The sequence below is a fragment of the Nipponia nippon genome, unplaced genomic scaffold (genome assembly GCF_047370975.1).
Source record: "Nipponia nippon isolate SJK-2023a ecotype South Korea unplaced genomic scaffold, ASM4737097v1 scaffold_1, whole genome shotgun sequence".
Taxonomy (NCBI): domain Eukaryota; kingdom Metazoa; phylum Chordata; class Aves; order Pelecaniformes; family Threskiornithidae; genus Nipponia; species Nipponia nippon.
In genome coordinates, this window is record NW_028262290.1 from 141,525,244 (window position 1) to 142,083,972 (window position 558,729).

Genomic DNA, 558,729 nt, shown 5'->3' on the forward strand with positions numbered 1-558,729 from the left:
ACCAGAACTATTGTCAGCAGACTTTTTCTGAATAAGCAGTTCTGGGCTTCTAAGCATGTGCTTCTGCATTAAGCAAGAGCAATGACATTCTGCAGTATAACTGACATTCAAAACCTGAAGATTTTACCTCTGCTTTTTTGAAATAGCGATAGATCTTTGCTAGTAAATATGCGTATTTCATTTAATGTAATTCTGGTTTAGTTGAACACTTCTTGCAAACACTGGTAGCTTTGTTTGCATTATCTTTAGAATTGTTTTGCATGATTTGTACCATTTTTAAATTAACAAAATGCAGGTAATCATTTGTTGTAACCAGTTCTATGAATTACGTTCCACATGCAGAGTTTCATGTATGTATTTAGTTATTCTTATAGTTAAGTTCATTGCTGTGTTTAAGTGCACACTTGCTGAAGATATTTAGCATGTAAAAAGCAGGGTTTTGATACCTTAACAGCTTCATATTGAAGCTGATTTTACTCTTAAGCAAGTTCAGTGGCAGACCTGTTACGTGATGTGTCTTGTTAGATAAAAAAAAACTACTGCCAGAATCTCATTAAAGATACTGTTTAAACAGTTTGTATTTATATTTTTGTACTTGAGGGCTACAGAATGTTGACCTAAATCATAAAGCTGTTTTACTTTAAATTAATTGCTTTAGAAATTGAAAAAAAGCTTTTATAAATTAAATGTGCACGCAAGAAAACACGAGCAACCATTCGATTTTAGTTTTTACATGAAATTCTTGTTATATTTTCCATTGAAGTACCCATTGCTGGGCCTCCTGTTAGCCTTTAAAAACTGCCCGTCCATCCTGAGGGTCAGCTATAGATTGTACTCTTGATGCACCCCTTTTTTGATTGCACAGGTGCTAACTTAGAACTTACCTCTATTGCATAGAGATGTTTCCAATATCGTATTGCCAAGAATTTCAAGACCTTTAAGACCTTGGTTATTAGTCTGCAAACGATAACTAAAAACTGGGGGAGAAAGATTATTTTGTATTGCCATTCTACAGAGGAACTGACTTCAAGTTAAGTTCTTAGGAAAACAGAACCGTTGAGTTGCAGCAATGTCCCTCTAAACCATAGTAAGAATATTTTGATCAAATATTTTATACTGTTGGGCTTGATGTGACTGATTCTAGGCACTGTTTTGTCAGTGAGGTTAAAATAAAGGCAAGATGTGGTGAACAGTAGGGGTTTCATTTGGGGTTTGTGTTTGGTTTTGTTCGGGTTGTTTTTTCCTTTTTAAGTTGTGGTGTTGCAGCTTTGGTACAAGAACTTGTAATGAACCATAGCATAAATGCTCCGTCCTTTGTGATACTTATTTGACTTCTACACAACTGCCTGCAACAGAAAGAAATAAAAATGGAAATGAGAGCCCCAGTCTTCCGAATACATAAGCTGGTATGTCATTTTAATTGTCTGAATATAGCTGTTTGTTCTGGTCAGCTGTGTGCTTCGGATGCTGCTGTCATGCGTTGGAAGTGGTGTAGCCGCTCACGGGGCTTACAGGCATTGCCCGCTCACAACAGAGCTGCTTTAATACCGACAGTGAAATGTTTCTGTTTCCAGTACATTAACAAATACGCTGCGACTCCTCTTGCATCCTCTTTTTTTCCTGAAGGAGGAGTAACGTCTGGTCACAAGCCTTCGGCTCCGGCGAGGTGGTGACGTGGGTTTCAGGGGGCAGCGGCGGCCTACGGGCGTGTTCCACGTTTGCGCAGTGGGACAAGGTAGAAAATGGGCAATGTGGGAATGAAGGTATTTTAATAGACTTCTGACAGCAGATGAACAGACAGTATTGTATGTAGCAGTTAATTTTTAGCTCTTCTTTCCAGAAACATTTTTAGACGTTTCACACTCAGTTATTTTCTTTTATACAACTGCTATTTTTTAATGTATGATAAAAACGTCTCTTCGTTACGCCTTTATATATATTTATGTATGACCCGCCAGTGGCAGCAAGGGGCACCGCTTGGCCGCCGCAGCCGCCCCGCCCGCGTTGCCGGGGCAGCGGCGGCGGGGAGCGGCGAGGCCGCCGCCATGAGGAGGAAGAGGCTGCAGCAGCTGGTGGACTCGCTGGGCCGATCCGCCAAGCACTGTGAGTGAGCGGCGGGGCCGATCCGCCCAGCACCGCGAGTCGGGGGGCGGCAGGAGCCCCGGCCGGGCACACCGGCCCCGGCCCCGGCCCCGGCCCGGCCGCCTCAGCGGGGCTGCGGGAGCCGCGCCTCCGCTGCCGCCTGAGGGGCCTTGGCTGCCCCCGGCGGCCTCCCGCTGTCCCCCGTGCTCAGTCTGCGGCCCTGCTCGCCACCCGCCGCCCTCTTCGGAGCAGCGGGTACGGGGCGGAGGGGTGTGGGCGGCGGCTGTAACGGTTAACGCCTGAGGTGTGCGGGCCCTGTAGCTTCCCTGCGCCTGCCGTGTGTTTTTACCAAGTTAAGTTATAAAATATGTTCGCTTGTGTTTCGACTGGGCAGTTAACAAGAGCGAAGTGGAATGCCTGATCAAGCTCTTCGACGCGCTGGTGGCCAAGTCCAGCAGCCGCTTTGCTGCGGTCGGCTTTGACCGTAACATGTTCAGAGACACTCTGCACAGCGCGTTTGGCATGACGGATGACATGATCATGGACAGAGGTGAGACTGATAGGTCTAAAAAAGGCATACGGTCTTAGTTTTATGTCGTCAACCCGATGAGCATGCCTAGACAAAATTGTGCCATTTCGTCCCTGTAAGGACAGCAAAGGAAGGGTTATGCTCAGGAGCTGCTGAGTAAAGGGTATCTTGCTTTTTCTTTCTGTGGAACAATTTTCCCTGAGTTCAGGATAGCTCACGCTCTTGTACGAGGGAGACCAGCCAGAGAGGCAGCTGTAGTGCTTTCCTGTGGCTGTTTCTATCCCAGTCGCTGTAATGTCGTGACAGAAGAGGGCAGCATGGTGTCACGTTCTTCTCCGCTGGTTCCACCGGGCGCTGCAGTCACTGCTGCTGGTGCTCTGTCTCGGGCTTGGAGGTCCCAGAAAGGCGTTCTGTTAGAGTGGGTAACTTCTGGAATAGAGGTGCTGTGAACAGCACTGAAGGGACTAGGCAGACGTTACAGGGAGGTGAGAGTAACGCGCCAGATAACCCCTTGAAAATATAGCGGTTTCACAGATTAACCTGCGAGCCGCGTTTGCAGTTACCATGAAGGTCGCAGGAATGATCTCTGATGTACAGGTGTCTAAAGGAGGATGTGGAGGGGGCATGAGTCTGCATTCTTTTCAGCCTCAGGCCGCCAAGAGCCACCCCTTGGTGCAACTTTCTCCCGCTCTCTAGCAGGAGGGGTATTTAAATGCTATTTTATGCAACAAGCCAAGTGTGTCTTGGAAAATGCCGTACATGGACACGTTCTTAAAAACTATTTTAATGCTTAGATAACAGGGGGCTGATTTCAGTTGCAAAAGCAAAGCTGTTGTTTTCCAATTCCAAAATGCTTGGCTCTGCATGTAGAGGTGTTCCCGTAGCCAACTTAGTAATTAACATTCTAAAATATGAATTAGAAATAGATGTTAGTTGGTGCTTTGAATCATATCTTGGATTTGAAGTACTATATTACAGGCTGTATGAATAGTGAAGCTGCAAGACTGAAAGTTTCGTATTTCAGGGAAGGGAGAAGAAAAAAGATCTTGGTACATGAAAGACAGGAGAAGATTATTTTTCTTTGTATATTTGAAATATTTATATATTGTTTCTAGGATAACTTTCTCCAAGATTTTCTGAGGCACAACCTAGTAATTAAAATCCTCTTCTACGTGCAAATATGCCTTAGTGTAAGGGATATTGGTTTATTTCGTTGATGTCTGCATGGAAGCATACTTCCTGGAGTTGTTTAAGTCAGGAAGGCAAGAGATGAAACAAAATGTCTTATCCCAGCAGGATTCTGGAGTGGAAGATCAGTAAACTAAGGGGCAAAATCCCCTTCATTGTTATAGCTTAGAAAGATTCAAGAAGGGTAATCATACCTTGATGAAAGCGGAGAAACATCTTTAGAAAAAACATGGGTTTATATTTGCATTGAATTTAAGAAAATACTCGTTTGTGTTTCCCTATTATATAAATTTAAAATGCATCTAATACACTTCTCAGTGTTCCGCACTTTTGATAGAGACAACGATAGCTGCATCAACGTGGTGGAATGGGTGGAAGGCTTATCAGTATTTCTTCGGGGGACATTGGAAGAAAAGATTAAATGTAAGGTTTATCTGTATGCTACTACTTAGTAGCAGTCATGGAATTTATGGCTATTAAATTACACATTGCTTTTGTTATAATTTAGTAGTTACTCTTACAAAGTGTTTGGTAATTGAAGGGTTTTCTTCTGTGTAGTTTAATGCAATGAAACTGAATACTGAATGGCTTCTCTGAGACAGAGATTATTCTGTGTAAACTGCTGTTATCATAGCTGCTACCGTATTTTATTGCTGACAAAAAAATAGCTTTTGAACTGAAGCTTGTTCTATAGTATACAGTTTTTTTGACAGAATATATGTTTTTGTATTCACACACAAAATTACAAAGAAGCAGATGTAGCTCAACAGTGATTTTGGCTGAATAACACACTCAAACTAACCAAGACCCGTGCCAACATTTATTTACTGGCACAATGGGGCCACAGCAGCAGTCATATTCAGTCTAGCAGTTCTTCAGCCTGGAAGCATAGATGGAAACATTGAGTCTGTTTGTAAGATGGTCATGGGAAGCTCCACAGTAACGGTGGAGAAAGGAGAGAAAAATAGCAAGAACACCAGAATTTTAAGAAGCGGGGGGAAAAAAAAGAGGGGGGGAGGGGATAGGGTGGAGGGAAAGTATAATAGAGAAAGGAGAGTGACAGGATGTTGTTTCCATAGCTCCAGTTTGCAGCATCAGCCATCCTTAATGCCCTATATAAATTCATTATAAAGCATTGCAGTGGAAGGTGGCCTGGAATGTAGTTCAGTATGTCAGTACAACCACAAGCAGTAAAATATGCAGCCCTGCTGTAAGCGCTATAGAATGCACTAGTGCATAGTGGTATACAGTGTTGCCTGTCATAAATGTATGCCAGCACAATTTTTCACTGTAAGCTTAGTCTTTGGCAGAAAAAAAACCTCTTGTGTTCCAAAACTGAGTTCTGTTTGTTCATTCAAATAAGTTTTGTGAAGGAGAGTGAAGTTATTATGGTCCTACATTTCTGATTCCAGGGAGGTAGAAACAATTAGAAGATAAATTAGGCAGATACTCATGCCTAAAATACTCTGTTACAGAGATTTTCTCTTTTCATTAAGGGATACTTCCGTTGTCTTTTCCATGGTAGTACAGCTCATTCTTCTTTTTCCTCTACTTTTCTAACTCAGCTCCTGAAATAACTAGGATGTGTTTTGTAGGTGCAAAGCCCTTCTGGTACAGACAGCTGGTCCCTGCCGTGGGAAATTGGGCTTCTACACCAGAACCTTGTTTATATGCTAAATTTTAGAGATTTTAGAGATTTAGACAATTTTAGAGAAGTTCTGTAAGTTACTATGGTTTCTGTGAACTGAAGATTATTTATTTGAGCAGAAATAGATTTTAACTATGAAGGGTAAATAGGCAATAATTGACTGGTGTATGTATCAAAATGTGATACATATATTTCGTATTACCATATATCATATATAAATATGATATATGGTAAATATGGCTCGATAGATACGCTGTACAACATACAATTCACATTTTCTGTCTATAGGTAACAGACAGCTTTAATGGTGTGTGATATAGCTTATATGAACTTTAAATTTATTTGTCTCTCAAAAAGACTCTTTTGAGGTTTACGACCTGAATGGTGATGGATACATTTCAAGAGAGGAAATGTTTCAAATGCTGAAAAACAGCCTCCTTAAACAACCATCAGAAGAAGATCCCGATGAGGGAATTAAGGACTTGGTAGACATAGCACTGAAGAAAATGGCAAGTACTTACTTATTGTGATACTTGAGTGTCTTTCAAACATTCATTAACTGAACCTTAGAACATTCCTATGAGGTAACAAAATACTGTGTCTGATTTACAGTGGGATTCTGAGCCACAGAGTTAGTTATGTACTTGAGATAAACAGGTCTCCTAAGGAAAGGCAGAAATATAATCCAGATCTAACGAGTCCCAGTCCAGTATCCTCACATGAAACTGTTAATTTATTATGTGACTGTATTATAAACTTTATGTATAATCTAGCATGTGTATGTGTGCATACACACATGTGCATGCCCAGTCAAAACAAAAGTCCAGTCAAAAGTGGAAAATTCAAAAGCGTAAGTTGCATTTATTCCAGTGTTAGGCATCTGCAGTAACTTTATAATTAAGTACTTTTGTATTTTATCAATTGATCATTAAATGTCTTTATCCAATTTATATATTCTATTAGAATAGTAACCTCAAGGTTATTCATGTAAAACTTCTCATGCCATGATTCATCTAGGATATCCAAATCAGCCAGGGACTGTGTTTCAACATTTTCATCAAATCAAGAAATATAACCTCCCCTCCTATGATGGTGTTCAAAAATCTCGCTTAAAACCAGGTCTTGAATCCCAACTCCTTTTATTTAACCCCGTCTTTTCTATTTCTCATTCCCACCCCTTTTGCAGAACCTCAGCTGAAAGGTCCATCTTACCCTTAGTTCTTGACAGTGTGATTCTGCTCTCACAGAGAAAGCAAACTATGACTCGGCAATTTGTTCATCTTTGGAGCACCTACACGCTCAGCTTTCCTGCAGGTTGCATCCAAAATGAACACCCTCGTGCTCTGGGCAGTTGATAAGTGGGCTATGCTAGTCCAAGCACAAGCACTGTCCTCTAGGCATACTGAATTTTCACGTATGTAAGAACATATTATAAACTAATCATGTACATAATCCTGTTCCAGCTTTTCCATGAGAACTTAATAAAGGTCCGATACATGTTTGAAGAATGTCCAGATCTGACTTGGCTGCTGGGCAGTTGTCCAAGTAGGATACTCTTGCCTATCTCAAATAACTAAACAACTAATTATTAGATACCCAAAAATGCGTTTGTGGAGTCCATCACTCAAAGAAGAAAAAACCACTCTCTGAGCAATTTCCTGTAGGTACAGCGGCATTGTGACTAAGCATACATCCAGTCGCATGATAACCGTTTTCATACTTAAAAGCATTTGCAATGAACACGCTCATGCTCTGCTCTCCCTTGTGCTGAGGAGCGTAAAAGGTAGAGGGTACCTGGCCACTTCTGTTTCTCTTAAGCATCCAGTGGCAGGTTTTCCTGTTCAGGAATCTCTCTGTCTACATAGCCCCTTGCCCCTGCTTTTCTGGCCATTAGCACCTATGCACCCTGCATGTTCACCAGCTATGATGGTTCCATGGCTTGATCTTCAAAAATTTTGATTTGTGCCTTGAATACTGGTCATATCCACCCATCAATCTTCACTTAAGTAACTGTGTATGAGATAGTTGAGCTTGCTCCACTTTTTATGCCTTAGGTAGAGGCAAATGGTACAGATCTCATCTGAGCAGAGACTGATGGCCCCAAGAAAATTATTTTTCCATACACTCAAACTAAAAATAGAATCCGTGTGAATAAAATGTCTGTTAAACAAAAGACAGTTGCTACAAATGATTATCCTTTGCTGAAGAGTTCCCTTCCTTTTGTAGGACTATGATCGTGATGGCAAGCTTTCTTTTATGGACTTTGAAAAAGCAGTCAGAGATGAAAATCTTCTCTTAGAAGCCTTTGGACCATGTTTGCCAGACATAAAGGTACATCAACCTGGAGTTTAAAAAAAATGTGCAAATACTTTCTCTACTCTTTTTAAGGAGATGCATGTATTATGGTATCAACTGTCATTACATGGGGCCTGCTGAAGTCAACTGATAAGTGCTTCAGTTGTGAGACAGGCACGTGCTGAGTTCCTGTCTACCTTTCCCAGCACTGATGTTTCCTTACACAGTCAAACATTGGTACCAGAGAATGTAAGAGCACAGCTACTCAATGTTTGTCTGTCCTGGGGCAGCAATATAACGAGTGATCCTCAATGAGCACCCTCTCAGGCCAAGAAAATGAGACCATCCTCTTGAATTGTTTATCCGAAAGCTCTCCAGGAATACAGCTTTTATTTTTCTTTCTTCAGTGCCACTGGCAACACTGCCATCACCTCACTTTATAGCCTCTTTTGGGAGAGGCTGATCACTTTCTGAAAAAGACACCTTGAGAGGGTTCTTCATCTCAGAGCGTGGCACTGCTGTTTTTTAATTACATTTAACTGGGCTTTATTTATTAGCAATATATCTAATTCAATTCAGAATTTTTTTTTGGAAGATGGTAATTTAGAACATACTATTTCCTCAGCGTTAAGTTCAACTGTGGAGAGCGTTTCTGCTTTATAATAAATTTTTTTTCCTAATCCAATAATCATTATTCTATTTAAATTGTGTGTCATTTTTAAATACTAAAAGTTCATAGAGATGGAAAAACAAAATTCTAAAATACGTGGAGTGATTCCTAGAAACAGAAATGTTGTGTAAGACAGCTGGAAACACAAGTTTTCATTTGCCAGAAACCCATGCTTCCTGTTAGCTCACCTTCCTGGTAGGCTGGAGGACAGGAAGAGTCTTGTAGCCATGACTGCAGGCTGTATTACTGTCACAAGACTTTCAAAGGTTTGGGAAAACACAAGTACGTACTCTGTTTTTTACACCAGTGAAAAGGTTTTAAAAAGTTCCTGAACAAAATTACGTTCACTCATCAGCATAGAAAAATGACTTGCTTTCTGTCAGTGTTGGTGATAAAGCAGGTACGCAATTCAGGCTAATCATGGCAAGAGGTAAAAAACTCAGCTTGTTTCTTGCTTACAGTATTTGTGCCCTCTGTTCTGTACCCTACCCAACTGTTGCCTTTTTAACTAGGTCTCTAGTTTCACTGTTGAAAGAGAACTCTTTTTACGTGTCCTTTCAAGCCCTAAAAGCAATAAATAAATTTTGGCTATGAGCTTTACATGAAGAAAACCCATAATTTACTAGATCTCCCAGTGGGGTTATGTTGGTGAATTTTAATTGTACCCCTTGACACAAATTAAACACTGATTTGTACTTCAATACATTTTAAAAAAAATGTAATGAACAAGACATTACTGGACGGAGTCCTGCCACCATAAGCAGTTCTACAGGGAGTCTGCGAAGATGCACCACGAGCTGACTCCTTATAGATGCTTGCACCAGCACCAATCCTGTGAGCGCCAGCATCGGGCACCTTAGCCCAGTGTTGGGTTCACCCCCGCAGCATCAGTTCTGCTGCCCCAAGGTGGCCCCCAAGTGCTCCCACTCCAGGTTTGTCACAACACGATGCTGCGGCTATTTCTTATCTCATCACCAAGGGAAATTACGCTCCTTTACATTAAGCCATCTCAGTCTCTGTCAGTCTCTGGCGTTCCTGCTTCTAGCCAGCTTAACCTTGTTCTGCAGCAAGGCCTTCTTGCCCTCCATGCCAGATCATTCCTTGGTCACACATTACCACTGCTGAGCAGTTACAATTTGAATTTCCCCTTCAGTTATAAGGTTGAATGTTGTGACTGGTCTCTTGGTGATGACTTCGTTAATGCTATGAAATTTACCTTTTCTAAGCTAAAAAGCAAGAGGTAGCCAAAGTGTAAGGACTGTCACTGTTTACACATTTCAGTTTAGCATCTTTTCCAATTAAATTTAAATCCTTTAGTTAATTGAAAATGAACCTTTTTTTTTTTTTTTTTTTTAACAGAGCAGTATGGTATTTGAACAGAAAACTTTCCAGGAAACTCGTAAACTGTAGCTCCAAGTGGAATACTGTTGTAAGAAGTTTTTTCTTCACCGTTCTTCATGGTATAGTAAAAATAGGAGCAACTTGAAACTGTTACTAAATCTCCATGTTCCTTTACTGTAAAAGCTACTGAATAAATAGTATTTACTTCTATTACTCTACCTAAATACAGTTCTTCAGTGATTTATGAAATACGTTATAGTATGAGGTACACAGGATAGGATTATAACAATAATGTATTATACTGGTTTGTTCATTCAAAAAAACAAATTGATACAATTTTTAAAAGGGAACTGCTTGGAAATACAGTATAAAATACTTTAATTTTTAACATAAAAAAGTAAGCATTTTAAACTATATCCTTTAAAAAAATGACTGTTGGAAGATGCTGCCAGCAGTATCTATATTCTTCTTCTCTGCTTTACAAGTGGCTTGGCTGAGCTGCTCTCTGGCTTTTCCACAGATGTTCTTGAAACAGAATCTGCTACCTAAATTGGGGAAAAAAAAAATTCTTAGTAAACTGTAACCACTTCTTTTTTATGCTAGTTTTAGAGTAAGGCCGTGTCTCCAACGTTTGAGTATTGGGCGGGATGTATTACTATAATCACACTTGTATTGAATTTTCCTGCAGAAAAAGGGGGGGGGGGGGGGGGAAGTAACACCAAAGGCAGCATTAAACACAAGAGAGGTGAAACTTGGAAAACAGAAGTGTTAGCAGTACCATTCTTATATTTTAAGCACACAAACTGATTTCAGATGCTCAGTGATAGCGTGCTACATATTTTATCACCCCTCTCCCTACCAGAGGTGTTTTCAAAGTAAGGTTTAGTACGCTTTTTAAACTCAGGTATTCCAGGAAGAAAGGGAAGGGAAAGGAAAAATGTGTGTTTTGACCCGTTTTAGAAATGTATTTAATAGAAGGGGTGCTTATTTATCAATTTGACTGGAGATATGCTCTTTCAAATCAGTCTAATTAGTCATAGTCAAGGGAGTTTTTCATATCTTAATCTAAACGGAAAGTTATATCAGGAGTCTTTGATGTGCTAATTGATGAATATCCTCCATAAAAGGTTATATAGCTTAAGACATGCTTCTCAGCATGGTTCTGTACATCTTTTAATGCCCTAAAAAGTGCTGGAGCAAAATTACATTGAACACTGACTTCGCTATTTTTCACTCCCTTTCAATCAGAAACCAGATACAAGTACCACCCTGGAGTCAGCAGGACTACCTCCAAAGTTATCATGCCTCCCCATGTGGAAAAAAAGTGCAGTTTACTAAAAAATCATTTGCACTGACATTTATACTTTCTGAAGTCCGGTGTAAGAGGTATGGAGTGGAATGGCCTGCAATATTCTGCATTATGGAAGAGCTGAACGCTAGCTTTAAGTAGCACATAAACTGCTAACACTGAATAAATGTTGAATTAAGTTATCTCAGGGTCTCTGTTTTTACAGATAACAAGCACATAATATATATGTTTGAAAATGAAAATATCAGAACTTTCAGAATCCATACCTCTTTCAGTTTATTTCGAATTAATGTAGCTGAAGTATTCAATGAATCATCATCCATATCCACTTTAGGTATTTCTGGTAGCTGTGGGCCAATAATGACTTCAGTATTGTCCGCACTTGTTCCAATGAGGGAAAACTTGTTACCTTCTTCTCTCTTCCTCTTACGTTCTTGCAGGTGAGTTGTACGAGGCATAAACCTATCAATTCCATTATCAATCGGAACTGTTCTTTGCTGCATTAAAGGAGCTGGTGGAGTACACCCTCCCGGCTGTACGTTTAGAGCTAGGGATGTGCTTTGAGCAAAGTACCCAGAAGTTTCAGCACACTTGCTACCATCCTGGGGAAATGCCAGCAGGCTCCGATTCTGATTCCCAGATGGATAGCCTGTGTTTTGGGATACCCTGTGAGAACTTGTAAAGCAGGATGGATCCCAGTTACCAGTTGTACATGACCCTGGTGTACTCCATGGACAGTCAAAGTTCTTCGAGACAGTCTTCTCAGGCCCCTCTACCTTCTTTAACACAAAGCAATCTTTAAAACAACAAAAAAAGTAGCTTCACTATTTCATGTCATTATTACTTCTCACACATAAGAAAAAACATTTAATACAATCACAGAAGCAATACCAGTGAGATTTCATTCCCAGCCACCTTTCTGTGATTCTTTTTTTCCTAAGTGGCACCTTTCAGACTAAAGTTTTTCAGCCCAGGCTCTCTGCTGGTTTGTGAAGAATGCCTGAGCAGAATTATTTCAGCAGTTTTGAGAACAGGAGGAAAATATTTCTAATGTTGCAAATCAATGACTTTTACCTCCAGTTATGATCTCAAGAAGGATATGCTGTCTTGCAACATTGAAAGAAACAGGCGTTTTGATGTTAAAAATCAGTGCTTTTACTCCCTTAAAATACCCTCATGCAATAAATAACGATATCAAAGGACATAAGCACAAGAAAGGAGAAGCCTGTGCTTGGCCATTTGCTTATTTCTCAGCTTGCCCAGTTTCAGCACTGCCCAGAAACTCTGCAGTACAGTAGCCTTCGTAAACCCAGTCCATCCTTAGCATTCCTCCAGTGCTGATACGTATGCTGGAGAAGTTTTTTGCTGAAGGTTCTGGTATAGTCACCTTCCTTACAGACTGTCCCTTTGGGCGTGCCTGAATAAGCTGGAACAAGGCTGAAAATATGATCCCAAATTTCCTGCCAGTGCTTGAAATTTCTGATGACATTTTGAAAACAAAAAGAGAAGGAAATACTTCATTATTAAAGCTTAAGCATTTACTTATTTTAGTCTTAACCAAAAGCAAAAAGTTGCTTTGAAAAAGATGCAGCCCTCTAAATACTGAAATATGTCTCCATTCAGCTGCAAACATACTTAAAATGCATCTTTAAAACGGCCAGATACCAAGCATTTTCTTTAATGGGCACTTTAACGAAAATCTCACCCACCACTGAAGCGAGACGTTAAGATTCTATAGGGAATTTAATTACAAACCTCTTTGATTTGTTGCTTTTGCTATATACTTTCTTCTGTCCTGCAACTTCTCCCTGGTTTCTTGGACTGTTTCAAATTCTGGAGCATAGCACACGTGCAGCAAACTACCAAAGAAACTTCGTTCGTCCATTTTTTTCTTGGCCACCCTGGAGGGAATTAAATTGTATTGACAAAACTGAGGATTTTACTTCAGCTCTCTAGAATCTTAACAGATTGTAAATAAAGAAGGTGTAAAAGATTAAGACAGCAAGAGGCAGATATTGCCCTGTCCAATACCTTGCACATTGCAGTTTTTGGAATTTTATAAGATAAACTTCAGTAAATTGCTCTGCTGGATATTCATCTAGAGCATGATACTCTTCAATGGCACCATATAATGCAAATTGTTCAACCAGTTCCTTCATAACTCCTAATGCAGGAACTCCTTGTATCAGTAAATAACGAGATTCCAAGTTGATAGTATAAACCTGAAAAAAAAAAGAAGAGAGTATTCTAAAACGTTCACATTCTTGCTTTACTGCAAAAGTACGGCATTTTCTGTGTTTTCTGTTGTTCCTCAAATCCTCTCAGGATGCTGAAAATCCTTCTGGACTCTATTTTGACTTTGGACTCTTGCAGGAGCAGTAACTGCACTCAACTGAGTTAACAACTGAGTAACTGAACTCAAGGTGCTTACTCAAAGCAGAACACAAATTAGAGTTGACTCTTCTGCGCCAGGACAGGGTACTGCCATTTGCTGAGTAAAATCTCTAAGTCTCTGGCCCGTGTCCTTGCAAGACCGACTAGTAACCAGTTAATATAAGGCACTGTCAAAATAAAGAAAAAAACACTGTAAAACCTGTCTCTTTCATGGGCAGAGAGGCCATGCAGGCAAAACGCAAGGAGGGGGAAAAAAAAGGGTACCACGATTCCTTGGGGCAGATCACGCGTGTGCAAAGCCGCCTCCTCGCAACAGTGATCCAACAGCATACGTTTTTAAGACAGACAGATACAAGTAAGAAGCTGAGAGAAGCAAGTTAAAAAAACCCAAACAAACGACTCTCTTCTGCTTTGTGTAATGACTGTCGCGTAACACAGACTCTGAGGAAAGTTCTGTGGCAGCTCACAACATACAATCGGTAGCTGAACCATAAGATCAAAGGGAATTCATTCTGATTTGTTAAAAAAACAAAAAACAAAAAAACAACAAACACTTAGATTGCATGAGCTACACATCCTTCTCAAAGAGCAGCAAATGCAGGACAAAGAGGGAACCACTCAGGAAAACAGTTCTCAAGCTGCCATCATAGAAGATACTCTCTGCAAACACGCCACAAATTGTTCTTGTGATAGCAGCTTACTCCTACCTGCTCTCTTTCCCAAGTCAGCCCTAGAAGACACCTTTACAGCACGCTGTGGGTTATGCACACACACAAAAAGCAAACCTGGCATTTTGGCTGCTGCAGCGAGCAGCTCCTGCCAGGCAGCAGGCGCAGCCTGCGACGCGTGGCCTTCCCCTCAGCTCCCCGCCGCTGTCGGGCCCCAGAGCGTAAGTAGGAAAGCAGCCCGGCGCACGTCCGCCCTGCCGAGTTCAGTGGTGCCGCGCAGCCGCCGCGTTCAGCTCCGCCCGCTTCCCTGCGCTGCCCTTAACCTTTGGGCTTACATTGGGCACAGAAGTCGCCTACTTCTGCTACCCGCCTTTCTAAGTGATTCATTTACACAACGCAGCGTGGGAGTTACCGGATTTACCAGGCCCAACTGCAGCCGTTCCCTCCGGCGCCTCTGCCTGCCCGCGCCCCGGGGCGCCTCAGCAGCCAGGGGAGCGGAACCGGAGCACACCCAGGACGGGACAAGCACTGATGGCGGAGACGCGGCGGCGCCGCGGCCGCAGCCGGAGGAAGGCAGGGAGCTCTGCTGGTGAGCTGCCCGGCCCCGGGAAGCCGCGGCCAACGACCGGGCGGCTGCAGCCCGCCCCAGCGCCGGCCGCCAGCGCTGAGGACGCGGCGCACCGGGACCGGGACCGCCCCGCTCGGGCCCCGCAGGGGCAGACCCGCCCCGCTCGGGCCCCGCCGGCAGCGCCCGGCCGCCCTCACAGCAGAGCCGGCCCCGGCCCCACCTTCACGGCGCGCGGCCTCCGCCCCTCCCGGTACTTGGCGCGCGACTCGCAGATCCCCAGCTGCGCGTGGTGCCTGCAGGCATCGCCCAGCCCGCCGCCGCTGCCACTGCCGGCCGCCATCTTCCCATCACCCCCCGCGCCCCGCCTAGGCAGCTCTAGCTGCTCGCCGAGAGAACGGCCAATCAGGCGACGGACAGAACTCTCATTGGCTCCCACTGAGACGGAAATCGACGGTCTCATCAGCCAGACCGAAAGAGCCGAAGCCCTCGATAGAGAAGCCAATCAGAGGCAGGGAACGGGCATATGCGGCGCCCGCATTGGCCGGCAGTGGGTCATACCACTGTCTCGGGGGTGGCAGGGGGACCTTCGGGAAGGCCTGGCCCGCTCGCCCGCCTCCGAGGGGGCAGCTCCCTGCCAGGGCGGAGCGGGCGCGCAGTGGCGCCGGGCTGCGGGGCCCGGCCCGGCCGCCGGCATGTGGGGCAGCGGCAATCCCGGCGGAGGGGGAGCTGGAGCCGCCGCGGTGACGGTCGTCCTGAGCGGGACCCGGGACTGCTTCCTGCACTTGCCTCCCCTGCTGGCCTCTCACCTCCGCCTGCAGCAGGTACCGGGGGGCGCCGCGCGGGGCCTGGGCGGAGGGACGCCGCGCCCAGAGAGGATGATGGGAGAGCGCCGCCCCCCCCCCACCCCCGGCATCCCGTTGCTATGGGGACGCGAAGAGCCCTCCTCCCTCCCTCCCGGCGTCACCCCCCCCCCCCCCCCGCCAGCCGCCGCGTCGCTATGGTGACGGAGCGCGGGAGCCTCCCCCCGCAGTTGGGGGGGACACCCCCCCCAGGAGACGCAGCTGCTCCGTGGCCATGGCAACGGGGAGCCCCGCCCCCTGCCCGCGGGCGGCCGGGCAGGGCCCCGCTCCGCGGCCCGGGCGTCTGCGGCAGCCGCGGGAAGGGCTGGGGGTCGCCGCCCCGCGCCTCTCGCAGGAGGGTGTGTTTCATACCAGTTCGCACAGCAACTCACCAGCGTTAGCCGAATAATCTGTAAATTAACCTTCAAGGGAGGAGGTGAGATGGTAAATCCAAGTAGAATCGTGATGGCGAGATGGTAAATCCAAGCAGAATCACGGTTCTTGGTGCACGTAAATCTTTCGCTGCCTATTCCTGTATAAAGGGGACTCCTGTCGTGCAGAGTCCTGTTAGGGACGTGGCTCAGCTGCAGGAAGCCCCCCTTAGATTTTAAATAACGTTTCACACGTGAGAACGAGAGCGAAGCCTGCCCGCGTCCCTCGTGCGGCGCACGCCGGAATCGAGGATCTGCGGGCGGAAGAGACGGGGTGAAGAACGGCGAGAAGGAGCGGGTGGAGAGGCGGAGAGGGGAGCGAAGCTCGGGAGCGGGGATGGCGGCCGCAGCCCTGGCGAAGCCGCCGTGGGCCAGGCTGGCCTCGCCCGGCGTCGGCGGCCTGCCGCCTTCCCGAGGTGGACAAGGACGCTTCACAACAGCAAACTCATCTAGGCCTGCAAAAACCTGCTCTTTTTCTCTCTGGGGTAGTAAAAGGAGGTCGGTGGGGTTGGAAGAAATCCGGTATCAATGTTAGCTTCATTTCTGCTATGGTTTCTGCATGTTTTCCCAATTTGCTGGCAAGAGAGAGGAAAAAGGAGTGTAGCTGCTTTGAAGTCTTTTAGCGTCATTCTGTACATAGTTGGTTATGGTGGGTTCCCGCTTTTCCTTAATGTGATCCACAAAATGAAAATATATGGTCTCCAAAATCTTGATAGAAATAGCATATTAAATGCAAGCTCTTGAATAAAAATGTTAAAAAGGGGATAAATAATTACGTTAATAGATTACACTGAGTAAATCATATAAAAACTTAAATGGAATCAAAAGCTAAATCCAGTTGCAGAAGGCATTAGATAAGTGGGTGATAAAATGATCTATGAAACTCAGCACTGTGTGATGATTAAGACACTCGGGAGAGGCTTTATCTGTGTGAATACAGGGAAGAGCTGTAAATTAAATATTACATTGGGTAACAGGATCTTGGAACCATTGTAGGTATTCTCAGAAAATGTTTTCAGAGTTTACCAAAAAGTCAAATAATATTAGAAATTATCAGGATACAGTTGAGAAGAAAACAGAAAACACGACTGTGTTAGCAAGTAAATCTGTGGTTTATCCACAGTGTACATTGTCTTGGTCGCTTGATTTTCATAAAAATAGTCATTTTGGAAAAAAAAAAAATACAGAAAATGTCATTTGAGTGATACAGTGTTGGATATAGTCTCTTTATATGGAAACTGACTGAACATATTAAAATTCTTCAGTTTGGAATCAGAATAGCTGAGTGATTCTGAAACAGATTGATAAAATCATTTTGGTCTGATGAGTTTGTGTGACTTGTGACTTAGTTTACACATTCCCCAGCTTGTGAAAGCACTCTTGGAGTCCATGCAAATGTTAAAATGCATGTGAAGTTTAAGCGTATGCTTATGTTTTTTCCTCATTTGGGAAACAGAAATGCATAGTTATACGGTTCTGTAAGATACTTGTTTGATAGACTGTAATACAGAAGGGAAGAGGAATTCTTTTCCTTACTTAAAAATAGTCCATAAAAATTAAAAGCTGTTTAAAAATTGGAACCAACATGCACTTCCCTGTTGCAAGTTGTGCAGATAGGTTACGTGGAGAATTCTAAGGAAGGTCTTGGTTATTAAGAAGTTGGCCGGTCTGCTAGAATTAAAAAAAAAAAAAAAAATCTGTCATAGCTAATAGAAACACCCTTTACGTTGTTGTAAACACTGCAAGTTATTGTTAAGGAATGTTAACTAAAATGCGGCATGTAAAATCCAGAAAATATTTTTAATTCCTTTGATCTCTCTAATCAAATACAGTTTAAGTTGCCTAATAGTCAAGTTTAGGTTGACTAATAGTCATGTTATTTAGCTTGTTTGATGTTAATATATTTTATTTCTTTGAAACTCATAGGGCCAAGCTGTGAAAGTATCCTGTGGTCATCAGCCTATATTTTTGAGCTGGATGGAAATCAGGCATCGAGGTCACCAAGGTGAAAATATTGCAGAGATTAACAGACAGTTAGCAGAGAAACTTGGCATTACAGATGGAGAACAGGTTTGAAATGCAATCTTTTTTTTCTTATTTTAATAAAGAGTATATTGCAAGATACTTGAAAAGGTAATAATTTACAAGTTAGCTATGAACTTCTTATGTATTTAGACAGTTACTTCACATATCTGCTCATAAGGAAAGTTAACCATTGTGAAACGTCTCAAACATGAAAAGATTTGCTCATTACGTTATTAACAATTGCCTAAATAATGTTAGGATATGCTTGCGGGTAGGTCTTTGCAGGGCTGGAGCCACTATCTGCAGTGCCATTAATTTTAGGAATATACACTTTTAAGCAATTAAACAATTTGGGAATTACCTTATGAGAATATTTTGCCTGGAGTTTCTGTCATTTTAAAGTAATTATTGACTTACTGCATATTTCTTCTTGTTTGACTTATTTGAGGTTTAAATTTTCATCCCTTTTTTTTCCCCTCTTCACCATATGTCCACATGTGTCCTCTCTCCTTGAACGTGCATTTAAATTGGCCTCTTACTCTTGGAGGCGGTGTTGAACTTCTTGTAAATGATTCTTGCGTTGAACAGAAGTTGAATAGATGAAATAATTTTATTCAGTGTAACAGAAGACTCAAAGAATGTGGCTCAAAGCAGCGTATTATCTTACCTTCTTTTCTTTTTTAGCATATTCTCTCTAGAAATGATGTATCTATTTGCAGGACTTTACAATTTACTAGTTCAGTGGCAAGGTAACTACCCTTTTTTGTTCTAGCAATTAATAGCCTTCAACAGAAAAAACAATTGACAAAGGAAACCTAAGAAAACCTCACCCCACTGTTGCCTGGAAATAATCACCTGTACAACCAAATCAATAAATGAATAATTAGGTAGTTTTGCCATTGTTTTGGATTCAGGAATTGCATGTTTGCTGTGTTTCATAATAATACGCTCTTCTGTTTGCCGTGTTGGGGAAAAGATATTCCTCTCAACTTTTGCTTCAAACTGAAGACCTAGAGGTATTTAAAATCAGCTGTTACTTTTATAAAAGCTGACCTGCAATGAATCTCTCTCAGAAGACAGGTAACTAGTTTTACCTCAAGAGAAATGTATTGAAGTTTATTTTCAAATGTATGACAAGATATTGTTTGAAAATTGTTACTTTCTGTGAAATGGAACCTTTGGTAAAAATTAACTTCTGAAATATATGTTTAATGCTTTCTGAAAAGCCTAAGCCACAATAGCTTTTATCATTCCTCCTGACAGATAGGACCTTAAAACTGTTCTGTGGAAGTGGGGCTGCTTCCTGTGAAACCATTCATAAAGGAGCTGATTTTGCTCTTGTATTGTACTTTTCCCTCATTTCACATTCCCTTCCGTTTACAGTGTATTGAAGCCCCCATGCACGCCCAATGCAATCCGTTTCCAGTATGTTGAACATCCAGCTTCTGCTTATGAGTTCCCTAGTGTCATTAAGAAGATGTATGCTCAAAGTAGTGAAAACGTATCATGAAGGAGATGTCAGTTTTCTAGTTGAATTAAAGATGGAGCTTTTCTGTGCTTAAAAATAAGAAGTTAAATATTTTGAAATGGTGTTACTTTTGCCAGGTATTTCTTGAACCCTGTTCCCACGTCTCCTCCTGTCAGCAAGTAGAAGTGGAACCACTCTCAACAGATGATTGGGAAATTCTGGTAATAAAACCTTTTCCCCTGTTCATGTCCTTTTCTTACAGATGACAGAGTTTTTTGCACGATGCCCCATTCTTCTCAGCCCCTAAGGAAATACAAAATGTGGTGGGGTTTAATTGTGTTTTATATTTCAAATGGTGTATTGGAAAGAGATGTAGAGTTTTTATCTTCAAACAAATGTTAAAAATGTATGCAGTATTTAATTTCTAATGATATCACATTTTCCCAGGAACTGCATGCTTCCTCTCTTGAAAAACACCTTCTTGACCAGATTCGAATAGTATTTCCAAAAGCCATCTTTCCTGTATGGGTTGAACAGCACACTCATGTTTACATCAAAATCGGTGAGCAACAGCGAAGGCTTTTGTGGCACCTTGAATAAGCTGTTTTGCAAGAGTGGATGACGGCTTTGTTGGATTGATTGACCTGCTTTGATTGACCTGGATTGACCTGCTTTGTTCTTACTCAGGTACACTTATGCCAGCCGCTCCCTATGGGAGATTGGAGCCGTGCACGGAGCTTCTGATACTTCCCAAAACACGTGAACGTGAGGAAAATATCACCAGCACACCTTCCACAGAAAGTGACATCTTGCTCAAAAGTTTTGTGAAAAATAACATGGAGCAGGAAGAAACAGTAAAGGATCCTTTTGCCAAACAACCTTACTTAAAGCCAGGAGTCCTTGAACAGAGTAAGGCTGATGCAAACGTGACGTTTGGCTCAAATGTTCTCCCAAATATATGGAATTTCATAGGGAGCATTTTCTCTCATACATCCGAGCAGAAACAAAAGACTTTGTGTGATAAAGATGAAATGAGCACCTTCAAAGACAAGCTGCTGAACTTAATTCACATGGATTCCATTTTTAGAGTATGTCAGTCCCAGCCTCCCAGCGTACAGAATGCATCCGCCACTCATGCATTTCTGAAATGCAATGCAATTCATGTTTTTCCGTGGAATTTAGAATTTATTGATTTGGATCCAAATCCTGTAGTATCTTATGGGAAAATTAATGAGCTGCTTTCCCCAAGACAGCGTCATCAAGAAGCAAAGCAAAATCTGCCATTTGAAAAGCAAAAGCATTTGACTAGTACGCAAGACAAAAATCATTCTAATTCTAATAGCAGTCAAGCGTCCAGTGAGGGATCTGTTGTTCAAATCGTTTGGAACGGATTTGAAGACCTAAAGAGTGTCATAGAGTATGGCCACAGTGGGGAAGCCCTACATGTTGGAAGAGTTTGGGTCAGTTTGAGCACACTCTCTTTTGGACTTTTTATTGGATAATATTTTCTACTGGATAATTGTGGAACTGGCTAATTAGCATGCAGTTTTGGAATATAGACTTTGAGTTAAGCTCCCAAGTCGAGTACACTAGAATCAAATAATATTTACTAGAGCTGTGCTTTGCTAAGCCATCTCATTCTGGACTACGTTACTTACCATCATCCTCCAGGATGTATGGTGTAATCAGGGTTTCTGCACCCTTAGCGTTTTTGCACCAAATGGGAAAAATTCTTCAGTGTTTCTGGAGGGAATGCATGCTTTCTTCAAAATCTGTTGGTAGCCACTGTATTGATGAGAATGTGAAAGTATCTACTTACATACATTCAGTACTGCATAATGAGATTCTTTTCATCAGCTACCACTTTAAAATGTGCTTTGGACTCTAGGTGTCATCAAACTGTAAAGTAATGGGATCACATATCCTAGTGCTGCATGGTGTTTGCAAGTGCTTTTATATACTCTTTAAAATGAATCTTAGAAATATAATATCAAATAACTAGTTTTTATATAATTTAAACTATTTTAGTTTTTATATACGATTTTGCAAGGTGCCACAAGTGTGTGCAGACACTGACATTTCAGCTTGTTCTGATAGAACTACAGCCTGCTTATGTTCTTCTTTCCTGGAAGCACATGTGGGATCAACAAAAATAGATACAATGTACTCCAAATCACCATTTGACTATTTTGACTTACTATACTTCTCACCATTCACTTATTTTTCTGTTGAGAATGAGAGCAAGAGCCTGCAGTGGTCTTCACCACTAAATCTTTTGAGAGACATAACAATTTTTCAAATGCCAGCAACCATAAAGTCTTTCAGACTTAATAAACATTTATGGGATTTTTTTCAATTTGGATATGCGTTTAAAATAACACAGAATATTTGAAAAGTAGTTTCTTTTTTAAAAGGAAAAATTGACTAGTACAATTTAGGGAAACTGGATTTTCTCTCTCTGTGCTGCACATGTTCTTAGTTCTGATCTGTACAGTGGCCTATTTATTTTTACCTGCCCAGGTGAAATTAATTTTGATCAGCAAATGAAAGTAGAGTTGTTGTTTTTCTGCTATACTAAAAGCATTCTTACAACGTTCTGAGAATTCCTCCTAATTCTTCTTTTTCAACCTTTTGGTTTTTATTTAAAGTTAGTAGATGGTCAGCTATAGCGAGCACTTTCACGAGTAGGATAAAAGGCAATTGGAAGCGTGCGTGAGAGAACAAGGTTTAGATATCACCACCCATTTTATGGTTTCCTTCTTAATTCTCTTGCAGATTACAACCAATAAACAGATTGATGATCAAATGTAGAGGTTCTATTACTGATGAAGAAACTGATGTTGAACTATATATGCAATGTTATAACTGGTTTGCTTTCTGATATTTCCTTTTTCTTTGCTTTTATTTTAAATATTTCAGATTCCAGATGATATGAGAAAAAAACTACGTATCGAAATACATTCAACAGTTCGAATTAAGTCAATTGAATCTATTCCTACAATTCCTGTATCTCTTAGACTGCAACCCAAACAGAACTTAGTGAGTTGATATTCTTGGTCACATATTTGTTCGTATATTGGAAAACTGATAATGTTGCTCTGGTCAAGGTTGGGGTTTTTTCACTGTTTAATTGTTTTCATTTGTTAGATGATAGTTTGGAAGTTGTCTATCACGTATGACATCATTCCAAAGGCATTTCTTTTTTGAATAATTCCTTGCTTTTTCTTTTTACTATATAAGTCATTTAAATAAAGAAGATGCTACGATCCACTTAAACAAGGCTGATCTCATAATAGTATTTTGTATTTTGATCAATGATACTGTAAACATCAAGCCATTGAATTTTGTTTTGCACTTGGTAAATATTTCAAATAGTTTGGCATGTTATCTGTAACAATAGCCTATTTAAAGGAACTGGCAGAGGTCACAGAGGGTGGAGGAAACAGAACTTTTGAATTTTAACTCCTAGTTTCCTGAAGCTATTGGAGGAATTCTGTATAGAACCTTTTAAATCATAGGGTCTTCCATTATTCTCAAATTGTGAAAATTTCTGATGTCTTTCTTATTAAAAAGGATGTTGACATCATGAAGGAGAAAGTGCGTTGGTAGGGAAAAGATGCATTTTCTGTTTAATTAGGTCTCAAACATAAACCATCGCTATCAAAATAGCAACAATAATCGATAATTTTGCATCAGACCCTCACCTGCAGAACGTTAATACCGGTTCCAACCTAGCAAATTTTAAGTGTATACATTTAGTCCTATAAAAACAAAAATGAAAAATAATCCTAGAGTTAAAGAGGAAATATCCATTCTAAGTCTTCTGGGAGAAGACATGCTTATACTTTTCAAACATTGCAGTCCCCAGTGGGTTTCCTAAGAAAGACAATTGCAGTAAAATTATTATAATTTTTTATGTGCTGTTCAGGTTTTTACTTCCTTTTAATGCTGATATTTTTTTCCCCTCATGCTAAAGATGTAGTTTTCTAGAGTTATATCATTGAATCCCTCTGTTTTCCTGTAAGTGAGACATATCCAGTCTTCTGAGTGAGCATCTTTGACAGTAAGAACATACTTTGTACCAGTTCTCACAGCCTGTCAGACGTAGCTCTGGAGTGATGCGTTTCTTCATAATGTGCCATATGCTTGTTTCTGCACGACACTGGACTGATTATTTCCCACGTTAGCGGCCCCTCAAAACTTTAAATACAGCACTTCCCATCACAGCAGGGCTTTTGCCTGGTTTGTTCTTTATCCCCAATATTCTATTTTGGTTTCTTACCTACAGAGGAATGAATGATTGAACTGCATTATTATTTTCTTTTATATTGGAGTTCAAAGAGTATTCTGTCAGTAATTTGCTAAAATCATATAAAGTAGTTATGTGTGCTTTTATATGTTTTAAATACAGATTTCTTGCTTTCTTTCTAATTCAGTTGAAGTTTTTTTTAGTTCTTGGAACAAACCGGACACACACAGAAAGAAATATGACAGTAACTTTCGTTTTCCTTTCTGAACACTGCTTCCATGATCTCGGTTGATTCCTTCTTTTTTAGACAGGAATTATGCTTCTGTGATAGGAACTCAGCCAAGATATATGTGATCTAGACTCAATTTCTTTTCCTATTCCATTTATCTAGGTGATCTGGGATAAGTTGTTTGCCTGCCTGTTGGAGTTTGTTGGTGGTGCCCCTGATCTAGATAAGCCCAGGCTTCTTTGTATAGAAAGCAGAGTATAGAGGGAAGAGAGGGGTGCAATGAGCACCCAAAATAAGTCACAGGTCAATATTGGTGCATATCTTAGGTGCTCTTTCAAACCCAGGAGCTGAGTAGTGCTCTTGGATCTGGCAATACAGATAAGTAAAAGAAAAATAAAAGCTTTTCCTTGCCCTCACATCAGTGTCCCAAAGGCAAAATCTTTAGAGGTGGTGGAAAGTTCAACTGTTGCCGTAGCAAGGGCTAGACAGGTGCTTTCCATAGAGCAGTTGATAGAAGTGGTGTTTGTTGGCGAAACGTTATTTTCTATGTAAATAAAACTGTGATATCTTCTTCTATGTCTCTGCTACCATAAGAGAAACAGATGTCTCATGCATAGGAAGAAAACACTTCTACTTACTAACACCTTTTTTTGTTTGATTTCCCTCTTTCTTTTTTCCTGATTAGCATAAAGATATACATGAAGATGATGTTAAATCTGCTTTCAGTTCTTGGCTGCAGGATTCTTCTACTGACGATCTCCCGTGGATAATGACAAGCACAGACTCTATACATCTGTCTGTTAAAGAAGGTCAGGAATATTCTGTCCTATGCTGTACCTCTTAACTGTCCATTACGGAATTTACTTAGGCAATATGCCATTTAATCTCTGTATACACCATTTAACGTAACAGATCTCTCTTTACACTGAAACTGTAAGCATGAATTATGCTTTAATAATGATGAATCTTTTTTATTCTTTCTTTTTGGATTATGTTGTAGTAATTCAAAATACACTAATCTGTTTCATCTTGTGAGGAATAAAAACGGAATTTATTTGGAATTTTAATAGTTGTTCCTTGGGTTTTTGCAGGAATGGAGGAGTTTTTCCTTAGTGTAGTGCATCCTACACACACTGAAGAAAATAAGTCTGAGAATATTTTTATGCTGAGTCCCAGTTTGCTGCAAAAGACTAATATACAAGTAAATATCACATAGTATCAGGTATCAAGTAATTTAAATTGTTTTATTTGGTTAAAAATATATTACATTTTATATATAATGAATTTTGATTTCCCTTTTTAAATAAATAATGTCAGTCTGTTCATTAAATTAAATATCTGCGTTCTTTATGTTATTTTATAGCCTCAGCATTGGTGAGATTCCAGACATGCCACACTAATTACTGAATTTCATGGTCTGTATTAAATTCTTAGAAAAATCAATTAGAGCAGAGGAAAGTCAGTACTGTCCAAGGTTGAACATACTATCCTTATGCTTAGTTGTTCTTTCCCTTAATACCTAAATCACTGTAAAATCACTTCACAGTGTATCTGGCAGGAACAGTAGCTTGTTCTGTCAAAGATGAGACATACTCCCCATTCAGACCTGCCAGGCTCACACTGCCTTCCTGTTTATATAGCTTCTGTGCTTCTGTTTCGTCAGTCCTTCCTTTCTTGGGAGAATAAATATTTGTATTTAATATTAGGATTACTGTTTCCATTAATAATTGTGGTTGAACCCATGCCTGTGACTCCAGGTTTATGGTTATAGGAGTGGGATAACATTTTTTCATTTTTAAACTGATACAGTTAAATATTAGCAGAGAATTAAGGTGTCCTGTTTTGGCTGCTTAGAATAGATTTTTTTCTGCAAAATGTAGAATTCCTGTTCAAAAAAAAAGTAAAATGAGCTTTATTTCTATTGGCAGTAGAGAAGTACAAGAAGACTTCTACAAATTGTGCTAGTGACTGGTACTAAGATGAAAGGGCGAAATGCATTTCTTAATAGCAGTGTGAGCATCTCCTACCAGCCTGTTCTTATCTGTGAACCGCTCTGTTAGCCCTGTTTGCCTGCCCAGCTTTCCATACTAGCTCCCTGGTGACCTAGACGGAAAAATTCACGCGGGTGAAAAAAGCCAGGTGTCTTGTCAGGTTGCTTTTCACCCAGATCAGACTCCTGATCTGATTCACTGTCTTGCCTCACAAATGCTCGTGCCAGCACAACAGGGGAAGGCACAGGAGAAGAAACAATTAGTTACAGGTAGGGAAAGAGATGATGGGCTGCATAGTCTGGTATAAACAGCACTTGGCCTAACATCTAATCACAGGTTGTTACATCATTATAAACAATGGCTTGTATTTTGAAAATAGTTGTATTGATGCCATTTTACCAATGCATCTTTCGTTCAACCGCAATAAGCTTCAGCAAAGCATATGTGCAACATTTTCTTTACACAATTCTAAAAATGGCTAGTCACTTGTATACCCTTCTTTTGTACTTATATTTAATGTAAAGTACTAACTCTTTCCTTTGTTGTAGGTTCTTTTACATCCTCTAACTACAAAAGCTGATGGTGACAGCCAGCCACCTATGTGTGATACAGACAGGAACCTTCCTTACCACAAACTAAACGATTTAGGGTGAGACATTTTCACAGTAGAAAATATGGGAGGAAATGGGAATGAGAATTAAAAAAAAAGAATATTGGTGGAAATGCAGATTTTTTTTTTAAACTAAGCCAGATCTAAAAAAAACTCTGCATCTTGTGTCAGGTTCAGGCCTTATCCTAGTGTATGTAGATGGTTAATTTTGTTCTCTGAATAGTCTTACTGAAGTGAGTAGAAACCTTCATATGACTAAAGGTACTCGTGTACTGAAAAGTTCACCGTGTCTGACAGTAGGATGGGAGGTCTCAGAACTGGGTAAGTTTCAGAAGAAATACTGATAGTTCAGTGACTCTTGCTGTGCTTCTAAGTGGTATGAAACAGACCTCTCTGTAGCAGTAAGGGATACTGGCGTTGTTGGAGGGTGTTTTTAGCTGGGGTTTCCAAATGAAGCACAACTTATGATATGTTGCACTCTGTCTGTCAGTCCTCTTCCCACAATAACTTAAACCTGTTTACTTGTTTAACTAAATTTAATAGTATGGTTCTCAAAGAAATTTACTTCATAGTTTTGTCAGAATGGTCATCTGAGGAGAGAAATTCAGAATCGTGTCTCCACTGGTCAAAAGTGCAATGTAAGCTCAACAGCTACTTGATTAACCTGCTAGGTGGCTAGTGGCAGTGGGATAGTCTGGAACTAGCCACAAGACAAGCTGGCTCTTTCCCAGCCAATAACTAAGTGGTATGTTAAGCTGTGGTCATTAGTATAAGGGAAGGCAGTGGTACTGTGTAGCAAACTTGAGGTAGGGATGGGGCAGAGGGAACACGAGAGACTCGAAGTATTGTGGTAGTACGCTATCAGCATTGTGATAAGCAACTGAGGATATTATGTTGAAGAGGGAATAGGAACTGATCTAGGGGTAGTGTGGTAGGGATGGGATGTGGTAGGAGTAGAGTCGAGTCGAGTAGACTAGACTATGTCAGTTGGAAGGGACCTACACCGATCATCTAGTCCAACTGCCTGACCACTTCAGGGCTGACCAAAAGTTAAAGCATGTTATTAAGGGCATTGTACAAATGCCTCTTAAACACTGATGGGCTTGGGGCATCGATCACCTCTCTAGGAAACCTGTTCCAAGGGTAGGAGTATTAGAAACCAGGATTCATTTGTCCATTCCATTTCTCCTGGAACAACACTTTTTGTTTAAAGTTGAAATACAGAACTGTTAGCCTTGTTGTTCATGGACCTGAAAGGAGGACTGTTGTGTCAAAAGTCACAGAGATTTAGGACCGGTGAAGGATAAGGATGCCTTCAAATGCACTATGTGCTGCTTTTCTGAAAAGGCTGAGAAGTTTTCTGACCTGGGCATGCTCCACGTTTTACCAATTTGTTACATTCCTTAGTAGGCTGTTAATCAGACACTCAAATAGATGAAGCCCCAAAATATGGTTAGCTCTTATCTTCTGAGACCTAACTCATGCTAGGGTGGTGTAGAATAGGGAGATAACCCTTCCATTGTGGGAGTGTTCTGCAATGTCTGTCTGTGTCCCCTGTGTCACTACTGCAAAATAAAGGTGCTGTCTCTTCAAATAGAACTGTCTTTAGCTTTTTCTTGAAAAGGTGAAGTACGTTGAAATGTGTCAGCATTGAAACTTCACCCTACTGCAAGCTATTACTATTTACATCGTGTGTACTGATGCTACCCTAGGCCATTTAATCTTTTATTTGCTCTGCAGAGGAGTGGACAAATTAGGAACATCTTCCTTTGAACACATAAGCCACAGTCTTCTGGGGCGTCCTTTATCTCAAAAGCTGGCTGCTATTGCTGTGGGACTGCGAAGTGGAGGGGTGCTTCTCACAGGAGGAAAGGTACACACTTCACTACTCTCTACTTGCAAACCCTCCCAGATTGTTTTCTGTGGTTACAGAACTGTTTTCGTTAGTTTTCTTTGATACCATGCGAATTCCAAAGAATTAAAGAACAAGCTGAAAAAAGAGCAGTTAACTGAACAGAGTTAATTTCGTAAAACATCATATTATATATATGTATCCACATTATATGCACACTTCGTCAATATATATTCATATTTCATTTATATATATAATATATATAATGTAAGTTTTAAAGATTGTTACCAGTGCAATTTCAATTTGTTCCCTTAGGGGATTAATCTACTTCGTCTTTATAGTATAATAAATACTTCTTGTCTCTGAAATGTTTGAATGAAAACAAGAATATAGTATATTCTCCTGTGTTGTAACGTAAAATGGCAGTGGAGTTGATACTCTTTATTTTCCTGTTGCCTCTTATGGTGATCCATTTAATACCGTATTCCACTGAAACTAACAGATGTCTTAACATGGAACTCAGTGGAATCTGAATGCTATCTGTAGTGGATGTATCCACTCTGACTTTGTTTATACTTGTTTCACTCCAGGGCTTTGGTCTCTACCAAGTGATATAAAGACAGAATACGTATATACTTTTAGCGAGGAGTAAAATCAGTGTGCGTACAGCTTTCCCAGCTTGCTAACTGGTGTCTACTGTGACAAAAACTCCACAGAAACAGAAGGAAATAGTTCTGTTAATTTACATTAACTCACATTTATTTTTTGTAGGGAAGTGGAAAGTCAACATTAGCAAAGGCCATCTGCAAAGAAGCGTTTGATAGACTGGATGCTCATGTAGAAGTAATTGATTGTAAAGCTTTAAGAGGTATGATAATTTTTTTAATCTCAAATGTTTTTCGTATGATGAGGAAGCACAATTATGAAGTTATTATATTTAGCCTGAATAATTTTTCTAGTATTATTACTGCTTTTGCAAGGATATCTGATGCCCCGCAATAAGCATCTTTAATAGTCTGATGAAAATACAGCTGCAGTAAGCTTATTTCACGCTCTTATCAGTTTCTGTCCCACATACCACCACCAAATTCAAACCATGCTTGCCATGCTTATTTCTAATTGTTACAAAATAGGAAGAAGTTGCAAGTTGAACTGTGTGTTTTTTTCAGCTGTGCTAGCTGGAACAAATGTTACATTAACAAATGATCAGTGTTAAAGGATACCTGTATTACTCAGTGAAAGGATGACACAGGCACCAAAGAAGGATCGAACAACCAGCTGAAACCTGATTTACGATGGCATATTTACTAACCTAGTGTATGTTGGCAATAGTCATCTAACATTCATTATTATAGATGATGATGATGAGATGAATTCTTAGGTTTTGTGAGTTCAAAATAAGTATTTTGCACCAAAGATGGAAGAGGACAAAAAAGCCTTTGTTTACTCTTTCACTCACTGGCTTTCCCAAATAGTCTTGGTGTTACAGAGGCAGAGAATACTCAACTGTTTTCTTACAGAGCCCTTCTATTGCATGGCTATACTCTTTTTGCTTAAGTCCCTACTAAGCTCCTGGCTCCAGAGAAAAAGGGAAAGACTGATAAAGAGCTAGGTCCTTCGCTCTGAAAATCGTTCAGTTGCAGGACTCTGTAGCTAATTTAGAGTGCTGCTGATACTGCTCTGTTTTTAACTGTCTAGAAATTAGACCTGTAGGTTAATGAAACCTACACGTTAGTGAAAGATGATTAGCCTCATTTTAGGACAGGTGGATCCTTCTAGTACTTTTTTGATAGAAGATGTGGACTCTTTTCTTTACTGACTGTTGACTCTGGTTCAATCTTAGTACCTGGATTTATAGGAGTATCAAAAACGTTGTAGTAGAATCAAAACATTGTAGTATTACGTGAGCAAGATGTGGTCAGTCTGATGATTTTTTTCCTGATATGTTTTGTCACTAAAATTGAATTTCTGTTTTAGGAAAAAGATTAGTAAACATAAGGAAAAATGTGGAAGAAGCTTTTTTAGAGGCAGCATGGAGACAACCATCTATTCTTTTGATGGATGATCTTGATCACATTGTTGGAGTACCTTCTACACCAGAGCATGAGAACAGCCCTGAAACCATTCAAAGCAATAGACTTGCTTATGGTAATACTGCGCTACCTGTGTCTGGATAAAAATATAATGCAGCTTAGAACTTCTTGCACCTGAATTGCACTGTCCTACCTGGACAACTCTGTCTGTATCATTATTGCCTCTGGACCATGTGGTATTCCATAGCAGGGATTCACAAATTATGGTATGTAGACCATTTGTAGACCATTTGTGGACCACTAGCTGAATCAAAATAGTCCACTGTGGAGCTTGGAGTAGTCATTGCCAACGGTACGTACACCACCGCTGCTGATGACAATGCCTGTTGTCAGTACCGCTGCCAGTGATAGAGGCTTCTCAGTTCCTTTTTATATTGTTCATGCACTCAAATATGTTGTAATTGCTTACAAATTACAGATGAATCCTTAACTGATAATTATTGATAAGATCAATATTATAATTGACATATCATTAAAATTGATCCTGTTTTCCATAATTATTATTTATAATTACAGATATATAAATTTGATATTTATTGATGTTTAGAACCAACTTCTTTTAGCTGGATACTAACTTCTTTATCGTCCTGCTTGGTAGACTTTGTAGAACTTCTGTTTTATTTTACAATGTAACAATCCACAGATTTTAAAAATAAGATTATCAGTTGTAGTTTGAAACCCTGTATACGGTTCCTTTTTATTCCCTAAAATCTAGGCAGTGGTAAGTTGCAAAATAAAATTAAATTATCAAAATTCATATCTTTATTTTTTTAGCTGTATTCAACTCTGTTCATGTAAAATTCAAGCCATAGCAAAAAATACATTCCATTTCTTAGCTCAGTTTGAGGGAGGGAGTTAGCATAATTTTTTATTAAATTACTTTTGAAGTTCAAAAAATCTTACCATAATGTCTTTTTTTTAAAATGTGCACTTAAGTTACTTGCAGAATTGTTTGTGTTTCTTATTGCTTTATTTACAGGTATAATGCATACAACAGAGGTTTAGAGTTTTAAAGATTATTCCTTGAAGATCTACCTTGCATCCATAATTTCTTTGACTTTCATGTATTATTTTTTCCTTGAATGCTCATTTTCTAGGCTTAGCATCTATTTTTATTCTTACAGCTTTCTCTTTTTTGTTTGCATGGAGGGAATATTTCTAAAACGGGGATTGTAGCGCACAAAAAAAAAAATCACATTTAATATCTTGTGGTAAACATCGTCAGTGATGTTACAAATTTAGCTTTTAAAGAGCACTTCTGATGACATTTTATTAATGGAATGTACTGTCCTAGAAAAAAAATAACTATATATCTTTTATTTTTTTAATTTAAAGAAAAGCCTGTAAGCATGGGAATAAAACAAATATATAAGATGTTACATTTTGTGTGCCCTGATGCTGCTCTCCAGTACAGTAGAAATGTCTATTATGAAACGCAGAATCTTTTGTTATTTTGCAATTCATGGAGCAATGTCTTTATGTCTTTAGTTTTGAAAGACCTGATAAAAGAAGTTATTTCCATGGGGAGTTTGATTGCATTAATTGCCACAAGTCAGTCTGAACATTCCCTACATCCTTCCCTGGTTTCAGCTCAAGGAACTCACATATTTCAGTGCTTCAAATGTATCCGACCTCCAGATCAGGTAAATTCAGGTATTTATTCATTTGGTTAAAATGTTGTTTGCCTTCCCTGCAGCCTCAAATACAGTACTGGAACAGCTGCAAAAACAGTAGGCTACACCTGAAGATGAGAAAAAAATCTGGAAGTCTTAGAAGTTCTTTCATGATACTTAAATACCTCAGAACTTACATCTGTCATTGTAAAATTTTAAAAAAATAAAAGTAATCCAGTGAAAACTCCAGTTGGCCCCACTCTCCTTATCTTCAGTGGTGAGAGAAGCGTGTATTCAGAGGGCATTTCAGTTCAACATAAAACAAGTCCAGTTGTCTAACATAGGTGAGATATGCATGTCTCCTTGTTACCTGTAAGGGGATTCTAGAGGAGCAGCTTTGAAAAAACATGTAAGTCACTACAGTTAGATAAATGAGATTAAACCTAAGTGTGTTTTTTCACTTCTCAGAGGAATAAGTATGTCCCTAGAACGTGTATTTTAAAAATGTTATTAAAACTAAATATTCATTTTATGGGAAGGTTTCAGTTCAGTTTTCTATATTAATTGCAACCCTCTACTTTTGAATATAGTCCATTTTGAAAATTAAAAAGGATACAGGGAAGAATAAACAGTATAACTTAACTGTAGGAGAAAGCAGCACTTTGTACCTGTGCACGCCTTAATGGCATGACACAGGCATGGCAACTCATTTGTATTTAACATGAGTTGTTCCAACCTGCTTGTCTTCTGTCACAGGCTGGCAATTAAAGGCCACTGAGGAGGGGATTCTGCATTAGATAAAATGTAGCTTCTTCCCACTTCCTACAAGTCTGCCTTTATCATTTTTAATACTAATATATGAATAAGGATGAGACATCACTGGAAAAGTCAGGATCTCAAAAGATACCAAATTATCTGATGTATTTTTATCTGAGGAAATAAATTTCATCTCAAATATATTCTGCTCATATCAGCAAAATGAAAGATGTTCCTTTTCCTGTGAAACAGAAAAAATGGGTGTAAAACAGAATCTAGGTGGGTGGAGGGTTCTTTCATTGTTATTGTTGAATTTAAGATAGCTGTGGCAAAGTAAACATTTAAAGTTGTAAAACATGAATTTATTGAAATTCACCTGAAGAACTAACTTTTGTTTATACTCATACCTGCTCAGATTTTGTTATTTGAAGGTTCGGTGACATGTAAATATTTAAGGAAATTTTAGTAACTTGTATGTATTTACTTTTTTAATTTCTGAAATCCATATAAATAGTAAACTTAATATACACTTGCTGCACAATTCTGTTTTTCAGAAGCAAAGATGTGAAATGCTGTATTCCATAATAAAAAAGAAACTGAATTCTGATATAAAGACGTTCTCTGATCTTGACCTCCAATGTATTGCAAAGGAAACGGAAGGTTTTGTTGCTCGAGATTTTACTATGCTCGTTGATCGTGCCATTCATGCCTGTGTTTCCAACCAGAATGCATTTCAAAATGGTGGTATGTTGAGAACAGAATCTTATTTCACAGTCTTACTTCTGTTATCCAGAACCTGTGGTGTAATACAGAAATAAAAAGCCAGTTTTTATGTTTTATGTTTAAAATGTATTTAATTGTTACATATTGTGAGGAATCTCTTACTGGTAGGCTGTGTGTTCTTTTTTTTTTTATTCAGGATTTTTTCTTCTTTTTTTTAAGGAGAATTGAATCTGTCAACTATGGATTTTCAGAAAGCTCTAAAAGATTTTACTCCATTAGCTCTGACAAATGTTAACCTTCATAAACCAAAGGACATTGGCTGGGACAGGATTGGTGGCTTAAAAGATGTGAAGCAAATACTCATGGATACCATCATGTTACCTGCAAAGGTACCCAGTTCTTTTAAATTAGTTACCTGAATTTTGTACGTAATGTTAGTAGGGGAAGAATGATTTTTAAGGTGTGACACGGTATTTGACAGAAAGACGACAGGTATGATTTTAAGCTACTTTTGAAGACTGGGAAACTACAACTGTCTTGAGATACTGGAAAACTCTTTCTCCTTCCCCTTCCCTCTTCCAAATACAAAAAGGCAGTGGTTTGTGCTTTTCTACAGATGAAGTGTTGCTCTAGAATATTGCAGTATTGCTAACATCATCTTTGCTACACTCTCTGTTGCAGGGTTTGTGGTTAGGCTCTGTAAAGATACCATTTCCAGCTGTCTTCTGCAGTGCTTTTATTAGAGGAGTACTCTCTTTTGGATCCATCAGTTCTCATTTGTTTTACTTTGGCCTTTCTGCCTTGCTTAAATCTTCCAACATTGAGATGAGCCATCCATTTCAGTCTTCAGAGAAATGACTGAACAGTTTTCTGTATAATGGGCAGAACCTTTTCCTGTATACTTGTATAATTTAATCATATCAGTCGGTGATTAAAATAGGAATTTAGAAGTACCAATATGTACATTATGAAGCTCTAGTACATCCCTATTCTGTCCTGTTTCCTCTTGGTAGAAAATGCCACTTGGTTGTATTTTAAGTACCTATGAAGCCTAGGAACCCACTTCAGCCCCAAGTAAACTAACAGCAGTCTAGATGAGGTCTTGTGAGAATAACATGGATAAAAGAAATTAGACACATTCTCTTTAGACAAAAATCGATGCTAGTCAGTGATGCTACAGTACACTGCAGAATAATTGCATATTTTAGAATATGTCTTGTTGAAACTCTTTTCCAGTATCCGGAATTATTTGCAAACCTGCCCATACGACAGAGATCTGGAGTCTTGCTGTATGGAGCACCTGGAACAGGAAAAACACTGTTAGCAGGAGTAGTTGCTCGAGAGAGTGGAATGAATTTCATCAGTATCAAGGTAGCAAGATTTTGAAGATTACTTGATTCATTTTATTAACTGAATGAAATAGCTTAACATAATACCTGTGAGTATGTGCTTGTAAGGGCAAAATACCAAAGTAAGAAACTCACATTTAAAATTTGGTATGTTTCTGGATATCCCACCATCTGACTTCTGGAACTTCACAATTTTATTACTGAGATTTTTTGTTTGATTATTCATTAGGCAGAATTATAAAATTTAATTAGATGTTCTTAGTTTCCCATTTTTTATAAAAAAATCCTGGATTTTGGTTCCACTGGACAATGAAGTTGAACAGTGCATTTTTAAACATATTTTCAAATTACAGTGTAAGCCATTGCCTTGTGATACTGTAACACATGTTCTGTTATAGTAGAAAAATGGAAATTATTACTTTAAAATAAGTTCGAATGCTTAAAACATTCTTTTGGCTTATCTAGACCCCTCAGCTCTTCTGTTCAGAGATGCCACTCTCTTGGTTACAAGAAAATTCACTCTAGTATATGAAATCTGTGCTGATGCTGAATTACACGGTGAAACTAAGAAATATATCATGAATGGTCTTTCCTGATGTTTGGGTTTTTTTAGGGACCAGAGCTGCTCAGCAAATACATTGGAGCAAGTGAGCAAGCAGTTCGAGATATCTTTAACAGGTTGGCTTTGTTTGTATTTGCTTCACATCTTTTAAGCCACCAATCCTGTCCCAGCCAATGTCCTTTGGTTTATGAAGGTTAACGTTTGTCAGTGCTAATGGAGTAAAATCTTTTAGAGTTTTCTGAAAATCCATAGTTGACAGATTCAATTCTGCTTAAAAAAAAAAAAAAAGAAAAAAAAGATTTAAACAAATCGTTATTTGTGATGTTATCAATGAATTTTATTGGTTGAAGCTCCAAGAAATAATTTGGTTGTCCTAGGAGAGACACGGCACCAGATCACAAAAGCATCTGAAATAATTAGTTGTGCCAAACCAGATGTTCAGATCTTGGCAAGTTCAACTTGACCGTCATTATTGAAAAACTGAGCATTTCGGCTCAGATCAGGAGCGCACGTTTGAAGCTGAACTCCCAGTTCTCTCCATTTACAGCACATTGGTTCACATCACAGAACTGTCTCAGAAAACACATTCTGAATTCCTTTCAGATGATTCCAGGAGACGGTCAAGTGTGCTCCAACTAGTAATGAACACTCAGTACACAGGATCATACTAGACTTGGTATTGAGGTCCTCGGTGCCAGTTGTTTTGTTTTTACAAATCTGCCCTTACTCACCCTCAATGCTCACTAATGTAAACATATCCTACATAGCCTTTGCTTCTCGTGTAGTTTACAGTGTAGGCAGTCTTTGTGTTAGATGTATGTAAGCCAAGACCTCATCTGCAGTGATTGGATTTTAGAGCTTTCATGTATATTAACAGGGCAGTTGAGTACTTCAGAAATTATTGAGTGCAAGGTATGTCATAAAAATGAGCAGTGATTCCATTGCAGTTCAATTCTTCAGAACCTCTTAATTTCTTCAGAAAACAAACTTTTTTGTTCTCTTGCTAAGATAACTGTTCACTGATGCAAAAAGCGATTACCTTTAATATTTCTAAGCAGTTTTGCCCGTGACCCAAACTTAAACAGAATGTAAACATTGCCTTTTTTTTCCTTTTAGAGCTCAGGCAGCTAAGCCTTGTATCGTTTTTTTTGATGAGTTTGATTCTATTGCTCCTCGCCGAGGTCATGACAACACAGGAGTTACAGACCGAGTGGTTAACCAACTGTTGACTCAGTTAGATGGTGTGGAAGGCTTACAAGGTAATAATTCATCCGTGTACTCCTTTTTATGCAAAAGTTTAGCAGATGTTAATGATATTTTTCTGCACTTTCCTAAGGGGTTTATGTGCTAGCTGCTACTAGTCGCCCAGATTTGATTGACCCTGCTTTGTTAAGGCCAGGCCGACTGGATAAGTGCCTGTACTGTCCACCTCCTGATCAGGTGAGGAAACAAAACATTTTATATGAGAAGCAAGGGGAAAAAAAATCAAAGTAATGGGCTTTATTCTCCTTTTCTTTGTATCTGCTGGCATTTCAAACCTGAACAAAGCAGACTTGATTGCCCAGCTCCAGTTATACAACAGTATACATTCACTGATTTTAGTGTCAATGTGTTTGCATAAAACTGGGGAAAGACAAGGCTATTTACCACAGTCTTCAGGATCAAATCACATTGCTGTGGATACAGCTGATTTTTAAAAAAAAGGAAACTAGTCTGCAGAAAGAAAGTGGATACAGGGTAGTGTTTGTCATGTTCCGCATCTTTCTCTGAACTATGAGTCCAGTGGATCTGCCATTTGCTTGAAGTGATGAACCATAGCCATTCCCAACCCAACTCATGAATTATCTGAAGTTTTCAGAGCAGTTTTATTCTGAATCCAGTTGATCCCACTCTCCTTCACCTACATTTAATTTGGAATATTCAAGCTCTTTTGAAGGCAGATGTGTCACTAGTTAGGAAAGGAATGATTCCCGTTGATTTTTAGTGGTGTTTGGATCAGGCCTTTCAGGCTGTACAATGTGTGTCTTTGATTCCTCATTTTATAAAAAAAAAATAGTGCTGTTCATTTTCAGATTAGTTGGCACATTTAACAAATACCACATAATTTCATTCTGAAACACACATGAAGAAGATGATCCTGTCCCTTAAGAACACAGATATATTCTCTTTTCCGTTGTTTTTTGCTTTTTTTTTTAAAAAAAACTTCTGATTTAGAATACGATCATTCAGGTAAACAGAAGTTTTTCACTTTTGTCATACTTCTCTTTGGAAAAGGACATATGAGTAGCAGGATTCACCTTCATATTTTTATATATTTCATATATAAAAATCCCAGATACTAACTGGATATTTAGAGAAAGATATTTCTCTGTATACAGCATTTGGTACAATTTCTATTAGACTCTTCAAGAAAATGTAAAAAAGTGTATGCCGATATTTTAAAGATCAACTACTGTACAGTATGTCCTATATGTACTATTATTAGGGTAATATCGTCTGTAAAAAAGGTCCTTCCTCCCTCAGATAGGAAATTGCTTGTGACAGGGCCAAAGCACTATCTAGCAATCAGGACACGGAAAATAACAGGTTGCTTTACTGACAATTTTTTTTCTCCCTTTTTACAGAATTCACGCTATGAAATCTTAAAAGCTCTCAGTCATTCTCTGTCCTTGGCAAATGATGTGGACTTTCAGGATTTGGCAGCAAAAACAGAACGGTTCACAGGGGCTGACCTAAAAGCTTTGTTGTACAATGCCCAGTTAGAGGCAATCCATACTAATTTAGGTTCAGGTTTAACACAGGTAAATAAAACTGATATAAAAGAAGTCTATCCTCTTTTTATTTTGATGTTGATATGTTTAAAAGGGTTAATTTTATCCATGTTTTTTTAGCAAAATTATGTTTAATAAGATTTAGTTTTCCTATATTTGTATACAGAGGATTAAAATCTTAATATATTTGCAGAAAAATGCAAGAATAATGTAACAAATTAGTTTAAATACTTCTTAAACACAAGTTTTTCTTCATTTTATGATAGCTGTTTAATGTTAAATAGATTTATGTAAGCCAAATCTGTTTATCATTGTTTGAGGAATGACTGACAGATCAATAGGAGGGATCCCACTCAGAGTTTCTTAGGAGCAGCTAGCAAATTCAGTTTTGAGGTGGCACATTTTGGATGATGGAGGAAGCAAGGAATTGCTAGGTTTTGTGGAGTTGTTCCAACAGATTGAGTTTGATCTGAGATCAGGAGAGACGTGGCGAGAGGGTGGTGATATCTAAGTGGCCTGCTCTGGCTCATCTTCCAGGCACCAGCTAATACTTGCACTTCCAAGGTACAGGACCCCACCCTTGGTTTATACCCCTTATGTGACTGACAGGTCCTCTGTTCTTCTAGCCTCTATTCAGCCACCTCATCTCACATTTTTAACGCCTGTCTTCTGGTTCTAGCTGGGAAGGGGCAGGCATGGCTTCCACTACTTGGAGGTCAAAGGGAAGGACTGGGTCAGGGGTGCAAAAGCAAGGAGACCTCTTGGGTTCTTTTTGTCCCCGCTGTTACCAAGGGATGGGGCTCTGAGGATGCAACTCTTAGTATTGGGAGAGATCTCCAGCATATCTTCCCTAACAGTCCCTTCACTTGCAGCATCAGTAAGCAGGTAGTTGTAAGGATACCTGATGATTATCCATCATTAGAGGAGGCCATTGTCTAAAGCAGTGGTCTTCGGAGTCGTGTGCACCCACCCCAGGGGGTGCACAAGACAATCCACTGAGGTGCAGGAAGAAAATATTAGAACTTCAATAGTACATGTATATAAATTACAAATAAATGAATATGCATATATTTGGTGGAGAGTGCTCAGAAATATTTTACTGATAGGGGTGTACAATCGAAAAGGTTTGCAGACACCAGTCTAAACCAACAACTGTGATTTCTGCATCAGCACTTAAAATGTGTCGACTAACGCTGAGTACAGCAGTTAGGCACTGTAGAAGGAGACTCTCCACAATCTCCTAGAGCACTTTACAGAAGATACTAAATTGCCTGAAGGGAATGGCTGAGACAGAAGTGATACAGTTCTACAACAGAAAATGTACATGAAGTTTCCCAACACTTGCTGTTGCTGAGTGAGTGAGACAGTTCAAAGCAAACAAATGAAACCTTAAGATTGTCTCCTCAAATTATTTTTCTAGCATGTTGACAGAAAGTTCTGCTTAAAGGCATTGGATTTTCTTTGCAAAATATTTGGAAATATACTCCCAGGGAAAGACAGGTTACTAGAATCAAATGTAAATTGATACTTTCATTTGCACTGTATATGAAGTTTTTTAATATATTTCAGATTGCAATTAGTTATGAGTTAACGCTTCTGATGTTCTGTTCTTTGGCACAGGATTTTGGTTCGAGTTCTGATAGTGACTTCAGTCTTTCTTCCATGGTTTTTCTAAACCACAGCAGTGGCTCAGATGATTCAGCAATAGATGGAGAAGCAGGGCTAGAGCAATCTCTTATTTCTTTAGACATGTCTGACTTGCTTCCTGAAGATCCAAGGTCCAACATGTATCGTCTTTATTTTGGAAGCTCTTATGAATCAGAGCTGGGAAATGGAACTCCTTCAGAACTGGTAAGTTACTTGCTTAATATTTTGAATTTTCTAAATATTATCAGTTGTGAAGCAGAAAGACTGAACTAGGCAAATGATATGGTTTTATAAATACAATTATGACTGCTTTGTCCTTCAAACTGTCTTCAGCCTATACCTTGTGGTCCACGGTGGGGAAGAAGATGGAAGGATGTGATCTGACAAAATACAATATGGACTTCTCTGCAACTTTGCAGGACTTTAAAATCAAAATCTCAAAATACTGCTTAATACCTTATAGTCAAGCAAACTGCATTCATATTAGGTCTTACTGTCTGGTCTAATGGCTTGTGCCTTCCAAAGTTTAATACTAAAACAGTTTTCGACTTTTTGGTGGTTTTGTTTTTTGGGTTTTTTTTAACTCAGTTTTATTACTAAACAATGACCACCCAGCTTTCAAGAATTAAGTCATAATCTTAAGAATCAACAAACATTTTTCAGTTTCCAGTAGAGTGTGCATTAATGGAATAACCTGACCATGGGACAGAAGTAAACAGAAGTAAACCTTAGCTTCCATCGTTGCTCTTAAGAAGGAGAATTCCTGTTGTTGCAGTATCACATTGCACAGAAAGCAGCACATTTTCTGGCTAGCTTGCAGATAGGGATATGCTTGTTGGCTACCTGGCACCTGCATAGTGATCAGCTGGCCAGCTCGCCTCGCTTGGCTGCCGGGTAAGCGAAACAGAATATGCTGCCTCTGAGCTCCGTATGGTGACTTCAGAGTCTGCATGTGATCCATGGGACGTTAATTTTCAAGAGCTGTGGTAGAGTTGCTGTTACAGGTTAGTTATCAAAGTTGTTAGGCTATTGTTTTAAAAACTGTCTTGCGTTGATTCTTAAAGCCAAACATAACTTATCTTGACATTGGAGAACTAATTACTGACTGCTAAGGTACTTTTGTGTGGTTTATCTTGCATTACAGATGATAGTGTTCCATTAATGTATCTTTAGAGACTTCAATTTTCCTCTAACTGTGAAAGTTTTTCAGCAAGGCTACAAGGACTTTGATCTCTTAAAGCTGTTGAACTTGAAAGTTCACACTTATCAAGTGCACAGAGAATTTGGAGGTGATGAATATTTAAATTATGAGTCACTCCAAAGCTAACTACATAAACTTGCCCGGATTTCAGAACCACTGATTTTCATATGTAAATAAAACAATGGACTTGTTAGACCTTTATTCTTTTTGAGATAGCCATTGCAAAAGTATTTAGACCTTTTCTAAAGATGCAACGCTTTATTTTCAAATTTGTACTTTCCCCCCAAACCCCGTGGCAAATTAACCTAAACTTTCTGTTCAAAAAGTTGTGTGTGATATATTTTTAAGAGAAAGTACTCTTTTTGCCAGTGGGGGCAAGCTTATACTGAATTAAATTTGTAGGCTAAACCTTAATGGTGGAGTTGCTCTTTTGGGTCCATAATGAGTTAATGTATTTCTCTTTGTGGTCAATTTAGAGCTCTTTGTGTTTGTCTGGACCAAACTCCATAACTCATGATTTTACCAGCGTGACTCAGAGAGACACAGCATCATCACAGCCTTCAATGCTTAGAACAGCTTCGCAAGAAGACTCCCTGGAAAATAACCAGGAGCAGCAAATGGAGCACCTGAGGACAGAAATCAGTGCTATCAAAGCCAATTACAGAAGCAAGAATGGAGTACGGCAGCTTTTTCAATCATTTAGTCTTAACACTTTTCTATTGTTTTCCCACACTTCTTGGTATTTCAATAAATAATTTCTGTAATAATATTAAATATAATGTAACAAAAATAGCAAAGATAAATGATACCTAGTTCGAGGAGAAATAAGCCAGATGTTAACATTGATACAACTAAATAGTGTTTTCTGTGTTATTAATACTGGAGCGGGGCAGGGGAGTTGTGATTGTATTTATAATACATTTGTCTGTACATGTAATGAGGAAGTTCCAGAGTTACTGATATTTGTGGCACTATGTCTTTGTTTCTGTGGTGATTTTTCATTGTCTGTTCATGGCTCTGTTTTCAAGGAGGACAGCACCCTTAATCAGTCAGTGCTTGCCAAGAACACTTTAATTATTACCCAGTCCCATCTGATGACTGCACTTGAGGGTATAAGACCATCCATTAGCCAAGATGACTGGAAGAATTTTACTGAACTGTAAGTACTAAATTTTTTTTTGTAGTTGTATATTCAGTGGAGATTTGGCCTTTTCACATTTCTTATTCATCAGAAACACAATAGTTATTTAATGCGGGGAATGTCAGAGTTGTATAGCTTCTGACAGCAATTTTTTTCAGAAATATTAAATTACATGCAAAATATTTTACCAGTGCGTTGCCTTTTATTGTTTTTATTAATGTACAACATAGAAATTCTAATCCCAGACCAGAAAACCCTTGTATTATGTTCAGAGCTGCACCAGTACAAAGAGGCACCGATTCTCTGAGACTTAGAGCAGGTCTTTCCTGCTCCCACGGAGTAGTAGCCCCTCGTATTTTCAAATTGCTGGGTTTTGACTCTCTGTAGTGGTCTTTGTAGCTGCTGTGTTTGAGAAGAGGCAATAATCTGCAGAAAAGGAGAATGTGTCTCTTTAGACTTGGAAAAGACTGGAGTTAAAAAGCTGGAAACTGGCATTGGAATGTTCTGTGATCTCACCAGCGGCTTCTTCTGACATGAAGATTGTTAGGAGTTGTCTTCCTCAGCTGACACATAGATAAGCAGGTCTTACAGCAGGGGAACAAGGGAAGTAAGGGACAGGAAAGGAGGAGAGTGAGAGATGCTTCCCAGGAGTCTATACTACCCTGCCCACTTCTGTTCCTTGTTCCACTTCCCCGCCCCATCCCCACAGCCCCAAAAAGTTAAAATAAAAAATAAAAAAAAAGAGGAAGCAGTGCAGAAAGCTCTCTGAGTTAGGTTTGTGGATGAAAACTCCTCCAGGTCTCCAGGTCCGAGGAGACAGGCACTCTTCATTTCCATAAAAATATACATAAACATCTGTATGTGTATCTGAAGAGGCATATGCAAACAAAGGCATTTCATAAGAATTTGCTAATATTTTTTTCTGCTTCCAGGTACAATAATTTTCAGAATCCCAAGAAGAGGAAAGGACAAGTTGGCTCAACATTCAGACCAGGACAAAAAATGACTCTAGCTTAGTAACTTGTATTTGCTTGTAATTGCTAAACTGTAATTGGAAACGACAAATGTGATTAAATCAGAGTATTTATATTCATATGGATTTGTTAATACAGCAGTTGAAGATAAGTTTCTTTTAAACTTACATGCTGTAAAATTATGTCACATTTTATTTTGAAGAAAATTGTCTTCCTTCAGATTGGTATTAAATTTTTGAGAGAACATCGGTTACGTTCTGTCCAGTTGTTTATCACGTAAAATTTAAAATTTTGCTTTTTATGAATATAGTTGCCAAAACCTAACAATGATTTCCTATCCCTGTTTATTTCCTCACAACAAATAGATTCTGCTTGAATAAACTGTAATATCTAATGGTGGAAATGTTTTTAAAAAATTCTATAAAGCCATTCTCTAATGGCCTTTGGAGAGGTGTTAGAGAAGAACGTGATATGTTTATTGGTAGGCAACTAATCTAATACTTCCGGAACAACTATAGCAAAAGAAAAAGTTAAGACAAACCAAAATTTTTTTCAACAAGGCTCAGTGCCGGGTCCTGCACTTGGGTCACAACAGCCCCATGCAACGCTACAGGCTTGGGGAGGAGTGGCTGGAGAGCTGCCTGGCGGAAAAGGACCTGGGGGTGTTGGTTGACAGCCGCCTGAACATGAGCCAGCAGTGTGCTCATGTTGGCCAAGAAGGCCAATGGCATCCTGGCTTGTATCAGGAATAGTGTGGCCAGCAGGACCAGGGAGGTGATAGTGCCCCTGTATTTGGCATTGGTGAGGCCGCACCTCAAATACTGTGTTCAGTTTTGGGCCCCTCACTACAAGAAGGACATGGAGGTGCTGGAGCGTGTCCAGAGGAGGGCAACGAAGCTGGTGAAGGGTCTGGAGCACATGTCTTATGAGGAGCAGCTGAGGGAGCTGGGGTTGTTTAGTCTGGAGAAGAGGAGGCTGAGGGGAGATCGTATTGCTCTCTACAACTACCTGAAAGGAGGTTGTAGCAAGGTGGGTGTTGGTCTCTTCTTCCAAGTAACAAGTGATAGGACGAGAGGAAACGGCCTCAAGCTGCGCCAGGGGAGGTTTAGGCTGGATATTAGGAAAAACAACTTCACCGAAAGGGTAGTCAGGCGTTGGAACAGGCTGCCCAGGGAAGTGGTTGAGTCTCCATCCCTGGAGGTATTTAAAAGAAGGGTAGACGTGGTGCTTGAGGACATGGTTTAGTGGTGGACTTGGCAGTGATAGGTTAGTATTTGGACTCGATGATCTTAAGGGTCTTTGCCAACCTTAATTCTATGATTCTATGAAAATAATTGTATCTTGTTTTCTGCCAGTTTATTATACAGAAGAATATCAAGTTGCATTTCACAGCAACTGTATCTTCTTATCCCCATCTTTTCTTCTTGGAGACTGTTGAAAAACGTCTTTGATGTTTGGAAGCTTTCTAATGTCACATCCTGAAATTATTCACAACTACTGTCTTACGTGAAGACTGTGAAAGAGCTGTCTTCCTCAGCTGGTATATAGCGAAGCAGGTCTTAACAGAAGGGGAAAGAAGGAAGGGGCAGGAAAGGAAGACAACTAAAGATGTTTCCTGTGAGTCTATACCACCCTTTCACAACATTTTGCCAATACTGGGGGGTTTCGCTTGGTTGGTTTTTCACTAATCCTCCTTCCCTACTACTTCCTTCCTGAGGTAATTAGAAAACATTGATTTTTATTTTTTTGGTGCTCTTTCATAGCCGGTATGTGCCTTTTCCCACCTGGATTGCTTTGGGCCATTGGGCATTATTACCCTTTCTGTGATCAGATAGTATGTCCAGGCTTCCTCTGATCGCTTCTTCAGGTACGTCAGTAGGAGCAGCCTTCCTCAAGCCGTTCCTAAATGTTTGATTATATGGTCCCACTACGTGTTCCTATTTGTTATTTCATTCATTGAAATGTATCATGCTATGTCAGTAATTAGAAGAATACATCATATTGATCGTATGATTGTAGTGCTTACTGCTGTCTATTTGTAGTTCCTATTCCTAGTGCCAGCAAATAACCCAAAGAATGTGTGATTTGCATGTTTATTCTTGCAGCCTGGTACAGGTGAAGCCTGTACACACTACAAGCCTTGATACACTACAGGTCTCAGCTTGTAGCAGTTAATACCCCTGATTTTCTCATTTATGCTGAGCTATTGCTTTTTACTTATGCTTAACTCTTGCTTCAGTAGGTTTTGAAACTGAAAATCCTTATTGCATTACTACAAAGCTCTACTATTGTCAATACCACTATGTCATTAACATCATATTTATTTTTTACAAGTGGATATATGGTTATTTAGCATTAGAGCCATATCCTAGCTTACCTCGAACCTTGAGTTCATCTTTCTTATATAATACTGTCATTTCTTTCCCTGTTCACCTTGTTTCAAATGGCTGTAGAAGTGAATACGAATAGGGGTTGAACAGATAAGCAATTTGCTGCAAAGGAGCAAGTCATTCCCTGTCCGATGCTCCATGGTAACTCACAGTTACATGGTGGTAAATGTAAGGTACTTTGAAGAAATTTATCCTTTAACGGAAGAGGGGCAAAACCCATGGATGCTGTTAATGAAGTGCAGCAGCTGTCAAGCTGTAACTAGTTACTCTGCTCTGTTTTTGTGTCAAAACTCAAAAACTTCCTGGGTTTTTTTCTGGCCTTCAGGATGTAGTTTATTTGTTTATCGGTTTCTTGTCATCTTTTTTCCCAATGATTATTCATCCAGTGACATTTCGAGCTCATTCAAAATACTTTTTTCTCTTCCTTGAGCTTCAAATTCCAAATAATTTTCATCTCAAACCTAAGAAATGTTATATTATCTTCTGTTCAAATACTTGCATTTGAAACTTCAGCCCACTTAATTTCTTTGATTAGTTCCTATAGTTTCTCAGATAACTCTAGGAGCTTTTCACTTATTCTTCCACCTACTGACTTAATGATTTTTCAGTCAAAGGTTCTTTTCTATGACTGGTGCTTCTATAAGAAGGTGGTCTTCTAGCTCTTTCCTTGCCAAAATTGTTTAAAGTACATTGCGGTTTATTACATCTTTTCTGTTTGGTAAACAAATCTTCAACTATTACAAAAGCATCCAGATTAGTCCAAATTAGTAGTAGCATCTGTTCTTTAACTTATATCTAGATAATGGATGTACCAGATTGATTAAAAATGGGAATGATTTAACCTTCCTAGTAATGATAATCTCATAATGCACTGGTACTTAAACCTGAAAGGGCCAGTCAGAGGCCAATCGTAATTAAAGACAGTAGGATAATCTGTGGAATTATCTTCACACTTGGAATCATTTAATTAGAATACTATACTTCAATGCCAAGTATTACATTGTAAAGTTAAAAAGGAAAGCATGCTTGCATTAGGCTGTATGTCGAGGTCCTATCAGTCCTCAACCAAAACTAGATGGTATACTGCCGTGGAAAATGGTCTTAAAAACCAGGAAGCCGAGGTTCCAAATCTGCTTTCCAAATCTGCGCTCTGCCTTTCTACATGCAAGGAATTTCAGCAGTGTGCTGAGCTAACCCGGGGGTCTGCACGCATCTGTGTGCGTGTATACGCATACACACGCCTCCCTATGTAGATAACCTTGACTATTGCCGTGGGTAATATAATTTGATCCAAGATAGTAGGTCACTATTAATAACCAGTTGCTGTTGGGTGATCTTCGGTTACATTCTGAATTCTACTAACATCTCATCTTAAAAGATAGTAGAGTATCTAACTGAAGCCTGGCTAAGATCTGTTACACAGGCGCAGAAGTCCAATCTACAGGGAGCATAAAGCCTATAGCTAAATGGGGGATAACCCCTTCCATGAAAGCATTGTGCAAGAAACGTCAGCCGGCCCGTGGAGGCTCTTTCACAAGGCCCGGTATTATGAAGTACGCCGAGAGTGAGAAGGGACCAACAACGACGTTTGTTTCACGTTCTGTAGGGCAGCGGGGATTCAGCTGCAACGGCTCATGAAGATACCACAAGCGGCCAAACGGCGGGTGTCGTGTTTGAGCCTTTTGCCCGCTGGTTTCCAGTCTCCTCCATCAAGTCAGGAACCAAGGAAACACTGCGTGAACCAGCAACCTAAAGACAGGCAAATTCTGTGCCTCCCTACTAGCTCATCTGTCGTTCCCACCTCCCTGAAGTGATACTGATGTCAGTTTTTCTGGGTATATATTACGGCCCGTATAAAAGGTTGATAACCTGGGGTAGCTTTTTCCTTTCACTCCTGTTGTCACCAACGTTGTCAGCTGTCACTGACCTTTTCTCAATTGCCAACCAGTCTTTCCCTGTAGTCGAGGGACTTCTGAAGAAACAAGTGTTAAATATAGATGTAAACACTTACCCTAACATGCAAGGGATTATTTCTCTTTATTAATAGGAGCTCAGTTTCCACTACTATCCCATAATTTTTCTTTAAAAAATGTTTAGGCAGCTTTTACTCTAAAAACAATTTATGTTTGAAGCTATCTTCTTACAGCCGTGAAGCTCATAAGTTTTTCAAACACTGCCTTGGAAAAATGTACCCGTTTTGAAGCAATCCACAATTCTGGATTGAGTCTGTGGATGACTGGAAAAAGTTTCTGGAAAAAAATGAGATAGCGGGTCAATTCTGCTAAATGCCAATTTAATCAGTGCAATTAACTCTACTGAAAGGCTCATATGTCTGAATGCTGAGGGAATTTGGTAATTCCTAATGATCAAAATCTGCCAGACTTGCTTTCCCAAGAACTGGGGACATCATTGAATACCACCCAATGTGTTAGGTCCTTTTACTGTTAGCACAACTCTGCTGTAAATCACATTAGTTGTTTGTTTGGGAAACAGAATTTCTATTTTACAGTAAAAATTTCACAAAGTATTTATTGTATAACTTCTGCTTCTTAAGGAATCAAACTTTGTTCCATTTCCAAAGAGAAGAAATAGAAAAGATTTCCGAACCCATTTGAAACTAAAAGGTAAGCCATGTGTGCTGAGGCTTAGATTACATCAGCCGTATGTTTCATAACGGGCGTCACCAGCTAGAACTCTGCTTGCTGATATTTTAAGCATGACAGTTAGCAGCCTGGTTAAAACACACAAATTTTATGATTTACATTGGGTTTGAAAAGTACTTTGGCTTTTAGTTCACCCAAAAAAGTCTAAATTTTGTGTGGACCAATCTACTTTTAACATCATACAGGGAGTTTCTCCCTCCCCGTCTTTTGGCATTAAGGAAGCAAAGCAAATTTCTCCAGCTCAAAAGCAAACAAATCTTTTGAAATATAATTTCAAAACAAAAGCATTGTATGAATTTGATTTTTTCACACGGTATTTTACTCAGTTAACTGGTGTGTGTGTATACATATATATATATATAAAAAAAATGAAACAATATATAGTTGGCTTTTTAAATATTATTAATCTGTCATTTTACTTGTTGTCTAATTTATTTCATAGCTCCTAGTTATTATGAAAACAGTAAAATACATACATGCTGTATTATTGCATGAGGATCTGGCTGTTTATTATTTAATACCTCCTAAGCTCATATAGTAGGGTGGGAGTGAAGCCTACTTTCCAGGGAGTTAAGATAGCAATCACAAAATCGTAAGCAATGCAGGAACTTGGAAGAGACCAGAAGCAGGACAGAATTTCTTGCATGAGTTAGGCTGGTATTTGCAGCATTAACCCTATGGAATGAAGCTGGGAGACCGGACTACAATTTGTCAACGTCAATTGACAGGTAGGAATTCACTCCACTCTCTCACAGCCATAATTCGGGAATAACCCATTTACAGCTGCCACTTGAGAACCCTGGCCAGGGGAGCTAGGGTGGTTTGGCAGAGGCCTTTCAAATCAGCACTCCTTCAATACATTTCATTAGAGGGGTTTGTGGAGTCTCCGTTGCACTTCATATGCCCTCTCGTAAAAGTGGGCCATCTGTTAGCGTGACCTTGGCATCAGATGTAAGTACGGGTTAAGTGAAATATTTTGCATCGGAAGCACAAGGGAGATGGCGACTTGGGCATGATGATAATGTGTTTGACCTCAGTGCAAGCTGTTGTAATACACGATAAGTTTAGCATTTGTTAACTAATACCCAGTTTTGCCTCAGGTACAAATTTTGAAACATTAGTTCTATAATCTGTTCTAGTTTTTTAGCAAGTCATAGACCAGATTATTTCTCTCTTTGATTAGCATATGCACAGTAGGATTGGAATGGTACAAATCTTGCTTTAAGGCTCAATTGCTTTAGTTTTCCCATTTCTAAAATAGGCCAAACAGTAACAATCTGTCATAGCTGCACTGAAACGAAACTCTGTTGAGTAAGGCTTAGCATGCTGCTCCAGTGATGCAGCAGCGCGATCTAGGATCAAATACTTCCAGATGCTCAGACAGTGGTTGGTAAAGAAATGCTAAATCAGTTTACTGGTATTCAGGTCACAAGTGCAAGTCAGACTAATAGAAATGAAGTGTGAAAAAGTCTCCCTCTGTACCCTCTAGCAGCTGGTGGAGCTTTTGTAAGACTCCCAAGTATGTGGCCTTCCTGTAATGTCGAACGGCGGCAGGATTGTATCAGCTGCTCTGAGATAACCAGGGTAGAGTTTGCATCTCTCAGCAGTGCTGTCACACACTAGTCTCCAAAAGTCTTTAATAGCTTGAATTAGTTGAAAAGGTTTAGTAAAGAATGATATCTCAGTGGAAAAGTCAGTTTGGGACTCCGAGGTGCAGAAAGATGACCTCTTTCTTCATTGTTTACACAAAACCAGCGCTTATGGTTCTGCAGTAATGATCATTACCCGATTTAGGCACAGCTATAACACAGTGCATATCTTGTGGAGACCCAGTGGATAAATGGACGCTGGCACTAGATTTCGGTACATCAGAAATTATTAAGGTCATACAGCTGTTCGGCAATTTCCCTTGCTTCCAGAGATCAGCAGCTTTCGAGAATAAAAAGCGAAATATTTGAAACCACCCACAAAATTCTGTCAATGCCATGTTATGTTATTCTAGCATAAGCACAGCTAGGATTAAAGCCATCCTCAGAGTTTTGTGTCATTTTTCTATTAGGAAGATATTTGGCTCCTTCAGAGTCAATGCTAATCTCCATTTCCCTAATTATTGCCAAGTTTCAGGAAATGGTAATAAAATTGTTTCTTAATATTTAATGCGTATTACTTCAATACAATGCTTGTATATTGCCAAAGCACTGTTCAAATGATTGTGTAACTAGAACTTCATGACCTTGTTTAGATACTAAAACGCTACAAGAGGAGCTTTTTGGTGCATGACAGTTTGTGTTTTCAAATGCCCATTTGCTAATGCCCATATTTCGAGGAGCTAAAAAATTGCCCATTATCTAAGCGTCCTTAATTAAAAAGCAGAGCTTAAAGAAACACTTGGAGTCAGTGCACTGAAACTTTCTTTTTCTATGGATCCCGGGGAGAAAAATCTCGGCTTCCCACACCTCGGCGCCGCTCCCCCCACCGCCGCCGGCTCCCTGCGTCCCGCGTGGCGGTGAGCCGGTCTCCCGGCCCCCCGCCAGCCGTCCCGCTGCCGCAGATCCCACGGCCGAGCCTTGCTGCAGACGGTAGAGGTCTACAGTAGAAATCTGGCTAACGGGGAGCGGGCAGCCCGCTGCGGGTGACTTTGGGCACGGGGAGTTTGTTTCCCGGTGCCGGTAGCTGATGAGGGAGCCCCGTACCCGTTTGCAGCCCGGGAGACCGCTACAAAAGCGGAGCAGACGGGACGGTCCGTCTGTCCTGCTGAGCGGCGGCGGGCAGCCGCCCCAGGGCCGCGGCGTGCCCGCCTCCCGCCCCAGCGCCGCGGCACGCCGGCCCCCCGCCCTGCTGCGCCCGCCCCGGCGGAGCCCGCCGCCCGCCCGACGCGGGGCCCCTTCCCCGCCCCTCGCCGCGGGGCTGGCGGGCGGCCCCGGCGGGGCGGGACGGGACGGGGCGGCCGGACCCCTGCGGAGCCCGGAGCGGGCGGAGGGAAGGAGGGAGAGAGGATGAGCGGCGGCGGCGGGGCCCTGCCCGCCGGGGCGGCCGCGGTGCCCCCGGCCCCGGCCCTCTCAGCCCGCGGCGCCCGCATCGCCGGCGGCGCCCGGGGGCTGCTGGACGCCGGCTTCGCCCTCTACCTCGGCGACGCTTTCGACCGGGAGCTCAATCCGCAGGTGCGGGGAGCGGCAGGGCCCGCGGCTCCGTCCCGGCGGGCGGCGGGTTGGCGCCGGTGCTGGGTGCCGCAGGGGCGGCGCGGGCGGAGCGGGAGCCCGGCGGGTGCTGCCCTCCCGCTGCGGCGGTGCCGCCTAACGACCGCCGTCTCTTCCAGGGCATCCTGAATTTCGGCACAAGCGAGAACAAGCTTTGCTTTGACTTAATAGAGGAGCGAGTAAGTGTTGCTGTCTTCTGACTCATTGGGATTTAACCGCCAGTTCGTCTTTGACACTTCTGAAGTGTCCGGTTGACAATTTAGCACAGGCAAAGTAACTTGTAGGGTGGGATCCTGACGGTGCTGTGACTGACAGCTTTCACAAGGAAGCATACTCTGTATGTTTATATGTATGCTCCAGTTGCACACTCGGAAATAATTTGCCAATATTTACACTGAAAACTTGCCTCTGGTTGAAAACCAGACTTGTTTTGGTTTTGCTTGAACTTCATTCACATTTGATTGAGCGTGTGCTCCAAACAGAGCTGACACAAGCGGCTGTTCCTGTTTGAGCAGAAAACGCTGCTTTGGAATGCTGGCTTTCCAGAACCGTGTTTTCGGAGGGGAAAATCATGGCCTGATGAGATGCTCACTTGTCTGATGGCAAGGCCAAAACTTTAACTGAAAAAGCTCCATACGTGAAATTCAGACTCTGAGCAAAATTGAAGCTACAACCCAGACGTTGTGCTGCTGTGCACCGCAGTAAGAGCCAGTCTCTGAACCGCAACGATGGGGAAACCGCAGATTCTTTAAAGGCGACATTTCCCCAGAGCTGTTCATTCTAGTTGGTCCGCTGGAAAGCCTGGTGTTCTGCCTTACATGTTAGCAAAACGAAGGTCTAGTTGCCAGGCCAGCTCCTGCAGTTTGCCAGTTACCTCTTGCTTCTTCCTACTTCCATGAGGTAATGAATTTGCACCAGTGCAACTGCATGCGATGCTTGGGACGGAGGGTCGGGCATAAACTCAATGTACAAATGGTTAGCTGATGAGTTGGCAGGGATGGCGGTTGGAGATATTTTTTTTCTTATGAATAAACCAAAACCGATGCCACGATGAATATAGGACTGAGCCAGTTTTCAGGGGCGGGCACCAGTTTTGAGAGCAAGAGAGCCACTGCTGATAATACAGCTGGTTTTCTTCTGTGACAGAAAGGGTAGCCGTCACTTTTCTTCTGTTGGTTGAGAAGCTAATCAAAGTTGACATGTGAATTAAAAGCTGATATCGTAAATATTGCAAGCGTTGTTTGAGCTTTGATATATCTCAGAAGTGGCTGCAGGTACAACTGGGATGCTTTTCCTCAATGTGTTACTCAGGACTTGTTTTAATATATGACAGAATAATCCAATAAATAATTCTTTCATTATTTTCTTCCTTCATTTTGATGATGTTTTAATGTTGTTTTCTAATATCTTAAACTAAAAAAGAAAAGTGCAAAGTATAAACATAATTGTAACTCATGAATTTTTATATTCTCCATTTCCTTAATGTTACTAAATAATGTTTGTGTTTTTTTTTAAATTATCAAGTTCTGCTACAGCAGAACAGAGACTCCCAAGAACGCTGTGCTCTACAGCATCTCTCTTTCATGTCACTAGCTCACAAGACCTGACATGACTTATCTGGAGCCTGATCTTTTCCAGTATTCTGATACACGAGGCACTAGAAGGTAAGAAGTTCCTTTTCCCATTTATCACATTGCTTGTTGTCAGGGCTGGTGACGGCTCGCGTGAAGCTGGGTGCGGTTTCATTCCTCTGGTAAGCCCAAAGGATAGGGGTGTTAATGTCACCTGCACGCTGGCAGGCTTTGGGGTTTCTGTGCAGGAGGTACTTTTCCGGATTTTTGTTCTGGTTTTCTCCCCATCCTCGATGTGCCACAAAGTCCCGGAATGCCAAAGGTCAAAGATCCGGGAGCTTGCTGACAAGCAAGAGAGCATGTGTTGATGCAGTGAAGCGTATTGATGTGGTGCATCTCTCCTGGAAAGATTCATTCTAGTCTCGGTGAGGGATAAACTGAAACTCTGGGGGCTGTGAAGAGTAGAGGTGAAATATTGGCTCCCTGAAGAGCGATAGGAACTCCACCATCGCCTTCACTTGGGCTGAAAGCCTGTCTTGATCTAAAGAATTGTCATTGACTCACGTTTCACTGTTTCTGGTACCCAAATTCTTGTCCTTTCTCCAAAACCAGATCCCACTTGGGCTCCAAGATGCTTTATTTTCCCGTTTTTCTAGTGTACAGCAATAATAGTTGAGTGACAGTCCCTGTTATTCAAGGTAACAGATGGCTTCTGGGTGCTTCTGTCTCACAACATGTAGCACACTGGATATCTGAGGAAATTATATTATTTAATCAAAAGCTTCAAAGCTTTCATAACAGAATGAATTATGCATTTGTTCTATTTTTGGTAAGCATCGTTCTCCTGTGTGTATTTTGTGCGCTTTTTTTGCCCTGAGAAATACGTGATTGCATATTTGACTTTCATTTTGTATTTCAGCTTCAGAGAAGAAATTGCCAAATTTCTAACTGACTATGCCAGAGCTGCAAAAGCACTGAATCCAGAACATGTAAGACATGTGCTTTATCTTTGCATCTTATTTTTCTTAAACTGATAAAGGTTAATAAATCTGAACACAAATCTCAGCAAGATACTACAGGAGGGATATATGCAAGATTTGCAGAAGTCTTAGTAGTGTTAATTTTCCATTTGAAAAAGTGGGCAAGATGTAACACTCAAGGACTAGTGTTACAGGTGTAGTAGTGTAGCTTTTTCACTCTGTTTTTTGGAATTTAAACTAGGGCTGATATTTATGAATTTATTAATTTAACAAGTGCTGATATTTCTGCTCAATATTTTATTGCTAAATGAAAGTTTGTACTACTCCTTTCAGATAACTGTTATGAATGGCTGTTGTTCTGTTTTTGCTACTCTGTCAACTGTATTATGTGACCCTGGCGGTGAGTAAAAACTTGATTATTTTACTTAAAAACATTTTTTAGCAGTGTATATAATCATATTGTGACTTCTGACAGCCTGCTGTTACTCTAACTGCCTGAATGAAGCAAGGCATGGTATTTCTTCATCACTGGCAGAGTGTCTTTGAAATAACGCCTCTATTTCTAGAATGGTGGAAAATGTTTGCAGTATCGGCAGGTCCGCTTGCTTTCTGGAATGCAATCTATAGTTTTTTAAGAGCGTTGTAGGAAGAGGAGAAGCGTATCAAGAGAATGCAGTGTATTTTGAAAAGTTATGAGAAAAAGAAGTGGGAACCATGGTGGAAGGTGGAGGGAGTAGGCACACAGGGAGGGAGGTGAACTGGGTTGAAATCTGGGACCCAGAGAAAATTTCGGTAGCTGGGTAAGGAAAACACATAGAAGGAATTTGGGACAGGGAAAAGGAGCTGCAGCAAAAGAGGAATTTCCAGTCAAATAAGGGTGGTGGTGAGGAGCAAGCAGAGGTGGGAATGCAAAGCAGAAGGAGTGGAGTCCCGGGAAGCAATTGCTGACAGCAGAAGTAGACAGCAGGAGGGAAAAGAGAGCTCAGCAAGGGAAAACGGTTCCCACTCTGATTTGGATCGAGGAAAGCAGCGTAGGCGTGCAGTACAGCAGAGAATGGGGAGATCCACAAGGACCCGCCAGGGAAGGGAGGTGAGCAGGGTGACTTACATGACCTCCTGTTACTGGCACCACAAGCCCTTGGGAGGAGGGTGGAGGGATATAGAGTAACGTGGCGCAATGACTTCAGCATATTGGTGGCAAAAGCGCTGTGAAACCAGTTAGTTTTGTTTAGCTTTAAATGATAACGTTTACTGAAGGCTACTTACATCCGTGTCTGTTTCAGTATGTTCAGATTTCATTGTATTTGCACAGTTTTAACAGGAACTCTCCCCCTTGAATGCTGACAGGCTCCTTTTTGCCCCTTCGTTACCGTAGGAAGCCCACTCTGTCCCCTCTGAAGCCCTGTCACGCAGGGCTTTTGCAGGATCTCCAGGAGAACACCCACCTGGGGCTACTTCACAGCAAAAAGATGGGGAGGGAAACAAGTTCCACAGTGCTGTAGGCTCCCTGGCTGCAAGACAGCTCCTTGGCAACCAGAAAGAAGTAGTTGAGGTGTGCAGCAATTCCTGGTGAAAAATTTATAGTAATAGAGCATTAGCAAAATATTGAGAGCAAGATCATTATTTGTCATTACTTATTTAAATAAATAAATAAATAAATAAAACAAGTGGTTGATCAGGTCCATTTGCTTTTACTGAAAATATATACAACTGTCAAATCTGCTATTGCAAATACTAAAGAAGAATATTGGGAAAGAAGTCAGGTTGATTGAAGTATACTAAATTTTCAGTTTTGTTTAAATATGGTTTAGGCCACAGTGAAGGCTTTGAGATTAAATCAGATGTAAAATTCTTAGATTGTCAGTTTAGTCGGTTAGAGTATAATGCAACAATTGCTCATGAGAAATGTTCATTTCATTTTTTAATGTTTTTAGATGGATATCTTATTCCAGCTCCATACTATGGTGGTATAAATTCGAAAACATGGCTATATGGCGGAATACAGCCTGTTCACGTGCCCTTGTTCAGTGAGGTAAAGCTTTAGCTGTTCACATACGTTAACAGACATTTCACAGGGAACAATCAAAAAAACCTGGAAATGCAAACCGAGTCCAGGTGAAGAGCCGGGACCAGTCTAGCACTTTTAGAGACAGCCTGTCTTTTCCTCAGACTGCAGCATGATAGGAGGCTGGTGTCATCAGATGTGTAGGATTACATTCGTTCTGGGCAGACACTCTTCTGCACTGACATGCTGAATTATAATTTGTCAGCTCTAAGTCTGTCACTCCTATTGCGAGTAAATTTGGTTTGCAAATTTTTTCCGTTAAGCACTGAAAGATGCATCTACCACATAAGTTTTGTAACATTGGTTCCCCCTTCGAAAGCTCAGTAATCTGTGAGGCAAGTCACAGGGCGGGTAGCATCTTGTATAAGACCAAATGATACAGTCAGAGGGAAAAAAAAAGGGTGACCTTTCAAGTACGCAAGTTCTTCTGTAAGTCAGTCACTGATAGTATTGTCGTGGATAAGGGCAACACTTAAAAACAAAATAATTGAGTTATACAGAAAAGACTAATCTTAGTTTCAGATTCTTTGGTTTTATAAAAGCCAGTAGCAATTGTATTTTCACTAGGTGGGAGTGTTTCTTCACTGTCTTCTTTTTTTGTTTTTTTATAATTTTAGTATTTTTTATTCTTGTTGATTTTTTTTGTTCTGTAGGTGACTGATGAGGAAAGTCACCCTTTCCAGTTAACAGTTGAAAAATTAGAAGATGCATTACAGAGAGCTAAAAAGCAGGTATCAACAACTTTGATTTCCAGTTTTCATGTTTTCCTGTTTTGTCAGCAGCATATATTCTCAGCACTGAAGCATTTGTACAGTTTCATCTATGCAGATTTTCAGTCTTGTGACAGAGGCATGTCCAACTCTAGCAACAGGAGTCGAATTGATTTTGTAATCTGGGCACTGTAACAGAATGCAGAGAAACTCCCTGACGGTATTTTATGAAGAACAGATCTTAACTTGTGTTTCAAGAGCAAGTTTCTTTCCCTGTAGATTTTAATGGAATTCGAAGTGTTATAAACAAGCTATTGTTCTGACCCTCAGAAGAAAGAATATGCTACTGTAATGACCCACTCAGTTAATTAAAGAAATACGTCTGCTGTGATTTTGAAGAGGGTTCTTCTGAGTTCCAGCTAACAATGAATTGCTAGCAAACAAAAAATTACAAATATAATTTTTCCAGAGGTTAGGAATCTTCATTAGTTCAAAATACTTAGCATGTTCAGTGATTTTATTCTGATCAGGCTTGCATAAATGAGGATATTATTGCTTGTCACATACATTTTTTTTTTCCACATTCCTCTCTGTCTTTGGAACTGCTTGTCTTCCCTGTGGAAATGTTTGGTTTTGTGAGTGTCCACAAAATAGTGCTCACTGGTATTTCAGGCTAAAATGTTTCCTATTCTTATTGTCTTGGTATTCATAACCCACTCACTTCATGGAAAATTATAAATGCACTTAACCTTAACTGTTTGTGCTCATCCTTGAAAAGATCCAATGGAGGAAGCACAGGCTGAATAGTAAAATATTTTACCAAAGATGTGGTGGTGATGGTAGTGATGTTTCAAAACATTAAGGGAGATATAGACTTCTTGTGTCCTCTTCCAGGATAGAAAATGAGGTTTAACAATAGATAAAGCATATAGTTACGGGGAAGGTCACTTATAAAGGTCAGTTACAAGTAAGGTCACATATAAAAAGTGGATCTTTTGGATACATGCAAATGTGTGCCTAACATTTTTTTTATAGATATGTTGATGCTATCCTAGCTAGCTAATTGCTTGATCAGCATGGTGCCTATGTTTAGACACCATCTGTAGGTCAGTGTCATCTGTCTGTGCCTCTGCCAGGCTGCGTGAACCCGAGCGTTCAGACATTTATCACTTGATCCTAGCAGAGGGAGGCAGCTAGCATCCCTGCTGTGTTACTGCTGCTGTCAGGACAAGAACTGGCTGGACAACGTGCTGGATCACAGAGCAGATTAACTCTTCAGAGATTGTGTTTGTCATCCTTCTAGAGCTGCAACTGTTCTCACGAATGATATTCTAAACATCTGCTTTGGATACATGTAATATCATAAATAGCTGGAGGAACTAGACTAGAACAGCAACTGAGAAACTGCCGTCCCACAGCAGCTGTTCCTAGGAGCAGTAATTCCTCACTCAGCATCTTCTGCTTGACACACATCAGATGTCAAAAGTACACTAAACATGCTATTGTGCAAGGAGTGCTTGTGGAACAGCTGTTTGTGCTTAGCACTTGCACCATACCTTGTTCTCAGGTAATTTCTTCCTGTAGGTGGAAGCAAAGGCAATACACTGACAACTCATTTCTTGTGAAGTTCTTGCTCACAGTACACATTACTGTTCAAACAAATGGCATGTGGCAGGGCAAGAAAATATCAGGGCTTCCTCATCACTGAACTTTATTTCCTGGAGTTCCTTGGGAGTTGGTCTTTGCAAATACTTTCCTTTGGAGGAGGCTCGGGTGGCGTGAGAATTTGCAGTGGGTGAGGTTTTCTGAAAATGAAAACTGCGGAAACAAAAAATAATAATTTAATCTCAAGTTTATTTCAAGCATGAAGTAATAAGGCAACTTCTCATGTTGATATGTTTAAAAAGTCTTGAAAGTTCCTGCTGTAGTCATTGCACTGTTTGATTGTGTGCAATAAAAATATATTTGCTGCATATAGTTTATGTTAATGTACGTTAAGGATTTTTTTAGCAAATAGAAAATAGATGGTTTTCTGAAAAATACCTGTAGAGTTAAAAAGACTGGTGATGGTTGTACTTGTAATCTAATTTTTGATCATGTGGGACTCTTCTTACTACACAGTAGAATATTTAGCTTCTGTGGAGAGAGAATTTCCATAACAGAAATTCTGCACTGTTGATAAATATGATTAAAAAGTAATTATTTGCCGAAGACCTCTGCGCATCTCATAGAACACCAAGTAATTCAACTTTCAGTCTTCTGCAGATTCTATTACTTGTTTAAAGAAACAAGCAACATTGAAAAATTAATTACTTGGCAGGTTAGTAGATGTCAACATCCAATTTCTGTTCAGCTTTCCCATGTTTATCAACAGTAGCTTTGCTCAGTCCTGGGAAATTACTTTGGAAGTGTGCTTGTAGAACCAGTATTAATCCCTACAACACCATAATCTTGCCTGATGATATCAATGGGTGTTTCAAATGAATGCTAACGTGATTTTCATTTACTAATAAACTGTTTAGTATGTTTCTTGGGGTGGTATTGAATACATTACGAAACAAGGTCACTAGCTGGAACCTTAGTCTGTATAGTAATTATAGTATGTAATTAAATAATTTTCAAAGGCTGCTTTTCACTGAAGGGTTCAAAAATTTCCTCGCTGCATCCTCGCTGGTCATTGGTTTGACGTTGCTTGTGTCTCCAACTATCAGTTTTTCTTTTTCCAGGGCATCCGAGTCAGAGCATTAATCCTGATCAACCCCCACAATCCATTAGGGGACATCTACCCAGCTCAGTTACTGAAGGAATGCCTGGAGTTTGCGCACAGGTTTGAGCCCTAGTGCTGTGCTATTTGTTTGGTATTTCATTTTCTGTTCATGCAATATAGCAGTGATGAAAAATCCCCTTTGGTGATCGCCTGTTCTTTGTTCGTACGTGTTCAGAGGAGGTGGTGGGCAGGGTCCTGATCATGTTTCTTGTGTAACTAGCCTATTTACTTGGCCTTTCTGGGAACACTAGAATAAATTGCTTAAACTGGGATCCAACAATGTCTTTCTGAATGAAATGCTGTTGGGATTTTTTTTTCTTTTATGTGTGGTTTAAACTTACAAAGCTTTTTATTTGCCTAACAGTGTTTTTTTATTAAACTGCTTTGATACATGACTCAGAACCATGACAACAGGTGATTATCAGTCTTTAGCAGTAGTAGTAAACATGGCCAGCACCGTCATTTGAAACATTATCAAAATAAGAAAATCTTAACATTTGATATTGGGGGAAAGTAACTGAATTGGCAAGGAGTAAGTCAACGGTCTAAAGTTTTGTAACATCTTTTATACCTACTTACCTCAAGATGTGCAAGCAACTCACTTTCCATCAAAGAAAGATACTTCTGAAATACCTCATCCCCATTCCACTTCTTTTATCCTTAACCAGCTTGGAGTTCATGTTCTAAGCTCTAACAGTCTCCCGAGTCCCTTGGGTACTGACAGAGAAAAAACACTTCCTTTTGAAAAGCAACTGTATTTTTTTAGGAAAAGATATATTCCTTTACTGTCTCAGTGAGCTTCTGCCAAAGAATGACCGCAAAATCCTATAGGCACTTTGAAAGCTAACAATACTTAGTTTCCGACAATCTTAAATAGAGTAGGTTGGTGTTAATTGTTCATTAATTACCAAAGATTACTGGGGATAACACAACATTCCTGCATTTTTGGCATGATTTTCTTTTCATGGAAACAGCAGTGGAGGTTGGTAGAGTTCAGTGCGCTACTTCCAGTTACCAGGTTTTTAAAAAGGCAAATGTATCTTTTCTCAGCATGCCCCATGGATTTCAGGATGCAACCAACTTAAGCTGGTACTAAAATAATGTTAGAGGATAAGGATTAGAAACAATAATTTTATTTTTAATGTAAAAACTGTTCTGAAACCAAACTTCCTTTTAAAAAAAATATAGAACTCAACGATCAAATTAAATGAGGTTTACTTAGAAGAGGATACCTGCACTACTTGGGTGTTTAAAACCGTTCTGCAATTTTTTCAGTATTTATAAATATGTGCATGGCTTGTTGGTATCAACTATGATAACATGGCTTACTGTTCACTGTGGCTTTCACAGGGATAGTGTATTAGAGAGTTATCTTAAGTCCATGACAAGTCTTTTTTAAAATCTAACATCTGCATTTGACTTCAAGTCTCACTCGACAAATTTTGCAGGGTAAAGAAGTTTATAATATTTAGCTGTGTTCATTTTAAGTTTTAAATAAGAGTTGGGCAGGACCATACATATTCCAGAGAACCACTGGACTGAACATGCAGTTGGATTTTGTTTCAGATATATAGAATATTATTGAAGCTGCAAAATATAGAATATGTATAAATAGCAGTTGGTGATGCACAAGTGCTCACAGTACGCCTTGTGACCTCTTTGTGTAAAATTTGTAGGGGGAATATAATAGCAAATAGGCATCCTTATGGATACTTTGCTATGGCAGTAGTTGAGATTACACACATATATATATATGCAGAGAAATTTATTTTAAATATGTTAATATGCCTGTATTTTTCTATACGTAGATATGAATTGCATGTAATAATGGATGAAATATACATGCTGTCTGTTTATGATGATACCACCTTCACCAGTGTTCTCAGCTTAGATTGGTAAGTGTGATTTCTTAGCAGGGATTAGAAGATATTTAATCCTAAATAGAACCCGTCCCATTTTTTTCAAATTTCTGGTTAGCTAGTGTAACTGGTATAGTTTGAATGAACCCATATCCAAGTCTTTGCAACTATGTGACTCGTTAATACAAGAGATCTTCTTCATAGACATCTTTAAATGGCAGATCTCTTGCTTCCAGCTAATGTGTGTGATACAGTAATAACAGTAAAAATTGACAGAGCCCTTTTAGTCATTTTGCCACTGCTTTTCTTTGTTGTTCCATGTTACACAGCCTGAGCCTGAGGTTCTCACTGTAGTGGTAATGAAGTTGCCTAAGGTTGTGCAAGTTGCCTACTATGAGTCTCCTTCCTGACTAGTATGCTGTTGGGCTCTTGGTTTCCTAACAGGTGATGAAAAGAATAAATGTTTCAAGAATATTTAAACCTATTGGTATCTAACTAATAAAACTTCTTTCCCCAAAAGTATGTGATTATCCTTATGTAACTGCATAAATTTCTTACCAATGGGAAATTTCCAAGTCCATCCAAGTACAACCAAGCTCATTGAGTGACTGGGTATTTCCTTAGCTATACAAGGTCATGAACCACAAATGAAGCCTAAAAAAAATACTTTTGTTATTGTGAAAGTTCACCCAGCTCCATTAGGCTGAAGAAGGAAATTTCCAGCCTTGGCCCTACTTACACAAAGTTACACAAAGGAGAAAAAAAACCATCATCTGCAGTGGTACACTGAGGTGTATTTTGTTTAGTTGCACCTCACTGTGTAGATGCATGCCCTAAAATGTTCACTTCTCCCTTCCCTAGCCTGAAATGCAGCATAGCTGAGCAAACAATTCTTCTCCATCAAGTACAAGACCAGTTGTGCATCACTTACGGAAATACTGCTTTTGTTTTAATATGGGTGCGATCACTAACTCTGCAGTGGGAATCTGGGATTTTAACTGGACCATTACATCTTAGTGCAGATCCTTTCGGGGGGTTTTTTTGTGTGAATCAGTGCCTCAGCACACACTTGGGAGATCAGTGTCGTAGGATAACATTTTGTTAAAAGATCTCTGAAAAAATGTCATGTCACTTTAAAGGCTTATATACCAATTTTACTAAAAAATAACTACAATTTTACAAATGTAAACGTTTTTGTAACCTGCATAACTTATTCCTCTATAGCAATGGTTCTTGTCTTCCTCTTTTCTCATTCAGTTTACCAGATCCAGAACGGACACATTTTATGTGGGGTTTTAGCAAGGTAGGTTGAAATACTATGTTTGTGTTTTAATTTAAGATATTTCTCCACAAAAATTAGTTGGGCCATTCTGACATAATTTGTGTCATAGGTGCCAGACTGAGTTTCTCTTTGTTTACTGATTTGTTTTCTTCTTTGGTAGTGTAAAACTTGTTAAAGTTCAGAGTTTAATTTGGGATCTGCTTAACAGCAACAGGTAATGCATGTGTATTAAAGCCATTGAAACATATAAGCACATTTAAGATCTGTAGCATTTTGCCTTTTCTTCTCTTCGAGGGAACAGTAAACTGACGACTGCATGGAAACTATAATGGGGTATAATGGGAACCAGCCACGGGTATGAGCCAAGCATGTTTTCAGTGGTCGGCCACTGACCTCCCTGCCACAGGGTTGTTTAGAAGTTGCTGGCTGGTTTTTGTCACCCTTGGGACTCCTTTTGGCAATGTTGAGAATTTATTCCAGAATGGTTTTTTTCCTACGCGTGAAAAATGTTAGTCACAATGACTCTAGACTTGATGGCTTGACAAAGCACAAACATAAAGTAAAAATTGCACCTCTCCTTCTTTTTGTCCTCCAAGGATTTTGGTATGAGTGGCATCAGAGTTGCAGTATTGTACACCAGAAATCATGAAATTCAGAAAGCTGTGAATCAACTGGCTGTCTTCCATAGCTGTCCTGGACCTGTTCAGCATGTTCTCAGTCAGTTCCTTAGGGACAGAGGTTAGCCACACTAGAAATGGTTCTATTGAACTGTTTTATTTTTCCATTCCAGGTGGAAATAAAACAGAATTATGGGTGTTTTTTTTTGCTTTGATAGATTGGTTGGATAATGTGTTTTTTCCCACCAACAAAAAGCGACTTAAAGAAGCACAGAATATTCTTGTGGATGGGCTTGCAGATGTTGGAATACCCGTGCTCAAAAGTTCAGGAGGACTCTATGTGTGGGCAGACTTCAGAAAAGTATGTAAGAAGTTTGAAAAGGGGTGGGAATGTAAAAGTTGGACATGTAAAAACTACTTGTGCATGTTGTTATACACTTCAGTATCAGGATGGAAAATCATTTCAATGAATTTATGCACTTGTTCAACCTTTAATAAAAATTATTATCTTCTTTTAGTTCTTAAGGTCACAGACATTTGAAGCTGAACTTGAATTATGGCAGAAGCTCCTTGATAAAAAACTCCTGATTAGTCCTGGAAAAGCTTTTTATTGTTATGAACCTGGATGGTTTAGACTGGTTTTCTCCGATTCTGTAGATAAGATTCACTTGTGTAAGTGGGTTTTACTTCTAATATGGCATGTAGTAGCATGCAAGTTTTAAGAAACGTTAACATTACAAATAATGAGTTCAAACCTAATTACTCTCTCTCAGCTTGTGAGGGGCATTTTTAGAGTTCGTATGAACTGAGAAATATTAGATTAGCCCAGAGCATCCCCTACGAAGCACCTAAGTTTGATTATGTTAAACCTCTAAAGCTTCCAGAATTTAATTTTAAAATTTACTTTTACTCTATCAGAAGTAAGGAACCAAATTTTATGTGAAAGGATTTTTACTCTTTCAAATTATGCTTTATAACATGGGGGAATTCCCCACCATCCCTCATTTTTATGATGTGGCTCATGTTGGATATGAAAAATGTATCCATCTCTTATGCTGTAAAATACTTAACCTTGAATGAATGCTTTATATCGTTGGCAAAGGGGATATTTGTGAAGTAATGGGAGCATATAGAGTCAGAGCAAAATGTAGACTGAAAGGGAACTCTTGGGTCATCCATCTAATACGATTTCCCGCTCAAGGTGGGGCCGGTCTCTTAAGCAGGAGAGCAGGTTGCTCAGGGCCTTGTTCAGTCAAGTGTTGAGACTGTCTAAAGATGGAGATTACGCAGCCTCCCTGAGGAACCTGTTTCAGTGTTTAATCACTCTCATGGTGATTTTTTTTTTTCCATACGGGCAGTCGGTATTTCCCTCTGTATTTCCTTTCTACAGGTATTCAGAGACTTGAGCAAATGTTGCACAGTTACGCTGCTGAACCAGTCACAAACAACGCATCTTCCACTGCAGATGCTTTATGCAATCCAGAAAAAGACTCTTCGAGCAAACCTTCAAACACACCAGGAGAAGATGTCTCCCAGATAGAAAATATAATTGTTTATTAAAATCATATATGCATTTAATGACTCGATATAATTTAGCATGCTTATATTTATTAAAGGCGTGTATGACTTCAGTATTTTTGGCTGTAACCTTGCATAACATTCTCACTTCACTGTGACCTGGCATTAATAATCTTGCAAGTGGACTTGCTAAAATTGAAATTTAAGGAAAATGGACCTGCTGGATATTGTGAAATTAGCCCCTGTTAAGCACAGCCCTTGGTTTTACTCCATTTCAAGTGTGCTATGTGTCAGTAAAATCAGTGAGTCTTAATATATACTTGCACAGTTGGTGAATTATGAAATTTTGAAAACACTGGTAAAATGGTTGTGCATATTACTATGTATTATGGACTGTATTTTTTAATCAGAATACTGAAAGTACTGAATCAGGTGGTATTCAAATTTTGCTTACCTTTTGTCGCTGGCAAAATATTTTTGTATATTCATGAGATCTCTCTAAACATATACATCTCTGAAACATTTTATACACCTTTTTGTGTATGCATGCTAAGTGAGTACTTTCTGAGAAAGCATTTAGATTTTTGGCTTCCAGGGTCCCTTTCAGATTATTTTTGTGTGCCTGTATTCATTGAATAGTGTTTTCATACATCAACTATAAAAAACCCTTGAAGGTCTGTAATGTATACTCATTTGGCAGAGTTGTATAGGGACTTTTTTGCTTTGGTTTTGATTTGTTGGGGTTTTTTTTTAAAGTATTTGCAGACTTAATTCACCATTTGCTCCATTATTTAGGTTTGGTGAGAAAACTAGAATTGCAAAATTAACAGACTGCTGCTGTAGTGACTCAGTAGGAGGCTGCCTCACTGTGGATCCCGATAAACTTGGAATTTGTGCTCCTGACAGTAACATGGCCTTTGACCTGTTTTTCATGGCATTTAAACTTGGCAACCTTACGTTGCTCAGGCTGATAACATAAAGATAAATAATCTGCCATACAGCAATTTTTAAAGCTCGTAGAATCATGGAACAGTTGAGGCTGGAAGGCACCTCTGGAGATCATATAATCCAACGCCTCTGCGTGGAGCAGGGTCAGCCAGAGCAGATTGACCAGGACTGGGTCCAGTTGGGTTTTGACTATCATCTCCAGGGCTGGAGACTCCACAGCCTCTCTCAGCAGCTTGTTCCAGAGTTCGATCAATTTTTTTTTACTAAGAAGCTTTTTCTTATGTTTAAACAGAATTTCCTTTTCTCATTTTGTGCCCATTGCCTCTTGTCCTGTGACTGGATACCCAGAAGAGCCTGGCTCCATCTTCCTTACGCCCTCTTGTCCAGTATTTATACACACTGGTAAGATCGCCCCTGAGCCTTCTCTATTCCAGGCTGAACAGTCCCAGCTTTCACCCTCTCCTTGTATTTCAGATGCCCCAGTCCCTTCATCATTATTGAGGCCCTTCTCTGGACTTATTCCAGTATGTCCACGTCTTTCTTGTACAGCAGAGCCCAGAACACTGGGCCCCAGCACTCCAGATGTGTCACACTAGTGCTGTGTAGAGGCCTATGGTGTTTAACATACTCAGCTGATCTTGACAGGGAGCGAAGAGCGAAGCAACACCAACAGCAAAAAAAAGCTAATGATTAAGCTTTTCAGGCCTGTAAAAACAAAGGCTGGTAATAAAACACTACAGAAGACCTTCACAAAACTTGCTGACTGCGCTTAGCAGATGACATTTACTGTAGGTAACAGGAAAGGAAAAGCAATATGATAGGGTCTAATGATCATTACTCTTCAGTAATAATCCCCCATGGAACACCGGCTTGTTGTTAAGAGGAATTTGAATGTTAGAAATTATTAGAGAAGAAATAGAGAAGACTTCAGAAAGTATTCTGTCATTATAAAAAAATCCACGGTGTTCCTGCATGTGTGCTATTGAAGGTTACGTGCAGTTTAAGTCCCCTTGCATCAAAAACGTACAGCAGAACTGGGAAAGTCAGTTCAGTCTACTGAGGAGTCCTAAACACGCACATCTGAAATATGAGTGTTTCAGGAAGTAATACAGTGATTGCCCAGGTCTTAATACTCTTCCCCGAGGCATTAGAAGCTGAGATTTGGCCACTATTGAAGGTGGGCTACTACGCAGAGTTTAGGTTTGCCACAATACATCTGTCCTTATGTTAATCTGAAACTCTGCTTCTGAGCGTTGATGAAAGAGAGAATGTAGAGATTTGCAACAGAAAAGTGAGGGTTGCTGTGGATGGCAGCATGTGTGCCAGCACCAGCAGAAACAGCAGAACAAGAGTGAAAGGCACGCTCTGTATTGATAATGATGGACGCTGCTCCCAGTCAGTCAGACCAAGGAGTGGGGCAAGCCCAGATGTTCAGCGTGCTGACGAGACCATAGCACAGATGGCTCCTCAACAGAGGGCCCTGCGCTCTACAAAAGGAGGATGGCAACAAACCAGCATTATCACACGTGCCACTCCTTTCTGGCATTAATGTGAGTGTGTAAAACCAATTTGTTAAGAGATTTGTTAAACAGATTTTTCCTCCAATTTCGCACTCTTTGCTTTAATTCTTAATGGCCTACTGAAATCTAGGTTTAGGAGAGAAGAGGTTCTCAAATTCTGCTTAAATATTTCAGATTCATTGCCACAAGCAGCCTTACAGTGTGATTTTATCCAAATGTGATCTTATCAGAAAGAAAGGGATCACGGACTGTATAGGATACAACATTCATTCAAAAGGATTATCAGAGTCTGACCTTCTGAAGACAAAAATAAACATTCCTACTGATGTCCCCAAAAGAAAGATTTCTGTTAAGAAAAAAAATTGTGTGTGTGTTTTGCACTTGGATCAGTTAACAAAGCCGGTTTACAGCAAGGCACATTACATTGACAAAGGCAGAGAGGTGATGATCTTCAGGAAAGAAGTGGACACAAAGACCATGAACGCAGATTGTGTAGGAGGGCAGCAGGAATTTCTGAAAGTAGCTTTGGCCCTAAAGAAAACCTAAACTGCTCCTGAGAAAAGAGGAACACTCCTGCTGTATTCTCCCTAAATAAAAGAGTTCAGAAGATTTTGAAGGAGACCAAATTGCCATATGTGAGCAAACAGACGCCTGGGTTTACTGTTCTGAGTCAGCTAGAGGGGCGATGCCCAGCACAGTGTAATCTTGAGGTTTTCAGGTAAAAACAACTATTCTATCCACAGCTAGATTCCAATTATACTTCTGTTTAATTAAACAGACATCGAAGTACTTCAGTGTTTCATCAAGATATATGAACCACCTGGAGATGTTGTCCATGAAGAAGTTGTTATTGTCACTGAAGAGACTGAAGTTGGAAAGAAGTTACCAAAGAAAAATGACCTCACTGAAGCTGTGAGCCAAATGCAATAAAGGAGTCAGTCAGCAAGCAGATGTCCCCAAGAGCCAGTGTTAGAATAGCCAACTAGAAGGGCTGAACCAATAAATTAATGTAATCATCCTGAAGGTAAGCCAGACTGGTGTGGGTGAGAGAGAGAATCACCAAATACAAAATTCTGTTGTCAATGATTGCAAGATTCTGTGACAGGGAGCATAAAAAAATAACTATTAACAACTATTAACTATTGTAGAAGTATTTCTGCTTGGGACATCACATTAATCTTTCATAATTTTGGAGAAATGTACTCTGTTAGCTAAAAGATGTACCAATTCTGTCTGTGTGGTAATAGATTAAAACTGTAATTTATTTGTCTGATCTTTCTAATTCAATAACTGTACAGGGCAGTTGAAACTACAGTGCTACATCTATTAATATATTTGTTCTCAGTTCGGTAAGGTCATTAAGGCCTTTGGTAATCATAATATACAATGTGTCACCAACCACAATAGATGTGATCTTTGCTTCTTGTATTACATTCATTGTAAAGTTGAGGACTGCATTACCTGAAGTTGAAGGCTGCATTACTTCAAAGCAAGGCTAGGACTGGATAACTACAGCTAAGTCTAAACAGTAGCTCCTGGTTTGTGTGTTCATCCAGACTTTGGCAGGATGAATGAGATGATTGTCATGTGGCATGACAAAATAGCTCAGGCACAGCAGCAAGAGGAGAACCCTGGCCGTATTTTAGAAGGAGCCCAAGGAGCCACACACGTATTTATCAGTAGTGTTTGCATTATAGTCAAGTTTTCCCAGAGGGTTGCATTCCTCTCCCAACAAAGCCATTGCCCAAATGCAAACCATTCTCCAGCATGTATTGTTTTGGCATAGGAAAGTTCAGGTGGTTGTAAGGGCCGCTCCTCCCACAAATTTCCCACCTCTACCCAGATTTACTCAAGCCTGATTCTGAGGGGTTTGTATTACGAATTATGATCCGTTTGGTGTATAGATATCCCATATCTCTGTGTGTATTACCCAACGCCATATGCACCAACCACCAACCCCGTTTGTTAAAGTTGCGCATTGGTCCATGTCTCGTTTCCCATCTCCTTTACTCAAAACTGGCAAATCCCCTTTGAACATCCTTTCCCAAAAGCAGCCTGTGTATCCCTAAAAGCCCATTGGGATTTTATGTCGCATGGCAAGTTGTGACCCCGTATTCCTAGTGGCCACAGATATAGAGTGATGTCTTATATAACATGCAAAAGATACTCCTTAAGGGCTAATTGTACTTGTACACATGCAACATCCCACGTTATATTATCTAGGGTCATAAAGATAGACTGCATGAATTCTTTTGTGACTTTAATTGATTCAGTTCCCAGAGTTGCCACCAACATGTCCATGGATTTCAATACTTGTTCAGAGGCTAATCCCCCCTTTTGTTAACAGCCCCACCTCGACTTGGAGGTGATTTGCATGTGCAGATGCATCTGCTATTTTTTTCACGTTCCACACCCCAAAAACTATATTCCCGACATCCCATAAAGAGCTGAAAAAGTCCCATTTTTATGTCATTTAACCTCTTTGGCATGATTAATTCCCTTTGTGGTGAATAATTCTGGCCATGTCCACTATGCTCTACACTGAAAAGGCAGTAACTTGTGTACTCCAAGGCTATTTCTTGTATCATGTAGACCCCACTGATGGTGTTTCCTAATTCCACTGACTCCCTTGTAGGTGTAATAATTTTATTCCAAGCATTGGCCTCCTCCTCTCTGCCCTGCCAGTTTTCTGTACTTCGCAGCAAATTTTGCAGGGGATTTGCTATAGCACTGTAATCTGGTATAAATTCCTTACAAAAACCTACAAACTCTGAAAATCTCTGCAAAGTTTTCCTATCAATAGCAGGGGTTAAATGTATGAATAATTTCCTTGGCAGAGGTAATTCCCCACCCAGTAGGACATAGCTTGGTACCTAGATATTCCACCTCTGTGTAGCAGGTTGTGCTTTGGCACCATTTACTTTAAGACCCATCTTCTCTACAACTTTAAGAACTTATTTAGTATGTTCCAAACATGCTTCTCTTGTTTCTGCCATAATTAAAATAGCATCAATATATTGGGCCCACCACTTGTCCTTGCAGACACAGCACTCACACACCCATCCCTCATGCTCTCCACATTTACATGATCCTCTGGGCGTACCAGCATGGACCCCCCACCCAACTGATACCCCATCCCAGACCTGAGGCCCCCCGAGTCGCCGGCTGTTCCAGCTTTAGGTTTGCCAGTGAATGCACATGCACACCCCATGCACACCAGATCTGAGTAAGATACAGGCACACGTCCCCCTCAGTAGCCGACACCAGGCACACGGGCCGTGACCCATGATCCCACTGCAGCCGAGCTCCTCACTCGCCTCACTCACACTGCTCCCCTGCAGTAGCTGGTTTTGGGAACAAACACCATTCCCGCCCCAGTGGCTGGGAGTTAAAGACCCCCACTGGCTCCATCAGCTGGTACCACAGGCTGGGGCGTCCACACCCCCAGCCTGACTCCAGTAGCTGTCACCAAATTCCACTCACACACACAGAGGTCTCACCAGAAGCTGGCACATAGTCCGTGCAGCACCCACACACACAGGGTAAAAAGTGAGATAACGCAGAGAGACAGTTAACAAAAGATTTAATAAGAAGATACAAGGGGACAGGAACAGGCTGCAGTGACCAGGCACAAGGTGCAGCCAGACAAGCATATTGACTGGCCCCGTCAGGATTTCTGTCCACAAGCTTGTTCCCTTCCTTTTCCTCATCACCCCCATTTTGTGAAGCCTTTAGTCAGATGATTTTACTTCAACGAGTAACAGTCTCACACTCCACATATCTTCACAGGGGACTCATCACAGGATCTAGTAGAAGAGATTATGGAAGAAATAGGCAAAATGAGCAGCAGTAAGTCACCTGAATACGTGAAGGTATTAAGTCAGCAGTGCTGCTGGAACCTACCAATGTAATAATGCAACATTTCACTTAAAGCCAGGTGGGTGGCAGCATGGCAAATATGATGCCAACTTCATAAGCTACTCCCAGAGAAGACTTGGGGTACTACAGATCATAAGTTCAGTGTCTGCATGGACAAATTAGTAGAAAATACCAAAAGAAGAGGCACATTAACAGGTAGTATATATTGGGGGAGGGCTAGCATAGTCTTTGGAAAGAGGAATTCTGCCTCACAAACTTACTGGCATTTTTGAAGGCCTCAACAGACCTATGGACAATGGAAATCTGATTGCTGGGGAAATCTATTTGCTAAATTTCCAAAAATCTTTTGAGAAAGAGCTTCAGTAAAGACTCCAATGCAAAGCAACCATTGGATAAGAGGGAGGGTCCTGGCATGATTAAGTGTTTAAAAGGTGGAAAAAGCAAAGAGTTTGAGGGAATGATTAGTGCTGAAAGTGGTGGAAAGCCATCGATGAGTCAGGATTGCAAGGATCTTCTTTCATGGCCTGTGGTGTTTAACATATTCATAAATGATCTTGACAGGGAGTGGAGTGAAACAGCAACAATAAAAAACCCTAATGATTAAGCTTTTCAGCCTTGTGAAAACAAAGGCTAGTGTCGTGGTTTAACCCCAGCCAGCAACTAAGCACCACGCAGCCGCTCCCTCACTCCCCCCCACCGGTGGGATGGGGGAGAGAATCAGAAGGATAAAAGGGAGAAAACTCATAGGTTGAGATTAAGATCAGTTGAATAATTGAAATAAAATAAAATAGAACAGTTTAATAGGCAAAGCAAAAGCCGCACACGCAAACAAAACAGAACAAGGAATTCATTCACTGCTTCCCATCGTCAGGCAGGTGTTCAGCCATCCTCAGGAAAGCAGGGCTCCATCACGCGTAACCGTTACTTAGAAAGACAAATGCCATCACTTTGAACGTCCCCCCCTTCCTTCTTCTTCCCCCAGTTTATATACTGGGGCATGACGTCATACGGTATGGCATAGCCCTTTGGCCAGGCTGGGTGAGCTGTCCTGGCTGTGCCCCCTCCCAGCTTCTTGTGCACCCGGCAGAGGATGGGAAGCTGAAAAGTCCTTGACCAGTGTAAGCACTGCTTAGCAACTACTTAGTAACAACTTAGCACTACTTAGCAAGAACCAAAACATCAGTGTGTTATCGGCATTGTTCTCATCCTAAACCCAAAACACAGCACTATACCAGCTACTAAGAAGAAAATTAACTCTATCCCAGCTGAAAGCAGGACAGCTAGTAATAAAACACTACAGAAGACTTTCACAAAACTCACTGACTGCACTTGGAAGGTGAAATTTACTGTAGATAAATGGAAAGGGAAAGGCTTGCTTTGCCTCACACACCATGCTGCTGCCCTACCCTTGGTTATAAGCAAGAGATAAGCAAAGGTAACTTTTTCAATAAGCTTTACTACCTGATATTTGCTTATAACCTTTGATTATGTTCGGCTGAATGTGTATTTAATTTTTAAACACTTACACCATGACTACTTTGTGCACTTTTTGGATTTTACAGCTCGCTTATGCATCCAGCGTGAACAGTACACAGAGACCACCGAGATCTCACAGATAAAGGCCTTGTTTCTTCAGAAATATTGACAAAGCTTTCCCTTGGCCATTCATTATGCTGGCTTCAGTCAATTCTTGTTTTGAAGTTATACTCACTAATCGTTTTGTGACATTTTAGAAGGTGAGAAATACATGGAAAAAACAAGCTGGTGATCAGTCTGATGGAAGGGTATGAGTCAGCAAGATCCTGGCAGATGGAGCACCTCACAGAAAGACCAAAGAGGGAAGATCTCCTGGGATTCTACCTCCGTAAGCAGGATGCAAAAAAAAAAAGCCGTTCCTCTGTAAACCCGCAAAGCAGCAACATTTTCACTCTGCCATGTCCTGACTCCTTGAGGAGAGGTAACTGGAAAATTCCATATGCGGATTCCCATCATTTTGGAAACTAACTTCAATTTCCAAGTAGTTGGCAGATTAGGCTGACAGGTTAAAAAAAGGATAATAAGAGGGGATGCTTTACACCCCAAACGCAATGGGAGCTTGCTTGCTTTGCCTGCATTGAGCAGTATGGACTGCGGCAATGACTACCTGACCTCAGGCACAGCGGATTAGCAGCTCCTGGGAAAGTTTCTGTGTTCTTTTGCAGGTTTGTGTAACATACGAGCTGTTTGTATTTGTTAGTGGAGATGTTACACAAGCAGAAAATGCCTGTCATTTTCTTAAGTAGGCAATTGCTCTTTTCCTTTCACTTGCTTTTTCAGCAACATAGAGGAAATAAAACTACTCACCTAATCTATTAAATGGACATTTTCAATGTCGAAGGAAGGGAAGATCACTCTCTTTGCGTAAACCTTTTCATCTTCAGCACACAAGCTCCAGAAAGCATCAGAGATGATCACAGGCACAGACTTTTGAAATCTAGGCAGCGTAAGTCACCCTATATACCATCACCAGTATAAAACTGTTACTGTTCAGCACTGTTACTTGTCTGTTACTGTTCATCGGTCATCTTTGATATTTCAGTTCATCACTCTGTGTTCTTGGCCCTCTGGGAATTGTAGATGTAAAGCAACCTGAGTTTGAAGTGCATGCAAAGACAGCTGAGGGAACCAGCTCTGAGCCCAAGCCGGGGGGGAGGGCATTTTTATTCACTGACACTCTGGCAATCCTGTTGTGCTCAATGGACATGCTGAAACATGTATTTTGTGGTCCTGTACGATGTTGTAACTACTGCTTTGTCTTTTCCTAGGACCAGGGTACTACAGCAGCTGGAGAACTATTGCTGGCTTTTGCTTATGAAAGTACCCAGAAATTATGCACCGAACTGCTGGTTCAGAGAAATGTTATCAACTGAGAGGTTATTAACAGTACCACCTGGGACCTCTACCAGAGTGGATCAGGTCGATATTTTGCTACTTCTCTTCCTACATCTTTTTCTTGGATGGTAGGATTATGGCATGAGAAGGAAATGAATCACATTTCTTTCCACTTTCTATTCACATCTTTCATGCTCCTTCTTCTTCATTGAAGGCTGGAATTGCAATGTGAGGGTAGTAAATAGATATATACCTAGCCCTGTGTGCTAAAAACCATGAACTTCTACTTACTGATTTTTAGGTTTTTCATTGTCCCCCGGCCATTGCTTCAAGTTGAAATGGTCTATGCTGGTCTATCACATCAGTTGCAACCAGTTTAGGTTCTCTGCAAGTTCAGGGCTCCGCATGTTCAGTCAGCTCTCATTGCTATACTTGGTGAGGTGCTGAGCATAAAAGAAAGAAAACCTAACAGCTAGGGGCTCTTGGGCAGGGAGAGGAGGGGAGGGAAAAGGGAAGTTGCTCTTTCTAAGGCAGGAGCTATTACCTGGGTCCTAAGTCTGGCTTCTACCCTGTAGTGGCCTCAGATCCTGCCCACCCAAGGCTGTCCGTACTGGCCCAGGTAGCTCTGCTCATCATGTTCAGGTGTTGGAAGGAGATGCAGAGACACAGAAAAAGCATAATAAGAAAAAAGCCTTTGTCAAGAATATAAAACCCATGAGTAAGCCAATATGCTGCTGATCAAAAAACTCCTAGGCATAAATTAAAACCTGGAAAATTAAATAGATCAAATTCTGGAAAAGCACGGCCTTGTGTTTCTCCCCTTGATCCAGCCTTCTAATATAAATCTCGAAATCTTCAGTGATACTCACTCAGATAAGCTAGAGGTTAAAAATCATTTAATATACACCTAAAGTGTGTTTTTGATGTGCCTACAAATACCTGAGGAAAAAACAGTGTTTGTATATTTACAGGACTTACAAGTATATAACTGAGTCATTTCCCCATTTCAGCCAGTATGGCTTTGTGTAACTAAGACTCCATTTCAATAATATAAACATATCTTGAATATTTAGTGTACAGTGTCTACACATATGACATCTGAATGTTTTGCTTTCAGCAATTAAAGCTGTTACTTGTTATTTGCTATATTTATTTGAGCTATCAGTCACTAAAAATGTTTTGTTTGCTTTTTTCCCCCTTTTTTTTAACTCAAATGAGTACTGCTACTATTATTGTGTGTACAATTGATACCCAAATTACTTCAATGAGTGCCTCTTATACCTTAATAGAGGTAAGTATATTGCTGAAGTCCATGACTTTTAATTTTCAAGCTCTTTTATTTCTCCTATATGGATACAGAAGTGAAAATTCTCCTCAGTCAAGAAGTAGTTTTAAAAAACAATGTCTGCATTATTTCTGTCATGGAAACTTCTTCCTGTTCTGCAAGGCAAATGTTCTTGGATAATATTGATTTCCTACAACTACAAAATGGGTATTTTTCTTCCTGCAGGCAGGCAGAACTGCAATGTACGCATCAGGGCACACTCTGCATGTTCTATGCATTACTCAGTATATTGTATATGGTCTGTGTATTTTAGCTCTTAGCTACATGTTCCAGCTTTAGAACTAAAATTGCTTAACGAAAACATCTGTTGGTGGGTCACAAAGCTCTGAAGGCCATAAATTCAGTAGTAGTGTACCCACTCACAGTCCAATGATGCAAGAACAAAACCTACCTAAATTTTGGGATGGGGGATACCGAACAAGAAAAGAGAGAATAGTGGGTGAGCTCAGCTTCTTCAGTTGCAGGGCATCACAGCCTGTGTCCATGGGATCCTGTGATATCCCTTCTGCTGTTGAGTCCATTTTGCAGGTCTGCCTTTTGCCCTTCATTTTCCTAATGTGAAAAATTTTCAGAGAGAGACGTTGCCCTCAGAGGTCCCATTCTTTTAGCTCTGTCCATAAGAAGCTGTCTGGAGGGTCAGTCATTCTTCCCATGTTACTGGCTGACATTCTGGATGTGCAAAAAAAGGACAGTGTGATTGTTCAAATACTTCTCAATAAAGTTATAATGCTTTAATAACAGACATATTGCCTACGGACCCAATCTCTTGAGAGACCTTACCATCAGAATCCTTGCCCATTTGGATTATTTTTTAGCACTTCCCAGTACAATCAAAAACTAAAATAAAAATACTTAGTGTTTACTAAGGGAGGTTGTTCCATAGCTCTCTAAAAACAAGATATTTTTTGTCTTTTGAGACAGTAGTTGGAAGTATAATACTTGCCATTATTTAGATGACATCTTTTAAGCATTTTTCTTTCACTGGTTTACATTCTGCTTGAGCACTTTGAGCTAACAGGTTGCCTCTTATGCCTCAGTTCCCACGACACAATAAGCATAATGCCAGTTGGAGGAATAACTGCATTTGCAACCGTGTTACTGGTTTTAGTTGCCCTGAAGTCAAAAGTAAATACTATTAACAGATTATGTAGCAACAAATAATCTAAGCTGTTATGATTTTAATGGCAGCTTTATATCTGTTTTATTGAGTCACTGAATTTCCACTAGTTCTATTTGCATCTCCAGAACTAGCAATGCTCACAGTAAAAAAATAAAATAAAATTGAGCAGTCTGTGCTGGAAACTGTTAAACTACCAGGGCTGGTCCCGCTCTCCCCCAAATCTCTGTCCCAGCTTCATTCTTCTGTCCACAGGTTTGCTATACCAAGGGTGAGAGAAGTAAAAACATAAAAGTGGAATGTATTGTGTTTCAAAATGGGTTTTTCTCATAAACATATTACTATTTATCTGTTCCTTTCTTAGAGCGTCTCTTGGAAACGTTGATGAGAGTCAATAGGAAGGCAGCAGCAGCTGGAAGTCAGTTTAAGAAGTTAACAAAAACAGAATTAGAAACCAATTAAATATGTTTTATGGAATTATTCAGCTTATTAACAGACCAGGAAAAGGAGCAAAAGCTTAAGTCAGCTGCAGTAATTTCAGGATTTATCTTTATGCATGTCACTGACATTAGTTTGTTAATCACCATCCCTAACAACATGTAATTTTGGGGAGTTCAAACGTGTTGGCCAACTGCAGCTAAAGAGTCTTCCTGTGCTGGGTGTCCTCAGGAAAGCCTGACAAGCAGTGACCATATCAACCACCTCAAGCGTTCTGCTGATTATCGAGGCAACTGTCTGTATCCTTATAAATTCATATGTAAGTGATTTACTTGATGTAAATTTATTGAGTCACTCAATTTCCACTAGTTCTATTTGCATCTCCAGAACTAGCAATGCTCACAGTAAAAAAATAAAATAAAATACACTCACTTATTAGGTATACTGACATGAGCCAGCCTGTACTGTACAGTACCTGTAACCACTCTGCCTGTCAGGGGTAGTATCAGTAGCTTCATATCACACTGCAGCAAGCAAAATAAAAATGTTTAAATGCGGAGCTCCTTTTCTGTATTAGGGAGTCTGGAAAAATTTTTAGAAGACAAGTTTTACGTTTAATCAGCAGACAAGTAGGTTGGTTTTTTTTCTGTGTGATTTTTTCCTATTTCATTCCCTAATGAATGGCAAGACCAGATGGCTAAAAAGGTATTTAAAGTTCCTGTGGGTTGTCTCACAAGAAAAACTCATGAGTCTTGCATCTTCCCAAACCAAATAATTACCTATCACAGTTAGGTAAGTAACAGAACTGAAGCAGATTCACATTTGTTTTAGATTACCTACTACATCACTTGATAGTTTTGTTTTTATTGTGCAGTTCTTTATGTGTGGTTTTTTTTTTTTAATCAGAATATAACTTTCTTAAATTTAGTGCTGCTGGTGATTCAAATGCAGTGAGGGACGACATTTCTATTTGATTCTGGCTTTCATTTCACAGCGGCAATGCCCACAGTTCTTTGCTTTTTCTTACGTAAGTTCCAGGTTACTTATCCTCTACCTGGAGCTCTGCTCTTTGCTACTGTAAGCAGAACATTTATATGGCCTACTTTTTTTCTTAAGAGTAAGACATCATCTTGCTCCAAACTCTTTTCTTTTGCTTAAGCTTTCAAACTATGTATCTAATGCAAGCCTGCAGTCAGCCGCCTCTCTCAGTATGACCTGCTGTTTGACGTGGGAAGGTGTGGAGACCCGCATATCAGCAGGTCATTCTGTCAAACAAACTTCAAATCATAAACCATACATTGATATTTCTCTAAATTGTCCCTTTTATATTACAATTTATTGACAAATAAGGCAAACGAGAAGCAAGTACTTTTCATTTGGTGCAAACTGTAGAAACTCAGAAAAGCAAAACTGAATGTGAGCATTGTTTTCTTCCCTCTTCCTACAAGGATTTGACAAGGAAAGCAGCTGAGCGTGGAAGTCAGCCCACAGAAGAGCAAAGCTCCATGGATTATGCTGAGGCAGCACAGGGACTTTACAGTGATCCCAAGTGAAAACCTTGTGGACCGCAGAGAAAGGAGGGAAAACATTTGAGTGGAGGGAGTCACTCTGGTTACTGTAAATATCTTTGAAGTGTCATTATTTTTACTTTCTTGTTAATTTAATAGAGATAAATCAGCAAAAAAGAAATGTAGAGGAAGAGAAAGGAGAGAAAGGTCAGGAGCGAAGACACCTTGGGATTAATTACTGCAACACACGGAACACAGGCAGACATCTCATGTATGTAGCAACTGAAGTTACTTAAGATTTAACTGTGTATTAGCAGTATACTGCTCATTTCTGAGCATTTTGAACTATTGACAGTATCCCTTAAATTTAGCACCTACTCCCTTAAGGTTGACTGTTCTTCCTTGTACTTCAAGAGGGCAGAACTGAGGCTGCAGACTGAAATGTATCTGGTTCTTGCTGTCACAGGGCCCACTGTATTAAAAGGTGTCAATACCTGAGACTTTCAAAATACATTTCATCTTAAATCAAAGCTTTTCATGAAGTTAAAATATAAATCTAGTACAACTTTCATAGACTTTCATACAATATACTAAAGTCAGTTTGGGGCTTCAGGGTGCTATGGTCACATATGCCCAAAAAAAAAAAAAAAAAAAAAAAAAAAAGCTGAAAAGATCTGTAAATGTAAATTTAAGGCCACTTATAGCTCTTACCCTTCATAGGCAGCAGGAACCATTAACCCCAGGGAATTCAGCCCATACAAGCACATCTCATAGTGTTTGGAGCTAACTGTCTTGTAAAAAGTTTAGTGCAGAAAACTTCAACGTTGGTATTTTAGTAAGTGGCATTTTTCCCCCTTCTGCTATTTAAATATTTTCATTGGTATACTGAGACTGTCAATATATAAAATTAGTCTTTATTTCCCTTAGCAAATGTTTTTTTTCATTGGAATTGCTTGAGGATTTTTTCTTACCATCATTAATCGCAAAGACTGAAAAAAAAAATTAAAATAAATTTTAAGAGACCAAGCTAACACGTGCACAAATATAACAATGTGAAACTCAAATCATACGTCAGTGTTGGCTTGCTCAGGAAATGAAGACACATTTCTACCAGGAGGATGCCAGGATGGCAAAGCCAAATAACATTAATTTTTAAATCTGCATCCAGCTTTCCAAGAAATTTATCCCCTTATATAAGCAAAGTTTAGCAGGAAGCTATATACATAGGCCCACCTTTTAGATTCAGCTTAACGAAATTCCTTTAAAAGGCGACTGTTAGAGTACCGCCTTGCAGATGATAGGTTTTAGTCTGAAGAAGAGAAATCTAAGCAGATTATTCCTCTCCAGTGTAACGGAAAGCTGTTAACGGCATCACTGACCAAGTTTAGTGTATATTTGAAGCTAGTCTTAAATTATTTAAGAAGTAAACAAAACCTGCAGTCACAGTTAACTAAATTAAACAAGTATATAAAGTGCTGGATGATTAAGAGTATGCCTTTTAAATCCTCTTCTGGAAAATAAGTTAGAAAATAAGAACACTAAAGGCAACTTTCAGAAGGCAATTATTTGCTCACCGAAGTCGAAAATGACATGAAACTTGTGGTTTTGTCCCAAAATGAGCAATAATGTCTGAAGAACAGAGCACAGAAATGACGCATCAAATGGAAAGAAAGCTTCCACTTTAAAGATTTGATATAATTTAAAATAAATAAATACCATAATCCATAAAGTAAAATGAACACTTTATAATTTTTTTAACTTCTTGGATGGGGTTCACAGACCTGAGAATACACCCAAAATAACTCGTCCAAAGTATTCCTTAAAAAATTATAAATTATTGGTAACAGTTTCTTTAATGGAGATTGCAGGAGTAGGTCCCACATGAGTCCATATATAGCCCTTCTCTGGTCTTGTAGGAACAGTAGGGAAGGGAGATGATCGAGATTTGAAATATTCCGAAGGTGCATGACAAACAAATTCTAAATATTCCATTTTCCTTGGGAGATCTTCTTCTGGTCCTAGGAAAAAAATAAATAATCTTCAAAGACAAAATTCAAAGGCATAAAATCGGAGTATGCAGGACTTAAAAATATGCAACAACAGCCAATATCCCTTAGAGAACACGCCTTTTCAATCAGTGATTTTTCTGGCAAAGTAACCTCAAATACTGGGAAAAAAACCGACCTTTATTTTTGCTGGGCTGAGCTTTTTTTTTTCCCCCATTTGAAGCATTCAGTTATTTGAGTGAAGTCCTTCAGTTAATATATTTTAAAAAGCTACTATTTGTGGCCTGCCTGTCAAAAGGACTGTTCTGGATTATGAATAATTTTATAATCAGTAGCAGAACACTTGCTATGCCAGTGCTTGCACGCTATATATTTTGAGTGACCAAGATGAAGATCAGCTAATTCAGGTCACTTTAAAAGAAACAGCTTGGACTGGTATATCAGGCTTATAGTGTAATAACTTTGATTCTATCTATGGAGTATTAATTTGATCTTTAATCTTGATCTTTGTGCCCGTGAGCACAAATTCTCAGATAATCCCACTCACTGCAGTAGTGCTAATCACATTATATGCATAAGATAAATAAAAAAGGTTACTGAAGTAAATGAGATGCTTACAGGATTAGGGTCTAAAATGTGGAAATTGCATAAATGATCTTGACAAGCTAAAAAGTTCATTTAGAAAATACAACTCTGCATTAGCCTAGGCACATATACGTAGTTGTATAAAACGAAGGCTTAGAGATTACCTATGATATAGGATGCTGGGTCAAAACAATCTTTGGGGCTGGCTTGCGTAGGAATGAGCCAGGTTAGTGCAGCACTCTTTTCACAGTATTGGTCCTGAATAAACCCACGGATCTGAGCGTAGTATGTTTTTCCATCCTGCTCATCAATCACTGAAACAACATCTCCAATTTGATAGTATACACCCTAGAAGACATAAAAACGATAACTAAATCAAACAATCTGATTTTAGAAGCTTCACTCTGTGATTCTGATTCATATCTTAAGTATCACTATCTCACATTATCTCAAATTACCCCAGTCGTGAAAGACAGCCTGAATTCAGCCACATGCAAAAGAACGGTGGTGTAAGATAGAGCGCTGTCTCACCTAAGCAGTCATCAGCAGTGCTTGTGCACAATCGCCCAATGCCTAGGAGTCTGAGGCTACGCCTCCTGTCTGCAGAGTGGAGATGGTCTCATTCTGTCAGAAGTAGGAGAGTGCAACACCACCTTCTAGAAAAAGTAGCTGTAGCAATTTCCCTGCGTGTGCAGGGAAAGCAGCTTTCTGCGTATGGAGAAGTTCACTCATTTGAATGCAAAGGAGTCCCAAAACACAGATCCACCTCCCGCCACCTTCCCCGGTGCTCTGTAATGTGTGAGGCTGCGCAGCAAAGGCAACTCGCTTCATGTCCTAACAGCGTCGCACAGCACAAGGCAGTGCCTGCACCGTCAATATCAGAGTTCACCAAGCATCATCCAGGAGGGGTTTGTTTTTAAAGCAGATTTAAAAGACCTCAAAACCCCCAAACAATCCCCTTCTCAACAACACAGCAAAGTATCAAAATAGAAATATTTTGCATCAAGAGATCATATTAAATAAAACTTTTGACATAATTCTTAGGAATTTCTGAAAAAAACAAAAATATGCAAGAAAAGACATCAATTCTCCTCCGAACTAGTCAACAGCAAACAGAGATTCATCTGGGATGCGAGACAGAAAGCACCAGGTCTCTAGAGATCATACGGAAGCTCAGTCTACCACTTCTCCTCTGGCTGTGCAGTCTCCCAGGGGCTATCCTGTCCTTTTCTTTGGGGGAAAAAACATTTCAAATGGTTTGTTTGTACTACCAGGGAACAAAAGCAAATTTCAGAACTTCAAAACACTAACACCTCAGCATGCTGGTAAAAATGCTCTCAAGCATGAATGTGAGAAGGTTAGCTTCTGCTTTCATTGCAACAGTTGACAGATCTGGTTCCCAGGGCGTTCTCGAGGCTGCTTGCACCCAGCTCTGAAACAGGAGCCAGTTTAGATGTTAGGGCAGCGCAACCCACCCCCTCCACAGGCAATATTCTCTGTGCCTAAGGTAGGCACAATCACACAAATTTACATAATCAGCTATAGTCACTTTTGCTTGACCCCTGCATGGTGAAAGTTAAAAGTTTAAAAACTGCAATTGCAATAACTACTAAGGAAGGCAGATGCAACTTTTTCCTGGAAGGAAAAAATGGGACAATGACAACTATGTAAACTACTGTGGTAAACTACCTTGCAAGAGTTAACGGCAATGACATAAGGCAGAGCAAAATCCTACACAACTGCTAGGCAAGGAAGAATAGTGTCTGTGAATACATCCCTAGTACTTTCACTGTCTGTGTCAGTTTTTGAGATTGGAAATAGAAACCGCAAGATCTTTTTTGCAAACAAATATGCATAAACCATACCTTATAAAAGATGGATTCTGCTGTAATTATAGTGGATACAGACTCAGGAGCCTTGATGGGCTAAGAAAAGAAATGGAAAATCAAAAGTGTTAAAACAAACCAACCATGTAATATAATTGCAGGTTGTTTTTTTTTCCTTTTAGACAACATACGGATACCTTGCCCTCTTAGAAAATTAGTAAACACAAGTAATCGGGTGCAAACATTTCAAACATTCGTACTTTAAAATTGAAACCAATAAAGTTAGCATTTTCATTCTCAGGATTTTAAGTGGAGAAGGGAGTACCAAATTCACGTGACTGGTTTCTATTTACACAAAACTCCTTCCCTCAGGAAAGGAGCCCGAGGGGCCGGAGGCGGCGCGGGCCGGTCAGTCACGCGTGCCCGCACCACCGAGGAGCACACCGGCCCTGACACGGATTACAGCCGCTTCCCAGCCAGGTTTCGGCCTGATCTGGCGACAGGAGCTGCAAAACTCCGCGCTGGGGACCAACGCACCGGCAAGGCGGACCTGCGGGGGGCCGGGCCGGCCGGGGCCCGCCGAGGGGAGGCGTTTCTTCAGGGGACGAGACGGGACCGCAGGCCCGCCCCGCCCCGGCAGCCCGGGCCCTGCAGCCCGCCGCCTCCCCTCCCAGCCGCCGAGCGCCACACGCCGCCTTACGTTTTTTAACTTGAAGATGTGCCTCCTCCCCTTGCCCTTCGTGGACACCTTCTTCTCCGCGGCGGGCGCTGACTTGTACTTGGTGTTCCTCAGCCGCGCAGACCGCCGGTGGATCTCCTGCTTACTCTAGGGGGGAAATTACCGAGTGAATCGGCGGCAGGGCGCTGCCCCGGGCGGGAGGGGTACGGCCGGCTCGGCCCGGCCCTGCGGGCGCTCGGCCCCGGCGGGCTCACCTGCTTCCCGCCGCCGCCGCCGCCGTTGCTGTGCTGGGCGGCGGCCGAGGTGGTGGCGAAGGCGGCGGGCCCGGGCGGCGCGGAGCGGGCCGTGCAGTTGTTACACAGGATCTCGCCCTGGCCGCCCTTCTTCCACATGGAGGAGGACGTGCTGCGGCACACGCTGCAGGTGGGCTTCAGCCCCAGCGGCATCCTGCGGCCGGCGGCGGGGCCCGCGGCCCCGGGCAGCGAGACGGGGGGGAGCGCGGCGCCAACACCGGCCCCGGCGCCGGCCCCTTCCCGCCGGCGGCGGATGTCGCTGCGGCGCGGCGCGGCGGGAGGAGCGGGGATCCGGCGCTGCCCTCTGCTGGCTGCGGGGCCGCCGAGGGGCGGCCGCCGCCCGCCTCGCCTCGCCTCGCCGCGCCTCGCCTCGCCTCGCCTCAGCGCCCGCCGTGCCGGGCCCCGCGGGGCACCGCCTGCCGCCGGCAGCCGGGCCCGCCGCGCTTGGGCCCCGGCAGAGGCGGGCGGCTGCGGCCCGGCCCGGCGCTGCTGGCGGGACTGGGGCCTCGGCGTGCCGGGGGGGGTTCTGGGGGCAGCGCGGAGCCCACGGGTCCGTGTGCTGGCAGCGTGAAGGCTGCTTCCCTCGGAAATGGCAGGCAGCGAGTGTTGGTTCTCAGTCCCCGAAGAAAAAGAGTCCCTGTCCCAAGCAGGGCACATCTCTTGCCTCAGCAAACACCGTGACAGAGAGCAGCCTCCTTGCCATCCCGGTGAGAGCCAGCGGCAGTCAAGGGGGAGACCCGATGGGTGTAGCAAAGCCCAGAAGCTGCCTCCGGTACCTGCTCCATTCCCGTTTGCAAGGGGACACCGGACTCCATCATCTGAAGATGTACAGCTGCCATCCTTCCTACTCACCAGGAAATCAGAGGACAAGAGGTGGACTCAAATAGTCGTTCTGATTCAGGAGAATAGTGACCGTGAATCTTACTCTCAACATACGCCAGCTTTGGTCTTCATGAAGCCAACAGCCCCTTTTGCATGGACCCTCAGTCGCGTATCAAATAGTTTAAAAGGCTAGGGAATGAACACATGTCTTTGTGAAGCTTTGCCAGCTAAATGCAGGAACCATGGATCTAGCAGTGGTTCCTCACCCTGATGCAACTTACATGGCCCCAAGCCATCCCTTACAGATGTTTCTCTAGTCTGATGTTGAGAAAGAAGTGCCCACGCACACACAAAGATTTACAGCCTCTTAGTTTCCATACTTAGCCATCATCCTTCATCCTTAGGTTTTATTTAAACCTTTGGTGCAAATTAAGTTGATTCCTTTTTGTCTTGCTCTCAGTGAACACAAAGAACAAATAATTTTCTTCTGTAATAAGATTTTTTACATAGAGGAAAATGATCCTGCTAAAATCACATTATTATTTTCTGTAAAATAGAGTCTATTTCATTCAATGGTATTGCGGTAACAGTTGCAAAATTAATAGACATAATTTGCAGGGATCTGTTTACAGATGCTCCGGCCGCATGCAGCGCGCAGTGGCTGGAGGACACAGTTCTCTGTTGTTACTGTCCCTGTGGCTTTCCTGGGTTGGTACTGGCTCACGGGCAGCTATGCTTAACCTCTTGCACTCCTCTCTTTTGCACTAGCTTTGACTTTCTTGTCTCAGGTGCCAAATTTATTTCCACGTTTTGATTTAAATCCTATTTTACCTTCATCTCTTTCCAGAGTTCTTGTTGTTTTTGTTTTTTTTTTTTTTTTTTTTTTTTTCTCTGCTTCTTTAATCCATCCCTCTGTAGTTTTGTGTGATTATCTGGCAGATCAGTGATCTCACAGAGACCTTTAAACTCTTCCCACTACTTTTCCTGCAGCTTCTGCCTGTTTTCCTTCCCAACCGCCCTCAGAAATTCTCCACTGCTGAGGCCCCCTCAGCGCTGTCATGTTGGCATAGCACCACTGGTCTGCATAGAAGTGGGGTAGAAATGAGTGATGGTATCCATTTCTGCCCAGGTAAGTACCTAATGCTTTGTGAAGGTTTTTATTCTGTGAATTTGATAAGATACAGTGTTAATGGATAACAAGTATATTTGGAAATAGTTGGGTTTTTTCAACTCCAGTTTTACTCTAGCCTTTTTACCATCTTCCCCTCTCCCAGCTTCTTCCCTTTTGGTCTTTCCAAAACAATGCTGCAGAGTCTTTTCCTCTTCTGCCACAAATGTAGAATGCATCTGTTTTACATACATCTGTATATTCTAATTAAACATGCTACTGTATATTGTTCTGATAACTTATCCACTGTGATTTTTTCTTCTGCTTTTAAATAACTTGAATAAAAAAAATGCTCAAGCTTTATGAAACCTAATCTGAGGTGATAATTTAAGCTAATTCAGTGGGTTTTAGCCAACCACATTTATATAATGTGGGCAGAAAAGAGTTTTAGTTCAGTATTTCTTGACAAAGTGCAGCTTCGTTAATGACTGTCATTTCAATGAAACCTTGGTAAATGACACCTTGGGTGCATTTAGTATGATTATTCTGTTGGCCTCGTGAAAGGCCATTAGAGTTACCATGATGGAGAGGCAGGGATTGCTGTCAGTGCTGTTTGATCACTCCCTACCTAGCCTGAAAGGTAACAGAAAGAGCAGTGGTTAGGATATTTTGTCAAGAATTGAAAACAACATGTCTTTTAGTGTAGTTATGCCCAATAAAATTAGCATGGGTTAACTTTTTTGTTACTTGATACTTCAGTCTTTATGTAGGCAACAGCTGAAATATTCTGATTTGGGAGTTGCTGAATACGTGGTAGTTATGCATAGCAGGGGATGGGAGCTCAGGACTTCTTAAAAGTACCCCTCTCTAGGTTCCTCTCTAGAGGATCCTGAGTTTGACAATGTTGATCCTAAATTTTGAGCATCCTCTACAGTTTCCTGGTTCTCCTTAGTAGAACTAGACTCTCTTTGAAGCTGAAGCGGGTTGCAAGGCAATTGTTAGACTGTGGCCTGATTGGAATTGGAAATGCCCAGTTTAGCTGAGGGATTTTGCATGGTGTAAGCTCAGCCGAAGCTGGGGAGTAAATCTATTTTCTTCCAATTAATGCATATTTCCGCTTTATTTTATTTTCTTTTAGCCTCAATAAAAGAAAGGGCTGCTCTTGGCTAAGCTCTTTGGAGTCATCAGAACACATCCCTGCTCCGAGGGACTTAAAATGGGAATAGACAGGAGAGTGGAGAAAACAAAAGGTTGGCTCCACCTGGGGAGCAGGAGTGTGAACGTTAGTGACACCCTGGCTGTCAGTGCAGAATTGTTTCTTCTTGGGAGCTTTCGGGGAGGGCATTGGTTATTTTTTGGAAGTGCTGCACATCCACACAGGCTCTGTGCATCTCCTGCTTAAGTAGTTGAATTGTTCTGCAGTGGACTTAACTGCATTGCTTCCTCTTAGCTTCCTACTGCTATCCTGTAGACTGCTGGCTCACATCTTAAGAATCCTTTATTCTAGTTTTCTGTGTCACTGTTCCACAGTCAGCTGCAGAGGGTGCACCTAGAATGCTTCTCCAGAACTATTTGCGTTGTAAATGCATGTAATTTGGTATTGGTCTGACTGACTGGTGCACTTTGCATTTCCATATGGTCCTGTACTAAGGTTCTGTACTTACGAGGTGTCTTGTGAGAAAAGCAGGTTTTATTCTCTTAACTCCCATAGCTAAAAATGATGCTATTCTTGAAACGTATTGCACAATTATTACTTGCATAAGTAGCATACATCTATCTTTGCAACTTCTGGGTCTTAATTACTCACAAAAGTGTGCAGTGGAGCCAAGAACTAACCCCAGATTTTGTGAGGTCTTTGGGTTTTGGCCCCATGGTACGCGGCTAGGGCAAGCCACGGCAAAGATAACCTATCATGACCACAAGCACTTTGTTCTTTTAAAGCATGTTAAAGCTGTGTCTCGAACTACTTCATTTGTACTCTAAAATGCTTCTGTGATACAAGAAGAGCAAAAATACACCTTTTAACAAGTGTTAGTATTTCTGCACTTGTCATGTTTTGTCAGTTCAGGCTCTCAGGACTTATTTTTGTAACAGTTGACAGGTTTTTGCTATTGTATCTTCTTGCAAATGGGGATCCTGTAGCACAGGCTTTCTGCTTAACAGGTTATCTTTACAGGTTACTGTTTCTGCTTCATTTGCGACAGTAAAGCTTGGAGCAGTTTTAACATAAGTCTCTGAAGAGAATTTGAATTAGTGGTCCCAGCTAAACTGCACGCCGCTAAAAATACTGTAGGCTTGGTTTTTAGCCTTTATGGTGCTGATGCAGCACGATGGTCCTTGGGCATAAGCTCGCTTGTGACTTTGGCATTCTCTCTCTTTGCACTAGTGACAAAAGTAGGTACTGCTGTTAACTGTGACTGAGAAAGTTCATTTTCTTTATGTATGTTTTTTTGTTATAGAATGTTTTCCTGTCTTCATTACAAGCCAGTATGGCAGATGCAAGTCAACACCGATTCCTAAAGGCACACGTGCACATTCCCACTGTGCATGTAAATTAACTTGTTAATCACATAGACTTTCTCTTTATTTAATTAGTAAAAATACATAAAGGAGATCTACCAGTTGTATAAGATTTCACACTAAGTGCAAACCAACCTCAGTTATTTACCATTGCCAGTTTATTACTGTTTTACACTTAGATTTCAAAAACATGACAGAAGTTTGTCCTGTTCAGTCAGCTGCACTTAACAGGTTACTTGGGATTGTCACTGTAGTATTTTTTTATGAACTTTTGCTCTGGGGTAGGCAGCTCCCCCCCCGCTTCTGCTGCAGCCTCAGCTGCATTTTTTAAAGCGGTGCTCAAGTCCTTCCATGGCTGTAATTCTATATATTGCACGGTGAGTCCTTGTTTCTGAGGCACTGTGTAGTTAGAGCAGGACCAGGGAGGTGATGGTGCCCCTGTACGTGGCACTGGTGAGGCCGCACCTCGAGTACTGTGTTCAGTTTTGGGCCCCTCACTACAAGAAGGACATTGAGATGCTGGAGCGTGTCCACAGAAGGGCAACGAAGCTGGTGAAGGGTCTAGAGCACAAGTCTTATGAGGAGTGGTTGAGGGAGCTGGGGTTGTTTAGTCTGGAGAAGAGAAGGCTGAGGGGAGACCTTATTGCTCTCTACAACTACCTGAAAGGAGGTTGTAGTGAGGTGGGGGTCGGTCTCTTCTGCCTAGTAACAAGCGATAGGACGAGAAGAAACAGCCTCAAGCTGCGCCAGGGGAAGTTTAGGCTGGATATTAGGAAAAACTTCTTCACCGAAAGGGTAGTCAGGCATTGGAACAGGCTGCCCAGGGAAGTGGTTGAGTCTCCATCCCTGGAGGTATTTAAAAGAAGGATAGACGTGGTGCTCAGGGACATGGTTTAGTGGTGGACCTGGCAGTGCTAGGTTAATGGTTGGACTCGATGATCTTAAGGGTCTTTGCCAACCTTAATGATTCTATGATTCCTTCCAGACTCCTGAAAGGTGGCAGGCTCATGGTATAATTTTTTGACTTCTTGTCTCTTCATACACTAGTCAAAGGACCTGCTGGAGTGAGTAAGAAACTGAGCTTCATTTGTTATCTCCAATGGCACTTCACTGTAGTGCCTGAAATGTTCCTGGTCCTGACCTTAGCACCTGTGGCCTTTGGCATTCTTTGTGACATCCTGCAATGGCAAGTATACTTGTGAGCACGAGACAATTGTGAGTATACCTCATTCTCCATGAAGCTTTGTGGCACGTTGATCTGTTTGTTGGATTCTGCAACCAGTTCAAACGTGCCTAGCATATTTTTCCATGGTTTAGTCTGGGAGTTTTTCCTACAGTTCCTGTTTCATTCCTTGTCTGGCTCTGTTAGTGAACTCCAACCTTTCTCTACTTTGTTATTACAATGGAATGTAAAACTACAGTCATCCTTATCTGAGTTCACTGAAGTTTCTTCAAAGATGAAACTGGACTGCTGTGCTGTGTCGATATAGCAGAAGCCCTGTACTCAAGCAAAATTTAGAAAGGCTGACAGGCATGAAAATAGCGACGTAATAGGAAATTATAAGAGGACACATTTTCTTTATGTAACCAATTCCTATTATGTTTCAGTGTAATGATTTTCAGTGTGAGTCTACAGAGCAGAATAAGATAATTTATGAAAAATGTTTTGTCCTTTGTTTTTTTAACAGTAGCTACAAATAGGTTATGTCCTATTGGAACAGTAGTCTTTAGTATAGTATTTTGATAGGCTGCTCAAAGTGCATCTCTGGTTTTATCTCACCCACTTACCTAGTTTAAATCTCTAATACTATTTTGGAGAAGACCTGGAGCAGAAAGTGCAAAAATCCATCAAGTTTGGCTGTGTTGGCAAGTTACTTCATCTAAATATCTTACATATCTCCTTGTAAAATGAATAAACATTATATACACCATAAAGGTCTACATCCTAACGCCTCTTCCTGTGCTACGTATATTTTGCTCACTTTGTACAAATAGAGTAAATGCGGTATTTACTGAGACCATCAAAGAGTCTACCAATTTCTTCAGCCTTCCAGGACAGAATTAATCTCAAATAATGGAGAATGGAGTTGGATGGCTAAATTATAGCCAAGCAGAATTTGGACTGCTGTGCTCAGTAACACCATCTGTATGTGCTCAAAAAAACAGAACTGGAATTTTAAGTGAGTGCCTGCTGCTGAATTATACGTAAAGATATCATAGTCAGAAGGAGGGCCTCAAACTCCAGATGCCTGAGTAGAAAATAAAGATGACCAATTTCAAAATAAGATTTTTTTTTTTTTTAATTGCAGAATGTAAAGATTTCTGCTATAACGTATAAATTCTAGTATTCTTTGCAATTGCATTAGTGAATCTTGGCTGGCTAATTAATATGACGTTGCTGTTCTGCTTGCATCCCTAAAGATGATGATGTTGGCTACATGGACTGCCACGCTAAAAAATGTGGACAGCAAGATCAAATGTGGCATTTGCAGAGTAAAAATGCTAGCGTCTGAGTAAGACCCTTTTTTCAAATAACTATTACAAATAAAATTGATCTGATAATTAGAGCAGAAGGTGCAGTGGCCAAAATAGAACTGATGAATAATTTGAATAGTTATGTTCACTGATGCTTGTGGAAAAACACCTGGGTTCATAAACTGACAAATACTCCTTAAAATGACTTACATAAAGGTAAATCATTCTCACGTAGTGAACAATTCTTATGTGAAAACCCCAAGAAAAAATCCCCCATCTTTCTTCCAGTATCTTGTGGTGGATATGACACTTATGCTTGGATGAAAATAGCACTATAATCTGAATCCTGAAGATTATATATTTGCAGTACTGAACATCTGTCTAGATATACTAAATATTTTCTTGCTTATATTCCATTTATCTTATATTCCATTTATCTGGATATTCATGCAAATGACACACCCCCCCCCCCCCCCCCCCCAATACACACAAAACACCTTCTCAAGTTCATATTTCACTGCAGGAAGGATTTCTGTAAAGATCAAGACCTGCCTAATTTTAAAATAACACCATCCTGTTAACAATTAGCTTTAACATTTTGTTGGTGAGATGTAACCTTAAGTATCTATGAAGAGTTGAGGAAAAAAGGGCTTTGCAGTTAAGTTAGGAAAAATTTTTTCTTTACTCCATGGTTCTATTTTTAGTAATTTTTTATTAACTACTTAAATTGTTTTATGTGGTTATATACTTGGAGAATAGTATAAATTCTGTATTTGCCTATTTTTAAAGTGGAATGAAAGCATATCATTGCAGAAAGTCAAGCCTTCATTCATTTCTTTGCCCTCATACGAAGACTGACAGCAAAACAGCTTTAGGCAGTATTTACAGGGAATCCATCTCCTCCTGTTAGTGCACATCTTGTGCTTTACTCTTCAGTTAAAAGGACAAGATGGTAAAAATGACACTCAGTTTTGCATCATCACTGCCTTCTCTCTATCTTTCAAGTTTCCCTATCTGGCTGATCTACAGAAGAGTAATAAGGAGAATAATCAGTGTATTGTCTAATTCTGAGTAGGTTGTCTGGACAATTTTTAGTAAAGAAACTAGCTATCATTATATCCATATTTGGTTTCCATTCTTACCAGCCTCTGTGAGTGTTACAGTGGGATGCCCCGTGTGTGCTGGGCGAGGGGAAGGGAAGGAGGAGAAGGTAATAGTGAAATCGGCCTTGATAAATACATCTCTGAAACTGGGCTGTGGGGGTGTCTGATTTTGAAGCATATTGTTGTGATTTTAAACACTTCAGAACGTATGTTTTAAATTTGTCTCTCTCTTAGTATGTTGTAGCTGCCATAAAACCAAAAATCTCTCTTGTGATACTCACGATCTTAGTAAAACTCAGTACTTGCTAATTGCAGCATATGCAGTGACACCACAGCAGCAGGTGATGGAAAGTGAAACCCAACTTTGTACATGAGATTTTAGAAGCTCTCCAGCATCTTGGCATGCTTGTTAGAGAAAGCTAATTAAATTACTGTAACAATGAACAGAATAGTTTAGTGCCTGTTAACGTAACAGAGGCAGCCTGGAATTTCCTGGTAACAATGGAGACTGGATATTAAGCGGCACTTAAGTAACACTAATTAACAGGATCTTCCTCAAAAATTACTCCCCCCACTCTCTTTAGCACCGCTATTTGTAATGACAAGGTATGACTCTTTACAAAAAACAAGTGTACAATACAACTGTAGCAATTAAGACAAAATTGTCTATTTTAGATTTTGTTTTCAAAGCTTAATAAATACCGTTACCTTATACTTACAAATTAAAACACTCAACTTACTATATGGTCCCCAGCTAATCTGGCCCAGGACTGAACAGATCCTAAAAATGTCTGTCATCAGTCTTAAGCATCTGCTACTCTAAGTCTAAGATGTAATGAGACAGAACGGAATTAGTTTAAGTAATAAATGTTTAATCAAAGAATTTTACATATTATTAACAGCATTCATTTGGCCAAACATCTACATGGTTGTAGTATCCTACTTGTATATAAAGTGGGAATGTATCAAGTATAGACTATGAAAGTGCAAATAACAATTCAAGGTTAGAGTAATTTTTTTACATTATAAAATTAACAGGTTTACAAAATAGTCTTGCCAAACTTTATTTTTGAATTGTAAAGTCAATGACTATGGTGTTAAAATAAGTACCAAGAAAATACAAATTTAATAGGCTAATTTCATGCTCATAAGAGTAACACGGAAACAATGGCTATACTGCACAACGTAACCAAATTACAAAAAACCAGAACCCACAAACTTCACTATCTTCACAGAGAGCACTCTTACATATCTTACCGTAACTTTGCAAGACATCTCAATGCAATACACAATCTTTTTGTGAGAATCCTTCTATTCAGAAATTACAATTCAAGGAAGCTATGTGAGTTTAACAACTTTCAGACCAATTCATGATGACAGTTCATGAAGAACTGTTTTAGTTGAAGGATTTTATACCATAGAAAAATTGAAAATAGGTATTTTTCAAAGATGTCCAGGAGTAGGGCGGCTAGAGGAAAAGTTGGAAAATGATTTGAGAGTATTCTATTCCATTCTCCCTAAAGATGCTTGCAAAATGAACGAGGTTTTTATGGGGTAAGGGTAAAATACTCTTATTTCATTTTTTTACTAATATGAACCTTGTGACTGCAAGGTTCAAAAGCTGGATTTGCATGAATTAGTTACCAAAACACTCACTTGAACTCACAGTAATCAATACATAAACTTTGCTATCATGACACTTGCCTATACACACTCAGTAGTAATAAACTTTTATATCGTATCAACAAATCTCTGGTAACAGTTAAGCAAAACTTAAAATGGAGTGTATGTAATTTGCTCATGTTATGACAAGTTTTGATTATATGTAATTAAAACAGCCATTTCAACAACTTACTCTAGTTGTAATTACATACTGTACCATTGTATCTCACTAACTGTAAATGGATGCTTTTAAGCAAATCTAAAACCAGTATTTTTTTTCACGGTACAACAACTAGGAGAAGGTTTTTTGTGGTTTTTTTAATTTATTTTTTTTATACACTAAACAGTAATCACACAGCAAATGAATATTGTGCAATTGAACAAATACCTAGCAGTGCTTTGTTTATGCAAAAACACTGACTGAACATTTAGTTATTTACTGTAAAGGCAAGGCCATGGGTGGTTTTATGGAGGTCTTTGCAATTAATAGCATAGTTACTCCAGAACAGACACTGAATTTGAATTACTTGTTTAACTGTGGCAACTATCCAGTTGGGTTAGGCAAAGGCACCGTAACATGTTGAGCAGAGTGTGTTATCTGAACTTTAATTGTGGGACTGGCTAATATATGAAAATTCTGTATTCCTATATTTTTATAAAATGTTATCATTAAAAGTAATTGCACTATTAGTGCATAGAATGCTTTGTAGAATTATGAAAACAAAGAACTATGATTGCACTTCCATTAAAGTGTCTCTTAAAATACAGCATAGCTGTTGCTAACTCACTGTATTTTAATATTTAAAATAACTGTTTAACAGCAGCATTAGGTTTTATTAACTTACGATACAGGCTACATTTAATTAAATGCAGTCACCATGGCAACACATGCCAGTTAAATTTAGAGAAGCAATGCTACCCAGTGGTTTCTTTCACTGCTAAGAATTGTGGGATTAGTTTGATAGAGTAACACTGCACTGTTTCGTTAGGCTACTGCCAGCTAACTATTCACAGTTTGGCACATTTGGACTGTAAATAGACATGAAAAAATCTTTGATTTTAATGGGAAAGAATATCCCCTAAAACTTGTTCCTGGAGCAGTACTAAAGAGAAGCATTAAATACCTCCGTTCACACTGCTAACAAAAATGAGAAATGAGTACGGAAAAGTTATGGAAAACAAAACCAAAATGCAAATGAATTGCTAAATGTTATTTTGGTGAAAGAATGAGTTCTAAGAAACGGAATAAACTATTTCTTAGGAAAACCAACCAAAATAATCAGTGTAAGCCTTTAATCCATACTTTCAAGTTAAGGATCATCAACCTAAGGCTAAACAGATGCTGCATTGTATTAGGAATGTGGAATACAACCTACTTATTCCTTTTTCTTGAGAGCAAAAAGGCAAGTACTACCTAATTAAATGCAAAGGATATTCCTTGAAAGGTTCACATTATTATAAAGAACTACAATTCAAGAGAACTCCTAAATATCCATTGTTACGTCAGTGGTTACAACTGAGCTGTAATTATGTGGATCAAAGCCTCTGTAATGCTTACTCCACATACTGTACCATCTGTCACCGCCATTCGTTTACTCCAGATTTAGTTTTTATTCATACCAGATGCACATGTTCAATCCATTCACTTGAGGTTTGAGGAGTCTGACTTGAAGTATCTCCTAAAGCATCCAGGGTGCTTGTTATCTCCCTGTTATTATCACCACTTTGTGACACCGTTGCACCTGGAATAATGTTTTCTTCAGAAGTGCTTTCCTCTGTTTGGGTTCCTCTGCCTTCGTTTTTGAGTGCATCCTCAAATAGTGCATGCTCTTCCTGAGGCTCCAGCCCTGTGTCTGTAAGATTTGGTTGCCCTGCTGACCCATCTTCAGTACTGGGTTGATGTAAATCCTCATCCGTTTCTGTACTTGTTGAGGGGATCAGAGCAATGCTCTGTGGATTCATGTCATGAAACCAGGCCATAATATTCCCAAGCAGATTTTCATTGGTATTGGGATCTTGACTGCTGGAATCAGCATCGCTAGATGTTGAGTATAATCCACTTCTTGTATCGCTGCAGGGGTGTGAATGAAGACGATCAGCTGAAAACGGATCATTGCCTGCACCTAGTCTCATCAGGCTGTCACCAAGTTCTAACAGCTCCGAGCTGCTCAAAGCGCCTCTTGGGTTATCTATACTTATGGGAGCAGAGTCCAATCTTGTAGGCAAAGAGGTGCCTATTGCTCCTAAAGATGCCTCATTATTTAGAAAGTCTCTAGTTTCTTCATCTATGGCCAAGCCAGATTCTTGTAATGATAACTGAATAGCTAGCAGGATGTTTGGGTCATCTTCATCCAAAGAACTCAGAGCCTGTGGAAATACACAAGGTTGCTTTCAGAACAGAACTTTCATCTTGTTACATATTTTGGATTAAATGTAATTTGGGCTCAAACCTGAAATTCATTCATTAGTCCTACATGTCATTTATCAGAATCAATTTTTTACTGACACAGTTGACAACAGAATTTAAAAGGTGACTATTGTTACATTAGTGATTGTTTAGTAATTCTTACCGGTGTGAATGTATAATTTGTTGTCCTAGATTCTCCCTTTCTCATTGAAGAATTAAGAAAAATTGCAGAGAGACAAAATGACACAGAAAAGCAGAGCAGAGGAAGGCAAGCAAAGCAGAGAGAATGGAAAAGAGATTAGGGGAGATACCTGAAGAGAATCCTGGTTTTCAGAGTGACTGACAGGGGTATAGTCATGAAGCGAAGAGCTGTGCAGAATACCCATAGAAGCTGAACTCACCATGGAGGTGCCATGTCTTCTACTACTGCCACCTTCCTGAGTGTCTGTTTGGGCAATTGAAACAAAAATGGTTGAAGAACCAGTGAAGAAGCCTTCTCCGCTATTATTTACTGACAGAATCTCTTCCTTCCTTTTGGATTCCAGCTGTGTAATTTTACTCCTTTATTCACTCTGAATGAACTAATCCGAAACAGTCCTTCCACACCAACTCTTACACAGTGGCAAAACAACAGTCCCACTGTTTTAGGCGTGACTGCCTGGTTCATTTGTGCCTTTCTGCTCTCAATACCCTTCGTCTCCTCTTTGAAAGGGTGGGGTATGCCATCAGGAGCACGAGCCCATTGGCAGGAGGGGCAAAGTGCTTCTAAGGCACATACATGATTTATGGAAAGTCCTGACAAATACCGCACACGGGCACAATACAGGATGCATTTACAGGTGGATTACAACCAAAGTTTGCCCATTTCTCTGTTCTTTCAAAGACAACTCCTCAGCTCTAATGTTAACATTACATTAATTTTTACCATAATATTGCAGCACAATTAAGAGTAGAGTCATTAGTGTATACCTCAACAATCACTGACATCGCTGTTTTCTTAAAACAACCAACAAAAAAATAGAAGTAAAATGCTGTTTTCAGAAAAATCGCTCTTTAATAAAAACAAATGTATCTCTCTTGACTTTGGAAAATGGTATTTTTCACTTCAAAATTCAAAATGAAATAACGTGAGACAAACTAATTCTCTCTTGCATGCGTTAACAGTATGCACTGGTCATCACCGCAATATCCCAGGGTTCAGTCAAATTCTAGTCCTCAAACTAACAAGATGGTTTTGAATTTTACTTGTAATAGGGAAGGACCAAAGCTCACCAAAATTCTTTTTACTGTTTCTAAAATAAAGACTGCACTTGTTTATTTCTCCTCAGTAAAGGATTTCTCCTTTTGTTTTTAAAGGCCAAGCTATGTATAGGACTCAAGTTCATGAGACACAGAGATGAGAGTTTGTGCAGCACGGCTTAGAGACTGAGCACACAACTGGCAGCTCTGAAGAAACAGCGTCACAGTATGATTTGGATTCGAGCTATTTTTGTACCTTTGCAAAAGCTCCTGGCAGAATGGAGACAGCCCAGACAGCCAAGTTACAGTGACCTTAAGCGACTGCGCTACCAGCTGTAGCACTGCTTAGAAGAGCAGCATGCTGGAAGTTGTAGCCCATGCCAACTTGTTTCCTGGCTGTCCTTGCCAATACAGGAGTTTCTGAGCAGGGTTTTGGAATACAGCGTTATGACTATCTTCCAGCAGGCCTGTAGCAGGGGAACCCTCTTCTACACTCTTTATGCGCAACTGGTCCTTCTAATTGGCATAAAAGAGCTGGTATATAGGTAAGACTGTCATGTGAAGTATGTTCTTCAGAAAAGCAAACCTGCTCTACATAGCTGAGGAGTCATTAGTGGGAAGAGCAACACATTTCTCTCTAAAAAGACAATGAAGTCAGCAACGCTTCATAAAATCATCATAGAATACCAGGTTGGAATGGACCTCAAGTATCATCTGGTCCAACCCTTCTTGGCAAAAACACAGTCTAGACAAGATGTCCCAGCACCCTGTCCAGCCAAATCTTAAGTGTCCAATGTTGGGGAATCCACCACTTCCCTGGGGAGAGTATTCCAATGGCTGATTGTTCTCATTGTGGAAAATTTTCCTCTTGTGTCCAATCGGAATCTCCCCAGGAGTAACTTTTACCCATTACCCCTCGTCCTTTCCATGTGACTCCTTGTAAAAAGGGAGTCTCCATCTTCTTTGTAGCCACTCTTTAAATACTGGAAGACGGTGATAAGGTCAACAAACCCAGTTCTCACAGCCTTGAGAATAGAGGGCTTAGGGAAGATCGCATACAAAAATAAGCCTTTATGTTGTATCCTGGAAAATGCAGCAATGTATTTGAAACTTCTTTAAAGTGCATCCACAGAAGGACAAACACTGTGGTCACTACTAGCAATTTCTGAAGTAGGAAGAGAGAAAAAACAGCTCCAGGCAGGAACATACCTAATGTACTCTCACTGGGGTCATCGGGATCCGGAGTATTACTCAGTAGACTGTGCATGTCTCCACGTCGACGCTGTCTATGCCTCCTCCGATACTGAAATTCAGCATATTCCTGCATAAACCAAAGGTTACAAAATACAGGGCAGCATGCAGAAATATTTTTCTGATGTAACGAGCACCACATTTTTATAAAAAAATGTGTGATTTTATAGGTTTATTATAAAATCACCTGTTTTCAGAAAAATAAATTGCAAGTTATATCATGCAATGCTTAAAATAAATAATAAAAAAAAAATCCAAGGTAATCCTAAATTATAAAATAATGATTTCACAAAGACAAATACTTGATATATTACCAACATTTTAATACTTGCAATCTCCCTTTTTAAAGAATTCCGAGGACACATTTTTTGTTTAAAAGCTTCGATGCCAAACTTTATATACACACATTATTGACACACTTTTTAATAAATATATACCTAGTGATTTTAGAACATAAAACCAACTAATCTGAATTAGACCAATAGATTATCTCAGGGTCCCTGTTGCCAGCAATGGCCAATAGAAAATAACCTTTGGAATAGTTTTGGCAGATGTACACTGGAACTTGTTATACTTTTCCCAGCCGCCAGGACACTATGGCTCAGAAACTTCTGAAGCCACAGATGATACTCTTCTACTGAACAGTCTTCGATGGATTTTTATTCCATGAATTACAATTACATGAGCTGCTGCTGAGCCATACCATACGGATTTGAACTCCTGCAGCCTGTAATTTCTCATGTTGTGTGTATTTACCAAAGACAGTTTATATAACATTTATGGAAAAGACTCACTTTTGGCCTCATCAAGCTAACATCCCAAGCATTAATTATCTTAATACTTGGAAATAAATGTTTTGATTTCCATACATTTTCTAATATTAAGAGACTGATTTTATGCTTGAAGGCAAATTTCCAGATATGCTTTCTGGTTAGCACAGCTGACACTGAACCTGACTGTGTAGGTAAGATCTCTTTTAAGATCTCTTGTTAATCTCAGTTACGCATTTACACAAGGCAATAAAAATACACACACAGGTTCTAGCTCTTCAGAAAAGAATATTGCCATTTTCTTCCCTAAGCCCCAGGTTAGGAAATCTGTAATCCAAAGGCTTCGTTTGGCCAAATGACTTGGGAAAGATAACATTACCACTAGCTTTCCTTTCTTACATTAACTCTTCATCCTAGAATATCTCGACATCTAAAGTAGTATCTACAATTTAAATCCAGAAGTGTCATTTCTCTTACACAATGACCTTATTAATTTTGATGGTATTGTGATGATATGTTGTCTTTCCATGAAGTGTTTCAGACCAAGTTCTTATGCATAATGACATATGCAAGCCGAAAAGAATAGTCACAAAAGGATCAGTGTGGGCAGATTTTTACCTATGTAAGAAGATCCATGAAAATTCTAAGAACATAAAAATGGCTGTACTGGACCAGACAAAAAGTCCATTTAGCCCAATATTCTGTCTTCCAATAGTGGTTAGTAGTAGATGCTTGTTAGCCTATGGAACAGCATCAAAACCAGGCCAAACATAAAGTCATTCTTCTCTAAAATATTCTTCCAGCTCCTAGGGAGCTCAGGGATTTCCTAAATGGAAGGCGGCACCCCAAACAACAGAAAATCAAATCTTGATATGAAACAACATAACTGAATTATTTTAAAAATATATAATTATATAACGATGAATTGGAGAAGGAATAATGAGATGTGACCATTGAACACTAAGATTTATTAGTCATATCAGATCTTCTCTCTTATCTGTTTGCAATAAAATAATAGATTTTACCGATAGCCATTTAAGTCTTGGTTGCTTTATAACTTTTAGAAAGATATCTTGATTTCTACTGATATAATTTTATTTCTCATTACTTGGAACAACTTTAAACATGTGAACAAAAGGAGTTTTAATTTTATTGGGTAGGAACATCATGGTTTCACACAATGGTCTACAACAAGCAGTGTTCCTTGCTAAAACCAGTAAGATTTTATTTTCTGTAATAATCTGGAATACACAGACATTCTACTACTTCCCAGTAAAAATACAGCTTTATGTCAAAAATTTTGTAGTGAAATTCACTAAAATAAACAAAGATTACCATTATTAATTCTACAAAATTCCTTTAGCATAGGTGGTTGCAAGTATCCTTGATAGCTACATAGCAAAGAAACCAACTTGCATCATACAGTGCCACATTTAGGCAAATCACAAAAACTCATAAGCGATCATCTAAGCACGACTGCAATGGCACCTACTGCTAAACAGCTTATCGACACATTTCTTATCAGCTTTTTCTCATAGCCAGTTCCACTGATGATACAGTAACATCACAATGAGTATGATATTATTAAATGTGTAATTGTTTTAAAAGAAAGGACTAGAGGAACTAGACAGGAGAAGCAAGTTGATCTTTTGTAGAGAAGCAAGCTATTTTCTTACCAGCGTGATGCTCACCCACAACAATAGCAAAGGAAATATATAGAAAAAGTACATGGAGTTTTCCAGGATGCTTTAAAATGACTAGCTAGAAAGAAAACAGCACCAAGGAAATGTTGAAATGGTTTCCTTCCTAACTGAATGCTTTAATCTAATGTTCTCCAAATATTAAATAAAAATTAAGATGATAAAAGAAAGCTTTATAGGAAGCTTCTCACATTTTAGTGCAGTCTTGTAAAGTATTTACACTTTCCTATATATAGATAGGGGAATATTCACTTTAAAAATTACAATTTTCATTCTTGGTTAAGTAGCAGAAGTTCATCTCATCTGAGTATGCAATTTCCATCCTGCTTCAATACATAAAAATGAAAAGAAACATTTCAAATGGCTAACAATATTTAGGTGTATGCCTGTATGTTTATGTCAGATTGTTACAGAAGGACGGAAATTTCTTAGATTTTTTTGTCAAATTCTGCCGAACTGATGTTGCATTCAAAAGTAATCTACACAATGTCATATATTTATTACTTGAAGGTTCCCCAGCACATAGACACCAGTTTACATACTATTTTAAAACTGGTTATGTACTCAGAAAATGATGAATACAACACAGCTCGTCTAATGCCACCTTAAATAGCTACAGCCATGTTAGAGGCATTGTTTATAGAGTCACTGCACAATTAGCTAGGCATATATTTCCTTCTATTGTGAAACAAATAAAATGGTAAGCTTAAACCAAATTGTAATGCTTTGAATCAAAATAAGGAAGCTTTTCATGCAGACTGCAATCATACCTGTTTTTCTAGAATATGCAGAACTAAGTTAAAAAAATAAATAGAAATAGTTTACCTCGGGGGACGCAAATCCTAAATATTCCCAATCCCATGTTCCACCAGCAAAGCTATAAAATGAAAAGATATACCATAAAGTTTAGAAGTAGAACAAAGTATGAACAACCTCAAGCTTCAAACCTATCAACATCTAAAAAGCAGTGCAATTGTAACTCTCCAAACTTAACAAGTCTTCTGCTTTAATTCTTACCTCAAAGTTCATTTAGAAAACCATAAATTAAATTGTTGACTATTCCAGAACCGCTTGATATTTTTAGCAAATACTTATAGATTTTCAGAGTGCACCACATATTTAGTGACAATCTTGAAGGAAAAAAGTGAAATGGAAGCCATGACATCCAATCGTTAATATATCACAAATGGGGAAGCAATTTAGGCTGCAACATACAGAGCAGTGATTTTCGAATACATTTTTCCTCAGTGAAAAGCTGTAATTCCACAAGGATCAAATGTCCAAGAAAATGTCGCTGTTCAGTGATTTACAGCCACCACGTTTATCAGCTCCACTTTACATCACTGTCAAAGAGTGACAGTGGATTTACCCACTTTGGCAGCTATCAGTGAACTTTTGTGACTTGCACAGTATTTGTTTGGATTACCTGCGCCTGGGTGCTTCTGGTGAGTCTGCAGGAGCAACGCCACGGGCCACAGAGGCCAGGAACTCTTGCCGTTTCTGCTGCACAAGACAAGCTGCACGGATGATTTTATGGCGAGGAGTCCGAAGGTAAGGCCTGTTCACTTTCTGTGCAAGGTCTTCAGTGACCATTTCTAGGTCTGTCTGCAATAGTTAAATACAGAAAAAAGAATTTTACAATGAAATGAAAATTGGGCAGAGCTCTACACCGTAAATACTGAGCAGAAAGATACCCATTTTCCTGAAAATACCATTTGAAATACCAAAATACTGCAAAATGTCTGCCCTTCTAGCCTACCCTTTTACTGACCTAAATGCTGTCCTCCAGCTTGGAGCAGGGCTTCCCTGCACTCACACATATTGAACATCTTCAGGGGCCCTAAAGGAAAGGAAAGGAGGCAGCAGCCCCTGCCGCTGATGCCACCACCACCCAGGTACTCTCCCCAATTTTGCCCCCACCCACTTGTCAGACACATTAGTAGGGAAAGACAGGAAAGAGGCGGTAGAGAAGGAGATGAAGACTGAAGCTAAAATGTTGTCCTCAGAAAGCAGTAAATAATTTTCTTTCTCTCCCCTTCCACCTGTCCACATCCCTTTCCTTTTTCAGCAAAGTGTTGTTTTTCATTCATTCTAAAATTAAACTAAAAGCTACTGTGTCACAGAGTAATAAAAATGCACTCATTTTCCAAACCTGGTTACAAATACAAAACGGGTATATCAGTTTTACACTACAAAAATGGCAAAGAGACACTGATAACTAATATTACAAAAAAAAAAAGTAACATTAGAAAAACAAAATATATGCATGTATTACCTGCATAAGTTCAAATATTTCTTTCTTTGTGCTTTTAGGCTCCAAAAAGAATCCATATGGATAAGAACACTTAAGAATGCGGCGAGTTTTTAGAAGCTCTTGCACTGCATCTTCAATAAATGTGGTATCAGGACAGCCTCCCTCAGCTGTAAGATGAAACAAGCATCGTGCAAATATTTTCCTGCTGATGTCAGCGTTTCTTTTAGTGTAAGAGTTTTCCTCCAAAATAAAATTTATGTGCATGCCAGTTAAATATTCTGCAAGTAAACAGCAGCAGGTTCTCAACGACTACACAGTGTTCTTACTAAAAGAAGTAAGCACAGAATATTAGCTTCTCCCTTACTAATGCTACTTTCTCCTTGAGTCTTTGGAACAGGTAAGATTTACTGTACATTTAGCTTTCATCCACTGCTTATGAATTCTAGTACTGGAGGGATCACATCACAAGCAGACTGATGTGAGCTCTATCAAAACAAAAAAGGTGTAGCCATAACAGAGTTGATTTGATTTCAGATCAAATTCATAGATCACAGCAAATACTTACTTCCACTGAGAGCTCTACTCAACTGCTCCATCTTTTCTTTGGCTGTTTTTAGAAGGCGCTGTTCTAACTAGAAAAAGAAAATAAATAAAATACAGTAAGATGATTATTTTTTGATTAATAAAATAGAAAGAAAAATCAGTAAAAATGGCTTGACCCATACCTGGTAGCTAAGTTCATGGTTCTTAAATCTTGTGTAATAGTGCATAAACCTATCAAGCTCTTGAAATCTTCTATGCTTCTTTTCAGCCTGGAAAATAATGGGGAAACGAAAGAAACCAAGGTAAATCTTATGATTTAATTTAGCAGTCACCATTAGATATAATTACAGAACCAGCTGTTTCTATTCCCACTATACATAAAAGTATTGTACACAATGCTGATGAGTGCCATGTAAGAGACAAATGTAATTTTTGAAATTCACAAGTCTGCAAATAGCGCAGCCAGAGTTGATGCACTGTGTGCGCATGCTATTTAAACTGACTTTACAAATGCCAAAATTAAGGCATGTCTTCTGTAGTGCACAGCAGGTAATTACAGTTCCAGCATGCCCATTTCACAATAGGAAACCATGGCACAGAGAAGTAAAATCACTTGAGTGAAGTCACCAGTGGTTCTTACCAAAGCCAAAAGCAGAACCAAATCTTATGTTTCTATCCACAAGTAAGCAGTGTTTTCTTTCTGTCTCTTTGATATATTTAAGGTTGTATTTTTTCCCATTTAGAACTGGGTTTGGAAGAATTTTGAAGAAACTTATCCTAAATAGAAAATTGCAGCCTTAGTGCTACTTTTCAAACACACACATTCATTTGTTACCTCTACTGTCATCTCCTTGGACTGTTCCTCTACATGTTGAATAACCTCATAGCGAGTGCATCTGTAGTAGCCTCCAGTGGAAGAGCTGTGCTTCTTCCATTCTTCTAAGCATATCCAGCAAAAGTCGTATTTGCACTTCAGAAAAAAAAGGAACAAGGGGGAAAAAAAAAAAAGTTGTTGATACATTGTAGATTTGCAGTTATGCATCATTATTCCTCTATGAACAACTGAATTAACATCATCCTGAGTGTGCTTATGGTCAAAAATTTTTTTGAGGAGCCTCCTTCCTATTTTACCTACTACAGAAGATCCATGTTATCAAACCATGTCAGTCATAATTTTTGTTCCTTGGATCACAAGATTGTGTTGGATCTACAAGTTAAGTTTTAAGTGGATGAAATTAACCAAACGATAAATACAGCTGATCAGGCCTGTTGTTTTGTTGTTGTTTTAAAAAAGGACAGTCCCATTTTTAAGCAACACAGAAACTGTTCATGAGAGAGAGTGAATTTTTTCCTAATATCACTTAAAAAACCATGATTACTGGTACGTTTGTCATGTGGTGTTCCTGATGCAAAATATTAATAACAACTACTAAAGCAAGAGAGAAGAATGCGGAACATAAACTTTGAAGAGCGATTAGTTCAAGGTGAGCCTTTTCTGCATTGACTGAGTAGAGAGCTTTCAAAATAGGTAACACCTTACAAAGAGATCTGACTTATCCAGGCTTCTCAGCATCAGAGAAGATCAAACTGTATTAAATATTCTCAACTCAGCACTGAGTTCTCAGCTAGTTTATTTCAAAAAAAATGGAAGCTATTTATGGATGAATGGGCAAAAGACTTTATAACTTGGTGAATCCTGTTTATCTGTTTTACAGATGAGCAAAGAAAAATCCTGAAAAAATGAAGCAAAAATTTACATTAATTAATATGAATCCATTAATATTATTATTGGAATTTGATAAATTAAGTTGCATTTTTTCTCTCTTTGATAAGTTTAACCTCTCCAGGAATACCTAGTCCATACCAGACGTCTTTATCAGTAGTTGTTTTATACAATCAATTAGATATGTTACAGGAAGAAATTAAATCTAATTCTTGCATTGTACTTTTGCTAATTTTGTCTCGCCAGTAGTGCTGATTTTCTTCTAAGAAGCAATGCAGACTAGGGTATTTTTTCTTATTATTGTGCTGCACCTTCTTTGTTCTTAAGCATTTTTTTGAAACTGCTTGCTTATGCAAAATGGTAAGATGAGCGCTGAGAATGAAGTATGAGAATAATTATGTATAAAAGTGTCAAGTGCGTATCACTGCATCATTTACCTATCATTCAAAACAGTCATATTCATTATAAGAAAATAATCGTTACAAAATATTAAAAAAACAGTATGAAACAAGTTGTTTTACAAGCAACAGAACTAATAAAGCTTGACTTCCTATTAATTTATGTGTATATGCTCCTACTGCAATAATCTCACCTCTCCCAAATTATCTCCCTCCATGACCACTCCACTATGTATATCTTCTAATCTCTCACATCTCCAAAAGCCTCCTCAAAAACCAAAGATTCACCCAGGGTTCCCAGGCCCTCCTCCAATACCTCAGTCTCATTAAACATTCAAAACCACATCATCTGTTTCTACACATCTCCCCAAACCCTGAGCTCTGTTTTGTGTGCCTTTATGATCACCTAGCCATGTGGCAGCACCGCCTAGGCGTAACAAATCACACCTGCTGCCTGGCCACTGCCTGAGCCAAGCAGAAGAGGTAATCGCTAAGCAGGTAACTGCTGAGTAGGTATTTCAGCCTCTCTCTTGGTGGCAGTACACTCTGCACCATAGAGCTATGAAGTTTCATGAAACTTGCAGTAATTTAATATCTGTGACACCCCCACCCCACCCCCATTCCTTCATATCTGTTTCAAAGTACCCAGAAGATTAAAAAACTACTACAGGTAGGGGAGTGAGAGAGCCAGGACTGCCTAAGCCTTGTCTCCTTAGAAACTGGGCTCATAAAACAGTAGGATGCCTACTTAAGTACAGAAATGTGATTTTACGAGTAAAGAGAATCCTCCTCTACACCAAGGTACATGCTAGCTGCTAAGAGGCAGTCGTAGCTCATCACGTAGTAGGCTTGAGCAGACCTTACGGCAGCAAAGGCAGAAGCTCTATCACAGACCCTTACTTCAGCGGAGGAAGAGACAAGCGAGGTGGCCACTATACCTTGTTTCTGAGCCCCGCAATGAGCTTGAGGACACCCTTTCCTTCCTCACCAGGCTGAGGAGAGACAGCTTCTGTTTGCAGAGATTTCTCCACCACAAAAGGAATCTGACTGTTTTAAGGACACTTTAAGCTGTTTATAAGGTACAGCATCAAAGGAGAAAAGAGAACTGTGGTTGTCAGCCAGTACCTCAGAATGGTACTGAATTAAATTATCTACATTCAAGAGTGTTTAATGGCCAAAGTCTTCTCCAGCCTGAAGCCATACTTTTGTTCAACTGAGATAAGGTCAGTGGCAAAAGCTGCAACAAACATACCTTTTACAGTTTTTAGCACTATGGAATTTATGAGCTCTCTTAAAAATCATTAAAAAAAACCCAAAACAGCAAACTTCGCATAAAATAAAGTGGAGGAGAATCTGTTCTCTCCTGCCACAGGCAAAACCAAAGAAATGACAACAAAAAAAGCTCCAACCTTCAAATCATATCACAGAAAGAGAGAAAATATGTGATGATAATATGAAGAAAATGGGATCTGCACAGCAATGTAAAGAGACTAACACATTTCCAGAAAAATAAAGACAATTACTTTCTAAATCTCTTAGCTTTTCACTGGAGGCCAACTATGTCAAGTGTGTGCTACTTTCTTACTTTTAATGATGCTCCTCGAAGAGGTATTAGCTGTAGTTACATAAGATATTTCTGACATAAAGGACCAGTATTCTAAATATGCTGCTTTTAACTAATTTGAGAGAAAAACCATTCTCAAATGATACTGAACTCATGGCAAAAAATATTTTTTCTATTTCGGTAGCATAGTGCAAACTCATGACTACATTTTTGGCTGCTGTCACCAATAAGTTTGTTCTGGAATTACTCTTTGCTGTCTTTTCATTCCTACTGATTAATTCCTGTTTACAGTTTTCCATTTAAAATGCCTTGGTTTTGTTGCTATTTTAGAGAAATATTGCAAAAGAAAAATGCAGTATGGCCAAACCCTCAGTGAGCTTACCATTCCTTAAAATGTTTCATCTTCTGCCAACTAAAAATGTTCTTTCTCTCTACATTATTAATGATTATTAAACTATCAATTACTTCTGTTTCCTTAAGTTTCATATTGTATTGCCAGTAACTCTTAGGTGTTTATGAAATTACGATCATTACAGTGTTCACCTGCCAGTCAAACAGATTTCACTAAATATGAAACACTTTCTAAATGTATGTAAACCTCCGTTTGTCAGTATCTAATTCTTGCACCAGGTTCCATTAGATCTCAGGCATGACATTCAGAGGTTTTGGAAGTCTGTGCTCTTACAACATATACATGACACACACCACCTGAATTATGGTTTCACAACAAATGATATGAAGGGTCTTTCTTACTTTTGCACATTGCATGTGGTTGCAGCCCTCATTCTTCTGAATTGGAGATTTGCAGTTGGCGCATGGTTTGGAGTTCGTTAGTAACCACAGGCAGTTGGCAGCATCTTCATATGCCTCACTCACTCCCACAACTTTTTGAGGGTAACAGGAGGATATGGAACATGCAAAAACAGAGAAGTTGAAATTGTACTTGTGTAATTTTTTGTGAAAATCAGATTAGGAAAGATAGATGTTTATCTGTTTCTTGACAGAACATCGTAATTCTTCACTATATATTTGTCACATATATAAATATATACATTTTCTAATTTATACAGATCATATGTAATATCATTACACATATTGTTTCTATATATTTCCACACGTATATTTCTATACAATCTTATCTATATTATATATGACATTTATAATATATAAATGAACAAATACATCTATGAGAAAAATTGGCATAGTTTGACAAAGCATGGTGTATTTTGCCTCTTTACAGAATTTTCTGTGCTTTCCAGAATATTTATAACATATTAGGGAAAGGGTCTGAACTGTGGTAACCAAGTTAGTATTTATTCAAATTACTGTTAATCTTTAATTTTTTTGTTTCTGTTGACCAAGAAAATGTCTGTCCTGTGTAAACCCAACCTTTATTAGTTTTTTCAGTAAAATTTATTTATCATTAAGCCATTCCCCACAATTCCCTTGCGATTCACCCTCAACCTTACTATTATTATCACCTGCTGGCTTGAATTAGTTTTAAAGCACACAAACAACCACATGGAACACAACTCAAACAAAGTGCAGACTGGGCTAAAAGATTTAAAATTGCTCAGGACAAACAAAGTTATATTTGGGAATAAATCAATTCATTAATGAAACAAAGCTGTAAGAGAAAGGGAAAAGAGTTTTGTATGTCCTGACTGAACCACATGTGAATTTATGGGGAGGAACGGTTTAAGGAGAACAGTGCTGTCTAGTATGCACTTATAGTGTGAAGCAGCCCCTCATTTAAGGGTTTAGTTTTCTTCCCCTTTTACCCTATTTTTCAACCAATGTGGAGTTTTTACTTAATGCAACTAAAAAATCCCTCTAAAACCAAAAGATAACAACTACAGCAAAAAGAATTAATCCCCCCCAGGCATGACTCTTACGTTCTTCTGGTTTCATTTCAGATATTTTCTGTAGCCAGTCCTTCCAGGTTTGGCAGTCACAAGGTTCATGTGCTTCACCAAGACATTCCCTGAAAATGAAGGTGTATACACAATAACTTATCATTTAGAGATTTAGAATTAAAGTTAAAATTGGTTCAAGCTAAAAAACAGGGAAACTTATCAAGACACGCTCAAACTTTAATTAAGTCAGGAAGATAAAAAGCCATCCAATTAACATTATTTTAAAATACTCTCAGAATACTTGCTCACAAGCATAGACGACCATCATTAAGATTAATAAAGAATTTAAATGAGACAGGAAAGGAAAAGAGCTTTTTAAAATTACAATCTGAAATAAATCAGCTGGCTTGCAGTTTAAGTTATGCCTGGGTACTATTTTAGTGCCACAAGAAGTGCTAGTATAGTTTCTGTGATAAAGGTAAACCAGAATAAAGAGATTATCCAAAACTAGGTAGTTTGCTATAGCTGAAATGCATTTTATGTAGCATTAGGTGCACCTATTCAGTTGCAATAATTAATCTTTAACTAGATTCAAGCTTTCAGTCTAGAACAAGATCCAAGCCCTTCACCACCAGCATTAAGTATTTATGGATGTTTACTCTTTCCACCGGAGTCTCTTAAATGGGGGCTTTAATTTAGTTACATGGACATAGTGGAGAAATGAGTCCCTTGAGCTTCTCTTGAAGTTACTACTAGCTTTAAGGATGGCAATCACTACTACACAGTGGCAGATATATGGCTTCCAGATGGTGCTTGGGTGTAGATGTGTCAATACGCACTCTGGATTTGTAATGACTCCCTTTTTTACTGGAAAGGCAGCAAATAGCCTCAGATATCTACCACATCAAACAAAACAATTCAGAGGGAGTATATTTCAGATGGGCACCAGCTGCATCAGAGCATATGCAAGTTTTCTGCATATCCAACAGCAAACTGCTTTCTGCAGTGCAGATTCAGAAGCTACATCAATACTCTTCTGGTCACTCTGGTCCACATCTTAAGCAGGAATGCAGGAACAAAGAAAAGGTTACGGCAACAGTTTTTAACTTCTTTCCCACTAGCTAGTCTGCTATCAAACAACCTTAAATTCACTACAGAAGGACCTCTGGTTTGCAGATACTTAAGATCTGTAGCTGGGAAAGATTGTACTGGAATGAATAACTAGTCTGTAATAAGGCAATCTCAGCCCTGGTTGAAAACTGACACCTTTCCCTTCTCTGGGACAGTAGGACACTTAAATCATTGACTTCAAGAAAGCCAAGACCTCTCACACAGTATTTGTTCCCAGAAACGACTGAAATTAGCAAAAAATTAACTTCAACAAATTCAGTTTTAAATTAAAAGCTGATTAGTCAATCTATTACTGGGGGAGGAAAGGTTGTGTCTTTCATGTTTTCAAATGTGTACATTTGTGGATTTTAAATGAAGTGCAATCATATATATATATCATGTGTCTGTATCTCTATCTATATGACAGTCACAACAGAGTGTTAAAGAACAACTTCTCATAAAAGACGTTCTTTCCTTAGCCCACCCCAAACCAACGATTTTTATACTGGGATGCCATTTTACTAGAGTAAGGGTGTTGAGCTTATTGCTCATAAAACTTTTTCTGAAACAAAGCTGTATTTTGGATAGACTCCCTGACAGCACTGAATGAAAGGAACTAATGCCAAATGGCTGTGACAATGAACAGTGCTAGCCTCCCCAGACTGCCTTCCTCAATATTCAGCGGGATCATTTATTTGAAGGTGCAGTACATACTTAATAAAATTGTAGCAATTTTCAACAAATTAAAATTCAGGGAAGAGTTAAAAGCATGGTCCAAGAAGCATGCAGTTTTGGACTTACTTTCCCTTCATGACAGTACTTGTATCATATAATGAATTTTGAATCAAAATACCAAAACACTGTTGCAACTTATAATTGGCTTCCCAAGTGCACCTGAAGAGATCTCTCTCCCACAACGGGAGACTCTGCCCTTGTCTCCATCTAGGATGAAAGGAGCAAGGACTTATGGTGCAAAACTAAGTGTGCACTGCCTGCTGGACTATTTTCCAGAAGTGTCCGCTTGCTACAGTTCCTTGTGCTTCTGAAACAGCATGAAGGGGTTCTAATATGTTGAATGTATCTGATAATACACAGATGTAGGATTTGTGCACAGTTTTCATTTGTACTACTTTTAAATACCTCAGAATGATTTTTCTGAAAGGGAATAGAATTTTGTGTTTGTCACAACAGATTACATTTTGTTGAAGGCACTGTTAGGGGTGGGTAATAAAAAATGAGTAAATTCTAAGGAACTCTCTATTTAAGAGGAACATTCCTATTTCCACATTAAAAAAAAACAAAAACAACCAACCAAAAAACCCCACAAAAACAAAAGAAAATTGCTCAATAGACTCAGAGAATTTTCTTGCTTTTATGAGCGGGAAGGCTATAGATCAAAAAAAAGCAAGTGATTATCTAGGGGTTAGTTAGGGTGTTCCGATACATACATTCTAAAGAATCTCTTACTAAATGCAGTATCAACTGCTATTAGAATGTCTAAGCTGTAGATTACCTGGGTAAAACTTGCAGAAGTGACATAAGTATGGAACTGTGGGATGTGTTGATTGAGCTTTAAAGGTATAAAGCAAGCTCCCTTTAAGCATACGGCAATGATGAAAACTCTCTGAATTGAGAATACACTTTCTTTTCCTCCAGAGGAACTCATTCATGCACGGGGTTTTTGTTCTGTAAAACTAAGGTGGCTGTCCTCAGCAAATGGTTCTGATTTATAGTACTGCAGGATGCTTTGGTTGCTAGCAGAACTTTCTTGCCATTGCTGAAACTCTTCATTCACTTTTGTGGGGCTGAAAAAAAGGCCTTGGAAAGGCCTTCTCGGACATTTTGCTGCTAGAATGAGGTCTTTTTCAAGACCTTAACCATATTTGCTTGTGCAGTATCTCGAAGCATTAACATCAAAAGAACATTCAGAAATATTATCAGGAAACATAAAAAAAAGACATTTCTCATAAAAATTAGGCACTCAGAGGACATTTTCACACCCAAGAGGACATTCTGGGGAGCAAGTGTGTTCAGCCCATGTAAAGGAAGCAGAAGCTGCCAATGTCTGAAGGACTATGTCAATATTACACTAAAGTGGTCTCAAGCTCTGTCCTTCAGGTTAACAGAAAAATTGATTCTCTGTCTCTAATCAGAAGCAAGGATGAGAGGATGGTACCTTCTTGTGGAATAGTGCTAAGGTTTGTTATATGTTCACTGGTAAAGAATATTTTCTGGTTTGTTTCCACAGGATTTGTTTCTTTCAGAGTTCTCCATCCATTGTGAACAACCTCTGCCCAAGAAGTTCTGTTTTCTGGCTTTTGTGGTTGTTTCATTATGTCTACTTTCCTCTTGTTCCTCCTTCCTTTCCATTCATATGGGGAAAGAACTAAAATCAGAAGCATCTTTCATTAAGAGTCTTAGGATATCTGGAATCAAGCAGATTATTCGCGATGTCTTCTTCTTGCATCATGGTTTCAATTGAAAAATGAAAAGAAGGATTACTCAGCTTGTCTGAATGTCTGTACTTTGGTTGACCCTTTTTGATTTTCCAACAGTGAAAAGGATGTCCCACTACAATACTCATAAATTGTCAGTCTGATAACCTCAAGGAATTAAGATAGGGCTTTGCTCTGCACATCAGATAAATATCCCACCACTTTTTTGCTTTTGTTGATACTGTTGTTGTCCTTTTCTTGGAAGTTCTGAAGACAGGCAATCTGAGGCATGTTTTTTAAATATCTTATGGCTTTTTACTTCTTCTCAGCTTGTATTCATCTTAAGGCTCAATAGAAGATAACATAAAGAAAAAGTGCTGATCCTAAAGTGAAACAATGATCGTAGTGATTCTGCAAACAGAATGTATGAAGCAAAAGGTCCTTCATAGTCCTGTTTAAACTCCAGCTTCTTTGATGTGATTCTACCAAAATTCAGAAAGAGCTAAAAATTGCTGATTTTCTGTGCTACAATTCAGAATGTGCCATGTTTCTATTATACTATAACTACCCAGAACAGACACAAAAATCCCTCCACCAATACCCCGCTTCTCCTGTGTCCCCTCAGAATAGAACATCACAACACCCCGTTCTGGTGTTTTGCATCTAACAGAGTCAATAATGAGTAAGACAGTATTATAAACCTTTGCTGTGTTGTAAAATACTAAAATATTTGTGCACGAGGTTATTTAGTGCATGGATACAGGATACCACAGTCATATACCATCGCACACAAATTTCTGTTGCACACTTGGTGGCAAGTGGGACTTTTTAATTAATCCCTGGAATAGCAGTGACTGTGAGTTTATGTTGATGTAGATAAGCTTCTAGTACTAACCAGCAGAAAAGATGTCCTTTTCCACAATCTACAGCAGGGGCTTTTAGCATAGGGAAGCTAAGCGTATCTGATCCTGTTGAATTTGATCCTTGTCTTGTTAGCCTTACTGCTCTTTCACAGCCTGGTATAGGACACCATTTAATAGCAGGATTATTTTCAACAAAGGCCTGGAGGAAAAAAAGGGAAAAAGGAAAATATTTTACCACATAAGATCAGATTTTATCACTGATATAAAACAGGTTGTATTCACAATCTTCCTTTGAAGGTACAAAGCCAAAAAGCATATGGACAATCTTGTAGCTACTTTGATAGGCTTTTTCAAACAGGAATAATTTAATCTCCACCTTAAAAATGGTTGGGGTTTTTTTTACAACAGTACTCCAGACTTATGCTAAGATGCAAATGACTTACATCCCAAACAAAATGTTCAATGTGTGCAAATCAATCCCTTTGTGATACGGCTTACTGTAAACTTCTACTATATATACACTGGCAATACACTCATTAACAGGACTGACTCTTGTAGTTGAAAAGAATTAAAACCTTACTGATTAAAACAAAAATCCCACAACATATCCCACTCACAGTAAACTGGAAATCAGAATAGACTAACTCAGGAATTTATCTCCAATCTTTTTTGGTTAATGTAGCAGGTCTTTTGTAAAACTTACATCTAATAAGTGAGGAGAAAAAGGAGCTTTCACTACTTTGCTTCAAACGTACGCTGATTACCACTAATCACCACCACCAAATATGAAGATGTAAAAGATTAATCAGATCTGGTAATTTAATTTGCATCTTACTGTGTAAGACTGTTATTGTGTATTGAAGGGACTTGTCGCACAGAGAAGGTATTGTATTGTAAATAAAAAAATATTTCCCTACTTTCTTTTTCCCTGCCAGCACTGATAAAGTAGCACATTATCTCAAAGGCTAGTTCATTACTACACTAATATAAAAGAATAAAGGTGAATTAAAAGATTGCTTTTAAAAACAAGTTGCAATGATGCAGCAAATTAAAAAAATCAAACAGGAAAACCAAATCAAGGTTTTTGTAATTCTCTTCCTATATATAACAATCATACCAAGCATTGGATGGAAAAAAAATTAAGTAATTCACTTTTACTAATAAATCTTTAAAATGGAAACAGGCACTATTTCTGAATGTAAACAGTCTCTTGGTAATAAAAATAATTCAAAAACCCTTAAAAATTTTAGATTGTCAACATAAACAATTCTCGCTGATTAAAAGCTTCACATCACCTGTTACGAACATTAATTTGATAAAAAAAATTTATTAATACTGTATTAGGTTACATATTACGGAAGTACTGCATTTGTGCTTAAGGAATAAATACAATGTTCTGTCTCTCAGTGGTGTATCAAACATTGATACTATGGCATATAAGACAGCCAATAATTCAGTGTACATATTAATTTATGAATTTCTACTTGGAAAGTTACAGATATATTGCAGCATTTCACACAGAAATTGGAAGGTTTTTTTTAATAAAACAAAATACAGTTCAAGAGTACAGGAACAGTTTGATAATTTACCTTAATGTCAAATTGAAGGTACCTTTTGTCCATCTCCTTGGAAACCACACTTTCTATGATGTCAACAGGCACAAGCTGGAAACAATCATATGCTGGGCAAAAAATGTTGTGAGCTTCACCCTCCTGAATTTTCAGATTCAAAAATCTGCCAGAATTTTGTCAAGTCAGTATTTGTGAATAAAAAGTAAAAATTAAAAGGCTGCTGAATAGTTTATACTAGGTTCGCAGATATTCATATTAATCAATTTTTAAACAAAGAATAGGAAGTATCCCTTTCTGCTCAAAAGGGGTACAGATTTAATGAACAGCATAATTTAAAAAAAAATAAAAGAACACTGTCATGGTTCAAAAGCGAGCACCATCGGCTATGCTTAGCCCTGTTTGTGGTTTCCATCCTCGCCATTTATCAAACAGCTATGCAATGTTTAATTAAACTGAGCATTACTTCTAACTTAAATCAGAAATGGAACATGTAAGTGTAATTAATCTAGGAAATAATTAATTTGATATGCAATTAATTTTTACAACTGTGCTAGTCAAAACAGGTCTGCTCTTGGAAACAAATTTCTAAATGGAGACCTTTATAGACCCTAAGCAGTAGAAAGCAAGACAGAATGAGCTCAGAAATCTGCTGAAAGCTGGACTTTAACTCACAGAGCGCAAGATTGCTTTGTTTAAAAGCTGTTACGTATTTATTAATATGACATCAAGGATGATATTCATCTCATCTAACTTTAATCGTCTAAAGGACAGGCAGCTAAGTTAGTCACCTGGGATCTTTTAATAGTTAAGGTAGAGAGACTTGCCAATTCATCCCATCTTAGATTCATATCTTAGAATGGATAACTCGGTCCTGGCTATGCTCTGAGTAACTTAGAAATGACTGGCTTGGAAAGATGAATGCCACCTTAGATGTGCGACTGCCAGCACTTGCTTGACATTGAACTGCAACTCTGAGTGCATGCACAGATTGCGGTACACACAGGCCAGCACCCAAATTAGAAGCACCATGTCAAGCCAGTGATCTCTTGGTAACTTCTACATTGCTGCATAACAACTTGCAAGACAACAGAAGCATGACTATTTTCCTGCCACTGAAAAGAATTACCTTCTAAATGCTCATATGGAAGAGAAAGTGCTCTTCCTTAACATAGGAGGAATGGGTTCATATAAATTGGGCTGATCTGCAGTAGGACTAGCTGTGCTGATGTGACACTATAACAAGACACTATAGTGGTACAGTTCAAGTAGTACAATCTCCTGAATGGGGACAAAGATGAATATAAAGGCACTGCATAGAGATGTAGTTATTCCTGGGAAGTATGAGCAATATTTATACCAGCATAATTACCCACGTCTGAGTTTTTTACTAGCATGACTATTTTGACTTTAAAAAAAAATACGTAGTAACAAGAGCATTACACTAATAGAACTTTTAAGCTAAATCTACTCCTCAGTTATTAACCCTCAACATAAGAAAGCATTTTAATTGCTTTTCTGACTGGAAATGTATTTACGATGCCTAAGTTTAGTGTGCTAAACTAAGAGATGCAATTAAGGATGTGCTTAATTTAGAAAGTGCAAACCCCAACGCTGCCAACACCACACACAGACTGAGCAAATCAAGAGTAGGCTCATCTATTTACACACAGGCTTGAAACATTTGCTTAAGAGTTTTGCTGAATCAGGACCAAAACAAACATTATCTAAGCCTAAACCAGTTGATGGCCACTTCGAGTGACAATTTATATATTAAATAGGGTCAAACCAGCAACTCTTTAAAACCCAAACAGTACTTTAACATTAACTATTTACGGTCTCTGTCCTTTCTTCTTCAAAATGGCAAGTATGAAAGTTTCTCAGAATATAGAAAAGTACATATACTCACGCCTCCCAGCATGCTCTGCAGAAGTCATGTCCACAAGGCATATCCACTGGGTCTTCAAACACAGAAATATTACACATACAAATGTCACACTGTAGATGAAAAAAATACTTCTGATTAAGAAATACCCTAAAGCCTTTCATATTGTTAGCAGGACACATTACGTTGGAAAATCTCAGCAAAAAATTTGAAGAAGTGCTCAGCAGGGGGAAAAAATCTAACTGTAACCAGAAAAAAGTTATTTAAGCTATAGAAATAGAAATGGGCAAGATTAGGTATTCCTCCCTATCCAAACAGCACATTTTGGGGTGCCTTCCATCATGTCCTCCAGCTCAGTAAGTGCTTCACTCTGCAGAGTTCTAGGGACAAAAGGGACCTGAATTTTTCATCAGCTTTACAGGCAGCCAGAGATGGAGTCTGGAGATGACAGAGGCTACAGGAAATGTTTAGCATTTCACACAATCAGGTCCAAATCAAGGCGGAGCAATTTGGTTGTGCAACAGCAGCAACTATTTTATGTAATAATCTACATAAATACTTTTTTTTTTTAAATACTTCGAGGGTTTTGATCAAAATAAAGAGTAACTTAAGCTACAAATATTCCAACAGAAGATACCACTGTTGAATTTTATACAACTAGGTACTACAGAAAAAAATAACATTGAATATAGAGACCCTTACTCTGAAAACATTTAAAGCATAGGGATGAAACTACTCTTTGCTTGTGGTTAGGTGTGAAAATAAATATTCATGTTCTTCAAGGAGTACAAATGGATTTTTGTTTCCATTGGAACAAAGATTCCATGAAAATTTACTTCAATTTTCAATCCATTAGATATTATACGCACATAGGATATTTTAAAAAAAATTAGCCTATGGTATGCCACTTTTTAGAAGCACTTGTGTTACAGCCAAAACAAAACCAAACCAGAAAAGTCAGGCTTTGAAGTGCAAAACTCAATGAAGGCATTTATTGTTGTTTCAGTCATTGTACCTTATTGTCTTGACAAAATTAAATATTTTAGAAGTTGACAATGAATAAAAAATATTCACTATTAAATTTATATGAGTTTTCAATTTTGTTTCATCATTATCCAAATCTGCATTTCTGGCTTACGGACCATCAATGAAAAACAAAACACACAGTGTAAAACTGAAGACACGTAATCTTTCATTACACTTTTTAATTAGAAAATATTCCTGGACGATATTTAACTGCTAATGTAAATAAATGTATGGTAACATTATTCTTTCTATATAGCTTCTTTTTCAGCATTTTACAATTAAAGAAATAAAAGATGTCTATGCAGGAATACAGAATCTTAATTTTAATATGAAGATCTAGGGATGATCCATTTGCAAGACTGGATATAATATTCTAGAAAAATGCTTAGGTCATGGAGCAAAAGTTTTATAATGCTGCAGCTGTGGTTTATTAAAGAAAGAACTCTGTCTTCCAAAAGAACTACACTGATTTTAATGAAAGGCGCTTTCATATTTCAAATTTGCAATAGCCTTGTAAACCGCTTCAAGCAGCCCACACATAGTAAAAGTAATTATAAGCTTACAGTACACTAGTGGGCTGACATTTCAAAAAGCAGACAAAGAGAATTTTGTTTTCTAAAGAAAAAATTTTCAAAAGCCAGGGTTCACAGCATTGAGTACATTCACGGAAATGGATATAATGAAAGTGAACATCTTGATAAGTATGAGATGAGAAGAGCCAAATGATGTGACTGTGGCTAAAATGCTACTTTGTGAGTGACAGCCGAGGTGAAAACCAGAGTGCTTTATACTAGCTAGATGCTCGATTGCGTTATTATACAGAATGTTTAAGGTGTCAACTTTTCTGTTCACCACTTTCGGAAACAGAAACACTTTACACCTTCATGAACTGATTTTCAGAATGAATGACAACACAGCTTTCCTGTCCGCCTAGGTGCACTATGTTTAGAAATAAGCTCTTTTGCCCTGCTAGTTTCAGATCTATTTATAAACTTACCACAGCTGTCTCAATGTCTCCTGGTGAGGGGCTGATGTCATCAGGGGAAGTTACAGAAGAGCGAGTAGTGCGTGGAGTTCGTGGAGAAGGGAGCGTATCCCACGCGTTGTATCCACTTGGAGGGGGAGTTGGCATCTGAACCCCTGAACGCTGGCAGCAGTTCTCTGGATTAGACATCCATGCTTCAAGTAACTTCTCCCGGTCCCAGTCTTCAATAAATATACAGATACAGGAAATTATGCAGCTGACAATATTTAAAATATATTTTGTAACTGCACCCTCAAAAGCATATATAAACACTAAGCTAAAAAATTTAGAAATAAATAAATACGATAAAGTGTAAGTGTAAGACATTAAATTTTACAAAAACACATTCCAAGATAATATATAATGCAATGTATTTATGTAAATAATTGCACTGCAAGCATCTCCTTTCCCTGTAATAGCAGTCTTAAATAAAATTATTTATGCAGTGACTTGCAAAGACAGATCAAAATATAACCTTGCACCACAGAATTTAATATTTTCCCTTTCTATGAAAAAGTAATTGTTCAATACAGATTCACTTTCATCTATTGTGTTTTTTTAAGAAGATGAACCCAAGTGCTACAAATGAAGGAAGAACACTAAGATACAACTGGATTACAAAAAGATTTGCGACCTAATGAGTTACCAGTCTTAATGTATGTATATAAGAGTGATATATTTCTGGGGAAAAAAAAGAAAGAAAACCCGCCTGATTGCAAAAAATATTTCATATATTCTTACTACATTCTATAATTGTTACTGAATTCTTTACTTTGATCCATAATTAACCCTTCCCATTTATATACAAAGAAGAACTAGTGAAACAAATTTTATGATGTATGAGGATCTTAAAACTAAATCAAACCTTTCTTAATCATTGTTTGAAATGTTTTCTGTTTCTGATTCCTGACAGTAATACTAAAGGTATCTTAAGAATAGTGATGTTTTTCTATTAAAAATACTTGAAAGTTCTCATTTAAATATAAATCTACCAAAATGCTATATGGACTTGAATCTAAAACCATCAACACTATGCACAGATCAGATGAAGTAGAATTTCAGAAGGAAAGAGAAATTTCCCAATTTTTTCCTATTGCTTTAAATAAATTTTTTTTTTTTTTTAATGTTAGGTACTCCCACTGGAAACTCAATGTTATTAACCAAAAGATCTGTGTTATTTTTATTGAATTTTAGGTTTTATAAAAGCTAAATAGTATTCCGCTACTGTATTAATGCTGGAAAAAAAGATACGTGTTCTAAGCACTGAACTTAGTAAAAATATTGCCCCTGTCAAATAATGATTGCTATTATACTAAAATCTGCTCCCTCCTAATATGAAAAAAAGCCTTTGAGCTGGAGATAATATACTGATCAAGCGCTTGCTTATCTAACAGATCATGGGTTAGTTTAATTTCATTTCTTTAAAGACAAGGACCCTGAACATATTTACATTTCAAAAATTATAAATTTTATTAGCATTTTTCAAATTACCCTGAGCTTATAATCTTTCAGAGAGCTGACTGATGCTAAGATACAGATAACATTTGATAAAAGTTTTCTTGAGGTCCTTTGTTTGTACTGTATCTTTAAAATTACCCAGGGTTAAGACATGCTACTAAATGGATTCCACTGTGTTTTCATTATTAATTTATGAGTTTTAGTAAAATATGGGGTAGTTACATTCACTGAATTGCCTCTCTTTTATCCTGAAATCAACTGCTGTATAATGAACTAGAAGAGAAACAGAAACAGTGTTGAAAAAACACTTGTAGAAAATCTGTAAAGTTATTTATTTTCATGACTGCCATAATAATATCTTTTTATCTTGGCTTGAACTCTACATACTTCTGTCTCTTAAAAAAAAAAAAAAAAAAGAAAAATACACTCTTAACTCTTACAGACTGTGTCAGTAAATTGATACAGTTGTACGATAAAAGAAAGCAAAGTTTGCTGGATTAAGTATTACACGTCTGTAAACTATTAAAAGTAGTACATAAGAATGATCTTTCCAAGTTTAAAACATGCTTTTCATACATTAAGTGTGAATTAAGTTGAGATTTCACATTATTCTTTTATGAATTTCAAGATTAAATGCAAAAACATTACGATTTGGCATTTGATGTTTCCCAATTGTCTAAGCCTTTGAAAATAGCTCAGTTATTCCCTTTACTAGGCTGAACCAATTCTATGTTTTCATTTCAAATAAAATAAATTCTGTTTGATTAATTTCCAGTGTACAACTACAGCTACAGGCAAAATAGTTGACTTTCTCATGACTTGCAAATTGTCTGTGCTTCTTTCTCCACACTGGCCAATTGCATTAAGTTACCGCTACATTACTAAGGCAACATCAGTAGAATGACCTTTCCAACACAGACGGATTTCTTCTCAACTTTCAATTCCTGCTTGCTAGATGCTGGCAGACATTTCTCCACAGTTTACATCAACCTCACCGCTTTTGCACTTATTATGGACTGCGCTGCAAGTTTGAACAGTATTGCCATCATTTTCTTTTTCAAAATACCTGCACAAGTTACAGAATCTGCCTACCCACTTAGTCAAATATTTAGTAATATCTAGCCTTAATGAGAGTATTCTGAGAATCCAAAATACATCATAAGAATTAAACAAATAATCGTTTAAAAAAAAACATATGCAAAGTATGTGCCTTAAATATCATCAGACTGGCACAAGTTCATGTTGACTTAATTCAATGTTAAAAGGAACACAAATACCAACTATTGAAAATAATGTAAGAGATGAGTTTCAGGTACCATACCTTCTCAAGAAAGTCTGCCAAGTCTTGTGGGTTTAAAATAATATTTTCCTATTTCACTTTTCCCTCTCCCTTTCATTTTCACAAGGAGCCCACAAAAATAATAGGGTATGAAAGCTTAATCCAGCAATACGGTGCTGAGCATGCAAACCATTAACTGCCCGGGGAGTTCCTTTGGCATATAGCAACAATGCAGATGCTTCAGTAAGCCTAAGTTTTGAATCACTGAATTAAAGCCTAAAGCTTCCACTGAGTTTCAGAGAGATACTTTTGTCTGGAGCGAACACACTGAATTCAGTATATCCCCATTCTGACAACCCCAGTTTAAATTACACAACAAGACTGCAGACTGATTTCAGTAAAATTAAACTAGTTACAGATAAACACAGGGAAAATTATACCCTGTATTAAAAGAGTATCTATAAAAATCCATCAAAGGACATACACTCGTATACTTTAAACCCCAAGGCAATTTCCAACCATTTATTACAATAGTCAGACTGCTTTTATTGCAATAAAAAATAAATAAATAAATTTTTTTGGATCCAGTTTTATACACAAATATATAGTGGCAGAAAACCAATGGTCTGACAAAAATAGGTACAATGAATTCGACTTCTTTGACATATAAAACCATGGAAGTTCTACTTCTGTGTTTCTCTCACTAAAATAGGAAAGCTCTGTTTCTCCACACTGCTTAAGTTAAAATGTCTCCCATTATAATTCCTAGCTTGAATCACTTTCTTATCAGCTTCCCTGTCTGCCTCAATGCTTTTTGACATACTGCAGCTGTACCGCTTTCTGCAGTACTGTGTGAACTGTTTCCTGGTATTTGATTAACCGTTACATCTCTTTTACTTGGAAATAAAAAGTAAATATACAACTGCAATTTTGATTTTGCTGAAAACAGTTTCTTTAGTCTTTAAAGGTTTTGGATTACCATGTGCCCGAAGTAGAGCTTCTGCAGTAAAGAGCGGGGCTTGGAGCATGTCAGCAGATTCCACGATCAGCATATCCTTAAGCCTTCGCAGGTCCTGAAGCCTTAGGCCCTCATATGGCTTTGAGAAGAAGAAAGACAGTTTACATCTAGCAGTATTTTCCAGTTAGTCTCTAATTTCATATTAAAATGAAACATTCGAAGCACTTTTACTTACCATAATTTCAACTGTGAGGTAATATGTGAAAAAATTTATTCATTGTGCAGACCATGCAAAGTTATATGGAAACACTGTCATTTTACAATATTTGTAGTATGATCTTTGCACATTTCAAAAGGTAAAAGAGTATCTCTAGAGTTCTCTGTTATAGTTGGAGGCCTAACATTGACTCTCTCTCTTAAAAGAAAGCTAGACTTTCATGGAATCCAGCTGAATTTTGAAGTGATTAAACCTCAAATATAGTGGCATGGGTATGAGAATGCATGACTAGATTTGAACTAAGGATTTCAGGGGAGAGCGACAGAAAGGACAGGTTAATATATGTTGCATATAGACCCTCTGACACTAACTTTATACATGAATTGAGACCTATTAACTTTGAATTGATCTGGAGGAGGATACATTGAGACATTAGATAGCAAGAAGGGATACATTTGTGAACAGAATCAGCTACAGGTCTTTTGAGGCAATATCAACCCTCACAGAAATGGAGAGGTCAGTCATGAATAGGATAGATGAGACATACAGCTAAGAGATTCACAGAAGCACAGAATGGTTGAGGTTGGAAGGGACCTGTGGATGTCATTTGGTCCAACCTTCCTGCTCAAGCAGGGTCACCTAGAGCCAGCTGCCCAGGACCACGTGCACATAGCTTCTGAATATCTCCAAAGTTGGGGATTCATTGTACATGAAGATGTCAAAACTCTCTTTGAGAAACAGTGGCCAACTCTGATAGCCCTATACAGTCAGAGCAGATCATCCAGCTGCCTTCCTGGTCTGGAGCTCCATCCCCTTATTATAGCGTCAAAAAAAGGTCAAATTAGAAAAACAAAAAGGCAATAATTTTAGGATTCTGAATTAGCTCCAACCAAGATACTGGAGATGCGTACACGTTTTGCAGAGTCCTTTTTAAAACTAAGAAAAGAAGAACATGACAGCAAATAATATATTTGTTAGTGTTGCACAGGGAAAACGCCCAAAAGGTAGAAAAACAAGTGGGAGGATATGTACAGAAATGGATACAGAAAGGGTATGTAAAAAAATTATTTTTACATGCACTGTTTTTATTTATATAAAAGGATAGCTAACAAAAGATTTAAAGCATTTAACATAAAACTGATATGTGCTCAGGACTAATAAGGAACCTGGCCACCAAATGGCAATTGTCTTCACCAATTTGGAGAAGAAAAGGACACAGAGCAGCAGTGATAATAGATAACCACAGTTAAGACCATGCATCATTATTATTTACTATCTATATTTTGATTTTATGTAGAGCATAGTCCAAGACCCTCCACTGCTAGATAATATGTACACACATGCATGCATACATACGTAGACACAAAGCAAAAGACTGGTTCTGTCCTTGGGAGTTTACAATCTAAGTCCATCTACTGTGCGCATAGCCCTTTGAGGATAACAAGCAGAAGGTATAAGAGATGGGGAGAAATGGATACCCTGGGCTTGTAAATAATTTTCTTTTTTTTAGGCACCTACTCTAAAAACATAACATGCTTCCTAAATTCTAGATATCATAATAAACTCTATAAAATGCTTCTAAAAACATAACTGACTCCCACAAGGACCTCTTCTGTAAGCTAGTCAGTAATATAAACAGGGACTTGTCAATATTAGAAACTTTGTGATCAGCAAGAGTAATGGTGCCACGACTCTGCACTGGGTCTGTCCTTTTTGAGAAAGCAAGAAAAGCAGAAGAGAAATGGATCGTGAGTGTCCTGACCTTTATCTTGATTGCCCAAGTTCAGGGAGTTTCTGTATGTCCTTCCATTGCTGATCATGCATGACTCAGTAAAGGACAATCTGAACATTAATGGCTTGCACTGAAATAAATCTGGGCCAGTTGATTCATAGCATGCTGGAATTTGACTGACCTACTTAATTTCTTACAAAAGACATCATTTATAAAAGCATGCCAGAGAGACAGGGATACAAACAACTGGGTGCCTGAATGATTATAATTGCACGAATATGCTGCAAAAAAATGGAAGCAAAGTGTAAATTGTCTTCACTGAATCTGAACTGCATTTTGAATTGCAACTGTAAACCAAGTAGCTTTGTCAGCACAACAGTATTCAATATATGTCATAAAAAGAAATGTCTTTCCTGTTAAACCTGCAACATACATACCTATTTTAGGACCTAGTATTTTATCCTGAACTGCAGATATGCTCAAAATTATATTTAACTGGTTCTAGGTCAAACACTGGCAATTATCTCTCTTGAGTAACAGACTATTTTATTATCTCAGCTGGAGCATTCCACACAACCCAGCAGGGATTTTTGGATCCTGTGGCTTTTAAGAATCCTAATTTTATCTTTTTAAGTAATGAGGGAAATATTTCTTAAGAATGTGTTTGAAACTTTAGACATTTGTTTCATAAAATAATATATGAACCCACAGAAGAAGCCGAAAGAAAGAAAATTTTAGGCTGGCACTATTAAGTAGCTTAATCTGGAAATTCCAGAGTGAAGGCTTTATACAATGAGAACCCTTAAAAATGCTCATGTGTACAAGACACAGTCTTGTAGAGACTTGTGAGGACAGACTTTAGTTATAGGGATGTATATCCTTTATGTAATATCATAGGTTTGTTTTTAACTACTTCAAACATTGATGACTTATCTCTGCACTGCCATAGACTGTAAAGGATTTTGATTACAGCTCATGATGCTCAGAGACCTCCTTTAATAATCATTTATGGAAGAGCTCTTTATTGATGTTTGCTGTGAAAAAGGCACTGTTCAATATTAGCATCATTTAACTATATAATGATTTTGGAATATACTATTTGAGTGACTACTTTAATCCACTGGTGAGCTTCTCACTACAGATTTCAACACTTTTGTATTCTCAAGAGCCCTTCTTTTTAACTACTTTCTTCTCAATTTTTTACCACTGATATTTAGATATCACAAATTATTTAATTGTTTTTCTCCTGATAGCACTTTTAATATGTAAGCTGATTATTTTAACAGTGCATTTCAAAGTATCATTATTTTCTTCACTTTTAAAGTACCATTAAAATAGACAAGGGCAAAGTAACTCTTTGCTACAGTGACGACTGTGTAATTAAATGGTGTCAAACATACTTCATGTAAATATTCTCCCTTATGGGTGGATGGAGTTCTATAGTTAATGGAGTCATATATTTAAAAAATTATCTATACTCCATTTAACTCATTTAAGTATATGCACTATATGTATATAAATGTGTATATATCTTAACTACCTGTAGTCCCCTTCTCTCTTTTCACTTAATAAATCATTCTCTATCTGTAGAGATAAAGTACATTTTAATAATTTTAGATAACTCTTTGTATTTATGATATTTATGATTATATATATATTTATATGACATCAATTCTGGAACTGAAGAAAACCATTACAATTACTACACAACCAGTAAATCTGTGATACACTCACTAGCAGTGTGTTTCTACAGTATTCAGTGGCACACATGTAAAATGAACTAAGAAATTACATACTTTGCTATTGCACAAAGTATTTCTATGAGTCTGACTGAGAGCCAAGACTGTTCTGGATGATCTGCTGTGAAGTACTGCTCATTCCCAGGTGTTTCTTATGTAAGTTTAAAACATTGCATGATGTGATTGAAATGAAGGTGCCTGTTATTTTCCAGGGATACATCACCAAGACAAATATGCTCCCATATTAGAATAAAGAGCAAATTAAAAGACTGTGCAAATAGAACAACCAAAATCTATAAAAGACACTTAAAAAAAAATCAGTTACAGTCATATTATTTAGTGTAACTTCAATTAGATTTAAAAGATAAATATAAACTTAGATTTTATATAACAGAGATATTTTTTTTGAGATTGTTCATCAAGAAAGAAAGAGAAAAGAATCAAGACAAAGAAGATCATCTGAAATACTCTCCTGGCTTGTTTTCTAATACCCTTTCCACTGCTCACACATCATAGATGGATCTTCTTTTGCTACAAGTAACTAGAGTGTTGAGAGTCACACTTTGTACTCCATTCTTAAAATATTTAGCATTTCCATTTTATATAGGGAAACACAGATTATGTGTGTGTTGGTACATTGTTTTCCTTCCAAACTGCATTTTGTGGAAACACACTTAACAATCATGTTGTGTTTCAAAACTATTAGGGCCTGTTTGCTACCCTTCTTTAACTGCAGTCTCTAATTTGATCACTAAAAACATTAGACGTGTACTAAAACCAAAGTAAAACAGAAATGTTGTTTTAAAAATATGCTTCAGGGAGCACTGTAGTGAGATTTTAAAAGGTTGGGTAACGGAAATGGATTTTATTCAGAAACCCTTGTGGAAGGAGCAAACTGAACTGCTGGAAGGTGGACAGCTCTTTGCTGTCAGGCTTTCAAACTTGAAATGTGGGTCTGCTCAGCAATCTGTATTTCTTAACAGCTTGAGAGCCTCTGTAATCAAAGAAAGGTATGTGCAAGTTATTTTTTCCACTATTACAAGTGTTCCAATTCTAAACATGAGCACTCACATAATTCCTTGGTAATATTTCAATGTGAAGAACAACACGAACTAGTTCTCAACACCAGAAACAAAGCTTTGTTATTACTCTGAATACACACACTTAATTCAATGACACTACACAGAGTACTACAAAAATCTTTCGCTCTGTATGAAAAAGAGGATTATTTTCTGCTGTAAACATGGCAGGCCTGGAAGGGGAAGTACTGGGTACTATCACTCCAGACACTACTGTGCATATCCTAACACCAGCGTTAAGCCCGTTTGGCTGTTTTGCCTGGGAAGAAATCCTATTTGTGGTTTTCAAATGTTTTATCTTTGCCTCTAACCTTCATTCAAGAGATGAAATTACTTTGGAACACCAAGAAATGCATTTTCAAAGTTTTTTAATTCTTTATGAATATTTTTCTGTGTGTTGGAAGGATGTTAAAGGGCATCAGTGAACAATTACAATCTAAACACTATGTTAAACAAGCATTTTGCACACTCGCTTCCCTCGATGTTTAATATTTTTTAAAAATGAAATTGAGAGAAAAAAAGTAGAGGGCCATCTTTGAGGGGCAATTTTGCTGAAGGATATGTGTTCTGGGGAAGGCTTTGGGATCACTTCTCATGCCCCATTAAGATAACAGCTGGAGGCATCACCATAAACAGTGGTAAGTGCAGCTTTCACTGCCCATCCCAGACATTTGTCCACAGACCTGGAGGATGAGGACATGTAGTCATTTGGATTGCAGTCCCATGCTAGTTTTTCTAAGGCTGGCTTTTTTCAACTGGTTTTGGCCACTCTGAGGCCTAGGACTGAAAAATGAACTTCCCCTGGCTACGTGCTCTTGGCATCTCTCTTGTGCTAACACTTGTGCTGTTGCAGTTATACAAGAAGTTAAAGCTTATCCCACTGGAAAGTCACAAAGAAAGGAGAGGAAAAAAAAAAAAAAAAGGGAGCACATTAAGGCAGAATTGCTCTATATGAAGCCCCAAGACCACCAATCGGTGTCCCAAATTCCAGGCCGACATTTTTCAACTTGTGAATCTATAGAACATGTGGGAAAGCTGCCTCGGTATATCAGATGGATCTAGGTCTGCAGGCCTGTCTGCATTTCAGTCCTCACGCTCAACAACTTTGCTAAAAACAAGTCAAATGAGGAACAGAACTGTATCTTTTAATGGCCTCAATAAAGTGACTCCAAATTAACATAATTACCTTTTACTCAAGTCTCTTGTAACTATCAAGTCTTTAAGCTGATTTTGCTCTGAGCATCTACCTTAAACAGTCACAAGACATTATTTTCTCCTGCTGAAAAGCTTGTTCAAGTGGTTCTTGATTTGCCCCACCCACATTTGTAAATTTACTATTCTCTTAGCTGTGCTGGTGCATATGCCAGCAAACCCATGGTATAAATATAATGATAAAAATTATTCAGGTTAAATAAAACAATTACATATTACCATTCTTTACAACTTTTTTTTCTTTTAAGTCTAATCACTGCTATGATCCAGTCGACAGCATAACCATCCAAATGGTTCTACTTTTACAACCAAAGGAGTGGTAAACTGCCATCGTGGCAGGAAACCGCAGCAGTCTTTTAAAGTAGTTTTCCCAACAGAGAAAACAATTTCAAACTATACTCTTACAACAATTTGGGTGTTTCTATATGGGAATATTCAGAGAAACTAAAATGAGTTAATTACATCTGTTATTTCAATGTACAATTCAAGTATATTAAACCTCATCTCAAAACCTCTCATCTAGGAATAAACTCATTAAGCCTGTTTATATTTGAACTTATTCAAGAAAAATAGTCAGAAAATGAATTGAACAGTACAAAGACTTTCTTACTTTCAAATAAAAGTGACCACACATGGCATTTTTTAGGGAAACAGTTGATGTGATCTAAGCTTACTCATACGTAAATCTGAATGAATTTTCTTTTAAGTGTCATTAGGTCATAAGTGAGCTAAGCTAGTATAAGGTAAGGCCACGCTACTTTTGAAGGGAGCAGCCATACAGAAATCTATTGTCCTTTAATTTACACAGAATTACTTCATAACATTTGCTGAATCATATAATTTACCTATGTATTCTTATTTAGAATTTTAGTTAATTAAAATCTGATAATGGATGGGGGAGGGAACTTTTGCTCAGAATCTTTTTGGTCAAATTGTCCTTATCAAAACACAGTCTTCTGTAAGGCATACCAGAATTCAAGCAAATTTGTGTCAGTGGATTGTCTCTCTCTTTCAAAAATTGACTTCAACATAACAACACCTGTTATTACCTCTTTTTCATACAAGTTCTGGTATGCAGTAGTTTCAGGCATTATGTTATAAAACAAGAAAGTAAATGCACTGTTTTGAAATCCTGCACTACTCGGCTAGTTTTTGGTGACGTTCAACCCTGTCTCAGCCTATGAAGATCCACCAGAACATTTTCCCTATTCTATCCCACAGATTTTCTCCCTTTCAGAATTTCTCCTGCCCTCTTTTTTAGACAGAAAGGCATCTTAAGAAATAAAAGTATGTAAAAAATGTTTGGTTTAGAGCAACTGTTTCCCAGCTTACTGGCCTCACTATATTTCCTCCAGCCTCACAGCCTACAATACTTTCAAAACAGTCCACACAATTAAGGATATGAATAAAACTTCTCTAGTTTTGACAATGTATTCTGTATATGTTTTCTGAGCTTAACTTGAAAGCTGTAAGAGCTGTGTTAAAATCAAATGGTTTACAAATACACATTACAAAGTACAGTACCTACTGAAATGCTTTGCAGAATTTTGTCACAATGTAACTCGTACAAATACAAATGTGTAAAATACCCCAAATTTAAAGTATCCTCTGACCTCTTTTTTGTCTAAAGCAGCATATTCAGCTTCAATGCTTTCAGCCTCAGGATCACGTGAAAATACCATTCGAGATTCCAGGTTAAGAGCCAGCTCCTTGTGGTGTTGTTTCTCTGCACAGTCACATGGGGTATCTTTATTTTCATTTTCTGCAAACAAATCTCCACCATGTTTTACTAGAAGCTGAAAAGTAAAATGGCAAAGTAAACAGTTATTAATGACCAACTCTAATAATACCCTGAAGAAAAGACGTGTCAGTTAAGAAGAGAATAAAAAAAATATGAACAAGGAAAACCGAAAGAAGAGACAAATGTAATAGCAATGGTCTTTTGGAAACAAAGATTCTCTATTGTTATTAAATAAATTACTGCTTGATTTCATACATAATTATACCTATAGCCACCGAAATTCCATGGAACCACAAAATCTCAGAAATGTGTTACAAGGCAACACTGTACAATATGTCTCTGTTAGGTTTTAAACACTAAAATTCTGCTCTACTGATATGGTCAGTGCTCTGTGGAAAATGAGGGGCCTCAGGTCATCAAGCACCTGGCAAGATGGAGCTAGATACTCCTTTAAATATTCTTTATATATGCATATAACTCTAACATTCTTCCCAGCACCGGTACACTGGTGGTGACAGAAAATGGGAGAATCCTTGGGTAGGAGGGAAAATGGGGTACCAATTCACAGATAGCACATAATACTACTGGTAGCTTTACCCTATTTTTGAGGACATGAAACAGTAAAATGAAATAATTCTAATAATTCTAATACAGTCTAGTATTGTGCCATTTCACCAACTTTGTCTCTTGCCAGTAACCACCCAGAAATGCTGTCTCTAGCTACTAAACACCAATTGTGCTGCTTTCATTACCTTGCCAACCTTGCCTCCTGCTATAAACCGATCTAAGCGAGGACAACAAATGCCACAGATTTTAAAGGCCAACAGTCGACCATTTTGCTGATTTATTATGACATCTTTATAACACCTGCTTAACGTCTAATGATGGAGCATCCAGGACAATCATTCACTACTAAAATGATTCATCTTATTTCTAAATAAAACTAAAATCTAAAAACATTATCTTGCTTTCAGACCACAATGGCTGTAACAACACTATCCTGTATTTTTAGCCAGGATATTTCAAAACTCAGCTTCTAATTTTTATATTTCTAAAAAAAAAAAAAAAAAATTTCCCCAAAATGATCTGTTCTCCACATAAACTTTTTAGATCATCATCAGTCACTTCTTACTTTTCTCTTCAGCAGACTGTATTTCCTTCACTGTCACTGTAAAATACAGAATGTATTTTACAAACCTGGAATCAGTCTTGTACATTCTTTGGAAACTTTTCCCACATTCTCCAAAATAAAAAGAAATGCAAATGCAAAAATAGCACAAACCAGTGCAATAATAAGATTTAGTTGAGAAGATATTAGTGTCATTAAGTACGACATCATATTTTATCTTCATAGCAGAGTATCAGGCAGAAGTAAAGATAGTACTAGGATAATTATCAAGATACCCAGCCTACAGTTACCTCGTTCTATCTAAACTTTTTAACGTTGCCAAAACTTTGTTAACTTGAGTTTCACATTCTGTCTATCCGTTTTAAACTCTAACAGAAATTTAACTGAGGCAACTAAGACACCTTCTGAGGAAGAAAAATACACTTGAAATAACACTCCATAGACCTATGCAGCTCAAAATCTAATCCGCAAGACGAGGCTTAAGTCTTTTTTCTATTCAGTATTCTGAGGTAATCACATTACCTTTGCCCAAACTCTCCTTAGCACCAGGTTCCACACAGCTGTTCTGCTCAGAGGAGAAATTTAACACAGGTGAATGGAGCAGTATCAAGACTGCACATTTGACTATCAACTCTGAACAAATCAACTAGTAGGTGGTTCACCCACAGGGGACTATGTTTGCTTTTTCCTTTGCAGTGTTCCTGTTCATAACCCTGTTCCTGGTGAAGGAGTTAGAAGGACTAGAGACTACACTGGAGGACTTCAGATATCTCAGATACTAATCTTAAGATCCAAGGTCCTCTACCCTATGGTAGGGCACATAACAAAGTTTGAACTTGGGGGTGTGCTCCCTGTTTCTAATGTAGAAACCATAACAAGTTAGACTACGTAACTGTGTCCAGACTCTGGCAAACAGCAATCCATGTGGATCAGACTGTAAATTCTTCTTCAAAGACAAACTGAAAGCAAATTAGAGTCAGAAATGGTTTAGTCAATTGAACAGTACGTATTGTCATGATAACATAACCCAGTTTATATAATTAAATGGGGAACTAGCAGTCTAGTAGCTGGATTCATCTAATGAATCATATCACACAGTGAGAAACAGAACGATAATTTGTAAAGAAACACAAACCGTGAACTTTCATGATGAGTTTAAAACCACTTGATTTTACAGTTTGCTGATAAAAGCTGCAGCCCAGCTCCAGAACCACAATTTACTCTGCAGTGACTGTGATTCCTTCTGACATTATAGTCTGCCTGGATCTTACTGTGTGAGCCCATTTGCTTCATGCTCTTGAAACTCAAACTTCTGAAAAACTGTGTCTACCTCTGATATCACTGTATAGCCCCTTTTTGGGGGCATGAAGGCAGAATGATTGAGGCAGAAGACTCCTTGCTCAAATCCCATGTAAATCTGAACTCTAAGTTACCTGGGGATCTCAAGTGTAGTGAGAGAGACAGAAGACAAAGAAATAAGAGCTTCTGTGGATAATGTGGTTGGTTGTTTTTTTTTTCCCCAGTATATATTGATACAGGTCCAACTGTAAGCACTTTACAAATCAGTGTAATAGACATAATATTTCACAAATGTGAGTAAGCAAGCTTGTAAATACCAGACATTGAAATATGTTGGAAATTGGTTCCTAAATTTTTCTTCTGTTTACCACTTCTCTACCAGAAGCAACCATTCTCATGTCAAATCATTTTATGTGAGTGTTTTTCACCAGCTTTGCTCAAAGAGGTCATTAAATGCTAAATCCTGATATCTCCCATCTTCTGATATGAAATGCATATTTGTCCTCTAATGTACAATAATGTTGAAAAGCAAATGGATCTTCTTGGGGAAGGCCAGATAGAACAACTGTGACTGAAAATCCCTGTAGCCAGAATTTGTCAGGCAGCTGGATCAAACAAGCGGCATTAAAAAAGAGAACAAGAGAAAAGTACACAGTCCCTTGCAATTAATATTTTTGTTTATCAAATCTGAAAAGAATTAAAAGTTGACAATGTACATAAAAGCAGTATTAACATAGACCCAGGAGACAGCCTGATATTTGTTTACAAATCTTTCGCATCGAAAGAGGCACTAAATCAATCATATAACCATACAAATAAAGAAAGATTCATTCTAGTTGACAGGAATAGCAAGGCAGTACCTGTATGTAATTCAGTTACCATGTACATAATTAGCTGGGTCTGAGTATAATTCAGCTAGCAAAGACTGCACGGTGACTTGCCTCCCTGGCAAAGATGTCGGGGAAGGTTACGGAGCAGATCATCCTGAGTGCCATCATGCAGCACGTATGGGACAACCAGGGAATTGGGCCCAGTCAGCATGGGTTTATGAAAGGCAGGTACTGCTTGACTAACCTGATCTCCTTCCATGACAAGGTGACCCGCTTAGTGGATGAGGGGAAGGCTGTGGATGTTGTCTGCCTGGACTTTAGTAAAGCCTTTGACACTGTTTCCCACAGCATTCTCCTGGAGAAATGGGCTGCTCATGGCCTGGACGAGCATACTCTTTGCTGGGTAAAAAACTGGCTGGATGGTCGGGCCCAAACAGTTGTGATGAATGGAGTTAAATCCAGTTGGCGGCCAGTCACAAGTGGTGTTCCCCAGGGCTCAGTACTGGGGCCAGTTCTGTTTAATATCTTTATCCGTGATCTGGACGAGGGGATCAAGTGCACCCTCAGTAAGTTCGCAGACGACACCAAGTTGGGTGGAAGTGTCGATCTGCTGGAGAGTAGGAAGGCCCTACAGAGGGACCTGGATAGGCTGGATCGATGGGCCTTATACCACCTGTATAAGGTTCAACAAAGCTCAGTGCTGGTTCCTGCACCTGGGTCACAACAACCCCATGCAACGCTACAGGCTTGGGGAGGAGCAGCTGGAGAGCTGCCTGGCGGAAAAGGACCTGGGGGTGTTGGTTGACAGCCACCTGAACATGAGCCAGCAGTGTGCCCAGGTGGCCAAGAGAGCCCATAGCATCCTGGCTTCTATCAGGAATAGTGTGGCCAGCAGGATTAAGGAAGTGATCGTGCCCCTGTACTCGGCACTGGTGAGGCTGCATCTTGAATACTGTGTTCAGTTTTAGGTCCCTCACTACAAGAAAGACGTTGAGGTGCTGGAGCACGTCCAAAGAATGGCAATGAAGCTGGTGAAGGGTCTAGAGCACAAATCTTATGAGGAGCAGCTGAGGGAGCTGGGGTTCTTTAGCCTGGAGAAGAGGAGGCTGAGGGGAGACCTTATTGCTCTCTACAACTACCTGAAAGGAGGTTGTAGCGAGGCACGGGTCGGTCTCTTCTCCCAGGTAACAAGTGATAGGACAAGAGGAAATGGCCTCAAGTTGCGCCAGGGGAGGTTTAGGTTGAGTATTAGGAAAAATTCCTTCACTGAAAGGGTAGTCAGTCACTGGAACAGGCTGCCAAGGGAAGTGGTTGAGTTCCTATCCTTGGAGGTATTTAAAAGACGGGTAGATGTGGTGCTTAGGGACATGGTTTAGTGGTGGACTTGGCAGTGCTAGGTTAATGGCTGGACTTGATCTTAAAGGTCTTTTCCCACCTAAACAATTCTATGATTCCGTCAGTGTGTAAATAATTTCTAGGGACATGTTGAAAACAAACTGCTAGTGTGGAACTTGCAGAGCTGTAACAACATAGGGCAGAGAATAGAGAAGGTAGAGGGGCAACATTCAGGTTGTGATACTGGAGGTTAAGTATCAGCATCTAACAGCAGCATCCTCTTAACTCCTCTCAGTACTGAGTAGGGGACCAGAGAGACAGAGGCTTAAGTTGTAGCACAGAAAATGGCATAAGCAAGCTGAGTTTCTATTCATTAGAAGCTCAGAAAATTAGGAAGGATGATCTTTATACTAACAGAATGAAAGAAGTGTTGGCTACTGGAAATAAAGACACTACCTGAGCTTTTAAAGAGGGGACTAATGAAAAGCCAGAAGATAAAGAAGAGCATGCAGTTCAAGATGGTGCACAGCTAAGGGGAAATGACAAATTTTAAATAAGAATTTTCAGACAGTATCTGGAAACTTGACAGAATACAATCAGTGTAACAAAGTAATACCACATAACATATTACGTGAGAATCACAGAGAAGTTCACAGTATTGGAAGGGTGGTGCTATGTACCTTTTTTAAAAAAAAAAAACAACAAACTCGGATAAATAAACTAACTCTGTAAACAAATACAATCCTGGACTTAAACAAAAAAAGCTTTGGTGGCCACCTGACTAAAACTGTAACAATAAAAGTGTCACGTTGACCAAGAACAGAAATGCTGCAAGGGCAGAAACCACAAAAATAAAGGGCACTTCAGTCACTGCGCCTCCCAAGTATATTAAGAAAATACTATGTTAATACGTGATGCTTAAATTAGAGTTTCAGACTACATAAGTGACTGAATGATAGACAAAATAGTTATCAAACACATGAGAGGAGAAGCAGCTCCTGACTTTGTTCAGAGTAGTCTACAAGACCTAATTCAAAATGTTACCATCAAAGAACCACTCAATAACAATTCCCAAAATGTACTTGGAGTCACCATTCTTGCAGAAGCAGAAAAAAGACAAATAATCTAGTGCCTACTTTCAAATGTGGAAAAAAATTCTAGAATAATCAGAAGAATCTGTGAAGGTAGAACAACAGGACAGAACTGTACGGGAAATAAGAAGCTGAAGTTGTCTCCAGATGAACAATACGTGAAGAACAAAGTCTGGAAAAGGTAAATGTAAAATCACAATAAGGAAGGCTCTGAATGTTTTCTGAGCAGTATGCCAAGTGCATAACAACTCAGAATAAATAATTTTAAAACATCACACAGTAAATCTGTCAATGTGCTTGTAAAGTTGGTCACTGGACAAAGTGCAAAAGCAATCTCCAATAATATAAAGCAGAAAAGTGATATGAATTGTTGGAGTCCAGATTCTCTGTGGATGTACCACACATGAAGGACACAAAAGAAAGTCTGTTTCAAATTGAAGTCTCAGCACAAGACGTTCTAAAACAACCGATAAACCAAATACTAATATAAATACTTAGTACCAGATGGTACTTTTTAATGAGTCCTAATGGAACTCAAATATGAAACTTCTGAACTATATATTACAATATACAACTTATTGCTTAAATCTGTCATGGTACAAGATTCGAAGGTAAAGGTAACACCAATACTAAAAATAGCTCCAGAGAACCTCAAGAAGTACAAGGAGAGCATAATTTTTTACTGCAGAAAGAAGTCACCAGTGAAGTCCCACAGGTGCTGGGACCTGACTGTTTAAGATATGCAGAAGTTATCTAGAAAAGCAGGTGAATAATGAGGTGATAAACTTTGCTGATGATACCAAGTTAATGACTGAAGTGTAGTCTCAATAAACCTTAAGTTATACACAGAAGAAAAAATAACCTAAATTTTACATATAAATGCTGAACTCTGCATTAATCATTATCATTCAAAATACAAATCTTGACGTTATTATAGACAGGCTTATGAAAATGTTAGCTGTTTTTAAAATGTTAAATGTCTGTTCTTGTGTTCTTTAAATTAAATTACCAGCAGAAATAAATACTAGTCCTCATTACTTGGTATAGTTTAAAAATAAATTTGATGGGAGACCTTCAAAGTCATTATGATTCCCGATTACTCATTACTATCCACTACTTTCACAAACATTAAAGTAATTTTTAATTTGTAAAAAGGTAATTATATTTAAGTATGTTAGCACAGATGTATGGCATCCTCTAATAACGCTGGGCACTGTAAATTAAAGACATCAAACCTGTTCTTGAACCATAGACAGCATTTCCCAGTCTCTGCTATGGAGCAGAATAAAAAGCTCTAATTTCCTCTCAGGCAGCTATTTCACTTCTCTTTACACATACAAGTATGCCTATGCCTACCTTTAAAGCTTTCTCTCCAGTGTTACAGTCTTGTAGCTATTTCCAATTTTTATAAGCATACATGAGTCTTCTTCGTGCTGAGGAGTTTATGTCATGAAGTTAATGTATATGTAATTAAGTTTTTTCATTGTTCTCTACAGACAGTGTATGTTTTGGGCTGTTAATCTTTTTAATTTTCCCAATTAATGAAAAATAGAATTTAAAAGTTAATTCAATATACTATATCAGATTTTTTTCCCCTGAAACAGCTTTGTGAAACACTGTGCATGTCATTTATTAATAGCAGTATATAGACTTGTGATTATATATGAACTTTTACCTCGACACAGGTTTTCATCCCTGAGGCAGCAGCATAGTGCAAAGGTGTATTTTTTTTGTTATCGACAGCATCAATGGCTGCTCGTTCATATTGTCCTTCATCCAGCTTTGCTCCCTTCCACTTCAGGATCATTTGCAGACAATCTGCTCTTCTGTAGTCATCTTCTGAGGGTCGTGTCAGGCGAGGATGAAGAGCTCCTTCTGAGATCATGATCTGAGGTCCCATACACAGTAAGTGCATAGATGTCTCATTGTGCACATTCCGTTTATTTGGGTTACCATCTCTAACAAAAAGGAAAGTTCTGCAAGGGGGGGAAAAATAGAAGAAAAAATTATTAGCACACAATTCCACTCATTTCCTTGAAGTGGGAAGGGTCTAATATGACAGCTCTCTTCTTGCCAAGATTTTGACTAGTCATGTTAGTGATAAACATTCTTAATAGATAATTACTACTGGACAGCTCTCCTCCATTTCTCTCAGGAGTCAAGAGCCAAGATCTGGATGAATTACCAATATATCCTTAAGTACCATATATAATTACTTTGTTAGTGTGTGACATAAATTTTAGTTTGCGAAGTTCATTCTACAATTCTGTGTTGTATTGCAATAAATGTTATTAAGTCACAAGACTGATGAAATAGCTACTTTCTTTTTTTCTACTCTGTGTCCTGTATAGTAGTGCATTTGGTAGTTTGCAAATAGATAATGCTAGAGCAATTTCTTAAAAATTCATTCTCTTTTCCTGTATCTTTAGTCAGATGTCAAGGCAGTACTTACCACTTCTTGAAAAGATATGAAATACTTTTCCTGCTAGCACTACATGCAGAGGAAAGAGTCTATTTGCTTTCTCACTCTAGAATATATGGAACTGCAATGTAATGCAAACCCTCACCTATGCAGATGAAAGACACATTCTCTCAAATGCTCTAGAGGCAGTTCAAAGTGGACAATAAACTACACCGGCAAAAAGTATCAGCTTAGGAATGAAAGGGAAACAACAGATTGATTCCTGGAATCACAGTTCTGATTGCTGACAGCTCCTGAGACAACGCAGCTCTCTGCTGCTTCTTGCCAGTAGGGAATTATAGAAGTTATAATCCGTTTCTGAAATGGAAGAACTGAGACATATCATACCAGCCCTGTGAATGCAAACTTGCTTTAGCCTTTTGAGGTGTACTAAAATAATAATTTTTTCTCAAGGGAGAGTGGATGTTAGGAAATGGCAGAGAAGAAAGACCGTCTCTTTGCAGGACTGGGGTCAGAGAGACAGCAATGTCTCTGTGCAGGTAGGAAGGATAGTTCCCAGAGAGGTAATACCAGGCTAAATCAGAATCATGGCATGTAACGTTCAAAAAGTCACTGCAGAAACACTTGCACTGTTCCCATAAGCCCCCTCATGCATAAAACCAGCAGAAGTCACTGTCATCTCCTCTCCAGGCTGTTCCCTGTCTTCGAACAGTTTGCAGGTATGAAAAAAACAGTTATTCTGGAATCCTCATCAAGTCAATACAGGGGACCAGCTTCCACCCTCCCTGCCCTCACCCCTAAAACTAATTAAAAGCAGTTTCAATAAGTTTCAGTTTAAAACAGGCAGCTCAGCCACCTGAAGGTAGGCGCTGCCTAAACACAAAATCAGACCATATTGCTTTTGGTGAACAGCGGTGAGCAGAAGAACCAAATTGACAAAAGAAAATGTTATTTACCTCAGTTATTGCCTTATGCTATCGTTACAAGTCTAAATGCCACCTCCTCTTTCCGTTGTCCCTGAATACATCCCACCAGGCACTACAGGTGTGCCTTTCTCTCTCTGAGTTCTCCCCTGCTTTGTTCAGGACAAAGAAAAATCCTCAAACTACTTCATTAATAAAGGAAGAGGCTATACAGGGTGGGTGTGAAATTTCCCTTTCGGAAATTATTGAAAACAGACTCTACAAGTATTTCAGTAGAAAAAATTAGGCACAGCTGATCTGGTCCTGTGATGGAAGGATGTCTTGTTGATAGCCATTTGGTCAGCCAGATTTCTGTCCTTTCTTCCCTCTGAAAATCTCTGAAAAGTTTGAGTTCAAAATGGAACTTATTACTGAAATACTGTTCTTTTAAATAAGCAGTAACAAAGTATTCAGAGGAAAAGATAAAAACAACACAGTCTCCTCTATGTTGTCCTATTTTGGCAAGAAAAATGTTCCTTAGAGAAATCTCTCTGTCATTCCATGATAGCTGACATGATAGATGCATTTGTTAGGAAATATGAATATGCCAAACTTGAGATTAAAGATGTTGCCAAAAAAGTGATAGCACATTTTGTTTGCTTGGTTTTTTTTTTGTTTTCAGAGGAAAGGGATTTAGGAACACAGGCAAAATGCTTCACAGCCAATTACATGAAATGATAAGACTAACCAGTATCAAACACTACTCAAAATGAATTTGCTTGTTTGAATTATCTTTACATAGTATAAAACTAGAGACAGAAAGAATGAAGGGGAAGGAAGGTGGGAAAGAACAGAGAGACGGAAGGAAGGAAAGGAGAGGGAGGAGAGGGAGGAAAAGGAGGGAGGGAGGGAGGGACGGAGGAAGGAAGGAGAAAATGATAATTCATTGGGGGATGAGGAGATTAATTCTATTGAGGCACTTAGATATGAGAACGCTAGATGCCTTAGATACGAGGTTTTGCAGGTACCCACTGCAAAACCTGGTTATAGAAAACACAAGGGTAAATCTAAGTCATCTTGGTCTCTGCGAGATGTAACTTTGGAGACTCACTAAAATCTCAGTTTCTCTGCTTTTGCAATAAAATCTCTTTTATGGTACACCAGTATCTTTTCTTCTAACTCCCTTTCACAATTTCATTTGATATATTTTTACTTCAAATAAAGATAACCCCCAACTTAGCCTTCAATGCATTTGTAAACTGCAGTATGAACAGGAAAATGTAAAGTTGTCCATTTTTCAATTCAGAGTCCTTAAGTCAAGAATAAATAAAGGTTTTTTTAATTTTTTTTTTATTATTCCCTCCTCCCCCTACCAATGGCATTTACTATCCATATGCCTCCTAATGTTCCATCCCAAAACTCTTGCATCTTCCTTAAGAAAAAAAAATAGAGATCACAGCACTGGGAAGAAAGAGGCAGCAGCTAAAGATTGTAAAAGACCTCATGTGTGGCTCCTTTTTCAGTAGATTTTAAAACTAGGTAACAGTGATGTTCAAGTCAGTAGGCCTAGCTATTTTTAACTGATGTCTGTAACACAAAGTTTGTAAAGGTAGCAGACATCTGTTACCGTCAAATTTGCTGTGGAATGAGTAGAGAAGAAAGGGTGATAAAGAAGGGGCCAGATCCCTTCTGCAATCACTACAGTGGACTGTGGTACGGTAGCAAAAGTACCAGTTTTTTGAATGCAAAAGCATTCAGCAGGAATCCCTGAGGACACGCAGCTGAGGAAGTATCGAGATTAAAGGCTTCAGCTGGCACAAAGGCATAGCACCAAGCTCGCAGTACGAAGCTAACAGAAACTATTCAGTATTGCAAAGAGGGTGGACTTTGTCTTTCACATCAAGTGCCTGAACTCTATTTCAAAGTTTGCACTTGGCCTGTATAACGTGCTGGATGGCTGCACTAATTAGACCTGCATATTTTGAATGTCAGGAGAGTCCTTTGGGTATTCGTTAACCACATCTTTTCCTCCCACCTCGAGTTGCTTTATATTCAATGTACAGATTCCTGCTACTTCTCTAACTCAAAGTAAAATGTTACTTTAAAATTCAGTGAAGAAACGTCTGTCGTTTCTGTATGACACTGAACCAGGGCTTGAGTTTTTTTAATTGCGAGACCTTCATTGTCTCCTCCCAAACCAGATGAAGTTTCTCTAGTATCTTTAGCTATCTAATCATTACCTTCTAGGCTTGATAATATTATCACGTACATTTCTGTTTTCAATATTTAGCTCTTTATCATCAGTGGAATTCCATGTTGTAGTATTTTAAAGCACGTGATTCACTCCTGGATCAGGTTACAGTGCATCTGATTTCAGAATAGCACAATGTTTTTGTGGTGACCCGTGAAAGCCATAAATCAGACACTTTTTCTTACAAAATAGTATTTTACAGACAAACAAAAATATTCATAACCTCTGCTAACATAATAGCAAGGTTAACTGAATCGTATCAATTAAAGAGACCATCCTGCCTATATTCAATTCCCTCCCTTAATTTTTTTAAAAACCTTACTATATTTCTCCCAATAACTCTGCCGAAATTCTCTTTAATAACCCCAAGCTATGGGATTTCATCCCCACTTGACTGACTATATGCTGTAACCTATTAGTTTTCCAGTACTAAGATTTATGTAGGTTTATAGAAGAACCTTTGTTGAAGACACAAATGCTGAATGGATACAAATGCTCTCCCATAGCTCGAGGCAGATATTTCACCTTATCCTTAAGAGTTCAGTGATGAGATGGTTCTGCCCTAGGCTGAAACTCTGTGCATAGAAGTAGAATTCGAAGGCTGTCAAACCAGTACCCCTTTTTAAAACCAAAATTTCTAAAGGGTTAAACAATAGTTTAAAAGGTAGTTTTAGTAGTGAGTAACTATTAGTATAAATTTTTCCACCAAAAAAATTAAGCTCTTGGGGAAAAAAATCAATAAAACTCTTGTTTTAAGAAGTTATGTATACCCTAATCTAAAATGAGAAGTGCTTACATCCTGCCTGCTTGCAGATTCTCTGTTCTTAAAAAAAATAGAAAGGCACTTTTCTGTATTAACCAAATGATGGAAAGCTCTAGGATGGATTTAAATCTTCTGAGGTGTCATTGCACTGTTTTACCATGGCTTCATAGCACAAAGAATATCCCTACTCAAGTAAGTCTATCAGCAAGGTAGATTTTCAACCCCTGCAACAAGAAGTATCAGCACATTTTTTTTTTTCCAAGAGAGAAATCCAAATAACCTCCCTAGAAGGCTATTCCCTTGCCCAAGCTCAACATTTGCCCTTCTGTCAAAGTTATCTGCTAAAAAATTGGCCAACTGTCTCTAAATATGTGGAAAACTTCAGGAAAAACAATATGCATATTTACAAAAACAATTTTGTGGCATTTGTAAAAAACACTGTTGGGCTTGGGGAAAAATCACCTTTGATTACTTGTTCTCCTTGCTTGTCACTCAACTTCTGTGTCTCATAAATGAACGTGACAAACACCAGAGCTGCCAAGGCAACCAGCACCTCACTCTGGACACATAAAGGGGCTTCAAAGTGCCACAGTATTCCCCCTTTTTCTCTCATGACTTAAAGAAGATGACTAATATCCAAAAAAGGGTAAATTAATACATTTTACATCCAGAAATTCATTATTCGACAGGGCCCTGTTTTTACCAGTGGTATTTGGTATCTAAGACTTTCACAGAGCAGTGCTATAGACCCCTGCAATTTGGCTCACAACTTCAGAGGTATAAAAAACTAAATTTTGCCTGGAAATGTACTGATACAGTAAAAATATGCATTGCCTACGGGAAATACCACTTAACCAGACCTTACTCTAGTTGCAGTTTCCAGATTTTTGCTTCAAGCTGTAGCTCTTTGCAGAATTCAAACTTGAGGTGACAAAAGCACGAAAAAAGTGTTGAAAAAAGTGGCAAAAAAGAAAGGGCTGTAACATTCACACCTACTACTATCTGTATTTGCAGAAAAGCAGCAATAGACTCAAGATCACAAAGCTGTGAACTTGAATAATAAACAACTGGCACATTCTCTCACTCGGGGAAACTAACATCAACACAACCATTTCTTCAGGTTTTAATAAAATCTTTCATGTTTGGGGCACGAAAACCATATTTACAGTCTCTTTGTCCCTCTAAATAAATGCTATATATTTCTAACTATACGTATGTATACACACACACATATATATACGTATGCATATAAAAACATACGAAAATGTACCTATGTATAGAAAAATAAAGCCAAAACAAAAACTAGCGTAAAATGAAATTATAAAGGTAGTTCTGACAGCTGGAGACTAAAGAAAGTCTGAATCTGCTCAAAGACTTACTACTTTTTGAATGCAAAGCACTTATATATACTATATAAACTATACAGCAAATTGCACCGTTGCTTTAAGCAAGACAAGTAAGGTGCAGGAAAAAGGTGAGCTGCAGCAACAAGGTAAACTAATCTGCGTGGGGTTCCCTTTCACAACATCCCCTCTGGTCCTTGGGTTAGATAGCCCATGTAAGTCCAGCTTGCTATTAAAAAAGTTACACTGCAAACTCCAGCGCAGGCATAAACCTAAAGCTCACAGTTTTCTGAGTTAAGAGAAGTATGGGTAAGTCATGAGTTACAAAAACATACAGAAGAGCCAAGCCCTGTTACCCAATAATTTAAAACTCATATGCAATGAATTAATTCATACAATTACTGAATCATTCTGCTTCCAATACAGTAGGTCAATACTGATGCATTAAAACCTGGAATAATCATGGTTATTTCATTAGCTCAAAGTACTTTTTCCCCCAAATGTACTATAACAAAACAACCAGAGTGTACTAGCAAGCACTTGAAGAAATCTTTTTAGTCATTACTGACATCTGTATGGAAGTATGAGATGGTTTAAATAATTTTGTGAAAAGTATTATTTACCTGATGTTGAAAGCCACATCTCGTAAAAGTAATTACTGATATTTTTATTCATTATATAGTGCTAGAAAATTCTTTATTAGTACTTACAATTTCTTCTCTGTTTCATTAAGATTCTTAAGCTTCTCCTATAGCCCAGGAATCTCCTGCATGCAGTAAAAACCTGGGCAGGAGACAGTGACTATTTCTATTCTAAGATAAAGAATCTGCTGACAGATCATTAACCATTTATCAAAGAAAAAACACAGACTATTATCCTGACTTTTTATAAGCCTTAAATTCAATTGGCCCCTTGCCTAAGAACTGTTACTAACACCACCAGAATTCCAATAAACACTAGCAATATCCTGCCAAAGTAAGGAGCAAGGTTATACCAGTGGCAATTTGGGCTAACAGCAAAGGAAGCATCTGAGATGCTGTCAATGATACCGTCTCCACTGCTGATGAAAGTCTGTGATGAGCTAATTCTTCCTTCTAAAATTTGAAGTCTTAACAGACATTTCAAGATCCCTTATGTCAAGTATTCCACTCTGGCCTCCAATTCTGTATTTTTCATAAACAGAAATGCCTCCCATTTGTTCCCATTCATATGACTCCTATCAAGTACGGTACATCTGGCAAAATGGGTTAAATCCATTTCCTAAGTACTCAAACAATTTCTGCAAATTTTCAGAGAAAACCACCAATTCGAGAACCAAGTCCATACTATGGTGCATATGAATCATGTCTTTTACTCAGAGCAATCTAAAGTTCAAATGGAAATCTTTGACTCTGCCAACATATGCTCTTCTTCTGGGCCTGTTTCACTTATGGACTTAATGCAACGCTCAGTACAAAATGCTGCCTAGAATGCAAGCACTGTCTTCGCTCTCTCCTAAACTGGCTCTAAAAAGACTCACAATCTTTTCCACTGTATTGCTGTCATTTCACCTACGGCTTCCCCAAATAGCTTATTTCCAAAAGACTATTAAAGTGATTAAAGGTAGGTCAGCACCTGGGTCTGAGTTCCAGTTCTGGACTGACTTGTGTTAACGCAGTAGCCCATCACCTAGAGACACCTAAGAAAGGTCTTACACAAATATGCATCAATAAAGAACTTGCTATTCTCTTTACTAAAAAGATGCAAATAAGTTGAAAAGCTTCTTTGGTTTAGTGGTTTTGTGCCAGCTAATATGATTAAGTATGACCTTCTGTAGATATACAGTAATCTTTGGCTCGGTACAACACAGAAAAACAAGAGGGACAATGTTCAGGATTGGCAAAGGAATACAATTGAATTGTGGAGCACAGATCCAAAGATAGTGTATGCTAAAAGTGAAGAACACAAAACTTGGTTAATCCTTAAATTTTTTATCCTGTGGGCCAAAAAAATCATGCTTTATATTTGGTTCCTATGCCTCTTACCAGGAACAGCAGCATCAAAACACAGAATTACACCATTCCTGATGCAAAGGTATCAACAACGTCCTTCAGTTATCCTTAACCAGAAAACTATTGTATTTATTTACGAGCAACATGAGCTTGGCCTTCCTTTGGACAGTCAGGAATACTGTTTTCACAATCCCATGCCACTTCTGGCTTTCATTTCAATATTCTGAGTGAGATTTCAAAAGAAAAAGCTGAGTGCCAAATTAGAAGTGGCTTCCATTGAAGCTGGCTGCTTGCCAGTAGCTTTTGTGACTAGATGTCTTCTGTAATGCAAAATCTGTATGAAATTCATCTCTGTCTCTGGCCCTTTCTTCTATACATTTCTTTACAGCTAGAACCAATTCTCCAACTTAGGTGTCATCCTTCCAGCCTTCTCTCCGAATCCCTCCTTTGAACACAGTTTTTTCCGAAAAGACTATCCACGCTGAATTCTGTTTTCAGATAACTGTAAGACTATTATATTTAGATTGGTTTCAAACAAGTCAGATGAAATAATAAGCATGAAACTACCAATGAGTGGGTTCATCTTCACCATTTAAACACATAGCTTTGTATTTCTGCGCAGGGACCATTATCTACATATCAGCTTGTAAATCACCTAGCAGGGTATGACATCTAGTGTTGATATTATCTATTGATGAAATTACACAGCAAATACCAACAGGCTTTGCATCATTTCTCTTCTTTCTAGTCCATAAAAACTATGAATGTATTACAGGCATTGTCTCATCTTCCTCTATCCCTCCCTCCAGAAAAATCCTTTCAATCCATATATTGCTTGATCTTTAATGACACTGATTTTTATTTTCCTTAAATGTCTCAATGAAGTAATTTTATTATATTTAAATTGAAAAAATTTACAAATTTTAAAAAAACAAATCATCCACAGTCTATATTTGGGCCAAAAGGAAAACTGGGTTTATATACAATGTCACTGAATATTTTAGCTGAATATTGCATTTAGCTATACAAATTAATTATTTCTGATAAATTTCCTTCTGTTTACCAGAAACTGCAAGTGTCTCAGTTATTATTCTGGCAACTACTGAGCCAACAGATCTCTCTGGTAAGGAAGCCACGTGTGCCTCTAACCCCCGGGTGAAGTTAAGCCATTTGACACAATGATTCAGCAGTTACCAATCAACTCGACAGTCACAAACTCTACCTAGTAACAAAATTAGTTGAAATAAAGGTTCAGTCATCCTGGCTGGCAAGGATCAAAGCTGTACTTCTCTACAACCCAAATATAATTTTACTTTCCTGTGGCAAAATGTTCACAAGGGTTCTACCAAGGAGATAGACCACACAGAATAAGAAATCTTTAATAGTGTACTACATTAATATATCTCATCTCACCAGTCACTAACGAAGTGATCTTATTCTGCAGTACCTGATTTCCAAGGAAAGAAAAATAAGAACAATGCGGGGAGTAGGTGATTGTTTTAGTAAGAGCATTTAAGCCATGTTTAAACATGCAAGGAAGAGCACTGCAACCTAAGGTTCCCGCTTGTCTAAAGGGTGCAGAGAAACCTAGTAGCAAGAAGCAACATAACTCAACACACTCAACAGTGGCACCAGTTACTGGAGAACAAGGCTGTGTTGTGACCAATGAACTCTCCAGGCATCATGTATATTCAACTTATTACGGTTAAAATAATCAGGAATCAGCTAGAAAAATGTCAGTTTTAAGAGCTGAAAACGTTAGCAGCTGACTGGCACTTGAGCTTTGCTTGTAGGTCAGACTACTATTAAGATAAAGCCTACCCACTGTTTTGTATTTTGTGAGGAAATCACAAGGAGCACCAGGGAAGCCACACATCTCGTTAGTGAGAATTGCTTTTAAATAAGATTTTGAGCTTTAGGGAAAAAACCCCAAAGCAGTAAGTCAGATAAGGGTTTGAGTTTTTCAGCCTGTCTTAGCTGTACTTTAGAAGACAGTGCCCAACTGGGTGACAGCCTTTGAGAAACCTAGCAAACACTACTGCTGCTACTCCATGTCTGTAGCTGCTCCTCGAAGTGTCCCCGCTGTTTTCTGTCCTTGGCAGTTTTCTCCAGAGAGGATTCAGTCACTGTATGAACTTGCTCAATTTTAAAGGCTTCCTAATTTTATCATTCCTCCCTTCTCTTGACTGCTCTTGAGACTGGGTATCATGAAAATGATCTTATAAACGACTATTTTCTACCATCCAGTCACATGCTCTGCTACTGAAGTCATGGGCATTTCAATTCACTTGGTCCTCTTGCTTCTTTAGAAACACTCCCACAAAGCCTGGTCAGATCATGTTCTTCATATATTATTCTCCTACATCAGATCAAAAACTCCCTTTTATATTTCATATTCCAAAGCATTTAGTAGGTCACCAAGCCTCATAACCATGTAAAATAACTAATCTGAAAAGCATCTTACAGAACCAAAGCCCAGGTATTTTTCGGCAGCTGAGCAGACCGGCAGCAAAACATTCAGATAAACACCAGTGCTGGGGCTTGGATGAATCCAAACACTGCACTGATCATTCACCGCAGACCACGACAGTGAGACATTTAACACTATATCACAAGCAGTATCTCCCACAGGTAGCATTCATGTCTGATATTGTAAAACTGTGAAAGTGTTCAATTTACAGCTTTGCAGGTGCTTACTATTCAATTTTACACAATTTAGCATATTCTAGTATGAGATTCATCTTCTCAGCTCTGAAGATCTACAATGCAGACAATTACAGCTGATCCAGTCCTTTCAGATTCCCTTTATAATCAACGGGAAGAAACAGGCACTTCTGGCACACAATTAATTTAAAATATTTTAGGGTCAACTTCACAATAAAATGAATTGTGCTGTTGCCTTCGCTAATTATTCTGACTAGATCTATTACCTAGGTCTACACTGACTATAAAGGGAGTCTAGCATGAATAATTCCAATGCAGACATACTTTTATGAATAAAATTAATCTTAAATAAAATGATATTCTAAATATTCAATTTATCTGTGTAATCATTGATAATTAAAAAGAAGCTTGCTTGTTGTTGTTCAAAAGTGAATAATCTAGACAATGACATTCTAATAAATTATTCAGATGAAATATTATAATATATTGTAATATTTTAAATTCTTCTGTTGTGTGGGAGAATGGGAAAATAGGTGGATATCTTTTATACTAAAATCAGAAGTCAAAACTTTTAAAAACTACTTTTAGGAAAGAAGCATATGCAACTATTATACCTTCATAATTTCTTTTCTCAAATGAGCTGTAAAATTTCCTGGAAAACACCAAACAAATTTAATCATTCAAAGAGTTACCATGAAGAACAAAAAAAAGGGGGAGAGAAGAAAAAAAAAAAAAGAGTCCTCCAGGATTTTTGAACAACCTATGAAAATGCCCATACATTCAATACAAATTTCCTTACACTGGGACCCTATTGTTTATTTTGTAGCACCTTTCTAAATATTTCAGCATGAATGATTTAGGTCAGAGTTTAAACACTTACAGAACTTCTGTCTCAGTCAAAACAGTGGAGAGTAAAGTAGCCTGAAGTAGCCTCTTTTTTATTTGCATCTCCAGAAAAAAAAATAAATCTGAAATTCAGAACAGCTTCAACCTTATCAGAAAATAATCAACTACAGCACCTCTCTAAAGCCAGAAGATCCGCAAAGAGGTTAACAGGGTTTTCTCTAATACTTCGCCTTAACATATATTTTTGCAGCACAAAAATTCCCTAATATCCTCTCAATTTGAGAGAAGTCACGTTCTGAAAAACAGTCTGCGCACATCTCCCTCCAATACATCCAAAACTAATTTTCAACATGACTGCAAAAGGAATAAAACCCAACAAAACCTGACATGGGAAGAGAGAGTCTCAAATGGGTTATGACCAACGCGACGTTCCCTCTGACGTCAACAAATTTTCTGTCAAATTCATCCTATATATCACGTTGGTAATCTCAATACACTTTCTTTGATTGCATTACAATTGCTTAGACCAGCCCCTACTGAAACCTCTCTAACAGCCATAAAAACTAGATAGATAAGACAAGACTGTAGCCTACATTGACCTGAAATTCAAACCACCACTATTTTGACCTTCTGTCATTCTACTGCAGTGAAAAATACTTCCCAAATTATAGCAATGAAACAAGAAATGCTTCCTATAGCCAGATCCTGGGCACATTTACTAATGTTTCTCTCCAGCTAGTTTAGCTATGCCTTCAATGCCAGAGTTCCTTTACTATTATTACTGACAGGCAGGCATCAAGAACGTTAAAAAAAGTGGTATTTTTTTTTTCAGTTTCAGCATTCACCTCAGTTTCCGGAATCTTCTGTAACTGGAAACCTTTGTTTTTCCTGTTCTAGAAAAAAAAAATCAGCTTCACAAACCCATCTTGTCTCCCCACAGCCCCATGTTTCTATCACCTCCTCCTCCTCCCCCCTCTTCAGCCCAGGACCAGCAGTAACTGCTACGAACAATCCATTTTTGGCTTGAATACTCACAAAGTGCTCAGACGTAGCAGTACGAAGCACACAATGAGGAGAATCTGTCACTGATCCAAAAAGCTTCCCAGCAAATCTACAACACTGAAAGTCACACCACAACATATATTGCGAAATGACAGGTTATCCAAGATGCTTTTTTTCCTTTCAACGAGAAGTAGTGTCCTCGTGATTTCCAGCCACTCCATCTCAGTCACCCTCTGGAAAAGCCTATTCTCTTGTTGTATTTCAGGCATGGTTCACCAACAGCCAGACCCTGGTGAAAAACTTTCCAAGCCGATACCAGTTCTTTTGAACTGAGCAGTCAGATGGTCTCAAATGTATTTTACGATTAGGTGAAAAAAGCCTGAGGGCATCGGAGGTGCTTGATCACCCGGAGACTACATTTTCTAAAGAAAACAAATTTCCTGTGTGCTCTTTCTCTGTAATATTTTTAAACTCGTGTAGTGAATGAAATTTAAACTATCCTCTTCAATAAGAATCTTCTGTCAAGACCTTCATTCAAAGGGAATTGTGATAAACATTTACAGTGAAATAAGACCAATTTGTATGTTGTACAAAGCTCTCAAAATCTGAGCGCTACATATCTTTTATTATTTTTTTGATGTTTCTGAGTGCAATGTAATTTTTTTCTCTTACTTCCAGAAGTTGTACCTATCACCCACTAGAGACTACCTATTTATTAGCTTGTTGTGAACACAGTCTGAATAGTGACATCAATACAGTTTTGTACCACAGAGATGACATTTCTGAACTAGAGCTGTTAACAGCCAAGGCAAACTTCTCTCAGCGTTAGTGCTGAATCTAAGCACCACCAGCAGATGTCTAGAGACCGTAGCAGAGAATCACTGAGTACATCACACTCAAATTGTTCCTGTGGTATTTACACTATATTCCAATAAAGAAAACCTGAAATGTTTAGTTCTTTGCTTCCAAAATGGAAAGTAACCTTCTCATGTTTTCTGGAGATATTTCAAGCCAGATATTCTCACTTTGTACCTTTCTGTTTTTAGCAAAAGGCCCCAGACTGTTAGGGGCTGGCAAAGACAGTAGCCCAGGGCAAGGCAAGGCTGCTGCGGCTCCATGTCCCCAGGTCCAGTCAGTAGAAAGGCTGGGCTGCGTTCCCAAGAGACACACAGGCAAACATACATATGCAATACATATATACAGGTTGATCCACACAGATGTACGTGGACAGAAACACTCAGCATTCACATGACCACAAGCAACACTGGCGGCCTCATTCTGTTGCCCTCTCTAGGCAAGCAGGGTGAAAGTTCACTACTGGGAAAAATATAAACAATGTTGATCCCTTCAGTAACTGGCCTTGGATGCTGTTTATCCCGTAACTGGCACTGGATGACCTGGACCTTCCAGTTACCTCACATACGCATGTACTGCAGGACCCCAGTAACTGGCCTTAGCCTCTACCAATACCTGGCCCCTGGATCCTCTCACCTCCAGTTGACTCAAACAGGCCTCCTGGTTGACCTGTGGACTTACAGCTGCTTTGAAACATGGCTCCCAGGCCACTTACTCTATCCACTGGCCAGTCCAGCCTGACATTCACTGGCCATTACACAGTGATACATGTACTGACATACACATGCACTCTGGTCTCTCCAGCTGCTGGCACCTCAGGCTCAGGGACCCCTCTGTCATGAGGTCCCCACTTCAGTTGCTGGTACTTAGACCTCCATATGCAAACATGCACACAGCAGAGTCCCATCACCCAGGAAAATAATTCGTAATAGAGTTTAAATGAGAAGACAGGACAGACTGCAGTGATCAGGCATGGTCAGACAAACATCACGGTCTGACAAGCCGCCCATTTCCACGTAACCGGCCCCTTTTAGCCCCTTCTCTATTGTCCCAAGCGTGTTCCTCCCCAAACCACCTTGATCTCTGTGGTGGGTTGACCTTGGCTGGCTGCCAGGTGCCCACCCAGCCACTCTCTCACTCCCCCTCCTCAACAGGACAGGGGGAGAAAACAGGACAAAAAAGCTTGTGGGTTGAGATAAGTACAAGGAGATGGCGCTCACCAATTACCATCATGGGCAAAACAGACTCAACTTGGGGAAATTAATTTAATTTATTGCCAATTAATAACAGAGTAGGATAGTGAGAAAAAACTGAAAACACTTTCCCCCCATCTCTGCTGCTCCTGCTGCTGTTCCCCTGCTCCAGCACGGGGTCCCTCCCACAGGAGGCAGTCCTTCCAGAACTGCTCCAATGTGGGTCTTTCCCAAGGGCTGCAGTTCTTCAAGAACTGCTCCAGTGTGGGCCCTTTCCACAGGGTGCAGTCCTTCAGGAATGGACTGCTTCAGTGTGGGTCACCCACAGGGTCACAGGTCCTGCCAGAAATCCTGCTCCTGTGTGGGCTCCTCTCCACAGGCCACAGCTCCTGCCAGGAGCCTGATCCGGTGTGTGCTCTCCACAGGCTGCAGCCTCCTTCAGGGCACATCCACCTGCTCTGGCACGGGGTCCTCCACAGGCTGCAGGTGGCTATCTGCTTCAGTGTTAACCTCCATGGGCTGCAGGGGGACAGCCTGCCTCACCATGGTCTTCACCATGGGCTGCACAGGAATCTCTACTCCAGCACCTGGAGCACCTCCTCCCCTCCTTCTTCTCTGGCCTTGGCATCTTCAGGGCTGTCTCTTTTACATTTTTTTCACTCCTCTTTCACAGCTGCTACGCACCGTTTTTTACCCTTTCTTAAATACGTTATCGTGGATAACCAGCATCACTGATAGGCTCAGCTTTGGCCAGCAGTAGGGCTGTTTTGGAGCTGGCTGGAGCTGGCTGTGAATGGCATGGGGCAGCTCCTGACATCATCTCACAGAAGCCACCCCTGCTGCCCCCTGCTACCAAAACCTTGCCGCATCAACCCAGTACAATCCCCTTCTGCAGACTCCTCCTGACATGTGTCACAGCCGGGACATGGGGCGGACGGCTCTCCTGTAACAGCCCTGGAGCAGAGGGTCCTCTCTCTGATGAGCTTACAGGGATCCCCTGCCACTCTGCCTCTGGGCTCCCCCGTGCTCCTGGGGATGAGCCCTCCATCACACAACCTCACCCAAACTCTAACTATATAACCCTGCTAACTGGACAGAGAAAATGAGATAGCTGTCAGTTACGGGGAACTGCTGAGTGCTATGCAATAACTTCTGGCAACTTCAAGCAGTGCTTTGAAAATTCTTGTTTGTGCTAATTAGCTAATTCTCTCTACAACTACCTGAAAGGAGGTTGTAGCGAGGTGGGGGTCGGTCTCTTCTCCCTAGTAACAAGCGACAGGACGAGAGGAAACGGCCTCAAGCTGCACCAGGGGAAGTTTAGGTTGGATATTAGGAAAAACTTCTTCACCGAAAAGGTAGTCAGGCATTGGAACAGGCTGCCCAGGGAAGTGGTTGAGTCTCCACCCCTGGAGGTATTTAAAAGAAGGGCAGATGTGGCGCTTAGGGACATGGTTTAGTGGTGGACTTGGCAGTGCTAGGTTAATGGTTGGACTCGATGATCTTAAAGGTCTTTGCCAACCTTAATGATTCTATGATTCTAGCTGTGACCAGCAATTTTTGGTTTTTAAACATTAAATGCTCTATTAAAACAAACTGATCTGTCAGATAAACATTATTTAGGATTGCAGACCAAATGAAAGTTATATATTAACTGAATGCCTAACTATTTTCCATTTTTTATTTCAACATTTCTAATATACCAAAGTTTTCTACGACAGTCATGAAAAATTATCATAGAAACAATCCTATTATTTTAACATACTCTTGCTGAATCTTGTGAAGAGAAAATAAATTAACAGCAAATTTTAAAATTTTTACAGCTTGATTATATACTAAATCCAGTTTCTGGACTGTAAATACTGGATGAAAGGTGCAGCAGCCAGATGACTTGGACACCTGCTGTAAAACAACTGTGCAGTTCAAAATTGTTGAGAAAGTTTTGTTGGCTTAAGTTTCTGCCAGTAGACTTCATGCTGGATTATACAAAGTTAGTCCAGGTGAGGAGTTTTGCTTCATGACCCTTTCACCTCTTCTCCAGTTTCTTATTTCTTCACTTCCGAGATCACTATACCAGGATGTCCCCAACTCCCTTTCATTGCAAACTCAGCGCCTGTGCTTTCACCATGTCTTGGGACAGTCCCCACCAGCCATACATCTGGTAACAGGGAGTTTGTCCCTTTGCCTCAGTATTCGGTAACAGCATTGCCAGATAGGTTATTTCTGAACATCCCAGAATCTCTCTCTCAATGTATTCTGTTATGCAAAAGGTGTACTGACAGCTACATTGCACTACTCTATTTTGAGAAGATTTAACGCAGTGAATCGTAAAACACGTCAGTTCATATCCACCTACAATAATACAAATATCAGCCTATAAAGAAAAATTGAATTATATGGTATACATATAAGTAACATCTAGAGTTTGATCTACAAGTTAGTGTAGCTACAGATTCCCAAATATTTAAAATGTTTAATAAGAAATAATATAAAATATTACAGCATTATGGATATCTCACAACTGTAAATCTCTCTCAAAATACAAATAGATTAAAATTAATTTATTTTTAGCTATTGTACTTCATCAGTAAATTGAAGCATTCATTTTAATATTCAATTTATTTAATCTCTGTCATATCCAGGACTTTCTGTATCAAAAGGAAGAGGCTTAACTGGAAATCACTTGTGCCCTTTCTATTATCAACTTTGCAAACAGGCGCACTGAAAGTCTGATATTTATTCACTATTACTACTTTGTTTAGATAAAAAGGCTACATTTTTGTCCAGCATGTCTTAGGAGTTCTGAATGAAGCCCTTAGAAAGACAGCAGAAAAGTAAATGATAAAAAAACCTCAGCAAATTACTCCTAGCAACAACGACAATTCTAACAGTCCAGGTTTTCAGGAGACTCTAGGAAATAGCACCTTCACTGTGTTTACTGGCAAAAAAAGTATTGCAGATCTTGACTCAAACTAGAAAAAAGAATGATTCTTTTGATCATTTGTTTGCAACGTGTGCAAAATAAAACTGAGCTGTCCTGTGAGACTTAGATGCTAAAGGTCCTGTGCAGCTAGTAGTAAAATGTCATTTCTAAATTATCTTTTTTTTTAACCACAAAGTAATTATTCGAGATCTCATCATAATGGTGCAATATGTACTAACTAACGGACTGCTCAGAAGTCAGTAATTATGACTCCATTTCTTTCCATATGTGCAAATAATTTCATGCATCCTTGTTGTTTCAATGATGCTGTATTTTATTAACAGATATTTTCTTGAGAAAAATAACCTGAAAATCTCAGGGAGAAAAAGAAAGTCACACAGAAAATGTAAATAAAAACTGGATGCTATTTTAAATTAAGTTTAGTTAAATTTTTGCTATAATTCAAGAATCAGGACTGGGGGGAAGTTTGGGGATGTTAAGAAACAAACAAACAAACAGATTCAGTGATGAAAAGAAAACATCAATTAAAAATAGAAATACAGAATACATGGAAAGAAGAGAAAAATATTTAGCACAAATCAAGATAAATGAGAAGTATAAAAAACTGTTAGGTGAATCTAAAATACTGAGAAAAAGTTTACGGTGGGAGGCCAGATAGCCAGCAAAGTTACAGCATATGAGGGACAAAACAAACCTTATGAATACCACAGGTCCATCAGTAGATATAAACAGAGATGAAAAGAATATTAACAATAATACAGTTCAGTATATATTTCTGTTCTGTTTCCTAATATAATGAAGAGGATATATATGAAATTCTCTCTAACTTACTACCTACTGAAGAAGAGGTTTAGCAACGTCTACTCAGTACTAGCTTCATGAAATACTAGACAGAACAGCTTGTACCTGCAATGTCTGGACATGGATAAGATGTTAATCTTTAACTCATCTTAGAGCACCGACAAAAATATAGAAGAATAGAAGTAGCTAACATTAGGGATTGCTGTACATGTTGACTGCGGCAATAATAAACTTACTCATTATCAAGGTATTAATGTTCACTGTTATCATCCAAAATGAAAAATAAAAGCTGCCTGAATAACACAAGAATAAACATATATTGTGCCATCTGGAAGTAGATACAATCAGTATGGTATCCATTAGGTACAGCTTTACAAACAAATTATTTTAAGACAGAAAAACACATCAAGAACAGTGGAACAGTCACTATTTTCAGAGAACCGTGGTATAGGAGTCTTCAGGAAGTAAGCTAAAACTGTCCAAGACTAGTGTTACAAGGAAGGAACAAAGATACTAAAAATAAAATTAAAACCTGTTGTACCAGTCTGTGATTATAGACTAATTTGCGTGTTTTCTATTACAACTCAAACATGTTACAAATTCTGCATCTGCAACACACACATACATATGCACATATACGTGTACATATATGTGCACACACATAAGGTATTTATAACCTAGATGATGCTCTTGCATTTCTTAGGTCAGTTATTCACACCCAAGCAAAACTTCAAATCCTACTTACCCCAGTATACGGTTCATTCCATGCCTAGCAGCATAATGGAGCGGAGTATTGTGCTGGTACGTTTCTCCATAAGAAGTATTTGGGTCAAGAGTTTCTTTTAGTTGAGGGTTACTCTCATAGATTTGGCAGGCCAGGTTTTCATCTCCATTTATAAGAGCTTTGCGGAATTTGGTGGTTGTATTTCCCATGTTGCTATCCTAGCTATTAATGGCACTTTTTCCTTTCCCCTTCATCCACTTCTTGTACAGTTCTGTAACATGCTTCACAGCCTAAAAAGACAAACAGTATTTCAGTTATTTTGTAAAACACTCTTTCCCAGAATTCACCCAGAGCTACAGCACCGTAAGCAGGCATGTGAAGAAGTATATAGGGCCTGTAAACTCTACTCATGAATTGCTGAAGTCCTTCTAGGTAAATACACACAAATTCCCAATTCTTCACAGATTATTTCCATGACAAATTGTGCTGTCTCTCTGTGCAAATATTTTCACTACCCATATTCTTTGAACATACAGAAAAGAAAAAAAAAAAAAAGGTCAATATCCACCTGTATTAGAAGTCAGGGATAAATACTGAATTTCCATGAATGAGAAGTGAATTAGAAATTAGAAGTGATTTCAAAACACAGCAGAACCAAAGCAAAATTCTTAAACAAGGAGGTAAAATTCTTCAAAAACATGCAAGAAAGCAGACATCAGTTTAACTTCTACCTAAAGAAGATAATGTAAAACTGTGCTTGAAGCACCTGTGCTTGTGTAGGAGGGTGTAAACAGCACCCTTCTGTGCCAGCAAGACAAATGCACACAAACACAGGAGTTACCATGGCCCCATCTTAACAGTTCTGCTAAGCAGACTCTTTAAAACACCTAACCCCATTTTTAAAATGATGCTTAGAGATCAACAATGAATGGGTCCATACAATGTCAGGCATTATACTGGCACAAACCAACTTCACCTTACAAGTACTTCAAAGTACTTGCCAACTGCTATGCTCCACAGCCTCTCACCTTTATCGGATGGAGGGGACCAGCAGATTGAGTTGCATAAAGACAGGGCAGACAGAGCATCTCCGATTGTGAGACGGGACAAGAGAAGCTTATCAGATCATGCAGTCGGAAAGAGCACGAGCTGGTTTGTCAGAGGGACAGACAGGGGACTCAGCACCAGGCTGCAGCTGGTAGCACAGTGAACCTTCTAGGAGGTCTCTGCTGTGCATGAGTCATCCCATCCAGATTGCTCCATGCCAGACCTTTCACCCCACAAAGCACACACTGGGATCCAAATATGCCAGGCACAGCAGGTTCGGAAATCGAGATTGATTACGTTGGACACATACAATCAGGAAGGGTAGGAGCTGCTTCACGCCCAGTAACTTATATTCAACTTGTTGGGACTATCTCAAAACTTTTATTTCTACATTGGCTTTCCAGCACACTTACTGGTGCCCACACAGCCTTATATGCAGAAGAAACACAGGAATGCAAGGGGTCTAGAGCTGCAGAAGATCCAAGGGAATCAGGATGCAGATGCAATTCATGTGAAAAGGATTTGGGGAAACCTGGGGAAGAGCTGCAATGAAATATTTTTCCTTCCCCAGAGTACTCCTCTCATGAGCTGCTTTCAGCTACTGTTGTGAACTTATTTGGCACATTGCATCCCAGTCTTGCTATAGCTTTGCTCAGATCCCATTTGCTCAGATCCTACCAGTGGGAGTCTTGCACTGCCTCCTCTCTACAGCTCCTCTGTGAGGTCATTTCGTGAAGGGGAGGGAAAAGACCACTTCCATCATAATCTCACCAGTGCCGTCAGGGCTGTTCAAGAAGGAGAGCGGAGGCCTTGGTGGCCTCCATTTTCATCCCCTTTTCCTACAAAACCTTGGTGAGGCAACCTTATTTTGGAGTTCTTGTGTCCTCCCTTTTGATGTCATTGTGTGAGATAACAATGACCCTGCTGAATCAGCTGACTCAACATGCTAAACGTGTTGCCCATGTTCTTCTCTGTGACCAGAGTTACCTAACAAGCAACTGCATTAAGCAGCTGAAAGTTTCTCATAATAATAATAAAGCAGGCACTCGTCTAAAAGCAAATGCACATCCTTCATATGTTTAGTTATATATACAAACCAAAGCCCAGATTCTTCAATCACACTAAGGATTCTGCAGCATTTTGTATCTTTCTGTCACCTCTGTATTTTAAAATATAAACATGCAGATACTATGCAGATATAATATTTATATTCTTCAAGAAAGCCACTGCATGTTCACATTACCATGTCACAGCTCTCAGTGCTGTAGATTAATGCGTTTTCAGATACAGAAACAGCTGCATTACTCTAAATATTGCATAGTTTCAGGCTTTAACAAAAGACTGTACAAAACCAAGAAAAAGTCTACACTCTTTTCAGTCAACCAGCAGTTCATATTGCCTTCAACAGCTAGGATCTCAAAAATAACTTGAAAGAATGATTTTCAGTAGTTTGTTAACAAGATTAGTTCATGGTATTATATTATGAGTTTATGGTATTATATTATCTGTCAATCCCTATCCACCACCAATAGCTCCCGAGACTATAAGCCAAATTAGACAAGAACAAGTGCCTGAAAGATATCACGTTCCTAGAATCTTCATGAAAATCAATAATGAAGATCCCACTAGTGCCCATAACGAGAAGAAAAGCACAAACCCTTCTTCCATCATTCGAAATTAGAAGGTAACAGCACCAATTGCCATGCACTTATTTCTGGAAATTAGCACATGGATAGCTTGCGTCAGCTGCAGAACATGCTGCCTCTTGCCCAAAACTGGTACATTAAACAAACCTGGTAGGACTGAGAGAGGGTGTTGAGAGTATAAGGAGGTAAGATGATGCCCTCAGGCAGTCTCAGAGGAAGCTGGGGCAGGGTGGTACTGTTGAGATGTTGAAGAGGAGATCTGAATGGGTTTAGGAAGGGGTCTGGAAATGCACGGGAAAACTGAGGGTCTGTGTAGGGTGGCTCTACAGAACTAAAGAGCTCAAGTTATTGCAGTGCAGAAAAAGCAAACATTGTAAATTTCATTAATTCTATTGCACACCGAACAAACTTTATTTATTTTTGATGGAGTATGGATATACTAGATTGCAGCACAGTCTTCAACAACTAATAGTATAAAAGACTTAGGCACATTGCTTGAACTATTACGTGCATTATCACAACATCTGGGAATTTTAGGAATATGCAGCACGTACTGCATAAGTCACTGAAAAAAACAGTGACATCTGCTTCCGTAAAAAAAGAAGCTTACAGCCTATGTGCACAATAAAGAGTTATATATGATACAGACATGATATAGAAAGGTGAACGAAATAAAAAGAGTAAAATACTTGTCTGCATAACAGGACCACTCTCCAAATGAAAAGATTCTCAGTCAAAGGAAAGAGAGAATTTGAAGAAGGATTATGAAACAGAGCAATGATGTGGCTTCAAACAGACACAAGCAAAACTCCCCGCAAAACCAAGAATCAGCATAGAAGTATTGAAAATTTAGCAAATGGCTAAAGTAACTATAATCATCACATTATCAAAATAAAATGAAAGATGATAGAATGGGGACAGCCCATGAAAGCCCTTCAGGTGAAGGCAAACAGCTTATATTTGGTGTGATAGCAAGAAACCAGCCTCTAGAAGAATGGAAGGAGAGAAGTGACAGGGTCAAAACCAACCCAGAAAACAATTCCCTACTTAAAATACGTTGTATGAGAAACTGTACTGATGCCTTTCATACAGTATCCACAAGGTCTTTCATCTTTAACACTATGACAGGCATTAGCCTTTTATGCTTTGGAAATCTGGTGGGCCACACTGTATTTTTCTTTTCTGAATTAGCCATTAAACATGCCAGCAGAAATACAGAAAGACAGGGGAGAAGCTGCCTCTGTACCCTGGCAGTAACAGTTGGCTTCCAGTGTGTTTGGAAGTCCAGAAGAAACCAAGATGTGACAGCTGCTGCCTCTCTCAAGCTGCCATGGCTCATGAGTGCCCTGCTGTAAAATATTAAAGATCTGCCCATTTGCAGTCTTCAGTTCATCTTTCAGCCAACAGACCAACTACATCCACCACCAAAGCAGCCTTTACTTCAACTGAAGGAGAAAAAGGACAAAATACAAGCTGATACAACTAAGTTCTGGATCTGAAAATGGCTGAAAGGGGCCCAGTCTGCCTTCTTTTTGTGTTGGTTTTTTCCGTTAAGAGCTTCCAACCCATTATGTGCTCCCAGGGGACAGTAAGCTAACAAGGCAAATGCTGGAACCGGGCAGTGATTCACAGAAAGGAAACCTGGTTCCCTCTTTCAACCCCCTGTTTCATGTTTTTGAAGGTGAAGGGCATGTAATACCTATATTTCTTCCTGAAAAGGGGAGGGAAGGGGCCTGGAAGGTCCAACCAGTCTACAACCTCAGGGACCTGGAGAGCTCTTATGGGCTGAATACAGGGGTTGCTAGAGCGGTTTCAGCAGCTCCCAGGCTCGCATGGCTAGTGTGCAGTGTCAATGCCACTGGTCTTGCTTTGCTGTTTGTATAAGCCCAGCATTTAAAATCCTTAGGCTATTTTTTAATGTGCTGTATTACAAAAACATCACAGTGGAACAAAAATAACAACATAAAAATGACAATTTTCAAGTATTTTATCTTAACAAAATGAGACTTGAACAGAATTTTACAGGACAAAGACCAGATATGTGTTTGGTAGGCAGACCTATTCACTAAATTTTCAAGTTCTGTGATAACAGAAGGGCTATATCATAGCCTTTACCATAACCTCATAACATTCATCATAACCACAAATATCATAGCCTTTTACACCAAAGAGTACAGGAAAAACTAAATGCAATGTTTGCTAATTATATCCCATATATTTCAGAATTGCAAACGTCACCCATCTCATTCAAAATTAGAAACTGTATTTACTACTCTACTATTCCCAAATAAAACTTCCAGCTTAAACAAAAAAACCAAAATACTGGTTACACGCAACCCACCTTAAAGTCTAAGGAAAGTTTCTTATAAACTCAGTCAGCAGAATCACGCTTCTCTGCTTTGGCAATGAACAGTAAAACTTCTGTGGGCTTATTATCAACACTGCTAAAAGCAACACTTTGATATCATAGCTCTATAAATATTTAACAAAGAGATGGCCACTCTCATAGGAGCTTGAAGACTGAGTACAAGACGAAAAAAGTGTGGATACAGAACGACACGGGTAGAGCAAGGTAACAATGACATTTTGAGAGCAGTTGCACCAGCTGCCCAATTACTACTGATTTTTCCATAGGCATCATCACAGAAGTGAGTTTGAAGATGGACAATTGCAATGGCTTAATAGGATTTTAGAAGGAGTTCCTCCTTTGAAATACTGCCACGGTGCTTGCTAGAAATTTATGATGAATGATAAAATATTGTACAAGTGGGATCACGTGCAACATCCTACTTCTAACACTCATTTAGGAACATCCTACTTCTAACGCTCATTTAGGAACCATGTATTGAACACACAAGTCTTTCATGAGATGACGTACCTCTCAATTTACATTTGAATTGCTTTAATACTGAAGCAGAATTTCTCACTGAATGTAGCACTAGCACGTGATCATACAGGAGCTGTTCTATATATTGGAGGATGAAAAAAAGAAAGGGAGACATACTGCGCTATATAATACTGCTTAAGAAATCTATCAAAATCAGTAAAAAAATAGTCAGGTTTAACCATGCAAAGATAATGCTAAATATTTCTTGCACCAAAAAAATCAATAAATCTATATAATGAGCAAAGATCAGCAATAGATCTAATCATCATTTGCAACCATTATTTTACAAAGTAACACTGTGTAATTCAACAGTTTAACGCTAAAAAGTTTGAATGCAATTTGCAGCTTTAAAAAAGTGTATTTTGCATTCCACAAAAGTAGTTTTTCATGTAAACTATAAGAACATTATTGTGGAATAGCAGAGCGAGCCAAGCTCAAAGAAGTAAGACTTTACATAGCCCCTCATAATTAAATCTTATTTAAAAAAATACATTATTGACTAAAATGCTTGTACATTACATGGTTTCTACACCCTTGGAAAGACAAGTGATAATGAATTACCTACACAAAAAGAATAAAGAAAAAAGATATCAAAGCAACCTGTTTTCCAAAAGCACTTTTGCTGAAAGTATAAAATACCACATTGCATTCTAAAAGCATCTTCTGTTTCAAGCACAGTTAGCTCAAAAGGTAACTATTTTATTTGCTTTGGATACTGCAGTTGAACAGCTCATTTTTGAAAGCTGAGTTTCTAAAATATTTACTGCAGAGCGTGTCCTTCATTATAAATCATATTGCAGAAGGGAATCATGAACAGCTTTGTGTTTTAGGAGAAAGCCTAGTAACCTGGTGTACTTAGGAGGAGTAATGTTGGTAATTTTAATCCTCGCTCCTGGGCTGGACTAACACAAACGAAGCAAGTCAAAAGCTATGTTCAAGAACTCCCAGGATAACAAGCCCTCTCCCAAGCACAGCAGAAAAAGCCCTGGTTAGTGCTCCTCTTCCTCCCTTCCCTCTCTGCAAAGTAAAGAGCACCACAGTGCCAAAAAATTGCTCACTTTACCAAGGCGACAAAATTAAATATAAAACATTCAGACGTGCATACCTACTTTATGTATGGCTGGTAGAGATGTCTATAATTAAGATGTAGCAGAAAAAGTTAGGCTAAAGCTAATTTTTACATGTTTACAATAAAGGTTTAGATTTGCCAAACTTTAATTAAAAATTGCTCTTGCTGGATAACTGCATTTGGAGGAACATTTCTGCAAAGTTTTAAGTAACAAATGCAGTAGCAAAGCTTGAGAATCGAGTTGTGGAAAAGTGGTGGTGGTAGGGTTAGTTTGTTTTTGGTTTGTTTGCTTTTGGTGGTTTGGGTTTTTTTAACACACTGAAATATTCTAAGTTTTGTGCCAAAAGTTCTGAAGTCATCAGCAGGAAATGATGAAAGCATCCCTACCACTTTAAACCTCTGTGAATGGAGCTCAACATTATCAAATTCACTGTTAGATTTTACACGTCGAAGTACAGACCAAAAAAATAATTGATATGCCAACATCTCACCCTTTGTAGAACTATCACCAGTATAACATGTTCTCTGAGTTTTAAATACCAAGGTTGAAAAGTGGCAATAATGTTGAGAGTTGACTTGAATAAAACATAGTGTAGGGTAGTGAGAGAATTAATTATTTCCTCATTTATATGTTTGTGGGATAGAGAGTCTAGCAACTTATGTTACAACCTTTTTATGCTGGCATATGTACCCACAAGTAAAAGGCTTAAAGTTATTGCTCAACTCAGTAATTTGAGACTTTGGCTTACTGACTCAGACACAAAGACTTTCATCCAGGTGGAATATGTTCATTCAGGCACACTTCTTTCACAACTCCTGTTTGTGGAGAAAAAAAGGATTTTAAGCATGGTTTTGGTTTTCTTTGCCAAATTGATACACTTACAGGGATGCAACAGGGGCAGCTGCAGCAGAGACTAGAAGCAGTTATCACTTTAAGGAAAAAATTCTGCATAGATGTAGCTAAAGCAATAGCTACGTTAATTTTGATGGTGTTGTCTACAGTACTTGCATTCATCATCTAAATGAAATATGGTAAATCCACTCTGGGGTAGGTACATACACGCATAGCAGAAGAGAAGATTCTGCGCAGCCAAATCAAAGGTATACTGCAATAGTTAGATGAAGACAGCATCCCTGCAGATAGGGGAAAAAAAATCCAGTGGCACAAGTTAAAAGGAGCATCTGTTTTGGTGCATCCTTTTTTTTTTTTTTCCTTAGGGAGCAGCAATTCAGTAAGATGGAACAAAAGAGTTATCATTCTATACACTGGAATAACCAATAGCCTCACCTGTAATTGCAGATTATTTCATATTCATTCCAGGGCAGCACATCATCTAAAGCTATGGAAAATAGCTTTAGAAAACTATTTTAAAAGGAACAACAAATCCTCAAAGTTCTCTGAAGTCCAGATAACACTCTGGAGTTGTTCCCAATGCAACCGTCTGTCAAGGCCTTAATAATCTGATTTAATTTGCTGTAGCTTAGTTACTGATACAAAAGAGATACTCTTCTTAATGGTCTTTTTAGGCTCCAGTCATAAAATACAGCAGAACTCTTCTAGGGCTAGCTCTTCGCTTCTCAGGTTAAGTAGACTAACTGAATCTTAAATAATATAAAATATCTGTGCCTAGTGTAATACCGACACTACCACCCTATGACCTCGTCTATCTAGGTCAGAAGGTGAAGAAGCACAAAAAGAAATGTTTGACATTTTATTAGATTAAGTCAAGCTACAGACAGACATGCTTGATAGTTCTGGCATTTTAATCTCAAGCACTGTTTGTTTTAGTATAAAAAGCCCACTACAGACCATTCCACTGACTAAAGTAACTCAATACACTTTTGATACAGTGCACAAAACACTGTTAGTTCAATAAATGTCTATAGAAGTGACTTCTCTACCACAGGTCAATGCTGATAGCATCGCTTTTTCATCAAGCAAAAGTGAACAAATATCACCCAGCCCCTATATAAAGAAGTACCAGCAGCTGATGACTCACAGGACAGTTAGCATCAGTGACAAGCTAAAGAATATGAACCAGAGACTGGTAATGTTCTTCACCAGTGCAATGTGTCTTATGCTGGCAGCAAGAGAAGCCCTCCAGGCAGTGGAGGGCTTCTCTGATTGGTTTCTCCTTACCCTCACGCATACATCATGCCCAACATGTCGGCTCGGATGGGAGCCTCTTTGCAAAAAAGACTCAGACACACTTTGTGTAACCGTAAGATAAGCAACAACCCAGTTCAGTTCAGGTAAAGACAAATACGTGTTCCCTCCCAAATCAGTTTCAATACACAAAAAGTACACAGTGAAACCACCACCAAGAGTTACAAGGCAACAGTTTACAGAGTAATGGACAGATGGGATAAATAGAGGGACTGCATGGAGCAAAACGTCTGAAGAAATTCGTGTGTTCCTGTCACACCGATCTGCTTAGAAAAAACGAGGGTAAAGTCAACCAGTACTGGAGAGCACTACTAGGACACGAAGCAGGAATAAAGACGGCAACACAAACAGCTATAGAAAACCCTATGGGGAGCTTGATGGACTGATCTAAATAGGGTGCAATGCGCCTTGACCCTGGCCTTGACTGAGTCCAGGATGTATTTTCCAAATATGTTTGCCCAGCTTAACACAATTTGAAAGCCATGTTAAGATTCACATAAACAAGTTTGAAACTGCACTGCAGCCTAAAGCCAACCCTCTGGAGAGCCTCTGGTAGAACCTGGCTAGACAAAAGCTATAACGTTAACCTCATTTTCAGTGGCGTTAAACCGATACAATTGGAAACAAAACTTTTTGGCTGCTAAGGCACATCCACAGAAAGCAAAAATAAAGAGGATGACAACACAGGGCTGCTCATGAGCACACTACTCCACGGTAAGATCTGAAAATCCCTTATACGCTTAGAAACTTTAGCCTGTTCTGAAGCAGAAGTCTCTCAGTTTGAGGAAGCTTTATCATAGGAAAGAGTATCAGTTGGCAGGGTCACGCTGTCACTGGATCTTGTAAATATGCAAGAGGCCTACATGGTGAATCTTAAAAAGTAAGGATAGCTAGTACACAAGGTCAGCCAACTGGCATCAGACTTTACATAGTAAGCATCGTTCCACCACTTTCTAATAACATACGGCTGCATTTAGAAATAATGAATATCTGAAGTCAGTGTATTTCAACACAAAAACTACTGGGTTTATAAACAGCAATATATTTTTAATGAAGTAAAAATAAAAAGGTGAGCAAACAAATAAACCCAGATTTTTCAGTGTAGAATCTCCCAAAATATCATGCTGTATTTCAAATCGTCAGAGGAAAGCAACGATCAGTATCCTACCACTGACTCCTGACTCATAACTACACTATTGAGCGGACCAGTGCTCTACCTGTAGTCTGCTGACAGTCCGCAGGTTGCACATTCTGAATAAACTAAGCAACACTTGCTGTAATTTCTCTATTATTATCCAAATAACTGAAAGCACTGAAAAGGATATTACACACCATTTCAAGGAATATGCAATCTGTGCAGAGTTCCCTATTTTCACTTAAGCAAGCTATGCTCTGAAGAGTGAGAGCACATCTCTACTTGATGCATTATAATTATTTCATAAATATCTACAGGATGAAACTTTGTAAAATATACTCTACTTACATTAAAGAAGTATCCATTTCTATGCTATTCAAGTGGGAGATGAGGAAAGCACATTCAACTGTTGAAGAAAGATGATGAACAAAGTTCACAAACGTACTGGACTAGAAACAAACACGCACATACTTTTATTGTTTCCTGGAAGCATTCTTACATGCTGGTTTTGTTCTCCGGAAAGCTAAAAGACAATGTGACCTCACTGATCTTTCAAAGAGATCTTGATTTTTTTCAGATGAATGAACAAATCCATTTCCTTTTAACAAAGAGGCAATTTAACTGGTCAGCACTCCTTCAAAGCAACACATTCATTTAAGGTCTAAACACAGAATCCAGGAGATCATTCCGTGTCTAAAATGAGACAGATTCCCACAGCAAAATATGTTTTCTACACAATATTTCACAAGTGTTTTATAAGATTTCTGAGATACAACTTTAGGAACTATTTAACTCTTTCTAGTCCAAGAAGTATGCATCCTGCTTGTCACTGTGCTAAGTTCTGTCCTGGTTTCGGCTGGGATAGAGTTAATTTTCTTCCTAGTAGCTGGTATAGTGCTGTGTTTTGGATTTAGTAGGAGAATAATGCTAACACACTGATGTTTTAGTTGTTGCTAAGTAGTGCTTACACTGGTCAAGGACTTTTCAGCTTCCCATGCTCTGCCAGGTGCACAAGAAGCTGGGAGGGGCACAGCCAGGACAGCTGACCCAGACTGGCCAAAGGGCTGTTCCATACCGTGTGACATCATGGTCAGTATATAAACTGGGGGAGTTGGCCAGGGGGCAGTGATCGCTGCTCAGGGACGTGCTGGGCATCAGCCGGCGAGTGGTGAGCAATTGTATAGTGTATCACTTGCTTTGTACATTATTATTATAGTATTATATTATTACTATTACTACTATTTTATTTTACTTCAGTTATTAAACTGTTCTTATCTCAACCCATGAGTTTTCTCACTTTCACCCTTCCAATTCTCTCCCCATCCCACCAGGGGTGGAATGAGTGAGTGGCGGTGTGGTGCTTAGTTGCTGGCTGGGGTTAAACCACAACAGTTCCCAGAATCTCAAGAGTCATCACTGCTAAGAACGAGCCATTCAGGTAACCGCAGTGACAAGGATCATCACTTGCACCTTATGTGCACCAGAAAATTAGCAGAACTGCAATTGCTGCACTTCTGATAAAATGTTTAATATACCCACTGGCAAAATTCTGACTCTGGCAGGGAAATGGCAATAGATATATTGGATCTAATATAACATTAATTTACACAAACACATAACTTGAAGAAATGTTTTTAAGTTTTGCCAGAACAACTCTGCTGAAATATCGGGCTGTTTTTCCCACTGCGTACAAACTGTTTAATCATTTACATAAAGGCTGTGGATAACAAAATTTAATTATAGTATGTCACTTACAGTTTATATTTATGAAGATTATTCTTGACTCTAGTATAATTACAATGAAACAAAACCCTGTTGCATGATAATGATTCTTGGCTTCAAGATAAATATCAAGCCAAAGAAAAGAGAGAGAGAGAGAATAAAGCTTATTAAAAAAATCCAAAACAACCTGAGCTTGAATCATAGAATCACAGAATGGTCTGGGTTGAAAGGAACCTTTAAAGATCATCATGTCCAACCCTCCTACCATGGGCACGGACATCTTTCACTAGATCAGAGGCTGCTCAAAGCCCTTTCCTACCTGACCTTGAAACGTCCAATGTTGGGGCATCCACAACTTCTCTGGGCAACCTGTTCCAGTGTCTCACCACCCTCATCATAAAAAACTTTCTTTCTTATGTCCAATCCAAATCTACCCTCTTTTAGCTTAAAGCCATTGCCCCTTGTCTTGTCACTACAGGCCTTGGTAAAAAGTCTCTGTCTTTCTTGTAAAGTCCCCTTTAAATATTGAAATGCCGCAACAAGCTCTCCCTGGAGCCTTCTCTTCTCCAGGCTGAATAACCCCAACTTTCTCAGCCTGTTTTCACAGGAGAGGTGTTCCAGCCCTCTGATCATTTTCGTGGCCCTCCTCTGGACCTGCACTAATAGGTCCATGTCTGTCTTGTATTGGGGAGCCCAGAGCTGGACATGGTGCTCCATGGGAGAGGAGAGGGGAGAGGGGAGGAGAGGAGAATCACCTCCCTCGACCTGCTGGCCACACAGTCCTCCTATTAGTTCTTCTATCAGTTCTCCTGTTAACATAACCAACATATCTAGTGACTGATATAGACACTAATACAATATGAATGACTGCCATTCTTTGTAAATACTATTACTGACCTTTCCTACGTAACGTAAGGAATGGAGTAAAGAGAAATGCAAGTTACTAGAGTCCCTTATTTTGCAAAATCTGACCCATTTGGCATCAAAATTGCATGAAATGGTACAGAGTATACAGGCTTAATGTTACAAAGATTTTCAAAAACTGGTCTAAAAACAGTATTCTGTTTTACCTAAGTAATAAAATCTTTATGACTTTATTTGAGAAGATCTTCAGCTATTTACTTGAAGCTTCCACCAGAAGTAACTGTATAGACACTGGGATCATAAAATAGCTAACGGTGCTTCATGGTTAGTAGAACTTTCTCTGGGATCACTTCCAGGGGTCATGCTGAAGCTAGACAGAGAAGACAGTAACAGCAGTTATGCCATTTCTCCTATGTTCTCACTATTCCTGCTGGCAACAAGATAAGGTAGTGGAAAAAGAGCAGCAGTAGTAACAAGCCTGTCTGGATTGCCAGGAGCAGGAAAAAAGCAGGAAACATGGGAAAACAGTTTGCAGCAGTCAGTGGGTGGAAAGCGAAAACAGAAAGGAGAAGGGACACTACAAAACCTTCATCATCCACAGGCCATTGTCATGCAAGCTAAATAAGGCAAAACTAGTAGGTGTTCATTTAAACTAAAGGACATATTAATAAAGGGCCTACACAAGCAGGTAAATTGTGGTTGTCCTGAATGAACTTCCTTATTCTGGCATTTTTTATTTCTAGGAAATGACCCAGGCTGTATAAGTCTTTTACAATGATTTTTCTTTTGTTGAAACTTTCTCAAGTAGTATGTACCTATGCTACTTGTCAATACAATACTCCAGTCAGGACAATGAAGCTTCCTTCAGAAACAAAGAGAGAGCAAGGAAGGAACTCAAGCTGACAGAAATCCCTGCCACACCACCTCTTACTCAGTATTGTAACGAGGGTTTTTATTTATTTTAAATAATTCAGCCAGAGCATGACTCTCAGTCACTGCTTTGAACACAAGAGATCAAACCAGTGTCATCTAACGGTGAACACGCACTGGCATATCTGTATCTGTTATGTGAGTGTACAAAGCAACTACACACACTTCAAATTCTTCTCTAAGTCACCCAAGCTCAAACAGAACATGCTCCTACACGTAGCCATGCTCAGTTTTTCTGAAGCACACTGTTGTTTTTACAACTTTGAAAATGACTTAAAGCCATCAAAACTGCAAAATCTCTAAACAGAATGTAATTGCCTCTTTCCGTAAGTTATGACATTTCTCACGTCCCCAATACTGAAGTGCCATCACTTACTCAGAGACACTGAGTTCCTTACAGTGCATTATTTTTCATAATTTCATTGCCAGAATATACATCCCTAAAACAGTGACACAGAAAAGTGAGCTTTTCCCTTCAAATGAGCAAAGTAGTTGTTCAAACTAGTCTCCCTGAAGCATAAACAAAACATTAATATTACTACCCTTCCAGACATCCAAGCTTAAGAAAAACGTATGTTACAATGCACTTCAAAATTAGTATTTATATTAAAAATCTGAGCCTTAAGTAAAGAAAGCAGATGTTCTACCATAGAAAGAAAATAGTTTTTAATTTCACTTTTTCTATGTTATTTCCACAGCCAAGATTGCTGAGAAGTTTGGGAGCATCAACCAGGAGTTTTCTGCTCACTCCTGCCGGGCATACACTTCAGCTCGCGTGCTGAAAGAATATTAGTGAACAGAGACCCACTATTTTCTAATTGTCCTGTTACATTTGTCTGTTACGGTCTTTCTTAAACAGCAAAACTTTGATATAAAACCCATTCTTTATATTCTAAACCACAACATTCAGGTCACCAGATTCTTATATCTTGTGTCTGCTGGAACATTTCACTATTGCATCCACTGTTTCAATTTCTTATGACACCTGAAAACAAAAAACTCTCTGTTCATGCAGAAATGTGTCGTAACAATAAAAAAGCATCTGTGCTCCAACAAATCTAACGGCATTTGTACTGATTAAGGCTAACCAGTTTGCAGTAGGTTTTCATTTTAAATGATTGCAATACTGTTGTAGAAAGCCAGGAATGGTTTTGTTTTATTGGTTTAGCACACAGGCTACATCATACCGTGCTTCATTAAGCAGCCTGTTGTGCTGGTTTTGGCTAGGATAGAGTTAATTTTCTTCATAGTAGCTAGTATGGGGCTATGGTTTGGATTTGTGATGAAAACAGTGTTGATAACACAGGGATATTTTCATTACTGCTGAGCAGTGCTTACACAGAGTCAAGGCCTTTTCTGCTTCTCACCCCACCCCACCAGCGAGGAGGCTGGGGGTGCACAAGAAGTCAGGAGGGGACACAGCTGGGACAGCTGACCCCAACTGGCCAAAGGGCTACCCCATACCGTATGACGTCATGCTCAGCATATAAATCTGGGGGAAGAAGGAAGGAAGGGGGGGGACGTTCAAAGTGATGGCGTTTGTCTTCCCAAGTAACGGTTACGTGTGATGGAGCCCAGCTTTCCTGGGGATGGCTGAACACCTGCCTGCCGATGGGAAGTAGTGAATGAATTCCTTGTTTTGCTTTGCTTGTGTGCATGGCTTTTGCTTTACCCATTAAACTGCCTTTATCTCAACCCGTGAGTTTTCTCACTTTTACTCTTCTGATGCTCTCCTCCATTCCACCGGCAGGGGAGTGAGTGAGCAGCTGTGTGGTCCTTAGTTGCCAGCTGGGGTTAAACCACACCACCTATATAATCAAATTATTCTTCCTTCAGACGAAGTCTTCTAAAAATTTTCTTTGTCCCCAATACAGTAAATTAACAGCAACTTTTGGACACCATCCCACAGCGGTGCTAAAAGCTAAGAGAAGGCAGACAAGAAGGCTGTTCAAAGGTATCTGGGCCAATGTGAAGACACAATCTCGGCCAAATTCGATGACCTGAAACTATTCTATCAAAGAAATGTTTGACCTAGGTAAATGGATACCCGATAGAGCAAAAGATAAAGTTGTAGAGCAACAGTTAAAACTACCGCCCCAATTCGTGAAAGAATCCATGATTCCCCACAGAAGAAGGAGAGCAAGCTTTTGCATACTGAGAAATGAAGGATCGTTGATGACAGTAAGGGCTCCTACCCCTGTGCTTGCCAAGATCACGATTTAAGTAATCAGAAAGAATCAGGATGGTGCTGAACTTCTGGCAGAATCTTGGCTATCTTCTCCAGGGGAAGTCTGTGGATGTAACACCAGAATGCGTTTAACAGATATTGAAGACCTGCAGGAGTTGCATTCCTCAGTTCTATTCACCTTCTTCCGCATGCTACAGAGAAACTGTTTTCCTGGATCACAACCTCATAAGTTTATATAAGCCATTATCTTTCCTGCTAGCAGTCAGTCCTGTATATTACAGAAAGAGTTTTAAAAAGCTTAATTAGGCAATGAACAATCTGCTAAGGGAAGAAATTTCTTTAGACTAACAACGAAGTGACTGACCTTGTCCCGAAATCAGAATCCTTAATCACTCATATATACTCATGAGCATTCTTATTGTTTGCATCCACAGTGTACTCCAAAAATTATAATAGATTCTTGGAGCCAATCTGTTCTTCAGATAATGGGTTCAATTGATATTCAGTTTGGAAACTTGAAAAATTATCTGGCTTCTACAGCAGACTAAGAAAGTAAAACCTTTAATGAGCTATCTGTAGCTACATCACTAAATTAAACAAAAAAGAGGAATTATAAAAGTATTAGACAAGCCTTTAAAAAAAATATGAAAGCAAAACCTACGGGGGGTTTGTCAGCTCTGTAGATTTGGAAGGGTTATAGTATAAATTAAAAATTACTGTAGGTCTGACAAAGACTGGTAAGAGTCCTTTGCTGTTTTGGAAGTTATTTCAGACTGACTGGAAAAAAAATTGTCAATCCTCAAAGATAAAGGCAAACTTTGCTTAGGAATAAATATTCAAACTCCTAAATGGTAGAAAAACTAGTTTATTCCTACCTTGAAAGAATCCTATCCTTAACAGCAATTCTATTTCAAGACATTAGCTTAAAGCAAGCTTAAGATGATTTTCATTATATATAGTCAAATGTAATTAATGACTATATTACTCCAATTCGAACAATCTCATTTACCACTCCTACTGTTTATATATAAATGTTTCATTGATTAACACATTTTATTGTGCACTTTCATGAAACAGCATTGTATCTGGCTTGCAGCAAAATTTCCATTACTTTTAGACTTCAGAAATATGAAATCAAACAGATGATATATAACTTTAGTTCTTTTAAAAGGTTGCTGTTACCAATGTATGCATTTTTCTTGCCATTTTGTTTCCAAAGATTACAAACATAGTTACCATAATGGCCATAACTGGATCAGATACTTCTCATCTAATACCTTGTCCAGAGAGTTGCCAGCAGAGTATACCAATGAAAAGTACAAAAACTGGGCAAGCATGAACTGATACTTTTCCACAACACTCTCCCACTCTTCGGCAATTTACTGCTTGATGAATTCTTGAGCCAGATGTGCTGGGTTTATATTAATAATCTGTAATGCATTTTTCTTCCATTAATTTGTCCAAAACCTCCCTGAATCTATGGAAAATTTTAACAGCCACAGCATCCTGAAATTTCGCAGCTTAACTATTCATTGTGAAGAAACATCTGTTTTTAACCTGCCACTTGTTAAATTTCATTTTCACTGTCTACAAGAACTGAGAGGTAGACAGCAAAAAACTTTTCCTATTTACTCTCTCCATTCCACTTGTGATTTTAGAGATTCTATCATATCACCTTTTACAGGTGATCACCTTTCTGTCATACCAATCTGTTTATAGGTCGCTCTTTTGCAGATTGATTAATCCTAAATCTTAAAGGAATGGATTCTGTGCAACTTTTAGGATCCTTTCTGCTTTTTCTGATCTATTTGCAATGCCACTAAAACTTTTTTGAGTTAGGAGATGAGGAACTGTGTACAACATGCAAAATGCATGGATTCACATGGTGGTGGCATGGTCTCTACTCTTTCAACATTTGATTTACTTTTTGGACTGGTACTAAGGACGAAGCTGATTTTCTTCAGAGTTTTTATTATAACCTCAAGATCTTGTTCCTGAGCAGTAATAATTAAGAGAATATTTTCTATATAAATTTAGGACCTTCCCCCCCACCAACCATGTGAATCTTTCACCTTTAGCCATATTGAGTTTCATATGCTATTTACCATTCAGTCTCATAAAATTCTTTTGCAGCTGACACTGTGTTTGTAGTATTGTCTAGAGACTATCATCTCACTACTTACCATCTTTTCCGGATCATTTATCCTCACATTAAACAGCAGAGATCCTAGCACTGATCTATCTGGGACTCTATTAGTAACCTTCAACCACTGCGAAAACTGTCTCTTTATTCCTACCTGTTTCCTATCTTTTAACCAGCAATTTCTGCATGCAAAGGACCCTCCCTCTTTCCCAAAGCTGTATGGATTCTTCAAGACTTCTAAGCAAGGGATCATGTGAAATGCCCTTTGAAAATCCAAGCAGATTACATCAAATGCACTTTCCCTGCTAACTTCTTCAAAGAACTTCAGTAAGTTGGTGAGATCAGACTTTCCCTCACAATGCTATGCTATGTTGACTGTTCCCAGAAACATCACATTTATCCATGTGTCTGCTAATTCAGTCTGTTATGACATCATTTCTACTAATACTCCAGGAATAGGCATCAGGCTTACGCATCTGTTGTTCCACAAGCCTGTCTTGGAATCTTTTAAAAATTGCATCATGTTAACTCACCTCCAGTAATCCGGCATGAAGTTAATTCTTGAGAGAGAGGTTACACATGACAAAACACAGGGTTTTTGCACAGTTTTAAAGAAAAGCATATTCACACTGAGAAAAATAACCCGAAACAGAGTCTCCGCAGCTTTCCCACAAGATTTAACATAGATTGACAGTTCTGAGATCAGACCTACAAAATCAGACCCTGTCTCTCATCACCAAGTAAGTACATCTCACTTTGGCAAACAATGCTTGAGGGATGGTGTCTGTGCTGATCTCCTTTTACCTTGCTTGATTCAGCCAGAATGCAGGAAATCTGTAAAGAACATCTAGAATATTCTTGAGACCTATTTTTCACATTAAGATGGAGGAGTGATATTCTGTCTTTTAAGAATGTTGAATTATTTTAGATTTCCCTCCCCATTTTCTCATGAAAGACCGCTCTCACTGAGAGATGCTGAATTCTCAAGAGAAGATTGTAGTCAGATGCTACAGAAGAAAGAGGAAAGCATAAGCAGTCTTGTGCGTTTTTTCTCCTACTCTGATAATGTTCATAGTATCACATACACAGACCTTGCTTCTCCTTACTCCTCTACATCATAGCAACACTAAATAAAAGGGAACTTGCAAAAAAATTGCCCCTCTCCTCACGATTTCCCTGTTCCCATGCTCTCCTGTAGTCAGTAAACTTTGTCACTCTTTATTACCATTCTTCTCCGCTTTACATTTGCTGGGGAAGAACAAGGAGACACCTCCGCACTGAAAACACTCGAATGGCCAAAGCATACCTGAAAAATTTCACTGGAGTCTTCCCGATACGAAGATGATGATTCCTCTGTGCAGAAACAGATTCAAGCATTCAACACTAATTATATAGTCTAATAGACCAGTCAGGAAATACTTTACTTTTTATGTTTTAAATCAGAACACTGCAGTCTAAGAAAGGGAATCATTATAAAAAGATTTAGATTTGAATTTGACAGTTATGTTGGATCTCCATATAACCAGATCATCTGAGGCACCAGGTTTAAGCCTGACCAATCTCAGGTTGCCAATGGTCATACAGTAATGCTTCCCCCCTGCCCCAGCAAAAGCCTTTGGCTTGGTATCCAATAGCCAAGATCATCTCATGCCTTGTCCACTAATTCACCTTTGTGTACTGCCGAAGTTTTTGCAGGATTTTTTTTTTTTTTTTGACAGAAAGCTGCTGCCTTACCTCTTTTTACAGCCAGCTACTGAGCCAGCAAGCATGCATTCTGAAAAGCAGCATTTACTAGACTTAACATATCCTTTGTTTCTAATACTGCTTGCCCATGAGCCCACCTAGTATCAAAATATATAACGCGGAGTTAACACAGCCTGGGCTCTGTTCATCGCTGACTCTGTTCCTTCCACATCTGCTCCAGACAGTTCCCAGGCAGATAAGAAAAAGAGTGACTGACCGTGCTGCAAACGTAGCTAGCTCACCAGTGGATCCAGTAGTTCTGGTTAGGTAAGGTGACTTTTAGGACCTCTGTGTCCCTTATTTGCTGCTACATTAGACAGAGAGGTCCTGCAGAACAGAAAGATCCAGGTCATCCTCCTGACTCAGGAGGTGTCAGTGACACCGCACAGGAGGTTCTTAGCCAGTGCTATTTCTGAATGCCGCTCACAAAGTCACAGAGGACATCCACACATGGGCTTTCCCCGCCGCGGTGGTGCTGCTGTGACTAGGACACGCATTCCCTTCCTGCATGCCTCCACACGTAAGGGAGGACGCTTACTTCAACGTCTATCAAACCTGGCTGCAAAGCAGCGACAGCAGACACCCAGCCGAAGATGGCGCGTGGCCACCTGAGACTATGCAATCCAGCCTGCTTACATAAAAGAGCAGGCTTACCGCCATCGGTCAAGTCAGCATGTCTCTCCTTCAGCTTGACAAGCCCATTCACCTTCCCCTACCATGACTGGTAAAGCTGTTCTTAAGCAGCCTGACCTATCTAGGAAAAGTTCAATTATCAATCCAGCATTTGCTTGGTACTGGTAGAATTTGCATTTGGCTGCCTGAAAGCGAGACAGAAATCCACCGGGGTAAGGTCCAAGAAAATAGAGTTTGTTAGAAGAATCCCACTGCCAGTTTCATTGCACACATCTTCGGGAGCAAAAGCAAGCAGTGGTAGATGAGACATAAGCTGGGGGAACCAGCTGTATTAGTTTCAGCAGCTCGCAGAGTTGTGATGCTCAGGAATCCCTCGGTGACTGCTTTATGAAAAACCTGCTCCGGTGCCAATGTAACGCACAGGCATTTATTTAAGATAGTTCTTCCTGCTTGTAAAGTAAAAGGCACCACGAGACACCCTGCCACACATACTCCCTAAAAAAAAAAACCAAAAACCAAACCAAAACCACAAGCACATTTCTTTTTCCCCCCACACTTCTTGTTCCTGTCTTGGGTTGTTCTCCTCCCCCAGGTCCAGTTCCCTGTTATCACTGCCCAGATCAGTGTGTGACCTCTACCAGACTTCTCGGAAAGCTTCAGAAATTATAAAGTCATTTTTATAATTATTATGATGCATGCACTCAGCAAGCTGGAAATCTGCCTCCATTATATTTTATAACACTAATGCTGTTTGAGAAACTTAGACTGTAGTTTCCAAAGTGGTTTTAATTGACACCAGAGCTGATCCTGCCCATTCTGTTTCTTATCCATCCCTCCTGTTTGTCCATATTCCTGCACTTTCCCTTGTTTTGTACTGGCACATGCCTTCATGAGTGCACAGAGAAGCAGAATAGCTGTAACTCAGATCAGTTCCCTCTTTTGGGTTTTCTTCCTGGATGCTGATGGTCCAAACAGCCAGAGCATGGAAGCAGTGATAGGGAGGCAGGATTATTTGTACCAGTGCATACTGTAAAGAGTGAAAATACTTTCAAAACAGTGTTTGTTCAAACTGAAGTGCAGACAGAAGCAGAAACACCAGCAATGTGCAAACTGTGCAAAGCCCACAGTTGTTTGGGTGCTGGAGGCCAGGCAGGAGTACACCAGCACTACTGTGTTAGTTGAAGTCAGAACAGTTTTCAGGAAATTTCTCTTGTAGCCCAGCATTATTTTGTAAGCTACGACTCTTGACAGTGGCAGTGCATTCAGAAGGAGATGGCGGATGGAGCACGGACTGGAGAAAGCAGCTGGGTGGAGTTCCCTCTCGGACTGCCGATGCAGAGCAGGCATTGCAGCACCAGAGGCAGCACTGGCTGCTGTAGACTGCACCCAGGCTTGCAAGTACCTGTGGTGAGCTGTGTACAAAGGAGTATCAAAATACATCAGGATGCAAACTTCCAATGAACAACTGATACAGCAACTTCACCCTAGCCATTCCCAAAAATGTCAGCAGAACTGGTACTTGTGTCTGGGTCCAGTTTTCATCTCATTATGCAAAAAAACAGATGATCATTAATAGCAGCAGCAGCAGGTGCTGTTCCAATGCCTGATGCTAGGCAGTAAGACCTAGGTGGAAAGACAACTAAAATCACTGTCCAACAGGCAGTGAAAGCACACAGCTGAGCTTGCATTTACTAGAGGGCAAAGACATCCAAGCTCTGCTACCCTGGCAGTCAAAAAGCAGGAGTGTGGCAAGAAGGTACTGGTGTATGGTGTTTGGTTTAGCTGCAGGAGGCTCAGCAGGACTCTGGTGAGAAAAAACTACACTAACTTGGTACAAAGCTTTTTGAACACAGTGTTGAAGGGGGGGGGGCATAAATATGTCTAATGTCATCCCTATCCACTTGCTCTTTGGGAACAAGTGATGTTAACCAACAGTCACTCATCCCTTCCTTCCCTCCTGCATTGCATATCCTGTTGCATCATATTTTGTAATAGACTTAAAACTTACTGGGGAACAATCCATGGACCAGATTTTCAATCGCTGGTGGATACGTAGAAACAACAATAGTTTATCAACAGAGTCGAGGTATTCATTAGAATAGCAAGCAGCATGTTCTAATTGCGTTAAACTACTCTTTAGAACATTCAGAAGGGGAAAAAGAGCAATGGACAAGAAGTGAGAGAAATGGAACAATATTTGTATTACAGTGAAAGTAGGAAGCAAGCACCTAACAGCTTAAAGAACAGCCATGGCTAACAAGATACAATATCAAAAAATATACCTCTCTAAAGAAATGAAATAAATATAAAAGACTACCTTTTCAAATGGTGGTTTGTATGAAAACATATCGAATTGCAGCAGAAGGGCATGAGGCTGGAATGTTCCAGAAATCAGGGATGCTGGAACCACCTACTCTAACACGCACATAATCCACCTATGCAATAGCTTGCCTATTCTCAGGATGTAATCAAGTGTCAGTGTAACATGGAAATCTCATTTCCTTAATCAATTAGAACAGCGAACTGTATTAAAAAACAAAACAAAATCCAAAACTTTGCATTTTACAGCCTCATGTCCCATTGAATCCATTTTGAAAACAGAATACTGCTCTCAGGTCTTCAATTCTACACGGACAAATTTTAAAATCACTTCAATTTTTAAGAATGCAACACATATAAATACAAAGAGAAATGATTCCTTATCAGAAGCATCCTCAATTGTAGGGAATCAGGGCCACAACGTACAATTACTGCATGAGAACATTTCTTCGGGTACAGCTGTTTGGATACAGCAGCTGGGTGGGCAGTTTGGAAAGGACAACAGGAATCATCAAACAGAATTAGAGTAAGCAGACCCAGGCAGTACTGGGGAAAATAAAGTATACAATAGCTAAAGCAAGGCGTGATTAGGGTACACTGACCGGCTTTAGGAATGTGAAAGGATTTATTTTCACAGTAAGCTGCGGGTAGACTGGTTTGGAAATACGTTTTTGTTCTAAGTTCACATTGAGGTTTTAAGTTTCAAAAAGAAACTTTTTTAAACAACTCCATTTAGCACTAACCCAGTCTGCTTTGATCTGCATGTCATCATTACTTTGAAGGAGCTAAAACATGCCAAAGACACCCAGAAAACACTGTCTGGTTTTGCTACAAATTGTATAATACATACAGAAGTTATTCCCAGGAAACACATGATTTGGGGGTTTTGGATTTCTTCCCTCTCACTCATGAGTAGATGCTAAAACTGAGAACCTTTGTACATTTGCAAAGTAATGAAGGACATAGTTGTTAGTAACTCCTTATGGCTACTGTGGTACCACAACCTACAAAACTGAAGTTAATTCAGTATACTTTTAAGACTTGTGACTAATTTAGCAGAAACTTGACTCATTCTCTTCTTAGAAAACCGTATGACTAGCTAAACCAGAAAGGGGGGTGCGGGGGGGGGGCACAGATAAAAAAAGTTAACCGATCACCTTCTTAAAGATTGATTTTAAAATTCTGGTTCTTCATACTGATTCCTCACTCTTTGTACATATAACAGGAATACATGCAGAAAAAAAAAAATCAACAGGATTTCTGAATTGAGCTCAGCGAGACTGAACTTAAAAGGCATTTCTATGGAATAAAGACCAAATCAAAGGCACTTTACATTGACTTTGCAGTAAAATTATGTGACTGTTTTAGTCAGGTTTGCTTATTTTACATTGTAATAACATCCAGGGTAACAAAGAGACCAAAACCCCCAAATAATCTCTTTTTAGTTAAACATTACAACAAAATATTTTATACTGGAACATGCTGCCTGTCTAACTCCCATTCCAGACAAATAAATTTAACTTTCTATTCCTTTATTAAGTAAATAAATATAAACCTCAGGCAGCTTGCTTATGAGAAAGTCTGGATTTATGAATTTGAAAAAAAACCCCAAACCAACAAAAAACCCAACATCAAGAAACAAATAAAACCAGAATAAGCCTGTATTCCAATTACAATTATACATTTATTTCATTGCCTGAAAGGATGCACAGGGAATCAGGCTACTTCTGCATAGCAGGAAAAATTTTTAAAGTCATAGTACGGAAAAAAACCCCCAACATTATTTAAAAATAAAAAACTGGAAAAAGATATCTCATTCAGAATTAGTCTATTTAATTACAGACACATGTGATATTCAAAGCACTAAATTAATCACTAAACTAATCACCTCAAATCTTTGACTATGCAGAAGTCAGGTTAAAAACCAGGTTTGAGCCATATAGTAGAACTTACATAAGATAATCCTATTGTTCTCTTCTATGAAGCTGCACAGCCCTCTGGGCCATGTGCTTCTGCTGGGCCAGGACCAGTTACGTGCAGAGGAGGGAGAAAATGGTTGGTTGTGCAATCATATCATCTGATATGGAGCAAGCAGTTATTTACATTGGAAAGAACCTCTGGAGGTCAACTGCTTCAATCCTCTACCCAAGGCAATCTTCAAAGCTTCAAAGGCTGCTCAAGGCCATTCCCAATTAAGTTCTGAGTATCTCCAAGGATGGAGATCTCACAGCCTCTCTGGGCAGCTTGTCCCAGCATTTGACCACCCTCATGGTGTGTAAATCTCTTCCTAATGTCTAATTGAAACATCCTTTGCTGGATCATTTTCTTTTGCCTCTAGCCCTGTCACCTGGCTCCTCCAAGAAGAGTCTGGTTCTGTCTTCTCTGTACCCTCCCATTAATAGAAAACAAGACCTTCCCCCCCCCCCCCCCCCAGTCTTCTCTGAACACTGAGGACACCCAGTTCTTCCAGCTTCCCTTAAAAAGAGAAAGCATTATGGGCTCCTGCCCCCTAATCATCTTGGCAGTCTTCCTCTAGACCTGCTCCTGTATGTTAGCATCCCTCCTATACTGGGGAGCACAAAATTAGACACTGTTTCAGCTGCAGTCACACAAATGCTAAGCAGACAGAAATAATCACCTCTCTCAGCTACCAACTTCATTCTTGTCACCCCATTTCTCCAGCCTGTTGAGGTCCCTCAGCAAAGCAGCCCTGCCCTCCATCACACACAACTTGGTGTCATCCACAAGCTTGCTGATGGTGCGTTCCATCGCCTCATCCAAGTAGTTAATGAAGATTATAAATGCAAAACTGCACTATTTAATCTTAGTGAACACTAATTATCATGTCCTGAAAAGGATAAAGGACTTCCAAGTACTTTAATTTTAACTAATTAACAGGCTGGTAAATGGGACATTAGAAAGAACTTGTATTTCAATACACAAGCCACCAAATCAAGCCTCTTCAGTATTTTTTAATGGCCAGTTTGCGCTTGGTGACTCATCGTAATAGCTCCAATGAAAGATTTCTCTCCAACACATCCTTCTAAATATGGAGAACTAAATCCATAAAGTATCCGTGTCAGTGACTCTCAACAAGTCAGGGACAAGGGCCTAAATTAGCAGCCATTGTATATTTGTACTGCAATAAGCTACTGAGCTGTTAGTAATGTCTCAGTACTGCAGGCTGTGTACCTCCATATACAAGCTTCCAGACAACACAGGTAACTGGAGCTCTTTCACAAAGAACAAACGCTTTATCTTAGAATTGTATATAACTCACAATGCTGCACAGGCCTAGATTACTTGGTATTACAGTTTTGTAGCAGAACTATTTCCAGAGAATAAATGTGTCAGATCATTGCTGAAGAACCACATGTTCTGCCATCATGAAGTCTAATATATAGCTATGTCTCAAGATCTGAGCTTTAAAACACCGAAATCTTCACCTTATGGGTACAGAGATAACTTCAACTATTTTGCAAATGTGAATGAAACTGCATCAGTCAATAAGTTCTTTAAACGGTTAAAACACATAACCTGCATTATTAGCACAGCTGGAACTTTGGTCTTCATAGTTTAGTAGCTACACACTTTTGCAGTTTCTTCAAGACACTGATGAAATTCACCATTTTGATAGACTAAACAAGAAATTTTCTGGGCTCTACTCTGCCAGGACATTTCCACATGCCTATCTGTAGTCTTTCAACATAATAGAGAATTAACTGGAGATTAATACATTTGCTTGTTCCCCAGCTGCTTAGAGATCTAGAACACAGCAGAGCCACATGGATTTAAAAGAAATCCTAAAAATGTAGCAAGTCTGCAAGTAATTTACACAGGCAAGGCTATAAGAAAAAGAACATTTCAGAGGAAAATTCTGTTGCAACGGCATTTACAGGTTGCCACTGCTGAAAATTAGTCCTGATGTGCATCCAGTCTTCCATATATTATCTTTCATTTTTATATTTTACACACACAGTACCTAATAAAAATACAAAGAAAAATACACAACTGCATACCACAGCATACAGTGACAATCAAACCCTTAAAGAGAAGAGTTCATTAGTAAATTACAACAGCCCTAAAATTCCTATTCTTAATTCTATAATAAATTTTAATAGAACCAGTATTTAATATAATGGTAGTGCGAAAACATAGACAAGTATATATCATGATCTTTTCTCATAATTTTTCAGCTATTTCTCCAAAGGCTGGTTCATAACAGGAAATACTGCAATTATAATTATTATCAGTGCTTCATCTGTGCATCCTAAAAAAATACACACTCGCTTTTTAATACAGTAAGATTTTGAGTTTCTACATAACAGCTTTGATAGAAATATACGATTTGTAACTTTGCCTTCAAAATTCCTACTAGAAATCCATTTGAAATAGAAGGGGAAGGGGGGGATTGCTACCCCAATTAACATCTGTGAAAGCTCCTTGAAGAGGAGACCTTAAGTGGACTGTAAACACAGCTCAAACTAATAAATATAACAAATACAATTTTCTCCACTAAGTTATTTAATTTGTAGTAATTTACAATCAGGACCAAAACCAGCTGCACGCAAACAGGACACGATGTCACTTAAAGTACCTGCTATAAGAATGAGCAGGGTCTGTTTTTAAAACAATTATATTTATAAACTAGAAAAATCTAATTCTTTTCTATGCTAAATTCCAAGAATAGTGATCATCAGGTGAAGTACTTGGGGCAGAGAATCAGTTTCCAACTTACGTTTACATTTAAAGGCAACTGAACACGGGGTATATAAAACAGTCAAGAAATACGCCATTAGTATATACATAATTAGCATTATATATGTTAACTTTAAGTGTATTTTCCCAGAAATAGCTTTGAAACCTCCAAAGCTGTATCTTTCCTCAAGTCATCTTTTATTAAAAAAAAAAAAAAAAAAAAAAAAAGATGGGGGGGAGATCACCAACGCTCCTATAGCATATTTTTCAAAAGTCAGTATTTTAACTGTTTGTTTAATTGTTTAAAGACAATTACCGCAGAATTAAACTGCGTAAGAATTTTCACAATTAGCCACAGTCATCCTTTTACCGCTTTTCAAATAAGTTATCTCACAGCTGACATAATCTATCAGAGTCTAAGTCAAACCCAGTCAAAACAAAATTATGTTTTCCTCTCTATAACCTTTAATTTTATGTGAATTACAGCTAAATCTTAATTCAGGCTTTTATTCACATAAAAACTTGCCCACTTGACTTAATTTTCCCTTAGTTTATCTTACTTCTTGCTAGTGCTTTGCTTCAGAGCCTATGCAAGACTATATGTCCTTTTTTACGTTTTCATCTGCCAAGAACCATTTAGAATTTCTTCTTGCACAGAAGTGCCAAATCACTGATGGTGGTCAAAACAAACAAACAAACAAAAAAAACCCACCAACACCACAGCGTGTCTAAAAAGGTGTCACCCATCCAATTAACTTCATGAGACAGAGGCATCAGGGAAGTATAACACAGCGTACCGTTATCAGAGCAGATGATGCTGAAAACAATCCTGACTCCATAAAAATGTTCTGCAAGAGCAGATCAAAGCTACAAGCCATTCATGTTGTCAACAGAAGAAACAAACCTTTGCTTCAAGAGGTACAACACAACAATGAAACACAAAACAATAATCAGAAAAATAAGAGTGAAAGGCTAGAAAGAAGAAAAGCAAGAAAAGTAAGAACAAATATTCAGAAGCTAGAACACTGTATAAATACATACAGGGGAAACACCAACACAACACTAAGATAAAACAGCTACTACAAGATATGGCAGAGACACTGTATACAAGAGAAGTAACACAAAACTTCAGTAGTAGTAGCCATCATGGTTCAAGGATATAAACAAACCTCTTATTGATAAGTTATACTTTTGTTAACTTGCATAAATGGAAAAGAATTTAAATGCATCAGATCTAAAGATACTACATGAAGAAGAAAAAATCTGCCTCCACGAAATGTATTTTAGTACCTTAAGTTAATCCAGAATTTGAAAACAAGCAACGGACCTTTTCTTTAATAAGCACTTATTATCTTCCTACCTCCAATAATGACTCCTGAAAAAAAACCTCCACACTTACATTTAAGAACTTACTCCACATTACAGAAAAATGGCCCAAAATTACAAACATTTCTTAAAGTTATATGTAGGAGGTGTAAATCACAAGTGGTGATTTATGTAAATCACAAGTGGTGATTTACTTTCTTGCTTCATAGAGAGAATAACCTACAACCAACTGGTCTCTTCAATAGCAATACAACTCTCTTTAGGTTCTTTTGGTTCTCAAAGCCTATTGTCCAGTTACTAGAAGTCAAGGTTCTGAAACAAAGTTGTATTGTATACAGTCTTGCAGACGGTCCAGAAATCGATCATTCTTGATCTTTTCCCCTAAACTGTGCTTTATTTCATAACGCTAAAGTGAGAGACGGTTATGCCTTTGCACTTGACTGTCAACTGTAAATATAAATGGAACAGTTCAGATCATTCCAGCAAACTTAAGGATTCACTCAAAATACCACAGTGACTTGGAAATGCCTAGACTGTATTTTTGACGACAGTCTTTATTATAGAGCAAGGACTGAGTGGTTCACAGCAGTTTAAAAATACTGCTTTAAAATGAATATACACCATTTGGCTACCACATGACAGTCCTTATTCCATGGAACTTGGCGACTGCAGTATTTCCAAAAGTCTTTTTGGTTTATTTACTCATATGCTTCTGGGGTGCTATTTTCACAATAAAAGCATATGTCAAACTTGAGTACCTACTTTTTGTTGTTAGTTTTGTTAGAGAGAAAAGGAAAACCTAAATGCAGCAAAGAGATACAGAGAAGTAGCAGCCAATAACTAAGTTTCTACTTCCCAGAACACTATATAGCATGGCAGAAGTTCTTCAGGTACATCAAAATGTGACACAAGCCACTGGGAAATTCCCTTAAGTAGGGAAAATCCCCAGGAGATTTAATAACATTTTCTTCAACACAGAAGCCTGCACATAAGAACTATTTTATATGTAATTAATAATACACTGCCTCAGTTGTCATGATGTAATATTTAGACCACACTAACTTACTGTCAAAGAATAACATTACTATAATGCAGGCTGTGTGCAAACATTGATTCCTAGGTGCAAGTTTACACACCTACATAAAACTTACTTTTAGAGAATTCATTTTGGCCCCTCACCTTCCTTGTCAGCACAGAACTCAACAAGAAAAGTTACAAGAGGAACTCTACAGACAACACTGTCACGCAGCTGCTCCGTAAAGCCACCCCAGCCAGGAAGGAGCCCAGGCATTCAGCAGAGAGGCCCTTTTCCTGCAGTAATCCATTTACAACCTGTTACCGTATTTTTATGGCAATTATCCTTCAACAGTCATCAGAATTTATGTGCTTTAAATATAAATCAAAGCAAAACCACTAAATGAAAATATCTCTTAAGCAACTCCAACAAAACCCGTTAAAGAAAATTCGAGAATACTAGCAGCACTACAAATTAGCATTAGGTCAAAAGAAGCGTTTGCCTTATCCAAAAACATGGTGATTCTCTTGTTTGGAAAGCAAGAGAGTTAAGGATGCACATAAATGTGAATCTGAAATGTTAATCTGTATAATATATGAGACGTTAACCTATATAACACAAGATGTTTGCAATTTCTGAAAATTACTTTCCATTACTAAAAACAAGAACATGGGAAAAGGACTGGAGAAATAACAAGGACTCTCTCAGACCACCTCTGCACAGCAGTAAGAGAAAACCCTGGCTGATTTTACACAGACACCTATTTTATTTCTTTTTCTTTTCATAGTACAATTTAAGGTATGTGAGACTATAAGAAGCAGAAAGTAAGGACTGTACTGTTAACAAAGCATGGAGGGTAAAGGAAATTCAGAAAATGCTTTAAAAAAAGACAACAAAGCAAGTAACTAGTATCTATTTTTCTCCAAAGTGATTTTTGGACTAATAAACTGAACATATTCCACCATTGCTACACCTATTTGTATAGCACTCCACTTTGAGTATTTTTTGAGATGAGACAGATAAAACAGATACACACATACATATAAAAACATAAATTAAGACAGCCTGGAATGCAAAACATACTATTTCACTGACACTAGAGAAGACAATTTAATATTCCTCAGAAATAAATCACAGAATCGCAGAATGGTTTGGGTTGAAAGGAAGCTTTAAAGATCATCATGTCCAACCCTCCTACCATGGGCACGGACATCTTTCACTAGATCAGGTTGCTCAAAGCCCTTTCCTACCTGACCTTGAACACGTCCAATGTTGGGGCATTCACAGCTTCTCTGGGCAACCTGTTCCAGTGTCTCACCACCCTCATCATAAAAAATGTCTTCCTTATATCCAATCTAAATCTACCCTCTTTTAGCTTAAAGCCATTGCCCCATGTCCTGTCACTACAGGCCTTGGTAAAAAGTCTCCCTCTGTCTTTCTTATAAGCCCCCTTTATATGGTGAAAAGCCGCACCAAGCTCTCCCTGGAGCCTTCTCTTCTCCAGGCTGAGCAATCCCAACTCTCTCAGCCTTTTTTCACAGCAGAGGTGCTCCAGCCCTCTGACCATTTTCATCGCCCTCCTCTGGACCCACTCCAACAGGTCCATGTCTTTCCCGTACTGGGGACCCCAGAGCTGGACGCGGTGCTCTGGGGGGGGGCTCATGAGAGCAGAGTAGAAGGGGAGAATCACCTGTTTACCTGCTGGCCACGCTTTTTATGCATCCCAGGATACGGTTGGCTTTCTGGGCTGCAAGTGCACATTGCTGGCTCATGCCCAATTTGTCACCCACCAGTATCCCGAAGTCCTTCTCTGCAGGGCTGCTCGCAATCCATTCATCCTCCACTCTGTCCTGATACTGGGGATTGCCCTGGACCAGATGGAGGACCTTGCTCTTGACCTTCCACAATAGCAAACAAAGCCTATCTTTACTGGTTCCACTTCAAATCTGGAAGACATTTAGAGGTTCTGAAAAAAATAGTAGTTTTTAAACATTAGGTAGACTTCTCCATCTTGAACTTGTAATGTAATGTAATCTCGCATGAAACGTCCTTTTCTCCTGAAATTTACACATATGGGCAACCTCAAAAACGCTCCATGGAAAAGTATGTGGCATGTATTTCGGGAGGGGGGAGGTAAAGCAGTAACAGTCTTGTCTGATGACGATGGTGTTGAAAACACAACTTTCCTTGTCATTTTGAACATTTTGGAATTCCCACAGTGCTGCTTTTCAAGCAAAACAGATGTCTCTTTGCTATGTATCATTATCAATTATGCAAATACAGTAATGTGATTAGAAACATAACTGGTTCAGCACACACATTTGTAACCTCCAGCTTCTCAATTTTCTTTCTTACTGGCGTGAGTCACCTTAGCAAAGGCGACAAAATTTCAACACTGACAACAGCAGAGAGCAACTTCAAGTTTTCAGATTCCAAGGTGAAGTTAATTAACTAGTCAGGTAAGGGTAACTACATGACATCTCAACAGCAACGCTAAAACAGAACAAAACAAACCAAAGGAACAAAACCCACCCTAAAACCACACATACACAAAACAACAAAAAAAAACCCTAAAAAATGAACAAAAAAAATCAAACAAAAACAAACAAAAAATCACCACAAACCCTGCTAGCCAAACAGTTAACAATTAATAAACAAAGCTCTATTACCGAAACAAAAAGCAATGCAGTGCTAATCAATCACAGCAGAGGTGTCACAGACCACCGGGTGAGAAACTGCTCAGGACAGATTAAATCAGCCATAGTGTTAACAAGGTCTTCTATAGTGAACAAAGACATAACGACATTTTCTAAACCCATTTTTTTTAATAGCTGTTCCATTGAACAAAAGCTGACAGCTGTAGAAGGCATTCCCTTTTAAATGTGCATGTTTAGTTGCCTTCAGTTTTCTGGAGTGTGTATGCCTGACACGAACATATAACAAACAGATATGTGTAAACTTACATACCATATAAGACTAGGAAACCACATTATTTCAACAAGCTTAATCATGTACTTACATATGTACATACCCAGTCCTACCTAGACATGTATAGCACAAGTAAAAATTAGAGGGACTACGTAAAACTCATTTGCATAATTTTTGTCTTTTGGCTACTGATATTATTATTATTATTATTATTATTATGCCACTGTGGTTCTTTTTTTGGTTTTCTTTTTTTAAAATTAATTTTAATTAGTAATATTCTGCTGATGCATATATATGAAGACTGGGCACCACCAACATTGTTTAGCTTTTTAGTAGATTTCTAGTAATATTTTTATTCAGGCATAATACCTTGTATTATTAAAATATTTTATTCTTTTGTTTAAGGACTAAACTAAAACTTGTTAAAGAAGGAATTGCTTGAGCACAGGACCACAGAAAGTCTTGGAATTAAAGTTTCCAGAAGCTTCTTCTGTAATTTGGTCTCTTATGTGTAACGACAGTCATTTACTCTTTGCATATCCAGGAAAAAAAAAATTGCTATAAATTCTACCTCTTCACTTCTTTGTAGACACCTCAACTAAATAAGCCACATGTTGTTAGAAGTTGAAAAATGCTGTTGCTTTCCATATGACTAAAGCCTTTTTTTTTTTTTTCCAAGCAAGAAGAGTATTTTCCCCCTGTACCCAGGAGAGATTAAAGAAAATTAATCCACCACGCTTCATATTGAAAACCAAAGAGATGAAAGTAAGGATAAAACACCCATGTGCTTAAGGAAGAAACAGTCTCTTTGCATTGCTAACCTCTACAGCTAATAATTCTCTCAAAAGTGGTCTCTCTCTTTAGGCAATGTACTTAAAATACAGTACACCTACTGGTGTTATGTCTACAACTAAAACTCCATTTCTGGAACTGGTGAGCACAGAAACTCACTCAAAGAAAAAAGCAAAATCGACGATGGTTAGTAATGATGGAGGGGTCCACGCAAACAATTTAGGCTGTGGTATTAGTGCCTTACTCTGCAGACCATGTGTTTGTGACTCCACATTTCCTGCGCATACCATCTGAACTGTCAATAAAAGACAGACTGAGCAGTCATGAATTATCACGGTTCTTCATTTTTAAAGGCTGCCCAACTTCCAGTATGTGTTTAGACATGCCTGGGAGAGTGAAACTGCTACTTAGATAAAACTGTTACAGTATCAAGACTCAAATTTTTCGCTGAGAAAAAAATAAAGAATTAAAACCCGAGATTGCGAGCGTTCCATTTCATTCAAGACGGGTCAGGACGGCGTTACCCAGCCTGGAAGCAAGGTTACACTGTCACAGCGCACCCCGCAGCACATGCTCCCGCTCTGGCCGCGCACACGCTTCCCCCCTCGCCTTCAAGGCAGGATTTCTAGCCTGCGAGCAAGGCGGGCATGTGCTCAACGGCGGCAGCCGGCTGAAGCCAGGCCATCGGGCAGCTCCAAACTTTCCGACGGTCCCGGCCGAGGGCGCCGCGGCGCTGCCGCCGCCGAGCCCCCCGCCCGCCCGCCCGGTTTCGGGCGAGGCCCCCCGCCCTCCGCCACCGCGGGGCGCGGCGCCGGCGAGACCCCGGGCCGGAGGCGGCCCCTCTCCCCTCCATAAACAGCCCAGCCCGGCGGCCCGCCGCCTCCCGCCATTACGCTTCCCCACAGCCCCCTGCCCGCCGGGGCCCGCGCTGCCGGGGGCCGTCCCCACACCGGCAGCGCCGCCGCGCCCGGCGACGGCCAGTCTCGGTAACCTACGGCTTGTTTACCTCCGCGGGCCGGCGCTGCCCTCTGCTCTCGCCTCCTCGGCCCCGCTCCCCTCGCCTGCCGGCGGCGCCGAGGAGCTGAGGCGCCCCTGGAGCGGCCTCCCGGCCCGCCCCACCCGCGATGCGACGGGCTGCCGACGCCCAGATGTGCAAGTCTCCCGGCTGCGCCCGCACTCGCCTCACCTCGCCCTCCCGCAGCCCCGCGGACCCCGCCCGAGCCTCCCCAGGCGGCGCCGAGATCGCCGCCAGCGCCGCGGGGCACTCACCGGCTCCTCACAACGGCTCTCCCCGGCCCTCCCCGGCGCCTCCGCGCCCGCCACCCAGCGCCTCCATTTGCTCGGCGGCCGCTCCTCTCTGCCTCTCCCCCGCTCCGCTCCGGATACGGCGCCCTCTGGAGTGCCCCCGCCGGCCCGCGGGCAGCCGGGGCCGTCACTCGGTGGCCGAAGCGGTGGGGAGTGCCCGCCCGGCGGCGAGGCTCCCTCCCGCGCAGGGCGTTGCGGCTGCCGCCGTCTCGCTGCCCCTTTGTTCGGCGGCGGCTCCCGGCGGCGTGGCGGCGCTGACAGCTGCCGGCGGCGCTCCTGGGCCCGGGCGGCCGCTTCACCTCAGCGCCTCCCCGCCTGCCGGCAGCGCCTCATGCTCCCGGCCCGCAGCCCGGTCTCTCTCCCTCTTTTTCCGCCCGCGGTCAACAACCGGCGGCGGCAGCAGCAGAAGTTCAGGCCGCCGACCCGGAAACTCATCGGCAGCCGAGGCCCGCGGGGCTCCGACGGGAAGCGGATCCGCCGAGCCGTGGGAGGGAGCGGGGCGGGGACGGGGCGGAGCGGGACGCGTCTCGGGCGCGGGGCCTGGGCGCCGAGCGCGGCGAGAGGATGCGGCGGGGGAGGCGACCGCCGGCACCACCGAGGAAGGCAAGGGAAGGGGGGGGCGAGCGGGGCCGGGGCGCTGCCCCTCGCCCCGGTGGGGCGGACCCGGGGACGCGAGAGCCTTTCCCGCTCCGCGGGGCTGCGGCGTGAGCACCCCCCGGGGGGGGCCGGTGCCCGGCCGGCTCCTGGGCGCGACCGGGAAAGTTCGGGGGGCGTTTCCCGGCCGTGAGGCGCAGGGCGGCTGCCGCCTGAGCGGGAGGTACCGGCGGCGCGGGGCTGCTTCCCGCCCGTCGTGCGCCTCTGTCGGCGGCCAGCTCCCTCCCTGGCAGCGGTCGCGCCGTGCCGAGACGAGGCAGCGCTGCCGCTCCCTGTGCGGGGCCTGCGCTCGGCGGGGCGGGCGCGGCGGCCTCCCTCGCGGGGGCGGCGGGGCCGTGTGTCCCCGCCCGCCGCCCCCTGCCTCGTCGCGGCGGGTCCCGCTGCCGAAGGTGCCGTCGGGCGGTGGCGTGGGAGGCGGGGAGGGCCGGCGGCGCCGGGAGGAGGCCGGCCGTGGCGTGTGCTCTAGACCTGCGTCCCTCGGGACGGGGACGCGTTGTGGGCAGCTGGATTTGGTTAGGGGCAGTTCACTGGCGGTGCCGTCGCAGCTGGTCATCGTTGTTGTCACATCCTCGCAGCCCCACTCTGCTTCGTCCTCTGGTTTTGTTTTCTGGAGTCCTGTCACAGCTCTCGGGGCTGCTTCCCAGGCATCCGCGCCCCACTCTGGATTTCGTGCGGAGTGCTGGCTGAGGGAGGTCACCCACGGCTTATTCACCTGCCATTGCCTGCCACCCAGGTGGCCCGGCCCTGCCTGTGTGGGCTCCCTCCACACAAGCCTGTGGCCCAAACCCAGTATATCCCAGTACTTGTAAGGAAGCCCAGGGAGCATGCCTTTCCCAGCTGCCCATAAGGGATGGTTGTTTCTTGTTCCTTTCAAAACTATTTAATATCCCAAAGCATGAGCTCTCACAAGTCAGCGCATTCCTTATTTAATGTTTCTAGATGCTGCTGTAATGTAAATCAATAGATGTTTCTATTCAGATATTACTGTTCAAGTACCACCATTAAATCATCTAACTAATGTATTTGTCTAACTGAAAGTGAAAATGTGCATGCTGTTATTTATGTTGGGTTTTTTTTTTAATATGTTTTCAGGTAGTCTGATCCCAGCAAAAATACTGGACTAAGGGCATGGGAATCTGAAGACCTCCGTTTCTCCTAGAAGAGGTGAAGAGGCTAGAAACAGTAAAGTTAAAAATCTTTGTGGTGGGATTAATCTGCAAAAAGCATGTGCTTACTGATGATATGGAATGAAAGGGGGTTTGTTTGCAGATGAAGAAAGTGATCACCTGGAAGGTGCTAATGGCCAGACATGACCTCCTTTCTCAAGTCTGATACGTGAAGTGATTTAGCCTTAGGAGGTTTTCCCTATCGTTTTAAGAAAATTTTATGATTATAGGAATTGTCCCTTTGGGTTAAACAGAAGGGTGAGCAAAGTTTTATCTTAAATCTAAAAACTTCTGTCCACTTTTTGCAAAAACTGAAGATGTATTCCTTTCAGAAGCTCTGTGTTTGAATGAATTGTACACCAGTTTGCAGCCCCACTGAAGTAAAACTAAGTAAATTAATCTGTATTATAGTTCATTTTTATCAGTTTTGTTACTTGGGCTGTAGGCAAGACTGTGTTCTACTTCCTATGGGGGACAGGGGGAATGAAAATCAGGTATTTTCTTGAAATCCCTGTGGAACTCATAGAAATGCAGTACTTTATCGTAGCACATTTTATAAATTACAGTGCTTGTCGCTCGAGAATGGTTTTCTTTTTCAATTTCGTATATTTTTCAGAGTCCTAAAATTCTTCGGCCTTTTGCCTGGCTTGCAAAATGGGGAAGGTAGTTACAAAGTGGAAAAAATATACATTATTTTTATTTTAAAAGTGGGTTAGAGAATGAGATTATTTGTATTAAATCTGTGCAATGTAGGATTCTCCCCTTTCATGAAAGGAAGCAGAATTATATCAGCCATTGGTATTTCTCCAGTTGAAGAACAATAAATGAATAATGCAAAGAATCAGTGGATATAATTACTGCATCCTGAAGCTTAACGTGCTGTTGGATTTTTTTTTCTTTTTTCAACGGAACCTTTACTTCCTGTTTATTCATTGTTTCCAGTGACAACATAAGCAGGAGAGATGGGAAACCCAGAAAACATTGGAGATGCATATGTTGCTGTGATTCGTCCAAAAAATACTGCTAGCCTGAATTCTCGGGAATATCGAGCTAAATCCTATGAAGTAAAACTATTTAATTTTTTTATTTATTAAAATTTTTTAAAATAATAAGTTATAGTAAATATATAATATAGCAGAAGAGAAAATATGACAATAATACTGCTTAAATAATGTCTTTGTATGTCATATACTTACTATGCATTGCCCCGTCCTTACGGTATTGGAACACTTTATGCTTTTGTAATATCTGTGTGTTTCATGTCATTTCAAGGCCTTTTGCCCGCGGGCTGCTCAGTCCAAGGGTGCAGCCTTGTATTATTCTCTTTAACCTTACTGTTATGGAGGTCATTCTGACTTCACCGTCCTGCTCCTCCACATAGAATACTTCCTGAATTTTGTTACTACTTTTACAGTGGTACAATAAATACAAAAGGAAAAAAAAAGTGTTCTGTACTTGTTTCAGTTGTGCTTAAACTCTTTTGGTTTCATTATTGTTTGAAAGATTTTGTTGCTTGAAGTTCCCATTGAAGGCCAAAAGAAAAAAAGAAAGAAAGTTTTATTGGAAACTAAACTGCAGGGAGGCACCGAGATAACCCAGAGCATCTTGGATTATGTATTAGAAGCCACCAAACCAATTTCACCAGCCAATCAAGGTATTAAAGGTAAAAACATTTTAATCTGCTTTATTGTTGATAGCTCTATAAAAATATTTTAAAAATTTAATGGGCATGGAAAGGCTGTGCAAAAGCGTGAGCGTGAAATTAGTTTAAAAAAAGAAGGCATGTTTTGACGTTCATCAAAAAAACCCAAGCCAACTATACAGCTAAAACCTTTAATTTACCTTTGTTTCCCTTTACGTTCCAACTCTATAAAATGCTTACTAAAAGATGTTTATTAAGTGAAACGTTGCCTGTCTGTACTACTACTTCACCTCAAATTGAGATTTATAGCTAAACTTCTGGTAAATCAGATTGAAGTGGCTTTTTCATCCTTAATTTCAGCTAAAACTTGACTTGAACTAGTGAAGTGATCGCTTCTAAAGTCTGTTCTAAAGCCAGCATTGTTCAGTAGACAGTATCTACATGAAAATATTTCTGGCACAACTGTATCACTTACAGATACAATTTCATTAGTATATTTTCTTTTTCATTGTTGTTGCATAGCTGGTCTAGCAAACCACCTCACTCTTGTGCTGACAAAAATTGTTTTAGCCAGCATATTTCATTTCCAGATTAGTATAAACTATACTGACTAAAGCACTTTTTTTTCCGTGTACCTCATCTGTGCTTTTTAAGTATACTGGTAATACTGGGAAGGTTGTCAGTGCGGACAAGACAATGCAGCACTAACAATTTAGAAAAGGAATAGCTGGTGGCGTGGTAAAGTGTTGCAGGTGGCAATAACTGGAGTTGGATGGACTTAATAAAGCTAGTTGAGCAGCAAATATGAAATAACATAATAGCATTAATACACATTGAGGAATGCCTAGTAAAAGCAAAAACTGTCTGCGTCTTACACAGTTTACGGAGTTTTAAATTGACTCAAACAGAGGGCCCAAACATTAATATGCACAGTTTAGTGTGGCCGCTGCTGAAATACGCAGCTGAGGTCAGAAAAGCAACAAAATGCTGAATTCTGTAAGGGTGGAAGGGAGGATAAGATGGAAAATACTGTCCTGCCACTACATGAATAAGGCATTCACTTTAACATGGAATACAGCATGCAGCTGTGGTTTCCCATTTCAAAAATAATCTTGTTTAACTTAAAGGTAGGTGGTTTTGGGGGGTGAATGCTACAAAAAATCAGGGATATAGAAAAGTTGCTATGAAAAAAGGGCTACAGTCATGTAATTTTTCATGTTAATGGGTATATACATACTTATGTTCTTTTTTTCATATGTATTTAGATTTTCTTAGCTTGCTTTAAATTATAGCTTGTAATAATAATAATTTTTCTTCCTAGAAATTACAAAGATTGAGTCTGGTAAGCTTTCAGATAGCCAACTCTAGATTGTTTGTTTGTTTCTTTCTTTTGTTGGTTAATTAATTATTTGGGGTTTTTTTAATACTGTGCTAGGAAAGCGCGTAGTGTTAATGAAGAAGTTTCCTCTTGATGGAGAGAAGGCAGGCCAGGAGGCATCGCTTTACATTGTTCCAACTGTTGTGAAAGGTAACGTTGAGCATAATTTCTGAAGTTGCACCCATTTTAGCAACAGTTCATTTGAGGGTTTATTAAGAATTTTTATGAATATGTTATATGGCTTTTTCTGTATTTGATCATTAAAAGTTGCATTCAGGTGGCAACCTCTCTCTGAATACTTTAAAACTTGAAAAAGTTACTTAAAATTAAGGAAACCCCCCCCTTGTTTTTAATGTATTACCTTTGTTTCTGTAATGATAGCACACTTCTGTTTTAAGCTGTATTTGTTCACTTGATTATATTTCAAAACATGTGCATTAACTTGTATAGAACTTACTGAATGAAAGTGTAAGACATCCTATTCAGTTCAGTGTTATTTGCTCAGAGAAGAATGCTTACTGAAGTCTGTTAACAGTTTTGTTTGAATAAGGAATGGTGAATAAAGTCTTTAGAAGGCAAAGTAAATTGCTTGTCAGGAAAGTATTTTTAAAAAAAGCCTGAAGTAAATGTCTCTGTGCTTTTGGGGAAACTCCTTCATTTTTGCCTTACTGATAGGCCTTAAGGATAAAAACTGTCAAATGAATACCATTGTGGAGTTACCAATAGCAATAAATACCTCTTCTAGTCCTGAGTCCTATTCTTTTTTTTTTTTCTGGCAACAGTATACAATTAATATTAATTGTTCAGATGAAGCCGATCACACTGATGGAATAGTAACTGAACACTTTAAGTTTTTTAAGGCTACCCTGTTGAGTTGTGAATTGTTATTTAAGGATTGTATGTAATTTAAAAAAAATGAAGTTACTCTAGTCTAAAGTTAGAATATGCTCTCAGGAGTGTGTAACTACAAAAAATGTAGAGGGGAAAATAAGATGATTCTTCTCATCGATGTGTCTTCAGAGTATGTTTCTTTTTTAGATAATACGAAATATGCATACAGTCCTGGATGCCCTGTGTTCTACTGTTTACAAGACATCATGAGAGTCTGCAGTGAATCCAGCACCCATTTTGCTACGCTTACTGCAAGAATGTTAATTGCCTTGGATAAGTAAGAAATGACATCAGTAAAAATAGATTAAAATAGAAGATAAACAAGATAATTTGTAGATGTAGCACGTAGTTTTTATAGCATTCTTGTGATTAAGAAGGAAATCATTGTGATATTATGTTATTTTCTTCATGTTTATCAGAAACGGAAACCTTGACAACGTATTTCTAAATCTTTTAAATTTTTTTTGCAAACTGAAGAATGTTGTGCTTACATAAATCAAGTGGCTTTTTGGAAGTTCTTGCTCACAGTGAAGATTTTGTAAAACCATATAAAATACTAATGATTAATCTTCTATAAGTGACATAATTGCCATTTGTAAGAGTATTTGCCAGAGTGGAGTAAAAATATCCTGTTAATTGTATACCATTATGATTTGCATTTAAATTAACCCCCCGTTTACAAAGGGAGTGTATATTCCTCAGCCATACAAATTTATTTGCAGTAGGGAATTAACTTTCAGAAAGATGATTGGTTGTTTAGGCACCTTTACAGTAGTTTGAAAATTGAATATGTGAGCAGTTTTTTGTTCTTTTTTCATGTACCCTTAACAAAGAAATATCGGACCTACTTACGTATGAACTTATTTCCCTTAATAAAGTTAGGTGAAACTCCTGGCTAACGTGAAAAATTCTAAGTTACAGGCTATTACCTAAAAAGGTTCCCTGTGTAGGGTTTTTACAGTTTATTAGTAGAGTCATAATATTTCCATGTATACCATTGTGCCAGTTGTTACATTTTTTGCTACTTATTGAGTGTCTTCAGACTCTAAGCTCTGCTTAAGATGTTTTACCAGCCTTACAGTTGTGAGAGAAGCCTTGTAAGTACAGCAGAAAATAGTTTATGTTGATTATTCCTTATGTACATAATCTGAAACGACACTTTTCAAAGGTTCAAGCTGCCCTAACTAATTTATCTGCCGAGTGTTTAGAGAAAATCCCTGAAAATACCTCAGAGAGGCAAGAGGGTGTTTACAGCACGATGATCACAATTTTACAGTCCTCCTTCCCAGCAGGGCTATAAGTAAGTGAAGAGAACACGGCTTTTGCAGCACATGATAGCTTGGATCTGGGACTTAAAAATCCAGGCCTAAGCATATGCATTGAACTGCAGGCCATGTTCTCCCATCCTTACACATGGTTCTGGGACAGACAAGATCCAAGCAGTCTGTCAGTGGAGCTATCTTTCCAAAGGATGTACTTATCTTTTTTCTATATTTCCCGGCTAAATCACTAAATGGAATTTATTGTGTTCCAGCAAAGTACGTGTTTATCTCAAGCTTGTGAGAAAGCATGTGCAGAAACCTTAAATACAAACCTGGCTTTAGACCCTTAGTTACAATGTGCCCCAATCAACATAACACGAAAATAATTTAGCAGTTCAGTGAAAATATATTTATCCAAAAATCCTGAGCCCTGTGTTATATTGCATATGTGGCAGGAAAAAATGCAGCAGGTGTACAGTGCTGACTTTCCCCTCTAGCTCAGAGTAATAGGGCTCTAAAGCCCTTCTGTACTGTTAGTAGGAGTGCACTTAGAAGAAAATAACCTTCAGCACAGCTTTGTGAAAAGGCAGGTGGTAGCCTATATGAAAGAGACTTGGCAGTTTGGAAACTACCGAGGGACCTTCTGATTTTTTTGCCTTTTCCTACCTCTTCCTAATGAAACACATGAGTTAGAAGGCTTAAGTCAGCACAGATACTGAAACTTCAGCTCACCCTTAAACAAACTGCTTTAAGTTTCAAAATTTGTATGTTGAGAGTAGTAATACTGATAAACTGAAAGTAAACGAAATGGTGACATATTGGTGTGGTTAAGTGTTTTGGCTATGACCAATGTTACTCTTACCTTAGCTTATAATTTCCTTTTCTTTGAGAGTTTGCATCCGCAAGAAATGTGTTTGAGCATTAAATGAAACATTTGCTTAACTATATTTGGTTAAAAAATTTCATGTTTGGGGATTTAGTGCTATATAATTGGCTGTGCATGTTATAAGTAATATTATTTTTTTAATCAAAATGTGTGATTATCATACATACACCCCTTTATCCAACAAAATAATGGACAGGCATGACCAAAATAGTCCTTTTCTACCTGAAAATGAATAACTTGCCCTTTTTCTCCTGCAGGTGGTTGGATGAACGGCACACCCAGTCTCACTCCATCCCAGCTTTATTCAGACCATCTCCTCTTGAGAGAATTAAAACAAATGTAATCAACCCTGCTTATGCTATAGAACCTGGTCAGACAGAGAGCTCGTTACACATGGGTTATACTGCCCTGGAAATAAAGAGTAAAATGCTGGCATTGGAGAAAGCAGATATGTGTATCTATAATCCCTTGTTTGGGTCTGACCTTCAGTATACCAATAGGGTAAGAATTGTATTTTCATTTTATATTTGTGAAGCATACATACATTTTCATTTTACAATTCATTCATTTATTTGATATGAGTGTGTGCTTTATGTTTAATATAATCAGATTTCTTTATTGCACACTTACTGCTAAATGGTTTTTCAAATCCTCACACTTGAACACCATTCTCTTTAATTATGAAATGTTACTATCGTAACTTGGGTTTCAAGAGAATACCCGGCCTGGATGGGGGATTATTTAGCCAAATCTCAGTGAGATATTTTTTCAGTTGTGTTAAATTCTGTCTTCACAGGTTGACAAAGTGGTAATAAATCCATACTTTGGCCTTGGAGCGCCAGACTATTCAAAGATTCAGATTCCTAAAAGAGAAAAGTGGCAACGTAGCATGAGCAGTGTCACAGAGGACAAGTATTACGTTTCATACCCTTTTCTTTAACAGATAATTTTGTTTTGTTATATTACAGTAGTACTTGGTAGACTTGGTCAGAATGAGATTCTTATTACTTTAAGGCTTTACTGTATAAATACATATTTAAAAAAAATATATTTGAAGTCTCTAAGTACTGAAACAACAATTAAAGTACAGATCAAGAAAGGTTTAAATTATAAACATTAGGGAAGCCTTTCTTAGCATAATGAATACAGCTGTGGCTTGACTACTGCATGATGAAAATACTAGTTGTATGAATACTGTCACATTTTAGCTGCATGAGCTTCATTTTTATTCTTCATGTAGATCTATAGTTAGTACTGTGTTAGTAATTTAAAAAAAAGTCAATGTTCTCAACTATTGAAATATTTCTGAACTGTGTTTTCCCTCTGTTTCTCCTTTTAATTCATAGGGAACACCAGTGGGTAGATGATTTCCCTCTTCACCGCAGTGCTTGTGAAGGCGACTCTGATTTACTAAGCCACCTTCTGGATAAAAAGTTTTCTGTTAATCAGTTAGATAGTGATCACTGGGCACCTATCCATTATGCATGCTGGTGAGTCAGATAAATAGTTTTGCCAATTAAATGCATTCTTGCTATCATGATTCTTCAGTGCTAATCATTTCTGTAATTTATCATACAGACTCAAAAATGAGAAATCAAAAAAAATCTAGACTTTTTTACACTTTGACTCTAATATATGTTAGTGTTAACCTTCTGAAGAGAAAGATTGCTTCAGGTTTTGAAATAATTTCAATCTGAATGGTTTCAGAGGAGTCCAGGTGCGGAGATCATATCATCAAACACTATTCTATTGCCTCTTATATTTGTCCTGAAGCATCTGTTCTAATTCCGGTTGAAGACACTGAGTCTAATTTAGTGTGGTAACTTTTACAGTCTTTATTGGTTAAAGGCTGTGAGCAGGTTTACAGCACAGCCATAGCTGAGCCGAGCATGTTTTGGTGATGGTCAGGCTTTGAGTAGGAAGCTGGACTAGGTGATCTACGGAGTTCAACTCTGACTACAACTCTGTGATGGTTTAATCTGTAAGTGCTTGAGAGCTTTCCTCAATTGTTGTAAAAATGCTTTTGTTTTATCTTTATGCAAGTTAGTCTTCTGTATTTGTAGTAGTGTCTGACAATATGAATAACATGGAAATCAAACTTGGTTTTAAAAAAACAACTTACTTGATTTTTAGTGTTTCTTAGAAAGTTTGCATAAACACTGTACACAAGATTTACCAGTTATCAGTGTCAGGCTTAAGAGCCGTCAGGATCCACCTGCATGACAATCAGAAGCTTTACTCTGATTCTCACACTTTTTTTTTTTTTCCCTGGCAAGGCTGAACTTTATTTTGCCATGACTGAATTGCTACAACTACCCAAACCTAGGTAGTTTAAAGCAAGGTACGGTTTGTCTGTAATGAATCCAATAAATGGTTACTAGACCAATGGTTATCAAAGAAGTGCAGAACTGATACTAATTTCTACAAACAATGATCCATTGTCTTTCATGTAATTTCAAAGCTAAAAACTCTTTGAGCATGGAAATATACTTTTCCATATTTAGGACTATCTGAAAAAAGATTTTATTTTACATTTGCTGTGTCTGTTCTCCTTTAAACCTGTCTGCAGGTATGGAAAAGTTGAAGCCACTCGTATGCTGTTGGAGAAAGGCAAATGCAATCCAAATCTTTTGAACGGCCAACTTAGCTCTCCTCTTCATTTTGCTGCTGGAGGTGGGCATGCTGAAATAGTACAAATTCTATTAAATCATCCAGAAATTGACAGAGTAAGTTCTATTTTTCTATAGGAATAGCAGTTTTAGCAACAGTTTCTAGCTTGTGTATGTGAAATATTTTGTGTCCAGATCACAATGTGTAAACACAATGATCCTGTTGAGAGATTACCAAAAAATGGTTAAATGTTTTTCATTACCTCTACTTTTCCCATTGTATATCAATTAAATGTTTGAACTCTAGGATCAAGGATTTTAATGATCTCAAAAAATGTGTAAATGTTCACCTATCTCCAGTGAAAACAATGTATTATCAGTGTTTCTGTTTATGTTTGTAGCACATTACTGATCAACAAGGAAGATCTCCACTGAATGTCTGTGAAGAGAACAAACAAAATGAGTGGGAAGAAGCTGCAAAACTGCTGAAGGAAGCCATAAATAAACCTGTATGAGTTTATTTTCTAAATAGTTGAATAAAGTTTATATTTAATTTACACATAAACTTGTAGAAGGCTAGGCTCACTTATAGCTGTTACTGGAAATGTGCAGTATACTGAAATTGTAGGTGTAAATATTGATGAACTGACATTTTGTCTCTTTAAATCTTTCTGTCTATATTTATGAGATTCCTCTCATCCTGAAGTAGATTTAAAACTAGCCAGATGATATAAAGTCACTTGTTTCCTTTCTTTGACTTCAGATGCAACTTGTTATCTCTGTAGGTAGGTGGCAGTAAATCTGTCAATTTTTCAAGATGTTTTAAATTATCTTCATTTCACTCTATATGAATAAATCTTCCAAAATAATTCCCTCCTTCATTTTAGGGATCTTATTACGCAGTTGATCAAAAGGCAGGTGTGTGTCTAATGACTCTAAAAGACTAAAGCACACATTTTAAGTAGATTTCACAGCATAAGAAGTGATATTATGTTGTCACTTATTGCTATTGAATTAATACAGCAAAATAAAAAAACCAATAGAAATTACTGCAATAGGAGTCATAGTGACTACTGCAGCAAAAATAGACTGATATTTTCCATTTCAGCCTCATTTTCAGTCAGTTGTCATTTTCCAAGGCATTAATGTTTTTTTCCAGAAGTTTTTAGGAACTCAGTTCTTGACGACTAAGTAGATTTGAAGAGGGGAGATAACAAATTCCTGTAACTTTTTTATTCAAGCAGCTGAAACATTTAACCTGTTAGAGACATGAAAACAAGAGGTTTCATTGATTAATGCTTGTGCGTATATGCTTTAAGCACCGGATTTACATTTAAGTACATCTTTCAAGAGGCATACTCTCGGCCCACATTCAATTCAGTGAAAGCTATGGGAGTTCTGAAGAGGAAAATGATTTATTAGTAGTAATATTATGGAAGTGCTAAAAGGTCTTACTGAGATGGTATTCTTATTGTACTGAGGTCTGTGTAAAGGGTGGTGCTTCCCTCTGAAAAATAAGTCTTTTTAGTATAGACTAATGAGGGGAATAATTCATAACCTGCCAGTAATAGTGAGGTGGACATTTTGGGATGCGCATAGGCAGTTAAACCCAAATCCCTCGGGGAACTTCTGAATGCTTATTTGCCTTTGAGTTCAACAGGAGTGAAGTCCTCAAAATATCAGTAAGATCTTTCTTGGACTTATTGTGGTAAAAAGCACACTATAAGAACTTGCATAGGACATAGAAATCATAGAATCGTTAAGGTTGGCAAAGACCCTTAAGATCATCGAGTCCAACCGTTAACCTACCACTGCCAAGTCCACCACTAAACCATGTCCTCAAGTACCACGTCTACCCGTCTTTTAAATGCCTCCAGGGATGGAGACTCAACCACTTCCCTGGGCAGCCAGTTCCAGTATGGAACAAGCAGTTTTGATAAATAGTAAATATGCAGGAGTTGTAAATATGCAATGTTCTTTTTCTCAACAGTATGGATGTTGCTGAATTATGGTAAAATTGCTTTTCTCTTCAGAAGCACCAACAGAAAGGATTTTAACAAGTTCTTTGTTCAATATGTTTAAATTTTTATGTAGTATGAAAAGGCACGAATTTATCGTATGGATGGGTCATACCGCTCTGTCGAGTTGAAACACGGAAACAATACTACTGTACAGCAGATAATGGAGGGGATGCGTTTGTCTCAAGAAACTCAGCAGTACTTCACTATCTGGATCTGTTCTGAGAACCTCAGTAAGTAACAAGGAAGATTGTTATACTTGAGACTTTATCATAGTTTTTTTTATTTCTGCTTGCCTTTAGAAAAAAAAATACTTTCTTAGGAAAACAGGAAACAAGCTCTCTGACAGTTCTGTATTAACTGCTTTCTATCAACTTTTGAAAGCCATCCTTCAGGAGTTAATTTGTATCTAGACTGTTAATACACTTTGCCCCTGCCAGAGACTCTGTAATCCCTGTAGGTCTCATTCTTTGTATCTTTTGCATAGGGAGTGAAACCAATTTTTCCATTTCCTCTGCTTAAGCTTTCCTCCAGTAGATCAACTCCCAGCCTTTACAAACTGATGTCTCCAAACTCTGCTTTCAGAGCTATAGAGAGCTTCTCCATTTTAGCCATCATTTTGGGTACCCCCAATATGTCTGACCCTGTATCACTGTGGCATTTAGAATGTATTTCATCTAGGAAGATGAGGCTAGTCCAGATTGCCTTTCTGTTACGGGGCACCTTTGCTGTCATAGTCCTTACTGCTAACTTACCCTGATTTTAGTGGTATTTTTCTTCCCAGAGTATCTGAAATTGGATGCATGTAGTTGTTTTTACCAATGTTTAATGTATTTAAAACTCGTAATTAAAGCAAAGCTGATTAATGTTTTTTCATTAGGTCCTTTAATCATATGAGTTTTCATGTGCTTTGCACCAAAATGACTTCTGATAAACAAGTTTTCAGATGTATTTAGTGGGAGGGAATTCTGAGGCAAAATGTCATTATTACATTTGCTGTATTTTTTGGTATTTCTGATCTAAATAAAAGGTATATTATAGTTGTAGTTTAAGATAGGTAGCAAAAGATAAATAGAATCATGAAAGAGTCAATGATTGTGATTGTGTTTTGTCAGAAAACATGGTAAACTACTGCTGCAACAAGATAGCTATGGGACCCATTATAATGGATTTACAAAGCACAATTCAGGTCTGGTAGGATACTGTGGTGACAGTACCATTAACAGGGAAGCCTTGCATTTTAAACTTTATTGTTGTCAATCTTCCACTTCAGTGACATTGTTACTTTTTTTTTTAATATATAAATTTTATCTATAAATATTGTAGGAAATCTTTTGTTCATTCACTTTAAATCATTTTTTCCCAGTGTCATGCCATTTGCCTTTTTACTTTGCTGTATGCCACATGACTACTGTAACCCTCAGTTAAACATAGAAGTTAATGTCTAGAAGAAAAGGAAGTGTTTGAGTGTTGAAGTCTTGCTGCTTCTGCCCTCTCGAGATATGTATATCATGTTTTACTCAAATCATTGAAGTATTACCCTTGCATTTGAGGGGAAGAGCTCACTGATACATTGTTTTAAAAACAAGTAATTCTCTAGATATTTAGCCTAAGTTTGAAAATTAGTCAGCTTCTGATTTATGGCAAACAGCTAATGGACAAGTTTCATTATAAAATGTATTTCTTGCAGTTTGTGTACAACTGTAAAGAGCATAGTTTTCTTGTTTGTAGGACAGATAATGTTTTTCTGTGTTTGACTGTAAGGTGGGCAAGTTGAATTAATAGATTATTCTCAGTGAAAAGATGTGGCACTATAACATGTCCTTTGAAGTTTTTTCATATAATGAGAAATGTCACAGTGTAAAAGCCAGAGCAGTGAGTGAGGATGAGGCAGATACAGCCTTCTAGTTTCTCACTACTAGAAAACAGCCAAGCAATAATCACAAGAACAGGCAGGGTAAGTGAAGGAGCGTAACTGAAGGTATGGACTCTAGTACATAGTAGGACTGTAGTCGAAAGCTCTCTATTGATTTCTCAGCTCTCATATACACAGGAGAACATGAAACATTCAATGACTGTAGTCTGTTAAGAATCAAGACATTTTACAGATTAAAAAAAAAAGTCTGTTCTGAAAAGTTTATGGTTTATATATATCCAAAAATGGCAAATACATTTATAAGATAAGCTATATCTGTATTTTTCTGTCAGATATAAGATTATTGGACTTTATTTCTGTCATAATAATTGAGACAACAGTCTCTAATGTTTTATTATTGTGTTTATAAGGTCTGTCTTGGTATTCCATTAAATTTTTAAATACAACTTCACTCTTGAGAGGCTGAAAATAACAAAGGTTCGTTGCTAGTGCATTTAATGAATTGATGCTGAGAGTTTTGTCAATAAATCCATATTTTGAAAACCTTTTATATATAGCAATTTAGTAAACATAGCGGAAAATGTTTGTTAAAGAGTCCTCAGTTTCAGATACTCTGGTTTTGGTGCAGCATTTAATCATATATATATATGTGCGTGTGTGCGCGCACGCGCATGCTGGGTTATTCTGTTTATTTATAAACAAAACCTTTTATTGTTCAGGCCTCCAACTGAAGCCGTACCACAAGCCTTTGCAGCATATTCGGGACTGGCCTGAAATATTCACTGAACTGACAAACTTGGATCCTCAAAGGGAAACTTCACAGCTTTTCCTGAGAAGAGATGTGAGACTTCCACTGGAAATTGAAAAAAAGGTCTGCAGCTGGAAGTGATAGCATGAAATCATGGTCAGAGTCAGAACACTGTGACCATCAACATTCAGTGTGTTTAATGACTCTAGTAATTTCCAAACTTATTTCAACTGGACCTCTCCTTTTCTGTAACAGTTTGAGTCTTCAGGTTCTTCCCTCCCTCCCTCCCTCCCTCTCTCTCTCTCATTTCTCACCTTTCCAACAGTTTGGTTTATCATAAGTCTATGTGCCTCAGTCTCTATCTGTCTGTCATAGAGCTAAAAACAACCTGCCCAGTTTTCTTTCTCTTCCTTGTGCTGTGATTTTCCAGATACTTAATTGGTCAATTTTAATGGGATTATTCAAACATTATTCAAAATGGATTCATGGGGGAAAAAAACCACAGATGTTAGTACTTCTGTGAACCTTTTGATTGGGCATGATGCGCTAGTTACCTTTAATTTGTAAGTGTGTTAGATCAGTGAAGTCTTAATGAATTAAGTCAGTAAAAATATGTCATTTTTTTCAATTACAAAGCATTACTAAAATGTACACTTCAGTCAGGATCACACCTTTGTCTTCTGTCTCTGAATCGGTGAGAAATTATATTTATTGTTTCTAAGCTCATTTTTTTTTTACAAAGAAATCATATTATTTAAATCTTTTTAACAGATTGAGGATCCGTTGGCTATTCTTATCCTTTTTGATGAAGCCAGATATAATTTACTGAAAGGTTTCTATACATCACCTGATGCCAAGCTGATCACACTGGCAAGTCTGCTTCTACAAATAGTCTATGGAAATTATGAGAGCAAGAAACATAAACAGGGCTTTCTAAAGTAAGTATGTGTGTTTAAAACTTAAAATTATGGTTTCAGGTGAAATATTTTTAGATAGCACTTATTATGGAACTCTTAAATTTTAGGTATGATTTATTTATTATTTTTCTCCATCACTGAGCTCTAGTTCAGAGTAATCACATAGGCCTCGTAGCATTAATAGAAGCTGGACATGGGGTCTGAAAAATATATTAATCTTAATTATTGCAGTCCCAGGCAGGGGGCTGGGGGTTCTGTATTCTGTAAGTCTATACTGACATATAATAATACCAAAATGAGTAACAGTATTCATGTGAGTGAAGGGTTTTGACAGGACTGAGACTTTGGACAATGCTGAAGAAACCTCTTACTGTGTCCAGTTAGACCAACTTCTGGGATTGGCTTTCCTCCCTCTTTGAAGAAGACAGACCATGCAGAGACATTATTTCTGTTCCCTCATTTGTATGTGAACTGCTATACTAAATTGATCAGAGACACAGCACCAGTAGGGCTCTGCCAGATGGTGCTTTTCTCTCCCCTTCTCTGCGTGCCAGCACAACAGTAGCTGAGCTGTTCCGGGATATGGCTTTTTCCTCCCACGTACATTTCTACAGCAGTATCTGAGCACATCAGGATTCCAGTTCTCTTGTGTGCACCTTCACTCCACCCCTTACCGTCTCCACCTCAATTCATTCATGTAACAGCAGCTGTGCTGTTCCGGAATGCTGCTATACTTCTCATCTCCTCTCATTCACAGCATCAACTGAGCTGTCTTGACTTGCCTTTTTTTTTTGTTGTATTCTCCACCATCAGTAAATCAGGGTGCATTTTCTGCTACGGTTACGCTGATGTAAATGTGGGCTGCCTCTGAAAGGGCTGGCTGTACTGGCTGCGCTTGTTTGTTCCTATCTCTTCATTCTGTTAGGTGTAGAGACTGTACCATTACAGAGTAAGCTAAGTGAATGAGCTCCCTGACTGGAAAACTTTTGGGTGCGCTGTTCAGTAGGTTCAGCTGTTGACCCATCTTGTCCTGCAGTTGCACAGTTGGTAGATTGAGCATAAGGAGAATTGGTTTTGAGTGGGACTGCCCACACCTGCAGGAGTGTACAGTTAAATGCAACTGGGTTTAATACGAAACTGCCCCTGCTGAATCCCAGCAGCTGCAGGGCAGTGTTCTTTCCACACTGGGGCAGATGAGCAATGTGGCTATGACCTCATCATGCTCAATGGAATTGTTTTGACTCTGTAGACAGGACTACTTGGAAAGACAGTTTGGGCCAGATAGAAGAGCCTTGTAGGCATTTGGGCATGCTTTCCATCCATACTCAAACAAAGATATTGGAAAATATCTCTGTTCTTCAGACAGATGAAAAGATTTATATTCTGAACTTTTTTGTAGCAGACATAAATGTTTATCAAAAGACATGTAATTTAAAAATTATATCCAGGCTGTTGTTTGTATGAGTGTATCCTTCACCTTAAAGATCTGGATGCATTGTCCTGTGCAGGGTTTTTGATTGGTAGATCATATGTGCAGTTACTGACAATATAGTTTAAAAATGACTATATAGTGTCAAAAACCTAGTAATGCAACATAGATTAATTGTGAGTAGAAACAAACTAGCAAAGGCTTCCTTTTACTGTTTGTTGTTTGGTTGTGGGTTTTTTAAAGGCACTTTATGTACATAGCTTCACTTTCATACCATGTACTATCTAACTTTCATGTGGAAATTAATGGGCCAAGTCCTTGGTGGTGCTGAATACAAGAGTGAAGGGAAGAGCACCTATAAGCTGCCATCTTTTCTGAGTATGTAATATTCTGGTATAAATGACTGTTAGTATATCATTTTGGCTTCTGAACTGGAATTCACCAAACTGGTCTGTAATCAAGTAAGAGTCGTGTTCTGCTGGCATTTTCTCTCTGTGCCATGTCCATGATGCATGACACGAAGCGTATAACACAAAGCTGGATCTCCGTTAACTGAGAATTACGCTATATCTTAGGAAGCCTTAGCTTATGTTTCAGGAATGCTTCTCACCTGATGAGGCGAGATGGAGTAGGAGCTGACTGTCTAGCTCAATATGTGACTCGAAGATACAAACTGGCAGACGTTGTTTTTTCTCCTTACTTTGTTTAGTGAAGAAAAACTTTTTTCTGCTTTGTTTTTCTCTTAGTGAAGAAAATCTAAAATCGATAGTACCAATCACTAAACTAAAAAGTAAAGCTCCTCACTGGACAAACAGGATACTTCACGAATACAAGGTGAGATAAATAATCAAATAGTAGAAAATCCTGTCTTAAACATTTTTTGACTGCTTGGTTCTCGGTTAATGAACAAAAATACTGGTATATAAAGCTGGAAATGTATATGTTCTGAATTTTTGGGATGGGTTGTTGGAATGCTGTTTTTCTTGTACAGTTACGGTTGATCTGTTTGTTAGAAGTAAATGTAATTGACATCTGTTCATTCATCTTCAGTGTTAACTGTGTATTGGGGATACTGCCAATTCAGGCATACATGTAAAAAAATCGACTTTGACTTATATTTTCACATCTGCTTGTAGCGATAGATCCACAAAGTCCTTTTTGCCAGTGTAACTTGTATGTTAGGGATCTGATAGTGCTGCTGATGCACGCGTGCGCACACACACAAACTCCCTTTGACTACAGCAGTTAATTGAACAAAATTTTTAAATGCGGACCTGGGCTGTTTCTGTAAAAGACATCTAACTGAAGGACTATGGATTCCAAATGGGGTAAGAGGCACCTGAAGGTTAAATTAGTGAACTTCATAAAAAATTGTGGAAAAAGTGAGGTGTGTCAGAACTGTACTGGCTAACATGCATCACTAAAGGTAGCTGGCAGGAAACACTGCAGAGGCACCCAGGGAATGTTTCCAGGCCTTGCCCCTCTTTTGAGGTAAGGTTACTCAATCATACACTTTCTCTTGGCCTACACCTTTTTTTGTCAGAAACCAGCAGATCATTCCTGTTCTTTGTAATACAGGTGAAGGAGGGGATTTCTAAGATGATGGTATAGCAGAGGGCACAGCAGAGTAGTCTCTACTCTTTCTTGTAGCAGATAATATGTACGAATGAGCATAGCTTTCTGGAGTTCTGCTTTTAGGCCATTATTTTGGGGTGTGGGGTATGGGAGAAGGGGAAAGGAGTTTCAATCTTTTGTTCCAAAAACATTAATATATTTTACATTTTTAAAATGGTGGTGTAGAATTCAGATAAGCTGTAATGCAGGGTGTGGATCCAAAGAGGTTGGTCCCATCCACCGCACCCGCAGTCATGGCCCCCTCACTGTTGAAGACTTGTGTTCTCTTGTGCCTTCTCATCTCATGTGCGGCCCAGCCAAGTTTTTTGTTTGTTAGGGTACTTTACATCAGTCTCTTTTGAGGTGGGAACACTCTAATGATCCTTTGTTGTGACTGTTTCACTCTACTGAAGAGGAAGAAGCAGAAGCCTGTCTCATTCTGAATGAGGGCTCCACTAAAGAAAGGAAATCTGCACCTCTCTTTTGCTCAGAAAAGAAAAAATCCATGATTTTGGGGGGGAGGTACTTGCTCATCTTACCATGCCTCACTGGGTTGGACCCCTTAAAGGAGGAAGAATGCTTAGATTTAAGGATGGTGATACATTTAGTATCAGATGGGTGCATGCTTCTGAGAGGGGCACAACTCGGGTGCCCTGCAGGGGTTAGCTGTCTGTGGCTCAGATTTCTGAGGCTGGTACAGGCATCTGCTCTCTGCCTCCGACTCTTTTGGCATTTGAGCCTTTCTGTGGTTAGATGTAGATGTAGGCAGACGGTGGCTGGGAAAGCACTTTGGGAACAGCAGCTTAGTGGGAATTCCACTAAATACTGTTTTTTCTTCAAATAACCACAACTATTTGGGAATACTTGTTGATTGCCATTGTTCCTTTATTTCTAGAATCTTAGCACCAGTGAAGGTGTAAGTAAAGAGATGCATCACCTTCAGCGCATGTTCTTGCAGAATTGCTGGGAAATTCCTACTTACGGAGCAGCTTTTTTCACAGGACAGATATTCACCAAAGCAAGTTCAAGTAGCCATAAAGTCATCAAAGTGTATGTAGGAGTAAATGTAAAAGGGCTGCACCTCCTCAACATGGAAACAAAGGTCAGCTTAAGTGAACTGCCAATGATAACTGTTAAGCTTAATTCTTTTCTCTTAAATTCTTTGTGCTAGTAGTCATTTCACATCTGACTGTTTGGTTAAACTTGACTGTGACGACTTCCAAGATTTTAAGATCTTTATAAGGTGCTACTAATAGAAAGCCTTGTATTTTTCCACTGGACTGCTTTATAAGCTACAACTAGATTGTGGAATGTACTGTTCTAAGTCAGAATCCTGTCTAAGTGAACTAAGGAAAGTTCAGTTTATAAGTATGGAGAGTATTTTCTGAGTGACAGTTTCCTACATTTCATTGTAGGCTTTACTCCTCAGCCTAAAGTATGGTTGCTTTATGTGGCAGCTGGGAGATGGAGATACATGTTTTCAAATCCACAGTCTGGAAAACAAAATGAGCTTTATTGTGCATACCAAACAGGTAAGCATTGTTATTTTTCATCCTTTATGTTAAATTATTTTTTCCTAAACTAGATACATGCCTCTTCTCTCTTGAGATTGGCCACCCTTGTACAGTATAAAAGAAGCCCAAGCCAAGCCCCTACAAAAATGATCTTAAAACTTTCTTTTTAATATTTCAGAATATTTGCTTGTTTTCTTAGCATGCGAAGCCTTTAGGATTCAAAATACATAGAAGGCATCTGTAATCATTAGGGTAAACTTTTTTTTTTTTAATTGAAATTGTTGCATATGCCCAGTCCCTCAGACTCTAAGGATAATTCCAAATGTGATGAGAATCACAGAGATATTTGCTATCACAACTAGCAGAGTTTGAGACTGGATAAAACTGGGGATCTGTGAAGGCAGTGTTATGAAGCAACTTCACTGCAATTGCTACCAGCAACTTTTGGTAGTGTTTGTGGATGTCTGATGGAAAATGCATGTTTTACCCATAGTCTGCATCAGCGGTAATATGCCATGTTAAAATGTGTTGTGACAAAACTACAGCTTTGAGTATCTTGCATACTTCGACAGTAGTTGCTTTTGATTCTTATATATTAAGGTGGTTATAAGGGAAGTGATTGAATATTTTTGAAAAACACTTTCTGATATCTGAGAAGAATGTAGGTTTTATTTTCCTTATTTCTAAAATGATGCAACTTCTAACTTACTATCTGCTTGCATTTGTCATATACTTAAGTTAATTGTGTCATAATTCTGAAATGCTGACAAAATTTAATTGTATACCTTTATATAGGCAGGTCTCGTCGTAAAACTTTTGATGAAATTAAATGGCCAGTTAATGCCAAGTGAAAGAAATGAATGATGGAAATGAACAGTAGTTACAAAACAGCATCTTATGGCTAAGCAAAAACCAACTTATTTCTCAACACAGCAGAAGACTTCCATGTATACGAATTTTACCCAATAGAAAAGTCCATTTGTACAGTTTTTTAACTTTGTACAGAAGCTGCATGGTTTATTTTTTTAAAAAAACTATACAACATGTCTATTCTTTTTATAAATATTTTTGTGTTTTATATATAAGCTATTGTAGGGCTTGAGTTTAACCAGTAAAGCTGATGAAATGTAAATGGTTTACTGAGTTAGAGGAGCATGAATCAAGTAAGGCTTTTGTTCCCAGAGGACTATGGGACTACCAGTGCCACTAAACAAGTTCAGTTAACCTATTTACCTTTCGTGTCATTCTGTGGAACATCAAGGAGGTTGTATATATTACAGTATTTTGTAGGCACTATTTTTAAGATACTGTTGATAAGTATGCTTAAAAGACCAGTTGGACCTTTGAGCAACTACTTTTGATAAACTCTTGTTTTATTTGGTTTCTGACAAACGTTATAGCTGGCTTTATTTTTACTCTTAACTTTGTCATACTTTGTATTCATATTTATTCTAAAATGTTGCATGAGGATGTCAAAAGGGAAATACTATAAATTCAGAAGCCATATTAAATGTTTAGCATGCTTGTTTTTTTAAAAAAAATGGATTTTTACTTTTGCTGTGCAATATAAAATGTGTATATGGAGAAGGGGGAGATACAGATTTACAAATTAATCTTACTCAGAGGACTTCAGAAAGTTTAATAAATCTTACCCTGGATTGCAACACATCTGCGGTAACAAAAACTCATATAGGAGGTACTAAGTTATTTCTGTTAAACTAATTTTCCTACTCATTACTTCAGTTTCTTCAGGCTACAAGCAGTGCAGGATGCAGGAATGAAGATTTATAATGCAAGAAACTCAGATACATTTTGTGAGCATTACGCCTGCTCTTTACGGAGTCAGGACTGGGTCTCAATGAGTTGGGTCTGAAGTGTAAGGTGGGACCCTATGCAGTCTGAAACATATCCTTGTATGTTAAAATAGTATCCATAACACAAATCTTTAAAATTTCTGGTTGTATTTCAGGGTTTTAAGTGCACTTGACTATTTCTTCCTTGTAAACTGCATGCTAAGACAGTGTGCAATATTTTGTAAAAAAGTTTAAAAAAAAAATTAGCACTTGCCTCTAACTTTTCAAATAAAAGTTAAAATGAATGTTAGGAACTGTGCTGTTGTGTAGTAACTTTACTCATACCTTACTAAGTGCAGTTTAAGAAATTAAAGTAGTAAGCAGTTAAAAAAAGTGAACAGGAGACATATTTTGTAATCTTCTTAGGAAGCTATACTTTTCTACTTCACTGGCATAAATAACAGTTAATCTTCATGGATTGTTATATTTTATTTAAGGTAAACAGTGCAACAGTCAGGTCCTTCATAGTGCATCCTTGATCTCACCTGGCACTGGTATCAGAAATACACTTCTCTACATAGCACTTTGTTAGAAAACTAGAAAAATGTTAAAATGTGTGTCAGCTGCATATTTAACAATAGTATTAATATGCCTTATTGCTGTATAGTTCTTTCTGCTAAATTCTTATTTATTACAACCTAATAAATTCTTTGCAACAAGTCATGTTTGTTGTTTTTATTACTGCAGCCAGCGTCAAAGTGCCATCAAGTGTCTTACCAAGCAGGTGTTATTTCCAAAGACCAGTATTTTGTAACAGGCTCATCTTTGCAAGGTACGAAGGGAGATCATCAGAGAGGATCACAGGGAGAGTGCCATTGTGACTACAAATTAAGGGAGCGCACCTTGGAAACCACTCAGGGTATTCATGAGGAAAACTGGAAACTCTTGGTCACGGCAAACCAGAAGGTTGCAGATGTTGCGTGTCAGTGGAGTTGTTAAGTAGTGAATGCCCGGTTACGCAGTCCTACCAGGCTTGTGGCACCTGGGTACGTAGGAGTTTTCAGCTGTGTTGCCGTGACGAGGAAGGTGAGTACAATCTTTTCATCTGAAAGTGGAGAAATGTAAAATCGGAACAGAGAGAAATGCAACACTGTAGAGACAGACCACTAGTAACAATCCTCCTATCTGTACCAAAGGAAAAAAAAAATTAAAATGAGCTGCAAGAATGGCAAGTCTGAAAATTATGCCTTTGTAAGCAAGAGATATTCAGCTCGACTCCTATAGCTTATCTAACCAGCACTTTTTAAAAAAGTGGGTAACTGTATAGCTGACGAAGCAAGGATTTGCAAGTAGCATACTCCAGCCAGACACAGTAAGGCAAAAGAATAACTGAAAACTTAGAACTGTGAAAAACAGGCACAGTTTTATCAAGCGGAATAATGAACCGTCAGGCTAGCATGCTGACCTGAGGACTGTTCACCTCAGTGCAGGCCTCGCTAGGAGCCAGGAGCGCACCCATCGGCTACTGGGTGCCCTTTGCAGTGGTGAGGCGCGGCCGCATGACTTGAGGTTGACCGACAGGCCCAACCGCGGCAAAACCCAAATCGCCCACAAATCGGTCCCCGGCCTTAAATTTACAGACTCTCTTACGGCTCCGGCTCCAGCCCCGCGCCGGGGCCGGGGGGCCGAGCGGCGGCCCAGCCTCCCTCAGCGCCCCCCCCGCCCTCCTGCGGCGCCCGGGGAGGGGGAGGCGCCCTTGGTTGCCGCCCAACGGCGGACGCCCTGAGGGGAGCGGCGGGGCGGGGGAGGCCGCGCCGTGTCGCCAGCGGCGGGGCTTGGTGTGGCGGCGGGTGCCGAGGTGGGGTTCCGGCCTCCCTTCTCCCCGGCGGCAGCTGTCCGAGTGCAGGGGCTGGTTCTGCCGGCGGCACCGGGAAGGCAGCGGCTTGTGCGAGAGGAAGGCCTTGGTCCTGAGGGAGACGCCTCACGCAGCCCAGAGGGCCTCCTGCTGCTGCTCTGGCGACAGGGAGAACTTAGTCTGTAAAGGCAGGGGGTTCCCTACCGTTGTTAGCTCGCAGCTAGATACGCTTCAGAAAATATGCCGTTACTGAAAAATTGCAGGTACAGGCTCAACAGAAACAACGTACGTGCTTTGCAAAGGTTCCACTTGACCTTAAAGCTTTTTTATTAATATGTGGTAAGGATATTATAATAATTCTGTACAACTTTACCCCATCAGCAGAAAGACCTGGATTAAAAGAACTAGGAAAAAATGTAGATCTGTTTGAGGGCTTGTGTTTGAAGACTTACAACATAAGACGGTATAAATCTGTCTAAGGGGAGAGGAAAAGACCAACTAATACCTTTGGTTTGTCAACTGGCAGTCAAGTGAGGTTGTGAAAATACTGTTTATGATGATACATCACTAGCGCAAGAGAACAAAAGTTTAACATAATAAATTAAAGCTGGAAGAACATGCAAACAGGGCTCCAGAGAACTGTGGAATGGCCCCTAAGCTGAGCAGTGTCTTGTTCGAGATGGGTCAGGCTATTCTGGGAAATGTCAAGCAACAAATCACACATTTGTGATGTACGTTTTGTGATCTGTAATCTATTGTCTGGAAAAACAAGGTATTAAAGTAGCAAGCACTGCAGTAAAGTAATCTCTTTTGGAGGGTAAGCAGACCAGTGGGAAGGCTCACAGATGTGGAAGAAGTCTGGATTTTTATCAAGATCTCTTAAAATTGCTAGCTCAGTCCACTGATGTTAAAACATATTATTCCATATAGATTTCACACTTACAGTTTGATTTCTTAAAAAATACTGATAAGAATCAATTAGCAACCCAAGAGAAGGAACAATGTCTCTGGAGAAGGAAGAAAGTGAAATTCCAAGTGGTCTAAATACAAAAGGACTAAACAAAAGCTTTCATGAGATGCCAGTTAATGGTGCCAGGAAAGACTAATTGCATTCATCAGAGAATCCTAAAGTGGCCGACCTAACTATGAAAAGTTTGAGTTATATTTCATGTGAAGTTCCTAAAGCAGCTGGCAACAAGGAAAGCCATAAAATGACAGAAAATAAATCAATAAGTGATTTACCTGAAAAAAAGGTATGAATGTGAATTCTCAGCTGAGATAAATGCTGCCACAGTGCTTCAAGGTGTCTCTGAAACAGGTGTGAGAAAACACACGCTACTTACAACAGCTGAAAAGGATAGTGGAGAACTAAACCAAATCCTTTCAGAAGCTGTCAGTGGAGATGCCAGACCAGACATAATACAATCAGCAATGAATCCTGAAAGTGATGAAAATGGATCAACGTATACGTTGCCTGAAGATGAGAATTTCACACTTAGACTAAATGATAAAGGATTAGGGAGCCTGCCCCTGCTTGCTTTTGAAACCCCAAATTTAAAACATTTGCTCTTGCACAACAATGACATAAAAACATTGCATTTAAATATAGCTAATCTAACTAATCTGGAAATCCTGTTACTTGAAAGAAATAGACTGGCACTGTCGCCACCAGAAATATCCTTATTTCATAAACTGACAGTACTGAATGTCAGTCACAGAAGGAGTTGTATCTAAATAAATGGTTTTCTTTCTTTATCAGTTAACTAAAATTCCAGAGGAGCTATCTAAACTGGTTTGCCTCAGGGAACTGGACATATCTCAATGCATTAAAGGAAATGCCAGACAGCATAGGGGAGCTGCAGTATGTGGTCTGTTTAATTGCAAATTAAATTATTATGATATTGGCCAGCTCCCCAAATCCATTACATCACTAAGAAATCTACAGCGACTTGACCCGAGTAGTGAGTATCAGGCATTCAATCCATTAGTAAAATGTAAGCATTGAAGTATGCCCCCAAAGCGTGTAAATACATCACAAGATAAGAGGGTGGTGAAGCAAACAACCAAGAAGACAACAGCTTTCCAGTTTTTAATGTATACTGCTGTGATCTGCCATGGCTTCTAACCAAGCTTCCTCTCTTGAACTTAATATTTTTAATGCAGCTGTTGTAGGCGCCCCATCTGTGAAATCTTTTTGAGCGGCATGATTTTCGCAAGTGCGATCATCGGGCAAATAAAGGCCTGACACGCACAAAGCAGGGATGACCACGGCGTGTGCTGGGCAGGGGCCTGTTGGTTACGAGCCTGACCTCTTTCTGCTGCACAGAATGCGTGTGTCTGAGTAACGCTGCTGGTACAGTACAGCCTGTTGTCCAGGGGAGTTACCCGGTGTGGGTTACCATGGGGGGGTTGTCCCGGGGGGATTCTCCGGTGTGGTTTATCCAGGATGGGTTAGCTCACGTGGATTATCACGGGTGGGTCATCCTGTGTGGGTTTCCTGGCATGGGTGGGTCATTCTGGTGTAGGTTCTCCCAGGTGGGTTACCCTCTGTGGGTTATCCCGGGTGGGTTGTCTGGTGCGGGTCAGTTACCCGGTGTGGGTCATCCCAGGTGGATTACCTGGTGTGGGTTATCCCGCATGGGTTATCCCAGGTGAGTCACCTGGTGTGGATTACCTGGTGTGGGTGATCTGGTGTGGGTTATCCCAGGTGGGCTCCCTGGCGTGGGTTATCCAGTGTGGGTTATCCCAGGTGAGTTACCTGGCATGGATTACCTGGGATGGGTTATCTGGTGTGGGTTATCCCAGGTGGGCCCCCTGGTGCAGCTCACCCCCACACGTGTCCCCCTGCATGTGTTTCTCTACATGCGTGTTTCACATCCACGTACCCCAACCCAAGTCCACACCACGAGCTTCTCCCCATGCGTGTTTACCCCACACAAGTTCACACCCATGTTTCTGCCGCGGGAGCCCATACCCACATGTGTTTACCCACGCATGAGTCCGCACCCGTGCCCATTCGGCCCACGCGTGTACATTCACATGCTTTATCCACCGGAGTGGCTCCTGCCTTTGCCAAGTTATCCACACGAGTGTATCCCATCCCAGTTCTATTCCCGTGCATGTTTTGTCCGCGCGTTTATTCCCTAGCGTGCTGCTACCCGAGGGCTGCGGCACCGGGAAGCCGCTGCAGCCTCGCGGGGCTGAGCGGTGCCTCAGAGGAAGGCGGCAGCGGGCAGAGGCCGCCGCACCGGTCAGCGACGGGGCCGCGCCGGCTGCAGCGCTCGGCCCGGTCAAGGCCAGGCGGAGGAGCCTGGCGATCAGGCGCTGTGGGGCAGCCTCGGGCGCTGCCACTCCGGCGGGCAGCCCTCGGGAGCGGCGACGGCCGCGGGGGAGCGCCGCTGCGGGCGAGGCGGGCGCGGCCCCGGCGCCGCTCCCGCTCCCGCTCCCGCTCCCGCTCCCCCTCCGGCGCCGCGCCGGGCGGCGGGGCTGGGGGCCGGGGCCTGCGGCCGCCAACCACGTCCCGGCGCCCCGCCCCGCGCCCCCCGCCTGCCCAATGGCGTCGCTCGCAGCCCGGCAGACGCCGTCACCCCGTGGCGCACGGCCGCTGGTTGGCTGGGGCGGCGGGAATCGTCACATGGGCAGAGATCAGCCTAGCGCGGAGGGGCGGGGCGGCGCGCGGAGGGGGCCGGCGCGCGTGCGGCCGTAGCCCGGCGGCTGGCGCTGAGGAGATGCTGAGCCTGATGGAGGTCGGCGGGTCCCTGCTGGAGCGGGTGGCCCTCGGCAACCCCCTCTCCCTGGCGCTGGCCGCCTCTGCCTTCGCGCTGAGCCTGGGCTGCCTGTTCCAGCTGGGTTACCGGCGCCACGTCGGGTCCGACCAGAGGGTAGGCGCTGGGGGATGCGCGGAGCCTCGGGCCGCCCGCGGCGGGGCCGGGGAGAGGCGATGGGCTGGGGCGGGGAACGCGGAGGCCTCCGCCGCCCTCCTACGGACGGGGTGGTCACCGCAGGGCGACCGCAGGGGAGAGGGAGAGGGCCGGGAGGAGCCGGGCAGCCTCCCTTCAGGGTGCGGACGGACGGACGGAGGAGCAGGGGTGCGCTCGCCTCTGGGCAGCCCTTCCTGGGGAGCGCAGAGAAACGGGCGGTAAAACCCGAGCGTGCGGGAGCAGGCTCTGGCCAGCGAGGAGCGTTCCCAGCAGCTCCCCAGGGAAGGCTTCTGACGGGAATGTTGCACTGCCTTGTCCCTTTGCCCGGCTGGTTGATGCCACATGAAGAAGAGGTGCTTAGGTTTTCCAGAAGCAAAGGCCGTGCCCGGTCCTGTTTCATCAGTGCAGCTTAAAAGAAGGCTCCCACGTATGTAGGAGACTCGTTGCTGAGCTGAGGTTGATGCTTTTGGGGGACTGTTTAACAAATCGTCAACCCTGTTTTGTTTCTGGTTGCCTTCTTTCCAATTGCTGTATCTTTGTGCCTTGCTTTCAGAGGCAGGTTAGCAAGAATCTTAATCGTATTCATTTTATCATAGAATCGTTAAGGTTGGAAAAGACCCTTAAGATCATCAAGTCCAACCGTTAACCTACCACTGCCAAGTCCACCACTAAACTAAATTTTATTTTAACTTCTGCTGCTTTTAAATGTGGCTCACTGTTACTGTATTTAAAAAAATAATCAGTTGTCCAAAGTTGGCCTTTTCACAAAAAAGTTGAAACAAAACATGTCTAAAGCCTCTTCTGTGTTTAGTTTTATGTAAATGGACATGATTTTATTACTCTCTGAAGAAAATTCAGTATTTATTTTTCTTCCTCAGAAATACCCGCCTTATATTTCATCAAGCATCCCTTTCCTTGGACATGCAATTGCATTTGGAAAAAGTCCCATTGAATTTTTGGAAAATGCTTATGACAAGGTATGTTTTCCCACACGACTGGCTGAGCATATGGCAAAATATTTTTGTGTCTCATCTATTAAGTTCTCTATCTGGAGCCTGTTTAAAAGCAGTTCATTTCCATTTACCACCTCAAATATGGAATGGAGCGTGCAGAGTAGGCTCTGTTTTCTTCAGATCTCTTTAGGTACATTGTTGTTAGAGAAATAGTGTTTTCTGAGATCTCTCTTGTGATGCAAATTTAAAAAAAAATATGCCTGTGTATTTGGGTAATGCTTGTAGCTGAATCACAAGTTAATTAAAAAGCTATTTCTATGATGTTATTTCTTGCCTAAATTTGGAACTTTTAATGTCACTCTTTACTAATCTGTGACCAGGCTGGAATGTAGCTGACCACCTCTGTAGGCAATTTGATTAATTGTAAGGCCCTCTGCAATGTTAAAAGGGCTGGTGTATAAAACCTCAGTAGGTTTTACAGTATAACAGCCCAAAAGAAATTGACTAAGGCAGTAGAGCCTTCATTCCAATGAAATAAGATTTATTGATGTGTTTAACATTGTCTAAAACATAAGCTTAAATCTTAGCTTGGTTAGCTTAGAGAAAGCCAAATTTAGTATGTGAAGATCTACTGGAGGGGACCTTTAAACTTTATTTGCTCTTACTTACCTTGCATAACTCCAAATCCAGAATTTTTTGAGTCAGTGTTTGTAAATTACTGGAGGCCGTATGTACTGTGAGGTCCCTGCTAGTTTTTGTAGTGTAATTGATCTTTTATTTACATTTTTTAAACTAAATGGTTTTAAAATGTGCAAGATCATGTGTGTTCATTGTAATGCTAGATATCACTAGTAAGTATATTGAGAACAGAATTTAAATGTGGTTTAAAATATTTATATCTTTATTAAGTCTCTAGACACTTAGGAGAGTAAGTCATTTATGGAAGCCTGTACATAACGAGATATGGATTTAATGATTTGTATTCTTCTTCTTTAAAATAAACTAGGTTTTTTTTTTTCTCTCTTAGTATGGTCCTGTATTCAGTTTCACTATGGTTGGCAAGACATTCACATACTTACTGGGTAGTGATGCTGCTGCTCTACTCTTCAATAGTAAAAATGAGGATCTGAATGCAGAGGATGTATACTCTCAGTTAACTACACCAGTTTTTGGCAAGGGAGTTGCTTATGATGTCCCTAATGCGGTATGTATTTTACATACGAGTAGAAAAGTAGCATAATTTAAATTCTGAGTAAGCAGCCCTGAGCTCTTGGCTCTGTGTGATGGAATTGTCTGTTCATACGCAATTCTGGCAGCAAGGCATGATGCAGTTGGTGAATTGTCTCAGTTGGATAATCAAGACTGAACATGTTTTGGTTGCTTTATTTATGACCTGGCCATTTGTCAGCCTGGATGCTATTTTTTGTTCTAGAAACCATCTAATCCCACCATAGAGGAAAAACTAATAAGTGAGTCTCTTTTTCCTTCCCTTACAGCATGCCACTCACTGCAGTTTACTTACTTACTTACTTACTTTACTTACTTACTTCCATTACAAGCAACTTTAGGTCTTCCCTCTGAGAGAGCTTTAAGAGTGATAATTTTTCATTTATGCCACGCCAAATCTAGATACAGGGGTATTACTTTGACAATTTGCACTACAAGGTTTGTCTTGCTAATACAGAACGATTTTTGTCCATGTTTGCAGAATACAGTCTGAATGGGTCTGGAAGCAGAGTGGCTATGTCATGTGGCATTGTTTCCGAGCTAAGCATTGGCTGCTTTCTTGTTTGTGGATGTTGTCTGTCATGACAAACTCTTAAACTGCAGAATCCGACTTTTCTGTGGACAGGCTTGCTCCACTGGGACTCTATTCAGTGTATGTTGACATCGACAGCCTGTTGCACAGAACAGTCTGGTGGCAGAAACAGCATTGTGATATACTTTATTTCTGGGTTTTCAGTTTTGGCTTAATTTTGTTTGTATAGATGCCGATCATTTGACCGGTAGTAGTTTCTGTGGCCATCAGGACTCTTCTTCCTTAGCATGCCTCTTCATTCTCCCCTGCCAAAGGTACTTGCAGTGATTGTTGCCCTCTTAATTTTGTGGCTTAGGGGCAGTAATCACTAGTCTCTTGCCCTCTACACTGGCAGCGATCCACAAAGTATGTATGTTGTTCCTACTCCATTCTTTTGGAAATCTCATATGCAAGTGACTACCAATGACTTGCCACTTTGTAAGTAAGTAAAGGAGAACTTAGTTGTCTCCTGCTTTGTCAGGAAGTGTTAAATTGTGGATAGACAGTGTCACAAAGTTTGGGGGGAGGATTGTTTGGTCGTTCGGGTGCTGTGTTTTTTTGCACTTGACAGATTTGGGTAGTTCCTCCCATCCCTTTGTGAATGAACCAGCAGGACTGCCGCCTGGATAACAAGTAGGAGATGGTTTCTTGTGTCCTAGGAGACCTCTTCCACAAGTGGGACCATTCTAACAGACTTGTTTCTACCAGTTCCGACAGTCAGAGGTCTTCTTCAAAAAATCAGGGATGGAGTTGGGGATCCCTTTTGGAGCTGCTAGAGTGTAGAGGGTACATGACTCCAATACATCTTTCATGTTAGTCGCTGGTATATACTAGTTTCAGAAAAGTGTGCATGAATCAGACATAGGCTGCTAAGCTGGCCAGATTTTCACTGTGTTGTGGTTGTTCTTTGGATTCTGACTGTTGTGGCATGTCTGCTTGAAAATGAAAGGTGCTGGTTTGTCTCTTAATTCTGTGAAAGTTCATGCACTTGTTGTTACAGCTGTTTTGACTTCTGCTTTCACACTCTACAGTTCATGGATGGATTTGAATGTCTGTCTTCATTCAAGAGTTAGTTCTTCAATGGGATTTCATCTCATCCTTCAGGAGTTTTATAGAACTTTCTGTAAGCTCCTTGGAAATGAGCATTTCTTACAACTATGTTCTTCAGGCATATAGGGATGATTAAGGCCTACCTCACTGGTCTACCATATACTGCTTTTTTCTGAAATAAAGTATTTTTCTAGAGTTACCCTAGTTTTTTCCCTAGAATGTGTTTGAGTTCTTCTTTAGTCAAGAGATAAATCTTCTCATACGACTCAGTAAGCCTTGGGTGTCTGTGGATAAGTCTACTTCATTCATACCTTTGATAATAGGAGGATTTCTTCCTTTTTATCTCTGCAGGTTCAGGTTCCTCAGAAAATCACCTGGGCTACTTTTTTCCACAGCTAGGAGATGCAGGGACTTTGCTATTGGCGTACCCTGATTATCTCCAGTTGTGTGTTTCCCTGTATGAAGCTAGTGAGGTAGCATGTCCGGTTGTGGCCATAATGCATTCAGCTACAGTGAGCTGTTTTTTTGCATAGTGCTGCCACCGTGATTTCATTTCAGACATTGAATCACAGAATGCTTTGGGATGGAAGGGACCTTTAAAGGTTCTCTAGTCCAACCCCCCTGCAATGGGCAGGGACATCTTCAACTAGATCAGGTTGCTCAGAGCCCCATCCAGCCTGGCCTTGAATGTTTCCAGGGATGGAGCATCTACCACCTCTCAGGGCAACCTGTTCCAGTGTTTCACCACCCTCACTGTAAAAAATTTCTTCCTTACATCTGGTCTAAATCTACCCTCTTTTAGTTTAAAACTGTTACCCCTTGTCCTATTGCAACAGGCCCTGCTAAAAAGGCCGTCCCCATCTTTCTTATAAGCCCTCTGTAAGTATTGAAAGGCTGCAATAAGGTCTCCCTGCAGCCTTCTCTTCTCCAGGCTGAACAACCCCAACTGTCTCAGCCTTTCTTCATAGCAGAGGTGTTCCAGCCCTCTGACCATTTTTGTGGCCCTCCTCTGGACTCACTCCAACAGAACCATGTCCTTCCTGTGCTGAGGACCCCAGAGCTGGAGGCAGTGCTCCAGGTGGGGTCTCACCAGAGCAGAGTAGAGGGGCAGAATCACTTCCTTCGACCTGCTGGCCACGCTTCTTTTGATGCAGCCCAGGATACAGTTGGCTTTCTGGGCTGTGAGAGCACATTGCTGGCTCATGTCCAGCTTTTCATCCACCAGTACCCCCAAGTCCTTCTTGGCAGGGCTGCTCTCAATCCCTTCATCTGTGGGTTGCTCTGATCCAGGTGCAGGACCTTGCACTTGGCCTTGTTGATCCTCATGAGGTTCACATGGGCCCACTTTCTGAGCTTGTCCAGGTCCCTCTGGATGACATCCCGTCCCTCAGGCATGTCAGCTTGTGCCACTCACCTTGGTGTCATCTGCAAACTTGCTGAGGGTGCACTCGATCCCACAGTCTATGTCACTGATGAAGATGTTAAACAGTACTGGTCCCAATACATACCCTTGAGGGACACCACTTGTCACTGATCTCCATCTGGACATTGAGTTGTTGACCACTACCCTTTGGATGTGATCATCCAACCAATTCCTCATCCACCCAACAGTCCACCCATCAAATCCATCCCTCTCCAGTTTAGAGAGAAGGATGTTGTGGGGGACCGTGTCAAAGGCCTTACAGAAATTCAGATAGATAGCATCCATACCATCTACTGGGAAGGCGTTTAGAGAGCTGTTCAGACTTTCATTGATGTTCTACCATTGATGAATCATCCAGAACTTTCTTTTGAGCCCCTCTTCTCTCTTCTCTCTATAGTGCAGATGCCATAATTCATAATTAGGGCTTAAAATTCATTGAATAATTTTCTGAGTAGATGTCCTGTCAATCCATTAAACGATTCTCATCTAATAATGGGCTTTTTACCAAGAGGTTTGTTAGCTATGAGTCTATACAAAGAAAAAGAGGAAGAGGTGAAAAGGATGTGAAGCTCACTTTTCCTAGGAAGCAATTTGCTTCCTGCTTCTCTGACTTCCTGGGCAGTGAGGTCAGAGGGCCTTGTAAAAGAAAGGTGCATCTCTAGACCAGAGGTAAGGTATTACTGCATGAGAGAAGACAGACGCTCTGGGGGAGAGAAAGCAAGGAGGCCACATAACAAGGAGCACGGACTGAATCCAGACTTTGCAAGGACAGGTCTGTGATTATGTATCTGAAGTGCATTCCATATTTCAGTCTTGAAATGCTTCTTGTATCTTCAGGGATAAAGTTTAATGAAGATACTAAAATTATTTTTTGTTTTGGTACTGCAAAAGAGAGAATTGGAGCTCCCGTGAGCTAGTATTTTACTTGCATATTACTAAACTTTCACTTGAAAAACAAAGAAGGTGAAAAATGGGATATTACCTATTATTTAGAGTATCTGTTGTACCCTGCAGTCCTAATCATAATCTCCTTTTACTTCTGTGTGTTCTTATAGTACAAATGATAATAAGTTATTAATTATATTAATATGATGATCCTTTTACTGATTGCTTTTTCTGTCTTGGTTCCTCTAGGTATTTTTGGAACAGAAGAAGATGCTCAAAACTGGGCTAAATATCGCCCAGTTTAAGCAGCATGTATCTGTCATTGAAGAAGAAACAAAGGAGTATTTCAAAGCATGGGGAGAGAGTGGAGAAAAAAGTAAGCAAGATCAGATGCATTTTTCCTCCCAATTTTCTGGGAAGGAATTAAGGCCAATGCAGTATGTTTTTGTAAATGATTTACTGCAATATTAAAGAAATGAAAAATGACACAGGTAAAACTGTACTGACCAGCAGAAGAAATGTGCAAAATGCAGATTTTGTTTAATCAAATTTAAGGCTATTGGAGAATAAAGCTGCTCAGAAAATCATTGAAAGGAGCGAAGGACTATCTTACTTTTGCTTTCTTAGTCAGCTCAGAGCGAGTGCACCTGTTGCCTGGCTGAATCGTGCTCGTTTTGCATGATATGAGTCAACTCAGCGTAACCACTTCTTAGTCCGTAGGAAAAGATGCTGCTCTGCCTTGCCAGAGCCAATGTCAGAGATCTTAGCTCAGGGATCTTCTACACTGAAAAACTACATCCTTGAAGCTGATATGGTTAGGTTAGTGAGCTAGGTGGAATTCTTCTTTTATTTCCCACCTGTCTTTCCTAGCTAGCCTGCTGGAGATAGCCCATCACCATTGCTGCAAGACCACAGTGGCATAACCGTGTCAGAAATATTATTTATTTAAACATCTATATTTATATTTAAATATATACTTCTATATTTTAATATATTATTTATTTTGTAAGTATATAATATATAATATAGTTAATAATATGATAATATGTCATTTTATATTTAAATGTATAAATATTATTATATAAAAATAATTCAGAGAGCAGCAAAACTAACTGGTTTCCCATGGATTTGGATTTCAAGGGTTTTTTGCGTGACTTCTTTTATATTTATTAAGGATTGAGCTTGTGCAGCATCGCTTACTTTGGGAGGATTACTAGCTCTCCTAGAAAAATTTCTAGAGAGAAATACCTTAGAAAAAAGTTGTTGAAATCAGCAATGTAATTAAAAAGTTGTTTGAAGAGAGACACACAGAAATTTAAAATTTGATGCTTCATTCTCCTAGAAAAACAATCTAAACCTATTTAAAATTATTAATCTGTGTCCAGTTACTTATTTTTCTCTTCTACAAAATAAAAATAAAGAATAACCTGTAAAACATAACATCTCGCCTGAAATGCATCTTCAGTAACATTTTTCAAATCTTCCCACAGACCTGTTTGAAGCCCTTTCAGAACTTATCATCTTGACAGCAAGCCATTGCTTACATGGGAAAGAAATCAGAAGCTTACTGAATGAGAAGGTGGCTCAGCTGTATGCCGACTTGGATGGGGGTTTTACTCATGCTGCCTGGCTTCTGCCAGGTTGGCTACCTTTGCCGAGCTTCAGGTACCAGAAATAACAGATGAAGCAACTTAAGCATTTTATCTAAATGTCTTTGTTGTTTGGATTCCCTCGTCCCCCGTTTCTTGTTCATAAGCTATTCCAGACGTCCCAGTAAATCCTCGTAAGCATTTTACGTGTTACTTTATACAAAGTTGCTAATAGAAGTGTTTTGAATCACAGACGTCGAGATCGAGCACACAAAGAAATAAAGAATATTTTCTACAAGGTTATCCAGAAACGTCGAAAGTCTGGGGAGAAGGAAGATGACATGCTCCAAACTCTACTTGATGCTTCATACAAGTAAGCAAAGGGTTTGAAGACTTGTCATTTATAGATATTTTACTTTAGCTTTGAGCTCTTCAGTTAGAACTAGCTACCAAAAATAAGAAACGTTCCCTCATGTTCTGAATTGGTTTTGTTGCCAGCAATTGGTCCTAGCTGTATTCTTAAAACCAGCTTACAAACTTTACTTGTAAATGGTTATTTAGATTTCTGAGACTTCCATCAGTGGTCACGAGGTTGCTTCCATTCTCTTTGCTGGCTGTTCAGTAATGATTTTCTTTAAGGCTCCTAGACAGTCTCTCTTCTCCCTACCCCTAGATCTTTCGCTGCTCCATTTAGAGTAGGCAACAAAAGAGAAGAAGGAGAAGGAAGTACGTTAGAATAATTTGTAAATACTACTGTAAATGAAGCTCTAACGTAACACCCTTCAATGCAGGGATGGCCGTCCGCTGACAGATGAGGAAATCGGTGGAATGCTCATCGGGTTGCTCCTGGCAGGGCAGCACACGTCCTCCACCACCAGTGCCTGGCTTGGCTTCTTCATAGCCAGAGACAAATCAATACAGGAACAGTGCTACGCAGAACAAAAAGCAGTTTGTGGGGATGACTTGCCACCGTTAACTTATGATCAGGTTTGTGTGTTACATTATTCCTGCTGTGTATTTTTATACTTTTAGATGCTTACTTACAAAAAAACCAGACCCCCCCAAAAAATGCAACAAAAAATGCAAAATATAGTCATATGCTTTGTGTTAGAATAGTATCTGTCACAGTCACTCTGGGATAACACTGTTTGCCAATATATCTCCTCCATCTCCTCTCCAAGTAAATTTTCAGCTTGCTACTGGTTTTTTAATCAGTGTTGATTAAGGAAATTACAGTTCTTACAATTTCTATTTAAGAAATGTTAGTTCTGCAGCAGAGGAGGATCCTCATATTCTCATTGAGGAAGGGGATGCAGTGTGACCTTGTTCTTTAATTAGGCATCAGAAAACACTTGTGAGACAGGTTAGTAAGAAACTAGTTGTAATTGCACTGGTCAGAGATTTTTTCCTTCTTAATTGAATCAAATGAAAAAGAAATTATCAGGGTGGCTAGTGAAGTACATGTAAATATGAGCTGCTGACTCGGATTTTTTTTTTTTAAATTTGTTTTTAAATGGTATAAAATACCATCTTGTTTGTGTTGAATAAACTTGGCTATATTTCGATATATCATTTTCTCTATATCTTCAGCTCAAGGATCTCAGTTTGCTGGATCGCTGTCTAAAAGAAACTCTTAGGCTTAGACCTCCTATAATGACCATAATGAGAATGGCCAGAACTCCCCAGGTGAGTACACTGGTTGGAGCTAAGGTCACTTCAGTAGAACAGGGCCGGAAAAGGCCGGGTGGGGGGGTTGTCCTGGTTGGCAGAAGGAAAAACATGAGTGAGCCACGTTGGCTGGCAGGGATGAAAGCTGATGGTGCCCTGGGTTACATCAGTGGGAGTGTAGCCAGTGATGATCGAGGAAAGCAATTAATGCCTTGAACTTGATAGTTGTTACCTTCGTCTGGAATTATGTGTGTCCAGTTTTGGACCCCTGCGGCCCCCAGCAATTAAGATGTTGGTGCAGTGAAGCAAGCAGAGAGCCACCAGGATGGTATGGGGTTGCAGCACTTGTCCTGTGAGGAGGGTCTGAGGGAACAGGGTTTGTTGAACCTGGAGAAGGGAAGGCTCTGAGAGGACCTAGTAACAGCCACTTGCAGTCTTATTCAGCAAAACTGACCCTTTCTTTTAGCTATGAGCCTCATTTGAGTTTAGTTTGGTGCTACCATTTAAAGATTTGTTTGTTTGTTTGTTTGCCAGGTATTTTTAATAGCTCTCTTGGAAAAATTTGGCTTGCACTTAATACAAGCTAGGTAAATCTGAAAGAAAGCTTGCTGTTTGTACAAATAAGATAGAAAGTCAAATAATTTTTTAAAGGACTGTCCCTCCCATGACAAATGCTTTCAACAAATTTTAAGTTCATTCATTTTTTAAAAACTCCTTCTGTAGAATTGCCAGCCTTGTTAAAGAAGCTGAAAGGTTCCTGCAACTACTGGAACATTGTGCCCTGTACAGTTAAAACAATAAAGTATTAGGCTGCATTGATTTTAAATGAGCTTAGCCAAAATCTCTTTTGACGTATAAGCCTCATGATAATAGCACTTCAGGTAACACTTTTTAAAAAGAAAAATGGAGAAATTTTGTGATGTGTGGGGTCTCGTCTCTTGTCTTGTAGACTGTTGCTGGATATAATATTCCCCCCGGCCATCAGGTCTGTGTATCTCCCACCGTTAACCACAGACTCAGGGACTCCTGGAAGGATGCTCTAGACTTCAAGCCTGACCGGTATCTCCAAGATAACCCAGCAGCTGGAGAGAAATTTGCGTATGTTCCATTTGGCGCTGGTGAGTAAGAAAAGGCAGCGCCCTCTGAGTGATGTGTACTGAAGTGGCTCGTACTGCTCGTCTTGTACAGCACCTCCCACCCCGTAGCATCAGAGAATCTATGTTTTTATTGCTATTGCTGCCTGCAAGTTTTCTTACTGTGAAAGTGCTGTTAAAAGAATGAAGTTGATAGCTTTGCATTAGTAATAGCTGTATACATCACTCAGAGTAGCAATCAAAACAAATCTTTAGGTTAGCGTGTGTGATATTTGACTCAAGTCTTTTTGAGTCAAGGTAAAAATCTGGTAGTACAAAGTCAGTTTAAAGCAGAGCAAAAATCTGGAGAGAGTCACAACTGCCAAAACAGTTTGTAAATATCACCACAGCAGGGTCAGAGTTGATACCTTTGCTGTGTTGCAAATGCTTCTTTAGGGATGCATAAATTAATGCTTTCCGGTGAGGACAGAGCACCACAATCTCATTCAAATTACTCAGTCTGTTTTATGCAGCGACAGCTTATATAAACAAGACTTCGATGGAGGTACATAATGGTGTATGTGCAGCATCAGAGACTCGCGTTTAGAAAGGAAAGCAGCAATTACTGTCCGTGTAAAATTTTTAAACTTAGCTTGTTGTCAAAGGTGATTGGATAACTAAGAATTCTAACTGCTTTTTATGGCTTTCCTTCTAGGCCGTCATCGCTGCATTGGAGAAAACTTTGCTTATGTTCAGATTAAGACTATTTGGTCTACTTTGCTTCGTTTGTATGAATTTGATCTCGTCAATGACTATTTTCCAACTATAAATTATACAACAATGATACACACCCCTAATAACCCCATTATCAGATATAAGAGGAGGTCACTGTAAATTCTGGAGCTAAAACCTTACTTAAGTTGTGTAAACTAACAGACTTTGGAGTAAAATCGTGACAAAATGAGTGGCAAATGGAAACTGTTGCATCTACTGTTAGGAAAGCAACCATAATCTACCAAATGCGAAGTCTCTGCATCTGTTGTGTTTGCCCACACCATGTAATGCTGCTGTGTATAATTGCTTGTTCTACAAATTTCTCATTGCATTTTTAAAGAAAAAGTGTTTTTTCTATTGGTGTAACACTTCTAAGGTGCATGCCAGCTCTTTAAGGTGAAGAAATAGGTCGTTTCTATAAATGGATCTCTTTGCTTTTGAAAAATAATTGAGGATTACTTTTCCCCAGATCACAAGGGGTAAGACTGCGTACCTTACTCCTGTATCCAATTACAGTAAATCCGTCGGGAACAGGCACTGATGGGGGGATCTACGTGGTGGTGCCCTGCCTTTGGTATTTGTGATTCTGTTCCAAGCGAACTAGGTGTGGTCTTGGCCGATTCTTGGAGGTGCCCATGTACTTATTTAAAAAAATGTTACTGTACAGGTGAGTAGTAGGTAGACGACAACATGTTCACAGAGAAGTCTTTTTCTGAGAATAAATGATTTAAATGTCTAACTTGAAGCTGTTGTAAAATGCTTAGGTTCAGAAAGCAACAAATAATTTTCTAAAAAAAATTTCTGAAAGTAGCGATCTCTGGCAGCTTGATGTAAGTGTGAAAGTAACAACATGATGATACAAACAACATTAATTTTGTAAATAACATTTGTGTATAAAATGGTCGCAAATTAAGTGAAATAGCTGAGTGTTGTCCCCCTTTGTACTGACTCATGCAGGATTGTTAATGGTGTTTGGTTCAAGAATGGTGATGATAAAATGGTAATGAGCTCTGGCTCACAGGAACTTTCAATTAAATTTATAAACAAACCAACCTCTTGTGGAAGTTCTCTGTGCTCAACCCCGTCAATTCTGAAAAGATTTTCTAAGTAAATATGTAATAAACTCTTTTCTTGTAAGTATGAAGTCGGTCATGCAAAGAGCTCCCCCCCTTCATCAGTGCTCGCTGTAGCAAGGGCTTTGCGCCACCTTTCCCGTCTTAAACTCAGGTCTAACTGTCATAAAACCTTGTGTTTGTATCAGTCACAGCAACTGAGGGAGTGCAGCATCTTCCCCTCCAGCCTCTTCAGAAAGCAAGCTTGTGCCTGTCCTCTCTTCTCGCTAGTAGCAGCATTTTGGAGTCTGTAAAAGTAAAGCAGCAGCACCAGGAGTAGGAGGAGCGCAGGTAGGAACAACCTTTTCAGTGTGAAAAAGGGAGTGGTTCGTGAACACAGTTAAAAGCATGAAGTCATCTTTATTTCAGTACTTTGACAAAATACCCATAAAATTCAAAACTTCTACCATTACAAAAATAGGTCTCTACAAGTGATATTCTGTCTGCACTGCCAGTAGCAAATATTACGAGTCATGTAACTTCAGTAGCCTTGCCAGAAAAAGTGCAAGTAAACTTTGCTGAACGTAGCTCAATTTCATTAATACACAAGTTTCATTTTTGCACCCTTGATAAATACACACTTCATAAGTTAATCATTTAAATTAGCATTCCACAAATATACATGAAATTTAATGGTAGGGGTTGGTTTTGTTTTTGTTTTTCCCCATGAACACAAAGTGCCTATATACATAAATCCCAGTCTGCGTGGGTCTGCCAGGGTGGACCTGTATACAGTTGTATAGCTGTGTTCATATTGGTCCCACAATATACACAGTGTACAAAAGCACAGAAAGAGCACAGATGTACGGGAGGCGATCCGCTAACGTCACTGCCAGTGATGGAGATGCTGAAGGGGTGTTATTATCTTCTCATACCCGCGTGCAGCTGAGTGTATGAAGTCGAACCTGTAAGATGGAGGAAGATTTTCATCGAGGTTACTTGGAATAAGTAGATGAGAATTCGCCAACGCCAGGTTACTCAGCTGAATAAGCGGGAAAGATTTTACACGGGAAATCTTTTAAGGACAAAACTTCCTCAAACAATGGATTTTATGCTGAAGTAAGACTTTAACACTAACTGCAAAAATCATCCCCACATCAAGTTTGATAAATTGAGTCCCGTTGATCTGACAATTTGCTTGATGTCTTCCTTTTACAGCACAAAAATAGCCACCATCTATGGGACAAAAAGGCCGTAACTTCTGTAATCAAAGCGGTAGGAGAAGAAATTCCCCTTGTACTCCCACATCCCAATCTTTTGGGTACATTTTTCTCCATCTAGCTTAAAATCTTATTAAGATGCCAGCTGAATCCTCACTGCACATTTATGAGATCGGGGAAAGTTAAAGTGTTAGCAATAAACTCAAAATCTGTAATTAAAGCACACTTGTATGTGTCCCTGCAAGGAATTTTACAATTTTCTTTTTAATGAGCTTTTTGCTACAGCTCAGAATAGTCTCTTGTTCAAGGCTGAAAATGCCTGAAATCAGAAGTTTGTTACTTATCTCGGGGAACCAGCACGCGCTTTCTAAGGTGGAACCGTGCCTTGTGCTGCCACGGGGAGGACGGCCGAGCCCTTACCTGACTGCACGCTGCCAAGTCGCCTTTGTAGCGCCTCCAGCCGATGGATGTAATCTGTTAAAGCTCTTTCAGGATCGTAGTTCTGCAGTTGAGAACAGGCGAAAGAGACTGGATTTACATCAGCATGCATACCGTGGAACCTAGGGGCAGGAGAAGGCAGATGTTTTTAAAAAGCAAAATTTCAAATAAAACAAATCAGCAGACAGAGCAAAATACTGGAAGCAGGGATACCTTACTGACTGCATGTCCCTTAGCCTAGCCGGGTGGTAGCCGGCACAGCATACCCACTGAACCTCCCTGCCGTTTGCTGCCCAAGCCATCGCACTGCCTCCCCCACAGAAACCACTCTTCCCAGTTGCCTTTTCTTTCTGTTGCACGTGATTTGTTGCTGCATTTCTTTGGGACAATGACTGACCAGCAAATTCCTACTGAGACTGCAGCAGAAGCCGTGGTAGACTCAAGTTTGCTTTTCTATTAAGAAGCTTGTGTGAACAAGGACACAGCCATCTACAGGATGCTGTCTCTCTTCGTTACTCTCTATAAGTAAAAGTCAAAAGTGGCTAAAATAGATTAAACACTTTTTCCATGTAAACTATTATGGTTGCCACATAGTAAGATTACAAATGTTGAGGTGACTTACATAAAAATAAAGATCTAAAATGGCAGGAATCTGATCTTCAGTAAAGCTCAGAGCTCACAAGTCCGTATGAAGTCATCAAAGGCTGATGGCACTCCTAAAAACCTTGCCTTTGGTGAAAAATACCTGGTTTTGCTGGCATCTGATTCAGCGATACCTCCGGGATCCCAGCTCAGCACGGCCATCCAAAAGGGTTCAGTCACGAAGGAGCAGCAGAGCTGCCAAGCAGCTTCCACCCACGCGCCGGCCGCGCGGCCGCACCAATCCCTTCCAGCCCGCGGTAAGCGGGGGACCCTCCCCAGCCACCGCCAGCGGCCCCGCTTTTCCCGCCTTCCCCTTCCTGCGGCCCAGGGCAGCCGAGGCCGCCCCTCCCCACCGCACCCTGCTGCCAAGCAGAAGGGCGGACGGGCTGCAGAGGTCTGCGTAGGCACAGAGCCTAGGCTCTACAGAGGCCGGTAACCGTAGCTCCACCCCGGCACCTACTACCAGTTGCAAGAACAGGACATAAACCAGCCAGCAGAAGTCTGCAAGCTTTGGCCTTGATCAGGCGATGAGTAAACGCGCGCTGAAGGCACGAGATCTAATTTGCTATGTATCCTTACAAAAGAAGTAAAAAAATCTTACGGCATCAAAGATTACAAACCTGTATGCACTGATGCATTCATTTAGCTAAACAGTGTTCTGACAGAGAATAATGATCTAAAATGAAACGTACTTATGTTGAAAGTTTACAGGAGATCTAGGAGACTCCATGCCTGACCTGGATCTATAGGAATGCCTTTGCTCTCCGTAAAGATCCATGCCACCAGAGAGTGAATCGGGCCGTAATTCATTACCTAGAAATACAAAAAACAATGTCTTGAAAACAAAAACCTTTTGCACTTTACTGGGAATCTCAAATGGGAGTTTTCTGTTTGCATATCACAAAAACGGTGTTCAGCAAACGTAGACCACTTTCAGACTGCTTCAGAGAAAACCTGAGGCAAAATCCTGGCCTCACTGATGTCAATGAGAAAACTCTCACAGACTGAGCAAGACAGGGTTTTAAGTGCAGACCGAGATAGCCAGGGATTAATAAAAAAAAGCTTCTGATTCTCCTTAGGTTCCTACCAAAAAGCAAACAGAAAACCAGATTTCCCAGACTTTAAGCTCTAACAAAAGAATGACAGGCTTTTGCTCTGAGGAAAAGACCGGGGAGGGCTGGTCAAAAGGCTCTGCTGCCACTGCGGGGTCCTATAGTTGCTGCGATTCCTGTCCATCCCTGTCCCCTCCCACAGCTGGGGGTGCAGATCTCTTAAGAGAAACCCAATGACGCAGCTAAAACTGTTTTTACAAACACACTCCATAGGGAAAGTTGTCATATTTTTTTTTAAATCCCACCCACAATGGAGCAAAACAAGACTGAAGAGAAAGCAAATAGATTAGTGCCTGTGCTGAGCATGGAAACTCTCAGAAACCTGAGAAATAGGTTAATCCAAGCAATTATAGCAAAAGGAAGGGGGAACAGCACCCCATTCATTCCACATGAGGAAAATAAAAATTAAAAAACATTCCCATTCAGCAGTGGTGTGCCTTGTGAATCCCATTTTTTCAGTCATTACTGGACTACGATTTACCTGCGTTCTGGCTAAAGACATCCCTATTGATACTTAGTATACCAGAACCCGTAACTCTGTGCCATCGACGAACCAGGAACTTCATTCTGCATTTCAAATAAAAAACAAAACAAAAAACTTCAGGATAAATGAAATACTCTGCTAAAAATAATCTGCTTGTTGTATTCTAGAAGGCGTAAGAATTTCTTGAACACCAAGCAAAATTAATGGATGGCCGTCTAAATCCTGAAGATCAAGTAGAGAACATCCTTATACACATCCCTAAGAAAAACATCTTTTGTCCAAATCGGCTCTCAGCTCCACCTCTGCAATTGCAGTGATTCCAGAGGTGCTGCGTAAGTCCAAGTGGACAGCAAACGGCTCAAGCACCTAAGCAACAGGGCAGCAGCATTTAAAAATCACACTAAATAGACTTTTTGCCCTGTCACATCCCCAGAATTGTACCTGCAGAGCGCTATGAGTAAAAGCCTGACTTACAGCAGGTATATGAATAGTTCCTTGAATTTATACTGCACACGAGGCTCAGATCAATAGCAAGCAGAAGCGTTTGGGGATTCAAACCTTTGCAAAGGTTTGCTAGCAACATGGCAGTACCGTGCAGTAATAACTTTCACTTTTCTTCCTCATCTATTCCTATTCATCCTCAGTCTGAGACCTAGTCTTGTGAATTCAAAGGACTACCCAGATGAATAAAGTTAGTTTATAAATCTGTATTATACTTACATGTAAGAATTTAACCTCTAAAGGTAATTGTTGCAGAAAATACCTTTGTAAATAAGTGCATGCCCTAGAATTGCTAGTAATTTTTTTTCTAATATCATGACTTTATCCAATACACTCCATCTTTGATTGATTATCAAATGCAGAGCCATTTTCAACTACAGTCAGACTGCTTATTCCTATTACAGATTTCACCTATGCTCTGCTCAACTTGTCACCCTACACAGTATCTACTATATTCATGACTACCAAAAATGTAAAATTTAAACAGGATGGAACATGAGAAGTTCTAGATTCCACTAGAGAGCTAGAAAAGTCTATATTAGACTGCACAGTCATATCTGTTCGAAACCTAACTTCCTCCAGTTTACCTTGAAATTGCAATGGACACTCTGACTGCAGACCGAAATCTTGTAAAACCCTTTGAACGATGCGTGATGATTTCAAGGTCTGTGTAGGAAGGCTGTCCACCCATTCGTGCAATGAGGGCCAGCGTGGCTTCTTCACACTCCTGGAATCCGCCTAGTAATAGCAGCAAATATTTTTTCTGATATATGAGAGCTTTCCGAAAACTCTCTGCTCGTAGGTATTTGCCATAAATTCTCTACAACAAGAAAAAAACCAAAAGGCCCCATAAGCTCCAAGAATTATTACAGGTCTAAGACCTTTGACATCATTTCTTGCTATCATGGAGAAGACAGCACTACTGCTCACACTTGTTGAACGTAGCTTCATAACTTGACGATCACCTGAGCAGCAAGAAACAGAGCACACACGCAAGGACAACAGAGGTGCTTATGCATCATTCTTGGGGAGAAAAACTAAGAGTCAAGTATCTGAGGATGAAAATTTTAAAACTGAATTAATATCTATTTACTTAGAATAAGGAAGAGTCAACACAATGGAAAATAGGCCCAAATCAAAACGAAAAAAGCAGTTGTAGTTGGTATGCTTCCTACCCTTAAAACTGCATTTTCAGAATCTGATCCCAGTTCTCTGAGGAAAGCTTCGCTCCTGAGCTCTGCTCTCAGCTTGGAGAGCTCCGCATCGGCTTGTTTCAAAGATTTCTGCAGTGACAGCTTTTCTCTGTTCCAAATTTCCTTCTCAGAGGCAACAAGACTATCGATATTAACTCCAGCATCCGATGAGTGTCTAGAAGACTGAAGACAAAAGAAACTGAATTTGTGCCACACGGTTTGGAAAAGCTTGAGCTGTGTCATTCTAGTCATTGGTTTGGTGGAGAGCTCATAAAATTAATGAAAGAAAAACTATCCACTGATTGGATTTGAGGCCACCCTTGCATCCTAACACCTCAGACGCAGTGAGTTTAGGAGCCTGATCAATGTCCGAGAAAAATCTAGCTTCTCCAAAAAAAATCCCCCTCTTTGGATCATCCCCCTCTCCATGATCTTGAAGCTATCTGGATCTATTTGATACTCATCATGGTGATGAGATACAGATCAAAAAGAGAAGCACATGGAATTTAAAAGAAAAGAGCAGTTAACAAAAAGAAGCTGGGTAAAATCATGAAGCTCACAGTAAATAGAGTGAGTCGAGATATATTGACTATGGGACAAGAATAACTCACACTCATTTACTCTGCAGAGGGAAGCCAAGAAAGACAGCTTGATTGCTCCCGCTTAAATGACTAAGACAAAGAGCGATGCTTTTATGCCTGTATATACATCACTATACCAGCACCACTAAAGACATACGTAGTCTCCAGAAGGTTGTCTGTGCTGGTATCTTCTCAGTTCTTCCTCCAGTTTCATAACAGCATTCCTTAAATTATTCTTTTCTTCACTCAGTCTGCTGACGAAGCCCGTCAGCTCAGCGTTTTGTCTCAGCAGCCTCTCAGTCAATGAGCTAGATGGAGTCCCTGGTGGTAGCACTAGCTTCAGCTAGAAGGAAGAAAGAAAACCAAACACAAAACTTGAAAACAACTGGCTTACAATGAAAAACTTCTGGAGATAATGACAATAACTTCATAATAACTTATGTCAAGAAAACATAAGTGTACATGTAAACTATAGATTAATGTGACTTTCTCTTCTATGCTTATCTTGTATATCATGGCAGAATATTTTCACGCAAGCTCAATTGTACCAGCTATAACAATTTGCAAAGCTTTTCTACTATGTTTACATTTATCTAACGTAGAGAAAAAGAAAAGCCCCAAAGCTTTTTTCAAGTTATGTTGAAAACACTTGCTTAAAATGCAGGTAAGGACTTAGCCAAGCTCAGTTAAAATCAAATATTGCTTAAGTCTTTGTAACAGATTACCTCGTTTCATTTTTTTACAGAGGTGCACACTACTCAATCTTCGGCTGCCTTTCCTTTGGTAAATGTAGGGCAGTCTAAGTAAATGTGTTGTATCAACACAATATAGTAAACATTAAATGTTGATTCTCCTATCAGGAGGTACTGAGCAAAGTTTCATCAGTTACAGAAATACTGCTGAAAGGAAAATATATTTTCTTAAAGAAAAAGCCAGGAGATTCAAAAATTTATAATTAAACTGGGAAAGTTTTAATTTGAAAGTTGAAAATTCACTTTTAAGGTAATTAAAATTGAAAAAACAAAAGGAAAAGGGTTTTTACACTTCACCAACTCCAAATTGGAACACTCACTGGAGCAGATTTTCCTCTATAAAGTACAGACCTGGAGCGTGTCCATAGAAGGGCAGCGAAGCTGGTGAAGGGTCTAGAGCACAAGTCTTATGAGGAGCGGCTGAGGGAGCTGGGGTGGTTTAGTCTGGAGAAGAGGAGACTGAGGGGAGACCTTATTGCTCTCTACAACTACCTGAAAGGAGGTTGTAGTGAGGTGGGGGTCGGTCTCTTCTTCCAAGTAACAAGCGATAGGACGAGAAGAAACAGCCTCAAGCTGCGCCAGGGGAAGTTTAGGTTGGATATTAGGAAAAACTTCTTCACTGAAAGGGCAGTCAGGCATTGGAACAGGCTGCCCAGGGAAGTGGTTGAGTCCCCATCCCTGGAGGTATTTAAAAGAAGGGTAGACGTGGTGCTTGAGGACATGGTTTAGTGGTGGACTTGGCAGTGCTAGGTTAACAGTTGGACTCAATGATCTTAAGGGTCTTTGCCAACCTTAACAATTTATGATTCTATAGGTACAGACTTAGCAACTCTTTGCTGGTTTCTGCTCACAGCTCATCATCCAAACTCTCCCACCAAAGTTACAACATTGCACTCTCACCTCTTCCAGATAGGACACCCCTGACAGTTTTTGCAGCTCTGAAATAACTTCTTCAATAGCATTTTGTATTGCAATGAAGTCTTGGTCATCTGCTGTTTCAAACTGTAACCTGAAACAGAAGTGACAGTTTCAGCAGCAGGTATAGTCTGACACCACGAGACAGACCGGTAGGACTTCCCATCGATCCATACGCACTGGGACTTTAGCAAGTCACTTCAGCGTAGTCACTGGAGACATGGCAACATTTTCAAGACTGCTCAGTGACTAAATGAAATTGGCTCGATTCTGTAAACAACTTGCATAGAACAGCTTCCACTAATTTTGAGAAAAGGATGTTCTACATGAAGCACATTTAAAAACGTGGTTCTGCTTCCCACAAATTTGTTGAATCTGTGTGAGGAAAATCTTAGGGTATTTTCAAGATATAATGCATTTTGCTTTGCCCAAATGTTTCAGAATGAATGTTTAATATTAAATCACCATCACAGAAAAATAAAAACAGATTCAAATCTCCCATGGACCTGGTACCATGCTAGTTTTTTTTTTTTCTTAAGGAGATAGTAACCCATAAAAATAAGAATCAAGATCAGTTTCACTTCACCATAAAATTATTATTTTTTTCTGGGGGCAGCAAGGGGGATGATCCATAGCAATAATCCCTATATTTGTCCCCTTATACAGTGAATTACTTCATTACTAAATTGTTTTAAAATGATCTACCTACACCGTACCCAAATAAACCTTATCAGTTTTCAGAGAGAAAAAAAAAAAAGACAATTTTGCTGTAATTTATAAAGGACCATATTAAACATGTAAGATTTAGAGCAGCACTTGATACTCCGTGATCCTGTCTTACATCAGCATATCTCAAGTAATGGCATATACTATAAAACTAGAACAATCTCAAAAATCAATTAGGCCTGCAGTCTGTGAATTATGATTAAAACCCAATATATTAGCTTGCTCGTTGCTATTAACAAAACCAAGTAGCTAAAGACTGGTCTAACCTGCTGGCAGCTTTCCGAGCCAACTGCTTCAGCTTTGGAGATGCGTTTTGCAGCTTTTGTCTGACATTTTCCAGAATTTCAGTCGCAGCAGAAAGATCTCCTCCTCCCGTCAGCGTGGGGTAGGTTGATTCATTTGTCTCGGCTCCTTCCATTTTTTGCTGGAGAACCCAATTTCTTGTTCTGTCATTGGGTGTATCCCAGGTGGTCTGTACATAAATATATATTTTTATATATATATATATTTTCATAGTCAGAGGAACAGGACTGGAAAAGCCCACCATGGTCACGGAGGTCAGGGCACAGTCACAGGCAACCGTACCACTGATGCTGCCCCAAGTGAAGCAATGCACTGAACACGGGCTCCTCACCCTCGCTAACACCCCCCGGACACTGGCCATGGAAGAACTGCTAGCCCTCCCAAGGAAACTTGAGTCTATGGCTGTGCCTTTGGATATTTGACCATGGTGTGGTACCAATGAAAAAACACAGGGTGTTGCAAACATCACAGAAAGCAGCAGGAGATTCATTATCTGAAACTGCAGGCAGACCCGGGAAAGCAGATCATACTGTCTACTGCCAAGGAGGGGAAAAAGCCCCAAAATAGCCACTGCCAACCTGATCCAAGGGAAGACTCTTTACTGACTGCGTTGCTGGCAGTCACCTCTGAGCAGAAGAGCAAGGTGCACAAACTGAGCATAGCAGGAAGGCTGATGCTATCACAGTTACCAATACACTCAACATCCTGCCTCTAGCTGTGGGTGGTTTCCAGTTCCTCAGAAGATTAAAACCAGTAGCCAAATGAGATGAAGAGAAAAATTTCCTTCCTGGCTCCACAGACAGACAGCTGCCAAAAAGCATGGAATGATGGCAGGATGGGCAAAAACATGGTCAGCAAAGAGGCGAGTCTCCTGTCAGCCCTCTCCGGGACTATCCACAAATCACTCGCCCAGTAACACTTATCTCTTACAGGGAAGTTTCTAAAGAGTTTTAAAAATAATTTAAAAATAGTTTTAAAACTTTCCAAAACTTCTATGAAAGAGAAAAAATTACAGGCAACAGTGGTTCCAACTTTCATTCATCTAAAAATTAGGCTAAATTCTTAAATTAATTTTTTACCTCTATACATATTCATGCATATGCTTGTTTGATTACTTACTCATTCAGTTATTGAAGTTGTTGGGAGATCACTGTTAAATGTTTCAAAGACCATTTGTGGTTTATGAACTAAAGATCAAGAGCACCGACCTGGAGCATTCCCGAGTAGGAATAGCTCATTCCTGTGACTGGGTGCAGGCAACAGTCTTCTCCTATACTGAGACACAAAGTGTGTGTATACATTCACATGCAGTTCTCTTGCTCACGCTCCTCCTTACACCTCTACAGCTTCATTCTCAGAGGATGTGTGTGAATAGTTTTAGGTAGCAAAACTGGAATGCTTTCCCTTTCCCTTTCTCTGGTGCCTGTGTTCTGTAATCTGCAGGCTATTTTATAGACTGAGTAAAGGCACGGTGACGTACAATGCTAATTGAACAAAATAATTAAAAGCTAAATTGCACAGTTCAGTATTACACATTGCTCTCAGTCCTACTGTACCTCATTTGGATTGTGGCTTGGTGTCCTTTCGGCTTCCTTTCTTCCTTTGTCCTCCTGCTCTTTTTTCTGCAGTTCTTGGATTATTTCCTGCAACTTCTTTGTTTCATTCCCTAATTTATGAACTTCCTGCTTCTTTTCTCCAAGTTGCCACTGAAGGTCTTCTACTTTGGACTCCAGTTCGTGGAGTTTCTTCTGTGCTATTATGTTAGCATCTTGTTCTGCTTGTAATGCTTTCCTCTGGATCTGCCTTTCCTTTTCCATTTGCTGTCTCACTTGCACAGATTCCAGTTTATACTTCTCCATCTCACTTACTAACTCCACTATACGGTCATGCTTTTCATCCATTTGTTTCTGTAGCTCTTTAAGTAGTTCCTCAGATGGATTAGGTGTTCCAGCTTGCCCCTTATCTTCAGCACTTTGAAGCTGAGCACATAGCTCTTTTTCCCTTTCTAGGGCACTGCTTATTTCGAGAGCTCGAACCTTCTCTGACTCAAGAAGCACCTGCAACTCAGAATTACGGCCTCGTTCACGTGACAGCTGGGCAGCACTGAGCGCTTCTTGGGATTCAATTTTCTGCTGCAGATCAGTTGACAGCTGTTTCTCTTGCTCCAAAAGTTTAGTTAACTGTAAGTTCTTTTGTTTTTGATCTTCAAGTGAAAATTTTAAATCCTTCCATAAGAAAACATAAGAAAAGAATTGATTAAAGCCATTTGTGTATACTTTCCATTATCTTCTGCAAACTGCAAATATGCTACCTCTATACATGTTGCTTTTAACAGGTTTAGCTATTCACAATTAATGTGACAATACTCTGAATGCTACAGTTACATCTGATATTAAAATATATTACAGGCGTCTTTATTCTAAAATCAGATCATCTCATAAAAGAATACTTGTAACATATACTTTTAATGAGATACAAACAGCCATAATTCTGACACTGAAGATAATTAGCTGCTTTTACTTTCTAAAACTGTGAAAGTGATTTTGCAAGTTAAGATTTCAAGATGTAAATAAATCTATGCTGTTAAAGTGATCGCTTTTTTGTCTTAATACTTGCAGTAGGATACCTGCTGTCTCCCTCACTGTATCAGATACTGCAGAGGTACCAAGGAAGCTACTACTGCATTTTCTCCTAAAGTAAACTCCCTAGTTTGGTTTTCGTGAGGTGAAACTGCTGACTTTTAGAATGAAGACAAACAATATATCTACTTAAACAATATTCTTAAATACTGTCTTATGAGTTAGGGTGTGGTGGGGGCTAGGTGTAGCCACGTTAGCAGTGTCCTGTCCCCTTGAATATCTGAATATTATACAAAGTAGAATCTTTTCATCTTGTTCCTGAAAAGCGCAGTGGTAAAATTCCTATTGATTTAAATGGAATTTGCATCAGGCCTTTTTCTTTCTTTGCCACACAGCTTCTACACATCTCTCTTCAGCTCTACATGATATACTACTGCTGTTGAAGACAGAACACGGAGCACACATTGGACAAAAAAGTAAGCTGAGATGAAATGTTAACCAAAAGAATATTTGCATGCTCCTTGATGTTCCAGGCCATTTGGGATTATGGAATACCTCAAGCTCTTCTCTTCCTCTTTCCTCACTGCGTTCCATTTTAGCTTTTTCCTTTTCCAAAGCCCACTGTAGTTCTCTTGATTTTTTCTGTTCGCTGGCCATTGTATCCTTGAGAATATCTAGCTCAGCTGCTTTTTCTTTAACTTCAGTCCTGAAAAAGAAATGGGCAACCTTTAGATCAGACAATGGCTCTAATCCTATCACAGTAACATCAGTTACTTGATATTTATCAAGTATTATACATCTTGTGCACTGAAAACAGTGCTCGTGTAGGAGAGTAACAGTGAAAAGCCTATTTAGAAAAACAAGCCTAACTCAAAAATAAAGAGTTGCATAGCTCAAAAATGACAAAAAGTGTGTCCATCCTGCTAACTTTGTAGCTGCCATTTTTTATTAATTGGTGACTCCGAGCCAGCTGATGTTCAATTTAATCCAGTCACTGGCCACAATCTGAAAGAATGCAGAGGAAATGCATCTTGCTGCCATGTGTCTCAAAATCTATCTTGGGGGGCGGGGGGGGGGGAATCTATGCCCTGAATTATCATTTTTTTGCAAATCAATTTTGCATCAATTTGTGAAAGAATCTTGCTCCTGATGGTCTGTAAAGGCTGTAAGGTAATCTATAAAGCAATATCAATTTAAACTCTGTCTTAATTTGTTATCTTGGAGCTGAACATTAAGATACCGTACATGGGCACATCCATCTGGTAAAGGCATAAATAATAATGGCTTTCTTGAGTGCCGAATATTTGTCCTGTTACCTCTGCTGTTGAGCATGCCAAAGCAACATTTAGAAGTTATAGAATTTCATATGGATTTCAGAAAAACCTTTAATAAATATGGTATACTTATTAGCTTGTGTACAGTAGTCTAATGTGTCAAAAATTAAAAAAGAAACTTGATATTAACAAATCATTAAATCAAACTATAAATCAGATCTTCTTAATCTATGGAATTCCATTTTTTGTCAAATGGAACAGAAGTCTATTTTCTGTCTACAGAAAAACTGAGAAGCATTTACATTACATGAGATCAACTTCCTTAATAAAATCAGTATTATGATTTGAAACAACATAGAAAAGATCGTCTTTGTTGTCAACACAGAAAGTTTGGCACTGAAAGCCGCACCTGATGGTTTCTAGGTCCTTGAAGTGCTTGTGCTGTGCTTTAAGGGTTGTTTCAAGCTCTAGTTTGGCTTGTGCAAGTTCATTCGTCAGCTCAGCACCCTTCATTCTCTCTGCATTCAGCTGTTCCTGAAGCTCAGCTGCTCTGTCCTTCATACTCCGGAGCTCCACTTGCATCTCCAGTATCTGTGACTGCTTCTGCTGTGTATTATACTCCAACATTTCTAATGAGAGTACCATTAATATGGAAATCACTTAGTAAACAAACAACACTGTCTATTCGGGTAAAGTTTCCCCTAGCACAGAGAATGACCACAAGGCTATCACTAAGAGTGATATTTTAAAATAATACATTCTTTCCATAGTGGAGTGAAAGCAAAACCGTGCCTTTTATACTGGAATACCTTTCCTACTTTCCAAGAAATCACTTCAACTCTTAAACTTCTTTTAAAGACTATGTGCCCAACCATACCAATATGTATCATTTGGATTATGACTAACATAACTGAAGTTAGGTAGGTATGTACACTTGTGACCAAATTTTTATGACAAAACACTGACAGTGAGCATTTACTTAATTTTAAAGTATACCCGTTTCTCTGAACTTTTTGTTGTTCATTCTAATTGCTTCTTAGTCTACTCATTATGACTGACTAGCCAACTTATATAATTTCAAAGCTGTTGAACCTAAACACTGAAGTGCATACATGGAAAATAACCTCAAATCACAAGCCTGATTTTTATAGCAATTGAAATAACTTTGTATCACTTTCAATTTGATACAAGTCATAAGAACACAGGCTATATCTTAATTTTTGCAAAATTAGTCCAATAAAATTGAAAAAGATGAAAAAGTATGTATGCTCAGAACATGAGTATAAAAAATCAGAGAGCAAAGAAAGTCAATATTTTTTTCACCTACAACGCTTTGAGCACTGCCATGAAAGCATTTGGAAACAGACATATATTACCACAGAAGTCACCTTGGCTTTTTGAATCAATCTCTTGTTCTCTCTTCGGATTATTTTTCTTACTGTTCATCTGAGCATGTAATACTTGAATCTCCATCAGCAAACTTCTTCTGTCTGCATTCTGAAGACAGTCCATTGCTGCCCTCTGGTTAGTAGCCTATTAGCATTAGAAACATTTAAAAGTAAACCTCCAGATTTTATTAGAATATCTATGGTGTGGATATTACATTTACTTATATATTCATAGTGCATATATATTCAAAACATTTTCAATTAAGCCATAATTAAGTCATTATTATAATATTGGGAAGACCTGCTTGTTATTTTTTTATTTCTCGACTAGGCATCAAAATTATAGAAGCAAAAGAGCTATCAGTTTTATGGCAAATTGTAATTTTCCTCACTAATCCTTCCATGTTCCAGAGGAGGTAACTGACCTCTCTTTGTCCCATAGCAGCCTTATCACTTCCTCTTCTTACAACTTGCTTCATATATACAAGCTACCTTTTCTCTTAGACAGTGTAACATAATTCTAATTAACTTACTAAAAACAAGCTCAGGACAACTGTGTTTAATTCAAATTGATCTCTGAAGCCTGTATTTTTTCTATAGCTTGTGCACTCAAAAATCTCTTTCCCACACATCAGTTTTTCTTTTTAAAGACACCTCTTCTTCCTACAAGTCTTACTTTGTGTTTACCCTTAGACTGTCAAAACTACTATTAATACTTATATTTTGAAATGGATTTATACATTCAAAATTAAAATCTAATGTAGACAAACACACTTTGACTAAAGTATGTTTTATATTACCTGCTCTTGTAGTCTGTGCTCTAACTGATTCATCAGTAGCACTGCATCTCTTGTGCCCAGTTCTGCAAGTTCAGTTTGAAACGCAGCAAGAAGAACATTTTGTTCTCTCACAAAAAGCTGTTGAATAGCATGCAGAAGTTCTCCTCGCCAGTCTGAGACACCTTCAGGAGATTCAGTACTTGCATAAATCTACAGTGGTATAAAAACAATTTAAACAGCAGAATTCAAAGATTACTTCAAGAATAGTCATTATTGTTTTATGTAAAGTGCATGTTTTCAGTGGAATATTGAGCATTTCTTACTCAATAGCTATGTAACATTCATTCATACAAATGGATATATTTATTTTACACGTTATAATTTCTTCTACATGCACAAATGCTAAACTTTTTTCTGTGTTCTAGATGGAAGCAATTTAGCTTTTTATAACTACACGGGGCTACGTTTTCAGTTATTATTTATGTTACTGTATCACACTATCCTTTTAATTTTTATGATTTTATGATGTATGTTCCTAGACTCTCACAGAGCTATGTGGTAGTGTGCAGATATTGTGTATGAAGATGATTTAATTTTATAATGATATAAAGGTAATCTCCCCACTTCGCATGCTGAAGGAAATGCAGAAGTGACAGAAACTACCTATAGGTATCTAAAAGTCTAATTGGGGTAATTGGGCAGGCAAGCCCTATTAAGTTTTAACAGATTACTGGTTAATATTGTGTTATAGCTTAAACAATTTTTCCCCTCTTTTCTATCACTACAGTATCTTTCTAATAGCATCCAAGTTCTACTACGCCAATAAATAACAACATTAAAAAAATCTACTTCACCCGCTACTGGAAACATGTTTTCAAAATACAATTATTTTTGAAAGGTGGGTCTATACAGTCAAAAAGCTATCAACGCACAGAAGAACAAATGCAAGCTAAGATATATTTTTATTACCAGAAAGTGCGACATGCAGTTTTACTGCATATTTTTGAAATCTTTTGCCTTGTAGAAGTATATTTAGAGCTTTAAACCTGAACTGTGAATGCCTCTTACAAGGTTATCATAAATCATTTTTTATTTAGATAGAATCTTATGATATTGTTTATACCTCAGCTTCTCTATGAAGTTGCATTTTTGCAATTAGGTCTTTCAAAGATGAAATGGTGCTTAGAAAAGCTTTCCTTTCCTCAAGCCAAGATTCTGGCTCTTGCTTAAGAGGTGGCATCTCTCTTTCACCATATGGAAATTCAGTGAGAGACAGCACCTGTATGCCTTCATGATGGACTGCTCTCAGCAAACCCTACAATAAATACAAAAAGAAATCAGTAATGCCAGTCCTAATAATAATACTAATAATAACAACAACAATAATAATAATAATAACAACAACAACCACCACCACCACCTTATTTCATACATATTGGAATATTGGTACTTCCAAATGGATCAGCATAACAAAACTATTTATGCTTCCTTATATCAAAGATGGAAGTGTCACCCAGTCCTTTATATCTGCCAAACAGTAAAACTTATTAAATAGGTGTATATTTCCTCAGTTTCAAATGAAAATTCCCAAAGTTCATCTGTCAAATCAATACTCAAATTTTAAAATGGTTGCTGATGTAAACTGACATTTTAAAAACAAAGTCCTGGGAAGCTTCCAGGTGAGCTTTGCAATTCACTTTTTGAAATTATTATTAGGCTAGGTCTTTGCTGCAAAAGACTTTTTTTTTTTTTTTTTTAATGTAATTAAAAGCACGATATCCTTACTGTTTATAATAAACACATTTGTTTACTTTCATAATATAGATATTATTCTACACCTATAATAACAGAATCTAGAAAACTGTGTAATATATGATCATGACATTATCATCAATACACAATAACTACAATAAGTTATAATTAACAGTAGTTATATTTCTCATAATCATGATTGATAACAAGCCTACAGTTACAAAACTCATATTTAACCTAGTTTAACATGCAAAACCACACATAATTTATCAGAAGTATTTTGAAATATGGTAAAATAGCCAACACTTTAAAACTTATCTAAATGGCTTTCTTTTTACTAAGCCTTTTTTTACTAAGCAGCAGCTAATCCAAGCTTTTGGTAGTATCACTCTTGTTCCATAATAAAAATGATCAGTTCTATTTTACCTTAATTTTTTTTGGAAGTAAATCTGTTGACGTTTCACCTTCATCTATTCCTTCAGATATCACGTCAGATCCCTGGGTCTGAGCAAGATACATTCCTTGACTCCAGTCTGAACTGGAGTCTAAAATAAAAGGAGAGAAAAACATGAAAGCTGGATTACTGTGAAACTTTGAAGAACAGGCATCAAAAAAGTATTTTTGTCTGTTGTTGTAACAGGTGGTTGCGTGTCACCAGAGTTGATTCTAAGCCTGGAGACTATCTGTTTTATAGTTTTTCTTTTTCAGTTTCAAAGTAGTAACAGCAAAACAAAACTAAAAAAACCCAAACTTAAAAATCTTAGTTTAATTCTAAGAGAGAAACAACTACTTGCACAAACACTTCTGCCAAATGACCCCGCTTAATATGCTTAGCCTTTGCCTATGAAAAGGATCATAATAATAATTTTTATTGCTCTTGGAGATGTCACTACCTGTCATCATCTCCCACTGCTAGGGACCTGTAGCTCTAAATTCTATCAAGAGATGATGAAGCTACGCTGAAGACATAATTTAATATGTAAGAAGAATATAGGAACTCCAGTGGGAAGAAAAAAAATTAGCATCTGATGCCTCGACTCAGCCCATCTCCACTCAAGTCATTTTCCTTCCGTAGCAAATTAATAGACATAGCAGGCTCAGCACCTTTTCTTAGTGCAACAGGCTTCTGCTTCGATCTGGGGAGTAGTTGCTTTTATTTCTTTGAACACAAACTCTTTAATGGTGAGTGTACAATTAAAAAAGCAGATTTAATTTATAATGCTGTTTGAAATCTATAAAAACAAGTTTCTTACCACTAGAACCTCCGTCTCTAGCTTGATATGGTGGAGACCGTGCTAATCCAGAAACTGGGATTCCCTATATTTAGAAAAGAGAACAATCAAATCTTTAATCACCCCACACCCACTCACAATAAGGGAGCTAATTCTAAGGAGCAGGAAACGATATGAGCCCCTCTGTTCAGCTTCCCCTGCAATCAAAGTAATCAAAATGGAGACGAGAAAGACAGCACTCAATAGGGTGACCTACACTTGTCCCCACTTCACAGAGCAGGACAGGTCCAAGGCCGTAGCACAAGGAAGCATCTGATAGTCAAGCACACTCCCAAACCTAAATTGCTGAGGAAGGGGTTCACAATCTCTCCCTAGGCCACGGAAACGTTAGAACACTTAAAAGCTTTATACTGAACATGTGGTGGTTCACACTTAACAGGTTTTAAATGGGAATTTCTGTAGAAGGAGCAAAAGCACAAACTGAAGTAGTTCAGTGAATATAAAATAGGATACATACCTCTTTAGCTCGCAGAGTTTCTATGACTTCCTTTAAAGTATTACATTCTTCAGTCAATACCTGCACTGCAACAAACTTCTCTCTCTTTAATGCTTCAGATTCAGAGATATGCCTTGTCTCCATGTCCATGATTTCAGCAGCGTGGAGTTCTTGCATTTGGTCAATTTTTTCAGTAAATTCTCTTATGATCTCTGCAATCTCTTCTGAAGAACATCCATTTTGCAAATCAATTTGGATTTCTGCATTTTTAACAAGGACTGGTGAAGTTTGGATACAGCTGTTGATTTCCACAGTCTTGTCTGTTTGCGACGATGAACTAATTAGAGTAGTCTCACTGGTTGACAAATCACACGATATTTCTGCATCCTTTTTGCTTTCAGTTTTTGCCATTTCCTTGTCCTTGTAACTTGCAAGCCTCTCTTCTGCTTGAACTAGGTTCTCTTTGACCTTGCACAGGTCTTCCTGAAGGTGTATCAGACTTGCTTCTTTCACCTGTAAATATGGAGAATCTGAATTGCAGTCCTTCCAAATACATTAAAAAAATATCTAAAACCCAAACAACCCTCTATACCATTAAAGCTCAGTTTCGTCTTATTTTAAAGCAGTTATGACACATGGTAACAAATATTATCTCCTAAGAAATACAGCTCTAGATGCACTGTTGCACTATAGTGGACTGTAAAACTATGTACTTTGGCAAGAAGTGAAGATTTGGTCTACAGCATCAGCCCTATTCCACTGACAGCAGGTACTGAGTGACCATTTTTCTTAGTGGCATTCTCAGTACAAGACTAAAAAAACCTATAGAATGCATATTTGCACAATAAGTCATGTATAATTATTTGCTCTAAATACAATATGGAACAATCTGGTTCTTACTGCTAGTTCTTGCTGAAGTTTTTCTGCCTTTTCTCTGTAACTGCTCAGTTCTGCCTTAGCAGCAGCTGACTCCTCTTTAACTTGCTCTAGTTCAAGTTCATTAATAGGCACGTTTCCTTTTTGACTTTCCATGAGTTGTGCTCCTACCTACATGGCAACACAAGATACAGAAAATGGTGAAGAATCTTACGAAGAATCAAGTATTAACAGCACTGAACACTTTCACATGAACTTACAAAAGCCACAAATGAAAAGACCACAGGGGAAAACAAACGTATGTTATTTGGATTAACATAGCCTCAAAAAATTAAGACTGAAAGACCATTTTCCTAGATGAACTCCCACAAATTGGATAAGCGTGGGAGGAAAGACAAGCGCGGGAGGAAAGACTGTCGTCTTACAGTTTACTGAACTACAAGCAGAAATTGGCTACACCACGTAGAAAACAGAGGGAGGAATGACAACAGAAAGTAGGAAATGAAGTCTGATAATATTATTAAATTTATAAGACATTTATGATGTTTATTCGATCTTCATTTGGATGAAAGGTCTTAGAAACTTTTCTGGTCCAGCACTGGGTTCCATGATGTCTCTGAACTTACAAGTTTCATCAATCGAGCCCACGTTTGGGCTATCAAGCATAGTCAACTTTGACTGAAGGTTTTAAATTCAGAGGCAACATAACCAGTGGTGGATGGAAATCAAGACAAATGTATACTGGTAAAAACTACTGATGGTAAGTATCTTTGGAATCAAGACAGGAAAGCAAGAAAAAGGAAACCAAAATCAAAGCATACATAAACAAACAACGCCCCCCCCCCCCAAAAAAAAAACCCTGTACAAACAAATTGCTATCACTCCCTTATCGTTCTGAACCCTCTCTTAGATAATTTTTATTATTTTAATTTTTACCTCTCTACCTCCATGCCATGTAGAAGTGTAATTCACTCCATTTTATGTCAATTTAAAGTAAGAATAAGAAAGTATATGTCCAAAGCTCAAAATCACCCTACATTCATGAAAAGGCAAAGTGTTTTTAATGCAAAATGGAAACTGGGTTCACCTAAAAAATGGAAATGGAATGCAAAAAATGGAAATGGAAATGCAAAAAATGGAAATGGAAATGCAAAATGGAAAGGGTTCACCTAAAATAACATCCTTCTCTTCTTTGTAACTCCAGGAATAATACAGAAATGAAGGTCTACCCCACACAGCAGAATATTTGTATCACTAGTCTCATTAAGAAGTGTTTCATTCATTATAGTTTACATAAAATAACAGATTTTAGTGAAAACAAGCCAAAAGAAAATGGCATCTAATTACCTGAAATGTCTGCATTTCTTCTTGCTTAATGTATTTCTGAATCTCTCCTTTGTGTTTTTCTTGAACCTCTTCTAGTAATTGCTGAAGTTCTAAGAGTCTCTCTTCTTTCAGTTTAGCTTCTTTTTGTGCAACTTTTACATTTTCTTTTTCTAGCTCCAAGTTACGATTTACCATTGCCAGTTGGTCCCCCATCTCACTAAGCCTCTGTGTTAAGAACGATAATTTTGATTCCGTCTCATTTTCAGTTCTATCACTCAAACCCTCTGTTTGGGCATTCTTGCTTGCTTCCTCCACGCATTTTGAAGCTTCCTGAATTTCCTGCATGAATTTCCTTTGCTCTTGAACTGCATTTAGCTGAACCTGACTCACAAGAGCAGCAGCAACTTTTTCCACTAGTGTCTTTTCCAGTTCTAATATCCTCTTTTTAAGCGTTTCTCTTTCAGCTTTGCCTTGCTCTTTCAGGTCTTCTATTTCATTGTAGGACTGGCTCAGTTCTGAATCTTTTTCCTTAATGCATGCTTGAAGTTGCTGCAGTTGTACCTCCATCTTGCTAATGGTGACTCTTGTACTCTCATCTGAAGACCTAAGCTGGGACTCATCTAGCAACTCTATCTTCTCACCTAAGCCTTCTTCCACTTTTTCAGTTTTCTCATTGCTCCTATCTTCTGTCTTTTCCCTATCACCTCTCGACAGTGCACACTTACATTTCTCGGTTATTCTTTCATGCTCTTTTTTTAACATACTTATTTCTTGCTTTAGCTGGTTCATTTTTAACTTAGTCTCCTCAAGCTCATTCTTTGTTCGAGATGCCTCTACATTTACGTTTTCTACTTGCTTCTCCAAAGCTTCCTTTTCTGCCAGAACTGTTTCAAGGGTATGTTTCAGACTGTCAGCATCTTCTTGAAGAGCAGCAATGTCTGCAGGTACTTTTTGTTCAATATTTGCCAGTTCCTGCTGAAGCTTATCAATTACATCATTCAACTGCTCTACTTCCTCATCATTTTTTTTCTTCACACGTTCTTGATCGCTTTTCAGACATTCTACCTGGGCTTCAAGCTCCCGTATATGCTCATTTTGCTCTTCAATAACCTGGAGAAAAAAATACAAGAAAATATAATGGGTAACTATTAAACCCGCAGATAATTTTTCTCCTAGACTTCATGGAAACAGTTTAATCAAACATTGAAACATCTTGTAAAAGAAAGTATGTCCTCAGTGAATTTTGTAATGGAACGTCTGTTGTACAGCTCTACGAGAATCAGGACATCTTCAAATAGGACCGACAAAGTAGCCTGTGACCTTAATGAACTGCAACATAGGTGTGAAAGCATCAAACGAAGTGAAAGCATTTGTAATATTCACAGAGATATGAAACACTGAAGTTTAAATGTTCACAATACTTTTTTCCCCAAATAGCTTGGTCTAAAACTCTGTCTTGTCCTTTTTATTGAAGATTAAAACAGAAACAAGTGGAGTGGTTATGTCTGCTGTTCAATCTTCTTATGAAATCAAGGTTTTTACTCAAAGAATTCCAAGGAACCAAGATTTATGAAGCTTAAAACTTACAGATAAATTTTCCTGCATTACATTACATAAAGAACTTCCTTTAAAAAAACCCAAAAAGATCCTCAAGCTTACATATACAGGTCAGATATGTTCAGTTAGATTAGACAGATACTGTGCTCTTCAAGCAAAAGCACCACTCATTCATATGGTCAAATAGATGCATATAGGACACAGCCGATTAAGGTGGATATGCATTTTAAATACAAACAGGCCTTTAATTAATTGTGTTGAAAAATACCATTTTAACATGCTTTTTAGTCTGAGACCACAGAAAACACCTATCAGTTGACTCTGACATTTCCTATCACAAACCTAAATATGTGTGTGTCTGCTTGTGTGTGTGCATACACGTATGCAGATGTGCACAAAACCACTCAGGGCAAATAGTACCCACAGACCCAGAGCACAATTATTTCTTTGTGCTATAGTTAAAATGAAAGTAAAGAGAGACAAAGTTATAGCAGTATTTATTTTAAAATGTATATGACTATCCAAACAAAATTCAAAGAGAGACTGGTGAAGACATGAAGAGAGTGAGAATAATACTTTCCTAGAGTAGTTCTAGAGATACTTAAAATTACAAGCTGTGTAAGGGGCTGAAAATTCTAAGAAATTCACAAAATTATGTAACTGAGCAAATGTGAGGGTGATGATTTTATGATGCAGAAAAGAGAAGCCATCTTATATCAGTTTCTAACAAGAAATAAATGAGTAGACACAAAAATTGGAATGACTGGTGTTGATGAATACTAAATTTAATAAATAAAGAAGTCTTAGCAAAAGGAATAAGACAAGTTATCAGATTGCAATAGAATAAGCTTTATAAAATTCATTAAAAAACCTGCTTGTTAAATTGCAGTGGGAGCAAATTCTCATTTGAGTGTAGAAGAATAACAAAAAAATCCTTTACAAAGTCAAAATAAAGACCAGATTACAAGCAGTAAGTCTAAGAAACAAAGTGGATATATTTTCTTAAGAGTATGTCCGGAGCTGTGAAATGAACAGTGCATCTACACTGGAAATGAAAAAGGCAGAAGGAAATCTGTCAAGAATATTCAGAAAGAGATATTATAAAATAAAATCAGTTATGGTACCTAAAATAGGTAAGAACTCTAAAAGGGCCATTTAGAAATATGAGTTAAGAAAATGTGGAAGAAAGAGAGAAAATATGATTAAATTCATTACTAAAACAGCCATGTTTTTTCCTTTCTCTCTCAATACTTCATTAGGTTTAGTTAGTTAAATAGAATAATAAGACAACTTTGTAATAAATATAATATGTACAAAAATAAATTACCATATAAATTAGAGGGGCTGATTTGCCAACCAAGAACTTATTTTTAAAAATCCACAGAGACTAGAGGAAGCTCAAAAACACCAAATAAAATGCAAACAAGTCATTGGTTTTCAGAAGAAAAGAACAGTGATCTTGGTGATTGTTATCAAGTCAGCGTAACAGTTTCTGTTCTTCATAACATAATGGAATAAAGGACCACAGAAGGCAAATACAGGACTTAAAAGAAAAGCACTTAGTGGGATGAAGATGTCTAAGGGACTAGGAAAGGGATTAACCTAAGAACAATCTATTCATTTTTAATACGGATCTCATAATCAGGCAGGGTAATTATTTAATGTCCTGGAAAATATAACTGAGTAAGAGGATGAAGTTAAGAAAATGAAACTTCGTATAACAGGAGAAGAACTAATCATTAAAATGAATTATACCTGAATCCTGGGTATTTTTCTCAAGGCAAGAAATGTAGCTGTATTACCGTTGTCATTGTATAAAGCAGAACCGTTCTGGATTCCTAAAGTATGATCTTTCCTAAATCCAATTTCCTAAATCCAATTCAAAGTTTTGTCATTATTCACTGAGGTTCATTATAACTAAATTTTGCACATTAAACCTCAGTGAAATTACCCAGCTTGGTCAGAGCTCTATTTTAGTGGATTCAAGATGTCCTAGTAGAATGCTACCCGAAATGTTCAATCAGCTACGGAGGGGTAACAGAACTCCTGTTCTTACCTTACTGAATAATACTTGCTTTGGAGTTAAAGATTATGACTAATAACTTTCCACATTTAAAATGGTCAGAATGCAAAATTCATCCACTGAAAAAATCCAATTTTCTTTCTATAAAAAAATGTGAGACTGAAGGCCTGTTTCTGCTGTCACTTGTATCAATGCAAAATGAGTAGTGTTTCTGTTGAAATCAAATGCATTATAGCTGTATAAAATGGAAATAAGTCAGAAGAAGATGAAGCTCATTATCATAAAACCACATAATTGAAAAATAACAGAAAGCTACAGGTGTTAAATCTCAGTAAGTAAAAGAAAGAGGAACCTGCGTCTTGCTTGCTTGCTTTCCATTTCTAATAAAACACAGCATTTTGTTTGCACATCCACCATGCTTCAGATTGGGTTAAAGATGTTGCCAACATTGGTATGATGACAAAGTATTTAGACAAGCTCATGGAGCACAAAAGTTCAACGGCTAAAGAAACTATAAAATCCAACATGATCCAGCAGGTGTCACTGAAACATAACACTGAAAGTAAGTCATTGTAGGGAAGATGGTAGAATGAATGTTGAGATTGAATTCAGCTACCTACATACTATTAAATGTTTGGAAGTATTAAAAGAATAAGTAATGAAGAAGAATTTAAGACAAAAACTCAAGCAGAAATAAGGCAGAGTAATAAAAAGAAAAGCAAGCAAAAAGTATCCTTCATAAAAAATGAGACAAAAGAGGAAAAACAGATTAGGGTTAAAGCATTGCTTGAAACTGAAGCATTTGCATTTTTAAATTAAGGTAGCAATAGAAGATAATGTAATTGGTTGGGGGATGGAGTTTTTTTTTTTCTTTAAACAGCTAACAATGCAAATTAGGACTCTGAAAAAGATTTCAAAAATACATACTTTGTTGTCAGTTGTGACTTCAAGTTGCTGTTGCAGTTTTGCAATTTGTTCATGAAGATGATCTATTTCCTGCTCCTTTTCTTGCATGATGTGAGCGAGCCTCCCAGCCACTAAATGATGGTCCTTTATGGTGGCATCTTCAGATTTCTGGATAGCTAGTCCCAGTATTTCCATTTCATCCTACCAAAAAACCCCCCCAAAACCACATTACAGTTGTACATAACTTCTTCTGCGTATTCTTGTATGAGTATTTAAGGCATAGGAATTAAAATAAACAGATTGCATGGAATGAGACGTAATTATATGAGCTTTATAGTATTTTGATAGTTGAACTGTGGAATGCTTGAGGAAGAGAAAGAATTTGGCATCTTGGCTTTTTCCAAGAATTTATTTCTAGGGAGGAGGCATAATAAAGCTCTAGGCTTCTATGTTACACAATTACCTTAAATAGTTTGTTCTCTTGTTGAAGTTCTTGCAAGTGTGTAGTGGACTCCTTTCGCTGAATTTCTAGTTGCATGTGCAATTGCTGAACTTCTTCGTTTTTATTTTCTAGCTCCTCTCGAAACTGCTCCAGTTGTTCCTCAAGGTTTGTGACCTATGTTTCCAAAACAAATGGTAGAAAAGGAGTAGACAGCCCTACCAAAAATTAAATGTCATAATTTGCAAGTGCAATGTCTACAGTAAACTGATCTAGTATGCACAAACAAAAGAATGTGTACTCAGTGACACTCTGAGTCCTTAAGCTGAATGGAACCCTAAAACCCACTAAAAATCAGCTGAAATCACTATGAAGTTTCTCTTAATTGGGCTGAATTTTGATTCCAGCAACACTCTTAAGTCATAAGCGTTAACATAGGCAATAACAACAATTATCATGGCTCACAAAAGAATTTCAAAGGGATTTGGACTGCTGTCCCCTGATCTGTTAAAAAATTTTCATCTGTATAGTTCACTAAACTCAACAGAAAGCAAAAACTGACAAACCAAAATATCAGCAGAAACATGGAACATTTCACAGGTATTTTACCTCCTTTTCCTTTCTGTCCACAGCTTCTCGTTCAGCTTGCAGTTGTACTTCAAGAGGTAATTCGCCCTTTACTATGATGGTGCCAAACTGTTTCCTTTCCTCCACCTTTAAATATAAATAATATTAATAACAAAAAAATAAAAAAGATGTAGTTTTTTTCTCAAGAAAATAAGAAAGTAGTAAATACGTAATAATATTAGACCAAGCAATACCTTCTGCAAGTTGTCTGCACTGATGATTAAGGCTTGTTCCAGTTCTCTTATCCTGCATTCTAGCTTCTCAATTTCTTCATTTCGTTCTTGTATATCTCTCTGAAGTTGCTCCTTAGAGAGCAAAAGCTCACTGCATTTGTCTGTTTTCTCTTTTAGATGATTTGTTAACTGTTCAACCTGGTGACAACATGGCAAGAAAATGAATATATTGTACTAGATTGGAAGGGTTTGCTAGCAATAGCAACAGCACTCATTTTTGACAGTGCAAAAATATCCCTCTTTTTTTCTCGTAACGAAACTCCTACTCTTTAGGTGAAACAGAATGTAAAGTTAGGATACTGTAGTGCTACATCCAACAAATACAAACAGCATTTTTTAAGAAGTCATATGTTTTGTGCTATATCACCTGATACATCACCTCTAGAACTGACCTTGTCCTTCTGAAGCCTTCAGACTCTCTAGTCAGTTAAAAGCAAGTAGCATGGCATCCCTGTGCAGCCCACTAAAAAGATACCTATAACATCTACGGATAGCATGTCTTGACCCTAAGGTCATGATGCTATTTGCATCTTTGAGGAATATCATAGTTGTAAAAATCTGTGGCAAAATTATTCAAAATAAGGAGTTGATTAGTGACATACAGAGATATCCTAAAACTCACTGGGTCTTTAGCATTGAAAAGAAATGCTATACGTGAATCTCGAGAAACAGGAAGTTTTGTTTCTTGCTGGGTTTGTTAAATGGGACCAAACAGATGTGGTGGATGATATAATTTCACTTTCTATAGGGGAAAAAGCATCCAAATAAAGCTTTCTGAATGTCAGTAGTTCAGATGTTTGTGGCTCAGAAACAACATATTGAAAGAGTAACTGAAGCAGTAGAGAGAGGAATGATCCCAGTTCCAGCATTATTTCAGAAATGATAAATCAAAATTACAGATAAGAAAGATGTGTAATAAATCCATGGTATTAGGCCTGATGCACAGAGTTAAGACCTGAGTTAAACTAAGCAATCGAGCAAGAGACACGGAAAGTAATGTCTGTCCCACTCAAGAAATGGATTTCAGTATTTACAATGAGGAGGTTACGATGTAGCCCAAAGGTAGGAGACTCAAAGCATTTCAATAGATAGGAGAGAAGAGGACCAGAACATAAAGCTGACAGGATGGCATTATTGACGTTATCCATCCATGAGTAACATCAAAGTCTGAAGTGACCACAGAAAAGTCCTGAGAGAGAAATGGAAAAAGAAAAATCAAGTCTAGAGCAGACTCTTTATGACAACCCTCCCTGGAATAAGCTGACAAAGTAAGCTGAAACAACAGTAAGAAAGAAATGATGTTATCAACAGGAAATGCTCGCAGCATTCACGGAAAGCAGAAGAGCATTTAAAAAACTGTGCAACTATGAAAAAATAAAGCAGCTATCTCAGAAAAGCATGAGAAATAATGAGAAAATGTATATTTATGAAATATTCCAACTAACATTGTGACATCAAAATATATTATACAGTAAGACTATATGCCTCATTTGATAAAAATTAAATGCAAATTTAATGCTACTGAAAATTCTGTCTATAATTTGCAATGTATCACATTCAACACCATGCAGCTCTAAAATAGCTGCTACACCTGTGCTGCTTGCAGACATTGTCTTATTGTCTTTCTACCTACTAAAAAATTCTAATTTAAAAGCATCCAATGCAAATCTCAAAATTGTAATCACAGTTACAGCTGTCTTTTGTTTTAAAGCATGCTTTAAATTTCCGTTGTAGCATATCTGTGAACTTAAGAGTATACACAGAAGTGTATATGTGCATATTAATCAGGATGATTTTTACATATAGATTCTGTACTGAAAAATAGGGCAATTTTTATTATGCTATCAAATTTGAAATTTTTTTCTTGGGAGAATTTTTTTTTTTTTCACGTGAGAATTTTAACCAGGAATTCACATGCTACCCATGCCCCAAATTATAAAACAGACACATAACGAAATGAACTCAAAATGAACATCCTGGATTCAGGAAAATTAATCGTGCTAAAAAGCCTCCCCCATCTCAGGAACGTGTCAACAGGAGAGGAGTGCGCATACACTTTGCGATGGAAGGAAACAGATGCAGAATTACTCCATATGTGTTGGTTAACACATCCCCACCTAATTCCAGTAGATTCATTGTGCACAGAGGCTGATGACAGCCATATCCCATAGTACTGACTGAATACTTTGACTGTAATATTTCTTACAAACCTTTGTATTATGATATATATAAAAAAAACCATGAAATACACCTCTAAATTTGAGAATATGAGAATAATAATATGAGAATTATAAGTAAATAAGTATTTCGACAACTTACATCTCACATCAATATAATATCAGATATTTAATAATATCAATATTAATATTAGATAGTAATAGTAATTTAAGAATTAATAGAATTAATATTGATACTAATATTAATATCAATATAAGATATTACATTGGCATATCAATTTATGTCTTGTTGCTGTCTATGGTCCTAACTATATAATATAGCATACTAAATATTGCTAAATAAAAATTGAATTACAGCAACTGAACCACCTCAGTAAGAACTTTGATCTGAAAATAGCAGTACAACCTAATAAGAGGCATTTTAATATTGAAAATCAGGCAAGAAAATCATGCAAAAATACCGGCCTTGCTCAAAAAGCAGGACACAAGAAAACCCACAAAAAATAAAATGCAATTTCTTTGACTAACAGGTTATCAAATAAAACATGCAAAAGCTTCATAGTCTGTAACATTTGCACTGCTGCCACTTTTCTTGATTTTGCTGGGTCTGAGTTTTCTATGACTCCCTTGAGCTGCTGTTCTACAGTCACTAAATTTGTTTCAGTGGAGACAGACTTTCACTGGGGAGGTTCAAGTGTACCCAGAGAGCGTTACTACATCTCGGGTGCTAAACCTTGGTAACTCAATTCCTTCAGTTGCGTACCTGTGCTATAAACAGGATGTCACAAAACAACATAAGAACATATGAAATTGCTAAAATAGTCCTGAATGTTTCCACAGGCTTTTGAAAACAGTGGATTTTCTAAATTAAGTTATATGAAAGAGCCTTTTTGAAAGTTATGAAGTCTCTGTGTATCTACTACTAAAAACAACCAACCAACCATCCTAAAAACCCCCCATAACACAGTTTCACCACTTTCCCCTGACACCTTACCCTTCCACCTAAAGGGTTTTACTTTCCTGGATGCAGGTTAGGTACACCATAAAATAGCTTCATTACAATATCTTAACAGCTGTCAACTTGTCATTTATATTCCTTGAGTACAAGTAATAAAATGTGTTACCTCTCTGGTTTGATGTTCATTGACAGGCTGACTCCTTTGTGGAATCTTAAGCTGTTGTTCCAGCTTCTGTATCTCTTGCTGGAATACGTCTCTCTCATGCTCTCGGTCAATTGCTTGCTCCTGAAAGTTAAGTAGTTATGCGGATACACCATTTGATTTAAGAACTGTCTAAATTAAGTATATTATTACTTCTTATTTCTGTTAATGTGAGGCTGGTAACAGTATGTCAGTATTTTTAAGGTAGCAGAACCTCTGGCAACTACCATTAAAAAACTTCTTTCATCATTTGGGGCAACAAATTTCACATTTTTGTATTAAAAAATTAGGACAGCATAGATACATCCAGTATTATTTCACAAAAATGACCGGTTTGTTTCTTCTCTTCCAGGTACACCACACAAATGGTAATAAGCCAATATTTTATGATTTTCTTTCCTAATGTTTGCCTTTGATATATATATAGCATAAATAGAAATTAAGAATAGAAATTAACTCTATGTTAATATTGATGAGGAGCCAGCAACAACAACAACAACAAATTATAAACTGTTTGAATTTTGCATTTCAGTTTTACTTTTGACCAGTTTCAGTTACAGAATCATAGAATCATAGAATCGTTAAGGTTGGAAAAGACCCTTAAGATCATCAAGTCCAACCGTTAACCAGTTGTTATATCCCAGTCTGACATTTGGGAAATACATCTTTATACAGGCAATAATGTGAAACTGGTAGCACCCAGTGAAGCATCACCTTTAAGTGCCACTTTGTAAAACAGACAAACCTTATCAGATGCATTAAAATAAACTAGCTAAATTATCTGATACAAAGAGGAATGCTTCTGTCTAGCAACAAAATATTTCGCAAAAATTCAGGAAACTGGAATAAAACCTCAATGTTTACAAGTTGCAGATTTTAAAAACTCACCTGCTGTTTCTTCGAAACAGCAGAATTCTAATGTTGCTATTACAAACTGCTACTCGTCTCAGTAGTCCGTAACTCTCAAGTTCATGCTATTGATATTCCCAAACCATAATGCATTTATGATTATGGGACTTGTAATAGGAATTTTTACTTCTGAACTTTGTCCTATTATGACACACTAGTTGCAGTGAGAAAAATAATCTTATAACTGTAGAAAATGAAATAAAGCAAATCCATTTGTGCTGAGAAGTAACTGGAAAGATCTCTCCCTTAGTACTGCTTAGTAATAGATTATACAGAGAAGATGCCACAAGGTGTTATATTTATTACGTAAAAAATTATTCCACCCTACTGCCATCAGCTAGAGAGTTAACTGAGAAGGCACAAACCCAATAGTTTTCTCCCAAAGGCAGCATAGGACAATTAATAGGAATAAAATGGGAAAAGAAGGAGACGGGGAAGATGGTGTTTGCTGAAAATGGGGTAAAGTCAGAAACAAAACTGCAGAGACAGCCTGAGGCAGGAAGAAGGTGGGTACAATAGAGGCAGCTGCCACTGTGAGTATGCATATAATATAACTGTCTGCAAGGTGTAGCTTAATATCTGGAGAGAGATTATTGGATACTATGACGGAAGTCTGTAAAAGAAACTTAGAGAAATTATGCTTTCAATTTCCAAGTATAAATAAAGCTGACTACTTAAGTCCAACAGATTTTATTGAAAAACATGGAAATTCCACAAACTGTTAAAAATGAAGGTCACAAAAATTTGTATTTCCTCATTAATTTTAGAAGTTTCCCATTATTTTAAACATTTAAGAAACCTACGAAGTTATACTTGAAATACAGGGCAGTCCTAAGCAAGCATCTCAAACGAATTTTCAACTTTTAACACGTGAATTAAATTATTGGGCTGGAACGCATAACACTGTTACTATCGTGTGCTGCTTCATGTTTGCTCAAAATCTGGAAAAACTAGCATTTCCTGCTGTACCAAACTTCAGTACAGGTGCCCACCCACCTTCATGAAACTAGCCTTTGACCATACTTACATCTAGAAATTTTCTTGTTTTCTCAAGTTGCTTCTCCAAAGCCTGGTTTTGCTGCCTTAAATCCATTAGTTCTGCATTTTTTTCTTGCTCTAGCTCTATGAAACGATTGACTTGTTCTTCCAAGTCTATCTCCAAGACTTTCACTTGCTTCTGAAGGTCATCATACTCTTTTTCAGCTTGACGCTGTACTTCAATTTTTTCTTTCATTAGCTTTTCTGTTTCCTCCAGCAATTCTGGTTATAATAAAAGCATCACGCACTACTTTTAGATATGAATAGTTAGTAATGTTACGAAGCAAAACCACTCCCCAAGGTATCCATGCTGTACTCCGCAGAAGGATGTGAACTGGTTTGGGTTTTTACTATTTTTGTTATATATTTTCTTATATATATTAATAAATATATTTTCTGAGAAATAATCAGCATAATCACTAAAGCAAATTCATACTAAAATTACTATCCTTTAGTTGGTCTTCAGGGGACTGTTAATGAAGTTGTATTGGATTGCTTCCCTTTTTAAGTTTCATATAAATCGAAAGGTCTTTGTATAATTCAAAAGAAAAGTAAACGCCTGCGTTCAAACTACAGCTAGAGACAGCACAGGGGTTAACAATGAAGTACAGAAAACCCAACCCTCTTCTCATCCCCAACGTCAGTAAAATCAATCCACTCCCAGTCTTCATTATTTAATGTGATACATATAAATAATTTGAAGGAAATACTGAAAGACTTGGCGAGGCTGCCAGGCAGACAGACAGGGAAATTACTGACCTGTAACTGGAGCTTTGTAAAATCAGTGACTGCATGGATGCCCAATTTTGAGTCCTCATGAAAAGGCTGGCAAACATATATAGTAAAGCCCCAAACCACTCTATTAAGACTCTTAAGCCACAGCCCATTGAAGTACATATTAACTAACCATACGAATCCCTTGAGGTAAAATCCAAACTGTAAAGTGCAATTACATTTGGTGAATCTTTAAAACATGATTGATATTTAGACAGAAACAATACAATTTACTTTCACTATAGAAGAAAGATCCTTTAGGCACCATCATCTTACATCATATTTAACCAATTCTCATTTCTAGGTAACCATTATATACCAATATAATACAGTGCTTAGTTATCATAATGAATGACTCAACTGTATTTGGAAATAAAAAGAAAAAAAAATATCCCTCCAATACCATCTAAGTATCTGTAATTCATAGGTGAATAAGATGATGGTTATTCATGAATTTGCTTATTATGTTTAGAAATTATAAGAAATGCTGTTAGCGAAATGTAAAACTGAGTATGAAATACAACATCAAAGCTGCAGGCCAGTAAGAATTACAAGTAATGTCAGTAAGCCAAAAGCCCAATAATCCTGATTAACCATGTCAGTACGTGTAAGTCTTCCACCCAATTACATATTGGCCATGCAACATACAAACACACCTGCTTGGGAAGCTGCATCGACTGCAGCATCTACTAGGCCTAGGAGAACAGAGAGAGAGAAAACAAAAAAAGAAGCAAAGTAATTCACATGCCAGCTATAGTTTCCTTGTGGTGCAACAATGTAAGAGAAAATGAAGCCAAAGATAGATGTGGCATTTAATGACAAAGTTGCTGAGACAACTTAGGTAATGTGGTAAGTTATTCTGGTATGCATGATATAAGTACCTACACGTATTTATAGAATTGTTTATCTTTACAGTTGTTATATATGAAGATAACTTTAAAATATTTAGAAACCTAAAACATGTAACAACTAAACTGGAGTCATAGACAAGGATCTTCTTTACTATGAAGCAGGAAGGAACAGGTTATTCTTAAAATTTCGTTGTTACACAAAGTGTACCCAGGAAATTGCAAATACAGACCAAGATATGTAATTTATAAAAATAGCAACATTATAAATTGCCATAAACTTTTAGAAATCAAATAAAAGGGTAATTTCACCCTGCTATTTACAATGCACTCCTTGAAACATCAGTACTTCTTAAAACACCACTGTTCTAATTTTCTTCCCTTCTCAAACATAAAGTATTAAATTAAGTTATTAGTTTAAGGAAGAATTAAGACATTCACTTCATGAAGGTAAACGTTTTTTTTTGAGTAAGCAGTTAGTTAGATTACATTGTCATGTATTTATCTGGAATTTTCACCATTGGTGCTGAAAGTTTTCGTTACTGGTAGATAACAGGCTTTCCTTATAATGCAACTCTTGTGCCATTCTTCCCCAAAAGAGGAATTTGTTAGGAAAGTATATCTTCTGCGTCTAAAATAAGTATGGCCTTCGTGTGTAGTTCAGTCATGTTCTGGTAGGTATGCTTGCTAGTCCCTCTGAAACTCTGTTTGGAAAGTATTTAGACCAGTATTTTTATCCATAGGTGCTAACTTCAAGATATTCCATCTCCAGCGATAATACAAATAAAAGCAGATTTTCAGAGGTATCAAGCTTTTGCTGGCTTAAAGAACACTTGTGATTGCTCAACACTTCTGAAAATCCAGTCATTTTTTGTTTAAATATCAAGAAAAGTTATCATGCTAACACTAGGCATCAGGTATAAAAATACCACATTTTGCCGTATCACATTTTTATTAATGATTACAAAGGGGGGGGGAACCTTCACCAAAATTACTTATTATTTTACTTGAAAGTATAAGAAAATCTCATAGAAAGATTGTGAGGAATACATACGCTGCTCTACTGGCCCCGCATCTGCTCTCATGGCGTCCTTCTGTCTGGAGAGTAACTCCTTTTCTTCCTGGATCTGCTGCTGCTCAGCCTCTAACTCCTGCAATTTGTTACCTGTACACAGTAGTTCTTGCTCAAGATGGTCAATTACATCTAATTTTTCCTGGAGTTGTTTTTCCAGAAATGCTTTTTCATCTGCATAACCATCAATGAGGCCTGTAGAACAAGAACATCAATTTTGGCGCAGATTTAGTTGACAATAAAGAACAATTTGTAATTTTTGCATGGTGAAATCACTATAGTATTCTCACATGAATGCACATGCATGTTAGATAGTCAGCACCTGACAACTTCTACTCCTGTCCTTGCTATTCTTCTGTGATGAACAAATTACAGGAAGGATAGCACAAAACCAAATATAGCTCTTAATTTTCTCTCAGTGCAAGACCTCTGGAGCAAACAGGAGCTCCAAAGCCAAGGAAAAATAAGTGTTTAATAAACACAGGAGAAATTGCACCTGGGTCAGGACAATCCCCGATATCAGTACAGGCCGGGGGATGAAGGGATTGAGAGCAGCCCTGCCGAGAAGGACTTGGGGGTACTGGTGGATGAAAACCTGGACGTGAGCCAGCAATGTGCTCTCACAGCCCAGAAAGCCAACTGTATCCTGGGCTGCATCAAAAGAAGCATGGCCAGCAGGTCGAGGGAGGTGATTCTGCCGCTCTACTCTGCTCTAGTGAGACCCCACCTGGAGCACTGCCTCCAGCTCTGGGGTCCTCAGTACAGGAAGGACATGGTCCTGTTGGAGAGGGTCCAGAGGAGGGCCACAAAAATGGTCAGAGGGCTGGAACACCTCTCCTATGAGGAAAGGCTGAAAGAGCTGGAGTCGTTCAGCCTGGAGAAGAGAAGGCTTTGGGGAGACCTTATTGCAGCCTTTCAATACTTAAGTGGGGCTTATAAGAAAGATGGGGACAGATTTTTTAGCAGGGCCAATAGCGATAGGAAAAGGGGTAATGATTTTAGACTAAAAGAGGGTAGACTCAGACTGGATATAAGGAAGAAATTTTTTACAGTGAGGGTGGTGAAACACTGGAACGGGTTGCCCAGAGAGATGGTAGATGCCCCATCCTTGGAAACATTCAAGGCCAGGCTGGATGGGGCTCTGAGCAACCTGATCTAGTTGAAGATGTCCCTGCCCATTGCAGGGGGGATGGACTAGATGACCTTTAAAGGTCCCTTCCATCCCAAAGCATTCTATGATTCTATGAAATAAGACATTTCAAGTAAATTCAGGTGCCAGGTGCCATTTTAGGTGCCTCAAGACATTTACCTGACATCAAACCACAGTTTCTGTAAGATCATGGGTCTCCTGTAGGTCAGATATAATACAGATGCCTCCAACATCATAAGGCGGCAAAACTGGCCATAGGTGTCCATTTTTAGCACCTGAATCACTCCCAAAAGCCCTGTAACAGCTGACATCTAAGAAACAATTTAATGTCTTCACTATTAATGTGCAATTTTTAAAGTAGCAAAAAAGGAATTAATGATTTTTTCAACAGAGAATTTGGGACACTACCTTAAGAATATGTCCTGTATGCTTTTAAAAATTGCTTCATAGTGAAGTAGTTTATCTAGGAATCTAAGGGGGAACTCTATTTTAGCCTTATGAACGATATTACGGCTGTAAGAAACGACACCAACTTGGAATCATGCAGAAGTGAGCACAAAGCTAAAGACTTCGGAGAAAACAGTGAATTTCCTTGAGGGATGTACAAACTAAACTGAGATCCTGTAATGGTATTGGCTTCAGAAGATTCACATTAGTCCTTTCAGAAATGACAGAACACAAAAGACATTTTTATTGAGTGACAGAAGGTACTAAATAGGTATCCCAGATTTCCATGGTAAGGTGAGTTCTGTTGTGTTGGGTAACGATGGTTCTAAAAGGCAGACAGGACATCAGTCATACTATGCCTAAACTTTCTCAGTTGGACACCCCCCCTTCCCCTCCCACCCATCTCACAGGTTTCTTCTAACTAAACCCACAGAATCTAAGTAGTATTTTGTCAATATCAAACTATTTTAAATATGAAAGTAGTTTGATCAGTATAAATCCATAGTCTTGAGTCAGTATTAAAATGGATTTTACCCTGGCTTGAGTATATAGGAAAACTAAAGATGTTTCCATTTGTTATCAATGTAGACAAAGTAAAACCTCTGTGAGCACTTAGTTCCGTATCAGAGGAAATTAAGTAACAGTGGTCTTTGCATATACAGTCTGAGAAACACAGGTCGGGTCCTCATGCATATCAATCATGCACTGCTGACCAATCTTTTTTTCCAGACTTGGATTCACAGAGAACATGGCCGCATAGAGGGACTGGCTGTCGAAACAAAAAATACTGAACTAGAAACATCATTAACAGCATTTCAAAAATTTGAGACAATACAAATTCTAGTAGTTATTCCCACCAGATGCTGTTCACAATAACTACTTAACAGACTGGAAATTGAGAGGGCATTGCCAGGTTAAATGGAGTACACGGCCCCACCAAAAAGATATGAACACCGCAGAAGTCTCCTAAGATCACGTGTTGCGGTATGTACTCCTGCCTTTTTTTTTTTTTTAAGAGATGTAATGAAAGTTGCCAGAGTTCAGTGAACAAATTGGCATCAGCTTTTCTATCACATTAGATAAGACATATCTGACACCAGTAAAACACTAGAGGTTTGAAAATGTCTCAGCCGCAGCAGTTTTTGTGATAAGAAAGAAATGAACAAAAATGACACATTTTGTCTCAAGAGAAGACAGAGCACAATCAGATGTATAATGAACTAAGACTTTGTTCTGCATACCTACCTAAGGAATTTGATAAGAGAATGTCGTTTGGCTTTGTCAGAGTATGCTCACAACTCAGTTCAATGAGCAGAAGAAATTCAATAGAGAGAGTTCTACAGCATTTTTATTTTCTTACATCAACACTAAAAAAAAGGTGCTTGTCATTTAGAAATGCATTCATTTCAGTTCACAGAAAAAAAAGGATGAAAAAAGATTTAATTAATTCAAGAGTTACAAAGCATTAAAGCAATAAGAGGGACAAATTAGCTGAAATCCTGCAAAAGACAGAACTGAATTAAATCTCTACATGTGACATAAATCTGCACCTAACTTAAAAGCTCAACTGCGTAATATATCTATCAAGGGCTAAAGCATCAAATTCTGTCTCTTATATTCCAGAACTGTTCATGAACCAAATCAACATGGGCAGTCTATCAAGTCTTATAAACTGACACTGGTATTGCTCTGATTAAAATCAAATTCCAGTTAAAAATTTTTGAAGATTGTTTCCACTTTATACGCCTACAAGTTTTTTTTTCCCCAAATAAAACATTATCAGATAAAATCTGGAGAGTGCAAAACATAGCTTCATAGATCTCACTAGATTGCTGTGTTTAGTATACTTTCTTTGCTATCAAAAAATACATACTAGACTCATCTGTTATATCTCCAAACCAGGCCCTGATGGAATATTTCAAGCATTTAATAAAAAATTTTACAGGTAAACTTTGCCTTTTTTTCCATATGGACAATTCCATTACCTACAAACTGGCATCTAGTAAGAGTCTGCAGTTTCTTCACTGCTATTAGTTTGTTTCCACAAGCAAATTTTATAACAGAAGTGCATTGCTCAAGAGAAGAACCTAGTTAATCTTGGATTTTTTGCTGGTCTGGTGGTAATAGGATAAAAATAATAATAAAAATACGAAAAAAAGGGATAATAAGCAGGTCTTGTTCTGTGGGATGTCATCTTCAAATAAAATTGTCCTTGTAGATCTTAGGGGAGATAGGCAAGCTCGTAGTTCTTAGTAGAGAACCTGACTAAGCCACAAAATACAGACCCAGAAGGCAAAGCAACAGAGAAGTTCAAAATAAAAACTTTTTTTAGTAAATAAAATTAGTCTCTAGTATTATTTTTTTAAATGTTACTTGTAGGATTAAACTTAGGCAGACAGCTCTGAAATCATGACAGATTCCTACCTTTAAATAAAACTTAACACTAACTGCTCTGCTTTGTCTTTGCTATTTTACTTTACTATTGAAGATATGTGAATAAAAATTCTATCAAGACAAAAATATTATCCTCCAAGGAAAGCAGCAACAGACATAGAAGCTGCCTACGTTCTGAAATTCATCAACAGTAATCAGTTTTGTAATTCCATCTGCGCAAGATATAAATTCTTAGGTCATCTATATTTTGATGGAAGATTTCATCTTTTTTTTTGCATGTTAAGATGTGTTCCATACAAGATTTTTTCCACTCTTAATTCAATATTAAAAAAAAGTAATAATGCCTCTAAGATTTGAATCTATTCCCTATGAAATCAATTTTCCTCCTTTCTAATTTTGCTAAAGCTATTGAAATGCTGCAGCCAGTACTGGTGCTGATGACACACAATATTTATGCTGTGTGAATTGACAGGCTACCAACTGTCCCTCGACCACGTTTTAGACACATGGCATAGAAGCCTGCACTTCTTTTCAGGTTATGTGTGTCCCAGCTATTAACAGTGTGTGAACTCATGTTGGATTATCTGTCTATGTAAGAAGAGGAAGGCTGGGTAGCATTCTCCAGGAATAACATTTGGCTATGAAACTTTACTCTATGCTCCCACATTGAAAAAGAGAAGTCTGCTGAGCTTCAAAACTATCTAAGATATCTTTCTGCTTACTACTACAGAGATCCTACCTACAAGGTAGGTGGTTTTTTGCATCTTTTCCAGATGCTAATTACGAACAGGTAATGGTAGAAATGCTGGGTGGAAACAAAATATTCAGCTATTGAAACTTCTAAAGAACAAATTAAGTGTCTGTCAGACTTGAACATATTTTCGTGATGTCAGAAAGGATTATTAGATTTCCCCTGTTATAACAGCCTACAATTTTTAATTGCTTCCTTAATGCACCTGCAAATACACTTAAAAAGCTCAGTTCAAACAGAATGCAAATTGAAACATATCACCACCATATCATCAAATTCAGAATGAAGGTTCTGTGTTTTTATCCACGTTTGTCAAGGTCAAGAGGCAGCAGGCACAAACTGAAATATGGGAAACTGCATTTCAACATACAAAAAAATTTTTTTCTCTTTCCCCTCTTTGACAGTGGTCAAACACTGGAAGAGGCTGCCCAGAGAGGCTGTGGACATTCAAAACTTGACTGGACACAGTCTTGGGCAACCTGCTCTACCTGACCCTGCTTTGAGCAGGGGGTTGGAACAGATGAACTCCAGAGGTGCCTTCCATCCTCAACTATTTACGATTCTATGATTCTAAGTTGTTAATATTTAAGCTTGACTGCACAAGCAGGCACATTATGATGAAATAAATTAATTTTGAGGATAATAACACATATACAACCTATTATTTTAATAAGTCAGACAATAATAAGTGAGACAAAGTTGGGAAACAGAATTACAGAGTGGCTGATGTTGGAAGGGACCTCCAGAGGTCATGTTGTCCATAACTACCCAGAAGGCTGATAACATTCTAAAATTTGCCAAGAAATTGATCTAATTTGCAATTTCTTTACCCAATTAATAGGTAAGTGAGTGCAAAGTTCAACAACTCATCAAAAAAGCTACTCACCTTCAGCTTTACTAAGCTCCAAAGCCAACTGCTCTCTGGCTTTGGTTTCTTCATTAAGACGTTCTTGTAGTTCTTCCTGATACTTGATAAATTCTGTGGCCTCTTGCTGCTTTTTGAAGGACTCTCGCATGAGTTCTGTCTGAATAATTTTAGCATGTTCAAGCTACCACAGGAAAAAATTACAGAAGTTAGATAAACCAAAAGTTTTCTGATAAATAACTATTCTATCATTCCTATTTAATTAACAGTTGCTTTACAGCGTGATGAGAAGTCTCACATAACTTCACGGGACATTCGATAAGATCTTTACTGAACACACCTTCGCACAGTACAATAGGAAGACTGACTCAGTACAAAAGTCTAAGCAAATAGGCTTTGTCAGTATAGCGAACCGAATGAGCCACCTGGCTAAATCCGTGTCTTTGTTCCGGTAATTCCTGGTTTATGAGTTTACACTAGATTCACCTTTATATACATATGAGTTTTGTACTGAATACGAGTAAGCTATCACCCACCATATACTTAGAATGGCTGAAAAACATTGCATAAAACTGGCAGAAGTTTTGATACACATTGACACAAGTGGTCCTTCAGCTATTTTTCTCCTTAAGATGAAGGTAAATGAGAACACCAGGAAAACATGAATTTTGAATATATTGCACTTTTCAACCAACAAGGCAGTAAAGCAATGCTTCTTCCAACTGTGTCCACCTAACAGAATTATTAAGGATTTTTTTATTCTTCTCTGCTTGTCTGATAGGTTAACATTCAATGCTTACTACCACAGATGTAGTGCAATCTTACTACGTCACTAACCTAAACTACTGCAAAATCAGGACTGAAATGCATAAAATCGTATAGTTACTGCCCAGTTTAGACATACCCAAAGTAATAATTTCAAACATAATTAAAATTAGAATAACAAAAGGAAAATAGTAAAGAAGGAACATTAATGTTAGAAGTTTTGATTACACAAAATGTTCATCTAAGACAACAGCAAATTGGAGTCAATTACCAAGTTCTCTGCTTCTCAACTGTTAACATTTACAGCCTACATTATTATATTATTCTCTAGCTCTTTTCAGTAATAACAACTCAAGGTATTATTAAAAATATCACGGGGCAAAGCCAAAAAGAAGCACAAACATGAACATGATCTTTCAAGAACAAAAATGTCTTCATGGGATCACTGGAAGCCATTAGCAAGCTTGTGCTAGTTAATATTACTAGTCAGTGCATGAAAGCTATAAAGGAACAATTTTACCTGACTGCAGCGCGCCCCCCCCAATCATTCACAGCGAGAAAAATGTAACTTAATAAGCAACACTGAAGTGCTTTAAAAAGAGATGTCAAATCTCTGTAATTCAATATATTTCTGTGTTTGCTAAATTTTTTTTGTTAGAAATGAACAGAGAGAATTGTATAATTAAAGCTTTTTCAGTGCCCATGAAAAACATTCTAGGAAAAAAGCCTGTCACCAGTACATAACAACTTTTATGATAGAGACAAGTTTATATAATTTTTCACTGCATTCTCTTCTATTTAAGCTGGTTCAAAATACAATTTCTTTTAAAAACTTTTATACTTACTGAATAGGGAGGTGTAGGTAAGGAGATTTTAGAGACAACTTTTAAAACATGCCCATTTCTTTTGTGGCTGAAGTGAAAAATTGAAGTATTTACAAGTACAGAATTATTCTCATCCAAGTGTTCAGAGAAAGGGAAAGGATATGGTAAAGGCAGACGAGATTCAACCTCGTATATATCTTCTTCTTGGCCTTCAGTCCACAAACCACTAAGCAGACTGGATGCCCAACAAGTGCGGTAAGAATCCATTCCAAAAAATATAGCTGTTGCTGTCTTCTCAACTGCCACACAGGTATTTTGCACTAGCTAGGCTGGGTTTAGAAATTTATAACAAGAATTTGTAACAGAACACAGACATTTAACAGCCTGAAGACACATATCAGCACTGTCGATGACAAACCTACTCAGAATGAGCAGGAAGCCTCAGATCACATTCTCAAGCAGAGTAATTCAGGAGCGGATTAATCCAAAATAGAGAGAGGTGTGAGAAAACTTCGTATGGTCATTCCTAAAAATCCTTCTTAGAGAAGCTTCACATGAAAAAGCAACAGAAATCTTCCAATAGCAGCTGGCAGGTAATTTCCAAGGCAAGGAAGCACGATTTTCTTTTACCGGCACAAGTACGCTGCAGCAGACAAGCAAGCTAGCAGACAGAAACTAAAAATGATTTCCCATTCAAGAGAAATACAGATACGTCATTATTTGCCTTCATTCTTGCTCTTGGAGTTAAACCAACAGGAAGAACTTTCTCAAACTCTGCTAGTTTAAAGGCTTCCTGCTAGTATCTCCCAACCAAAAGAACGCAGGGAGTGGCCTGATTTATTTACCTATACATAACAGCAGCAGGTGGAATTTGAATTAATACACCCACTACATGCCTTGCCTGAAAAGATTCAAACTGCACTTCAGGTCTGAAAGTGTGTGTTCAGACAGGTCTCAAATAGTTCCTTTGAAGATTTTGCCAGGTTTCTCTCACTCTTTTAAGTTTATTTAAGAGATGGGTACATGTCTGTATGCACAACACAGCTGATTAAGAGGAAAGGTTAAAATCTTTTCTGCCTGTCATTAGCTTTAGATTATAAAATATTGCAGAGTAGAAAAAATAAAGTATTCAGTTTCTGAATATTTAAAAATAATCGTCAAGTCACCTACAAACCCTTGGTATATACAGGAACGGTATATAATCCAGTAAGCACACAACAGACACTGCAAAGCAGACAAGCTTGAACTCTTGCAAAGTACCTCTACAGAACAGCCAGAAAAGATGTCAATATTTATACTTAATATTGTGGGAAAATGTGTAAACAGACTAACATTTTATTGACTTTAAAAAAACCCCAAACAAACAGATACAATCATCAGGGATAAATCCATGTTTGTATAATCCATATTAATGAAAAAAAATGTGTGTGTATGTGTTTGAGCCAAAACATAACTCTGTTGCTGGTATTGGTCTCAGCTACAAAGCTATGAAGGGAAAATAAACTTTCGTGATCAATTGACACTGAATAAAAATAAGCTGCTTACAATACACTGAGTACTTTCACTGGTATCATGAAAAGTAAATACTTACTGCAAAAATATCAGTCACTAAAGTAAAATAATTTAGGGCTATGTATAAAACTACTGCATTTAAAGATCAGCAGTGAAATGTTCAGAAGGAAAGCACCACCAGGTGGAATAAATAGTTGACAATACTTTTATAATCGCAGCATGAATTCTTAATTACTGTAAAACTTTGAAGTTGATTTTGTCTGTATCATCTGCTCTTTAAATGCAGGCGTTCCTACAAATGCTTAACTATATGTTTTTTTAAGAACTCCATATATTGGAGTATCTGTGCATCCTTTTTCGTTATTATGTAACGCAGGGCCTTCAGCTGAAAAAAGACCTCAAAAAGCCAAACATCTCTCTTTAATTGAGCTCATGCTTAAGCAGAATAGACCTGCTGCAGAATGAGTTCGCAAATAAATGCAGTACAGAAACTGTTTCACAAGATCCACCAGACTACTTGCTTTAGTAAGCCAGAGGGAGGGTTCACTAAATTTGTATTTAAATTACTTTTAACTTTAGTAAGTCACAAATTAGGTTTTTATCTTTTTCTTTTAAAAAAAACAAGAAAAGAGTATCAACTTCATTACTGAAGTATTTTTCAAAAGCAACAAATACTTAAATGCTTAAAACTTTTAAAGTATTAGACAGCTGAATTTTCATATTTCATCATCACAGATTTTTTTCCTCCTTCATTTCCAGTAGTTACGATTTATACATTTTACACCTAGAGACAAGAAAGCAATGACTGTTTTGAGTAATATCATTACTAGGTTAACTAATAGGTGGGTCTGTAGCATAAAACACACTGTATCCTTTGCATTCTAGTCTCAAATAGATTAAAGCGCTGACTCTAAAGACTGAGTTCTTCAAGAGAGCTTAAAAAGTTACAGTGAGATACAGAGTATTTGATACCTTCAAATTGAGATGCACATAATCTAAAAATCAAGCACATGATATAAGCAGTGTGATTAGAACTGACCGAACTGGGTATATAGCTCCCATTTCAATTAACAGCGAAGTACTCCAGAGAGCAACTAACATCCCACCATGCAAAGTACCTCAACAGCAAACAGAAAGGAGTACCCATACACTGCTTTTTTCCAGAGACTATTCATGAATCACATACCTCACATAAATACTGGAGAGCAGCTGGAGCACAGACTCCTTTTCTGATAGCGAGGTGGATATGTGCTTAACTGGCCATGTTTAAATCTTAGTTGGAAGAGACAGTAGGAGAGCTCCACCTTTTTGGCCAGTCAATTGACTAAAATGTTTGTCAAGCGAACTGGGCACAGTTCCCCCTTAATCCTCCCTCTTCACAGGGGCCAGCTCAATGTGCCCTGACACCTCCTGTCTCATCTCTGGATTGCAGCAGAATGCAGATGACCCGTACAAGCAAGGAAAGACTGTGCCCTAGACTGATAAACATGCCCAAATTCAGGCTGCTTCTGCAGTCCAAAGCAGATTTCTAACACGAATCTAAATTCATCAGTGAAGTCATGCTGGAGCAGACTTTTTTTGGGCATAGGCACCTGAAGTATTGTTTCAGCTTTCAAAATGAGCCTACAGGTTTTAGGCTTATAAAAACACATTCAGGAGAAAAACAAAGAAAAAAAAAATAAATCGAGACACAAAATTCAAAATGCTTCACTATTAGATCACCCTACCTGATTTGAAGTTTCATTGATAGCTTCCAGAAGCTTTTCAACAGCTGCTTGTAGTCGAGAACTAATATTCAGAATGAGTTCTTCATTTTCAGGATCTATTTCCACTCCACCTTCTGCAAGATGTTGGCTCAGTAGTCCTTCATCCATTGCTCCTGACCACATGTTAACATCCTCATCTCCCAAACTACTACCATGATATGAGGAACAGGACTCTGGAAAAACAATGGTTACCTTTTCACACAGACTCTTAGCACTTCAAAACATGAAAAACCATACATCTGAGTTACAATTAGAAAGACAAGTCATAAAACGATTAAAATATTTGTATTGGTCACAAAGACAGAAAGGGAAATATTGCACACTAAAACTTACACGATCAAGATACACGATGTGTTAACTAAAAAGAAGCAGAAGGGAAACAGAAAAGGAGATACTAACAGAATTTTTTAGACGTCCTTTCGGTACGCTTTTGGGCTCTGAGGCTCATCTTCAAACCTTTGTTACTATCAGTAACCCTTACTACTTTGAATAACTTGCAATAACGACTTGCAAGATTGTCTTTGAAATACAACCAGGTAAAAAAATAAAAAGAAAACCACAGACTGTCAGTCCCTGTTTCACCAATGCCCAGCTATGTTAGCGTGCACTAACACAAAACTGTTCCAAGTTAGCGACTCAAAAGCACAGACTCAAGTGAGTAAAGGGAAAGACACGCACGTAATTCAGACAGCTTCTCAGGACAAACAGACTAGAATACAGAACATCAAGATTCTGCACTATTATTAGTGAACGGAAAATTGATTAAAATAGGTAGCTGAACAAATCAGGTGCAGCGCAGGGGGACTGTAACTGTCCCTACTGATGGCCCACCTGGCACCTGCCTACATCTCAACCTTCCTCAGCTCTGATTCAGTTTAAGGGCATTATCCATTCTGTCTGAAAAGCAGGAGACACAAAGTTTGCCTATGGTATTAAACTGATAGCAATTCATCTAGAAAACAGTAAATTTGCCATATTTAGAATTCAGGGCTGTATTTAAGTAAGACAAGTGAAAGCAAACTCCTGAGATGTTTTAAAATCACACATTCATATGAAATCACAATACATTAGTATATCCCAGTGGTAGATAACTATTGTTGATATCGTGTTTTAAAAATGAAGAAGTGTTATGTCTTTAGGCTGTTAGATTTGAAATGTCAGGAATAAATGCTATTGTGGAAAGTTTTTAAAAATGACAGTTTATTTTAATGAAATATATTTCTGAAATATATTTAAAATAAAATAAATTAAATGTTTTGCTGTGGTTTTTTTTAACAATTAGATGTTGGTTTTGCTTAAAGTTTTCTCAAAAAAATACCTTATTTTTGGGAAACAGCAGTATGACTAAATGAGTTAAGAACAGTCAATGCCTGTTTAGAAATAAAGTTGCAATACTGGGTTATCTTTGAATTGAAGTTCCTGGTTACTCCATGAATTGTGACTGCTGAACTGGAACCGTTTGTTTAGTTACAGAAATTGAAATGAAGTCATAATAGGTCAATTTTACAAATTGCCATTAAAAAAAAATGTAGTTAGTACTATTGTTGGATACAATTTCCTTATACTTGCTCTTGCCTCTTAACCAGGCAAGCAAATAACATTGGAAATACAAGTCGTCTTATTGCTGCTGTTTGAACCTAGCAAGAAAGTCAGATTCTAGTTTTTGGGTTTGTTTTTATTTTATTTTTTTTTTAACAAGTTGCAACATGATTAACCACCCAGTTTACTTACTATACTTTCATACCTGCAAACATTCTGATAATATCTATGCCTTTATTTCATTATGGATGCAGCTCTACATATGACCCATATACAACAAACTAATCTACAGCAATTTAAACTTAGAAAGGTTTTGTTTTGTTTACTTTTATCTTATAATTGCTAAGATTTTTTAAACGCAGATGTATTTAGTAATTTTTTTTCTTCTTGTTATATCATTACTGTTTCATATCTCCTTTTAGATATGTGGGTTATAATGTTACAAACTCTTTTCACACTCCAAAGGGAAAAAACAGAAGCACACTATATGCATGAATGGAACGAATAACCAGATGAACAGCATATACATTCACATGGCACCTTTCATCTACACAGGATTTCAAAGCACTTTTGAGTACTGCACTTTGGAACTTCAGTCACAAGCTACTGTAGTGGAGTCACCCTAGCAGTGGCTGGCAGTCATTTTCTGCTAGCACACTAAATATTGGCAGTGGGTTTGTAGAGCATACAGGCTTTCCCATAACATCCTAATATCCCACCCCCCTGCAGTGTAAGGAAGGCTGCAAAATGAACAATTTCACATTTTTTATTCAATAGCATTCTGATTTCTCACCACCCAAATGTGGGTTGGCTCTGCGTGTCTCAAAATATCAATAGTGATGCAGAAGCTTTAATATCCTCAGAGTAGAAAGGACCTTCATTTAAGATGGACATCCGGCAGCATAAGTATTTCCAAATGCTGTGCCAAAGTATTGGTTAAAGACGGAGTTGAAGGAAAACATATTCCCTACTGAGCCACCGACACACTTACTGCAGCACCTGATGCTCTTTGGAGGCCACCCATCTTAAGTACTGACCAGGTAAGACCCTGCTCAGCTTCAGAGATCTCAAAAAATAAAAGCCCACAGTACAGTAGCACAGCTATAAACAAGATAAAACAATGACATATTAGTTATTGCACAATCTAATTCTTTCTTGATGGAGTATAAATTATCTATGTAATGTTCCTGTTCTCCTTCTGAGGCTTAACCCATAATTCATGTCCTATAACCGTTATATTTTAGTAAATTATTTGCTTGACAGGTACAGCTGAATTGTGCGATGATGAGTGTATGTCAAATACAAAAATAAACATCATAAAAAATAACTGCAGAAATATTCAGTCTCTCGTAAAATCATCTGAACTTCTGGCTGTCTGGAAACTTTTAGAGAAAAACTTAAACACATTGATGCCTGCTCAGAATGCAATTTTTGTAAAGGCCAGGTCCAGAGTATGTCTCTTACATTAATAGTATCACTAATATTATCACTTCTTCTTGCCAGTGACCAGAACACTACAATTTGGCTTCCAAGAACTAATGACAAGATTTTAAACTTCTGTTTTGCTTATGTCAGTTCTTTTGTAACTTGCTTCCATTTCTTCTGGATAAATACAAAATAAACCAATGTTAAAATATAATTTTGTTATATGAAAAATCTCAGAACAAAACAGCATAATTTACCTGAAATATAACTATAAAAAGTGATGAAAGAAAAAGAGCGCTGTCACCTAAAGTATAATTTGGCACATGGAAACTTTACTACTTTCAAAGATAAAAAAGAAAAAACAAGAAGTATCAAGCGCACACAAAACCTGTAATAATTCTGTTTATACTGTAGGGTTGGCAACTCGAATAGAAAAATCAATGGCAAATTAAAAATGTAGATGCTCATTTTATAATTTCTACTATTATAATTTCTACAAAGTGGCACTTAAGAACAGGAGTTCATATTAAATGTCTTCCTAACTGCACAGTGAAAATCTCCGTATCTTTTTCCCCTGAAAATGGTCTTAGTACACAGCATCTTAGTACAGCATCTTTCCAGAAGATTTTCAGTGGTGGAAACAAGAAATAGAAATGTTGTCAAGCCTTATTAACTGCCCCTGGCACTTGAATGCCTAACGCCGATTTTCCTAATCCTTATAATGCTGTTCAATCTCCCACTCCAACAGAACTAAAATCAAATTCTCTGTCCCCCAATTTCTTTTTCAGTCAACAAAAAATAATAAATAGAATATAACTGGCCCAAGTAAAAATGTCTTCTCCTTGTGTAAACTCCCTCTTTGTAACAAAAAAAACCCAAACCCATCAAAGGTTCATATTGAATATATTCATAATAATATATTCATATTCCTTGCCATGAAGCTTGCAGTTCAGCACGTCAGATGTCACGGCCCACTAGATCTTAAGAAAAGTGTTTAATTATACAGTGCTTACTCAGAAGTTTCAGATACAGGAGGTTTTTTTATGAGCTGCCAATTGACATTTATGAAGCAATACATATTTTGCATCATGCAGAGCTAATATCTCAGTTTACTCCTGGGATTCCACTGAGAAATTAAGGTTAGGGGTTACAAGTTGAAAACAAAAAAATAGTTCTACGGCAGTTCAGTGTATAAAGCTATTTACTGCCTTGCTCCTGGTACGCGGTTCAGAAACCAGGAGCTCAGGAAGCAGGTAAGAGCGTTTAATGGTCAAGGAACGCCATAACCGCACAGCAACCTGCATTACTGCAGTCCCTCTACCCAACACACAACATCTGAGGGAGAAGAACAGCAAAGCCTGCTGGCTCTGTCACGATGATTTCTGGCCCAAATCTCCAGATGTAATTAACTCACCGGATTACTTTGCACAAATGCTGTTCACTTCCAGTGATATGTTTTATGACTGAAATTTGAACTTTACTTGCTCTGCTAGGAATAAAATCCTGTGTTAGCCAATAACTTAGGCAAAGTCCCAGATAAAGCTCTATATGCTCTATAAATCAGATTGCGGTTTTAAGTATGTGACCTTAATGATTCAGCTTTTTAAAATGCTGAAACTCAGCAAAAACATAAGCTGAGTTTTGCTTGTCAATAAATATGGATTACATTCAGAAGGTCAGAGAGAATTCATTTTATTAAACACACTATGTTTTTCTATTTTATTATTAGATTTTTACTGGTACAAATTTATTCCTGCAAACTTCCTAAGTAATTAAAAAGGAAGATCTGTTTGGCTAGGTATTAGAAAATACAATAACGTGCACAGGTTAAAATACAGAAGTACTGTCTACCTACTTCTTACTTCCAGAAAACAATGGGGAAAACATTTTAAAAGCTTATATCCTCTCAGGCCATTCAGTGGAATTATAGGAAATGAATAACAACAGTTCTGTTGCTGAAAACACTAATAGAATTTGTCATCTAATTCCATTTGAAGAAGGATCAAGTACTTCAGCTGATGAACCAGCGCGACTGCTACTATGACTGTCTGACCCCAGTGGCAGAACCACGTACACAGCAAGGATGCTGCTGTATCATTTTGAAAGGAAAAAAAAAAAAAAAAGAGAACTGTGAATACAACCTCAGAAATACATTACAAACTATACATTCACCTATTACAGCCACTGTAAGCTTGGGTCTTCTTTAATCCTCACTCTTTTCTTTGGTTTCTCCTCCTTTCATAATTATTTCTGAATGTAAAGAAACATGCAAAAAAGAATACTGGAATAAAAAACTGGTATGTGAACAGCTCTGTACCAAGGGGGGCATTACAATAACAGACAAATTGCTTTGTTACAGAAGAGTGAATCTTTACGTGCCTCTTCAAAATACACTAATAGCAAACACAAGAGTTAAAACGGTCAACCTTCACCACTAGTGGAACAGAATACAGTTCTCTTCTATGTAAGAGAATATTCTTTCACCAGCAGACTTCACAAGAAATTAACAATACTTTCCAATTACAGGGCCTGTTGGGCATTCAGATAGTAGTATTACAAAAGCTAGGCACGAGTCTGTATTATGCCCACCCTAAAATACCAAATAAAGGTACTCTTTTACCTGTGTTTTTCTATGTATATGTAACGCAAGTAATCCATATTAAGAATTGTTAATGACAATAATTAGTGACAAATACAAGTACACACATTGCTGTGCAGGAGTAGGCAAAAAGCGAATGCGTGTACTGTGCATTGTACATGCCTGTGCAGAGCAAGCACGTAGGAGAGTAGCAAAGGGCAACAATCATGTATTAGTGCTTTGTACATACAGTTATGTATTTATTGTCAGAGAAAAGGCAGCAATATTCTCAGTATATGAGAATGAGGGAGAAAAGCAACAGCACATGTTCTGTGGATAGGCATAATATAACTACGAACTAGGTTCATGGAATGCACTAGGTAACACCACAGTACACGTAACAGTCATGGCTGCGATCGCTGCCTTCATAACCAGAACACGTTTTTATTTCTTTGGGAAATGTATGTTGTGAAAACCCCAATGCTTTTTACACACTGCAGACTATACAATGAGAACACAAAGAATAAAAAGAATATTTATAAATTGCTGGTTTTAATATAGAAAACTTATTTTAAATGCAGTTTACATAAAATTTAAGACTACCTCAGAATACAAAAGGATGTGGTGGTAAACTTTGAGCCTGGTTATTGCTCCTTTTACCATTTGGCTAGGAGACTGCGTGGAAAATAGTCACCAGTTGTTGAAGATACTTTGAACTGCTTTAACATAAGCAAACTCTATTGACTTCCCACCCCAAAGTAAAGTGCAAGAATACTCCATTTTCAAAGAAGTGATTCCTTCAATTATACTAGCAGATGTTCTCAGTCTTTAAGGTCTCCTGGACAAGTATCAAAAATTAAGGCCAAAAGCTTAGTTATCCAGTCTAAAATTTGGAGAAAAGAGGCAAAGCCTGAAAAGTCCAAGTTTTCAAAAAATAATTTTCCTTACAATTAAATACAGTGAAATGTGCAGAAAACAAAAGTTATGAGTTTTTTCTCATGAAACAGCAGTACTATACAGGCATAAAAGTGCTTTTAACTTGAAAAATTCAAGAATCCTTAGACTGCAGCTGTACACATTTCACCACAGATAGCCTTTTGAGTAATCAACTGAGATGTCACTGTGCTACAAGTCATACATCCTTTCTTAATTTGCCCCAAGGCTTAATGTGACCTATATTTAAAGCCAGAGGGAATAAATAATTTTTAATAACCTACATTTTGAATGAAAGAGGTAAAGTTCTTCTTCATTTACCATTTGCATTATTTACTTTGTAGTATATTCTTTCTTAATAATGAAATGTAGTATTTGACTTCCAGTTCTTTTTCTCATTCACAGTAGTTAAAATTCCAGCCAAAACCAGATGTATAATGTGTTTTAGGCTGAACTGATCTGTTGCACATTGCCTCCCCATAAGACCCAGGGTGAACGTACACATCCTTATGGTGGCTTCTGTACCATGGGTACCAAAATGGCAATATGACAGAGCACCTGTTCTTGCCCAAAAGAGAAATGAATGGACACTATCTTAGTACAATCACAGGAAATTAAACAGAGCCTGGGGGAGTTCTTAAGACACTGGTAAGCTATTAACCACGATGTTAAAATGCTCCTTTAGGCTTGTGCCAACTAGCACTCCTTCAAACAGCTGATGGGCAAGGTTTGGCAGTTGGAAAGTTCCTGGAACTGTTTCCAAAAGGCTGCGTGCAACCATCCTCTTTAGGAGGCTAAGAAAGTCCACAAACATGTATACCGGCTGTCCCATGCCACCTGGCCAGAGTGACCAGCAACATCCCTACGTACATTAAGTGTACTAGTAGAGATATGGCCTTTGACACCAGTTCCCATTCCCCACCCATAGAGGAAGGTGTCAAGTTGGTGCAAGATGCCATGGAGCTATGTTTCATTCTCTTTCTCTTCGCCTCCTTCAACAGGAACATATTTATTTTTGTATTTCTCAAATACTTTCCCATTCTGTTGCAGGCTTTACAACAGGACCCTAGATAAGTGGTTTGGGGCATAACCCATACAACTTCTGAAATGTTATCTCTTAAGCAAAGATGTCATATGCATTCAAATGACATAGTTTTTTAAAAAAAGTTTATTTTTAATTAAAATTTCAAAACTAAGGTTATTTAAATATATAATAAAAGTATGCAAATGCTACTTGTTATGAAATAGAAAACCATACAAGCAGTACCTTTTTCATATCCCACACGAATACACGGTTTTACTGACTCCTCTGGCTCTGTGTCCCATCCAGCTGGTTTGGAAGGCTGGACTTTCCCAGACCGATCCAGTAACCCGAGAACATGGCAACCAATTGTCTCCTCCATGGCCACAGTTGTCTTCACAACTTCTAAAAGAATCTTCATGAGTTTCTCATTAGCCTTCTGAAAAACATGCCTGCAGGACAGAAACTAATCAGTCCTTTGATTTTCCCGTGCTTTTAAAGTGGTTTTTATTCCTTATACACCCTTGCAACCAGGAAAGATTTGCAGCTGAAACAGTAAAATTAAGATTTCTTTTTTAAGACTAAAACCCACATCATATACATAAATATTAAAAGCACATTTGTGTTAAAAGTCAGTTCTTTTTACAAAATATGTAAAAAGTCAAACTATTTATCAATACTTGTACTTTTATCTTGGTATTTTATCTAGTTATACTTTTAAAACAGAGGTCTACATTTGCCCGGGATTCATTATAAACTTACTCTTCTCTCAAAGTGACAGTTAAAAAGATTGTTCATCTACACAGATCAAAAAAGTTACACAATAGTCAAAAGGGATTATCATATACAACAATTATATGAATATAATTTATTAAAAAATCTATATATTTCTTATCTCTACATACAATGGGTATACAAATACACATGTGTATAAATGATGTATATGATTCTATATGTGTGTGATATGAAAGATATAGTAAAATAGGTTAAGATTTGTCACATCCTCTATACCATTACATTGTTAGGCTTTATAAAAAAATAAGACATTGTTTAATCTAAAGCATGTAAACTTACAAGTATGGTTATCTGGATTAAGAAATGCCATTATCATTGGTCAGAATAAAGCTTATAAATATTATTAATTTAACAACAAGAACATGATTCTCAAGATTTTTTAAAAAATTATGTTTTCTTAACAGTTCTAAGCACCTTTCTTTAGAAAGAAGAGCTGAAGATGTTTCATCAGGCTTTCTTCCTCCATCTTCATCCTCAAAGATCTGCTCTCTCACATCGCTTTGGTTTTCATTTTCATTCTGTGTAAGTTTTTGCAGAGGGAGAGAAGATAAAAAGGACAGAAATCCTGTCATGTCCGAATAAACATATTCTTCTTATACACAGTAGAACATGAAATTTAAAACCTAAATTAGTTGTGTTTTGTTACTAAAATTTCTGCACCAAGAAGTACAAATCAAGAAATACTTTTACTACGTGGAAAAATTAACAAAAACATAAATAAAAACAAATCAGGAAATCCAAGGCAGGACCTATTAGAAAGAACTTTGCTATGCTGATTAAACAGTCTTTGTACTTTCTGTTGGGTGTTGCTACAGCAGTATGAAAATGTGAGTTCACCTGAGCAAGTAGCTATAGCAATAATCCCCACCTTCAAGCTATTAAACTATCTTCTGCTTACCTGAAGTAAAAGACTGTATCTACCAGTACCACCTCTTGATTCTTAAACCTGCTCTGTTTAAGCAATAACCAACATCTTTTAGGAAAATATATTACATAAAAAGAGTAGCAGCAAAAAGGAATCTTACTGGTTTTACATGCCACAGCTGCCAAGTAAGTCAAAGTCCATATTTACCTCTGTTTGTGTGCTGTTGTTTTGTAGCTCGCAAAACAGCCTCTCTTTTCCGGGTACAGAATATTGTTTTAATGATTCCAGCTCTTCTAAAAGCATTCTCTCTCTCTCTGCAAACAGGCTGTCATTCTCCATTGAGACACGCTAAGGAAGAAGCGTTATAGAGGCACATACAATTTTTTAAGCTTCTGAGTATTAGTGAGTTCTGTCACTTCACATTTTTTACATATTTTGCACAATGAAATTTCAGTCCACTTCCCTAAATGGTTACAAAGACACTGAAAGCTTTCCAGAACAGAATACAGCTAATACTTTTGGTATCTTACACCTTCTTCAAGATTTTCATACAATTTGTACGCTCTTTATGAAACATGGTGGTTACAACGCAAACTGGGAGGTTAATTTCCAATATTACATGCTATAGTATGTTTTGCACAAGAAAAAAATATGAAAATAAATAATTTTTATAAAAAGCCTACACACTCTTTTAGAAGAGCTAGAAGTGTTCATGGCTTAAATGCAATGCATGCATTCCTATGTTGTTCTTACAGATAAACCATCCTTGGCGTTAAAAACTGGAGAAAAGCCAGCGGCATAAGTTCTACTTAATATTTTTCATCAGTTTCAGGAATTTGCAACCCCTAATGAAAGATACAGTTGCAAATTGACAAAAAGGTAAAAGGAGAAAGGACGTATATATTGAAAGGAAAGATTATCAGGATAAATGATAGAAAGACACCTACAAAGCAGCTAGGAGAAACAGACACTTGACATTGCTGGAAAAGACACCTAGGATACAAGTGACTGACTCTAGATTCCCCAGCTCCTTAAGCCCAAACTTAAACAGAACAGAACCAGGTTTGGATAAGGTCTGAAGGAACCTAAAGCACACTCCACAGTGAAATCAAAGAATTTTGGAATTCACTGATTACTATTTCCATGTGCATTTCTGTAAAGTTACATTGTGGAAATTAAATCAGAGCAAGACAAATTCTTCTGGATTCTGTTTACTTTGCCTTTCAAGGGAAGGGATCCTTGAAGACAATTCTATAAAAGACATTATTTTTGAAGACTTAATTATTAGGATAAATTAATGAACATACCCACTATAGGCTTTGAATAGATGCAGAGTGACAGCAAGCTAAGTTTAAAAAGGCAAAGAAACAGTGGTGTTTCCCACCAAACCCCACAGATTTTGTTTCATTCCAACAGTCAGTAAGGACTTCATCCCCCACGACTGGGGGGTGGGGGGAAGAAAAGAAGCCAAAACACATTGTTGCAGGAAACCACCTATACTGTTCAAGTTCAGACCTTAAGCAGGGATGAGGAAAAATGAATTCTATAGTATTTCTAGCCACGGCTAGTGCCTTCCTTGATGTAAATAGATGCTAGCCTGCATCCTGCACAGGACCATGTATCTGGAAGATGGCATGGTTTACAATACATCTGCACTCACTCACTCACTCTTCTGGCTGCTCTGCAGCACTGCAGGCTTTCTGCAGGTTTACAGAAGTCTAAATTGATTCATCACTGACTGAGCTCTGATTAAAGAAATATGCCTTTTATACCTATATGCACATACGTGTTTGTATATATACATACACAAATAGATATGTGTGTGTGCATGCATGTAGTAAATACATGCGTGTCTCTCGATATACAGAGAGATACAAGAAGAAATAAATGTATATCTGCCTGGTGATGTCCCTTTGTTAACCCATGTTAACTCATTGAGTCAAACCCCGTATTACCTCAGCTAATTGCACCTTAAGACTCTCAAGCTCTGCTAAGAGTTGCTCTTGATTTTCTTTTTGACGTTCCATTTGCTGCATGTGCCCTTGTCTCAATAATTCTGTTGCCTGCTGATGTTCCTGATATTGCCGTACTAGCTCCTGTCGCATGTCTTCCAAACGTTCCTCATATAACAACAGTTGACTTGATGTTTCTGTGTCTGATGCCATCATCTCACTGTAGCGCTGAAATAACGGAACTATTTTAGCATTTTACGTTCAATGACAGTTTCTAGTAAATATTTAAATAAATTTTAGAAAATACTTTCACAAATTAAAGTAGCTATCACAAAAGCATTATCTTGTTGCCTGCTTCTTGGAAGGTCCAGGCTTAGAATTATTCTCCATTTAAAAGACAAGTTTTTTAAAATAACTGTGAACAGTGTTAACTCTTATGCTTTTTAGCTGGCGGGGATCTCAACGGAAAATGCAGTGGCAGACACACGTGTTTGAGTGTGTGTGTGTACAACAGGAGAAGTTTGAGGGAGCAGTATCATACAAACAGGAATATTACAGTTTATTCACTATCAAGATAATACAAGATCGGAATATTTAACTGTTACACAAATTTGAAAGTGTAATTTTTGCTTCAACTAGTGCCAAATTTAATAAAAAAAAATAAACTTGGGATGAAATTGTGGAGTCAAAATTTATGACTGCTTTTTTTCATATTTATTCCATACCTTACCCCCTACCCCATGTTCGTGAAATGCTAGGCACATATTTTACATATTACTTTTGTAATTTTTGTGTTCAGCTGATATCCTTTATCATAAGGAACTCAAACTCTTTAAACACTATTTTTAACCTGTTCCTTGTAAAAACACTAGAATATAACCTAGTTTACAAAAAGTCTTTATACAATTTATTGCCTGCAATACAGTTTTATCTATGAAATAATCTATTTTCATGTAACCAATGCTACATTCATCTCCTCACAGCATAGCATAATGCTATGATAGTCAGGTAGAACACAAGAAATCAGAGTAGGTAATTTAGGTCTAAAGTTGTCACCCCTTTGAAAGGGAAAGGGCAATATTTAAATGGAATTTTCCTCTTAATTTCTTTCTTTGCAGTTTTCTCATTCAAATGAACTGTAAATCCGCTGGAAAGATTATTCAGATATGGTCTTACACACTGCCAATTTTTTTTTTATGCTTACCAGTGTTTCTTCCGCCGTAAGTCCTTTGACATGGGAAAAAATTTCTTCAGAAATCACTGATTCATCTGTGGTCTGTCCTAATATGCAACCAGCCCCCCTATTAGAATGAAGCTGTTCTCCAAGTGAGTTGATCTCACCAGACTCTTCAGTGAGCTCCTTGCAAAGTGATTTCAATTCTTCTTCATGCTTACTGCCTTTTTCTGTTGCTTTTCTAAGAGTGCCGTCAACCTCTTCTTCACTACATTGCTTTTTAATTTCAAAATGCATTCCCTGTTGATGTACAATCTGTGTTTGTGCTTCTTCTTCCTTCTGCCTAGCAATTCTTGACAATTCAGTCTGTTTGGCAAATGCTACACTCATTGACACTATTACCTGAATAAATAAGAAAAAATCTGTATTAGTTTATGCTTCACAGCATCTCCTGTTGCTGAAGAAATCTCATTGCTGACCATCAGTAATATAAATAAAAGTACTAAAAGTTCCAAACTATGATTTTATTTTGTATTTTTTTTTAACAGAAGAAAACAGAAAGGCAAAAGAACATAGACATCTTATCAATCTATAATTCTATAAGGTGACTGTAAAAAGCCTTGGCATATTGACATAAGTGCAGCTGTGCTCAGGTTCCTCTATCTAACCAAGCATCCTTTGCAAACATTTCACTGACATGGAATTTTGGGCTGTATAAAGACAGCAGTGCCGTATGCTTGATACTCTGCACAGGAATTTTATTTGACTAGAAAGAAACTTCTATGGGCATTAAACAGCTGCAGTTTCAGTTACAACAGGCTGGTAACTTTTGTATTGCTAAGCATCTCCTCCTAATACAAATAAACCCCTTTTCCAATCATGTGAGCAGTTCTTTTCTAGATTTAGAATACAGCCAGTTATAGCATAAGCTACAAAAAACATGGAAAAAAATAGTATAATAAATACAGAAGTGTTACACTTGAAAAGAAAACACCTAACTCTTCCTTTCCAGAAAATGTGAGTTTGTCTTTTGAACTTAAACAGCCCTTAACTAAACGCTAGCCAGTCGTGTACTTTGCTTTCCCATAAAGGGCAGGAGAGGAGAGAAACGGAACTTTTACCTGAGAAACATGGATTACTTAAATTAATGTCATCCTCTAGTGCTGGCTATAACATTCTTCCTAACTCAGATTGCAAACCTTTTTAAGAAGCATTCCTTTATTTTTTTTTCCACTTTTTAATTTATGTTAATTTGATTTTTATTTATGCCATGATATAATAAAAGCAGAGATAATTTTTCATTCTGCAAAGAAGTGAAAAATTTTTTGGAAGTCAAACTTAAGTAAATCCACAAACAACTAAATATATTCTACCTATAAAAACCTTAATTTTACTTCTCATGTTTTAGAGAAAGTCACCAGATCCAAATAAAAACTATGCATTTTACACAATATATTAAAATGCACAATAAAATATGATCAGAAAATAGTGTGAAACTGTTAAGTGCAAAATCTTTTTAACTGAGCAGCTGTTAAGCCTAAAGTAGCAAGAAATCCACTCTCTAAGCCTCCAGATTTTCTAAATAAATTCTAGTGTCAAGTGTATGGTTGCATGTTGTCTATTTCCTTTGAAGTATTAAAGCAAAACACCACCCCCGCCCCCCTACATGAACAGAAATTATCAGTTAGGAACAGGAGAGAGAACTAAAAAAAAAACCCAAAATGTTTCAGATTTTTTTTTTAAGACTTTCCACTTTCAGATTTAGAATGAAACAATTCCTTGTAAATCAAAAGTTAGCATATGCTATTGCAACTGTCTGAATTATCAGAAATGGCAAATGAAAGTGACAGTATTTTAAAACATATTTTAAAATAACAAAATAAAAATAATACCTTTGCTATTTCTTCTTCTAATCTTTCTTGGTACTGTTTTTCTAGTAATTGAACAACATCCAGATTGTTCTGCATTTCAGTTTCACTAGCAAGCTGTAAGAAAAACATGAAATCTCAGATCATGTATTTGTGCTTTTATTTCATTAATTGTAAAAGTTTCAACCTGACAGATTTTTTTTCCTCAATTAGGTTATCTTTATTTCATGGACATCACATAATTTTGTACCACAACATAAAAAAACGGGGTAAAGGACTTTGCCTTGTTTCTGCTTCAAAATTATTTTTAAAAGTTGAGTTTGCAACAACTGTTCTTGCAGCGCTATTTGAACTGTCAAATTCAGAGAAAACAGGTAAGAAAGCACAGGATCACAGTACAAACCAGCATAATTATTTTTGAAAAAGCAGAATTGTTGAGCCAGGTTTCCAGCAGTACTATGGGAGGAATGTATGGAGCTTTTTCCATTTGCATTTGGTTTCTAAGATCTTTTGGATTACTTTTTCAAAATTTCTTCTAAAAATTGTGCAGTCTCTACTTAAAAAGTACTAGGATTTCACTTAAATCACTATTCTTCCATAACTAGTGTTTAAAGAAAAGTCACAATATTTTAAAAGACTCCTGAAGAAATCCCAGAATTTGAACACTAATTTTTTTCCACTTTAGTAAGAAGTAGCTTAAACCAAATGTCTTGTTTCAAAGAAATTAAAAAAAAAAAAAATTAAACCCCAGCACCAATAAAGCAAGTTTTATTGTTCATAATTTCCAGAAATGTTTTTCAGCAAAATTTAAATCTTTTTCCTCTAACATGGACCATCTAATAGTATAGCATAGTACTAATATGATAATTAATTTACTACTACCAAATACTAGTCCATATTTCGATTTCATCTTAGAACCCAAAGCATCTAAATTGTATTGACCAAATGTGTATTAGCTGTCAACTGAGTTATATACCTCCAGTGCTTCATCTGTTCTTTGCTGATGAAGATTTTCAGTGCACTTCACTTCCCTGAAGACTCTTTTTAGCTTTATTTGTGAATCTGTGGATACACTAAAAAGGTAAAAGAAGCAAAGGGGAGAAATTAAAAAAAAAAATTAAAAAAAAAATATCAATATTTCAATATACCTTATTTTTTCTCTATTCAAATATGCATTATATGAATATACATATACATTATATATATTTAAAGACCAATAACTGCAAATATTTTCTTCAGAACACACCTTTTCCCATGCCATTAATTTCATATACTTGTCTTTATAATTCATCTGCCTTCCAAACGCTAGCTCTTCCTCTCAAAGTAACACATCTTAACATCAGTTTTGCCAAGGACCTCACAAACAATTTACTTCTAAAGCTACCTGAAAATATTTTGTCCTCAATAACTATATGTAGTTAAGATGAAGACAAAAGCATCTGTTTGAATCATAAGGATATGAGAGAAACCAGAATGGCTAATGTGTATGAAGCCACAAAAACACCTAGAACATGTTTATATTTATTTTGATACTCTTAAATTGATGCTTATCAACAGATGCACCGCTTGCTTTCTTGTGTTACATAGATGAGACATACACATGAAAACAGTAAGAAATCCAACATGATTCATTTTATATTTAGATAACAACATGCTGAAACTTATTCAGAGACTGTCTTTTCCAACAGAACGGCTCTATATATTCAGAGTGCTATAAATCAGTAAAACCAAACCACCACCACATACCACCAAAAACTCTAGCTCCCCTTTTACTACATTTTGAGAAAGATTTAACACTGCCAAAAGGATAAGAGTAACAGTATCAAACTAACCTAAAAAAAAAAAAAAATCTCCTCTAGTATTTGTGATCTGCTACCACAAAGACATGAATCCCCCGCTAAAAGACAGGGTACAAAATAGATTAAGTTAGAAGGTAAGTTTATTGTCTGTGAGACTTGTGAGACTACACTGGGGTTTTACAGAGACCATGAAGCTTCTTTTGCTCAGATCTGAGAGCTGGTTTAGATAACCCTGAAATGGAGTCCAGAATGGTAATTTAAAAAAAACTTGTGATATTTTTAACTCCAAAAAGTAACCCATTACATTTAGCATTCATGTTTAATTTGATTAATGAACAGTAACAATTATTTCCAGTTTTTTTTTTTTCCTTTTCCGATGTTGCAATAGGATATATGACCAGAAGAAAATGTCCCAAAAAATTCCTAGGCTTGGCCACAGCTATACTCCTACTTAGATCTTAGTTTAAATGATGCAGCAACAAACCAGGTATGGAGACTGAGTACGTAACAGATCATTCCATAGGTTACTGACTACACCATTAAAGACACTCATCTTCAGGCTTGAGATGTAATGAGACAGAACTCCATACTGGGTTATTAGAAACCAATTTATGTACTGATCTAGGAACTTTGCCTGTAAAACTCCAGTTTTATTTTAATGTTTAAAACCTGAACTTCAGGTATGAAAGCTAAGAGAATGCAAATCTTCATGGGAAATTTTTTCTCTACCCTTTTAGCTTATAAATACTGATAATCATTCTAAATGCTCGTTAAACATATGTAAAATGAGTTTTGAGTATTTTAGGTGAATAGTTATCATGGACGAAATCAGAACACTAACTACCCATTTAAAAATAATTTAGAAATCGTATGTGAATATTTATAACTTGTCCCGGCCAACACTTATACAGCAGTATAGAGTTTCACAAAATGCATTTTGAGAATGCTCGTAGCTTGTATGTTGTTTTTTTTTTTTTTAAAGGCTTAAAAAGTGATTGATTAAGAAGCCACACAGTCCCTTAAAACTGAGCTCAGGCTAATAAATGTGTACTGATTCTACAAGGCAGATAGTGGAAAACAATGATATAAAGCCTCAGTCTTACAGATGCATAAACATTTGCAGAACTTGGACCTCTTATTCACCTCAAAACGAGTATATGCAAGTATTCATTCATATGAGGAAAAAAATTGGTTATTTTACTTGCCATTTCCAAGACTAGAAACATATTTTAAGGAATGAAAGGAAAACTGTTTCAAAGTTAGAAAAACACAGATGGCTGAGAAAAGGCTGTGATCAAACAATAAGGGAAAAACAGATGTTTGGGTTCTGATGGGTCATGGTTGAAGGAAAACACTTTTATCTTCATTTCATTCAGCTTCTAAGGATTTGTCCTACCATGGTTCTTTTGCTTTTTAAGAGAGTACTGTGGTAAGTATATCAAATATTTAACAATTCCCAGAAACATCTAGACAATTTCCCCCTTTTCTTAGTAGCATTTCCTATTGCCACTGTGTCTACCCATTTCCTTTTTACAGTTGGGCACTGGTCTGACTGACAAACCCTCATAGTTCTCTCTCACAGAAGAGAGATTCAGATAAAAGAAAAATGCAGAGAAACTGAGTGAATATGTGGTATAGTAAATGAAACAAAAGGAAGGAATATGAGGGTCAAAAATGGAAGAACAGGAAACCAGAGATGACACTGAACAGAGCACAATCAAAAGCACCCACCACTCCTTGAACACATCCAAGGAGACAGCGAAGGAATTGGGGAACAGAAGGCTCCACAGTTGTCAGGATCCCCCAAGACACTTGTACCTCTTTCAGGTTTGAAAGGCCACAATGGTCAGGCCCAGGAGGAGGCTGATGACTATGTCCCATGGTCCATGACTTGGTAAAAGCCAGAACATGTTAAGTGGACCTCAACTCTCCCACAAACTTTATTGCTACATATCATTCCAGAAAATCATCAATTTCATGCAACTATGCTACACGAGGTGTCTTTAGATGTAAAGCATATTGCCTGGACTTTTGAGGGTTAAAAGTGGTCTGTTGAGTTGGAAGTTTTGAAATTACTGCTAAAAAGCTCATATATATGAAATGATAGTTACGCATTATCCCAATTATCAAATCTTCCTCTGTTAACTATAAAAATGTAATAAATTCTAAATGCTGCACTACTTAGTTTGCCATGTTTGTATCATTTCTTCCTAACACTCTTAACAACTCTTGAAGGAACAGAACAACATAAGAGTAATATGTTTATGAAGAATTTCTCAAATTTCGAAGTAAAACACGTAGCTTTACAGGAATGGTTATTTGAAATACTTCTTTTTGTACACAGTGCAAAGTTATAAGCATTAAAGAACCAATTAATACCTCATGTGGTCAGAGGATGCCCCAGCACTCTGAAGCTTATCCTGCAGATGGACAATCTCTGTAGTGTACCGCTCTTCACTTTCTTTCAGCTGCTGTTGGAAATAGGACCGGAGGTGTTCCAGTTCTTGAGCATGCTGTTCTTCAAGTTGTGTTTTAAGGTTTCCTATCTCCTTCGAACAGTATTCTTGAATCTTAGGATCTATATGTAAGTTATTTGAAGGGGGGGGGGGGGGGGAAATTACATTAGTCTAAATTAACTCTCTCCCAAGTTATTAGCAGCGATGGACTGAATAATTACTGTAGTTAAAAATTTCTTCTGATATCATATGAATTACTTTTCTGTAACAAATAATTATAACTTAATCTTTCATTTTGCAAAACTATACGTGATATGGGTAAGAGAACTTTAACTGTGGAAAACTGAAAAAGACTAAACCAGAACTCTTTCACAGAATATAATTCCAAAATATTTCAGAGATTTAAGAAAATTAGAGCATCACACTGCAAAATCTGCAAAAATATCTTATGTGCTTCAAGTTGTAGTAAGCTATGAATCAGTTAAAATTTAAAGTCATTGTCTTCTCTGTCTCTCTGAATATACATACATTAAAAACAGCATATGAATCTTTTTACCCATTAGACCCTGTGAAGGGGTCTGCAGACATTCCTTTCTTGTTTCTAGATGGCTAGGTTCCTCTTCTTTCTTTCTTTCTGAAGATAGCAGCCATGGTTCTTTGACCTAAAAAATAATCAAGTAAATACAAATGACAACAATTTGTCTAGCAATAATGCAAAAAATATTAACTGTGATTATAAACATATAAGAAAGGTTGGCGGCCAATGCATAAGAGAGTGTAACCAGTGTAACAATGTGTTTAATTTTACAGTCTGAATGGCCAAATATACATTTATAGCTAGTTGTTCAGCCTGTGCAGAACGCCCACTATAAACCTCAAACTCCTCTCTCTGGATATAAACTGTTAAGTTATAATTCCTCTGACTCCAAGAAGGAGAGGAAGACATTAATACCCTCCTTGGGCCCATGATGCAATTTTCACATACAAGTATTTTTTTGTACATGTATATTTGTCCTGGTTTCAGCTTGGATAGAGTTGGGGGGGGATGTTAATGAGGATGTATTGGATAGTGTGGGACCTGAGCATGACATAAATGGTATGGAATAAGGGGTGGAGAATGCACTGGTTTCAGCTGGGATAGAGTTAATTTTCTTCTTAGTAACTGGTATAGTGCTGCGTTTTGGATTTAGTATGAGAATAATGGTGATAACACACAAATGTTTTAGAATCATAGAATGCTTTGGGATGGAAGGGACCTTTAAAGGTCATCTAGTCCATCCCCCCTGCAATGGGCAGGGACATCTTCAACTAGATCAGGTTGCTCAGAGCCCCATCCAGCCTGGCCTTGAATGTTTCCAAGGATGGGGCATCTACCACCTCTCTGGGCAACCTGTTCCAGTGTTTCACCACCCTCATTGTGAAAATTTTTTTCCATGTGTTCAGTCTAAATCTACCCTCTTTTTGTTTGAAAGCATTACCCCTCGTCCTGTCGCAGCAGGCCCTGCTAAAAAGACTATCCTCATCTTTCTTGTAAGCCCCCTTTAAGTATTGAAAGGCTGCAGTAAGGTCTCCCCAAAGCCTTCTCTTCTCCAGGCTGAATAACCCCAATTCTCTCAGCCTTTCCTCATAGGAGAGGTGTTCGATCCCTCTGATCATTTCTGTGGCCCTCCTCTGGACCCGCTCCAACAGGTCCATGTCTTTCCTGTGCTGAGGACTCCAGAGTTGGATGCAGTTTAGTTGTTGCTGAGTAGAGTTTACATTAGTCAAGGACTTTTTAACTTTCCATGCTCTGCCAGGCGCACAAGAAGCTGGGAGGGAGCACAGCCAGGACAGCTGACCCAGACTGGCCAAAGGGCTATTCCATACCATATGACATCATGCTCAGCATATAAAGCTGGGGGGAGAAGAAGGAAGGGGGGGACATACAGAGTGATGCCGTTTGGTCTTCCCAAGTAACGGTTACATGTGATGGAGCCCTGCTTTCCTGGGGATGGCTGAACACCTGCCTGCCGATGGGAAGTAGGGAATGAATTCCTTGATTTGCTTTGCCTGCATGTGCAGCTTTTGCTTTACCTATTAAACTGTCTTTATCTCAACCCATGAGTTTTCTCACTTTTACTCTTCTGATTCTGGGGATTCCCCCATCCCATTGGTAGGGAATGAGTGCAGTGGCTGCGTGGTGCTTAGTTGCTGGCTGGGGTTAAATCATGGCAATATTCATCACTACACGTGACCTGCAACCATCTCTAGACATAATTGGTTAGAGTACTCTATTTAATACATGGAAATACCTAACTCCAAATTTACTGATGAAAATCTTTCTTTAGGAATCCCAGGCCCCTGAGATGAATGCAAAAGTTTGAAGCAAGGGAGACAACCTTGGTGGGGCAGGATCAGGTTAGGTAACAAACTGGACATGAACAATTTGGTGGTGCTTGGTAGGATACACCAAGGAGTGCTGAGGGAGCTCGCCTATGTTATTGCGAGGCCATTCTCAATTATCTTTCAAAGGTCATGGTGATTGAGGGAGGTTTCTGAGGAGTAGATAAAAGCAATCTCTTCAAAAAGAGAAAGAAGAAAGATTTGAGGAACTACAGGCAAGTCAACCTCACTTTGATCTCTGGGAAGGTGACAGAGAAAATAATTCTGGAAACCTTTTCCAGACACATAAAGCCAAGAAGATACTCCATTTGGGAGTAGTCTGTATGGATTTATGAAGGGGAAATCATACCTGACAAACCTTTTGGCACCACCTGCCATTACATGCCCATAGACAAACTGATGAAGAATGGGACGGTGAGGCCGACTGAAAACTGGCTGAACTGCTGGGCTCAAAAGGTTGTGACTGGTGGCACAAAGTCCAGCTGGAAGCCAATAACTAGTGGTGTACCTAATGAGTCAATACCAGAGCCAATACTGTTTAACCTTTTCATTAATGTCCTGGATGATGGGACAAGAGTGCACCCTCAGCAGGTTTGCAGACTGTACAAAACTGGGAGGAGCAGTTGATACACTAGATGGTTGTGCTGCTGTTTCAAGAGACCTCAACAGGCCAGAAAAATGGGCTGAGAGGAGCCTCATGAAGTTCAACAAAGGCAAATGCCAAGTCCTGCAACCTAGAGAGGAAGAGCCCTGTGCACCAGTGCATGCAGAGGACCAACCAGCTGGAAAGCAGCTTTGCAGAAAAGAACCTGGAGTCCTTGGTGGGCACCACATTGAACAGGAACCAGCAATGTGCCATTATGACACAAGTCCAACAGCCTCTTCAACTGCATTAGGATGAGCGTTTGCCATCAGGTCAAGGGAGGTGATCCTTCCTCTCTACTCAGCATTAGTGAGACACACCTGAAATGCTGGGTCCCGTGCTGCACTCCCAGTATAAGAGAAAAATGGATATACTGGCATGAGTCCAACAAAGGGTCACAAAGGAGATGGGGGGCTTGGAGCACTTGTTGTACAAGGAGAGGCTAAGAGAGCTGGGAATGTGTACCCTGAAGAAGATAAGGTTGCCCACCAGGCTTGTGGAGTCTCCATCCTTGGAGATATTCAAAATTTGGCTGGACACAGTCTTGGGCAACCTCCTCTAGCTGACCTTGCTTTGTGCAAGGGGTTGGATTTGACAGACTCGAGGTGCCTTCTAACCTCAGCCATTCCACGATTCTGTGACAGGGGTAGCAGCTTTCCCCACTTTGTCAAATCATTGCCTTGCTCTGCCACTCAACCAGGATACATAAACACAATTTCAAACACATTCTTCACTCATCCAGAGGGAATTCAGGCAACGAAGAAAATGTAAATGCTCATATACTCATATACTATAAAAAGTTTACCTGTTCACAATCCTTCATCAGCTGTGTTTGAAGTGCTTTCAGCCTACTGTATTCTTCCATTATCTTGTGTAGAAGTGCATCCATACGTTCTTGCACAGCTAAATTACACAGATAACCAGGGACTTTTAAAAAAAATGAAATCAAACATTTTACCATAAATTTTAATACAGTGAATTGTTCACAAGTTCTTCACTGAAGAATTATCTGATAAACATTACATATTATTGAAAGAAGTGAGGCCCCTTCCAAATTTAGGATGCATTTTTATATAGTATTGATATATATTAATCTTTTGGTAGAGCTGCTAGCTTCTTCTACAAAAGAAGGAGGAAAAAAAAACCCAACACTTTTTTCACCAATTTCCACTATAATGAAAACAGCATAAGAAAACACTCATAATAAAAAAGTCATTCAGAATAGCGAGGAAATCTCTAAAGCAGCTATTTAGGCACATTAAGTAGCACCTGAACAAAAAATTGTCAGTCTGAAATACTTGAAGTCAGTATTTTTTTTTTTAACGAGCATGATAGTACAATGCCATTACCTTCAGCTTGACCTCTGTGTATTGGTAATTCTACACTCAGTTTTCCTCTCACAGCAGCAGGTCTACGGAAAATATCCTGTTCCCTATCGCCAATTTCTACAGCAGCTGAAGAATGTTCATTCTGATTGTCACACAAAGCCTGCACAACAAATGAAACAAAGGGGAAAAAAAAGTGAAGAATTGTTTATTAATTTATCAATCACAATTCACACAGAAAAAAAGAAAAATAGGAAAAAACAGGAAAGTAGTATTTTGTGAGTATTATCTTCTGTGGAAATGATGGCATAGATGTTCTGTTGAGTCATAAGAACCTAGACAATCTTTAAAACTCCTGATAAAAGAAACAGGTATGGAAAGACTTTTCAGCTAAAACATAAATACATATATTTTGGCATGGCTATTTAATTTGGAACTGCCCAGTATTAAAATCTTGCATAGAAAGGCCTCCTTTATTAATGCTGAAAGCAAATTTACATTGTAAATAGCTCATTCTTGTAAACTGCAATTTTACTTGGAAGAAGGATTCCCTGTGGCAGAAATTTGTATCTTTTAGAGATTACAATTCATCTTGTTAAGTATTGAACAAATAGGATAAATGGGGATGGTGGAAGAAAACTCAAGCAAATCATAAACAGAATGCCTCATGTTTGTTGGTGCTATGTGGCCAGCAGAATAGCTGCTGTATTTACAATGAGTAGGGAAACAGAAGACTTATTCATATTATTTCTGAAGATAAATCATACTTGAAAAGAAACTTGGCCTGCCCAGAGCACACAGTGGGATTCAATATTTAAAGATTTTGGACTCAACAGACACCAAATTCAACTTAAAAAAGTAAAGTCATAATTTCTCCAAAAGCTCAACATGGAATCATACAGATCAGCAGTGTTATTCCCAGCTCTGAAACGAATAATGCCGAAGACTCTCATTCAGCTGCTGCTTTCTATGACCTATCATGGAGTCCTGCTTAATCTCTCCTACGTTCGCTCTCAAGTAAAAAAGTTCCGCTATCCACTTTCCCAAAAAGATGTTGGAAAAAGCCCAGCAAAGAAGGAAAAAAAAACCCAACGCCAAAACCAACCATTTGAAGTATTTGAGATTGGAAAACCATGGCTTATAATGAATGATGAAAGTAGCTTAATTTATCTAGAAATAAGGTTAATAAGTAACCTGATTGCTGGTCAAAAAGTACCTGTAAGGGCCATTGATTACTAGTAATCTACAAAAAAAGATATGGCAAAATAATATTATTGGTGGCCGATACTAGAATATGGACTAAAAATAAGCTTCATTTTTTGACTACAATATTTAGTTACTGAAAACAATATAGACAGCAATTTTGGTAGATTCTTAGACATTTTTAAGTCTTATAAAGCTATGCTGCAAGTGAGAAAGAAATTGCTATCTTATTGCAGATAAGAGCGTGATGTCCTGTGTACCAATATGTGCATGACATTAGACCTCTGTTAAATCAACAACTTATAGCCAGAGACATACAGAAGGAAAAAATTACCTCCAAACTAGCAGATACAAGACAAACATCACATAGAAGATCAAGACTAGGTATAACACAGAAGAATTGTCTGGACAAGGACATAAAAGAGTTTAGGAAAAAAATACAAAACCCCTTGCAATGTTATTTTGGAAGATCAGGTTTATCCATCTTTATTTTGAGATCAATGCAAACAGAAAAGCTGCAAAGAAAACCTGTTAAAAATAATGTAGAAAAATATGATGACTCACTATACACATAATTTTTTGTTTTCAAAATTTCCATTTTAAAAAAAGACTCTTTGTTCAGTCTTACCTGAGCAAGCCTAGAACATTCCTCAGTTACAGCTTCATTCAGCTTTTCTATAAGTCTTTGCGTAGATTTGACCTCATCATCTATGAATACAAATCATTCATATTATTTTTAAACACTATAAGCAAAACAACTTTTCAAAGGCCTAATTTCCTGCCTCGGTGAGGTTGCCTCTTCAGCTCTTAGAAAGGCATAGTTTTTTGTTCCTCTCTGTCTTGTTCCATCACAGACAGATTCAATTATTATGGTACAACTGCATGTTCAAGAGGAGTAAGTGGTAAGAAAGGGCTTTGTGTTTTAGTGAGCTCTAGAAAGATCAAACTTTATAGAAACATACTGGAGGGCAAAGAACTTATGCCAAAAAATTACACAAGGGCAAATCATGGAATAACAGAAAAAGCAGGGATAGAAAACCAGCATGATAACATAAAAGCTCACTGAGGCAAAAAGTAGTAGCAAAGCTTACTTAATGTGGGCAGGGACCCAATGCAGAAATTCAAAGAACAGAGAATTAAAGAAGCCCAAAAATATTTTGCTGATGCATTTGCTTATTTCAGTAAGGAATACAACCTTACAGGTGAACCTATTATACAGTTCTTTACAATTAATTGACCAAATACAAATAACAAAACATGAATTATAATACTTCGTATTCCTTCTTTTTTTAAAGTTATTACTTTTTTTTTTTTTAAGTACCCTGAGTAATAGACTACTTATAATGGGTAAATAATTTGGTACAAAACCACTTCAAAATGTTCTATAAAAACAATTTATTGGACAGCTACATGCACAAACTCTTATGTTTGTTTTCTTTTAAAGATACTGTTTTTCTTATGAAGAACTTCACTCCCATAATTCTGGTCAAGTTACCTGCTTGTTGAATTTTCAAAGTCTGGAGCTCCAGCTGATGCATTTTTTTAAGATCATTCATCTCTTGTAGATGACTACGTACAAGCTCCTCTTTAAGACTGCAAAGTGCACTCTCTTTTTCTGCTTTCAGGTACTCACGAACCTGGTCTACATGAGCTGAATAAACCAGGGATAGGCAAATGCGCTGTGCTTCCATCTGTAGCTGTAAATCAGTCTTCGAATGAAAGGACACATTTTACATAGAGTGAGAAACAAGAAAACAAAAAAGTCCCATCTTTGCAAATTTCTGAAATTAATAATGTGTTGAATGGAATGCTCCATATATGGTATGCATTAGGTAAGTTTAAATATACACAGTTAGGAAAACTGAATTGTAACAAAATAGTACGAAACTTCTTCAACTGCAAATAAAAATCAAACTAAAATCAACAAAGCTCAATAAGCTTCAATTCCTATTTTGCTGCAATAAAAACCCAACAAATTTTACCCCGATGAAGTGAGAGCAAAATTGCTACCAACAGAGTAAGTTAAGAAAGTTCACTCCAAATAGAGAAAAAAGGCTATTACTAGCAGACCTTAAAAACATTGCTTTCCAAGGCTTGCAGTTCTAGTCTGCTCTTTTGGGGATATTATTGCTAAAGCAAAAACATGTTTAGAATATGCCAGTAATGAGCTATTTTGAGTCCAAGTTTGAAAAGGTTTTTAGACACCTCTGGACCATAATGTCTTTTTAGTTCTATGGCAGGAAAATGCAAGACCCTTATTGCATCCTCGTTAAAAAAAATAAAATACATTATACAAGTTGTAGCTCTTTTCTGTAATCTCACAACTGTTTACAATGTGGCTTTGCTTGTGATTTTATTTCTTAGGAAATGAATGAACTACAACACAACATAAAATTAGGCAGTGGTGGCATTAGTTCACTGTTAGGTGGATTTTTAGAACACAAAAAAAAACCAATCTAAAAAAATAGAAGAAGACTCGTTAACATCTATTTCTACAGAAAACTTAGTTGCATACTTCTTGCAGCATGCTATTCAACTTAATCACTGTATATAAATGTAAAGCAAGATTTATGATTGCAGCACCTAATTAAATACTGGTAATTCAACATTTAGCTATTTTTATGGGCAAATAACAATCCTTTCCATACTACCTGCAATTCATTTACAATACCAAAAAATACAAGCAAAATTTCTCCAGCAAAAGATAGAGATTGGTTAGAATCACACAGTATGCATAACTTCCATATCTTCACACATTTCTCTTCTCACGCTCACATCCAGATACATGTCTTAAGAAGTGATAACTGCATATACACAAAAATTTTGATAATGGAAGATTAGTACCTCACAAGTTTGATATTTCACAAGTTTGATAAGAGAAAGTCAAGAGTTTCATGATCTCTTTATATTGTTTGAATGAGTACTTAGAGAACTGAAAAGCTAATCACAAATTAAAAAATTATGTCCTGAGTAAGTTTTCACCTCAAGTAAGTAAGTTAAATGCTCTATCAGAGTGTAAAGTGCTCTAGATGTCTTCTCCTTACCTTTTTTTGTTGTTTTTGATTTAATTAAATGTAAAGAAAGAGTATTTCTTTCATTGAAAAAATAGCATCCTCATACACATAGACTATAGTTATCATTCTGGTCATTCACGTAACCACTTTCAACCATTGGCCACAGTGCCACACAAGACCACACATCTGTACTTCAAAGAAGTAATAGGAAAAATATGATGCAAATTTCCAAGTGCAAATTTTCATAGGTAAATTATTTTCTATACTGCTTTACGTAACGTACCTGTTCTGATTTTAAGGCATCCACTTGCTGCTGAAGATTATTATTTTCACTCTGTGTAATGGCTATTAACGACGTTTCATCTGTCATCCTGTCTGTCATCCCATGCAAATGTTCTACAAGAGACTGCTGTTCTGGTTTCAACATTTGCTGAATATCCTTTCTTTTTGTTACCTCATGACTGATATCTTTACCTGAACCTAAATTTCCTCTTACATTTATTCCTTCATCAACTTTTTTCCTTGGACCAGGGGTTTTATTTCTACTTTCAGATGCTGGAGCAGCAGTCTTCAGAGCTTTTCCTTTAGAGCATTTTGTCTTAGGGTCATTATTTCCTCTCTGAGCATGGCTAATTATGACTTCTAGGTCTTTACATTTTGCTAGAACTTGTTCTTTCTCATCTTTTAAGGATTGAACTTTCTCATTTAAATGACAAATTTCACTATGCTTTGACTTCAACTGTTCAGAGAGATCAGAAAGTCTCAGGGATAATTCCAGTTTCTCACGCTGGGTAACTTCAAGCTTTTCCATAAGTTCTGTTGCATCTTTCTCAACAACTTCTCCAGCTTCAAATGTGTCTGCCCTGGACACCTGGATTTCTTTACTCCCTTCAAAACCAGAAGTTTTAGTTTTAAATAAAACTGGTCTATTGCTTTCTAAGTGGTGAAGTTTTTCATTCAAAGCTTTGAGTTTGCTTTTATATTCAGCTTCCTGCTTATTCTTGTTCTCTTCTAACTCAGTTTTTGCCTTCAGAAGACTTGCACATTCTTTCTGCAGCTCTTTATAATTAGCTTCAAGTTTCTTCTCAGTAAATAAAAAGGCACTCTTCTGCCTTTCGGTATCCTCTTGGAGCTGACCATTTTGGTTTTTAAGTTGCTCATTTTCAGTAATCAGCTTTTCTATTTTTTTTTGCAAGTCCAAAATTTCTGACTTACAGCTAACGCTGTTGTTAAAAATGACATTTTCTTCAGAGCTTACCAACATACTTTTTAATTTCTCTTCCAGAGTTTTGTTTTCCCCCTTAAGAAGGTTATTTTGTGTTTCAAGTTCAGAACACTTTTTTTGAAGGCTATCTTCTCTCTCCCTCATTTGTTCCTGCATCAACTCAGTTTTAAGCTGCAGCTCTTGAATTTCTTGTTCAAGGGTACCTTTTTCTTTTTCCTCTTGCCTAAGCACTTCAATCTCCTTCTGCAGCTCATGGATCTGAAGTGTCATTTCTTCAGATTTAGAATTTACAACAGACTGCTGTAAATCTTTTAGGTTTGAAATCTCTAATATCAACTGATTTTGCTTTGTGATTAAGTTGTCCTTTTCATATTGCATGGCTTCTATCTTTTGACTCATTTCATTTTGTACCTCATCTAACTGCTGTTTATGGTGCATATTCAAGGTATCTTTAAGGCTTTCTATATTCACCATGTGCTCTTTTTGTAAGTCATCTTTAAGTCTGGAAAGTTCCTCTTCATGACTAAAGAGAAGCTTTGTCCTCAGTCTCTCTAATTCTGCTTCTTGAGATTCTGCCATCCTGTCCAAAACTGCATCCTTCTCCCTTTCTAGCATTTCAAGTTTTATTTTGTAATTTGTGACTTCTGCCTCATGTTTTAATTCCAATTCCTTCCTAAATTCGGAGGCAGAAGCCAGTTGAGTTTTTAAATCTTCAATCACAAACTGGTATTTTTCAGCTTCATTTAATCTACATTCCATATCCACTATAGTTTGTTTGGCTCTTTGAACCTGCTCTCTTGAAAAATTTAGTTCTTGGAAAAGATCTTCTATTTTAGTTTGTTGAAGAGACTTCTCTGCTGAAATAACTTCCATCTGTTGTGACAATTCTTGCTTTATTTTCTCCCTTTCATTATCAGCATCTTGCAATTTCACATTCAATTCATTAATTTTAATATTCATTAAATGCATTTGATCTTCATTAACATTCTCATTCAAACATAGACTTGAAGTTTTCTCCAATTCTACTTTTTGCTGCAAAAGACGTTGCTCTATTTCCATTGCATGTTGCTTAATTAATTCTTGCTTCATTTGTACAATCTGCTGGCCATGCATTTCATCTAATTCAGCCTGAAGTTGTGCCAGTCTCCTTTGTGTTTCTAATTCCATTCTTTGCACAATGTCAGCTTCAGACTGGCTGTCTTTATAACATCGTTTCTGCAATTCTTCCACAGTTCCCATTAATTGTTTTATTTCATCTGAACATTGTCTTTCTTTCTGTTTGTAGGTGGTAAGTTCAGCTCTCATATTACTTATCTCCTGGTTCTTTAGTGAAATCTGTTCTTTCAATTCTTCAAGTAATTTACTGACATCTGATAATTTTTCCTTAAGCTGAAATGAATTTTTTTCTTCTTCTCCAAGTTTTGCTTCCAGCTCTTCAACCAATGCTTCTTTTTCTTGTAGTTTACTCAAATCTTCTCCCTCATTTTTGTGTTTTTCCTTTAAAAAATGAGAAAACCATGTTCTTATTTTTAGCTCATTATCTGAACATATAAGAACACTTATAGACTTAGCTATTTAAACACAATGCCTTTCTTTAGAAGGCTAGTCATCATTTATAAAAAATAAATATAAATTATTTGTTGACCTCATTTGGAGGTTTTCTGTACTTTTGGAATAAGTGAAATTCCCTGCCCGTCCCCCCTGCCCCCCCCCAAAAATCACTTCCATTTTTGCCAGTTGTGCTCGGATGCTTAAAGAAAAAAAAAAACAACCCTTTGTCTGTTGTCACTTCTAATGACATTTAGTTTTTTTAGGTACTTTTAAGATGTTTTCCATGAAGGATAATTTAAAAAAATGTACATGAAGAAAAGAATTCATTCTTTCCTTAAAACAGAAAACATTGTTCAAGCAGGTTATTTTAATTTTTTTTCCTAACAAAATAACATCATTTAATGAAGGCATTCTAATATACAGTATAGTTTCATCATCTCTTGTAAACATTTCTGCAATTTATTAAAACATGATACATAATACTGACATAAAAATTTCAGTTTTAAATTATACACATATGTGTTAGTAAACAGAAGCAGTCTTAAAAACTTAAAATCTTTGTATGCATTATATGCAGTACACTCATAATCTGTGCTTTGGTCCTTAAATTTCAAAGGAACTACAAAATCCTGAAAAGAAAAGAGAGATTAGGAAAAGAGATCTTTCTAGTAAGGAACATACCACTTCATATGTTGTGATTTTGTCTTGAAGACGTGTAATCTGCACTTCAAATTCTTCATTCTTTTTTTGATAATTCTTCAGCAGACATTCTTGCTCTTCTAGCTGTTGCTGATGTGAAAGTATCTGTTGCTTGGCTTGCAATAAATCAGCAGCTGTGCAACTATGGCTGGTGTTCCTTAGGGCTTCACTTGCCTGCAACTTGAATGTTAAAAAAATAAAACCTAAAATACATCAAGTTTTTCAGAAAAAAGCTTGCACTACAGAAAGAGCAATCTTTACTTTCTTTTTCCACATCACAAGCCCAAAGACTATTGCAAAATTTTATAAGTTCTTTTAGAAGGAACTGAAATATCCTTATTCTTTTGGGATGGCCAAACGATACAAAATATTTAATATTGTTTTATGGTGAGCTAGCACAGGACAGCAGTGTCTCAAAAACAATTCTAACTAGTAAAATGAACTAGTTTGTAGTTACTGTCTCCAAAATCAGATTTTTAATAATAAAAACTTGGCTTCAGAATATAATCCAACTGACGCTCGAAAAAGCTATATAAAGTACTTAAACAGCACAAAATACTACAATATTCAACTGCAACACTGTAAACTGTAGTCATGTAGATTAACAGTGTCCATGGCACCTCAATCACCAGTACTTTTTAAAACAAATGCTTCTCTGAAACTTGACTTTGTTATTTAAATTACCTTCAAATAACACCACAAGAGGCATGTTTTACCCAAAAATATAGGAAGGACTGGAGCATGAAATGGTGGCCCACTAAAGTTGATGGCTGGTTGTTTTGATTTCAAAGGGAACAGGTTGGATTTCAGCCCAAAGCTCTGAGAACTAATTACACAAGTGTTTTCCCCTAAGATAAGTGCCATCATCCAGTATTTATCAGATGCTATCACCACATACTGGAGAAGAAAACAGACTAATCTTTATTATTTTATAATGAATTGGTACAATAAACCAGGTACTATAATGATAACTGTAGGATCGGTAAAGTGACTGCTGATTTATACTAAGAAACCAATTCTTAAAAAATGCACAAAAAATTCTGTGTTTCTGCAGGAAGTAGCCATTTATAGACCCTCCAAGGTGACACCAATTTTCAAACCTAAATAAATATTGGTAGCGCTGTAACTTACATGCTGAAACTGAATTTGCAGTTTTTGACTTTGTTCAGTAAGCTCTAAGAACTCCCTCATAGTTTCATCCTTTTCTTTCCGTGCCTGCTGTAGGTTAGTAGTGAGCTGAGTGATAATGTCATCTCTTTTTTTGATAGCAGCTTCAAATTCTTGCAGCTACAAAAGATAGAATTTAAACTATTAGTGCACATCAAAGCCACAGACAAAAAAAATACTAACTTATTCTAGTTAAGCAGGAATACGTCATCCCTAACCTCTCCATTTAAAAGATGTCACACAGACCTACCAGAACATTTATGTTTTCACAAACTCTATTTGTAAATACTTCAGAAACAGATTTTTTCCCCCTCATTTAACAATATATGACCTCTCCATAAAATATATTTATCAAAGAACAAAATCTGAACCTTTAAGAAGGTTAATCAGTTAAATATATAAATTGTTTTCAAACTAAAAGCGTGGCCACGTAAACAAGCCATCATAAAGGATGGCCAGAGTATCTACTTACGGTGTTTCAACAATTTTGTACAACTACTCATGTCCACACACTCTTTCCACAATAAATGCAAGCTATAAATAAATTGCATTCATCGTACTAAAAGCATATAATAGATACCATGCAGTATCCTACACTGTGAACCCAAAGAAATTATTCATAACTACATGAGAAAAATCAGCTCAAGCTGCAGAACTGATACAGTGTATTTAATAGATGGATCTTTTGTAATTTGTAATGATGAAGAAATTATAAAAGTACAGAAAAAAATCCTTTGCAACTGTTTTGTTTTTTGCAGGATTACACTCAGGCAGCCAGAAATTCTACAATATTAATTGGGACTATTTTCATGTGCAATTAAATATTAATATAAGTAGATGTTACTCACTTTAAAGTCACTTTGTCAATCTGAACTCATTCAAGTCTAGTGGAAGCTTCATCTCTACATATTGCAAATTTCTTAAATTATCAGTCACCTTCTGTAACTGTTTTGTTTACAATGCTCCCAAAAAGAAGCTTCTCCAGGTTATATACTGAGTCTTGAAGTAACATTATAATGCTTCCAGATAAAGCTTACTGACTGAGGGGATAGGGACATTATTCAGTGGGACCTAAAAACAAGAAGTGCCTTAAACAAGCCAAACTATGCAAAGTATTTGAGAAAATTCAAAGTTCTTTTCAGAACACTGCAGTGAACTCCTACTTTAAAAGCATGGATCTAGTGGAAATACTAGATGTTTGTTATAATAGAGAAAATTAAAATAGAGAAAATTAGGAACAGATCAGACACTTAAGTGTGTCATATCATTCCTTTTGCACCTTTTCAATGAAACTGAATAACTATATTTATCTGTTCTGATCCACACATTGTTATATGATAACTTTCAACTTTTTTTATTCAATCTTTTTCTTTAACAAACAGCCAGGACTAAAGCACACAACATATCTTCCTCACTCCCCTTTTACAATTCTTTTGTTTCTTCTGAAAAATAAACCATATGCATTTCTCAACCGAGATATTATGTGCTGTACCACTATCATACAAGAATATGCTGCCACTATTAAAATAGTATTGTCCCACAGCCTGTTTTGTTTTAATATATTTTTAGTTCATTTTAAAAATAGTAATCATAGCCATTTAAAAAATGCAAACATTTTAACTTTCATCTTTTTCAGGAAAAACTAACAGTAGTCACAATTGTGAGAAACTAAAATTATGCTTATGTTCTTTATTATTCTATAATTATGACTATCATGTTTAGCACAACATGTACAAGACACAGTAATTAGAAGCTAAGTTTGACCTAAAATGCAACACCAGAGATTCACCAACAGACAAAGGAATGATAAACCACCTCCTCCAGGGCAACCACTTAAAGACCACTCTACTATGGTGGAAAACATGAATTCCATTTTCACAGATAAAATACAAACGAAAGCAGAAAAAATTATAATTGTGCAACAATAATGAAGGTGAAAATGACTGAATATTAGAACAATTTTGGTATTCTGTAGTACTTTGCAAAAAATAGAAAGACAATGATGTAATCTGAATCCAAATTAAAAGAGAGAGATAAGTAAGACATGAAGCATGACAAAGCACTGACTTCAGTGCATTGCACCACTTCCTTAAACTGGAAGAATAAGTATTTAATATTCTTTACTTTAAAACCTATCTTCAAGCTCCAATGGTATTTCTGAAGTAAGAAATGCTTCCCTGTAACCCCAAGTTATTAGATGTTTACTAAAACATTCTGTCACAGTTGCCTTGTATTTCAGACTGTGAAGTCTGACATACAAATACCTTTTTGGTTCAAGGATCAACTCAGTTGTATCACTCCTCAGGAAGTAAAACCTGAGTTTTTTTGATCTTGGAGGAGCAGGAAGGTATTAAAGAAATGCAGTCTTTGCACAACTAGAGAAGAATTAGGGCTTTTCTTGAAGAAAATCGTCTTTCCGTTCCTGATTTGAAGAAAGTCACTGTGAAGAAGACTGGAATTTTAGTTACAAAATACAGAGAAAAAGGACACACGATGGAAATGCCATTCAAAGAAATACAGCGCATGGTATGTGACTGAAAGAAATTACGTGTAATTCTATACCACACACTGACTGCATTCTGAGCAGCTATCATTAAGTGTGAACTCTTTCCGGTGATGCTGTGTATTTTTGCATGTAACCGAGTAGCAAGCAGAAAGCAACATAAGGTAATTATACCTGTTGCAATCCTTCTGTACCATATGCTGCCCTCATTTCTTCTAGCTCTCTGTTTAGCTCTTCAATTTCTTGCTGCTTCCCAGCCAATTCATTCTCCATCACCTCTAGCTGCATGTGAGAGTGCTGCATTCCATGCTCAGAACAAATCTCTCCAACTCCAAATTCTTCTTCCTAAATCAATCCAAGTTCCTTAACATGCCATTTTTTAAGCTTTATCGCAGTAAGTAAATGCAAATATTAAATTCTGTATCAAATGCCACCTCAGTACATTAACATACAATACAGCATTGAAGATCTTATTGCCATGGTAACCTCCTTTGTTAGTATAATTCACACCTCAGAAGCACTGACATAAAGCGTTTCTGCAAGTTCTGCTTTATAATCTTAGCCTTAATAGAAGTAGTAAATTGTTTTGCATTTCAAGTTTAACGATACACTATATTAACAAACAATGCAGATGCAGAGCACAGCATGCAAAATAAAGTATTAGTCAGCGACATAGTTTTTGTTCAAGACAAATTGTTTGAGGTTTTTAGTATTCACCATTAGTATCACGATTCAATTTGCAATACTGTACCCTGATTAAGTCTGCAGGTATAGCTGTTCTTGTCACAAAACTGCAACCATTTACCTGTATAAAGACAATTTCTAAGTACATTATTATTTGAAATAAAGCTTGATTTCTATTTTCCATTCATTTGAATCTTACGTGATGATTCCTGCAGACCCACAGGAATTTTTATGCTACAAAAATTTGTTTCATTTGAAATACAAAATGGCTTTATATATAGTAAATTGTATCAAAGTAAGCATAGGTAACAGATAAAACACACAAAATTGCAAAAATAGGTACTACTGTCTAAAAACAAAAACCATATTACAAATTTAAACATCTAGAGAAAACAAAGGAATTCAGATTTAAAGGTCAATGCAAAGCTTTATACTTTAAATGATTAAAATGCAATACTATTGCATTTTAAGTCATATGTTTAATATTTCTATATATTACTAAACATAGTTATGCTTTCTAAAAGATATTTATACACCCCAAGATTTACTATTTCTGAAAGTCCCCAATCTCTCAATACTGGATGAAAGGCAGTATCATCGACTCTCATCCTAAATTTGGAGGTATTTCTTAGGATTGAAAAAGAGTAGAAATTATATATTTAACATAAGACATTTGGAAAAAATCCTCTTTCACTCACCTAACACTGCAACCCCTTTCAGCTTCTGTGAGAATTTTGGTTCTACAGACTGTGCAAACCAATAATGATGAACGTCCAAAAGACAAGCACAAGCCAAAGTAGCAGTTATAGGTTAAAAAAAAAAGAAAACCAAATGAAAATAATATGCTGTGTACTTGTGAGTAACCATAACAGACAGGCAGGCTTTTAAAACAGCAGACCAATGTTTTAAAATGAGAAAGCAAGAACAGCTGTATTTCCCCTCAGAGCTGTTTATTACATGAGAGCCTGAAACAAAAATAATGGTACTAGAGACGGAAAGGCATCATAGCATTTCAGACCCAAATATTCTGTTAACATCAAAAAAAGAAGCTATATTGCTCAGACATCTGCCATAGTCTAGATCAGGGCTTATTTACAAAGGACTATCATGCCTGAGAAAATCAATAAGTTACTTGACATGGAAGTACACTGTTAGAAATGGGATCAATATAGTCATGGAGTTTGTATTAAGAGAATGAATATACCTGCATTAGACAAGAATCTGCAGAGCTGACACAGTGCCCTTTCAATTCCTGCCTTCCTCAGTAAAAAGGAAGACACCAGAGAGAGATTACTACCTTATTTTAGAAAGAATGAAGAAAATTGCAGCAAACAGCAGTCCAGGCAACTCATAGAGGCACTGCACATCGTTTGTGTATTGCCAGATGTTCACTCTACATTCAGACATACAAGTGTCTACACAGCGCCTGGCACCAATGTCTTTATTCAGATTTTGGTGCTTGTCCCAGATTAATAACACCAGTAGTTTAATAGAAACACTATTATGAAATACTACTTTTCCTTTTTTTGTAACTCCCATTTTATTTAGGCTTAATTGATAAACATGCAGTGTATGATTCTTGTGATCTACCACAGTGGACACGCTTCTCTTCCTGTGAATCATTTCTGTGTGCAACAATCAAAGACTCTTAGATGCTTTATAACAAGAGCTACTAGGAAAGACATAAAAGACTTATCTCATTAGATGTTCCAGACGCCTTAGCAGCTGAAATTTCTACAAAAGACCTTTTACTTGTAAAACGGATTTTGCTATACACATTCAAAACAACTGTCTGGAACTTCAGAAATCCCACCTCATTTCACAGGAGCCTAGCTCTTAGACATCACAAAAGTGAACGACAGCAACACGGTAGTCCATGCTGTTTCTCATCTGATACCTTCTCTTTTCAAAGGCCTTTCTGGTAAAGTGCAAGTTGAAACATGCCAAGACAACAAACTGCACTGTAATCTGTGGGAAAAGCCGCCAGACCACCGCAGCAGGGTGCTGTGCTGATGGGAGCCTCGTGAGCAGCCTGGCAACTTCAGGCATGACAGAAATTCTGCTGTGTCAGAGCAGACAGACAGTTGGGGCTGAGTTATTAGCTTCAAAATATCTTAATTTAAAATTAATTTTTCATTCATCTGCAATATATGAAGACTGTAGTCCAGATACCAACTTTGGTGTTTAGAGATGTCTACACAAGGCCTATTGGACTTTTTGTCTCATGGCCCCAGCGGTTTACCCGTACAGAGATCTTCCACAAGCCCATAAATACTACTGACGTAGACTCTTATAATTTCTTCTTTTAAAGCTTTGCAGTTCACCTTTAACGCTGAAATGTCCTTATGCTTTAACGCCTTATGATGTGCTTAGTTACACATCCCAGCAAACAATTAAACATTTAAAGAAACAATCAAACCGCACAGCATTTTAAGATAATGGAAGCAAGGAGTAACAAGAGTTCTGGATATAATAGCATAAAGAAATAACCACAAAGTAAGAAAAAATTAAATTTTACAACACATTAGCTACTCAGGAGCAACTGTTTTGGTGAACAAAAGACATGAAAAAAGTGAAGGTTATGGAAGTCCCTCAAAGGACGTTCTGTCTGATTTTTCTTTCTTGCTTATATTTTCAAAATAATTCACAGAAATAGTATTTACTAATATTAAGTAAAATATAATTTGTAGTCTATTGGCTAAAAATAAAGGTATAATTTACATTTCATCATCATCACTTTATATGCTTAAGACAAACGAAAGAAATCTTCTTCCAGAGAAACACAAGGAAAACCAACTTCCACCACTGAATTAAAGCAGCGATTCATGACAATTGCCACCAGAGGTCAGGATTAAATTTATGAAATCACTGTACCCCTTTTAATGTTCCTTAGACCTTGGAAGACCTGAAACTGTACCTCAGAAATAGCAATAATAATAAATAATGTGTAACTACTTATAACATTAATGCCAGTACTACAGAGATTTCCCTTTATAAATACCAAATGCATGCTCAGCATAGATCAATACATACCGTTCAATCACTGACAAATGTAGAAAATACCTTAATGCATGAAAATAGTATAAACTATTACAGACCGGCAAGCAGACTTCTGATTTAAAAAGTGCTTTCATTTGGTAGTAGAAACATACAGAAGTATCTGAAATGGATTAACAATTTTATCTCATGTTTTCATTCCACCCCCCTCCCCCTTTTCTTTCACATTTCAGACATCTGATTCCTTCAGAAAAAATAATACACTTCCAACACTGCTTGTCAATGTTCTTAGCCTCTCCTCAATTTTCTAGTTATGTCACAACTGACTATATGAAACTTAGCTAAAATTAGCAATTAGGGTAACTTGGGAAAATGAATTTCAGGTTTGTTTTTTTTTTTATATTCCATAAACAAAAAAACATTTTCAGTTTGTGATGAAAGTAATTACAATCATTTAATATAACTAAGGTTAATAACTTTTCTGATGGCTTTTCAAAATATCATGGCTAAATATATTTTTCTACATATTAATAGCACACAACAGAAGATTTTTTATGTTGTGGTTAAGGTTGAGGTATAGAATTTCATTAACATTTAAAAAAAAGAACTTCGTAGACTTCATATTAACCATCTTTTCAGAGGTACGCTTTGCAATTTGGGAAGAGAGTCAATAAAAGGGGGAAAAAAAAATGAGGTGGAACAGTCTTTCAGATGTACTGTAAAATTGAGGCATATGGAAAATATATGGGGGCAACTTTACCTTACACAGTTATAAAAAAACCAAAAAATTCTAACTGTTGGAAAAAGCCTAACTCCCCTTAGTTCCGAGTTTAGACCACAACCTTAAACAGCTAATCACCATTACAATTTAATTTAAGACTATGCAGGTAGGTTTCATTCTTGCTCAAACAGAATAATTTGTTACAAAAGGCAAGCTGGTCACAGGAAGGATTTATGAGTCTTCGGTTTGGCTACTACCTTTGATAGCGTAGGCATTTAGAGAGGTGGCAGAACAAAACTAAACAAGAAACTGTATTTACGATGAAATTCCTTCAAGACAAGAAGTCTTATACAAACATTCAGTGGTTCCTTCAACTTTGCTTAGACCACTGTATTGGCTTATAATTGTGCGTCTGATAAGTCTCCTAAAGAGGGAAATACTTATCACTGAATTTGATCCAATTCCTCAAGAGAAGGGGCTGAAGAATTAAAAACATCTGACTTATTTTACTAACTACAACAAAACAAATTATTTATGATGTGTTTCACTTTGAAGCATGACAGCCTCGATTTCAACATTATTTCTGACAAAAACCACTAAAAAGAATACAGATGTTCAACAAGCCTATGTTTCTACAAATGTGTGGTTTCTTAGCATTCCAAAAACAGAGGTCATGTACCTGAAAAAAAGGTAAGCTCAAGATTTCATACAACTTCGTAATTATGCTGTTACAGACAAAATTTAACTTATTCTCGTCTTCTTCAACCGAAAAGGCTTCAGATTGCTTTATTTAGAGGGTGGCCATGAATGTAAGTAAAGCTTTTAATAAGAAAAGTAACATTACAGCTGACATGAAACACATTGAAAATTCAGTTTCTAAAACATATGCATTCCTAAGCATCTTGTGTCCTCATTGCAGATACCAACCAATTGTAATGAACTGGAATTAAAAAGAGCTTATTAAGATAGCAACTCTCACCACTTGAGTTTGTTCTTCACCAGATCCAGTATCATGTTACTACTCACAAGTTTTGTGTTGCCTACTTACGTTTTAGAAATCAACTCTCATGGAGGTAAAAAGTCTTTTTGCAGGAATGAGAATAAGAAGTGCCTAGAAATGCATCTGTCATTGCATTTTTGAGGAAAACTGCAATTTTGAGGAAATCTGCAACTTTTTAAAAGGCACATTCAGAAGGCAGTCTGGCTGTATTTCTATTGCCTTTAGTATCTGAAAAATTGCTCCCTAATATACTCCGTAGGCACCTACAGAAATCTTTGAAGAATGAAGCAGGGTAAAGTTAAGTGTTTAGATGTGAAAATTCATTTTAAAATGAGAGATTTGAATTAAACTGATACTAACAACAAAACACTAAAACCCAGAATGTATCCACAATTATCACGAGGCATTATGCCAGATCTTTTCTGCATTCTGTCTCCTTGTGCAAAGGTGAGTTTTCTTGAGCTTTTGCAATGAGTCTCCGACACTGCTTCCTACAACCTCAGAAGTGATCAAAATTTCTTAGTTGTATTTCATTACATATGTAATACCTCTCACTTGTAAAAATATGTGAACATCAATGCCATTGTCAACTGTTTTCAAGAGTTCATTCTCCACATACTGCATATTCCATTTAATAGTAATCACATACCATGGTGACGCATATTCTAAAAAGGTGCAGTAAGGTCATAGCAGTTGTTCAAAAGTGTATTTGCTACATTCTCAATGGCCAAACTGTGTGCACATACTGCCCAATCACCTTACCATACATAAAGCAAACTCAGATTCTTTTTCTTCTTTGCTACTTTAATTCCTTGGACAAAATAAACCACATTTTATCTATGAAAAATACTAAATCTTTAAACTGTTGTTTTTTTTTTTTTCTTTTCCCCAGGTAGAGTTTGCTTCAACCCCTTGCACCTATCCCTCCATAAAAATCTTTTTCTTTCTTTCATTTACGGCACTGCCCAGCAGCTGGGCTGCAATCTTCAGTTCCAAAAGTGTCAGTCTCAGATATTTTATTTTTTTTGAATTTCCCATCACAAAAAACATGCCATAAGAATGATCACGACTGACCAGACCAAGGGTCCATATGGTTCAGTACTCTGTATTTGAAAGTAGCCAATAATGAATGTGAGGGAACTTTTTCCCTGTACTCCCAAGTGCCTTCTCCCAACACACCAGAAGAAAGTGAGGGTGCTTATAAACAAGGACAGGAGGAAAAAGTGGGAGAGAAAGAGTCAAACTGGGGAAGAGAGGGACAGGAAAAGAATTCAACTAAAAAGGCTGAGACAAAAATCTATGGAGGAAACTGTAAGTGGGATTTGATGAGGGAGGCTGGAAAGAAAAACTATTGCTTTCATCTAGAACAAGCTGAGCTGAACATTAGGAAGACCCCAACATAAGAAGAGGGAATAAAGGACATGAGGTTTTCAAGGGAGATGAAGAAAAAAATATTAAAAGAAGAAAGAAGGGAAGAAAAATGCTTGGATAAAGTTGGAAAGGCTGGGAAAGAAACTGGGCTTTGGAATGACTGAGGAAGAAAAAGGAAGAATAGAAACAGGCTGAAAAGCCTATAAGGCTGAGCTAAGAAACCAAGCAAGGGGAAAAAGGAGGGGGGCAAGGGAAGGTGAAAAGATTGACAGGAGCTATTACAGAGAAGGGAAGAACTTACAAAAAACTAGGGGACAGAAAAGAGACACAGAGTTGGTCAAGAGAATATGCTGGGAGAAGGTGCAAGTGAAGACAGAGCATTAAGTTGGGAAAGAAAAGTCATTCCAGTTTTCAGGGCGTGTCTAGACTGCCCACTGCGGTAATGATTTTACTTTTGCACCATGCAGTGCGATAGGTCAGGGACACGTTGTCTGGTGTGTATATTCCCTTAGGCTTCACAATAAGCAGCTATAATACTAGTATGGAACAAATAGTTATTCTAAGACATAGTCACCTTCTCTTACAAAAGGCTAAATCAAGAGAGGAACAAAGTATTCTACACCAAATTTACTTCAGCAATGGAGACTCGTTTGATTACTTCATCTCCTCTTACTTGTAGCCAAGCTTAAGCTTCTGGGGTGTGTTTTGCAGAAGTGTTTAGCACAGAGATCTCCAAAACAAAACCCAGATTGTCACTACAGGAAGTGATTGTTTGAGACAATGAGAAATTCATTTTTTAAACTAGAAACAATATTTACTGTACTCAGATATTCCTTGGCTATTTCTTGCAAGCATGTTCTTGACCCACATTTATGCATGAGGTAATTTACTCCTTACAAACATAACTGTTTTATTTGGCAAGACCAAAGATCCATATACGCTACTACCCTTCGATGTGACAGAGATAAGTAGTAGATGCCAATGTGTGGTGGGTTGACCCCGGCCAGCAGCTAAGCCCCCCCACAGTCACTCACTCACTCCCCCACCAGCGGGATGGAAGAGAGAATCGGAAGGGCAAAAGAAAGAAAAATTCATGGGTTGAGATAAAGACAGCTTAATAAGTGAAAGAAAACAAAACCCCCAAACAACAAGCGATGCAGAGGCAATCACTCACCACCTCCCACCAGCCGACTGACACCTAGCCAGTCGCTGAGCAACGGCTGCTTTGGAACTCATTAAAACGTAATCAACTTGTTAAATAGTTTCCCACAGAAAATTAGTAGAAATTATGCACAGCCACAACTCCAATGGCAACACGAAGAATTAATACAACCATAATGATGACATTGTTACAACAGTTCATATATCTACTGCATTATTGATTATAGTAACCATCCCATTATATAGTTGACATAATGCTTGCTTTAATGGTACATTAATCATACCAGTAATGACATGCAACAGCTTTGTCTATAACATCACGTCTAGTCTTTCTTTTCTTCTCTTTTTGAAAAACAATGCACACCATTGCAGTAAACAAGGAAAAGAAAAAGTTGAAAGAAAGTTAGGAGAAGTATGACTTCAGTCTTACCTCAGAACTGTAATCTTCTACTGTGGTGGAAATTTCACTTTCCGGCTAAAATAAAATATTAAAATATTTATAATGATGGCACTCAAAATATTAAACAAGACACTTTCCATCTGTTTCTGAGAATGTAGATAGTATTCAAAAATATTAAGGTCTACATGAATTTGATTAGAATATATATAGAGCGAAGGCCACTTCACTTCCTTGAAATCCCAGCCGTAAAAAAGTTACTTTGCTGTTCAACTATGATCATGGAAACATTATAATTACATGATAAAGTCTTCTAATGAAAATACAACCTACTGGTACAAAATAATATTTTGGAAATGTAACTCATAAATCTTTTTTTTTTTTTTTTTTTTTTTTAAAGAAATAAAGAGTACCAAGACAAGGACTTTTCTCTGGTAGTTCACTTTTATCCAATTAGGAATTTTGCTGGCTTAAGAACATAGTCATATACTGAATGTCATTTTCATACATGCAAGACTTCTGATGTTTACTAGAAATTTAAAACAAACACTCATATTCTCCTTCAGCTTCCATGGAAACCAAGGAAAGGTAAAAGTGATCAGGAAGAACAAGAACAAAGATTCAGATTTTGTGATCTAATGAATTAGAGCAATTAGAGGAACAAAGCCCTAACAAACTGAGCATAAGCAGGCCATGGAAGATGCTTGAATTAAATACAGAGTATCTTGATGAACTACATAAAATGTATCAGGTTTGGGAATCAAGATGTTAGTAGGAAAATAAGCAAAATTATCTATATAAATTGCACTATTGGGGAGTAAGTAAGTACCCTTTTGAACTTGAAAAGTGTAATTTTGAGTTAAAACTACTTTAGCAAAAATGAAATGTACATAATAGGGCTTTTTCAAAATTCACTTAACATGTTAGCCAGCCTCACATTAAATCAGTCTCCATTTTACACTGAATTCTGTCAGGCTTATTTTCAAAGGAACATAGTCAGTTTCGCATCAGTAGACATAAGTAAAACTGTGTTTCATTTTGTATTTTTTTTTTTAAAGAAATCTGCCACTCAGACCTACTGGAGCTCTGCAGTTTTTACAAGCCCAACATTATGGATTCTACATATTTTGAATCCGATATGTAGCTCCACAATGTAATTAACCTAAAAAAGGGGTATTATTTTATGTACAGAGTGCACGAAACTAACTTAAAATGTTATGTGGAAGCTAAAATTCATACAGTGCATATGATTTTAAAAATTAAAAAGGTCCACCTTAAAAATAAGCTGCAAACTGAAACAAAATTATGTTTTAAAACTATAGGGTGACAGAAGTGTTTCTGGTGTGGAACACACAATTAGTACTTAAAAATATTTAATATTTTATATAAATATACATTTTTATTCATATTATATACTTATATGTATATTTGTATATATATACATACACACACAAATTTTACATATTGTTTGCAGTCTATGTCCTTGGTCTAGGACAAAGTCCTCTGGAAGGAATAAAATCAGGGAAAACCACACTGTTATTTATTTTCATAATACAGATAAAAAATGTATAGCCATATCATCCTACAGTTTTTCATGGTTTGTTCCAATTCAGAAGACTTCACAAAGAGAGATTAGAAGTATTCCTACAGAAGCTCAGAAGTATTCCTGTAAATTTACATATTTAATTAGATTTAACGACTCTTTAAGTTCTTTATATAGTGCATGAAATACAGGCACTTCTCCAACATGCAAAAAATAAGGACAATAGTCCGACTTCTTATATAGTTTTTCCTTGTAATGCTTTTGAATTATATAAAAAGCCTTTTGTTTATAAGAAAGATGATAAATGAATGCTTAGATCCTGGGATAAGCTCAAACCTAGTAGATAATCATAGTAAAAGGCAAAGAACTTGTAGATTGAAGCTTAGGCTAGAGTGAGAAAATATAAATTCTCGAAGGAAGGTGATTACCGAACATAATTTTCTAATTTTTTTTGGTAATTTGGCCAGATAGGAGATTTAAAACAAATTAATATATTGCTTGTCCTTTCTGAATACCAATCTAAAGTAAAAAAAAAAAAAAATTATCAAAAACCATATATCACTGCACCAGTTTAGGTGTGCAGTATATCCGTCAGCAGCATAAATAATCTTTCTAAAATATCTCCTTCAATCCTGCATCTAGATAGTTTTTTGGCTGTTAAGATCAAGTATTTTTGCCAAGGGATTTATTGAAGATAAGTACAGAAAGATGGCCAAATGAACTCAAGTTAAATGGATCTGTCTTCTGTGCTAAGGAGTTCATCCAAACCCTGCTAAAAATCAGTTAAAGAGACCTAAATCCTATGAGCTCACACATTAGACTCCAACACTCTAAGACTTAATGCTATTCTTTTGCTGTCAGAATCAATAACATTACAAGTAGTCAACATTTTATGGGCACTCATCTTGCCCTCCAAGCAGCTATGTTCTGTTCCTAAGACCTGATCAACCTTATTTCAAAATCCAGTTGCTTCCACTACTAAGCCATCCATTCTGTATGCTTCAGTTCTTCTTTGGTCAACAGAAGTAATTAGGTTTTACATAGCTTATCTGTCTGAACAACAGGGGTCCAGTTTAAAAGGAAATACTTAAAAAAAATCATATATACACCCACTGTTAGCAACACAACATCTTTTGACAGAATAATGCCAATAAAGCTATTAATCAATTCTCTCAATACCTTATGGAATTTGAAATAGGTTCCTGTTAAACTCTGACTTCAGGCTGTTAGTTTGCATGTATTCTATCACCTATGCGCCACAGCATTTTCTTGCTACAAACAGCTATCCTCTTCTGGCAAGTTGTTTATTTAATATTTAATATTAAATTTAATATTTAATTAATATTATTTAATATTATTTAAATATTTTCTTTATTTAATATTTTCTTCATTGACAATGTGGTTGATAGTTAAAATACACTGAACAGACATCTCAAAGACTCTTTTATAGGCAACTATCTCCATCGGTTCTGCAGGTAGTACCTTGAACGATAACACTTAAGTATTCAGAAAATTAAAACTATTTTCATCTGTATACATTCTTCAGAGGAAATACTGCAAGATGATATAAAAAAGGGAGCAATCAGCCTATGGAACACAGGAGGTCCATTTCAGAGTAATATGTTTCTGTATGCAGTTAAGCACTCCTCAGAAGTCACATTTTTTAGCACTGGACACCCAACATTATCACAGGATTCACAAAAGAACTCACACACAAAATTGGCCATGAGAACTGAAAAGTGATTTTTATGTTTCTTTAGAAAACTTTCATAGGTGTCAATAAAATGTTTTATAAGAAGTCAGCCAGTATTAAAATACTCCAGTTGCAATGCATGAAAGTATTAAAGGGTGAGAACCAAGACTGAGTATTCATGGAACAGAATTCTACCTGAAGTAAATTATTGACTTTTTTATGACCTCAGTGTAAACTGTTACAAAAATGTAACTACAAAATTCTAGTTTCATTCTTGAATGTGTAGTAGCCAGTGGTAGAAGCAAAAACAAGTTTATGTTAGCTTGGCCAGTTTCACATGGATCATTAGTGATGCATAGATGATCACAACCTGAGTAGGACTAATGAAGAGGACCACGACTAGGAAAGGAGGCAAAGAGAATGTAAACTGAAGATCCCAGTCATTAAACCCTCTCTTTAGGTAATCCCGAACTTTATGGGTCTTTAGTATTTGCAGAACATTCTGAATATGAAGTGCTATCCTTATATATTGCCTCATTCAGTTCAAAGGAATGTATTCCCTGGTAATTTATAACACAAACCAATTGATTACAATCAGATTTAAGAAGAGTACATCTTAGTGGAGACAAACCGCTGCCAAATCTGAATATAATCTGCAGTGAGGTACCCCACTCCTCAGTGTATAAATTTCCTGTATCAGAAAACATCATCAACAGAGAGATAACCTAAGCACTTAATTTGGTTTCTATTCATTGGTAATATGGCTTTATAAATATTTAATCTAAAATGAAATACTCTGTAAATCTACAAAGACCCTTCTTCAGTACAGGTAATTTCTATGTCAGTAAATCTATTCCATACCAGTATTTACAGAGAGACAGGAAGGCATCATACCAGAGGTTGTCTTATGGATCAAAGAACATTGGCAAGATATCCTGGCAATCTTTTGGCCAGACGGTGAATGGAAAGATGACTGGCTTCAGTCAGAACCATATGCTGCTGAGAATCTACTACCTTCTCGGGTGGCACTGACTTTACTATTGAACAGACCATTTCCAAACATTTGGTTATCTTCATTCTCCAATTTCAAAACATTTTTCAAGGGATGCTAGATCATCTGAAGTGACTGGGCAAATTTTTTACTACATTTTATTTATCCATCCTTTTTTTCAAATCCTCCGTCTTATTGTACATCCCAGAATATCTCTTCTCTAGTCAATGCCTTTGGTTGCTCTTTGCTTCCATGCTTCTATCATAGGAATGCCTTACCCACATTCACCACCTACGCCTTTTCACACTGAGGTGTCCTCTCTGTTTCTCCATACTGCTTATGTTTCCATATTTCTGTCACTTTTATTCCTTAGTTCTCAAGAATCCAGCCCAGTGTTTCCTTCTTACTGTGTTTCTGTTCCTTGCCTGTCAAGTCTCAGACAATAACAACTGGAGTAAGTTACAGATATGAAACAATGAATATGGAGCTATAAACTTTATCACCTACTTGAGTAAACAGTTAAGCTATTCTAAAACTATTACCAAACGGATTTGTCTGGTGAAAAACAAAAGACGAGTTACTAATCCAACCTTAGTCAATTAGCAGGTATTCTTCATCACAGAACTTTGAACTTTTCTTTTCTAAGAAGCTTTGTATAATAGCTTTTACTAGCCAGGTGACCCAAGGACAATTTTACTGTGCTGCAGGTTAATTTCTTTTGTTTTCCTGGCATTAGTACGTTCCTGCAAAGCAGTCTGCTCCAATGCATCGTTTCCAGACTTCTCAGAGAAGGTGATCTCAGCAATTATTTACCCTGGAAGTGGCTTTTGCTTTCTTCCATTTTTAATTGCAGGAAGTCACAAAAAGAAGCAATCCTAAAACCAAGACTTTAGTTGATCCAATTTATTTCCTGGGCTGTGTCTTCTAGATTATTTTTACTTCTATATGGAAAAGGACACTATGGATGTCAAGACCAAAAGATACCTGGGTGCAAACGAATAAAGACAAAAACCAAAGGCAACTAGAAACTCAACATATTATTCTCTTTGTGAGACCAAGACAAAAAGCATTTAACATGAAACAAGTTAAAACCTAGACACTTTAACCAAGAAATACCAACTGGCATTTCTCTAATAAATCTTGTAAAGAAACTGTTTCTCTGACAGAGGATGGAAAACCTTATAGAAATTACAAATAAGTTCAGACAGAAGGTAAAATGGAATGGATAAGGACAGTACAGAACAATGATAGTTCTTCCAGAGTTCTTCCAATTAGTTTCTGTAACTTGAGGGATTACAGGGGGATGGAGGAACCCACCCTTAGGAAGACAGAGGGGAAAAAAAAGGGAAAGGGATAAATGCAAAAAATAACTTTGAATTCTCTAAACAGACTTTTGCTCTCTCTGAAAAAGAACTCCTCTAACTTAAGATGGGGAATAAGCTCCCAGAGGATTACCTCTATTTCACTTTCTGTTATTCATATTGAGTAAGAGAACTCTCTGGTATTTGTATTTGGACATGCTAATTCCACTGGGGACTAAAAAATCGTACTAGAAAAACCACAGGGAGATAAACTTCTAGCCACAAAACTACCACAAAAGAGCCCAGTCAGGATTTTTAGATAGATAGGCAGTATAGTCAAATGTTCTGAGTCTATTTTGTGGTAAAGAAAGAACAACTCAAAATATGAATTCCAGTAAAAGATGAAATAAGTAAGTAGAGTCAAAATTTAGCTAGAAAATAATCCTGCATAATGCCTCCAGTAATCTTGCCTTACTTTCCTGACACAGCAGCCTATAAAGATTTAATGTCAGGTGAAAAAGCAAACAGCTCAAAGAAGCTGTCTGTAATTCTCCATTGCAGAGATTAGCCTGGAACTGCCTATTACATTGGCTGCCATTTCAACTAAGCAAGCTCTAATCCAATTACTGTAATACAGGCTCTCTGTCCAAATCATTGCACTTATAAGACTAAAAACAGTAAATTATGAGATTCACTGAAGCTATTTCAGAATTTCTCCTCTTCTATTAATACTCCACAGAGACATTAGCAATCATCTTCCAACTCCAAAATACCAATGACTTATTGTAAGTAATTTGTTATGTGTTGTCTGTGGCCTGCTTATTCAAAGGAAAACGCTCTCCCAATTGGGAGCAGCTTATTTTTGGCAGAAGTGAATACTGTTTTAGAAGTCACTAAGACATGAGTAATTCAGGAGTCAAATTACAAATAAACACTAATCACCATGCTTATTCTTTTAAAGCTACATTTAAAAAAACAAACCAAACCAAAACAAACCCCAACAAACCAAAAAACCCTATGCATCTCTATATTTATTTATTTATACGTAAGATAAGTTGCTTTGGGAATAAGGCAGACCTCAGAAAAATCATACCCAATCTTAAGAATATATCTATGTGTGCAATCTTTAGCAACTGCAGCATAGATATTTTTTCCATTTTTAAAATCATCTGTGTCTTATACTGTTAGCATTCAGAGGCCAACATAGGCTACTAGGACCAACCTGATCTCATTAGACCTGCTCTGAGCACTGGATTGGACTAGATGACCTCGGAGGTCCTTTCCAACCTAAATTATTCTATGATTCTGTACTTTACCCTGTTTCTCCAATTGTAGTAGAGATATTTATCCTGACTGAGACCAAGTACATCAGCAGAATCCATCTGTAACATGAAATCATGATGCACTTCAAAATATATTTGGTTAAGAAAGTTTCTTCATACAGTTATCATATTTATGTAGACTATAATATTGTTAAAACAACAGTTTAAGTGATTCCCTCTAAACAGCTCTCTGCCCTTACAGTGCTCTCTCCTTAGCTGTAGATAACCTGCTGCATTTCATAAAGTACACCTTTCTCTTTCCCTAGAAGGCAAAAAAAGTCTCATCTTCACCTGTGAAAACAGTCATTCTAGTATTAAATACTCTTTAAAAAATTTACTACCTCCTCCAGGAAAAGCTATGAGTTGAACAGAGTTACTACAAACAGTGCTGAAGCCCTAACATGAGCTTTCTAAGTATGAAATCTATATCTAATCATGGATCTATAAAGTTCAAAATATCTAGTGTACTGATATACTGTTGGCTTAAAATTGTAAAATAAATGAAATAAATGGATCGATTACTTTACAAGATTTTATTCACATGTATGATTTAGTCTGTCTGCCCCTCCACCAGGGTAACCTCTTTTTTTTTTTTTAAACACAAATGCAAGAAATTTTTGAAGTGTCATTTTGCTACTGCTTCTCAGCTGCTGGAAATGAGATAATGGAGACAAAATAGTTATGAACGGTCTATCCTAACACAAGACTGACAAGTCAAAATGCAGAGCATTCATCTGTACTACATCTCTCAGAAAAGACTGCATTCATGTGCACAGAGCTGGGAATTTGCGTTGAGCTGCTTGGTCAGAATGCCACTCATCCTTCTAGAGGCACTGTTTTCACAAATGGAATAAGCTATTCTGTAAATAACATCAGCATCTCTTGTCCCTCATATCTGCAACATATTACATTATGTGAATTCAGGTCCACTCAGAACTGAACTGGACTGCCGGTGTGTATCACACGGGGCATCTTACAACCTTCCTGGAGCAGGTACTTTCAGCCACTAGCAATCAGGATTATATTTCATTAAGTAGTAAGAGTAGAGTATCTGTTTGTCAGTCTCTTAAGCCATCCAGTTCTAAGTACTATTCTCTAAATTCATTCCTCCTCCTCATTACCCAGAAAGACTCAAATTACATTATGGATACAAGAAAGATGTTTAGTTTTGCATTTGTAGCCATAGCTTCAGTGATCAGAAATCCACTGCAATTTGTAAACTTTTAATAAAACAAAATACATAAAATGAAGCAATAAAACAAACAAATTTTTGCTCATTTAGGGAACACAGCAGTACCAACAAACTTCCCATAATCTACAGTATGCTGACTACCACAGAAAACATGATGCCAGCAGGCAAGTAGAAAGCGCCTTCTCTGGACATATTAAGGACTGACTGACAGAGGAGGCAAGGAAATAATATCCGAAATCTCATATAATTCCTTTATTCCCACTCTCAAAACTAATGGACTATTTTGCCCCCTTCCCCCCCACCAAGTAACTGGTTACAGCCTGAGACAAACTTACCTCAATGGTGTAAGTCTGGTTGTGTTTGATAATTTCTCCACTGTGCAAAGTCCTGATAATAGCAAAGTCAGCAGTAGCAGCTGCTCCCCTTTGGCTGCTGCATGTGGATGTTTCATCACCTCGAGATCGATCGGTATCAATCCCATCTTGTATTGACTCTTCATCTTTGATGTTTGCCGTTTTCTTCTTCTTTTTCTGCTTCTTTGATCCATTCTGACCATCAGTTTGCGCCTTCCTCTGCCTAAATTGGGCAAGCTGTACAGAAGACAAAATCTTGTTAAAGCTGAGTTTTCGTCTTCATTACTAATGACATCCACTATAAAGGCTTACCAGCTGTTCTACATAAAGCTTCAAACTAATCACTAATGAAAACAAGTTGGAAGTTAATGCTGCATATCTGAGACACATTCAGATTATTCTTCCATTTACATAGTTTGCTTTAAAAAAAAAATCTTAAATGTAAACCAACAATCTATTAACGAATTCCTTTTTGGCTTCATACTAGGAAGTTACTGTTTCATGGAATGATACCTAGAAATCAAAACATTCAAAGGTTAAGGTAAAATGTCATTATAAAGGACAAATGCAATGAGATAACCTCTGATCTCATTTTTCAATTTCATAGTAATAAATGCCTCAAAATCAATTTACATAAATTACTTTTAATTTTTATACCAGAAACAGGTAAAAGCAAACCATTCTTCCACCAAGTATCATATAAAGTTTTATAAAAAGTTTATGTTAGAACTCAAAAAGCAGATCAAGTTACTTAAAACGTCATAAAGAAATAGCAAAACACATAATGAGGGAATAGTCTAAAAACAAACAGTGAGCAAATTACAAGATACAGTACCTTGTAGCAAAACATGCTGATGAACAAAAAGTCACAGGTGAGCCAGGCACACAGTTGAAAAACCAATTAGTATGTAAGCTATTCAAATACTGTAAGGCACTGCCTTTTGAAGAGCTTATCACTTTTAATCACTTTATAGTGGTTTACACAAGAAAATCCATTTAAAATATTTTTTTCTTAACAAGAACAGAATTTCTGTTCAAATAGGAAAAAGAAGCATGGCAAGTTTTACCAATTAAAATTCAAAATTAAACAGATCTTACCAATAAAATCTGGAAAGAAAAATAATTATTTTCCAACTGAAGAGTCCAACATTAATTAAGTGCTACAATGTTTTACAAATGTAGCTCCAATGTAAATATAAAGCATGAGAATGAAGACCCTAAAGCTTTAAATGCCTTTTACATCAACTAATACCCAAATATCATGTATTTTTTATAAATCTGCTGCAATTTTAAGAAAAAGCTATAGAAAAGACAGCACATTTCCTCATGATATTCACCAATCGAGAAAGCCAGGCTTCCATCCAACCTCTTCAGCAACACCCAAATCAAGCAGGACGCACAAACCCCCTCTGCCAGTCACCGTTCGGTTACAGTACGAGCCGTCACTTGAAGTGTTCTCCAGTTCTCATCTGGCCCCAAGAGAGTTGAGAAGCCCCAATCTAAATAAATGCATCACTGACAGATCAGTTCTGACTTCTGGCCAGTTTATGCTTATGTCCCCTTATTTGTATTTCCTTGTGGACTTCTTCAGCCTCCTCTCCATTCTTAGGACGACTGACAGCTTGGCATATGGCTCCTGCTCTGTTTACAGGAGGAGGACCTGAAGATTTGCTGAGCCAAATATGCTCACCTACGTATTTAATACTTACTTCCTCCCTACTATATCTCTAATTAGTTCAACTTCATGATTTTTTTTCCATTTTTTAAATAGGCTACTTTCATTATTTCACAAAAAATCTATTAAAGCTTATAAACTCCACAGGAGTGGAGTTCCTGAACAGGAAAAGAAAGGATAGTCTCCTCCTGACTTTAAAGTTTAAGGGGAGAAAAAAAAAAAAAAAAAAAAGCATAGATTTAGCTTCTCAAAAATGGGAAGGGTGAAGGTTCCAGTTGTCTTCTTATGACATTACTACATTCTCCTAAAACTGTAAATTTACCTCAACAAAATAGTTATCAATTTATCCAAAAGACAAACAGAATTTGTCCAAATGCCACAATGACATAAAGCTGACAACCTGACTTCAAGTGTAACTACTGAGAGATTTTGATTTTTTTCCTTTTTATTTTTAAATAATGAAAGACATGTAGTGCCACTGGTCAAGAACTCTCTTCCCCAACTTGATTGAAACCTTCTGTAATGGAAAGTTAAGTTGGCTTCTTTAAAGCAGCTTTACAGTCTTTATTTGTCTACAAAATTAGACATGTAGCTCAAGGACAAGTGAATTACTCCATGTCTCTCCTCAAGTATTTTGCATATTTTAGCTGAGGCATCTGGGTATGCCAGATTTTTCTCCTTTCAAAATTAAGTTGTCGACTTTCACTTCTTCACAATTAACAGATTAAACTCTACCATGGCAGTTAGAAGCAGACCTTATTTTTTTCTGTTTAAACATTGATGAAGATGGGCACATATGAAAGGCTAAATGCATGTGCAAATTAAACTGTTATATTTTTGTATGACACAAGTTCTCAACTGACAATTTCTGTATGAACTTCCAGTATCTTGGAAATAACTACACTGTTAGTGATGGATGCATGCACAAATCATAGCACTTTCTGCGCCGCACATTCATGTACACGCAAAACTGTCCAGCTACTAATGCAACATGGCTTCAAATTCACATTTTTAATCAAATTTAAAAAAAAACTAGAAATGAAAGAAGCAGTATAACAAAAAGCTGCTGCTGAACAAATACACTCTGTGATGCTCACGTCCAGACAGAGGAGTCTCAGATACCGAATTCCTTCAGAATATGGGACTCAGGAACTAGAGTTGAGGATCTATCTACATTTCAATGACAAGCAGGAAAAAGTCCACCAGCAGTCATGAGAACTAAGGAAAACAAATTTTGTAGAATTAAAACTTTAATGAAAACAGAAAAATAATTCCAGATTCTGTATTTGTAGGCAAATAGTTTTTCCAGTGTGAACAAAATGTGAAACAAACACAAGCTGATACAACTATACATTCCTTTACCCTGTCTTCCAGGCACATCAGCTTGATAATGCCAAAACTAAGTCTGTGGAGAACTTAACACTGCTTCTGTTAGTTCGGAATCTGCAGTTCTGAAACAATTCCATGTCAAGTCTCTGTCGAGTTACAAAAGTTGCAAGCAAGAGCAAAAGATGTAAACACAGGAGTTACTCAGGGAGGAGGAAGGATCCAAAAGCAGAAGCTGAAGGACACTCAGAACAGGCTCTCTGCATTGACCTGCCTCGGAGGAGTACCTTACTCTGGGAAGGCGACAGGAACATAATCAGCCATGATGCAACTTTACCATAGGTTTTAGCACATCTGAAAACTGATCTAGAGCAAGTCTTCTTTCACTATCTGCCAGCACATCACCTCCAGCTTTTCCCATCGTGCTGGTAAGACCTTGCACCCTCCAAGCAGTACTGAATCCTGTTAAAAATTCCATCAGTGTTTTCCAGTAGTGAGTAACAGCTGATTTTGCTCCTTATCCTTGAGTCCCAGCTTTTACATCTAAAATAACAAACAACTTGCAATTTCCAGCTCATAGATTTTTCAAGTCCTGCTTCTAGGCAAAAAAGCAATGCTCTTGGAAACAGACATGTCCACTTTTTAGCAATTTAAAAAAATATATATTATGGAGTTTATGTTTATTGTCTGAATTATTTCTGTCAAATATCCAATGTACAATCAAATTCTTACTTGTAATAAATAAATTGAAGTTTTATGCTAAACTCTGAGAATGAAACTATGTTTATTTCCTTTTAATGCATAACAACCTACAATAAAATTGTCCAGGAAGAATTACATGTATATTTTCTGATTTCCAGAAGTGCCACTCGTAACAGCTGCTCAGCTTTCCATTAGTTTGAAAAATGGGAAGCGATTGGATGTTAGCACTAAATTCTGTGGATACAGAAGACATGTTGCCTCTTATAAACAGAAAAACACTTACTGAAAGTCACAAGACTACAAAAGAGCAGCATGCAGATAAGTAATGGGTATACTTTTCAAAATCATTGCCCACAGTAAAATAACAATTGAATAGAAGAACTTAGATATTTCGAGTATATATTTATTTAGCTAGTTCTTATTATAACTTCTTTCTACTTATGAATCCCAAAACAACATACTAGCACCAATCCCACACCACAGACTGCAGCAAAATTACAGACACCTGGTACAACATTATCTTAGCTTTTAAATGCTGATATCCTCCAGCTGGCAGAAGGTCAGAAAAGCAGAGGAAAATCAACTCTTATTAGGAACTAAATAGTCTTGAGACAGAAGGGAACTAACTTGCAGAGTGTTGGGGATTACTTGTGTAAACCACGTCAATTATGACAGTTAATGTACTGCTATAATTACAACAGCAGCATTATTTATTTATTCAGCTATCTTCAGCACGTTCTGACCCTTGGCAATTGTGCCAGCAATCTAGATTGCTGGTATACATTGTCCATTGATTAATTTCAAATATGGTCTGACTGAACTATTTCTAGAATAGAAGTGCATGTTAAAATAAAATTTGGCCCCAACAGAATGCAAAACTTAATCTCCTTTTAAGCATTTAAAAATATATATAAAATATCTGAACAAAAGCTGAAACATTTGATCACTGCCCATATACCAACACAAGACAACACTCAGGTGCATCATGAAACTCACAGAAGATGATGAACAGTCCTGTGATAGAAAGGCTCAGGCTTTTCCAATTATAATGCTCCTAATTCTCATCACTGAATGATAATAAGGTGTAATTTCTGAATGATTACTGGAGTGAAAATGAAACCAAAATATTTAGACTAAGACAGACTGATAACGTGTCTTAAAAGGTGAAGGATTAATTTAAGATTCACCTGCCCTAGTAAGGATAGGTCACTACTCCCCTTGACCACAGGTAAGCAATTATTGCTACAAAGGCTTTCAGTGACACACGAAGGACAAAAAGCAGGGCCCTGGGGTGGGATTGTTTTGATCATCTATAAAGCACAGATACATCCCATGAAGCCTTGACTTGGGTGACTTGCAAGACAATAGGGACAAACCAAAAAGGCCAATCTGAATTTGAAATTTTGACATCGTTCAGAAGCTGGCAATCTGCTGTGGTTTAAGTCTCAAGTTATCTATTCCACCTTCCCCTGGATAACGGAAAAAATACCTGCTGTAATCTCTCTCTCACCTGTGACCTGGTTGTATGATTCCAATACAGTAATATGTTCCACGGTAGCACATAAGAGGCCCTCAAAAGGGATAAGGAAGAGAGTCTGGGAGACAGCAACACTGTGATTGAGGCAGTAAAGCCTTGCCTAGGCTGTTTAAAACTCATTTGTTGTTAGGCCACCGAGTTTTGTAAAAGCTTGACAGTCTGCCCCCTAAAGAGGTGTTGAACAGGCTAACTGGTAAGTGTATTTGAGAAGAAAGTGGCACTTTGTCACTTTTTGCCATATTCTCAAAAGGTCTAAGCACTGAGGCTTATGGTGCCAAAGCACTGACTCCTGAAGTACAGGCAAATTTACAGTGCCACCTGCATCTTCTAGGTTCCTGTTGCTTCTGCTAAGAAAAGGATAACAGAGTGAGATGATTGGAAAATTGTCAAATACAGAAGATAGACATCTTCCTAGAGAAGTCTATCTATTCTATTCTATTCTATTATTCTATTCTGCTAATCAACAAATAGGAGAGTATCGCAACTCTTTCCAAATCCTGAGATAAAAACCTACAGAAAGAAGACAACTGAGCAAGCAACCTGCAAATATGTTCACCATGTTACGTCGCATAGGCGAAACCCCAAACTGTAAGTAAAGAATTAATGTTCTTTGCAAGTTTCAATCTGCTTATTTCTTGAGGCAAACAGAGCTTTAGTTTATTTGTTCCATTCAATGGATGCTGGATTTACTAAATGGGAAACATTAGGCTGAATGAACAAGAAAGAAATCACCCAGGAACGACGTTATTTCTAATCTACTCGTTTGTATCTTACACTTGTAGTCAGATTTTCCCGAATAACATGAGCAAGACCTTAGCATGTCTCCCCTTACAGAGACTTAAGTGGCTCATGAGTATTAGAGGATGCCAATAAGGCTATGAAAATTTCCAAAGAAGAAATGCTATAGTCTCTACCTAAATACAAGCTTGAGAGTCCTTCAGCTTCGGAGACAGACATTCCTTTGCAATTCTTTGAAGAAAACCAACAGGATCACCACAATTTACATTTGTAGCTGAAGTATCATGAAGGACAACGCAGGATAGTGAGAGGAACAGCACATTGGGCAATTCTTCGTAGCAGTCTGTATCAAGTTAGAGTACTGTTGTCAGTGCTAATAACCAAGGGCACTGAACTTGAATGAACCCCTCCAGATGGCACTGTGAGCTGGAAAGCCTCAGAATTAGTGTGGTTCTGATCTGGTCTGCTCTTCCATGTCCCAAGAATTTAAATAGGAACAGACCTAGGAACAGCTAAGTTCATTACAGCTGGGTTATTTTCTGGACAAGGAATGGAACTTAAGTGTATGAAAATACTCTCAAGTCAGGTTACAATGACAGACACAAGTATACCATACTGCTTCAGGAAAAGCAATGCCTCAAACTAACTACTAAAAAAATTGCCTGATTGGTCTCTTAACTAACCTACTTCTACGTACATGATTTATCTATTGCTCCTATCTACTATTTAACTTTATCCCTCTCATACTGAATGCTGTGTAACTGCCTCTGCTGATATAGAGGGTGAAAAAAGCATCTGAACCATATTGGTATTGTATTTCCCCAAAGTGAAGAGAAAATAAGTGGACTGGGCCAAGCTGTCGGTGACAAAAATGAGAGGGCAATAGAAAGCTTGTTTCGTGCTGCTCCGTAAAAAAAGCACAGATCGTCCATGCTTGAAGCCTGAAACATTAGGAAGTCTTTGTCACATCAAGACCAAGGCAGCTGATGTAAAACAGAGCCTCTTTTACTCTGCGTTAAGTGAGGGAGATCACCAGTCGGGTGCTGTCTCAAAAGGCATGGTCTGTCCTTTGCTTTTGTCCAGAGTTTCAAAGGCAATAATGGGAAGGCAAGAGTTACGCACTGACAGAAATGCACTCCTGTTCCACTAGGTTTATGTGTAACACCAACTTTAATTAAAAACTGGATCCTGAAGCTTTCTTCAGCTAGAGAGAAAAAAACCTCAATGGGACAGAGACAAAGTCAGTCTTCAATGGCCTACAACCTTTTGAAACAATTTTTGGAGGGGAGGTGGGGAAAGAGGAGGAATTATCAGAATGTTAACTAATGGATTAACGAATGTATTTAAGAAGATCTTTCAGCCCCCAGCAAGGACAAATGTCTCCCTTTCTCCCCCATTAGCCTTTCTAAAATTATCCAGCTTGCCAAAGCCAAGAAATTCCAGGCCAGAGCTAAAATTTGGTCAAATACATTTTAACAAAGGAGACACAAATGTTTTAGTTACATTTTATCCTTACAAAAGAATAAGGAAAAAAGGAAGTTTTACTACTAAATTTGCTAAACTGCTAGTTTTTAATGAGTCATATGATTTTCTTCACCAACTTTTTGAACTAGAAAACTTCACTGCTTTGCCATGCCATTCCTCACGTCTCATGAAAGTGTTTTGAAAATCTGCACCCAGCAGATGGGTTTGTATATTAATTCATTCTTGAAAATGAATGCTAATATGAAGATTTAGACACTCTGAAAGCATTAGCTGTTTTCCATACAGTTACAGTACTGTTCATTGGACTGTATGAACTTGTTATCTCACAGCCCATTAGAAATAAAAATATCAATATTTATCCTCAGGCACTAACCAACCTTCAGTGTTGTCATAATCTTCAAAAGAGTCATAAAATTCAGTCACTAGGCTATAACATTGCAAAGATTTTCTACATGCCACCATGCTCATGTCTACACGCAAATCCACTAGACTTCAGCAATTTAGTAATATGTACTAACTGCTAGTAAGCTACTCCCTAGTTGGACCCAGTTCTCTGGGGTGTTTTGGTATCTACATAAGGCAACAGGTAACTTCAGCTCTGACATCCAGGTAAGGACAGTAAGCTCACTAAAGCACAGGACACTAAACAAGATGTAAATGTAGATGAGGTTCTATTAACTAAAACCGTTGCTGTTCTAAAAGTGCACATGAGAGCCTACAATATGATTTTAGTATCACTTTCCTACTGAATGAAAACACGGAATGTGATATGTTTTGCTGACACAACCAAAAGACAGACTGTAGGAAGTGAACAGACAATTTGATCTTTGGTGATTTAAATCAAGATATGAAATGATTATATCTTAATAACACTTAGCAGCTGAACAGTAAGTGGTAGAGGCTATGACAGACAAAAGAATAAATAACATTTTTGAGCTCCAAAAGGTGACACAACCTTGCCTATCACGGTCTTCGATGTATAACAAGATGATACCTCTCATCTTAATGAAAAGTTGTCAAAATTCTAAGTTGTCAGATACTGTGTTAGAACTTAAGAATAACTAATAAAACTAAGCCACTGGTGGCATGTAGTAGACTAAATTAGGTAGGCTACACATGACACGAACTGGATGGAAACTAGATTGGTGTGTATTCCCTACTGGCCTAGGAGATACAAAGTAACCAAGACAAAGTTTGTATTCTCATTTGTATATTTGTATGTATTTGTAGTTTATGTTTGAGTAAACTCAATCACATGAAGATAAAGGTAAAACAAACAAATAAACAAAGGCCTGGGACTTGCAAAAGGTACCACACCTTAAAGCCACTGAGGCAGATTAAAGTAGTGCCTACAAAATACACTTGGCAGAAAAATCATTAGACTGAAAGCCATAATTAGTACAATATTTCATAAAGATGAACTCTTCAGCAAGCTTCAGCATTGACATTTTTTGTAAGGCTGTACAATTACAAATTTGGTTAGGATTTTAAGTACTTTTTCCCACTCAACTCTTGATGAAGTCAGCCTTGTGAAACAAGTTGTCTTCTGGAAGTAAAAGGCTGATACAGCCCTCCTGAACAGAAGGCAAATGAGAGATAGTGCCCATGCTACTTAAGCATTAAAATTAAGTACTAGCTTCCAATTTTATATCCTCTTTTTCTTTCAATATTGTGTTTGATTCAACAAATTTATAATGTTAGGCTTTGCATTTACTGCAGTTATTTCTATAAACCCAGTGTAGTCAAGTGAATTACAACACGGATCAATTTTACTCATTCTTACCATACTTCATGAACAGTTCACAATGAATTATTTAAACAAAGCATACAGGTGAATACCATACACCAGAAAGAGAAACAAAGAAAGAAGCAATGGACATTCACAGATAACAAGCTTCTGCTGGGCTTCAAAAGAAAACTTGTTTTATAGCATAGTAGCAACTTAGTGGTCAAATATAGGCATTAAATCATTAATCTATTCAGAATTTTTGGAATTGAATTTTGGAATTGAATTTTTGGAAAGCAGCAGAGTCATCAAACACATGTCAGTAAGTACGTTGCCTTCTGTATCACTAAAAAAAATTTATTAACAATCTGAGTGTTGCTTAGGTAGTTACTTCACTTTATTTCTTCTTAAAGCAACTGGTTTAGCACCTGTTCTTTTACAAGCATATACTTAGATCGGCTATTTAACTATATATAGTTAAATCAACAGCTGGAGACTCATTTAATTAACCCCTTGGAGTGCTTTCAGGTTAACAATTTGTTTTCACAAAACAACTGCAATACAGTAACAGAGTTAAGCATCAAGCATGTTTATTCCACTATATTTACGTCTTAAAAAAAATTCAAAAGAAATGTCTTGCCAAACAGTAATAGTCTAAAAAGCAATGAAACCATGTCATTAAATACTACATGCACCCAAAAAGTTAATAAGTCTCTGTCTTGTTCAGTAGTTTTCTTTACATGCTGCCCTTCTTCCCCCAAAAATAACCTTAGGAAAACATTCCTAAGACCACAAGGCAGAAAAAAAGCGAGTCTATCTTTTCCCTGAGCCCAAAGTAAGGTTAAACTCCAATCTAAATTCCTGTAATAATAGATGGAAAGAGCAAAGTTTCCTTCTGGTAAAATAAAAATGTATTTTCATGTCTAGTACTTAGTAATTTTTCTCCTCAATTACCACTCAATTACCATTTTTCTCTTTATTAACTACACATAATTGCAATTCATCCCTGAGAGATTTAGTTTCATTTAACAAAACAGGAGCTATGTTTTTGTATTACAGGACTCCTAAAGCCACAGTATGTTGTATAGTTAACTTCAGAGAGAAACAGTACACTGACTTTACAGAAATTAGCTAAATATACTACTACAAAAAAGTTCCTACTGAGTATCTTCAGATTCTTATTGCCATTTAATTCTCCTAGCCCTTCTATAAGCTTCTAGCAGACTACCAAGAACAGATAGCAATAAAAGCTATGAATTCACATCCTAGAAAACTGAGTTAAGTCCTCATTTTTGCTAGGATTCTGAAAAAAACCAAAATGTTATATAGTACACTGAACTTCCTGGAATGGGCAGAACAAGCCTGATCCTTCAAACAGCATTTCATAGGGCTTATCTGCAATCCTTTTAAACTCTGGGTTAGAGCAGTCCCAAACACTTTATGAAGTACCACTGAAACAACCAATTCTGACTTTGTGGTAGAACATTCTTCATTATCAGCAAGAGAAAGGTCTGATAGTGTCAAATCTGATTAATTTTTTCAGGAAAAGCTGTAAAAAGTTGCTACTACCACAAAATAACATTGATTACTTAACGAGAAGTTACTTGAGAAAAAAGCTTCCAATTATTCAAAAGCGGGGCACAGAAACCTTTCCTATTATTAACAAAATATTAAAATAGTTGGTTCCAAAATTCCCATACTATAACTTAGCAATTAAAATCAAAACCCATATAGACTAGTTAACACATGATATTTAGACAATGCAATTTAAAATACCATATAAATGTTTTCTCTTATTCAGAAACATACAAAAATCATAATCTATGGCCATCTGTGCTTGCCAGTTAGAAGCCAACTATAAAAATACAAAAGTATGCAAAAGCAACAGTTGCCAGTATCTCCACACAGTGCTTGTCGATCAAATTACTGGCAACCTGCAAGTTTATATTTGTAACACAGACGCTTTCTTCGGCTTATTAACTGTCTTATGTGTTTAAAAGTTAAGGTTGACATTTTACATTTTTATAAAGATTGATCCTTTAACATTAACATTAAACTATAAAACCAGAAAATATAAAGCTTCAGGAAGTAATGATTCTCATGTATCTAGTAATATGATTCTAAATACAAATTACTTGCACTAGATTTGATTTTGAGTATTATCAGACTGACTTATATTCTGGTTTAGATGCATTTATGTATGAAATAACTATAAGCAGAACACTATTATGTTTATGTTTTCAACTGGGGAAATATTGCCAGAATAAATTTACTTTCACCAGTTTTATGGAACATTAATTTGAGTGGGTTCCTAATAAAATACTTGAAATCGATTTTCCACACACAGATACAGCTACCTGGACATTATAGCCCAAATCAAAAAGGTGTTCTTCCCCACCCTCAGTAGATAAAGACAACACCCAAAAATACAGACTTACTTTGGAGAGCATGGCAAGCTTTGAGCATATCAGCCCGTTATCACCCGGGATAACAGCTATCATGCTACCAGATAATATAATTCTGTACCTCAGGTTATTCTTATCTTGTTTCAAGTAAAACCCAAGAATATTACCCACCCAAACTGACCACATTAGAAATGCACAGTCTAGCTTAATTGAAAGAATTCATGAGAAATAAAAATATTCCAAAATTGGGATTGCAGGTAGAAATCAATTTTGCCCTGATGTAGAGTATGCATGCATTATGGCACAGTCTTTATATTTTTTCCCCATAGGATTGGCCTTAATCAGCGCCCAGACAGTACTGAGATACTGTCATTTGTAGAATTACCTTCTCATTCACTGTAAATTGGAAGGGGTGTAGAAAACAACACAGGGTGCTGCAGGAATATAAATGATGATCTTATGTTGAAGAAAGGAGAACACTGCATACAAAAACTGTGCTTTTGCTGTCTCTGTCAGGCTCCCTGTCAGTCATCAAAGAGATCATCCATACCAAAATTTTTATGATGTTCCTCAGCTGTCTGTCTTCAGTTTGTAGTTGCATATCCTGGAAGAGGAGGAGGACCCCCAAACAACAGTGCTGATCACTACTGTGAAATGCAGGATCCCTTCCTGGCTTCAATTCAGATCACACAACATAAACTTTTTTTTTTCAATCGCTGCAGGATCCTGTAGACTACTGTTACATCCCAGTAATGAAATGGAAACTTGAAATTCCTCCTTTCTGCTATTGGGAAAGCGTGTGAACTTTCCTCTTCTATCTTCTTTCATGCTGTTATGATTTCATAAGTCTTCTGTCAACTCAATTCTCCAGACTGTCAAGGTCTCTCTGAAAAGAAGGCCTATGCTTCAATTCCTTAACCGCTCCCCCTAACTTGGTATCATCCATGAACTTGCTGAAGGCATGCTCCCCCCTATTCTCGAGGTCATTAATAAAAACATCAAACGGTACTGGCCACATTTTCAGCATCCGAGGAACACTTGTGGCCACTGGCTGGACTTTGTATCAGCACTCTGAGCATAGCAGTCCAGATAATTTTCTGCCCACCTTGCAGTCCACCTATCCAAACTACCTATTTCCAGCTTGGTTACAAATAGCTTCTAATAGATCACATCAAATGCCTTCCTAAATTCAAGGTAAACAACATCCACCATTCTGTCCCCATCTACTGAGCCATTCAGCTCATCACAGAGAACAATTAATTTGCCCTTGATAAAGTCCAATCATGTTCTTGCCCTTCATGTGCCTGAACATGGCTTCCAAGAGGATCTGTGCCATGATCTTCCCAGAAACCACAGCCAGGCTGACCTTCCTGTAGATGCCCCAATACTTCTTCTCACCCTTCTCGAAGATGGGTCTGTTTGCTTTTTTCCCTGCTCATTTGTAATCTCCTAATCACAATGACCTTTCGAAGATAAGCAAGGGAATAATAGCCTTGCAACAACAGCAGCCAGCTCCTGCAGGATACTTGAATACGCCACACTCGGCCCCACAAATTTGTGTACATCAAATTTGCTGAAGTGGTCCCCAGCTTGACCTTCTGTACTGTGGATAATGCTTCACTCCCTCCAATTCTGCCATTAGACTCAGGGACCTGGGAAGCCCAAGGACAGTCCTTATCATTAAAGAGGCAAAGAAAACCTTCAGTATTGCTTCCATGTCCTTTTGTACCAGATGATTTGTCAAGATCATTTTGAATTCTAAGCCTCTTCACCGTGTTTGCCACCCACTTCTGTTTAGTACCGTCTACATATAACCATGCATTCTTTCCACTGCTAATAATGAAAATACTGAGTGACACAGGCCCCTGAAAGTCTGAAAGACCACCTACTTTGAGAGTAAGGCATTAAAACAAAAATAATGCTAAGAACGATTTTTCATTCAGTTGTAACCACCAAATTATTACTGTACCTAGACCAAGTCTTTAGTTTGCTTATCAGACCGTGTCAAACAGTGTCAAAAATCTTAACACCACACTGACTTTCAGCAAGAAGTTCTGTCTGAATCAGCCCTGGTTACCTAAAGGCGCTCTCATCTTAACAGTTGTGCAGATTCCCAAGGACCTTAATGTTGACAATTCATTTAGATAAGTCTGTTTCCTTTAACGAGCAATCTTTGGCAGTCTTCTGAGACTCCCTAATGAGTATAAGCAGAGTCTTTCTGATGACTGCAGCCTTGGTTATGGTGTATTATCAACCATCAAAGTAGCTTCCAGGGGGCCAGGGTTGGGGTTAATCAGCTGTTTCTCAAAAAATCATGAATACTGATTAGAATCCTGAAAGAAAAATCCTGACATGTCTAAAGAAAACTGTAGTCAGGCAGTTGCTGCTTCCTGTGGGATCCTGATAAATACTCCATTCCAGCTCACGTAGTTTGTTCTTCCACAACACACTGCAAATAGTCAACTGCAAATTCTAATTAAGAGACTACCATTTCTAGAGTACAGAGCTTGAAAGATGCAGCGATATTGAGACACCTAATGAAATACATGGAGAGAATCTGTATCTGAAAAGGCTTTGTCCAGACTTCTCTATGTAGCTAATGCAAGAAAACTTAAATCACAGAAGCACTTGCCATTTCTGGTTTGTGTTGATGCTGCAAGAAAGGGGCTGCAGCCCACAACATGTTTTTCCTGATCAGCAGGACTCCTACACTTTACAACAATGCATATTTTTCTTTCCTCCTGCACTGTAACATTTAGTCTATATACTAAATGAGGAAGATGACTTTATTAGAAGTTGGCTGAAAAAGGCTGAAGAGAGTATTTTGTGGATGTTAGAAAAAGCACCAACTATCGATTTACTTTGAGTTTCTATGTACTGCTTGTATTACCCTGATTCATGTAAATTTAACTTTTTCCTCCTAAGAGAAAAAAGAAAGAATTTATAATAGCAAGAACTCTACTCTGCTGTAAACCATTTCAGTTGTATTTATGTAGAATACATCTAGGTTTTTTCTCCTCTGCCTCACACTGTGTCCTCTCTAATAAAAATGTATCTATGTCAGAGATATTTAAAGATCAAAAATTGAGAAAAGAAAAACAAAGGAATGGAATAAAGCACAGTAAGATCTGAACAGTTTTGCTAATATTTAATTGCTCATTAACAAAGAAGTCTGAAAGAAAAAGGCACCTTCAGAGTGAACAGACTATGTCTAAATGAAACTTTATTAATAACCAACACCAGATTATCGTTTTTTTCCAAGTTGTTGAATGCCATGGAATTGATGCAGAATTTGAGAGGTTACATCTTTGGCAACAAGACAATCAGCTTTCCAGATCAACAGTTTCAATTCTGTTCAAGCTAAGCAGGGATGAATAGCCACTCCTTGTTAATAAATACAAATGATGTGATGACTTCCACCCAGTTGTCAAAGCCAATCTTTTCACAGTCGTTAATGCTAAGATTTTCAAAGTAGTCTGGAGAATTGAGATACATTTTTAGGAGATTATTTGTAGGCATTCTGGCCACTTCTGTGCTCCAACTCTGTGTAGAAACTAAACAAAACCAAATTTTCATTTTAAAAAGTGTTTGTGGTTTTTGATTTTTTTTAATAAATAAAAAATACTTTAAACCAAGTCAAACTCAGTCATGCTTCGTCATTTTCCCACCTTGTTTATATTATTTTTACATGAATTCATACCATGTGGCACGTCTGGCACTGAAGGGACAGAGTGAGAATAAAGCCCCCAAACTCAGTAGATCCGAGAGAGACAGCTCTGTGAGGAGCAGAGCAGACATAAGGAAAGAACCAAATGCATGAATTTCATGCTCAGCGTGCAAGACTTGACAGGCTTCTATTATTTTGACAGGCTTCTATTATTTTTTACACGCTGCTGAATCATGAGAGGAAAGCAAGCTCACAAAGACACTCATATTGCTCACAAAATTCCAGACTTGTCTGTGGACTTTGCCTTTTTTTTTCTTCTTCTTTTCTTTTCCTCCAAAAACGCAAAACTGAATTCCTGGAATATATTCCAAATAATGAAGAAAATCTAGAAAACACATTCTCCTTTGAGGAGTCTTGTATCACGATTTCCATTATCTCTTTAAACACAGAAAACTATGCTAGCTAGCGTAATGTACTACTAAACATACCAAAACAGGGTTTTCTTATCATTGTTATGGAGCATGATCTGTAATAGTAAGATATTTCTCCTATATACCTTTCAATTGAAAATATATATTCTCAATGTATGGTACTAATGTCAAATCAGCTACCTCACTTAGACAATATAAATGGATTTAGCAACATTTAAATATTTTTCCCTTGTTTTGTGGTTGGACACAGGAGGTTTCTTCACAGAAAAGTAAGAGTTTAAGGACAAGTAAAAACTTCAGAAAACAAAACCAGGATTAAGGGATAACCACTTTGTTAAATCACAGCCTACCAGTGAAGTCAGATTAAGGTAAACTTTTATGCAACTTACTCTGCTTATTCTTTGTAACACCTATTTGATCAATATTTGCACAGAAACATACTCAGTCCCACAATCCCATCTACTCCGCCTCTTCAACTCCACCAAACTTCTTGGCTCTACAGCTCAGGATCGTAGTTTGAGAGATATGCTGTAATTTTGTCATGGCAGTACAGTTTTCATCAAATCTACGCTTTCCCCTGGAAATATCACCAAAATGGTATGCATTCTCTTTAAAATTATTATCTCCAATTGTGGAGAGTCTTAAAATTTCTTTGTGTTTTGAGATTTAGAAGCATGGTCTGAGAGACTACCTCTTCTTTGTTTTGTGATGATGCTGCAACTTAGGGTTGTTAAAACTGCGATTTGATCAGTCCCCAACTTTCCTAAGCCTAGTGTTTGGTTTCCAGAGTCTCACATTCTTTTGTCCAGCTAACAACAACTGAATTTGTTCTACTTGGAAGCTTGTTTGGGTTCCTTTTCAGAAGAGGAGGGAAGCAGGAAGACTGACTTCATACTTCTAAGAAACTAAGAATTCTGAGAAATCTTACCATTTTTATTCATTCTTCCATCTTTTCTCCACTGGTTGTAGGAAAGGTAGTTTATAATATAAAATGTTGGCTTCTCAAGAAATCATGTGAAAATGCAGATTAAGGTTTCTTTCAAGAAACTGGAACACCAGCACCAGCAACACAATATGGCATGCCAGCACTTTGCAGTCAACATACAAGTGTCTCATCATCATAAATTTCAAGGTCTGTTTACTTTATGTTTCAGCATAGCAGTCAAAATACTGCAATTATCAGATGCGTTTCATTGAACTGTGGTACATTTATCAATGTGTCTTTGCAAATTCAAAGCGTCACGTTAGCTGGTACCAGTAACAAAATGATTTTTGAAACAAATACACAGCAATACATTGAAATCTCTAGCTATGGGGCAGGTATTTATGACAGAGCTTTCAGCCCCTAAATTAGGATTCCCAACAATTGTGTTATTAGTATATAATCTTATATTGCAATATAAGGTAGGACAAGAAAGTTGGATCTACTTCAGGAGCCTTTTTTCTTTTGTCCTCATTTTCATCAGATTTTTCACTATTCCAAACACTAAGATGCTACAGTATCCATATGTTATTCTGCAGTTAATATCTCCATACATCAATATTTAAAAGAACCAACTTGTTTGGTATTTCCTGTGGGGAAAAAATACAGGATTTTCTGGTAACATCTACATATGCCAAAAGGTCCAATCTACTTCCCTTGGAGTATCAGATACACTTTACTGAAAGTACTTTAGAAAGAATTTGTGGTGGTGATCATGCTTATTTCCAAATCAGTATAAACAAACAAACAAACTTGTCTAGATACTGTTATAACTGAGGGAAACAAATGTTGCAGTCACCTCTGTTTTGCTATTGCAACACCCATACTAAGAAAATAAGTAGTTGGAAAGCAGACCATACAAATGAGGGAGAGTCTAGTGCTAAAATGAAGAAAGTCTTGAATGTAGCCAAAGAGCAACTTTGTGCTTTTTTTTTCTGTAATTCTTTCTCTTTATACATGGAACAGCAAGCAAACATTTTAAATTGCATTTTTAGAATGCAATTTCTTGCTTTCATAGTGCTACCAACAATACTGTGTTGTCTTATTTCTCTATTTTTGTGAAATTCACTGGGCATCTTGGATTAAAGACCAATTTCCTCTAAACTGGCTACAGAACAAAGGTTATTTTGAAAGGTTAACAAAGGTTATTTCTCTGCATCCTCAGAAGAAAGCAAGTACTAGTTTAAGCTCATTCTACCTTGCATCACTACTCTTAAGTAGACAGCTACTTCAGAGCTTTGAATAAAAGGGTATATTGACAATAACATTTAAAACAAATAATCAAGCCCTGTATCGAAAGCAAGAATAGATCTCTGGAATGAGGGAAGTGGAGATCAAAACCAGGAAATAGAAGAAAAGTGGAGAACACACTTAGAAAGAGGAAGAGTTCTAGTAATGCTAACTGAAAAGACAGTTGAAATCCCAGATTTCAATTCAAGTACTATTTTTTTTTTACAAGGACCCAATAAAGTCCAGAAGAAACTTGAAATAATCGGAAAAAAATAAACTTTATTTTTCTTTTTTTTTAAAGGAAAATAGAACACTGAGAAAACTGTAAAGAGTGGGTAGCTCTATTATCCTCAAGAAAACAATTAAGTTCTACTAAAAAACTCAACATTTAAGCTAGTCATCCCAATTTTGCTGCTATTAGAAACAGAATGTGTCTTGAAAATGGTTTCACAGATTACCTGTCCGTTTGATCTCTCATCCAAGCTTATGTACCACCCCAGTAGCAATAAACTATATAGATAAAATATATTTACATCTCAAATGTATATAAATCTTTTTTCTATGATAAAATGCAGAGATATCCACTGTTTTGAACAAAAATAAAAGCATGCACAGTGAGGTGAACACCTCGTTTTTTGTTTCTCTCTTATCTCTACTCAATTTCTGCCCTATCTGCTTTTACTCAAAGACCTTAAAATCACATGTTTTCTCTCCAGAGTAACATTCAGTTCTTGTATCTGTGATTTCCTCTGCAAGACAAAAAACAGTTCTTAAGCTTACTCATGTTCATAATCAAAATACACACAGGCAATTCCCCATACCTCCTACTATTTGCATTTAGAATTGACAGAGATGCAAAGGAGAGGGAGTGGATTGAAGCCTGTAAAAGAAGAAGAGGAGCCAAAAAAAAACGCACAAGTTCAGAAGGACCTGGGAGAAGAAATAGCTTAGCAACACAAAAGAGGAATGCCTAGGAATTAGGTACAGGTTTGCAAGGATCTTCACATGCAAGAAAAAGGGCTCCCTCAAGTAAAGTGTCTTAAAGCCCATTTCTTCATTACAGTATTTTCTCATAGTTCCACTGCACTCTCCTGCTTTGTTATAAACGAAGAGATGAGGCAGTTTCCATTCGCATCTGTTGAGCCAAAGCTCACCCACACCTTTCCAGGAGACTCTGGAGAGTTCGCCTAGACTCCCCTCCAGTTGCTTCCTCTCTTGTCCATTAATACGCACACAGCATCTTCAGATATAGACGTAGCCCAGCATCATTCTCACTCTGTGAACTTTTAGCCGATAAAGCTGCTCTCCTCCATACTTTATAAAGAGTGACAGCAATGACTAGGGCTTTATGATGAAATTACCACTCTGTGATATGGTGGAATATGACTTCTTATTTTAAAGAAAAGCACAGTAAGAATATGCAGACTGAAAAGGAAATTCTTGCTTCCAGGATTCTGTTTAATTATTTTTGTTCAAGTCATTTGAGGCAGACAGAGGATAAACAAAATGAACAGTTTACACCTGGAAGCAAAAGAAGATGTGTTAGTAGGCCAGCTCTTTAATGAAATGTAAGGTTTAAATGTATTTACTCTGTCTTTGGTGATGAAAAACTCTTAATAACCACTGAAATACTGCTTTTTTTCCTCTTCAGGTAAATTACAGGGAATTTAAAAGGACTGTGTTTTACAAACACAATCTATACGTTCAATTTTTCTAGGGGTTTTAAATTAGAGCTTTAATCACTGTGGCACATAATTATCCCATGCTTTGCTTGAGTCTTTTATTTTAAAAAACCTGATCAACAGCTTTCATTGAGAAATCCAAAACTTCTCAGTCCAAAGAGGCGAGAGATGAGAAAGTAAAATCTTCTTCTCTCCTCAAAAGAGTAAGACATAAGAATGCAAACAGCAAACATAGTCAGACTCTTAGACAATGCTATTTTAATAATACATATATTTTTCAGCCACCTGAAATATTCACATGCATGACCAGAAGACAAAATATGCAATTATTTCTTTTTACTATTCAATTTATGAAGATAACTTGTCAAATTACTTAAACAACCTGTAATACTTGTCCACTGAGTGCCATTAGAGCTTCTCAAACCAACTTCACTGCTCCGTCCACTCAGCGATTCTTTGGTATAGATCAAAAGCAGTTACACCGCTGATTCTGTGCTCAAGTGTTTAACTAAACCAATTCCCTAATTTATTAAGGTTCTTCAACAATTACATGATTTCTTTGAACACCTCAACAAGAATGTTTTACAAATATAAGTAGAACCTTTGAAAACCATGACATTAAATTATGTATTTAACATTAGACCTGAAATCCTAGACCAACCTGAGAGAATTTACAAAGTAAATTAGTGTCTTTCCCTCACCCACCCTTCCTACATCAAAAAAAAAGGATACAGCTAGGGAGCATGCCCTTTTCTCAACACAAATTTAAACAGGAGCAATGCACATATTTAAATACATTGCAAATAAAATTTCAGTACCATAAAATGGACCATTCTATAAAACTTGCTATTTATAGTTTCATCTCTCTTAATTCTACCAGTTATAACAGCTGTGCATTTCATATATATGTGTATGTATAAATTAAATAAAAATATTTTTTTAAATGTCAAAGCTTTATCAAAATACTCTCAGCCATTTTCTCACAAGGGAATCCAAGTCCCCAATGTTTTTATTCTGAAGCTAGCAAATTACTCTGTGTAGTTTTGAAAGCTGATCAAAATAGTGCAACATCCTGATAAGAAAAGCCAGCTACTAAGCTGTTAAATAAATACATAAAATTAACATACCCAACTACCATAAATAGTATCCACTGCAATGTTAGATGAGATTTCCAAGCAAACTGACGCACAGAGACATGCACACGTAGTATGTGTCTATATAAATATCACACCAATATCTTCAATCACCATCCTCTGTAGTCTTTTGTAAGACCAGGTGTAACTACGCTATTTTAGGCCATCAACAATCTCTTCAGCAAGGCACGTAACATACCTGATGGATTTCTAAGTTCACTGTGGTTTGGGACACAGATCAACTTAACAACATGCATCTATATTTCTGTGGCTGGCACGCACCTTTCCACCTTCCATCACAGTCAGCCCTGTTTCCCTCAACTAGCTTTTTTGACACTTCTCTTGCTCCACCATAATCAGATCGGGATCTAAGGTAAAGAAATTGCTTGTTTGGGGAGAAGGGAGTTCTATAAAGGCACAGAGAGACCATTCTAATTGGTAAGGGAGACAAACATTTACAGAGGCTGGGTTAATATCCAGCAGATTTACCTTGCAGCAAAGGAAAATTAATGACTATAGGCCTGGAAAAAGGAGTATGTAATTTATTGGGTTTAACTTTGTGCCTCCCTTGCCTTTGTGGGTTTGTAACAGACAGAACAGCAACATATGGTGCAACTGCTTCATTATAAAGACTTGGTGTAGTCTCCAAAAGTCAGCAGGTACACATGAATATTGGTGAGCTTCTATCAAGAGCTTTTTATTCTATTTTGCAAATGATGTACTGCTGAAGGCTGTGTGTTTGCACTGAGACCCATTCTGACAGGTTTGAGTACACTTAGCAAATTTCCATCAAGGTAAGATTCACAATGCAGCTTCTCATTTCCAGTAATAATAAAGGAAGTCTCAAAAGAAACTTCTGTTGCAGAAAATCCATTTGTAATACACTTGTCTGTAAAAGATCTATGTGGGGAGACAGTGTCCTAAGAAGACATCAAAAATAAAGAAAAACAAAGTTCCATTGCAGATAAATTCACACTAAATCAAACTCCACAGCTTGCCTACTTGACATTATGATCAGAAAACAACCAAATGATTGCTTTATAGACAGTTCATATTGCTTAAAATGCACATACTGAGATTTAGCAGTATTTAGCTACCTACTTTTCAAGAAAAAAAAACACAGCGAACCAAACAAGAATCTAAGTCCTAATTTTGCATAATAACTCCACTGTTAGCAGTGTACCAGCCACCTCTATGGCACCTACTACACTCTTTTACCAGCCTCCCAATTGCCAACATTCATCCCGCAGTTTATGTAACATCTTATTTATATTTAAAACTTATAATTCCAGGCAGATGCATCAAGGCCTCTGCAGTACAGCAATACCTGTGCTTTTAGCACAGTAACAACACATACTTTAATACACTTTTCCAGCTATTTTATTTAAACAACATTCAGTGGTTAGGCTCAAAAGTTTTTTGGATGCTTGTTGCTGTGGTCTGCAGAAAATATTCATTGGAGCCAAGCAATTTTAGAATACATACTGATCATGCTACTGCGAATGTGTTTGTATCCTTGAAAAAGAGAAAAGCAGCTGCAGGAGGAACTCCTGCTTCCATTCTCTGCACTTTGAAAGTGACACTTTTCACTGGAAGTCTGTGGCCTAGTCCCCACAGTACAATACATTTAATTACATCATTCACATGTAAAAAAAGAGGTAAATGGTATACAGAACACCAATGAAAAATCTGAAAAACTAACACTACTTTTATAGTCCCATCCCATGTAAATCACATATAGCTTTAAAGAGCTATAATGACTTAAACCACTAGGGATGTTTAAAAGCATAGAATAGGAAAGTCTTCAAGCGAATACTTAGTCACAAGAACATCATTAGGTTTTAGTCAGAAAAGACTAGAAGAAGGGTGAGAGTTATGACAGTCCTCCTAAAATGCAAAATAAATTAGTAAAGTGTGTACATGTCTGTTCTCAAAGTAAGAAGGAAGCCACTGAATTCCTGCTAGAGTCCTGGCTTTTGTTTCACTTTTCAGTAATTGTCATTAATTTTCTGTGTTAATCCCAGGCCAACATGGACAGAGAAATATAAATTCTCTTGATAAATTCTTCATTGTGGTTTATAATACTGGTAAATTCACTTCAACCATTTTCTTTGCAAACTACTTTCTAATTTTCTGCAAAAGAATTAGCCAACCTGGGTGTGACAGAATGTACTGCCACCAGTACCTGATCTGTCCCAGTGCCTTTTAACAGTACTGCATAACGTTGTGTAAACACCGTTCTTTCTCTAAGCATTTAAGAACAGGTTTTCCTAAATAAACATACAGCTCCATCTAGGAGAGTTTCCCAATGTACGTTTTGAACACTCTTTCAAAAGAAACAGAAACGCACTAAGTTACAAAGGTTTTGTCTAATACAGCAAAATACCTATTCAATACTTCACAGCCAAACTACATTCTCTTTTCCATAGACCACGTAAACAAGACAGCGATGATGTTCCGTAGTTTCATCTTTAGCTTGTCTTCTTGTTGCCTGTACTATGAGCTCCTGCCAAGTTCCATGCAGATCTTCCGCATGAATGACTGACTTACAAACTTCTAAACTCTTATCATTTGGCAATGACTGCTGGAAGGAACCAGACGATACCTAATGTCAAAACACTAATTTTATCTTATTTTCCTACCAATGCTATTAATTATCTTGTCTCATTGACCACACCAAAGCTTTCTTTGAAGTAAAAAAGAGGCCCTCATAGAGCGTGGTAACTCCGGTCTGTTGCCTGGAAGGTGAAGCACTTTGCAGCCCGTGTGTACTGAGCCATGCTTAAAGAGTAAAATGATAAGCTCCCTGATTAACGCTCCGGTAAGCCCGCAGGGCACCGTCTGGGCCGCCCGACAGCCCATGGGGCGGTGAGGGCTGCGGGCGGGTGTGCGGGCTCCAAGGGCTGCCCGCGGCGAGCGCACACGGCGAGGTCCGGCGGGTGGCTCACGGACTTCCCCGCATCTTCAGAGAAATGGTAAAGGCACCTCACCGGAGGCATCCTTAATCCTCTGCCTCCTGAGGCTCCCTCGCGGTATTAGCACCACACTGAGGAACAGCTGTCGGGTTTATAAACTTCGTTAAAGGTCTACGGGGAGTTTCCCAGGCTTAAGAGGCAAACGGAATTCGTGCCGCGGGTGCGAAGCGGTACGGCGGCCAGCTCTCCTCCTCCTCGCCTCTTCCTCCGCCCGGCGCCGCCAGCGGAGCGGGCCCGCAGCGAGGGGGCCGCCGGGCTGCCGCCGCCCGGCCCTGCGACGGGCACCTGTGGCGTCCGCCGCGCGGGGCCCGCTGTCACCGGCCGCTCGCGCCCCGCGTCCGGCCGAGGAACGCCGCTCGGCCCCGCGCCGCCCGAGGCCAGCGGGGAGCCCGGGGCGCGCAGGGCGGGCGGCACCCAGCGCCGCCTCCGCCCGCGGCTTTGTTCGCGGCGCGGCCCCGAGCCGAGCGCCCCCGCCGCAGCCACGCTCCGCCGCTGCCCGGCTCGGCCCGGCTGACACCGCGCTCCCCTGGGCTCACCGCGCTGCCCACAGCCTCCCCGCCGCGCCGCCGCCTCCTACCTTGGCTTTCCCAGCCTCCAGCTTCTTCAGCCGCTCCTCGTCCTCCATGGCGTCTGTGCGGGACAGCAGAGCGTTACCGGCGGCGGGAGGCGGGGCCCGGCCCTCCCCTCCCCTCCCCTCCCCTCCCCTCAGCCGGGGCGCACACGATCGCTGTCCTGTCCCGTCCCGTCCCGTCCCGCCTCACAGCGACGACAGCTGCCGTGGCGGGGCCACCGGCGACGCCATCTTCATCTCCACGTAAACACGCGGCCGAGGAAAGTGACGTTGGGGCCGCCCGCTCCTCCTCCTGCCGCCAGCCCCTCCTCCCACCGAGCCCCGGCCGCTCCGGGGGGCGCTCCGGCCGCCAGCGCCCCCCGCCCGGCGGCGAGTCCCGCCGGAGCCGCCGGCGGAGGAGCGGGTCTGCAGCCCCGCAGCCCGAGCGGGGAGCACGCACCGGCGGCGGGAGCCGAGTGACAGCCAGCCGCGGGCGCGGCCGCAGCCGCCGGGCGGGGGGAGGACGGAGGCAGCGGCGGGCACACCCCCCTCCACACCCCTGCTCGCTCCCGCAGGCGGAGGGGCGGGGGGCTTTCTCTTCCCACAAAAGAACCGCAGCGGAAAGGCGCCTCTAATTAGCCGGTGCTTTGATACAAAGGTGTGCACGGAAAACACCTGAGTTTTGCAAGACTGCTGCCTTCTGCTGTCTCGCAAATCCAGTCTCTCTGGCTACAATGCTGATTTTGACAGTTTTGATTTTCTAAGTGTTTTCTTGCTCCTACGTGCGGCTCGCTAAATCGCGAGCTTCCTATAGCGTGGATCTAAAGCTTGGCAACAGACGAACGAGCTTCTTGAGCGCGTGTCGCAGACTATGTGAGGATGACAGCAAAGGATGTGTAGCCCCCCTGTTTAAATGGCTTAATATGCACTCATCATGCCAGAGGAGTTGAAATAGGTCTGTTAAAATCACAATGGGGAATATGGCACGTGGCAATTAAATGCTAATACAATTTCTATACCTCAGCATTCAACACAAAGCAATATTCCGGGAGTACTTAATAGTGTCTACTAAATGTGTGCCTTGCAAGGCTAATAGTAAATTTGTATTACAGATTCATGATGTGCTTTTTCTTTCAGTTACCCCTGAAGTCGGTTCCCTTTGTGGTGGTGCAATGGATGGCACAGGCTTACACACGCCTGGCAAGCCTTTTTTCAATAGCGTGTAACAGCTGCGTGTGAACAAACAGATTCCTTGTTCTGCGTTTGCAATCATTCTGCTTTATTAAATGTATAATATAAAATCTTTCTGAATTAGCTTAGATCTCGGCCTTGCTGATCTTTTTAACACAATTCATTCAGTATACATTCTTTCCTCACTTGAATTTGCCAGCGAAGACCAGGTACGCCCAAACCAGAAAAAATGCCAAAAGAAAACATTATGTGCTCAGTCTTACTGACCAGGATCAAGACAAAAAATATGAGGACTCCTAGCAGCAGACTTCCACACCCATATTACTGCCAAAGTAAACTAAACCTGCAATCTGAAATTTTGAAGGATTTTCCACTCCTCCTAAAAAACATTACATTTCACAGAGAAGTCTGAAATAATTTGTTGATGAGTACACGTAATGTACATTCCTGTATTTATAAAACAATGCCCTCAACCTTCACTCAAAAAGGAAATGAATGCCATTGATGTCAAAAGAAGAAAAACGTCATCCATGGTAGGGAATGACAAATGTCTGCATTATACTTTGTTCCATATTTGAGGTAAGCATATGTTTCAGTTAAAGTTCTCAGACTTTGCTATTTCACTAGAGGAAAAATGTTATAGAGAAAAACAGCAAATGAAAATGAAATTAAGAATTAATTAAAGAGGGAATATTTTTATAGAAATACAAATTTATTTGAGTTCATTCCTTAAAAAGGAAGTGTTCTCAAGTTAGTAAAAGAAAGTGATTTATGCAAAGCCTGTACAAATGCAAGTTTTTTTCCAGCAGTTACAAAGGCCTGGAGGCCCCTGAGGGAAAAATAAATCACCTTTTCTGTGCCAATGACATTCCTCTTAGCTGATGGAGGCCACTGTCACAGAACTAGTTGTTAGGTGTCAGTAAAATTTCACACATGCATAACACTATGATAGTAATTTCTTAATCAGTAAATATCCCATTTAGAAGATAATTACAAACTTCCCAAATCCCATAATTAAATGGGTTCTTAAGATAATGCTAAGAATTGATGGGCCTAATTTTCTTCTCACAGACTTATATCCATGTAATTCTAATGGCTTTTAGTTAAACACCTAACTCATAACAATGAAAGTCATGAAAATCAGACTGACAAACTATAATAGAGTACTGTGGAAATTACTACTGGATAAAATATCCCAGGGAATAATAGTTCCATATTATCTCATTATCATCAAAAGAACAGGACTTTCTCTCCTAGGAAAAAAAATCCATACAGTATGATTTCCTACTTCAGCTATTTAAATTCCTGTTTTATCATTTAGGCAGGGTGAGCTGACTGGAATTTACAACTTGGTTAGCCAATTAAACTTTCGGTTACAGAAAGGCATTAATCTTGCTTGCTTAATTCTCAGAATTGACCAGTAATGTTCCCTTGCCTAAGAATGTAAAATAGTGCCCAGGAGTCAGGCGAATAACTCCTTTAAAGATTGATTAACTTTCTAACACTCATTGAATTCACATAAGTTAAACATGTGTAAACTGCTTTCAACAGTAGCATATGTGAAGTGAACCAGATTAACAAGGTGAAAAATATAGATCAGACATTCTCCAAAACAGGAATGACTGGTGCTTTGGCCCAGGCTTAATTTTATATGCAAATATATTCATTATTGGAAATGTTAATAAAAAAATGCACTGAACCAGCTTCGAATATCAGACCTAATTTTTAGTTGCGTTTGTCTGTAAACAAGGACAAAGGCCTCTTCATCTACAGCATTTTCTTTAACAATGAAACTCCATCTTCTTCCTACCCCTTTTGTTTCCTTTCTTCACTGTTCAGTGAAGATACGCCTGGTGACTCTTATCGTAGCGCTTTAGTAGACTGCGAAGCCAAAAGATGAACCCTGACGACCACATGTGATAAAGTCACAAAGTTCTAGTCAGGAAATTCAAATTCTGTCGTAGCCCACTGAAGCCAGAATCAGAGGGCTGTCAGGTCATAACATGCTGCTGGTAAATCACATGTGTAAATAAAATGCAAAAATTACAAAATATCACAGGCCTAAACTGATGATACAACCTCTTCCAACAACTAAGGAGCTCATACACTGTGTGTTCTCAGGTGTCATAATTATCAGCAATACTGCTTAATAATGAGCCTATCCAACTCTAATTTATTTCCTTCAACAAAAAATACATACTGGAAGACTCCTACGTGAACCATGTAAGATTCCCTGAATAAGCTGTTAAAAACAAAATGTTATCTGACTGATGTCTTCCTAACACCAATACAATGACCATGCTACTTTATGTTTCTTAAGAGAGCTACAAATGTGTTTAATTGTAAATGTCTGTATTTGGGCAACATAATGTGCTAAAGGAGTAGTCCTTCTGCTAAGGGATATGCAACCTCTGATATGTACGTCCAATAGTTCTGCTGTGACACTAGATCTGCTGTACAAAACCTACCTGACAGGATAACACATTCAATTATAATGAGCATTAAATGGATCAAGTGTGAAAATAAGCGACACCTCCCTCTGAAAGGTGACCATGCCGAATGTTTTATTTCATCAGGACATGCACCTGCTTTCACTGAACCTAGTGGGAATTCTATGGCTGACTGTACAGATACTAAGGTAGGGCCTCAGTGTTTACCTGTCATAGTGCTTGTAAACCAAAATGATTTGCCTCCGCCTCAGTGTGAGCTTGCACAAGGAATATGAGGTTGACTTAATGACTAGCTTACCTCCCCCTTTGCCACAGTCTGCCCTGCCAGCTCTGACCCCTACCATCTGCTCTGCAGCTGCACTAAGCATGGCTTTGCACTGCTGTTTCCCAGAGTGCTGCTTTCTTGGCACGGTTGCAGCAGGCAGGTGATTTAGGTAAAATGTGTACAGTTCATAATTTCAGGGCCGCCGGTGCTGCTGAGGGAGGATTACAAAATCATATTAATTTGCTGTTAGCAAGTGCAAGTCAACTCAAACTTCAGGTAGAACTTGGCCTATTGTATTTACATAGTCTGAGGACATGTTACAAAAACATTTTTTAAGACCTTAGTCACTTTCACCTCGGATTTTTGAAGGTAAGTTATTTATGTTAGGACTACCTTGAACTGTGTTTTAGAAACCGACAAATGTTCCTTCCTTCAAAGCAGGGCACAACAAATGCCATTACAGAATAAATAGTGAGGCTTGGTGGCTAACAAGTAGGTGAGCTAGAGATGTAAGGAAGACATCTTATGATTTAAAGAGTTTGGTGTGGGTTTTTTCTTTTTTTTTTTTTCTTTTTGAGAATCACTGGAGAAGCATGGTTGTATGAAAAGTTATTAAATGGGGTGACTGATGTATATATATAGAATCAAGGTCCCATGTAACAGCTAAAATTTCTATTCTCTTGTATGTATTTTTTAATGAAAAAAGGTATCAAAGCTTATGAAACAGCATGAGCACTGAGGATGAAAATAAAATGTTCCAACCTAAGAAGAAACTGTTACCAAAAAAATGCAATTTTAAGCCCATATCTGCATCTGTGAAGTTAGACCAATTTATATTAACCATTGCAACCAGTGTCCCACCAAACGTCTGGTTTTTGTCACTCCTAAATTAAAGTAAGTTTTGCTGAGTTTTGTTACAACAGGCAACAGAAGAAATCAGACACTAAAACCTTCCACAGACATATGTGATCCAGGCATTCACTTAATACACAAATAAAAGTGGGCTTGCTAATATGCTTCAGTCACACACAGTCAAGTCCAACACAGAAAAGTGTTTTTCTTGTTTCCAAAGCCAAACATTTTTTTCTGCTGAAAAGACAGTAAAATAACTTATACAAAAGTTGTACAGCATACACCTCTTGTGATATTGCAATAATACATACCTCCTGGAGATGTGTGTCTTTGTTTTCTGAATCCTGGAGTTGTACAGCTTATAGTTTGACAAATTGTAAGCTCCACATATCTTTTTTTAGGCATATTTGAGTCTATTATCATTTAATTAGTTAAGACAAATACTGTGGTATTTGGTTGCTGGTTTGATGTAAATACTGTAGCTAGGAAAAGGCAAGACTCTTTAGCTAAGAAGTTTTGTGAGATGAATAATTTATTCTGCAGGCATAATATATCAAGGAAGGTAATTTAAGTAAGCTTACAATTAATACAGCTAATTAATTAAATGACCCAGAGGCATCAAATTGGTATTTGATATTTGAGGTATGCACAAAAGATTAATTTCTACCACAAATCAGTTGTTTATATCAGATATGTGTAGAACTATTATAGTACACGCTTCTTTACAACTGGTCACAATTGTCCAAGTTTACATAAAGGTTCAGAGCATGATTCTCTTACACCTGTTGCATCTGAAGGTATAAAAGCTAGTTATTTTCCCACTGTTTGGGTATTTTATATGGTCAAGTGTTATTCATGAAACTCCATTTAGAACATGGAAGAATTTACAAATTTAACAGACTGTCCACGTTTCAGCACAATACCAATTTACCAGTGTGAATACCAATTTCTTTTAAAATTATCCAGACTGTTTGCCTGACAGATCAACATTCCCAGAGTTTCTTTAGAAATCCCAGAATTTCCAATGGTGTCTGAGATGAAGTGCTCCAGGCAACAGAACTGGCAGCACAATTACAAAATCTGAATAAGCTACAGCTTCCTAAAACTCTAGCTATTTTAATATATTTGGGTGCTAAAATGGAGAAAACTTGTGCTATTCATATTTTAGCAAGTTTCAAAATACATTAAAAGTGTAATTACTTTCATAATGAGAATTACTCCTAAATCGTTGTATCATGTTGGGAGCCATGCCTTTTTTAGCATTATTTATGGAGAAAAAAGAGCTGACATGCTGGGTCATCCCATAAGAACTACAATGAATTTCCTAGGCTTAATTTCGATACATAGGGAAATATTCTGCCACCTCAAATAAAGAGTGCCCCAGACACAGCAGAGCTGGGAGAAGTGTGTAGGACTTCCAAAGACAGTGTACCTCACTGACACCCTGGCAAAAGGATTTATTACTGAACTGCTATGAAAACATGCCGGGTGCACTGCAAATACGGACAGACCTAATCCACCGGGCCAGCGCCTCAGGAGGAGGGAAGGCAGTATGGCCACCTTCCCACTCAGCCACTCGTTCTTCCTGCTTTACCCACAAAAACACTGTGCATCAGAGCCCGGTTGGGCAACACAGCTTTAACTGTGGAGGCTTTACAGCAGATCTGGTTGTTTCCCTGTTGAAAGAGATTTTTTTTTTTCTTTTTTGCACTTTTGTGAAGGCAGGAGCGGCTGCTGCCTGGCCAAAGCACCAAGCACGGGCGCTGGCCGGCCTATGTTCCTGGCTCACGCTCCCTCGGTGTGACTGCAGCTGTTGTTGTCACCAAACTTGAACGTGCTCTTTAAACAAATTTTTTTCTACCTGCTGCTATAAACCTAGCAGTTTAAAAACTAAGTAAGCTAAGTACAAGAGGTTTGTAGCCCGCTGTTTACTTCTGTAAATCGAGATGTTACTGTAAAAGGCTTCCCAGGGGCCCATATGGCCACCCGGGGGACACCACTTTGCTGGGCAATAGCTGGGACGAAAATTCACGGCTATTTTATCTTATGCTGCCATCTCCTGGCAAATGGCTCAATTACAAATAAAATGGTGAGTAAAAGGGCTCTGCAAGGTGGCAGCACTGGGGACAATCCCGGCCTCCCGTAATGGCGGTTTCTGCCTCTCGTCCTCCCAGCTGTCGCCCTGGGCGGCGGCCTGTGGGGAAGGGCAGGTTTCCCCCACCGGCTTGTCGCTCCGGGGATATCGGGCAGCCGCATTTTCTTTTAAATTTAGAGGCTGTAAAGAGCAAGGTGAAAAACCCAGCTCCATAATTTCTGGTTAGTGCATGTGGCTCGTAGTCGGTGAGTTGAAAATAGGTCCTCGGTGGGCTTTGACGCAGGCTGCTGTAAAGCTGTGGCCTGTTCCTGCAGGACAGTTTAACCTAGCAAAGTGATTACAGATGGGCTCCGCCTTCTGTGCTGGCACAAGGGAAAAGGAGAAACTGGAGAATTCTTTATTGTTGCCTCTGTAACGAAGACAGCAGCGAGCCTGAGTGCCTTCCCGCTGCCGGCCTGCAGCTGCAGCACGGTGGGGAGGTGTTAGGAAAATTCCTTTCCCTAACTGTTGTATCAATCAGTCTTCATAGTACGGAAGTGTATTAACTTTGTTAATATATTTGTCCTGGTCAACCGGGGAGGTCCCAGATGACTGGAAGTTAGCAAATGTGACACCCCTCTACAAGAAGGGTCGGAAGGAGGATCCGGGGAACTACAGGCCTGTCAGCCTGACCTCGGTGCCGGGGAAGGTCATGGAGCAGGCCATCTTGAGTGCCATCACGCGGCACGTGCGGGAAAACCAGGGGATCCGGCTCAGCCGGCATGGGTTTATGAAAGGGAGATCCTGCTTCACTAACCTGGTCTCCTTCTATGACAAGGTGACCTGCTTAGTGGATGAGGGGAAGGCTGTGGATGTTGTCCTACTTGGACTTTAGTAAGGCCGTTGACACTGTCTCCCACAGCATTCTCCTGGAGAAGCTGGCTGCTCACGGCTTGGATAAGTACACTCTGTGCTGGGTTAAAAACTGGCTGGACGGCCGAGCCCAGAGAGGGGTGGTGAATGGAGTGAAATCCAGTTGGCGGCTGGGCACAAGTGGTGTTCCCCAGGGCTCAGTGTTGGGGCCGGTCCTGTTCAATATCTTCACTGATGATCTGGATGAAGGGATGGAGTGCACTCTCAGTAAGTTTGCAGATGACACCAAGTTGAGTGGAAGTGTTGATCTGCTGGAGGGTAGGAAGGCCCTACAGAGGGACCTGGACAGGCTGGATTGTTGGGCTGGGGCCAACTGCATGAGATTCAACAAGGCCAAGTGCCAGGTCCTGCACTTGGGTCACAACAACCCCGTGCAACGCTACAGGCTTGGGGAGGAGTGGCTGGACAGCTGCCTGGCAGAAAAGGACCTGGGGGTGTTGGTTGACAGCTGCCTGAACGTGAGCCATCAGTGTGCTCAAGTGCCCAAGAAGGCCAATGGCATCCTGGCTTCTATCAGGAATAGTGTGGCCAGCAGGACCAGGGAGGTGATAGTGCCCCTGTATTCGGCACTGGTGAGGCCGCACCTCGAGTACTGTGTTCAGTTTTGGGCCCCTCACTACAAGAAGGACATTGAGGTGCTGGAGCATGTCCAGAGGAGGGCAATGAAGTTGGTGAAGGGTCTAGAGCACAAGTCTTATGAGGAGTGGTTGAGGGAGCTGGGGTGGTTTAGTCTGGAGAAGAGGAGGCTGAGGGGATACCTTATTGCTCTCTACAACTACCTGAAAGGAGGTTGTAGCGAGGTGGGTGTTGGTCTCTTCTCCCAAGTAACAAGCAAAAGTACTAGAGGAAATGGCTTCAAGCTGCGCCGGGGGAAGTTTAGATTGGATATTCTTCACCGAAAGCGTAGTCAGGCATTGGAACAGGCTGCCCAGGGAAGTGGTTGAGTCTCCATCCCTAGAGGTATTTAAAAGAGGGTAGACGTGGTGCTTGAGGACATGGTTTAGTGTTGGACTTGGCAGTGCTAGGTTAACGGTTGGACTCGATGATCTTAAGGGTCTTTTCCAACCTTAATGATTCTATGATTCTATATATATTAGTACATGTTACACACTGCAATGGAATGAGGTAGTGGAATTTTACTGGAGACTTTAGTATTGTTCACGCTTAAGTAAAACTAAAGGACAGCCTGGCCCTGGAAATAAGGACTTTGCTTCTTGCAAGCTTAGAGCTGTTCAGGAAGGATAAAGGATACCCCTGGACAACCACAATAAGGCCAGCATCCTAGCCGCCTGACATGTCTTTGAAACCCTCCCAGTGTTGTCTGGTATCATAGATAAGTAATTATAGCAAGACTGACTCCAGCAACATCTGGATCGATAGACCCGCAGCAAGAATGCTGCAAAAATGTAGTTGCTTTGCAAAGTTTTACTATGATTAGCAATCAGTAGTGATTAGTCAAATTGTGTTGTACCTGAATGTTTGAAGGATATAAGAATGTGTAAAACCACATTCAGAGTGTCCCAATTTGGCTGGGACATCTCATGCGCATGAATAAGTATTTACCCCTGTAATTCTATACGTTGTGTCCCAGCTTTTCTCCTCGGTTGACATGGGCCAGTTGCGAATTTTTGTGACAGAGGTGAAGAGGACTGTGACCCGGCTGCTGTGCTCCTCTGTGTCTGAGTCGCGCTGGAAATGGCCGATCTGTGACCAATCTGTATCTTTTTTCCCTGTGTTTGGGGTATAGCTCAGTGTAAGCAAAGTAAAGCGCTTACCAGACCACTGACACAGGTAAAGTCAAAGCCTGGGAAGCTTGCTTTAGGGAAGGAGAAAGGCAGCTAGTCATTTGGGACACTGCTTTTCACTGGCCCCAATGAAAGGACCTTGAGTGCTTTTCCACTAATTTTATGTGATGTTTGGAGGCATAAGCTGCAACAGTTCTGTAGAAGGAAGAAAGGATGATGTTTAGCTGGACTGTCATGAACAGGGATTGTACCTCTGATGCATAGATAGAAAAAAAGGTTCCTGATGTAGAGAACTAAGCAATATTGGTTAACTTGTAAACATGTGTGCAGGACTTTAGGGGTGAAAGGAGAGAACAAAACAGTGCCAGAACTTGAATTATATTTGCTGAAGGAGTAGCCTCAATCATATTGATCCAGGATATTGCATGACCTTGTGTTCTTTGTTGTATGTTTCAGGAAATGGCAACAATGTCTAAGGTCTGATGTGGCCCCGATCATTTGTTGTGGAGATGGAGATGACGTGTGGTGCTTTGTGTTGATGCAACATCGCAAGTTCAGGTCTGTAAATACTGACTTTGGAGTGCTGAATAACTTCATTGAAACATGCTGAGAGCTTACAAACACGAGTGGACCTGACATTGCACTCACTGTTGATTAAAAAATTGTGGTGACTTTCATCAGCAATCTATGTAATGTGCTCTGGGTGTTGTGAATTAATTGTTTTTATCCTTAGTAATGGATAGACAAGGATTGATGTATGTGTGAGTCTGTTACTTGAAGAAAATTAGCAGGTTGTTTCCATGCACTTGAGGGGTTATCACTGGGCTGTTAAGGCTTTCTAATCTGAATTCAGTGTCATGAGCATTATTTATAGCTGTTTGAGTTGAACCTGGCTTGATACCATTTGGAAAGAAAGGACTTGTGGGAGAAATGAAAGAAGCCTTGTTTGTTTGTTTTTTTTACAGTCAGTCTTGGGTGTTGCTTTGGTGAGAGCATAGCTTCTGGCCTCTCCCCATCTTATGCTCCAAGAGTTACTTTCAATACAGTGAAGAGAGACTGGAGAGTGAATCAGCTTACCCTAAAGTAAACACCTACTGGATAGTCACCTGGATTGGAACCTAATTTTCATCTCCATTGACTATAATCATACGTACATAGCTACATGTAGATTACTGTACTGGGGTGTGTGAATCTTGAGCTAGTCTTTCCTAAGTTGTTGACATGACACTTGTGGAAAGAAGTGGCCTCTCAGTGTTTCTGTTGGTGTCACTGCAGTGTCTATTTTGCTGCTCAGAATCTGCATGTTTGCCGTTAATTATTTAAAAAAAAAGGGATCAGATTTAAAATGGTGGTTTTTTTTTTTTTTAAAGTAAAAATAAGTTGCTTTTTAAAACACAAGAATGTTGCCAGCAGTTAATCCTGAGAGATCTGAATCCCATTCTCCTATTCTGAAACCTATTCTGTTGTTTTTGAGATTTTTATCTTTTGAAGCTTACCTTGTGAGCATATTCAGCAGCTAGGTTTTGTGGAGTTCTTAAAAAAGCATGAAAAATCCCAGTTTCAGTGAACAGGACAAAGGTTTCATTCACTTCAGCAGGCTGCTTGCGTCACTGGCTGAGAGAGTGTGCTGAGATTTAGGACTTCCAACCTGGGGTTTGGCACTAGGAGAGTGACGTAATTTCCTGAGTTGTGTGACCATGCTGGAAAATTCAGAAAACTGGGATTTTTAAACAACCAGCTTTATTTAAAAGCCTAAGAAATGACACATTATGCTGAAACTCAAATAGTAAATTCTAGATTAAAAAATACTTCAAACCGGTGAAGAGGAACTCTGAAAAGGTGTGCTTTTTACAGCTTGGGAAATTTTTAACTTATTGCCATAATAAGATTTTGTAAAATAATTAATCTTTACAAAATAAAATATATAATTTCTTTGTAACCATGAAACAAAGGTGTTGTGAACCAGAATCAGGTGTTGTGATATCCCACTTTTACTGACAAAAGCTCCTTTGGAATGAGATTGCTGTGGAAAAACAGCTAGATAGTGTCCTTCCAGGACTCCTTCTTGAACTCTTATTTGGAAAGTGTATATATATATATATATATAAGACATAGCTGAGGACTGTTGGAGGGAAAACATTTGTGGGAAATTCTAGATGGCATTTTAGTTGCCATAGTTTATACTGGTTCTCAGGTCTGTCTGCATGAAGCTGAGTATTCTGAGACTCTAAGGTCATCCAGAATTGGGAAAGTTTAGCACAAGATTCAATTCATATTAGCTATTCCTTCTCTGAGGGTTGGCGATTCTATTTTACGTTTCTTATAAATGGTGCTCTGAAATTTTAATGTAACCTAATTTGGCTCCATGACAAGATCAAACGTCCATATATTGTACTTTTGAGTTTGAAGTACAAATGAACTTTTTAACAGTTTGAGTTACTACTAACTTGTAGGATTATTTTGAGCCATGTGTTTTAAATAGTTGCTTGCCTTTTCTTATACTGGTTAGAGTTTTTTTCTCTTTTTAATCGGTAGCTAATGTTAAAAAAGCCTCAGTACATTCTTTGTTTTTCTTTCAACTTGGTTGTGTTGTATGGTTTTTCTTTTTCCTCACCTCCAGACAAAGAACCATGCAAGAAGAGCAGTATGAGGGTATATACAGCTTCTGATCCTCACGGCAATCAGACAATTGATACATGTGAAAAACACATTGCTTCTCTAACATGAATGATTTCTAGCTATTAGATTTTCAGTGGGGCCTATATTCAGACTTGTGCCTTCTCCGGCTTCAGAAAGAAGAGAATAGAGTAATGGTGGTGCAGAATCACATGAAGAGCAACCTGGCATGCGTTAGAGTGGATGTCAAAGTGGTAAGACAACAGCCATTGGGTGTTCTTAGGAGACTGATCACAAGCAGGGTATGAAGCAATTCCTGAAGCCCAAAGGAGCTAGCAATCCACTCATTACCATCATCATTTAACATTAACCGTGGGTCATCTTGAAAAATATTGGGAAAAATATTATCATGGGTGATGTGAAAATTAAAAAGATTGTGGAAAGTTTCCTTCTTTTCTTCATTCTGGTAGTAACAACAATGTGGAGAAAAAAAAGATTCTTGGTTTTTGCTTCCTTGGGTTGTTAACTAAAAAACTTTGTGACAAGTTGAACAGAGCACCACAGATATTTTCAAGCAGAGTAGAACTGGCAGATGACATACCTTCTTCATGAGGTCACCTGTACACAGTGAAAACCAAATGGCTTTTTAAAGAAGACCATTTCTAGAAATATCTTAGTCCTCCTATGGAGCAGAAAGTAAGTGACAGCTAGAATCGAGTTTCTCTAGATATTTTTCAAAGAGGACAACTGAGAACTGTTGATACTTCTCCCTGGTTGTGTGGCTGATATTTTAAAATTATCTAACAACGAGCACATTGAAAGAAATCTTACAGATAGCAAGGAGAAACAGCCTTCTCTTGATTGTATTGAAAGAGATGTGGATAGACTTATCCTTGACTATTTGCAAGTTCTTTTTCTTTCATTCAGAAACTTCAATGATAAAATATTTCATCACATACAGTCAGAAATCTACATTAAACATATAACAGATATTCTGTATACAAGTGCATTAAGCAGCTGGATCAAAGAAGTGGAAAAGCTTGATTATAACTGAGATTTATAGAAATGGCAACCTTGCTTTAATTAAAAGGAGATTTGGAGCTAAACTGAAAACATTAGGTATTGATTAACCAGATGTATCTATTACTCACGAGTAGAGAACCTATTGTGTAAGAATTCTGTGCCCAGATTTTGTAACTAAAAAAAAATTTAAAAGGGGGCTTTTCTATATTGCTTTGAAAAAGTTTTGGATTTAGTATGAGAATAATGTTGATAACACACTGATGTTTTAGTTGTTGCTAAGTAGTGCTTACACTGGTCAAGGATGTTTCAGCTTCTCATGCTCTACTGACTGAGAAGGCTGGAGATGCACAAGAAGCTGGGAGGGAGCACAGCCAGGACAGCTGACCCAAACTGGCCAAAGGGCTATTCCATACCATATGATGTCATACTCAGTATATAAACTAGGGAAAAGCTGTCTGGGGGGGCGCTGCTCGGGGACGGGCTGGGCATTGGTCAGCAGTTGGGAAGCAATTGCATCATGCATCACTTGCTTTGTATATTCTTTTATTACTATTACTACTACTATTACTCTTACTACTACTATACTATTTTATTTTATTTCAATTATTAAACTGTTCTTATTTCAACCCACGAGGTTTTTTTCACTTTTACTCTTCTAATTCTCTCCCCCATCCCACCGGGGAGAGAGTGAGCGAGCAGCTGTGAGGTGCTCAGTTGCTGGTTGGGGTTAAACCACGATATCCTCTAAATAAACAGCTGTAAGCAAATGTTCTGACATTAGCACTGGAATTCTCTGCAGTGGCCACGAGAAAGTTCTGACGCTTGACCTGTCAAATGGGAAGGTAGCAGACCTCTAGAGAAGTATTTGTGTGCTTCTGCTGAGGATTTGAATGGAATCAGTGATGGCACAGACTGTAACAAATGACTGAAAGAGGTGTAAGAAAGGTCAATCTGTTGCCCCAGTGTCTTGGGGGCAGTTTCATTAAATGCTACAGAAGTCTTTGTGGGAGATAAGGCTAGTTTGTTAGGTACTTTAAGAAGGTCCCTGTCACAAACAAAAAAAGCAATGTGATGCCCTGAAGTATAAAAAAAGGGTAATTTTGTTTTTCAGATGCATTTTTTTCCTATTGCTAAATTACAAGATCTTCAAATACATATATGGACTTGTCTTCTGATCACACAGCTGATCTTTTTGCTTAGTCTTGGTAAAAGTAAGTTGCTATTGCTTTGTTTCCTCCTCCTTTTTAGGCTACAGTGTGTAGTCTAAAACCACCTATCTTTGGTCAGAAATCTAGGCAAAATCTAATCCAGTAACTTGTGTGTATGCAGGTTTTTCAATTTACTTTTGTTATTGAATATTTAGTCTTTCTAGATGTAATTTTAATTTCTAGTTAACAAGAAAGGCATTGTTCTTTGTTAGCTTTCTTCCAAGGTTGTGTTTTTCTTACTATTTCCTCTTGTTAGGAATGCCTGGGAGGGGGGAGGGTGCCAGGAAGGCTTGATCCTGATTCCTGTAAAGGAGAAATGTTGAGGCAGGTTGTCTTTGTCTTTTAGCAAAAACTTTAGTTTCATTTTTGTCTTAACTTTGGTTCAAAAGCTGTTTGGATTAGAAGGTTGGCCCTTCTTCACCGTGGGAAATCAGAGTGCAAAAATAGTTTTTTTTTATCGTCTAGCTGTTACTATTTAAAGGGACAGGTGATATAAGACAAAATGGATGCACATCCCTCAGGAATGAATAGAATTACCTGTTTTTAAAATCTGGGGTAATCTATATTTGCAGTTGGTGCATAATTAAGTTAAGAAGGCCCTCCAGTGTTTTAAAGAGACTGGTTTTATTTCTCTTAGTGTTGCTTTCCAGTAACTAAAAAAGTGGAGATCCTAGAGACCTACAGTAACTGTGTGAAGAATTTTTGTCCATTTCAACATTTATTTTTATGCAATACCATTTTTTTTTTATGGCAAACACATAAAAGTTACCAAGAAAAGTTAGCATAAGCTGCACTTTTAAGACAGTGTAAAATAGTAAGAGCAATAGCTCTAATGACTACTGTAGATCAATGCTTGAAAACAGATACTCCAAAATGTCAAGCTGCATATGTATTCCTTGGCTCTGAGAGAAACTGCAGTAAATGCTGCTTTTATAGAGAGTTTCTCTGACTGCCAACGGAAGAACTGTAACACATTTATAGGGAGCAAAAATTGGAATGAAACATGCCAGAGTAGAACAGCAATTACTTCCTTTTTACCAATGGGAGAGAATTAATATAATAAATCATTAGGACAATTGGAGATATGTTTGAAAGATGGCTTAGTTATTAGAAGTTATAATTTAATTAAATGATAAATTACAAATAATGACAAGCTTGTATATAATTCACCCGAACCCAAGATTTCCATTAAAGAATATGTATTTTCTTCCTATTTAAGTAATAAAGAGGGTAAACCAAAAAATCCTAACTTCTTTTTTATTAGTGTGTATGTGAAAGCAGAAATTTTATGAAGGCAAAATACAGCAATAGTAGCTCTTAAATGGAAAAAATGACTGACCATTGGTTACTAGAAAGGGTAAAGCTCATTGTATTTGAAGGTTAGCAGCAGATCAGAGTGTGGAATCCTTTGGGAAATAATTAATGTGATATTATATTCCAACTAATTACTGTACATATGAAATATGAAGTTCACAGTATGTTTCAAAGCTGTCATGACCTTTCTTGGTAGGAAAAAAATCACCCATTAGATGCTTTTGATTGTAAAGTCAAAATACATATCTCTGTAGATGATCATATATCCTGCCTCATTTTGTCATCTGATTGCTGTTCAAGCCATCCGGGTAATATGACTGTGTTTTGAGACTGTCTGTGGATTGAGATGAGACACTGATAAAATGGAGAGTTCATTGTAGGACCACTGAGATGTTCAGGGAGCTGGAGCACCTGACAAATGAGGAGATGCTAGGGGAACTGCATTTGTTTGGCCTGGAGAAGGAAAGGCAGAATGGTGGGGAACCTATCAATAGCAGTCTCCTACTTCCTAAACAGGGGTCACAGGAAGATGGAGCCAGATTCTTCCTTTGAGATACACAGTGAAAGAACAGAAGCCAACAAGGGAATTTCTGATTAGATATGAAGAATAAGAACAGCTAAGCACTGCAACAGGCTGCCCAGAGAATCTGTGGTATTATCACCCTTGCAGTTTTTCAGTATCTGACTAGGCAGGGCCCTGTGCAACCCAATCAAACTTTGAAATTAGCATGCTGTAAGCAGGAGATTGAATAAGATTATCTCTAAAGAAAATTATTCTTTGATTGTAATGTCTTTTAATTGAACTTTGTAAGATACAGAAGAATATGTGTCTTGTCACCGTGACCATCGATGTTAGCTAATAGGGAATGTAAGAAACTTTGCAATTGCATGTGAAATGAACATAATAAACATTAGTTGTTTTGCCATTGTGCAGCTTTTTTTAAAAAATACTTTCTGGATAAGGTATGTTTCTTAACTTAATGTATCTTCAGAAAAGCAAAATTATGTTTTCAGTGTTCCCATTCCTGATTCTTATCTTTCCCTGCAAAATTGATAGGAATCTCACTAGTAAAGCTTTTTAGTTCTTCTTTCTAGTAAAGTTTTCTTAGTTTCTATCAGAGGTAGTAAATGGTGGATGCTAGCTCCTAGGTGGTTTCTCTTCTACTATATTTTATCATCATAGAACTTTCTCAGTGGAAAAAAAACACCTCCTCTGAAGAATAAAAGTTATTCTGAAAAGCAAATATCTTTCCTTACTCTCTTCTCTACCCTATGTGCCTATAGACAACACAGTTATAAACTCTTCAATATTACTAGGATGACAGATATTTTAAGGACTGGAACAAAGAATAGCAGTATGTTCCTGGCACACCCGAGGAAAAAATGCTGTGATATGGGAGAAAGTGGTGACAGAGTAGGAATTGTATGGTTGTTAAAGAAGCCACAACATAAATCGCAAGAAGGATCTATATAGGCCTAGATTGTTAAGCCCACTTTGTCTCAGAATTGGTGAGAAGGATTATAAAACAATAAAAATCCTCTTCTTTTATTGCAGAATGCTTTGCCTGTGTTACAGTTAGGAAGGCCAAAACCAGCCAGGCAGAGCTGGTAAGTGGCAGTGTTCCTTTTCTACTGAGAATAAATTTCAGGAGGGAAATAATTTTCTATCATGGTTTCTGAAGCAAAGGGATTTGAAGAAAACATCTGGACTCTGAGATAATACAGAGCAAAAGCCTATGCATGATGGGAAAGTGCTATGTTTCATCTATGCATTATATGCTTTTAAAAATTATTCATTTCTTATAGAAAACAGCTTGAAAAAGAGTTGGGTATAGCACGGATTTTTTCTGGAGTTGTAAAGGAAGTTCATCAGCCAAACTTTTGTCAGCACCATGTACTGTTTGACAGAGGTGTTTCTTACTGTGAAAGATAAGTAACCAAATACTCTCAAGGGAGAACTGTGGAGTAATTGGCTTGCAAGACAGAAATTCTTACTAGATTGTAAGAGTTCCCAAACTGCTTGGTATGTTCTAGACCTTTACTAGCAGAGATGTTGGAAGTTCGAGGGTCCTTCTATATAAAATCTGTATAGAAGTTGTCAATAAAGATAGACTTCTTCCCAGCCTGTTGAGCCAAAAGCTAAAAAATACAGGAGATTTTTTTTTTGCAGCTGCATTTGACTGAATACCACTGAGGAGGTTCCGTGAACTTTCTTATGTATCTTCATACTCCTTGGGCATATATGCCACTTCTAAATAAAGAAAACTACATTGTTAGTTATTGGTAAAAGATGGTGTTGCAGAAAAGATATCTCCAGGTCTTAGAGAACAGATGAGATGATAAAACAAATTACTCAAGTCACATAGAATATAAGTTGCCTAGTGGATGGGTTTTTCAAGAATTATATATAGAATATGAATATGTTGAAATATGAAGAACTACATAGGTCCTGGAAAAAGACCTAACGTATGAGGTATCCATTTTGTCTAGATCAGCCATTATGTCTTTCACTGAAAAAACTTTTGGAGCTGGAATTGAGAGACAGGTAAGAGTTGGCACAGAGCTCCCAAAGTGGTAATTGCATTAGAATTTGTAGTCTGTATGAACTTCTAGAAGTTTCCTTACAAAGAAATTTTTCTCAACAGAAATGAGAATCGTGCTCTTTCCTCTGTGGTACAATATAGAAATTATAAACATGTCAATAAATTTACAGGTGAGGGTGACCTCAATATCCTACCAGAGTTTTATGTGTTTTGTGGGAGGCTGATGAAGACAGAAATACTTGTTATAGTTTGCTTCCTTCTGTTAACTAGGTGTCCTAGCTTTCAGTGTAGACATTGACCTGGGCTAGTCTTGGGACTTATTCCTATTTGTAGATGTTTCAGTATTTACCAAGCTTCTTACATTCCTGATGTTCTGGGAGCCCAGTAACAGAGGTAATTAAAAAGATGATCTATCTTATGACAAAGTCAATGACTTTTTGCTTCATTACACTGCAATAGTGGGAGGTCATGTCTGAACTGATCACAAATAGGTACCATACAATTGTTTTAAGGCTACAGAGACTCCCGCTAGAGAGCACGTTCTTCATTGTAAGTGGTTTTCTTAATAGATGATGCCAGTAGGCATCATGCTAGGTGCTAGAGGCACTGTCCACAGGTGAATATGGTTAGTAAAACTATCCAAGATCAGACAAACCTGTTAATTGAAAGTCTGTTCTTTATGAACATAGAGACAAAGTACTGAACAGGCCCAATTCTAGCCAGTGCTGTACTGACATTTTTGGACTGACTGAAACAAGGAAGTTTGATGAGGGATAGAAGGAAACATCCCATCAAACAAGGAAGTTTGATGAGCAGAATGATTCAGTCCCTGTGTCCATTCAGGCCTTCAGTGTTTTATTCATCTGTAGGAAGTATGCAGACATGAGCTATAAGAGTAGAAATCCCTTCTTCTACCAGAAGATCCTGGATATAGGTTTAGCTATTCAGAAAGATCCAATTTACTGTAGGGAGAAGTATGAGTGGTGCTTAAATGATTCCCTCAGAAGGGAAATGATAATTTCATTTCCTTTTTCTTCCCTCTCCCCACATTAGAAAGAGTAATAATAAGATAAATAAAACCTGATGTGGTAGTTTCTCAGGAAACAACACATCTCCGTTTCACCAAATAATAGATTTGCTGAGTACATAGCCATTGCTGTAAGATGTTGAGGGTAGAATCCTTGTAAAAAGCAATGTCCTGGATTTCCAGTCAAATAAAGGCACAATCAGCTTCTCCATGACACAGTCTGAAATCAGAAAAAGAATTAAGAAAAGACCCAAATACAGTATGCCAACTGAAAACTTATTACTTGGAAATAAGTCTTAGAAAAGAATAAGAGGATTTAGGATAAGATAGAACTTCCTTGTCTGAGAGACGTCCTTGAAAAAGCAATTGCAATAGCAGAAGAGATCCATATCTCCTTTTCCTTAGGGAGCCTGCCTGCAAATTGCTGTCCAAAGGAATGGGTTAAAAAGGTTCTAGATTAGCTGAGATACTGGCAGCCAGGGCAAAACAAGCAGAAGGCTCTATTCAGTGGCTCCTGCCACAGATGACTAAAAGACTGAGGGCAAAAGGAATTCCAAATGTTTCATGTCAATAGAGCTGAAACACTGGCACGCAAATCCTATGTTTATGGTATTTTTTAAAAGACTTTTAATTATTAATGCTAGTTTTCTAGGGGGACGGAGAAAGTGCTGCTAAAAGCCTCACAATGGTTCTTTTGTATGCAAAGCCAAAATGAAATTTAAAAACTTTCTTTGGCAGTCAAAATAAGAATTACTTTAGGCTTTTGATGCTCTAGACATTTATTTTTTTATGTGCCATATGCTCCCTTAAAATTATTTGTTTTAAAAATGTTGTTTCACTTGGAAGAAACCCGGAACAGGAGGAGAATTGCCACCAGCTGGAATTCTATTATAGCTGTACAAGAAGCTGCAAACTATTATTTTACCTTCTTGGAGCTCACCGCTGACAGATTTAATCAAGTTGTGTAGGTCTGCATGACTTGCCAGGGAGGGATAGCACCTTTAGCCGAGAGGATTGGGTGTGAGCTTTGTTAGATAGACTCATGCTGACTGTCATTTTTAATATAGCTTTCTAAAACAGGGCAGGTATTTCTCAAAAATGGGACCACTGCCCCAAGGAATTTACAACCTGAGTTGACTCGATATGACTCAGTATGTTACAGAAACAAGCAATAGGGAGAGAATGGGATGAGGAACTAATACAGTTATTAACGATAAAAGATGTGGTTCCTGTTGAACTCCATTTTCCTGTTAAGCTTCTGAAATCCACATTTAAAAGAGAAAATACAGGGTGCACTATTGATTTGTTTAGCACAGGGCTTGTAGAAGAAGGAAATTTCAGGACTGGTTTGAAGCAGAAATCACCAGTGTTGAGAGAGTAGAGTCTTGCGAGAGATTTTCACACACGAGGGGCAATGAGGCAGTTACAGATCCCTGCTCATTAGGAGCAATACAAATTCACTCCTGATACAGGTTGGAGCAACTCAGCTGACTCATGGCACAGTATGCATAAGTAAGCCGATGTGGCTCAGTATTGCAACTACCATTATTAACAAAGAAACTAACTGCAGATTTTTAAAAAAATATAATGAATATTAAAATTATCAGCTCTTTAATCTCCTTATAGGTGAAACTTTCCCAAAGCTATGAGAACAGCAGTGGGTGTTTTATTCACTCTCTAGGCTCTATATAGAACTCATTGCAGGTTGTTGGTTTATAGTCTTAATCTTTTTCCCTCATATCCTGCTTCTCTGCTCTCCCTCATTTGTGTAGACTACCAGACTACACCCACTATCACATTTAAGGGAATTTCTTGAGATGTGGTTTCTACAGTTTGTCTCTGCTTTTTCTCACTGTCAGCAAGCTCTTTTTTCTGCCTTTGAGTTTCTGAGTGGATTCCCTAAACTTAGCTTCCTTCCTGATTGATTGTTTTCTTGAAAATATGATGGTATGATAGCTCCTGGTTAACTGCTGGGTCCATCTTAAATTTAGGCCTCTTTTTAATTTACAAGAAAAAGTTTTAAAAAAAAATTTCAGTGGATTCTGGTCACAGCAGCCCTTTAAGTAACCTCTGTTCTTTCACAAAGGGAAACTTTTAAGTACAAAAAAATAATACTTTTAATATTGTTAGTTGTTATTCAATAAATTGTGATTTGAAATTATATATTTACAGTTTTTTAACTGAAATCCTTCTGTACAAACCAGGTCTTTGGAATTTCTTCTGCTAATTTGAATGGCACTGATGTGACAAGTTGGTGACACACGAGTTGCTTTATTTTGAGTTATCTTAGGCTGAGGACTGAACAGTGAGAGAGAGAGACTTCAGAATTGTAGTAATTTAAAGGGTTATTGAAGCAGATTCCTTAGGGTTCCCTTGTGGATCCTAAGGAAGCTTTCCACTGTCATGACACAAGATATATTGAAAAGATGAAGGAATGAAAAGGCACCTTTTCCCCTTTACTATATTTTAATTTCTGTATCTTGATGTGCATAGCTTAGTGAAGCTCTGGCTTCTGGTTCCAATATGTAACTGTGCAATGAAACTTGGATTTCCATCAAATTTAAGAGTGTAGGGTTTTCTATAATAGAGCCAGCCCACATCCTGTCTTTGACAGTAACTGGTACCATGTATGATTGCATTAGACAGTTATGAAAGAGCTTGGTCAAAGCTGGTTGCAAACTTTGTAATTTGCTTAATAGATGGTCAAATTATTATTGATTGGCTTATGCCCTTTATGACTGGTTGGGATAATTTCTAAACTATTAATTCTGTCTAATGTTACTGGGACATCTCATGTTCCCCTCAAGATTTTGAAATAAACAAGAGGACATCTCTGCTAGAGAAATGTCAACACACTTGTATGGGCCTTTCCCCCCCCTAGTATTTTGTTTTGCTGTGGATGATTTATTCTTTATACCATCTATAAATGACCAATAATGTGCTATAAAAGCATAGCAAACTATTTATGACCTTCTACTAGGCAGAACTAAATATATAACCAGTTTGTACAAACAGTGTTGTTTTGTACCCCGGCATACTGCCAGCATGCCTATTACTCCTGAGCCCCTTGTACGTGTCAAGACCTATTCCTGCAGGCATCCTAACCATGCTCATTCTCGAATCTTCTGCTGTGCTGTCTGTTCCTTTCTCCCTTGCTCTGTATTAATTCATTCCCTTTGAGTGGCAGTGAGAACAAACGGAAGAAGGGAAAGGAAAGGGCAGCTCTCTTGAATTCTTTCTTAGCAAGAAGCATGTTCTTGAAATAGAAGTCTTACTAAAATGGGCAGAGGAACCTTCCTCCATGGGCTAGGGGCAAGTACGATGTGGTTCTCAAGGATACTAAGATAGACAGAGGACATGGGGAGTGCTGCTGTGTAAGCAGATGAGAATTGAGAGGAACAGGTTGTTGATCTGTATTTGGTTTGCTTTTCCGTAGGGGAAGATAGCATATGATTGTACTGATAAAAGTTTGAAACATACTGCATGCATACTAAAGGGCTGAATTAAGTTCCCTAAAGAATTTTAGTTTCTATATTTCTCAACTTCTCAGTGTTTGGCTGTGCACCTTTAAGAGTGCTTTTCTGATATAGCTTTTTCTGTAAAGTGCAGAAGTGCCACAACTGTACTAGTGAAATACAGTAGAATATACTTTCAGTGGGTTGTTAATTGATACTGAAAGATCACAACTCAAAATATCTTAAACTTTATTTGTGTAAAAAATACAATTATATCTTTTAGTTAAATCAGATTTGCATTCCTTTTCATAAGGATAGTTTTTAGTCTAGCTGGCCTGTCTGCTGTTTGCAGCTAGATGGCGTGAGTGCAACACTAAAATTCAGTCTGAACACAAGTGCTGAATTACAAAATACAGTGGGTAGCTTATTTAAAAGTCCAACAGTACATTTAATATATGGCTACACAGAAATGTTGTTTAAGCAAAAACATGTTATACTGTAATTTCTGGCAATTGAGTAAAAAAGATGCAACTGAAGTTTTGTTTTTATGACTATAAAATGATTTTATGACTTCACTTCAGTCATCATATTCATCATGGCTTATACCTAAACTATCAGATTGTGTTTCCTAGGCATTGTCTGTACCGATGATATAATTGATTTGGAGGGTTATATGTGGAATTTGAAGGGGATGGGAAGAAGGGAGCATTGTTATTTCATAAAACAAATGAACCGATTGAGAGAAAAGAGAATATTTTTTTCTTTTTCCTTAAATATTTATCCTTCAAGGCCACTTCATGAAAGTAACCACTAGATAATAATCTGTCTAGCTGTTTTTCTGCCCACTTGTTAAGAAGTTTTTAACTGCATTTTTCTTTTTATTTAAACCATGGACAGCTGAGCCCTCATTTAGCTCCTCTGTCACTTAGTTCATAAAAACATGGCAATAAAAGCATGGCAAGGCTTTGAGAATAAAATGTTTTCTAATCACAAAACATTGGCAGCTAAGGGTAAGAAAAAGTTAGATGCTTAAAAAAATGTTAAATAGATCCAGCTGAAATTTTCAACTTTGCAAAATTGAATAGATGTATAGACTTTATACCTAGAAGATACAGAGCCATAGATTTTGTATCACTTATGCCCTGATAGTTGTATACAGTCTACAATACTTACTGTAGAATTTTATCCAGTAATTCATTTGTCAATCCCAGGAACTTTGCTGCTGAACTAGCTACATATGGGGAGCTGAGGAATGGAAAGAACACTTGACTAGCTCAAGGTCCTATGGGAATCTGTGGTAGAGCTGGCAGCTGAATCCAGATCTCCTGAATCACAGGCCGATTTTGTACAAAACAATCCATTTTCTCTAGTTAGCACAATAAAGCACTGTCTTTTGTCAGTGAACATTTTAGCTGCGTAAAGAACATTGTCAAACCGTGGTAAACATCTATACTACTTCTCTAGGGTCCAGTTCAGAAAAGTTGTGGAGTTGCAAAGTGCCACAGAACTGGTTCATCGTGTTGTCTATAGTGAACTGGGCTGGGCTTTGGAAGACTCCTGTGGTACCACCTCTGTGGAAGATGCCTTTAGTGCTTTTACTCCATGTTTTTGTTCTTGCTATATAACCAAGCAGTAAACCATTAACATTTTTTCAGCTTTCTTACATAGTACTTTACATTTTCAAAGTGTGCTATGAATGTTCACATGCCATATCAGCACTCCAGTTACGTCAATGTAATGGATGAAAGAGTATTATAGCATATTGTTTTACTTTTGGGGAGAATGAGGCATGAAAAGGTTAAGTAATCTGATTGTAGCAACTGTGGCCTAGCGACTTATGCATAGATCTGGGTGGCAAGAGACCTGTGTTTCAGTCAGAGCTCTGTCTCGTTATGTGATATTAATGAGTAATCACTTGACCTGTGGTTTTTTATTCCTACGAGCGAAAGACTTATGCGTGATGGTGCACAGCACTTTGTCCTGTGATCAGTCCAATACACCACACTTCTCAATACCTTGCAAAGGAGATTATATCAAAGCAAAAGCTACACTGCTTTCTCAGGCAAGGTAAGAGTGTTGCTATACTGAATGCTACACACACTGTTTTGCCAAGGGCACTATATATACCAAGAAAATGAACCATATATAGACCTCTGAATTTCTGAATGACTGTGTCCTGGCTTTGGTGGAATTTAGAGCAGTAGTTAAATGTCACTCTGGGTTTACTGCAGTGCAGAATATCCTGACCATGTATTTCTCTTCTTGTTCTGATGAATCTGTGGAATAAACAATGATAAAGGGCACAGTAGTCTAGGAGAAAAACTGGTGATAGAAGAGCTAGGACTGTTGATTTGACCCCAGCTCATACTTTCTTCACAATAATGTGGTTCTCTGCTGACTGCATTGACCTGCTCTCCAGTCTTGTGTTTCCTAAAAAAGCCAAAGGCCCATGCTTCCAAGAGAATTGGGTCCGTTGTGCATATTGTGTCTAAACACAAGGTGTTTTCAGACATTTGGGCGGGACATCTGGATTCATTAACAAAGTATAGATCTTTCTCCTCTACAGGCTGATGAAGCAGGAAACTAATTTCAGTGAAAACTGGTAAAGGCAGCTTTCCTGTCACAAAAATGGGCCGATATTGCCTTAGCCTGTCATATACAGTGCTGGAGAGAGTGCCAGGCAGAGCTCAGTGACTACCCTCTGCACATCCTCTGTTACACAAGCCATGGTATCTTGGTCATAAACAAGATATAATAAACACTACTTATATCCCTTTTTGGCATTAAAGGTGTTTTCTCACCTCTCTTGGATCTAAACAGTGAAAGATTAATCAAGCCTCCAATCAACAAGAAGCAGCAAACATTTAACAACTGTTATTTGAAAAAAAGCCTAAATCTGGCACCTACTGTATCTTATTTGCCTCTCAGTAGGCTGGGCAAGTGGCTTCCTACATTTCAAGAGGAGTGCTTGCAGAGAGGGAGGATTGCTCATGCCAGTAGCTCTCTCTGATGAAAAATGGAAAGCAATGATTATCTTCAAAAGTCCATGAAGGTTCAGTTAAGGTAAAATACGAGACATATGATCAAAGGACTAAAAAGTACACAAATCCCAAGTGAAGGTCTGATTCCATGACAAATACTCTGTTCAGCCTTTACCGAGAGACATAAAGGCACCAGAGAAACCATCCTGGATGATTGAGGGTACCCATCCCATAGTTCACTTTAGGAGGATTAAGAGCACATCTGCCTCCTTTTGTCAAGGCACATATTTCCCAGGCTGTTGATGGATTAGGTTAGCATCAAAAAGATGCAGACTGCATGACATATATCTTTTCATCATCTTGAAGCTTTTTTTTTTTTAATTTAAGAGTGGGAAGAACCCTGAAATGGAAAAAGTTCAACAAAGTATTTTTCCCCCAAAAGTTATATTTATTTTTTTCCAGGAAAATTCAAGAAAAGCTTATTATGATTTAGTTTCAAACAATTTTTTCAGTCTATTTTACAGTATTGACAGTGAAATGGAAAGTTGATCATTGCTGAATTTCAATTATTTTTACCTCCTAATTTGTAGTCCAAGGACCTATACCCTTATCTGGTAGAGATTCCCATTAGAGCTTTTAGTTTAAATGAAGCTCTGAAGTACCTCTATGTCTGGACGAGGGGTTTCAGACAGAACTAGGAGCCAGGAAATCTTGAGCTTTCTCTGGTTTTAATTCTGTATATTTTTCATTAAGTCCCATGTGCTTCCATGTAGGAAAAAAATGAGGCTATTTTCTATCATTCTTCCTCCAACCATTTGTTTTAGAACAGCCACAGGGCTGCTCTAAACTTAACTGCTTCCTAATTATCCTTAAAAGACAATTTCACTTGTGGTGATGAAGATAATGGATGAAACAGAGGGAGATAAAAGAGTAACTAAAGTTCTCTGTGCTTTGACCCCCTACGCTATCTCCCAGCCCCCACTCTTCCCAGGCCTGGCAAAATGGAAGCAAAATCTGGCTCTTAACCTTTTCATAGCCCGGAGTAAGACAAATCCTTAATCTCTTTGTCTTTTTTTCCATTTGTAGGAAATAATCTCAAAGTAGCCAGTCTGCGTCTCATGAATGAAAATGAAAAGTGTGACTGTAAGTAGAGACTACTATTATTAGCTAAATTGGTTTAGCTATAAAGCAATATTTTGTTTAGTAATTTAATCAACAATGGGATATTCACTTATCAGGTAGATACTGCAAAAACTTTTCAGAAAGCAACTATCTTTTTTTATGCATCATTATAAGAAGTACTGAAAAAGTTGCTATATACATTTATGTAATGTACTGGGATTGCCCTTCTCAGAACATTTTGGCTTTCATTTGCCTCTCATTTTTTGGCCTGGGTGCGACAGCTAGCCTAGAAAAAAAAGAATATGTGTTAACTGTTTAGCAGTGTTCAGTGTTTAGTTTTCTTTTGTTTTTAGGAGGAAAATGCATTTCACAGAGACTATCCACTGAATTTATAGTGCATTGCCATGGTGATCACCATGGAAAACTCAACAGTTATGAACTATCATGTTCCACAAAATGTTAAGAAAATGCAAAATTTCTTACTGTGGAGACATCTTACCTGTCAACCCGTGGTTCTGTTCAGCAAATGTTTCATTGTAATGAGAATCACTGAAGTAATTTCTTTTGAATATTTTTATCGTTAAGGTTAAGAGCTCAGATTTGGTCTTACAGGACTGCTCTGCTTTTAGAGGTTACATGGGGCTTGGGACCACGTGGGGAAGAGGCAGTGGTGTGAGGCTGCAGCTGGGGAGCTGCTGCCTACCTGCAGGACTCGGAGGGTGGGATCTCCCTCGACAGCAACCGCTCCCCGCTGCGGAGCGTGCTGCACCCTCCCTCCCCATCCAGGACCCCATCTGCCAAACATAATTTGTCAGCAGTCTAAACACACGTATCTGATGTTGGATCCTGGAGCTGGAGGGAAGCTGAGGAGCTGTTGTGTGGTCGCCTGAGACTGAAACACCACACTGAGGAGAGTGAGATGGAGCCAGATGAATGTCTTGTGTGTGAAGTATGAGGCTTGACAAGTCTGGCATTACGCACTCCGATACTGCTTTTGACTGAGTTAGCTTTTGATCTGAGTTGCACCGTGATAAATCTGTGTAACTCTACTGAAGTTTACTTAACAAAATTAAGTATCAGAGTTTATTTTAGTAGAGTTACTCTGCATTTTACCGGATGCAATTAAGATCAAAATCCTGTCTGAGTTATATTGTTGTCTTTAATTTTGAACAATTGAAATGTAAACAATGAATTCAGCAAACTTATGGAATGATGAAAGGACAAATTCTCTTCTTACTTATATCTGTGGAAAATGAGTGTTTAGGATTTGACAGTGGTTCCATCAAGGCAGAGTGTGGCCCTGGATGTGTATTTTAAACAAGACTTAAACTGTGGTTGGGTGAGGCTCACCTCAAATGAAAGCTTAACGAAATCTTTTCCTCTCTTGTAGTAACTACTTTCCTCCTCCTATAGCTGTCCACTTTTTTCCACATTAATGATTAATTGCTTATGTTCCTGCTTTCTTACTAAAATGCTGAGTCTTCCACCTACTGTTTCCTTCTGTTTTATTCCTTTATAGCTGTTCCAGCTAAGCACCATCTATATGCAAAGCAACTAACTGTTTATATGAAACATGTGGTTCTTATTTTGCTCTGCTCCAGACGTGACGTGTATGTGCATAGGAAGGAAGATGAAGTAGTTAACAGTGCTAACAGAAAGCTAGATGTTTTAGAAGAAAACTGCTTGCTCAAGTGAACTAAAAAAATATAATCTTTCCAATTAAAATATTCTTAAATAAAGAAAAAAAAGGAGATTCTGGATTAGTACTCCAAAAGGAAATATCTTTAGCATTGCAAATTGTTGCTTTATAGTCTGAAACTACAGCAAGGTTTCCAAAGTCTGGTTTAAATAAGCAGGATTCTTAAGGAATGCAAAATTTAAAGCTTAAAATATGGGGTTCCTTTCTTTTTTTTTTTTCTTTTTTCTTTCTTTCTTCTTTCTTCTTTTTTTCTTGTCTCTCATGTCTTGTTTCTTGTTTCTTTTTTTCTTTTTTCTTTTTCTTCTTTCTTTTTTCTCCTTTTCCTTTTCCCTTTTTTCTCCTTTTTCTCCTTTTTCTCCTTTTTCCTTCTTCTCCTTTTCCTTTTCCTTTTCTTTTTCCTTTTCCTCTTTTCTTCTTTTGCTACTTTTCCTTTTCTTTTTTTTCTCAGTTTTTCTTTTACTTCTTCTTAGTTCATAGGCAAGTTTCCAGATTTTTTTTTTTAAATCATCCTTCAAGACATGGATGGTTTTGTCTCATTTTGCATATATTCAGGACATAGTAGTACTTTAAACCTTATTTGACAAAGAAGTAACCCATGGAGACTCTAGTCCTTTTTACAAGCTGACCCTGGGAAACCTTTTTCTGCAATCTATATAGAAAATAAATTACAAGGAATACTGGAGCATCAGGGGACTATTGTTAGCTTGACTTTACTATGGTTTACGGTGAGGATTTAGATGCTTGAGGGCTAGATATTCATGATCTTACGTGGACATTGTGCACCTAGAAACTGGCTTTTCTGCACATAATTGTGTTTCTGAGCTCCCATGAAAGTCTTTAGACACACAGGTTAAAAGTCACCCTGCCTGTCATAAGGACCATCATTTAAAGGGGAAGAAGAGCTATGGGTACGTGTGAGAATTTAATGCTTGCACAGAAATGGAGTAAACTGGTTTTTGAGGAGAATGAAGTGGGGACTGGAGGCTGGGATGCACTACTGTAATTCACAGGTAGGACACAGTCCTCTCAGGCTCTGGGTTGGAGTGGTGCCTCCATCATCTTTATTTGAAAATCTCTCAGGCAGTAGGACTGTGTGACCACTCTTGGGCCTCTGCGTGTGTGTTTCTATAGCAGGAAGCCTTTGTGTCGCAGTGTATGTGGTTTAGGACAGGGGTTTGGATTCCACCTGTTATTACAGCAGTTACCATTCTTTTCCAAACAGACATACATAGCTTATGGTTTCCATGGTGCAGAGAACTGTGTCTTGTTAACCAGAGGCAAGGGGTGCAAATTCAATCTACAATGCATATCAGTTGCAACATCAGGGTTACTTTGCATCTCTCTGAATATGTTGCAGGGAATGGAGAGCAGAAGTTAGACAACACTTGAAATAAATTTGCTGATTTCATTCTCTATCTAGTGAACAAATAGCCTCTTACAGTTTTGGTATCTCTGTGCCCTTCTCTTTCTGACAAAGTGTGTCTGTTCCATTTTTTCCCTTACTAAATCCTTTGGGACAGGAACTTTATTCTGTGTTTGTGCAGTATCTAGCACAGGTGGTCCTGACCCTTAGCTGAGGCTGTGATGAGTACTGTGAAAATGCAGGTAACATTAAGAATATAAAAATGTCTGTACCACATAAAACCAGACCCAGCTAGCACAGGCTCCTTCTTCTGATGGTGGACAATTTTGACTATTTAGGGTAAATATGTAAGATACTAGGCAAGAGTAGCAAGATGTTTGTTCTGATTTACGTTCCTGGATTCTGGCACTCAGCAATACAGGGACTTGTGTAGCCAGAGGGTGCATCTAGATCGTTGTATGTAACAGACACTAATGGACCTACCTCCCTGTGTCCAATTCTTTCTCTATAACAAACTGTAAAGTAAAACTAGGTAAATGCCACAGATGATGTAAATATTAGTGTGGGTGAAAGGTAATACTATAGAGAGTGGAATAATGTGGACTAGCTGCTAATGCTGTTAGAGATTTTAGGGAGTGGTACAGCACCGCTCAGAAACCATTAGCTAACTCCTTCCAAACACATTTTTATTCCATGAGCAGGTTGGGTAACCACACCTAAATTCTACTCTTAAAAAGAATTGTAATGGTTTTATTCTTTTAAGCTTTAGTGGCTTTGAGCACAGCAGCAATCTATAGGTATTATTTCAAAGAAAATCATATTCAAAAGAACTGTATTATCTTTCCTTTGCTTTAGCAAGCCCAGCACACATGCCACATCTCATTTTTCCTGTGCATAAGAAATGCAGTTTTAGTCCAGATGGACTACAGAATTAACAGCCTTGTGTCACATTCCTCATTGGTCATTCATTTTATATTCCCAGAAGAGTACATGAGCCTGTGTAATTATAAGACTAATGATTGTAGATACATCAATGCAGTTTCCTATTACTAATGCTAGTGGGATTTCACATAAATGTGGAAAGTCATCTTCTGACTAGCTTCTGGACCAAGACCTTATATACCTTAGAAAACAGTATGGCTTCTAACTATCTCATTCTTTTCTTTCACAAGTTTTCTATCACAAAAATTTATCATTTTCCTCACAGGGAGCTGCACAGATGCTACATCTGATATTTTAAAGCCAAATAGTTTCTGCATAACCTATTCCAAAGATATTTTAACAGATCTTCAGCTAAATAAATATCCTTATACTATTTTAGGTCTTGTATATCTAAAGGAATAGCTGGATATTCTTCAAACGTGAAGGGTATAAAAGATGGGAAACATCGGTGGGGATAGAAACAAGGGCAAAATATTTCAGGCCAAAGGTAATAGCTGAAGAAAGTGCTGAAAATAGGGGCTTGGGAAGAAAACTCTATCTATCTTTACCATAGAGTGACTGAAGCAAAGCTATAGTACTCTTCAGTGCTCTCCACCTAAGAACTGACAGGCTAAAATAAAGTTCAATTTCCACCTATATCCCTAGGTGATAAGAAATTCATTCCAGGAATTACCTTTACTCCCGAACTCCTTCCTCAAGCCTTGTCAAGCAAAATTCCCTTTGACTTGAAATAGCCATTTGCCTGAAAAAGAATGGCGGAGTACAGCTCATTAAGGTCTTTTATATGGGGTAAGAATAAGAGGCAGATGTGAGTGAAGATTACCTTTCAAATCATGTGGAAGATTAGCACCTTCTATGTTGAGAAGAAGCAAAAAACGCCACATAGTCAAGAACACTTACACAATCTGTTTTTCAAGCAGAAATTCAGTCTCAACATTTTGTGCAGAAAGTTATGTTTTCAAATTTTAAATTGTGGTACTTGTACATCAACTGGCTAGAAACAAATGTTTATTTTCTGTCTGAAAAATGCACGTTTTCCAGCTTCATTGCCTAACAGCTCTTTATTTACGTTGGATGTAAATTCATAAATGTCTTTTTAGGAATAAACTTGCCTGCAGATGGCCGCTATATGTTTCTGGAAATCTTTAAAAAAAAATCTGTCTATTTAAACTAGCTTCAGTGGAAATCTTATAAATAAACAAAAGTTTCAGCTAATTCTTGCAAATATTCTGGAACGAAAGCCCTGTCATGCCAATAACGTGGAGCTATGCTATCATAGATTATGTTCTCACTGAAACTTTTTTGCTGCAAATACTGGATGTGGTCTTTGATTTTGCTTATGAATGGGCAATGGCATATATACTTTTTCAGGCACCCCCTACTTAAGTATTTCTGGTAACATAAATAGTTCCTGAGTTGGTATTTTTTCAAAGTACACCTTGAAAAAAATCTTTGAACTTTGGCTGGTTTCACGTGGAAGTGTTACTTTACATCATGCATTAAGCAATTCTCTCCATTACTTCAAAGTCTTCAAATACACCTGTCCCCACTTTCATAGCTGTAAAATCAGTTGTCTAATACAGTATGCCGAAACAAAAAGAGACCTCATATATTGGTTTTAATTTTGTCAGGGCTAAAGGAAGAACTTAAATCTCTGCAGCCAAATTAGAATTCACCCATAGTGCACAGTCCCACAATGCAGAGACACATCTTGATTTTCAGAGCAGATGGATCAGGTCACTTCAGATCCAAAAGGACAAGCATGTTCTATTTGAGTCACAAACTACTACTTAGGCGGTTGATGATGTGTCCTTTACACAACCTTTCCTGTGTCCTCCTCAACCCTTTAAATTCACGCCTCATTTCTTAGATAATTTCTCCTAAGAGGTCTCTGCCCATCATCATAGCATGTGAATCCTTGGAGGGGAGATGGCTGCATTTGCTGTTTGCAGTTTCTCATGGGTAGAATGTACCTTGGGTGTTGAGAAGTACTGTTTTAGACATCACAGTCAATCATTAAACACAGATGAGAGAGAAGGGGTTATTGTAATTCATAACCTTTTAGGCAACTGCAGGAGAGCTGTCTGCTCTGCTAGAAAAGCAAAGAATTCACAATATAAAATGTCTGTTAGGCCCATGTAAGGGAGAGAGTAGTGACTTAAGGCCAACTTTACTACCCATTGCTCAAGTCCCAGCTTTGAGGCACTTAATACACTGATAGATGTGGTTAGGTGAGCAGAATATAGTCCACTCTGTAACACCACCCCATCCATATGCAGTTCATTGTTAATATATAGCTAAAACAGGAAACTTCTACAATCAGATAAAGAAAACTCTACAGTATGTGATTATGGCTTGGTCAGATGTGAGTGTCTGTATGAAAAATAATACCTGAGGTTGAATAATAAAGAACAGCTTGTATTTGAACTTGGCTGTGGTGAATTAAAATGAATTCCCCAAGTCCCTTTGCTCATGGTAGCTTTCAATTTTGTAGCATTTTTCAACTCTTTTGCTCCTTCAGGGGCATGAGTGATTAATTTTATTGACTTAATCTCAACCTGATATTTTTACTGCAAATCCTTCCAATGTTCAGAGTATAATTATGGTTTAATGATTTAAATTTGTAGATTCTCTTCCCCAGAAATAAAAGACTATATTTCACTTTTATATTGTTAAAGCTGTTTTTCTGTTTCTCTTCCAAAATGAGCAAATAACACATGGCGAAATTGGGAAAGTTTGTTTGTTAGTGACATATTAATCACTACAGGTCTCCATCATTCTTTTTTTTTTTGGCTCTCATTTTATAATTTTATAATGAAGTCTGCAAGCAATTTAGTCTTATCCTTGAGGAGGGTGGGTAGCGAAAGAATCAATAAAAGAGCTGAAGTTTAATACAGGAAGCGAAATTGTGTTTCATGAGCTGCAGTATAGATCTGTATTGTGTATTCTACGTACCAAACCAATATTGATATTAATGAAAGTTCACTGTGTGTAATGAGGGGAGAATATTCACTGGAGATTTCCAGTGCAGCTGAAGGATCCACAACATTGACTTTGCCCTGAATGTAGAGCTCTGAAAGATGAAAATATCTGAACTACCAGACACATTTAACATTAAATCTAGCTAGTTACAATGAAACAATCATAACACAGTTCAGATAGTATAAGAAAGAAGTATTGCAAATTTAACGAAGGTCAAATTTTCAAAGACCTAGGGTGATCTCCATTCATAGATGCCTAAATCACTCACATGTGCTCTTCTGTCAGCTACCTTTTGTGTTAAACAAATAATACTTTTTAAACTCAGAACGCCTGTGCTCTGCTTGTGCCTGCTTGTTTTTTATATATAGGCTGAATGATGTTAATGCCATTTCTATTACTTTTGCTCTCAACCGCTAACATGAAAAAGGATACATGCAAGAGATTTTTGCTTCATATAACTACACACTGAGTTGAGGCAGATTTTTAAAATATGACCTATAGAGGTGTTATATTCCATAGGCAGAATAAAAATTGCTTGACATAATAGCAACTAAGGCTAATCAAGATGATTAAAATAAATACTATTTTAGTGACAGAATTTTTTTCACCTTCTCTTTGTCTTTGCTTTTGCTGTACCTTGGATATCCATAATGAAATATGAAGCTGAGAAAACATGGCAAGAAGCTAAAAGGGTTTTTTTCCCCCTTCTTTTTACCAGACTAATTACTTTTAGAAGATGGTGCTACCTCCTCAGCAAGTTACTTCAAAAGAGTCTAGGAGGATGTGTACCCAAACTGCTCTTAAGTTTTCACTTACGTTCAAGTTACTAATAGAGTAGTATTGCTACTTGAATTTGTTTCATTCAAAATTGCACTGGAATTTTGTTTCCTTTTGTAGAATACTGCTTCTGCTCCTGAATTTACATTTTGGGGTACATGTGGCTGGGGACATATTCTGTAGTAGAATGGTCAGTAGAAACTTCGATAAGAGGCTAAAAGCATCCTAATCCGCCCCTTCTCTGAAGACAGAAAGTTGTCCCATTCTTCACTGCAGCATGGTTGGATACTTGACAAATAGTTGGCTCATTTTCCTTTCTACAGGAATCCTTCCTCTGTCATTCTTCAGGAGCCTAGGAAATAAAAAAGTTTTGCTGGTATAATTTGTGTAATGCAGTCACAGTTAATATTGGCAGATGTCTTCTTTTGATGGTATTCCTTAGGCAGATGCCCTGAATGAAAGAAGTAGCACTGGCAGAGGGGGTTTTGATTGTAGGACTACTGCTGCATTGGGACTTTCTGCTGATACAAAAGTGGGGCAGAGTCCCACTCCTAAGTGAATACTGTTTCTAATGTATAAACATATTTCAAATAAAGAGTAACGTATTTTTTGTAAACCTCAAAGCATGCACAAGACTTCTTTGTGGAACTTACTTTAAACTCTTTCTGATGGCCAATGCCAGCTCTTCCTAGTCAGCTTTGCACAGTCACTTTGTAAATAGATTTAATGTAACTATTTCTACTTGATTCACTATCCTGTCCCCAAATCACTGTAGCAGCATTTTTCATCCTTTCTTTTTCAAGAGAGTGGTATTCACAATGAAAAAGAAAGCAGGGGGCAACATCTGTGATTCCTGGATTGCACAGACAGAATATGACACTGGCTTCTAATCACTGCAGGCAAACTCTGCAGGTTTCATGCATAAGTTAACTTTCCAGAAAGTGAGAGTCAGATCTTAAAATTCTCAACATACAGAAAATTCTCTGATCCAAAGGAAAGTCCTACAGTTGGGTAAAATGAATCAAAAGACTTGGGTTTTTGCAGGTCCTATTAAAAGGATTGCCATAGTCCTGTGTTCCACACGGCCATGGCATGTGTTTCGAAGATTAGTAGAGAACCAATTAGCTTATAAATATCTACCTGACTATTTGTCTTTAGAAAGAACTTGTCAGGTTTCAGCAAGCATTGCTGGATGAACTTGCAAGGTCTTGTCCTGAATTCACTACATTTTTTCTAAGTAGAACTGAGGCTTCCATGAACTGGGGATGCAGAGAGCCCCTGGTTAGCAGGGCTATTGGCTTTAAATCTGCATGAGCTGTAACCTGCAGATCATTCATTTATGGTGGAAGTTATTCATAATACCTGAGGAGGGTGCAAACGTCTCAAGTTAGTTTCACCAATGGATCAAGGGGAGAGTAAGAAAGCTGACTCTGAAAAAAAGAAGAAATGGAAATAAAAAAGAATAGTTTCAAGCTCCTAATTAACAGGTGAGCCCTTATTTCACTTTTAGTTTTTGGAAGGAGGATCAATCCTGGAATAACAGGCTTGTGCAAATTTTTACTTGGAAAATTGCAGCAGTTTCTTATTAGTACAAAATGCGATTATTCTTCTGAAAATCAAACCCCATATCAAGATTATGATTTTAAATTTAGTAAAACCTAGCATTTGTTTGCAGCAAACACAATTTTCACAGTTTAAACACTCTATATATGTTTGTGGCATGTTCAACTCGGTGCTTTTCACTCACTTTATATCTCTACGGAGACAGATAATAATAATTCTTGGAAATGCTCAGAGGTACTGCATGTTCAAAGCAACAAAGTCAGCTACCCATAAAGATATGGAAAAATACTTATCTATCTTAAGGGCATTTTTTAGAACCACTGCCTCCCACATAAATGGATAGGGGTTCTGGTCAGCAAACATTTAACAGATTCTATCTTTGGCAGGTACACTTTCAAACCATATTTCAGTCCTTGCATGTCCCCTTACACACAATCTGGATTTTTTTTTTTCCTGAAATTGTGCCCTTATACAAATACTTGGGCTTGATAAGAGTTCTAATTTCTCAATTTCCACATATAATTGCTGTCTTGTGCTTGCAAAATTGAACAGGCGAACGCTTGAGAACTAGAGCTGGATGATGAATTGAAAGTGTTTCAACCTTTAGCCCCACATGTCTTGAAGTCCTGTCTACTTGCATAAAACTGACAAAACCACATTTTTATGGTTTGTTTTCTGTGCAGCAGATCTAAAACAGCTTTTTAGAGGAAAAGGAAAGTAGATGGTATTCTACTTCAATCAGTATCAAAGTAATGAGTGATTTTAAATTACAGAACCATTGTGTGTTATTGAAGAAAGTGTAAGAAAGAGAACATGCCTAGCTTCTTTTTGCAAACCTGAGCTGAGCAAAGAAGGCTGACAACTTTGGAAAAATAATATTCTCCTTTCCTATGGTTACATGGCCCTGTATGAATTGGTTAGGAGGTCATTCAGTGTAGGAATTGCCACTCATTACATTCTGCTCTCAGCTTCCCAGCTTCAGCCAAGAGGTTATTCACATACTCAAATGAATCCAGCCATGCCTGAAAAAAGTGTACGTTTTTTAATCTAAGTTTCATATGAATTCTTTGCTATAAGACCATTTCTGGATGCCTTTTTTTTTACCTGCCACCTTGGCCCTTTATTGTGCTAGCTAGATTGACATTTGAACTGTATAAGTAAAGATAGAGTAGCAAGGATGTCCTGATGAGTATTAGATAGAGAGATAACTTCTAGCAGGACTGTGTACAACTTACAATAACTGACAACTCAGACTGTCATTTGTGATCTGTTCCTTTTTAAATTTGTGAGACCCTGTCTTTTCTGCTTCTTGTACTGTCAGCAATTCTGCTCATCTTTGATAAAAATAGCTAACTAAATTTGGAAAAAATCTTAATGCAGGAGAAATACTGCATATACTGAACTAAAGCCACCTTCAAAGAAGGTTGAGATACCTCTTTGAAATTAAGGTTGCAAGCAATGTTTTGTAACTATATATTACAAAGAGGTTAAACTGCACTAGGGAGAAAGTGGCAAAAGAAGGAAAACTGTAACAGGAAGAAATAATTATTCCTATGAAAATAAAGACGACTAGATGTGTATGAATTACTTTTCGTGCCAGAGCTAAACAGGCCCCTTAGGAAGATAATAAAGGCCTCTTGAACCTCAAAGGCTTCTTGCTGCTTTCATATGCAGCTTCTTCTATAATACCTGTTTTGTTCAAATTAAAACTCACGCTCCTGTTGCTAATATAGAAATCTTTTCAAGCACATTGAAGGCATAGCTCTTGGGACCAGAAGTGGGGCAAAACATTCTGAAGAAATATATTTTCCAAAGTGAATTTGTCATTTCTTTAACCTCATCCCACAAACACAAACCGTAACAAGAATTTTGATAAACATGTTTATCTTCAGAAGAATGTAAGATCTGAAAAAATGTTTCTTGCTTTTTTGCTCAGAATGAATGGACTTGTAGTGTAATTGCAAATGATACAGAATATTTGTGCTGAAATACATTAGCTTATTTAACAGTTATGATAAGACTACAATATAAAGCATGTCTACACTGGAAGATCTGTTTAAATAATGATGAAATTTGTGAAATTAATCATAGCCAGACTGAACAAATGAGTCCAACAATAAATTGTGTGTCAGTGTAGTAGAGTAGTGTAAATGGAGACCAACTATTTAAATAACTGAGTGCCAGCTAATGCTTTTGTTACAGGAGTTAGGAATAGATCTGAGTTTTCATTAATTTTTTTCCATAGTACTATTAATTTTAAAATCTATATCAGACTATATGATAATAATTGAAAGGCATCTTCTATTGTTTGAAGAGCACTTATGAAAATGAAGGATGGGATAGTTTCCCTAGAAGAGAGTCATGATCCCTTAAAGAGAGAAATGAAAATCTGAACAATGTGTCTGAAAACTTTTCAGCACTGTGGGATTATGTCCGAAGGAAGAAAATAAGGTACCAAACCAATGCCAAACCTGGTGGTGACATGAACACTGGAAGTCCTTTGGGATCATACCTTTTGTCCAGATTGAGGTGCTTTCTGGTACCAAATTTATGGTAAAGGACATTGTATATTACAAGTACTTTCGTATTCAGATGTTTTACTATAAATGAGAAGTAAGGAAAAAACAACAGTAGAACTGAAAATTATTCTAAACTATGGAGACTGTGATTTAGGGAGAATGAGAAAGTATGGCATTTGTAAGATGATTCTCAGAAGTGGAATGTCAGCAAAAGTGAGGATTTATCTGGAAGTGGTAGGAAGGGCGAAGAACTGAGGAGATGATCCCTCATTCCAGAAGTGTGCATAATTCCACCATGGTGCAATTTGAAAGTACAAATATGCAGTGGTGAAATACTTTGGGTAAAGATAAAAGGAATAGAAACCAAAAAGAGAAGTAATAATGACCATCTGTTATGCATCAGAAGATCTGGAAAAGAGTGGGGAAAAAGAATTCCTGGAGCTGTTCTTTATGCTGTGGGACGCTGTGCTCCTGAGGAATGTTTACAACTCATATATTTACTGGTTAGCAAACCCAACAAGCCTGCATCACTGAAGAGGTCTGTAAAGTATGCAGAAAGCAAATTTTGGAAGCAGTGCTTAATTGTGCCTATAAAGTAAAGGCCTACTGCGAGGGATTGATGAAGAATCATTCTCTTTAGCAAAAACCCACATGTTTTAGATATAGTCACTATTCTGAATTCCACCCGTTTGGATTCCTACTCATTTTTGATGACATGGCAGTCAATTTAGGAGGGAAGTCTGGTATGAAGAGATAAACATTTATCAAGTCTTTGTTCTTGCCAAGGCAGGGCTTAACTGAACCGTTCCTTGAAAGGCCCAAATCACCTGAGCCTGTGAGACTTTACAAATTGATAAAGTTCAATGCAAGTTTGGGCTTTGTTGTATCACTGTGGAGGTATGACTGCCCTGAAATGGTACACACAAGTCAGGGCACTGCACAGCTGGAAAGGTGAACTGTAAATAGAATGAAAGAGTGCTGATTTTCCAAATATACTCTTGAAAACACTGTTTTGCTTGAGTTCCAGAAACTGCTGAAACAGAGATTTGAATTCTGTTTTTGCAAAATAGAGATTACTATTGGTTGCTTTATATTAATTTCAGAGTTACCAGAAATCTGAATGCAAGAGGTGATGTTTTCTCTGTCTGCTGCATGACTTCTCAAGTTGATTTGTATGATGACAAGCTGGCATCAGGTGAGAAGTGTTTGCTGACAGAAAGAGAAACACACTGTTATTTCTAAGGGAAGTTAAGGTCAGAGCACTAATATATTCTTTTTTTGTTTGTTTGTTTTTATAAAACCCCAAGCCAGTCTGGTCAAGTTCTTCAGCCACACCAGGGTCTCCATTTCCTGCCCAGAGAAAACAGCCCCACAAGGCACACGCTTCTTTCCTGACCTAGATTAGAACCTTCTCTCTATGGAGTTTGGTCAAAAATACAGAAAACTATGCACTTTGGTAAGGGCGGTAATAATACATTCAAGATATACTTAGAATTTGGTTCTCATTAATCTTTAAGTCTGGGCTTAACAGAAGTGAATAATGAAGTTAGTTACAAAAGAATCTCCGAGAAGTCAATCCTTCTTCAGTGCTAACCATACTGGAGTCCTGGTTCAAGAATCTCCTGTAATGCAAACCATGATTTACAATAAGAAACAGCTTTGTAAGGGCCTAGCATTGGCTGCTGTGACTAGGTGTTGTGGTCATAAAGTTCAGGATCAGGATGCAACTAACCTGGAACAGTAATGAAAAAATGATGGTATATAAGAAAAATATGAAAGGACATTTTTTTCCTCTTGTAGTTTGAGAAAACTGTGAGCAGTGCAACTGTTTCCAAGGTTTTCTGAAATACAAAGTCATACAAGTAAAACAAAGATATTTTTCTAAGCTGAATTAATACAGTGTTGAAACTAACATTTTCCCAGTTAATTCATATTTCTTTCAAAATCAAAGCATGCTTTTTTAAAAGACAGTGTGTTCAAGGAGGAATTAGTTCTTAAACATACTTGAGGTGTCTTCAAGGTTATTTATGTGAGAAGAAAGCTCTCAGTGGCAGAGTTAGGGTGTAACAACAGCTACAAATACTTTTGAGGAAAACAAGAGGGCAGGGGCTTTGCATGTGCAATATTGTACACAACACTCATGAACTTTACGATAAGGAGCACAGCATAAAGGGGGTTTGTTCCTATGACAAATTTGTTTAAAATTCTCCCGTAAATTACACTAAGCAGCAATATTGGATCACAAATCCCTCTCAGCCACTGCCTTATCACAGATTCCTGAAAAGCACTAGCCTACATGACCTTTGTGTGAGTCTCAGATGACTCCAATTATTCTACTGTGAGCTCTGATTCTTTTACACAGCCTACCCTTAACTTTAAAAAATTGGAGAGGGAGGAAGTTGGGGGGGAATGAAAGCTATATCACATGGCCTGACCACACTTTGTACCCTATGAGACAGGCCATCGGAATCTTGGAGAGGTAGAGGGAGGGAATTTATCTCCCAAATCTGTAGATATCAAGAGGAACTGAGTTCCACCACACTGGGGTCAGCTGTGCAAAAGCACCGTATTTTGACCCAGTCAACTTGAAAAGTGACAGGGGAGCAGAGATAAATGAGAAACAGAAAGTAGGTTACGGAAGGGAACAAAAATGTGGACCACGTTATGCAAGAACAGAGGGGTCAAGGCTTGAGGAACTCTGAAAGTTATCGGCAAAATCCTGAACTTAAATCTCAATTTCAGAGGAAACCAATATCATGGCATGAACAAGAGGGCAGCATGGTAACAGCAGGGGCAGCAGCAGTGGGATGAAGGTGAGATAGCATGCTTTGATAAAAAATGTGTAGCTGATGCAAGACCTCAAATCAATGCTACTTCTATGTAGAAATTTGAGGCCAAGTCCCACTGAACCTTCTAGCAAAATTTCCATCCAGTTAGGAGCCACTTTGCCTCCTAAATTTAAAGTCAGATACCAGTTTGCTGTAAATCCTGCACATCTGTATATATCACTTCAAGATTTAGCTTCAGGATTCTTTTATAAGGGTGTCTGTGTTTTCTACCCCTCAAAATGCTGCAAATATAAAAATGATCTCTGCTCTACATCATGTGGTAATCTGTGGACAAAGATATCACAGGGCAATGGACAATCCTAAACTAAGGTTTTAGCTGGAGTTGGGAGAAGAATAAGTTTGCCTGTTCTGTGAAAAATTCCACTATTTCAAAGAGTCTTCCTGTCTAAAAGCAGAGTGGATAATCAAAATGCATTTTTGCAAACAGAAACAATAACTCAATGGGTAATCAGAGTGCACGAGCTGAAATGTTGCAATATGTTCACCACGATTTCTTTCAATTCTAACCTTATAGATTTTATGGTTGTTTTTTTTTAAATACTCCAACTATAAATGAACTCCAATTTTGAAATGAAAAAATGTATTGAAAAAAATGCCAAAAGGTGTTTTGACAGTTTCAAAATGTTCTTCTAAGGTTTTCTTTAAAAAGGGAAAATCACTGAAAGTTACTATTCTCTAGGTAGATCAGCATTTCCCATTGGAAGATTTTATGCTAAAAATGTTTTCACTTGCCCTTGACTTATAGCTAAAACTCAGACCTTAAAACAAATGACAGAATTTGGGATTGCCTTTGACCTACAGTGGAAAACACCCTCCTCCACTGTTAAGCTGTTATTCTCTTACAGAAGAGCTACTCATTTATGTGGGAGTGGAAGGTAAGTTGCACAGCCACATGTGCCACATGTTGACAACTACCTTTTCCCTACACCATTATAGGTTAGTCTTGCTTTTGATGGAAGGCATAAGTAGTCATTTCTATGGCTAAGCCAGACAGAAGCTATAGCTCTCAGACATAATGCCAGTACCTGTCACTGTCTGGCATCTATATGGAAAGTGGGCTCTGACCAAGTGACTCACTCCCCAGAATGTTTAGATTAGGAAGTGCATCATTCTAGCTTGCACAGCCAGGTTTCTTTCCTGTGAAAATCTCGATGAGGAGGGAAATGCCTTTGGCTCTGAGTGGTGGGAAGCACTCTTGTCTAAGCAAATATGTGTAGACATCGCGTATTTGAATCTGCTTTTTGTTATTCCTTTTTGCTTTATTTATCAACCCCTGCTTCAAACAAAGGATTCTGATTTCACTAATGTTTAACTTAAATATGGTAACTTCAAAGTTAAGTTCAGCAGTATCTAATCTATACTTTTACCCCATTTTAAATCATAAACTGAGCTTGCTTAAGACAGGGAATGTTTATACTGACTTGTCATATTTTGTAAATAAAACAAACGGGGCCAGATTGTGGTTCAGAGTTCACAGATGCTTTGGGGAAGGTGAAGAAGATAAAAAGAAGGGTTTTGCCTGAGTAGCAAAGACAGTCATTGTGAGTAATCTCCCCAACGGAGGAAGAAGGGAAGGCTAATGAGGAGAGTGTACTGGGTGTGCGCTCCACAAATCCTCCCTGGATATTTCACTGCCCGGTTGGCCTGTCCTCATGCTCTCTGTGGTGGCTGTATGTAAATAGCTGTGATGTGATAGAAATAAATGCTGTGAAGTCAAGATTACCATCATCACAATCATCATTAGACATTAAGAAATAAATAATTATTTTTGAATAATATTTTATTACATCCCTTTTTTTTCCCTGTGTTAATTTAAGACAGTAATACAGATGGAAAAGTACCATAGCTGAGTTGGTTAATGGGGTGACCATCCTTGCACTTTTTGCTAAAGGGTTTAAAAATGCTTTTTCAAACACATGAGACAGTGTGCAGGGAACAATAGATGACACAGCTATAAAAGCAGAAAAAATAAATTAATTGTTTAAAGCCATATTTGCAGTGGGAGGCTAGGTGAATTCTTGCTCCAGAGTATTTTTAAGTGGGACATCTCAGAAGATCTGTTATAAACTGAAGTGTTGGTAAAAAAGTAAAAGAGGTCTTTGAAGAAAATGGATAATGATAGTTAGAAATTGTTTGTTTGTTTGTTTTTAGCTAGAAATAGTAACAGATCAGCCAGAGCATGTGGTGCTCACTTAAGAGTTATGTAGGAAGTTAGCTATGAAATGAGTGAACTATTAATTGTGGCATACAGTCTTCTAAAATTTCCCCCTTTCTTATGAAAAGAAAATGACACAATTTGAAAAAAAAAGGCTTAATGGGGGAGTTAAGGATATATAAATCTTAGTAAATCTGACATCTGCATTTAGCAAATTGGTAGTAGTTATAATAAAGAATAGAACCATTGAACATATATAAATACGTTTGTTATAATAAAGAACAGAACCAATGAACATACTTACATGTGATTTACTGAGTAGGACACAAGCATTGTATTTACATAGGGAATTATTCTTAAAAATGTGGATTTCTTTGAAGGAATCAGTCAGCGTTGGATGGGAAAATCCTGTTGATATGTTCAACTGGGTTTCCAGAAGGATTTTAAGGAGGTTTTCATCAAATGCTCTTAAGGAAATTAAGTGATGTGGCACAAACTGAAGGGTCCTAGCATGTTTAAATAGCAAGTTTGGAGGTAGAAAAGAAACTAAAAGGGGAACTGGTTGGCTTTCCTGATTGATGCACCAGTGGAAACCTGCAGAGATTGTTGCTGAGGTCTGTGCTTTCAAACACACATAGGTCTGGTTAAGGGAGTCAACAAAATGAGGTGACCTTTTTAAACAGAGCTAACAATTCAGGGAAATTTTTTTTTGAGGGATCTTAAGGTGCTGACTGGATGATAAAATGGCAGATATAATTCAGTGTTGGAAGATGTAAACTGATGCACCTGGGGTTGACTCTGGAACTGACAGTTCAAATTATTAAGAGAGGGATAGAAAACAAAATAGAAACGATCAATATAGCACTTCTTAAGTCTGCGAGGGGGACATATCTTGAAGACTGCATGCGGTCCTGTCCCCTACATCTCAAAAAGGATAAAGCAGAACTAGAAAAGGGTGACAGGGTGCTCAAAGTTATGAAATAGGTTCCAGATGAGGACTGACTACATAAACTTGCTATCCTGAGTAGGAAAAGAGAGGCCTGAAGGAGGAAGGAATAGAAATCTATAAATTGTGAGTAGCACAAGGGAAGTAGCACAAATAGAGGCATGGAGCAGAAGGTCTGACAAACAAAAGCAGAGCTTTTTCTCATAAAGGGCAGTTAAATTGTTGATGGCATTAGTGCAGGATTCTGAGGATGCCAGAAGTTTACATGGCTTCAAAAGGGATTAGATAAATCCACAGAAGAAGAATCCATTATAGGCTGTAAAACACAAAGACAGCATTTCTGGCTTGGAAAATCTTGGAGCTCATAGAGTGCTAGAAGCCAGGGGAGCATTACTGCATGTTTGTCTTCATTTGCATGCTTCCTCAGCCTCTTTTGGACACTGCTAGAGGCAGGATGCTGAACCGAATGGTCCTTTGGTCTGACTTATGATCATCCTCATGTCTCTATGCCTGCTTTCCCTCTGCCATAGCTTGGAAACTCATGTTTGCTTCTGCTGAGGTGTCTGGAGCAGTTTTCAGTGTCAGGGACAAAGGGAGGACGTCCATTCCCAGCAGCAGTCTTTCCCTTGTTTTCCCCGCTCTACTAGCAGCCATAAGGGTTGACTCCTCATCAGGCTACCTGTGATAGGTATAGCCCAGCTCTGAATCCTGAAATTTGGGGTGGTAAATTTCAGTTTTGCCTGTATTACAAGAAGCTCTGGATGAACTTGTCCTGTGTTTGGGAACTTTCATAGCCAGTAGACCTGACCGGTAGAGTTGTTCTCACCTGCTGAGAGATTTTAGCACTCAGCATGAAACCTGTCGGAAAGGCATTCAGGAGTTTCCAGCCAAACATATAAGTCACTCCAGGATCTACTGAAACTTGGCCTGGTTTTACTCAACCAAGCAAAGTCAAGCCAAGCCAAGGAAATAAACAGTCGTTTTCAAAATATGTCCTGAGTCTTCAGGTGCAGAATTGAATTCCAAACAAATGGGAAGTAGCTCCTGGTTTTTACTGAAATTGTGTTAAATGTTTTGGGTGAATAGTACAAAACAGAATTTTTTAGGGGACTGAAACTGTTTGTGAATATGAATCATCTGCAGATGAATTCAGCTGAATAAAGAGTAAAACAGATATTATATAAAAAGAAGCATTTGGTTCCTGAATTTTCTGAAGAAAAATAAAAGTTTCATTTTAGAAATGCTAAAATTCTTACTTTTGACATTTGAAAAATAAACTTCTCTTTAGTGTTTAATAATGGCCCACTGTACAAAGAAAAGATTTTAAAATGAAAGCAAAAATCACTATAGATTAGCTGGATCCTAAAAAAAAATAATCCCCTGGTTTTCCAAAACCATAAAATGTCTCTTTTGATTAAAACTGAACTGATTACATTTTCTTTTCCTTTTTCTTTAGTGACTAAACCAAAAAAATTACTTCTTTGTCCAGCTCTGTTTTGGGTTATATTATGGAAGTTTTACAAAGTGGTTCACACTAAATTGAATGCATTCATAACAAATTATAGCTGCATTTTCCAGCAAGAGTAAATACCGGTTTTTATCTTTGTTTGCAAATAATGGTAACTGCCCCATGAATATCAATGAGGAAGGATAGAAAGAAGAAGTTCAAAAATTTAAATTTGCCTGGTCATTGAAGCTTCTTGTTTTAAGTTCTTAATGCCGATTAAAGCAGATGCCACATTTTCTCTTTCTTCTTCATGATCGTTTTGACCTCCTCAGCTTAAGGAAAACATTTAGAAGAAATCAGTTTCTATTTCCCCCCCGCTTCTTTTTTCTTCTGGCTATGGCTTCCCTAATTCTTCTCTTTCATTGAGTCCTTCAGTGCTGATAAATGCTTTTAAACTAAAATTTGTTTAATGACTTTTTTAATGGAAAATTTGCTTTGTTGATTCCTTTAAAAAAAAGGCAGCTTATTTTAACAGAAGAATAACTGACTTTTTGTGTAATCATTCACTTCAGTGGGTGCTTGCCAAAAGGACTGAACAAACGAAACGCTGTCTCTAATCTCACTTGGCCATGCAGAGGAGTGAGCTCCCCACACGCTTATTTGCAAGTTGATTTGAGGGAGGGCTGCGAGGGAAAGCAGCTCCCCTTTGAGAGAGTGAATCCCCAGGAGCCAGAGCTGTCATCCCTTTTCTCCTAGCTAGACACCTGAGAGGTATGTGAGGTGGCATAAGCCCGAGGAATGTGTCAGTCCCCACAGACATTATTAGCAAGGACTTTCTCTCCCCCATGCAGTGCACGGCAATTCTGGCTGAGCCCAGTCCCCTTTTCCACCTTCCTCTGGAGCAGCAGATGTCAGTCACTGCTGTAAGCTGGATACTGCACTGGTTTACTGCTGGTATGTTGCTATTGCTAATTAGAGATGGTTTTCACTCACAGAAAACCCCTTGGCTAGTACATAAAATAGGCCAAACCCCATCCTGTCACCCCAAGACCGAATGGCTTTGCAGCCACTCTCTTCCCACTCAAAACAGGATGGCTTCGCTCCTGCCATCCAGTCTCCAGCCCACTATTCCTCCAGTCATGCCCAGGCCAGGAGGGCGTTTTGCACCCTCTCCATGAGCAGAGCAGTGCTTCAGCCCATAGCCTGTTCATTTACATGCATGGATCAAGAGGTTGTGATTAGAGCTACAGAGAGGGCTGGTGCCTTGGCCTCTGCTGTGCCATGCATAGGAATGCAGCAACATGTGTTTTCCTTGTAGTAAAACCTGGAGGTACTTGCCCAGATCACGAATACCTAAAACCATTGCTCTTACTAATTGCCATTTTATTGTGCCAACAGAGTGACAGCTACCTCCCAAAGGAAAGCAGACACAATCTATATCTGTCCTAAGCAATTTATAATTAAAAGGCCCCAATCCCATGCTTCTTTCTGTGATGTGTGTAGTCTATATCCGCATTAGATCTTCACCCAGATTTAGCTTTAGAGCTTATCAACCTTTGTCAGGGTGCTGAGGGTCCCTGTAAAGGCAGCACAGCTTCTAGAGAGAGATTTGGAGAGCTTGATTTCATGTAAGGCTTCTGAATCACCATTATAGTTTACACCAGAAAGTTTACTTTTAGTTTTAGACTCACACATAACTCCAAAATATGTATTGCCATATTTAATCATCACCTACTTTGACACTTCTTGCTCTTTATAGTCTTTGCATTTTTAATTGCTTCACTGTTGGTCATTGTGATTTCCCTTTCAGCCCCTACTAAAGTTCAGAATTTTCACTTTTCTTTTTCTCCCCTTTTCAGTCGTGAGGATTCTCTTCAACCAAACACCCAGACCTATTTTAATTTGTGATGCTTCCCTGATATTCTTTTTTAGAAGGTATGGCCTGTTGCTGGAGTGGGAAAATCTTGCAGGTTTTATTCCCCTGAGTTGTTTTTGCCCAGTTATCTAGTTGGTATCAGTGGAACTGACTGAATGAGGAAGAGCCACCCACATGAAATGTCTGTGTGATCAAGACTTTCATTACTATGACTGAGAGATATTAAAGTCTGCAATATAAAAGACATTTTCCTTTCAGAACACAAACCCAAAGTGGCAGATAGTAATTTTCTGTTGCTGGGCTATATTAATTTCTGGTGTAATCTCATAAAATGTAGTAGAATTACACCAAGAAGGAATGCAAAGCCCCAACTTGAAATTTCAGTTCTGCTTCACAGAGCTATAAATTGCCGTGGTCTGGCATAAGCATCTATGGAAGCACTAATTGCTTAAAACTAAATGTATATTGTTGTGTTCAAGGAGATGACACAGCTCTGCTGACTTTTTTGTGATTATTTACCTTAAACAACCAAGCAGAAAAAGCAGACCATGCCATATACATGGAAATACTTAAATGACCACAGCAATGAATGATTTAGTGCAGATTACCTGAAAGATACTTTTACATTTTGCATTTTAAACACTGCCATGTTGTCTGAAAGTTCTGGGACATGTCCGTGAACAACTGCAGAGCAGCCCATGTCAGAAGCATAGGAAAGCAATGGCAATCTGGGATAACAAACTCGAATTTTCAGTTTGTGAAGGATGAATTCTGTGCATTATGGGTTATTATGTTATTATGTACAGTATAGTTAAGCTTAGAGGCTTCAGTGAATTTGGCACCTCATCAAAAGCTTAATTTTTCTGTAACAGTAACAATCAATAACATGTGGTGGCCATAATTACAAATAAATTAGTTTAACTTTGGAACTTTCTGTATAAAATCAATGTATTTTGCCACTTTTAATCCCACCATAAGCATTCCTTGTTCATTACGCACGATGTTGTTGCCAGCTACATGGAGAGCACAGGGAAACTTATAGACGGAAAGCTGAAGGAATTTCCACAACTGTTCCATTATGGGGCTGGCATTGTCATTTTTCTCTGGGTTCAGTGGCATACTGAAGGATTCAGCGGCATACTGAAGGATTCAGCCACAACATAAAGTAATTGAAAACATTCCCAGGACATCTGAAAAAAAAGTGGCCATGCTCTCATCTCACTAAAATATCATTCCCTTGCAAGGAGTAGTGCAGCAAAAACAGTGTCACATTACTTTAACAGAAGCATTTAACATTTTTACTGACAGAATCTAAAGCATGTGGTTATGGAGTGTGAAATCCTCATTAAAATTCCTTGAGGAAAATCAGTTGAATAAATATCCAGTAATTGTCACAGTGCCCTCATTGCTGTAGTTTTACAATACAATAATTCTCTCTGTTGATCAGCTTTATTCTCATATCATATAAAGAGCTCAGGTTCTTGTTCAGGAATTTACTGCCCGTCAGGGGCAATTCTGATCTTTGTAAGTCTAAAGCTGTAGAAATATGTTGCAATAACTGTGGGCTGGGTCATACCAGTGCATTCATGGAGCTTCTCTGTGCTACTCCTCTGGAGCAGTGGCAGTTGCCTCTCTCTGCACACCTCTCCCACTTTTCCCCATTGCCTGGTGCGTACAGAGAATGTGCAAAAGGCAAGTGGGATTCCTGAATGAGCTGCTGAATCAGAAGTGGGAAACAAGACCAACCCAACCCACCATGCTCAAGTCTCCTTTGGGCTTCTCCCTTTGCTCAACTCCTTAGAGAGGATTTCTGTAAACCACAGTGTGCTCTAGCACCATGCAGCCTGGGAGAGATGGGATGGGACAGTAACTGATACACAAAGGGTGTGCCCTCCTTATAAATGATCCTGAAATAGCTGAAGGTTTTAGGGAGAACTTCAGTATCTCAAAGGTAGTCCTAGAGCTTCTTCAAAAGTGAGAGGGAATGGCCAAACTCTGCCCCTGGATTGAAGGGTATTGGAGAAATTTGATATGGGGGCGGGGAGGGTATATGTGTATGTGTGTCCAGGGTCTCTTCCAATTATTAACTTTAATAAGCAGTAGTACTGTCTTTACCTTGGTCCTGTCACTATTTTAAAGCACCTGGCAGTTCAAAAGGACTGGAGATGTGGGGTATTGAATGTATCTTAAAAGAGCTGCTGGCTTTCCTAGTGACAAATGATTCTTATTTTGGTTAAACTAGAAAATATTTAAATCTTTCTTATCTCCAAGCTGTTATGAAAATGTCTCTGCATGTTGCAGAGTTAAGAGTTTGTAGCTATATGATTCCAATATCACATGAGGCTCTCAAGAGAAAATTCACAAAGGCCTAATTTTAAAATATTTTTGCTGCCGAAGTTATTAAATCATAGAATCATAGAATCATAGAATATCTCAAGTTGAAAGGAGCCCATAAGGATCATTGAGTACAACTCCCTGCTCCTTGCAGGCCTACCTAAACGTAACCATATGACTAAGAGTGTCGTCCAGACGCTCCTTGAACTCTGACAGGCTTGGTGCCATGACCACTTCCCTGAGGAGCCTGTTCCAGTGACCGACCACCCTCTCAGTGAAGAACCTTTTCCTTATGTCCAACCTGAACTTCCCCTGACACAGCTTCATTGCAAGGAAACATTATAGAAAAATCAGATAGTCTATGAAAAGTGACAGTGTTAAAATTTGATGTCAAAACCCATTGCTAGCCTGTGAAATAGAGAGATTCTTGTCTTAAGATGCAAACTTCACAGAACTTTAACTGTTGATTAGCAAGACTATGCCTTTAGTCCAGGCTGAACTGCTCCAGAAAGTTCAGTAGTGGAGATGATACTGTGATGTGCCAAAGACACTGGTCCAAGTAATCTTTATTGTGAAATCATACACAAAATGATCTAGTTAAACCCATGTGAGAATAGATAAAAATGTTCAATATAAAGCTAGTATATTTTTCTTCACATTTTAACCAGAAGGTGGCATTATATCATGCCTTTTGCAGGCAGAACTTTTTTAAAAATTTTTTTTTCTTTATAGGAAGACTGGGGCTTTACAAACAACACTAACTCAGGTTTTTCTTTTTTGTTGTTTTTGCGGGGGGGTTATTTGTTTTTATAGATGCGATGAATCATCATTCATACATGTTTCATCCACACTGAAAAAGTGTTCTATGTACTCTAACTTTGCTGGCAGACTCATACACGTATTATTGTTTTAGTATCCAGATATATTTCTGGTCAAAACAATTTGAAGAACTTAATCTAGAATACTACTTGTATATACCCTGTTGTGAAATGTTATTTCAGTTCACAGCTATGTTTGAAATAATTTATAATGATGCCAAAAGAAATTATACCGCATTGATTCGCAACCAGGGCAATTGCATACCACTAAATGTACAAATCTCTTATTTATGGTGACTGAATAAAGCTGTTGTCTTAGAACAGAAACAGGGCCTCTCTGAAAGCCAGAAACCAAAGCAGGGAGTTGAAATGGTCTGTGATGAGTGGGAGAGATTTACATTTTACAAACTACTGGAATGCATATACTATTTTTCTTCTTAAGCAAGATTAGAGAAAGTTGCAAGATACTTAACCAGCCCATCAGAGTCCTCAGAGGTTTGAGCAGGTATCTGAAATCAGGAAGGAGTGTCAGCTGTTTTAAAAAGAATGTGTTTGTGTATGTGTGTATGATTTTTGGAAGGCACAAGATTATCAGTCAGATGTCATGCTCCTATAGTCCGTGGCCTCATGCAGATTATGGGAAAAGATGTCTAAAGGGGATGACAGCCTCAAAGCCTGGATCAGTCTCTTCAGCCACCCATCGTGTGGACTCTGCAATGGCTTCTCATCTGGGTCTGGGCCAATTTTAGTCATGTCCTGTGCAGTATGGGCAGCTGTCCATTGGAAACCACACAGATACCAGCAACTAACCATAAGAGGGTGACAGATGCTTATCATCTGATCTAATCCAGCATCCTAAATACTGAAGATCTATTTTGCCCATCCTTAAACAGTTTCTTAAGCAATTTTGCACAGGAGCTACAAATAGTGAGCCAATGAACGCATGCTGCTGAGCTGCAAGCCTACCCCATACTGGAAGGAAGTATCCATCCCAAAGCACTGATTTTCAATGACAGCTTTTCTGGTGCTTTGCTAGAATATTTTCACATCAAAGGGGAAACATAGCTGTATCTGAAAGTGAAATATATTTAACCTTTTTATGATGATCCCACCACCACCATCTCTGCTTTTCACATTAGGAAAGGCATACGTTTCTGTGGTATAATTCCTTCTGTATATATGGGGTCAGGGTCAGTTCACAATGGTGTTCGTGCAAACCTTCTAAATCCAGCCAAAAGCAAGGAAGCGTAGGTGTCAAAATCAGAAATTCTATTGCACTAGGCTTGCACAGAGCCTATGGTCGGTATGGCTGCCCAAAGTTTTAGACTTTCAGAAACAGCAGCTTGACTCACCACAAGGGACTCATATAAATGCTTTTAGAAACAGGCATAATAATCATCTCCTTAAACACTGGTTAGCAAATCATGTTGACTGGTTGACATAGAAACATCCCTGCAGCAGCAAGTAACAAAGATTGTATCATACAATTAACAGGTTTGATGTGTTCCTGTGCTGTACATGGTTGCAAACCATATGCATCCTATACAATGTGCAATCCAAACCAAGATACTGCACCAAAACAGCTAAAAGAGACCTACTGATACTGTATTGCATCAGCTTGAAAGTGCTGGCATGGTCTGTATTTCCTATTTTGAGGACCAAACACCGGCACTGCCATACCCTAGAATCTGTGGACCGTGTGCCTTCATTTTATCACAGCACCGAACCAAACCTTGTATCTGTATTCTGGAGGGTACTGCAAGCATGCAGCTAAGACCTTTCCATTTCTAATTATATATGATGGAAAAGGTCATAAGACAGATGAGAAACCATATTCAATCAATACCAGACTGATGTTTTCCCCCCACTGATTTTGGAAAGTGTTTCCATGGTTAGTAACACTCTGGGATACACAGAGAAAGAACAGTTAACTGATGTGCCTGTAAACATATTTATTTGGCATTTTGCTTCACTGAGCATAGAAGTCATCTGGCCAATCTTAATTTTTTTCTAAGGGACCATCACAAAAAGATCCTGTAACACAAAAGAATAACAATCTGCAAATGCTCCCTTGAAATGTGGCCTTTCCTGCCTAGTTACAGAATGAAATCGATACACAGCTGCAGATTTGTTGACCTGCACATGAGATTGAAACTATAATATGAAAAAAATGAAATTCTTCCCTGATGATAGATTTTTCTCTATTTAGATACCACTAGTGAGAACAATATAATGACTGGAAGGATCTGCAGACCCCTGTATAATGTTAGAGAATGTCATGTTGAGAAAGGGCATATGTTCTCTACATCACTGCTCCTTAATCTTCTCAGATTTTCACAAAGAAATCATATTAATCAAATCTGCTTTCAGCTATATGAAAAGTGCAGTTTGAATGGTTCAAAGCTTAGGAAGAAATTGAATGTAGAAGAAAACCTTGGATAGAAATAAGCCCAGAACTTAAAATAACTTGCTGTTGTCAGTATCTCACTTTATGATTCTGAATAGCTGTGACAGTTATGCATCAGAAAGTTCTGAAACTGCCCCATACTGTGGCTATGGAGTGGTCTGTGAAGGCAATACAGGAGCAGAGGAATTGCCAGATGAAATCAGACTGGTGAGCCATCTGCGACTGGCTTAAAAAGAAAAAAAGCAAACCCAACAAAAATTCCTACCCAGAAATACATCAGTAAGGGGCAAAATTCTGCCTGGCACTGAACAGATACACTGCTCTCCCACCTCATTTGAAAACCTGCTTGGAGTTTGAGGAATATTGGGCTGTATATGTATGAGGTGCAAGTTTTATTCCAGTCTCGCTCCTTTTCCATTGCCCCGCTGGGGACAAAGTGAGGGGGCAGAGAGTGGGGACAACCCTTCGGTTCCATGCTGCAGAGGGATGGGTATGGAAGGGAAAGTGGTCGGCACTCTGTAATGACTGGGAGAAGCCAGTGTACTCCTCCACACACAGGGGCTGTCTTGGACTCATCATGCTTTCTTAAAGCAGGGTAATCTTTCAGTGCTGTGTCTGACATGGATGGAGCTGCCTCCTCGTTTTGGGTTGTTTTGGAGGCAGCCTTACACCAACATACAATATACCAAATAAAACCCACAACACTTGTATGTGGTTTCCTCATTGCTATTAGTGTTTACTTGGCATGACTATTGTGTTTGGCACCATTCAGGATACAGAGAAAGACCTGTTCCCTGTGCCTGAGTGCTGATGTTCTGATGACCCAGTCTTGCTCCCATTGAAATCACAGGGATCCTTGCTGCTGACTTTGGATATGAAGAATAGGGTGGACCTGAAGGTGCTCCAGGAGCAGCACTCCTTTACTTTCTGTTAAATTTGAATATCAGACTTGTAGGTAGATGATCACCATATTGCAAAGTAAACTTTGAGATATGAATGACAGAATGTTGGTTCTGGCAATAGGATCTAAAGGGCACTTCTGTGTCATTTAAAACAAAGGTAACGGCATTTCTTTTAAAGGTAAAGTATATTTAATTCTAGGAAAAAAAAATGAATAAAAAAGAGGCATGAATCTAATGAGAATTATATTTTAAATTGGTGCCAGAAAAACAGGATATTCCCGAGGTCTTTCTGAATACGTCTACTTCTATCTGGACTCTGGAGAAAATCTACTAATAGCAAAGGCATGACATTAGATTACAACCACAAATTTGCCATCTTAAGACTGTAATGAAAATGGGTTAAGTCTACACCATTTCCTATTCTTATTATAATCCCTGCCATAAGAATAGCCTTTCCTGAAATTATTGAAAAGGAAATTCTCCCTCGCTTGTAAATGTCATTTCATTTTTCCTCTCACTATATTTGTAAAGATAGCTGAAACTGTTCAGCTTACCATTTTTCAGAATGCTATCCAAACCTGAGGGTGGTTGTTATAAAAGGAATCTAGCATGGGCTAATGGTTATTATACTGTGGTATTCGAAATCAGGAGTGTTTAATTATGTATAGACACATGGTAAAGTCAAACTTCTAAGAAGAAATGAGATTTGGAGTCTATGGGGCTTGCAGGTGCTCAGGATCCAGGTGTAAGACCTCTATCTGCTCTGGCTGCTGTTGCTATTGACTACTATGTATACCCCAAGGCATTCCTAGCTCTTGATGGGAAGACAGCTTTCAGATTTGCAAGTCTTTTGCTAGGTGGGATATGATGGATCTCAGTAAAGTAGGGGAATACATCTGTGCTCAAAAAGCTAATTCTACAAGAACATGATCTTTTTTTTTTCTTTAAGTCCCAGTTCTTATGCTGGTGAGAGTGGAGATACTGATTGTAGTTAAGGCAAAAGGTGTCCAACACGCTGTCTGTAGATGGGTGTTAAGTGGCATGACTGGGGAGCAGGAGAGCCTGTGGGCCCCAGCATTGTAGTGATGGGGACCAGCGTGCCAGTGCTATTCATTGAGCCCATAGTGACTCCCTGCTCATATGGAGGTGCCTTCACAATGACATCAGTCAGGAGTGAGTCATGACAAGGTAAAATGCTCCACACATCACAGGGAGAAGACTCATATTGTGTGTGTTCAACATGGCTGATAGAGGTATGTGCCGTTAATATGGCTCTTTTGAGACAGGCGGGCTTTGCTGTGCATGCTGCATATGTGTGCCTGCAGAAGTGGCGAGTTAGGTCCTGTGGCCTGCCTCTGCAGGGAGCCTGGGCACCGCTCACCTACAGCACTGTTTGCTTTGAAACAATCACTCATACATAAATGACTTGCTATGAGGTGTTGGAAGTCATGCTGGTTGATGTAGCATTCAGCGGTCTAATAGCCTCAAGCTCAGTGCAGGAAAAAAAAGACAAGTTTTTCACTGGAGTGGTAAAAAAGTAAAGAGAGGAGCATGCTGCTTCTATTGCCTTTTTAACACTATTGGAAATCAGCCTGTCTAGAAATTGCAGAAGACAATCCGAGGTGAGCTATGATGTTTTAAAATCACTGATTGAAGGAGACGATGAAGCTTGCTTGCATAGAGTCAGGCTTGCTGGCATGTTAAAATCAATGGCTGAAAGTATGGAAAAAACTCACCTAATTTGGAGAAAAAATATGGTGTTAGGATTATTTCCATTATTTTTATATTATTATTTCTATTTTTGATAGATCTTTGATCATTAACTTTGAATGGCCAGTTAATATACGAAGGTCTCTGGTGCCCTGCAGCAGACTAGCAGAAGAGGTAACTTAGCAGGAAACTGTAATCAACCTGGTGCTTGTGATTCAGTTTTACTTGACTCTTCACTTTGCTTTTCACCCAGACGAGTGGCTGGGAGTTGAAGCTGACTTTTTAGAGTTGTACTGAGCACAACACGTGCTCTGCTGGCAGCAGTGGAGGGAGGCTGAACTCACCCGAGTGCCATGTCCTTCCAAGCCCTTTGTTTGTGAGGGTGGTGGTGAAGAGTGAAGGGTTTGGGATGTTCTTATTCCAGGTATACCATAGTGTAGTGTAGTGTGTATATATAGATTCACCAGTTAAATTGGCAGTTCCCCCAGGAAAAGTATAATCATAAGAGATTGTTATCTCTCTGCATGCTCCCATTCTGGACTCACTTTAGCTATTTCTATAGCAGGGACGACTTATTAAAGAGATAAAACTATGTGTTCATTTCCTTCCTTGACGCGGCACTCGCCTCTTCATAGCTCAGCACGAACTTCCAGTCACTTGGCCATTTTATCTGTCACATAGGGACAGAAGAGGGAGTTGGCTAGTGTGACTATGCTTCAGATGATTTTGAGCTCACTTAGGTGGAGAAGTGAGCCAGACATAAATCCAGAGGAGAAGGTAACATGGCCAGAACTTGAAGTCCTGTCTCATTAGGCACAGGAAGGGTACCAAACCTGACCCTTCTTATGGTGGGAGTGCTCTGGAAGTCTCCATCTGAGTTGTGATTTTTGGAAAGCCTTCTCCTTATGGTAAGATGGACTAAAAAGTTGATATTCATGAAGTGTAGAGGCTGCTCCCCCTGACATTTTCAGACAGAAAGTTATAAAATTTAAACTGGTGTATATTCATTCGCAATTCAGAATGAAAATATGAAATTGTTGTTATGGATAGCCAAATGCAGTCTATTTAACAAGGGAATCAGATACAGATCCATTCATGACTGCAAATTTTTCTCATCTCAGGAAGGCCTTCCTCCCAAGCAACTGTTTGCAGGAAGTACATAGTAGGTAGAAGTCACTTTGTACTTGTTGTTGTTCTTCTGCTTTTTCTCTGAGGAACTGGTATTAATCACTGTCAGATGGAGGATACTGTGCTGACAGGGTCTTTGTTCTGGCTCAGTGATGTTCTGAAGTAGTACTCTTATGTATCTCAGTTTCCATACCAACTGCTTGACTTTGCAGACTCTTGGGAAACGTTTGCTGAAGAGATGGTTTTCTAGCAACTGAAACCTGAGAATCACTTACATAAACTTTATAGATTTCCCATGTCATAAATCTCTGCCTGCCTCCTCATCCTAGTCTTCTTTCCTGCCTACCTTTTTATTCCCTCCATTGCTTCGTCTAAAATGCCAGGTGTCTTGCTCCTTCTCCAGATACATTCCTGAATGTTGATTATGTTTTCATGCCTCTCCTTTTCCTTCTCAATAAAGAATTCACTTGTATCACTTGATCCAGTGAGCCACCTACCTTGGTGAATACTACATTAGGTTGTTGTCCTTTGTATTCTTGGACTTCACCAGAACTAGGATTAGTTCTGGTTCTTTCGTGTACCCACTAAACCACAGTACAGTTAGAACACGTTTTTTCTGTATTCAGTAGCTTATAAAAAGGGCAGCACACTACCCTAATCGAAATGCTAAAACTTAATGTATTTTGAATGGCTGGTTACACTTCCTCTTGGTCACAGGTGGCCAGGTTTGAAAAAGGAGAGGAAAAAGAATTGTAAGCCTATTAAAATTATTGAACTTTGAAAAGAACAGCTAGTATGATTCCTGTCTGTCTGTCACAGAATGGTTGAGTGTCTAGAAACATTACAGCATTTCTTATATAATTAATGAAAATTGAAAATAGAAAGAAATCATGCAGCCTCGACAAGGCATTTGTAACAAGAGTCAGAGTATCAAGATGGAAATAGGGCTGACTGGAAAATACCAACATGTGGGTAAAATGGGAAAACCAAAAGTTTTGACTTTAAACACAAAAATTGTCTGAAAATCAAAACTCAGACCTGCAGTTAGGGACTTGGTACCATTTCTCATTGGGTTTCTTGTTGGTCTGTCATTCTCTATTGCTCAGTTTATTTATTCCGTGATGTGCCATCTCTTGCTGATCCATCAAGTAGGACATGTAGTCCATCATGAAAACCAGGCTTATGAGGGCTTTTGGGGGGAAATGATGAAAAGCTTAAAGTTTTTGTTGAGAACTAGGTATTGAAAAGTAATTTCTTTGAAAAACTATAGGAAAAGAAATTTATATGGCTATATATAAGCCCTAATTGAGACCAGTCTTCTACAATCCTAATAGACATTGTGATTTTTGTTTTCTTCAGATGTGCCATGGCATGCTAAAGTAAATTACTGGAGGAAGTATACATAAGGGACAAGAAAAATGTTTTGGTTATGATGCCATCTGTCCAATGCTAGCTGACTGCTGAAGCAGTGGAAATGGAAATTAATATACTACAGTTTCTGTAATCTTCTTAAATCTCAAATTAAATTAGCATCAGGATTGGCACTTTTAGACTGAGTTGATGGCTGTGATTATGGTTCCTTCTTGCCTTCTTTAGTTTCATTTATTGTTAGTTGCTATTATATGTTCATTAAAAAGTAATTTAATAAATCATGAGATTTCCTGCCTGTAAAATAATTATCAGAATGAAGAGTGATGGCAATGGTTGGGGAACACGCTGAAATTTGGTAACCCTTTGCGAAGGCAAAGCAGGACACAAAACCCTTACTATTTAATTAAAAACTATTTAGTATAATAGTGCTTTCCTCTACTCTCCATAAGTAAGTGAAGCAGAATTTGAAGCATCTTCTGGATTCTAACTCTGTCTCTGCCATGGATGAGTGTGCAAAGGTCACTTGCTCAATATTTTTGGGAACCAGTGCTGGTTAATATGTTGGTTATTCAGATAGGATAACTGGGCAATATCATGGCACTGGGGACAGGAATTCACAATTCTCTTACACAGGTGAGTACTGACGACTGTACTGAAATGATTTTAAGGAATCGCTGACTGATTAATTTAAAAATTTCAGAGGCCTCTGGGTATCCAAATACAGACTCTGAACTTCAGTATGGCACAGATGTATGTGAAGCCATTCAGGACCAGGTGCTTTTTAGTGGCCTTTCTGTACTGTTTGAATACCTCTATTCAACTTGCTTAAAAGGTCTCCAATCACACAGTGAGAGTGAGGAATGGTGGAGGAAGCAATGAAAGTTTGGTGAGGGGGAATGGGGGAGCCTGAGAGAAAAAGAGAGAGATTGTTCAGACGGGCAGAGAGCATATGAGCAATAACTGGGACTGTGTTTATACTGTCATGTTAGCTTAGGATTCAAGGTCACACTCAATGGTTTCCTCATTGCTTACACATTAACGTTCACCCTGGCCTTACTGGCTGTCAGGCAGAGCTCGGATCTGACCATGAACACAGCTGCATACACACTCTGCAAAAGCCTAACGATTTTGAGGTCTAGGGAAGAGTCAAAGTTTATGTGGAGAGAGCTGAAAGAGGCAGGCTGATGAGGGATGAAGTGAAATAAATGATGGAGTGCTGGACAACGAAGGGTTAAGCTTGGAGGGATTCATGAGAAAGCAGGATGGTAGCCAGGACAGCCTGGGAGACAGAGGAGGCAGTTGTCTTCTGCAAATGGAGACTGTGTCAAGAGGTTTTCCCTTAACTTCACTGAGATGCGGATTACCAGAAGCCACCCTCCTCATAGGTGTGAAGGGTGGAGAGAGCAACTGACAGCAGTCATCTTCTTTGACAGCTCCTCTGGTCAGCACACAGCCCGGGGCACTGCCTGCCCAAGGGGACTTGTGTTTCCCATCAGCAGTGGAGAGAAATTCTCAGGACAAAGATGCAATAACAGCAACAATTTTCTTTCCTGGAGACCAAAATAAAGAACTCCAGTTCATACAATATCTCTTTAAAACAGACAAATATTTCTTAGTAATAGCCGTAGTACAAGGAATTAACATAACTCTGAGCACTCTCTGAGGACAATGCAGCCTTCAGAGCCAGAGAACACACCTACACTGAGTATGATGTGTGCTTGTATGACTCAAAGATAATATTTACAGCTGTGGTGGTTCGGCTCCTCAGAGCACGCCTTTCACACTATATTAGCCTAGACTGCATTGTTCTGCAAGGGAGACACTGAGTCTGGCTCCCTTTGGAGGATGCCGGGAAGCCAGAAAATGTGGATGCGGTACTGACTCCTACAGGATCATTCACATTCATCTCAGAGGTGGCAGGCTCATTGCAGCTAATAATTCCTCTTTCAAAACCTGGCTCCTCACTATCTTCATAAACCCCGAAGCAAATATAATAGTACCCTCAGGCCCTCAAGAATGCTCATACAGCAGGAATTTGGCATCTTCCAAATGTAATTCATCGGCTTATTCATTACGTTTTGCCCCTTAAAAAATCAAGAGGAGAGTCTAGGTACACTGCATACATGAGTTCATTTCTATTTGATGAGGAAAAATGTTTGACTGACCTGGAGGACTTGACATTTCTGATAAACTTGGAATTGAAGGAGCTGGTGAAGAAGCAGTTGAGAGTGCACATGGGGAAGAAGAATTAGGAATAGTCAAAGCTTATATGGAGAGAGATGGACCAACCAGAGAATGGACTGAGATAAATGGTGGAATAATAATTAGAAATAAGAAGATTTAGAAGGATTAAGCAAGCGAGCAAGGAACAGCAATCAGATAGCCTCTGCAGTCAGGGGCAGGCACCATGGCTGCCTATTGCAGTTACACGGCAGAAGGAGAGAAAAGATCCCTGTGGCAGTTAGCACTGGGTGGCTGCAGTTATGGTATCTAAGCTTCATGTTTTAGCTGACTTCTCAAATTTACAGTGGCTGAACAAACATCCAAGTCAGAGTATCCAGGCATTTGCCTATCAGGTTCAGAGGGCAAATTCTCAAAACCAGTATAGACTGTTCTCATGTTGCAATATTTTCCAAATCTAGTACTTGTTTTATTTATTATTATTTTATGAAATTGCAAAGGTTTCTACAAGCCTGAATCATGACTCAGGATGTACTAGATACAGTAAAAACAGACGGTTTTTACCTTCAGGATAGTCAAAATATATGACAGGAGACTGCAGAAGGAAACAAACACAAGTGACAGTGAGATACATGATTAATAAGGTAGAGACGTACAACCTTTAGGTTGTAGGTTTAGTCACTTACAGATATAGGACATGTCACCTAAGAGACCATTTCAGTCTTTCGCTGTTCTGCATCTGTATCAATGGAAGGTTTAATTGGTTAGAAGATGCATCTTCTTCAAAGAAAAGTCACAATACAAAGAATATCTTTCCTTCCTGGAAATTGAAATGGCTTAAACGCTAAGACAAGTCATTACTTAGCATCCAGTGGTTTTTACTGTATTCAAATACTGCCTTTCTGCCTTACCCACCTGAAGGGGGCTGCACAATTCACAGGAGCAGCTGTTTAAAAAGCCTTCAGATGAGACATGGGGAATAAGAATTAGGTGCAATGGTAAAAGTGCTTAGCAGAATGGAGTGTTGGACAAAGGTGCACAGTGAAAAAAAAATAGAGTCATAAAAGGAAAGGTAATCTTAGAAGGGAGACCGTAATGATGATACGAAAGAAGATAGGAAGCTTTGGAGGTCATTTGGGGTAAACAGAAATGACATGATCCTTATGGCAGAGAGAATTTTATATCCAGCAAATACAATTCACAGTCTTTTTAAGGACCTGCATAATAATTTGCTGGTAAGAGAGAAACATTTCTTCTCACTATGTGGTCATTCAAACCATGCTAACATACTGGCGCCCTGTGCATGTTATGGGATTGCTTCTTGGTGAATACTGAATAATTACTCTTACCACTGGAGAGATTAATAGCATGAAAATTAAGCTTCTCTAAATGCAATCTTGATTATTAGGGCTCTGAGTCTGTTGCTGGGAATGCATTGCTCAAGTCTTCAAAAAAGTGCACAGTATGTACGGTGTTATCAGTATTTTAAAAGTTAAGAGTTTGACGGGAATTTCAGCATTAAACGTAATCCCATATGAAACACTCTCCAGGAGCTAATCTATTGCCATTTCCTGTTTATATAACTAGATCAACCATAATGAATTAATAAAAATACATGGCAACTCTTGATGCACTTAGCAAAGCGTGTACCACTGACACACCCTTGAAATGCCTACTGGCTTATAGAAAATATTTCTTTTGCCCACTGCCTAGGCTTTTTGAAAGTAGTGTCTTGTTTTGGTACTTAGCTCAGGCACAGAGCTACGTGGAGGAGGATATTCCTCTCCCATGCCCAGATTATGTCCTGTGACTGTACTGTTACTTCTGCACCCAGCACAGACTGGACTTTTCATCCCAGTAGATCTGGGGTGCCTTTGGCCAGAATCAAGGATCTGGAAATGCCAAGCAGAGACACGGCCATTTAGTACTTTCCCCCTCAGCATCAGACCTTCTGAACCTCATACTGGCCATTACTGACCTGCTTCCACGCCTCCCAACACCATGAGAGGGAATTGTGGCTTCCTATGCAGCGCTGAGTGAGGACACAGTGCCAGCACACATCGAGTGGTGTGCCCCAGCCCCTCTTGGAGCAGGGATGACGTTGCATATTTAGCAGGACTCTCAGACTTCCAGTCCTTGGGACATTTCCATGCTTTACCATCTCAGTGCATGCTTTTCCTATTGTTGGAATGATGCTTTCTGATAACTGTTTCTCTGTCCAAACCTACAGATACCTAAAGGATCCGTTCCCAGCAAGACACGATGCAGGGGCATTTTTGATGTGGGTTGTCTGAGCTCTCAACTTGCTCAGGACAAGCTTATGAGCTCTGTGTCAGCACTGGCCAAGTTACACTTATGCTGGATCTGTGGTTAACTAGCACTTATGTTTCCTAGATTTTTCCATTACCTATGGTATCCTGGACCATAGTAATGGAGTGTTAATAAAGGTCCTTTTGCTGTAATTTGCATTAAAAATGAGACAAACTTCTTTTAAGGAAAATACATATTTTTCCCTTCTTGCATTCGTAAAGCAGAGAAAAGGGTAAGACCCACATTTAAGAAATAATAATGAAGAATAGAAAAAAAATAACAATGGAAAAATCAACTCTGAAGTCATTTGGGAGGAAGAGAGAATAGGGCAGAAATATCCTGCCATAACTGTTCCATGGCACCATACAACTGGAAAAAAGGGTTCTTTTAGTTAACGTTTATTGTTAGTACTCAGTTGCCCAATGTTTAACTAATTCTTTCAAAAAAGTTTTGCAATGACAGTTCTTTTTTTTTTTTTAATTTTAAAGGGCAGACATCTAAAGAAGTACATGAAGAACAAGGAACTGAACTTATAGGACGAAGTGTGTCACTGGATGGAGTCCTGCTATCACTGTTCTGTGAACTTACTCTGATAGTGAATTTGTCCCAGATAAAGACCATCAAACCCCTATGATTCTCCCACAAGTGGCCTCATCAGATTTTTTTAATGTAAAAAACCAGTTATTAAAAGATTTTAAATCCTAGTTAATAATGAAAAGGCTGCACTAAAATGGCTTTACTTTCACGTGACAACTACAAAACAACTGCTAAGCCTTTTAATTGCAAGTGAAAAAAGAAAAGGAAATCTTCAGCCCTGAAAGTTTTGAACAACACCAAGTCCAACATGGTTTCATTTTTGAGAGATGGGAGGCTGCTATGAGACACAAATTGCAGGAGATAAAGGGACCTTGCAAGAGCAGTTGACATGTCTATGTGAGGGACCTGCTGGTCAGAAAAGTTTTTTGTATTTTTCCAAAATGACAGTCATCTGTCAGTTAAATAACAAGGATTAGAGCTTCACTTTTGGTTTCGTTCCAGGAAAAAAAGTAAGGATTTTAAGCTCAGAAACATGCCAGGTTTTCTTTAAAGTAGCCACTGGTACAAAAGGAGAAGTTATAACAGGAAATTGCTATTTGGTAACACAAACTTATTTTCAATTTAACTATAAATTTTTGAAACAGCAAATGTTTATACACATATTGGGCTGAGTACATGTTGAGAAGTCTTTGGAAAGGCAGGAAGAAGATATTGCTGAGCAAGTATGAAAGCAAGGTACTCTCAAAGCTCGTACTCTCACGGACATACACATTTTCTTTTGGTTTTCAAAAATATATTGGTTTAGTAAGAAATTCACCCAGTGAAGTTGTCTTCTGAGTGTTCATGGGATTGTTGCAAAATGCAACTTGCTTTCTTTAATTTTTAAAAGGCAGAGATTGGAAGGCTGTAAAACTGGTCACACAAAATATGGAAAAAATCAGATATGAAACATGTAATTTTCCTTGAAAGCAGTGTCTGGCAGTGAGATCATAAAAGGTTGGGGTTTTTTTACCCTAACAAGGATTAGCAGTACTTTGTTCTGTTTGTTCTGTTCCTTATCTGTCATGATTCTTGCTTCTTCCTGACCATTTTTTTGAAATTCTATGATGTGTTGAATGTCACCCCAGTTCTTATGACTGTATTTATTACCATCGGCCTCAATATTTTTAGATAACATATTATTACAACTGAGTTATTTCTGCATTTGATGGCTTTTTCTGTTTCAATAATTTTGTTTTGCTCCTTACAGCAGCAGTTTCCCAGTTCTCTGAACATCCCTGCATTTGATAGCACTCCATTTAGATAACTACATAATCATTCCACATCTCACTGTGATGGCAAGTCTTTGGAAATTCTGAGTTAGGACTGCCTGCAGGATTACCGCATGAAAGAGCTGCTAGGCTCTTTGTGAGTGCCTGGAAGCAGGAAAGCATCTACCATCCGTCTCCTGAATGTTGTCCAGCACCTTGTCCTTTTGGGGGTATAAGACAATATCTTAAATCCTGAGCAACATTCTACATTCATTTGCACCGATGCAGCTCTACCAGAGGTCATTCATTTCCATTACTATCACTGATAATAACCCAGTTAGATATGATGGTCCAGGTTCTTATTTAAGTCAAGGGCTATTACATGGCAGAATGGGGTGAAGTGGCCAGGACATAATTAAGAATAATTCCCTGGCTGCCAAAGAACCGTCTGGATCCTGGTGCTGGGAGACAGAGTAACAGCCACTTACAGTATTTTCCATGCTCTTTCTCGTGCTCCAAAAATCAGACAGTGCTTTTTTATCTTCAAAGCAATGGAAAAAAGAAATTAAAGTTTGCTCAATGCTGTATTCATTTCATGTGTATATATGTAATGCGAATTATCTCCAGTAATTGCTGACAAATCTGAAATGCCTACATCAGTATATTGACCATCGATAAATGAGAAGTGACAGTAAATATATGGTTGGCTCTTCCACATATTTCTGAACAAGATTGCTATAGTTAAGTTGGAAAAATGCAGGACAAAAGGGCAAGCACTTTTGGTGGGAAAACATCTCTAGAATTTTATTTATTCTTTAAATTGTCTTTTATTAACTTTATAGATCACTACGTTCCTAGCGTAGGTTAGTCATTATTTAATTAGAAGATAGAGACAAAGAAAAATCCTGTTTATAACTCTTAATCTACTTAAGTTATCTAACCAGCAGTCCTGAGAGAATATTCGACATATTGAACTGATTCGTGCGTGCTTCACTAGCTCTTTATATCTTAACTGTACATAATCATTCCCAGCTCTGTCATGGTTATCATGGTGGAATTTCCACTGAAGTCAATGAACTCTGAGTGTAAATTGACTGCAAAACAGTGACTGGGACAAATTCTCTCTTTATCTGAAACCTTTGAAATGCCACTGGCTTGAGTGGAATTGCTGGAGACATGACTAAATTTGGTTTAATTTTCTGGTATTTATTCAAGTTAGTGCCTTGAAGACCTGGAGTTCTCTCATTTAATTTTAATATTTTGAGCTGAACTTGACAAATACTGATAAAAATAATGCCTTCAGGGTTTGGTTGAAAAGCCTTTTTATGACAAACTGAAAGATTTCTGTTAGCATCAGCAAGCCCTTGACTGAGCTTTTAGTGGTCATAGAGGAAAGGTAATTGAAAACATCAGTCACCTAATAGCGTGCTTGAAAAATGGTAATTTTTTCATGGATTTTTAAAAATACAGCTAAAAGTTTATTGCATTCAGATTTCTGCAAAATACAGCCATTTAAAATATACATGAAATGAAGTAATATAATTTTGTTTCATTCCAGGTTCAGGCCACATTTTCTGACCTTTTCGCTCTAGAATAAAAGGAAAATAAGAGGAGAAGGGGAAGAAGGAGAGACCTAGAGCAGTCAAGACTTCTATTCACCCTGAAAAAGGGGAAATATTTCAAATGAAATTATTCCATCAGACTCTTCCTTCCTTACTTCCCTCCTTCCTGTCTTTTTCTTTCTTCTCTTCCTCTTTCCATCCTTTCTTCTTTCCTTCTGAAAGGAACAGGTTTAAGGAAAATAAAGGTTTAATAGAAAATCTTTAGCTGCTCTACTGCTATAGGCACAGAGTTTGCAATTAGAGCACTTTCCAGGACGATGTGGCATCCTATATAGTCAACTGAGAAGAGCAATTACAATCTCTAGAACAACTACCTAAGCATGGGATTTGTTTAATCTAATTTTAGCTACCTAAAGCTTAGATTTCTAGTCAAGGTAATTATTTAGGCTCCCTTTATAAGCAAGGTAGGGATTTAAGCACTTTCAGAGGAAAATTCTTCCAATTTATGTTGATATCTGTCCTACAAGAATTGAGCTGCCCTTGGGATGTTCTTTCTCTCTGTGTATAGAGGGAGTCTAGCTGACCAGCTTAGATCAAATACTTGTCTTTTGAAGATGGTTAATGATAGCCAAGTGAATGGCAGCCAAGCTGAATATGGCCGTGTGCATTTCCATCTGAGATATCAGAAGACCCATTAATTTCCCTCTAAAGCAGGTTCAGCAGGTACGAAAGAGGGACTGTGGATCACATTGTGGTATGCAGACTTTTTCAGATTATTCCGGTGAAGAACTGATTCCCTTTTTTTAACTAGCACTGTAAAAATATTAGAGACCAATTTTATTAAAGAGAAAATGTATTTTGCAGCTTTTTTGTGTACGTCCTTTTCACACTGTTACTTAGTTTTCATGCATAGAAGAATCTATGTTTTTGACTTCTACAAATCTTCACTGTGGAGTTAATTTGAACTCCACTTTGATTTTACATCTTATCTACACACAACGTTTGCTCACCTGACATGGTGATGCTGTAATTTCAGGATTATTGACCCAGCCAGGGACAGTGATAAGAGGATGCCACATTAATTCAGTTCATCATCTTCCAAGCAGGATGCTGGATGAGTCACTTGGATACTGATAATTCTGCCATCCTTTTCCACAAATCTCCCGCTTTATTCTCAGAAGACCTGACAAGTCCCATCACAATTCATCATTTGGGGAGAACTGTAGAGGCTTTCTGGAGTGTAAAGTCACTCACTGTGGCCCCAGAATTCCCAGCCATACGTAACCATGAACACAGTACCAAGGAGGACTAACTGCTTAAAAAAACCTTTGCGTAATGTGGGTAATCAGATCAAAATAAAGACTTTTTTTCAGCATCAATACATCTTTTTACAGGTTCCTTTTGTCATAAGAGGTCCCAAGCTTGTTCTAATTATGCTACTTATTTCTAGTTGCACAAAATGGTTGTAGTTAGAGGCTGATAGTTCTCCTGCATCCTTTTTCAGGAACAATGATAAAATGTTATTCCTGCTTTCTGAAAGTAATGAACTGTACTGCAACCTTAGCAAAATTTGCAGGGTAAATAGACTCTAAATCATTCATACTACTTCCTAAAACTCCACTGAGGTTTCCCATCCACAGACTGCCTTAGTCCAAACCCAGCTAGACCTGTGGTATGTGATGAGATCACGGCATTCATTTCTGGAACTGTAGGTGCAAGTTAAGAGCCTATCAGCATTGCTGTTGTGAATTTCTTTCTGAGGATTTATAATTTAGTTTTTAAATGTGCATCAATCTGAAACTTGGCATAGGTGCAACATTTGGTCTTAAAGGCGAGAAAGGCCTTCAGGTAATCAGTTATTTTTCAAGTTTTGAGAATTTTTGCTGACATTCATGCTATACTAACAGAAAAGGCAGTCATTAAAACTGAAATATTGTAAGCTCTTTCTGTAGAAGATGTGGTGTGCTGGCAATTAAGTAAATCTAAAGAACAGAATTCTTAAATAAAATGCAAAGACACACACCTGTTTTTTGTATTTTCATCATGTTTGCATGTTTTATCACACAAGGTATTTATAACAACGCTTGCTGTACCATATCCAAGCTATATATTCCCATGACACTTTTTTGTTATGCTTAAGGTTGAAGTGCTAGTGGCTCCACTATGCTCCGCTCTACCAAATGACATGATGAAGCCTATAATGCTGTAATTCTGAGGTTCCCTTCGCTTTGCTGCTCTGAATCAAAACTCACAAGAGAAAACCATGCCTCTAGGTGAGTCCTCTATTAGCAGGTGCTAGTAGTTGAAATTACAAGTAAGCCATGTAGATTTAAAGTATTTAATTTAATTGAATTCATAAAACTAAGCTATCATTGTTGCAATGTACCCACAGGCATAGGATTTGAAATGTGAACTGTGTGCCCAGGCACAGTGAAGAAGGGGAACACAGGATAACACCTGGAGTTCCTAATTCAAGACTGGGCACTGCTGGCGTAGGTCACAGTAGAAAGGGTCCTTAAACTTACTGTTAAATCCATGGTGTCTGCTGAGTGTCAGAGGAGCTCTTTTCCCTTTATATTTGGTCTAGCCACCAGCCAGTTCTGACCACTGAGGGCAGCTTCTTTTCACCTACCAGGAGAGTCTCCTTTATTCATTTAAGGTCAGATGGAGATGTGATGTGCTGGACCTAAAATTTCAAACTTAACGCTTTGTCTGCACTGCCCAGCAGGGTTCAAGTTATAAAAGCCAGTATGTATGCTCTAATTAGCTGACACTATTAGCTCAGGTCAGGCCTGGTTATAGTCTTGGAGGAATAGACACAGCTTTTGTTAATATTAATGCTAACTGCCTCCCTGACTGAGATCTCTCTCTGCCACCCTTTCCCTCCCAGCCTCCTGGCACCTGAGGGTAGCAGGCATCTCACCTGCACAGGCCAGCCAGGGTACCGGTGCTGTTCTAGTTTCAGCCCCAGTGAAGTTAAATACTTGTCTACACTTGGAAATTAGATGGGATTAACTGAATGGTGGGAAGTGAGTGTGGAATAGCTGCTTCAGAATAAATCCATGTGTGCACGAGCCCTGTGGGCTTCCCTAATCTCTTCCAGCTGGCTGCAACATCCAAAGGGACATCCCTAGGCAGCTGAAGTGACAAGCTCTCTTGCCATGTCCCCTCTGTGCCACCTTTCTGGAGCAGAATCGCAGGGCTCCCTACTGATCGACTTTTGCCAAGCTGAAACTTTTCTACTCATTCCTCCCATTTGTTTTCTTTCTCCTAGCCAATTTCTTATCTATAAGCATACTTTGCCTTTTACTGCATGATCTCTTAGTTTCCTCTACAGCCTCTTGGGACGGACTTTGTCAAAGGCTGTTCAAAAATTAAAATGGTTACATCATCCTGCTCTCTTATCTACTCTCATTTTGCCATACTCAAATTATTCGCCTGGATTGGAATGGGGGGCTGGGATAATGAAATGGAAATAGCAGTACCACGGAGCCCCTATAGAGCAATAAATACCTTTAATAGTGCTTATTTAATGCCAGGTTTAGTATTTACTTAATTAGTGACAGAAGAATCTTTTATATCTTTCCCAGCTTTGTGTCCTGGTGGCAATCTTGGCTTGACATTTTCCTTGAATGGGTCAAAAATGAGTTGAACAGGGTGACTGTTCGAATGAGAAAAAGATAGCTTTTTAAAGGTAAACATCAATAGCATTTCTTTTTTTTCCCAGCAAAATTTAATGACACCTTTACAGCCAATTACGCATTTTTCCCTTCCATTCCATTTTCTGTTTTCTGTCTTTCTTTTTTCCTCTTTCTGTCTTTTTTGTGTTAAAGCCCACAAATGGGGAAAAGATAATGGTTTACAATCAATGCTCCTGGACCAGACAGCTAATCTGAACTTAACTAAAAAGTCAATATTTAGCTGTACCTTATCAGTGGAGAAATGTCAAGCACAGAGGTAGACATGAACAAATTTCCAACTGATTTCTCTTTCTTATGCCTCAGCGTTCAAAGCGTTATGGAAGAGTTTCAACATCAGATAAGACAAAACTGCCTTTGAAAAAAAACACATAACAAATGACAAACTTGTGGCTGCAGAGACTAGTGTTTATGAAATGAAAACACACGTCAAAAATTCATTCTAATCTCTCCTCGCACATTCCATTGGTCACCTTCCAGTCTGTGTGATGCTAGCAGTTGATAGTTAAACACTGCAGGCAGTCTTTAAGAGATAGCAGCAGGAAATGTTTTCTTGCTGAGTGAAGTCGTAATTTGTTGCCACCCAAAACAAAATTGACAGAAATAATTTTGAATTCTAAAATTGCTAAGGATTTTAATATATGTGCGAGGTACTGACTGGGAATTGTGCTGTTGTGCAAGAACAACTCTCACAGCAAACAAGTTTTGTAATTAAAAATTTAGTTTTTATCTTATTTATCAGCTCACAGTGAACGCCACTTTAACGAAGCCTGCAATTCATTTAGCTGTCTTGATTTTTGTAAAGAAACAACTAATGGAGTTACACCATTAGTTGGAGTAAGAATTTAACCCTTGGCTACAAATCAGAACAGCTTAGTTTATTTCCATTGCCACTCACTTCATGGGTGATCTCTTAATTTTAAGACATGATAGCCCACATCTCTCAAGGATGGTCATGGGGCTTTCTGGACTACAGGGTAAACCAGTGTTTTTAAGGATCCTCATAGCACATGGAATCTACTAGCTTTGTGTTTGGGTAATTTCAACATCTGTCTATACTGCTCTTTGTGGATGGGAGGGAGGGGATGGATGAAAGGTGGGCTGTGGTACGCAAAGCTACAGTTCTGGTGCTTTATGCTCTTTTTCAGTAAAATCTCCTTAGGGAAACAAGGAATTGAGGGAGTGAAAAAGTCACGTTGGACTACAAAATGTTACATAAAAATGTTGGTAAGAATAAACCCAACAGGGAGTAAGAATAATTGCATGCATAGCACTTACTAAAGCTTAAACATAACAGGAGATGGATCGCCAGGGACTCCTCAAGGTTGAAACAATAATGGGAAAAATCAGAAATTAATAGCTATATTTGGATCCTCAGAAATGGTCTTCATTCATACACCAAACATACACATTTTGTTTAGGGTTGCACCACTGTTGTGAACATTTTGGAAAGAATAATGACATCACCAGACTTTCCGTAGTCCCCAGGTATTTATAACTTCTTTTAAATTTTGCAGGAATCCCTGCCAAAATTAAAACCTTAACTTTTACCTTGCAAATGCTTTAATTTTCTTTGTCCTTTCTGTCTTCTTTTATTCAATGAACAATAAATATTCAGGATGACATTAATACAGGGGAAAAAGACAACAAAGAATCTGGGTAAAGTTTTCAGCAATGTTTTAGAAATACTTCACTAATGAGTCCATTTCTTTTGTGAAAACGTTTGAGATTAGCAGTATGTGTGTGTGCACTTTATCAAAGAAACATCTTGGAAATGGAGACACTTTATATATTGCTACTTCTCTACTGTATCTTCAAAGGTATTTAACCTTTGGTGCCTACACACAGCAGAGCCAGAAAATGAATTCACTTGTTGAACATATATGGATTAGATTATAATTAAATAATATAAATGTAAATTAGCATTGACATTTTCCTCAGAATGGAATATAAGATAAATATGTTATAATTTACTAAGAATATTGCATTATTTTCTCAGCCTGATCACTCATATAACAAAGCTTTATGTGCACTGAATTAACACACTTTGCTGCTTGGGATCACTGCTATTTTATGCTCAGTTCATAAGGAGCCTGCCGAAAAACAGATGCACATTTTGCACTTCAGTGTAACTGTACTGTTATTCTATTTCTGTTTGCATGTGCTTTCAAGATAAACAAAAAGTCTTTATGGTTCAGGAGTGTATCTTCTCTTCTACTTAGGAAAAATTACTTGTAGATGATGCCAATGTTTATTATCACACCTCTGTTCCACTGGCCATTTTGGAAAGTTTGGAGTCCTATGGCTGGGGTGTGGATAGTAAGGTGTCACTGTCATGGATGAGTGCAGGATGTTTGGAAAGGGTAGGCAGGGAAGAGGAGGGAAATTTTTTCTCCATATAAAGGAGCTCTTTTCCTGCACAGAGCTCCAGTGTGAGAGCAGAGAAGTGTCTGAGCACATTCTTTGGGTCAAGATCAGAGCGGAGGATAACACTGCTGATGCTGTGGAGGAGTCTGTTACAGGCTGCCTGACCCTGCCCAGTATCCCCACGCTGTTCGCTTTGCTAACAACATACACCATCCTGTACACTTGGTAGTCAAATGACCATGAGAAGGTAAACTAAATTCAGGAACTACCAGTTTTTCCCAGCTGCCTGTAGAAATAGTGAAATTCTTACATCTACTGAGTGAAATGTGTGCCTGAACTTTTTCTGCTGACCCTGGATGTCTCTTAGTGACTTATTTCAGAGAAGGTTGCCATTGCATTCATCACAGTATGACAAGCTATATCAAAGGGAGAGAAAGGTTTCTCAATCAAAAAAAGTGAAGAGCCTTCAGCCCTCCACCTGGACTGGCTTTAGCTGCATTAGGGGAAACTCAGCCAGAGCGGAAGAGATTATCAGATATGTCTTCCTGATACATCTGTAGCGATTCTTTTCTACACAGATGTCAATTAAGGGGGTTCAGAATCATAAATTATATATGGGACAACTTGTTATCACTTTTTCCTAAGCTGAAAAGTTGATCATTTGATATAAGCCAAAGATATAGCAAATTTGCTTTTGATAAGTAGTTGCAGTCCTGGTACAGAAACATGTTTAACAGGTAGATTTAACATACTGTTTTGTTCCATTACTAGGTCTTTCTATTATGTCTTTAAATCTGATCAAGATTTTTTTGCAGTTGAAGTACAAGCAAAGGAATTGAAAAATATTATTTGTGGACTGCTTCCTATTGAGAAATGCACAAATTAAGGTCAAAAAAATTCATATTTTGAAAGACTGTATAATTCAAATGCAGAATTTCACCTGTTTAGACCTTCATTAAGTATCTTTGTCTACATGGGTTTATTTTATAGAAAGGCTTTCCTTTTTGATTTTCAGACACCAAGAAATGGAGAATCCTTCATTTTTTTTTGGCAGCTTTTTCCAAGGAGTAAGCACCCATAGCTCTTAAGATATGTTTCCTCTTCCTAGTTCTGTTTCAACCGTTGGTCTTTGATCCATTTTTCTTTGGTAAGCTAAAGAACACATTATTAACGTCTGGTAAGTACTTAAAGAATAATGTCAGGTAACTCCTGCATTTTCCTTTTGACAAGTTGAAGAGACGGACTTCTTTAAAACATTCTCAATAAGGTACTCATTTAAAGTCTCAAGTTATTTTTGTGGCTTCTCTTTGTAACATCTCCAAGTTTCAACACCCTTTTTATAATGTAGATACCAGAAATGAACTTGATATTCCAGAAGTGATCTTGCCAGAGCTGCCCATAAAGACAGAACGATTTCCTCACTCCCAGCTCTTCTTTTTTCTTTATCCAGGGCTCAAAGAGCCCTTTGGATGCGGCATTGTACAGAGGCCTCATGTTTAGCCTGTAATCAATCATAACTTACAAATATTTAGCCGCTGCCTCCCAAAGGTCTCATCCCCTCCAAATACAACCTCTGTTCTTTGTTCCCGGCACTATGACTCCATGACTGCTCAGAAGAAGTCTTTGAGACACAAAATACTTGGAAGCTGAAGAAGTGGTCTGGGGAAGTGCCACCATTGCATACTCGTGTCAGGGCACCATGTGGACAAGGGACTCCCACAAATGGGGAGCTCAGCAGGACCCATGGCTGGGCAGGGCAGGGCTGTGGAGAGCTGGAGGCGAGCCCTGCTGCCAGATCACTAGGGCAGGGACTGACCGGTCCAGGGAGATGGGTGAATTTGGGTCCTGGGCCGTGGCCAGGGTGGCGGAGCCCCTGGGGGCTGGGAAGGGAAAGTCAGGCCTGTCGGTGCCCTGAGGACACAGACAGTTCATCTGCCTCTTACATGTCTCTCCAAGTATTGCAGTTGACTGCGTCTGGAGGTAGGACAAGGTGGAGGGTGGGCTTCAGGTCTGGCCAGGCACAGCTGCACTTGTCTTGTTGACTTTAACTGGGCCAACACTGATGCTCCTTCTGGACATCTCCAGTGAGTGCACTGGCAGCTTTAGTGCTTGTGCTTGCAACTTTTCTCTCCTCCCTGGCCATACTGAAACACATAATGTTAGCTTTAACACCACTGACTGAGATGAACTACTCCAACCTGCTGTGCAGTCAAGATATTTATGGTTTATCCCTGAATAACTTGTGGTTTTTTGATTTTCGCTTAAGGAACCTCCAGAAAGCAGATACCATCACCTTCCTGGCTTTTCTCTTGCAGTGATTGCCGGCTTTTGTTATTTAGAAAGTTTTCGACCTCATCTGACTTTTATTTGCTTTTCAGCAAAATAAACTGATTTGTTCTGGTCCTGCCCCTTCTGCATTCAGAGACCAGTTGTCTTCTTGGGAGAGTCTTCTTATGCCTCTCTTAGTCCTCTATTTCTTAGACTAAAAAGGCAAAATTCTTTTAATCATCACACAAAAGTCATTCTTTCTAAATTCCTTATTTTTATTCTGCTCCTGGCTGTCTCTTATTTGTATAAATTGTTCTTATAGTGCCCCAACAGGATCCCATTTTGTTGTTGTGATTTTATCAGCTCCAACTGAAACAATTACCGCCTAGATCTTGCATATGACAATTTTATTAATGCTTAAACAACATTTAAGTATCAATTGCCTTAAATATGAGCTTTTTTGAGCTAATACATGAATATAATAACTATATAGATATACATTGGAGTCAAGTTCATTTTCTGCTATTTGCTCACAGAAAACTCAGTGAAGGACACTTTCTGTTACATTAATTGGGGAGAACAGTGCAGCAATTAAGGAATGGGTACCTAGATCTTAAATATTTTTGTCTTTCATTATTTTTGTCTTAGTGTGGCTTTTTCTATACAAACGCATGTGTAGGCTCCATTGTCTGCTTTGCATCATTCAGCTGTCTGACTTGGTATGCTCTAGGTCAGGTCATGCATATATCATTTCTGAGCAAGGAAATTCTTTATTTTGGATCAAGTAAAATAACCTTGACTTATCACTAAAAAGAATAATTGTCTGGAATGTCTGCTTTTAAGTCTACTATTACGTGCTGCAAATAAATTCTTGTGTGAGTGGTACAATAAGCAGAGATACTTCTGAGTGACAAAACAAGCAATGCAAGCTGTAAGTAGTGCGAAATTTTACGTCAACTCATCATGCTTATCATTAGTCACATAGGCAATAACAAGCAATCAATCACTGACATGGGATAACTGAAAATGGTATTCTAAAACATTTCTTGAAAATAGATCATATTTCATGATGCTGGCTCCCAGCTTTTCTTTGTGCATGTTTTGGATTATTTGTTGTGTAAGAGCCAGCTATAAAATATAGTAAAAAGCATGATAGATTTGACTTTGACAGATGATGTCTTTTCCTCTGTTCAAACATCATCAGTCAGGGCTAACATTGGGTTTCAGCATTACCACACTGCACTCAGAGAACTAAAGCACACACTTTGTGGAAAATGCGTGTTTTTTTCTGAAAACTGCTATTAATGCTCCAACTAAAAAAGAGATATATTTATCTCTTATGGATATTTACACCCAGTAAATGACCTTTCTTATCCTCTTTGGGATTTTTCTGAGAAAACATTTTTCTCCAGTGAGAAGACATTTTGACCATAATATTCATTCTCTTAAAAAGCACTGATGTGGTGCCAAATATGAGATGAAGTCTAAAGAAGAAATGAAAGTATTTGTGTTGTTGCAAAACCCCCTGGGTTCTTCTGTTAAGCAGTAAAGCTAAGTGAATGAAGTGAACATTAATTTTTGGCCATTTCATGTTTTTAAACAGGACTTTGTTTCTTAAGTGATGTATATTTTCTTGGAAGCCAGGGATTACATATAAAGCGAATGGAAAAAAAACATTTAAGGAATGCAATTTGAGGTTCATAATTGAAAACCATTAACAAAATGCTGCTAGTTTGGGATGAAACAAAGTTATCTGAAGCAGAGTTAGAAACAATTTCAATATTAAGTTAGGTCTTCTGTTAAGGTACTTGCAGTTGTATTTGTTGAACAGTTGCAGTTAGCAAACATATTCCTGTCCGAGACAATCTAAATAACCTCTCTGTGGAGGAAAATGAAGGGGTAATTTTTCCAAACAAATCTATTATGACAAATTGCTTGCTGACAGACATTACTCTGAAGAAAAAAAAGATTCATATGCAACTGCTGAATTTGATAAGCCCTCTGTATGAGAATGCTTTCCCCAAACACACCAGATCGTAAATCCTGTATGAAACCCCCCAAATTTAGGACAAATTCCATTCTGGATGTGAATTTTGTAATCTTGTGCTGTCTCCAGCTATTTATAAATGTTATGTTTTTCTGCTACATGAATACAGCTGTATCGTTACACCTATGTAGGTCTCATAGACAGATGCAATGTCTTTCGCTAGACCAACTGATACAGCTATTCAGAGTTGAAAAAGGAGAAATCTTCAAATTAATCAGATCGTAATTACACATAATAAGAGGAAGGCAAAAGAAAAACGATGAAAGTAAAATCTTCACAAGAGCTTTAAGAAATGGATTTATTTATGTCTGTTCTGTAGGGTACCTGAGACCGAAAACAGTAGTTCTTTCTGCTGCACAGAGATTAATTTCCTTTCATTTGAAGGTTCAGTCCACAGTAAACATGTTGTAATAACTCATGTGTCACATACCCCTCAACACTGGGTACCCTGGCAAATAATACAGCCTTGATGTTCTGGGAACTCCGAGAAAATTATGATAATGATTCAGCTTCCAGAATGAAGAAGGGGAGAAGTGATTCGAGGAGAGACATCATCTAATGCTAAGGAGATGGTGCAACTGCATGTTCTTGCTTGTGTCTTTCCAGTGTGTTACCCTGGCAATTGGTAGTAGAGAGTCATCCCTTTTCTGGGACAACAGTTTGTTTCCCTTTGCTGTCAGAGGTGTAGCAGGAAAATGCAATGTGAGGAACCATTTTGGACTCAAATGGTGAGGGGAATGATTACACCAGGGTCAAGGTGACATGGTTACTTCTGACTCTGGACAGCAAACGGATATCAGTGACAGGAACGATAGTCATGGATCACATTGAAGAATCAATGTGGTATGAGAGAGAGACGAAGAGACTGTATTTAAGGTACAGCTGTTCAAGGAGAGGGGGTATACTCTTAAAAGCTCAGTCCTAGAGACAGAAGGAGCAGTAATGTCAAAGGAAAAAAAAAACCCACCCCAAAATGAGAATGGAATTTTATGACATTTTGCAGCATTGTATAGGGAATAGGGGCTTGCTGTAGGATGTGCATATTCCTGCGCAAAACCAAATTAAAAGAACATGAACATGTGCTATGTATGTGTGAGACTGACTTTGAAAAGTAGCATGGGGGAATAAGGGAAAAAGAATCAATTATTAAAAATTTTCAATACTGAAAAGTGGGTAAATGCAAGTTTCCAGAATAGGCTTTAAATGTTCTAACCGGAATATGTCAGAGAAGCAGAAGACATATTTATCCCTAAACAGAGAAGAAAGCAAGAGGAAAAAACCTGACCCCTTCCATGATTAAATGGCAGTGCTGATTATTCAGGTATCTTCAGGAGATGGAATGGCAGTCCATAGAAAGGGGCCTAAGTAGTGAGAGAGAATGATATGTTCTAGAAAAAAAGCAAGATGCAAACAAGTTTGACAGGAGAAAACAAGTAACAGGATATCATTTTTTATCAAAGGCAGAAAGTCTGTGAACTTCTATCAAAGCAGCCAAATCATTCTTGCTGCCTTCCTTATCAGCAAAAACAACGTGGGACCCACCATCTTCTTAGGCATTTAAGACGTTGATTCTGTAAAGCAAGATGAGTGAAAAAGGAGCTGCTATAGCTGCCATAGCACTGAAATTATAAATTCAGTAAAATTAAATTAAAAATTTAATTGGGACTGGAAAATCATGGAATAATCTCAGTTGTAAGAGACTTCTGGTCCAACCCTTCAGTTCAGAGAACAATTCTGCAATTAGATTGAGTTGCTCAGGGCCATGTCCAGTTGGGCATTGAGTATCTCCAAGAAGGGAGTTCCCACAGCATCTCCAGACAGCTTGCTGCTCACTGATTTTTTTCCCCTCTTTGTACCCCCTGCTCCTGACACATGGTGCAGCATTGTTGCCAGCATATGGTGATACCCATTATGGACCAGAGAAATGTAATAGCCTGTGAGATATTCTGGATGGCAAAACCTATGATTCCCTGGTGGTCAGGGATGCCTCCTGTGACTGTTCACTCAACTCTTGCTCAGATTTTGGCTACCACACAGCTCATGCTAAGGCCTGATGTATGCTGGGAGAAACACCTTTAGGTCAAAGTGAGAGCAACAAGTAGTCTGGAGACAATGAAGAGGAAGAGATAAAGATCATTAAGCACCCATTACCATCTGCAGCTTGCTGTCTCCTGCAGCTGAAATTCTTGCATATTGATTGTCTGGCAGCCTCTTCAGAATCCATCAACTTATGGAAATGGTAAAGACCAAACTCCCAAACTGAGAGGCATAAATACATCAGGTTATCCAAAAAGTTTTTGAAGTGGATCCAACAGCAGCAGGACTGCTAAGGCCTTCATGTTTCCCAGTGTGATACAGGGGATGCCCAAACCATGATGCAGGGTGAAGGGGAAGCACCCTCACCATCCGCTAGAGTATCGTGACACTATCTTCATCATTCTTTTTCCTCCAAGAACTGAGTGACTGACTCATGTACTTTTTAAAGGCAGAGTCTAGATTATGGTTATTGTGTCTCACACTATGATTAAGAATTTGACCCGATCTGCAGAGGGTTCAGGTGACTGAGAAGTGTAGGTAACTGAAATTTTAGGTAATAGGAAAGCTGTGCTAATTGCTAGAAATTCTGTGTGACAATAAGCTATGCCGATTGCTAAAATCTTTATGTAATAAAAAAGCTCTAAGTATAATACCACCCTGTGGTCAGTTCTCATTCTACCAAGGACCCTTAAAAGAACCTGCTTGTCCCCATAGTGTCAGGTGGCACCTCACAATTAATGAGTATTTCCATTGCTACAAATCTTGTCCATTGCACCTTATACTTTCACTGGGAAAAGCATGACCCTGTCTTCTCTATGTACTCTATGCCCTCTGTACACTCCTGCTACATAGCTGAGAACAGCAGTAAAATCTCCTTTAGCCAGCTCTTTTTAACGAAGAACAAAACCTTGGGCTCTCAGGCTCTCTTCTTGCACCTTGAACTCCAGCCCTCCGGCCATCTGGGTGGCGATCCAGTAGACTCACTCCAGTTTGTCAATGTCTTTCTTGTACTGGGGAGCCCAAAACTGGACATGGTATTCCAGATGGGGTGTCATCAGTGCTGAACACTGGGCGATAATCACTTCCCTTGCCCTGCTGGCTTAAATTCTTCTAATACAGCCAAGTATGCAGTTTAGTTGTCTTTGCTGCAAGGGCGCTTAGTGGGTGATGTTCAACCTGGTGTCTACGAGGATGTCCAGGTCCTTTTCTGCAAAGCTGCTTTCTAGCCTCCAGTCTGTGCTGGCACATGGGAGTGTCCTTACCCAGGTGCATGCAGGAGGTTGCATTTGTGTTGGTTTCACCAACCATAAAATTGTTGGTGAAATCATCAAATTTATTGCAGGAGGCTCATACAATTACCAAATAAATTGGAGGACATAGTTATAAATCACTGAAAAGACGTAAAAATATAAATTTTCAGCATAAGTGTGGCAAGGTCAATTGTGTTTTCTGTGTCCAATTATGTGCTACAGCTCCTTGAGTAGGATAGAAGAAAACTGGTGAATGTATTTTATGTGGACTTTCACAGTCTTTTGATAAGATCACTCATAAATTGTTAGGAAAATAAAATTAATCATAAAATGAGAAGCATAGTTCTGTTATATCTTAGAAACTGGCTAAAATGAGAAAGATGGGAAACATGGTCTATTTTCAACAATATGAACTGTTAATGACCTGTATATTTTTGTCTGTAATGAGATTCTCTTGGTTAAAACCATTTTTTAATCATTTGGAAAAGAGAATGGAAACCTGAGACAATTATCATACAGCACAAAATTCCTTAATTTGGCAGGATTATGGAAGACTTCAAGAAATTCACAACATAACTAAATCAGCAGTACTATGGCAGACAGTTCCATATGGCCAATAATGAGATCGTACAGACTGAAAATAATATTTTTTATTTCTTGTACATATGGCTGGGTTCTAAATTCATTGTAGCCTCATATCTCAAAGGCATTCTTGGAGTCTGCGCTAAGACATCTTTAAAAGTTTCTGTATTGTGAAAAAGGCCTTCCTGTGGCAAGTTGTATTAATTTCTGATTGGAAAAGAAATCAAAAGAGACATAGGTTGACAGAAGATGAAAGGATTTTCTATGTGGAGAAAAAGAGTTATTAGAAACATAGGAGGTCCCACAGAACCAAATAACAACAGTCCTGTAGAAATAACTTATGAAAAAAAAGAAAATTATTTAGTGAGAAACAATTAGACTGACTGTAGCAGGTAGAGTAATTATATCTAAAGATACTCTAAAACAAATGACAAACAGAATTTATATTGACTGCTAAAAGTACAAGAGCAGAGATACTGAATAAAGTAGAAATATAGGAAACAAAAACTTTAAAAGAAATATTTTGCATTAACAAGACCTATGGAAATACGTGCTGCTGGGTGTAGCTGATGCTAAGAAAAATAGAAAAATACTAAAAAGGAAAACATTTACAGGAATAAAAAGAAAAATCACAACTGTAGAGGACTGAAACTACAAATCTTTTGAATGTCATCTTTAAATGGTTCATCAGCCATTGAACTCAGTTGAGCCTGGGAGGTTGCATCTTTTGTGTCCAAAGATTTTGACCAACTGTTTTCTATGGACTTTAAATGAGAGAGATGCTGCTTTGCAAAACTCCCATTTTTGAATCTTTATTTTAAGGTTTTGGTATTGGCAGCGTCAGAAGTGGGACTTTGGGTTGGGTAGGTCTTAGATCTGATCCAGTAGCATTTATGTTCCTCTTATGCAATTGCCAAGAGAAGGGGTTGAAAACCTGATGCAGAGACTGACATAGAGACTGCCGTGCCCTTGAGGCAGCGTCTGAATGGAAGTGTGTTAATTTAAGGCTAGGAATATCTCAGCAAGGAGGAATAAAGCCTGCCAATGGTGGGTGTATACAAACACCAGATATAAATGTCTCCAGCATCTGCAAAACATGAATTTATGAAATCATAAGCTGGGATTCTCTGATTCACCTTGTCCTAATGTAAAGAACAAAACAAGAACTCGGTGGTAGTCCTGCAATGGGAGGACAGACAAGCTGACCAAATAGGTCTTTTTCATTTTAATTTTGATGATAATGGAAGTGGGTTCACAGAAGCTGAAATGTCATCCATAACTCGCCTTCTCTGTCTTGGCATCGCTGCAGACTTTTTCTCCTGAGTGACCTCTGCAGTGCAGAGGCAGCACAGGCTGAGCTAAGCACATGCTGTCAGCTTTCACCATAGATTCAATTTGGACTCCCACATTTTTTAATGCATTTTTATGGCTCCATCCCTTACAGATTTTTTTTCAAATAACCAATAAAAAAAGGAAACATCAAATAAAAAGAAGAAACCTTTCACACATAAAAGCATTTGGAAGTTAATTCACTTTCAGAGCAGGTTAAAAAACAGTTTATCAGAGGCAATCCATCATCTACACAATTTGCATGTTTTAAAAGGCACCTACTATCTTTCACAAGACTCATTATGATCTAATATGCAACCCTGAAGTTAACAACAACAGTAGTTTGGTCAGTTAACAGGAACTGCTAGGCAATGTTTGGAAAATGTGATATTTCCTATCCAGTAAGACTTGTTGTGAATGAGGATTATGATACAGTACAGAAAAGTGGAGGGTTCACTTGGTGTGTAGCAATTCTGGTGGGTCTGATTTGTGGGACACTTATAACCACACACTGTTTTTTCAAGAAATGCATATTTTTTGAAGCACAAACACACATACAAATAGATACTAGAAAAAAAATTAGTTTATAAAATGATTCAAAACCTTGCAATTGTCTTTAAAAATCATCACACTACTGGGCCATGATTTAATAGAACACAGTTGTCAGGATTGCAGGTGAACAATTTGTAGTGAAAATTAATTTCAGATGTTCCATTTCTTACAGATCACCACTATCTCAATATTGCGAATTATGTCTGAAAACAAGCCTTGGGCCAAAGCCACACCCATTTCCATATTTGTATTTAATTTTCAAAACCAATTTTTCCATTTTAATTCAGATTGGAGGATGTATTTTTTTCTTCATGCCAAAGAAAAATTGTCTCTATTTCTTCATTGTCACAGGTTCACCCAGAGCTAGAGGTGAACCAGGTTTCAGCACCAAAGAAAACATACAAATTTTACTGTTCTAGACAGTACATTTGCTGGTACTGCAAAGATCAAGTGTATGCTTCCAAGAGTATAGTCTTTATCACATGTACTTTGTGCAACTTCTTAACCTATGCTAATAATTCAGTGATAATTAGACAGCTAGATCATTTTGGTTTGCCTAAATCATATCTCACATATATTGTGGCTCTCACCAAGCTGTCAGTCAACTAGCAACAGATGTCACCTGTATATAGGATATAGCCATCTCTCTTGAAAAGCAAGAGGAACCTCTGAAACACTGACACATCTTATATAGAGAGTTGCATTCCTGGCTTCTGTGCTGGGCATCCTCAGTCTCTGCACCTTCGCACTTGCATGTCATATAGTATCATTTCTGATTGCAAACAAAATGGAGGAAATGTGGTATCTTTGATACACCCCAATGGCAGAAAAATGTTGATACAGCTTTTTAAGTGAAAAACACTTATATGGTGGCATTCTACAGTGGTGTTAAGTGCACCTTGTGTGTTATAACATCTGTGAAGCTGATAAAATAGTTGTTTTTGGTAATCCATATAGGACTCTTGTAATTTATTTCCAACTGAGTAACACAGAACAAAGAAATGCTGCTGTGAGAGTGCATGTTATGCTAGTAATAGACTTTCAGATCTTATAATCTACTCAGATTGATGCAGAAATAATAAAAAAAAAAAAAAAAAGAGAAACTTCTGTTCCTTCATGGTACTTCATTGTGACCAGATGGGTTCAGAAACGATTCCCAGCAAAAAAAACCAACTTATTTTGTGTCATTCAGTCTGTATCGTAACATGATTTGTTGGCACATGTTTGTGCAAAGAGGCCCAGGTTAATTGTTCATCAATATGGGTCCACCTTGCAGCAAGAAGAGAAACAATGATTCATCTGGATTTCATATCAATCCTAGATATGTTCCAGAACACCAGAGAAAAAGAACTATATATGAAGCTTAGTGTTAGATCTTTGTTGTTTATTAACGCTTTTATTATTCCTAGGTAAAAGGTGCCCTGATTAATATTTTCATGCTTATTTGTCTTTTAATCTGGTGGAGCTTCACTGAAAAGTTGCTCCAGTATTGCAGCATCAGTGCTGTAATGCAACACTACTGTGCAGTTGGGGCAAGAAAGGGTAATAATCTTCTTAAGATAGAGATATGGAGTGACTTGCCCAGAATGGAATGGAAGAGAGGTGATGGCATGTTTTGGATGTAAGGTCTCCCGCTGGATTCCCTGCAGACACACCTTTTTGTGAAGGAAAGGGCCAGATACCTGCAAAATAGGGAACCTTTCATCTTTATCTCTTCCTTCTGAGCCTATCGAGACCTCCCCATGTGAAATTTGTACATCTGGGCGGGAGGGATCTTAGAGGGAAACGTCTGGCAAATTGTCAGGAGGAAGTTATTTACTAGGAATTGGTGAGTTGGCATCAGTCCGCTGGCACTGGGAAGTGTTGTGGGAAACTGGGTTCTAGCTGAATTGTGCTTCTGGAAGAAAAGAGGAATCTGAAAAGCAGAATGTATTGCAGAAGAAGGAAGAAATTAGTATATGTATTTTCCAGCATTCTCACACAGGTTGTTGGGGTCCGCAGCACCGGGAGATCACCTTGCTGCATCTGCAAAAACAAAAGGTGGCAAATAACTTGCTCCCCAAGGGGAGAGTGCTATAGGAATGAATCAGATCCGAGCTGTAGGATCTAAGGGATGTTTTTACCATGTTTGTGGAGCAGTAGGAGCAGGAAGGTAAGTTGCCCCCCAGCTAAGGTGGGAAGCAGGGAAGCAAGCCAAGGGGAGCTTTGTTCCTCTCCTGGTTTAATAAATAATGAAGCTCTGGGATGAGGGCAGGGTAGCTCAGATACAGCACGCTAAAACACTAAATGGCTGACTCAAACTGCCACTGGGTGCTTTTTGGCCAACAGTGAAAAATTAAAGCTCCTGGCCTAAGTGCTTCCATGCTAAGCTACAGCTAAGGTGAATTTTCACAGGAACTGTTCAGGTATTTTGAGGGCCTTAGTGACAGCCCCACCACTGGGTACCACAACAGAGCCACTGCGCTTGCTGCCAAAGAGACTGCCTTATGGTTAATGTTGGAGGCCTTGCATGAAAATCAGCTTTCGTTCTCCACTTGGTCGCAAGCAATGTAACAAGATTCGTATGTGCAGTTGCAGGGCTACAGCTCTCTTCAGAGATGCAAGAAGATCTCTCATTCCTGGCACAACATAACAGATCAGAAACCTCAGGTCTGCTTTCTGTTTTCTGATGATGGTTTTGATTCGCAGCTAAATTGTAATTACACAGGAAATCCAAATGTAAAGGTATGTAGCAGGGAGAGGTGCTTTTTCTTGTTCAAAAGCATCTCGCCATTCTGTGGGTGGTCGCATAATTCAGCAAACGCCCACAAATGGCAGAAGGTTGTATCAGCCGGCTCCACACAGCCCAGCACCGGCGTGCAGCGCCGTGGCATGCTTCGCCTAAACACTCCAGGGAATTCTGTCTTTGCTGGAAGGTAAAATTGGTACTGGAAACAACATTTCAAAAAGGATCACGTTTGGAAAAAATATATTAAAGAGAACAAATAGCATGTAAATCAGGATTATACTGCTCTTACCAGGCGGGGTTTTTAATCCTCACTTCCTCAATGAAGTACAAAAGTAGAGAGTCACTAAAGCCTCTCATAGAAGACGATGGTTTAGGATTTTTGTAATTGTATGTAAGTGTCTGGGAAGGAATAGTCAGAAGTTCACCATAAGCCAGTTTTTGAAAATGTGAGTAAGTCTGCCTGTCAAGGTTCACTGAGTCCCTGCTACCCATTTTCTGGGCCACACAGTTTATTCCTATCTCTTTAAATTGAAAATTCACATTGAAAATGAAATGTTCTTTATCTAGAACTTTGATTATCCAACGGCTTATTTGTTGCCTCCTGAGACATTTAGATAATCAAATTGCAGCAATGCATGGAGAAAATGAACTGTGGCTGCAAATAGCTATGTAAAAATTATACCTTCTTTCTCAATAATATAATCCTATCAGGCATCTGAGTCCAATCTGCTTGCTTTACTGACAAAAATATGGGTTTGGTCTGGAAAGCAAAGCAAAGGCTTCAGAGTTGTAGCACACTCGCTGAATCCTGACTCCAGTGTTGCCAGTCAGACTGTCAATTAAATTGTGATTACAGGATGTTTATTATCTAACAGAAAGCTGGCTGTGGTAGGATTTTGTTTCCCTCTCATCCCTGTCACCAGCATGTTTCTGCCTTAACTGTTTATGATCAGGAATCGATTAAGGCTTAAAACGGTGCCCAGATTTACCAAAATGACGGGGTGCTCCAAAATGCTCCTTTGCTGCCTCTCCCCACCCAGTCTGCCCAATGGCTCCCTCCTTCCTCCCTCTCCCTGCAGGATGCCATCTCGTCTTCCCCTGCTCCTCAGCCCTTGATGTCCCAGCCAGGGGAGGCAGCTGAGCCCCCCGGGATGCCGGCTGGCACCCCTCCCGGTGCCTCTGCCACCCCCCGCGCTCAGCCCTGGCTCCCGCCTGCGCCCCGGCTGCTGCTGACCACAGATCCGGGGCCCCAGGAGGGCAGCTTAATCCCCTCCTGCTGATGCTGGGGATGCAGGAGGCAGAACCACAGCTTGTTTTTCTGTGCAAGGGGGGTTTGCAGCAGGAGAATCTATAACAATAATATTTGGGCTCGTAAACCAAACTCATTATATTTAGAAGGTGTGTAAGGGATATACCGTATCCCCTCAAAATGTCAGGACTACAAAATAATTTATATCTGCACTTCCCAGAAAGGCAAAACTGAGCAATGATTAAAAATCAAGTCTATGTTATTATTTTGCTGTGGCTTCATAATAGCAGCAGTATAAACTACAGGTGAGAACACATTGAAAGTCTTTATTTTCAAACACTTAGAATCATTAAAAAATAAAGTGCTCAAGGGCATGAAAATTGTCAGACCAAAAAGATTTTTTTCTTCCATTTGAAAGTCTAACAGCATTGTAGCTGGCCATTTATAACACTGACATGCTGGGAGCCTACTGCTCCCGGGTCAAAATTATTTCAGCCCTGCTAGCTTTTATGCATAGTCTTTTCTCCTTGTTCTTTCTATACGTAGGGCAGAGAGAGACTGTCTGAAGATGTGGATGTGAGATTGCAGAGATGCTGCCTGAAGTCATCTGTGGGTTCCTGCTGCCATCAGCTTCCCCGGTGTCCACGACTTGGGGTGGGTGGAACCACAGAGCCCCAAAACAATGCCCCTAAGTCCAGTTCCCTTGCTGATTTTAAATAAACTGGTGACTGTATCTTGAGGCTAAGGAGTATCACAGTCACAGGGCAGCTATAGAAATCCATTACATTCTTTCTCAGTGTCAGCCCACCAACAGTAACCCATGTATGTGTGCCTGTCTGCAGGATGTATTTGTCTGTTTGTGCGCGCGCACACGCACACACACGTGCACGCATCCTCCGACAACATCAGTGACCATTCCTCCTTTGATCTCAGTGAAAGCTCATTCAAGCTGGTTTATGATTTTATTGATATCAATACCTAAACCTCCAATAAGCTTGAAAAATCAGAACTTCTGTGTTGTCTGTCATCATTAATAATGACTCAGAAAAATTGCTGCCTGTCATCTTTAAGTACAACTGGAGTATGAATTATGGAAACCTCCAGGGAGTAAATAGCAAGTAGTTTGTGAACAAAAGGAGACAAAATTATGATAGACAAATGTCAAGATTCTAAATCAAGTTGATTATTTAATGACCTGTTAGTCAGAAGATATTTCATTGGTCTTCTTTAGCTTTACAAATATATTCTTTCTTGCATTAGGTCTTTTAAATACAAGACAACAGTTCTATCTGAAATAGCTTAGGGATAGTAGATCCAATTTTGAAAAAGAGATATGGGGAGGAAATCTCCTGAGTCTTCTCTGTTGCTGTTTATATGATCCTGTGTCTTTTGGGGCAGATCAAAATACTACACTGACATTAATCAGAGTGTAAATTACAGTTTTAGTGTTGCCTTAACTAAGGAGTAGCTGAACATTTTCTACAGTAGGGGAAGGAACAATTCTGTACCTGTAGTTCTGCCATGTAACCCTGTGTTTTAGCAGGTCTATTTTCTCTCGTACATTGATCTGCACAGTTTTGATAGTTTTACTGTACATACAATGTCAGTTCTGCCAGGTAGTTCTAGTGCCGACCTCCTACTGGATTTCACACAGTGAGCTGAACAGGGATGTTACTCTTGGCATCAGGCTGTGGCACACATTTTGGGATAAAGAAGCTCAAAGACCAGTCAGGCAGCTAAAATAGAGGCTGAAACAAACAAATGTAGCAGACCACAGTTGGTTTGCTGGCATATTATTTATTTTGTTAATCAATGCTGATAGCAAAATCCTTCCCAAGAAGTCATTCAAGTTTGATATTATTTCATTTTGAAGCTGTGGTTCATTAAAGCCTATTTTGTTATTAGCATTAAGGTTCCCCACATATAAAGGCTCAGGCTCCAGGCTCCAGGTCAGGCACAAGCAGTTTAATAAGATTCAGATGGTATACAAGCTATAAGAGAGGTATAAAATTCTTCAGACTTGCAATAGCAGCTCCTGTTCCTGGCAGACCATAATATCAGCAAACTCCAGTTCCGCTTTCTATTTACTGTAGATGGTTCTGATTCACAGCGAAATTGAAATTACACAGGAAATCAAAATATTCAAACTTAAAGGTATGCGACAGAGAGGCTCTTTCACCCTTCCAAGACTATTTTATAATTCTGGGGAATGAGGGCATTTTGCAGCGTTTAGCACTCTAAAAATCTCACAGGGAGAAAAATATGTGATAGGAAAAAAGGCAACATAAAAAGATACTAATCCTCACTCAAAAAATTGCAGTGTGCGTAGTCTAAAGACACATGATTGTAGAGACTTACATTTCCTATTGTTTAAAACACTGCTTCTGGTGTTTAACATGAAAAAAGCATGATGCAGGAAGAGCAGAGCAGTATTGGATAGAAACATCTGCAAATGTATCTATCTCATCAATAACTCCTTATTTCAGCTCTGATTGGAATTTTTGCATAGAAATGAGGTTAAATCCCTAAGCAGTTGCTAATCCCCCACTTAGAGTTGTAAATTTCCATGCTGAAGAGTATTCATGCGGCTGAAGAGAGTCAGTCTTTGCACACGTGTTTGCATGTATGTATGTATATATGTCTATGGCACACCTGTTTCTGTTTTAATTGCAGAATGAAGGATTTAAAAAAGAAAATGGATTCACAGAAATACTCACATCATTCTCTATTTTGTTGTTCGCAGAAGATCTGATACTTCTGGCTAGAAGGTCTGCCATGCTGACAATGAATTTACAGCCTGGAAACGAGCCAGCTGCACCATCTACTTATCTTCTATTTAGTTAGCTAGTGTTACTGGCAAATTGCACCAACATACCACCATCCCTTTCATTCTGAGGGAAATGGAAAAACTTAAAAGATGTTCAATATTTTTTGTGTAAAATGTAGATACCAGTGAGGGTGATAAAAGCTTCAGCAACAAGGAAAAAAGAATGAAAGCTGGCAGAAATTGTGTGTTCTTTCATGCTCTTTCAACTGTATTTTTGGACCAGTGTGATTACAAGGGAATTATATTCTGATGCATGTATATATATACACACACGCACACATATATATATGCATGTGTTGGGACATCCAGACAGGCCACCCGTTAACAAAGTACACTGTCCCTGGATGTGGTAAAAGAGCCGTGTTCTCATTTTGGAGCTGTTCTCAAACTGACTAATTAATTCTACAACTCATATTCATAATTACCATTATCATCTTTTTTTTAATAATGAGTTTAAATTCCACAGAAACCTGGCTTCTTTTCCTCCCTCTGTCTCCACACAGAAAAGCTGTTGAATAAGCACAATATATTTCTTATCTTTCAGGAACTCAGGCTGGTTCACAGTGTAAGCAGCTAAGCTGAAAGATTTAATTCATCTTGTTCATTAAAATTCAAATAATTATAAAGTCAGAGATGTTAACTTTTCGGTTATTACAATACAGCTGGCAAACAGAGACTGTTGCACCAACTGGGAGACTTAAAACCTCATCTTTGGTGGCCAGGTAATTTTATTTAACAGTTTAGCAGGAATTTAAATCAATACTTCTGAGAAATCTGCTTTATGAAATTATTATTATGAGTAATTGATTTAAATGTGCTTTTCACAATCTCATGATATTTCACATGACATACATGTAGGGATTATTTCAAGTGCCTGTGGGTGTGTTTCTTGCTGTCTTTAAGTGCTAGATAGAGTTCAGCATAGAGAGGAATAGCCCACGACCCCTTTGAGTCCTGATTCTGCAATTTTAATGGGCAATTTTGCTTAATTACACAAGGTGGGTGGGACTGTTTGAAACATTTGTGCTCAGGAGACAGGGTAAAGCTGGGTTTATAACCTTTGCTGAGGCATTTTTTATTCCTTTTTCTAACTTTTTGCTCTCTGAAATCCCCCCTTGAAACATTTTTCTTCACTACTTGCATTTGCCTTTTCAGCTCAAAACTTAGGATGCTTCCAAGAATAACCACCAAAAAAGTCAAGTGTATAGTTAGCTACAAAGCTTTGTCATTGCCATACTTAAAGATGAAATATTTCCACCAAGGCGTTTACTTTATGGTATGTTTTCACCTGCTGGTGCTACCAGGCAAAAAATGTTCTGAATGGATACGGATTTACCAGTCATAAAATGAATGTCTGTCCTTTGGGAAATTCCGGTAAACTTCAGCAACACTGGTGTTCGTTTACTACTTAATTACACTTTTTCCTCAGTTATAAGCCAGAAAATGGACTCAGCTCCCACAAGGCTTGAAGAATGGTGGGAATGAGTGAGACAAAGGGAAGGTATTCATAGCACAGCCAGCCTGGCCCCATTTATCAGCCAGATTTCAACTTTCAACCTACTTTGAAAGAAAAAAACTAAAAATTTGACTGACCACCACGTCACCATTATGCAATACACGTGTGTCCCATTGCAGCCCGCTAGCATGTTTGTGGATGCAGTGGTTTGGATGATGGGGATAAGGAGGGTGTTTGGACAAAGGAGTGGAGGCTATCTGGCAATCTGATGCTTTTTGTACGATTGGAGATACCAGTAATACTTCTAGGGCAAACGGGTATTCTCTGAATCCAACCTTGAGAGACGTGAAAAACTGCTGTGTTATTTGGCAGCTGAAGGTACCTATTCTCAACACAAGGGCTAACTCCTAGCAATGTGTGCAAGGCCAGTAAGAGAAGAATTTGTGGGCAATAAAATCGGAAATTCCTAGCGCCATCTTTGCACCCCTTCTAAATGAATGGCTTTCTCCAACCTTTTATATTAAATGATTAGAAAGAGTTAAATGAGCATGATTGCCATGGAAATTTCTTAGGCATTAATGTTTTCTACTACTTCTGTATTGAATGCCCTTGTGATAGAAGAGAAAGAACAAACATCAAAAGTACCTTTTAACTTCACAATTCTTTCTAAATTTCTTTAAACTTATAGGCTATACTGCTGGCTTTCAAACTTCAAAGCATGCAGGAAGATCAGGGTCACATGGAAAATTATTTCTTACAGTTTAATAAAATATGCATGTGAATTGTATGACCTGCCAGAGAAATTATTTATGTGTTAATGTAATGTTGTAACATTAATTACACACTTTAATTTCTTCCTTAGTAGCTTCTTTACCAGTAAGAACAGTACCAGTTCTAAATTGGTTTTGAAACATATGTTGTGTCACCGAAGCTTAAATTATTTCCAGACTGAATTGCTTTTTTGCTTCCACAAGATAACAATCTTTTTTTTTTTTTTTTGGTCTTTGGGAAAAATGAAGTAACTGAGATCTTTTACCTTTAATTCAGAGCATTCATGATGGAACATTCTCAGCCTTGCTCTTCCACATAGTCTGTATATACTGTAGTTATTGATAGTTGCAGAAATGCCTATTGTGTGTTTTTTGTGAATGAATCACACAGCTGTTATTTATGGCCACTATTGTAAAGTATTAAATCCCATAGGATTGGTCCCTTTGGATTTCTTTCCTTAGGGGATTTCCTACCTCTTTTTCTATGGTATACACGTGGTTAAAATCATGTACATGCTACCACAAGGACATATACTGAGTCTTATCTTCTGACTTACTATTCATATAAAGTTCTTAATAGCTACAGAAAAGTTCTATGTCACTTATTTCAACAATGTCCTGTAGCAGCTCTAGAGTTCAATTCTAAATTGTCTGAAGACAGTGAGAATAAAAGAAAATAGGTTCTCCTCTCGACTACCGTACAAACTTTCTGTATGGTCTTTGCAAATCACCTACTTGTGTTTTAGTCTTCTCAAATGTAAATCTGAGTCCTAACTTCATTAAAGTGGTTTGAAATCATTCAAGTGAAAGTGCTATAGATTTGCAAAATATTTTTATAAAAAGTATTTGCTTTTCTCTGTATTCACTGTTTTACCTTTTAACATTTCCTTGGTTATTTTCTTGTTCTTGTACTATGGCCCAAGGTAAATTAAGAAGAAGAGTAAATAAAAGAGCCCAATTGGCATTGCTAGTATCATTCTTTATGTTATATAGGTCTGTCTTACTTTTCTTAAATAATCTCCTTAATCTTCTATAATGTCTATCTGCCTAGTATTCAAAGATTTTTTTACTGACAATGATGTTGGGGTTATAATTTTGCATAGAATTATTGATTTTTTTGTGTCGATGTCAAAAGGTTCACTGCTTTAATTCTTATACTGTCACAGAATAACCTAAAACCATGGATCACTAGTGGCTAATATGTTTTCTCTAGCTAACATGCCACCTTTCTTGTATTTTATCCTGGCATCAGTGCTATGTCGTGGAAGAGGTTTTCCAATTGCTCCACATTTCAGCCAGTCTTCAACCAGTCTTGATAGCACTTGATGATATCATGATGTCATATGAGGTGTCTTTGTCATGAACGTGCAGAACTTGGAGCCCAAACTGATTTCACAAGCCTCCTAATAAACATATGGCACTTACATATAACCAGTTTTGGGGCTGCACTGGATTTCACTCAGTATCCTCTACATTCAAAATTATTTAGTATCTATTGCTAGACTTTTGAGTCATACAGATCTTTGCAGTTGTTTGTTAGGCTTGAGACATGGATAGGGACCTGAAGGCCATCACCAAGTATAAGTCACGACCTATGTAAGAAAGGTAGCTTTGTTCTATTTAACATCTTTTTTAGAAAATGAATTGAGAAAACACAATGTGATTATCCAAATAGTGAAAAATACCAATGCCAGAAGTTCAGCTGGTACAGAGTGCATTGGGATTGTTACAAAAGTCATGGAGGAGTCATAAGCAGAGCTGAACAACACATTTAATGGAAAATACCATTTAACTTCAGCTTTTCCCTGAAGCTCAAATGAGCCAAATATGAAACCGTTCTGAGGTTAGGAAAAGTGTTTAATTTTACATTTTCTCACATGCTGGCACTTCTTGGAATCTGTGGGAGCAAATGTGGAATTACCAAAATACCACAGGTATTTTTTGGGTATTACTTGTCTAAAGGATGTCAGGAAATACTGGAAACCATAGAAAGACATTTTTTCTTGACATTTCTTACCATTAGCATTCTGGGATGCTTTAGACAAATTTCCAGAAGCTTTGGGTGGATGTCCAAGTTTCGCAGTTCTCCTTCAAAATGTACTGAATGGCCAAACTTTTTTTTGCAATTTACTTGCAGCAGCTAAAATGTTTCCATTCATTATCAATGATACTATGACATCTTTGTTCCTTTGCTTATTGATGTCCTGTTAATAGCTATAGATGCAGATTCTTTATATTACAGTCTGTTGAGAAAGTGGTAGAATGTTTTCTTCTGCCTAAAAGATTTTGGATCATTTGCGTTTAGGATTAGCACAGTGGAGCCCTGAGCTCTAAACCTGAAGAACCTAATGAAGAACCCAGAGAGACAGGACACGAATGCCAGGGACTGAGAGAAGACAAGGGGATCCTGGCTATCTGTTTGTTTGAAATTATCTATTTTTCTAATTAAAAAAATTGCTCATCCTGGAAAGATCTAACTCTCTCCAGGAGTCTGCAACAGACAATCAGACAGCTCCCCTTCTCTCCCCACTCTGTGTTTGCTGGCTCTGCCATGGTCCCCTCCCCACAGTCCCATTGCTACCCCAGAACTGCATGTTGACCCTGTATCTTCACAGCTCTCCTGCCAAGTGGTTGCCTGCCTCTGCCTTGTGCCACTCTGACTGCTCTCAAAGGCTCATTTGTTAGCTCAGCTCACACTGACATCATGTCTGCGGTACAGATTTCCTAAGAAGGAATGAATTCTGCTCTTCTCACAGGTCAGAGTGCTCCCTTTCTTCCCTGTCCTGGTATGGCTTTGCTAGAAGTAGTTAAGCTGGAAGAGCACTGCTGAGCATGGCCTGCTGCTGGGATGGACACGGTGGAAAACATGAGGAACAGCAACCCATGAGAGGTATGCTGCATCCACAGAGCCCATGAGCATCACCCAAACCCAGGCTTAAGTTTCATTCCTTTTCGAGTTCCTCCACAGGTCCTGGTCCCTGGTTCATGTCCCGGATAATCCTCTTCAGCAAGCACTTGTCTGGGTATATTATGGATGACTGGCACACCAGGACATCCTCAAGCTTTCTCCTAGTTAACTCACAGTTCCTCTCATCAGCCCCTCTGCTATTCAGGCTGTCTCAAGATTTCAAGTTTTTGTGCTGTTTGTTTGTTTAAGATAGTGCTGATGCCCACACATGCCATAAGCTTGCCCTAAATTTTCAAGTGTGTGATGGTTATACCTCCATGATCCAGCCCACTGTATGTTAAACTTATCCACATGGCCAGATATACGTTAACAATAAATTTGTACCTAGATGGCCTGAGCAGTGGTATATTTCCTGCATATCTACTTTGTTTTCCACTGGGAATCAAAGCCAAATCAGTACTGCTATTCTGCTCCATCAGTTTTCCTGATCAAATCAGTCCATTCATTGAGAGGACTGTCTAGCTATATTTACATACAATGTGTTTCTTTCCTATTCCTCATTATACATATGTAATTATTTTTACATTGCATTCCCAGAGGTGAGTGACAGCATACAGATACCAGAGATGCTATTCTGCCTCCAGCAAATGCTCTGAGAAGTGTATGGTATTAGTAAGGACCCTGTTTCCTTGGTTACATTTAGCAAATTTGCATGTCAGCGTGGTGCTATTCATCATCAGAGACATCGTAGACCTGTCCGTGGAGAGAGGGTTTTGGAAGTGAATAACCTTTGCATTCTTAGCTTCTGCTTTGAATATATGGATGAGGAAAAAATAGTTGTCAATATACGCGTAGCAGGAGATAAGCAGGCTGACAAGCTGAGTCCTGGAAGCCTTTGGGAGTGAAATCGAGTCCTTTATAAGACTGGGCAAAGTATCAGTGGCTGCAGGAGCAGTCCATATGTTTGGCTCTAGTGCCGCTTATGAATGACCATGAGATAATTAGATGATCTCGCTCAGGACTTGCGTCCTGGCCACTCTCTGGTTATGCGCTGTGATGGGGAGGGGCAGGACTCTGCTGTTACATGCTCACCCATGAGGTAAAAGGGAGATTTTTTTTTGTAGGTGTGTAAAAGCAATGGATCAAGAGCAGGTTAACCTGGCCACAGAGGCCAGACTAGCGAAGGCAGACCAGTAGACAATATCCTGGAAACTAAAGCTCCCCCTCTCAGATAGCCTAAGGTAAAAATATAACCTGCCTTCTTGAAGGCATGTGTGCCTTGGCTGGAAGGGATCAGCCTTGTCCTAGCAGGCACAGCTTCCCCATATCCCCCAGCCACAGTGGATAGATGGTGTCTCATTCCTACAGTAATCACTGGAAACGGGATGCTCCCCTGAATGAGCTATCTGTGACACTGTATACAAATTCAGCTACAGGTCCAGTCCTAGCTGACAGTTTCAGTGAACAATCCAAAGCCAAGGTAAAGAAGTCATTTAATTTACCTTTTCAGAACTTTTTTGTTAAAAAAATTTATCATGTCCATTTGGTGAACGACAGCCAACGAGCCTGCCACTCACTGAATCAAAGCTCTGTTACCTTTCAAAGTGGACAAGGACAAAGAGGGTACTGCAGTGCCTCGGAAATGGATGAGGATTCAAGGGTTCTGGGTTGCTCTGCCCGTGATCAGCTGCACACATCTGGGTAACTCTATCTTGTGTTCAGTTTCTCCTTTCTGTAAATGTCTCTGCTTTGTAAAGTGCTTTGAAATCCATAGAGAAAAAGAGCTGCGTGGTAAGCAATATGTATGTGGCTGCATTTCCAAACCAGGAAAAATGGAAGTGCAGTTTCCAGTAACACATTAGAAATGGATTGAACAATAAGCCATTGATCCAGACACGTAGGCAATTGAAGACAGCATAAGCTGCCAGTTTATTAAATTGATGTACCAGCTATTTTCCAAGGACGTAAGTTCACTGAGTTCCCACCAGTGTGGTAACGCAGACAAGACTACGTGCAGGGCCCCTCTCCATCTCCAGATCTCATGCTGGTGCACTGAACTCCTCAGTGTTTGCTGTTGTGTCTCCTCAGACAGCAACTGGAAGTGCACTGAGCTAAGTGTCTCCGTGAAGTGCTTTAATGGCAGTGTTACACTTTGAAATCTATTGCCCTAACTGTACCTTTCTGGTGCTAAGAGGAAGGTAGGATGAGCTGAAGGTCTATATAAGCCCAGCTGGAAAAATTCCCTCCTGGTCCCCCAAAACAACATCCTTGAGTCAGAGCTATCTGTGAAGGAGGAAGGAGGTAACTCCCAGACACTTCAATGCAAATGCTTAAATTACCAAAGGAAGGGTAAAAGCCAGCAAACTCCCCTCCCCTTCAAACTGGCTAATGGGAAGTATGAATTTTTACCTATCTCCTTTGTAAAGGGCTTTCCTGCCCCTTGGTCTCCACCTAGATCAGCCTGATTAAATCTTGGCACTTAATAAAATGGGGAAAGGGGTTTTGAGATAAGCTCTTTCAGAACAGTAGTTAATGGTTTAAGTCTGGGAAGAGTGAATACATTTTTCTGTTTTACAGAGGAGATTCTTATAAGTGTAGAAATTAATTACCTTTCTTAAAGTTCTGATATTTTTTCTCATATTGCAAATTAAGATATGGGGAGATTTATTGTCAATGCATAAAGTGCCAATGCTGTCTGGCCAGGGTTTCCTTTTTTTGAGGTGCCCTTCAAACTGTCACTAAGGACATCAAAAACTAGGCTGATGTGTCCAATTAAAATTGCAGAGAAACTAATTTTAAGGTATAGAAATATTTTCAATCCTGGCATTTGGCTGATCTATGGAGTTGCATTGGCAGGTGGCTTGAATGAGCGCTGCTTCAAGCAGCACTAGCTGTGGGCATCAGGGCATCCAGCTGTGAAAACAGATCTGCATGGCACAGTAATGATAACTGGTACTCAGGGAAGTCTCTTTATCTTGAAGAATCCCAAAGCAATTTATGGCTGGTGAGGACCACAGCCAGGTGTACTGGAACCAAGATATCGATACCATTTCTGTCTCTGGTGGGGGCTCATCTGTCAGACCCAGATTATTCCTTCTGGCTCTGCCTCTCATTGGGTGCTAGACGTCTTCCTTCCCAAGCAGTACTTTCTTCCCTATTACATGTCTTTTATTTCCTAGATTAGTCAGACCGGGAGCCAAGATCCTAAATCCCAGCTCTGTACAAATTTGCAGGGGTCAGAGCCAGCCTCAGAGCTAAGCCTTAACTGCTTGCAATAATCACCAGCCTGAAATCATAAGGGAGGCCTTCAGACTCTGGTGAGACAGACTTCAAAATAAATTTTAAAAAATGTGGTCTTTTTATTTGCTGCTTATATTTTGTTTCTGATTTCAAGATCTTCCTTGTGAACTTGTGAGCTTTTTTCATTATAAATGCAAGTGGAAATTGTCATGTAATCTCCAGATGCCAGAAGAGAATGTTGTGTCCGCTACAGGGAGATTCTTGATAAAATCATGAGAGTGGGCAGCTGGATACATGGGCCCATGAAATTATTTCAATAATAACAGACTTTAAAGGCTCCTGCCAGAGACCCCCTGTATTAGGCCCTGTAATCCCTAAAGAATTTACAGACATATATATTCTGCTTTAGAGTATCTCTGTTCTTTCCATGTTTGATAAACAAAAATTATCATTTGTGCATAGATGTAAATTCCATGACAAGGAAACAAAATAAGCTTGGCCTTGTTTCTTGAGGGTGAGCAATGCTAGTGGGTCTTGCTCTTTTAAAAGATCACACCAGACTTGAATGGCACCCAGCTGTCTTACTCAGGGCTGGAGGCTGGGGCTGCAGGCTGTGAATTCAAGCCCTGTGCTTCCTGGGCCAAAGCAAGAAAAGGAAAAAGAAAACTTGAGGGATTCCAGCAAATGTCCTGAAATGAAACACTTGTTTGTTGTTGGGTTTGTTGTTCAAAATTCTACATCAATGCATACATTACTGTTCTCAGCATCTGGACTAAAGAGCTGTTTTAAGCCCTTGGCTTAACCCAAATATACAGAATTAAATACAGTCAACATAGTTCCACATCTTTTAACTGTTTTGTTTCTGGTCAAACATGAATCTTTAGTTCCTGGCTGATAGCCCTGGTGTGAAGCCATCTGCTCAGCTGAGTACGGGCTTTTTGAGCTGCCCATGTGCTCGTACATTATACATGATACTAGCGCTCTGTACTCTCTTGCCTCCATATGCGACCTCTTTGGTGTCATGTCTTAATGGTGGAATTGGTCCCCTCAGAGTTGCATGGAAGAGAAAGAGAGACAGAGAGGAAAGAAAGGTATGTGTAAGGACGGGAAAGGAGGGTAAAGACGTGTGTGAGGTAGTAACACGGTAAGACATGTACTTCTGAGAATCTGAACTATATTTGGTATGAACTATATGTGGTAAAGAATGTTCTTGACAGCCAATGGGAGATATTGACATTAAACAGAGAAAAATAATTTCATTAAAATTACATGTTTGAATGAGGAGCTCTGGAGGCAAAAATCAAAATATTGGGGAGTGTGAGTCCATGAACAAGGCCAGAACACATAATTCAATCCAAGGAAATTCAGTTTAATCTATATAGCAACCTGGGTCTAATACTTTTGCCAACATGGGCAATCTTAAGAGCTAGATTGGGTTAAAGATAATGATTATGGAAATCAGTTTTTCACCCTGATCTTTTCAACTTCAAGGCAGTAGAAACTTAACAGTGAAAATCTTATGGAACATATTAGCAGTATTTCTTTCCCAGTTCCCTATGACTGCTTGGGTGCATGGGAGCGCAGCTTTGGGGTGCTACGGGGTGACAGAGTGCACACTGAACATGCCTTTAGAGTTTCAGTCCCCCTTTAATAAATACATTCTCATGTACCACTTAATATCCTTTTTAAAATCACAACAGACAGTATAGGTACACTGGGATGAATTTAGTTTGCATAAAGTATGCCCAGGTTAGCTTTTCCACTTTCTCCCATAGAGGCAGCAGAGAGCTGTTTTTATCCTTGCAAGTCATCCGACTTGGGAATATACAGAGAGTAAAACAAATTTAATGACTGAAAGGCCTCTATGTGCATGTATCTGTATTTCCTAAGTTATACTGACTTCTCTGAGTCACAGGACATCGGAAACTGACGGCGTATAATGGGGCAGTAACTCTCTGTGCTGTCCTTACATTTCATATTAAGCATCTGCTTTTGGCTACAGTCACAGAGGATAATGAGCTACTGGACCTTTGATATGACCTGATATATCAGGCCATTCCTGCATTATATTAAGGTACATATAAAATGCCTAAAGAAAAGACTCTACAGCAAAATAAGAAATCATAATATATACATCTCATCCAATACACACATAAAACAGACTTGTAACTCTGGAGCCTGTACCAGCAGTGGTAAGTACAAAGTGTGCGTGTGCATGCGTGCGTGTGCATCTGTGACTGCATATCTATTTTCGAGGGAGTGGTGAGTAACTAATTAAAGCAAAATTTATTTCAGAGCCTGTTAGAACCCAGTTCTTCATATAGGTCTGAACCTTACATTCATCAAATTAATAAAAAATTACTACTTTAAGACATCAAGAAGCCAGGTACTATGATAAATCTCCAATGGTTTCATTTTTGCTTCAGTTTACTGAGGGCGGACTATGGCCCAGCACACTGAAATGTGTCTTGTTGGTGGAATCCTGGCAAACAAATAGGTATTCTGGGATAAGGGCACGGCTCTCTGCTGTTACCAGCCATCTTGATTTAAACTTTGGATTAAGTAGAAAAAGATGGAGAAAAGTGCCTTTTTGTGTACAGAGAAGAAAAAAAAAAATAGACTGTTAATTGCATGCAATCCAGCTGGAGTGATATATATCCACTACAAGTTTCTTTTTCTGGGTAGGAGTCTGAGCACTTAAACCAGGAACACACATTTTTCTTGTTAAATTCTCAAAATTCAACACCTCTATTTTACTCCCAGAAACACAAGTATTTATGCTTCCCATTAAAAAATAAGCTGTTTGGGCTTCTATACATTTGAGACAATGCTTTTTCCTTGGTTTCCATTAACTCAGTTGATGTAACAGACTCCTGTTCTCTGCCCCTGTGTTTTACCAGCTTGCAGGCAGGCAGTGTCTCAGCTTCCAAAGGCAAAAGCAAATCTTGTTTCTAATCAGTTCTCTGAGATAACCAATTTGTTTGCTTGGTTTGTGATTAGGCTAAGGTGCTCACCTGAGAACCTGACTCACTTTGTTGGATGAAATTTTGCAAGGTCCTTGTGTTTCTACAAGCTTTCAATAAAATCTATGGGAAGCAGGAGGTGGTCAAGTTTGGGCATGATGCTGATGAGAAGAAATGTCCTGAATTAACATGACAGGTGTCAAATTCAAGACTATTTGGAGGGAATATGAAGTTAATGCAATTAAAACATAAAAAATACTTAGGATTTTTTTTCTTTTTCTGATAGATTCACCGCATTTTCTTTGGGATATTTTCTTCATGTATGATCAACAGAATTTGAGGGAGAGCTGAGAATTATTTATAATATCATGTCAAATAACCTGCAAATTTCCAAATTCAATGGCAGGGAAAGTATTGTAATAGAAACTAGTAACAATGAAAAATCTGTCTAACAATATTGTAGGACAACCAAATCGTTGGTTCTAAAAACAGAAAGGAAAATATTGTGGTTTTGCTTCAAGATAAATATTTCTGCTTTATGCATGCTATAAAAATGTATCCCCTTCTGGACAAATGAACCAGTTCTAAAAAACTGGCTTTTTTTGCACTCCCTAAATCTTTCTTTTTTTAATGACCTCTGTGCCACAATTTTTGCCTCCAAGCAGTAATTAACCACTCTGCAAGTCACCACAAGTAAGCCAGAAATGAATTACACTTACAAAAAAAAAAAAATCTGTAGCATTAATATAGTTTAAACCAAAGTAATCAAACTTGTACTGCTACCCTCTTGTGTTTTTCAAGTACAAATGTTATGAAATTTTCAATAGCTGTCTGTGTCCTGCATAACAATTGTGGCTGAAAAAACTGCAAAGCCTGAACTACCAAAGGAAGTCTGAAATGAGCAGAACTGTCCTTGAACACACCTTAAAATAGTTTACATTTATTATCCAGGCAAAGCGATACTTGCTTTATGCAACTTTTTTCCAGTGTCTTGCATAAAATGATGGGAAAATATGCAAATAAGATTAAGCATCTTGCATTGCATTTGATCATATCTTGAAACATCTTAGGGGTGGAGAAAATATGAGGAATGCCGTCATATAATTTTCCCTCAGGTTTTTAGTTAACCAGCAGAATGTCTACATTCTACACAGAGCTTGATTCTTTCACTTAGGCTGGTACCAGTTGGGAGCAAATCTATTCAAGTCAACAAAAGCTCCCTCAGGCATACAATGCTTAGAGAATTGAAGGCTACACATCCTATCAGTCTACAGCTACAAATCTTTCAGTAAGTTTGTAGTAAATCTCCTTGCTTCTGAGATATCACCTGCTTTCTTTAAGTAATACATAGCAACATCTTTACTATGTTTGCTTTACATCAGCTTATATAGCAGCAGTTTTTATCGGGAGATTTTCTCTGACATCACCTTTGCCAATATTGCCAAATTAGAATAAAGTGCACAACTTCACCATTTTTCACCAGTTTTCTGATCTGTTTACACCAAAATGTGACATATCTCATTATTTAAATCTCTGCTAAGTTTGCGGGAATAAGATTCATTTGATATGAATGCTGATATACAACTGTTCCCTTTTTACATCAAGGAAAAATAGATTTTTAAGTAGGAATTGTGTAGCAGTGTGATTGAGTTGTTTTATATGCTTCTAATGTGCATATTTTGGAGTCTGAGAATAAAGACCATCTTTGAATTTGTTATGCCCAAATCCATTAAACCAGAAGAAAATAGATTAGCAAGAATAAACCTTTTAATCTGCTGGAAATTAAGTATGTAATCAATACTGGGAAGAGAACACAAAACCTGAGATACACCAATGACAAAGTGACTTTGAAGATCAGAGAAATGAATTAAAAATTATTTTTATGGGCATCACAACTTAACATTACAGTCAACTTTCTAGGCTATATTGTGTTCATCTAGGCTGGAAATATTTCTGGGTGAAATCTTGAGGAAATTCCCACCTGCTCTCTACCTTCATATTTGGAGTAACTATATGCACCACAACAAAATTAGCTAGCTTTACAACAAAATAACTAAAATCAGACTTTTGACTGCTTAGTCAATCTAAGTTGAAATGGGGCACTGAGATGCATTTGACTATGACATTCAGACAGAGTGATCCAATGTCAGCATTGCATTCTGCATGCATATGTATGTACTACCTTGTATAGTACCTAGGTGTCCCCAATGTAGGCATACATTTCTTTCCTCCGTGTTAGATCATTTTCTCTCCATGCTTATCAGAAACCTTGGAGAAAAGAGAAAAAAAAAAAAAAAAAAGAGTATGAGTTATTACAAAAGGTTTTCCGGCCAGGAGAAGGGCCATATTGCATTCTGTTAGTGTGAAATGACTGAAGAGCAAACGTGACATTCCAGGTTTCTGTAAGACAGTCTGGAAGCTTTAGGCATTTTTCAAGACCATTGCACCAAAATACTGATCCAGTCCTACTTCTTTTGTCATACTGGTTTTATTTTTGGTTATTCTTTGATGACAAAAAAATACAGATCTCAGGCATTATGTCTGAGGGTATAAAGGAACAAGGGTATTATATTGGCTATTCTGTGTCACAGAAACTATGCAATGTTTCAAAAAAAACAGGTGGGAGATAAAGAAGAGGACTAAAATGTAAAGTGGAATGCTCTCTTTTTTTTTCTTTGTGCCCTTTCACATGGCTTTTTCTGCTCTCCCCTTTACTCCTTTTTCACCGCTTTTTTGTTTATTCCTTCTTGGATTTCCTTTTCCACCAGTTGTTCTCTCTTTTCCGTGTTTCCTTCTCACCATTGTCTCTGTCACCTGATACGGGACTTGTGCAGAAGTGCTGCCATCAGCAGCCATGGGGTCTGCCTCAGTGCACCAGCCTCCTTGCGCTGGCAGCGGGGGGAAATCCAGTACCAGGAGTGGCAGGAGAAGGAAATAAACAAAATACATCCATTTCGTGAGCTGAGCTAGCGATTTCTCTGAGAAACAGTCAGAGCCCATGGATGGGGACACAGAGATCTCAAGTTGCCATTGAACACCTCTGTACCCATTTCACCCGATGTGAAGGCTTGAGTAGCAGCAGGAGCAGAAGCAAGATCAGGAGCTCACCTGATGAATCTGTCAGGGTGGTGAAGCAATATGCATTTCACCCAGAGTTTGTTTGAACGTTATCAGGGTGGATTTTGGGGGTCATTTCTGCTTTTTTCTTGTCTGTGTTTGACATCTCTGAAAAAACAGTTTATTTCCCACAAAGCATTACTTCTATGCACAGCAAAGGGTTAACACAATAGCAGGTTTCGCTCCCCCTGCTTGCTCCCACTTCTGGTTATGGGAAGCAGCCTTCTCTTTTTTACTGGGTGCCTCTGTGCGTGTGCTGAAAACCCATGTTCCCAGTTCTTGCATATCTCTAAGCGTTTCAGTTTTCCCTTTGTTCTTGGGCTCTGCCTGGGAAAGGTAAATCTTACTTGCTGGATTTCCGTCAGGCAGATGTGGTCCCCAGTTATTGGCTGCTCATGTTGTTCCCTCCAAAGTTTCCTTTATAACCTTATCTTTGGCATTGTCTCATTTCCTGCTTGTTTTCCACCAGGACTTGCCTTTGATTTAGCAGGTGAACTTAGGGGCAGACCATGTTAAAAAACATATATGGGTGCGTTATTCCCTACTGAAGACTCATGAGGGTTGTTCATGTGCCTCCCTGCACTGCTCAGAGGGGTTTTAGAAATTAATTGCAGCTCCTCCTTGGCTAGCTTGGCTGCCCTCCTGCCTGCAGCTGTCTTCCAGCTCTGAAAGTCAAGGACAACCCGGAGAAAAACAAACAAAGGGAAAGTTTTGTTGGCTTGTAGTTTAAAATAATTGCTTTGCTTAGACCTTGTAACAACCTCCATCATTAACTTTTGGGAGGGGGTTGTTTCCTTAAACCCAAATACATGCTCACACACTCTCTCGGAAATTTGTGACTTAACCCAGCAAGATGGCATGACCTTCTGCTGGGGTGAATAATTTTTGAACAGAAATTCCAGTGGCACTTAGTGAGCTGTGCTGAGAAGGTCACATACATAGCGTTACTCATGATGCTAACAGCATCTGAAACTTTATCATTACATTTTTGTGTTCATAAATATTTCAGCAACAATTTGCGGCATTTTGCACTCAATTTTTCACATACGCAGAATCAAAGATTGCTAGCAACAAACCAGTGAAGCAAAGGGCAGTGAAGCTGCCATTCTCCATCTGGTATATGTATTCCTTGATTTTGTATTCCCTGTGTATCCCAAGAAATGGGCTGTTTTGGCTTATATGTTAATGGCACTGTGAGGTGGGACTGAAGTGGGCTCCCCTGGAGACAAAGATGTACAACATAGCCATCAGAAACCGCTTAAAAATACACTTCACAGCCACTTCCCTTGTCTGTTTTACAGCATAATTATGACTTGCTTACCTTAGAGCAGGATTGATGAGATAGCAGCCAAAAAAATTTCAGAAAGGAGCTTTTTACTTTATACTGGGGAGAGGAGAAAGCAAGAGCAATACACCAAGAGCAAGAGCATGCAAATGTACAAGAACAGCAGGTGAGAAAATGTTATCCTGCCAGAGGTCATCTAGTCACCTTCGTGTGCTACTTTACTTTTAATTTGTCAATCAAGAAGTTTAAGCTTTTCTGCTTTCTCCTACCAAGAAAGTTGCTTGCCTAAAAAAAACCCAAGCAAACAAACAACAAACAAGCAAAACCCAGGATTTCTTCTCAGCTGTAGTCATCCTCCTTTTTGTGTTCATCTTCACAGCAAATACTCATGAGTGTTGGTGGGCATTTAACCTGGCAGTAAATTTAACACCTGCATGGCCCCAAGTTGAGCCCTATTGCATGAAGCAGTATGTCAAACACAATGTAGCTCCAAAGATCTCACGGTTTAATAAATAAGGAAAAAACAAGTTGATGAGATATAAGTGAGCCAGGATAAGAATGCAGCAAGGAGTTATGGTAGCATATTACCACTTTGTTCCTGCTGTTCTTCTCAGTACCTACCCATAACTAGGTTTTACTTTATGACTTACAGTATTGAAGTGATGACTTTTTGGAGAAGTTTGGCTAAGGATGACATCTTGGCTTCACAGTTTTTTTACTGGAAGCTCTCTCTTACAGGGTTGCTGGGCAAATCAGGAATAACTTTGCTTTGTACCTTAAAACTGGTAGGTGTGAGTATCTATACCAGTGATTTATCTGTAGGAAAAAAACCCCAGTAAATATAATGTGTCTAATGCATGAAAACCAGTCAACAGTGCTCAGCTACCAGTTTGTTGACACATCCAGTAGATTGCTTGTGAACAATCTGCAGACTACTTTTATGAATTGTTTGTGGAACAGTTTTGGACAGAGACGACACCTAATAAGACTTCAGGGAACAGTCAAAAAAAACCCCAAACCCTAAGAGTGTGGAGTGCACAATTTGCTAGGAAATGTTTGCATTTTATCTTTAAATTTTGCACTTAAAAAAATTCACAGTTGCAGTTTGGTAAGAGCTGTGATAGTGAATACTTCTTGGGTGACCGCTCAAGCACACATTTTGCTCTCTTAGGGGTTTTAATCTTGCTAGATTTCAATGCCATTAAAAATCCTGTCTGCTTATTAGCAATAAGGGGATGGACTAAGTAAAAGTGTAATGCTGACAATATTTCATTTATATAGCAGAGAAATGAAACTCAGGAAAGAAGGGTTGCAGGGGCTAGATTCATGATTGTGAGTCCCATAGACTGCTGTGGGTCTCAGAATAGGTCTTGAATGACACTATAAAACTCTGTAAGAGGCACACTATTTCTTAGAGTTTTCCATATCTACAACCATGGTAGCTGCTTTAATCTCTGATTAAGAAACAGAGTCTACAGAGCATCCTACTCTACCAGTTGCAAAGTAGGCATATCATACGATGACAGAAAAGCGTCAGCAGCATTTGGGTCAACTTCACACTATGACTTATTAAGCCTTTTATAAAATAAAGCTCAAAGACCTTATTAATATCAACAAGGTGTGTTATAGTCACTCTTAATGGCAGGGATTAACCTTGTCATGGTTTGCTGCTTTCGTTACAGTGCTAACAGCGAGCTAGGCTTATCATTCTGTTCACTATACTGTATCTTTACTGAGTGCAACGAATAGCTGATTTGGTCTTATTCACAGCAGTGAAATGATATTTCAGGATTTCAACTTTCAGGACATTATGAATTTCTTCTGCAAAGCATGGATCTAAGCCTTGAGATACTGTGGCTAATCAATTCTATTAATTTCTTGTTGAAGCAGTGAAATAAATTTTCTGACCTCTTACGTATTTCTCCAGTTGTGAACCAGCCAGGAGAATTGTGGGGACATAACAGACCTTCTGGTTAAAAAAGAAAACAAAACTGGAATATTGAGCTGATATTGAGCTGCAAATTTAGGGGTAAATTCTAATCTCCGTTGAGGAAGGTGCTGGAGATTTATTTCAGTATCCCTGAAATCCCTATTAGTGCTATTCAGTATCCCTGTTAGTGGCCTGTGCTGTATTAAAGCTGGGAGGGTTTGAACAAGACTGAGGAAGACTGTTTTGGAAAAAGGGTACTACTCTGGAAAAAACAAAGTAACCCCAGTGGTTATCTACACCTTTCAACCATTGAAGGAACACTCCTGTTTATCCCAGACATTAATCAGCCTGTCAGTATGGAGCTGGCCACCTAAAGCACAATATAACATTTTAAAGCGCAGGCAGTAAAGTTAAACTGCGACTTCCCAGAAAAGCAAGCACGTTCCTTTAAATCTAAGAAATTAAAATATTTATGTCTGCTTTGTAATTTTAGGCTTTTTACCTGTGAATCTTTCTTCATGCCAGGGGAACCTCTTAAGTCTGATTCCTGATTCTACTAGACTAACTGGCAAATATCCATGGGACAGGTGAAAATACTCAAGGCCTCAGAAACTCAAATAATACATTTCTTTTTAAAGTAGACTGAATAACTAGAGAGAAAAACCTGCCACAACAGTGGATCTTAATGACTGTAATGCACATTATGTTGGAAACTAGGACAATTAATGGTTTAACATAATGACAGAACATGCAGAATGGTCTCAAGGATAGCTCAATAGATTCACTTCAAAGTCAGACAGAATCCACATCTGGGAAGAGGTAATGCCTTTGTCTGCAGCTTCCCTGAAGTGAGTGTTTAAACAATTTTTTTCTTCCCTAACAGCTGGGGAAAAAACTCAAGGGACTTGCCGTGTTTGAACCAAATCTCAAGGTGATGTTTCAATGCAGCTAGTAAAGGCTGCTGTAAATACAAGGAGGAGATCAATGTGTCTTTTTATAAAGGGGACAGGAGAGGTAAAAAGGTATTCCCGCTGCAGGAGTGCCTTACTGGAGTCTGCCAGGATGCCCTGAGGTGTGTGAGACCTCCAAACGTACACACAAAGTGACCCTCCATCTTGTGGGCTCACCCGCTCGATCAGTCTTCTCCCAGGCCTGGAGGATGGCATGGGTACTTCTGCATTTTAATTAACTTGACACCATTTATTTTACCCTCATGTTTTATACCAATATATTTCTGCCAGTCATTTATGAATTATTTGGGAATAATATTTCAAAAGGGAGGCCCAAGTATCAAAGGCAGAGAGTTATGTTCCTATATGTCATGTAAAGTCCTGTCACCATGTACATGTGTGAGGTGTGTGTAGGTACGGATGACCAACTGGGCATTGCCCGGTTAATACTCTGAATAATGCATAGGGGCACACACATGTCAGAACTGCACACATGAATGAGGTGGGTGTGCAACTGGACCTTCACAGGAGCTCCAGCTAGGTGTCTTCTGCTAGTTATGGTTTGAAAGTGCTCCCGTAGTTGGATGAATGAACAGCTCCGTCCTGGCAGCGGAGGTGAAGGAACCATAGCCCAGTCACTGGAGTCTGTAATGGTTATACTGGTTTGTCAGGACACTCAGTGCCACTGGGTGAACATTTCTGAGCATGTCCTAAGAAACATTTAGAGCTTCCAGTGAATTGATCTGATCCAAAGTTACCCACTACCTTTCAGTGCTTTGTTTTGGTAATCCCGATAACTGTTTATCTTTACAAGCTGTAGTTTTGTGGGATTTTTTTTGTTTTGCTCTGCTTTTTTTGCCTGCTACATTCCAATTTGAACCACTTCAGTGGAGTAAAGGGGTGAGACTTGGATCTGATTTCTCCAGCTGAGATGGAAAAACATCCAGGGAATATAGGGTGTCTCTTGCAGTTCTTGTGCTTTCGGTTCCAGCTATACCTTGCTAATACCCAAACTGTTTTCATCTATGCTGGGACTACTGCCAACAGTTAGAGTTGGCCCAAATACAAGGAAACTGCAGATGAACTACCCCCTCAGCTCTCTCATGCACAAGCTAAAGGTACCAGTGGACCTGGTCCTATTTTCTCATCTGTGGACATCCTTTTATGCAGATTCATCCTGTTTGGGCACCAGAGACAGGAAGAAAGCCTAACGTGCCTTTGAAATATAACACCCTGTGCTTAAAGAGGGATCTGGAGAAATGACTTATATCTCTTGCAGAAACAAAGATATTTAAAATCAAGGTTAATATGGAGACAGTGCAAACTGGCATGATTTCCCTTTTGCTTATGTTTTGGCTTAGCTGTAAATCTGGGGCCATGGTGTTGAGGCAGACCGGGACATGAGGGCAGGTAGCTGACAGTAAGCCACAACCATGGCGAGCCCTGTGTCTCCTCTGGAGAAAGGGCTGGGATTACAGGATCGTTTACTTAAGAAGGCAAATCAAGTCCCAGGTCTGAATACTCCCTGAAGATTCAGATTTCAAGTTTGAACCCCTTTCCTCTCTGAAGACAAATTAGGAACTAACCTAAAAATGAGTAATCAGAGATGTCCCCAGTGGAGCCAAGTTATTTTAATGTAGTCCAGAAGACTGTGAAAAAATGAAAGAGTATATGAGCTGTGTGATGAGTATGTCAAGAGAAATTTTAGGAGAACTTTCCATTGTGTTGGGATGTAACTGACCCAAGTAAAGGAGACTATTGGAGCAGAGGCACTAGGAAACCTTGAGTGGTTGCAAAAATCTTTCTGCACTGGTTTTGCATTGGCTTTCCCAGGGGATTGCTCCTGTGGGCTACTTTTCTGCAGCATTTCTCTTGAATAGATTTCTACATATTTTGCTCTGAAGAATCCAGGGAAAGACCTACTGAAGGTTCCAGGAGAACTGTAGCCTCATTGTGGCAAGTGACAACCTTTGTGTCACTAGTAGGGAAAGCAGAGGCACTGCTGCACTGCCTTCTCCTCAGTGCTGCTACCAAGCAGCCCTGAGATCAGAGTCCAGGGTATGCCTGAAGAAAACCAGAGCACCAAACTCTATAATCAGCCAGGACTAACGAGGGTAAAAGGAAGCCTCTTTGCTTTCCTTCATAAACAGTGCATAGGTTTAGAAAGTATCCCTCACTGCATGTCAGAACCAGGGCTAGCCTCCCTGGAGGGCTGGAGGGAGAAGGACAGGCAAGACCCTCTCTCAGTGAGTAGATTAGTTGGGTTAGCCCGTTGGAGGGTGAATGATGGTGCAATCTTGTGTAGAGGACCCAAAAGCTGGCTCCTCAGCATCTGCTCGCTGGGAGACCCAGGAGGCAGCTGGCCTGAGTCATCCCCACTTCCACCTGAAGCACCCACTGTCAGGCAGATCTGCATCTTTTAGGTTTTTGAAGCCAAAAGCTTTGCATCACAGCAAAATTAAGAGACCTGAAGTCCCAGTTCATGTTTAGCTTAGTCTACAGATGAGTCTGTCTCCAATTTCAGTTAGTTTATTGGCATGATGAGCTTGCTCAGCCCTCCTGACAGTGATACCTGGCAGCCAGGTGTTGCTTCTGTGACCAGTCTCACATTGTGGTAATATTGTTTGACATCATGCACATTCCCATTTTGTCTGTGTTCCTGCCTCTTTTTAATGAGGTTAGATGTTACTTCATAGAGTGAAGCTATTTCAACATAATAATTACTAAGTTTTTCCTGTTGAGGAGGAAACATTTGCCTTATTGAAAGTTCTGAGGAAATGTCTTCTATGTCATATTTTTACCAGGGAAGCAGTAAGTCCTGCTTGATTTCTTTTTCTGCTGAGTAATTAGCATTATAAGTTTTCATTAAACTAATAATTTAGAGTCACTTTCCACATTTAATTTCATTAAATAAGTGTGTGCCCCTCCAACATTACAATGACCTCCTCTGTGCAGCTGAGGATGCCTCAGTACTGCTTCACAGAAAGAGAAACTGAGGCATGAATCTCAGATCTGCTGAGTCCCAGTTAAATGCCTTGGCTGCAAAACAGTCCTTTTGCGGATATTACAGCTGTGATTTGCAAAGAGGCTTACAGAATCTACTTATGCCAACCTGTAAGATTTGAGCACCTAACTCTTTTAGCACCTTTGAAAATTCATTTGAAAATATTTTCTCATCCTTTTTTGTACAAAATACTGGCTTCTCTGTTCCCCATCTAGGATTTTACCAGTTCATAAAGGTAGATCTAAAGTTTAAAAATATCTGTGGTTTTTTTCTGACTTGGACAAAAGCATGTAAGACTCAACATTTGACTGTTAAGTAGACTGTGTTCGACTGCCTTTCACTGCCATCATATTGTGTAATAACTTTTGTTAAGTCAAGTCCCATATCCTGTCTCAGAGTGAATATGTTCTTGCATAAACAACGTCACCTCCCCAAATGTTATGTTCAAAAATCTGTTGTGTGAGTATTTAAAGAAAGGAGTTGGAATTGCTGATAAATTTTTATATTATTTACCCAGCCCGGGTTCCAGCAGAGAGATGCTGAAAATAACTAACTGCTGTGCTATGTAGCTAAAGAAAAATGGAGGGAGCAAATAATCCGACAAGTCTACATTTTGCAAAAATCAGGTGAGCATTGACTGTTTTGTATTTTCACCTTTTGCTTGAGAGCAAATTATTTTTTGTGTTGCAGTAGATGGAAGAGAAGTTACCAGGGAAGCACAGAGGACAGCCTGTAAAATGTGTGCATTTTAGGGCAAACTGCCAGGCCCCAAATCCTTTTCCCCCTCTATACACAACCTGAGCTAGTTTAGTAGAACTTCAGCAAATGTCACAGCCTTTCCTGTTTGCTTTGCACTGCTAATATATTTGTGCATTGCAAAACCTTGCATCTTCTTGAAAATATCCTTCAGGGAGGGGAGCGGGAAATCCATATTCCTCTGTTTGGCAGAATCTCTTTGACGTCTCCTCTCCTCTCCTGTCATGCTTCTGTCTGTGTGAGGATAAATGCACTGCAACTGGAAAAGTGAGATAAATAACGTAAGGAGAAATCATTATAAACCTCAGTGCTTGAGAGGTGCATTCTCGGAAACGTGCCAGTCATAAAACCTGACCAGGCCTGAAAAATAAAAATCCCTCAAATAATAATATAGGATCCCCATGGACCATTTTCTTATGCCTCTTCCACAAGCATGGAGCATTAAAAGATTGAAAACTCCTTTTCACTTCATTCCATGCAGCCTGAAAAACCATACGACATACTCCACATGCATTTATAATAATAAACTGTGGGATAAAAGAATTTTCCTTTCTGGGACTGTGCACAAAATGAACCTTGTCCCTGCAAAATTAAATACAAATAAGAGGAATAGGGGACAACCATGCTATAAGCCTAAGTATTCTTCCCACATCTCTTCTGAACGATAAGCTGGAAGAGTGCTGAAAATGGATGCTTTCTCTTTTCTTCTGTGGGCTGGTGAAGGTGTATATATACATTTATGTGTAATTGAAGTGTGTGCCATATAATTTATACAGGGAGTAAGCCTCTTACAGGCAGGCCCAAAGACTTCCTTTCTTTTCTGAGAAAATTTCAAGTGCACAATGAATGTGAAAACAATGTAAGAAACCTTTGGCCACCCAAGACGTCACAGGCATTGTTCTGCTGCGCTTCTGGCCTCGTTGGAGCTGACACGCAGCGTAATGAGTAACAGGACTCCTCCCCGCGGTGCTCTTGTAGGCAAGTTACGCGACTTGTTTGTGAATCATTCTTCCTCCCTCTTATTAACAGCGACCGGTATAATGATTTTCTGACCGTAGTTATGTCCTCGAGGAAACCTTGCTGATGCAGTGTTATACTCATTATGCTTTGCAGGTTGACTTCATCAGACTTCACCTTCTGCTTTGATGGGTGATTCTCATGCATGAGAGGGATGTGCTTTTTTTCCCAGAGATTATTCACTGGGTTATTATGGAAACCACATTTTATAAATGGGGATTGCCCTGGTAGAAAAAGCCGATTAGCTCAACGAGGGTTCTGCAGCATTCCCTTGCCAGCTGTGTTTAAAATAATGCCAAAATGATAAACTAGACGGATGCCTGCACTGGCACTCAGCCCCTGACTTACACTCTGTTGCCTGACTGAGATTCCCAGTGTGCAGGACATGAGGTATACAAGGCAGAAAGCAAGGCTTGCTCCGACATGCACCCTCCTGAATGGCTCAAAAGAAAGAAGCAGCTGGTGATACCTCTCCTCTGCACTGTCTCCCTCCTGCCTCCCTCAGCAATGCGCCCCGGCGCGTGGGGAGCTCTCTGCCAGCTCCCCAGTCTTTCACCTGGTAGTAATTTTCACCTGGCTGCTTGAGCATTTTTTAACCACTGGTGACGTAAAAGAATTAAAATTGATATAATAGTTTGACATATTTCTTTTCAGAGAGGAAATGTAAAACATTGAGGTTTTATTACAATGTTTTTATCTATCTTATAAGTAGGTTTTAATTACTCTCTAATTATGTTTTCTCAAGTTTGCCCCAATTTCTTCCTTCAGATGAACACTATTCAGATCACACATTTATGGATTTGCTACTCATGACATGATCATCCTGGCATTTTTTTTATCCTTCACCTTTATCTCTTCTCCTGAATCAAGGTTTCTGTCAGTAATAGCATTTTTACTGCCACAGTTAACATCAGTTCAGGATTAAGACTGCATTTTTCTCGACTTGATATAAACACATAAGAAAACAAGGTCTCTGTTGGGAAGCTTATCTAGTAAAGTGATCTTTCAGGGTCCTTATACATTCTTTTGGAAATGGTTTCAACTGAGCATTAATTTATTATTTTCTGCCCACATTTGAATCTCTGAAGCTGTGTTATTTTTGTGCCCTTATCCTCCTGCTTCACTGCTGATTGTGAATTTGTTGATAGGACACATCTTGCACCATCGCCCAAATCAGCACCTAGCTGTAATGTCACTAGCAATCATTATTCAGCGTTCAGACACTTCAGCTGTACTGGGCAATGCTCCTACCTAGGCCAATTTGATTTCACGTTTTAGGTAAGGCTCTGTGGGATACAATACGTCACAGTCAAATACTCAGTATCTCTGCTACCTTTTGCCTATATTCTTTTCTCTCATTCCTTAAAATCATAAAGTCATATTGCAGTGGGCATCACTTTATATACGCAAGCACAGAAGTGTTTCACTTCATCGCATGTTTTTGATTTTCTCTCTTAGCTCTCTTAGCTTCACAGGCCACAGTAGGTGCCTAACAATTTATTTCCATTTTGCCTGAAGCTCCATTTTCTCTCCCCTCTCAGTGAACCACCTCTGCTGATCATACACTAATGGTCTTCCTCAAGTTTCCTTTGAGACACCCAGAGACTTTTTCAAGTCAATGCTTCACAAGTAACGTAAGTTTGCTTTTTAACTTTTTGCCGGGTAGAGTGTACTGTTGTTTGTGTAAGGACTGCCAGAAGTTCCTCTTAAACTGTCAGTGAAGATGGTTGTATATTGATTTGTTCATTGATTCCTGCTCTGTCATCAAATTTCTTTTGGAGAAAACAGAGAAATTATTATTCTGTCTCACTCAGCAAGGAATATAAAATTACCTTTTGGCACAGATGCAATTATTTGGCATTTGATCTGTTTCCCCTTAAACAATGCGATAAATATAAGAGTAGTTCATGTTTATCCCTGATTATGAATCGAATCTGAACATGAAATACTTCAAAATGTCACTCCGAGAAAATTTTTTTCTCCTGCTCTAAAAAAATCTACTTATCCACTTACCTACTGTGTTCATCCTGGCTATGCAAATACTGGAGACTGAAGTTAAAAGAATGCCTGTTTTTAAATTAACTATGAAAAACCTTGTACAGCTCTGGGATACAGACTGCTACCAAACTCTTATTTTTTCTTTGTCTTAGGGAACTTTTGTGTCCAAGCTCAGTTTTTTAAGATTTATTTTTAAATTGAAAGATTTAACTAATTAAAAAACATTCCCTGCATGGAACTCATTTTGAAGTAGTTGTGGACAATCACTGAGGTAAAAATCTATTTCAAACCAGCTTAAGTGAAAAAATTCTACCAAGGTAGAGTCAGGAGTCAACGTTAATTACCTAATGCCATGCAGCACCATGTCCTACAGTATAGACACAGTCCTTTTGGAAGTTTGTGTGGCCATTTTGGGAACCTCAGACCTAAAAGGCCAGGGTAAAATTGTCATCAACACAGGGATGAGATGCACATAGTAGTAGAAGGGTTGAGAGGACTAATGTGAAGACTACAGAAGAAAGCAGAGGAAGCTGTGGAGTTAGATGGTCAAGCCAGGGGAAGAAAAGAGAGAAAACAGGCTTTTTACTTGAGCTGGGAAGACAATTCTGATTTTGAAGGAACTTCTTAGGGCATAATGACTTGCGCAATGGCTAAATGGTGCATCATTGCATAATGACTAAATGATGATGGAGAGCTGACTCAGTGCAGCTAATAGCTGACCATCGTGGTACATGTAGGATCCTGTTTCTCTTCAATAACTAATTTAAGTGAGATGAGACCCACCTTTTCTGTCTCTGAACCATGTTCCCCACCTTCTTTGGTTCTGTGGGGGCTTTATGTCCTTAGGTACAGCAGTGAACAAACATGCAGCTCAGGTCCTAGAGCAGTGCAGTCCCACCTCCTATGGAGTTGAAATTAAAGTAATATACTCTGATGGACCAGAGCTTTCTCCAAAAGGAGGCTGCTTGGGTATGTCTTCACCTGTAAAGCAACTTATTCACAAACCAGACAGTCTGCCCATGAATAATGAAAAGTTAAAAATACACAGTTATGGCATGCCTGCAGCACACAGTGCCTTAGGACAGGATTCAGCTTGCTGACTATGACATCAGCATTTAATGTCAAGGGGTTCAGTATGTGCACTGTGTGTCTGAACTCTCATGAGAGCTGATGGCGATCAAGTCAAGACAGTCAGTGCAGCCTACAGAATGATTCAGTTCACCCTAAACCAGACAGCACCTAAAGTATGAGGAATTCAATTACTTAAACAGAGGTGTTTAGTGTCATAAAAGGTGTCTCAAAATAAAGATGGCTGGGCCTCAGCCTCTGATGCAGCACCATGACGTGGTGTGTGATGTCTGCTACCCCCACATAGGTGTTCTGGATAACCCCGGGCATTCCAGCTGGTAGCATGTACCTATGCTTTGGTACAGGTTCCTGCTACAGTGGCTCGTCAGCTGAGCCACTCTTGAGATGCCGTTGACTGTCCTGACCAAATCTCCACTGAGCGCAGTGAGGGCTTGGACTCTAGCTGGCATGGAGACAGCTACCTGCAGACATCTGCTTTTTTTTTTGTCTTAAGCTGTGACCTAAGTCCCATCCTTTGTATCTGCATGGCGCTCTGTAAAGCATAGCAGCCCTCACTCCTTCAGCATCCATCCCATCTCACCCTGGGGTAGCGAGAATGGCTGGGTGGGCAGGACCATGACGGTGAACGTGACTTTCCTTGATTTTTGTTGCAAAGAACAAACCTTTAGGAACTCTCTGGAGGTAACTTTGTCATCTTTGTGCAAGCAGAGCCCATGTTCCTAATTCCACACATCTATGATTACCTGTGTAAACTGATTTATTTTGTCATGGAAAGTGCCACCCATTTTGACCAGGGGAGTGTAAGGTACCATCAATGAGTCATTAGCTGTAGGTTTCATAATACAAATCTCAATGACTTTTTATTTATAATTAGACACATTCTGTGGCTTGAAGATGAACACTCAGATCTGACAGTGTGCTGAGGTGATTTATCAACATTTATGCACCTGTAGGGTTGCATGAAGAACATGACTGCTAAAACTAATCTTCCTTATGAGAACAGTGTGAGACAGTGGTTGGTGCAAATAAGAAAGACACTAGTATGCTGTGGATTTAAGCTCATCTTAGAAAGGATGAACTTATTCTATCTGACACATCCAGCTGTGCAAACAGCAGTATAGAGTGAGCTGTGTTAACTTTACTAATACATGGGGATTAGAACAGATCCTGTGCTACATATAAATGATTCCTCTGTTTATAAAGTACTTGAGTACTACAGAGGAAAGAAAGGAAATACAAGGGGAACACAAGTTATTGCTCCAGCTCTCATGAAATAGGATTGAAAACTGTACTTTTGCCTTTCTGGGGCAGAATTTGCACAATATGAAAATTTCCACAATACATCAGCTGCCAGGAAAGAAAATGATGACCATGTCAGAACTATTTCTTTACTCCTGTAGCACAGAGCTCCTAGTAGTCTGGTGCTGTTGGCCTTCTTGAGTGATGGATGACTCCAGCTGGATCCTCAGTAAAAGCAAAGGGAACTGAAGCTGTTATCTCTTCTTTTGAAACTGAGAGTATGCCAAAAATTGCAGTCAGACGTTGGGGGAGAGGATGTCCCATGCTCACCAATGCTTTAGGGAGAACTGGAATCCTGTTTTCCTGGAGTTTTGTCCACCCAGTGACTGTAATTCAGGCCTGTGTATTTGTTTTGCTTGCCAGCTGCTATAGTGAGTTTACTATGTCACAGAGGGGAAAAAAAGAAAAAAAAAAAGAATAAAATCTATATTAGTAGCCATATACAATGCCATATGTTATCAATGTTACAAAAATACCAGTGTCTCTTAAGGAGACTTTCTAACCAAGGTTTCAAATGATGGACATGGAGCATGCTGCTTCCACTAGAATTTCCCCTTCTCTACAGAGCTAAACCACTGTCGACATCTCGTTAATTCATCCAACTGCGACTACATTGTATCAACATGTATAGCTAACCTTTGTGTTCAAGCAGTTCACTTTGTGAAAACATTTTCTTGTGCTCAGTGTCAGGCTCTTTCTTGCCTCTTTTTTTCCATTACATCACTTTTTCCCCCTTCAGCCAGAGATGTGGGAGACAATTTCCCTTTGGAGCATATGCTGTTGAGCTGTTGAAACAGCAGGGGAGATTATATATCTGGACAGGGAGCTGCTCTTCATCCTTAGTTGCCTAATGCTTTGTGGCCATCGCAGGCAATCCTTCCTCTAACCTCTGTGACCTTGCCTGGTCTCAGACACAAACCTTTCAGTTGAGGTGGAAACCAGCATCGTGCTAACAGACTTCCAAATCTGTTGTTACTGAGTCACTTTTTTAGACAAATGTCAAATTGTAATATTAATTTGTGACTTTTCAAGTGTGTCATCATGACCTTTTTGGACTACTTCAACTCTACAAGGGCAGAAATAAGAGTAAACCCAAAAGCTTATCTGAATACAATACCTGAGTTGCAAGGATTTATTCCAAAATTTCTAACACTAAAGCAGGTTGAGCCCTAATTAAAAAATACCCTGTTGCATTCTTTACCATTGCCAAATATACAGTTCCACTGTCCCCCAAAAACATGGCTACTGAAAGCAAGAAAGGTGAAAGAGTCACCTTTTCAATACCTAGAAGTGTTATAGATATAGCTTCTGTTTTTTCACAGCAAGAGTGAGCAGGAAATGGATAATTTATATTTTTAGTACGGGATGCAACTCTCAGAGTTAATTCTCAAAGAACCTGAAATACTGAACCTCAAAGTTTTGACAGCTAAGTTCCTTCTATACCCTTGATAGCAAATGTTTGATAATGGACAACCGTTCTCATTAAATTGTCCAGATTTCCCTGGAATAGGTGAAAACTAAGTGATTTCCCTCTTTTCTGTTGCTTTTATAACAGATACAGAATATAAAGTGAAATACCTGATATAGGACATGAAAATTATTTCGCCTATTTTATGAAGTGGTTTTTTTTCCTTTGGAAAAAAAGATTTAAATTAAAAAGTCTCCTCTTTCTCAGTGAAGTTTTCATTTTTCTTCAAAAAAAAAGAACGTCATTGAATTCAATTTCCCATTTGCAACACCCCTGAATCTTGATACAAAGTAGCTGTCTCATCCTTAAAGCTTCACAATCCCTTGTTTGAGTTTTTTTGTGTTTTGATGAGAAGGGTGACACTGTCCACCATGTCAAGGTTAGAGTGATCACGGTAGGATAATTTCAAAGATGCATTCCTGGACTTTCCAGGAAAGAACAGGGAATTCATTGAATTTGGATTTATTTCTGCTGTAGTCTGAAAAGGGAGAACTATTATACTCCCTATAGCATATATAGAGATACTCCATATAGAGTATTTCTATTCCATATTTTGTAGTAGTCTCCAGTTACAAAAATAAACACTGTTCCATGAAAAGGGATTAACTTCTTCATTGTGCTGAAGTCTCAGCAGCATCAGTCAGGGTACATGGTAGTGTCTGCTTCTGGTCTTGCAACTATTGCAATCCTGTCTGCCAGTGGCTCTGCTTGAGGAGGTGGTATGGAGCATCCCATGGCCTGGCAACTACAGAAAACTTCTGGGACAAAGAAATGTGGACCCAGTGAAGCTGAGAGCAGTTTAGCTGATGTTTGCTGCGTAAGTGCTCAGACTTTCAGTAGGTGAAAGACAGACCCTAACGAAATTGAGTTTTTTCCCTCTTCAGGCCTAATGAAGAAATCTACTGAAACTCTGTTTCATTAGGTGTGAATGGAGCAGACAGAGGTATTAAATCTTTTGTATTTCCTATATGAAGTAAAATTCTAAATTATCAGGACTGGATCAATGTCTGGGGGCTCCTTGATTCTCATACAGTCAATGGAAAGAGGGAAGAGCCTAACCTAATCTAACAGGGTCTTCGCCTGCATGTCCTCAGAGAAATTTACCATTCCTGTCACCTCTATGGGGACTGCACGTAATTAAACTATGCAGAATGACTCATCAGATACCTAAATTTCATTAAGTTAGAGATCTGAGTGAGTAAGTGGAAAACTCCACCCAAGAGTTGTGGATCTGTAAGTCCTGTATGTGTTCTATAAGCATTTCTCTTCTCTGCAGGCCACTGGCACCTAACAGATCAAATCCAAACTGAGTCAGTGGAGAGCTGTAGGTATGGACATGATGATGAAGATTAGAAGCTCAGGAATTACGTGTCTGTGTCTTGCAGCACAGCTGTTTCATATTTGCTTTTTGGTTCATCAAATGTCTTCTAGTTTATACACATCTCCTGTGCCATGGCATTGGCTATTGCAGCTCCTGTTAACAAACCCAGATCTGAGCATAATTTTGATTCAAGGGAGCTGAAAGTATTCTTATTACCTATCTTCTTTTCATTGTCTCAGAATTACCTTTTTCCAGCTGAGATTTTTTTACCGTCAGTGTTACTACAGTGATTTTCAAGTTTTTGTTATAATACTTAGATAACTTTGCAATTAAATTCTTACTATTTCTTCTATTTTTTCATTTTTTTCCTAAGTTCTCAAAGTAGAGTGCTTTTATTTTGGTTTTGTTGTGTTTTGGTGTTTTTTTCCCAAAAAGACTATGTTGGAGGTTTGCAATAAATATCACTGTGGAGTCACTTGTATCATAGGATTTGGTGTGTCTCATCAGATGGCTAAGGATGTCAGTTGTAATGTTTTGGTACCAGGATGATCCTTGTGGTGTCTCAAAACTTCTGCTGATGATTGTCTTTGTTGATTTATACCATCCAACATATTGCCAAGTGCATCAAACTTGTTTAATATTATTACAAGATTATTTAATGAAATGTACTGAATTCTGTGTTGGAAGGATAATTGCTGTTTTTGCAAGAAAATAACAAAGGTCAGTATAAATAAGTATCAGATTTTACTATATAATAATTTCCAGTCAGCATATGGCCTGTGTCTTTCCCTGTATGTATGTCATTGGATACACAGTTATCTAATGGATATCTTGATGTTTGAGCTAAATGACTGATGATGATGTTATGTACGACAGAAATCATGCCAAATTTTTGTTTGTTGTTCTTGGATGAAAGTGCCATCAAAAGCTTTTTCAAGGCAGTGTTGTATGGTGTTCATTTCCCTCAGTATGATGAGCTCATCATGCAGTGGGACAGACTATACCCTGGCTACCAGTTGCAGATTGAAATAATCTTTGTTGGCATTTGCTACTTCTTCAGTAGCATGCCGTATGTCTATGCAGAAAACTGAATCAGCTTGCATATAAAATGTTACCAGATACAGAATTTCACATTAAAAGTGGTTTCACATGAAGCATGGTCCCAGGATAAGCATTCCATTTATTTCTCAGGATTGCAGCAGTCCTGTGTCTTCCATGGGTTACTGAGAATTATTAATGAATCTAGTCCTGATATTTCTGACAGCTGCAATACTGTTCCTTTTCAGTTCTTTGTCTCAAAATGCTCAACAGCAAACCTTGTTACCTGGCAGATTGTTTGAATTTCACAGCCATTCTCAGATCAGCTTAGTTCTTATAGAGTCCTAGGTTTTCAAAGTAGCCAAATCTATAGACTTGAGAGTCCAAGCTCATCTGCTTTCAGTTTAGCTGCCTAAACCATGCATACTTAAACTTTTGGATTATTCCTGTACATTCCTCCCACCCAATGGCAAGTACCTGGAAGTCTTCTTGGCAGGTAATAAGAGAATTAAATATTTAAATGTTTCTCAAATGTAGGTGTTCAGAAGAAAAGTGTCTGTTAAACCTTGCTCAGGAATGATGCTGCCTTCCACAGAACAGGGAGTGATGACTCTTTTGCCTCTATGGCTCTCAAGAAAAATAATTTAGCTCTGGATGTGTTCAGTCTGAAAGAAGTTAATGTGCAAATGGAATACTTGTATGACATTCAAAATCTGCTGGAAACCTTGTTAGAAGTAAAAAATTGGAGCCCCCTTCTAAGCACAGTAGGGCTGTAAGATTCCTGGCTGCTAAATCATGGAAAAGAAGAAGAAATGAGAAACTCTTTGGAGGATAAACCTGTTTAAGAAGGATTAAAATATATAAACTGATTCATTCAATTGGGCATATCTACCAGCTCTGCATGTGCTCATTCTATGTCTGTTAACTATTTCTAGCTGTAAGAGATGCATGTGCTGTGCATAGGCAGTGATAATGGTAGCTCTGCATTTTGTATGCCATATTCTCTGCTCCCAGGGACTACATCTATATTGAACCTGTGACTCTATAGGTAGTACCTATGCTGTACCTGGCTGGTGCTGGGAATAATCTGAGTCTTAGGGCAATCCCCAAAACCTCACTCCAGGCTGCTCTCATTGCCCTTTTGTTTAGCCTGCAAGTCGATGCTCATAAATCCTGTTTTATCAGTGGTAGGTGATGCCGGCTTCTAACTGGGGCCCTTGGCTGATGCTGTGAAATAGTGTTGTTTGATGGTGGTTAAGGAGCTGGCCCCATGAGTTCAGTCCATCCATACTGCAGGTTAGCGCGCACTTGGTGAATATTCAGCTGGTTTGTCCCGAATCAAAACCCAGATACATTCCTGAAGATTAACAGCTGAGACGGTGAATTTGCCCTTGCTACTGTGCAGTTACCCTTTAAATGCGTTGAATGTGCCTGAAATCCTTTTCACATCATACACTAAAAATCAACTATGAAGGTTGAAGGTAGAAGGGCACCTGAAGCTCTGGAGTACACATCCAAAATCATGGACCAAGCAAACATCACTGTCAACAGGTACATGATTATAGTCTAGGACTTCAGGTCTTGCCTAGCAAGGTTGGATACCATTTCATGGATGTAGGCTTGATCTACAGCACCAGAGGAGTCTGGAGTTTATCAGTGGCTGTAGATCATTGATAAAATGGCTGTTACTGGAATTGCAGATTAAGTTTAGTGTCTGAGGAGACACAGATGACTCCCAACTGACTTTGTGTTCCAGAGTGTCATAGAGACAAGGCTGACATCATAATTCCATGAGCAAAAAACAAGGCCACTTGAATGATTTTTTTTTGTTTGTTTGTTTCAGAAACTGGGAGAATCCAAACAAGTTAGGATATACAAGAAGATTTCTTGTCCCTCATGAAAGCAGATTTAAGAAGCTATTGAGAGAAGTTCTGCCTGGGTTTTATATATCACATACTTGGGGAAAGGAACTGGACCTAGGCAGGATTTTAGGTATTGTGCCCTTGAAGCATAAAGGCCCTCCTCATTCTTGAGGGAGAGGAGCACAGTAACCAGAGGGGAGGAGGGTAGGGAAGGTGGTCTTCACAGGCCTCCTTTCATACGCACACTGGCCAGCAGTGAGGTCTGGCTGTCGAGATATCCATGGAGGACACATTACATCCATGTCCTGCTCATGGCACTCAGCATTGCCTATAGATCCTGCTGCCCCTGCTCAGCCCCCTTCTACCCTCCTCATTACAATGGTCTGGAGGCAATTCATGCAGTCAGGCCAAGAGGAGTCACTTCAGCCTGATCCTGCTCTCTAATTTTATGCTGATGCTCCACTACCTCAGAGTTGCAGTTTCCTTGCATCATATATTTCTATGACTGTGACAGAAGTGAATGCAAAGTTTATTTAAACTCAGCTATTCTCTGCTGCTAATGTTTGACACCCATTTTTCTAAATGGCTATGTAAGATATAAGGCAAAGATGAACAAAGCTCTTTAATCTAAATGGAGTCCTCCTGATTTGTATCAAGGAAGTGGAGAGCAGAATCAAATCCTAGATCATTATTTTTTGAACCAGTACAGAGACAGAAACCCTAGGCTGTGAGGCCCTGATTCAGGAAAGCATTAAGCACCTGCTTAACTTTGAGCACTGACTTCAATGTATTTAAAGTTAATCAAGTGCTTAAGCTTTTTCCTCTATAGGGATTCTTTTCTGCATAAGGGCCTCAGAGAAAATAGATAACTATAAAGAGCAACTGTAATGAGCCTGCATATGGGCCAAAGAGAAGGGGATTATTAATGCTTTCAGGTTCAGTGAGGACTACGGTTTAAATATCAACCTCCTACAGTGAGACATGAAAGACTCCATAAATGTGTTAAATCGCATCAGGTCCATTTAATATCATTATGTTTAATAAAAGTATCTTTGCACTATAATATCAGTGAGGACAGTAGGTGGACCAGTCAGGCTGTTCTGGGAGCAGAATATATTCCTTCTGTTAGAGTTATCCTCCTTTCTGCTGCACTCTGTAGTGTAGGTCTCCAATAAACAATAAGATTCTAAGTGCTTTAATCCCTGGGAAAATCTTGAAATTGCCTTGAGGGTGGTAAAAACACAGCTCTATGACACAACTGAGCTAGAAAATTAAGAATGAGGTTCTCTGAACCAGAATGGTAGAAATGAGTGTGGGAAAAGTTCTTGTGCAACCTCTGTTTTGTTGGCAATGCTTCCAATAATTGGTAAGAAAGGCCACAAAACTGCAAATCAGAATAAAACGTAGTAAAAAACTGAAACTAGGACTTTTATCAGAAAGGCCTTTCAACAGTCTTTTTTGTTGCTCCCTCTCTCTTTCTTAACCCTCTTGCTGTAGACAGAGAAAAAAAACACATCTTTTTTTGGTTGTTTATGACCCTAGAGGGCAAATTCAAGTTGATTTAATTGGAGCATTTAATTTTAAACATAGTTTATGATATGTAAGTGCTGCAAAGATCATTTGTCAAAACAAGGACATTGGGGAACCTTGACCCCAAACCTCAACAGCTTTTATTATAACCACTTTATGATGCCTAAACATCTTAGCAGTGAGTCTTTAATACACTGTGGCTAGATTTTCTGTGAAGTTTGGAGGCAGTCAATGGTGGCTTTTATGTTTGAAACCTTATATGGGAAATTTTTATTTTAAACAGGTCACAGACAAAAGCACTCCATGCAGGAAATATAAAGGCAGAATTTGAAATAGCCAGCTTGGATTTTACAAAATCAAAATCTAACTGATGAATGATTGCAAAACCAATTTGTATTTCCTTGTCTTGCAGAAAATTTAACATAAACAGAAGCTGGCTATTCAGTATCAAGACCTCCAAACTTTCATGCTTCAAACAAAATTGCATTTTTTGGAAGAAAGAAAATGAGCTTTATGCAACTTTGCTAAATAGAATGAGAAAGCACAAGTCTTTTGGGGACATTTGCAATTTGTATTGTCTTTATAACAGTATTTTTTGTTATCTTTTATATTAGGCAATAAAGGCCTGTGTGAATAAAACATAATCAATTACATTAATACATAATATGACACATTGTCAAGCAAAAAATAGATCATGCTTTACCTCCACTGTAGCCATGGCCTCTGATTCCAGAAACTTTCACGCCCTGATCATTGTACTTAATCTATAATTAACCCATGGAACTCGTTATTGCAGGGTACCAGGGCATTGATGTGTTCAGGAAAGCAAGGAGTCAAATTAATGGAAGGAAAAAATCCATCATCAGAAACATGTGGATATGAACTCTGGCTGAGAAATTCCCTGAACTGCACATTGCCAGAAGCTGGAAGGACACACTCAGAGAAGGATCCCTGTATGCTTGGCCCATTTTTCTACTCCTTCCATAGTATCTGCATCTTTGACTACAGTCAAAGAGAGGTGCAGAGAGGTGGTAGATATGGCCAGAAAGGTGGTAGATGCCCCATCCCTGGAAACGTTCAAGGTCAGGTTGGACGGGGCTCTGAGCAACCTGATCTAGTTGAAGATGTCCCTGCTTATTGCAGGGGGTGGTTGGACTAGATGACCTTTAAAGGTCCCTTCCAACCCAAATTATTCTATGATTCTATATAGGCCATGGATCTGCCAGTAAGGCCCAGGACGCATGCAGAACCCTTTAGCAGTGCATTCACCTTTCTTCATATTTCGCTTGCAAGTGATGTAATTTCAGTATTTCTCATTTAACTAACAGGTATTGTAGGGCTTGTTGCAGAGAAAAGTTGTGTAGAATATCCTTCAATGCCATCAGCGCTCTTCTAGGGTTTAGGTGGTATGTACCTGAGTACTTTCAAACCTCTGGTCTTCTATCCCCAAAAGATGCAGAAGCGAACCCTGGCCTGGAACGAAAGACAACAGTGAGCTATTAATCTTCAGGATGCAAGTCGCTCCTTCTTCAGACAGGGCTTCCAGAGCTGTGCCCTGAGCTGGCCATCATTTGTCAGGGAAGCAGTTAATCCCTGGTACAGCCCTGTCTGTCAGAGCAGCCGCAAACTCTGGAGCTAAAGTTATAACCTGAACAGTGATCACATCTCCCCAGGTAAGAATTTCCAGTGACTCCAAAAAAAAACAAATTAACCAGACTTAGTCCTGAGGTTAACCCTAAAGGTTCACCTGTCACACGTAGGTTAGTTTGGACTCCATAGCTTGTTCCACTTGGGGAGAGAGTACGAGGAGAAGAGGCTGTATGACAAAGCAGGTCTGTTTTCTCCCTTTTACTGCAGACAAAGTGTTGATTCATTCCAATCATAAATCCACCCTATGGAAGAACACCTTGTGCGTTTTGCAAAGACTCTGTGCGAAGTAATGAATTTTGTTTTGGAGTGGGAAACATGTCATCCATCAGGCCAAATTCAGTCAAAGCTTTTCCCTTACCATTCCTAGGTTCATGCTGACTTGCATAGTTAATAACAGGTTTTGCAAACAGCAGTAGGGAACAATAAGCAAGTCCAGTGAGAAGCTTTTGTTCCTTCCTAGGGCAGTCTCTAGGCAGGTGATATAAAAGATGATTAAATTTCACAGGATTTCCATAGAAGTTTTGTCAAAGACCAAACAAAGATACAAAGCAGTTGCCTAATGCTGCCTCACTGTTCGTTTAACAGTGATGGTTTGTAACAAAGGTAGAAGAGCATAATTCTATTAGGTAAATAAAAAAATTAGGCTTAAGAGAAAACTAGAGGCTGCTGGACACTTGAATCCCTCATATAGGTCTGAGAGCACACCTTTATCAATGTATGATATTGGAGAAGAAATAAGTGCAGACCACAATGCAGACTGACCTTTTATGCACAGCATAAACTGCGTGTTTTGCATGCTCATCCCTTTAAAGACTTGATAGAATCCAGTTCAATACTAATATGATGAGCACATCAGTTAAGTAGGGAGGTGGTACCTTGTGACAGATGGACTGAGCAGGGGCTTCCAGATTTTGTGAAAGGGAAACCACAAAGGGAATAGGAAAAGAGGTGAGTTCAGATAGGAACAACACCTTTGCAGAAAGATTGTCCAGGTCAGGAACTGCATTTTTGGAATTTATTTTATTATTATTTTATTTAAGTTTTTGTTTGGTTGGTTGGTTGGGTGGGTTTTTTGTAACTAACAAAGTATCTTTCTTAGACTGCATTATGAGCACAGTGTCAAACATGGTAGGGTGCCAATCTACATTCAGGGCCAAGAGCCCTTACTAAAAACTAGGTCAGCCTCAAGGGTTATATCAAGTAACACCCCCTGGGTAAGTTGCCCTTCAAGACTTTACCGTAAAATATTTTCTATTTTTTGCCATTTTTCTATTTTGTGAATACGACAGCAGTTGAGAACAGATTTCACCTCCTTGTACCAGCAGCACTCTTCCAGTCTGTACTGCATGTGTTCTGGGGAGAGTGGCTTCAGGAACAGAGGAGAACTCAGAGGACAATAGCTGTCTGCTAGGAAACAATACGATGCATTTATGTTCATTTTTTATTTTTTAGAGTCTGTGCTCCAAATATTCTCACTTCCTTGCAGTATGAAAAAGCATACAATCTAAACAGCACTGGTTGAATCCGAATTTTTTGTAATACTTTTTCAAAACAAAATAATCCCCATTCATATTTAATGACTCCTTTCCCAGCGCAGTTAGCCAATGAAAATAAATTGGGGAGTTGCTCATCCTAAAGGAATCCAAATAATTTAAAAAGTAATAAATTAGGTGTATTCCCCCAGGATCGGGGCATATTATCAGTCAATAAGCAGGATTAATTTAGATTTCAATATGTTATGCTCTCCATAATCTTTGCTTCTGGTGCACATTAGAGAGCATTTTGCCCCACAAGATCAGTCCAGAATAAGTAGGTTTTATCAGTGTTCATCTAGCCTCTGAGAATGATTTAATTTTCTCAGTACTTTAATAATGAAATGATTTTTTTTATCTGTTTATGTATCTAAAAGGTGATCCTCCCATTTTTAGTAGATGATTATGTTCCCAGTTTTAAGAAAAATTGAATATAGAATAGGATGAATCACTTTAAGATATTCCACAATGCTGGTGGTGCTCAGCATGCATATCTGGGTAGAGAACAAATATTTCCTTTACTTGATTGTCAAAAGGATTTCAGATCACATTTTCCTAAGTCTCCAGGGATCTTTCCCAGAAAAATGTCATTCCTCAGATTTGACTTGTTTGGTTTTACCAAACCAGAGATTCTCATTTGAACAAATAACAATGATTGATTACTTTCTATCACTTTCCTCTCATTCTACCGTATTAAGGTGGCAACATATTTTATTTCCATTTTACGGTTTCAGAAGGACAAAGAAACCTGTCTAGGATCTCATGGGAAGCCAAAGTCAGAAAAATTGCTAAAGCCCAGGCAGAGAGAAAAACAATCATCTATAGCCTTTTTCTCAGTAAATTTGGTGTTTCCATTGCTTCTAACAGGCACGGCTTTGCAGTGGCCAGTACAGGCCTCTTAGGGTTTGTCTGGCCTTGTCTTGGTCCACCTGGAGATTTGCTTCAGCTTGTAACAGCAGTTCCCTATTGACTGGGGGACTGTTACCTGCTTGGTTTTAGCTTTTGCTTAGCCTGGAACAACTCTGAGGTAGCACACCTGTTATTAGATGACGTTTTCTCACTAATTGATAGTGAAAACCAGAAATAGACCCTAGACCCTAGACTAAAATGCAGCAGGGAGGGGATGAGGGCAGAGGCCTTGGAAGCACAGGCAAAGGCAAATACAGGAGACCCAAGGGCTATAAATTGGGGTCAGTTACGGGTCAGCAAACAAATGCAACCTTGGGCACTGTGTAAACCAGTCTCAGGGGTAGCGAAGACAGCCAAGAAGTATCCAACGTATGTAAAACGCACCATGTATAGAGTACATGAAGATACAACATGGACCTGCAGACCGATGACGAAAGAGCAAAGCATGTCAGCAGCATAAAAATGCCCCTTAGCAAATCCTAGAGGAAGGGGAAGGAACCTTCAACACCAACAGCATACTCCTCCTAGCAAAGGGCTTGGGATACTTAAGACTCATAGTAACTCTCCCTGTGCCTTGCACGCAAGGACACCATCAGCCTTAGGACACCAAGGGGCAGTGGGAGGATGAGCATAAGACCAGAGAAGAGGGTAAGTACTATAAAGTTTGTGCATATATCATTTTAACTGCAATATGTAATTCGAACTGTGTAGTATCACTGCAACTAAACTAACAATAACTCCTTGATAAGACTGTTAAGACTGTAATTAGATCAACAATAAATTACTGGCTTTGCATACATGGTGTGTTCCTTTTGCCCATAACAACCTGTTTTTCTAACCTCAGAGTGCTGGGATAGCACTATATGATTTGCATTTTCTGTATGTATTTAGAAATTAATATTGGTACTAACCAAAGCTCCCAGCAAACACTGGCACACATTCTGCCTTACTGGTGGGTATCCATGAGTTTCCCATCCTGAAGTAAAACCTCTCTTCCCTTTTTGAATCCACAAGTTACACTCATGCTTCAATAACAGGACCTTAATGCCACAAATATAGCTTTGTGTGGCCAAGGGTCTGCACACAAGACAAAACACAATGGCAGCCATTCCTAAGCACAGCAAGATTATAATATTGGCCATACTAGAAGATATAATCTAGTCTCAGACTCAGCAAAGTGGTTACATGTACACTGGTGTGGGACCTCACATGCACAGCAATTTTTAACTCACACTTCTTTGTAAACAGATTCAGACAATGTAGGAAATTCTGGCCCTGCTGTGCTGATCTGCAACTGTCTTCTCTTGCTTTTTATAAATCTCTTTCCCTGTCTGCTTTCAAAGTGTTATCTTAACTAGGATTAATAAAGATACACTGGGGAGCTTCTTATCTCTTATAGGAATTATGTTTATTATAATAATAAAAAAGCTTTAATCAAGAGCAATGGAAGAGCAATGGACGGGGAGGGAAGCTGGAAAGAAGAAATGTACGTGTAGGAGAGTAGGCAGGTAAGAAATGAGACATGGGCATTGGAGGTCATGGATGAGCCCACACCAAAACCTGAGATCCAAATATCCCTGAACTTTGAGAACATCTGAAGCCAGATCAAAAAGTTTTGATCTGGACCCCTACTTTTCTTGCTGAATTAGGGATGGATAAGCTGGTTCTGATAAAAGAAGATCCATCCTGAGACTTTTTGAAATTCAAAAGAGCTCAGTTTACCTTTTAAATTAAGTTCTGAGCAGCTTTGCTACTTCTTGTGTTCAGCCAGAAGAAGATGTGGAAATATCAAAACACAGCATGAAAGACATGCCTGCCCAGCCTGAATGAGGGCGTACTGAAAATCTCCTCAGGGAGATTGATCCTCTGAGATTTCCAGAGCAAAGAAGCCTGCATGTGCTTCAGAAAAATAGTTGAAGTTTTAGGCAATTGACTGAATGAAACCACATCAAACAAACTGAGGTTCACCATGGCTTGCTGCTTAACTGGAATATAATTACATCTATTTTAGATATATGGCATTCTCCTGTTTGTAAGCAAAGACCTGCAGAGTTCACTGGCTACCATGCCAAAGACATCGGTGGCTACATCTGTACTAGGAAATAAAGTGCATCCTGGCTTTCCACTGGCTGACTGAAAGGGCATGGCTCATGCCCATGGGACTGAACGCTCCTGTCCTCCAAATCCCGGTGGCTGCATCCAAACTGCCTGTGGGGAATGGTCCTTGGCCCATGTTCACCCATGAAACATGCAGAGGACTTGCTGAGGAATGGGCTAGCAGGCATGACCAAAACTGTGCCAGATATTGTGCTCATATTTAAAGGCATGGACAATCATGGGATAGCAGTGGATCTGGCACTTTTTATTTCAGTAAAAAAAACCCGAGCCAGCTTGATGCTGGTTATCTGCTGCTGTGGCTGTAGTCTCCCTTCCTGGTAAAGTATAAGGAGACCACCATAGTGGCCAGTTTTGAGTATCGCCAGTTTTGAGTATCACCAGTCTTTCCTGCAACACCTCTTGCTAAGTTTCAATATGATGCTCTTTGTGAATGAACTTGTTTGTCTCTAGTCAGAGATTGGATGTCTCTAATTTGTCTCTAGTCAGAGATTGTTTGTCTCTAGTCAGAGACTGGATGTTTAACCCACTTGATTTTGGTCCTGTTCATCATTCCATATTCCGTGACAGATTAACTTTTTGTTGAGGTGTATGTATCTACTGTCAAAGCTCTGTTGGTGTTCTGAGAATCTAAGATTGGAAATTATAGCTAGTTCATCTGGCAGTGGTGCATCTCCAAAGCAATACAGAATCATAGAATCATAGAATCATAGAATTGTTTAGGTCGGAAAAGACCTTTAAGATCATCAGGTCCAACCGTTAACCCAGCACTGCCAAGTCCACGACTGCCAGCTCCCTGCATACCCTTGGGTGGATCCCATCCAGCCCCATAGACTTGTGTGTGTCTACGTGGTGTAGCAGGTCGCTGACCATTTCTCCTTGGATTATGGGGGCTTCATTCTGCTCCCTGTGCCTGTCTTCCAGATCAGGGGACTGGGTATCCAGGCAACAACTGGCCTGACTATTAAAGACTGAGAAAAAGAAGGCATTAATTATGTCAGCCTTTTCCTCATCCTTTGCCACTATGCTTCCCCCTGCATCCAATAAAGGGTGGAGATTCCCCTTAGCCCTCCTTTTGCTGCTAATGTATTTATAGAAACATTTTTTGTTGTCTTTTATGGTAGTAGCCAGATTAAGTTCCAGTTGGACTTTGGACCTTCTAATTTTCTCCCTGCATAACCTCATGACATCCTTGTAATCCTCCTGAGTTGCCTGCCCCTTCTTCTAAAGCTCGTAACTCTCCTTTTTTTTCCTGAGCTGGAGCCAAAGCTCTCTGTTCAGCCAGGCTGGTCTTCTCCCCCGCTGGCTTGTCTTTTGGCACATGGGGACAGCCTGCTCCTGCACCTGTAAGATTTCCTTCTTGAAGAATGTCCAGCCCTCCTGGACTCCTTTGCCCTTCAGGACTGCCTCCCAAGGGACTCTGTCAGCCAGGCTCCTAAACAGACCAAAGTCTGCTCTCCAAAAGTCCAAGGTAGCTGTTCTGCTGACCCCCCTCCTTACTTCTCCAAGAATTGAAAACTCTATCATTTCATGATCACTATGCCCAAGATGGTCTCCAACCATCACATCATCCACCAGGCCTTCTCTGGTGCCTTCCCTAGTTGGCTCCCTCACCAGCTGTGTCAGGAAGTTATCTTCCACACACTCCAGGAACCTCCTAGACTGTTTGTCTCCACTGTGTTGTATTTCCAACAGACACCTGGTAAGTTGAAGTCCCCCATGAGAACAAGGGCTAGCGATCATGAGACTTCTCCCAGCTGCTTATAGAATATTTTGTCTGCCTCTTCATCCTGGTTGGGTGGTCTATAACAGACTCCCACCATGATATCTGCCTTGTTGGTCTTCCCCCTGATTCTTAGCCATAAACACTGAGCCCTATCGTCACCATCATTAAGCTCTAGACAGTCAAAACTTTCCTTAACGTACAGGGTTATCCCACCACCTCTCCCTCCTTGCCTATCCCTTCTGAAGAGCTTATAACCATCCATTGCAGCACTCCCATTGTGTGAGTCATCCCACCATGTTTCTGTGATGGCAACTCTGTCATAGTTTTCCTGCTGCACAATGGCTTCCAGCTCCTCCTATTTGTTGCACATGCTGCGTGCATTGGTGTAGATGCACTTTAGTTGGGCTATTGATCCCACCACCTTTTTGGGGGAGAAGCCCTAATTCCTATGTGACCATTCTCAGGCGCTTCTGTGGTTTCTAACACATCCATAGCCTTTGTGTCTTCGCTGCCACATGGATCTCCATCCCCTATCTCCACTGAGATGGCAGACTGAAGGACCTCGCTAGCACACCGTCCCTCAAACATTGGCATGCCACCCCCAGGCTTATCTCTAGTGAGTCTGGTTTTATCCCTTTCCCCCTTCAAATCTAGTTTAAAGCTCTTTCAATGAGCCCCACTAACTCCTGTCCAAGTATCCTTTTCCCCCTTTGAGACAGGTGCACCCTGTCTGTCACCAGCAGGCCTGGGGTCAAGTAAACTGACCCATGATCAAAAAACCCAAAATCCTCCCAGTGACACCAGGCCCGGAGCCAGGTATTGATCTGCTGGCTCTTCCTGTGTCTTCCCTCATCATTCCCTGTGATTGAAAAGATAGAAGAGAACACTGCTTGTGATCCTGATACCTTAACCAGTCGTCCCAAGGCCCTGAAGTCTCTCTTGATTGCTGTCAGACTTCTAGTTGCAACTTCATCACTGCCTACCTGAAAAATGAATAATGGATAGTAATCTGAGGGCTGTACGAGGGTAGGAAACTTTCTCTTCACATCTTTAACCTGGGCCCCAGGGAGGCAGCAGACTTCCCTAAGAAGTGGGTCCAGTCTGCATACTGGGCCTTCTGTTCCCATCAGGAGAGAGTCTCCTATGACAATGACCCATCTTTTTTTCTTTATGGAAGCAGTTTTGATGCAGGGTGTAGGCCAGCTTAACCTCGATGACACCTCCAAGCTAGATGAACCATGGCCCTCGTCATTGTTTGGTTCCACCTGCAGAGCCTCATACCTATTATGCAAGGGTACTAGTGGAAGCATGGACCAGTGAGAGCGTGTAAAGACAATCAGCATTATTGCCTTATTAAATCAATGTTGTCCTTTAAAACCTGGGAAGCCAGCCACTGCTGGTGGGCTATTATACCCAGCTCTTGAGTCCAGTGTATATCATGAACACAGCTTGAGTCTGTGCTGGAAGGAGACCTGGATGGACAGACCTACATTTTGTCTCCCATTGCTTGCCCATTTTCCCCTGGGAAAGAAGCCTAAATCTATATACCAAAGGTACCTTGTGGACATCTCTGACCTAGATGAGTGAGGAACTAGGGCTGTAAAACATGCCATGAAGTCTAGCTACAGTGTTGCATTTATTTATTTTTGCAATAGAAGTATTTCAGGTTATAAGCTTGACACAGCCTCATGACCCTGGGTAGGCTATCACTAGAAAATTTGCTTTTGATAAAGGTTTGGGATTGCTTTTGGTAAAGGTTTGGGATTGCTTTAACATCATTAATTTTGAAGCTCGGTAAAAGATCAGTTTTTATATGTATGTGTTCTTTAAGGAGGACGATACAAAGGCATATTATAATACTGAAAAGTGGATAAGCCCTCTGTATTATCTCCTGTTTTGACATCTCTTCAAAACAGCCTTCTTAGAAATATCATTTTGTTTGTCTGGATTTTAAATTGAGATATTAGATAATGTTCAAGGAATTTTGTAAGGTGAAGTTACATATTTAAAATTAAATATTTGCCTATATTATTAGTAGTATATCTAGCAATTATCTAGCAGATTTTAAATAACTTGGTCCATCTTCAGAAGACTACAAAATAAGTTGGAAAATCAAACCCACACTTGTGTCAGTTTTCTGTCCACCACTTTATGAAGATCATACTATACTAGTTTCTAATTAATTCCCAAATCATTACCCAGTAACACTCGCATGCACACTACTCTCAGTTTGCTGAAGAAATAACCGGCTTCGTTTGTGTTCTGGCTGGCTGGTGTGTTTCAATGGAAATGGAGGCAAAGGAAGAGTGGTTGTCAGGTGGTCAAGTGAAGAACAAATTGCAGAAGAGATAGATTAAAGAGATGAGTTTTGTTCATTGTTCTGAATGCAATGAGACCTGGAGCAATTAGTTTCTGCTTCAAGGGGGCTGTGCCTGACTCTGGTGTAAGATCTGTGTCCTGCCCTCATGCTTCCCATGCCTTCCCCCACCTATCAATGACTTAATTTCTTCAGGGAGGTATTGTTATCCCAGGAGACACCATATGGGAGTCTCAGAGCCACCAAGGTGCACAAACGGGATCTGGATACCATCTACTTTAACCAAACCCCATGGTAAGTGAGAAACCAAAATGGACTGCCAAGGCACGAGATGTCTGTCTGATGACTGTCTGCTATGTTCTGTGAGAGCTGAATTTTCAGAGCAAGGGGTAAAGCTTCATTATTGGGTATAGTGAGCTGAAATGTTTAAGCTTGAAGGTGATTAATGCAAGGACATCCTTTGCTGGAGCTGAGGATGTTTGGATAGAGCATGGCTTCCCAGCTAGGGAATGATTTCCTTTCATAAAATATGAATTGTGCTTATGTGCATGTATTTTTTATGTGGATAGATGTTTGTGTGAGCATCTGTGTCTGTGTTGAGGAGCTGGAGCACAAGAAAAAAAATCCAAGCATGCAAATGAAAAAAACCTGTTCTTTTATGAAGAAAATGGGTCTATTCTCTTTTGGTTGCATTGCTTACATAGTTGTTAGTTTAATCTTTATAATAACGTTTTTTGTTTTGGTTTAGTTTGTTTTTTTTTTTTTAAATGTGTGGCAAACTAAGTAACTGGAACATAGGTAGAAATAACATATTTGGGTTGCAGGAAAAAAAGACTGGCATGACTTTAAAGGCACACATTTCATAACATCACATGTGCAAAGCATTATAATAATTGCACTGTGCACATCTGTAACAGACAGAGTGAACAATGAATATTAAAAACACATTCCTAAAGCTGGCCTAGAAGCTTGACAGGGGTATTTTATATGGGAGACCTGTACTAGAGTCAAAATGCTGGGTCTTCTGCATCTAGAGCTGGTGGGCTTTGGTGGCGGCTAAAGTGATAGGCTCAGGTGTAGGTGAGAGCACTGGGGAGGAACATGGCAAGGCTGCTCCATTTGCTGCTGCTTCATTCCCCAGCTTCCTACCCTGGAAGGTATTTCACTGAGGAAATCTGGCTGGAGCACTCAGTGGCTGCTGTTCAAAACTGCTGTAGTGCCAGAATGAGGAGGAAAAGGGAGGGATGTGGAAGCAAAACAGCAATGAGCAAATGGTCAGAAGGCCATGCTGGGAACACCTGACCTCCCTTCCCAGCAAGGATACAGAAACACTCAGATTTCCTGAGATACGTGCTCCTGGGCAAGATGGGCAAGATAAGTACCCACACTGAAGTTGTGTGGTTCCTGCTAATTGGTGATACACGCCATTTAATTAGTGGGCTATGCAGCATATTAAAGGCATTTTATGGGGAAGAACAGTGGGATATTATTCAATCAAAACATTCCTTGCAGACAGTGGAGAATGCAGTAGCCACCTCTCAAGGAATGGTTCATCTTTCCAGCAAAGAGCCAGCTCCAGAATGGTTTGAACATTCTCATATCGCTTCATGAAGCAAAAAGCAGGATATCATGTTTTTCATTTTATAGCAGCAGGAGACATGCCATGAAAAGCCCCAGAACTCAGATGCCTTCCACAAGCACAGGAGACTAAACTTCCTTCCAGACCCTAAAAATGGGACAGATGTCAAGATGTCCCAGCTCTGAATCCAGTGGCTTTGCCATGAGATTGCAGCTGTGAAAGCAACGCCCAAGATTTTATTATGTCCTGTAGAAGGAGGAATGTGGAACACTTGGTCTACAGGCCCAAATGGTAATAATTTATCAGGGAGATGCTCTTCTTTTCCCTTTTCTCTTCTCTCTTTATGTTGAGTTCATTTGTATATCCAAATTATTTTAGTTATTAGGACCATTTTCTCCTCTTCGTTTTCTTTCTTTTTGCACCTTAGAAGTTTCCTCTTTGGATGCCTACAAAAATTAACAATTGTGATGTTGTTGCTCTGCTATGTCTACCACACTCAGCACCACTATTTCACTGTTGCCTTCTACTTCTGCATTAATCAATCTGTATCATAGATTGAGAGTGTAAGGTTTTTAGAGGAAAGACTGTCCTTACATTCCATGTTCATATAATGTTAGCTTGGCCCATGATTAATGTTCAAAAGTGCTGTAGTAATACTTCTGTTATTACCACTATTAATCCATCTGTGGTTAAAACTTTAATAAGTACTGTTTAAGATAATGTCAAATATTGAAAGACTGTTTTGGACTTCAAGAAAAATAGCATCTTCATTGTCATGAGACAGAATTAAAAATAATACTATTAAAAATAATAGATAATGAGACTTTTCCTGAGGCAATGCAAAATAGATGCTTTCTTTTTTGCTGGAAAGTGGGGATTTGCCAGCAATTCTGTAATATTAAGAGCAGGAGCTTAGAAGAAAAACAAACATTAAGAGATTAGCAATAAAGTCATAAGAAATGAAAACATCAGATATTCATAAGCTAATAGTCACAAAAATCAGAGATGCAATGAATTTCAATAGTAAACATGTCGGTCATCTAAAAAAATAATCATAATCCCATTTTCTTTTCTTTCCTTCTTTGACACACTTTTCTAGTTAAATGAACTTAGCTAAACTGTGGATTGCTTAGCCCAAACATGTAATATCTTCAAAGACAATTAACAGCATTCAGAAAAACCCTTTGATGTGAAATTAGAGAAGATTAATGTATTAAAATATATGTGTTTGGGCAACCCAATAAAGAACCATTCTGAGACGGAGAGGTAGAATTTGTATTCCTTAAACAGGAGAGTCATGGTTTGTCTAAACCTGAGCAATGGGTCACTGTGTTTTACACTTAAATTCAAGGAGGTTATATAGAAAAAGTACTTAAATGCCATGCCAACCATCTTCCTTATTAATATGTCATATATGGCCTTTATCAAAAACTCACAGTGACCTAGATATTATGAAATCTAACAAGAAGTATTGAAAATTAATAGTTCTGATGTTACATGATTCAAAAAATACCGTAGTTGTCTTGAACCATTGCAAAGAGCAAGAAAGCCAGTGGGGCTGGAGGAATGTGCTAATTAAGGCATGCTCTTGGAATGTAAACTCAGGTAGGTTTCCAACAGGCTGTGGGGAGAAGAAATCTGATCCTAGCTAGCAGGGAAGAGGGAGTCATACTTCATGTAAATCTTAAACCTACATTCCCAAGAGCCAGAGAGAAAGTGAAAGGAAGGCAGGAGAAGTGGGAAGGTGTCCTGGTTTCAGCTGGGATAGAGTTAATTTTCTTCTTAGTAGCTGGTATAGTGCTGTGTTTTTTGGATTTATATGAGAATAATGTTGATAACACACTGATGTTTTAGTTGTTGCTAAGTAATGTTTATACTAGTCAAGGACTTTTCAGCTTCCCGTGCTCTGCCAGGCACACAAGAAGCTGGGAGGGAGCATAGCCAGGGCAGCTGACCCCAACTGACCAAACGGCTATTCCATACCATATGATGTCACACTCAGTATATAAGCTGGGGAAAGAAGAAGGAAGGGGGGAGACATTCAGAGTGATGCCGTTTGGTCTTCCCAAGTAACGGTTACATGTGATGGAGCCCTGCTTTCCTGAGGATGGCTGAACACCTGCCTGCCGATGGGGAGTAGTGAATGAATTCCTTGCTTTGCTTTGGTTGCATGTGCAGCTTTTGCTTTACCTATTAAACTGTCTTTATCTCAACCCATGAGTTTTCTCACTTTTACTCTTCCAATTCTCTCCCCCATCCCACTGAGGGCAAGTGAGCCAGTGGCTGTGTGGTGCTTAGTTGCTGGCTGGGGTTAAACCACAACAGAAGGGATCCATCTTGGACAGAGAATACAACCTGAAATATCTCACTGATGTTGGCAGCCCTGGAGTGGTGGTGGGGTTTTGGATGTCTGCCTTTCTTTACTTCCCTCCTGTCTTCTGCTAATGTTATAAATCGGCTCTGTAAGATGGCATTAAAGAGACAAAGACCTACTAAGCTGCTGTCTTGGTTATTGAGGCTGACTACAGCCTCAAAGAGTATGATCTGACATAAAGCATCCTCAAGGAGAGGCTAGCCAGGATCTATTGCCACCTATGATAGCTAAGTAATATCTCAGAGAAGTCATGAATGGCAATTTGAAGAAGAGACTAATCCCAGAGGTATTTTAAGCTGTTGGAAGAATGTTGCTTTTCAAGGATCCACCAAGCTCAAGAACGGTCCAACCCAGTGAGCAGGAAACCAAACTAAGATGTCAGGAAGCCTGTGTGGATGAACAAAGAGCTCCTGACAAAACTCAAACATAAAAAGAAATTGTACAAGCAATGGAACCAGAGTCGGATTTCCAAGGAGGAATATAGAGACACTATCTGAGTGTGTTGGTATGGGGCTAGGAAAGCCAAAGCCCATCTGGAGTTGAGTCTGGCAAAGGACATGAAGGGCAAGAAGAAAAGCTTCTACAGGTATAGCAGCAGCAAAAGGAAGGCAAGGGAAAATGTTGGCCCATAGCTGAATTGGGCATGGGACCTGGTGGACATGGGATGTACCTCTTTCATCTCTTTACTGGAAAGGCTGGTCTTCAGGAATCCCAGATCCCTGAGCCTAGTGGGAAAGTCTTGACCAAGGAAGACTTATCCTTGGTGGAGAGGGATCAGTTTAGGGAATGTTTAAACGAATAGAACATGAACAACTCTATGGGGCCTGATGGGATACACCCACAAGTGTTGAGGGAGCTGGCCAATGTCATTGCGGGGTCATTCTTGATAATCCTTGAGAGTTCATGGACATTGGGGGAGAAACCTGAGAACTGGAAGACAGAAAATGTTACTGCTGTGTCCAAGAAGGGCAAGAAGGAAGAAACAGAACTACAAGCCAGTCAGCCTCATCTCAATCCCCAGGAAGTTGAAGAAGCACATAATTCTGGAAACCATTTCCAAACTCATTTAAGACAAGAGGGTACTTGAGAGTAGTCAGCATGGATTTACAAACAGGAAATCGTGCTTGGCCAGCCTGATAACCTTCTATGATGAGATGATTGGCTTGGTGGATGGAGGGGATAACAATGGGTGTTTATCTTGACTCAAGCAACTTAAGCTTTCAACACTGTCTCCCATAGCATCCTAATAGACTAATTGATGAAGTACAGGGTAGATAAATGGACAGTGAGCTGGACTGAAAACTGTCTGAACTGCTGGGCTCAAAGGGTTCTGAACACTGGCGTGAAGACCAGTTGGAGGCCAGTTACTAGCAGTGTACCTAAAGGGTTGATACTGGGGCCAATACTGTTTAACCTCTTCATTAATGGCCTGGATTATGTGACAGAGGGTACCCTCAGGAGGTTTACAGATCATAGAAAACTGAGAGGAGTCGCTGATACATCAAATGATTATGCTGCCATCCAGAGGGACCTCAATAGGCTGGAGAAATGGGCTGACATTATGAAGTTCAACAAGGGGAATTGCAAAGTGCCACACCTGGGGAGTAATAAGCCCATGTGCCAGTATACACTGAGGGCCAACTGGCTGGAAAGCAGCTTTGCAGAAAAGGACCTGTGGGTCCTGGTAGATGACAAGTTGAACATTAAACAACAGCATGCTCTTGCAGCAAGGAAGGCCAACAGTGGCCTGGGCTGCATGAGGAACAGAGTTCCAGCAGGTCGAGGGAGGTGATTCTTCCCCTCTACTCAGCACTAGTGAGACACATCTGGAGTGCTGGGTCCAGGTCTGGGCTCCCCAGTACAAGAGACACATGGGCATACTGGAGCAAGTCCAGTGAAGGGCCACAAAGATGATTTAGGGATTGCAGCATCTGTCATATGAGGAGAGGCTGAGAAAGCTGGGACTGTTCAGCCTGGGGAATCTTATCAATGTGTATAAATACCCAGGTGGAATAAAGGTGGTGCCAGAGACTTCTCAGTGGTGCCCAGTGACATGACAAGAGGGAACAGGCACAAACTGAAACACAGGAAATTCCATTTAAGTGTAAATAAAAAATTTTTTATTGTGAGGGTGATCAAACATTGGCACAGGTTGCCCAGAGAGGTTGTGGAGTGTCCATCCTTGAACATCTCCAAAGCCCAACTGGACACAATCCTGGACAACTTGCTCTATCTGACCTGAGCAGAGGGCTTCAACCAGATGATCTCCAGAGATCCCTTCCAGACTCAATGATTTTGTGATTCTGTCATTGCGTTTACTTCACTTATTTTCTTTTCAGATTTTTGCAATCAATAGTTTAACTGTTTTGCTAATGTAATATTAATTGATTTGACTTTAAACTTATCTGGTGGCCAGTGAAAATTCAGGTTAATCTAACAGGAAACACATCCACATAAATCCAGGTCTTCACAACTCTAGCCACGTTTGGATACTGGGGTGTGTCCCATTGAGGTGTCAATTAAAAGTCAATATGAGTTTTGGTACTATCAGCTTCCAAGTGAAATGGAAGGGGCTGTCCCAAGTTGGCATTTGCAGGGCCTCTCCAGCAGACAATGGTGAAGCAAACTTCAGTTACAGCCAACGCTTATGTCTTCATAACATGCAAAATATTTGTCTTCTGTACATTTTATGGACAACATACAAGGTAGAAAAAGTCGTCTTCTATTTGCCACCACTTGTTCTCATGGATCTGAAGCGTCACAGTCCTATTGTTCTGCAAGTGTAGGCGTTGCACATGGGAGGAACATGGAGCTATAAAGTTTCTACCAGAAACTTCTGCTGCCACTGCAAGAAGACAGCATCAAGGAGGTAGTACAGTTTGACATGGGGATACTGGAAATTTGCCATAGTACAGGTTTGCAGGAGCCAGGAAAAAATTAGAGAAGCACTGGGCAGAGACTTTAAAGAGCTAATTGTCTTCTTAACCTAGTTATCCCTCATATCCTGTACAGTTTTGCAAGGAGGACTTCCAGTATAGTCTTGTTGTAAACCTAAAGCTGTAAAAGCCTTGGAAAACATGTCATCTTGCACTAATAGGTAGCTATGTTGATGCACTCATAATGCATTAAAATAATGAATGCATTTAAATGAAGTGTCACAATTCCAAAGATGCTGCATCAAATAGTTTCCCTTTAAGGAAAGAAAGCAAACACATTTATGCAACCTTGGGGAACAGTTTGCCTAACAGCGATGTCACAGGGTTCATACACCAAGTATCTAGGATTCACCTACCAGTAAGTGACCGCTCGCTGACAAGTCTGTCTTCATTTGCATACATAAAGTCAGGAAAAAATTAAGCGGTACAATTTTTAAGACATGTTCAGTTTGAAAACAGTCTTAGATGTTGTAGCACTGTAGTTATGTGATAAAAGAGCTTGACAATAGAATAAAAAAAAATGTTGCTATCCTTTTTAGCATAGCTGATTTCTTTAGAAGGTCAGATAATGAAATCTAGCTCTCTTCAATTGCTGGATAACCTTGAAACCACATTTATGATATGAAGGATGCATGCTAACATTAGCTAATCTCTCTGATTACAATTCTACACAAGTTATTTTAGTCTTAAGGTATGAGCCTTTTCCTTCTCTGAAAGACAGATTTAGAGTTATTAAATTCTATAGGGAATAGGTGAATAACATAATATATGAATTATTTACTTATCTACATTAAAATGTTCTGGTACATAAAATCATGTGAAAATATGTATCATATATATCTTCACCTTTGCACTTTGAGGTACAGGGCTAGATTAAGATCTTACTGTGGTTTTATTTGGGGTATGAAACTCCATTCATTTCAGCAGAGTTACTCCAGGCTTACCTCCAGAACGAAAACAGATGCAAGTCCAAACCATAATGAAGATATGGATTTATTGATAACATTTGTGATTTTGATGGTTTGGCTGCTTGGAACTGTTTTTTTTTGTGAGAAATTCTATTAGAGGAATAACAAGAACTAGTTGTAGGATTTCTATGAGTAAATGCATGTACTACCATCAATAAATGTGATTTGTCTGAAAGGCGTGCAGAAAACCCTCGTCATTACACTGGCATATAGAACATGTTCCAACTGCAGTGAATAGAACAGAAAAATAACAGAATTGCTTAGAAAGAAGTCACTTATGGCTTAATTCATGGACTTCGCTAAAGCATCAAGATTCTTGCCCTGGAACATCTGAAAGCAAAATAAGTGTATTTACCAAAATTATTATATTCTTGGGAAAGGAGAAGGGTTAAAATCGGAATGTTTAGACATGGGATGATAACCCTACTTTTATGCAAACACAAAAGTAAGGACTAGTTTGGGTTACCAAAAATTCTAGATGACAAATAGAATTCCTCACTTTATTCTAATCCTCTGTGACAAGAACTGGTGAAATGAATAAACAGGCGGGTGCAACACAGGGCACAGTTTGACATAGCTATTAAACACGCAAGCCTGATGCATGTGCTATAAAATAGTGCTAGGAATTGAAGAGATGTGCAAAATAACTAGAAAAGAACTTTAATTTAACAAATAATGTGTCTTTTTTAGATATAAAATTTCCACTTGTAAACTCACAGGTTTTATCATTTTGCAGGGAATAATAATTCATTCTGTCCGTGTTGTTTTCTGAATAAGGCCACAGCTTTCCTCTCAACAAAATTACTTTTTATAAAATGAAAATTTTGCATCTTTTATGGCTTCAGATTGCATTATTCACCTGTTAGTGAACCCTATCATAGCAGAGAAATGATGGAGGGCACAGACAGGTATTGGAAAAAACCCCTCATCCTAGGAATCATTCTTCTCCTTCTTTAATATTTATATTCCAGTAGTGCTCAAAGACTTTGTTGTTGTATGTGAGATACAAACACGGTGATACCAATGGACTTTTTTCAATGTGCTTGCAATCAAAGAATCAAAAAATGAAATAATCAGGGAGACTTAAAAAAAGAATATTTAGAAAAGGATAATAGCTTCAGGGAGACTTAAAAAAAAAGAATATTTAAAAAATGATAATAGCTTGCAGAGATTGTAAGAAAGCTGTTCTTCGCTCTCAGTTCTGACTTCATATTTTAAGGGGTCTCTGCAGCAGATGGAGGAGATGTCTTCAGCACCCTAAGCAAGGGTAAGGCTATAAGAGATCAGAGAATTAAGACTGATCTGGAAAGAATCGAGCCCACATAGCACGTAATCTAGATTCCTCATCGTGATTCTTATTCCAAGTTAACTGTCAATTTAATAGGCAATAAATCTAGTTGATCAACATATGGAATGCTTCCCACATGGAAAAAGATTTTTTCAGATTAGACAACAAGCTGATAGGATAATGCCACACCATAAGCCTAGAAAAAAAAAAATCCTGAGTGATTACCAAATAATTTACAGCTAGTTTTGCACAGCTGTCTGAGAGAAAAATGACTGGGGAGAGGGGGAGGAAGCAACCCAAAATATCTGTTGACATATAAATGTGAGAACTAAAGAGCAAAAGAAATTAGGTTAACCGTCAAATGACTGTGAGAGGTAAAATAAAATCTGTACAACTGCATTCATTTTGGTAAGTAGTGAAACTGGGAGAGGATGTTTTTAAGGTAAACTACTAGATTTTGCAAAGGGAGGACTAGATGGAGTGCGAAAGAGGCTTTTTTCAGCGATGGTCTCGGTCTGGGGTCTGCAGAGAACTTTGAAATTGTTTGCAAAAGGTGACTGTGGAAACCAAGCTCATAAATATTCCATAGCAATCCACATGTGTTAATTTTCACTGGGGTTTCCACTTCTCTGAGTGAATTAGTAAGGGGTCCACAAATCAAAAAAGTTGAAAACCACCGGGCTGTGGGCTAACCTCTGTCCTCGGATATGCACCCAATTCTCATCACAAGCCCTGGGAATGGCTCTCGTGGCTGAAGAATTGGCCCTATTCATCCAACAGTCATTAAGAAAGAAAAGTCGTCCCTGGCTGAATACTGAGCAGGCATAGGTATATGTCAGATAATGGACAGCCCCAGCATACACAGAGGCTGTAATTCACCCATGGGGTCCCGGCGAGTGCATGTGCTTTAACTGCACAGCAGTTTGAATTCAGCCTTGTGTTTGCACCACAGCCATCTGGTGCTATTTAAAATATATACTTTTCAACTTTGACCTTTTAATCTTTCTGGTTTGAAAACATACACCAGTTCAAAGGTTACCTCTCTTAACCTTGAGCAATTCCCTTTCAGAAACAGCACTGAAGGGTTATTATTATCATCACTTTTACTGGTGTTAATGAAGGGGTAATTCTCTGTTGTGGTTTGTACACACATTTCGAAATAAACCAAAACACAATTGTTATACATTTAAAGTCACATTTTCCATAAGTGCTGTGATTTTTAGGTGCCTCCATTCTGGGAAATTCGAAATTAATGGCTTTCTCAGGGGCCTAATTATCAGATGGGCTGAGCACTTATAACCTCTCCACTGCCCCCAAAATACCAGAATCAGAGGCGCCTGGGAGTGGAACTAATGATTTAAAACTTTGGCCATACATGGCCATGCAGATGCATACAAATCACTCTGTAAGACTATGTTCTGTTCTGTCTGCGATAACAGAAAAACATAAAGTCACCCCAAACTTGCTTTCCATTGAGACACACAACATTTCAGTCTTTTTCCTTCCCACAGCCAGCAGCGAGTTTCCTTATCTTTCCTGTAAGGAAAGGTGCTATAAGGAACCCAAGCACCTTTATTGGGCCAGTAGAGAGAGCCTGTAGGTAAGCGTGGTGCAGTGATATCCATTTTTTTCAGTGCCCAAGAAGTAGCCTTGACAGCCAGTTTCATCTCTTCTTTTTAGCTGATTACTTGTAATGAATGTCACCCAGATAGTTTTATGCTGTGTGAAGATTTGCATCAGGCAGACTGAGGCATTCACACTAGGAACCCCTGTCTCTGGACCTGTTCTGTATGGAATTGGAACTTTAATTTTAAAAGAATGCAAATTTATAATATTACTTGAAGGGAAACGATTTCCTGAACCAATCTAAGAAAAGAGCAAACTCAATGGAGAGGTAACTGACTCTGTAGGTACCATTTCAAAGAGCTCAGACCTAGTCCTCCTATGTTATCCTCAGATTTGGGTTTGGAGTTCCACAACTGCAGTACCTGTTACTGATTATTTTAACAGGGCTCCAGATCCCCTAGGACTGAGGGTGAAGTATGAGAAGCATACCTCTCATTTGTCCCCAGTTGTGAGCCTAGGATCTGAGTTATTCTCTCAAGTTAGATTAATTCTTGTTTCTATCCAACTTGATTCACAAACACATAGTCATTTCAACATCAGCTTAAAAATGATATTGAATAACCTGGGGTGGGAACTGTAGTTTTACCATTGCGCAGCAGATTTTAAGTAACACACAGAGAATATGAGAGGAACCAATTCTCTCCCTTACATTTAAAAAAATATTGGAACTCCTAAAAAGGATTTACACATATTGCTTCAGGCTGCTAGCCACTTGCCTACAGGTGGGTGGTGTTTGTTTAATAGCTGAAATACTTTTTGACTTAACTTTCTGTTTTTCTTGTTTCCCAGGTGATTGGTTCTGGTGTTTTTAGAACTGTCTACTGCATCCTGAACATTTTCCATGCATCAGTGACTGGGAACATTTTAAGCTGGCGTCAAAGATAGAGTCTGTGGGGAAGTCTGCACACAAATAATACTTCTTCATTGTTCTTGCTCAGCAGTGATCATGCTTTTTGTGAGCTGCTTCACCCATTGCAGCAGAAGAGTAAACTAAAAATAATCAATCAGATAATTTTTTTCCTATGCAATCCATATTCTCATTTTCAGAGCCAATGTATCACTGGATGACAGAAAGAGAAAGTGCTCAACTCCATTAGCACCAGCCATCCAGTAGAGCCCAACTTGGCAGGCGTGTGATAACAGCCATGTAAGGAAGCATAGGAGAGGCCACACAGGAAGATTATATAAATGAGAACCACAGTTGTAGATGAATAGTGAAATACAATGAAATGAGCTAGAGGATACTGGATGTCCTTTGGCATAAGGAAACAATCTAGTTTCTGTAAGCCTTTATTCAGGAAAAATGCCTTGACATCAGCATATATAGGTGACAATCTGCAAGAGTGGCATAAAAATAACTCCAAATCTTGAAGTAGTCTCCTAGGCAGAGACACTTATGAAACAAGGGTCACCTTTGAAAGTGCAGTGACTGATAGCTCCCATTGGAGTCAAACCTTAAGCACCTTATTTTATCATATTTAGCTGTGAAGTAGGAGGGGAAGGTGAACAGTAGGGTGTTGTACACAGTGTTTGGGCGTACAGATTTGGTCAGGGTCACTAAAATTGTGAAGGAGGGTCATTAAAATTGTGAAGGATGTCTTCACAGGCCAGAAGGGAAACAAGCTGAGTATGATAATCTGTCTCTGAAGAGGCGCTGGAAGCTGCATTTGCCAGGACTTTGTGAGCACCCTAGACCTATATCCATCCCATCAAACTGGAGCTGGAGGCATCACAACTGTGGGAACTACCCTGGCTACTCATGCATGCTCTGCTGTGCAGTATCTGCCAGCAGCTCCAGGCATGGCCCCAGGCTACAAAGAGCTGTGCAAGGCAGGGAACAAAATGGTAATTTTTGTCAGTGACTTTCTTCCTCTGCCTTTGGTCTGGGTAAGAAATGGTAGGAAAGGAAAGGGGAAAGCAAAGTAATAGGGAAAGACACTGAGAGTACAGATACTCTTGACCTTGCCTGTATAGAAGGTAGGTGGAAGACAGTCATCTAGAAGTGATGCAAAAGAGGGAATTTACTCATGAAGAAAAGGTAAGGAAAGAGGCTAGAAGTCCAGAAGGAACATGATGTTTAGTGAAAAAACATCTAAGAAATAGTTCCCTTGGGAAACAATTAATTGCTGCATTCAGAAGACTTTGGCTATCTCTAGGAGCTCTCATAGCTGCTACCTCTTGGACCACAAATGGGTAAATTCCACTTACTGGCCATGTAGGAAATCTGAGGTGTCAAACCCAAGAAATTCACATAGCAACCAGGTTTTGAACAGGAAAAGAGTGTAAATCCTCACAAAAAGCTAATTGTGGATGTTTTTATGGTGAAGGACAGAGAGTGCAACTTTCAGGCCTTCAAGAAAAGGCCAGGGAATTTCAGCAATGTTACACCTGGATCCTGGAGGGAGATCTAAGCTGAAGCCAACAGAGGTGGAGAAAATGCTCTCTATCCCAGTAAATGTGCATACAATTCCAACTTAGGGTTCATAATTTTTGAAAATATCTTCTCTGATGAAAGGAAAGTTCTGTGTTGTGTCCTGTATGTCCTCTATACATTTTTTTCTGAAAGAGTCTCTACTGCCTGTGTTTGTACACTTTGGAAACAAGATACTTGTGCTTGTCCTCACATCTGAATTCTGAACTGGAAATCCTGTTTACCAAGTTACCACTTGCCTGGGTAAAGAGTTTCTTTGCTAGCTCTTTACTCCTGGGACACACAGAGCTCTGAGGAAAAAGAATAATTTGCAACACATAATTTATTTGGCAAAGTTAGCCTTTTGCTCTTTTTTCCATGAGTGCAGCAGCAGCATGGTTTCTTGAATGTACTCATTATTCAAATATATTCTCTGAATAAACAGCTGTACACTCTGTACTGTCAGATTTTGCCATGACATGTTGACTGGTGATGCATCTCTCTGAAGGCTTGGCTGATCGCTCTGAGGTTGCGAACATTTATGCGGAGAAAATATCCTGCTGTGGTTTGTAATTTGCCTTCTAGCCCCTCTCGCCCCATTCTGAAAGGCTGATCTGTGTGATTATAAAAGCTAAACTTAGATGCAGGTGGTGGCAGGGAGGCATCAAAGAAGAGCCTACTATTCTGCAGTTCTCTAGTGTCTGATAGGACAAGCATTCTCATATCACGGGTGTTTTTCTCTATTTCATTATTCAGAAGGAATTTCTGGAGAGGGCTGAAGTGGAGGGAAGAAAAGCAACTGAGTTTTGTCTATCCCAGAGCCTGACTGACTTGCTGGGGATGGTGGTGGTGTTTTCTACCTAGACAAGACTTCCTTGTCTGTCTGCATCTCAAGTCAAGCTGCTGTGGCACCCATCCAGGGTGGGGAGAATCTGCTGAGGATCTCTTTGAGCAGTGCAGGCAGAGCTGGGAGGACCAGGGCATGTGGGAAGAGTTGGCAGGGCGTGAGGGAATGAGGTATCCCCATCTGCACAAGGCACAGGAAGCAGTTGGTGGGAGAGGAACCAAGTCAAGGCTGGTTCTTTGTTATAGAAAAGGGTGGAAAAATGCACTTATTTCCTTATCTAACACCTACGCCATGCAAGCATGAGACTGTTGTGATGCAAACACGCTGGCAGCCTCAGTGCCTATCATATCCCTGCTCAGTCACTTTGACTTAAACCTTGGACAAAGAAAAAATGTCAAATACATGTGGGACATTCCACAGCTAGAAGATGTCACCTGTCTGAGCATATGATGCAAAATCAACAGTAAGGCAGATGCTTGAACACAGGCTGATTTAATCTGGCAGTTCTTTAACTTCACTGTTCTGAAGGCAAACACACATTCTGCATCACAAATTGAACTTGGAAAAAATTGCAGATTGCTTATTTGTGCACAGAAACTATAGTATTTTTCCTTTTATGAGCTTTACAATAATGCATAACTTTCCTTGCTAGCTAGTGTAGTTATAATCAAAGGCAGGTCTTAACTCTGGTGAAAGTGAAAGACGCTACCAGAACTCAAATTGAACTTGGCACATCAATTGTTATAACCTCAAATCATCGAATGATGGTTATTAGTGTTCACACTGGGTCTGGATCTGAAAAGCACCAAGTAGTCGCAACTGAGAGGGGCTTCCCACAGGGTAGTTGCAATTTTTCTCATCTCTCACAACTGGGTCCCATCACAACAGGAAGCTTGGAAAGAAGGGAAGGGTTGGTTATACCAGTGCCTGTTTCCATTCTTCAAGTGAAACTCCTGCGTAATATGAACAGCTCTCTATATCAACCGCAAGGATTGCAGAGGGTGCAGATTTGAAAAAAAACTCCTCCCAAGACATCTTGATTGCAGATGTTATTAAATGATTCTCTGGTGCTGGAAATACTCATCCTGGCTATATGTTGATCATAGAATACATTCCATTCTCATGGTTTTCTGACTCAAAGAATGGAAGAAATGCCTCAGAATGTAACAAGGGAGAAAAATACTTCTGTACGTGGTGATAGTTCTCCCTGTCTTTTGGTCTGGGAGTCAGATTCCTGCCTGAGGGGGCCTGTATGAGGGATGGTGAAAGTAATTATCCTGTCAGCTTAAATATGATTTTCTTCTACGTGTCTGTTTCTCGTGATGTCAGTTGATTAACCTGTCAGTCATCTTTGCATGGCATGTGGCCACATGATGTCATGTGCTGAGGTACATGGTTTATCGTGCTAGTCTAACATAAAATTGAAAAATGCTCCAATTTAAGTCTTATTTCTTCATCTACGTTTTTCTTTTGCTTCAATCTTATATGTTCCTTCTTTTCTTGACTCCTTCCCATCTTACACAACGTCCTTTTTCTCTTCCCTGACTTGGATTTTCCTTTAATTTGCTGTCTTGGTTCATCTCACTTTTTCTTTTTCTCTCCCACACCACAGTTCTGCTCCACCCTTCTCGCATCCCTCCAACCCATCTCCTCATTGTTCCCACATCAAGGCAGACCACAGAGACCATTTTGCCTTTGCCTCGTTTTACTACACGATGCTCTTCTCAGTCCTCCTATGATGGACGTGAGCCATTCTGAAAAAGAAAGAAAAAAGAAATTGAAAACCACACATCTTCACCTTAACTGCCCTGGTTACCTCAGAAAAACAGGGCAATCCAGACAGTGCTATAGTTTACATGCAAACCTTCCCTGTACTGGTGAGTTTTACTCTTTTCTCAGTGGTACTAGGATTTAATCTTAAAAGATTTTACTTAAATATCCCCAAATGGCAGTAAAGTCCACTTTATTTGTTACCTCATTCTTCTCCCTCATTTGGTATTAGAGCATTGCGTCTCAAACAGGCATCGTGACCATTTTATTTGCGGAAGAACATCTTAGCTAGAGCCCAGCTGGATAGGAGGAGGATTAAAGATGAAGCCTTAGCATGAGAAAGATTGAAAGTCACTAGGACGGCCATCATATTCCTCTAACTGAAGCCAAAACACATATCATACATATTTTGTTAGCTTGGGATGCAGGGAGTATAAAAATAACAAAATAAATTAGTTCACCTGCATCTGCCTTGAGGCCCATGCCAAGCACAAGGTGGCCATGTGAGAGACTTGACATAAGGTCAAGTCAGAAATTAAAAAAATCAGGTGCAGCTCACTTTTACATTAGGAAGCTAGGGATGGGATTGTGGGAATGCATTTCTCACACAGACTAAATCTGTTCTTCAAATTTCATGTGGGCAATGTGCTTTCCCATCCAAGTTGAGGACAGCTGTGTATGAATTTTGCTCTCAGTGACCAGGAGTGGAGACATAAAAAGAACTATTCAATGTCTCTGGTTACAGAGATAAGTGAAAGAGTCATTGGCAATAACTCTGTAGTAATAGCAGCAGTAAGTACTGGGCATGATTTGAATCTCTTGATAACGATACCGGGATGCCAGAATATTTATCAAGCCATTAGGAGAGGCTGTGCCTAGCTGATAAGATGACAACAACTGATGAAGTCCACCTGAAGACTCTGATGATGCTGGGACAGATTTGCAGCCAACAACGGTGGATAGCAGGGAGCGCTGTCCTTAAGAGCAGCATGTACCGTTCATCAGCAAAAATACAGAGTCTCCTGCCTGAGGCAAGCTTGTGGAATCTTTAATAAAGAGAATTAAAAAACATCCTGATGTATACGTTCCTCATGGCTGGGGAGCCAGGAACAGCCTGCCCTGCTGAGAAACGGTTTCACTGATTTGGTGGCAGAGGGAAGGGAGCTGGGAGGGGTTGGGAGAAAATGAGTTCCAAGAGTGATTAATCCAGGGCCTCGTTTTAAACCATCCCTATATCAAACTCTGCCAAACTTGTGATGGTTCTGTCCTTGGAAGATGAAATTGCCCAATTTATATCACTTAATGTCTCTTAGTGTCATCAAATCAAAAGAACGCTCCGTCATTTTAACTGAAACTAGATTGGGAACAGATTTTTTGCTATAATCATCTGTAAGCAACATGAACGAGGAAGGATTTCTCTCTGCTTTTCTGATGTTTAATCAGCACATATGCCGTATCATGGATAAGATCAGGTGTTAGCACTTGAATTTAAGTTGAGAAGTGTTTTTCTTTGAGTGGTTTTTGTTAGTCAAGGCTTTAATAATTGTAGAAAGATTTTATTACCTACTTTTCCTCAATTGCTTATCATCAGCCCAGGTAAAGCACTGAAACTAACACTGGCATTTGTTTTTCCTTCTTGTTTTATTGTGGAACTTCCTCTCTGCTGATGATCGGCGCCCTCTGGAACATGGAAACTGGGGTGTGGCCATCAGGTCATGCAGGTTAAAAATACATTTTCTGTATATCTGTGTCTCTATCTGTGTAGAGGGATAGACAGACAACATAAACAGAGAAATTTTCCCTAAAGAAGTATTAAAGATTATAACCGTAAAGGATTTATAGATGAAAAGGCTTTGTGCTGTTTACTTCCAATAAATGGAAAACAGCAGGAAGAGAGGAGGAATGGAGAACCTCCTTGTTTTGCTGTTCACAATGAATTAACTGTATAAATCCTTAACAATGAATAAACACTATTGACAGAGAAAAGTAAATACGTCTTAAATATTTTCTGGCTTTTAAAACAAAGAGTATCAATAGCAAAATTGTGTTTTCAAATGTGTTTTGAATTTGACAGTGTCTCTGACATTTATAAAGTATAGTGATGAGTATGTAATTGAAGTTCTTTGCTTATTTTTCAATATTGCATTCTCAGTCCTCCAAATTTCCTTTGAGCTAGAGAGTGACTGAACAAAGGAGGAAGGCTTGCCAGCGAGTGGCCCGTTCCCATGCACGCCATGCTGTGCACCAGCAATGTGCTTGCCTTTGAACCCAATGCTGAGCCACCCCATGTGCATGCACTGAGGAGCATCCCTTCTCAATGTACTTGAGAGTTTGTTTCAATTACCACAAAAGGGCTAAGTGAGGAATAGAATGTTTTTCTAAATTTATTTGTCTTTCCTTCTGTCTAAATATGAAGTATCAGACATTTCATGGCAAAAAAGAGATGTTTTCTTGGGAGCTCACATATCTGGTGTGACTACAGATAAAATACTGAACAGCGTGTATAACCCTGGAACATTAGCAGTGAATCCACAGGTAATGAATTTTGCTGTAGGCTGTTTTTCAATTGTTGTTTTCACTCCTCTCTCTCAGAGTGTGCTTTTCAGTAGCAAGCATCCTGTTCAGGATCACAGCACCAACGCTCCAGCCTGGGAGGGCTGGAGCAGGCTTAGCTGTCTCAGTAACATAACCCCTCGAGCCAACAAACTCACTGTCACAAGCACACAAAAAGGCACAGCACCGAAGCTGTCTAGACTCTTTCACTGTTTCCATATGAAAGTCCTCATTTGGCTGGGACCATAGGTAGAGATACATGTTTACCTGAAATTACTCATGAAATGCAAATTACTATCATGAAGCTGAACACTGCATTAAATAGCTGTTGGTCAAAATACATAGACAGGCTGCAGGTCAGGGACAGGAATTTGGGTGTCCGCCTTACTGTCTGCTTGGCTCCAGATTGATGTTCACTCTTGTATCCTTTGACTGTCCACCAGATTGTCCTTTCGGTGGAGATGGGGTGTGCTGGTTTGAATCCTTTCTGATGAAAGAGCGAAGTGGACCTGAGTCTTCTCCATCTCCAAGAGGGGGTGGTGGCAGTAGAGCTGTGGGCAGGAGCTGCTGCCTGGGCACTGTTTTGAAAGAGGGCTGCTGTCCCCATGCTCTCTGGACTCTGTTTTTGAAGACATACACTAGCTGTGCCCTGAGCATACCTGCGGGCTTGATGCCTCCCAGTTCCCAATGGCAGACTTAGCTGTCGCACAAGTGTCAAACTGCATGGTAGTAGCAGGTGAAGGTGGTTCATGGCATGTCCACACACAGCTTGAAAAACTGGAATGTTGCTGATGTGCAAGCCTTTACATTAGATATCCCAGTCTTTTTGTGAATTAGTTCTTCCTAGATGAGTTGCTACATTCATATGGAAAATCATAAGCAGGTGTTGGGATTGAACACAAGTCTCCAGAGGCCCAGTCGAGGAGCCTCTGGATACCCTTTTCTGAAGGTGCCAGAGGTTGGATACCTAAAATGGATGCATTCATAATTATTTAGATCTTCAGACATTACAAGATAATGTAACTATTTCAAACAGAAGGCTAATCCGTGACTGGATGCTGAATGACTGCTGCAGGAAAAGGCAGACAAGATTGCTAAGGGCAGTTGCTTTAGGAAAAATAGCAGAAGGTTCCCCTGAGGGACTTGTAGGAGCTCCTGGAGAGGGTGGGGTTATGGCAAGAGAGCAGCCAAGTGTGGCACAGCCCGATCAACAGCGGACAGAAGCACTTGTGGACAGAAGTATAAGATTTCTGCATCACGTGAAAGTCACATCGGTCCCGTCTCAGGAGGAAAGTGGAGCATGGGTCCTGTATCCGTTCTCTGTTGTATGCAGTTGGTTTACCCTCAGCAAATATTGTTCTAACAGAGCCAGCTGTCAGATTTGCATCTGTTGAACAGATACAAAACACTGATCTCAGTGGGAGGCAGGTACCTACTCTGCATAAGCACTTTTGCAAATCCCAAAAGGCATTTCTCCATCTTCAGGCACTTCAATATCTTTGAAAATCTTGCCCTTTGTGCCTAGCTTTACCTCTACAAAACAGAGAGAAATCTGCCTCCCTAGGAAGCGAAGCAGACCTAAATTTATTCCTATTTGCTTTAAGCTTTGGAACCATAGAGAAGATATATGGCACAAAGGTGTACTTCTTGTTCGGCATATTATACAATGAAATACCTGTGTGTTCAGTTATTGTCCATGCTGTCATTGGCCTAATTTTGAAAGATATAGCCATGAATTAGAGGAAGGCAAGGTGCCATATTAATGAATGATCGCTATAGAAAGATCACAGTATATAAGCTACACTGTTTTGTGATGGCCCAGCGGTTCTTTTATGAAGGATACAAACAGTAGGATCCGCTTCAGGTATTCTCCTGTGCTTGAATGTCTTGCAGAAAAGAGGTAAAAAACTACTACAGATGCTCATTATGGTCATTGTGCAAGATGTTTGGTGAGATAAAGACAGCAAAGATGGCTATATGTCCAGATCTTCAATTTTGGTGTCTAAAAGAGCTCTCAGTTTTCCAAAAAGAGTCCCATGCTCTGTGTGCTGAGGTCCTGCAGTGAACAATACGGCAGCTTTACTGGGGCTTCCTGGTTGCAGAGGTCTTCTGGCCTTTGCATCAGTGTTTGCTTCTCTACATCTTGCCTTGACTGTGAATTACCCAGTGTTTCAGAATCTGTCCTTGCACTCTTTTGATAACTTGAGCAAAAGCAGAGGTTGCATTTGTGCCCCATAAAGTCCTTTTGCCCTAGTTTCTCCATGGACTCTCTGGGGTGGAAGTTACCATCTGATTTGCTTGCCTTACGGTCACATACATGAGTTCACCCAGGCTGCCCCAGTTACTTGGGGTTTTTAGCCCTGTTTCTTTTGCTGGAGCAGCAGCTATCCTGCTAGTGGAGCTATCCTGGCCTCCCTGGGATTCTCCAACTTCAGCCTGACTGTGGCTTTGATCTCTGGCTCATCCCAGCTTCCCAGGTAATGGCCTGTACTCTCTATCTGGGAAGAGTCCCCCTTTCCCAGGGGAAATTCAGGGAATAAAGTTTCCTGCTTTCTGCATCCTCTTGTTTGCTTGTGTCTGCACACATACATGCTGTATGAGTGTGATGGGTTTTCTTAGTTGTCATCTACTTTGGCCATTTAGGATTTGAGGTTATTTTGGTTTATTTAGCTGGGGAGGTTCTTGACCTTTCCCAGTGGCAAATGCTGTAGAAAGCCATACCAGTACTTTACCATTTTCTTAAGCAGCAGGACAACATGTCTTAGCTTTCAATAGCTGAGAGTTTTGGTAGCTGAGAGGCAACTGGGAGACAATTAAATGACATGATTTGAAGCCAGGGTTCTTTGTTTTAGTGCCTGGCCAACCCAGGCATTCTGGTGCTCTGCTTGTAACTTTTCCATTTACCGCTATGAAGACAGAAATATGATCAAAGAAAATAAAAAAGGAGGATCTGCAGAAAAGTTGTTTAAGCATTACTGAAACATTCTATGTTAGCAGCGCCAAAGGCTGCAAACTCTCTTAGTGTGTTAAAGCCTTTTAATAATTTGAGATCACATTATAATCCCCTTGTCCAGAATCCTTATAATTTATACATCGTTTAATGCTTGGAATAAAGTTAGAGTCTCAGTCTCTCTTTCTTTTTCTTTTTTTTTTTACTCTTATGCCACAGTCAAGGATAATAATTTTAAATGCTGAAATGTGTTAAAAGCATTAATTGCAGTAGTTTAAGTATTTTATTTTGAGTTAAAGTCACTCAAAACTTTAATATGACAGATAAGATATAGAGCAATAATTCTAGCTGTGACTCAGAACAGGAAACAAATCCTGACTTTGATCTGAGTAATAACACTTCTCTCCCTGACCGACAAGGTTGCTTTCATGCCATACTGAGCCTTAACACCAGGAGCACCCAAAGAGCTGCTGGGTCCCAGCACAGGGGAGGCAGCTGGCAGCCAGTGGGTGCTGGAGCTTGCCCGGGGCTCAGCCCTGCATCCTGGCCACACAGCTGGGAGAGGAGTGGATGTCCCACATCACCACCGGCACCCTGGAGCCGATAGGAGCTGCCTGCCCCGCTGGTCTTCATCTGTTTCAAGGCAGTCATGGAAATTAGCTTAGATGACTTCTGGCATAAAAAAAAATGTGTTTCGTCTCAGTATACATAGATGTGTAAAGCTGGAGCATTTTAAGAATTTGGTAGAGTGGGTAAACAAGCAACGCAACAGACGTGAGCCAGCAGAAACCTCTGGGGAGAGAAGGGGCAGCTGGAACAAATGTGTGGGGTGACAGTGGGTCAGATCTCCCTCCCAAGGAAGAGGATATGTTTCCACAGCTCCAGTTCAGCTCCCAGCCCCGGTGGGGAACAGTAGGGTTTGGCTTAGCACGTACTCTCACAGTGATTCGGGCTATAAAATGTGCATGTTAGTAGGAAAACAACGAAGGAGCCTGGGGTTGGGAATTTAATCACATTCTGTGCTGCTGAACCTGTGTGCTAGTTCACCTTAGGCCTGTTAATCATCTTTGGGGACACAGTGAAGCTATTCAGGGATGGATTTCTAAGAGTATGAAGGGTAAGCTGCCACATTAGTCCCACATGAAGACACCTAGGGAGTGATTTGGGTGCCTGAACATGTATGTCCAGCACAATGCAGATACCCTACAGTATCCTGCCTCATTGCAGAAGGCCATGTTCCCATATACCTGTCAGCCCACATGGGTGTGTTGAGAACTAGAAATCATCTGAAAAAACACTAGTCACCTATGTTGAGGCACCTGAATATCTCCCCTAATGTCACGTAGTGCTTGCAGCTATTCCAGCTTGTAACACAGGGAAAATCTGCTCAGTTCTCCAAGCTTATTTCAGTAGGTCACTTCCACCTATTTTACAAAACCACAGTGAGCTGGTGGTCTTGCAGTTTGCACAGATTTTCCTAATTTTTTAATGTTTTGATTGGGAAGAAGTCAGACTTCAAAATTTTGTGCCTAAAGTTAATGTAGCATTATTGGGTTTCAGAGTTAACTTCCATTTGAAAGAACCTAACTTCTTCACCTCATAGGCCACCATCCCCACTGTGCCAAATATTTCAAGGAGTGCTGCTCTTGGCAGTGTGTTTGGAAAGTTATAGAAATCCAGTTAAGCAGCATCATGGAGGAAATTTTTTAGAACTGTGTGACTTTCACAAAAGATGTGCTACCAGAAGCTCTCTTTTCACCCTGAACTCTTCTGGTGATGGACTTGATCAACCTGGTTTCAAAATCTGAAGGTCTTACGGGTCTGATCAAACACCTACCGGTGTAAGTACTCTGACTTTCTTGAAAAGCAACCTCACTGTGCAACACCCCCCCATTACACCAGTAATAGCCACTCCTGAAGCTTTTCCATGTTGCTTGTGTCTGTTGCATAGTCGACAACTGAATGCCTTCCCAGGGCTTCCCAGCATGAGCGACCCAAGCTCTGTCTGTCTGCAGCTCCATCAATCCAGTTTCTCTGCTGTACTCCTGCATCTCAGTCCTCTCTGTCTCTGAGTCAAAAAAACTCCCCTTTTTGACCACTCTGCTTCTTTTCTACCCAAGTCTGTTAATGCCCAGCTTGGGCAAACATTTCTGCCACTTGCCTAGTTTCAGCCCTCTCCAGTGCAAACCATCCTGTTAAGGGTATTTTATACCCCCCCCCCCCCCCCCCCCCGCCAAGGAGAGCATCTGCCTTTCCAGGAAACTTGTACCAAACTAATTTGTTGCTTCTTCACTCTTCCCATCTCTTCTCCATATTCATTACATCAGGTGCCACTTACAGCACCCATTCAGCTGTCTCAAATTAGAAAAAATGGCAACAGGATGCCCTTATTTGATTTAAATACTGAATGACTTGCACATTATATAGGTTTTGGACAAGAGGATTTTAATGTGACAATGAACTGTAAGGCACAGCCATGGGTCACCTCCTCTGTCCCTTTGGTAAAAGCTGCTTAGGGTGACTGGCAAGCCTGCGACACTCATACATACAAATCATGCAAGGAAGTCATTGCCAGATGATATCATCAGAGGCAAAAGCTCTTAAAATGAGCTAGGTCCTATGCTGTGAGGATCTCGGATTCTGAGTGTCCAACTTGATTTTCCTCAGAAGGCTTTGATTTTCCAAAAAGTAGTCAACATCTAAATTCTGAAAGTCAGAATCATTAACCACTTAGGGAAATCAAGACCTAAAAACTGGAGCTACATTAATGTATATTCATTATGTGTACACATCCAGAATATATATTATTTTTGAATGAAGGCATATAAACCCTCAAGTTTCAGTCCATTAAGTCAGAAATTACCAGAGGTCATGAATAAATTTCATCAATGAACAGGTTTAAATTTCAGTGACTGCTTAAGGAAAAACTGTATTTTTGCCTTGCTTTAATTGCCACAGGCTATGGATTCAGAGGAAAGAATGACTGGCTAAGCGGTCAGCAAAAAAATGATACCATTAGTACATGATATATTGTGCTATTTTCTGTGCCGTGGATTCTCTTCCATATTGCTCCATCTTACCCAGATCTCACAACAAACTCCAATTTGTCTGTCTGCAGCCTGGCCGTTATTCCTGCTAAGATCAGTGCCTCCTGGTTGGTTGCAGATATTTAATTGTCCCCAGACGTGTAATGCACAGACTGGAGCCTTACTGTAGATATAACACTGAGGATAAAGGGTCTGTGACCAAACATTTCTCTGAGCAAAAGTCACTTAACACATTTTTGCATTACAAAGTATCCCACAGTGAGATCTCACTGGAACCAGATGTTCATAGCAGAAAGCATATGGCAAGAGGATGTAGATCCGTTTTTCTTAAACCCTCTTGAAAAGTCATTGTATCATAGCCCAAATTCTGCTGAAATTCATGCTTATAATCCCAAAAGCCTTTTCCTGGTAAAAAAAAAAAAAAAGCACGTCTCTGTTTTCATTGCTTGTGAATCATTTCCACATCCATTGATTTCCAATGGTTTGCAAAGAAAGCGGCTGAGAAGAGAATTTGACCCACAGTGTACAAGGTGTGCATGAAGCTTGAATGAATGGAACATGTGTGAAGAATTACTGAATGAGTGTTTGTCCTGGAGAAACAGAGACAATGGCCAAATAAAAGTCAGACTTTGTGTGTTCCATAAATTTTTAATCTCAACCTGAAGAGATAGAAATTTCCAAACAATATGTATGCTGTTTGTCATATCATGTCATCTCATACTATACACTGCTTGTTTGTGCCTGACAGCTGCCTAATCTGTTTAGGTAGTTGGGCTTAATCAGGTGAGTTTGTTCTTATTGCATGGATTAGGATGTTTGACAACAGACCTCTTTTTAAATTGAAAGTCTCTGCCAATACAGACAAGAGCAGGGCCTTAAAAAACACTGTAATCCAATGCTGTGGGCTAATGAAGGCTGAACCAGTACTTCAGTCATTCATTTAACCCCCTCAAGCCCACAGATATTTCATTTGCCAAAGGGGTTAATCACTATGTCTTGCTAGTACAAACTACACCCAGCAAAAGCCTAGTTGCATGGTCAGATTACGTCCCTCATGCCAGCAAGGCAGGGATCCAGTGCCAGGAGGAGCATTTTGAAGCGCATGGCAGGCAGGTATCCAGTGCCCCGGACAAGGAGCTGTGCCTGCTTCCTCTCCCGCTTGCTCTCTTGCCCAGCTGATGAGGACAAGAAGTTCTCCAGGGGCCATAGCAGGTCTGGCACTGCGTCTAGCGCTTCTCCAAGGCATGGCAGAGGCAGTGCAAGAGTTCACAAGTGTCTGAGGAAGTATATGAAGAATCACACTTCAGGTATTTCTATATGAGATGGTCATTATTTGCCATCCTTAGGCACAATCCAAGCTACTCAGGTACAATCCAAGCTACTATTTGTAGAAATGTTACTGTTCCTTGACTGTACTTGGCCTTGACAATAATAGGAAAATTGCCAGTCATAGTTAGTAATCTCACCCATTCTTTGTTCACTTTGCTCTTCACTTGGGATCTTTCAGACAATTTCATTTTTAAAAAGTTATTTGGGGTTGGAAATGCTTTCAACAGTATTTGCAGTATGTAGGAAATGGTAAACTGGACAGGACTTCCATGGTTTGGCATTTAATAAAGTCCAAATATATGAATCATGTTACAAAACAAATATGATATGGCAGCCTGTGCTCAGGAAAATAAAATACTCATTTGGTTTGTAAGCTTTAAATAAATAAATTGTATTTTTAATTCCTATCTGTCTTTTTTATTTAGAGAGACATATGTTGTTTTACGGAATTTCCATGGTCATAAAGAACTAGTACGTGCCATATGTAGACACACTAACAGGAAACTTTGAAATACATGAAGAGCTAGTCCAGTAAGACAGAAGAAAATCTACAAAATCATGAGGGCAATTAGGAATGCTCTTTACAAATTTTTAACTGAGAAATATGTGTCTGATAGGTATTACACGGATTTACATTTGATTTTTGACAAATTAGTAAAGCATCATTTTCAAACACTCAAAGCAGTCACATTTTGTTTGCAACCCAGAACTAATTTTTTATTCCATGTTTTTATAAAGCCATAAACCTTTGAAAGAGATTCTGTAATATTGATATGTAATGCTTTATGCAGTTGGACTTTCTCTGTCATGATCTGAAAGCACTTCTCTTCCATTGATGACTGAATTCTCATCATATCCTTTTTAGAGACATTTTTTGCTGGTTTGGAAATGAGTGATTGAAACACAGGGTGTACCTACACTGGGAATGCTTTAGTAGTATAAGAGACCCTGTAAATTTTGGGCATGAAGTACACTTAGTCTGTTGAACTGCTTTGTACTGATGTAATAAAATCATTTTACCCTTTAAATGAAATAAGCTATACTAGTAAAAGCACAATTTTCCTAATGTGACTGCAAACCTAAATTCTTCAGGACAGGTCTTTATTTAAATGAAAATCCTGTCAGAGCAGATTGTTAGGATTTTCTACCTTTGCCTGGACTTTCTGGGTGGATGCCTCGCAGCCCTCGGGCGCAGCCGAGTGCGGCAGCAGCTCTGGCGGTGCTGCTGCAGGGTCAGACATTCAGCAGACCCCATTCAGCATGAGCAGTGGGGCCCCGGTCAGACCGTGCTGGATGTGCTGACTGACTGGTGCTGCTGCCGTGGATCCAAGCACAAGTGACAGCACTTTGTGGTTGTCTAAGTTATCAGTGCAAATCAGCAACAAAGCCAGTAGCAGAAGTTTATCCCGTTAAAAGCCAGGCAATGCAATGAAAAGCAGTTCCCATTGAGTTCCGTCAGCAATAATAACGTAGCCTCTTTTCACTAGGGCAGCTGTGTCGCTGTGCAGCATTTCTGAAATAGCAGCACATTTCTATGTATGTGTCATGTGGTACATACGTTCGGTTTGAAGCTTTCAAGGCAGGGAAGACTCATGGTTTACATATATATGTGTATCAAACGTAGGCCATGTTCACATAGCTGCTGATGCTTCCCATAGTGTCAGATAGATATCATTCATGAACAAGTCAGTGATTTCCATGTGGCCTGCTTAGTAGTATCTGTCTTCAAAGGTACCTGGTAACTCTAGAAATTCCAAGCAAATACAGAAAAATCCTCAGAATTTCTAGACAGAAAGAGAGGAGATTTCAGAAAATCCAGACATATGGTAGCATTAGTCTTCAGCAATATGAAAATATAATAAATGAATTCAGAAGCAACTTTTCTAGGCTACATCCTATTTTCCATGTTTTTCCATTGCATTGGTACTGGTGGAAATGAATATATCAGTTTTTAACCTTAGTTTCTGTAACAATTCTTTTAGTGATCAGACATACTAATTAAGGTCAGAAAATTCTTTAACCCTACAAGTTTATAATTCCATGAGGTTGAAGGGAGTCAAACAGAAAGTGGACCCTTAAATGGAAAACAATTACTTTTGATATGAAAAACTGAGCCTCTTTACCTAGTGCTAGTGAAAGACCAGAAATAAATCATATAAAAGCTAGTATAACACCTACAGATTTCTAGATGGGGAGCCAAATGTTATGCAATCTGTTAAACTGAGCTCATACAGGATTAAATCACTGTAACCATGGAAAAAAAACACTATGAGGAATGGGTTTATCATGTTGTTTTCACATTTGCCAGTTTGATCTAGAAGTATGTAAAATCAATGAGACCTTTCAGACCAAGCTGCATGTGAACCATTATCTGTTATGTTTTATGTCTTTTGTCCCACCTGCAAATGCACATTAGGTCAGGAATCCCCGTCCTCCTGAAGTGTGGTCTTGGGTGCTTTACATGGCAGATCAAGCGAATGCTCCTGCCAAAAGGATTTCACCAGCCAGATGAGCACATACCTTTGGTTGGGATTCACTAGCCCCATAACCCCCTGTCTGAGAACTGTGTTGCTTAAGACAAAATTCCTGTCTTGCCAAAAAGAGGGAAGGAATGAGCTCCTAAAATAAGCACTGGCACATTCCTCTGAACCTTTAAACAAACCTTCCAAAATGCAAGTTCAAAAGAGATTATTCTCAAGGTGGATTTACAATTACCAATACACTCCTTGCTGACTTGAAATAACTTTTGTAAGAGGGAAGAAGTATTTTTTGTAGGTATGGCTCAGAAGCAGTATTGCTGAGGTGTTTTATGGGGCAGTTGTGACCTCATTGCATGGACGGGCGCAGGTCTCAGGAAAATGCTTTAAAATGTGGATGCATAAAGTTACTTGCCCATATTTGGGGGAACAAGTTTGAAAACAGGATCTTTAATCTCTTTGTACTGCATTTTTCTCAAATACACAGGGATCTGTTGGGAAACTTAATTAATGCCTTTTTGGTCCTTCAAGAATGATACTACAGAAAGGCAGGATTTTATCACCTTCAATTCTCTTTGTCCCTGAAGAATAATCAGCACACAAGGTCAAGTGATAATGGCTGAACACATCTTTTGGTAGATATGTGCTGTGCCTTTAGAGTCATCTCTGTACAAAATACGGTGTGCAGCATGCAAACCTCCATACAGAATATTCTCAAAGGAGATATTCTCCATGTCCCCATCTAACAAGGGGGGAGAATAACATGTATCTTCTTCCTTTCTCTTCTCCATCAGGAGAGAAGTCGTGCTGGAACCTCCGAGAGAGGAGAGTGTATTTTGTTTTTTCTCTGCCCTTTGTCTCCCCTGTATCTATGCCCAGAGACCATACCCTTTCTCCTCTCATCTCTGAGGTCAGTAAAAAAAATCAGCTCCATGTGAGTTAAATGTACCATTTGTATTTTGGTAGTACCCTCAGTGCGCAACCCTACACATGAGTTGGGAAGTGGGCCTGAAAATCTTGGAGAACTAATTATCTAAGGCTTGACTTTGGAACAAAAATATGGGAGTTTCTGTTGCTTGATTTGTTTTGGTAACAAGATAACTAACACATAATAATTACCTTATTGCATGTAACTTCCCTGCTTGCAGTCGCCTTCTCCAAATTACCTCTCAGTAAAGTAACAGTCCTTCCCTGGGGCCTTTCCCAGGTGGAAAGCTCTGGAGTAAGATCCAGAGGAAAAAAGTGGATGCTGAGTGACAGGACACACTTATCCCCTTGACAAGGCTGAGTTAGGGAGACACAGGACAGTCCTTCCAGCAGATAGCACTGTCTGCAGTGGCTGTAAGAGCCTTTCCTAAATAATTTCTGATGACAAAGGATATTAGTGTCTTGTCTCCACCATGGTTTTATAGTAGACAATTAACATTAGCTTTACCTTCCAGAGGTAAAACACCCTCCATTTTTGTCAGTGAAGACATGGTATAAACAAGACCAGGGGCCCTGCCCTGTGTTTGCCTCTTTTTTTCTGCCAGGCTTTGCTCCTCCAGGAGATCCTGAAAAGCAACGGTTTCCATGATATGGGAAGCTGACAAAGTAAGGTACTGAAAGAGAGGGATGCAGCTGAGAGAAATGCTACAAGTAGAGAAATACCACCAAGATAATTTATTTCTCTTTCTTTTGGCTTAAAGGAGTTCCTGTTTTGCAATCCAGTCCAGAGAGATTGAACTCCCCTTGGTATCCTGCAAAAACATCCTTCTGATGTCACTGGATATTTATTACTTTGCTATTTATCTGGTGGTACCCCTTCTTTATCTTCATATTTTTAAATTGGTTTACATTTTGGAGATGTTAAAATAAACATGGCTTTGTGATTTTTTGGACCAGGAAAGCAGAGGCCAAGGGCCATTGTGGAAAATGGTATATGATTAGAAACTGTATTTTTGCCACGTGATCCCTAGCTACACAGGAGTCACAAAAGGTGAGGAAAAAAAAGTGTTTTAGGCATAACCCAGCATTCCTTCTGTACCCACCTCACTCATTGACCTCAGGAGGAGACTTGGGCATTCAGGGAAGTCAGAGCTCAGCTGAGGATCAGATGAGGGTCTCTGACACATACATGTACATACATGTTTAAAGAGGCTACAGAGGCAAATGGGTGCCCAGGCACCTCAGATAACTTGGGCCCCAGATACCTCTAAAAATTCCATTAGGTGCTTTAAATACACCCAAAATAATGCCGACATGTGACCACATGCCTGTGTTTTATTTTTATGTATATACACCTGAGTTAGTTACCTGGTGTTCTTTTATAATTAGTACAGGAAAATAGACACTTTTAGACACAATTAATTTCAGTTGAAAGTAGTTGTCTAGTAAGGAGCAGATATTATAAAAGTGTGTATTTCTCACCACCAATTGCGCTGGGAACTAAGGGCCATGAGCTCAGGTACAGCTGGCTACACTGCAGACAAGTTGAGCTGGATGAGATGAATCCTACACTTGAAGACTTGCTTATCATTTCTTGACGTGGTTTCCTGTGTGTAAAGTTTGCTTGTCACTTGAAGTTTAATTTTGGGGAGCGGCGGATATATGACATGTAGATATTCTGGTAGAAGACAATGATTTGGCAGAGGCTCTGGACACCACTGTGGTATTACCGCTAGCAATGGCTGATTGCATGGTTCACAAAAGGAAGATTGCACCGTTGCCTTTATTCTGCACCAAGGGAGGCCTCACTACCCTGCCTGTACAGGAACAAATGTGCCCAGCCATTGTAATCAAAGCATAAATGGAAAGACTGGCTCTTTATTGTGCTCCATCTGTCCCTGATTTTGAAGATTGATGCTCTAGACTTCCATATGTTTTTTTCACATTCCTCTGACTGACCGTTAGCTTCTCCTTTGTGAGCTGGAGACTATGACCAGCACCTGATTTCACTTGAACCGGTGGCAGCAAGCACCTTATGTCCAGCTGTGTTTGGAGTTTATTAGAGAGTGGGTTTGGACTGGGGACTTTTATGAGCAGGGGGATCCAGCCACTCTCTTTCTCAGAAACCCATGCTTAAAAATTGTTTATTCTCCCTCAGCTGGCTCCAAATATTTCTGCACTTCAAAGCACCTCTTTATTCACCCGAGCATTTCATATGTCAATGTGCTATCATTACCACATTTAATTGAATAATTCATTATGATGATATACTAGTCCATATATACCATACAGACAAATTTGTTAGTGCTTCTTTGGCTCACAGGAGTTTTAACAGTCCTCTAATACATCAGGTTATTTGAAGAACAAATATTCCCCATGTGTGTGAAAGAGAAAAAGGAGAGAGAGTATGCAGAAACTCCTACAAGCATACAAGTCAAAACACAGTTATACATATTGTCCCCACAGGATAATGGTGAGACATCCACAGTATGTGGCCTACTTTTCTCACAGAGGCAAGATTAAAGTCTTGAGAACTGAAAAATGCACTAAATGTTTGCTCCTTATTCCCTTATCACGCTCACGTGAAGATCCTGATGTGATAGGTACAGACCGTTCTTCCTCCAGCAGCCTACAGGACCACGACCTAGTGAGGGAGTGCTCTGATCTGTTTTTTTAAATGAAGTCTAAATGAGACATTTTTGGAAATTATCCAATGGCTATTGGGACATGTGAAGGGGAAAAAAAAGCCATCCCCATCCCCAAAATTTTCTGCAGGACATTTGGGACTAGGTCTCAAATTAGTAATATTTTTTTGAAGCAGAAGTTCAGATGGGTGTCCTGGTCAAATTCCAATCACATTTTGTTGATTTGCAGTAACCCCCTATTTCTGTAGTATAATGCATCCCATGCCAGTATGGGTCTGGAAGATGACTGGATGCATTTTTTCCTGTCCATACATATTTTAAATCAAATCCGATTTCATGTTCCCTCTACCAGTGGCTTCCAGTGAACTTTTAACTGAGACTGACTTTGTCTGCACAAATGTTTGGGGAATATATTTTCTCCATATAATTTGAGTAGTCTAAGGCAGCCTATTTTTCTGACTCTTGTTATCGTGATAGCTGGATGCTGAATGTTGATTTGCTTAGATTTTGATCTCATGGAGGCTTTGCCCACTCTTGCCTTGTATTCGAAAACATAATAAAGTAAAAAATCCCTCAGAGCAGTGGTTTCCCAGACACTGTTGCTAGGTGATCCTCCAAAGCTGAATGAATTCTTAAACTCCTCGGGCTCCAGGCACCTGACTAATAACCAGTAACCACACATTCAAGTGAAAAGGGAACATCACTGCTTTTCTGGTCGCTTCCTAGTTTTGTGTCTTTACACAGATTGACATGGGCCACAGCTGTCCTGGTTTAAGCTTTTTCTCCCTTGGAAACTGAGCAAGGCATTTACAAATACTATCAAGGTTAGATGAATCTGAAGGGTAGAAAATCAACATAAAGCATGTCGATCTGCACCTCCTCACCAATTCTTCTGGCAGCTATGTATCTAACAATGTTCATGTTAAAAGGCAAATGCATGCATTTATATGCATAAATGTTCACTCAAATGTACTCATGAACTCTAGAAAAGCTGAAAGCCTATGTTCGTAGAAAGGCAACAAAATAATTTGTTTTCTAAAACAGTGTATAAAAGTACAGATTCTCCTAAAACTCAGTCAATTTAATCAGAATTTAGTTCAGAATTGGTTAATTACGTCCTTTAATGCATAATATTATCCTAGGACATCTTTCAGATAAAACTTAAAGTTTACCCTTTTTTGGCTTCACTAAACATGTCTGTATTTCACAAGGCTCGAGTCAGCACAGACTGGCTCTGCAGCACATGGTCAGAAAACATGTACGTTAGCCCTTGCAAACAGAATTGTGAATATTCATGCAAAAACACTTTGTATGAATGTGATATAGTGGAATAAAAAGCAGCCACAGCCAGTAAATCTAGATTTTTGCGGCTTTGTCTTGACTCCCTTGCTGCTAGGAGGCTACCAAGATATTGTAAACCCATTCCTTCATTAACACTGCCAAAATTCCTCTGGAAAAGGGGGAAAGTTCTAGCTTTCTGTAATGTTATCAAGCTTCCTTATCTCTTGATAAGCTGAAAATCCTCCCTCTATCTCCCTTGAGACTCCCTACCTTAATCAGAATATTCTCTCACATACAAAATATAGCTCCCTATCTTTCTCTAAGCCAAGGTCCACACCTCTGCTCTAATGAGTACATCAAGTGACGGCAGATGGAGACGGCAGCCTTCTGAAGGTCCCTCCTTTTCTCCTGCCCCACAGGGGAGGCACACCAAGACCTCCTGGCTTTATGAGAAAAACTCCAAACTTCATTTCTGATGTTAGACCAACAAATTCCCATCAGTGTCGCAGAGAGATGGTTACCTCACTACGAAGTAACCTGTGATTGTGTAATTGAAGGCTATCATCATGTACACACACCAAAGATACCAAGGTCAAAGATTTTGATACATCTTTGTGGATCAGATAATGGAACTTTGCTGCCTATCATTATCTTCCCAGTATGATCTTAAAAATATTGCTTATTTAAAAAATCATCTAGTGCTTAAACTTAGGTAGCTGATGTCATTTTGGACACCTAAGGTTACCTAACAGCTGCCTGGGCTGGTATGTATAACACAGGGCCACAGAGGAGGCTTGTGCCCTTCCAGAGTGGTAGCAGGATGACAGGCAGGACAGCCCGGAGGCCCTGAAGTCTTACCGGTACCCATGCTTCACCATGGAGTTACTGGGACAGCAATTCACTTCCCTGCTGTCTAATATATAAAGCAAATTAGCATTTTTTTTTTTAATTCAAAAGCATATTGATTTAAGAAAGAAAATAAGTATGAGATTAAGACTTCAAATGGCCTGCACTGGTCTGTCTTCACTAATTTAAGATAGGGTGATATTATGTTATCTGAGAACTTATCCCATAACACTTAATTACTTGAATAGCATCTGTGATAGGTAACTGATTTCAAGAGAATTATGTTAAAGTCAGGGCTGTCAGTGAACCTTCCTGCTGGTAATCTAAGCTACCGTTCTGGTCTCTTTTCAGTGTTATTTATAGCTGGCTAACTTGACTACCAGATAGAAAGTACACAAACCCAGCCATTAAAAGATCTATTCCAGATAACGGATTATCTTGGAGGTAACAGTGTTTGTGTTCAACATTTTGTCAAAATACCAAACTTGTCCTGTGGGAGGCTGGAAAATATTTTCCTCTCCTTTGAGGTCTTGGTTCTGCTCAATGTGACCTGTACAGCAAACACTGTGAGAGGATGGTGTTTAGTTTGAGCTTACATTTTCAGTCTCACTGCAATTACAATAATTAGAAGGATCTGGCACTGGTCTCCGTTTTCTTTCTGAATATTAATCCTGTTCATCATCACTTGTAAGCATTGACCAGCATTCTAAATAGGTTAATTAACTGCAATTTTATTTATAGTCCTCCTGAAAAAGAGGCATAAGCCTAAACCAATTGCCTGCATCCACTGTCCAAAATCCAAATGCAGATCCCTTCTCAAAAGGTCCCTATTTTGACACATTGGACTGAAATCCTCAATGCGTGTGTCCTGGCCTTCAGGCTTATCTGGAATCTAGTTCTGAATAATGTTCGGCTTTCAGCCTCTATATTTAGGAAAAAAAAAGTTTCTAAAAAGTCATAATCTAAGAGCAGAACTCAGAAAATAAATCAGGCCAGCTGTCACTATTTGGTCAGAAATTAATACCAAATTTCCAAAAATTGAGATCTAAAAGTTGGGAATTAGATAAAAGAAAGTGGAATAATAATAGAAAACAGATTTAAAAAAGAGGCATTTTTTTTTTCTAGTGAATAAATTGTTAATAGAATTTTCCTTTTTCAGAAACTGTTTTAAAATTGTGGCAATACCTTATTCTGTTGTTTTTCCATAATGGTTTGGGGGTTTTTAAATGTTTCTAGACATTTTGCAGCTCATAGGATGGCCTATAATATGGAATAAGGTGGTGTGGGCACTATTTTTCTCCTTGATTAGGAAAATGTATCCATGTACACTTGAAAATTTCCTTCCTTCAAGCAATATTGCCCAAGAAAACATCATGAATGTTTTGGTCTTTTTGCATTGAGGGCAAAACCCATAAGTCAATGCTTACAAAATGTCTCTTGGTGTTATTGATATAATTTCCATAGCTGAGATATTTCAAATTTCCTTTCCTGAGTTGCATGTCTGTTAAGTGCTCTTCAAGAAAAAAAAGAAGCTTTCTCTGCTATTGCAGAGCACTCTTTTCCAGAGACAAGGATCTCTCACTACTCACTTTCAGTGCCATCCTCAAGTTAAAAACCTATTTTAAAGGAAATGTTTAAATAAGTGCATATGTTTCCATTTTCTCCTTTTGGGCTGTGCCTAGCAGATGTACTAATGCTGGCTATGCAGAACACTCTCTCAGCAGCATGAAAGCAAGATCATCTGACCATGTCCATCCAAACTGAAACCAGTTATATACAACACCCCACCTGTCTTCTCCGGGCACTGAAACACTGAGAAGACTTACGCCCAAAGGAAAGGAGAAAAATTGTTATTTAGTACTGGAAAAGCGATATGAAGAAATCTGATAGTAAGCATATAACCACCCAGGAGATCTCAGTACAAGAAATAAGAATTTGCCCTAAAACACTTGAGTGGGACTCATTAACTTCAGCTATCTACCAGGTAAGTGACTAATGTAAATTTTCCTCAGAATTCCTTGATAAGCAAAGGAGAAAGATAGACTCTTTCAGAGTACATATCATACAATTTCAATATAGGTGCTTAGAGTAGGTGGAATGAATAACGCTTTAAAGATGCGTATCTCCATATAGGCTCCATCCAGAGAGACTAGATAATTTGCCTAGACTAGACACCTAAATTGCAGATAACTAAAATTAGGGGAGTCGGATCTTGCCCTGAGTGCCTGGCTGAACAGAGAATATTTCTCAATTCCTTACAAAATGAATGCCACACTGGTTAGCAAGGCTTCTGATTACTCACGATCCTTCCTGGGCTTCAGAAGCTGCTGTGCTTTGTCCAGGATCTGCTGTGGAACTTGCAAACAGACTTTGCAGAAACTCTGACAGAACAGGGCATCCCAGGTTTGTTAGGAAGAGAGCAAAGCACCTGCGTGCTGGGTCTGGTGCTGACTTGGAGCTCACAAGCCCAGCCGGACCCAAATTAACCCAAGTATTGCTAAGGTGTGCTCCCAACTCTGCACCTCTGGGGAAAGAGGACTTGTCATGCTGTGCATCTTTATAGGATGATTTATTTTTTTGCTTATTTGTGTCTGATATTTAATCCTAGTAGGTTCAGAAAAAGGAGCTGCCTTCTATTCTTGGTCCTGGCTTTAGTCACAGGGGCTGGGAACTTAAAAATTTAATCAGCAGAAGTAAAGAAAAGACAAAGACATGATGGAGATACAGAATTTTTTGTATGAGTCTACAACTAAAACTATATATATATGAAATATACAATCACCATGAATTAAATTATTGCTTTGCTCTCTAATTAAAAAAAAAAAGCCCTCTTGCCACCATGCAGAGGGAGAGCAACTAAAGTGAAACTTACTGGGAACCTAAGGCCAGGAGGATTGTAACAAAAATCGCATCCGAGCCTCCGCACCACACAGGAATCTTGCCATCAAGGCTGATTCTCTTTGGATCTGTTTTAGAAAGACATCCTGCCTTGTTTGAAAGCCTTCAAATGAAGAAGAATCCACAGCAAGCTGTTTCAATAGTTAATTGCACGCACTGTTAAAAAACTAGTGCTTTATTTCCAGTCTTATTCCTTGCTTTTTTCTTTAAAGGAAGAGATTAGAAAAGAGAACAATTCATCTGTGGATCTCATCAGGCTTGTTCTACATTGTTCACTTGTATTCCCTCCTGTAACTGCTCCTGTTTGCTCACCAGCTCAGAAGCGAACTGCAGCCTTAGACGAGTCCCCCACACAGAGACAATACTCTTATCTTTCCACTTTAAGCTGTATTAAATGAATGATAATGTCTTTCCACAGGATGAAGGCACAAGCAGAACCACCTCACTGGGAAAAAAGCGATTTCAAACAGAGCTGGCAGCATATTCTGTAGTATTCAGGTTCCTCCAACGTGCGCATCACCATGTATATGAGCACCTTTCAGAGCAGAACCAGCACTAACACATAAAAGTTCCCTTTCTCTTTCCTCGGCCGTGGGGTGCACGTGCAGTAAATGCTGAGGGGTTAGGAACTGCCTCCTGGGACATGAGGACAAAGAAGAAAACATTGAGTGGAGACTTGAAAGAGACAGAATTTGCCAAGAAGCTAAGTCACTTCAAGAGTAAATTCCTGTGTCCTGGTATAGCTGCTGAGGACAACCTGTTTCCCACAGGCACAAGGCTGTTCCTGAGGAACAGCAGGGCTGTACATAGGCAGTGCAGGTACTTAGTCATCATGTTGGCCAAGGAGTGGAGGTTTAAGCAGAAGATGCTTCCTTGGGACCCTTTACTGCCAGGTGTAATTGCCAGAGCAGTTGATGCCACAAAGTCCTCTAAGTGCAGAAGTTGCACAGAGCTCCAAGGAGACAAGGTAGTCTGGTTTTGTTTCAGAACTGGTTGTCATCTTCCAGTCTCTCAGGTAGGCTCAAAAGATGGAAAACAGTCTTGCGACTGATGTTGTAAGGAAATTGCTCTTCCTTAGCTTCCTAGGACCTCAAAAAAGCTCCTAGGCTGTTGGCAGACAAGCCTTGCCAAGGGAAGGCACCAGAAAGGACTTCCACTTCTAAATTAAAGGGAAAACTCAGATCTTGACTGACCTGATTTGCTTGGAGTTTGGCATGAACATAGTTCTCTAAATCGGAGATCTCTCATGCTCTTGTATCTAGCTACCTAAATCCCATAGTCAATATTCACCGTTCCAATAACTTTGTTAATTGAGAGTTATAATGCAATTTGCTTGCTCACGTAGCGCACAGTGAGAGCAATACAGTTGTAGTGGTTGTAAAGTTTTTCCGTAGCAGAAAGGTAGCATTTTATACACACTTTGGATGTAAATAACTACAAAGCATGTGGAACAAGACTAAATCAAGTTTGCACCAATGCCTCAGCCTATAAGGAAGCAGTTAACAATATGTTTCTTCTGTAATTAAGTCAAATTGAGAGGTTCCCATGGTTTTTTTAATCATTCCAGCAATCTGTTTTACAGCATGGATCCACAAACAGCTGCATTGGCCCAAATGAGGGAGCAGCAGCACAGAGGCAAGAGGGAGTAGCCAGAGGGTGGGAAGGCAAGAAATTGTTATGCTGGCACCTGTATCCTGAAACTTTTAGAAGCTTTAGGACTTCTGGAAAAATATGTAGAATCTTCATCCCTGAGATCTGTAAAATCAAGCCTGGTTGTCTGTTCAATGGGCAGTGTTCCTGTTCAGCCACGAATTATTGAATGGGAATTCCTGGAAGAGGCTGTGAATCTGTGTCAGGAGATCAGACTGCCTTTGTGGATCCTGTCCCTCAAATCTATGAACTCTCATTAGGGCTTCTCAAGTCTGAATTCAGCCAGCCAGTATTTTTCAGTAAGAACAGGAGGAAGGACAATGCTTTTGATACTCATACAAATTGCATTGTTTATCTAACTGTCAGTATGATATCTCTGTATTCAATGGGGGTCAGGAGCCTACTGCAGAATAGCTATGCAACATCAGTTGTTTGACCAAAGGCCTGTTCAGTCAAGCGTTTCACCACTCATCTGTCATTGGGGCTGCCAGTAATAACAATTAGCTTGACTTAATTGTGTATTTTAACAGCTGCTTAATATTACCCAGATCTTTCCTTCACTCATATTGTAAGATACCTTTCTGCTGAATGTGGTTTTAATTAAGGCTCTGTTCACAACTTTTCACAAGCTGTTGAAAAATTCATGTCCTGTAGGAAAAGTGATGATGCAGTAAATGCTACTGGGGCAGAGACTAACTTTTTATTAGATGACTATTGAGCCCGTATGAATTCATGACTCTAGATTAACTGATGTGGGTGCCAAAGGAGAAACGGAATAGATTTAACAACTGCGGTAACATAAAAGGTGTAAAATATGCAGGTGCTGATACCAGCAAGGTTGTATGTTAGGGGGGAGTGTATCCTTAAAGTGGTGTCAAGCTGTAATCAATTGCAGAGCACTGTACCAGTTGAATAGATTTCCATGTGGTTGAGAAGTACCAAGCTGATGAAGAGTGCTGTGACTGACCAGTATTGCAGCATTGCTTCTGCTTAAAGCCTGTAGCATTTTTTGCACAAGAAAAAATAAACAAAGTCACATGTTTCAGGAATGTCACAGGAAATAAATGAAGCCTGGAATATCCACTTCAGCATGAGATAATCTCTCACATATCTGTGTGTGTACCAAATGGATAATTCTTTGCAAGATAGTAGTTACTGAGTTATTACTCCTCATCTTCCCAAGGGGAATTTGAATTCCAAACTCTCTTAACAAGCCAATACTGTTACATTGACAATCCTCCCCAGATGCCCCAAATAATTCTTTGGTAACTGCAAAAAAAGTTGAGGAAGTTGTTATATATGTGGAATTACATTATGAGCACGAATCACTTTCATCTGGTGCAGATGTCATATGTCCTTAGCTTGGCTTCTACTCAGACATGGAAGGCATGACGTTTATACATCATTATGAATGGGCTGGGATTTAGGACTGTGCAAACCTTTGGGTTACAAACATTCAGAAGTACAATCATCACCCTCTCCTTCTTTTTATTGTCCAGAAGCAAACATTTTATAAAATTCTCTCCTCATATTCTGCCAATAAACATTTTAGTGATCCTAGCAACAATTTTTAGATGTGCTGTAAATACACTTGGCAAGCTAATGGATGCCCTAAGCCACTTTAAACAGCTACTTTCCACTTAGTTTATGTATTTTGCACATGTGGAGAACAGCAAAGTAGGGTGGAGCAGCATATGCAGGTCCCACAGTATTCATGCTTTTGGTATCTAGGAAGCTGGGAACTCCATGCCTGAGGACTTTTGTCAGGGCTCTGGCACAGACTTTTTTTTTTTTTTTTTTTTTTTGTAAAAAGTTTCCCAATTTAATGGCTCTTTAGGAAATGAATGATCTTTGAGAATTTATCCCATTGTGAACTTGGTTGAAATATATATCTTGAAAAGTTGTTTTGACAAGGCATGATTCTGCAGAAACCCAAGCAGTCACACAAATAGCAGCAATCCCATGGCTGTGTTTCTATGGGAACATGGGCTATATGTCAACAACTGCCATGGAGCAACTGATTCAGAAACATGTCAGAGCACAGAAATCACAGTTGACAGTATCTTCTGCTCATCCTCCTTGTGATAAAGTTCTGCCTGTGGGAGGACATTGACCAAACAACTGGACCTTCTCCTGAACAGGGCTCTAGCATCTCCCAGTTCCTCAGGTTTAAAACCTGAATGACTTACAAATAGCTTTTATTAACACAGCATTAATTATTGCTTAAAGAAGCAGGCTGCTTTGTGGGCAGTGGATCTCACAGCAACCCTGCCTTCCCAAGGGTCAATGTCCCACGTTGGGATTCTCTGGCATTTCATACAGGGGAAGACATTCACTGATGCATTTCCCTCAATATGAGCAATAATATTGTTTTTCTCACCAAGTGGCTAGCTATTTTAATATGGCTTGTAGGAACTTTATAGATCTAAGTCAAATCCCCAAACCTAAAAACTTAAAATGTATACATATATATATACACTTATCATAGAATCATAGAATTGTTAAGGTTGGAAAAGACCCTTAAGATCATCGAGTCCAACTGTTAACCTAGCACTGCCAAGTCCACTACTAAACCATGTCCTCGAGCACCACGTCTACCCCTCTTTTAAATACCTTCAGGGATGGAGACTCAACCACTTCCCTGGGCAGCCTGTTCCAACGCCTGACTACCCTTTCGGTGAAGAAGTTTTTCCTAATATCCAACCTAAACTTCCCCTGGCGCAGCTTGAGGCCGTTTCCTCTTGTCCTGTTGCTTGTTACTAGGGAGAAGAGACCGACCCTCAGCCGCTCCTCATAAGGCTTGTGCTCTAGACCCTTCACCAGCTTCCTTTCCCTTCTCTGGACACGCTCCAGCACCTCGATATCCTTTGATATGCAAACAACAAAGCCATATGAGACTCATTTTCATAGGAAGTCAGGCTAAAAATTAACCCATGTTATGCCATTCCATGCCGGCTATGCAAATATGTCAGTTCAACCAAATAAACCCTAACGGTTTGCTTGCACAGCAGAATGGTTTGCTTCCTGTAAGAAGTGAAGGCTCTACACCTACTGCAGTTTCTGAACCAGTTTCCCCAAATAGTCCCAGAGCAACCTTTCCTCATAATGGTCTTTCTTGATTTAAAGACAATAAAGAGCACAGGTTCACAGTAGAAGACGTTGTTCATGCTTTGAATCTTCAGAGAATTCAATGGGATTTTTATAGGACGTTTTTTACATGCATGAAGGTGAACCAGTTACTGTGTTAATGATCCTTGCTGAGTTTAATGATGAAAAGAACTGACTGGCAAGCAGATGCAAAAGACTGGGGCATCTGAAAGTCTTCCTCAGCTACTTCCAAAGCAGCAGCTTGAGTCCCTTCTTGGGGAATTTAACCGCGCTGGGGAGTTATCTTTGCTTTGTTTTAAGATCTCTTTGACTTTAGCTGTGAATGTTGGACCAGAGGGGTACTGTTGCTTCTACTTATTCAGAAATAAGCCCAAAATGCAAAATGTGGGTCCAGATCTGGATCTAGAATTCAAATGTTGGAGAGCCTCAGGATGTTTGGTTCTGGGGTTTTGGTCTCAATGCTGTGAAATGAGGCACAACTTGAAGGAGTCATCCTCTTCTTGACCCCTGATCTCATGGGGATGGAAGGGTTTATATTTTTATGATGAAACATCTAAAGCTTTCATCAGACCAGGCTTCCCATGGCTGACCCGTGCTGCCATCATCACAGGCAGCCTGGTGCATTTGCCTGTCCCTCTATGTTCCAGCTCCTACATGCCCAGGACAGAGTAGATAGGACGATAGGATAAAGGAGCCGGCATACAGATGTGCTTTTTTTGGAAAAAGCCCTACAGGAGTTTGCACAACATAACAAGTCCAAGCAGGTAACAGGAGAACTAGCATTTTTGCCAAACACCATGATAGTCATAATTACAGTCATATAAATCAATATGATGAAAGAAAAATCACATATTTCCAGATGCCCATGGTAAACCTACTTACTGTAAATTAGAGCCAGAGTTAAGTGTGTGGAAAACTCCTATAATTTGGGCCACAGCTGCAAGAAAAGCTGTAAGAAAAGGCTCTGAGCTGTGACTTTGTTTTCATCACAGCATTTTGTTATGTCTCTTATTATTGCTTTATCAAAAGAAAGTTGGGGTAGCAACATTCTCTTTACAACAGCTCTATTATTCATTTGGCAAAAAAATTTTAAAAAAATACACTAAATGAGTTGAATGATTACCTTTAATTACCATTCACTGACTAAGCTATGTCAGATAGAAAGATTCCTGTATTAAAATGAATGCTTTTGAAAAATACATCAAGCACATTGCTGTGATTTGTCCTGCCAGCAGATTCCAACATTAATCCTTCCCCAGCATTGCAACAGAGAACTGAGGTCTCACCAGAATTTCAATAGCTGTCATTGCACAGAGCTAAATGATGACTCTTTTGTGAAAAAACATCAGTACCTCATCTGTTGTATTTTGTTTCATAACAATAATTTGTAGCTTATTGATCCTTTGAGACTTACCTTTTCATACCAGATGGCTTGATATTATATTTTTTTCATTAATAAGCATTATTAGTGATAGATGATGATTCATGAATAAATAAAGTAGTCACAGATCTTATTTTTTATTGTTTACTCAGTTTTACAACCAGGGCTCTGCTTTGCCACTAGGTTTCAGTACTACAGCTTTAATGGTAATGGGATCTTTTACACTAACGGCTAGCATGCAAACATCATGCACCTTCTTTACAGCTTCTAGCTGTAGGGAGATACCCTCTAGAAAGATAAAGGAGATGGGTTTTCTCTGGTCATACTGATATATGCTTAGAGATGACTGTTGGTTGTCCCACACACACAGCTTGCAAGTGCCTTCCTAAGGCTCGGTAGAAGTTCCCAAACTGCTGTATGATGGGCTGCCATTCTGGCTCTGCGTGTTGCCTGTGCTCTGTGCTGAGCTCTTCCAACTGGGACGGAAGTTTTGCTTTACACAACATGACCTACAATCTGCTTCCCATTGTTGTGACAACATCTCCAGCTGGGAGAAATCCATCCCAACCCAAGCCACAAGCCTCCCAGCTCTGCAGTACCTGCAGGCCATTGTAACTAAACTAATTTGCCCACCAAGGATTTTGTTTTGTTCTGCTTTAATAGAATATTCCAGTGATAGATTGGTTTCAGACTAATTTTCCACTCAATCTAAGTTGTCATCGTGGGCTGGCAGGCTGTGAACACCAGAAAGAAGATCTTGCCCAAGCAGATTTCCTCCTAGGATATCATCAGGGAGCTCAGCAAGATCTGCAAGAGCAGGCAAATGACCAGAAAGATCCTACCTAGTCCCCCTTTTCCCACTGCCAGTGCCTCGGGGTCAGTGGGGCTCCCCCATCCCGGCAGCCCTGGATTGCTGCCTGCAGCCTGCCAGCCTTGGGGACTGCATGGGCTCTTGGTAGTTTCGGGGATGGTCTGCTGTCCTGTCAGAAAGAGATGCTGCTGGTAGCCCCTGAGGAGTGTTTCAGCTGGATGCAAGGCATGAACACTTACAAGGGAACATTAAAACAGGACTTTTAGCATCTGCAGCTGAGGGCTGTGGGTCAGTGTGTTAGCATCTGAGGCTTTCCATGCTGCAGTTTCTGTAAAGGCAGTCCCCAGCACCTTCTATTTTTGAAGACAAATACAATTTTCTTCTAAGCAAAAATCATCTGAAATTGTTTAAAATCTGAGTCTTATTTTGCCTGTCTTTCGCTAAGAAAATGTACATAACACATCATTTATACAGAACAAAAGTGAACACATTTTCACAGCCATAGGTTCAAGGGCACAGCACACACAACTGTATTTAATTCTGCTCACTTACATTATTAAGCACTCATGCCAGATCAGGAGCATTAGTATTTTTGGATTCAGGCTATGGAAAGCTAAGTGATATGGCCAACGTTTTCAGGCTTCAGTGTCTAACTAACTATCATGATCTAAAGTCATCCCTATGGAAAAGCCTGTTCAGAAGGAATGGGAGACAATCAAAACCCTGCAACATAATTGAGCTCCATAAACGACACCTTAAATCTCCACAGATGTATTGTTTTTTTTTCAGGTAGCCTTTGCTTCTATAGCTCATGTGTATTCTGTTTTACTTTATCAAGTGGTTTTATAAATTTGGGACTTCTTTTTAATTGCAAAGGGGCACTCCATTACAGTGTGTTCAGGGACTTGCAGGAAGAGTGATATTTACTGATGAGGGGGCCACTCCTGTTGCAGATGTTTTATGAACAACTTCTGGAGAGAACTGAGCCATTTGCTTTGGTGTCTAGATATCGATTGACAGCCTCACTTCAGAGCCACTCCATTCCGAATACTACCCGAATATTTGGCATACACTGTATCCGGATTTTCAGCAGAGCCTGTTACAAGGGATGGATTTGTGGCAACAAAGGCTGGAAAGTTTCTTTCAAAAACACTTTTTACTCTAGAGCCCTAGCTTGAGCATCATATTATATCCAGATATCTACAGTTTGCATTAATAGTTTACTAATCTAATTAATCTTAATTAATTAATCTTACTAATTATATTCCCTAGTCTGTACTAGGAACTTAATCCTGTTCCATGTACTGAAATAAGTAGATTTTTGTCATATTCATATTGAATGTAAGAAATCTGCTTATAAGAACAGTAGTGAATGGTCAGGCCTAGTATCTAATAGATCTACTAATCAGTAATTGCATATTAGCTGACATGATTAAAATAGGATAGTATAAATTCACATTTGCTGTAGACAGCAGTGACTCCATTAGAGTGTTCTTTTCTGCCTTTTTGCTGGTATTCACACTGACTACTGAATTTGGGTATTTTTATTTGAATAAATGATTCACGAATACAATTTGTGATTGTTTAACTGCCCTGGGAGAATAATAGTCAAGATAATTCCAATAACATTCAGTTAATAATGTATTGGTTGATTTTTATTCCTGCTCCGAATTCCATTACTTGTGAATCCATCTTTTTCTTTGATTTGTTTGATCTCTCTTAGAATGAATGCAGAAAAAAGCAGAAAGAAGCAAATTGCCTCAAAAAAGTAAGGAAAAAAATAACATCACTATTTTTTCTACATATGCCCTATAAATTTCTTAATGTAATAGGAAGCATTTAAAATCAAACAAGCCATACCATAATTAGAGTACAGTTCACGAGAAGGAGCATATTCAGCTTCATGTTTCTGGAACTATACTTAAGTCAGTCATGCAATAATAGCCAAAGCAATGTATTATTTTATCAGATAAGAGTCACTAAAGTAAACTGAAAAGGTTGCTCTGAAATATATAATGTGGTTTTATATATATGTATTTTTACATATTTTACAGGTGGTAGGAGATTAAAGTGGATTTAAGTTGTTCCACTAAAACAATTCAACTATAAAGTTTGAGCACAGGCATGTGCAAGAGGCATGAAACTATTTTGTGTTTTATTGCACTAGTTACAATGAACATTATATTTACAGCTTTCTTTTGAATGTACATTAAAATGATACTGAACAGAAGCAGGTAAAACAGAAACCTTAGTCTTTGGCTCTCCTGGTTTCAGGACAGTTTGGGGAAAAAAAAAAAAAAAAAGAAAGTAAGAATTACGAGTTAGTTGTAACAAAAGCCTCAAAGCGGATGTAGAATCGAAGTTAATGATATCCTGTAATCTGATCCTGAGCAGTCACGGACAGCTGTTCTCGGGGCCCTAATGAACCATGCACATTTACAGATCACTGATTAGCAGAACTTGATACTGGTGGGCACAGACAAGTCCTAACACTATTTGAAATAGCTCTGGTGGTATTAAATAACAGGGATCTGTTATCATGTGATTACCTGTCTGTAAAATTCCTATTTATCTTCATTATGCTGCTGCTTTTCTCAGAGATGAAAGTGGGAAAGGCTTGTCATCTTTGATACACCTGTTGCTTTAACTCCTTGTGCTTCTTTGATAGATGGAACAGATTCCTCGAGGTCAGATTGCAGAGAGAAGCTCGGCAGTGGAGAGCTGCTCTGGGAACAGCCATGGCTCCGCTGCCTCCCATGATGCTCCATGGGGCAACAGTGACTCCAGCCCAAACACACAGAAAGATTTCTTCTTGATTCGTGACAATACTCACTGTTTATTGGGGATGTGGGTGTGGAAATATGGTCCCATGCATATAACAGCACAGGCAGATGTTCAGTTTCAAGCAACTGCGTATACTAAGAAGACCAGCGGTAGTACCGATGTCAATTATACTATGGGGCAATACAATATGCTTTATTTATGTATCTAGCTTCTGCATGTCCTTCATGATATTGCAGGTGCTTAGCCCAGTCTGTGCAATTTGAGTATCTAATTTCCATTAAAAAAATTAGGTAGCTGCTAGATACATGCACCCATTTGCAGTGCAGTTTGCCTAGCTCTCTCCTTGAAGGCAGTAATAAGGTAAAAGTAGCAGCACTGATCCTTTGCATAACAGTAAGAGACTAAAACATGCATCTGTCTGTGTGATGTTGAGCTGATAGGCATTATTTATGACTGGTCTTCAGTTGATGAGGACTCAACATGTAAAATACTGCTAAACCCAAAGTGATCTTGCTAGACAACTGGGACTCTAGTCACTCCGGATATTCAGGGATGAAGGAGATATTCAGGGATGAAGGATGGAAACCTCAGAACTGAAAACCTTTTTAAAGAGTGACTACACTAATCTCTATAAAACATTACTCATTACTCATTACAACTTTTCTTTTAAAAACCCAAGTGTGACTTTAAAATAGTGGGCTTTCCGTGTACTTTCTTTCACCTGGGTTTTCTCAAAATGAATTATTCTGCAACATTTGTTGTCTGTAAGTCATCAGCTTGGTCCTGTGTGCATATACAACCTTTCATGTCCCAGAGAAGATAAAAGTCGTGTGTCTAAGCAACAGTGAACACTGAAAATGAGCTCAACTGCAGCATTGGCTGCTAGTCCCTGAATCACCATTTCCCTCAAGTTTGCCATTTCCCAAACTCGCTGAGCAAAATGAGCAATACCTGTACTGACCAGCAGCCCCATTTTAGGTTCTCTTACTGCATGTTTCACTATGAACTAAGTTGCATACGCCAACCAGCCACTTCTAGGAAATGAATGGAATCTTGTCCAATGAGCCTGTCCTGCAGGGTGGACAATGCAGATGGCTTTATATGCCTAATAATTTATGCTCTGAAATGAAAGTTTTTACTTCCTTGATTTTTACATCAGTGTTGATTTCATAAACAATTTCAGAATATTGTCTTAGTTATGTCTAACATAATCCTACCATGCAAAGTTAAAGAAACCTCATAGAAGTCAATACATAGAGCTTGGGGTTTCTCCTGCTGGCAGCTACCAGCTTGTATTTAATGTTGTCTCTAGGATATTCCTGCTTTCTTTCTTCTTTTAAGGTACTAACAAAGCAGCATTTCAATAACATTTTTCTTCCATCCTTAAAGAAAATCAGTTTTCCTGTAATGACACAAAGTTTGGGGGTGCTAACATTTGTCTGGAGTCCTTTTCCAGTTAGGGAACACAGCCTAGGTGAAATGTTCAGCTGCCTATTTATGATGGGATTCATGATCCTTCATCTTAGATCTCTGAAGTTAGGCATTTATTCTCTGCCAGTCATTAGGGTCCCTTAATAGTCAATGGGAAGAGATAGGCACTTCCAGAGGGTGATTTATTCCATCCTAAAACAGGTGTTTAAGATAGGGAAGATGAATTGCCCTGCGGAGGTCCTATCTCTCCTCAATGACTAGAGCAGTCTGAAGTCATTTGTTCCTAGGATCTGTACAACAGGACCACGAAGCATGCTCTGTTGTTAATTCCAGAATAAAGGAGTCATTGAAAATGATGTGGCTGGGGTGAACAGAAAGTATAGCCAGGCTTTTCAAATAATACACAAGAAAAATTTAAGCTGTAGTCAATGAGGTACTTCAGAAAACGGCAACTGGAATCTAATTCCGAGGGCAGACAATGGTGGGGAGAGCTCAGCGCTGAGCTGACAGAAGTTGAGCCTTTGGCTGTTAGAAGCGTGGTTTCTTCTTTCTGATCGCTTTAATTTTACACCTTGTATCCTGAAGAGAGGCAGTTAATTTTTGTACTTCCCTCAGCCACTGCTCATTTAGGAAAACCTCCATGGAACTGCAGAACTAGAAAATGCAGAGAATACTCTGACAAATTGAAACCCTGAGCTGTCCTCTTGGCACGGCATAATCACCATTTTTTAACCATCATTTCGGGAGAACCATCCAGAATGGCATGGAGTAAGGGGTGACCGCAAAGGCAGATGCCCCCTTCTATGCTCTCTTTACATAACTGCTCAGTTCCTCATGTGCTGAGAGACTCTGAAAGAGAGAGAAGGTGAAAACAGAGGCCAGGAAGAGGATTTCTGATCAATGCTGAGGCACAGTGGGACTGAGCTTCACAGACAAAAGACCTTTTCCCAGGCACAGGGACTGGAAACCCTACCAGCTGAGCCAGTGGAAACAGGACCTCCTTCAGCAGAGACGTCCCATCTGTGGGTGGCCACCAAGGCTGTGGATACCCAAGGGATGTTGGGAGTCAGTTCCCAGGGATGGATGAAGCACCCTGTGAGTAGGGTAGGGTGAAAGGGCAAACTTAATATTTGGAAGATGAACAAGTATTATTTGATTCCACTTAGCTAATGCATTCTTCCTTGTTTTTATTAAACCAACCAGCTTTGACTGAATCATATTATTTTAAGATAGTAGAGATCATCCAGAGTAGATGGTGCCATTTCAAGTAGAAATCTTTTGTGCTACACAGAAATTACATTATTCATTCACTTCGGGGTGTATCTTTCAACATCGTTGTAATCCGATTATCAGATCTAAACATTGTCAGTGAAGTTGCTTGAGATGAAAGAGATAATTTTCTAGAGGCCATAAAAACATTTAATTTCTGATTCCTGAGGCAGAAGAGACTTTTTAAAATCTGTGGTGTTGGCTTTAGCAAAGTAAAAGGTATTGATGTGTACCAACCATATGATTTCAAACACAGGAATAACAAAAGAGCTGTGAAGTATCTCTGAAGATAAAAGCTAAGTGATACATTCAGTATATCCAATCAACAACACAATCTCTCTCACCAGGTCTAAGTCAGTATGCAGACTCTAAGAGCGATATCCAACTCTCACCATAGCAGTCCAACAGAAACAGAGAGGAAGTGGCATGCAATAGACCTCCGCTTCACTCTGTTACTGAAGGCACTGGAAAGCCCAGGATGTGTATATCCCACCTGGAGAATATATTCTTTCTCTGAAATCTTCTGCAGTTGCAGCATGTGCGTAAGAGAGCTGGTCCTGTCTTGTTCCATCTTCAGTCTGGCTGTGTGTGCAAAAGAGAGCCAGTGCTACACAGAAGACTGAGCTGAATTCAGCCTTTTTCAAGGTAACTTGCTGAACCATGTGGGTGACCTGCTTAGGCTCCTGGATGTACTTGGCAAGTGCAAGTGAGGGGGAGAATTCATCTGACCTAAAAGTTAACTTTTACAGTGTGGATGCATTTGCCCAAGCTAGTGTCAATTTACAATCAATGCAGAGAAACAGCCATTTTACAGGGGCTATTTTTAAAGTTTTGAAGTGAAATGAAGCATGCACTGGTTCCATCGATATTAAAGGCATTGGTGACCACCTCAATGTAAACATCTATTTTTAATCAGAGGCCTTTCCTTCCCCACTTGTAGTACCACAAAACCTGTGGGACAAGGATACAACTTTTGTCCTGTGGATATGTCTTAGAGCCTTCTCTGGCATCAGTGCAAAGGAGCTAGAAAGCTACTTTAGTAGAATGACTGGTGGTAACAATTACCTGGAAAACTCCCAGAGCTTGAGTTAAAAACAGGGCAGCTTCTGGCTTGGTTACATTCTGTTCTAGTGAATTTTGTTGCGACACAGACCTTAAAGTATAAATGTAAGCTAACACAAGCTGTCTTGAGATTGCTTTGTCTTGCAATGGGAGCCAAAGAGGCCACCTGCTCCCTAGAGATTGCCGAGTTGTTTTAAACTGTTTTAAAGCAGGTCTGCAAGCAGTATCTCTACCACCACTGACCTCTGGTGCACTGTAGGAATACTCCGAATCAATAATCAGCTTCTTCCTTTGCAGTCCTCAAGCACCAGGCAGCCAAAATATGGCATCCTCTGTGTTTTCTTCTGTTGAGGGAAGCCTTGGAAGAATGTCCCTAACTGAGGTCTAAGCGAGAAGCTGTGGTACTTTGCCTAGAACAGAGTCTCCCATGCTGACAAAAAATCTGCCATTTTATCAGTCCTGTAGAGAAACTAAAGTCATGGATGGAACTTCAAAATACCAGGATTCTGCTTTTAATATTTAGATGCTATCATTGTAACTCATTGTATTGCTACTCAAGAAAGCTTTGTGATAAATGCTCCAATTCAACTGTTTTGACTGTGAAGATATGCAAAAACAAGGAGCAGAAATGAATCAAGATGCTGAAAATTCTCATAAAGAGTGTCTTTTTTAAACCACTACCCCTGGGTTTTAACCTATGCCCGTTTGTCAATATGAAAATACCACTTGATCTCAACAGGAACAGGAATAGCCCATAAAGCAATCTTTAGATGTGAATGAAAACACAAACCACTGCATATTTTCAACTTTAGACCTATTGCAAGGCCATTGCAAAATATCTGATAATGGCATTTATGTTTATATAGTCCATTGTTTTTCCTGTGCTGCAAACTTTCCACTCTTGACAGCCCTGTTTCCTGTTTCGCATTATGGAAGTCTCCAAAGGGGGTTTCCTTCTGTTTTCCTTATGGTCAAAAGGAATTTCATAAGTACAAGTCAAGTTTCTTTTCAGTGCTACACGTGCAGAATGGAATCTGAAAGCTCCCAGTGTAATCATCTCCAGCATGTACATAGTTAGTGTTACACATAATCCACATCTGGGTCACAAAATCTCTGAAATGCTTCCAGGAATATTTAGACAGCCATAATGCAACACGTTGCTGTATAAGGGAGAAATAGAGCTAACCTCAATGTCAAGGTTATAGCTTTTGAGAAACACAGCAGCTCCCCTTCAGAACTTTGCAGCTCACCTTCTGGGTCCTGACTGCCATCAGTTTGAGTAGCATTAGTATTTTCCTTTCCACTCAAGCCCATAGACACATCTGAAAACAGTTTACATCCCAACATGCCTTATGCTGCTGATATTTAAGTCTAAACTGTGTATAGAACTTGGTGCATATGTAACCCATATATTTTAATACAAGAGACTGTCTTGGCACCTTTTTCTGCTACAATCAGCTCAGAACCCCAGGAGATAAAATATGGTTGAAACCAAACTAGCAGGCAGTCTGCTTTACAGTATTCATTTCAGAGTTAAAACACATTTCTAGATTAGATCTGGGCTTGGCACTATGCTGCAGCACTGCCTTGTGTGTAATGTAGTATCTATAAACTACTTTTTAACCACTGCTTATGGCACAGAACCCATGGTGATACAAATGCTATATGAAGCCCTTCAAAATTTTCTTTTCAGCATAGTTTACTTAAATAGTGGATTAAGGATGATGCATCAAGGAACACAAAAGCAGGCATTACCTGTAGCCATCAATCATACTAGCTATTATTGTAATTTCTTAACAAAATTTTTGCAGGAGTGAGGGTAAAAAGGTGCTTAATTTTTGGTGTATCTTCCCTTCATGCAGATGTGTCTGCTCCACAAATGATTTGTGCCAAAGAATTCCTTCATTTTGCTGTTTTCGACCCCAAAAGGGATCTAACCAGAAAAGATTATCTGGATCTATTTTAATCTGCTTTGTCTTGCCACTGCCTTTGAACTTCCTAGCTGCAAATTTGCCTTCTGAATTGCTTTTACTACTGATGACCCTCTGATTTTGTGTCACTGCCCATATAGGTCCACTGGTGAATAAATGTTCCTGCATGTCTCTGTACAGACTCTCTTCTGCAGAAAAGATGAGAATCTTTCAGCAAGAGAGATTTTGGGTTCAATCCCTTGTCAAGATGGTAGGTGTTTTGTCTAAAAAGCAAATGCAATAGTGCTTATCCACTGTCCATCTGTGTGCACCTCTGTTGTTGTCAGGTTCGCACAATAGCCTGAGAAGAGAGAAGAAAGATACGGCCCTTGGAGGGGCCCCTCTCTCCTTATGCACTATAAAAGAGCCTAAATAAGTATCCTAGATGAGACACCTACCTTGTAGATTGCTGAAGTTGGGTGAGTTGATTCCCCTCCAGATAGTTTCTTATACTGATTTTTCTCTTCCTTTCTCTTGCCCTTTTTATGCCAAATGGTGCAAATATGTCTTGGGGGAACAGGAATAAAATCCTTTAACAGTTGCTTGCTCTCTCTACTGTGAAAAGACACACCGTGATATCAGAGGTAGCGCTCTGCTTCATAGTGGCTTGGACCGGGTAGGGGCAATGTCACTGTTTACTTATTTACTTTGCTTCTTGCTAAGCTTTGTATATTGTTAGTGCCCCAACACTGACTACTCATTCAGCAGACATACTTTCAGAATCTTTTCTTTTCTGAATCTATTCTTTTTTTCCCCCTTCCTTTGTGTAAAGGATATGTACTGGCTTTGTGGAATCCCTGTAGCAAGTTGTGAATGATGTATGAACTGAAAAATCTTTGCCTGGTACACAGTAGGAATACAGAAAGTGCTGTGCAGTCACTGCTGTGCTATGCTTTTTTCTATATATACAGACACACAGTAGTCATCTCATATTCATTTTGACAAGCCCTTTATGTCCAGACACCTTGGGATGGGATGACTTGTGTACCGTTGGCCTGCACTGGAATATATATCAGAGAGATTTTTGTGCATAATTGTTCCCTGTGCTGTGCTCAGAAGAAACTGGTGTCTTCTGCTTTTGCTAATATGCCAGCCTGAGGTTCCTCCTCAGTTCATATTTCAGGCAGCAAGTATACCTGGGAAACGTTGCTAAGATGTCTGTATTTTGCAAATGTGTGCTCAGACAGGGACTTGGATCCGAGACACTGAGCTACGAACTTGAGGACATACTCTTTTTTTTAATTAGCTTGAGCCCTGGCTATTCCCTGTTTACAGCCTATTGTGGACTCATTCATTTTGTTTCCTTTGGGCACCCAGTTTAGCTTAACTAGTGGAAAGAATACAGAATACCCAGTAGAAATGCAACTGCAAATCAGAGAGGAGATTTTTTCCCTTCTATTTTAATGGCTACAAGATTCATACTCCTCCTCAGACACCTATTGCTAACTTGGATTTTTTGATTTCCCATGCTGCCATACCTGAAAGAGACTTCTTTGCACTAAGATATCTCTGCAAGACATGTGCCAGCAAAGGAAATCTTACTTGATTTCCCCTGATTATACAAGGGTGTCTTCCTAATGTGGGATGACTGACTGTTTTTCCCTCTGTGGTCACGCAGCACATTATTAGTTGCTTTAACCTGTTGTTTGATTCCACCTGAGTGAAGAGATTTCATTTTTATGAGCATTGGCCAGTGAGACTATGAGTTAATTTTAGCCTTCACGTAAGTGTAGGTTTCTCATTAATAATAGATATTGAAGTCAAAGCAAAGGCTCGTTTTATTAAACGTGGAAAGCTCAGGGAAAAAGCAGAGGTGACTGACTAAAGCACCAGGATCCTGGGTTACACTGAATAAATCACATCCCCGCTCTAAGCCTCAGTTTCCTAACGTGAAAATAGGGATAAACCAGATAGCTCTTCAGTTCTGGAGACTGACAGCTGAACAGCACTGAACAAAAATTACGGACTTGTATAAAGTATGAGTAAAAAGAGAATTAAACAGATGAGACCACAGAGGGAGAGAAGCAGCAGCTGAGAAGGGGGATACAGCCCAGTCACCTCAAAACTGGGTGTCAGAAATCCTTATGCACGGTGAGGCAGGTGGTGAAGGTTTGCAAGGGGAGGTGGTGTGCAGCCAGTCTGGACACAGAAGTGCCAGGGAAGATGGATAAATCTTCATGCATGGAGAATTTCTCAAGAAAAGAAGACAGGAAGAAAAAAGCCAGAATTAGCTAGAGCTGAGCCCACTGCTTTGCCCTAGGCATCCCTGGGCTGCAGGGAGAGAGCAGAAGGGTCCTGAGCAAGGGGCAGGGCTGCTACAGCCGAGACTGTCAGGGTTGCATGGGGAGATGTCAGGAGGCTGTTCTTACTGCAACAATTAGTATAAAAATGGTTATCAGCAACTATTGTTTCATCATTTTTTTGTCTCTATTTCCCCCAAGTAAAAATACATTTACAGTATGCCCCAAATAGTAGACTGTTTACGAAGGTTTTTTCATGATGGCGAATAAAGAGTATCCTTGGCAACATTTCTTTCCTATTCTTAGCAATCAGTTGCTGAACCCTACTCCAGAGTGTGCCATGTCTGATATTCCCCCGTATTCCTGCCTGGACAAACGGAGCTGATTCCTGAGCCTGTGAACACATTGGAACTGTTGCCACATTCATTGCAACCTTGGCAGAAGTAAATTGGACCAAGGCGATGCTCCTGGCCATGCTTTCAGTATAATTCCTTTCTTTTCACTACAGAACCCTGACATGGTCCTGCCCTAACCTTTCTTTGAGCCTGTTCTCCTGCTGCGGGAGTTAAACAGCGAAAAAAGATTTCCGCACTTGCTAGAATTCAGCAGAGAGCGGCTAATGAGCCCTCCTGATCCTCTGTGCCACCAGGGTGTTTGGACACGGCAGTGGCAGCTCTGCTTGAGCCGTGGGGACTCGAAGCTGCCCTGCACCCAGCGACCCATCCCAGGCTGCATGGTGGGATGGGTGGCCAGGGGCTTCCCTGTGTCCAACACAGCCAGCACACTCCTACCTGCACTCTGCTTCTGCCTCGGCTTCCAGGTGTTGTGGTCATCCTTGGTCACCTCAAACCACCTGGGCAATATCTGCTGCACTGTGCAGCAGGCATGCCTTATGCATATTTTTTGTAACGATATTATGGCATACTGTACATCTTTCGGACTTTTTATTTTTGCACTGTCTTATGCTCATAAAACAGTATATGATACTCCCTACCAACTAGACGATTAACGTTTGGCTCAAGAGTAGCCTATAAATTGGTTTTGAATGCTTGCAGGAAACTGCTGTAAAATGTTTCTAGATAATTGGAATGTTCTGGAACCTTATGATTTTTGTTATCAAAATATGTTAAAATCGACTATGATAGTATTGTCTGCATTTCCTTAATGCCCTTGAGTTTTTCTCACCATTCTACTTTTTAAGAGTTTTAAACTAATACACCCAAGTCTCTACCACCCAATTTTTATTCATAGATTGAAAGAAAAAAGCAAACTTTCCTGTTTTTTCAGTACCCGATCAGTTTCTCAGCTTGAATGAATGACTTGAATAAGTCCAAATGCAGAAAAAAACCTTCTCTGCACCTGTGGAGAAGCTACAGCTGGCAAAAGCAAACATTTTTCCAGGTGTCCAGTCACTGGCTTCCTGCTCCTGAATGGTGAGACTCTCTTAAAATTTCAAGAATAAATATGCTTAACTCAAGTATTATTTTTAATTTAACAGGAAATGGCCTTAAGTCATTTCAGTAATCTTAGGCCTTCATATAGGTTAACCTAATTTCAAAGTTAATTTTTAATTATTTAAATATTTTAATGAGTCAGTTTTAGCAATGCTTAAATATAGTCCCTTTCATTATTATTTCTGAGTACTCATTTTTACACCTTTTGTCTGTAGAAAAAGTTGATTAGAAGTTTCCAACTGCTAAACCATATTGAGAGAGTTAACAGTTACGTTAACTGTTATTTTTAATGTAAGAAGAGCAAAAACTGTGATTACCAAACAAATGTGGTGGGATCAGAAGCAGAAAAGGTTGTGCCCAGTAGGCAATTTTTTTTAAGACTTGACTTGCTTTGTTCAAAACCTTTGAGCCCCCTGCTCCAAAGCAAAGGCCTGACCAGACCACTGCTCCTTGCTGGGCTGGTGCTCTTCTTTCCTGGATGGTATGGTCTTTCCATCACCAAATGGCTGGAGAATACTGGTCCAGGGAGGGGAATTAAAACTACCTATACAGAAATGACTTTCTAAAGCCGGCGTAGGGATAGATACCAGGCAGTTTAATATGGCTGCTTTGGAAACTGCACAGTGTACTATCAATGAGGCTGTCACTAGCAATCCCAATCACCTCCCCATTATAGTCTGAACGCATTTGATGATTGATACACACTTTTTAGGTCTGAGTCTTCCATTTGCAGGAAAACAAAGCATTGATCTCTCTGCGGAGAGGAAGCAATCAGACTGAATCTGTGATACACCATGCTACCACAGAGCCTTGGCAAGGGAGAGCATAGGAAAGGGATGCTCTGAGGCCATGTGTAGGGCTACCGTGCAGCATTTCGGGTCCAGAGTTAACAGGCCATTTTGGTGTGCATTGAGCTGATTAGCAGGGTCCTGAGGATGAGTTGTGCCACCCAGTTGGACCCTCTGCTCCCCGGAGTAGCGCTGCCACAGCAGAGCAGCGTGCCTTGCACACCCTGCCATGGCTCGCACCCTGTGCTTGTGTGTGCAGCGCTTCCTTGCACCAGTCCGCAGTGATTACTTACAGATATTTACTTCAGCACATGGCATATAGAACATTAAAAGGGTTTTGAAAATCTCTCAGTTTTTCAACTTCTGAAGGATTATTAACTTCAAAGTCTGAAGAAATGTCGGCCTTCTATGTTTGGAAATGCCAGCAGCCTTTGCATATCCCCACCACAGTACCAAGCAACCCCCAGCAGAGAGGAACGATTACTGCCTCTGTGGCGTAAGGATGGCTTTTGATCTCCTAACATATTGGAAATTACTTAAAGGTAAGCCATCTGCTAGCTGAGGAACAAAAATAGATTACATCACACCCTGCTAGAAAGATTGTGTTAAATCCTGTGTATCAAGGCTTTTAATAATTCTAAATTAAGTCAGTTAATAGGATTAGGTACACATTTTCCTTAGGCTTCTTCCACCAACTATTCACAAAAACTTTTTTTTTCATGGAGATCTGTAAAATTCAGGTGTGTTCCACTGTGAATAAAAGGAGTTCTTTCAAGAATGAAACATTTCTTCAGATCACAATTGCTCTCCAGAAACACTTACAGCCGGAGAGCAGGTCAGCATGTGGGGAGTAGGAGGAACTCAACCCCTTTATTTTTTGTTAATATAACAGTATTAACTGCAAATGCTGGATTGCTGTGCTAGGGTATTGCAACTACTTATATATGATGCAATCTGTCCTTAAAAGACCATTCAAAAAACTGTTAAAAGGCTTTAATTTTTCCTTTTTTTTTTAAAGTAGTTGGCCACCTAAGAAAGATGGTTCAGACCAGTTCTATTTACACTTGGAAGAAACTTTGGCTAATATTCCTTGTGATTAGGGGAGCATAAACCTCACTATTTTGGCTTTGACACCGTCCAGGAAAAGATGCTCATAAGACAATTCTCCTACACTGATTTCACTGGTACATCCTTCTGGTTCCTGGCAGTCTGTGAATCATGGACTACAATAGCTGGAATGTATATCCAAGTCTTTGGGTTTAATAGCACTTAGTGGGCTTTTTCTTCCATTAATTTGTGCAATTATTTTGTAAGCTCATTTATAGTTTTTGCTTCTGTAACATACGTTGGCAATGAGTTTTGCAATTTAAGTCTATGTTGTGCAGTAACTACTTCCTTTTGTTAAAAACTTTTGAGCTTGTAATTTTATAAGGGGGCCATTTACTGACTATTTTTCTTGCCAGAATTAAAGAATTTGGAGTCATGTTTGTATGCCAGATAATTTGGTCATACCCTATTTGGAACGTGTTTTTTATACTTGTTGCCATTAATTCTTGTGAATTTATCAGTGACTAAGATTTACTACCTCTTTATCAAAAACAAGTGAAAGAAGAATTATTTCTAATTTCTAATTTCTTTCAGGTGGTCTAGGAATTATTGCTTAAGATTTTTAATATGACAGAAGAAGGCATGCTCATTACCATTAAGAAATCCTCCTTAGCCAACAAATATTCATGGCCTTACCATGGATTAGTAGTTAACATACTCAGCTGTGGTAAATGGTATTTTGAGTAATTTACTCTATGAGTAATTTATTTCATTTCAAAGCAAAGTATCCCTACATAAAATAAGGCTGTTAGAATCTGGAAACATATCAGAACCAGACCCAGAATGTATGGCGTCTGAGCAATGCAAGAAATGCAAATATAAAGCATTTGTGGCCCCAAGCCACAAAAACTTCTGGGCAGAAACTTAGTGAGTTTCATTATCTCAGACACAGTTACAGTCATCGGGATTACTCTTGTGCTCAAGGTTAAGTATGTATTATTTTTCTATATGTGAACCCCAGAAGTCACTACTTTTGTTAGATCAAAGTTTGGAAAAATGAAGCCCCAATTAGCTGGGTATGGTTTTACACCTATGTTTAGCACAAAAGAAGTCTTTTCCATTTTTGATGTTAAATACACCATCATGTATACGTTAGGACAAAAGCAAAGGACAAGATTGCCAAGCATGGGATTGTATTAAAACAATTGTAAGAATCTCCCTGTATCTTCTGTGTCCCGGCAGTTAAGTATTTCCGGAAGTTCCATTCAGTAGAACTGGGGAGGTTGACTGGTCAGGGAAAGTGAAGTGCTTTATACGTCATTAAAATGGACAGTGAAGCATAACAGAGCAATATAGATATTTGAAGATGAGATAGCCAGCATCATATTTCGTATTGACTGGAAAATATACAGTTATCTTTGCAACGAGTAAAACACATCACTCTGGATTTTTTGGATATTTGACTTGCATGCAGCAGACAGTGCACAAGCATGCATCGCACAGCTGAATGTTCTATTTCTATGCAAACTAAGTAATCTAGAGAGAGCTGAGGAACAAGCCTCACTGCAATTTGGCCAATCTGCTAATCTTGGCCTTCAGACATCCTTTTGTGTCACTGAAGAGCAGTTTCTTTCCATGTCCTTTCAGTTCTTGCCTTTTCCAACGTGAAACTTTCAACAGTATCCCTGTAAAAGCTGCAGAAGAGAGGAGAACTGACTTTGGAGCTCCTGGACAAACAGTGATCCTCACAACTTCCACCCACCAACTGCCTACCCCATGGAGAGGTTTAGAGTTCTCAAGTTTACAAACCTTGCAGTTTAGAACACATATAAACACTAAACAATTTAAAAATATAGGCATGACCTTACTACTTCAGATCAAATGTCAATGTAGCTCTGTTTTCTGCCTCCCGCAGTGGACATAAGCATGTGCCCATGGAGAAATAGGAGCAAGGCAAGTTCATATGATACTTTGCACTAAGTCTCACAACCAGCTTTCAACTCTTTTCAGCTCCATTTGGCTGCATTGCGTGCCCACTAATTCTGGTGCTTGAAGAGTCTGTGAAGAAACGATCTCTATCTAGGTCTTGATGCCACTGATGGTTTCATAGATCTAAACCTCTTTTCCAGACCTCATTGCCTAGAACCTGGTTTAGATCTACTGCATCCATTTTGAGACAAGGAGATCACAACTTTACAGAATCTTAGGACATCGGTAGATCTTGGCTTTATACAGTGGCATAGTGATGCTCTCTGTTCTACTCCTTTCAAAAAAATCCTTAATGTTTTACTTGCTTTTTTGACCACTACTCAATATTTATATGACATTTTCATAGAGTTATCCACCTTTGCACCTAGATCTCACCCCTGAGTGGTGAGATCACCTCAGAGCCCACCGTTTTCTAGATGAAGTTAGGATTTTCCCATGCACATCACTTTACATTTATTAACAGTGAATTTCTTTCACCATTTTATTACCCACTTGCTTAGTGACATAAAGTCCTCCACATTTCGCCCTTGTCCTTTGATGTTCCGGCTAACTAAGTATGATAAGCAAACTTGACCCCAGTGCTCATCCTTTTTGCAGGACATTTTAAATATATCAAAGAGTCGCTGCAGAATTCTTCTGGTGATTTCACTTCAATGTGAAACTAAACATTTAATCCTACCCTCTGTTTTCTGTCTTTCATTCAGATAGTCATCTAAACAAAAATTCTCCTTTAGGCCATAGATGTTTAGCTTTCTTAAAATCTTTGCTGAGGGATTTTGTAAAAACCTTTTTGGAATTCCAAGTAGACTGTACCTACTAGATCACCCTTATCTACATGTTTTTTTTATTTTTCAAAGAACTCTACATTTATAAAGCAATACTTTCATGGACAAAGACATGGAGTAGTTCCAGATGTGCATTATTTCTATTCTTATTAAACATGCTACTGCTGATGTGTCCTGTATAGATGTTGGTCTTATAGGCCTGCAGTTCCTCAGATCTTCCCTGGCATTATTTCTAAAAACTGACATCCAATTTGGCACTCTTCAGTCCTGCTACTAAGCCAATTTCAGGCAAGAAATTACACACCCTTGCTACTAACTCAGATATTGCATCCTTGCATTATCCTAGAACAACTGACTGAATAACATCTGCTCTTGGCAATTTCTTTTACTGTTCAATTTTCCATTTGTTCCTTATCCCTTTCTGCAGTCATTTCAATTTCAAAGAGAGTCATTACCCAACAAAAAAAAAATATTCCTGAGTGGGAATGTCCTTAGTTTCTTCCACTGTGAACACTGATGAAAAAAATTCATTTAACTTTTCTGAAATGATCTTTTCCTTCTGTATCATGATCATCAAGTAGTCCTGCAGACTCCCTGGAAGGCCTGCTGTTTAAAAAAATATTTTTAATAGTTTTGATGGCCTTACTGCATTTTTATATTCAAACTTCCAGAATTTATTCTTGTATTTTCCTTGTTTGGATATGACTTCAGGTTCTTGAAGGATGCCTTCATACTGTGCAAGGCAGTGTTTTTCCAGCTATGTTAATTGATACACTCAACTGGAATTAGGCATAACCAGAGAATTCTTAAAAAAAATGGTTTTGCACGGAAAACAGATGAAAGGAGCAGCATTGGCTTTTTCCTCCCTTTCTGAATTTTGCAGAGGGGTTAAAATCAGCATGTGGGATGTGGGAGGCCTGGCCTCCATGCCTTCCTTTTCCTAAGATAATTCAAGCCTATATCCATGCCCGAATCAACAGGCAGATAGACTATTTTTGGACAATACCCCTTTCCTCCCTTCATGTTGAAATGATGTTCCTTTTCTCACAGCATTTGTAATGTATTGCATAGGTGGCAAAACATTTGTTTTGGAAGGGAAGTCTTGTGTTAGGTCTCATCACCTGTGACTTTTTCTGTTTCATGTTATATGACCATTGGATATCACACATAAATAGTTTTTAGTACAGAGGCAGTTGCCCCCTTAGATGGTGAATGCCTTTTAAGCTGCAGAGCTATACTGACTGTCCTTATAGCTCAAAGAATCAACATAAAGTAGAACTACAGCAAAAAGTAATGTGTTGTTCCTCCACATTGGGAGGAATAGATCCAAACTCACCGTGAATGCAGTGAGAACTCAGCTGTGGTCTCCCAGCTTATAACTGAATTGTGTAGAGTCAGCAGACAGAAGGAGATACTAAAGTCACCCAGACACCCATTTTTTTGAGAGAAAGAGGCTAAGCCTGAGTTGTCTGACAGAAAGTTTAAATGCTGGTCTTCAGAAGAATGTCTGGGATCCAAGACTCTGCAGCAGGGTCTGGCCAGCTTTGGTGCACTGCCTCCTGGGTTTTGCCAATCTCCTCTGAGGTACGAATGAGACTCTCAATACTCCCACTGAATTGCTGCCTACCATTTTAACTCATCCTTACTTTCAGGATTTATATCACCTAACTTTAAGCATTTGCAATGTAGATGTTTACACCTGAATTAGTCATCCTCAGTTCCTCTTGTGCTCAGCGGAGAGAAAAGGGAGCTTCTAAGGAATGATTCATCTGACCCACTTCAGAGGTCTACAGTACATCTTGTGGACTATACAGTGAGCCCATGGTGAGAAGCTCAGATGTACCTGCCAGCGCAGTAGGTGATTGCATTTAGACAGATGAATTGAAATCCTGGAGCTATGGATCATTTGTACGCTCTGTACAGCCATAAACCACCTGTGCATAGCAAATGTGAGCTATTTTAAACCTCAAAGAAAAACCACATTGCACACTGATATAAGCTGAGTGAGCCCATGAACAGTTATGATGGCTGACACGCAGGGAATTAGCAAGTTTTCCCATGTGACATGTACACAAAATGGCCAAGGTCCTCCTATGCTAGAGCTTCACAGAGCCCTCATCACCTCCATGCCTCACCGAGATGCTGGCACTAGGCACGACCACATTTTCCCCAAAGGCGTCAGCACACTAGACAGTCTCCATTTACACAGTGCTTTTCTTGGAGAGTCTGAACATAAATGGATGCCTGAAGTTTCTGGATGCCTAAAATTTAAGCACCGAAATTTTCATGTCTTGCTAGCCCTAGATATAGTGTATGTCAGTATAAAAAGTTCCTGTGGCTTTAATCTAATCTCTAAATGTGAGAATTTAGTGTTGAATCAATCCTAATTTGACCTCGTAGCTTATCTATTATTTCTTTCTCATGGGAAAAAATACAATGAATATCCTTTTAGCAATAGATCCTAGAATATTCTGACTTCAGTCTGAACTGCAGCAAGGCAAAATGGACTGTGTGTCCTAAAAACCAGTTAGAAGCTGGGCTTGGGGCCTTTACAACATTAATGTATGCAGAGGAGAATTTGCTGAAGCTAAAGGAATAACTTAAGTGTTCAAAGTGATCTGCAGTGCAAAAAAGAGTTGCACAATGAAGGCTGTACCTAAGCAGCTGGTTAGATAGGATGCAAAATTTTACTAACATGTTATCATTAAAGACTGATAGAAATACTAACAACCCTTAATAGCAATATTTCTATGACCACTGGAAAACACTGGAAATGTATATTAACTTTAACTAAAACAAGCCCAAAGCCATTTGTTGAGCCATAGTCTAACAGACCTTTTTGCACTTGAGTGAATGGCCTGGATTTGCAATTAAGGTATCAGCACACCTAGAAATGACAGAAGGAAATCTCTGAAAACTTACCATGGTAACTGAGGAAACCTGAATGCTGATATTCATCCTGGTCTTAAACTAAATGGAAAATGTCTTTATTGTCCCACACCTGGAAGCTAGTTGTGGGAAATATGGATTTCTAATGCCTTTTAATAATAAATTGACTTTCCTTTCTGAGCTACTTTTTGAAGCGGCCCTCTCAAATGATTCTTATATTTGTTATAGTTGACAAGTTCAAACAAGATGATGGCAGGCAGCTAGTGCCATATTCACTGCAGAAGGGAAAGATTCCCAATAGTGGTTTATGAGAGAAAAGGTTGTTGCACTTTATTTGTTATTTGTCCTAATTCTTCACTGAGGGAGGAATTAATGTATTTTTTAACATAAATGTTATTAATTGTATGTATCTACAGCTCTCTCTAGTGACAAAAAGCTCATAAAAACTGTAGCTCAGAACATTTAGTAGCTGTCTGTTATTCTTTAAGTAATGCAAATTACTTGATTTTCTCATTTTAATCCACTTATTTCACAAATCTACATAGCTGTGGCCCAAATATGCTGTACTGACTCATTATACACTTGGTACTCCCAGTGATGTCAACAGAGATTGTGACAAAACAATCACTGCAAGATTTGGTCTCTAATCAGTAAATATTACTGTTTTTATAACTCATTGCCATAGTTCATTTTTAATTCTGTCAAAACCAATGATCCACAAGGTCTTGTCCTGCGCAGTGCTGAGCCTTGCTTACAGTCTGTGCTCAGCATCTCATGACAAGGTCTAGACATAGCCTGTGCTCAGCATCTCATGACAGGGTCTATATCCCGTCTTATAAGGCTCTGGTGCCTGGAAGTGGCACTGACCTTTGCAAGAATAGAAGACTTCTATGAAGTGGATTCTCTTCTGGCCTGGAAACTACTGTTTACTGTGGCATTAGCTGATGCTTTTGTAATTGATAGTATTTATCTGGAGCAGTCGTAGATTTAGCTTCATTTCTCTGTGCCCTGACCGAAAGCTAATCAATGCAGCCTCTCAAGCACTTAACTGAATCTCAAAGTACCTGGCAGTGCTGTTGCCTTTTTTAAAACCTCTATGCAGTTCAGTGTATATATATGTTCCATTCATACCAATGCATGCCAGTACATCTGAGTATCCCTCCAGAAGAGGTGGCCAAACAGCCAGACTTTGGTGGTGGGTGGATCACTGCATCCAAGTTGTGGATATTGCACAGCTTTTACATGGATGTGTCAGTGTTACCCCTATTTAGATTCATTTGCTTTAGGGTGCTTTTGTTTTTTGCCCCAAGACAAAACAGCATGCAAACTGCTGAAGCTCCCATGCCTTTTGACCTTGCCGAGCTTTGTTAGAGCATCTTATCTTTACACAATACCCACAAGCATGCGTAGGACATTAGAATCAGCGTACCAGAAACTCACTGCCGTCTTGAGTCACAGCACCATAGGCTAAGAAGATGTGACATATATTTCCATATCAAAACAAGAAAAACCTTTCTTTCCCCTCTTCACCGATGCATAACATCCCAAAAGGCAAGAATGGCCTTCAGCTAACACAGATCAATTTTCTTTCAGCTTCAATCACCATTTAATTACTGTTGACTTCTTTAACCTTTTTCTCTTCCTTTATGGATTAGATTCCTTTATACTCTATTGCCATTTACTTTTTCTGTGACATAATCAAACTTAAAATAGTATGATAAAATTTCACATTTTTCTTCTTCTTTCCTACTCTTTATGTTCAATTTACTTCAAAAAACAAGTCATTTTTTGAGGAGAAAAATATTTTTAATGAATTGACTTTTAACTTTATCTTTCTCTGGTATCTAGACATCATTTGCTTTAAGCAAGTAATTGCTCAGATGACTGGATGGCATGCTGGATAAAAGCACTAGCTTTTCACCTCTTAACATTTCAGGAGAAAAACACCCACATGGCAATATATTTTGGATGCAATGAGTTTTGTTGACTCAGCTTCATCTTCAGCAAATATTTCACATTTCACTAACTCTGAAACCAGATAAAAATAGTACAGTTAGCACTTTTTATCAGAAGGAAGCCATTGCCAGCAGATGCAGAAAAGGAATGATTTGTCTACTAATGGCTGTAAAACAAGCAGAACATTGGGCAGAGATCCTTCCAGCCAAATCAGGGCATTCATTCTTTGCCACTTATTCCTTCTGCTGGATCCAATCCACATAGGCATGTACCACTGAGCATGAACTGGTATAATTCAGGACAGAATATGGCCCCCTACATGTTTTAAATCAATCCTTTTGAAACCCCTTTAACTGGACATGAAATGAATACAGTCTGTTTTCTAGCACCCAAAATCTTTTAGGACTCAGAACCGCACATATAAGCACATCTCGGTGGAGATGCAAATATCTAATATCACCTCTACAGTGCAGTGGTAGCGCCAAGGAGCTAGGCAAGTTGTGGACCAGAATGATTTTTTATTTGTTTAATTTTAGGGCCCAAAGGAAGGAGTGGGTCTTTAATTACTACCGTCCACAGTGTAACTGATTGTGAATCTGTTACCATAGATTTTATTTTGAGATCTTGTTTTTTTCAAAACATTTGTGCTTGAACTTCTAATTAACCTGGAGCAATTGAGTTGCAAGAACTACAGAGCAGAAGATTTTAGAGGAGAAGTGAGGATGCTGTGAGGTATGTGGCATTATTGGCAGAAGCTTTGATCCTTACGCATCCTTTAGACATCACAGTTAACAGAGAGCTTTATAAAAATAGCTTTATCTCATGGGATATTTGCGCTGATGTCCATTCAAGCTATTTCTTTGTTTTTGCTACATCCTTTGTGTGGGATGCCGTAAGTATTTGTGTCTCCTTCTTATACATCCAACCAGTAAGAATGAGGTCAACCCTTGACAGCAAAACAGGATATAGAAAATTACCGCCCCTTATTATGTTATACTTATCTCCTTCTTTGGCTAATAATTAAACAATTAATTAAGTCTCTTTTTATGTTAATTATATATTACTGCACAACAGTAGGTAGTTATTAATTCACCAGAGAAATGCAGTTTATTTTTGATTGAGTTACAGAAAAGTAAAGTAAATGAAGAAAATACTTTTAAAAGACTTGTACTAAAGGGAGAGCATGGAGAATAAAAACAAAACACATCAAATCCAGACGAGAAAACACAAAGTATAATCCTTTTGGGTCACCTAGTCTCTTCTTTCAGCCAGATCAGGCTTGTTTTGTGTTGGTATGTGTTCCTGCACTCTGTATACAGGTACACTGTATGCTTAAATATACACATATATATTTATAGCAGATGGTGTAGCTTCCAGATCCTTTAAAGTAAGGATGAGCTTATTTTGAAGCACTGTGACCTACTTCATTTAATAATTGGTAATTGTGATCTGGCTGGTTTTAATGATCTCAAAAACACTATACATGACCCATGACATCTCATATTAAGATGTTCATTTTCAAATATACATGTCTATGGACATTAGACATTAAGACAAATATACATATTTGAGTTTAAGAATATCAATAACAAGAACTGCCTGTAATACATCTAGACATGATAGAATGGCCTTTAAAAAGAGACATCAATTTTAGCTAAAACATTTGGAATTTGTTGTATTGGCTTATAAAATTTAGACCTTTCTGCAGTGAGTCATTTATTTATATAACTCGGTCATACTATCTATGACTGTAAAAAGTGTAGTAAATCAGATCTTCTGCCATTCCATTTCATTCCTTCCTCTCATACATATTTCAGCACAGACTGGAAGGGACATCTATTGTTTACATATTTTAGAAATAATTTTAAAGAGCGGTTTCTTAGATTAGCATTGGAAAATGTTAAATAAATTGCTACCAGCCTTGAAGGATTTTATCCTCAGAGTGTCTAGTTTTAATGTCAGTAAATATACAGTACTCTTATGTACTACAGCACCTGCTTGGAACCAGTAAGCAATTACCCTAAATTCTGGAATTTTTACAAGTTTTTTAGTACTTTTATATAAATTAACAGGTTATCATGATATTTCAGCTAAAATGCTTTTACTATGGTTTAAAACAATTTTATTCCAAAAAATATACGTGAAATCTTCCAAACTGAAGATTTTAAAAGCATCTACAATTAATCAAAGCTCAAAATGTTGGGAAAAAATCCGAAATGAGCTAAGGCAAATGACTAGATCTTCCTGTGTTTATATAGCTCATAAAATGAGCAAAAGTTCAAAAAACATGAGTCATTTCAAAGATTAGTACAAAGTTTAATAGTGCCAGTTAATTCTCTGCATGATGCATTCAGTCCTCTGGTACAGACCAGGCAGTTATTGCAGTGTAATTGGACAGTAAATGTAATTTACATCACAGCTATTAATATTTACAGTGTAAACGACCTGAAACGATTTCATCTGAGGCATGTACTGCTTATTTCTGATTTGTAATGGTCACTTTATCCAAGCAGGATCTGAAAACCCCATGCAAATCTGAAATATAACCTTTCATAGGAAGAGAAAATGTAAGTATACTCGGATAGCTGAAGATTTTGGGGAGTAACATTGTCAATGGGACAAAAATTCTGAGGCATCACAGTGTATGTTTTACTGCTCTCTTTATAGAAGAAATCATACCCAGAAAAGACCCCAGGGGGGTGCCACTAGAAAGTGACAGTAACTATGCCTTGGAAAGAGTGAATTTACTGTGTATTTGTGGCATTCCTGAGCCCTGGGCTGTGCTTGGTCGCCACTGCCGTGAGTACACAAGGCTTTGCGTTTCCCACTCTTTATGCTTTGCACCAGGGGAGAACTGAGCAACTTCACAGTGGACATCTTGTAATTGCAAACAGTGTGTACACTAGGTTTATCTGAACAGTAAGAGCAGTTCAAAGCCTTAATAAATCCCAGTTTTTGCCACTGCCTGCTTCATTGGCCATATACATGCATATTGCCTCTATTTTGTATATTAGTCCATTAAAAATATGTTGGTGTGTTCAGTTCAGTCCAGATAGCTCAGGGAAAACTAAAACCCAGGATGAAACAACAGAAGATGAAAAAGGGGAGATTAGCTTATAACTTCATCAAGTCAACCTCTAAAGTTGTTGGTTACTGTTAATTTTTACTCTGATTTTGAAATTTACTTTAATGTTTTCTCCTCTCCGTAATTTAAAACTCAATTATTTTGTGATTAGACTATTTCTTTTTCCTAATCACCAATATAAGGATTTAAATTTAAAAAGAACTGGTATTAGTCATATTAGTTAGAGAGTAATTCTCAACTGGAGGAATTAAAAAATGCCAATTGCTTGATAGAAATCAAAATTAAGGATGAAAAAAGGTGTGGAAAAATTCCTTTTAACATTTGGTTATCAAGATGGCAGAGATCGTTAAGGAAAGATCATATTATTTATGAATACCATGTATTTCTAAATTATTTTTGACTCTTATTCAAGGTAGAGGAAAATATTCTCGTCCTACAGACACCTCTGCATACTAAGTATTAACAAGTGAAAACTGTTAAACGTTTGGCCAAAATATAAACCAAGTAAGCTGCAGCTAGTATTGTTTCTTATGGCCCAAGTCATTACCTGTCCCGAAGTACTATTCTTCTGCCTCCCTGCCTCCAAGCTATTTCTTTCTCCTGTTAGACTATTCATACTCCTAGATAATATTTTTGGATTCTGAGTATATTCTTTACAACCCACTGTCCTAATGCAGACCATTCATTGAAAAAAGTCAGATGTTCATATAATGCTCTCTAGCTCTTTTGCATCATCTGTATCAGATACAATCTCATTTTGCTGATTTCTTCAGCCCATTCTAATGCTGCCTCTCTTCCTAACCACTCCTGGAGCTTTTGAAAAAGCAATCAAATATGCTATCAAAATACCTTTGTTTTCTGCGTTGTTCTTTATAATACAGACATTCATACAGTTCTCTGATATTCCTCTGTTTTAGTGAAAAGAGAATGAAAACTAAGCTAACGTACTTCCATGAACACATCCTCTTGTCTCCCTTTCTGGGGCATTGGTGCACAAATGCCTTTGCAAACCTATGCCCCGTAGCTGGAAATCACCTTCATATCTCATTTATAAAATATGATACACTCCAGTTTGGGATACTATGTTTATTTTAGCTATTGACTAGGTTACATGATCTATAGAAGAAGCAGGATACAAAAGTGTTTTCAGTGAGAGGGGGAGCTTCAGGTAACAACACCTGACAAACCCCTTTTGATGCTACATACTAATTGACTTGAAAACCAGCACGTTATTCATGAACAAAGAAGTAGCAGGTCTCCACTCAAAGAAAGGGATTGAGGGGGTGGGAGAACAAGGTGAACAGGAGGGAGAAAATACAAAAAGACACCTGTTCTCATTAATTCAATGACTAGTGTCAGCACAGTCCTATTACAAGGAAGAGTAAAAACCATAATGAATGCTCCTCAGACTATATTCACCATGGAAAAATGGGAGGAAATAATGTCATTCTGGCTGATGTAGCCCAAGGTTTGGGAAGTTCATACACTCACAAATGAGAACTAATATACTGCGCTGAGCATGAAAGTGGACATGTAATCAGAAATGCTCACGTCGCCAAGTTCATGCTTTGAGTGGAATCTATTTTCAGTAGTCACTAAAGATCAAACGCTTTTAAATACAGGGTGATACACTCAGCTTCTTTTGTAACAGAAAACTCAACAGTTATTTCCTTTGTCTGTTCACCATGCACAAAATGCAGAGATCTTCATTGGTTGTGCAGGAAACGTCCATATCTCCGCATTGTAAAGCAGTACTAGCTAATGGGCAGCATACTGGATGGAAATCCATAGCCATTTTATTAATGGATTACTCCTATGAGAGCTTACAAACTGTCATGTTTTTTTCTTCTTACTTTGAGACATATGACTCACAAAAGGAGGATATAAACATTTTCGAGGCATGACATGAAGACAGAGAAGAAAGCAAGATGCCAGAATAAGTCTCTTAACCGTATACAGAATAGGTATTACATGTACCCTTTTGTAACTGCAGAAAAGATAGCTTATCCACAGGCTATAATTGTCAATAAAACCCCCATCAAGTCTGTGTAAATGAAGACAGAAACTATTGTCCTGTAAATCCAAATTTAACTTTGGAGACTGCTGGAGTTTCTGCTTGAGCTGAGTAGGAAGGAACAAATTACAAAATCCAAGGAGCTCAGTACTCAAGGATCCACATGAGATTTCAGATGCATCAGCCAAAAATGTTATATTGAACCTTTCATGGTCTCCACTTGGCACTCCTGATGCCTTTCCATCCTCTGCCAGAATGGAGCCCCTGCATGTCACCCAAAAATACAGTCACAGTGTAAGGTTTTTAATATGGCAAAGATATATTTCTTGACTCAAATAGAAAGATGGTAGTTATTTTGTTTGCATGTTATTTAAGATGGGAAAAGGATAATATTTTCAGCTGGACTTCAAAAGCACGCCTGCAAAATATGGCATGAACTGCTTTTTGACAGATTAGTATGGATGAGTACTTATATGTAATCTATCATTTATTTGTACGAATCCATATTTAGCATGCAAATAGATACTTGTCACTGGACTCTATTTCTATAGCTGCTCAAACTAAAACCCTGATGTGCATTGTGCCAACCAGTGGTGCCCAAAAATCTGCATTTAATTTATGTAGCTCAAACCTATTTCTAAATAAGAGTGGCACAGTTTTCCAGGAAGGTTACTCCCAGTAAGGATTGTGGTTGTATTGGGATCAAGTGGAATACTTACTTTATAATTCAGCATTTCTGTCTTTTTCTCTCTCTGTCAGCATACACATTCTCCTCCTGGATTGATTTCTTGTAATTAAAAAGATTTATTCTTTTTCTAAGAAGATTTAATCACTACTTCTGAACATTAGCAGGACTAAGCATGATTCAACAGGATGTGCCAAGTTCAACCAACAGGAAGAATTTCTGTATACGGATCTGGTATGGAATATGTGCTTCTTTAAACTTCAATTAGAGAAAAAGCGGGAGAAATCTTTGTTTTCCCTTCTCAAAAATATATCTGTGTTAACTGTTATTCTGGTGTTGACATTGCACTTTCTTTGTAAGCATTGCCTATTGCTTTTAAACATCATTTATATGTGTGGCATATACCAGATGTTATGTTGAGTCACTGGGATGCGGGCGAGTTTCAGGGACATTGAATAGCACACAGAGTCTGTGAGATTTGATCCCTTGGAGTTCCCAGCTGGCCACCATGGGATGCAATTTATCTCACCAGACCTTGGAGGTCTAACAGCTGTATAAATCTAATCTAGGCATTGCCCCTACCTCTAAAGTCAGTGAAGAGGGCATGAAAAAGAGCAATCATCCCCTCTTCTGATAAACATTCAAACAGTCGCGATGAATGATCTTCTGCGAGGGCACATTACACTAGGTTGATTATAGTGATTTTTTTTTATGAGGACAACTATTAGACATCTGAAGTCAGATTAGATTAAGTTTATCATCAGACAAAACCATTTAAATGTAAAAAATGGAGTTAGATAGTTCAGGGTTAGGGCTCTGCATCTGAAGAGTTGTAATCACATCACACAAAAAGTAGCTGTGATTTTGAACCACAATTTTCAAATGACCACATTTGGCACAGGGAAGCCGTATTCTTCACCCGATTTCTTCCTCAATTGTTTTCTCTGACAGATTAAATAATATTAATATCTAAATAAAGCTACTGAAGTGCAAAAATTACCCCACAAGTGCTGATCCCACATCCTGACATAACCATTAACCTTGGTACCTCTGCAGCTGAGGGGTAAGCAGTCAGAGACAGAGTGGGAGCAAGGCAGGAAAGTGAAAGAGATCTTTAGGGTCCCCACTT

At 39.0% G+C, this 558,729-nt stretch overlaps 9 protein-coding genes and 1 long non-coding RNA gene across 39 annotated transcripts; 6 read left to right on the plus strand and 4 right to left on the minus strand.

Annotated features, from left to right (window-relative positions):
- Positions 1-1,391: 1,391 nt before the first annotated feature.
- On the plus strand, positions 1,392-11,271 carry CLXN (calaxin). Of its 3 annotated transcripts, XM_087775012.1 has the most exons (8): positions 1,392-1,406; positions 1,627-1,735; positions 1,959-2,103; positions 2,477-2,632; positions 4,118-4,222; positions 5,805-5,956; positions 7,674-7,778; positions 9,772-9,971. In XM_087775012.1, exons 3-8 carry the CDS (start codon positions 2,046-2,048, stop codon positions 9,820-9,822), a joined length of 627 nt encoding a protein of 208 aa, XP_087631138.1. In that variant the 5' UTR covers positions 1,392-1,406; positions 1,627-1,735; positions 1,959-2,045; the 3' UTR covers positions 9,823-9,971. The 3 variants fall into 3 exon arrangements, 2 of the variants coding, with proteins under 2 accessions (XP_087631138.1, XP_087631123.1); XR_015708277.1 differs by lacking the exons at positions 1,392-1,406; positions 1,627-1,735 and adding an exon at positions 11,002-11,271 and having other exon boundaries at positions 1,757-2,103; positions 9,772-9,872; XM_087774997.1 differs by lacking the exon at positions 1,392-1,406 and having other exon boundaries at positions 1,546-2,103.
- Positions 10,029-15,043, minus strand: RBM48 (RNA binding motif protein 48). 6 transcript variants are annotated; one of them, XM_087774968.1, is made up of 6 exons: positions 14,546-15,033; positions 13,494-13,623; positions 13,094-13,284; positions 12,818-12,963; positions 11,329-11,858; positions 10,029-10,298 (listed from the first exon to the last, which is right to left on the minus strand). In XM_087774968.1, exons 3-6 carry the CDS (start codon positions 13,219-13,221, stop codon positions 10,212-10,214), a joined length of 891 nt encoding a protein of 296 aa, XP_087631094.1. In that variant the 5' UTR covers positions 13,222-13,284; positions 13,494-13,623; positions 14,546-15,033; the 3' UTR covers positions 10,029-10,211. The 6 variants fall into 6 exon arrangements, with proteins under 6 accessions (XP_087631094.1, XP_087631111.1, XP_009464882.1 ...); XM_087774985.1 differs by having other exon boundaries at positions 14,913-15,002; XM_009466607.2 differs by lacking the exon at positions 13,494-13,623 and having other exon boundaries at positions 14,913-15,043.
- A 154-nt stretch (positions 15,044-15,197) lies between these two features.
- On the plus strand, positions 15,198-43,460 carry PEX1 (peroxisomal biogenesis factor 1). Of its 4 annotated transcripts, none has more exons than XM_087774908.1 (24): positions 15,198-15,513; positions 17,889-18,032; positions 19,593-19,676; positions 19,903-20,017; positions 20,143-20,915; positions 22,375-22,494; positions 24,619-24,742; positions 25,025-25,134; positions 26,473-26,573; positions 28,275-28,407; positions 29,158-29,254; positions 30,364-30,534; positions 31,968-32,122; positions 33,403-33,592; positions 33,794-33,960; positions 34,808-34,942; positions 35,534-35,598; positions 36,599-36,741; positions 36,819-36,922; positions 38,107-38,283; positions 39,874-40,104; positions 41,578-41,778; positions 42,130-42,260; positions 43,175-43,460. In XM_087774908.1, exons 1-24 carry the CDS (start codon positions 15,385-15,387, stop codon positions 43,257-43,259), a joined length of 3,885 nt encoding a protein of 1,294 aa, XP_087631034.1. In that variant the 5' UTR covers positions 15,198-15,384; the 3' UTR covers positions 43,260-43,460. The 4 variants fall into 4 exon arrangements, with proteins under 4 accessions (XP_087631034.1, XP_087631042.1, XP_087631025.1 ...); XM_087774899.1 differs by having other exon boundaries at positions 15,199-15,513; positions 33,791-33,960; XM_087774926.1 differs by lacking the exon at positions 15,198-15,513 and adding an exon at positions 15,834-15,967 and having other exon boundaries at positions 33,791-33,960.
- An 870-nt stretch (positions 43,461-44,330) lies between these two features.
- Positions 44,331-48,630, plus strand: LOC148057643 (uncharacterized). Its single transcript, XR_015708290.1, has 3 exons — positions 44,331-44,833; positions 44,980-45,083; positions 47,213-48,630. It is a non-coding gene; the product is annotated as an uncharacterized LOC148057643 (long non-coding RNA).
- Positions 48,631-51,265: 2,635 nt separating this feature from the next.
- On the plus strand, positions 51,266-68,576 carry LOC104014049 (1-aminocyclopropane-1-carboxylate synthase-like protein 1). The gene is made up of 14 exons (XM_087758516.1): positions 51,266-51,430; positions 51,586-51,645; positions 53,060-53,130; positions 53,957-54,026; positions 54,351-54,417; positions 55,952-56,049; positions 56,736-56,813; positions 59,519-59,619; positions 61,368-61,454; positions 62,676-62,721; positions 63,297-63,438; positions 63,536-63,678; positions 63,836-63,989; positions 64,708-68,576. Exons 1-14 carry the CDS (start codon positions 51,266-51,268, stop codon positions 64,875-64,877), a joined length of 1,452 nt encoding a protein of 483 aa, XP_087614642.1. The 3' UTR covers positions 64,878-68,576.
- Positions 68,577-80,191: 11,615 nt separating this feature from the next.
- Positions 80,192-84,128, minus strand: GATAD1 (GATA zinc finger domain containing 1). The gene is made up of 5 exons (XM_087758637.1): positions 83,812-84,128; positions 83,579-83,704; positions 82,918-82,977; positions 81,217-81,400; positions 80,192-80,479 (listed from the first exon to the last, which is right to left on the minus strand). The coding sequence occupies exons 1-5, from the start codon at positions 84,001-84,003 to the stop codon at positions 80,289-80,291; spliced, it is 753 nt and encodes a 250-aa protein (XP_087614763.1). The 5' UTR covers positions 84,004-84,128; the 3' UTR covers positions 80,192-80,288.
- Positions 84,129-92,729: 8,601 nt separating this feature from the next.
- ANKIB1 (ankyrin repeat and IBR domain containing 1) lies at positions 92,730-191,963 on the minus strand. 7 transcript variants are annotated; one of them, XM_087775083.1, is made up of 20 exons: positions 191,475-191,963; positions 156,975-157,243; positions 137,931-138,231; positions 130,444-130,626; positions 122,873-122,990; positions 119,130-119,338; positions 117,131-117,219; positions 115,243-115,387; positions 113,686-113,852; positions 109,285-109,373; positions 108,143-108,273; positions 104,540-104,674; positions 103,887-103,973; positions 103,727-103,793; positions 103,183-103,328; positions 102,334-102,512; positions 101,733-101,784; positions 98,396-98,489; positions 96,259-96,392; positions 92,730-95,907 (listed from the first exon to the last, which is right to left on the minus strand). In XM_087775083.1, the coding sequence occupies exons 2-20, from the start codon at positions 157,160-157,162 to the stop codon at positions 95,155-95,157; spliced, it is 3,267 nt and encodes a 1,088-aa protein (XP_087631209.1). In that variant the 5' UTR covers positions 157,163-157,243; positions 191,475-191,963; the 3' UTR covers positions 92,730-95,154. The 7 variants fall into 7 exon arrangements, with proteins under 7 accessions (XP_087631209.1, XP_087631219.1, XP_087631172.1 ...); XM_087775093.1 differs by having other exon boundaries at positions 96,349-96,392; positions 98,396-98,507; positions 191,475-191,962; XM_087775046.1 differs by having other exon boundaries at positions 98,396-98,507; positions 191,475-191,962.
- Positions 191,964-191,992: 29 nt separating this feature from the next.
- Positions 191,993-214,630, plus strand: KRIT1 (KRIT1 ankyrin repeat containing). Of its 2 annotated transcripts, none has more exons than XM_087775108.1 (18): positions 191,993-192,113; positions 193,257-193,328; positions 194,273-194,394; positions 194,834-194,993; positions 196,408-196,500; positions 197,389-197,518; positions 199,647-199,890; positions 200,186-200,301; positions 200,736-200,879; positions 201,959-202,115; positions 202,400-202,507; positions 204,093-204,249; positions 206,612-206,763; positions 207,412-207,578; positions 209,733-209,820; positions 211,496-211,702; positions 212,016-212,132; positions 212,910-214,630. In XM_087775108.1, the coding sequence occupies exons 3-18, from the start codon at positions 194,293-194,295 to the stop codon at positions 212,976-212,978; spliced, it is 2,211 nt and encodes a 736-aa protein (XP_087631234.1). In that variant the 5' UTR covers positions 191,993-192,113; positions 193,257-193,328; positions 194,273-194,292; the 3' UTR covers positions 212,979-214,630. The 2 variants fall into 2 exon arrangements, with proteins under 2 accessions (XP_087631234.1, XP_087631244.1); XM_087775118.1 differs by having other exon boundaries at positions 213,858-214,630.
- Positions 214,631-219,429: 4,799 nt separating this feature from the next.
- On the plus strand, positions 219,430-231,947 carry CYP51A1 (cytochrome P450 family 51 subfamily A member 1). The gene is made up of 10 exons (XM_009466613.2): positions 219,430-219,643; positions 220,561-220,659; positions 221,663-221,839; positions 226,041-226,167; positions 227,282-227,456; positions 227,634-227,753; positions 228,172-228,367; positions 228,971-229,066; positions 229,998-230,166; positions 230,837-231,947. The coding sequence occupies exons 1-10, from the start codon at positions 219,491-219,493 to the stop codon at positions 231,013-231,015; spliced, it is 1,491 nt and encodes a 496-aa protein (XP_009464888.2). The 5' UTR covers positions 219,430-219,490; the 3' UTR covers positions 231,016-231,947.
- A 400-nt stretch (positions 231,948-232,347) lies between these two features.
- Positions 232,348-351,979, minus strand: AKAP9 (A-kinase anchoring protein 9). 13 transcript variants are annotated; one of them, XM_087775176.1, is made up of 51 exons: positions 351,868-351,978; positions 327,579-327,833; positions 319,235-319,279; positions 311,622-311,675; positions 311,045-311,215; positions 308,332-308,487; positions 307,183-307,380; positions 304,009-306,447; positions 302,207-302,420; positions 301,340-301,419; positions 299,533-299,671; positions 298,989-299,086; positions 295,715-295,820; positions 295,082-295,280; positions 291,880-291,976; positions 290,928-291,020; positions 289,066-289,437; positions 287,865-288,089; positions 286,117-286,257; positions 285,459-285,562; positions 284,496-284,701; positions 276,715-276,926; positions 271,908-272,070; positions 266,262-266,474; positions 265,016-265,054; positions 263,575-263,807; positions 261,603-261,722; positions 258,263-258,439; positions 258,051-258,155; positions 257,466-257,618; positions 257,024-257,203; positions 252,538-253,626; positions 251,215-251,361; positions 250,336-250,827; positions 249,840-249,903; positions 249,013-249,131; positions 247,958-248,149; positions 246,856-247,044; positions 246,056-246,200; positions 245,077-245,296; positions 243,949-244,099; positions 242,371-243,039; positions 240,778-240,983; positions 239,771-239,879; positions 238,276-238,461; positions 237,520-237,720; positions 236,932-237,164; positions 235,841-235,926; positions 234,985-235,060; positions 233,588-233,727; positions 232,348-232,912 (listed from the first exon to the last, which is right to left on the minus strand). In XM_087775176.1, the coding sequence occupies exons 1-51, from the start codon at positions 351,913-351,915 to the stop codon at positions 232,869-232,871; spliced, it is 11,793 nt and encodes a 3,930-aa protein (XP_087631302.1). In that variant the 5' UTR covers positions 351,916-351,978; the 3' UTR covers positions 232,348-232,868. The 13 variants fall into 13 exon arrangements, 12 of the variants coding, with proteins under 12 accessions (XP_087631302.1, XP_087631258.1, XP_087631278.1 ...); XM_087775132.1 differs by having other exon boundaries at positions 234,940-235,060; XM_087775152.1 differs by having other exon boundaries at positions 298,989-299,110.
- Positions 351,980-558,729: the final 206,750 nt, after the last annotated feature.

What these genes read in the sequence shown, in the direction of transcription:
- CLXN (XM_087774997.1), top strand. Translation starts at nt 1,899, where the DNA reads ATGTATGATAAAAACGTCTCTTCGTTACGCCTTTATATATATTTATGT. An exon ending in ATTGGAAGAAAAGATTAAAT is followed by an intron (nt 4,223 to 5,804) that starts GTAAGGTTTATC and finishes TCTCTCAAAAAG; the next exon opens with ACTCTTTTGAGGTTTACGAC. An exon ending in ACATAGCACTGAAGAAAATG is followed by an intron (nt 5,957 to 7,673) that starts GCAAGTACTTAC and finishes TTCCTTTTGTAG; the next exon opens with GACTATGATCGTGATGGCAA.
- RBM48 (XM_009466607.2), bottom strand. Translation starts at nt 15,032, where the DNA reads ATGGCGGCCGGCAGTGGCAGCGGCGGCGGGCTGGGCGATGCCTGCAGG. An exon ending in GGAGGCCGCGCGCCGTGAAG is followed by an intron (nt 13,285 to 14,912) that starts GTGGGGCCGGGG and finishes TTTTTTTTTCAG; the next exon opens with GTTTATACTATCAACTTGGA. An exon ending in AAAAGCAACAAATCAAAGAG is followed by an intron (nt 11,859 to 12,817) that starts GTTTGTAATTAA and finishes GTTGTTTTAAAG; the next exon opens with ATTGCTTTGTGTTAAAGAAG.
- PEX1 (XM_087774899.1), top strand. Translation starts at nt 15,385, where the DNA reads ATGTGGGGCAGCGGCAATCCCGGCGGAGGGGGAGCTGGAGCCGCCGCG. An exon ending in CACAAACTAAACGATTTAGG is followed by an intron (nt 26,574 to 28,274) that starts GTGAGACATTTT and finishes TTTGCTCTGCAG; the next exon opens with AGGAGTGGACAAATTAGGAA. An exon ending in ACTGTCCACCTCCTGATCAG is followed by an intron (nt 36,923 to 38,106) that starts GTGAGGAAACAA and finishes CCCTTTTTACAG; the next exon opens with AATTCACGCTATGAAATCTT.
- LOC104014049 (XM_087758516.1), top strand. Translation starts at nt 51,266, where the DNA reads ATGAGCGGCGGCGGCGGGGCCCTGCCCGCCGGGGCGGCCGCGGTGCCC. An exon ending in ACCGGGAGCTCAATCCGCAG is followed by an intron (nt 51,431 to 51,585) that starts GTGCGGGGAGCG and finishes CGTCTCTTCCAG; the next exon opens with GGCATCCTGAATTTCGGCAC. An exon ending in TGTAGATAAGATTCACTTGT is followed by an intron (nt 63,990 to 64,707) that starts GTAAGTGGGTTT and finishes TCCTTTCTACAG; the next exon opens with GTATTCAGAGACTTGAGCAA.
- GATAD1 (XM_087758637.1), bottom strand. Translation starts at nt 84,003, where the DNA reads ATGCCGCTGGGGCTGAAGCCCACCTGCAGCGTGTGCCGCAGCACGTCC. An exon ending in CAGAATCCATCTTTTATAAG is followed by an intron (nt 81,401 to 82,917) that starts GTATGGTTTATG and finishes TATGTCTTCTAG; the next exon opens with GGTGTATACTATCAAATTGG. An exon ending in CCCAGCATCCTATATCATAG is followed by an intron (nt 80,480 to 81,216) that starts GTAATCTCTAAG and finishes TTTTTTTCCTAG; the next exon opens with GACCAGAAGAAGATCTCCCA.
- ANKIB1 (XM_087775046.1), bottom strand. Translation starts at nt 157,162, where the DNA reads ATGGGAAATACAACCACCAAATTCCGCAAAGCTCTTATAAATGGAGAT. An exon ending in AAAGGACATCTTTTCTGCTG is followed by an intron (nt 109,374 to 113,685) that starts GTTAGTACTAGA and finishes CTTCATTTTCAG; the next exon opens with GGAATGTCTTGGTGAAGCAC. An exon ending in CCCCAGTGAGAGTACATTAG is followed by an intron (nt 96,393 to 98,395) that starts GTATGTTCCTGC and finishes TTGCCCAAACAG; the next exon opens with ACACTCAGGAAGGTGGCAGT.
- KRIT1 (XM_087775108.1), top strand. Translation starts at nt 194,293, where the DNA reads ATGGGAAACCCAGAAAACATTGGAGATGCATATGTTGCTGTGATTCGT. An exon ending in CCTATCCATTATGCATGCTG is followed by an intron (nt 200,880 to 201,958) that starts GTGAGTCAGATA and finishes ACCTGTCTGCAG; the next exon opens with GTATGGAAAAGTTGAAGCCA. An exon ending in TCCTCAACATGGAAACAAAG is followed by an intron (nt 211,703 to 212,015) that starts GTCAGCTTAAGT and finishes ATTTCATTGTAG; the next exon opens with GCTTTACTCCTCAGCCTAAA.
- CYP51A1 (XM_009466613.2), top strand. Translation starts at nt 219,491, where the DNA reads ATGCTGAGCCTGATGGAGGTCGGCGGGTCCCTGCTGGAGCGGGTGGCC. An exon ending in CACCGTTAACTTATGATCAG is followed by an intron (nt 228,368 to 228,970) that starts GTTTGTGTGTTA and finishes CTATATCTTCAG; the next exon opens with CTCAAGGATCTCAGTTTGCT. An exon ending in GAATGGCCAGAACTCCCCAG is followed by an intron (nt 229,067 to 229,997) that starts GTGAGTACACTG and finishes CTTGTCTTGTAG; the next exon opens with ACTGTTGCTGGATATAATAT.
- AKAP9 (XM_087775197.1), bottom strand. Translation starts at nt 351,915, where the DNA reads ATGGAGGACGAGGAGCGGCTGAAGAAGCTGGAGGCTGGGAAAGCCAAG. An exon ending in TAGAAGAAGAAATAGCAAAG is followed by an intron (nt 289,438 to 290,927) that starts GTATTATTTTTA and finishes TTATTTATTCAG; the next exon opens with GTAATAGTGTCAATGAGTGT. An exon ending in GAGGAAGAGAAGAGCTTGAG is followed by an intron (nt 243,040 to 243,948) that starts GTATTCCATAAT and finishes TTCTTATGGAAG; the next exon opens with GATTTAAAATTTTCACTTGA.